The 554,743-nt window shown below is 49.2% G+C and overlaps 32 protein-coding genes, 4 long non-coding RNA genes, 12 other non-coding genes and 1 pseudogene across 75 annotated transcripts; 15 read left to right on the top strand and 34 right to left on the bottom strand.

Moving 5' to 3' along the window:
- The first annotated feature begins 32,848 nt into the window (after positions 1–32,848).
- LOC119624249 (nucleophosmin-like) lies at positions 32,849–34,025 on the top strand (annotated as a pseudogene).
- A 4,040-nt stretch (positions 34,026–38,065) lies between these two features.
- On the top strand, positions 38,066–67,924 carry ASRGL1 (asparaginase and isoaspartyl peptidase 1). The gene is made up of 7 exons (XM_007995626.3): positions 38,066–38,198; positions 38,589–38,789; positions 51,276–51,418; positions 51,942–52,099; positions 63,574–63,692; positions 66,060–66,170; positions 66,611–67,924. Exons 2-7 carry the CDS (start codon positions 38,600–38,602, stop codon positions 66,814–66,816), a joined length of 927 nt encoding a protein of 308 aa, XP_007993817.3. The 5' UTR covers positions 38,066–38,198; positions 38,589–38,599; the 3' UTR covers positions 66,817–67,924.
- A 24,757-nt stretch (positions 67,925–92,681) lies between these two features.
- LOC103234086 (uncharacterized) lies at positions 92,682–103,232 on the bottom strand. The gene is made up of 3 exons (XR_497547.3): positions 102,865–103,232; positions 93,657–93,802; positions 92,682–93,074 (listed from the first exon to the last, which is right to left on the bottom strand). It is a non-coding gene; the product is annotated as an uncharacterized lncRNA (long non-coding RNA).
- On the top strand, positions 94,648–101,803 carry SCGB1A1 (secretoglobin family 1A member 1). Its single transcript, XM_007995611.3, has 2 exons — positions 94,648–96,094; positions 99,156–101,803. The coding sequence occupies exons 1-2, from the start codon at positions 96,040–96,042 to the stop codon at positions 99,491–99,493; spliced, it is 393 nt and encodes a 130-aa protein (XP_007993802.2). The 5' UTR covers positions 94,648–96,039; the 3' UTR covers positions 99,494–101,803.
- Positions 103,233–111,079: 7,847 nt separating the features above from the next.
- Positions 111,080–223,010, bottom strand: AHNAK (AHNAK nucleoprotein). Of its 3 annotated transcripts, XM_073015537.1 has the most exons (6): positions 222,824–223,010; positions 211,931–212,028; positions 211,404–211,560; positions 210,454–210,641; positions 169,215–169,314; positions 111,080–111,429 (listed from the first exon to the last, which is right to left on the bottom strand). In XM_073015537.1, the coding sequence occupies exons 3-6, from the start codon at positions 211,558–211,560 to the stop codon at positions 111,422–111,424; spliced, it is 453 nt and encodes a 150-aa protein (XP_072871638.1). In that variant the 5' UTR covers positions 211,931–212,028; positions 222,824–223,010; the 3' UTR covers positions 111,080–111,421. The 3 variants fall into 3 exon arrangements, with proteins under 3 accessions (XP_072871638.1, XP_072871633.1, XP_072871636.1); XM_073015532.1 differs by lacking the exons at positions 111,080–111,429; positions 169,215–169,314 and adding an exon at positions 191,556–209,529 and having other exon boundaries at positions 222,824–223,002; XM_073015535.1 differs by lacking the exons at positions 111,080–111,429; positions 169,215–169,314; positions 222,824–223,010 and adding exons at positions 191,556–209,529; positions 221,750–221,858.
- A 13,172-nt stretch (positions 223,011–236,182) lies between these two features.
- Positions 236,183–249,196, bottom strand: EEF1G (eukaryotic translation elongation factor 1 gamma). Its single transcript, XM_007995558.3, has 10 exons — positions 248,976–249,196; positions 247,738–247,896; positions 246,981–247,044; positions 246,687–246,829; positions 246,144–246,287; positions 242,556–242,685; positions 241,957–242,161; positions 236,866–237,038; positions 236,651–236,775; positions 236,183–236,419 (listed from the first exon to the last, which is right to left on the bottom strand). The coding sequence occupies exons 1-10, from the start codon at positions 248,985–248,987 to the stop codon at positions 236,261–236,263; spliced, it is 1,314 nt and encodes a 437-aa protein (XP_007993749.1). The 5' UTR covers positions 248,988–249,196; the 3' UTR covers positions 236,183–236,260.
- A 62-nt stretch (positions 249,197–249,258) lies between these two features.
- LOC119624447 (uncharacterized) lies at positions 249,259–250,239 on the top strand. Its single transcript, XR_005240585.2, has 2 exons — positions 249,259–249,423; positions 249,625–250,239. It is a non-coding gene; the product is annotated as an uncharacterized lncRNA (long non-coding RNA).
- TUT1 (terminal uridylyl transferase 1, U6 snRNA-specific) lies at positions 249,631–265,799 on the bottom strand. 3 transcript variants are annotated; one of them, XM_037999200.2, is made up of 9 exons: positions 265,736–265,799; positions 263,277–263,467; positions 256,574–256,889; positions 256,291–256,391; positions 253,424–253,893; positions 252,325–252,434; positions 252,056–252,166; positions 251,791–251,883; positions 249,631–251,375 (listed from the first exon to the last, which is right to left on the bottom strand). In XM_037999200.2, the coding sequence occupies exons 2-9, from the start codon at positions 263,289–263,291 to the stop codon at positions 250,237–250,239; spliced, it is 2,355 nt and encodes a 784-aa protein (XP_037855128.2). In that variant the 5' UTR covers positions 263,292–263,467; positions 265,736–265,799; the 3' UTR covers positions 249,631–250,236. The 3 variants fall into 3 exon arrangements, with proteins under 3 accessions (XP_037855128.2, XP_037855127.2, XP_072871625.1); XM_037999199.2 differs by having other exon boundaries at positions 265,620–265,793; XM_073015524.1 differs by having other exon boundaries at positions 251,153–251,375; positions 252,056–252,107; positions 265,620–265,794.
- Positions 265,800–267,407: 1,608 nt separating this feature from the next.
- MTA2 (metastasis associated 1 family member 2) lies at positions 267,408–276,352 on the bottom strand. Of its 2 annotated transcripts, none has more exons than XM_037999201.2 (18): positions 275,910–276,352; positions 275,106–275,173; positions 274,646–274,739; positions 273,005–273,122; positions 272,810–272,873; positions 272,507–272,624; positions 271,776–271,878; positions 271,484–271,583; positions 270,816–271,004; positions 270,649–270,723; positions 270,478–270,536; positions 270,209–270,306; positions 269,951–270,090; positions 269,462–269,690; positions 269,179–269,268; positions 268,708–268,826; positions 268,451–268,599; positions 267,408–268,225 (listed from the first exon to the last, which is right to left on the bottom strand). In XM_037999201.2, exons 1-18 carry the CDS (start codon positions 275,935–275,937, stop codon positions 268,060–268,062), a joined length of 2,007 nt encoding a protein of 668 aa, XP_037855129.1. In that variant the 5' UTR covers positions 275,938–276,352; the 3' UTR covers positions 267,408–268,059. The 2 variants fall into 2 exon arrangements, with proteins under 2 accessions (XP_037855129.1, XP_037855130.1); XM_037999202.2 differs by lacking the exon at positions 275,910–276,352 and adding an exon at positions 275,509–275,737.
- Positions 276,353–276,707: 355 nt separating this feature from the next.
- Positions 276,708–287,265, bottom strand: EML3 (EMAP like 3). Of its 4 annotated transcripts, none has more exons than XM_007995517.3 (22): positions 286,926–287,265; positions 285,930–286,101; positions 285,592–285,852; positions 285,384–285,497; positions 284,146–284,213; positions 283,856–283,979; positions 283,465–283,635; positions 283,239–283,308; positions 283,043–283,153; positions 282,706–282,801; positions 282,171–282,326; positions 281,455–281,596; positions 280,546–280,697; positions 280,338–280,463; positions 280,125–280,256; positions 279,593–279,660; positions 278,596–278,684; positions 278,427–278,524; positions 278,212–278,299; positions 277,641–277,739; positions 277,243–277,373; positions 276,708–277,162 (listed from the first exon to the last, which is right to left on the bottom strand). In XM_007995517.3, the coding sequence occupies exons 1-22, from the start codon at positions 286,945–286,947 to the stop codon at positions 276,959–276,961; spliced, it is 2,694 nt and encodes an 897-aa protein (XP_007993708.3). In that variant the 5' UTR covers positions 286,948–287,265; the 3' UTR covers positions 276,708–276,958. The 4 variants fall into 4 exon arrangements, with proteins under 4 accessions (XP_007993708.3, XP_007993717.3, XP_072871566.1 ...); XM_007995526.3 differs by having other exon boundaries at positions 285,592–285,849; XM_073015465.1 differs by having other exon boundaries at positions 283,856–283,976; positions 286,926–287,055.
- Positions 287,266–287,639: 374 nt separating this feature from the next.
- Positions 287,640–289,612, top strand: ROM1 (retinal outer segment membrane protein 1). Its single transcript, XM_007995546.3, has 3 exons — positions 287,640–288,361; positions 288,758–289,004; positions 289,121–289,612. The coding sequence occupies exons 1-3, from the start codon at positions 287,772–287,774 to the stop codon at positions 289,337–289,339; spliced, it is 1,056 nt and encodes a 351-aa protein (XP_007993737.3). The 5' UTR covers positions 287,640–287,771; the 3' UTR covers positions 289,340–289,612.
- A 178-nt stretch (positions 289,613–289,790) lies between these two features.
- B3GAT3 (beta-1,3-glucuronyltransferase 3) lies at positions 289,791–296,333 on the bottom strand. Of its 3 annotated transcripts, XM_007995480.3 has the most exons (6): positions 296,179–296,333; positions 294,806–294,980; positions 291,451–291,811; positions 290,969–291,259; position 290,371; positions 289,959–290,287 (listed from the first exon to the last, which is right to left on the bottom strand). In XM_007995480.3, exons 1-6 carry the CDS (start codon positions 296,258–296,260, stop codon positions 290,196–290,198), a joined length of 1,002 nt encoding a protein of 333 aa, XP_007993671.2. In that variant the 5' UTR covers positions 296,261–296,333; the 3' UTR covers positions 289,959–290,195. The 3 variants fall into 3 exon arrangements, with proteins under 3 accessions (XP_007993663.1, XP_007993675.1, XP_007993671.2); XM_007995472.3 differs by lacking the exon at position 290,371 and having other exon boundaries at positions 289,791–290,287; positions 296,179–296,331; XM_007995484.3 differs by lacking the exons at position 290,371; positions 296,179–296,333 and adding an exon at positions 295,371–295,535 and having other exon boundaries at positions 289,791–290,287; positions 294,806–294,983.
- A 2,561-nt stretch (positions 296,334–298,894) lies between these two features.
- On the bottom strand, positions 298,895–323,073 carry GANAB (glucosidase II alpha subunit). Of its 2 annotated transcripts, XM_073015451.1 has the most exons (25): positions 322,967–323,073; positions 315,444–315,548; positions 315,183–315,291; positions 314,807–314,934; positions 309,250–309,429; positions 308,739–308,804; positions 307,843–307,916; positions 307,586–307,669; positions 307,404–307,500; positions 306,965–307,145; positions 305,123–305,276; positions 304,684–304,919; positions 304,462–304,588; positions 304,280–304,359; positions 303,897–304,040; positions 303,669–303,765; positions 303,279–303,380; positions 302,857–303,100; positions 301,372–301,436; positions 301,130–301,206; positions 300,945–301,019; positions 300,653–300,766; positions 300,417–300,529; positions 300,147–300,247; positions 298,895–300,004 (listed from the first exon to the last, which is right to left on the bottom strand). In XM_073015451.1, the coding sequence occupies exons 1-25, from the start codon at positions 323,002–323,004 to the stop codon at positions 299,895–299,897; spliced, it is 2,901 nt and encodes a 966-aa protein (XP_072871552.1). In that variant the 5' UTR covers positions 323,005–323,073; the 3' UTR covers positions 298,895–299,894. The 2 variants fall into 2 exon arrangements, with proteins under 2 accessions (XP_072871552.1, XP_072871555.1); XM_073015454.1 differs by lacking the exon at positions 308,739–308,804.
- A 179-nt stretch (positions 323,074–323,252) lies between these two features.
- On the bottom strand, positions 323,253–329,007 carry INTS5 (integrator complex subunit 5). The gene is made up of 2 exons (XM_007995434.3): positions 328,872–329,007; positions 323,253–326,398 (listed from the first exon to the last, which is right to left on the bottom strand). Exons 1-2 carry the CDS (start codon positions 328,949–328,951, stop codon positions 323,419–323,421), a joined length of 3,060 nt encoding a protein of 1,019 aa, XP_007993625.3. The 5' UTR covers positions 328,952–329,007; the 3' UTR covers positions 323,253–323,418.
- Positions 329,008–337,873: 8,866 nt separating this feature from the next.
- Positions 337,874–340,352, bottom strand: C1H11orf98 (chromosome 1 C11orf98 homolog). Its single transcript, XM_007995386.3, has 4 exons — positions 340,239–340,352; positions 339,957–340,081; positions 338,293–338,390; positions 337,874–338,216 (listed from the first exon to the last, which is right to left on the bottom strand). Exons 1-4 carry the CDS (start codon positions 340,275–340,277, stop codon positions 338,107–338,109), a joined length of 372 nt encoding a protein of 123 aa, XP_007993577.1. The 5' UTR covers positions 340,278–340,352; the 3' UTR covers positions 337,874–338,106.
- A 26-nt stretch (positions 340,353–340,378) lies between these two features.
- CSKMT (citrate synthase lysine methyltransferase) lies at positions 340,379–342,179 on the top strand. Of its 2 annotated transcripts, none has more exons than XM_037999195.2 (3): positions 340,379–340,440; positions 340,754–341,054; positions 341,504–342,179. In XM_037999195.2, exons 2-3 carry the CDS (start codon positions 340,988–340,990, stop codon positions 342,157–342,159), a joined length of 723 nt encoding a protein of 240 aa, XP_037855123.1. In that variant the 5' UTR covers positions 340,379–340,440; positions 340,754–340,987; the 3' UTR covers positions 342,160–342,179. The 2 variants fall into 2 exon arrangements, with proteins under 2 accessions (XP_037855123.1, XP_072871606.1); XM_073015505.1 differs by having other exon boundaries at positions 340,420–340,440; positions 340,857–341,054.
- LOC119624611 (small nucleolar RNA SNORA57) lies at positions 340,529–340,677 on the top strand. The gene has a single exon (XR_005240767.1). It is a non-coding gene; the product is annotated as a small nucleolar RNA SNORA57 (small nucleolar RNA).
- A 357-nt stretch (positions 342,180–342,536) lies between the features above and the next one.
- On the bottom strand, positions 342,537–344,716 carry LBHD1 (LBH domain containing 1). Its single transcript, XM_037999196.2, is given in 4 exon segments — positions 342,537–342,832; positions 344,332–344,565; positions 344,568–344,638; positions 344,640–344,716. Coding segments are annotated over 4 exon segments (678 nt in total).
- On the top strand, positions 344,519–347,065 carry UQCC3 (ubiquinol-cytochrome c reductase complex assembly factor 3). Its single transcript, XM_007995423.3, has 2 exons — positions 344,519–346,556; positions 346,644–347,065. The coding sequence occupies exons 1-2, from the start codon at positions 346,437–346,439 to the stop codon at positions 346,800–346,802; spliced, it is 279 nt and encodes a 92-aa protein (XP_007993614.3). The 5' UTR covers positions 344,519–346,436; the 3' UTR covers positions 346,803–347,065.
- Positions 347,066–350,340: 3,275 nt separating this feature from the next.
- On the bottom strand, positions 350,341–352,929 carry UBXN1 (UBX domain protein 1). 2 transcript variants are annotated; one of them, XM_007995376.3, is made up of 9 exons: positions 352,699–352,929; positions 352,524–352,577; positions 352,329–352,435; positions 352,175–352,244; positions 351,758–351,949; positions 351,612–351,663; positions 351,349–351,465; positions 350,648–350,840; positions 350,341–350,480 (listed from the first exon to the last, which is right to left on the bottom strand). In XM_007995376.3, exons 1-9 carry the CDS (start codon positions 352,755–352,757, stop codon positions 350,431–350,433), a joined length of 894 nt encoding a protein of 297 aa, XP_007993567.1. In that variant the 5' UTR covers positions 352,758–352,929; the 3' UTR covers positions 350,341–350,430. The 2 variants fall into 2 exon arrangements, with proteins under 2 accessions (XP_007993567.1, XP_007993561.1); XM_007995370.3 differs by lacking the exon at positions 350,341–350,480 and having other exon boundaries at positions 350,544–350,840; positions 352,699–352,923.
- A 4,385-nt stretch (positions 352,930–357,314) lies between these two features.
- On the bottom strand, positions 357,315–360,707 carry LRRN4CL (LRRN4 C-terminal like). Its single transcript, XM_007995358.3, is given in 3 exon segments — positions 357,315–358,806; positions 358,808–359,103; positions 359,978–360,707. Coding segments are annotated over 2 exon segments (717 nt in total). The 5' UTR covers positions 359,099–359,103; positions 359,978–360,707; the 3' UTR covers positions 357,315–358,380.
- A 115-nt stretch (positions 360,708–360,822) lies between these two features.
- Positions 360,823–378,161, bottom strand: BSCL2 (BSCL2 lipid droplet biogenesis associated, seipin). Of its 6 annotated transcripts, none has more exons than XM_037999186.2 (11): positions 378,059–378,161; positions 376,247–376,563; positions 372,945–373,026; positions 365,484–365,627; positions 363,594–363,728; positions 363,311–363,408; positions 361,823–361,964; positions 361,618–361,684; positions 361,330–361,416; positions 361,155–361,235; positions 360,823–361,064 (listed from the first exon to the last, which is right to left on the bottom strand). In XM_037999186.2, exons 1-11 carry the CDS (start codon positions 378,143–378,145, stop codon positions 360,910–360,912), a joined length of 1,395 nt encoding a protein of 464 aa, XP_037855114.1. In that variant the 5' UTR covers positions 378,146–378,161; the 3' UTR covers positions 360,823–360,909. The 6 variants fall into 6 exon arrangements, with proteins under 6 accessions (XP_037855114.1, XP_037855117.1, XP_037855119.1 ...); XM_037999189.2 differs by having other exon boundaries at positions 361,330–361,410; XM_037999191.2 differs by lacking the exon at positions 378,059–378,161 and adding an exon at positions 377,149–377,262.
- Positions 378,162–378,626: 465 nt separating this feature from the next.
- On the top strand, positions 378,627–380,154 carry GNG3 (G protein subunit gamma 3). Its single transcript, XM_007995336.3, has 3 exons — positions 378,627–378,876; positions 379,258–379,357; positions 379,638–380,154. The coding sequence occupies exons 2-3, from the start codon at positions 379,259–379,261 to the stop codon at positions 379,764–379,766; spliced, it is 228 nt and encodes a 75-aa protein (XP_007993527.1). The 5' UTR covers positions 378,627–378,876; position 379,258; the 3' UTR covers positions 379,767–380,154.
- Positions 380,155–383,508: 3,354 nt separating this feature from the next.
- Positions 383,509–398,641, bottom strand: HNRNPUL2 (heterogeneous nuclear ribonucleoprotein U like 2). Its single transcript, XM_007995254.3, has 14 exons — positions 397,773–398,641; positions 395,473–395,608; positions 395,098–395,174; positions 394,770–394,909; positions 394,000–394,090; positions 393,788–393,900; positions 393,307–393,570; positions 393,010–393,132; positions 392,473–392,601; positions 391,224–391,392; positions 387,846–388,046; positions 386,720–386,793; positions 386,355–386,462; positions 383,509–386,232 (listed from the first exon to the last, which is right to left on the bottom strand). Exons 1-14 carry the CDS (start codon positions 398,308–398,310, stop codon positions 386,152–386,154), a joined length of 2,244 nt encoding a protein of 747 aa, XP_007993445.3. The 5' UTR covers positions 398,311–398,641; the 3' UTR covers positions 383,509–386,151.
- A 601-nt stretch (positions 398,642–399,242) lies between these two features.
- TTC9C (tetratricopeptide repeat domain 9C) lies at positions 399,243–412,124 on the top strand. The gene is made up of 3 exons (XM_007995241.3): positions 399,243–400,243; positions 406,716–406,898; positions 409,422–412,124. The coding sequence occupies exons 1-3, from the start codon at positions 400,006–400,008 to the stop codon at positions 409,514–409,516; spliced, it is 516 nt and encodes a 171-aa protein (XP_007993432.1). The 5' UTR covers positions 399,243–400,005; the 3' UTR covers positions 409,517–412,124.
- Positions 412,125–417,484: 5,360 nt separating this feature from the next.
- ZBTB3 (zinc finger and BTB domain containing 3) lies at positions 417,485–420,465 on the bottom strand. The gene is made up of 2 exons (XM_007995229.3): positions 420,245–420,465; positions 417,485–419,997 (listed from the first exon to the last, which is right to left on the bottom strand). The coding sequence occupies exons 1-2, from the start codon at positions 420,341–420,343 to the stop codon at positions 418,378–418,380; spliced, it is 1,719 nt and encodes a 572-aa protein (XP_007993420.1). The 5' UTR covers positions 420,344–420,465; the 3' UTR covers positions 417,485–418,377.
- Positions 420,466–427,976: 7,511 nt separating this feature from the next.
- POLR2G (RNA polymerase II subunit G) lies at positions 427,977–432,730 on the top strand. Its single transcript, XM_007995218.3, has 8 exons — positions 427,977–428,145; positions 428,280–428,389; positions 429,348–429,507; positions 431,522–431,572; positions 431,679–431,744; positions 431,993–432,064; positions 432,260–432,293; positions 432,514–432,730. Exons 1-8 carry the CDS (start codon positions 428,134–428,136, stop codon positions 432,525–432,527), a joined length of 519 nt encoding a protein of 172 aa, XP_007993409.1. The 5' UTR covers positions 427,977–428,133; the 3' UTR covers positions 432,528–432,730.
- Positions 432,731–437,239: 4,509 nt separating this feature from the next.
- On the bottom strand, positions 437,240–438,003 carry LOC140711684 (uncharacterized). The gene is made up of 2 exons (XR_012092951.1): positions 437,897–438,003; positions 437,240–437,574 (listed from the first exon to the last, which is right to left on the bottom strand). It is a non-coding gene; the product is annotated as an uncharacterized lncRNA (long non-coding RNA).
- Positions 438,004–438,074: 71 nt separating this feature from the next.
- TAF6L (TATA-box binding protein associated factor 6 like) lies at positions 438,075–457,604 on the top strand. 2 transcript variants are annotated; one of them, XM_007995180.3, is made up of 11 exons: positions 438,075–438,176; positions 441,127–441,286; positions 442,046–442,132; positions 443,922–444,072; positions 444,229–444,279; positions 444,850–444,944; positions 447,560–447,634; positions 447,779–447,999; positions 448,364–448,496; positions 456,523–456,651; positions 456,780–457,604. In XM_007995180.3, the coding sequence occupies exons 2-11, from the start codon at positions 441,140–441,142 to the stop codon at positions 457,557–457,559; spliced, it is 1,869 nt and encodes a 622-aa protein (XP_007993371.1). In that variant the 5' UTR covers positions 438,075–438,176; positions 441,127–441,139; the 3' UTR covers positions 457,560–457,604. The 2 variants fall into 2 exon arrangements, with proteins under 2 accessions (XP_007993371.1, XP_007993376.1); XM_007995185.3 differs by lacking the exon at positions 438,075–438,176 and adding an exon at positions 438,319–438,396.
- On the bottom strand, positions 449,927–450,865 carry LOC119624357 (translation machinery-associated protein 7-like). The gene is made up of 2 exons (XM_073022533.1): positions 450,860–450,865; positions 449,927–450,437 (listed from the first exon to the last, which is right to left on the bottom strand). Exons 1-2 carry the CDS (start codon positions 450,863–450,865, stop codon positions 450,225–450,227), a joined length of 219 nt encoding a protein of 72 aa, XP_072878634.1. The 3' UTR covers positions 449,927–450,224.
- Positions 457,605–457,612: 8 nt separating the features above from the next.
- On the top strand, positions 457,613–460,214 carry TMEM179B (transmembrane protein 179B). The gene is made up of 5 exons (XM_007995197.3): positions 457,613–457,790; positions 459,005–459,192; positions 459,274–459,408; positions 459,580–459,658; positions 459,865–460,214. The coding sequence occupies exons 1-5, from the start codon at positions 457,695–457,697 to the stop codon at positions 460,024–460,026; spliced, it is 660 nt and encodes a 219-aa protein (XP_007993388.1). The 5' UTR covers positions 457,613–457,694; the 3' UTR covers positions 460,027–460,214.
- An 82-nt stretch (positions 460,215–460,296) lies between these two features.
- TMEM223 (transmembrane protein 223) lies at positions 460,297–462,080 on the bottom strand. Its single transcript, XM_007995161.3, has 2 exons — positions 461,651–462,080; positions 460,297–460,895 (listed from the first exon to the last, which is right to left on the bottom strand). Exons 1-2 carry the CDS (start codon positions 461,964–461,966, stop codon positions 460,603–460,605), a joined length of 609 nt encoding a protein of 202 aa, XP_007993352.3. The 5' UTR covers positions 461,967–462,080; the 3' UTR covers positions 460,297–460,602.
- A 16-nt stretch (positions 462,081–462,096) lies between these two features.
- Positions 462,097–476,808, bottom strand: NXF1 (nuclear RNA export factor 1). The gene is made up of 21 exons (XM_007995151.3): positions 476,679–476,808; positions 475,148–475,334; positions 474,774–474,927; positions 472,902–472,985; positions 472,670–472,774; positions 472,461–472,541; positions 472,282–472,351; positions 472,051–472,139; positions 471,816–471,923; positions 471,103–471,212; positions 469,257–469,293; positions 468,096–468,164; positions 467,960–468,015; positions 467,245–467,352; positions 467,071–467,129; positions 466,845–466,960; positions 466,368–466,410; positions 465,424–465,496; positions 464,741–464,923; positions 462,566–462,626; positions 462,097–462,443 (listed from the first exon to the last, which is right to left on the bottom strand). Exons 1-21 carry the CDS (start codon positions 476,704–476,706, stop codon positions 462,405–462,407), a joined length of 1,860 nt encoding a protein of 619 aa, XP_007993342.1. The 5' UTR covers positions 476,707–476,808; the 3' UTR covers positions 462,097–462,404.
- Positions 476,809–478,245: 1,437 nt separating this feature from the next.
- STX5 (syntaxin 5) lies at positions 478,246–502,890 on the bottom strand. 4 transcript variants are annotated; one of them, XM_007995128.3, is made up of 11 exons: positions 502,748–502,888; positions 501,813–502,056; positions 498,410–498,480; positions 498,192–498,247; positions 498,004–498,074; positions 496,260–496,376; positions 496,120–496,176; positions 495,874–495,955; positions 495,294–495,400; positions 495,001–495,122; positions 478,246–478,977 (listed from the first exon to the last, which is right to left on the bottom strand). In XM_007995128.3, exons 2-11 carry the CDS (start codon positions 502,035–502,037, stop codon positions 478,818–478,820), a joined length of 1,068 nt encoding a protein of 355 aa, XP_007993319.1. In that variant the 5' UTR covers positions 502,038–502,056; positions 502,748–502,888; the 3' UTR covers positions 478,246–478,817. The 4 variants fall into 4 exon arrangements, with proteins under 4 accessions (XP_007993319.1, XP_072871498.1, XP_007993336.1 ...); XM_073015397.1 differs by having other exon boundaries at positions 501,813–501,904; positions 502,748–502,887; XM_037999183.2 differs by lacking the exon at positions 478,246–478,977 and adding an exon at positions 479,029–487,615 and having other exon boundaries at positions 502,748–502,890.
- On the bottom strand, positions 486,846–486,947 carry LOC119624582 (U6 spliceosomal RNA). The gene has a single exon (XR_005240742.1). It is a non-coding gene; the product is annotated as a U6 spliceosomal RNA (small nuclear RNA).
- Positions 502,891–503,073: 183 nt separating the features above from the next.
- On the bottom strand, positions 503,074–503,686 carry TEX54 (testis expressed 54). The gene has a single exon (XM_073015378.1). It carries the CDS (start codon positions 503,676–503,678, stop codon positions 503,169–503,171), a length of 510 nt encoding a protein of 169 aa, XP_072871479.1. The 5' UTR covers positions 503,679–503,686; the 3' UTR covers positions 503,074–503,168.
- An 80-nt stretch (positions 503,687–503,766) lies between these two features.
- WDR74 (WD repeat domain 74) lies at positions 503,767–510,728 on the bottom strand. Of its 2 annotated transcripts, XM_073015375.1 has the most exons (12): positions 510,576–510,600; positions 510,392–510,498; positions 510,184–510,305; positions 508,231–508,372; positions 506,800–506,875; positions 506,534–506,680; positions 506,269–506,370; positions 505,266–505,366; positions 505,115–505,170; positions 504,634–504,779; positions 504,461–504,517; positions 503,767–503,991 (listed from the first exon to the last, which is right to left on the bottom strand). In XM_073015375.1, exons 3-12 carry the CDS (start codon positions 510,254–510,256, stop codon positions 503,812–503,814), a joined length of 1,080 nt encoding a protein of 359 aa, XP_072871476.1. In that variant the 5' UTR covers positions 510,257–510,305; positions 510,392–510,498; positions 510,576–510,600; the 3' UTR covers positions 503,767–503,811. The 2 variants fall into 2 exon arrangements, with proteins under 2 accessions (XP_072871476.1, XP_007993278.2); XM_007995087.3 differs by lacking the exon at positions 508,231–508,372 and having other exon boundaries at positions 510,576–510,728.
- A 1,650-nt stretch (positions 510,729–512,378) lies between these two features.
- Positions 512,379–512,569, bottom strand: LOC119624696 (U2 spliceosomal RNA). Its single transcript, XR_005240840.2, has one exon. It is a non-coding gene; the product is annotated as a U2 spliceosomal RNA (small nuclear RNA).
- Positions 512,570–519,058: 6,489 nt separating this feature from the next.
- LOC103233820 (uncharacterized) lies at positions 519,059–523,203 on the bottom strand. 2 transcript variants are annotated; one of them, XR_005240583.2, is made up of 11 exons: positions 522,740–523,203; positions 522,451–522,534; positions 522,204–522,254; positions 521,830–521,862; positions 521,343–521,389; positions 521,121–521,151; positions 520,872–520,910; positions 520,398–520,438; positions 520,131–520,162; positions 519,977–520,002; positions 519,059–519,489 (listed from the first exon to the last, which is right to left on the bottom strand). It is a non-coding gene; the product is annotated as an uncharacterized lncRNA (long non-coding RNA). The 2 variants fall into 2 exon arrangements; XR_497500.3 differs by having other exon boundaries at positions 519,059–520,002; positions 522,740–523,202.
- Positions 520,233–520,358, bottom strand: LOC119624607 (small nucleolar RNA SNORD22). The gene has a single exon (XR_005240763.1). It is a non-coding gene; the product is annotated as a small nucleolar RNA SNORD22 (small nucleolar RNA).
- Positions 520,647–520,715, bottom strand: LOC119624604 (small nucleolar RNA SNORD31). Its single transcript, XR_005240761.1, has one exon. It is a non-coding gene; the product is annotated as a small nucleolar RNA SNORD31 (small nucleolar RNA).
- Positions 520,983–521,052, bottom strand: LOC119624603 (small nucleolar RNA SNORD30). The gene has a single exon (XR_005240760.1). It is a non-coding gene; the product is annotated as a small nucleolar RNA SNORD30 (small nucleolar RNA).
- LOC119624599 (small nucleolar RNA SNORD29) lies at positions 521,221–521,285 on the bottom strand. The gene has a single exon (XR_005240756.1). It is a non-coding gene; the product is annotated as a small nucleolar RNA SNORD29 (small nucleolar RNA).
- Positions 521,487–521,611, bottom strand: LOC119624608 (small nucleolar RNA SNORD22). Its single transcript, XR_005240764.1, has one exon. It is a non-coding gene; the product is annotated as a small nucleolar RNA SNORD22 (small nucleolar RNA).
- On the bottom strand, positions 521,932–522,006 carry LOC119624600 (small nucleolar RNA SNORD28). The gene has a single exon (XR_005240757.1). It is a non-coding gene; the product is annotated as a small nucleolar RNA SNORD28 (small nucleolar RNA).
- Positions 522,328–522,399, bottom strand: LOC119624601 (small nucleolar RNA SNORD27). Its single transcript, XR_005240758.1, has one exon. It is a non-coding gene; the product is annotated as a small nucleolar RNA SNORD27 (small nucleolar RNA).
- On the bottom strand, positions 522,609–522,682 carry LOC119624602 (small nucleolar RNA SNORD26). The gene has a single exon (XR_005240759.1). It is a non-coding gene; the product is annotated as a small nucleolar RNA SNORD26 (small nucleolar RNA).
- A 209-nt stretch (positions 523,204–523,412) lies between the features above and the next one.
- Positions 523,413–553,041, top strand: SLC3A2 (solute carrier family 3 member 2). 4 transcript variants are annotated; one of them, XM_037999180.2, is made up of 12 exons: positions 523,413–523,688; positions 535,789–535,881; positions 536,579–536,671; positions 545,009–545,437; positions 545,890–546,063; positions 546,904–546,995; positions 548,763–548,831; positions 548,938–548,996; positions 549,464–549,644; positions 549,752–549,895; positions 552,312–552,395; positions 552,506–553,041. In XM_037999180.2, the coding sequence occupies exons 1-12, from the start codon at positions 523,577–523,579 to the stop codon at positions 552,866–552,868; spliced, it is 1,893 nt and encodes a 630-aa protein (XP_037855108.2). In that variant the 5' UTR covers positions 523,413–523,576; the 3' UTR covers positions 552,869–553,041. The 4 variants fall into 4 exon arrangements, with proteins under 4 accessions (XP_037855108.2, XP_072871455.1, XP_072871453.1 ...); XM_073015352.1 differs by lacking the exon at positions 536,579–536,671 and having other exon boundaries at positions 523,428–523,688; XM_073015354.1 differs by lacking the exons at positions 535,789–535,881; positions 536,579–536,671.
- Positions 532,644–532,830, top strand: LOC119624511 (U2 spliceosomal RNA). Its single transcript, XR_005240683.1, has one exon. It is a non-coding gene; the product is annotated as a U2 spliceosomal RNA (small nuclear RNA).
- Positions 553,042–554,743: the final 1,702 nt, after the last annotated feature.

Below are 554,743 nucleotides of genomic sequence, written 5' to 3'. Positions count from 1 at the left end.
TTTTAGCTCTTTGAGGAATTGCCACACTGATCTCCACAATGGCTAAACTAATTTACATTCCCACCAACAGTGAATTAGCATTCTCTTCTCTCGGCAACCTTGCTAGCATCTGTCTAACAGAATCTTCCTAGGGCAGTCTGACGTTTTGTTTAATTCTGAAGTGCTGCTCGGATTTTTCAAAATTAGCACGTATCCATCAATTGAGGGGTAAGAAGCTGATTTTGGGACTAGACTACCTGCTCAAGCTCAGCTCTGGCATTTTCTACTTGTGAGTTCTCCAGCAAGTGGCTTAACCTTGCAGTCATAACTTTTTTCATTTAAAAACCAGGTGATAAAAGCAATTTCCACATCACAGGATTTGCATAAGAAATAAAAGAATTAATAAGGAAAAAGACACATCACAGCATCTGAGAACTAAATGTCAATTCCTATAGTTTTGTAACCAAAGAAAAATATAAATAATAAGTCAAAGAAAATGAATTAACCAATCAGTCTTCCTCAACTAAAATATCAAACTGAATCTAACCAATTCTGCCTATAAGGAATGTTCATGTACCCTGAGGGCTAACAAAGAGTGCTTCAGAATCTGGTTCTGGTTCTATTGAGATTTCCCACAGGTAGGATTATTACTTTTTCATAACATAATTTATTGTTTTATGGCAAGATCAAAGTCACTATTATTATGTTGTTGTTAATATCCTTAATAATAAATCCCGGACCTATGTCTAAGGGAGGGGTATGGAGTAAATATTATTGATCCCCAAAGCACACAGAGTCCTTGGACTTGTGTCCTCATCAGGATGTTTTGGATCTGGGGTCCTTCTGCCTGATGTTACTACCCAGGGATTCTCTAGGGATTGGTCTTCAAACTGGTGAACATCTTTCTAAAAGATGGAAAGATTTAGAGGATCAATTAAGATCCTAATGTCCAAGGACTTTGAACATACACTTATCAGGTGGTCACTGTGGTTCTCATTTCCACCTCCTCTTCCACATAAAGTTCTCTGACCTGCCTCACAGAGAACTGGGCCAGGTCCTCACACCTCTTCTTGATCATCCCTACAGTCCACAAGGTGTGCTAGCTCATACTTGAAGTACCTACATGTCTTAGTACGTTAGCCCCACAAGCGAACAACACACATGAGGACAGCAAACCACAGTCACATCAGAGGTACCACACCAAAGAGAGATGTTTTAGTCCCCTGTAATAACAGGTGCCACTTAGGATGATGAAATTATGTAGATTTTCTCCATCTTGTTCTGGAGAGGAAAGCAGTTGCCCTGTGGCACCCACAATAGGTCTAATGACGTGTTTCATAAATTTTGGAAGAACTGCGTGGAGAAGCAGAGCAAATAACCTCAGGATATGTGAGATAAACCAGGAAAGTCATGGACTGATCCTCACTGTGTGTTCCTAGAGAGTTTACTTTGGTGAACTTGACAGTTTACTCACTAGAGAGGCCTTTCCTCCCCAACAGTCTATTGCATTGAAAGAAACACTAAAAATCTTTTGTGCCATCTGTAATTGGCCTTCTTAATGTTATTGGCTCTGATACTTACAGGCAACAAACTTTCCAGCTATTAACTCTTCAATAGGTCAGACAAATGGCCTCCAACTGGCTAAAAAATTAAGACCAAGACTCTAGGTTACAATCATGGGATGCCAGACAGGGCTCATATTTTGTAGCTCCAGATTTGTTTTTTTCTAGTGCGTCTCCTCATTGCTAAAACACAAGGTCTGTGTGTTTCCCATCCCAGAGCCTTGTGGCAGCTGGCTCCCGTGGGCTCTCCAGTGGAAGGCACTGCTGGGAGACTGGAAGACTGGAGGAGGCAGAAGTCATGTTTCTCTGCTTCTGACATTGCCTCTTGCGGTGATTGTGGCAGCAGAGCCTGCAGCACCCAGCAGCCCGGCAGGGAAGGGTGCACGGCGATGTCTTCCTTTCCTGCTGAGGTGGCCCAATTTCCGCAAGAGCAGCCTCCTCTTCACCTGCAGTCTTAGGATCTGGGCAACACCATTTTTCTTTTTCTCTCCCAGCCCTGGGGTGATAGGGTCTTTCTGCCATTATTAAATACTGGGCATCCTTTACAACCCCTTTTTCCTTCTGCAGCCTTCAAACCCGCTAATACCAACTCCTGCATGAAATTTTCTCTGTTAAGTTTACCTGTAACGTTTTCTATTTCTTGACTGGACACTAACTGATAAATACTGGAAAATAATATCTTAAGTGAGTACAGACTTGGAGATGTGTGGTTTGCAGAATGACAAAGGGAAGAGAGAAGTCCTGTCATGGGTAAGGCTATCTGTCACACTGCCTGCCAGTTACAAAGAGAATTAATGAGTCACCACACTCGATGATCCTGAGGTTCCACATTTTCTGGATAAATATCCTCACATCTTCAAAAATATGTGATCAGCACCCTTGACCAATGGTATTTTTGCTAATATATGTTTCCTTGATAGTTAGCACTACATACTATTTAGTGATCCTGCATTATTTCAGCTTGATCACCTGATCTTGGGACTTAATGTAGCTATGGAAAATCAATTGCCTAGTTTGTTCTCCTGTCTTGTATTGAGAAAAACCACTTATTGAGGAAGGATAGAGGGAACTGGAATGAAATAACTGCTTGTATCGGAGTGTATGTTTCTACTGTTATCCTTTCCTGTGTTCAGCTTCAATAATTATCCAAGTTGTGACCTAAACATTGTTTCCTCTTTTCCACCAAAAGCTCCTCTATCTAAAGGTTGGTTTTTTCTGCAGCATATATTTGTACTTCAGTTTTCTCCAGTCTTATTTCCCTGTAGAGCGCATGCTATCTGCTCTCTGTCAGGAAATCTTAAACATTCTCATCAAATGTTGTCACTGTTTTCTTTCTACCACACTGTACAGTTTACCACTTCGTTCTTTGTTATTGTTTTAATTTGTTAATTTTTGAGATTTCGTAGAAGGATGGTCAGAGACTGAACACATGCTCAGGCTGCAGTCTTCCTCCTTTCTAAGGAGATATGTTTTATTTGTTGATTTCCATTGTGGTCACGTGCTTTGACTGACAGATAACTGTGACAATCGTGGGACTCCTATGGCAAAGAGATGTTGTTTCTCTTTGTTCTTGTTTTTGTTACCAGGTTTTTTTTTAAGTGACAGAGTCTTCCTATGTTGCCCAGGCTTTTCTCAAACTCCTAGCTTCAAGCATTCCCTGGGCCGAGCCTCCCAGGTAGCTGGGATTACAGGCAAGAGCTACTTTTTTTTTTGAAGTAGGGTCTTACTCTGTTGCCCAGGCTGGAATGCAGTGGTGTGACTGCAGCTCATTGCAACCTCCACATGCAAGGATCAAGCAATTCTCCAGCCTCAGCATCCCGAGTAGCTGGGACTACAGGCACGATCAGCCAATGCCTGGCTGAATTTTTTTTTTTTTTTTTTTGTATTTTTTGTAGAGATAAGGTTTTGCCATGTTGCCCAGGTTGGTCTCAACCTCCTGAACTCAAAGTGATCTGCCAGCCTTGGCCCTCTAAAGTGCTTGGATTATAGGCATGAGCCAATGTGCCCAGCTCACAAGAGCCACCTATATTTATTTATTTATTTATTTATTTATTTATTTTTTGAGACGGAGTCTTGCTCTGTTGCCAGGCTGGAGTGCAATGGTGCTATCTCGGCTCACTGCAACCTCCACCTCCTGGGTTCAAGCAATTCCCCTGTCTCAGCCTCCCAAGTAACTGGGACTATAGGCACGTGCCATCACGCCCGGCTAATATGTGTGTGTGTGTGTGTGTGTGTGTGTGTATTTTAGTACAGACGGGGTTTCACCATGCTGGTCAAGATGGTCTGGATCTCCTAACCTTATGATCTGCCTGCCTACGGCCTCCCAAAGTCCTGGGATTACAGGAATGAGCCACCACACCTGGCCAAGAGCCACCTTTTTTTTTTTTTTTTTTTTTTTTTTTTGGTGAGATGGAGATTTACTCTTGTTGTCCAGGCTGGAGTGTAACAGCGCGATCTCGGCTCACCACATCCTCCGCCTCCCAGGTTCAAGCGATTCTCCTGCCTCAGCCTCCCAAGTAGCTGGGATTACAGGCATGTGCCACCACACCCAGCTAATTTTGTATTTTCAGTAGAGACGGGGTTTCACCGTGTTGACCAGGCTGATCTCGAACTCCTGACCTCAGGTGATCCACCCGCCTCAGCCTCCCAAAGTGCTGGGATTACAGGCATCAGCCACTGTGCCCGGTCAGAGCCACCTATTTTTAAAAGCAAAAGTAACTCCCTCGAAATCTCCTTTTGAAATTTGCTCCTGTACTTAGAAATACTCATCTCTCTGGATTTGTAGTAGTGACAAAGAGGAAGATAATTTCAGGAAAAGAAGTTGTAGCAACAGGATAGAAACGTTCTCCAGCATTAAGTAAGCTCAGCTCTTAAAATACAGGTTAGAATATGTCTACTTGTAAGAAAGCAAGAATTGAGCATCATAATACACTCCCATGATAAACAGGAAAGAGAAAAAGAGGCAAATCAGTGAAAACAAGACTGTGAGATCCGGAACTAATTTTCCAACTCTGGACTACGTAGACTATGTAGTATGAATTATGTCAATTTGGGATGGGGACATAGAATCTTTCTATCCTTGGTAAATTAAGACTACACTTTTTTTTTTAGATAAAAGTCATACAGACTATATAATAGTATTTTGATACATGCATACAATGTTTAATGATCAAATTGGGATCATTAAAACATTCACATCTCAAAGATTTAGCATTTTTAATGTTGGGAACATTTCAATCTTTCAGCTATTTTGAAATATAAATTAATTATTGTTAACTAGAGTCACCCTACTGTGCTACTGAATATTAGAATGTATTCGTTGTTTCAAACTATGTCTTGCACCCATTAACCAACCTCTCTTCATTCCTCACACTTTCCACCTCATTCAACTTTCTAACTCCATAAGATCAACTGTTTCATCTCCCATGTATGAGTGAGAACATGTGATATTCATGTTCTGTGCCCTTTTGCCCATATTTTCTTATTACTTTCTCCATAAGTGTGAAATCCAAGGAGACAGCCCTTAGATACACCTGCCAGGAGAATGCAAAACCCTCTTTTGACCAAAAGAGAAAAGCTGGTCAGTCGTTTTGATCACATAGAACCCAGCAAAACTATCATTTCATTTTAATCACTTTGAGCTTTGCATCTGGGTATGGGAGTAAGGTCTCCCCCTAGTGACTGATGGCATCTTGCAAATGTTCAAGGAGATTCCAGATTTTAGACAAATGGCACCACCTTGAGGTTCACACCCATGGTCAGTTCAAGGAGACCTCATTAATTCCAGTCCTGGTGCTAGACTTGGTGATTTGAAGATTTAAAAAACACATTTATGCACCCAAAGATACCAATCTCCTGGGAGAGGCAGACCTATAAAGATACCCCTTAGTCACTATTGTACTGAATGCAATTGAACACCCACAAAAGTATTCTATTTAGGTGAGCTCAGTGCTTGAATAGAGCTGCGATCCAAAAATTACGAGAACATGGAAAATGATTACCTATACCAGAGGGGCACTCAGGGGAGGGTTTGTGGGGGATATGATATGAAAAGAAATGAAGAAAGGATCTAGGCTGGAATAACAGTCAGCCTTCAGCAACTTTGCACACGATGAAAACAGGAAGACCTGATCGCAGTGCATTCTGAGAACTGAGCAACACGGACTTCTGGGGTAGGAGAGAAACTATAAGTGGGTGAAACCAAAGTTGGTGAAACAGCCATTCCTTCTGTCTAGGGAATAGGATTCAGCCTCTGTGTGTGTGTGTGTGTGTGTGTGTGTGTGTGTGTGTGTAGGTAGGTGTGATGAGGGGGTTGACAATAACCAGGCATGAAGTAAATACTCCATGAATTCTAAGTGCCAGGGAGGAATTAAGTTCCTGTGAAATCTCTGGATCTATTTATTTTGTTTTTGTTTTTATTTTTATTTTTTGAGATGGAGTGGTTTTTTGGGGATTTTTTGTTTTGTTTTGTTTTGGGGTGGTTTTTTTTGCTCTAGTCACCCAGGCTGGAGTGCAATGGCACAATCTCAGCTCACTGCAACCTCTGCCTCCCGGGTTCAAGCGATTCTCCTGCCTCAGCCTCCGGAGTAGCTGGGATTACAGGCGCCCGCCACCACGCCTGGCTAATTTTTGTATTTTTAGTAGAGACAGGGTTTCACCGTGTTAGCCAGGCTGGTGTCAAACTCCTGACCTCACGTAATCCACCCACCTCAGCCTCCCAAAGTGCTCAGATTACAGGGATGAGCCACTGTACCCAACCATTCTGGATCTATTTAGAGAGGCACACAAGACCTCTCTTGTGAGTTCGAACAAGATAGCAGTTATTTGAGGAGAAGTTTGTTGGGGTGTGCTACAAGCTCATTGTGGACTAGAAATCTTGAGTGGTTTGGCATTTGGTCAATAAGAAGTCATTCGAAATTCCTGCAAGTCTGGCATCTGTGGTTTGCTCACCACTGGTAATGGAGGATGTTGTGAGTCAGCGATTTTTCAGCTGCTAGAGATTCACTAAGGAAGGATATAGAATCTACTTTCCGTATCTCCACTAACGAACAAAATAACCACTTGCACTGGTTTATAAAAGTCCTGATGTCTTCTTCTGACCATTATCAGCACATCCACCTTCTACCCACATGCAAACATAAGCATTAGTGCCTGTCCTAGATTGCAGTAAAAACGGACCAAGGCCTTTAGTGTCCTAAACTCCAGAGCACCTCCCACGCTAGGGACTGTGGATGATGCCAGGGACTCAGATGATACCAGGGACTCCAGTGGATCAGGGAACAAAAATACCTCAACCAGGACAGAGATAGACTTTCCTCAGAGGGTTGGGGGTAAAGAAGAAAAGGTGAGAAAAATACACAGGAAATAGAAAACATATATAAAGAAAATGACAATTCTTCTCCACAGTTTGGACAACTTTATACTTATGAAAACAAAGGATGGCAAACAACTTTAAAAAAGAAAACTCAAAACACCCACAGAAAGAAACATTTTAAATTACTGTGGGAAATGGGAACTATCACTCAATTTCAGGGATAACAGTGACAACGGTGAGGATAGTCAATACCCAAAGAATAATGGATTCTGAGACAGGGACTGGCAGCATCATATCTGCTGGTCCATAATCCCTATGAACAAAATCCTGATTCAAAGAGGTGGACTTCATCAGTGACTCAACTCTGCAGTCAACGAAGAACCCAAAATCATGCTTCGTTCATGGCAAATGCTCATTAAATATTAGATAAACGTATTAATACCATTGGAGTTCACATTAGTCTGCTTTGCTGGAACCTAGACTAGTTTCTAACTTAATTTGGGTTTCTAAGTTAGTTTCCCTAAAAAGAGAATGAGCTGTCCCAAGGACATTAATTTTCAACCTTCTTGGCCCTCCCATTTCTCCATATAATTAGAAATTGAAACACTGGTTTACGAATCATTTTTGGCGGAGTAGACCTCAGATACTGTGATTCAATCCAACAAAAGGGTCACTACTAAGATTCTGAGTAAGTTAGGTGAAAGGTAGAATCAAGGAATAGAGATACACAAAATTCAGCAACACAGTCTTGGAGATCATGAAAAACAGGAGGCAGGACAAGACTGCAGCTCCGACGTGGATGGACAGAGCAGCATGTGGAGGCTCACGTCATGAATTTTTGCTCCAGAACGACTGCACGAATAAATCAGGAAATCTGATTTATTCAAATTCAAAGGGGAGATCATCCACCCCAAACACACACCCCTACTGGGAAAACTGAATGCCTAGATTACGTAGAAGATTTCGACCTTACCTGAAGCTGGGTCGGTTTAGAGAGGTGAGTAAAATACAGAAGCAGAGCAAGCAGTGGAAAAAGCCCTGGGAGCTTGCTGGGTCCCCTAACAAGCCGTTTTTTCCTGGTCTCACAGGGGTCCTTTGGGAGGATGGCCAGAAGCACTGGGAAAAGGCCACAAGGAGTAGGAAATCTCCAGCTGAACTTGATAACAATTTGAGCTAATCAAGAAACCTCCTGGCCAGAACTCTGGGGAAGGCCTGAATCTGGTATGCAGGGTCCGCAGGTGGGGGAAGAAGGAAAGTCATGGGGCCTTTGACTGCCAACTTTCCCCCACTTCCCTGACAACCTGCATGACACAGTAGAGACAGTCATAATCCTCCTAGGAACATAACTCCATTGACCTGGAAAGTTCATCCCCATCCCCACAGCAGCTGCAGCAAGACCTGCTGAAGGAGAGTCTGAGCTCAGACATGTCTAGCCTTACATCCACACAATGGTCCTTCCCTTCTCACCCTGGTACCTGAAGACAAAGGGCATATACTCTTGGGAGTTCTAGGGCCCTGCCCACCACCTGCTCCTCCCCACACCATCACAGCTGATACTCTCTAGAAAGCACCACCTCCTGGCAGGAGGCCAACCAGCACAAAAGTAGTGCATTAAATCAACAAAGCTAAGAACCCTCACATAGTCCATTTCGCCCCATTGCCACCTTCACCGGAACAGGTGCTGGTATCCACGGCTGAGAGAACCATAGATGGTTCATATCACAGGACTCTCTGCAGACAACCCCCAGTAGCAGCCCAGAGCCTGGTAGACTTGCTTGGTGGCTAGATCCAGAAGAGAGATAACAATCACTACAGTTCAGCTCTCAGGAAGCCACATTCATAGGAAAAGGGGAGAGTACTACATCAAGGAACACCCCATGGGACAAAAGAATCTGAGCAACAGTCTTCAGCCCTAGACCTTCCCTCTGACACAGCCTACCCAAACGAGAAGAAACCAGGAAACCAGCTCTGGCAATATGACAAAACAAGATTATTTATCACCTTCAAAAAACCACACTAGCTCATCAGCAATGCACCCAAACCAAAAAGAAATCCCTGATTTACCTGAAATAGATTTCAGAAGGTTAGTTATTATGCTTATCATGGAGGCACCAGAAAAAGGCAAAACCCAATGTAAGGAAATCCAAAAAATAATACAAGAAGTGAAGGGAGAAATATTCAAGGAAATAGCAGAAATAAAAAACAATCAAAACTTCAGGAAACAATGGACACACTTATAGAAATGTAAAATGCTCTGGTAAGTCTCAGCAATAGAATCAAACAAGCAGAAGAAAGAAATTCAGAGCTCGAAGACAAGGTCTTTGAAATAATCTAATCCAACAAAAGCAAAAAAAAGGAAGAAGAAAATATGGACACAACCTTTAAGAAAGCTGGAATTATGTTAAACAATTAAACCTAAGAATAATTTGCATTCCTGAGGAAGAAGAGAAATCTAAGTTTGGAAAACATATTTGGGAGAATAATTGAGAAAAAAACTTCCTCCGACTCGCTAGAGATCTAGACATCCAAATCCAAGAAGCACATAGAACACCTGGGAAATTCATCACAAAAATATTATTGCCTAGGAATATTGTCATCTAAAGGTTATCTAAAGTTAAGACAAAGGAACAAATTTTAAGTGCTCTGAGGCAAAAGCACCAGGTAACCTATAAAAGAAAACCTATCAGATTAATGGCAGATTTCTCAGCAGAAATCCTACAAATTAGAAAAGATTGGGGGCCTATCTTCAGCCTTCTCAAACAAAACAATTGTGAGGCAAGAATTTTGTATCCAGTGAAACTAAGCTTCATATTTGAAGGAAAGATACAGTCTTTTTCAGACAAACAAATGCTGAGAGAATTTGTCATTACCAAGCTACCACTACAAGAACTGCTAAAAGGAGCTCTAAATCTTGAAACAAATCCTGGAAACATATCAAAACAGAATCTCTTTAAAGCATACTTCTCATAGGACCTGTAAAACAAACAAAAATACACTTTAAGAAACAAAAACAAAAAATCAAGAAATACAGGCAACAAATAGCATGATGAAAGAAATGATACCTCACATCTCAATACTAACATTGAATGTAAATGGCCTAAATGATTCACTTAAAAGTTACAGAAGTGCAGAATAGATAAGAATTCACCAACCATCTGCTGCCTTCGAGAGTCTCACCTAACATATAAGGACTCCCATGAACTTAAGGTAAATGGATGGAAAAAGATATTTCAGGCAAATGGACACCAAAAGCAAGCAGAAGTAGCTATTCTTATATCAAACAAAACAAACTTTAAAGCAACAGCAGTGAAAAAAGACAAAGAGGGACATTATATAATGGAAAAGGCCTTGTCTAACAGAAAAATATCACAATCCTAAACATGCATGCACCTAACACTGGAGTTTCCACATTTATAAAACAATTACTAATAGACCTAAGAAATGAGATAGACAGCAACACAATAATACTGGGGGACTTCAATACTCCACTGACAGCACCAGACAGTTCATCAAGACAGAAAGTCAACAAAGAAATGGTGGAGTTAAACAATACCCTGGAAAAAACTGACTTAACAGATATTTACAGAACATCCCACTCAACAACTGCAGAATATACATTCTATTCAACAGTGCATGGAACTTTCTCCAAGACAGACCATATGATAGACCACAAAACGAGCCTCAATAAATTTAAGAAAAATTGAAACCATACCAAGAACTCTCTCAGGCCACAGTGGAATAAAATTGGAAATTAACTCCAAAAGGAACCTTTGAAATCATGCAAATACATGCATGATTAAATAACTTGCTCCTAAATGATCATTGGGTCAAAAATGAAACAAAGATGGAAATGTAAACATTCTTCAAACTGAATGACAACAGTAACGCAACCTATCAAAACCTCTGACATACAACAAAGGCGGTTCTGAGAGGAAAGTTCATAGCCATAAATGCCTACATCAAAAAGTCTGAAAGACCACCAACAGCAATCTAAGGTCACATCTCAAGGAACTAGAGAAAAAATAATAAACCAAACACAAACCCAGCAGAAGAAAGGAAATAACAAAGATCAGAGCAGAACTAAATGAGATTGAAACAAAAAAATGTAAAAGATAAATGAAACAACAAGCTGGTTATTTGAAAAGATAAATAAAATTGATAGACCATTAGCAAGATTAACCAAGAAAAAAGAGAGAAAATCCAAATAAGCTTAATAAGAAACGAAACAGGAGGTATTACAACTGATACCCCAGAAATACAAAAGATCATTCAAGGCTACTATGAACACCTTTACACACATAAACTAGAAAACCTAGAAGAGATGGACAAATTCCTGAAAAGATGGAAGCCTCCTAGTTTAAATCAGAAAGGATTAGATACCCTGAACAGACCAATAACAAGCAGTGAGATTGAAATAATAATTTTAAATTTACCAACAAAAAAAGTCCAAAACCAGATGGATTCACTGCAGAATTCTACCAGATATTCAAAGAATTGGTACCAATTCAATTGACACTATTCCACAAGATAGAGAAACAAGGAAACCACCCTAAATTATCCTATGAAGCCAGTATCACCCTAACACCAAAACCAGTAAAGGACAAAACAGAAAAAGAAAACTACAGACAAATGCCCCTGATGAACATAAATTCTAAAATCCTCAACAAAATACTAGCTAACTGAATTGAACAACATGTCTAAAAGGTAATTCAACATGATCAAGTGGGTTTCATATCAGGGATGCAGGGATGGTTTAACACACACAAGTCAATAAATGTGATAAACTACATAAACAGAATTAAAACAAAAATCACATGATCATCTCAATAGATGAAGAAAAATCATCTGACAAAATCCAACATCTTTTAATGAATAAAACTCTCAGCAAAATTGGCATACAAGGGACATACTTTAATATAATAAAAGCCATCTATGACAAAACCACAGCCAACATAATACTGAATGGGGAAATTTTTAAAGCATTCCCTCTGAGAACTGGAAGAAAACAAGGATGCCCACTCTCACCACTCCCCTTCAGTATGGTACTGGAAATCCCAGCCAGAGAAATCAGACAAGAGAAAGAAATAAAGGGCATCCAAATTGGTAAACAGGAAGTTAAACTGTCGTTGTTTGCTAATGATATGATTGTTTACCTACAAAACCCTGAAGATTCTTCCAGAAAGTTCATAGAACTAATAAAAAGATTCAGCAAAGCTTCCAGATACAAAATTAATGTACACAAATCAGCAGCTTTTCTATACACCATTGACGAAGCTGAGAATCAAGTTGAGAACTCAATTCCATTTACAATAGCTACAAAAAATAAAATAAAATACCAGGAATATAGCTAACCAGGGAGGTGAAAGACCTCTGCAAGCAAAACTACAAAACACTGCTGAACGAAAGCACAGATAACACCAAACAAATGGAAACATATCCCATGCTCACGGATAGGTAGAATCAACATTAAGAAAATGACCACACTGCCAAAAGCAATCTACAAATTCAATGCAATTCTCATCAAAATACCACCATCATTCTTCACAGAATTAGAAAAAACAATATTAAAATTAATATGGAACCAAGAAAGAGCCCCGATAACCACAGCAAGACTAAGCAAAAAGAACAGCTACTAGGGAGGCTGAGGCAGGAGAATGGCATGAACCTGGGAGGCGGAGCTTGCAGTGAGCTGAGATCACACCACTACACTCCAGCCTGGGCGACAGAGCAAGACTCCATCTCAAAAATAAATAAATAAATAACAAATCTGGAGCCATCACATTACCTGATTTCAAACTGTATTATAAGGCCATAGTCACCAAAACAGCATGGTACTGGTATGAAAAGAGGCACATAGACTAATAGAACAGAATAGACAATGCAGAAATAAACCCAAATACTTACAGCCAACTGATCTTTGACAAAGAAAAAAAAACCCATAAAATGCAAAAAGGACACCCTAGTCAACAAATAGTGCTGGGATAATTGGCTAGCCACATGTAGGAGAATGAAACTGGATTCTCATTTCTCACCTTATACAAAAATCAACTCAAGATGGATTAAGGACTTAAATCCAAGACCTGAACTACAAAAATTTGAGAAGATAACATTGGAGAAACCCTTCTAGACAATGGCTTAGGCAAGGACGTTATGACCAAGAACTCAAAAGCAAATGCAATGAAAACAAAGATAAATCATTGGGACTTCATTAAACTAAAGAGCTTTTGCACAGCAAAAGAAATAGTCAGCAGAGTAAAAAGTCAACCCACAGGGAGTGTTCCAAAATGGCCAAATAGGAACAGCTCTGGTCTGCAGCTCCCAGCATGATTGATGCAGAAGACCGGTGATTTCTGCATTTCCAACTGAGGTACCTGGTTCATCTCACTGGGACTGGTTGGACAGTGGGTGCAGCCCACAGAGGTTGAGCTGAAGCAGGGCAGGGTGTCGTCTCACCTGGGAAGTGCAAGGGGTCAGGGGATTTCCCTTTCCTAGCCAAGGGACGCTGCGACAGACTACCTGGAAAAACAGGGCACTCCCTGCACAAATACTTATTATTTTCTGCCTTAATTTCATTATTTACCCAATAGTCATTCAGGAGCAGGTTGTTCAGTTTCCACGTAGTTGTGCAGTTTTGAGTGAGTTTCTTAATCCTGAGTTCTAATTTGATTGCACTGTGGTCTGAGAGACTGTTTGTTATGATTTCCATTCTTTTGCATTTGCTGAGGAGTGTTTTACTCCCAATTATGTGGTCAGTTTTAGAATAAGTGCAGTGTGGTGCTGAGAAGAATGTATATTCTGTTGATTTGGGATGGAGGGTTCTGTAGATGTTTATTAGGTCCACTTGGTCCAGAGCTGAGTTCAAGTCCTGAATATACTTGTTAACCTTCTGCCTTGTTGATCTGTCTAATACTGACGTGAGGGGTTAAAGTCTCCCACTATTTTTGCGTGGGAGTCTAAGTCTCTTTTTAGGTCTCTAAGAACTTGCTTTATGAATCTGGGTGCTCCTGTATTGGGTGCATACATATTTAGGATAGTTAGCTCTTCTTGTTGCATTGATTCATTTACCATTATGCAATGCCCCTCCTTGTCTCTTTTGATCTTTGTTGGTTTAGTCTGTTTTATCAGAGGCCAGGGTTGCAACCCCTGCTTTTTTTTGCTTTCCATTTGCTTGGTAAATATTCCTCCATCCCTTTATTTTGAGCCTATGTGTGCCTTTGCACATGAGATGGGTCTCCCAAATACAGCATACTGATGGATTTTGACTCTTTTTCCAATTTTCCAGTTAATGTCTTTTAACTGGGGCATTTAGCCCATTTATGTTTAAGGTTAATATTGTTATGTGTGAATTTGGTCCTGTTGTTATGATGCTAGCTGGTTATTTTGCTCATTAGTTGATGCAATTTCTTCATAGTGTCTATGGGCTTTACAATTTGGTATATTTTTGCAGTGGCTGCTTCCGGTTGTTCCTTTCCCTGTTTAGTGCTTCCTTCAGGAGCCCTTGTAAGGCAGGCCTGGTGGTGATAAAATCTGTCAGCATTTGCTTGTTTGTAAAGGATTTTATTTCTCCTTCACTTATGAAGCTTAGTTTGGCTGGATATGAAATTCTGGGTTGAAAATTATTTTCTTTAAGAATGTTGAATATTGGCCCCCACTCTCTTCTGGCCTGTAGGGTTTCTGCAGAGAGATCCACTGTTAGTCTGATGGGCTTCCCTTTGTGGGTAACTCGACCTTTCTCTCTGGCTGCCCTTAACACTTTTTCCTTCATTTCAAACTTGGCAAATCTGACAATTATGTGTCTTGGGGATGCTCTTCTCGAGGAGTATCTTTGTGTTGTTCTCTGTATTCCCTGAATTTGAATGTTGGCCTGTCTTGCTAGGTTGGGGAAGTTCTCCTGGATAATATCCTGAAGAGTATTTTCCAAATTGGTTCCATTCTCCCTATCACTTTCAGGTACACCAATCAAATGTAGGCTTGGTCTTTTCACATAGTCCCACAATTCTTGGAGCTTTATTCATTCTTTTTCATTCTTTTTTCTCTAATCTTGTCTTCATGCTTTATTTCATTAAGTTGGTCTTCAATCTCTGATATCCTTTCTTCTGCTTGGTTGATTCATCTACTGATACTTGTGTATGCTTCACAAAGTTCTCATGCTGTGTTTTTCAGCTCCATCAGGTCATTTATGTTCTTCTCTAAACTACCTTCTAGTTAGCAATTCCTCTAACCTTTTATTTTGTTTGTTTGTTTTTCCTCTAACCTTTTTTCAAGGTTCTTAGCTTCCTTGCATTGGATTAGAACATGCTCCTTTAGCTAAGAGGAGTTCGTTATTACCCACCTTCTGAAGACTACTTCTGTCAACTCATCAAACTCAATCTCTGTCCAGTTTTGTTCCCTTGCTGGCAAGAAGTTGTGATCCTTTGGAGGAGAAGAGGTGTTCTGGTTTTTGGAATTGTCAGACTTTTTGTGCTGGTTTCTCCCCATCTTCGTGGATTTATCCACATTTGGTCTTTGACGTTGATGACCTTCAGACAAGGTTTCTGAGTGGACATCGTTTTAGTTGATGTTGATGCTCTTCCTTTCTGTTTGTTAGTTTTCCTTCTAACACTCAGGCCCCTCTGCTGCAGGTCTGCTGGAGTTTGCTGGAGGTCCACTCCAGAGCCTGTTTGCCTGGGTATCACCAGCAGAGGCTGAAGAACAGCAAAGATTGCTGCCTGTTCCTTCCCCTGGAAGCTTCATCCTGGAAGGGCACCTGCCAGATGCCAGCCAGAGCTCTCCTGTATGAGGAGTCTGTCAGTCCCTGCTGGGAGGTGTCTCCCAGTCAGGAGACACAGGGGTCAGGAACCCACTTGAGGAGGCAGTCTGACCCTTAGCAGAGCTCGAACGCTGTGTTGGCAGATCCACTGCTCTCTTCAGAGCTGGTAGGCAGGGACGTATAAGTTTGCTGAAGCTGTGCCCACAGCTGCCCCTTCCCCCAGGTACTCTGTCCCAGGGAGATGGGGATTTTATCTGTAAGTCCCTGACGGGTTGCTGCCTTTTTTTCAGAGATGCCCTGCCCAGAAAGGAGGAATCTAAAGAGGCAGTCTGGCTGCAGTGGCCTTGCTGAGCTGTGGAGGCCTGGTTTTGTTTACATTGTGAGGGGAAAACCACCTACTCAAGCCTCAGTAATCGCGGATGCCCCTCCCCTGACCAAGCTCAAGTGTCCCAGACTGACTGCAGACTGCAGTGCTGGCAGAGAGAACTCCAAGCCAGTGAAACTTAGCTTACTGGGTTCCACGGGGGTGGGATCCACTGAGCTAGACCACTTGGCCCCCTGGCTTCAGCCCCCTTCCCAGGGGATTGAATGGTTCTGTCTCACTGGCACTCCAGGTGCCACTGAGGTATGAAAAAAAAAAAAAACAAAAACTCCTGCAGCTAGCTCGGTGTCTGCCCAAACAGCTGCCCAGTTTTGTGCTTGAAACCCAGGGCCCTGGTGGCATAGGGCACCCAAAGGAATCTCCTGGTTTGTGGATTGCAAAGACCATGGGAAAAGCATAGTATCTGGGCCAGAGTGCACCATTCTTCATGTCACAGTCCCTCACAGCTTCCCTTGGCTAGAGGAGGGAGTTCCTTGATGCCTTGCGCTTCCCTGGTGGGGTGACGCCCCAGCCTGCTTCAGCTCGCCCTCCATGGGCTGCACCCACTGTCTAACCAGTCCCAATGAGATGAGCCAGGTACCTCAGCTGGAAATGCAGAAATCACCCGCTTTCTGCGTTGATCTCACTGGGAGCTGCAGACTGGAGCTGTTCCTATATATGTAGGTTTAATTTTCCATCAATCCTTTAACTTATTAGTACCTGTGTTGTTCCCCAAATAAAATAAGTGCACTAGCTCAGTCTCACCTCCCTTCAATCACTTCTACATTATACCTCCATTCTCACCATTTTACAACATCTAAAATTAATCCCTGGTTGTCTCAGTTCACTTTCTCCTTTTTTAGATCTTGCTTTCTTGGAATACAATAAACTTTACTAAAATATTTGCTTTCCCACACCTCTCATATCAGCATTCTGGTTTTATTTCTCTTCTTACTGAAGTTCTTTCTTTAAGATTCTGTTCACAGAAAGGTTTTGTGTGGCAAGTTGTATTAGGCTATGTATTAGTCCATTCTCACACTGCTATAAAGAAATACCTGAGACTGGGTAATTTATAAAGAAAAGAGGTTTAATTGACTCACAGTTCTGCAGGCTGCACAGGAAGCTGGTGGCATCTGCTTTGAGGTTTCAGGGAGCTTTTAGACATAGTGGAAGCCAAAGTGGGAACAGGCATCTTACATGGCAGAAGCAGGACCAAGTTGGGGGGAAGGCCACACACTTTTAAACAACCAGATCTCACAAGAACTCACTATTGTGACAACAGCACCAAGGGGAAATGACATTAAACCATGAGAAACCACCCCCATGATCCAATCACCTCCTACCAGGCCCCACCTTCAGCACTGGGGATTACATTTCAATATGAGATTTGGGTTGGGACACAGATCCAAACCGTATCAGGCTACATGTATCAGTTAGAAATATATTTGGCTACAAATAACACCCAAATGACTGACATAAACAAGATGGTGGTATTTTGTTTTGTTTTGTTTTGAGACAGAGTTTCACCCTTGTTACCCAGTCTGGAGTGCAATGGTGTGATCTTGGCTCACTGCAACCTCCACCTCCAGGGTTCAAGCCATTCTCCTACCTCAGCCTCCAGAGTAGCTGTGATTACAGGCGCACGGCCCCATGCCTGGCTAATTTTGTATTTTTAGTAGAGATGGGGTTCACCATGTTGGCCAGGCTGGTCTCAAACTCCGACCTCAGCTGATCCACCAGCGTTGGCCTCCCAAAGTTCTGGGATTTCAGGCGTGAGCCACCGTGCCCAGCCGGTTTCTCTTCTTTTACATAAAAGAAATCTGGAAGTAGTTGGTGTAAAGTTGGTACATTGACTCCATAATAATCAATTTCCCAGGCTCCAGGCTCTTTTTCTCTGTCTGAATTTCACCCTACTCAGTTCATGGTTTCAATACTCAAGGTGGCCTCATATTCTAAGAATGCCAGAGCTCCAATCATCATGTCCATGTTCTGGGAAGGGACAAGGAGAAAGAGAGGGAGAGCAAGGGGCACATTTCCCATCCAGATATGCTGCCTGGGCCGGGTGGGTGAGGGCTGCCCGCAGAGCAGAAGTTGATCTGGAGACTTACACATCCACCACAGAGAAGCTCATCTGAGTCCCTGGCCGAGTCCTGATCCGGCTGCAGTAGCTTTTTCCCTGTGAAAGTTAATCTTCAGGAAATGGGCATCCCACTCTGTATGTGGCAATGAATTCCAGGGCTTCCAGGTTGAAGCTCCTCTGCCTCTGTCACCCACAAACGTGAGGCAGCAGCAGATGTTCAACAGGACCGGCCGGTGGTGCTCTCTGCCGCTGCACCACAGCACTACTGCTGGTCAGGAGACTGCTCGGCATCCCCGCCGGGGCTGGAACTCCACTGCCACCTCAGGTCAAGAGCAAGTGGAACCTCTCCTGCAGATAATGCACGATAAGAGGACATTACAAGAGGCCCCACGCCTGTAACCCCAGCACTTTAGGAGGCCAAGGCGGGCAGATCACCTGAGGTCAGGAGTTCGAGACCAACCTGGCCACGTAGTGAACACCCCATCTCTACTAAAAATACAAAACTTAGCCGGGCATGATGGTAGGTGCCTGTAATCCCAGCTACTCAGGAGGCTGAGGCAAGAGAATAGCTTGAACCTAGGAGGCGGAGGTTACAGTGAGCCAAGATCGCGCCATCGCACTCCAGCCTGGGGGACAAGAGCGAGACTTCATATGAAAAAAAAAAAAAAAGGACATTACAAGGAAGTGCCACAGCCAGCTGGGTCCTCTGCTCTGGCTGGTACTATAGAAGGAGGCATGGAGCCCTTGACAGTATTTTCAGGGCAGGATAATTCCCCATTTTATGCTCAATCGCAAGACCTTATTTCTTTTATTTTCGTTTATTTTCTTTCTTTTATTTTTTTTATTATTATTATTTTTTAGATAGAGTCTCATTCTGTCATCCCAGCTGGAGTGCAGTGGCACAGCCATAACTTACTGCAGCCTCAGCCTCACCGGGCTCAGGTGATTCTCCCACGTCAGCCTTCCAAGTAGCTGGGACAACAGGCGTGCACCACCACATCCAGCTAATTTTTGTATTTTTTGTAGAGACGGGGTCTCATCATGTTGCCCAGCCTGATCTCAAACTCCTGGCTCAAGCAATCCACCCACTTTGGCCTCCTAAAGTGCTAGGATTACAGGCATGAGCCACCGCATCCAGCCTGGCCATTAAGCCTTAATTCAAGGCAACCAGTTCTTTCCAATCCCTACACTCTACCTTCCAGGCCAGCCCAGAATAAGACTAGCACCTCCCACCTCATGAACCCAGAACTACCCTTCTTGCCACCTCAGAAACCAGCTCCCCACCCTAGAATGAAATCACTTATCATTTAAGCTCTCAAAATACATAGGGTCTTATCATAGTCCTCTCCTCAGATGCACGGGGCCTCCTTCCCTACTCCTGTGCTTCCAAGGATGGCTACTGCGATGGAGGTCTTGCATTGGTACCCACCCCACCTATCATAATTTATAATTCTCTATCCTGCTCTAGGACCTGGTGGGCTAACCTGTGTATTCTACATAGACGGAACCCTTTGCCCTCTGGATTCCAGTTGGATTTGTCCAATGAGAAGCACTGGCAAGAGATGAGGGAGAGAGCCTGGGCACGATGGCTCATGCCTGTAATACCAGCACTTTGGGAGGCCAACACGGGCGGATCACCTGAGGTTCAGGAGTTTAAGGCCAGCCTGACCAGCATGGCAAAACCCAGTCTCTACGACAAATACAAAAATTAGCCTGGGGTGGTGGATGTGCCTGTAATCCCAGCTACTTGGGAGGCTGAGGCAGGGAGAATTGCTTGAACCCAGGAGACAGAGGTTGCAATGAGCCAAGATCATACCACTGTACTCCAGCTTGGGCAACAGAGCATTACTCTGGGGAGAGAGAGAGAGAGAGAGACAGACAGACAGACAGACAGACAGAGATGAGGGAGAGAGGAGAAAGAGATCAAGTCTTTATTTCCCCACTTCCCCCTTTGTAAGGTGGCAGCATCCCTTGACCAAAGGCCACAGCTCTTATCAAGCAGCTCCCTCTGCAGAGCTCTTTCTGACCCCAGGTTCTGGTAACTGCTTATTTCCCTTGTATCTTCAGGGCTAGGAGAGGTCACAGAGCCCTGTCGCTAGGGTACTGTGCTATCCCTTGTGTTTCCTACCTCCGGCCCACACCTTTGGAAAGAGTTGCCCTATGTATTTCTCCTCGATCTGAGTGTGCGCTCTTCTGCCAGGAGCCTAAGACAGTTGCCTTCAGTGGCAGTGATTTCAAGGTGGTTTTCAGTACCAGGATGCGCTGTAAAAACCTAGAGCCTTTCTTGCTAAAGAAAAAAATAATCACAAACTAATCCCAAGCAGGACAGCCCTCTCCAGACGTTTCCCCAACCTAATTTACAGAGATGATTTTCACAAGGGTTATGCCTTTTGACCCTATACTTTTATATACCATACAAGCAAAATCATATTGATTGCTAGGTGGTTGGCTAAGTCCCCTTGAGAGCTAATTGGCTGACTCCCTCCCACTAACCTTGAAACATGAGTGATTTTACCTTATACCTCAACAAAAATACAAACTTCTGGGAATATTCAATCTGGGAAGGCCGAGAGTAACCAGCTTCAGAGGGAAAACACAGTGACCAAGGCAGGCACAGGACACGGTGCTCAGGCCACCCAGCTCATCCTCACCAGGTGAGGTCACGTAAACCATACCCCACCCCTCCCATACACAGGACAGCATCTCAGGGAGAGAAGCAGGGGCGGGGTGCAGGCCAGTTGAGAGTAGAACAATTTTATCCAAAAGAGGGTGAACCCTACCTAAAGGTGATTTGCTAATCAGATCCTAAGTTTTTAACTGGATTGGACGTTTAGTGAAATGTTTTTGTTTTTTGTGTTTTTTTTTCTAACCAGTAGGTAGGGGACTTAGGAGGAAGGCCAGATAAGTTACAAGAAAAAAAATTTTAATTATACTTTTTCTGTATTTCTAAGTTGTGATATAGGTTAAATTTTTGCAACTTGTTACACTTACTAAGGAGCATTTCTGTCAAGGAAATCAAAGGGAAACGTGACTTGGAAAAGAGACTTCCAGCACGAGTAAGGAAGTGGGAGACCAACTGGGCGCTGGTGCCAATGTAACTATAGATACTATATATATCCTATATATATATGCTATACTATATATCATATACACTCTACTATTAATATTACAATATTATATATACTATAGTATACATACTGAGTATATATGAGTAATAATATATTACTGTTTATACATAAAAATAATTATATATTATGTAATAATATATTTGTATGATAGATTATTGTATACATTATTAGTTATATTATTAGTATAACTATTAGTATAATAATACATTATATATAATCATATATAGTTATATATTATATTATTATATATAGTTATTACATAACTTTATACACATAGCTAGTTAAGAATATAATAATCTATCACACAAATATAATTAAATTATTACACAATAAGTAATTATTATGTATAAAAGGTAATATATTATTACAGTTCTATATCTGTACACTCAATAGTATATAGATACACACTACACACACACGCACACATGCACATACACAAATGTGTACATCCAAGTGTTTCTGGTGCTATCTCCATATATTAATACTTTAGGTGGGAATATTCCATCTGGAAAGATCAAGAGTAACCAGCTTCAGATGGAAAAGGTAGTGACCAAAGGAGACACAGGACACTGTGCTCAGGCCACCTATGGATATTTTTCTTTTAACAGAATTTGAATATTCTGGTTACACCTGCATTTGATATTTCAGGTGAATTTGTTTCCACAGATCTTAGCCACTCCCTTGATGTTTCTGACCCAAGCACAGGGCAGAGCCCTTTGTGGCTGGCTTGCAAAGTAAGGCGAGAACACAGTATAAGTTTCTCCAACCCCAGCCCTTTCCCTCCAGCAGAAACCTTCGCAGATCCGCATGGAGACTCTGGCCCAGCAGCAGGGTGTTGGGAGCCCCTTGACATTCTCTTGGTTGCTGGTATCTGGCCCCACCACGAGCGCTGCAGTTGGAAAGCTGCAGAGGCAGGGGCCTCGCCTGCACCTGGAGGGCAAGGTTCTGCAGCTTACATCCAACTAACAGGGTCACTGATGGCTTCTTGGCACAGTAAGGGCAGCACATGGAGCTCCCAAGGGTGAGGAGTCAGACTTCGGTCATATTGATCTTTGGTCTTTTCTTCACACCCTCTCCTTGAATCTCCCTCTCCTTCTGCCAGAAAAGTTGCAGATCCCTTCAAGAATAATCTATGGAGCCTCCTTATCAAAAAACTCTCACACTTCAACATGATCTTTCCATGCTGAGTTCCCATAATTTTCTGGTCTAGAGACTCTTTACTGGAAGGTTTTGGGAGAGGCAGCTTGCTCCCCTAAGGAGATGCTAAGAAGTTGACGGGGGCACTATTGGGCTGCGGTGAAAAGCACAGGCTCAGACATCCATCGACTCTTGATCCCAGTCCTTTGCTGTGTCACCATGAACAAGTTACTCAACCTATCTAATCTTGATCTCCTCACTTGTAAAATAGAGGAAATAATACATACTTCATACAGTTGTTGTAAGGATCAGCTGAGATGTGCCTGGAAACTCCTTATCACAGTTTCTGGCCCTTAGTAAACAGTAAATTATCGTTATAATTATGACCGCAGGGAGCCCTCTTCTCCCCATTCTTTCCAGATGCTTAGTGAGGACCGCTGTGCATAACAGAATCTTCCCAGTGGGGACCTGTGGCCCATGTGAACCCTGCGGAGTCAGAACAAAGATCTAGAACCACTGCATTCGCCAATTCTGCCCAACCTCATACATTTGGGCACATATACCCACGCTAGAAAGAAAGTGTCTTGCAGAAATGTCATATTCCTTTTGTATCCTCCACAATGTCTACAAATCCCTGGGTTGGGCATGCTATTAATATTTGATAAATGCTAGTTGATGAATTGTTGCTAGTAGTACACTGGAAAGTAATTAGGATGAACAGTGGCCTATCATCGGAAAGCATCTGGCATCATGGAAAAGTATTTACTGCCTACCATTCATCCATTTAGTAGAAATAGCTCCCTGCTTATAAATTAGAAACCCTCATTGTCTTGATGGATGCCTCTTTTGCAGCCTCAGGTAGTTTGATTTTGCTTACTGTTAAGGAGGTGTTCAAATTCAATTACTCAAATTGTTTTGCAAAGCCTGGAGAGCATCATAAAAACTCTAGATCATAAATCAGAAAGAAAAACAAGACAGAGGCAAAGTCACAGATGTGACCTTTGTTTTCAGTATTCTTTCCAATGAACAGCTTGGAACTGCCACGATGTCAAAGCCACGGCTGCCTTAGTTTTCATGTAAAGTATTACTGCCTTTTTCCAACCAATGAACAGTGTCCACTATGGGCCAGGTTCTATACTGAGCTCTGAGGCTATAACAGTGAAGAAGATGGATAAGGCCCCTGTCCTCCTGGAGTTCACAGTCATGGCTTTTGTGTCTGGCGGCGGGGGTACTTGTGTCCTTCAAAGATGTTGTCCATTAACCTAGGGATTAGCACTTTGTAACATTCTGTGTGTCACTTTTAGAGAGGCAGCTCCCAAAAGACAGGGCCCGGGTGAGATCCATGGCATGATGCCTATAATGTGCCACATGGGGCAGCCTCCAGCCTGGGAATAGAGGAGATGCAGAACCGAAAAGAAGATGGGATCTAAACAAAAGTCAGTGTCCACAGGAGACATGCAGGAGAAACTGAATATCGAGTGACAGAAACAAAAGTCAAAATGAGGCTGGGCGCGGTGGCTCATGCCTGGAATCCCAGCACTTTGGGAGGTTGAGGCAGGCAGATCTCTTGAGGTCAAGAGTTCAAGACCAGCTTTACCCACATGGGGAAACCCCGTCTCTACTAAAAATACAAAAACTAGCTGAGCGTGCCAGCGCGTGCCTATAATCCCAGCTACTGGGGAGGCTGAGTCAAGAGAATCGCTTGAACCCAGGAGGCAGAGGTTGCAGTGAGCCGCGATCATGCCACTGCACTCCAGTCTGGGTGACAGAGACTCCATCTCAAAAAAAAAAAAGTCAAAATGGATGTGCCTTCGGGATGTGAATCAAAATCCATCCCTGCCTGGGCCAGGCCCCATGGATACACACGGGAGCCGGAGAGTCACAGAGCTGATGATGCAGAAGGGGAGAGCAATCATAGACTCCAGCTGCACGGTTACTGATTTCAGCAGGGAAAGACTCTCCAAGGGAGAAATAGGAGTTCTACGAACGCATCGTACAGGGACCTATCCTGGCCTGAAGGGACTGCTATATCCTTTCCAAGAAACCTAGACATAAAAGATGAAGTAAAATAAACATGATAGAAGAACTGGACACACAGGTGGGTAAGTAAAAACCAGAAATTCCAACTTAGCAACTGGGAACTGATGGTGCTGTTTATGAGGTGGGGAATTCTGGAGACAGAAAAGGTTTGGAGGAAGGATATTAAGTTCAGCTTGGGATGTGCTGAGTTTGAGATGCCTAGAGGACATCAGAGTAGCCAAAGTGATCATTTAAGTTGTTCCATAGAGGCTGGGCACAGTGGCTCATGCCTATAATCCCAGCACTTTGGGAGGCCGAGGCAGGTGGATCTCCTGAGATCAGGAGTTCGAAACCAGCCTGGCCAACATGGTGAAACCTCATCTCCACTAAAAATACAAAAATTAGCCAGGTGTGGTGGCGCCTGCCTGTAATCCCAGCTACTCAGAGGCTGAGGCAGGAGAATCACTTAAACCCAGAAGACGGAGGTTGCTGTGAGCTGAGATCATGCCACTACTCTCCAACCTGGGTGACAGAGCAAGACTCTATCTAAGAAAAAAAAAAAAAATTGTTCCATAGAACCTTCCAGTGTCTTATCAGTGGAAGCCACACTTAGGATAGAAGCCACACTTTTTTCTTTTTTTTCTTTTTTTTCTTTTTTTTTTTGAGGCAATCTGGCTCTGTTGTCCAGGCTGGAGTACAGTGGCACAATCTCGGCTCAATGCAATCACTGCCTCCCGAGTTCAAGGGATTCTCCTGCCTCAACCTCCCGAGTAGGTAGAATTACAGGCGCATACCACCATGCCCGGCTAATTTTTGTGTTTTTAGTAGAGACAGGGCTTCACCATGTTGGTCAGGATGGTCTTGAACTCCTGACCTTGTGATCCACCCATCTCAGCCTCCCAAAGTGCTGGGATTACAGGCATGAGCCACCGTGCCCAGCCATGAAGCCACACTTCTTACCAAGGTTTTTGGGGTGTGGACCTTGCTGACTGGCACAACCTCATCTCATGTTTCTCTCTCTTACTATGCTCCACCCACAGCAACCTTCTCTCTCTTTCTTGACCACGCCAAGCCTGCTCCTCCTTGCCTGGACACATCTACCCCTGGATTTTGCACAGTTGATTCTTACTATTCACATTTAAACCTAAATATCCTCTCATCAGAAAGAGCTTTCCTAACTAAAAGAGGTATTCACATCCTATCACCCTGTTTTATTTTCTTCAAATGCCTTTTGCTCTCTGAAATTATCCCATACACTCGTTTGTGTCTGTCTTTCGACACCCTAATTTTACGCAGAATGTAAGCTGCTCCATGTGGGTCGGGGGACCAACCCTGTCTTGTTCAAGGATATACTGTGAGTACTTAAAACATGGCCTGGAACATAATGGAAGCTCAATAGCCATGGAATGAATGGATAAGATATTAAGGAACACGTAATATATGTGGATTTGCAAGTAAGATAAAAGGTCTGACTGCAGGTAAATACCTTGGAGTTGTCAGTGTACAGATAACAACTGAAGCCAGGGAAGTAGTGGGTCTAGGGAGAAAAATTAGAGTTAAAATAAAATTTAAAAAAATTTTTAAGCCGGTCTAGGCTGGAGCCTGAAAAACACCCAATAGGTCAGGTTGGGCTCATAATGGAAACTGAGAAGGAAGATCCAGAGAAGGAGGGAGGAAGAGGCCTAAGAGAGTGAGAGGCCACGGAGAACGAAGAGGAAATTTGGAGGACAGAGCGGTAAAAAGACTCAAATGCTACTGTGAGACCAAGCAAGACAAGAATTACGAAGTGTATGTAGTGCCTTTTAAAAGTTTTTTATTTTTAATTTTGTGGGTACACAGTAGGTGTATATATATATTATTTTTGAGTTACATGAGATATTTTAATACAGGCATACAATGTATAATAATCACATCAGGGTAAATGGGGTATCCATCACCTCAAGCATTTACCCTTTGTGTTATAAACAATCCAATTACACTCTTTTCGTTATTTTTAAATGTACAACTGAATTATTACCGACTATACTCACCCTGTTGTGCTAGCAAATACTAGGTCTTATTCAGTCTTTCTATTTTTTGTACACATTAACCATCCCCACTTCCTCCCACCACCATCCCCCACTACCCTTCCCAGCCTCTTGCAACCATCCTTCTACTCTCTGTTTTCTTTTTTTTGTTTTTTTGTTTTTTTGCTTTTGAGATGGAGTCTCACTCTGTCGCCAGGCTACAGTGCAGCGGCGCAATCTCAGCTCACTGCAATCTCCGCCCCCCAAGGTAAAGTGATTCCCCTGCCTCAGCCTCCACAGTAGCTGGAATTACAGGTACGCGCCACCCAGCTAATTTATTTTATTTATGTATTTATGTATTTATGTATTTATGTATTTATTTTCTGAGACGGAGTCTCGCACCGTCGCCCAGGCTGGAGTGCAGTGGTGCAATCTCAACTCGCTGAAGCTCCACCTCCCGGGTTCGCACCATTCTCCCACCTCGGCCTCCCGAGTAACTGAGACTGCAGGCGCCCGCCACCACGCCCGGCTAATTTTTTGTATTTTTAGTAGAGACAAGGTTTCACCATGTTAGCCAGGATGGTATCAATCTCCTGACCTCGTGATCAGCCCGCCTCGGCCTCCCAAGTCCTGGGATTACAGACGTGAGCCACCGCCCCTGACCTACTCTCTATCTTTAGGAGTTCAGTCGTTTTAATTTTTAGCTTCCATAATTAAGTGAGAACATGCAGTTTGTCTTTCGGTGCCCGGCTTGTTTCACTTAACATAATGACCTCTAGTTCCATCTATGTTGTTGCAAATGGCAGGATCTCATTCTTTTTATGACTGGATAGTACTTCCTTGCCCATATGCACCACACGTTCTTTATCCGTTCATCTTTGATAGACATTTAGGTTGCTAACAAGTGTTGGCTATTGTGAATGGTGCTGCAGTAAACCTTGGAGTGTGGATATCTCTTCAAAATCCTGATTTCCTTTCTCTTGGGTATACGCCTACCAATGGGATTGCTGGATCATATGGTAGCTCTGTTTTTAGTTTTTTGAGGAACCTCCAAACTGTTCTCCATAGTGATTGCACTAATTTACATTCCCACCAACAGTGTACAAGGGTTCTCTTTTCTCCACATCCTTACCAGCATTTGTTATTGCCTGGATTTTGGATATAAGCCACCTTAACTAGGGTGAGGTGATATCTCGCTGTAGTTTTGATTTGTATTTCTTGGATGAGCAATGATGTTGAGCACCTTTTTATTTGCCTGTTTGCCACTTGTATGTCTTCTTTTGAGAAATGCCTATTCAGATCTTTGGCCCACTTTTAATCAGATTATTATTTTTTTCCTATAAAATTGTTTAAATGTGGCCAGGCATGCTGGCTCACGCCTATAATCCCAGCACTTTGGGAGGCCAAGGCAGATGGATCACTTGAGGTCAGGAGTTCGAGATCAGCCTGGCCAACATGGCAAAACCCCATCTCTACTAAAAATACAAAAATGAGCCAGGTGTAGTGGTGGGTGCCTGTAGTTCCAGCTACTCGGGAGGCTAAGGCGGGAGAATCGCTTGAACCCGGGAGGCGGAGGTTGCAGTGAGCCGAGATTGCTCCACTGCACTCCAGCCTGGGCAACAGAGTGAGACTCTGTCTCAAAAAAAAAAAAAAAAAAGAATGTTTAAACGTAATGTTTGAGCAGACAGGTTGACCTTGGAGGGAAGAGTTTGGATGACAAGTGTGCTGGTGGCAGGAATGGAGTGGGGTGAGGAGTGAGTGGGTTGTGGGATGGGGACACAGGGAGAGAAGAGGATTTTAGAGAGAAGATAACGCAGTTGGCAGATTCTCTAGAGCCTATTAAGGCATTGCCTTGTGGGATGAAGTCATTATAAATATGGGATCTCAAAAAAACAATGGGTATAGGGATCACGAAAAATCGTGAATTTATGTACAAAGCCTCAGCTGCCCACATATAAAACAGGCCAGTGTGAAACTCCCAGTTAACCGTGCTTCTGAGGAGAGTGTCTGTTCATCTGAGGCTAAGGCAACACTGACCATTATAGCTCCCACTGAAAGCTGATGGTTCTGGCTTTCAAGTCAGGGACCTGTGGTTATCAGTCCTGGATAAATTTAACAAAAGGAGTGACAGGCAGAATTGCCTGCAGCAGTAATGAGAGAATCCAAAACCAAGAAAGATACTCCAGGATACTTGGACATGCGCCTGGAGGCTCCGCAGTTAACCTGCATATGGGAAGGGAGGAGCCTGGGATTCTGTCGCTGACACTCCAGCTTCTGTTGCATCCCCTCCCCACTTTTCCCAAAGGCACAGCAACTCCTTGGGTCGTCGTACATTGGCAGGAGAAAGCTGGGTTTGCCATCAGACAAAGAGGATGACCTCGGTTAACAAAAGTAGAGCATTTGGGAGGCCAAGGCGGGTGGATCACCTGAGGTCAGGAGTACGAGACCAGCCTGACCAATATGGTGAAACCCCATGCTATTAAAACTACAAAATTAGCTGGACATGGTGGCACATGCCAGTAATCCTACCTCCTTGGGAGGCTGAGGCAAGATAATCACTTGAACCCAGGAGGTGGAGGTTGCAGTAAGCCGAGATCGCACCATTGCACTCCAGCCTGGGCAACAAGAGCGAAACTCTGTGTCAGAAAGAAACACAAACAAAAACAAAAATAAAACAACAGGAATGCCAACGAGAAAGGGCAGCTCTGGGTCAGCAAGCACACCCTTCTTTGTCCAAAGGTCAGAACCCAACACCAGCAGCAGAGGAACCCAGGATAACCTGGAGGAAGACATCAGCTGGCAGTCAGAAAGGCTGCTCCAGGGCTGGTCAGGCAAATGAAATGAACTCAGCCAAGCCTATTTTATAAAATAACAATCATGTCCAATATATCATTCTAATCTACATCTCCTAAAGTACTTTCACATACATTATTTCTTCTCATTAATCAGTTGGAAGGAACATATTCTAGAGTGGCTCCTGGAAGAGAATGGTCTAGATTTATTTGAGCATAGGGAGGATAACAGTGTTGGTCCAGCTCAGAAGAAGCAAGTGAGGTTGCCAGGGTCACCCAAGGCAGACACACAGCACGGGAATTTCGGCGTGGGCCCTTGACCCTAAGATGCACGGGAATGGAACACTCAGGCTTCATTTTAAGCTTTCCGTGCTTGTGAAGGTTAATTTCAGGTGTCAGTTTGACTGGATTAAGGGATACCCAGATAGCTGGTAAACCACTGTTTCTGGGTGTGTCTGTGAGGGTGTATTCAGAAGAGGTTGGCATTTGAATCACTGGGAAGATCACCCTCACCCAGCGTGGGCCCAAACAGCTAAGGGCCCACATAGAACAGAAAGGCAGAAGAAGGGTGTTTGCTCTTGCTGTCGCTCTGCTGGAGCTGGGACACCCTTCTTCTCCTCCCCTAGGCCATAGGAACTGGAGGTTCTCTGGCCTTTGGACTCTGGAACATACATCAGCTGCCTCCCAGTTTCTCAGGCCTTCGGCCTCAGACTTCCATTTCACAATATCAACTCCTCTGGTTCTGAGGCCTTTGGGCTTGGACTGAGCCATGCTTCAGGCTTCCCTGGTTCTCCAGCTTGCAGCTGGCCTGCCATGGAACTTCACAGCCTCCATCCTCACATAAGCCAATTCTCCCTAACAAATCCCCACATATATTTATACAGATATATAGTTATATATAATCTCCTGTTGGTTCTGTCTCTCTAGAGAACCCCAACTAATACACCGCTCCACACAGCTCTACAGTAATGGAGGTCTAAATGATAATCTTAGTAAAATGTTTGCTAACTACCTGCCATCTCTAATTAGCTACCCCATTAGCTAGATCAAATAGCTAATCAACTAGCTAGACCAACATGCAAAGGAGAGAATCCTCCTCTCATTACACATACTTCTGGAAAGGCTAATAAATGTAGAAGAAAAAAAAGTGTCAATCGCCTAACTCAGGATCAGCAAACTTTCTGCAATGGGCCAGGAAGTAAATATGTGAGGCTTTGTAGGCCACCATAGTCTGTTCCAGCTACTCAACCCTGCCACTCTAGGGTGAAAGCAGCCGGAGGCATTATGTAACAAACAAATGAATGTCAACTAATAAGAAATAAGGGCCGGACACGGTGGCTCACACCTGTAATCCCAGCACTTTGGGAGGCTGAGGCGGTAGATCATGAGATCAGGAGATCGAGACCATCCTGGCCAACATGGTGAAACCCCATCTCTACTAAATTACAAAAAATTATGTAGGCATGGTGGTGTACGCCTGTAGTCCCAGCTACTCAGGAGGCTAAGGCAGGGGAATCACTTGAACCCAGAAGGCGGAGATTGCAGTGAGCAGAGATCGCACCACTGCACTCCAGCCTGGCGACAAAGCGAGACTCCGTCTCCCCCCCCGACAAAAAAAAGAAAGAAAACCCCTGCAGGGCAGCAAACAAGAGAGGAATTGCAATGCAGGAGACACAAATCTAGCAAGCAGCTAAATCACGTTCCCTCCAAGTGAGGTTGAGCAGGAGATTAGAGAGGTTTACTGTAAATTTACACAAGTGGGATAATTTAGCATGGTCTATGATTAATGGTGATTGATTGACAGCTTCGAGTGTCTCTAGCAGATGACCAGCTTATGTTGGCACAGCTCTCTCCCCAGGAGATTTGTGATCAGGCCCAATATAAATAGGTTAAACTAAAAGTACCTGCTTCTTCAAGATGTTTACAGTTTGGCCCAGTTCCACAGGTGACATTCTGTCTGGGTGTATATAGGCCTGGGTCCAACTCTTCCTTCCCACCCAGCAACTTTTTAGATGCCTCTGACATAGCCATTTCCATCCTGGATTTCCTTCCATATGAATGTGTTTGTTTCCCAATAAGACTTTATTTCTGAACCCTGAAATTTGATTTCACATAATTTCCATGTGTCACAAAGTACTGTTCTTCTTTTGATTTTTTTTAACCATTTAAAAATATAAAATCCATTCTTAGCTTTCAGAATGTATCAAACAAACAAACAACAAAAAGAAGTGTAGGGCTGGAGTTGGCCCACAGGCCATGGTTTGTGAACCTCTGATCTAACTCACTAAAGATTGCCAGCCCAGATAAGATTTACTAATTTTCACAAACCTTCAAGGATCAGATCATTTCTATGCCATTTTGACTGTTTCAGAGCACAGGTCAAACAACAATAGCTAACATTTATTGTGCGTTTAGTGTGTGTCAGGCAATGTGTTATGTTCATTCTACCTACTATTTAAATAGTCCATGTTCCAGAATACCAAACTGAGACTCAGAAAGGGTGATTTGCCAAAGGTCACAAAGCTAGTAAATTAATGAAAGGATCAGGATTTGAACCTGGGTCCTCTGCCTCCGGAGCCCACACTGTTGCTTTGAGGGTATGAAGGCATCACATCTCTTCTGAGTTTTGAATCAAGTGAAAAACATACCTGGGAGTAAAATATTACTTTTAATGGCAAAAACCGCAATTACTTTTGCACCAACCTAATAGCCATCACAAGATCTCAACATCAAGTTAGATTCTAGGCCAAAATGAACTTGTGAACCACTGTGGCTCCATCTCCAGGCCTGCCCCAGTGAGCTTAAAAACATTCAGAAGGGCTAGGCACAGTAACTCACGTCTGTAACCCCAGCACTTACTTTGGGAGGCCAAGGTGGGCAGATCGCCTGAGGTCAGAAGTTTGAGACCAGCCTGGCCAACGTGGTGAAACCCCATTTCTACTAAAAATACAAAAATTATCTGGGCTTGGTGGAGGGCGCCTGTAATCCCAGCTACTCGGGAGGCTGAGGCAGGAGAATCACTTGAACCCAGGAAGCAAAGGTTGCAGTAAGCCGAGATCATGCCACTGCACTCAAGTCTGGGTGACAGAGCAAAACTCTGTCTTAAAAAATAAATAAATAAATAATTTTACAATGATAAAACTCAGTTTAAAATAATAAAGCAGAGGGCTGGGTGTGGTGGCTCACACCTGTAATCCCAGTACTTTGGGAGGCTGAGATGGGCGGATCACCTGAGGTCAGGAGTTTGAGACCAGCCTGACCAACATGGCAAAACCCTGTCTCTACTAAAAATACAAAAATTAGCTGGGCATGGTGACGGGCACCTGTAATCCAGCTACAGGCGCTGAAGTGCTGAGGCCTCCCAAAGCAGCTACAGGGAAGCTGAGGCAGAAGAATCACTTGAACCCAGGAGGCGGAGGTTGCAGTGAGCCAAGATCGTGCGCCACTGCACTCCAGCCTGGGTGACAGAGCAAGATTCCGTCTCAAAAAAAAAGAATAAAGCAGAAAAGGAGAAGCAATAAATGATCTAAATCTGCATCTAGCCAAGCAAGAAGTCAGTAAGTAATGTTAAATCAGGGAGTTATGGGTGTATACACTTATCCGTAAAAGATGTGGTGCAGCTTTTCCCTGGTGTGATTCCAACCTCTGCGGCTGTTCTCTTGAGCAGTGGTCGTTTATCTCCATCCACCTTCTCTCCCACCTAAGTGCGTGCGGCCACCCAATGGAAGATGCCATGGACATGGACATGAGCCCCCTGAGACCCTGGAACTATCCTTTTGGTTGTGAACTAAAGGCCGACAAAGATGATCACTTTAAGGTGGATAATGATGAAAATAAGCATCAGTTGTCTTTAAGAACGGTCAGTTTAGGGGCTGGTGCGAAGGATGAATTGCACATTGTTGAAGCAGAGGCAATGAATTACGAAGGCAGTCCAACTAAAGTAACACTGGCAACTTTGAAAATGTCTGTACCGCCAATGGCTTCCCCTGGGGGCTTTGAAATAACACCACCAGTGTCTTCTGGTTGAAGTGTGGCTCAGGGCCAGTGCGTATTAGTGGACAGCACTTAGCAGCTGTGGAGGAAGATGCAAGAGAAGATGAAGAGGAGGGGGACATGAAACTCTTAAGTATATCTGGAAAGCGATCGGCCCCTGGAGGTGGTAGCAAGATTCCACAGAAAAAAGTAAAACTTGCTGCTGATGAAGATGATGAAGATGATGATGATGATGATGATGATGATTTTGATGATGCGGAAACTAAAGAAAAAGTGCCAGTGAAGGAATCTATATGAGATACTCCAGCCAAAAATGCACAAAATTCAAATCGGAATGGAAAAGACTCAAAACCATCGTCAACACCAAGATCAAAAGGACAAGAATCCTTCAAAAAACAGGAAAAAAAACTAAAACACCAAAAGGACCTAGTTCTGTAGAAGACGTTAAAGCAAACATGTAAGCAAGTATAGAAAAAGGTGGTTCTCGGCCGGGCGCGGTGGCTCAAGCCTGTAATCCCAGCACTTTGGGAGGCCGAGACGGGAGGATCACAAGGTCAGGAGATCGCGACCATCCTGGCTAACATGGTGAAACCCCGTCTCTACTAAAAAATACAAAAAACTAGCCAGGCGAGGTGGCGGGCGCCAGTAGTCCCAGCTACTCGGGAGGCTGAGGCAGGAGAATGGCGTGAACCCGGGAGGCGAAGCTTGCAGTGAGCTGAGATCCAGCCACTGTACTCCAGCCTGGGTGACAGAGCGAGACTCCGTCTCACAAAAAAAAAAAAAAGAAAAAGGTGGTTCTCTTCCCAAAGTGGAAGCCAAGTTCATCAATTATGTTGAAGAACTGCTTCTGGATGACTGACCAGGAGGCTATTCAAGATATCTGGCAGTGGAGCAAGTCTCTTTAAGAAAATAGTCTAAACAGTTTGTTAAAATTTTTCCATCTTATTTCTTTTTGGTAACAGTAGATATCTGGCTGTGCTTTTTATAATGCAGAGTGGGAACTTTCCCTACTGTGTTTGATAAATGTCGTCCAGGTTCCATCACCAAGAATGTGTTGTCAAAAATGTCTGTTTAGTTTTTAAAGATGGAACTCCACCCTTTGCTTGGTTTTAAGTAGGTGTGGAATATTATGATAGGACATAGTAGTAGCTGTGGTCAGACATGGAAATGGTGGGGGGACAAAAACATGTATGTGAAATAAAATTGTTCCTGAACAAATTCATGAGTACTAGATCTCCTAAATAAATTCAGGGATCTCAGAGTTGAAAGGTACGTGTCCCGCTTCTTGTTTGAAAGCCCTGGAAGGCAGCAAGCTCAAGATACTTTTACACATTCTAGAATTTGGAGGGAGCCTCACAGATTTGCATCCTGCCCCCAGTGGGGTCAGCCAAAAGCCTTTTCCTCATGTAGCTGAGACTGGCAGGGATAGGAAGTTGCTAGGCAGTAAGAATGTAGTAAAGGCAGCCTGCTGGTTCCCCAGTGGACCTTCAGAAAATGTTAGTTGTGGCCAGGTGTAGTGGCTTACACCTGTAATCCCAGCACTTTGGGAGGCCAAGGTGGGCAAATCACTTGAGGTCAGGAGTTCGAGACCAGCCTAGCCAAGATGCTTAAATCTCGTCTCTATTAAAAATACAAAAATTAGCTGGGTGTGGTGGTGCATGCCTGTAATCCCAGATACTCGGGTGGCTGAGGCAGGAGAATCATGTCTGAGCCTTGGGAGATGGAGATTATAGTCAGCCAAGATCACACCACTATACTCCAGCCTGGACAACAGAGTGAGACTCCGTCTCAAAGAAGAAAGAAAGGAGAGAGAGACAGAGAGAGAGAGAGAGAGAGAGAGAGAGAGAATGAAAGGGAAGGAAAGGAAGGAAAGGAAAGGAAGGAAATGTTACTTGCTTCTTTCTTTCTGTCTTCTCTTCCTCCCTCCCTCCCACCCCCATTCCTTCTTCATCAGTCTCTCTAACATGCCTCCTTCATTTCTGACCCAGACCCTCCCTGCTCAGTCCTCCTTTTCTGGTCCCATCTCCTCTCCCCAACTCTGGCATTCCCTAACACAAGCCTCCTCGTCCTCCTAGAACATCCAGAGCCACTGTGGTTAGAAGCACCTCCTTGGGGCTCTAGTCAACCTCCCTAGTCAACCTCACACAAATGGGTTACCCCTCCCTTTAAAATCCCTCTAAAATGATAGTAAACAATCTTAAAAAGAATACTACCCACAAAGACAGGAAGAATGGGAGATATGACAATGGCAGGTAAAAGAGATCACTTTGGAAGATGAATAACAAATGGCAGATTAAAGGAAGTTATAATCTACTCGAGAGGTGAATCCATTTGTTCTGGAGAATGCTTGAGAGACTCAGTGCCTAGACACACAGGAATCTCAAAGATGGGGAGGCAGGCGTGGCAGGTGTTTCCAGCTGTCTATCCAATAGCCTGTCACCCTTCCTTCTTGCCAAGAGACCTTGATTTTATCCAGGGCCATGGTGTACTCTGCTGAAATAAAAACTCACTCCCCAGACTCTCTTGCCACTAGAGGCAGCCCCTCAATCCAGTTCTGGCCAAGGAAAGTCCACTTGGAGGGCTTCCAGGAAAGCTAAAGAGCTTTCCTGAATTAAAGGAGCAAAGGGGAGCAAGCAAAAGCCTTCTTCCCTCTGCCTTTCCACATTCCTCCTGCCCCAATAGTGATCAAAGTACCTAGCAGTGCCGCAAGTGTGAAAGCCACACGTCGAAGGGAAAGAGAAGGAGATGGGACATCTGTGTCACCTTGGAGCTGCTGCACCAGCCTGGGCAGCAACCACTAGATTTCTTGTTGTTGTTGTTGTTGTTATTTTCAAATCAACAGTTATCTGGTTAAACCACTGTGGTCACATTTTGTCAGGGATAGTTGAATACAATCCTTAATCCATAAAATGGTTGTTGCTGGAACGTCGTCTACAGAGGAGTTAGCCAGGTTCCTTCTCCTATCCCACAGAGTCAGAGAAAAAGATGCTTCCTCCTTCCTCCTCAAAGACCAGAAGTTTATTTTCTAGAGAATTTATCTAAGAGACTTTGCATTGGGACAGGGAATATGATGCCCATCAGAGAAGTAGATATAGGCATGAGGCTGAGATGGGAGGATCAAATGGAAACCAACACTCTACCCGCTTGGGCCACCAGCCGCCTTCCCCAGCCTCAGACAGATTCTTACATTCCAGATCAATCAGGAAAAACGGTAGCGATGGGGTTTGAGTTAGGGCTGGGCATAGGGCAGGGTTCAGGTTCCTATAAATAGCTGAACCCAAATGATGGTGAGCTGTGTTACGATGACACAAGCAGGCTCACGAACGAGACACGTGCTAAAATAATCCTCTTCCAAGAGGTGAGTGTGGTAGACAGAATAATGGCCCTCAAAGGTGTCACATCCGCATCTCCACCTGTGAACGTTCCTCACGTGGCAAAAGGGACTTTGCAGATGAGAATACAAATTGTAAGAAAGGGAGACTATCCTGGACTATCTGGGTGGGCCCAATGTCATCCCAAGGGACTTCCTTTAAGAAGGAGGCAGAGGCCGGGCGCGGTGGCTCAAGCCTGTAATCCTAGCACTTTGGGAAGCCAAGACGGGCGGATCATGAGGTCGGGAGATAGATAACATCCTGGCTAACACGGTGAAACCCCGTCTCTACTAAAAAAAAATACAAAAAACTAGCCGGGCGAGGTGGCGGGCGCCTGTAGTCTCAGTTACTCGGGAGGCTGAGGCAGGAGAATGGCGTAAACCCAGGAGGCGGAGCTTGCAGTGAGCTGAGATCCAGCCCCTGCACTCCAGACTGGGCAACAGAGCGAGACTCCGTCTCAAAAAAAAAAAAAAAAAGGAGGCAGGACAGTCAGAGTCTGAGAAGAAAATCGTGATTATGGTGACAGAGAGAGAAGTGACACAGCAGCAGAAACAGAGGCCAGAAGGAGAGAGAGTTAAAGATGCTAGGCTGCTGGTTTTGGCAATGGAGGACGAGGCCATGAGGCAAGGATACAGGCAGCTTGTAGAATCAGGAAAAGACGAATTCTCTTCTGGAGCTTCCCCAAGGGACTCAACCCTGCAGACTCAGTTTGAATTTCTGATCACCAGAACTGTAAGATAATGTGTGTTGTTTGAAGCCAATAAATTTGTGGTAATCTCTCACAATAGGTCACTAGAAGGGGAATGACTGATCCTTAGTGGGATGCCAGGGAGGCTTTGCAGGAGGGGTTCATTTAAACTGGGCCTTAAGGCAGGAAACGAAGGTAAAAAGGAGTAAAGGGAATTCCCAAGAGTGGTAAAATATGTCATTAGTGTGGGTAAACAAGAAGGGAAGGGATTCTCCGATCCACAGGAGATCAATCACAGTTTGCCTGGATCTGTCCCTGTTTATGCCCATTGTCCCAGTATAATTTTTTTTTTTTCTTTTGATTCGGAGTTTCACTCTTGTTGCCCAGGCTGGAGTGCAATGGCGCAACCTCCACTCACTGCAACCTCTGCCTCCCGGGTTCAAATGATCCTCGTGCCTTAGCCTCCCGAGTAGCTGGGATTGCAGGCATGCGCCACCACGCCCGGTTAATTTTGTGTTTTTGGTAGAGACAGGGTTTCTCCATGTTGGTCAGGCTGGTCTCGAACCCCCGACCTCAGGTGATCCGTCCGCCTCAGCCTCTCAAAGTGCTGGGATTACAAACCTTGAGCCACTGTGCACAGTCTAGCGTAGATTTTCAATCTGCAATTACAAAACTGTGGCACGCCACTTCACGCTTCTCGCCACCAACCCAACCACGCAGCGCCTGGCCTGGTCAGGAGGAGGAGGGTCCCCGCATGCCACTACTAAGCTCGCGCGGGCCAAGAGCCGAGACTCAGAATTAAGAGTGAGACCGGTGCGTGCCGGCCGGGCTTCGGGGCTTTACGGGAACTGGGCGGTGCGGCGGCCCCGCCCTCGTGCGCAGGCGCAGAACCGTTGTGGCCGGAGCGGTTGCGGACTGAGCGGTTTCAAGCCGGCGTCCGGGAGCCGCGGTACTGGGCGACTGCGGGGACGGCTCGACCCAGCCTGAGGCCTCGGCGTCCGCCTCCCACGGTGCCCTGGGTAAGTCGGCGGCCCTCCTGGAGCAGCCGCCCGAGACGCGGGAGGGAGAACGAAATAAACGAAAATAGACATTTTCCTGAAGGCGAAATAGACATCCTCCCTCGGCGCCGGGGCTTGGAGGCGGGCGGCGGTGGGCGCAGGGTAACGTCCCCGGGGAAACTGAGACCCCAGCAGGTCCGGGCCGGGGCGGAGAGGAACGCAGGAGGGCGCCGGGCCCCTGGCCTCTTCGTACCAAGCTCGACCGAGCTGCCCCTACGCACCCCCAGCTGCGAACCCGGCCTCGCATAATAGAGACTGGGCATTATCCCAACGGGGTCTCCCGAGGACCTTGTGCCCGCGCGGCTTCCTTGGGCTGGCTTTGGACGACGCTTTCGCCTTCCTGCTGCCTAGGATCCGCCGACATGAATCCCATCGTAGTGGTCCACGGCGGCGGAGCCGGTCCCATCTCCAAGGATCGGAAGGAGCGAATGCACCAGGGCATCGTCAGAGCAGCCACCGTGGGCTACGGCATCCTCCGGGAGGGCGGGAGCGCCGTGGATGCCGTGGAGGGAGCTGTCGTCGCCCTGGAAGACGATCCCGAGTTCAACGCAGGTAAATGTGCCTTTCAGCTAGTAAATAATGTGAGTCAGGTCAAGCTCCTTCTTCAGAATAAATATAACCTACGTAAAGCGTTAGGGAATCTAATGAGCCTTGGGGTGAAACTTTGTAAAAAAGAAACAATATTTAATTTTTCTGCTTGTGTTGAAAAGAGTCAAACGCTAAAATATTTGGAGAGATTTATACTGAGCCAAATATGAGTGACCAATGGCCTGTGATACAGCTCTTGGGAAACCCTGAGAACATGTGCTTTAGAGACATAAGATGTCAATCAATACATACTAGAGGTATATTGCTTCCATCTGGAGAGGCGAGACTACTGGGGGAAGGGGAGTGGCTTCCAGGTCATAGGTAAGATTCAAAGATTTTCTGATGAACAGTGGTTTAGAGTTTTGTCTAAAGACCTGGAATCCACAGAAGGGAATGTCTGGATTATATAAGGACTTGAGGCTGCAGATGGAAGTAATAGAAGGCGGTTTAGCACGGTGGCTGATTCCTGTAATCCCAGCACTTTGGGAGGCCAAGGCGGGTGAATCACCTGAGGTCAGGAGTTTGAGACCAGCCTGGCTAACAGGCGAAAACCCATCTCTACTAAGAATACAAAAAAAAAAAAAAGCCGGGCATGGTGGCAGGAACCTGTAACCCCAGCTACTGGGGAGGCCGAGGCAGGAGAATCGCTCGAACCTGAGAGGCAGAGGTTGCAGTGAGCTGAGATCATGCCACTGCACTCCAGCCTGGGGGACAGAGCAAGACTCTGTCTCAAAAAAAAAAAAAGCTGAAAAAAGAAGGTGTGCGTTAAGATAAGGGGTTGGGGAGACCAAGATTTCCCTTATGCAGAGGAAGTCTCCAGGTAGCAGGCTATTGAGAGAATAGATTGTAAATGTTTCTTATCAGAGTTGATCTCTTCTGAATCAGGAAAAAGGCCTAGGGGATTTTCAGGATCAGGAAAAGGAAGGGGGTTCTCTTCAGAATGTAGATTTTCCCCACAAGAGATAACTTTGCAGGACTATTTCAAGATATGTCAAAGAAACATAATTTGGGGTAAAATACTTCACTTTCAGGGCTTACTGTCATGTGATGTCATACTAGAGTCCCGCTGCAATTTGGTATCTTATTGCTACAAAGTCTGCTTTGTCCGTCTTAAGATCTGTTTAATTGTAAATGCTGGTCAGCTGGGCTTGAATTCCAAAAGGTAGGAGGGAATAATGAGGTGTGTCCTACCTCCCCCGAGAAGGTTCCAAAGTTTTCAGGTTAACCTTGGAATGCAGAGTGTATTCCTTTGTGTTTCGCTTCTTTCACTCAGTTCACCCTTTTTTAGAATACTAATCATTATAGCTAATATGAGTATCTACCATGGATCAGGACGTGGTCTAAGAAATTTACTTGATTTATTTAATCTGAACATTAAATGAGTTGATCATTTAACTCAGTTAAGTTGGTTAATTTGTGTTAAACTAACTCATGCTAACTCTTAATGAACATTAAATGATTAACTCACGAGTTAATCACTTAAACTCACTTGAGTTAAATGAGTTAGGTATAAGGAATAATTATTATCCTCATTTCTCAGATCAGACTAAGGCACAAAAAGATTAACTTGCTGGAAGACACTCATCTCTTTGTTTTAAAATGGAACACCTAACATCTAGGCTAGGGATTGAAATACTTCTTGGAATTATACCACCCACCCAACATCTGTCAGGGAAAAGAATTTCAGGAAATCTTAATTAATCATCAAATATTTACTGTTTGTTCTGTCCCCTTTACGCAACACCCTTTAACGCTTGTGAAAAATTGTGTAAGTCTTCCTGAGACTGGCGCAGTGGCTCACGCCTGTAATCCCAGCAATTTGGAAAGCTGAGGTGGGCGGATCACTTGAGCTTAGGAGTTCAACGCCAGCCTAGGCAACATGGCGAAACCCCATCCCTACAAAAAAAAAAAATACAAAAATCAGCTGAGCATGGTGGCATAAGCCTATAGCCCCAGCTGCTCAGGAGGTTGAGAAGGGAAGATTCCTTGAGCCCGGGAGGTCGAGGCTGCAATGAGACAAGACTGTGCCACTGCACTCCTGCCTGGGTGACAGAGTGAGACCCGGTCTCTGAAAATAAAACTGAGTCCATCTGAATTTAAAATGAGACCTAATAGTGTGCTTTCATGGCTCTGTTTGTAGAGCCAGAATTTACCAGATAGGGACTGACTTTGCCAGCAGAGGGAGCAGCCAGCTCTTTCTGTGGGTGACTTGCCTCTTAGCACTCAGAGCCCCCTGGGCTGACAAACCCTCACTTATTTACACGGGACCTTCATTTGAAATGGGTCACTCTGGTTTCCGACCATCTCTTATTCTAACCATTTGTCATGTGCATGAATTGGGAAGCACAGATTAGGGAATTGGAGCAGCTAGTTCTCATTATTTTTGCTCTGTATCCAGAGGCCTTCCTTCTCAATGTCTGCCCTCTCATCTTTCAAATGTCGTCTATTCAGCACATTGAGGAAGAAAAGTGTAGAGCTGAAAAGAAGGAAAGCAAAGATTATGGGGGGAAAGGTGGGACTTTAAACGGCATACTGTGTACCTTGGCTTTTCCCAGCCGAGGTCAGTACAGGCAGGCAGCATTCCCAGCAGCCTCTGCCATAATTCTCTAGAATAAATAACTGTTTGGGAACTTCATACAAAAAGCTGACTCTCAGTAGATACTGAGTTCAGTGGCAGTGATTAGCATTCATGACACAACTCCTCGGAACATTTGTAAAAACATTGTTTATTTACATTCTACTCCTGTTTCAGTATGGATTTTACTTTTATGTTTAAAGCTGATTTCATAATAGTTTATTCAAAAGTGGTTGATTTTTAGATACCGACACTGTAAAGATTGAACTTTTAAATTTGAATGCTAGAAATATTCTTTAAAAACTTACTTAGATTGGCAACTAAATGACCATTTGCTTTCACTAGAGTTCAACGATATTTACACAGCACTTGAGATATTCTCTCTACAATTCAATTTTATAAGCTATTAGAGAATCTTTGAGATAACAGGATTTTTTCTTTTTTGTTTTTTTGTTTGGTTTTTTTGTTTTGTTTTGTTTTGTTTTGTTTTGTTTGAGACTGAGTCTTGCTCTGAGACTGAGTCTCACTGTGTCGGCCAGGCTGGAGTCAGTGGCGCCATCTCGGCTCACTGCAGGCTCTGCCTCTCAGGTTCAAGCGATTCTCCTGCCTCAACCTCTCGAGTAGCTGGGACTATAGGCGCCCACCACCACGACTGGCTAATTTTTTGTATTTTTAGTAGAGATGGGGTTTCACCGTGTTAGCCAGAATGGTCTCGATCTCCTGACCTCGTGATGTGCCCGCCTCGGCCTCCCAAAGTGCTGGGATTACAGAGGTGAGCCACCACGCCCGGCTGAAAACAGAATTTTTTTCATTTATCCACTCTCTTTCTGGACTTACAATGTAGAATCAATGAGGTAAAATCTGTGGTGGGGTCTAGGAATTGTGATTCATTTCTTTGTTTTGAAGATTCCCAGGCAATTCTGAGATACAACCAGGTTTAGAATCAACTAGCCTAATACCATACAATTTTAATGGGTTTGGTGTTGGTTTGTTGGTATAATTTGCATACAGTAAGATCCCCTTTTTAGTATACAGTTCCATGGCAGTGACAGATACATATAGTCATGTAATTACCACCACGATCAAGATATAAAACAGTTACATTACTCTCCCACATCCCTTTGAGTCCACGCCTCCATTCACTCCCAGCCCCTGGCAGCAACTAATCTGTTTTCTATCCCTGTCGTTTTGTCATTTCCAGGATGTCATATGTTTGAAATGTTTGTTTTTTGGTGCCGTAAAGAAATAGTACTCGAACATAAATTTATTTAGTAAGGCCATTTTTATTTTTTGTAGAAAGGGTACACTTGTCACCGTTTTCGTCACGAGAGTATACTGAACACAGGAGACAGGGTTATTTATAACCTGACGCATTTACCCTACTGCTGTGTCCAGTTTCTACTGGCTAGAATGGGACCTTACATTTTGTATTTGTTTCGATTGGCTAGCAACTTAGAATTTCTTAAAAGAGGCAAAGGTAGAGGAGAACAAAGGAAGGAGGAAGTAACCTGTGGAATGCTGAGAAAGGTAAAAACACCTTTAAATAAGGAAGAGGAACAGGCTATGACCTGATGCTTGCTTGGACCAATATAAGCCTGCCAGGGCAAATATTTAGGCTACATTGTGGGAGCTAAGAACGTAAAGTACAGTGATTTGTTTATTTCGGCTAGCAGATGCTTAAGAATGTTAGCACAGGTCTTTGAATACATTTTGCTTCTAAGAAAAGTTGCTGTTTATTCCTAATTAGACAGGAAGGAAAGTCTTTGAAGAGGAACCTCCACTTTACTTTTTACACATAAATGGCAGCACTTTCGGAGGCCGAGGCAGGTGGATCATTTGAGGCTAGGAGTTCAAGAACAGCCTGTCCAATATGGCAAAACGCTGTCTCTACTAAATATACAAAAATTAGCCAGCCATGGTGTGGCACACCTGCAATCCCAGCTACTCAGGAGGCTGAGGCACGAGAATCACTTGAACCCAGAAGGGGAAGGTTGCAGTGACTCAAGATTACACCACTGCACTCCTGCCTGAGCAGCAAAGGGAGATTTCTGTCTCAAAAAAAAAAAAAAAAAAAAAAAGTCATAAATGGAATCATGCAATGTGTAGCCTTAGTCTGGATTCTTCGGTTAACATAATGCATTAGAGTGTTACCCGTGTAGACACGGGTATCAGTAGTTTTTCCCTTTGTATTGAGTAGTATTCCACTGTATGAATATGCCACAGTTGGTTTAACCGTGTAACAGCTAAAGGACATGTTCCATTTGGGGCCATTATAAATAAAATCACTGTACACATGTGCATACAGGTGTTTATGTGAACATAAGTTTTTATCTCCCTTAGGTGAATACCTGGGAGTGGGACTGCTGGCTTATGGCAAGAATTTAACTTCAGTAGAAACTGCCAGCCAGGCGTGGTGGCTCAATCCTATAATCCCAGCACTTTTAGAGGCCGAGGCAGGCGGATCACCTGACATCAGAAATTCAAGACCAGCCTGGCCAACATGGCGAAACCCTGTCTCTGCTAAAAATACAAAAATTAGCCAAGTGCAGTGGTGGGCGCCTGTGGTCCCAGCTGCTCAGGGAGCTGAGGCAGGAGAATCGCTTGAACCTGGGAGGTGGAGGTTGCAGTGATCTGAGATCGCGCCACTACACTCCAGCCTGGTTGACAGAGTGAGACCCTATCTCAAAAAAAAAAAAAAACTGCCAAACTTGTACATTCCCACTAGCAATGTATGAAAGTTCCTCTTACAGGCCGGGCGCGGTGGCTCATGCCTGTAATCACAGCACTTTGAGAGGCCAACATGGGTGGATCACGAGGTCAGGGGTTTGAGACCAGCCTGGCCAACATAGTGAAACCCTGTCTCTACTAAAAATACAAAAATTAGCCAGTTATGGTGGCACATGCCTGTAGTCCCAGCCACTCAGGAGGCTGAGGCAGGAGAATCACTTGAACCTGGGAGGCGGAGGTTTGGAGTGAGCCCAGGTCGCGCCACTGCACTCCAGTCTGGGCAACAGAGTAAGACTCCAGCTTCAAAAAAAAAAAGAAAGTTCCACTTAATCCACATCTCCACCAGCACTAACTAGTGTCAGCATGTTTTATTTTGGCCACTCTAGTAGGCATTTAGTGGAATCTTATTACGGTATTGATTTGCATTTCCCTAAATGGGAAGAGATATTTAACATCTTTTCATGTGCTTTTTTGTTATTCGTTTTTTTTTTTTTTTTCTTTTTGAGATGGAGTCTCGTTCTTGTTGCCCAGGCTGGAGAGCAGTGGCGTGATCTCAGCTCACCACAACCTCCGCCTCCCGAGTAGCTAGAATTACAGGGCGTGTGACCCCACACCCGGCTAATTTTTGTATTTTTAGTAGAGATGGAGTTTCATCATGTTGGCCAAGCTGATCTTGAACTCCTGACCTTGTGATCCACACACTTCGGCCTCCTAAAGTGCTGGGATTACAGGCATGAGCCACTACGCTTGGCTTGTTGTTCATATTTCTTCAGTGAAGTATCAAAGTCTTGCTGATTTTTTGGTTGGTGTTGTTGCTTACTGTTGAGTTTTAAGAGTTTATATATTCTAGATATACCTTTTATCAGATGCACCAATGTGGTCTGCAGATGTTTTCTTCCAGGCTGTGGTTTGTCTTTTCTTTCTCAATATTTTATTGCAAAAAGCAGTTCTCAATTTTGCAGAAGTCCAGTTTATCAGTTTTTTTAAATCAGTCATGCTTTTTGTGTTATATCTTAATATTTGCCTAACCCAGCATTGCAAACATTTTTCTTATGTTGTCTTCTAGAAGTTTATGTTGTCTTCTAGAAATAAATAAAAATTTATTCACTTTGAATAAATTTTTGTATAAGATGCAAGGTATATATCAAGGTTCCATTTTTTATTTTTGTTGGGTTTTTTTGTGGCTACATAGTAGGCGTATTTATTTGTAGGACTACATAAGATACTGTGATACAGACATGCAATGCGTAATAATCAGGGTAAATGGGATATTCATCCCTTCAAGCATTTATCCTTTGTGTTATAAACAATTCTATTATTTTAGTTATTTTAAAATGCGTAATTAAATTATCAACTATAGTCACTGTTGTGCTATCAAATACTAACTCTTATTCTATTTTTTGTACCCATTGCCAATCCCCCCTTCTGCCCCAACCCCACTGTCTCCCAGTGCTAACCATCTTTTTACTCTCTATCTTCATGAGTTCCATTGCTTTGATTTTTAGCCCCCACAAATAAGTGAGAACATGTGAAGGTTGTCTTTTTGTGCCTGACTTATTTCACTTACCATAATGACTTCCAGTTCCATCCATGTGGTTGCAAATGACAGAATCTCATTCTTTTTTATGGCTGAGTAGTACTCCATTGTGTATATGTATCATTTCTTTTTTCATCTGTTGATGGACACCTAGTTAGCTGCCAAATCTTGGCTACTGTGAACAATGCTGCAGCAAGCAAGGAGTGCAAATAACTCCTCCATATACTGATTTCCTTTCTCTTGGGTGTATAGCCAGCAGTGGGATTGCTGCATCATATGGTAGCTCTATTTTTAGTTTTTTAAGGAACTCAGGGTTGTTTTTTGTTTTTGTTTTTGTTTTTTCCTGGAGTGCAGTGGCATGACCTCGGCTCACTGCAACCTCCACCTCCTGAGTTCAAGCAGTTCTCCTGCCTCAGCCTCCTGAGTAGCTGGGATTACAGGCACCCACCACCATGCCTGGCTAATTTTTTTGTACTTTTAGTTGACATTTCATGGCATAGGCACAGTTGATTAAATCGTTGACCATTAGTTATCAACCTTCAGCCTCTCTCCCCGTCCCCAGAGGTAGAGAGGTGAGACTGAAAGTTCTGGCCCTCTAATCACACGGTTGGTTCCCTGGCAACCAGCTCCCCATTTTGAGGCTACCCAGCCCCTAACCATCGGTCATCTCATTGGCATACAAAAAGATTCTTTACCACTTTGGAGCTTCCAAGTGTTTTAGGAGCTGTGTGTCAGGAAACAGGAAGACCAAACTTTGTGTCCAGGCCTTCCACATCTGTGGTTTTACCTAATCTCAGGTTGAAAATATCTGGGAAAAAAAAAATCTATAGAAGCCTGCCTTTGCAGGCCAGGTGTGGTGGCTCATGACTAATCCCAGGACTTTGGGAGGCTGAGGCGGGTGGATCACCTGAGATCATGAGGTCGAGGCCAGCCTGGCCAACATGCGAAACCCCATCTCTACTATAAATACAAAAATTAGCCGGGCGTGGTGGCTCACACCTGTAATCCCAGCTACTCAGGAGGCTGAGGCAGGAGAATCACTTGAACCCGGGAGATGAAGGTTGCAGTGAGCCGAGATCGCGCCACTGCACTCCAGCCTGGGCAACAGAGCAAGACTCCTTCTCAAAGAAAAAAAAGAGAAATGAAAGGGGATTAAAACTCTCCTCTTGTGCACTGAATTGTTTCTGGGTGAGGCCACAGGGGAGGGGGTTGGCAGGTCCAGGTGGAGCCATGCATGTCAGACATGCATAAAAACCTAAAAAGATATTGCAAAAGGCCAGTCTGCAGTAGTGGTGGTATCTGAGGGAATGGTTGGCAGTCTATGTCTACACCTCATTAGAATCAGGTTCCCCTCCTCCCCCAGCTTGATGAACTTTTTATTTTTTTGAGATGGAGTCTCGCTCTGTTGCCCAGGCTGGAGTGCAATGGCATGATCTCGGCTCACTGCAACCTCCGCCTCCCAGGTTCAAGCAATTCTCCTGTCTCAGCCTCCTGAGCAACTGGGATTACAGGCATGCACTGCCATGCCCAACTAATTTTTGTATTTTTAGTAGAGACAGAGTTTCACCATGTTGGCCAGGCTGGTCTTGAACTCCTGACCTCAAGTGATCCACCTGCCTCAGCCTCCCAAAGTGCTGGGATTACAGGCTTGAGCCACCGTGCCCGGCCCCCTAGCCATTCTTTTAGGTTAGGCCTGCTGGCAACAAATTCTTTCCATTTGCCCTTATCTGTGTTATGGACTGAATGTTTGTGTCCACCTGAAAATTCAAGTGTTGAAGCCCTAACCTGGCTGTGTTTGGAGATGGCCTCCGAGGAAGTAATTAAAATTAAGTGAGGTCATAAGGATGGAGTCCTGAACCAATAGGATTAGTGTCCTTATAGGAGGAGACACCAGAGAGCTTGCCCGCCCTCATGGGCACAAGAAGAGGTCATGGAGCAGTGTGCACGCAGTGAGATAGTCACCACCTACAAACCAAGACAAGAAGCCTCAAGGCTGGGCACGGTGGCTCATGCCTGTAATCCCAGCACTTTGGGAGGCTGAGGCAGGTGGATCACTTGAGGTCAGGAGTTCAAGACCAGCCTGACCAACATGGCGAAACCCTGTCTCTACTAAAAATACAAAAATTAGCCGGGTGTGGTGGCACATCTGTAATCCCAGCTACTCAGGAGGCTGAGGCACAAGAATCACTTTGACCCAGGAGGCAGATGTTGCAGTGAGCCAAGATCACACCACTGTATTCCAGCCTGGGCAACAGAGTGAAACTGTGTCTAAAAAAAAAAAAAAAGGCCGGGCACTGTGGCTCATGCCTGTCATCCCAGCACTTTGGGAGGCTGAGGCGGGCAGATCACGAGGTCAGGAGATCAAGACCATCCTGGCTAACATGGTGAAACCCCATCTCTACTAAAAAATACAAAAAATTAGCCGGGCGTGGTGGTGGGCACCTGTAGTCCGAGCTACTGGGGAGGCTGAGGCAGTAGAATGGCATGAACCCGGGAGGCAGAGCTTGCAGTGAGCTGAGATTGCGCCACTGCACTCCAGCCTGGGTAACAGAGTGAGACTCTGTCTCAAAAATAAAATAAAATAAAATAAAAGCAGCAGCAGCCTCAGAATGAAACCTACCCCTCTTTGGCACCTTCCTAATACAATCTGAGAGTGTCTTGATTTCTCCTTCGTTCCTGAAGAATATTGTTGCTGGATATAGAATTCTGGATTGATAGTTCTTTTCTTCAGCACTTGAAAATGCTGTTCTTCCTTCTGGCCGCCATGGTTTCTGGTAACAAATTGTTTTGTCATTAAAATTGGTTTCTCCCCTATAGGTAAGGTGTCATTTCTCTCTTGCTACTTTGAATATTTTTTAGTCTTTAGTTCACTGGTGGTTTGATTATGATGTGTCTTAGTGTGAATGTGTTTGTGTTTAGTCCTATTTAGGGCTTGCTCACCTTAAATTGGTAGATTTATGCTTTTTGCCAAATACAAGGAATTTTCAGCCATTATTTTTTTGAATACTTCTCATTCCCACCCATTTCTCCTCCCCTCTGGGAGTCTAATGACTTGAATGTTAGTTCTTTTGTTATGGTCCCACTGGTCTGCTGGGCTTTGTTGATTTTGGTGTTTTCCAGGCCCTGTTCTGCTGTTCAGACTGAGTGATTTCTAAGTCCAGTATTAAATTTTTTCAGCTCTAACTTCCATTTGGTTTTTCATTACATCTTATATTTCTTTGCTGAAACTTAATAATTTTTTTTAGTTATTTCAAGTTCATTGAAGCATTTTTATGATGCTGCTTTTTTTTTTTTTTTTTTTAAGGGACAAGGTCTCAGTCTGTCACCCAGGCTGGAGTATGGTGGTGTAATCACAGCTTACTGCAACCTCGAACCCCTGGGTCAAGTGATTCTCTTGCCTCAACCTCCCAAGTAGCTAGGGCTTTGAGTATGTGCTACTATGCCCAGCTAATTTTTTTTTTTTTAAAGATGGGGTCTTGCTATGTTGGCCAAGTTGGTCTTGAATTCCTGGCCTCAAGAGATGCTTTTGCCTCAGCCTCCCAAAGTGCTGGGATTACAAAGCACAGGTATGAGCCACCATGCCTGGCCAATGGCTGCTTTAAAATTCCTGTCAGGTAATTCTAACATCTGTGTCATCTTAGTAATGTCATCTGTTAATTGTTTTTCCTTAGGTTGAGCTGTTCTTGGTTCTTCGTATGATGAGTGATTTTCTCTTGGATTCTAGACATATTGCATATTATGTTTTTTAAGACTTTGGATCTTATTTATTTAAATCTTTTATCAGGTCTTCTCTAACCTGTGCGGATCAGTGTAAGGGGATGCTGCCTTGTCACTGCCAGATGGAAAAGGTGTGAGCTTCTTTGGCAGCAGAAAGTAGATGTCTAAGCCACACACCTGGATTTGATTCCTTGCTCTTTACCCAGAAGACATTTGATATTGGAAAGTTGCCTTTTTGGTTTCCCCACCTGTTAAATTGGCATGTAATCAGGGCAGCAAACACTTACTGTTTACCTCCACATGCTAGACATTATTCCAAGTGTTTAATATGCAATACCTACCTCATTGATGGTTGTAAGGATTAAACGAGTTGATGTTCTTCCTCATTTTACTCATGAGGAAACAAGCACAAAGAGATTGAGAAGCATAGCTGGATTGGTAGGCATTATCTGGGCAGAGAAGTATGGAGAAAGGGTGCTAGTGGTAAAAACAACAGCATGTGCAAAGGCACAGAGACACACAGGCTCCTGGCATGTGGTAGCCCTCCCTTATCTCTGGGGGATGTGTTTCAGACCCCCAGTGGGTGCCTGAAACCACCAGTAATACTCAACCTTTTAGCAACTGGTTTGGTTTTTTTCTTTTCATATATACATTAGTTAGCCACAGTAAGAGATTAATAACAACTGATAATAACATAGAACAATTGTAACAGTATACCAGCATCACTACTCTTGTGCTTTGAGATCATTATTAAGTAAAATAAGGGTTTCTTGAACACAAGCACTTACAGGTGCTACTGCAGTTGATCTGCTTGATATTCAAGACAACTACTAAGTGACTAACAGGCAGCTAACTTATACAGTGTGGATATGCTGGACAAGGGGAGGAATCACATCCCTCTGAAGGATAGGGTAGGATGGTGTGAGAAGTGTTTATTTCTGGAATTTTCCATTTAATAATTTGGGGCCATGGTTGACCGAGGATAGCTAAAACCCCAGAAGCAAGGCTATAAATAAAGGGACTACTGTATTCAGGGAAAGCTAATATTTCAGTAAAATATAGCTAAGGAGAGAAAATGAAGCTGGAAAAGCAGGTCAAAGGCCAGGTTAGGAAGGGCTTTGTACTTTTTATTTTGTAGGTCATGGAGTGCCAAGTCAGATTTCTCTTTTTTTTTTTGAAACGGAGTCTCACTCGTCACCCTTGGCTCATGGCAACCTCCGCCTCCTGAGTTCAAGTCATTCTCCTGCCTCAGCCTCCCAAGTAGCTAGGATTACAGGCACGCACCACCATGCCTGGATAGTTTTTATATTTTTGGTAGAGACAGGGTTTCACCATGTTGGCCAAGCTGGTTTCAAACTCCTGACCTCAAGTAATCCGCCTACCTCCTTCTCCCAGAGTGCTAGGATTACAGGCATGAGTCACCACATCCAGCCTCCAAGTCAAGATTTCTCTCTTTTTTTTTTTTTTTTTTTTTTTTTTGAGACAAAGTCTTGCTCTATTGCTCTATTGGAGTGCAGTGCTGTGATCTCGGCTCACTGCAACCTCCACCTCCCAAGTTCAAGCCATTCTCCTGCCTCAGCCTCCCGAATAGCTGTGACTACAGGTGCGGGCCACCATGCCCAGCTAATCTTTTGGATTTTCAGTAGAGACGGGGTTTCACGTGTTAGCCAGGATGGTCTCAATCTCCTGACCTCGTGATCTGCCCACCTCGGCCTCCCAAAGTGCTGAGATTACAGGCATGAGCCACGGTGCCCAGCCAAGATTGCTCTCTTAAAAAAAAAAATGTTCCTCTGGCAATGGAATAGAGGATGGATTAAAGGGGGCAAAGTAGAGGAAAATCTGGAGCCATTTCTAAATTCTTAATTCTTGCTTTTCAACTTCTTTTTGGTTTTAGGTTGTGGGTCTGTCTTGAACACAGATGGTGAGGTTGAAATGGATGCTAGTATCATGGATGGAAAAGACCTGTCAGTAGGAGCAGTGTCCGCAGTCCGGTGTATAGCAAATCCCATTAAACTTGCTCGGCTTGTCATGGAAAAGGTATATGTGACTAAAGCAGCCTTTTCTTATGAATTGTTATCACTATACTTCAGTGATAAGGGCTCCAACTGTGTGGAAATACTTGAGATCACTGTTTTCCTAAAATATATATACAAAACAGAAGCAGTGTATTTGAGTTTCTCACATCAGCCAAGATTGTTGACTAAGAATCACTTGACCAGTGAGTGATTACTTTATCTTCCTGTATTGTCTTCATACCACATACAAAACTGACCAGACCAGCTATTTAATAGCATGTGTTAAAGATGGATTGAGTTCTCTAAATTTAACGTAATATGTAAATCGCATCTCTAGTAATGTTCCAATCAATTGGGGTCTTTTCTTTTTTAATGCAAAAACTCAGTCAGGCTTTTTTCAGCATACAGAAAAGCAAACCACTGGAATTTGTATTTTGGATCCTTTGCACCCAGAGAGAAGTAATTATTTCAACACAGTTGGAACAGTTAAAAAGATTTAAAATTTTCAAAAACACAATCATTTTCTCTTTTCTTTCTGGCCTCAGACACCTCATTGCTTTCTCACTGACCAAGGTGCAGCACAGTTTGCAGCAGCTATGGGGGTTCCAGAGATTCCTGGAGAAAAACTGGTAACAGAGAAAAACAAAAAGCGCCTGGAAAAAGAGAAGCACGAAAAAGGTGCTCAGAAAACAGATTGTGAAAAGTAAGTTATCAGGGAAACCCACCCCCAATAATTCAATGTAGTCTTTTCTATTTGCCTAAGTGTCGGCCGGTCTGAGAAATAAAGGGAAAGAGTACAAAAGAGAGAAATTTTAAAGCTGGGTGTCTGGGGGAGACATCACATGTCAGCAGGTTCCGTGATGCCCCCTGAGCCATAAAACCAGCAAGTTTTTATTAGCAATTTTCAAAGGGGAGGGAGTGTACAAATAGGGTGTGGGTCACAGAGATCACATGCTTCAAGGGCAACAAAAGATCACAAGGCAGAAGGTCAGGGCAAGATCACAAGGTCAGGGCAAAACTAGAATTACTGATGAACTTCCGTGTCCTGCTGTGCACGCATTGTCATTGATAAACATCTTAACAGGGTTCAAGAGCAGAGAACTGGTCTGACTAGAATTCGCCAGCTGGAATTTCCTAATCCTAGCAAGCCTGGGGGTGCTGCAGGAGGCCAGGGCATGTTTCATCTCTTATCTGCAACTGCATAAGGCAGACACCCCCAAAGTGGCCATTTTAGAGCCCCCCCCCCACAGAATGGATTCTTTTCCCAGGGCTGTTAATTATTAATATTCCTTACTGGGGAAAGAATTCAGCGATATTTATCTTACCCGTTTTCAGTAATAAGAGAAACGTGGCTCTGTCCTGCCCGGCCCACAGGCAGCCAGACTTTAAGGTTATCTCCCTTGTTCCCTGAAAATCGCTATTATCCTGTTCTTAAGGTGCCCAGATTTCATATTGTTCAAACACACATGCTCTACAAACAATTTGTGCAGTTAACGCAATCGTCACAGGGTCCTAAGGCAACATACATCCTCAGCTTACGAAGATGACGGGATTAAGAGATTAAAGACAGGCATAGGAAATTATAAGAGTACTGACTGAGGAAGTGATAAATGTCCATGAAATCTTCACAATTGATGTTCTTCTGCCATGGCTTCAGCTGATCCCGCCGTTCGGGGTCCCTGACTTCCCACAACAGTCAGTCTTACCTGTGGCTCACATTATTTGGGAGTTATTAAAATATGAAAGTTTGACAAATACCTGGTTATCTACAATTCATTTGTTATGTTATGTTTTTTGTTTGTTTGAGACTGAGTCTCCCTCTGTTGCCCAGACTGGAGTACAGTGACCTGATCTTGGCTCACTGCAACCTCTGCCTCCCAGGCTCAAGCGATTCTCCTACCTCAGCCTCCTGAGTAGCTGGGACTACAGGTGCACATCACCGCACCCGGCTAATTTTTTTTTTTTTTTTTTTTTTTTTTTTGTATTTTTGGTAGAGATGGGGTTTTACCATGTTGGCCAAGCTGGTCTCAAACTCCTGACCTCAGGTGATCCGCCTGCCTTGGCCTCCTAAAGTGTTGGAATTACAGGCATAAGCCACCACGCCCAGCCTCTGACATGATTTAGTAGAAGAATTTCATGTATTAATGTATCAGTTATCTGGATTCTTCTTGATCAGTTTATCTTAGACTAAACAGGTTATCTGTGATCTAGTGTACCTTATAAACGTAAGTACTCTTTCATAGTTTAGAGAAATCAGCACAACTGTTAGAAATTCAAATTAGTCATGTTCTGAATTACAGTTTTCTGTTACAGATTTTTAAATCCCAAATAAAAGGCCACTTATTTAAAGCAAAATTTGAAAGTAAAATGTGAATATGGCCTGGGAGTTTATAATGGAATTTAATCTATTGACTCTGCGTACTTTTTAGAGTAATAATATTTAACCAGAGGTATACCTTGTATCACCTAGGAGCTTTTTCAAAATATACATGTTTAGGCCACCCCGCCAGAAGAATCAGGTTTAAATAGATCTGAGGTGGAGAGGCCAGACAGGTATGTTATAAAAAGCGTTCCCAGGTCATTCTGATGTGTTCCTCAGGTTCAGACTCTGTTTTAAAAGATTGGCCTTGGCCGGGCGCGGTGGCTCACACCTGTAATCCCAGCACTTTGGGAGGCCGAGGCAGATTGCCTGAGCTCAGGACTTCAAGACCAGCCTAGGCAACATGGTGAAACCCCATCTGTACTAAAGATACAAAAAAGTAGCCAGCCTTGGTGGCACATGCCTGTAATCCCAGCTACTCGGGAGGCTGAGGCAGGAGAATCGCTTGAACCCGGGAGGCGGAGGTTGCAGTGAGCTGAGATCCCGCCATTGCACTCCAGCCGGGGTGACAAGGCGAGACTCTGTCTCAGAAAAAAAAAAAAAAGATCGACCTTACATTGGCAGCTGTTGACGACCTGACTGAGTGTGCTTTTGTGTCTGTGGGCTAGAGTCATAGGAGTGGGGTTGCCTTATTCATGATTTACGTTCGTTTTGAAAGATGTCACCACATTGCTTTCCAGAAATTCAGTAACACCTCTCCAGCAGCCCCTGCTGCTTTTCCACGTAAGCAAGAGGGGCTCCTGCCGTGGGCCCTGCACTTTAAGGACCTTCATATCATAAACACACAAAACAATTGACTTATTCCAGAACACATAGGACCCCTTTGTCACTCAACGTTGACACAGCTTGACCCATAACCCTAATCATTGCTCTTGTGACTAACACCATTCAGCCACCGAGGAAATCTCCACATCCGTTGCTCTGTGTCTTGGAAGCAAAAGGCACCTGAGTTCAAAGTTTGGGGGTAGTGCCACTGTTGACCTCAGAAATGGACACTGCTTTGGAGTGTGGGGAAAATTCAAACAGCAGAAGGACTTAGGTAAGAGAAAAAGACTAATTAATTCACTGGTGAAATAGTTTCTTGCCTCACAAAGTATTATTTCCCTGTAGTGCCAGGTATCCATTTTCTTGCCTCTCTACGTGTTGGAATGTGTGGTTCTGAAGATTTTCGCAGGGAGGGTTCTGTGGTGTAATGGTTAGCACTCTGGACTCTGAAGATTTTCATGAGTTCGTATAGTGTCTGCAGAAGTTGCACATGGGGACTGTTACTTTTCAGTTTGTGTATGGGTAGGTCTAGAACAGCACCGTCCAATAGAAATACTGTGAGAGCCACAAATGTAATTTAACATTTTCTAGTGGCCACATCCACAGTGACTCACGCTTGTAATCCCAGCACTTTGGGAGGCCAAGGAGGGTGGATCACATCTAAGGTCAGGAGTTCAAGACCAGCCTGACCAACAGGGTGAACCCTGTCTCTACTTAAAATACAAAAATTAGCTGTGTGGTGGCGGGCACCTGTAATCCCAGCTACTCAGAAGACTGAGGCAGGAGAATCGCTTGAACCCAGGAGGCAGAGGTTGCAGTGAGCCGAGATCATGCCATTGCACTTCAGCCTGGGCAACAAGAGCGAAACTTTGTCTCAAAAAGAAAAAAAGAGAAATTAATAATATATTTTATTTAACCAAGTGTATCCAAAATATCATTTCAACATGTAATGAATATAAGAAATTATGAAATGTCTTGCTTTTTTTTTATACTAAATCTTCAAAGTTTGATGTGTTTTACACTTACAGTACATCTCACTGAGAACAGCCACATTTAGCTAGCAGCCACTCAGTAGCCACATGTAGATGTAGCTTCTGTAAGTGCACAGCACAGGTCTAGACAGAACCTGTGTGAGAAAAACTGATAACAGAGAAAAACAAAAAGCACCTGTAGTTGCTAATTCTCCATGTTAGCAACTACATGGACGTTAACTATTAGAATTATGAATGGTTTTATTTTGATGAAAATATTTAAAAGATGTAGTTAATTTAAAAAATATAGTGTTAAAATTTTTAGCTTTTATGTATTGTATTTACTAATTATAATTCATGTTTTAATGTTAATAAAAACTTTGTATATTTTATAATTTTATAACTTTTTGGAAATTATGTCTGCAAATTACTGTTTTTTTTCTTTTTTCTTTTTTCTTTTTTTTTTTTTTTTTGAGACAGTGTCACACTCCGTTGCCCAGGCTGGAGTGCAGTGGCACGATCTCGGCTCACTGCAACCTCTGCCTCCCAGGTTCTAGCAATTCTGCCTCAGCCTCCTGAGTAGCTGGGATTACAAGTGTGTGCCACCACACCTGGGTAATTTTTGTATTTTTAGTAGACACAGGGTTTCACCATGTTGGCCAAGCTGGTCTCGACCTCCCACCACCACGCCTGGCTAATTTTTTGTATTTTTAGTAGAGACGGGATTTCACTGTGTTAACTAGGATGGTCTCGATCTCCTGATCTCGTGATCCGCCCACCTCGGCCTCCTATAGTGCTAGGATTACAGGTATGAGCCACCGCGCCCGGCCAACTGTTTTTTTTTTTTTTTTTTAGATTAGCTCTTTATTTTTTGATGAAAATACATTCTCATTTTTTATACTTTGGATATAATTACATTTTACTTTTAATCCCTTAGATTATTGAAAATGAGTATAAGTCAAGATTTTGGTAGAATAAGAATGCTAAAGTGGAGCTCACAAAAGAAAAATGAAAAAGGAAGTAAAAATCTTCAAAGAAGCAGGCTGCTTGCATTTTCCAACACTGGAAGCAATAAAAGTAAGCAGTCTTCTTCCAGGGTGACCCACATAAAATTCACTAACCAGACCTTATAAAGGTTTTGCTAAATGAAGATTTACTTGTTAATCAAAACAATGAAAATTAGTAAGAAAATTATTCTCACCAAATCCCAGTTTGAACAAGTCAGATGAAATCCTTTGCAACTTCGTCTTCTTTACTAAAGGAAGATTTAATTGCTAATCTCAAAGAATCACACACAAAAAAACACATATCCAGTTACAGGAATTGAGGGAAAGAGGCCAAATAAACAGACAATTGATTTTACCGGAAACAGAACACAATGTAAAATACTGATGTAATATTCTCGAAAGAATAATACAATGTGTCTAATATTTAGCCAAGCCTAATAATTCTTTTCATGACACCATTAGTACAGTGTGTGCAAAAAACAATGGAAATTTTCTAGGTTTAGTAAAAGAGATTTCAAAATTTGGTAAAATGCCAAACATGTAATTAAGACAAAAATAATGAAAGTAATGATCATTACCTAGGATGGAGAATTCCAACAGATATGTTTAATAGGGAATAAAGTGAGATGTGAAGTCATATATAAAAATTTTTTTGTCAATAAATTTTTTGGTTTTGTGGGATTTTTTTGTTTGTTTTTTTGAGACAAGGTCTTACTTTGCCACCCAGGCTCAAGTACAGTGTTACAGTCATAGCTCACTGCAGCCTCAATCTCTCAGGCTCAAGTGATCCTCCCATCTCAGCCTCCCAAGTAGGTGGGACTGCAGGCATGCACCATGCCTGGCTAATTTTATTTTTAGTAGAGACGGGGTGGTGCCATGTTGCCCACATTCGTCTTAAGCTCCTGAGCTCAGGGGATCCTCCTTCCTGCTTGGCCTTCCAAAGTGCTTTGGTGAGCCACCAAACCTGGCCAAATTTTTTTTTGAGAGAGAATCTTGCTCTGTCACCCAGGCTGGAGTGCAGTGATGTGATCCCGGCTCACTGCAACCTCTACCTCCCGAGTTCAAGAGATTCTTCTGCCTCAGCCTCCCGAGTAGCTAGGATTACAGACACATGCCACCACGCCCGGCTAATTTTTGTATTTTTAGTAGAGACGGGGTTTCACCATATTGACCAGGCTGGTCTCCAACTCCTGACTTCGTGATCCACCCGCCTCGGCCCCCTAAAGTGCGGGATTACAGGTGTGAGCCACCATGCCTGGCCCAAAATTTTTTAATAAAATAGTTACTCAGTTCAACTAGAGTGTACCATGGTACTCATAGTACCATGAGTGTACCATTACTGCTTGAAGAAAAGTCTAAATCATTCCATGTTTCATTGGCTTTATATCTCCTCCTTAAAGTGTGGTTTTTGAATTACGTGAATAATTGAAAGAAAACTTTCCATTTAGACATTAATTTCAAGGATTGTTGAAGGCAAGCCTGTGACAATGGAGCAAATGTGGTTGGTAAATGAGAGATGTATAAGCAAGAAGCTTGGCTAAGAATCCAGAAGCAAACTATGTGACACATACAGCCCATCGTTTGAAGTTTGTTTCTAGGATGCATGACCTCCACTGTGCCACTAGTGGTGATGCTTGGGAACAACAGAGGGAATACATGCAGTGTTTCCTAGATGTGCCCAAAGATGGAATATCCTGATTAAACTTACATTTCACCCTATAACAAGTCTCAGGCGCACCATGAGAATACCAACGAAATGCTGTTGAAATAATTAAATTGAATTTAGATAAGAAGAATTCAGCAAAACCATAAAAAGTCTTCAAAGAGCAAATCGTGGACTTTAGCAAAAAGCAAAATTAATTTTGAACTTGTAGTATTTAGTATAAATCTGATTTCTATTAATAAGTTTAACAAAACCATAACCTATATATATATGTATATATTTTTTCTGGGAGTACCTCCTTCCTTATCTGACATACACACACACACACACACACACACACACACACACAGACATATATATATATATATATATATATATAGCTACTTCACCTTTAAAGGATTTAAATTTTTTTTAAGTTTATAGAAACAAAACCGAAACTGCATGTGAGATATACAACAAAATCCAAGGAAATTGAAACAAGAGAACAAAAGTATTTATCTAGCTTGAAGAAAATTCATAGATAATCCCTAAACCAGTTTTTATAGAGACTTTTTTCCAATTCATTATAAATCGGAGCATAGTATCTGAAGAGAGATTTGAACAAAATTGAATAACATTCTCCTGTTTTTGATTTTCTTCAATATGAATATACCAGCATCAAAACTTAAAAGAATTTATCTGCATAGACCTAGATACTGTTTAAAAGATTATAAAAACAACTGTAAGTGATTGTGATTTATATGATCAAGTTAAAAATTTTAATACTCTCTGCAGTCACAATTTATATATAAATCCATACAGTATTTGAGTGTGATAATGTGAAAATCAGGATTCATTTCTAAATCTAAGTACTGCTTTGAGAATTTTGTTGGTAATTCCAGTTGCTGCTGCTTCAGCAGAAGGAAGCTTCTCCAAATTAAAATTAATTAAAAACTTGCTAAAAACTATGTTGACTCAAGAAAGGTTTTCTTTTTTTTGCCATTTTGTCAGTAGAATTCATGTTAAGTATAAGAATATCATCAGGCCAGGCTTGGTGGCTCACGCCTGTAATCCCAGCACTTTGGGAGGCCGAGGTGGGTGGATCACCTGAGCTCGGGAGTTCACAACCAGCCTGAGCAACACGGTGAAACCCCATCTCTACTAAAAAATACAAAAAATTAGCCAGGCCTGGCGGCATGCACCTGTAGTCCCAGCTTCTCGGGAGGCTGAGGCAGGAGAATTGCTAGAACCCAGGAGGCAGAGGTTGCAGTGAGCCGAAATCACACTACTGTACTCCAGCCTGGGTGACAGGGCAAGACTCCATCTCAAAAACAAAAAAAAACATCATTAGTACTCCCTGGAATGAAGCCAAGAAAAAAATATTTTTATGGAATAAATACATAATTTATTAAATATGTGTGTGTGTGTGTGTGCGCGCGCGCCATTCATCTGCCATCACCAGCCAATTAACAAATGACCCTGGTATGCACAATAATAACTAAGTTAAGTCATCATTGGTGGTTTGTCAACTTTCGGTCATGTGAAAACCACAGCTTTTCAATATTTTTCCAGATAAAATAGTATGGAGGTTCCTAAAGAAATTAAAAATAGAACTACCTTATAACCCAGCAGTCCCACTTCCAGGCATATACCCAGAGGAAATGACATCACCATCTAGTAAATATATCTGCACTTCCATGTTCATTGCAGCATTATTCAAAATAGCCAGGATATTGAAACAACTACATTGTCCATCAATGAAGAATGGATAAAGTATAATGTATATATACAGTGGAATATAATTCCACAGTAAGAAGAGGAGATCCTGCCATTTACAACATGATACTAAGTGAAATAAGCCAGCACAGAAATATACTACATGATCTCACTTACATATGGAATCTTAAAAAAAAAAAAAAAGAAAGATTGAGGCGGGGAGTGGTGGTGGCTCACTCCTGTAATCTCAGCACTTTGGGAGGCCAAGGCAGGCAGATCACCTGAGGTCAGGAGTTCGAGACCAGCCTATGGTGAAACCCCATATCTACTAAAAATATAAAAATTAGCTGGGCATGTGGCACACATCTGTAATCCCACCTACTTGGGAGGCTGAGGCAGGAGAATAGCTTGAACCCGGGAGGCAGAGGTTGCAGTGAGCCGAGATTGTGCCACTGCACTGCAGCCTGGGCAACAGAGTGAGACTCCGTCTCAAAAGTAAATAAAAATAAATAAATAATAAAATATTTTAATTTTGGGGGGCAAGTGGATTACTTGAGATCAGGAGTTTGAGACTAACCAGTTTAGGATTACAGTATTATTGGCTGGGCGCGGTGGCTCACACTTTTAATCCCAGCAGTTTGGGAGGCCGAGGTGGGCAGATCACGAGGTCAGGAGATCGAGACCATCCTGGCTAACACAGTGAAACCCCCTCTCTACCGAAAATACAAAAAATTAGCCGGGCATGGTGGTGGACGCCTGTAGTCCTAGCTACTCGGGAGGCTGAGGCAGGAGAATGGTGTGAACCCGGGAGGCGGAGCTTGCAGTGAGCGGAGATGGCGCCACTGCACTCCAGCCTGGGCGACAGAGCAAGACTCCGTCTCAAAAAAAAAAAAAAAGGATTACAGTATCTCCCCCTTACCTGCGGTTTCACTTTCCGTGCTTTCAGTTACCCACACCCAACCGTGGTGTGATGTTTTGAGAAAGAGACCACATTCACATAACTTTTACTACAGTGTATCATTATAATTGTATTATTGTTAATCTCTTACTGTGCCTAATTTATCAATTAAACTTTATCATAGGTGTGTACATACAGTATAGGGGAAAACATAGTGTTTGTAGAGGTCAGTGCTAGCTGAGCTTTCGGGCATCCACTGAGGGTCTTGGAACGTATCCCCTGCAAATAAGAGGGGGACTACTTTATTACATCTACTGCTGCTGTGAACACCTTGTGTAAGCTTTTTTGGTGAACACCTGTCCACATTTCTGATGGACAGATACACAAGTGTATAATTTGCTGAGTCATGGGATGTGCATATGATCAGTTCCAGTAGGCATTGTGAAATGATTTTCCAAAGATGTTGGTACAGTCGACACTAACAGCAGTATTGAATGAGAGTTCCGGTTCCTGCACATCCTTGCCAGGTTTGATGTGCCTCTTCATTTTAGCCATTCTTCTGGAGGGCGGGTGGAGTGGAAAGAATGATTTTTTTTTTTTTCTTCTGAGATGGAGTCTCACTCTGTCACCCAGGCTGGAATTCTATGGCACAATCTCAGCTCACTGCAACCTCCACCTCCTGGGTTCAAGTGATTCTCCTGCCTTAGCCTCCCGAATAGCTGGGATTAGAGGCACGCGCCACCATACTCAGCCATTTTTTTTTTTTTTTTTATAGTAGAGATGGAGTTTCACCATGTTGGCCAGGCTGGTCTCAAACTCCTGACCTCAGATGATCTGCCTACCTCGGCCTCCCAAAGTGCTGGGATTACAGGCATGAGCCCCCGCACCTGGCCAAGAATGATTATTTTTAAGATTGAACTGAGATTGTGTCACTTCTTAACTCAAACTGCCCAGTGTCCTCCCATTTAGCTCAGAATAAAAGCCTTTGCAATGGCCTAAAGGTAGGATGATTATATTCTTTAATGTTTAAACCGGAACTTAATTTTGAGAGTAAAAGTGGTGCTATTAATAATACAGCCATGACAGCAGGCATAAATTTGAACTGGCCTGGGTAACTAGTGTGTGGTCACCCCACTTGTCAGAGATGTTGTGATCTGGCCTTGGCTGTCCCTCCGATCATTCTCCTACCACGCTCTCCCTCATTTTATTCTCTCCAACCATGCTTGCCTCCTTCAAATTCCACGCACGTGACAAGCATGTTTGTGCGTCAGGAACACTCGTCCCCAGTAGCTGGCATGGCATGATTGCCCCCCTGTCCTGTAGAGACACCCTGTATAAAACAGCACCTCCCCACCATCACTCTTCGCTGGTGCTGCTTTGTTTTTTGTTTGGGTTTTTTGTTTTGTTGTTTTGTTTTTGTCACCTGACATATTACTGCCCTGTTACTACCACCGTCTACCCCAAACGCAGGCTCCATGGGAGAAGGACTTTGTTTAGCTTACCACGGTGTCCCAGCACTTAAAACAGTGCCTCAAATACAGTTCATTATAGAATCTTGCTAGTGGGTACGGGGTGTTCGTGTACAATTTCTTCAACTTCGTTACAGTCACGCGTCGCATGACAGGACGAGAAATGCATCCTGAGGAGTGCATAGCTGGGCAATTTCATGGCTGTGCAAACACCATAGGGTGCACTCACACAAACCCAGATGGTGGAGACTAGTACACATCTGGGCTGTGTGCTCCAGCCTGTGGCTCCCAGGCTACACACCTGTGCAGCGTGTGACTGTCCTGAATACGGCAGGCAGTTGTCTCACAATGGTATTTGTGTATCTCAACATAGAAAAGGTACAGTAAAAACAGAGTATTATAATCTCATGGGACATGCAGTCTGTCGGTCAAAACATCATAGGTGGCACATGACTGAATTCGAGAATTCATAATAAAATGTTAGGGGAAAATTAACTGATTTCATCTTTACAACAACCCCGTGCACAGGGTGCATAGGCAGGCAGCATCCGCGACATCCTGGAGGTTGTCAGAAACGCAGGATCGGCCGGACGAGGTGGCCCACGCCTGTAATCCCAGCACTTTGGGAGTCCAAGGCAGATGGATCACCTGAGGTCAGAGGTTCGAGACCAACCTGGCCAACATGGTGAAAACCCCATCTCTACTAAAAATATAAAAATTAGCCAGGTGTGGTGGTGCATGCCTGTAGTCGCAGCTACTTGGGAGGCTGAGGCAGGAAAATCACTTGAACCCAGGAGGCAGAGGTTGCAGTGAGCCAAGATTGTGCCACTGTACTACAGCCTGCACGACAGAGTGAGACTTCATCTCACAAAAAAGAAAAAACCTGCAGGATTTTGGGTCCACCCGGTATCTACCAACTCACTTTTTCCTTTCCTTTCTCCTCTTGGTGGCAGCTTCAGAATCTCTGTGGGCCCAAGGATCCAAGGGATTCTTATACGCACTGAAGTTTGAGATGCACTCTTACTTTTATCCCCATTTTATGATGGGGACAGTGAGACACAAATTAAAACTTAAGGTCACAGCTAGAAAACGGTGGTGTTGGGATTGGATGTACTCTTAAAGCTGAGTGGTAGAGGAGTGCCCAGCGATCCTCCTGTAACTTACACGTAGAATGAGACGCAAGCGGGTTCTGTCTAGAATGTCGGACTGGGTGCCCCATCTGCCGTTAACATCTAACATGAGACTTTAAGTGGTTTTAAGCTACGCTGTGGGTTATGGGGTTCATTCTCATTTTCAACCTGTCGCTTTTTTCCTGTTTATTTTCGGCAGAAACTTGGGAACCGTGGGTGCTGTCGCCTTGGACTCCAAAGGGAACGTAGCCTACGCGACCTCCACGGGGGGTATCGTTAATAAAATGGTCGGCCGAGTTGGGGACACACCGTGTGTAGGTAGGACCGAGGGATGGCTCCTGCCCCTTCTCCTTTTCTCCCACCCTCAGGCTCTCCTCATTCTCTATTCCCTGCCCCTCTCCCTTTCTTGATGCGTTGCCTTTCTGCTCTTGGTGCGGCTCCAGGATGTCTGGGAGTGACGGTGGGGTTGGAAGGGGTTATCCGGGGTGCTGCCTTGAGAGGGTGTTTGTATCTGGCGCCACCGTTTTTCCTAGATTGCATGCCTTTTTGGAACAACCTGGGGAGAGAAGTGGAGACAGGATGCTAACGTTGCCCCCAGTCTACCCTGTAGTGATTCTGTCTTCTCTTTAGCTGCAGTTTCAGGATCTGCAGACTTACTTGAGTAAGGCTTACTCCCAAGACATGGGCAATCTGAGAAGTCTGAGACTGCAGTTATTAGATTTGAGCAGCCTGAAAGTGACATACTTCTACAGACACATCACAGATTGAGATGTCGTTTACATTAACGGGGAAGCGCGTCATCTCGTTCCCGGGAGCGGGTGAGAGGCGGGGCCGGGGGGCTGTATGTTTCACTCCGTGCAGACTTTCACACTTTTCATGCAGGAATCCTCATGAACCCCTGCAGGTGACTGAAGTTTTGAGAAGCAGCTAAGTTGTTCCATCTGCCCCAAAGAGCAGCTTATTCTTTCAGAGGAAAATTAGCCTTACCTTCCCTTTTTAATATGTTGCTCTAGTCTTTAATAATAATCTACACTCTTGACAATTCTTGACACCCTTTTTCCGTCATGAACTCAGAGACACTGGAAGTTTCCTTAAAGAGTAGGGGCTTGGTAACTCCTCTACTCCTTGGTATATCACCTAAGAGATGTGAAGTAGTCTACCTTTCTTTCTCCTTGGCAAAAATCCCACCAAACTATGCCTGGTCAGTAGTGCAGCTTGCTTCAGCTGGGTTCAGACCAGGCCACGGGGCCACTCCAGGTTAGATCCTAGAAATTAATTTTAAATTGAGTTACAGTGGTAAATCTTGACAAGAAATGGCATAAGCTAAATTCTCAGAAGTCTTTGTCCAGCTGTGAGCACCAGGTATTCTCTGCCTGGCCTTCTGAGGAGCCTCTCCAAGGAGCCCTGCCGCTGTCCAGGCCCCCGCCTGGACAGTCAGCAAGGACAGTGCTAGGCACATCAATGGTCACCTCAGGCAGTGCACTTGTCCTGAGAAGTGCATGTGGCAGGGAGGACACCTTCACATACCCAAAACCTGTGCCAGGATCGCCCTTGGAGACACCTGGCCTTCTGTGGTCCTAGAGTAACTGGAAAGTAAGCAAAGACTTGGCTGCTTCCAAATATTAGGGCACATTGACACCATGGGACCTGGTCAGTTAATTCTCCAGCAGAAGCTTATAAGAAAAAGTAAAGGCGCCTCCTCCCACTGCAGCAGTTCATTTGCTGTCCAGTGTCAGCTCCCTCCCCAGCCAGAGCCAGGGATTCTCTGCCTTTGAGAACCTGTGGGGCCTTATGACAGTCCAGTGCAACATCTCAACTTCTGAGTCCTCGCCCATGTCCAGCATCAGTAAGCAAGGCACATGTCAATCATCTATGCTTCTGTATCAGCTGCTGGAGGGTAAAGTAAGCAAGGCACATGTCAATCATCTGTGCTTCTGTATCAACTGCGGGAGGGTCAAGTAAGCAAGGCACATGTCAATCATCTATGCTTCTGTATCAACTGCGGGAGGGTAAAGGCAAACCCTTCCAAGGCTAAAGGACTCGCAGGCTGGTAGCTGTGTGTGAACAGATACAAGAATGACTTAGAGAAGGCTGTAAGGTTCTTTAATCCAAGACCAAAATAAGGAAGAAATCTTATCAAAGTAGCTTTCATTCCAGACCCCACTTAAGTGGATAGCCCAGAATAGTTCCCTCAGGTCCAGTTTTGCCCACCCTCAACAAATACAACTGCCACCCATCGGACAGTGTGCATGGCTGTTAGGTTGTGGGTACACGTTTTCCCCAAATCTCTGGAACATGACGGCCTTGCTAGAGATCCATGTAATGCAGCCATGCTGTTTCCTCCTTCATAGTAGGTGGGGCATGAGGAGGAGACAGGGAGAGGGTGGCTTCATTGAGCAAAAAGGAATGGCTATGCTTTGGGGCCAGGGAGACGCTGTCCTGCTATAGCTGCTCTGTGAAAGGTCTGGCCTGCCCCTCTGAGGCTTCCTTTATCCTCCTAAATTCTGGGGCATCTACATGATGCTTTCTAGTCCACCTTTGCATCCGCGGATCATGGCTACTAACCTGGCCTTTGTCTGTACTTGAGCACCCTTCGCGATTTAACTTTTATGTAGTGTCCGACTTCTAATATGGATTTGAATTTCTTGACTGTTACTGCTCAGAACAATCACCCTTTTTGAGCAGGAGCTGGAGGTTATGCTGACAATGACATCGGAGCCATCTCAACCACAGGGCATGGGGAAAGCATCCTGAAGGTGAACCTGGCCAGACTCACCCTGTTCCACATAGAACAAGGTACACAGACCAGGACAAGTAACATAATTTGTGAAGATAAGTGCATAGAAGGTATTTGATAAGTAAGCGTATGAAGTGTAGGAAACCCTTTCCTGTTGGCTACAATGTTGCTTTCAGGTCCTTAACACCTTGTTTTGACTTTCCGCCTTCCCTTAGGTCTGGAATGGGAGAGCATTGAGTACTGTTACCTTCCCCATCTCAGGAGAAGGGGGCAGTAAAGAGACACTGAGCCTGGGTGTGGGAGGGAAGACACCTCCACTTGGGCTAATGCTAGGGCTCTGTCTCAGGGCAAGGAGGTGAGGACCCTCCTCTTAAGCGTTCAGGTGTTCATTTACCAAAAATCCTTGCCAGCTCACTTGGGCATTTCAAATGGCAAGTGATTTTCCCATGAGATTCCTTTCAGTAACGTGTGTTGTTTCTCAACCCCTGCTTGTTTTCAGGAAAGACGGTAGAAGAGGCTGCGGACCTATCATTGGGTTATATGAAGTCAAGGGTTAAAGGTTTAGGTGGCCTCATCGTGGTTAGCAAAACAGGAGACTGGGTGGCAAAGTGGACCTCCACCTCCATGCCCTGGGCAGCCGCCAAGGACGGCAAGCTGCACTTCGGAGTTGATCCTGACGATACTGCTATCACGGACCTGCCCTAAGCCCCTGGAAGATTGTATTCCAGATGCTAGCTGAGAGGTCAAGTACAGTCTCCTCATGAGACGTAGCCTAATCAATTAGATCTAGAATTGGAAAAATTGTCCCGTCTGTCACTTGTTTTGTTGCCTTAATAAGCATCTGAATGTTTGGTTGAGGGGCGGGTTCTGAAGCGATGAGAGAAATGCCCGTTTTAGGAGGATTGCTTGAGCCTGGGAGGTCAAAGCTGAGGTGAGCCATGATTACTCCACTGCACTCCAGCCTGGGCAACAGAGCGAGACCCTGTATCAAAAAAAAGGAAAAAAAGAAAGCAGCAGCATGATCCTGACACCACAGATGTGGGAGACCCACAGCATGCAGACACTGTGGGCTGAAAGGTGGGAAGGGAGGGGCCAGTGGAGGTGGAGGCATTTGAAAGTGAGACAGCAGCAGCAGAAGCGCTGGTGGCCCAAGTCCAGGTGACCCTCAGAATGTTGCACAAGAGCATCAGGGGAAAGAACCAGAATCCTTTAAGGGAAATCTTCTTCATGTACGAGAGAGTAAAGGGGTTTTTCTAAGAAGGTTCAGCTCTTCTCCGACTTACCTGGACATTTCTAGATACTTCCAGAGGACCCTGTGGGAACCCGTAGCTCCCTAACCTGGAGATGGGAGGTCGTAATGGAGATGCTGTGGGATTTCTTGAAGTTTCTTGGGTTCACAGAGAAGCCCCTTCACTTGTTCTCCCACGAGCCAGCCTCCACCTGCCAAAGACACTCTGGTCCTCATATAGTGAGTAGTGGGGCTCACGGCCTCTCCAACAACAGAGAGGAGCTGACTGCTGTAGAGCTGGCCCTATGACTTCCTGAGTCCTCACCCTGTCCAGTGCTTTGAGATTCTTCCCACCTCCCCATCCCCCCAGCTGGATCGGGCACTGTGCATTGTGGTCAGCATGGTGAAGAAAGTCATTTCTTTGGTGGACAATATTCCCCTTTATCTCTCATTACACTGGAAATGTTACTTCTGCTGTATCGTCCATGCTCAAGGTTTTAGTCTGTCAGGGCTCACCTTCTCGCTGGAAAGAATTTGCTTAACTTGACATTCCATGTGCCGCTAATAAAATCTATTTTGAAAGAATAGGGGTGTGGTTGGGAGTCACTGTTGACAAAGACCAGAATGTACACGAGCTCTCCCCTTGGTCTCAGTTCCGACAGGTGTACCACAGAGACCTGGAGATGAGGATGGTGTGGGGGGTGATATGTGCCGCCTTGTGGAGTACTCGTGAGTTTTCCAGAAGAACCGAACTTTTTCTGAGTGGGTCAAGGAAGAAGTCAAACCATGATAGGTTTGACTTCTTGGTTCATGATAGGTTTATGGCTCAGTCTTCCTGCAGTTTGCCAGCATCCATCCCAGACAGAGGTGCATTAGTTGAGGATTGCCACAACACGATTCCACGGACTAAGTGGCTTAACCAACAGAAATGTATTAATATTTTCTCACCTCTGGAGGCTGAAAGTCCAACATCAAGGTGTCAGCCGCGTTGGCTTCTCCCGAGGTCTCTCTCTGTGGCTTGTCTAACAGCTGGCCATCTTCTCGCTGTGTCCTCACGTGGTCTTTCCTCGACATGCACAGCCCTGCCGTCCGTCTCTGCATGTCCTAATCCCCTCTTCCCATGAGGACACCGGTCATGTTAGATTAAGGTCCACCCTAATGACCTCATTTAACCTTCATCACCTCTTTAAAGGCTCTGTCTCCAAATACACTCACATGCTGCGGTGCTGGGGTTCCGGGCTTTCAGCATGTGAATTTGGGAGGGGACAGAATTCAGCCCATAACAGGAGGCAAAACAGAATCATGTTGGGGTTTGGAAAGGGGAGACCCTTTGGAGAAGACAACAATTGCAAAGTAGATAGAAAAAAGGAAGGAGGGGCCGGGCGCAGTGGCTCACACCTGTAATCCCAGCACTTTGGGAGGCTGAGGCGGGTGGATCATGAGGTCAGGGGATTGAGACCATCCTGGCTAACGTGGTGAAACCCCGTCTCTACTAAAAATACAAAAAATTAGCCGGGCGTGGTGGCGGGCGCCTGTAGTCCCAGCTACTCAGGAGGCTGAGGCAGGAGAATGGCGTGAACCCGGGAGGCGGAGTTTGCAGTGAGCGGAGATCGCACCACTGCACTCCAGCCTGGGTGACAGAGTGAGACTCTGTCTCAAAAAAAAAAAAAAAAAAGGAAAAAAGAAACAAGGAAGGAGGAAGCTGGGGGATAGGGAGGCCAGTTGAAAGATCTGGTTTTGAACTTGTCTCGTCAGTTCTCCGGTTCACAAGGAAATTGGCTCTAGTTACTAAAGACTACCCGTAGGCTCAGCGTGTGGCCACTTGGCCTCTTTGGCTGGGCAGCCCAGGTACTAGGGTACGTACGGGGTCGTCAGCCCCTTTGTGCAAAGCCAAAGTGTGTATTTTTGCCCTCAGACCTGAGTTGTACCAAAAGCCACCTCCACCAGCCTGGGAGTTCTGTAAGGGGAGACCACGTACAGTTCTTGCTTTTGCCCCACAGCTTGTCCATGGACTGCTCATTGTCAAACAGAGAAATGAGCCTGATAACATCTGAAAGGGGAAGACAATCTTGTTATCACTTCTGTGCCACAAGAGGGCAGCAAACTGTAAACTATCCGTGGCTTCGGCCGCCTAAAGGGAAGGTCTTATCTGGATCAGAGCAGTCTACTTAGAAAACTTGGAACCAAAAGAACATTCTTCTTCCTGACCTTCATTTTCGTCCAAATACTACAATTTATTCTAGAGCAGAACTGTCCAAAACACAAACGCTAGCAAATGGCCCGAAGAACCCATCCAGATCAACAATGGAAGCTTGCTGTGCCCTGGGCGCTGCCAGATGCCAGATGCCGGATGCCAGATCCCACGGTGAGCAAGCTCTGGCAGCCAGGCCCTGCCTCTACTTGCTCCTTCCAGCCGGGAAGACAGATAACATCGTCATGTGACTGCACCCACCAAAATGGTAGGATAATAAGGAGCACAAGACGGGCCCCGAGCCAAGGGCAAGTGTCCCCAAGGAAGAGATGCTGCAGTCAGGACTCAGGCCCACTGCTGGGCTGCAGGAAGAATCCTGGGTAAGGAAGGGCCTTGACCTTGTAGCTGTTGCATAATACACATTTTTCTCAAATAATATTCCTAGACTTCTTCCTCTCTAGCTTGAGGGATTGTAAACTCTGAGAGCAAAGGAAGGAGTGGGGCGCATGTTAGTCCCCTTCAGTGTCCTGTTGTTAGAGGTGATGGTGTGTGGGGAAGGCTAGGAAGGGACACTCATTCTTCCCACTGCCACCTGCTCCTCTGAAGTCCTCCCATCAGCCTCCATCTTTGCACAAAACCGTCACTGCATTTGGATTTTGTAGCTGTTTCTTTTTTTTTTTTTTTGAGACGGAGTCTTGCTCTGTCACCCAGGCTGGAGTGCAGTGGCATGATCTTGGCTCACTGCGAGCTCCGCCTCCCAGATTCAAGCAATTCTCCTGCCTCAGCCTCCCGAGTAGCTGGGATTACAGGCACCTGCCACCATGTCCGGCTAATTTTTTTGTACTTTTAGTAGAGACGGGGTTTCATCGTGTTGGACAGGCTGGTCTGGAACTCCTGACCACAAGTGATCTGCCTGCCTCGGCCTCCCAAAGTGCTGGAATTACAGTGCCACCCTACCCAGCCTTTGTAGCTGTTTCATGGGAACAAGGAAGTAGCCCCATCAACCTTGTCTGGCTAAGAAAAATGCAGGTGTCCTCTCTCTTTTGCATAGGTGTAGGTGTGACCCAGAGAGGAATGGGGATAGGCAGAAGGACAAAGGCAGAACCAGGCCTAGGAATGGGAGTGGAAGTATGGGCCTGCAACACAGTGGAGGTTGGGGGAGGTGGTGGGGGTGGTGGGGGTGCCCATTAGTGGCTGCATCCAGAGTGTAAATGCCATTAAACAGAAAATCAGCCTTTCCACCTCACCCCGCCCCACATCCACACCCCCACAAAGAGCTGAGCCACAGCCGTCCATAGTACGTCTCTTCTGAGAAGTTAAAAATATGCGGGGGGAGGCATAGGGATTATTGTACCCTTTTGGAAGATGAGAAAATAAGGCCTAGAAAAATCGGAGTCTCCCCGGGCTCCCTTCCCTCTCAGGTGAAAGTGAAGTTCCACTCAGCCTCCCCTGTTTCCACATCCTCTGGCTCTCACCACTAAGCTGCTGCTCCCAGATCCAGGGGCAGCCCCAAAAGGGCCCCAGGCGAAAGCAGGAAAGACCAGCACACTTGGACAGCCCTAGCTTTCAAATTCTGGGGTTTTTACAAACCACTATTTCAATGAAGTTGGATTTTCAGTGAAAGAGGTAGGGGCCAGCCATGGACTCTGCTGATAGGGGAAACCAGCCTGGGGTGAATTTTTTTTTTTTTTTTTTTTTAAATCACTGATCATCTCAAGAGTTGCCTTTTTTGCTATGCAGTTATCAGCACTTTCTGGATCATGTGCAGAAGTCAGATAAGGGTTAGTTCTTATCCACAGCAGGGAACCAAGGAGAAAAGAGGTTGGATCTTCCTGTCTTGTCCCTGTAAGACCGTGGCCCACGTCTCTCAGCGGCCACCACCTCATGCCTGCCCCCCTTGGCCCTGGATTGTCACTTTGCAAGGCGGCAGTTTGTTATTAACCTTTTTTTTTTTTTTTTTTTTTTAGATGGAGTCTCTGTCGCCCAGGCTGGAGTGCAGTGGCGCGATCTTGGCTCACTGCAACCTCCATCTCCTGGGTTCAAGCGATTCTCCTGCCTCAGCCTCCCGAGTAACTGGGACCACAGGCACGCGCCACCACACCCGGCTAATTTTTGTATTTTTAGTACAGATGGGGTTTCACCATGTTGGTCAGGATAGTCTCGATTTCTTGACCTTGTGATCCACCCACCTCAGCCTCCCAAAGTGCTGGGATTTCAGGCGTGAGCCCCGCGCCCGGACAAGAATAATGAAAAATTTAAAGCACATGGAGGAAACATCAACAACAAAAAATAGGGGATGCTGGGCATGGTGGCTCACGCCTGTAATCCCAGCACTTTGGGAGGCTGAAACGAGCAGATCTCCTGAGGTCAGGAGTTCGAGACCAGCCTGACCAACATGTAGAAACGGCGTCTCTACTAAAAATATAAAATTAACCGGGCATGGTGGCGCATGCCTGTAATCCCAGCTACTGGGGAGGCTGAGGCAGGAGAATCGCTTGAACCCGGGAGGTGGAGGTTGTGGTGAGCCAAGATCGCGCCATTGCACTCCTCCAGCCTGGACAACAAGAATGAAACTCCGTCTCAAAAAAAAAAAGGGAAAAAATTTTCTATCAGCCAGAGAATATCACCATTAAGATCTTACTGTATATTCTTTCAGATCTTTTTCTGGGTGTGTATATGCGTAATTATTTTTTCAAAAGTGAGACCATACCATATATGTTTCAGTTAACACTCTCCACCTTTCCTTGCCAAGAAATGTTCACCTTACCTAATATTTGGTGAATATTCAAATTTCCCCATATTTCTCAAAAATTGTCTTTTTAGCAGAATTCAAATCCTGCACTTTTCTTACTGGCACTGCTTGCTGGGTAGTTAGCGCCCCGGGCCCCTCAGTGTCACGTCTTCTGCTTGGTCAAGCTGCCCCTCGTTGAGTGAGGGAAGCACCTGGCTGAACACCGCCACAGGCACTGGGGGCCAGGCTGACCATTTCAAACAGAAACGTGGACGCCCTGGCGCCGCAGGAGCCGTGCAGCGCTGGCCTGTGGGCTGGGGAGGGTTTGGAAAGGGAAATATGGGTTGTGCCAAAGCACAAGGCCCCACCCAGAAGTTTGGCAAAGGGTGACTTACAGTGAGAAGAGCAGGTGGGGAGAGAGTCCGCCCTGCGCCACCACCAGGAAAGGATCTGCCCCCACCCTTCCTCAGCGGCCTCTTCCCAGGTCAGTTTCCCTCATACAAAAAGCGTCTGTGAGCCGGGCGCAGTGGCTCAAGCCTGTAATCCCAGCACTTTGGGAGGCTGAGACGGGTGGATCACGAGGTCAGAGATCGAGACCATCCTGGCTAACACGGTGAAACCCCGTCTCTACTAAAAATACAAAAAAAAAAAAAAAAAAAAAAAACTAGCCAGGCGAAGTGGTGGGCGCCTGTAGTCCTAGCTACTCGGGAGGCTGAGGCAGGAGAATGGCGTAAACCCGGGAGGTGGAGCTTGCAGTGAGCTGAGATCCAGCCACTGCACTCCAGCCTGGGTGACAGAGCGAGACTCCATCTCCAAAAAAAAAAAAAAAAAAGCGTGTGTGCTCCCTTCCCAGCTCCCCTCGCCTCAGCCTTTCCCACACAGCTAGGAGCCGGAGCTACCGCACGTACGTGTTGGCCAAAGGGCCACTTTCAGGAGTGTTTACAAATTAGCTCAGGTGGAGGCCACTCACACCAAATCCAGGAACGTTTACCTTGAGCTCAGGATCCCATGGTTCCCCTGTCTTTGAGAACCACGTTCCCCTGGCTACCCAGTGAAGATCCCGGGGGCTTGAACTCCTAAATTCTCCCAACTTTCTATTGAGATACCAAGTATTTCATCTTTTTTAAAAGTGAGAAACACCAAGGTCAGTTCCCTTCCTCCTCCCATCTGCTCCCCACCCCTCCCCTGGGCCCCCTCCGCCCTAGCGGCAGGAGGCTCACTGCAGGCCCTCATGCCTCCCCGGTGACCTCACCCCGGATCTGGCCTTTCTCTGTCAGGCCTCACAATCTTCCCGGCCATCTTTGTTGTCTTATCTCTGACTCTGGCACAAATATCACACCCTGGATGCCTCACGACTAAAAGTCAGTCACTTTCCCCAAATCCTTTCCCTGTCTTCCCTAGAAATTCCAATATATGGCCGAACGCAGTGACTCACACCTGTAATCTTAGTACTTTGGGAGGCCAAGGCAGGCAGATGACCTGAGGTCAGGAGTTCAAGACCAACCTGGCCAACATGGTGAAACGCCATGTCTACTAAAAATACAGAATTAGCTGGATGTGGTGGTGTGAAACGCCGTGTCTACTAAAAGTCCAAAATTAACTGGGCGAGGTGGCACATGCCTGTAGTCCTAGCTACTCAGGAGGCTGAGGCAGGAGAACTGCTTGAACCCAGAAGGCCGAGGTTGAAGTGAGCCGGGATCACGCCACTGCACTCCAGCCTGGGCGACAGAACAAAACTCCATCTCAAAAAAAACCAATAAATAAAAAATAAAAGAACTTCCAACATCTTTGTCCACTGCTCTCAAGCACAAAGGGTCAGGACTCAGGCCAAGGCACCCTGCAGAACTGAGAACTCTCCCCACACTCGCCTCCGTAGCATTCCCAGCCCAGAGTTCGCACTTGGACTCTGTAGAGAACAGGCAGCCAGTCCGTGTGGTTGCAGATCCGCTGCTGCTGTTCTGCTGGGTGCCCCACCAGTGTGTCTGCACCAGCTCCTTCAGACAGGACACCTCCATCGTGCCAGCTCTGCAGTGGCCTCCCTGGCAGGGGGCTTCATTTTATTGGAGAGAAAGGGTATCAACACTGCTCCTGTCTCTAACCACCACGGCTACGGCCCTCCTGCCTCCTCCCCAACTCGGCCAGCCCCTGGCCAGGCTCTGCCTGCAGCAGGCTCAGATGGGGAAGGCATGAGTGTCCTGCCGGTGTGAGCAAGATGCTCCAGTCACCCCTAGGACCCAGCGGGCAGCACTGCCCTGACCTGCTTGGGGTCAGCTCCCAGGATGGGGTGCAGTGGCCCCTGGAGAGCTACTGTGAGGGCTAGGGCACAAGCAGCATCAGGACCAGGTTGCAGGCCATTTGGCTGCCACCCTGGCCCTGCCTGGGATCTGAGACCCCATACCACACAGCCTGGCTTTTGAGCCCATCTCAGCATCGAGGCTGCCTGTGGCGGCCACTAGAGTGGCAGCAGGGCCTGTGCTCAAGGATGAAGACCCAAGAGTGAGGAAATCCCACCCCTTCCATGATCCTGCACCCACGCCACTCCCAGAAGCTCCATCCCGTGGGGAAAAGAAAGATCAGCCTGTTACTGTGTCTATATAGAAAGAAGTAGACATGAGAGACTCCATTTTGTTCTATATTTGAGATGCTGTTAATCTGTGACCCTACCCCCAACCTTGTCCTTGCAAGAGACATGTGCTGTGGTGACTCAAGATTTAACGGATTTTGGGCTGTGCAGGGTGTGCTTTGTTAAACAAGTGCCTGAAGGCAGTATGCTTGTGAAAAGTCATCACCATTCTCTCAATCTCAAGTACCCAGGGACCTCTGCCTAGGAAAGCTAGGTATTGTCCAAGGTTTCTCCCCATGTGATAGTCTGAAATATGGCCTCGTGGGAAGGGAAAGACCTGATCGTCCCCCAGCCTGACACCCATGAAGGGTCTGTGCTGAGGAGGACTAGTATAAGAGGAAAGAAGGCCTCTGGGCAGTTGAGATAGAGAAAAGCATCTATCTTCTGCCTGTCCCTGGGCAATGGAACATCTCCGTGTATGTTCTGTTTACTGAGAAAGGAGAAAACCGCTGTAGGGCTGAAGGTGGGACGTGCTAGCGGCAATGCTGCTCTTTATGCACTAAAAAGGTTTATGGAGATGTTTGCATATGCATATCAAGGCACAGCACTTTTCCTTAAACTTTTAATGTCACAGAGATCTTTATTCACATGTCTTACTGCTGACCTTCTCCCTACATGATCCTATTATCCTGCCACTTCCATTTTTCTAAGATGGTAAAGATAATGATCAATAAATACTGAGGGAACTCAGAGACCGGTGCCTCTGAGGGAACTCAGAGACTGGGTCCTCTGTAAGCTGAACGCCAGTCCCCTGGGCCCACTTTTTCTTTCTCTATACTTTGTCTGTGTCTCATTTCTTTCCTCAAGTCTCTTGTTCCACCTAAGGAGAAACACCCACAGGTGTGGAGGGGCAGGCCACCCCTTCACTTCCCACCCACCCTCCAGAATGAGGTCACGCAGGGGGCTCCAGGGGCTCCTCCTGCTGCCTGGATCCAGTCTAAACCCCTTGGCTGCCTTTCAGGGTCCCATAGGCCAGCCTCTCCAGGCTGTAGGCCGAGCCCCCCTCTGACCCCCAGGATATGAGGGGCTCCCCAAGCCTTTGCACATGCAATTCCCTCTCCAGAAATGCCTTTCCTCCCTCAAAGGTCCTCACAGGGGGAACCATAGTAACCTCTCTGAGAAGGTTGTTATGAGGATTGATTAACAACTGGAAACTTCTCAGAAGTGTGCCTGCCCCTTCGTAAGCCCTCAGTAAACGTTAGCTATTATTTTATTAACTATACCAACCAGAGTGAGCCCTTCCTTTTCTGAGCCCCGGCCCTCATGTTCACCAGCCAGCAGCTTCTGAAATGCACCCCTGTTCCATGGACCCAAAGTTGCTTTGACCATTTTGGACACGTGGACCAGTGGAGGCACGGCTATTTCTCTGCGGGGCTTGGCCACTGGGCAGAACCCCAACCCTCCATGCTGTGAACACAGAGGAGAACCCCAGCTTCATATTTTATGCTTCATGAAACACGTTTGCACCTATTTCTACTTTGTGGAGTAGCCAGGGCAGAAATCGTCATTGCCATTTTCCAGTCGGGGCTCCTGACGCTCAGGGCTGTGGAGTGCCTTACCCACGTCACACAGCAGCTGAGTGGCTGAGGCAGGCTTCGAGGCCAGCTCTGCTTGATCCCAAGCCCAGGGCTTCTAACTCACCACCGAGCTGGGTCACAACCAGTTAAGTGCATCTCCCTTCTTCTGAAAAGCAGCTCAGATGCCAGAGGAATTAGAGACGGCCGCACAGTGAGAGCCAGACGCCCTGCCCCTTGTCTCTGGACCGGCTCCCAGGAAAGGGAGGACAGCTGGCTGATATGTGGCCTCTGCGGCCCGCCCTGCCCATGAGCTCAGCTCTGGCAGAAAGAGCTCCTCACTAGGGAAGGCCTGGTGAGCCCCTCGGCCTGGGAAAGCCTCTCCACAGAGCCAGGGCCAGACCGCAGGGCAGCCGAACTCCAGAGGTCAGAACAAGGAGTGCCCAAGGCCAGCCGCATGGCCATTAACCCTCTGTAACTTTCCCAGTCCTGCAAACTAGGTGCTGTGCCTGTTTTTCAGACCAGAAAACCAAGGTTTGGAGAAATGCGATTTTCACGCTAGCAAATGAGGATGCCAGGAGGTGAGCCCACATCATTGCAGCTACACCTTCAGGCCAGCTCTGGGAAGCTCATAGTTGGGGGTTGGGGGGGCGGCTCTCCCTCTGTAGCTGCCTTGAGGGCAGAGACCACCTCTGCCTTGCTCATAGCCATTCTCCGGCACCGTGAGCAATAAATATCTATGAAAAGAAAGAATGAATCCCTAGGTGCGTCCCTCACTCATCCTGAAGAAGGCGGGATTACAGCTGCTGCTGCCCCGGCTGCGAAGGTGCCTGGTTGAGGCAAGCCCCCCCGAGGCCTGGGAAACACAGCCAGCCCTGCCCACCACCCCCCCAACCCCACAGCCTACAGGGCAACCCTATCCACACCAGTCACTTCGCAGGGTTGGGGTCCCTTTGCCCTCACTCCCTCCCTTGCCTTTGAGGACAAGAGCTCAGCTCCCAGTCACTGGTGAAGCTCTCCCAGGAGGGTCCCCTGCAGGTCAGGGCCTGCAGGAAGAGAGGGCAGGTCTCCGTGAGAATGAGAGTTGGGGTGGAGGGAGCAAATGTGGGGGTGGTAAGAAGCTGAGAACAGAGCAGGGGGATACAGGAGTACACACCTGAGAGCCCCCAAGTCACTGGCCCTATGCACAAGCTACTTTTGCCTACAGGAAGGCCCGTGGGACTGAGGGCAGAGCCAGACTGTGTGGAGCAAGGGGAGGCCCTGGCAGGGCTCAGGCCTGCGTGGGTGGTTGTGGGGTGGGATCCAAGTCCATGAGCCCAGGCAGAGGGATCATTCACATTCATTTAACAAACATAACAACAGCCATGGCCACAAAGCAGAAATAACAATGAAACCAAACCCCACCCCAATCCCAACCCGCCCGCTGCTGGCGGGGAGAGCTCAGCACGCAGATCTCAAAAAGACCCTGAACTGAACTGTGGCCCCGGCGCCTGGCTGTGCCCACCTCCCTCCGACCCCCCAACAAACCCCATTCTCCAGTCCCTGGGGGCACTTCCTCCCCCCATGACCGCTGCCCTCACCACCCCAGCCCCGCCTCCTTTGACCCCACTTTCATGCCTTTTGTAGTGTCCCATAGACTCCCAAGTGAAACCTCAACACCTCTTTGGCACTCACAGCTATGGTCTGGCCCTGCCCTGGGGTCCCAGCCTTGTGAGCGCTCAGCGCCTCTGTGCCACGTGCTCCACTTCCTCCCACCACCGAGCTCCACCCTCTTCCCTCTGCCCACAGCGCTCTTCCTCCCCGCTTCAGACACCAACAGAGCTCACTCAGGGCCACCTCCTCCGACCCCCTTGCCCGGTGATCCCTCCAACACCCCTGAATCTCTCCTCCCTGGAAACTGTCGCCATTGCAATGAGCGTTTGTCTCCCCCACTAGACAGCGGCCCAGTGCTAGCACCAGGCGTGACCTTCTTTTGTGTGTCGGATGAAAGAACCTCGAACAGAGGCTCCTGGCCTCTCACGGCTCTGACCTTGCTTCCTCCCATGAGATCTATCCCAGTCCCCACCAGACCCAGCCCAGACACCTCCTCCAGGAAGCCTTCTGCACCCACCCAGAAGTTGTGTTTTTTTCCTCTGAGCAATTCTTAGGGGGCTTCCCATGAACTATGGTCAGATTTGTCCTTCTGTCTCCCCATTCAACTGTGAGACCCTTGAGACGGTACCAAACCCCTGGGCCCGACCCACAACAGTGTCTTCCCACACCAGCCCCTCGGCCACACCAGCCCACACCCTCCGGGAGCTTTGATTCTTCCCTTCACTTAACAAGCTGTGGCAGCCCCTCTGATGTAGAGGCTGGTGGCCTCCATCAGCCCCAATTTACAGATAAGACCTCCGAGGCTTAGAGAAAAAAAGTGGAAAGTTCAGCTTTCAAACATCCACATACTTGGCACTGTGTAGACTCTAGTGGAATGGAGTCCCAGAAGTGCCCGCCTTAGGGCCTGAACGTTTCACATGAAGGTCCCACCCTTCAGAAGAAAGAAAGAGAGACAAAGAGGACTTCATTACTTTAATCAGGATTGTGTTTTAAAACTTACTCTTCAGCAGCTTAGACCACAGAGAAGTCTGTGACTTCGTGAAAATTCTCAGATGACATTTATAGCAACTGCTTTCTGTTGGTCAAAGTTCTGTCAGTCCCTCCCATGGTATGATCTGTTCCTTCAAAACTTTTATATCTGATTCTATGAAGCCAATTTTTATTGGCAAGACTAATAGAACAAAGGATGATGTTAGCACCCCATCAGTCACCACCCCATCAACTCCATCACCGCCTCAGAAAGAGGACCAGCCTCAGAAAGAGGGGTGGTGGCTCAAGCCTATAATCCCAGCACTTTGAGGGGCTGAGACAGAAGGATTACATAAGACCAGCATGGGCAATATAGTAAGACCCTGTCTCTATAAAAAGTAAAAAATCAGCTGGGGGTGGTGGGGTGCTGCTGCAGTACCAGCTACTCAGAAGGCTGAAGTGGGTGGGATCACTTGAGCTCAGGAGTGAGTGAGCTATGATCAAGCCACTGCACCCCAGCCTGGGTGACAGAGCGAGACCTCGTCTCTTAAAGAAAAAAAAAAAAAAGGCCAAGCACAGTGGCTTATGCCTGTTAGTCCCAGCAATTTAGAGGGCCGAGACGGGTAGATCACTTGAGCTCAAATGTTCAAGACCAACCTGGGCAATATGGTAAAACCCCGTCTCTACCAAAAAAATTACAAAAAGTAGCTGGGCGTAGTGGTGCATGCCTGTAGTCCCAGCTACTCAGGAGGCTGAGGCAGGAGGATCACTTGAGCCCAGGAGGCAGAGGCTGCAGTGAGCTGAGATTGTGCCACTGCACCCCAGCCTGGGCATCATAGGGAGATCCTGTCTCAAGAAAGAAAGAAAAGAGGGGACTAAAATGGAAGGGGCTTCAGTTGGGGGGAAGAAGGGCCAGAATTAAATTCCATTTCACCCAGCAACTGTTGTTGAGACTCAGGGTGTACAGAGGTTCTAGGAACAGCAAGAAGGACTCAGCCTCAAGATGAGGACGCTTAATGGAAGGCATCTAGCAGGGACCGGTGCTGCAAGCAAGGAGAGAGGTGAAGTGGGGCTGGAGGATGGTGGACTCATCAGGGCAGGTGTAGACAGTGGGTTTGGACAGTGGACTCAGCAGGCAGATATAGACAGTGGGTTTGGGCAGCCTCCTGGTGTTTAAATCCTAGCTCCTCTCCTTGCTGACCGTAGGGCCTTGGGCAGCTTCCTGAGGCTCAGTTTCTCCATCTTTAAAATGGGGACAGGAGCTGTGCCTACCTCAGAGGATCATTGCGAAGGTTAAATGAGATACTGCATTTAGCACAGGGCTGGCAGAATGGAGATGCTGGTTATCGCTGGTGTTGTCACGGTGGGACACTGAGTAATTAGTATGTGCCACACACTGCTCTGAGCACTGGGCACGTCCTCCCCACTGATTCTCCCAGAACACCTGGAAATGCAGCTGTAGGGTGAAAGGCTCAGAGCCCATCATCCTTTCAATAAATATTTCATAAGCACCTACTAGGTAGCTGGGCCCGGGAGAATCGAAGGTGAGCATTCTAGAGGGAGAGAGAGATCATGACACAAGGAAACACAGAAGCAAAGTCATTTCAGACAGTGACAAAGGTGATGAAGGGAAGAAAGACCCTGGGATCCTGAGGGGTTGGGGAGGGTGCCTGACAGCGATCAAAGGTTTACCTATGATGAGAAGAAGGTGCAGTCAGGAAATAACCTGGAGGAGGGCGCGCAGGCAGAGGGGAAACCAGAGTGAAGACCAGAGGTGCTCCGAGGGTGTTCCATGTACCCAGGAGGTAAGGAGGCCAGTGCAGCCACAGGGTGCTAGAGGGATATGGCGGTAGTGACACAGGATGAGGCTGGAGGGACAGGTGGGAACAGATCACATGAGGTCTGGAGTTTTATTCTAAATGTTATGGGGAGCCAGGAAGAGTTTACACAGAGAAGGGATGTGACCTGATTAACATTTTTAAAAGATCACTGGCGGGGCTCGGTGGCTCACGCCTGTAATCCCAGCACTTTGGGAGGCCGAGGCGGGCAGATCACAAGGTCAGGAGATCAAAACCATCCTGGCTAACATGGTGAAACCCTGTCTCTACTAAAAATACAAAACATTAGCCAGGTGTGGTGGCGGGCGCCTGTAGTCCCAGCTACTCAGGAGGCTGAGGCAGGAGAATGGTGTGAATCCGGGAGGCAGAGCTTGCAGTAAGCTGAGATCACACCACTGCACTCCAGCCCGGGTGACAGAACGAGACTCAAAAAAAAAAAAAAAAAAAAAAAAGATTACTGTGGTTGCTATGGGAGAACAGACTTCATGTGGGCACTGTGGATGGCAACCTCGACCTTGGACATGAATCCCCTGCTGAGCCAGAGGTACCCCCCTCACCCAGGCCCTGGCCCCTCCCGGGCCCCTGGGGAACAGGTTGCTTACAGTTTTCCCTCGCCTGACCAGGGCCTCTCCACTTCCAGCCCTTGGGGCTGGGGGATGCATGTTCTCCAGTTATATCATATTTTCTGGCATTATGAATCCACCCAGGAAAGACCCACAGGTGATTTTAGAGGAAAGCAAATAGCAGCCAGCAGTGCTTGTCATTCAGCTTTTATAAGTCCCACAGCTGCATCAAATTCAGAGCATAAATGCATTGAACTGTGTTTGCTGGTAAAATGTTGCGTGCATTTACAGCCGAGCAATAAACGGCAGGGACAGAGCTGTGCTCTGCAGCTCAGAACAGGAAGACTCCTAGACTGAGCACCTTACGACCTGGCACCAGTCCCAGCTCTGCCCCTAACTCTCTATGCAACCTCCCATCAATTACAGCTCCTCTCTAGGCCTGAGATCTCTTCTCCAGAGCAGAGGGTGGAGTAGCTCTTCCCTACTTCCTTCCAGGGCAGTGACCGGAGGACAGAATTCCCAGGAGTTCAGATTTGGGGCAAGCCAGAGGCAGCTGCCGAGACCGTCCAAGCCGTCCTCTTGCACTGGGAAATTTTGGAAACATTAATCCACAGTCTTTCCTCTTATTTTCCTTTCTTTTTCTTTTTTCTTTTTTTTTTTTTTTCTGAAATGGAGTCTCACTCTTGTTGCCCAGGTTGGAGTGCAGGGGCACAATCTCAGCTCACTGCAACCTCTGCCTCCCGGGTTCAAGTGATTCTCCTGCCTCAGCCTCCCGAGTAGCTGGGATTACAGGCGCCCACCACCATGCCCAGCTAATTTTTTGTGTATTTTTGGTAGAGACGGGATTTCACTATGTTGACCAGGCTGGTCTTGTAGTCCTGACCGCAGGTGATCTGCCCGCCTCACCCTCCCAAAGTGCTGTTATTACAGGCGTAAGTCACCGCGCCCAGCGTTATTTTCCTTTCTTCTCTTAGTGCTTCCCCTGATTCTGGAAGCCACAGTAGTCCCAGGGAAAGGCTGTGATAGAGGAAGGGGGAGTGCTTCCCCAGCTGTACAGTTCAAAAGCCCAGTGCTTTGGAGGAATGGCAAGGCCTGCAGGTGCTGGTTTTGTGTAAGAGCCAGGCTTTTGTGTAAGAGCTAGGCTTCCAGAACCCCCAGCACACCCCCAGACAAGAAGAGGATTCCCAGGGTGGCCAGGAGGTAAAGAGCAAGAGTTACTAAGAGTTGGTCCCTGCTGAGACTAGTGACTTTCTGTAAAAGACTTTAAAAACAATCATAAGGCTAGGAGCGGTGGCTCACACCTGTAATCCTAGCACTTTGGGAGGCTGAAACCGGAGGATTGCTTGACCCCAGGAGTTTGAGACCAGCCTGGGCAACATGGTAAAACCCTGTCTCTACCAAAGAAAAAAAAAAAAAGCCAGGCATGGTGGCACATGTCCATAGTCCCAGCAACTAGGGAGGCTGAGGTGGGAGGATCACTTGAGCCCAGGAGGTTGAGGCTGCAGTGAGCCGTGATCACACCACTACACTCCAACCTAGGTGACGAGAAGACCCTGTCTCAAAATAATAATATATGCAAGATAGAAGTTAACATGTTTATTACTTATTTTTAAGTAGACATTATATTCGATGTGGAAATTATTTTTCAGAACTCCCAGTTATACGGGTGATTCCCAGCAGGTTCATTTGTCCTTTAAAAATACATATTTATGTATTTATTTATTTGACAAGTAATAATTCTATATATTTGTAGGGTACAATGCCATCATTTTGCCTACTCGTTTTTTCGCCCAGCTAACTCATTTCATGAGTAAATTCATGAAGGTCTAGAATCCTTGGAGGTGGCTTCAGAGTTGGTTCTCATCTCAACTCCTCCTGGGTGCTACCCATGCCTGTGTGTAAACAGATTCAACACAAGCAGAAAAAGCACAGTGACTGCAAAGACCAAGAAGTAGAACTTGAGTTACTTCAATTCTGTCTTTTTTTTTTTTTTGGAGACAGAGTCTCCCTCTGTCACCCAGGCTGGAGTTTAGTGACATGATCTCGGCTTACTGCAACCTCTGCCTCCCAGGTTCAAGCAATTCTCCTGTCTCAGCCTCCCAAAAGCCTGGGACTACAGGCGTGCACCACCACAACTGGCTAATTTTTGTAATTTTAGTAGAGACGGGGTTCGCCATGTTGGTCAGGCTGGTCTCGAACTCCTGACCTCAAGTGATCCACCTGCCTTGGCCTCTCAAAGTGCTGGGATTACAGGCATGAGCCACCACACCTGGACTCCAATTCTGTTCTTCTATGAGAAAACTTAGAGTATCTACGTGGGCTTAACATTCAAAATAATGATAGAGTGTATGATATAGTATTTGTATTTGTTAAGCGAACATTTTAGTTCATACAGGAAATATTTTACTGAATTTTAATATCTTTAGAGTTGAAATGTATTCCTTCCCAATGTTATTTGTTTTAGAACTAAAGAACAACTCAAAAAAATAAAACATCAGTGGTACCATATAGTAGTTGCCTAAATTTTGCCTTTTATAGATTTTATAGATATTTTGGTTTGAAAAAAATTTACTTATTGGTTACTCGATAATTTGTTTGTTTTTTGTTTGTTTTTGTTTTTGAGACAGAGTCTCACTCTTGTTGCCCAGGCTGGAGTGCAATGGCACGGTCTTGGCTCACTGCAACCTCCGTCTCCCGGGTTCAAGTGATTCTGCTGCCTCAGCTTCCCGAATAGCTGGAATTACAGGCACATGCCACCATGTCCGGCTAATTTTGTTTTTTTAGTAGAGACAGGGTTTCTCCATGTTGGTCAGGGTGGTCTCGAACTCCCGACCTCAGGTGATCCACCTGCCTCGACTTCCCAAAGTGCTGGCATTACAGGAGTGAATCACCACACCCAGCATTACTGAACAATTATTTACGTAAAATATTACTATATCAGATGATAACCAAAATATCAAAATCTAGTTAGGTAAATATAAAATGGATAAATCAGCCAGGCACAGTGCTCATGACTGTAATCCCAGCACCTTGGGAGGCCAAGGAGGAGGAGTTTGAGACCAGCCTGGCCAACATGGTGAAACCCCATCTCTACTAAAAACACAAAAATAAGTCAGGCGTGGTGGTGCATGTCTGTAATCCCAGCTACTCGGGAGACTGAGGCAGGATAATTGCCGTGGCTTCCAGAATCAGGGGAAGCACTAAGAGAAGAAAGGAAAATAAGGCTGGGCACAGTGGTTCATGCCTGTAATAATTTTTTTTTTTTTTTTTTTGAGACGGAATCTCGCTCTGTCACCCAGGCTGGAGTGCAGTGGCACAATCTCAGCTCACTGCAACCTCCACCTCCTGGGTTCAAGCAATTCTCCTGCCTCAGCCTCCTGAGTAGCTGAGATCACAGGCACCTGCCACCACGCCCGGCTAAGTTTTGTATTTTCAGTAGAGATGGAGTTTCACCATGTTGGTCAGGCTGAAACATTTTTTTAAATAGCAGGGCATGGTGGTACTTGCCTGTGGTCCCAGCTACTCAGGAGGCTGAAGGTGGGAGGATTGCTTCAGCCCAGGAGGTCAAGGCTGCAGTGAGCCATGATCATGCCACTGCACTCCAGCCTGGGCAGTGGAGTGAGACCCCATCCCTCCTCCACAAAAAAAAGAAACTGTTGGATAAACCGTTGTGTTTTCATATGTGAGTGTTTGTGTGCCCTCTAATATTTATTTTTTATTGGCATGGTTTTGTCCATATACACACATACATCCATACACAGCATATGTGTGTGTGTGTCTTAGTTCATTTGGGCTGCCATAACAAAAATACCATAGACTGATTGCCTTAAACAACGAACATTTAATACTTGCAGTTGAGGCTACAGAGTCCAAGATCAAGGTGTCAGCCGATTCTGCATCTGCTGAGGGCCTGATATTCATAGAAGTCTATCTTCTTATTGTGTCCTCACATGGCAGAAGAGGAGTGAGGGAGCTCTATGGGATCCCTTTTTGAAGGGCACTAATCCCATTTTTGAGGGCTCCACCCTCATGGCCTAATCACCTCCCAAGGGCCCCACCTCCTAATACCATCACATGGTGGATGAAGATTTCAACACAGGAATTTAAGGGAGACACAGACATTCAGTCTGGAACTATAACTACAGAACTATCACTATAGAATGGTAAAACTATAGAACTATATAGTACTATAAGGCTACATAGAATTATAACTATGTAACTATATAATTACATATTTCAATAAAAGAAAATGATCTCAGTGAACGAATAACTAAATGAAAATGATGACTGGGCCAGGCATGGTGGCTCACACTTGTAATCCCAGCACTTTGGGAGGCCAGGCGGGGGCGGATCACCTGAGGTCGGGAGTTCAAGACCACCCTGGCTAACATGGTGAAACCCTGTTTCTACTAAAAATACAAAAAGTTAGCGTGGCGTGGTGGCATGCGCCTGTAATCCCAGCTTCTTGTGAGGCTGAGGCAGGAGAATCACTTGAACCCAGGAGGCAGAGGTTGCAGTGAGCCAAGATTGCACCACTGCACTCCAGCCTGGGCGACAACAGCAAAACTCCGTCTCAAAAAAAAAAAGAAAAGAAAAGAAAACAAGAAAAAGAAAAGAAAAACAAAAATGATGACTGACTGACTGCACTGTCTGCATTTATTTTATGGCCTTTATTCTTACTCATTTCATTTGACTATTATTACCGAGAATAATCCTAGTTTTCTAGAGTAAGGGACTGTTAAAAAATGATCCTCTCCAGGTGTCCAATTCTCCAGGTAAGCTACCAGAGAGACCAAGCCTTAGTGAGGTGACAGAGTCCCTGAGTGGGTTTGAAGAGCCTGAGAACAGAGAGAAGAGCCCTCCAAGAACAGGCTGGGCATAGCGGGTCACACCTGTAATCCCAGCACTTTGAGAGGCTGAGGCAGGTGGATCACTTGAGGTCAGGAGTTCGAGACCAGCCTGGCCAACATGGTGAAACCCCATCTCTACTAAAAATAAAAAAATTAGCCAGGCATGGTGGTACACGTCTGTAATCCCAGCTACTCGGGAGACTGAGGCAGGAGAATTGCTTGAACCCTGCAGGCAGAGGTTGCGGTGAGCCGAGATGGCACCACTGCACTTCAGCCTAGGTGACAGAGCGAGTCTCCATCTCAAAAAAAAAAAAAAAAGAAGAAGAAGAAATGGGTGTGTGCGCTACACAGAGGCAGGCGGGCCACAGCGGTCTTCCCAGGCCCCAGCACAGTGTGGGAGCAGTAAGACTCCTGTGCACCCAGGAGTGGCTCTAAGGTGGCAGAGAAAGCCAGCGAGCTGGAGACGTGCAAACAGTGCCGAGGACACACAGGAGCACGGCAGATAGCCAATGACAAGAGACAGGCTGACAGGTGACCTCAAGCACCAGAAATCCTGCCAACGCCGAGCCCCCTGGAAGTCAGGCACAGCCCCAGGGAGGGAGACCCCAAGATGACCAAGATTAAGCTCCTGTCCCCTTAGCAGAATGAAGGCTTGAGATTGAAATTACATTTTATTTTAGTTATATTAGTTACATTATAAATATTTTCTTTTTTCTTTTTTTGAGACAGAGCTTATCTCTTATTGCCCAGGCTGGAGTGCAATGGCGCGATCTCAGCTCACCACAACCTCCGCCTCCCCGGTTCAAGCGATTCTCCTGCCTCAGCCTCCTGAGTAGCTGGGATTACAGGCATGTGCCACTACGCCCGGCTAATTTTGTATTTAGTAGAGACGGGGTTTCTACGTGTTGGTCATGCTGGTCTCCAACTCCCGACCTCAGGTGATCTGCCCGCCTCAGCCTCCCAAAGTGCTGGCACTACAGGTGTGAGCCACCACGCCCGACCATAAATATTTTCTATCATGTAGTAGATGTAACATATATATAAAATACATACATATAAAAATAAAATATAACTGTATATTTGTTATAAAAATAAAAAGAAGCACAGGGATAAAGGGAAGTTCTATTTCACTTTGTGTGAACACCTGCATTTGAGACCCTGAGTCACCTGGTACTCCCTGGTGAATGAAAAGTGACAGAGTGCCCAGATGGAACAGCATCGGGCCATTGGCCAGGGGAGCAGACCAGGGCCTCGCCAGGCTCCTCTGGGCACAGCATCACTGGGCCGCAGACCATTAAGGCCTGAAGGAGCCCCTGGTTGCCTTCTCTACCCCCTCCCTGTGTGCACAAGGCCCTGCAAGGTCCCCTCAGCCTTCAGCAGCCGAGCTGTCCCTGATTCAAATCTACTGACCACACCAGCTCCTCTCTGTACAACCCACCCTTAGGGCACTGGCCATGTTGGGGGCAGAGGGGCCTTGGTAGTGACCTGCCAAATCTACAAGTGGGAACAAGCTCAGGGCAGGGAGAGTGGGAGAGGGCAGACAGGCACGGAAGGCAGGACCTGGGTGATTCACCCTCAGAACAAAGAACTTGCAGAAGTAAGCGACAAAGTGAGCTGGCATCCTGGCCAAGGTCAAGCGGTGATCATGTCATTCTGCTGTCAACCCCAAATCTGCTGCCCAAATCCCCAGAGCCGGCCTGTACAATGGAGGGGAGCCAGTTTCCATCCTGCAGAACAGGGACTTCTGTCCGCTTTACTGTCCCCACCCCTCAGAGGGAGCTCATCCCCGAGCAAAGGGCCTGCTGGTTCTGCCGGTGGCCTTGGGAAGGTACATTCTCAGCTCCCACCCGGCTCCTTCTAAGACTTGAAGCTCAAGGAGCATGAGAAAGTGCCCAGATCCCCAACAGGTCCCAACCTGCCCCCTCCCTCCCTGAAACCCTGGGCTCCATCTGCAGAAACGGGGAAAGCCAGGTCCCTCTGCGCCTGGGCACAGCTCGAAACTGGTTGTCGGCGGGTGGGAGTTGCCCACAGGATGCCACTTCGCAGCCCAGAAGGACGTCCATATGCTGGGCAGACGTGAACATCTCTGCAGATTCTCAATATGCTGCTCACATCCTAGTTTGTGGGCCGAGTGACAACTGGGAAAGTGACCAAGATCCCGGTGGAAAATCGAAACAGTTGACAACCACACTCCCCCACCTCTCACACCTTCCCACTCCCACTTCCCCAGGCCTGGCGTGTTACCACCACCAACCACTCTGGAGTGGGAGCTGAAGGACTTCCAGGCTAGGGAGAGTCGTTACAAATGGAGGGTGGTCGTTCCTCTAAATCTAGGCACCTCTCCCACAGAAAGAGTCCCCAGGGTGGGAGGAGGCACACGCGTTGCTGTGTGGTTTGTAACAGCAGAAAAATGGAAAAAATAAAAAAAGCAAACGTCCATCAATAAGGCACTAGAAAATTAAATTATATTATATCCCTGCAAAGATGATATTACATCCATGAAAAGGGACATCCCACAGCATGAAAAAAGTCAAAGGTGGCCAGGTGCGGTGGCTCACGCCTGTAATCCCAGTATTTTGGGAGGCTAAGGTGGGTGGATCACCTGAGGTCAGGAGTTCAAGACCTGCCTGGCCGACATGGTGAAACTCCATCTCTACTAAAAATACAAAAAATTAGCCAAGCATGGCAGCACCTGCCTGTAGTCTCAGCTACTTGGAAGGGTGAGGCAGGAGAATCACTTGAACCTGGGAGGCACAGGTTGCAGTGAGCTGAGATCGCGCCACTGCACTCCAGCCTAGATGACAAGAGTGAAACTCCATCTCAAAAAAAAAAAAAGAAAAGAAAAAGAAATGTAGCCAGATGCGGTGGCACACACCTGCAGTCCCAGCTACCCAAGAGATTGAGGCCAGAAGTTTGAGTCCTTGAGCCCAGAAGTTTGAGACTACAGTGAGCCGTGATCATGCCACTGCACTCCAGCCTAGGTGACAGAACAAGATCCTGTCTCAAAAAATAATAATAGGCTGGGCATGGTGGTTCACACCTGTAATCCCAGTACTTTGGAATGCCGAAGCAGGCGAATCACTTGAGGTCAGGAATTCAAGACCAGCCTGGCCAACACAGCAAAACCCCATCTCTACTCAACATACAAAAAATTAGCCAGGTATGGTGGTGCATGCCTGTAGTCCCAGCTACTCAGGGGGCTGAGGCATGAGAATCGCTTGAACCTGGGAGGCAGAGGTTGCAGTGAGCCGAGATCATGCCACTGCACTCCAGCCTGGGCAACAGAGAGAGACTCTGTCTCAAAAATTAATAATAATAATAATAATATAATAATAACAATTTTGACCCTAAAAACAAATTATGCATTTGGTACATACGATTTAAACTTTATTACATTTGCATACAACTACATAATAGTGGAGCTAAAATGCAATTTACTCGTTGGAATTATGTTATCGATATCCATTAATAACAATTTTGAGATTTTCTTTTTGTATTTCGGAGCCAGCAGATCCATGACCATTTTTGAGGCCCTCTAAAGGCTCACAGGCCCTAGGCATTGTGGCTGGTGGACAGAAAGCCTGGAACGTTGGCTGGCGCGGTGGCTCACGCCTGGAATCCCAGCACTTTGGGAGGCCAAGGCGGGTGGATACGAGGTAGGGAGATCGAGACCATCCTGGCTAACACGGTGAAACCCCATCTCTACTAAAAATACAAAAAATTAGCTGGGCGTGGTGGCGGGCGCCTGTAGTCCGAGCTACTCAGGAGGCTGAGGCAGGAGAATGGCACGAACCCGGGTAGCGGAGCTTGCAGTGAGCCAAGATAGCGTCACTGCACTCCAGCCTGGGCAACAGAGCGAGACTCTGTCTCAAAAAAAAAAAAAAAAAAAAAGAAAGACTGGAATATCCAGAGGTTGCCAGACTCCTCCTCCTAGGAGGTCCCTGGGTCAATCAATGCAGGGATCAGCCCCAGGAGCTGCCAAGGCCGAAGAGAATGAACCAAACCCCTAAGGAAAAACCTGCTCTGCTCAAGAGTTCTTTCCTGAGTACTAGAAGAGCCGGATGCTCAGGGTGAAGGGAGGAGGCTGACCTCCACAGCTTACCCCAGGAACTGACCCAAGCCCATGGCCCGACGGGTCCTCCCCCAGCAGCCCAGCCAGATGGATAGGTTCAGAACAGCCTGCCCAGGCCGCCAACCTGTTTTCTGGGCCACGCTGGGACTTGCAGCCAGCCAGCTGCCAGCACACCGCACCCCAGCTTCCTGCTCATTACAATACACCGAGCACTGAACCCGGGGGCGAGCACCTAGCCTCAGCCAATGCCTTCTAGCAGTATGGGCTGGGGCTGCTGCTGGCCCAACCCCCCCCAGCGGCCATTGCCACCAGACCTCTAGATGGGGACAGGGGCAGGGCTCCCCGAGGAGCACTGAACGTGGCTGAACAACCTGGACCCCACACGTGCACCCAAGATACCACATACATGGAGGAGGGGCCAGCAGATCCAGGGCCTTGTAGTCCAAACACCCAGGAGAGGCTTCCAGGCCCCTTAGCACCCTCCCGCCCTCTGGCTCTGCAGAGTCTCTTTCCCCTGCTCCACTCTCAAAGGCCAGAGCCAGGCCCAAGCTGCTCACATCATCCCAGCTGGAGCCTGGGCAAGGGGTGAGCTCAGAGCAGGCTCCCCAGTCACTGCCCCAGCTGGAAGGTTCAGCCACCCAAGGACCAGGGCTCCCCCGGAGCTAGGCACAGCCAACACAGGGTTTGGGTTGCAAGATTTGGCAGGAGCTGTTCCGATTCACTGCCATCCTCATGGTGCTAATAGCCACATGCCTTGTCTTCCCTCAGAACAGTTTGTCTTTGCACAGTGACCAGGTAGGTAACTGACCACATGTGGCCAGAAACAGCAGGTCCCAGCCCTCTCCACACGCAAAGTCAGGCTTGAGGGTTCTGGCCTGGAACTCACAGTGTATAGAGTTGAAGGATTTGAGGAGCAGGTGTTACAGTTTAAGAAGTTCTGAGTTCTGGCCAGGTGTGGTGGCTCACGCCTATAATCCCAGCACTTGGGGAGGCCAAGGCGGGAGGATCACCTGAGGTCAGAAGTTTGAGACTAGCCTGGCCAACATGGTGAAACCCCATCTCTATTAATAGCACAAAAATTAACCAAGCATGATGGCGCACGCCTGTAATCCCAGCTATTTGGGAGGCTGAGGCAGGAGAATTGTCTGGACCCGGGAGGCAGAGGTTGCCGTGAGCCGCCAAGATCGTGCCATTGCACTCCAGCCTGGGCAACAAGAGCGAAACTCCGTCTCCAGAAAAAAAACCAAACAAACAAAAAAAAAACAAACTCTGAGTTCCAAGCCTTGACTAACACACTTTTTGCCTCACTATCTCAAGTAGAGGGTCAGAGAAGCAGGGGCTTTGCAGGCTCCTGAGGCAGGGGAGAGACACCCACCACCACCAAGCAGGGCTCTCCCAAGGGCCAGATGGCAGAGCCTATCTGGGACACTTGGTGGTGGCAGTCAAGGCACCTTCCAGAATCAGAGCAAACCACCAGCCCCGCACCTGAAAGGCCAGCTCCCCCGGTACCCCCAGACTCCCACTGTACTTGTGCACTCACCTGTCCCATGCAAGTCGGACCATGGCCGGGTCCCCTCCTGAGCCTGGGCCCCCCTTCCTGTGGCTTCCTCCTCCTGGCACATCCGCCACTTCACCCCAACCACCGGCATCACCCATCCACCAGAGGCCAGCTCAAATGCCAGCCATCCACGCACCTTCTCTCCTCTGCCCAGCTACCTTTCTTGGGGCAGCCGCTTTCTTTTTGTTTGCTTGTTTTTTTGTTTTTTTGTTTTTTTGAGATAGAGTTTCGCTCTTGTTGCCCAGGCTGGAGTGCAGTGGTGCAATCTCGGCTCACTGCAACCTCCGCCTCCCAGGTTCACGTGATTCTCCTGCCTCAGCTTCCCGAGTAGCTGGGATTATAGGCACGTGCCACCCCAGGCCCAGCTAATTTTGTATTTTTAGTAGCGACGGGGTTTCTCCATGTTGGTCAGGCTGGTCTCCAACTCCCAACCTTAAGTGATCCGCCCACCTTGGCCTCCCAAAGTGCTGGGATTACAGGCATGAGCCCCCGTGCCCGGCCTGGGGGCAGCCCCCTCTCAACTCCCACAGAGCATTCCCACCAGTTACACCCATCTCTGTCTCTCCTCCTAGCTGTGAAGTTCCTCAAAGACCCAGGAGCCAGCTATCCTGTCCCCAGGACCTTGCACCATGAAGGTGGAAAGTAGAGAGCAGAGTCTGAGGTTATGGGTGATATGACTCCTGCCTAAGACCCCTGTGGCCATCACTGCTGCCCCGGCCAGACCAGCCACTGCCCACAGAGGGATCCACTAGTGGCGGCATTGGATGGGCTTTAGGTGTACCCATGGTCCAGCTCACCTTCCTTGCCCATTTCAGCTCCATCAGCCACACACACCTTTTATTTATTTATTTATTTTTGAGATGGAAATGATTTATTTTCTCTCTTGTCATCCAGGCTGGAGTACAATGGCACAATCTTGGCTCACTACAACCTCCGCCTCCCCGGCTCAAGCAATTCTCCTGCCTCAGCCTCCTGAATAGCTGGGATTACAAGTGTCTGCCACCACACCCGGCTAATTTTTGTATTTTTAGTAGAGAGGGGTTTTCGCCATGTTGGCCAGGCTGGTCTCGAACTCCCAGCCTCAGGTGATCTGTCCTCCTTGGCCTCCCAAAGTGCTGGGATTGCTGGCAGGCTACACCGTTCAACAGTCCCCAAGAGGGGAGGGATGCAGACCCTGAAGTCCTCAAGATAGGCTAGATTCAAGAGCCCAGATGATAGGACACAGAAGAAAACCTGAAAGAAAGAAAGCACTTCTGAGATACTTTGTGCAAATACAAGCAAATGCATATGTGAATTCTCTTTTTTTTTTTTTTTTTTTTGAGATGGAGTCTTGCTCTGTCACCAGGCTGGAGTGCAGTGGCGCGATCTCGGCTCACTGCCACCTCCGCCTCCTGGGTTCAAGTGATTTTTGTGCCTCAGCCTCCCAAGTAGCTGGGATTACAGGCACCCACCACCACACCCGGCTAATTTTTTTTTTTTTTTTTTTTTTTTTTTTTTTTGTAATTTTTTAGTAGAGACAGGGTTTCACTATGTTGGCCAGGATGGTCTCAATCGACCTCATGATCCGCCCACCTCAGCCTCCCAAAGTGCTGGGATGACAGGCGTGAGCCACCACGCCCGGCCTTCTCTTTGTTCTTTTTTACGCTGTTCATGCCTTATTTTTCCCCTTTGCAGTCTGCCTTGGAGATCATTTCACCATCAGTTCAGAAGATCTTCTTTCTCTGTTTTCAGCCACACAGCGTTTCATTGTAAGGACACACCGTAACGTACTTGACAAGTCTTTGTTGGTTGCTAGTTTAGAACGTGTGCTCTTACCAGTGTTAAGGCGTCTCTGAGTGGGACGGTTCAGGGGTCACCATGGCCTTCAACTGTCACATGGCACAAAGGCCTCATGCATGGATTAATTCCAGGGATTCCTGTTTAGCAAGCGTTGCGTACCTTGGCTTACAGTGGCCTCAGCCCTAAAGGAGGTCAGTCAAGTAAAGGAGTCATACAAGAAAATAAACAATTGCAAAGTTAAAAGATTGTATAATGAGCCCTGTAAGCAGAGGGGGAAGAGAGGCCCATAGGGAGAGCTGCCACTCATCAGAACTGCCTGTTGGGGAAGGCTTCACTCCCTATTTTCACCCCCAAGCTTGTTTTTCCCAAGTCTTCTCTATGTCAAGAAATAACACCCCATTTCCCCAGCTGCCCAAGTCAGGGTCAGTTCATCAGGAAAGGGTATCAGACCATGTCACTCCCTGAATAAAACCTTCAAGAGCTTCCCACTCTGAGTGTAAAGGCCTTAGAACGAGGCCTTGTGTGCTCTGGCCCCTGAATGCCCCCTATGCAGGCACAGCAACCCCTTCGAAACCCTCAGGCACAACGGGATACTTTTTTTTTTTTTTTCTTTTTTCCGACACGGAGTTTTGTTCTTGTTGCCCAGGCCGGAGTGCGATGGTGTGATCTCGGCTCATCACAATCTCTGACTCCCAGGTTCAAGCAATTCTCCTGCCTCAGCCTCCCAAGTCGCTGGGATTATAGGCACCCACCATCACGCCCAGCTAATTTTTGTAGTTTTAGGGTTTCGTCATGTTGGCCAGGCTGGTCTCAAACTCCTGACCTTAGGTGATCCACTTGCCTCAGCCTCCCAAAGTCCTGGGATTACAGGCGTGAGCCACAGTGTCCGGCCTTTTATTTGTTTATTTATTTTTTATTTATTTATTTATTTATTTTTGAGGAGTTCTTGAAGTGGCATGCAATGCTTCTCCATGTCTATCTACCCCAATTCCCAACTCCTAGCACCTCGTCTGGCACATCATAGGTGGTCAGCATTTATTGGATGAATGAGTGGATCGACATTTGATTGAGTCTTGAAGTACAAATAGAATTTGGAGAAGTGGACAAGGCAGGAAATGTGTATTCAGGCATGAGGCTTAGCTTGTGCATAGGTAGAAAGACATGAAAAAACATGGAACATTCTCGAATCCACAAATAGTAAGAGAGGGCTAAGTCGCTGTGTCGGGGAGAGGAGAAGTGAAGTTCAAATGGTAGGCAAAGGCCAGTGGGCAAGGGCCTTGTAAACTGCACTTGAATTTTATTCTATAGGCAAAAGGAAGAGTTTAAGGGTTTCAAGAACTAGGACATGACCAATGCGCTTTAGGAAAATCATTCTGATGGCCTTTCAGAGGATGGCTGAGGAAAGCAAGCTGGGAGGCAGGGAGGTTGAGTAAGGGGATTTTGACCAGGCCAGGCTAGGTGCTATGAAGCCCAGGCTTTGGAGAAGAACCAGGAAATGGCAACTGGAGGCAAGAAAGGGGAGAAGGCCAAAGCCTGGGAACCATCAACACTCAAGAACAGTAAAGTATAAACATCTAAAGAGAACAAGAAGGAATAGCCAGAGAAGGAAAACAGGAAAGAACTGAGGCGTGGGAGCGCAGGAGAGAGAATGGTTCGAGAAGGAAGCGGTCGCAGGTGTCAAGGCCGTTGGGAGGTCAAGTGAGATAAGGACTGAAGGTCCTGCCAATTGGGCCATCAGGAGCACAGGACTTGAGAGCACTTCTGTGTGGGAACAGACCCAGCCTGTGGCAGGGCTCGGGTTTCTGATGGGAATTCTGGAAAGGTCCCTTTTGTTCAACAGTCCAGGGCCCCCCCAAGTCTGACCACAGCAATGCTCCGAACCATGTCACTTTCCTGGCTTAAGGTTCAGTCGCCCTCCTCAGAGGGGAGCCTATGAAAGAGCCCAGTGGACAGTCAGGATCCTGAGTCCTAGTCCTAGTCCTCTCCCTGCCACTTGGGAGGGACCTTGGGCCTCAGTTTCTCCAGGTAGGCTCCACAATTGCTTCTCTTGACCTGGACTGCCCCAGTGCCCAGGTTCAGTGAGTGACACAGGCAGCTGGGTTTCCACGTCCTCTGACATGGGTTCCCTTCACTGCCTTCAGGCAAGGCTTGGCACTCCACCCCCAAGGGGCCCATTGTGTGAGCTCAGTTTCAATGGGGACAGAAACTGGGTTGAGAAACGGGAATATTTACCTATTCCACCGAGCCAATGCCCAAGCAAATAGTGCGGTATCTTACGTAGAGCCCTTGCCCTACCCTTCCCCATCTGGGCGCTGCCGCCTGGAGCATATAAAAGGCACCTTGTTGGGCATGTCTCCTACTAGCCCACCAGTCTCAGAGACGGAATCAGTGACGGGCCAGAGCATCCCCCGCCTCCACCATGAAACTCGCTGTCACCCTCCCCCTGGTGACGCTGGCTCTCTGCTGCAGCTCCGGTGAGTGCTCAGAGTCCCTTCCCTCCCTCCTGGACTTAGGAACTCTCAGGACCACCCAGTTTTGCTCAGAAGAAGGGGTGAGCTGCCCGTGTCTGCTCTGTAGCCACTGGGAGGACCTGGGCATGCTGAGTCTCAGAAAACTGGGTCTGGTGAGCAAGTTCATCTTGGGAACTTGGAGAGAGCCCCAGGCTGTGAGGAAGCATAAAAAGGGTCCCATCTTCCATATCCAGCAACCCTCAGAATCCCAGGGAATGGAATAGGCTGGAGGGAGGGGTGGAGGACACCTCATAAAGATGAGTGCATCCAGCATAGGAATAATGAGGCCTTCATTCCAGACCTGGACACACCCCAAGATGCTGAGACCTTGGTGCAGCCTCCAAGTCTGGGGTCTCCACTCCATGCTGGCAGCTGAAGTCACTGAAAGGGAAGCTGCAGGGACTCATGACCCCAAACGAAACCCAACCCAAGACAAGGTCTCTCATTCTGGGCACAGAAGAATGTTCCAGAAAGAGATCTTCCCTTTGGGGAACTGCCAACCCAGAGTGGAGTTTTCTAAACATTTCTGTCCTCTGCAAAAGGGATTAGGAGTCTCTGAGTAGTTGCTGCTGTCATTAAAAGGAAAAGAATTGTGGGGGGAAGAGGGGCAGACAGAGAGAGGGAGAGAGGGAGAGAGGGGGAGAAAGGAAGGAAGGAAGGATCACACCTCTCTCCAAGATCGCCCGTCTTTGGAGAACTGGGTTATCTATTTCTGTTTTTCACTCTGCATCAGCCTCTTCCATTCTCGACTGAAAATGTTGTTGTTGTTTTTTAATAAATAAACTCCAATTAATTCACTTGGAAAGCTTCATAGCACCCATGGAGATAAGTTTTATGACACTGGGGAGTTAGAAAACCCAAACCAAGAAGCAGTAGGAACAACTATTTTGCAGAAAGGCTTATTTGTTTTTCAGAGAAAATGACATCATTTTGGACTGAAATGTGTATTAATTAGATCTCAGTGCTGTCTGCGTACAGAGGTGGATGGCCGAGCAAGATAGTTCTGAAACATGTTAAGGGGTGGGTCAGATGCATTTCATTTGTCTATTTGTGTGCGCACACATACAATATTTAACACTTACTTCACACAATGTGACAATCACTGTCACCCTTTCACATAGTAGCTCTTTAGTATCTCTTTTCTTTTTTTTTTTTTTTTTGAGATGGAGTCTAGCTCTGTTGCCAGGCTGGAGTGCAGTGGCACGATCTCAGCTCACTCACTGCAACCTCCGCCTCCCAGGCTCAAGCGATTCTCCTACCTCAGCCTCCCAAGTAGCTGGGATTACAGGCACACACCACTGTGCCCAGCTAATTTTTATATTTTTAGTAGAGACAAGGTTTCACCATGTTGGCCAGGATGGTCTCAATCTCTTGACCTCATGATCCGCCCGCCTAGGCCTCCCAAAGTGCTGCGATTAGGCGTGAGCCACTACACCTGGCCTCTCTTTTCATTCTTACAACAACCCTATGAAGTAAGGATACTGGGCCAGGCACAGTGGCTCACGCCTGTAATCCTAGCACTTTGGGAGGCCAACTCATTTGAGGTCAGGAGTTCAGGACCAACCTGGCCAACATGGTGAAACCCTGTCTCTACTAAAAATACAAAAATTAGCCAGCCATGGTGATGCACACCTGTAGTCCCAGCTACTTGGGAGGCTGAGGCAGGAGGATCACTGAACCTGGGAGGCAGAAGTTGCAGTGAGCCGAGACAGTGCCACTGCACTCCAGCCTGGGCAATAGAGTGAGACTCCATCTCAAAACAAATAAATAAATAAAAATAAAATTAAATTAAAATTTAAAAAATAAAAAATAAAATGAAGTAGGGATATTGTTCCCATTTTACAGATGAGAAAACTGAGCTACGGAAAGACAGAATGACTTGCCTGGTGACATAGTAAGTTACAAAGCAAGGACCTAAGTTCCGGAGAGGGTCTGACTTGGAGTGGCCATTTCTAGAGAGGCCCTGGAGTCGGAGGAGGGAAGGCAAATTTGTACGGGAGGCAGAGAATTCAAGGACAAGGGATTTAAGACTCACTGGGAAGATGGAGGCAAGCAGGGGGTAGAAAATGGTGACTTTCCCCCATATTCCTGGTTGTAAGGACCTGAGAAGAAAACACAGTCTTGAAGCTCTGTGTTGAAGGGAATGCAGCGGTAAAAGTGGCTGCTCTGTCCGTGAGCTGAGTGTGCCACACTTCCCGGCCAGGTTTGGAGGCCCATGTTTGGCTGGTACAATCTCAATGGCTTCTTCCTTTTTTTTTTTTTTTTTTGAGACAGAGTCTCACTCTGTTGCCCAGACTGGAGTGCAGTGACGAGATCTCGGCTCACTGCAACTTCTGCCTCCAGGGTTCAAGCGATTCTCCTGCCTCAGCCTCCCGAGTAGCTAGGATTACAGGCACCCAGCACCACACCCAGCTAATATTTTGTATTTTTAGTAGAGACGGGATTTCACCATGTTGGCCAGGCTGGTCTGGAACTCCTGACCTCGTGATCCGCCCGCCTCAGCCTCCCAAAGTGCTGGGATTACAGGTGTGAGCCACCGCACCTGGCTTACAATCGCTTCTTCCTGCCAGAGCCTGAATTTGTCACATGCTCCCAGCGAAGCATGGCTCAGGGCATCCCTAGCCACTGAGGAGAGGCAAGTTTCCGGCGGGTAACAAAACCCTCAGTGGCCTCTTCCCAGCCTCCACATGGCATTAACAAATCAGGCCAGCAGCTTCTATTATCAGTACTCTGCCTTGATCTCTAACAGAAAGAAAAGTGGCACCTTGCTCACCTCAACCCAAGAAATCCAAGGAAGACTCGGGCAATCCACAAAAAGCTGGCCGTAATCCAGAAAGTATTCGCACAGCACCCAATAGGCAACCGCTTAGAGCACCAGCAAATCTCACACTCTAGCCCATTGATGACAAGGGTGCTATCTCCCGCTGATGGGCCTGGCTGTTTGCATCCGGGCAGACCCAGCCAGAGAGCTAGCCAGCTTGGAAAGGGGCCTGGAGACATATGCCTTCTCTTCTCTGTGTTGCAGCTTCCGCAGAGATCTGCCCGACCTTTCTGCGTGTCATTGAATCCCTGTTCCTGGACACACCCTCCAGTTTTGAGGCTGCCATGGGATTTTTCAGCCCCGATCAAGACATGAGTGAGGCAGGGGCTCAGCTGAAGAAGCTGGTGGACACCCTCCCCGCAAAGGCCAGAGACAGCATCATTAAGCTCATGGTAACCAGCGCCCTTCACTTCACACTGGTTAGAAGTGGCTTCTCCAAATGGGGCTGTAGGGTTGCCCCAGTTTTCAGACCTGTTTCTAATCCAGAGAGGAGAGTCACAGTGCCACTGTCCCCAGGCAGGCAGCACAGTGATCTTTTTTGAAACAGAGTCTTGCTCTGTCGCCCAGGCTAAGTTGCAATGGCACGATCTTGGCTCACTGCAACCTCCGACTCCCAGGTTCAAGCGATTCTCCAGCCTCAGCTTCCCGAGTAACTGGGATTACAGGCACCCGCCATCATGCCCAGCTAATTTTTGTATTTTGGTAGCGACAGGGTTTCACCATGTTTGCCAGTCTGGTCTCGAACTCCTGACCTCAGGTGATCCACCCGCCTCAGCCTCCCAAAGTGCTGGGATTACAGGCGTGAGCCACCGCGCCCAGCCTCCTCTTACTATTTTTCAAGAGGCTTTTGAGAAACAATCCAAGCCCTTACTACCTTAGTTCCTCCTAGAGTTGACTGCACCTCTCGGTTGATGTTAAAGTTTCTATGGCTCATCATCTCTGCCTAACTATGCAATTCATTCACTGTTGTGTTGAGCTTTTCTGTTTGTTTCTTTCTTTGTTTATTTGTTTTAGGAAAAAATAGACAAAAGCTTACTGTGTAATTAGGATTTAGAAGCCGAAGATCCCCAACTGCTCCAGCCCCTGCCGCTGCCGTGCTTTGAGTCCACGCCCACCGGCCTTGCTCCCTTCAATAAACCACAAGCATCTCACTTTTGTGCCCCCTGTGTCTTTTTGGTCTCCTTGTTATGGTGGGGGTCTGCCCCTGTCTGGGTGAGGTGAGCCAGGACAAAAGGAAAGCAGACAAGCTCTGCTCTTGGATCCCAGCAGAAATCTCTGGGCTCTTCCAAAGCTCCTTTCCTCTAGGTTTCTGCCTCCAACAGAACTCAAGCCCCCTCCCCTTATATCAGACCATTTACTCAACATCACAGACTCCACTTGTCCAACAGAACCGGTGATCCCTGCCCTAGTCTGTTCCTATCTCAATGAGTTGTAGCTCCATTCTCCCCGCTGGGCTGCACCAGCCTGAGGAACATCCGTGATTCTTCCTTCTCTAGCCAACCCAGGCTACCTCTATAGGGCCTCTGGAATCCTTCACTCCAAGCCCACAGGCAACACCCCCAAACCTGCCTGTACAGCCCCCAGGGCCTCCTCTCTGGCTCCCAGCCAGACTCCAGGGCCCCCACAATCCCCTCTCCCGCAATCCAAAGGAATTCTTCTCAAGTGCAAAGTCCCTCCCCATCCTTCAAAGTTTTCCAGGGCTCTTATTGTAAAATTCTAAATCCTGACGATGGTGGCCCCTCACCAGTCTTTCCTGTACCCCTCCTTCCCATGGCTCCCTCATTCTGCTCAGTCCCCACACACACCCCCACCTTCCCTGCTCTCAGTTTTTAAAAAGAGCCAAGCAAAAAATGTGGCTGATGGCCAGGCATGGTGGCTCATGCCTGTAATCCCAGGACTTTGAGAGGCCGAGGCGGGTGGATCACCTAAGGTCAGGAGTTCGAGACCAGCCTGGCCAACATGGTGAAACCCCATCTCTACTAAATATACAAAAAAATTAGCCAGACGTAGTGGTGCGTGCCTGTAATCCCAGCTACTCGGGTGGCTGAGGCAGGAGAATCACTTGACCTGGGAGGCAGAAGTTGCAGTGAGCCAAGATCGTGACACTGCACTCCAGCCTGGACAACAAAAGTGAAACTCCATCTCAAAAAAAAAAAAAAAGTGTGGCTGATTGGTTTTTAAAATTGCTCTATAGCAAAATGTGCAAAGAATAGAACTCATCCTAAAGATGCATCCATGTGGATATGAAGATCCCCGAATCCCCGGCCAGTTTCATGGCAGCCAGCCCCCTGCTGGGTCATATCACCCACAGCACCTAAACAGAAGTAGAGGATTGACTCGGCGAGGTGGCTCATGCCTGTAATCCCAGCACTTTGGGAGGCAGAGGTGGGAGGATGACTTGAGCCCAGGAGTTCAAGACCAGCCTGGCAACAGAGTGAGACTCCGTCTCTACAAAATAAAAATAAATTAGCGGAGTCTGGTAAGGCATGCCTGTAGACCTAGCTACTCTGGAGGCTGAGGCAGGAGGACCTCTTGAGCGCAGGAGTTCCAGGCTGCAGTGAGCTATGATCCTGCCACTGCACTCTAGCCTGGGTGACAAGGGTGAGACCCTGTCTTAAAAGGAAAGAAAGAAAAAGGTGGAGGACTGCAGAGGGGCTGCAGGAATCGGAGGGGCGTCGGCAGAAGTCACAGGAAGGAGGCGGCTGGTAGAGCTCGCCAGTCCGGGCCCCTCCATGGAGCAACGTAGTCCGGCGGGCCTGGCGCGCGGCAACCACAAGGGGGCAGCGTCCTCCACAGGGTCCCGGTGCGGACACGCTGTCGGGGCTGAGGCACCCAGAGGTCCGGCTCTGGGGATCTGGTGTCATCCGTATAATTTTAAAAATCTCGGCCGGGCACGGTGGCTCACTCCCATAATTCCAGCACTTTGGGAGGCCGAGGCGGGTGGATCACCTGAGGTCAGGAGTTCGATACCAGCCTGGCCAACATGGTGAAACTCCGTCTCTACTAAAAATACAAAATTAGCTGGGCGTGGTAGCGTATGCCTGTAGTCCCAGCTGCTTGGGAAGCTGAGGCAGGAGAATCGCTTGAACCCGGGCGGCGGAGGTTGCAGTGAGCCGAGATCGAGGTTGCGCCACTGCACTCCAGCCTGGGAGGTTGCAGTGGGCTGAGATCGCGCCACTGCACTCCAATAATAATAATAATAATAAATATATATATATAATAAAAATATCGTATTTCGAAAGTTTTAAAATCCGAATTCTGAGGGAAAACAGGGGCAGTCACACAAATCATGTTGCCACCCAGTTGAACCCTGCCAGCGAGTGGTGTGTCAGCCCTTTTGGGATTAGCAATAATTCCATTCCCAGATGATTTCAAGGGCGAAGCCCGCGGAATCTAGAACCTGAGACAGCCCCAAAGGTGGAGAAGACCGCGGGGAGCTGGCGGGGCCGTCTTTGACCTCCGCCTGCCCGGTTTTTAAAGTCCCCAGGCAAAAACCACAACCCAATAACCCATATTGATTGTTTAGGTGGTGGCAGGCGTTTTTGCAATCTCTCAATTACTCCTCACAACCCAGATTCCAGAGCCTGTGCCCCAGCCCCTGCCCTGAAGGTGGTGATGGGATCCCCAGAGCCAAAAATCCAAATGATAGTGATGAGCAAAGTCCACACACCCCCAAACACACACTCGCGCACACAAACTAGAAAGCCATCACGCCCTTCATTGTCAGCCACGGAGGAGGGGCTCTGATTGTAAAAATTCCAGAGCAGGTCGGGGGACTGGCAACTCCAAAAGAGATTCCTTGCTTCGGGTGGGGCCTCGATGGGGGCTGCCCGGCTCCCTCTCCTCCCCCACTCCCTCCCTGCTGAGGCATCACATTCTCCTTCACCAGGTCATCCTAACCTAAAGCACATACCTTTGCATTGGTGGGCCATCCGCCTGGATGAGTCTTGTTCCATGGGATAAGCATCCAGAGCCATAAAAGGCTCAGAATTTTAATTGCCTATTCACAGCCAAGAGAAACATTTACCCAGGGCCAATGCAAGGCAGGTATCTGAGGATAAGAAGCACAATTACCGGGCAGAGAGGCTTGAGGCTGGGGACGACCCTTCAGGAATCACTGTGGGTGATTCACAAGAATGTGAGCTATGCCAATCCACAGAAATGGGCGTTAAATTTTAAAACAGCAGAATGCAAAGATAAACTGATTGCAACCACAGGAAGAACACGTATCTGTGTGATGCATGTTGACAGAAAGCAGGAAATTCGAGAAATGAAGGCACCGTTCACCGGATTCTTTTCTATCTGTGTTACTCACACCAGTCGCTGTATGTAACTGTAGTTACTAACACCAGTTACTCGTGTATTATAGCATGGGTCTATAGACTATGGCCGGCAGACCAAGCTCAGGCTATAGCCTAATTTTTTTCTTTTCTTTTTTTTTTTTTTTTTTTTTTTTGGAGACGGAATGTCACTCTGTGGCCCAGGGTGGAGTGCAGTGGCACAATCTCAGCTCACTGCAACCTCCACCTCCCAGGTTCAAGCGATTCTCCTGCCTCAGCCTCCCAAGTAGCTGGGATTACAGGCACACGCCACCACACCTGGCTAATTTTGTATTTTTAGTAGAGACAGTTTTCACCATGTTGGTCAGGCTGGTCTTGGACTCCCGACCTCAGGTGATCCACCCACCTCAGCCTACCAAAGTGTTGGGATTACAGGCATGAGCCACCGTGCCTGGCCATTTTTTTTTTTTTTTTTTTGTATTCTTAGTAGAGACGGGGTCTCACCATGTTGGTCAAGCTGGTCTCAAACTCCTGACCTCAGGTGATCCAACTGCTTCAGCTTCCCAAAGTGCTGAGATTACAGGCGTGAGCCACCGCGCCCAGCCTGTGGCCAGTTTTTAAACAAACCTTAAGCTAAGAATGATTTTTACATTTGAAGGAGGAGGAGGAGGAGAGAAAGAAAAAGTATGCTCCCCCCCCCGTTTTATATAAATACATAATTATACAATCAGCCATTTTCACTATGAATATGCTAAGCTCCAAAACACAGGAAGGCCAATGTATGACTATAAGCATTCCTGCCTTTGGGAGGCATTAGGCACAAACTGTGTGAAGAAAAAACTGAAAACATAACTCATCAAGGCTGGGCACAATGGGTCATGCCTGTAATCCTGCAATCCCAGCAATTTTTTTTTTTTTAAGACGGAGTTTCTCTCCTTGTTGCCCAGGCTGGAGTGCAGCAGTGCAATCTCAGCTCAGTGCAACCTCTGCCTCCTGGGTTCAAGCAATTCTCCTGTCTCAGCCTCCCAAGTAACTGGGATTACAGGTGTCTGCCACCATGCCCAGTTAATTTTTGTATTTCAGGGTTTCACCATGTTGGCCAGGCTGGTCTCAAACTCCTGACCTCAGGTGATTCATCCTCCTCGGCCCCCAAAGTGCTGGTAATCCCAGCATTTTGGTAGTCTAAGGCTGGCAGATAGCCTGAGTCCAGGAGTCGAGACCAGTCTGGACAATATAGTGATACCTCTGCCTCTACAAAAAAAAAAAAAACCTACAAAAATTAGCTGGGTGTGGTGGCGCACGCCTGTAATCCCAGCTACTCAGGAGGTTGAGGTGGGAGGATCACTTGAGCCCAGGAGACAGAGGTTGCTGTGAGCTGAGATCTCAGCACTGCACTCCAGTCTGGGGTGACTGAGCAAGACCTTGTCTCAAAAAAACAAAAAGAAAAACAAAAACAAAGCAAAAAACAAACAAAACTCATCAAAAAAAAAAAAGATTAAAAATAACAAATGTATTTTTAGCATGATAGTAATTTTAGCATTCATACCTTTGAGGAACCCATGGGAGGAAAAGACCACATTTCTTGATCATGTTGTCAAGAAAACTGAATCTGAGTGAAAAACATTTTTGAAAGTATCTGTTACCCCTGAAACCTGCAACCAAAGGAAACTTACTCTGGAGGAAACCTAAAGCAGAATGGTAATTATCAAACACCGCCATCATGTTGCAAAATCCAGGGGCTTGTGTCAATGTGCCTGGACTAATTGATCAGTAGGAAAGCTGCTGTTGTACATGCGAGACAGTTGAGGTTAGCCTGACAGAAATATCTGCAAATGACTCATGAGGCAGGAAGAAGCAGCAAAACCAGCCTTCATCAGCCTTATCACGATGATATGGATAAAATTATGTCTAGTTTGCAGCTGATGCAAGGCCTGCTGTTTTCGAATGCCAAGGGATTTGTGGGCAGTAATCACCATAGGGGTGACTGCCTCTCAAAATGGCTTCAGATGGATGATAAAGAGAAGCTTTATTGATGATGAGGCCACACAAACAATGCATTCAGAAACATGTAATTAGGGGATGTTCCTCCCAACCACTTTCAGAATACACCAACAGGCACATGGGGATAATGTGAGGATGAATCATCAGTAGTTAGCCACCCAACACATTTCCATGAGCAAACTAACATTCTAAAGCTATAGTGCATGCAAAAAAAATCTGAAAATAGGCTGGGGTGGCTTACACCTGTAATCTCAGCACTTTGGGAGGCTGAGGCAGGCGGATCACCTGAGGTCGGGAGTTCGAGACCAGCCCGACCAACATGGAGAAACCCCCGTCTCTACTAAAAACACAAAATTAGCCCGGCATGGAGGCGCATGCCTGTAATCCCAGCTACTTGGGAGGCTAAGGCAGGAGAATCGCTTAACCTGGAAGGCAGAATTTGCGGTGAGCCAAGATCACACCATTGCACTCCAGCCTGGGCAACAAGAACAAAACTCTATCTCAAAAATAAAATAAAATAAAATAAAATAAAATAAAATAAAATATCTGAAAATAAGTTCAGCTAAGCTAGCGTGGGAATTGTTGCCAGCTTGGGAATGGATAAACCGGGGGTTCGGAACTCAGGTTTGTTCCCCCATTAGGTAAATGGATTCCCAGTTTATCACAGGAGTCTAGTTAACTCCTAAAATACCTGCAGTTATATGCCCACAGCTGTAACTGCCCAGTGGGTTCACCGTGCTCGCTGCCTAGACAGAGGCAATTTATCAAGACAGGGGACTTGCAGTGGAGAAGGAGTAATCCACACAGAGCCGGGTGTGTGGGAGACTGGAGTTTTGTTATGACTGAAATCAGTCTGCCTGAGCATTTGGGGATCTTTGTTTTCGAAGATAATTTGGCGGGTAGGGGCTTGGGAGGTGGGGAGTGCTGACTGGTCAGGTTGGAGATGGAATCACAGAGGGTGGAAGTGTGGTTTTCTTGCTGTCTTCTGTTCCTGGGTAGGATGGCAGAAACGGTTGAGCCAGATTACCAGTCTGGGTGGTGTCAGCTGATCCATCGAGTGCAGGGTCTGCAAAATATCTTAAACACTGATCTTAGATTTTACAATAGTGGCCGGGCGCGGTGGTTCACGCCTGTAATCCCAGCACTTTGGGAGGCAGAGGCGGGCAGATCGTGAGGTCAGGAGATGGAGGCCACCCTGGCCAACACGGTGAAACCCCGTCTCCACTAAAAATACAAAAAAAAAAAATTAGCCAGGCATGGTGGCGGCGCCTGTAGTCCCAGCTACTCGGGAGGCTGAGGCAGGAGAATGGCAGGAACCTGGGAGGCGGAGGTTGCAGTGAGCGGAGATCACGCCACTGCACTCCAGCCTGGGCGACAGAGCGAGACACCGTCTCAAAAAAAAAAAAAAAAAAAAAAAGATTTTACAATAGTGATGTTATCTGCAGGAGCAATCTGGGGAGGCTCAGACTCTCGGAGCCAGAGGCTGCATGACCCCTAAACTAAATTTCTAATCCTGTAGCTAATTTGTTAGTCCTACAAAGGCAGACTTGTCCACAGGCAACAACGGGTTTTTTTGGGGTTTTTTTTGTTTTTTTTTTTTAGGGAAACAGCTATTATCAATTTTGTTTCAGAGTCAAAACATGAACGGAATTCTTTCCCAAAGTTAGTTCAGGCCTATGCCCAGGAATGAACAAGGACAGCTTAAAGGTTAGAAGCGAGATGGAGTCGGTTAGGTCTGATCTCTTTCACTGTCCTAATTTCCTCAGTTGTAATTTTTGCAAAGGCGGTTTCACAGTCACCCTGTGTGTGTAACCACGAGGCAGATACTTACAGAGCTACCTTTAGAGTTCCCTCTTAGGGCTGGGTGCAGTGGCTCAAGCCCGTAATCCCAGCACTGTGGGAGGCTGAGGCAGGTAGATTACCTGAAGTCAGGAGTTCAAGACCAGCCTGGCCAACATGGCGAAACCCCGCCTCCACTAGAAATACAAAAATTACCTGGGGGTGGTGGCACATGCCTGTAGTCCCAGCTACAGCTGAGGCAGGAGAATCGCTTGAACCCAGGAGGCAGAGATTGCAGTGGCAGAGGTTACAGAGGCGGAGGTTGCAGTGAACCGAGGTTGCAGTGAACCGAGATCACACCACTGCACTCCAGCCTGGGTGACAGAATGAGACTCCATCTGAAAAATAAACATAAAGAAGAATTCCCTCTTAGGCCCCTATCACAAAAGTAGGAACTAATCAGCCCTAGGACAGGATAGAGACTTGATCAGAGGCTCCCTGGGAGCTGTGGAAGGAGGAGCAGGCCTTGGGGCATCAGGAGAGGAGAAAGGATTGCTGGGCTAGGAGAATCTCCTGACCTCCTGACCTTAGGTGTCCGGTCAGTCTGAGTCCATCTCAACTTACATGGAATTGATCCCTTTATTTTTATTTATTTATTTATGTTATTTATGTATTTTTTGAGATAGGGTCTCACTCTGTCACCCAGGCTGGTGTGCAGGGTCGCAATCACTGCTCACTGCAACCTCCGCCTCCCGGGCTCAAGCAATCCTCCTCCCTCAGCCTCCTAACTAGCTGGGACGACAGGCACACACCACCATGCCCAGCTTATTTTTGTATTTTTTCACAGATACGGGTTTCACCATGTTGGTCAGGCTAGTCTCAAACCCCTGGACTCAAATGATCTGCCCGCCTCAGCCTCCCAAAGTGTTGGGATTACAGGCGTGAGCCACCGCGCCCAGCCCTTATCCCCTTCTCTTGACCCTATTGCCAATTCCAGGCCTTCACCATCTGTGACCTGGATCATTGCAAACAGCCTCTACATTAGTTTCTATGGCTGCTCTAACAACTTACCGCAGACTTAATAACTTTAAAACATACGAATTTGTGATCTTCTCGTTTTGGAGGCCAGACGTCTGAAATGCATCTCACTGGGCTAAAAACCAAGGTGTTGGCAGGCTGCATTCTTTCTGGAGTCTCCAGGGGAGAATCTGTACCCTTGTTTTTTGCACTTTCTAAAGGTCACCCGCATTACTTGGCTCATGGCCCCTTCCCCATCTTCAAAGTCAGCAGGGCAGCCTGTGCAAGTCTCTCTCCGATGCTGATCTCCTCTTCTGCCTCCCACTTCCATTCATAAGGATCTTTGTGATTACACTGGGCCCATCAGATTCTCCAAAACAACCTCCCCATCTCACGGTCAGCTGATGAGAAACTTTCATCCATGTGCAACCCTAATTCTCCCTTGCCAGGTAACCTAACACATCCACAGGGTCTGGGGATTAGGTTGTGGACATCCTTGGGGGGCCGTTAATCTGCCTCCTAAATAGTCTTTAAGATTTTAGTCTTGCTTCCTTCCCATGATTGCCAAAAATCAAACAGGAAGTTCGTGCTTTTGCTTAAAATCCTTCCCTCTTCCTGGTCCCCTGTCGGATAAAGTCCAAACCCCTCACCAAGCCTCACCAAACGCTCCTGGAGATGGCCCTGCTTCCACTCTGGCCTCAAATCCTGCTGCTTCCCACCTACCCCTCGCTTTGAGGGTGGAGCAGTGGATGTTGCTCGGAAATAAAACTGCCTCTCAGTAAGGCTCGTTGATTCACATCGAGGCACAGACGTTCACATTTGAAACAGGCAACAAATCCATGCCATTCGCACTTCCACACTTTTGCAGAAGCAGTTCCCACTGACCGAAATGCTTTCCCTTCCCAAAGTCCCTGGAAGAACCAAACTCCATCCTTCAAGACTCATGCAATACTTTAGTATAAGTATAATACATACTTACACTAAAAATCGTTTCATTATCTAAAATGCACACTTATCTGGCATATTCTATTTCATTTGCTAAGTCTGGCCCCCTTCAGATTCTTTCAAGACTTGGTCTGTGGGCTGTTTCTCCCCGCTCTCCCTACCCAGCACTTTGTGCCCTGAGGTTCAGGGGCTCTCTCCGCTGCTGGGCTCCCACGCCCCTCATCTGGGGCAGCTATTTACAGTGGAATAAATCATGTATTTATCTTACTGTAGCATGTTTGCTTGTAACTGTTGCCTTCTCTAGAATGTGAGTCCTATGAAGCCATGATTCACATTTTAGTTATCTTGCTACTCATTGTAGAAAAATTAGAAAGTCCAAGAAAGCAAAAGAAAAATAAATCATTCGAACGTGCATCTGCGTCAAGCACTCGATCACAGCAGCAGGATTCTACTTTGGACCCTCTAGTGGAAAAATTGAAACAAAGGTGGAAGCCAAGACAGTAAATTAAGTACATTACAGGACTTGAGACCTTTTTTTTTTTTTGAGACGGAGTTTCGCTCTGTTGCCAGGCTGGAGTGCAGTGGCGCCATCCTGGCTCACTGCAATCTCCACCTCCCGGGTTCAAGCGATTCTCCTGCCTCAGCCTCCCGAGTAGCAAGGACTACAGGCGCCCGCCACCATGCCCGGATAATTTTTGTTTCACCATATTGGCCAGGATGATCTCAATCTCTTGACCTTGTGATCCGCCCTCCTTGGCCTCCCAACCTTTTTATTCCATCTCTCTGCTTCCAGGAGGACCACATCAATAACCAAGTGGCCCCTGAGACATGACCCTGGACCCCCAAAAAGACCTCCCATTACTCTCTGGCTGACCCATTTGAGGAATTCATATGCTCTGTGGGCAGGAAGTTCTAACCAAAATGCAAAAAACCGTTTGAAATTCATTGTATTCCGTTGCTCCTTGCTTTTCTGTTTCTAGATAAAGATGAGATTAGTTGGCCAGGCATGGTGGTTCACACCTGTAATCCCAGCACTTTAGGAGGCTGAGGCAGGTGGGTCTCCTGAGGTCAGGAGTTTGAGACCAGCCTGACCAACATGGAGAAACCCCATCTCTACTAAAAATACAAAAATTAGCTGGGCATGGTGTCTGTAATCCCAGCTACTTGGGAGGCTGAGGCAGGAGAATCGCTTGAACCCAGGAGGCGGAGGTTGCAGGGAGCCAGTATCATGCCATTGCACTCCAGCCCAGGCAACAAGAGCAAAACTGCATCTCAAAAAAAAAAGATGAGATTAGTTTATGAAACTGGATTCCTCTTAAACCATTCCATCTGAATGGTATTCATTTCATGCTTGATAAATTTCAAGACCTGATTATTTTGCAATATCAGTGTTGACAAAAGTTAAATATTAATCACATAATCGAAAATTATCCTTTAACATCTACCAGCATAGATTAAGAATTTCAGACCGACCTCCAGCAACAGGAAACTTTGAAAAGGCGTGTGCCTGAAGAAATGCATCGATTGGCGTATTAAAAAAGTGCATTTATTGGCCAGGCATGGTGGCTCATCCCTGTAATCCCTGCACTTTGGGAGGCAAAGGCAGGTGGATCACTTGAGGTCAGGAGTTTGAGACCAGCCCGGCCAACGTGGTGAAACCCCATCTCTACTAAAAAAAAAAAAATACAAAAATTAGCCAGGCATGGTGGCAGGCGCCTGTAATCCCAGCTACTGAGCCTGAGGCACGAGAATCGCTTGAACCCGGGAGGCGGAGGTTACAGTGAGCTGAGATCATGCCACTGCACTCCAGACTGGGTGACAGAGTGAGATACTGTCTCAAAAAAAAAAAAAATTACATTTCTCCTTTTTTAGATACATAAAGAGGAAAGAGAAAGGGGAGGAGGAGCAAGGGATGTAAGAGGGGGAAAGAAAAGAAAGGAGAGAATGCGCGGGGGTTCTCGGTCATGTGGAGGCAGCAGTCATGCGCTGACTCTGAAAACTGAAAGAAAATAAGGACAGCAAGCTGCTGCCTGTGGCCAACTCTCCCAGGGATTCTCACAACGCCAGGGAAGGGAACAGAGAAAACCACAAAGGCTGACACAAGAATAGATGCTTGATAAATGTTTATTGGATAAATGAGTGAAGGATAATCACCTGAGCCCCATAGCTGCCAAAGCCCCGTCTAGTCCCAAACCTAAGCCCACACTCTGTCCCCTTGCAAGTAAAGAAATGCACCAAGCAGAGCTTCTGCAGCAGCCCTTGGTCCGGCCTGGCTGGAGCTATAATCATGCATACTCCGAAAAGCCGCCTCGTGGAAGGTATTCCTTTAACTGCAGGTGTTTGTTGCTCTTGGCACAGCAATATGTAATTTCCCATTTTTAGAACAATGCTCCAAAGAATGGTCACAAAAACAGCCTTAAGAGGGGGTGGTTTTCTTCCTGGCCATTTCTACAGCCCTGTAAAACAACAACAAAGAGATTTTTATTCAACACACTATTTGCATCTCTCCATAAAATCAGAAGACAGTTCGTTAACTTTGCACAAACTGAAAGAAGGCCCCCCAACTCCTTGCCAGGGCATTTAAACAAATGCTTGCCACTGGAAGGGATAGATTTGGAAAGGATCCTGCTGTTGGGACTCTTCTCGTCTTGCCACGCCTCCCTCTGTGTGGTTTCTGTGAGGCAAGGGTGGAAAGGAAGCGTGCATAAAGCCCGAGTCTGTCCTCTTGGTGTCCCCTATACAAACCTGAGACCAGGAGAGGACAGTGTGTTCCCAGGAACATTCAAATAACAGAGGAAAGTAGGAACCATGAAAGCAGCTGCCACCTCCAGCCTCAGCCATTAAGAAATCCTTTTCATTATCATCTCCCAACTGACTTTCTCTCTTCCCTTTCCTCTTCATGAACCCTTTCTGCTTCGTGAACCTGAGCAATTGGCTTTGAGCCTTCATAGGCCTTCACCTTCCCTCCCTGTCATCTCCTGGAGCCTACCTACATCTTCTGTCCCAGCCCAGTGCCTCCTTCCTGAGTCACACCCAACTCATCCCCATCTGACTCCCATGAATGCGCAGGTTGTCCTCTCATGGGCCTCCTGGCCTGGTCTCTCTCACCTCCCACGTGGGCCTGCATGCCCCTGGCTCCATCTTACACCTCCTGCACTCAGCAAAGTGCAGCAACTCCTTTTCCAACAGAAACAAATCCAGCTTTCGGGCCGGATGCAGTGGCTCACACCTGTAATCCCAGCACTTTGGAAGGCCGAGGCAGGCGGACCACCTAAGGTCAGGAGTTCGAGACCAGGCTGACCAACATGGTGAAACCCCGCCTCTACTAAAAAAAAAAAAAAAAAAACAAAAATTAGCCAGGTGTGGTGGCGCACACCTGTAATCCCAGCTACTCAGGAAGCTAAGGCAGGAGAATCACTTGAATCCGGGAGGCAGAGGTTGCACAGTGATCCAAGATCCTGCCACTGCACTCTAGCCTGGGCAACATGGCAAGATTCTGTCTCAAAAAAAAAAAAAAAAAAAAAAAAATTCCAGCTTTCTTAATGCGACCTCATCTGGAACCAGGCCTCCTTTCCTACTTTATCTTCCACTAGTTCCTACACAAGTTTCAAGCACCAACCAAAATCACCTGCTCACCCTTCCCGAACTTGACCTTGGCTCCTAGGAACTACCTCCTGCCCTCCCCCTAATTGAGAACGACCTTCCTGGTCTTCTCTCTGTGCCTAAATCCCACCCATTTTTGAAGACTCAGCCAAATAATACCTCCATCTGACCACGCTAGTTCAAAATGCCCCCCTTTCCTTGCTGAAGCGCTGCAATTCTGCCCCATTTATTCACTATATGTTACACTTTGTGAAGAAGCCATTCACATAACTTCTTTCTTCCAAATATGTGTTGAATTATTTAGAGGGCAAAGGTGCTAAGCCTCTTTTTTTTTTTTTTTTTTTTTTTGAGACGGAGTCTCGTTCTGTCGCCCAGGCTGGAGTGCAGTGGCCGGATCTCAGCTCACTGCAAGCTCCACCTCCCGGGTTTATACCATTCTCCTGCCTCAGCCTCCCGAGTAGCTGGGACTACAGGCGCCCACCACCTCGCCCAGCTAGTTCTTTGTATTTTTTTTTAGTAGAGACGGGGTTTCACCGTGTTAGCCAAGATGGTCTCAATCTCCTGACCTCATGATCTGCCCATCTCGGCCTCCCAAAGTGCTGGGATTACAGGCTTGAGCCACCGTGCCCGGCCAGCTAAGCCTCTTTAAGAGGCTTGGAAGGAATCAGGCACCAGGAAAGTGAAAGCTTTATTTATTTATCTTTTTGGAGATGGGGTCTTACTATATTGCTCAGGCTGGTCTTGAACTTTGGACTCAAGCAATCCTCCTGCCTTGGCCTCCCAAAGTGCTGGGATTGCAGGCTGGCTGTACCCGGCCAGCTTTGACATTTCTACACATCTTTTATTGCACACTTGCTATGAACCTGTCGCTGAGCTGAGCACTTCTTACATACGACCGCATTTAACTCTCACAGTGAGACTGGAAGGGAAGTACCACTGTCGCTTTTCACAGACCAGGAAACAAAGGCTTTGAGAAATTAAAAAACTACCCAAGGGCCTCACTGTTTAAAAGGAGCGGAGCTGGAGTTCAAGCCTGGCTCACAATATTAACTGCACTCAAGCCAGGGGATGGGCTAACCCATCCCCTCTCATTCTCAGAGAATTAACAACACAGAACAGTTAGGATGGACAGGGTGGGGAGGAAGCTGCAGGCTCTTTTCCTGATTGGAACAAATTCGTGGAAAGGGTTCATAAAGGGCCTGGGCTTCCCAATCCATGTTTTTGTTTTGAAGAAGGCGGGGGAACTTGGGGTTCACACAATGAAGTTCTCTTTAAAGAATGGTGTTTGCAACATCTGATGCTCCGGGGGAGTAGCAAGCAACACAGAGAGCTTTGATGCTGTACCAAGATTCACTCTCAACATCCCAAGCCAAGTGGCAACAGTGCAGAATATGGTGTTCAAGACCTGACTCCCACACTGACCAGCTGTGATACTCAGACAAGCTATTGTGCCTCTCTAAGCCTCAGTTTCCTCCTCTCTAGCAAGAAAAGAATATCGTTTTGACAGGAGGTTTAGATGGATTAAGGCAAACAATCTCTATAAAGCAACCAGGCACATATTGGGTGCTCCATAAATTATTATTGTTATTACTTCTCTTGGACATGAGAATCTGCATTTCTCTTCATTTTTAAAAAACAGAAGTATAGGTTGGGCACAGTGGCTCATGCCTGTGATCCCAGCACTTTGAGAGGCCAAGGTGGGCAGATCACGAGGTCAGGAGTTTGAAACCATCCTGGCTAACACAGTGAAACCGCGTCTCTACCAAAACTACAAAAAAAAATAGCCAGGCATGGTGGCGGGCGCCTGTAGTCCCAGCTACTTGGGAGGCTGAGGCAGGAGAATGGCGTGAACCCAGGAGGCGGAGCTTGCAGTGAGCCAAGATTGTGCCACTGCACTCCAGCCTGGGCGACTGAGCAAGACTCTGTCTCAAAAAAAAAAAAAAAAGTATAACATACATTCATCAGAGTACATACAGTACACAATGGACAACTTGATCATCATTTTCATAAACAGGCATTTCTATAACCACCACCCCAGGCCACATAAGGAATATTTCCAGCACCCCAAAAGGTTCCCTCATGCACTCTCCCAATCCATATCCCCACCAGACAGAAACACGATTTGACTCATCATAGATCAGCTTTGCCTCCTTTTGAACTACATATTAATGGAATCAGAGCATATCATCTTGTCATCATTGCATAGTACTCTTACATGAATAGACCACCAATTTATCTCTCCAATCTTCTGCTGATGGGAATTTGGGGTGTTTCAGGTTTGGAGAAACTCCTTTGAACATTCTTGTCAGCACAGGCATTCAAATCCCTTAGTTTTGTTTTGTTTTGTTTTGAGAAGGAGTCTTGCTCTGTCTGCCAGGATGGAGTGCAATGGCACGATCTTGGCTCACTGCAACATCCGCCTCCCAGGTTCAAGTGATTCTCCTGCCTCAGCCTCCTGAGTACCTGGAATTACAGGCACTCATTACCACACCCAGCTAATTTTTTTGTATTTTTAGTAGAGACGGGATTTCACCATATTGGCCAGGCTGGTCTCGAACTCCTGACCTCAGGTTATCCACCCACCTTGGCCTCCCAAAGTGCTGGGAATACAGGCGTGAACCACTACGCCCAACCAAATCCCTTAGGTTTATATACCTAGAAGTAGAATTACTGGGTTGCAGAGCAGGCATATCTATAGCTTTAATATAATCTGCCAAACAATGTTGCCAGTGGCTGTACCTCTTCCACACTTCCCACAGCAATACACAATAGTTCTAGTTGTTCCATATCCTCAGCAACACTTGGTATTGTGAGTCTTTTCATTTTAGCTATTATGGTGGGTGTGTAGTAGTATCTTTTTGTGAGAGTTTTGTGTGTGTATGCTGTTCTTTTTTTTTTTCTTTTGCACTCTGTCACCAAGGCCAGAGTGCAGTGGCGTGATCATAGCTCACAGCAGCCTCAAACTCCTAGGCTCAAATGATCCTCCCACCTCAACCTCCCAAGTAACTGAGACTACAGGATTGTGCAACCAGGCTCAGCTAATCTCCCAGCAAATTTGCATTTTCTGGTGAATGATGATATTCAGCACTTTTTCACAGTGTATTTGGCCATCTGGATATCCTCTTTTGTTAGTGCCTGGTCAAGTCTTTCCCTCTCTCTCTCTCTTTTTTTTTTTTTTTTTTTCCTGAGACTGAGTCTTGTTCTGTCTCCCAGGTTAGAGTGCAGTAGTGTGATCTCGGCTCACTGCAATCTCTGCCTCCCAGGTTCAAGCAATTCTTCTGCCTCAGACTCCTGAGTAGCTGGGATTACAGGCACCCACCACCACACCCAGTTAATTTTTGTACTTTTAGTAGAGACAGGGTTTCACCATGTTGGTCAGGCTAGTCTCGAACTCCTGACAGGTGATCCACCCGCCTCGGCCTCCCAAAGTGCCGATTATGGGCATGAGCCACCGCACCCCGGCCTCTTTTTCTCATTTTTTAAATTGGGTCATTTTAACTTTTCTTATTGATCTGCAGTACTTCAAATATTCTAGAAATGAATACTTTATCAGATACATGTATTGCAGATATATATCTTCTCCAAGTCTGAGATTTGCCTTTTCATTTTTTTTAATGGTGCCCTTGGATGAAGAGAGGATTTAATTTTGATAAAGTCCAATTCATCGATTTTTATTCTATGGTTAGTGCTGTTCGCATTCTGTTTTAGAAATGTTTGCCCATCCCTAAGGCCATGAAGACATTCTCTGTTCTCTGCTCATTTTAGTCTTGCTTTATGTGGTATCTTCCTCTGGCATGGAGACAACTGATTTGTTGTTAATTCAACGAGGAGCAAAGATCTCATAGAAAAACTAGCCATGACCGGCTTGCATGATAATGCTCATACGATAGTGACTTCCTGGGCCTTTGGACTAGGCAGCCTGCCATCCTAAGGTTGTTGTGTGGCATCAGTAGGTACCACTGCTGACCTGGCTGCATTGCTGAAATCCCATAGGAGGGGTCCCTAACAGAGATGGCATCTTCCAAAGTGAACCAGGAAGGAGAGGGGAGGACACCCATCCCTCCCAGTTTCCCTAGTTTTCTCATCTGTAAAGTGAATGCTGGTTAGTACTCTAAGGCCAGCACCTTAAACTTGACCCAACCCAGCCATGACCACTTTGCAAACACATCCTTCCCTATCCTGGCAACTTTGTCCAATCTCCTTCATAAACCCTTTTCCTATGCATTTTGTTTTATCCCTAAGTGTTCCTTTTCATTATCATTTGTCTAACCATTTATTATTTGTACCGCATTTGTGCATTTTTCTTTTTGGTTTGTTTTGGATTTTTGTGTGATTTTTTTTTTTTTTCTTGAGATGGAGTCTCGCTGTAGCATCCAGGCTGGAGAGTAGTGGCGCGATCTCAGCTCACTGCAACCTCTGCCTCCTGGGTTCAAGTGATTTTCCTGCCTCAGCCTCCCGAGTAGCTGGGACTACAGGCACCCACCACCACACCCGAATAATTTTTGTATTTTTAGTAGAGATGAGGTTTTGCCATGTTAGCCAGGCTGGTCTCGATCTCTTGACCTCATGTGATCCGCCTGCCTATGCTTCCCAAAGTGCTAGGATTATAGGCATGAGCCACTATGCCCAGCCGCATTCACATTTGTCTTTTAAGTATCTCCTCTCTTCTGTCTTTCCTTCCCTAAAACAGGGTTTCTCCACCTTGGCACTATTCACATTTTGGACTGTGCGGTTCTTTGCTGCGGGGCCATCCTGCGGGTGGCCTGATGCACAGCTATTGTGATTTCTCTCCTTCTTCCCACCTCTCCACTCACTGCCAATCAAGAAGCCTGAGGGAAAAGTGAGGGGGTGGCCGGAGGTAGAATCGTGGCTTCCTCAAGCTCACAGGGGCCTTAGATAGGATCTAGTGCAACCCCCTCATTTTACGATGAGGAAACAATGCTGACAGGGGGAGGGAGAGGATGTGCCAGAGCTGAAAATGTGGGGGAACAAGTGCCAGGCCAAACAGGAAGTCAAAATTCCAGGCCCTGAGGCAGAGTTTCCAGTCCCACCAAGGAACCTGGGATTGCTTCCCACAGCTCCTTCCTCCCTCCCAGCCACGAGTCCCATTCCAGAAACAACCCGTGGCTGGCCAGAGGGAAGAGCAGACACAGATCCCACAAGCCCCCAGCAGTGCACACCAGTCTTCATCCCTGGGAGCCCGTTTCTGAGCCTCTAGTGGACAGAGATGACCACCAATTGCAGTGGGGATATTTCATGATGACACCTGTCCTGATCACATCTTAGTTTAACCCTATAATCAGGAGGGAAATGATGCTCGTGCTACCTGGCCACACCTGACCCGATGGAGAAGTCAGGGAGCAACAGAGATGTGCAGAGAGCCAGAGGGAGCCTGGCAGTGTCTGTCCCAGCCCCATCTCCACAAAGGCAGATCCCCAGGACAGTCGAGGGCCCTCAGCCAAAATCTCCCAAGTTAAAGTGGGGGTTCACATCTGCTAAATGCTTACTACGTGCCAGATACTATTTCTCAGCACTTTATAAATGCTACTGGGCACAGTGGCTCATGCCTGTAATCCCAGCACTTTGGGAAGCCAAGACAGGTACATCTCTGGAGCCCAGGAGTTCAAGACTAGCCTGGGCAACATAGAGATATACGGTCTGTATAATTTTTTTTTTTTTTTTTTTTTTTTTTTTTAGACACAGTTTTACTCTGTTGCCCAGGCTGGAGTGCAGTGGCATTATCTCAGCTCACTGCAACCTGCGCCTCCTGAGTTCAAGCAATTCTCCTGCCTCAGCCTCCTGAGTAGCTGGGATTACAAGTATGTGCCACTACACCAGGCTAATTTTTGTATTTTTAGTAGAGATGAGGTTTCATCATGTTGACCAGGCTGGTCTCGAACTCCTGACCTCAAGTGATCTGCCCACCTCGGCCTCCCAAAGTGCTGGGATTACAGGTGTGAGCCACCACACCTGGCCTCTACAAAAAAAATTTTAAATTAGCCTGGTGCGGTACCATGCACACCTGTGATCCCAGCTACTCAGGAGGCTGAGGCAGGAGGATGACTTGAGCCCAGGAGGCAGAGGCTGCAGTGACCTGTGATGGAGCCCCTGCCCTCCAGCCTAGGTGACAGAGTCAGAACCTGTCTCAAAAATAAATATTTTATTTTATATTTTATTTTATTTTATTTTTGTTTGAAATGGTGTCTCACTCTGCCACCCAGGCTGGAGTGCAGTGGTGTGATCTTGGCTCACTGCAACCTAAACCTCCCAGGTTCAAGTGATTCTCCTGCCTTAGCCTCCCGAGCAGCTGGGATTACAAGAGCGTGCCACCATGCCCAGCTAATTTTTGTATTTTCAGTAGAGACGGGGTTTCACCATGTTGGCCAGGCTGGTTTCAAATTCCTGACCTCAAGTGATCCACCCACCTCGGCTTCCCAAAGTGCTGGGATTACAGGCGTGAGCCACCGAGCCTGATCTCAAAAACAAATAAATACATAAATAAATAAATCCTCCTGGAGCTCAGTTCACCCTCACTGAGCCCTCTGAAGCAGCCACTGTCGTCCTCCCCTGTTAGAGATACTGATATGGAGCCAGCAAGCCCTTGGTCAAGCAGCAGGGGTGTCATCCCCAGTTTCTTTGGTGTGGTCACAAGTTGGCGCAAATCACCCTACTCCTTGACAACATCAAGCTCACCCTCAACATTGCCATCAGACGCGCATGGAGCCCCATGATACAGAAAGATTTGTACACCGAGACCTTATACAAAGCAATGAGTGGCATTCAAGAGTATATCAAAGGGACAGAATGAGTGCTTTTAACTGTTCCATCTGTACTTATTTCAATGTCTGTCAGCAAAATGCTGAATTTCATTTACAGCAGTGACATAAAGGTTTCTTCTTTAATTAAATGATTAAGATTTTCAAAATGAATCTCTTTAGGGCCGGGCACGGTAGCTCACACCTGTAATCCCAGCACTTTGTGGGAGGCTGAAGCAGGCAGATTGCTTGAGCCCAGGAGTTCAAGACCAGCTTGGGCAGCATGGCAAAATCCCATCTCTACAAAAAATACAAAAATTAGCCAGGCATGGTGGTGTTGTGTTCTTGTAGTTCCCGCTACTTAGGAGGCTGAGATGGGAGGATCACCTGAGACTGGGAGGTCGAGGCTGTGGCAAGCCGTGATTGCGCTACTGCACTCCAGCCTGGGTGACAGAGTAAGACTCTATCTCAAAAATAAATAAATAAATAAATCTCTTTAGAGAAAAATCTTTGGCCAGGTGCAGTGGCTCATGCCTGTTATCCCAGCACTTTGAGAGGCCAAGGCAGACGGATCACCTGAGATCAGGAGTTCTAGACCAGCCTGGCCAACATGGTGAAACTCCGTCTGTACTAAAAATACAAAATTAACTGGGTGTGGTGGCGCACACCTGTAGTCCCAGCTTCTTGGGAGGCTGAGACAGGAGAATCGCTTGACCCGGGAGGCAGAGGTTGCAGTGAGCCGAGATCGTGCCACAGTACTCCAGCCTGGGCAAGACAGAGCAAGACTCCATCTCAAGAAAAAAAAAGGAAAATATTAAACAAATGGTAGTGAGAATGGCATGTGGATGAGGATGCACCTGGGTGACCTAAGCCTGGGAAACCTGGCTTGAGTCTTGAACATCTTTCTTTTTTTCTTTCTTTTTTTTTTTTTTTTGAGACAGAGTCTTGCTCTGTCCCCCAGGCTGGAGTGTGGTGGCGCAATCTTGGTTCACTGCGACTTCCGCCTCCCAGATTCCAGAGATTCTCCTGCCTCAGGCTCCCAAGTAGCTGGGACTACAGGCACATGCCACCACGCCTGGCTAATTTTTGTATTTTTCAGTAGAGACGAGGTTTCACCATATTGGCCAGGCTGGTCTTGAACTCCTGACCTCGTGATCCACCTGCCTCGGCCTCTCAAAGTGCTGGGATTACAGGCGTGAGCCACCGCACCCGGCCCTTTTTTTGAGATGGAGTTTGCTCTTGTTGCCGAGGCTGGAGTCCAATGGTGCAATCTCAGCTCACTACAACCTCCACCTCCCGGGTTCAGGTGATTCTCCTGCCTCAGCTTCCTGAGTGGCTGGGATTACAGGCATGCGCCAGCACACCCGGCTAATAGTGTATTTTTAGTAGAGATGGGGTTTCTCAATGTTGGTCAGGCTGGTCTCGAACTCCCAACCTCAGGTGATCTGCCTGCCTCGGCCCCCCCAAGTGCTGGGATTACAGGCGTGAGCCACTGTGCCCAGCTGGGTCTTGCTCATCTTGAAGACAGCTGAACCTGCCAGGACCTCTTGGGACTGTGCAGTCCCTCACTCACCCTCCCAGCTGCCACTCCCATAGCATCTTCCTCGATACAGCCCCATGGACTTGAAAGTCATCATCAAATGCCCCTTAGCCTCTCTCGGCCCTTAATGCAAGTGGGTTTCTTACCTTGGGTTCACTCTGCTTCTGGTGATGAAAGAGGAACCCAGAAAGGCTGATAAATTACTGAAATCTACAAATAGAAGGCCAAGTATGAAGACAGCAAGGAATGAGGAAACCCCACCCCATTCCTTGGACTCAGCCCTGGGCCTCCTGCCCTGGCCAGCCTTATGAGGCACCGGCTGTAAATATGTCAGCCCATGGTCCTCTGCTGAGAGTCCTCTCAGGCATGGTCTGTGAAGGGAACTGCCAGGGCAGCACTCGAGGCCAACACCGTCCCCCTCCAACGCACGATGGGCACTCCGGGGAGTGTGGTGGCACAGAACGGCCTCTTGGCTCCAGATGTGGGTCCTACAGAGAGTTCTGGGGTTCAGTGATCCCTCCACCCCCCCAGTCTCATAAGAAACCCCGGCGATAACACAAAAGACTGTTCTTCTTAGGCAGATAGGGAAATGTTAAAGACAATACTCGTAAGTGAGCCTGGGGGGACTTGTCCTGTGGGCCAGGACTCAAACCAGCCACCAAACCCCACTGTCAGAGGAGCTTCTCAGAGGCCAGAATCAAACGCCACCGGCACTGTGAGTGCCTGGCCTCTGCCACAGCTGGGTGGGTGCCCAGCCAAGAAAACCTGTGCCCCATCATTCAGGGCATTGTTCTCCCTTAGAAGAGGATCTCGAAAGCAGAAGGAAATTAGAAACAACCGCGCAATGAATACCAGATTCTGCTTTCTCTCTGCTCTGGCTGCCAGGAGATTAGGCAGGGCTGGCTGACAGCGTGCCCCGCCCGGCAGCTGCTCGCCCTCCAGGATGTCCGCGCCGTGGGGAACTGCGGGTCCCGCTGGCCTTCTAGCTCTCTATTTATTTCCACAGTGTCAGTTTTCTTTCTCCTGCTAGATGCGGATTCCTTGAGGGCAGAGTCACATCTGATGCCCTTTCCCATGGGGCACAGCATGCATGTGCGATGGGCACTCCGGGTGCGTCAGTTGATTACCTGATTTCATCTGGGCAGATGTGATGGCACAGGGTGGTGACCCTGTGCCAGATACTTACCTAAACAGGCATAAGCTCACTGAATCCCGGAGCCTTCCCATGAGGGAGAAACAATCTTTAATCTCATTTTAGAGATGATGAAGCGAAGTCCAGCCAAGGGGCAGGACCAATCTGATGGAAGCAGCTTTGCTGGAACCAAATGACTCTGCTCCTTGCCCGTTACCAACACTACCTCCTCCAACAACACAGGAGATGTGCATGGAGCCCTCCTTCGGTCACGGTCCCACCCCACGTGCTAGATAAATAAAGAGGGTGGCCTAAAAGTAAATATGGCTCCTTCCGAACTCTCACCCTGCGAGACAACAATGATAGGGATATTATGCTCATGCTACTGGCCACATGTGACCCAATGGAGAAGTCAGGGAGCAACAGAGGTCTGCATTAAGGAGCTACCAAGAAGGAGACATGCAGAGCTAGTGTCAGTCAAACCAACCAAGCTTCTGAACATTCCCGCTAAGAACTTCTTTAGAATGCACTATTTTTTTTTCTGTTGGGGCTATTATTCATTTTAACCTAACGTTATGTTTTAAGCCTCCTACGTAAGTACACATCAGCTTTCAATGTTGTGGAATACTGAGCTCATATATCTAGTCAAACTTCTGTTTGCTTTTTGCTGCATCCATAGCTACGATCTGAATAAATAGAGGAGAAAAGTTTGGCTCCCAACCCTACTCCCTGGGCCCCATGCCATCATTCCCCAAAACAAAGGAGGAAATATGCCAGAAGTGAGAGACCAGGGGTAATGGTGAAGAAAAACAACATCCCGGTCAGGCACAGTGGCTCAGACTTGTAATCCCAGCACTTTGGGAGGCTAAATGGGGAAGATCACTTGAGCACAGAAGGTCGAGGCGATAGTGACCCACGACTGTACCGCTGCACTCCAGCCTGGGCGACAGAGCAAGACCCAGAAAACAAACCAACAGTCAGGGCGCAGTGGCTCACGCCTATAAATCCAGCACTTTGGGAGGCTGAGGCAGGCGGATTACCTGAGGTTAAGAGTTCCAGACCAGCCTGGCCAACATAGTGAAATCCTGTCTCTACTAAAAATACAAAGCTAGCTGGGCGTAGTAGCGTGCACCTGTAGTCCCAGCTACTCAGGAGGCTGAGGCAGGAGAATCACTTGAACCCAGGAGGCGGAGGTTGCAAGATCACGCCACTGCACTCCAGCCTGGACGACAGAGTGAATCACCATCTCAAAACAAATGAACAAACAAGCAAACCAAAACAAAAATATCATCCTATTCGGGGTGGTACTGAGCAGGGGCAGGCTCCCCAGAGAGGGATGGAGGAGGGGCAGGAAGGCATTTGATTAATTTCCTACAAGGAGTCACCACATTTTGTAACTATGGGCAGGGAAGGGAGAAGAAGAGCTGCCAACCCACCCCTCTGCAGATGAGGTCACAGGCTCGGTGGGCGCCAGTGAAGCCCGGCTGGTAAGTGCTTGACCAGGAACTGAACCTGGAACCTGAAACTCAAGTCCTCTCTCCCCAGCTCAGGGCTCTCTCCCTCCGTCTGGCTCCCCACCTGACTCCACAGGATCTGGTGGCTCTGTGCTGTGCGTTAAGTGACCTGCACCCCCTGGATTGCATCCCATAATGACCACACCCATGACTATGTACTGGGTGCTTCCATTCATCCAAACAACAAAACCCAAGGAGTGAGCTTTGTCCTGGTACTTCCCAGGACACAACCACACAGATATGGACTGGGGATTTCTAAAGAGTCTATTATATCAGATTATTAAAACAAAGAAGCAGGAGAGGTGAAGGTCATGGATTCAATCTCTAAATGAGCCCACTATCACACGAAGGAAAGTAAGGGGAATCCGTCCTGGCTGGGCATCTTCATGTTTCGTCATCCACCCTCCTGCCCTCCTGTCTCAAAAGGGTCTCCTCAGAAAAGCCTTCCTGCTTGATCCAGTGACAACCACCACCTCTTGTGCACTCGATGCCACCTCCATGCCACCTCCATGCCTCCTTCAGGACGTGGGGATCCATGATCCCATCTTGCTTCAAAATCTTTACCCTCTCTCTCACCAACTCATTTTGCTCAGCCTATAAACATCATCAAGTCTCCAGGAAACTGACAAGATCTCCCTGTATCTGCCTCCTGCACCTGATGATGATGCCACGTCTCCTCTTACCTTCACCACCAGGCTTCCTGGTAGTCTCCCTTCATCTCCTAAACTTCTCCCAGTAATTCCTAAGCCCCTCCCCCTCCACAAAATGTGCAATCAAATCCAGCTGCTCTATGGAAACGGCCTTCTCAAGGGCCACACATAGTCCACTGAGTGTCACATCTAGGGGCTACTTCTCAGCACCCATCCCACTCGACCCCCTGCATCAATTAACCCAGCAGAAAAACTCTTCCTTATGAAATGTGCTAATGGCAAGCGCTATTCCTTCCTTACTCAAAAGCCATTCCCCTCCCCTTGGCTGGAAGAATCCTGTTTGTTCAAGGACAGGAAAGAGATTCTCTGATTTCACCAAGAGAGGCACAGCCCCTGGTCCAAAGCAAGCATGTGTCCTTCTGCCCAGTGGGATCTAGGGGGACATTAGCAGGGGTCGTCTGGGGACAATCCCTCCAACATCACCACCCCACATCCTACCAATAAAAGAGGCATGAGGAGAACGTCTGTTCCACGCTGTTGCTGTTTCCTGCCTTTGAACGCATCATATGAGGATGTGATGCATCCAAGGCTACGAGAAGGGCAAGAGGGCCTCGGTGACACTGACACAGAGCTTTGCTGCTGAACACCCAGACTGTGAGAAAAATCAACCCTTTTATCTAATCACCCGGACAGCTTTGCTGTTACAAACAGTGAAAAGCCTCCCCAGCCAACGTAGCCCTCCTCTCTTGGTTACTGCCTCCTCCCTCTGTCCCTCCTTATCAAGTCTCCTTGGCAGCCCCTCTGCCCACCCCTTGAATATCAGTGTTCTCCTGGCCCTCGGCCCCATGGACCTCTGAAGTCCACGCCCTCGTCATCTACCTGTTTGTCAACTCAGTGAGTACCTGTCAGCACTTTCTATGTTCCAATAGGTATGGTAGAGTTGACACTCTAGTGGGGGAGAGAAACAATAAATAAGATGAACAACTAAAAAATTCCAAGTTGTGATCAGTGTATGCTTGGAATGAGATGACTGGCTAAAGAGGGTGCTGAGAGAGCCTGTGGAGCCCCTTAGGTCGTGGACAGTGACCTGAGGGGGGACATTTAGCTTGAAGTTTGAAGAATGGGAAGCAGCCAGCCACGCAAAGGCAAGGACGAGAATTCCCGACAGTGGGGACGATGGTGAACCCTGGATGAGGACCTAAGGAAGGAAAGACGTGGCGTGTGGGGACTAAAAGGAAGCCAGTGAGGCTAGAGGGGCAAGAGTGATGAGGAAAGGGGACGTCAGATGAAGCTGGGATCTGGCATAGAACCTTGTAAGCCACAGGAAGATGGTGGTTGTTATGCTAAGTGTGGCTGGACTTCATTGGATATGAGGATTCACAATCAAATGTGTGTCCCTAAAAGACCCTAGTGGCTAAAATTTGGAGCTGGAAAGATCATGGACCATGTGGACTCACAGTCATCCAGGTGAGATGGTGGTGACTTGCCCTGCAGCGGTAGTGGTAGAGATGGAGAGAGTTGGCCACCTTTGTGATGTGTTTCCAATGTGGAAATGATGGGACTTGCTGACAACGGGATGTGAGGGCTGAAGAAGAGGGAGGCATCAAGGATAACACTCAAGTTTTCTAGCTTGAAGGCGGGCGGGTTGATACCATTTGTTGAGATGGAGAAGAAGGTTCAGGGGTGAGGGAGGCAAATCATTTTGGAGTTCCACTTTGAGTTCCATTTGGGAAATGCTGAGCTTGAAACGCTTGAGAGACATCCAAGTGAAGAAGAAAGGGGCAGCTCAGTGTTCAAGGCTGGAGCCCAGGGAGTTGGGAATTGTCAATCTACAGATGGTATTTAAAGTTCCGGGAAGGCCGGGCGTGGTGGCTCACGCCTGTAATCCCAGCAGGTTGGGAGGTCAAGGTGGGTGGATCACAAGGTCAGGAGATCGACTAACATCCTGGCTAACACGGTGAAACCTCGTCTCTACTAAAAATACAAAAATTAGCCAGGCGTGGTGGTGGGGGCCTGTAGTCCCAGCTACTCGGGAGGCTAAGGCAGGAGAATGGAGTGAACTCTGGAGGCAGAAGCTGTAGTGAGCCGAGACTGCACCACTGCACTCCAGCCTGGGTGACAGAGCAAGCCTCTGTCTCAAAAAAAAAAAAAAACAATAATAATAATAATAATAATAAAGTTCTGGGAATGGGTAAGGCTCACCACGCAGGGCCATCAGGTCATTCGAGCTGCAAGTAGCGTTCATTTTTCACTTCTTGCTCTCTCTTCTCACGGTGTGAGGTTGTCACAGGCTATCAATTCTAAATCCAGTGTATTTCTGAAAGCTATGCTCTCTCCTTCAGTTCCCTGGCTGGGGCCCTTCCAGCCTTCACCTCGCCTCCCCTGGAGACTTTCCATAGCCACCTGGCCTTGGTCCCTCCAGCTCACCTGCACCCTGCCACCTGTGGGATCTGCCCCCTGCTCAGCTGGAGAAAAGCTAAAACCAGAGAGGGAGGCAGGAGGCAACCTCAGAGAGGCAGCCGCGGAGCAACACCAGGTGGGAGCAGGGTCGCCCAGGCCTGAGCTGGAGAGGGGCCAGCGACCAAGAGAGAACCAGGTGCCCGGCTTATAACCACAGCAACAGGGGAGAGCAGGGGCAGAGGCTGGTAGTGCACCCTATTCTGAACCCTACTCTGATGAAATGGCTTTATTAGTCCAGCTCACTGGCACCAACCCAGGCAGTTTCAAACCTAAAGGTACCACCCAACAGCTGGCATGCCAGGGGACGCTCATGAAAACAAATAACAGCAAAATAACAATGACTAACGTTTATTGAACTCTTCCAATGTGGTGGTTCGTCCCAGCTCCACTATGTGACCGGGCTTGGTGAACTCTCCTAGCCTCATCTGTAATGTGGGATTCAATCACTCATGAGAAAGTATCTTAGCTGAGGCCTAGCACAAAGCAAATGCTCAGTACTGAAAGGTATAATTGCTGTGAATATGATTACGATTAAAACAAAGGTCAACTCGTGTCTTTTGCCTGCATGAAAATCTCCAGTGGAGGCAGAGTGCAGTGGTTCACATCTGTAATCCCAGCACTTTGGGAGGCCGAGACAGTGGATTGCTTGGACCCAGGAGTTCAAGACCAGCCTGGGCAGCATAGCAAGACCCTGTCTCTATTATTTTATTTATTTTATTTTATTTTATTATTTTATTTTATTTTATTTTATTTTGACGGAGTTTCGCTCTTATCACCCAGGCTGGAGTGCAATGGTGCGATCTCGGTTTATGGCAACCTCTGCCTCCAGGGTTCAGGCAATTCTCCTGCCTCAGCCTCCCGAGTAGCTGAGATTACAGGCGTCCACCACCACACCTGGCTATTTTTTTTTTTAATTTTTTAAAAATTTTTACTTATTTATTTATTTGTATTTTAAGTGGAGATGGGGTTTCACCACGTTGGCCAGGCTGGTCTCAAACTCCTGACCTCAGATAATCCAACCGCCTTGGCCCCCCAAAGTACTGGGATTAAAGGCGAGAGCCACAGCCCCTTGCCTCTATTTTCAAATAAATAATAGAGAATTTAAAATTTAAAAAGCTCCAGCAGCTCCCTGCCCCCAAACATAAGACCTCACCATCAGCCAGCCCATGCAAACTACAGCTCCAGCTGTGCCGTGTCCCTCACCATTTCCTGAAAGTGCCTGCACCGTCAGACCTCCCAGCCTTTGCTCCCGTCATCTCCCTTGCCTACAATACCCTCCTTGACCTTCTCCACCAGGGAGGAGAGAGGAAGTCTTTAGCAGAGCAGTCCGACAGCCGACAGCCCTAAGCCCATTGGACTCTCAGACTGGGACACCTCTCTCGTCTTTGCATTCTGGGCACCTAGCACAGCACCAGACGCTCAATAGATGCTGACAGCAGAAATATTAAAAGCTTGTTACATTTTTAACGAGTAGAGAAGGTGGGTGGAAAGCTCAGTTCAAGATTCCAGGAAGAGGCTGGGAGCGGAGGCTTACGCCTGTAATCCCAGCACTTCGGGAGGCCAAGGTGGGTGGAGAAGAGATGAGACGGAGACCCATCCTTGGTACATGTACATGGAGATGATATCACTGACCCAAAGCTAAGCAGGGGGCAGGCTCAGATGTTGGTTCTTCCTGGAATCTTTTTTTTTTTTTTTTGATATGGAGTCTCGATCTGTCACTGAGGCTAGAGTGCAGTGGTGCAATCTCGACTCACTGCAACCTCCACCTCCTGGCTTCAGAGCAATCCTTGTAACAAGACTTCAGTTTAAAGAAAGCCAACAACATAATGTGTTTAGGAACCCAAGACCAGAGCAAAATGTCGGGTCAGAAAAAGGCCCTCCTCCAGCCCTACTTCCCATCCAGGACCCTCCTCCTTCTCAGACACTCGCCCTATGTCCATTCTAGGCCCTTCCCAGCTGACAGCCTGGCAGGATGGCTGCCAGTAATTGCTAGAAATGGTTGCTTAATAGGATTATCTCAAAGATCAAAAATCTTCCATCTAAAAAAAAAATTGGCTGGGTGTGATGGCTCATGTCTGTAATCCCAGCATTTTGGGAGGCCGAGGCAGGCGGATAACTTGAGGTCAGGAGTTCAAGACCAGCCTGGCCAACATGGTAAAACCCCGTCTCTACTAGAAATATAAAAATTATCCAGGCATAGTGGCGTGCACCTGTAATCCCAGCTACTCAGGAGGCTGAGGCAGGAGAATTGCTTGAACTGGAAGTCGGAGGTTGCAGTGAGCTGAGATTGAACCATTGCACTCCAGCCTGGGTGACAGAGCGAGACTCCATCTCAAAAAAAATAAAAAATTAATATCATAGGATAGATGGCACTTCAGAGCTTATAACAGACAACTAGCAAACTAATCTTAAGAAGCCTGCCTGGCAGGGTACAAATCCCACCCCAAAGAGAGTAATGACAAGAACAGATACATTTATTAAGTACTTCCTTTATGCCAGGCAGTTTACATTTGTAATCTCATGTTATCCTTATAGCAATACTGTGACGTACATGGCTTATTATCTCCATTTGCAGCAATAGGGAAACTGAGGCCAAGGAAGTGCAGCCAGTCAGTGAGAAAGCCAGAACTGGATGCAGGCTGTCCCACTCTGGAACCTGTGCTACTCAGCCCATTGCACTGCATTATCTGCAGAGAGGGTCCATGCTGTGATTCCACAGGTCAAGGGCTGAGAGGTCCGTTGGATTCTTGTGGTTTCTCGCGAGCTGCTATTATTGGTTGTGTGGGCAGATGGGTGATTGGAGGCAGAATAGGAAGGAGCTGCCAGAACTGTCACCCAGGAACTGCCTCATTCAAGCCCCCATGTTCATGCCATATTTTTTGGCCTTTATCTAAGTCTTCTCATGCTTAGGGATGACCCAGATTGATAACAGCAGGCATCTTCAGCAACCTCTGCACCCTGAGTCTGAGCTCTTCCTGAGCTCACACAATGGGACAGGTGAGATGGTAAAAGGTGTTTCAGGCCAGGCATGGTGGCTTACCGCACCTGTAATCCCAACACTTTGGGAGGCCAAGGCGGGCAGATCACTTGAGGTCAGGAGTTGGAGACCAGCCTGGCCACCATGGTGAAACCTCATCTTTACCAAAAATAAAAGAAGTAACCAGTCGTGGCGGCACGCACCTGTAGTCCCAGCTACTTAAGAAGCTGAGGCACAAGAATCGCTTGAACCCAGGAGGTGGAGGTTGCAGTAAGCCAAGATCGAGCCACTGCCCTCCAGTGGGCAACAGAGCGAGACCCTGTTTCAACACAAAAGGTGTTTCAGCAAATTTTGCAAGAAAAATATGAAAACCCTACACCCATCTGCTGCCCAAAACAAAGTCACATGTCCCAGGAGCATCCCACCTCCAACCTCCCCCGCATCTACATACTTCATTTCCGGAGGAATGTACACCATCACCTCAATGGCGTGTTGGAAGGAATGTGTCTGCTTTATCCCACAATGCAGACTGACCCTTCATCCTCAATGCCTTAAAGCTCATCATTACTGCTCTTGCCCAACTCATCATCAGCTTCCCTGATGACCACTTCAGCTCCAGGAAAATCTCTTCTACCTCATCCTCGTTCAAGGAGAAACCGTGACATTCAGCACCATTTGGATTGTGGAAGTCAAATAAGTGGTAACAATAATAAGAATAATAATTTAGCTATAATTTATTGGGTACTTACTGTGTGTCAGGAACATGACAACTCAGAGATAAGGAAACTGAGGCTTAGAAACACCCCAGTAGACCCAGCTAGTTAACAGCAGAGCCAGGATTCAAACCCAGGACCTGAACTTGGCACTGCACCACTGCCTTGCAAGAAGGCTCCAGTCTGGTGTCTTTAAGAGCTGAGAGAGCATTGAAGGGTGTCTCAGTCCACCAAAAGGTGTGGGTGACTTGAGGAGCCTCTGGAAGTCAGAGGTAGAGTTTAAATTCTAGGTCTGCATTTAGCGGGCTACGTTCTAGAAACACATCTCAACAAAAGGATTGTGTCTAAACACACACGGCCGTGTGCACAGTCAGAAATTCTAAATTACTTCCCAAGGCTGCCCAAGAATTTGAAAAGAATCCCTCCCATCTGGCCGGGCATGGTGGCTCACGCCTGTAATCCCAGCAGGCGAACCACAAGGACCAGTCTGACCAACATGGTGAAACCCCGTCTCTACTAAAAATACAAAAATTAGCCAGGCATGGTGGCGCGAGCCTGTAATCCCAGCTACTCTGGAGGGTTACGCAGGAGAATCTGTTGAAACCAGGAGGCAGAGGTTGCAGTGAGCCGAGATGGCACCACTGCACTGCAGCCTGGGCAACAGAGCGAATCTCCACCTCAAAAAATAATAATAATAATAAAATAAATAAGAATCCCTCCCATCTACATGAAATTCTGAAAAACCAATCTAAATAACAACATAAAATGTGAATAAGAAGGTGAAGGAACTGAAATGTTTCATAATGAGAGTTGGAACTTCTGACCTTCATTCCAGCAATATTTTCCCAGGATGACACCCTTGGGACCCTCTCCTTTAGCCAAAATTATGGGGTAAGGAGATGTCAAGCCCAGAAACCCCCAGCCTTTCACAGGGATAGATCTGCCAGGGCGATGGGGAGAAGAGTGGGAGGGGGAGAAGAAGAGGAAGAACAGGGAGAAAGGAGTGAGAGGCATTTAATGCGTGACCTCCCCACACTCGTCATGGGATATGTAGGAAACTGAAACGCCTGCCCCCATGTCTGCTCTAGCCCCTCCTCAAATGGCTCCAAGAGGTTGAGAACCCACACCCTCCTTAAGTGATCTCCACTGAAGGCTCAGATTTGCATTTCTTTTTATTTAGTATTATTATTATTATTATTATTATTATTATTATTATTATTATTTTGAGATGGAGTTTTGTTCTTTTGCCCAGGCTGGAGTGAAATGGCGCAATCTCGGCTCACTCACTGCAACCTCCGCCCGATGGGTTCCAGCGATTCTCCTGCCTCAGCCTCCCCAGTAGCTGGGATTACAGGCGTGTGCCACCACGCCCGACTAATTTTTGCATTTTTAGTAGAGATGGGGTTTCGTCATGTTGGCCAGGCTGGTCTCAAACTCCTGACCTCAGGTGATCCACCTGCCTCGGCCTCCCAAAATGCTGGGATTGCAGGCGTGAGCCATCGCGCCCAGCCACGTTTCTTAAGGAAATGCACCAACTAGCTCGGCTAAAAGGCCTGAAATTGCTTCAGGATACTTAATGGAATGGCCCCCTTAAGACAGTCTCCTGATCCCATAAAGGGTGGGCCGACTGGTGGCCCAGTGCTGGCTCCCCATTTTGCCTTTCATTTTATTCCCCCCAAGCCACAGTCCTTAAAAAATGTGGCCAGGCGTGGTGGCTCACACCTGTAATCCCAGCACATTGGGAGGTCGAGGCAGGTGGATCTCCTGAGGTCGGGAGTTCGAGACCAGCCTGACCAGCATGGAGAAACCCCGTCTCAACTAAAAATACAAAATTAGCTGGGCGTGGTGGCTCATGCCTGTAATCCCAGCTACTCAGGAGGCTGAGGCAGAAGAATCACTTGAACCTGGGAGGCGGAAGTTGCGCTGAGCCGAGATGGTGCCATTGCACTCTAACCTGGGCAACAAGAGCGAAACTCCATTTAAAAAAAAAAATTAGCTGGGCATGGTGGCAGGCACTTGTAATCCCAGCTACTTAGGAGGCTGAGGCAGGAGAACCACTGAATCTGGGAGGTGGAGGTTGCAGTGAGCCAAGATCTCACCATTGCACTCCAGCCTGGGTAACAAGAGCAAATCTCCATCTCAAAAACAAACAAACAAACAAAACATACAAAATTAACTAGCTGTGGTGTTGGCTACCTGTTATCCCAGCTACTTGGGAGGCTGAGGCAGGAGAATCACTTGAACCTGGGAGGTGGAGGTTGCAGTGAGCCAAGATTGCATCATTGCACGCCAGCCTGGGTAACAAGAGCAAATCTTCATGTCAAAAAAAAAAAATACAAAATTAACTAGCTGTGGTGGTGGGTGCCTATAATCCCAGCTACTTGGGAGGATGAGGCAGGAGAATCGCTTGAACCTGGGAGGCGGAAGTTGCAGTGAGCCAAGATCACGCCACTGCACTCCAGGCTGGGCAACAGGAGCAAAACTCTGTCTCCAAAAAAAAAAAACAAAAGAGTAAAGTCAGACACACAAAGAGACACCAGGAGTACATGAGCACAGAGGCAAGAGCACATGAGGACGCAGGGAAAAGACAGCATCTGCAAGCCGAGAGAGGCCTCCAGGGAAGTTAACCCTGCCGACACTTTGATCTTGGACTTCCAGCCTCCAGAATGGTGACAAAATAAATGTATGTTGTTGAAGCCACTCAGGCTGTGTTATTTTTGTTACAGCAGCCTGAGCAAAAAGTGCAGCCCTCATCATTGGCCTTTGCCACTTTCTGTGGCTGATAATGATAATAAAGTTTAACCTTAGTACAGGTCAAGCACTGTGCTAGGTGGTCTTTATGCTTTAGGCAGCTTGCATGCTTATTTCATTCAATCTACTGACAACATAGGGAACATTATTACCCCATTTTACAAAGGGGGAAATGGACACTCAGAGAGGTTAATAACTTGCCCCAGAGCACCCAGCTGACACATGACTGAGATTTCAACCCAGTTGACTGGGTTGACTCTCAGACCAGCTTGACCCTGATGGACACTCCCTGGCCAGGTGTGAGGCTTGGCCCCATAGTTACAGGCTGCCATTCGAGACTGGTCTCCCTAGAACCTCGGTGGTAGCATGTCACCCCACGAGCCCATCAACTTCATGTCCCACAGCAGAGCCCTGCCTCCTCTGAAGGCCTGTAGGTCATTTAGTAGATCTGGATCAGAGACTAGGAATTCACATTTATAAGCCCCACCCCTGCCACCACCTATGGCTGAGTCTGGAGCAGGTGGTTCAGATAGTCATCATTCCTTTCCTTTCCTCTCCTAGGGATGCCTCCAGCTCTTTGTCCTGTGTCAGCAGGAACGAGCCCAGGGAACACACAAGCCCTTTACCTGGAGTCATTTGACCTCAGGAACTCTTCAAATCTTCCCAGTAATGAAGTGCCCTAAGGACTCTAACTCATTGATTCACCTTAGAAAAGGCTTAGATCAGGCCGGCACGGTGGCTCATGCCTGTGATCCCAGCACTTTGGGAGGCTGAGGTAGGAGGATCACCTGAGGTCAGGAGTTCAAGACCAGCCTAGCCAACATGGCGAAACCTTCTACTAAATATACAAAAGAAAATCATCTGCTAAAAATACAAAAAGTATGCTGGGTGCGGTGTAATCCCAGCACTTTGGGAGGCCAAGGCAGGCAGATCACGAGGTCAGGAGATCAAGACTATCCTAGCTAACACTGTAAAACCCCATCTCTACTAAAAGTACAAAAAAAATTAGCCAGGCATGGTGGCACGCACCTGGAGTCCCAGCTACTTGGAAGACTGAGGCAGGAGAATCGCTTGAACCCGGGAGGCGGAAGTTGAAGTTGAGTCGAGATGTTGCCACTGCACTCCAGCCTGGGCGAAAGACTGAGACTCCGTTGCAAAAAAAAAAAGAAGCCAAAACAAAGTACAAAAATTAGCTGGGCACGGTGCCACAAGCCTGTAATCCCAGCTACTCGGGAGACTGAGGCAGGGGGTTGCTTGAACCCAGAGGGAGAGGTTGTAGTGAGCCAAGATCAAGCCACAGCATTCCAGCCTGGGTGACAGAGCAAGACTTTATCTCAAAAAAAAAAAAAAAGGAACGAAAAGCCTTAGTTCAGCAAATTAACATGAAAACAGAAAGCCAAATACCGCATGTTCTCACTTATAAGTGGGAGCTAAACGCTGAGCACACATAGACATAAACATGGGAACAAGAGATACTGCGACCACCAGAGAGAGGAGGGAGGAACGGCGACATGGGCTGAAAACTATCTACTGGGTACTATGCTCACCATCCGGGTCCAATATCCCCATGTGACAATCCTACACATGTACCCCTGTATCTAAAAGAAAAGCTGAGATATATCGATATATAGATATATAGATATATAGATATTTTTTTTGAGATGGAGTCTTGCTCTTGTTGCCCAGGCTGGAGTGCAGTGGTGCGATCTCGGCTCACTGCAACTTCCACCTCCCAGTTTCCAGCGATTCTCTTGACTCAGCCTCCCAAGTAGCTGGGATTATAGGTGCCTGCCAACATGCCCGGCTAATTTTTCTGTATTTTTAGTAGAGACAGGGTTTTTACCATGTTGGCCATGCTGGTCTTGAACTCCTGACCTCGTGATCCACCTGTCTTGGCCTCCCAAAGTGCTGGGATTACAGGCAAGAGCCACCATGCCGGGCCTGAAAAGCTGAAATTTTTTTAAAAAGAAAGAAAAGACTTAGTTCATAAGCAACAGAACTGATAGCTGTCCACCAAGAATAAGAACAGGACTGCTCCTTCACCCCCCTGTCAGAAGGTCAGAGCTTCAGTGGGCCTTAGGGATGGTCCCTCCTGATCCCCTCACCAGAGGGGCCACATGGTACAGTACAGAGCTCACCATGGTTCTAAGATGGGAGAGTCTGGTGTAAGCTGGAGTGGACAGTCACTTTCTGCAACTAATTCACCCTCCCTACAAGTCCTCTGCCGGAAAATGCCAAGTCACCCCTTATAATCAACAAAGCCAAGCTTTGTAAGTACTAAATTACTTTGGAGGGTGGGAGGAGGGCAGAAACATTGGCCAGTACTCGTTATAGCTCTCATTTCACTGTGTGTATCAGGGTTAATTAGTTCCCTACCTGGCTGCTTCTGCCTGTGTTATAAACGTCTTGAGACAGGAGCCAGCTCTGTTTCCTCCACCGCCCCAAGGACAGGAGCTGGTTCTGTTTCCTCAAGGTGTAGGACCTGAACCACCTGCACCAGACTCACCTAGAGGGCTTATTAAACGTGAATTCTTGGTCCCTGCTCCAGATTTACTGAAGCAGACGCTCTAGGGCAGGACCTAGGAATTTGCCCCAAGTACCCCAGCTGTTTCAAAGTCCATTGCTCTGCTGGCTTCTATGTTTAACCGTGGCCTGTCCCACTAAGGAAGCTGGCCAGGCCCTGATATGGAACTAGGTAGGATGCCACCTGTCCTGGTTTGGACTAAGGAGTTTCCTGGGATGAGCCTCTTGGGGTGCTAAAAGCAGGACAGTCCAGGGCAAACTGGGATGGCTGGTCACCCCAGCACCTCTCCAAACTCCCCACACAAGGGCAAGGAGCAGGGGTTCCCAAGCTCACAGGTAAGAGGGTCCCCAGAGCACTCATGTTTGGTGTTGAAATGCACCACAAATGCACTCACAGTTGAATGTGGACATGGGTGATATTTTGAGATTTCACAACACTTCACATGAAAAAATAAAGTCAGACCACAGGGAACTGACTCAGGGCACTGGAAATGGATCCTGCTTCTCCAGCCTGTCCCCTGCCCAAAACCTTCAGTCTACACTGAAAGCAGCCATCACTTACCCTGAGCTGACTGTTCCTTCAGCATCAGGGGGTCACCCCTGGGGAGAAGGAAGTCATGAAAATCATGGGATGTCAGGACCAGACACTCTCCTGGAGCTCACACAGCCCTGGCCCCTCATTTCTCAGGAGAGAAAATGAAAGTTCAGAAGGGCCCAGTGATGAAGAGGCACACAGCCAGCCAGCCCAGAGATGAATGCACCTCTCCTGACCCCCACACCTCCACACAAGCCCTTCTGCTGGGCAGAAAAGGACAGGAGCAGGAAAAAGTCCAGAATATTCATTGAGAAGGAGGTTAGATGCACAGAATGGTCAAAACAAAAGAGCCTAAGGGATCATGGTCCCCTAATCTCCTGCATGTCACAGATGAAGAAACCAAGACACACAGTGGTCAAATATCTTTCCCAAGACGACATACAGGAAATCCCTCTTACAGGTCATTTAGGGTTTGTCCACAGTGGCTTTAGATGTGTGTACCACCAACAACTCTTGGCCAGACGTGGTGGCTCACATCTGTAATCCCAGCACTTTGGGAGGCTGAGGTGGGCGGATCACCTGAGGTCAGGAGTTCAAGGCCAACCTAGTCAACATGGTGAAACCTTCTCTCTACGAATAATACAAAAATTAGCTGGGCATAGCTATTCGGGAGGCTGAGGCAGGAGAATCGCTTGAACCCAGGAGGCGGAGGTAGTGGTGAGCCGAGATCGCGCCATTGCACTCTAGCCTGGGCAACAAGAGTGAAACTCCATCTCAAAAAAAAAAAAAAAAAATAGCCGGGTGTGGTGGCACATGCCTGTAATCCCAGCTACTCAGGAGGCTGAGGCACGAGACTCGCTTGAACTGGGGAGGCGGAGGTTGCAGTGAGCCAAGATCACACCACTGCACTCCAGCCTGGGTGACAGAGCGAAACTGTGTCTCAAAAATAAACAAACAAAAACCACATCTGGAGACATGCTGCATCTGAAATGAGAGACTTTCATGACCATGTCCAGAGAAAGGGAGGAGGAGAACACCAGGAGATGGACTGGAGACCCTGATCCACAGACAAAATTGGAAGCCTTCAGCCTGGGAGAGCTCTCCAAGAGGCAGCGTGGACACCAGGCCCGTAGGGGTGACTTTATAGTAGCAGGGAGTGGCTGGGGTGACCTTCACTTTTCACTTTAAAACCGTTTTTGAGTTGTATGAAATAATTGATTAAAATGTTTAATTTTGCGATATCTTTACAAAAATGATTAAAGGGGGAAAAATACCTTTCTTGAGCAGATTGTGACAGAAGAGAAGGAGAGCAAGCCCCGAGTTTTGGAAAGCAGACGGATAAGGATGGTGGAATCAGCTGCTGAGATCCAGAAAAAAGAACAAAAGTCCTCTGGGACCCAGAGATAAAGTGGTCTCAGGTATCCTGGAGATGAGGTGGCTATCATGTGGTAGAGTGAGACCAAGTTGCGTTTTTTTTCTTTTTTGAGACAGAGTCTCGCTCTGTGGCCCAGGCTGGAGTGCAGTGGCGCGATCTCGGCTCACTGCAAGCTCTGCCTCCCGGGTTCACACCATTCTCCTGCCTCAGCCTCCCAAGTAGTTGCGACTACAGGAACCCGCTACCATGCCTGGCTTATTTTATTTTATTTTATTTTATTTTATTTTATTTTATTTTATTTATTTTTTTTTTTAGTAGAGACAGAGTTTCACAGTGTTAGCCAGGATGGTATCGATCTCCTGACCTCGTGATCCGCCCGCCTCGGCCTCCCAAAGTGTTGGGATTACAGGCATGAGCCACCGCACCCGGCCAAGTTGCCTTTTTTTTTTTTGAGACGGAATCTCACCCTGTTGCCAGGCTGGAGTGCAATGGCACCATCTCGGCTCACTGCAACCTCCGTCTCCCAGGTTCAAGTGATTCTCTTGCTTCAGCCTCCAGAATAGCTGGGATGACAGGCGTGCGCCACCACGCCCAGCTAATTTTTGTATTTTTAGTAGAGATGTGGTTTCACCATGTTGGCCAGGAGGTCTCGATCTCTTGACCTCGTGATCTGCCCATCTCAGCTTCCCAAAGTGCTGGGATTACAGGCGTGAGCCACTGCGCGTAGCCCAAGTTGCCTTTTTATGTAAATTAAGAAGAAATCTAAATTTAATCAATCTGGAGATCATAAAACATTTCCATTTGTCAGAGTCAATAGTTAGAGAAGGGCCAAGCCTTAGGATTTTAGAATTAATTCCTAAAAAGGATTTTAAATTCTCCGTAATTGAGAACTCAAAAATACTGCCTCCATAACCAGCCTGGCCAACATACTGAAACCCCATCTCTACTAAAAATACAAAGATTAGCTGGGCATGGTGTATGCCTGTAATCCCAGCTACTCGGGAGGCTGAGGCAGGAGAATCACTTGAACCCCGGAGGCGGAGGTTGCGGTGAGCCGAGATGGCGCCATTGCACTCCAGCCTGGGAGACAGAGCAAAACAACATCTCAGAAAAAAAAAAAAAAAAAACCTTCCACAGGATAGTTCATGGTAAAATGGGAATAATCTTCCAGGAACTGATGTCTTTGTGGTTGGCCCAGGAAAAAAATACCATGGCCATGTGGAATCCGTGGGGAATAAATGAGTCATTTTATAGGGAAGAATTTCCTGAATAGCTGAAGGTGAAACCTTTATGAGATGGGCATTTAAACTTTTAAATAGAAGTCTTTCTAAAATGGCCTCTTGGCCTCTGCATTCTAAAATACAGCACAAGGCACATTATTTCAACAATCCCATTTTTAAGGTGGCACCCTAGAGCCTGCTGGCACCTGGAACTCCTCTTTTCAGCATCTTGCTTTCCCTCTCTCACCACAGTCCCCCACCCCAACCCCCACCCTCCACCCACTGGGCCTCCCCCACCCAACCTCCGCCCTCCCATCTCATCTCAACTCTCTGGTCACGCCTCAGCCCTCTATAGCACTGACAGTTATTCAGAGCTCAGCGGCCACACCCAATGGATCAGCAGTTTTCTGTCTCTATTTGTGAAAGCTACAGAACTGGAAACTACTGAAGACAGTCCCAGAACTAGGCTGCGGATAATTATAGCAAAAGGCAACGTTCCTTTGCCACCCAGCACACTTGATTTACATATTTTAGGAAGTCCTTACACCCTCAAAGCAGCCAAGCACAGGTGGTTTTAGCCACATTTTTACGACGAAACCAAGTTTTACAGGTTAGATGAGCTTTGTAAGGGCACCTGGTTGATAAACGGTAGAGAGATAACCTAATCCAGATCTTCTAACGCTAAATCCACACAGGTTGCTACTTCTTGAATCACCTAATCTTAATGATCAGTTATCTAAAATCCACCCAGCAAATGGGCAGAAGGAGTAAAAGTTGATTATCTGGTTACAAAGGGTTTGGACAATGTGACTGGTCTGGTGTCATTGTTAATAGCCCTTAGTAGAAGAAATCATTGAGGATGGAGGAGTTTTGTTAATTTAGTTTCAGAAGAGTTGGCTTCAGGTGGTGGTTCACGCCTATGATCCCAGCACTCTGGGAGGCTGAGGCAGGCCTCACCTGAGGTCAGGAGTTCAAGACCATCCTGGCCAACATGGAGAAACCCCGTCTCTACTAAAAATACAAAAATTAGCTGGGCATGGTAGCACATGCCTGTAATCCCAGCTACTCAGGAGGCTGAGGCAGGAGAATCACTTGAACCCAGGAAGCAGAGGTTGCAGTGAGGCGAGATCGCGTCCCTGCACTCCAGTCGAGGCTACAGAGCCAGACTCAGTCTCAAAAAAAAAAAAAGAAAGAGTTGGCTTCTGCTATCTCCATCTCCCAGTCCCTCAGACTAGGAATGTGTTTCTAACAATGTATCCATTTTAAACCTATTCCAAGACAACAAACAGTGTCTTCTCTTCCAATAAGTTAATTATAACAGGATGTTAGCAGTTTGGCTCTTTGCAGAGAGTACACACCCCAAACTCATGCAAACTGGAGTTGCTTTAAATTTGTGACCACATATCTCAAGTTGCCACCCAGCACTGCCTGAAAATGCTGCTGCATTTCTTAGCAAGTTTGCCTGTTCTTTTTTCAAGATGACTACTCCATTCCTCTCCTCCGTCCTCTAGCCTCCAGCCTCCAGCCTCCCTGTCGTCTTGCTTTCGGTTCATGATCTTGCCTCGTGCACGAATAAAAATTAAGCCATGATCAAGAGCTAACTCATCTTCCCTCCATCAACACTTCCATTTCCCTACATCCAACTGTGCATGCTGTCAGGCCTAACCTGCTGATAGAGTGACCAACTGTCTTGGTGTGCCTGGAACTGAGGGGGTTCCTGGGGTATGGAACTTGCTGGGTTTTTGGTTTTGGTTGTTTTTTGTTTGTTTTGTTGTTTGTTTTGGGTTTTGTTTTGGTTTTGGTTTTTTTGGGAGACAGTCTTGCTCTATCCCCCAGGCTGGAGTGCAATGGTGCGATCTCGGCTCACTGCAACCTCCACCTCCCAGGTTCAATCAATTCTCCTGCCTCAGTCTCCCGAGTAGCTGGAATTACAGGCGCCTGCCACCATGCCCGGCTAATTTTTTTTTTTTTTTTTTTTTTTCAATTTTCAGTAGAAACGGGGTTTCACCATGTTGGTCAGGATGGTCTCAATCTCCTGACCTCATGATCCGCCCGCCTCAGCCTCCCAAAGTGCTGGGATTACAGGGGTGAGCCACTGCGCCCGGCCTCAGCCCTTGGTCCTCTCTGTTCTTACTCCATGGTCTCCTGGTTGGGGCCAGGCAGTCTCTTGGCTGTAAATATCACCTACACACTGATGGCCCTTGCAGTGGAGAGAGTTCTGTCCCTTCTCGAAAGATATGCTCAAGTCCTAACCCCCAGTACCTGTGAATGGAATTTTATTTGGAAACAGGGTCTTTGCAGATGTGATCAAACTTTACCATGAGGTCATATTGAATTAGAGTGAGCCCTGATCTAATGACTGGTGTCCTTATAAGAGGAAACACAGAGACACAGACGAAGACAGCCACATGGAGATGGGGGCAGAAATTGGAGTTATGCTGCTCTAAGCCAAGAAACACCAAGGATTCTGAGCACCAGCAGCTAGAAAGAGGCAAAGGAGGATTCTTCCCTAGAACCTTCAGAGGGAACATGACCCTGCCAGCACTGTCATTTTGGGCTTCTATCCTCCAGAACTGCAAGACAATAGCCTTCAGAACAATAAGTGCCTGTTGTTTTAAGCCACTCAGTTTGTGATAATTATAGCAACCATAAGAAACTAATACAACCCCCAATTTATATCTCTAGCCTGGGCCGGGTGCAGTGGCTCACACCTGTAATCCCAGCACTTTGGGAGGCTGAGGCGAGCAGATCACTCAAGGCCAGGAGTTCGAGACCAGCCTGCCCAACATGACGAAACCCCATCTCTACTAAAAACACAAAAATTAGCTGAGCATGGTGGCACACACCTGTAGTTCCAGCTAGTCAGGAGGCTGAGGCAGGAGAATCTCTTGAACCCAGGAGGTGGAGGTTGCAGTGAACTGAGATCACACCACCGCACTCCAGCCTGGGCAACAGAGCAAGACTCTGTCTCAAAAAAAAAAAATTTGCTGTACTGCTCCCCTGAACACCAGAGTTGTATATAGCCAGCTACACACTTGGCCTCTCTTCTTGGTTGTCTGTTAAGGATCCCAAACTTAACGGATCCAAAAGTAAAGTTTTGATTTTTTTTTTTTTTTTTTTTTTTTTTTTTTTTTTTTTTTACCAGACCCTCTTCTCATTTCTCCCAACTCAGTAAATGACAAGGTCATTCAGCTATAGCTGTTAAGTCCAACAACTTAGAAGTCATCCTTGATTCGTCTCTCACCCCGCCCCCTACATATCTAATTTATCAGCAATTTCCATCAGCTGTGCATTCAAGCTGTTTCTTCTGCCAGCCATCATCGCATCTTGCCTCACTAGTTTATTTCAGGAACACAAGAACTTAGTCACTTAATCACTGCTATCTCCCAGGCCTGGGATATGATAGACACCCGTGAATATTTGTTAGACCAGTGAAGTAAAACCTTATTAATGCAAACATTCCCCTGATAGAGAATTTGTGATCGTTTAAACATAGGCTACAATGCAAATTAACAACATAACTAAGATAAGGAAGCATTTTAACTATGTAGAACTGTTTACAAACAACATACCTGCTAATTATTTGTATACTCTTTATGATCCCTAAGTATCTCTTTTAAAGGACCTGGTTTACTTGGTTATGCAAAGCCTAGATCATTCCTTGCAACTTATTTCAATACATTTAAATTATATCAAAAACTTAGCCAGGCATGGAGGCGCAGCTACTTGGGGGGTTGAGGTGGGAGGATCACTCGAGCCCAGGAGGCAGAGGCTGTGGTAAACCATGTTCATGACACTGCACTCCAGTGTGGGTGACAAAGTGAGATCCTGTCTAAAACAAAATAAAACAAAAAAACTTAAAAAATAGTATATCCTTGAAAGTAATATAATTGTACTTCTTTAAAAGAAAACAAATTCTACAATTCAAACTTTTGCAGTGATCACATTAGAAAGTAAACCCTATAAATGCCTTAAATTCTTGGTGTCCATAGTCTCTACCTTGCCTAGCATTCCAAAAATCCCTCTTGAGGCTGAGCGCAGTGGCTCACGCCTTTAATCCCAGCACTTTGGGAGGCCAAGGCAGGCAGATCACCTGAGGTCAGGAATTTGAGACCAGCCTGGTCAACACGGGGAAATCCCATCCCTATTGAAAATACAAACATTAGCCGGGCATGATGGCACGCGCCTGTAATCCCCACTACTCGGGAGACTGAGGCAGGAGAATTGCTTGAACCCAAGAGGCGGAAGTTGCAGTGAGCCAAGATTGCACCACTGCCCTCCAGCCTAGGCAACAGAGGCAACAGAGTGACACTCCATCTCAAACAACAACAAAATGCCTCTTGAAACAGTCAAGCCTTTTGACACCGAGGAAATCATCTTAGCTGTGATTGGTTTGGAAAAAAGAGAGGGACACTCTCAGGCAGTTCCCAACACCCTACTAAAACTTTCAACTTTCAGCAACACGTTTCTTCAGTATATATTCAGTGGCCCAAAATGTCATTTTCCCAGACAAACGGCTGCATATCGTTCACTTCTTTGAAGTTTGGTTCAGCTCTCAAAGTACTTCCTGAAGCCTTATCTCAGTTCAGACACAGTGCCGGGGTCAAGGGCTCAAAGATGAGTAAACAATACAAGGTCCCAGTCCTTTAGAATCTTCTTCCATTGAGGGATGATGATATTAGTTATATTAATTACATAGTGATTTAGCCGGGCGCAGTGGCTCATGCCTGCAATCCTAGCATTTTGGGAGGCTGAGGCTGGCGTATCACTCGAGGTCAGGAGTTTGAGACTGCCTAGGCAACATGGTGAGACCTCGTCTCTACTAAAATACAAAAAATTAGCCAGGTGTGGTGGCACACACCTGTAGTCCCAGCTGCTTAGGAGGCTGAGGCAGGAGAATCGCTTGAACCTGGGAGGCGGAGGTTGCAGTGAGCTGAGATGGCCCCATTGCACTCCAGCCTGGGTGACAAAGCGAGACTCTGTCTCCCAAAAAAAAGAAAAAAGAAAAAAAACATATATATATATATACATATATATATATATATATATATATATATATATGGGTTTTATTCACAGGGACAGACTATAGTAAGAGCTAGGGTTGGGGTGCATAATGTATGGGCATGTGTGTACAGGTTGCTAAATAAAATTACAGGAGGCCATTGGTTTAGACTGAGCTCCTGCCCTAGGCCCAACAGACCAAACCAAAATGGAACTATTCATGCTTAAGTTCCACACTACCAAGCCAAAACTGTTCATCTGACCTTCCGAGAAATCAGGAGAAACAGCGATAACAGCCGAATCCTCAAAAAGGCCAGCTTTAGCCAGCATCATAAGGAAGTGTCCCTGCTTTAGCCTTTTCAACGAGATCAAACTCCCCATGCTGGTCAGGAGGGGGCCTGCGCCTGTCAAGAGTCACCGCACACCAGCCTAGGCCACAGAGTGAGACCCCAGCTCTAGTTTAAAACAAAAAAAAATTAAACCCTTTATAAGACCCTTTATAAGGAAAGTAACTCTGAGACGACCCGTCTGCTTTTTGTTCTCTGTTTCCGCTTTCCTCAGCTCTTTTCTGTCTTTAAAGCTAATCTCCTCTGCTCAGCTCCTTGGAACATTCATTTCATTTCGTAGAATAAGGCATTGCATGATTCCAGAACTGCAGATAAAAGCCAACTGGTTTGTTTTCTTTTTGTGTGTGAGAATGAGGTCTCACTATATTGCCCAGGCAGGTCTCGAGCCATCCTCCCACCTCTGCCTCCTAGCTTGGTGTGAGCCACATGGCCTGGCCCAATTGGGATCTTCCTTTTTTTTTTTTTTGAGTCAGAGTCTCGTTCTATTGCCCGGGCTGGAGTGCAGTGGCGTGGTCTTGGCTTACTGCAAACTCTGCCTCCCGGGTTCAAAAGATCCTACTGCCTCAGCCTCCAGAGTACCTGGGACTACAGGTGCATGCCACCACACCAAGCTAATTTTTGTATTTTTAGTAGAGAGGATGTTTCACCATGTTGGCCAGGCTGGTCTTAAACTCCTGTCCTCAAGTGATCCACCTGCCTCAGCCTCCCAAAGTGCTGGGATTACAGGCGTGAGCCACTGTGCCTGGCCCCAATTAGGATCTTTAACTAACTGAACATGTCGTAATTTGGAGTCTCACTCCATCACCCAGGCTGGGGTGCAGTTGTGCAATCTCAGCTCACGGTAACCTCTGCCTCCCAGGTTCAAGCAATTGTGGTGCCTCAGCCTCCCTAGTAGCTAGAACTACAGGCCTTTGCCACCATACCCAGATAATTTTTTTTTTTTTTTTTTTTTTTGAGATAGAGTCTCGCTCTATCGCCCAGGCTGGAGTACAGTGGTGCGATCTCGGCTCACTGCAAGCTCCGCCTGCCGGGTTCAGGCCATTCTCCTACCTCAGCCTCCCGAGTAGCTGGACTACAGGCGCCTGCAATCACGCCTGGCTAATTATTTGTATTTTTAGTAGAGATGAGGTTTCACCATGTTAGCCAGGATGGTCTTGATCTCCTGACCTTGTGATCTGCCTGCCTCGGCCTCCCAAAGTGCTGGGATTACACACATGAGCCACCGCGCCTGGCCATTTTTTTGTATTTTTAGTAGAGACAGGGTTTCACTGTGTTGGCCAGGCTGGTCTCAAACTCCTGGCCTCACGTGATCCGCCCACCTCAACCTCTGGCAGAAGTGTCAGAAACAGAAACAGAGAAGGTGACCTGTGAAACTGATTGAGTTCACAAAGTGGACAAGATAGGAAAAACAAAAAGCACAGTTCATCTGCGTGTGTACACTCAATCATAAACCAAACATCACATGAAAAACCTCATAGGGTTTAGAGAATAACTCTTGTAACTAGAGCTCTGGCCCCTAGCTATCAAAACCACAAAAATTGGCTGGGCGCCGGTGGCTCACGCCTGTAATCCCAGCACTTTGGGAGACCAAGGTGAGTGGATCACGAAGTCAAGAGATCGAGACCATCCTGGCCAACATTGTGAAACCCCATCTCTACTAAGAATACAAAAATTAGCCGGGCGTGGCTGGGTGTGGTGGCTCACGCCTGTAATCCCAGCATTTTGGGAGGCTGAGGTGGGCAGATCACAAGGTCAGGAGTTCAAGACCAGCCTGACCAACATGGGGAAACCCTGTTTCTACTAAAAAATACAAAAATTAGCTGGGTGTGGTAGCGTGCGCCTGTAATCCCAGCTACTCAGGAGGTTGAGGCAGGAGAATCGCTTGAACCCTGGAGGTGGAGGGTTGCAGTGAGCTGAGATTGTGCCACTGCACTCCAGCCTGGGTGACAGAGCAAGACTCCGTCTCAAAAAAAAAAAAAAAAAAAAATAGCCGGGCATAGTACCTACAGTCCCAGCTACTTGGGAGGCTGAGGCAGGAGAATTGCTTGAACCCGGGAGGCAGAGGTTGCAGTGAGCTGAGATCGCGCCACTGTACTCCAGCCTGGGCAACAGTGAGAGACTCTGTCTCAAAAAAAAAAAAAAAATCCCAAAAGTTGAGAAGTTTAAAACCCATCATGACCACAGAATGAGACTTGTGTGCTGATTGAAGAGTCCAACAGTGGCCATCCCAGGTGGGCAACATCAATTTCCAGGATGGCTCCCACCAGATCATCTCCCGCCAACCTTCATCTCTCACCTCTTTTTTCTTTTTTCTTTTTTTTTTTCTTGAGACGGAGTCTCGCGCTGTCACCCAGGCTGGAGTGGTTGGATCTCGGCTCACTGCAAGCTCCGCCTCCCGGGTTTACGCCATTCTTCTGCCTCAGCCTCCCGAGTAGCTGGGACTACAGGTGCCCGCCACCACTCCCGGCTAGTTTTTTTTGTATTTTTTAGTAGAGACGGGGTTTCACCGTGTTAGCCAGGATGGTCTCAATCTCCTGACCTTGTGATCCGCCCGTCTCGGCCTCCCAAAGTGCTGGGATTACAGGCTTGAGCCACCACGCCTGGCCTCTTTTTTCTTTCAGAGAAAAAAAAAAAAAAAAACTTCTAAACAGCCACATTGTTCACAATCATTCAGTGCTTACCCAGCTGCCGAACTTCAATAGAAGAACTAAATAATACAAGATGCTGGGCCTGTTCCAGTCCCCTGAGACCTGACCGTTCCTGCTGGACAGCTCAGATGCCTCATCCACCTGGGGTCAACCCCTGCAAGCTGAAAGAACTTGAGATTTTGTTTACACCGAAACAAAAGAAGGATCTGGGGAGAAACTTTGGCCAGGCAAGAGCTTCAGCCTCCTGCAGCCAGCTGCAGGGATGATGGCCCATGGGGAGATGGCAGACCTCGGAGGAGTCTTTTCTGACTGCAGACACAGTCCAAGCTACCCTGGAGCAGAGTTTCTCAATGGTGGCGCCCTTGGCATTTGGGGCCAAAGGATTCTTTGCTGTGGGAGGCTGTCCTGTATGTCGCAGGATGTTGAGGCAACTAGGGGGGCTTCCACTGGCATCCAGTGGGCAGAAGGCACTTACTGGATGCCAGCAGAAGCCCCCTAGTTGTGACAACCAAAACTGTGTCCAGACAGTGCCAAATGTTCCCCGGGAGGGACATCGCCCCTGGTTGAGAGCCACCGCCCTAGGGGAGAAAGAAGGCACAAAAGCCAGGGAGCACCCCAGTACGAATCAGACACTGAGGAACACAGGGGTGGGGCACGGTGGGGACCAGGAGATGAGGACTGGGTGCCTGTGGTAGCACGGAGACGGGTGGTCACGTGGTTCAGGGAGCTGGAATGCCCTGTGGTGACCCTGCCTGGGGGGGTCCAGGCCAGGCCGTCAAACCAACATGGCAGCCACACCCCCACCATACCCCCCACCCTGACTCAGCTAAAGGGCTCTGCTGCTTTCTGAGTCTCTATGTGCACTACTATGAAAAAGAAAAAGAAGTCGGTGAATCCACACCCACATCAGGAACCTCTAGGAGTTACAGCGGATAATATTTATTGGGTGCTTACTCTGTGCCAAGCACCGTCCCTAGCCCTTTCCATGAATGCTCTCATTTAATCCTCGTGACAACCCCATGCAAGAGGTACTAGTTGAGTATCCCTTATCCCAAATGCGTGGGACTGGAGGTGTTTCTGATTTCAGATTTTTTCAGGTTTTGGAACATTTGCATATACATAATGAGCTATCTTGGTGATAGAACCCAAGTCTAAATAGCAACTTCATCTCTGGCCAGGCACAGTGGCTCACGCCTGTAATCCCAGCACATTTGGGAGGCCGAGGAGGGCAGATCACCTGAGGTCGGGAATTCAAGACCAGCCTAACCAACATGGAGAAACTCTGTCTCTACTAAAAAAAATAAAAAAATACAAAATTAGCCAGGCGTGGTGGTGTATGCCTGTAATCCCAGCTACTCGGGAGACTGAGGCAGAAGAATCACTTGAACCTGGGAGGCGGAGTTTGCAGTAAGCTGAGATCGCACCACTGGACTCCAGCCTGGGCAACAACAGTGAAATTCCATCTCAAAAAAAAAAAAATCATCTGTTTCATATACACCTTATATATACATGAGGTATGTGTATAAGGTAATTTTACACAATTTTTTTTTGTTTGTTTGTTTTTTGAGACAGAGTCTCGCTCTGTCACCCAGGGTGGAGTGCAGTGGCATGATCTTGGCTCACTGCAAGCAATTATCCTGCCTCAGCCTCTGGAGTAGCTGGGACTACAGGCACACACGCCAGGCTAATTTTTGTATTTTTAGTGGAGACGGGGTTTCACCATGTTGACCAGGCTGGGCTTGAACTCCTGACCTCAGGTGATCTGCCTACCTCGGCCTCCCAAAGTGCTGGGATTACAGGTGTGAGCCACCGTGCCTAACCAATTTTATACAATGCTTTAAACATTTGTGCATTAGAGTTTTGACTGTGACCTGTCATATGAGGTCAGGTATAGAATTTTCCATTTGTGGCGTCATGTCAGCACTCAAAAAATTTCAGGTTTTGGGACATTTTGGACTTTGGATTTTTGGATTAGGGATGCTCAACCTGCACTATCACTGTAAATGTGGCAAATGGAGAAGTGAGGTTCAGAGCCCAGTAAAGGCCTGCTTGGGGTCAGGCAGCCCATGGCAGGTGAGGCTGGACATGCCCTGAGGCCTGGGTGTGGGAGACTGGCTGGGATGTGGGTACCCACAGGCACACCTCAGCCCCACACACTGGCAGTTAGGAGAAAGAGAATGGAAGAGAGAAAGGGAGTTGAGAAAAGCAAGAAGAGCATGAATAAATAAAGGGAGAGGTGAGATGGACAGGGAGTGGGTGGAGAGATGGAGGAAGGCCTGTCTCTGGGTGATTTGAGGGCTGCTATGACCACTCGCCCCAGGGTCTGGGTCATCTCTCCTCGGAGCCAGGAGGCTGCCCACGACCCGGGGCTTCCTCAGGAAGAAGCACGCACAGCCCCCTTGTTGAGGCAGAGGGTTGGCTCCAGATCAGTCCTTCTCTGTGCCCACAGGCCCCCTTTCCCACATCTCTGGCCTCCTCGCCTGCACTGACTTCCCGCCGTTACACCACCTGCCCCTAGACCTAGAGTGGGCCCAGCCGCTGCCTCTACTTGGATTGACCACTGCAGCTCTCACCCCTCTGTAGACCGCACAGCCAGACACCCACCTGCCCAGCCCCTCCCCACCACTGGCCTTCCTTTTTCAGCTCCTTGCCCTCCCCTCTGACCCATGGCTCACAGACCCTCCCTGCACGGGCCAGTCCTCATGACTGTCCTTCCACTCTGAGTTCTTAGGCCTCGGTCAACACCCCAGCCCTCAGCAATGCCTGCCAGAAACCAGTCACCTCAATCCCAGGGCCCCACTCTCACCCTTACCCAAACCTCCTCCTTCCCGCCTCTCAGCCCACACTCACTGACTCATCCAGCCCCCGCCATCCCTCTGAAGTCAACCCTCAAAGCCTGTGCCAGGACAGCACAGCCCCCACCCCCTGCCACCATCCTCTCCTGTAAATTCTCAAAGAATGGTCCAGACTCCTACATGAGAACTACCAGGGCCCTTTGCTTAGAATACCATGACAGTGAAATAAGCCAGACACAAAAGAACAAATGCTATGTAACTCCACTTATCTGAGGTACCTACAGTAGTCATATTCACAGAAACAAAGTAGGGCTAGGTGCGGTGACTCTTGCCTGTAATCCCAGCACTTCGAGAGGCGAAGGCAGGTGGATCGCTTGAGGTCAGCAGGTCAAGACCAGCCTGGCCAACATAGTGAAAACCCATCTCTACTAAAAATACAAAAATTAGCCGGCACAGTGGTGCATGCCTGTAACCCAGCTACTCAGGAGGCTGAGGCACAAAAATCGCTTGAACCTCCAATCACTTGGAGGTTGCAGTGAGCCAAGTTCACACCACCGTACTCCACCCTGGGCAACAGAGCAAGACTCCATCTCAAAAAAAAAAAAGGCCAGGCGCGGTGGCTCACGTCTGTAATCCCAACACTTTGGGAGGCCGAGGTGGGTGGATCACAAGGTCAGGAGTTCAAGACCAGCCTGGTCAACATGGTGAAACCCTGTCTCTACCAAAGATACAAAATAATTAGCCGGGCATGGTGGCGGGCACCTGTAATCCCAGTTACTTGAGAAGCTGAGGGAGGAGAATCGCTTGAACCCGGGAGGCGGAGGTTGCAGTGAGCCGAGATTGTGCCACTGTACTGCAGCCTGGGTGAAAGGTCGAGATTCCATCTCAAAAAAAAAAAAAAAAAAGAGCTATATAAAACAATGATGGGAACCAGGCTCAGTGGCTCACGCCTATAATCCCAGCACTTTGGGAGGCTGAGGCTAGAGGACTGCTTGAGCCCAGGAGTTCCAGACCAGCTTGGACAACATGGTGAGACACCCACCTCTACAAAAAAATAAACAAAATTAGCTGGGCATGTGGTGTGTGCCTGTAGTCTCAGCTACTCGGGAGGCTAGGGTGGGAGGATCACTGGAGGCTTGGAGGTTGAGGCTGCAGTGAGCCATGATCACACCACTACACTCCAGCCTGGATGACAGAGTGAGACCCTATCTTAAAAAAAAAAAAAGGTAAGTGAGGTGACAGACATGTTAATTAGCTTGATTTAATCACTGCACATTGTATACATATATCAAATATGTCAATCAAAAATAATAGTAATAATTTATAAATAAAATAATTTAAAAATTAGAAATGCAATGACAAAATCAGAAATCTTGGAAGTGGGGCCCAGAAACCTACATCTTTTTTTTTTTTTGAGATGGAGTCTCACTCTGTTGCCCAGGCTGTGCAGTGGCACAATCTTGACTCACTGCAACCTCCACCTCCCAGGTTCAAGTGATTCCCGTGCCTCAGCCTCCTGAGTAGCTGGGATTACAGGTGTGCACCACCACGCCCAGCTAATTTTTGTGTATTTAGTAGAGACAGGGTTTCACCATGTTAGTCAGGCTGGTCCTCAACTCCTGACCTCATGATCTGCCCTCTGCCTCCTAAAGTGCTGGGATTTCAGGCGTGAGCCACCAGACTTAGCCCTCAGAAACTCACATCTTTAACCAGCTCCTCAGTGATTCTTATACAGCTTAAGTGGAAGAACTGAGAAGTGCTGCTGCTTCTTACCTGCGTAAGCTCAGCCAAATTGCCAAAACTACACAGCCTCAATTTCCCCACCTGCAAATGGACACGACACCTTCCTCACAAGGACCTTGTGAGAGTCACATGAGATAAGGAATATAAAGAGCCGGGGAGTGACAGCTGCTTGACAAAAGTGAGCTGGACATTTAGTCAGTTCATGGACGTCCACTGAGCACCCCATGCAGGGTCCTGGAAATATGAGAGTGAGCAAACAATGTCCCAACATCCCAGTGCTTGCAGACAGTCGGGGGGTCTTCCTTCTCCCACCTTCAGGCCTCTGAAAGCTACCTGCTGGAAAGGAACACCTGACAACAGGTAGGGAGGATCTTGACCTCAGAGGCTGGTGAAGAAGAGTGACCCAGGAGAAGCCACTGCATGGGCAGGGACAGCAACAGAGGCAAGGTGCAGAGGGTCATCAGAGCACTTAAAAGGGGACAGTGGGCCGGGCACGGTGGCTCATCCCCGTAATTCCAACATTTTGGGAGGCCGAGGTGGGCGGATCACCTGAGGTCAGGAGTTCAAGACCAGCCTGACCAACAAGGTGAAATCCTGTCTCTACTAAAAATACAAAAATCAGCCAGGCATGGTGGCAGGCGCCTGTAGTCCCAGCTACTCAGGAGGCTGAAACAGGAGAATTGCTCGAACCCAGGAGTCAGAGGTTGCAGTGAGCCGAGATCATGCCATTGCACTCCAGCCTAGGCAACAGAGCAAGACTCTGTCTCAAAAAAAAAAAAAAAAAAAAAAAGGCGGGGAGAGACCCCTGCAGCCATCAAAATGAGCGAGATCCTGTCTTTTGCGGGAATGTGGATGGAGCTGGAGGCCCTTATCCTCAGCAAACTAACACAGGAACAGAAAACCAAATATGGCATGTTCTCATTTATAAGTGGAAGCTAAATGATGCACACTCATAAACACAAAGAAGGAAGCAACGGACGCTGGGGTCTATTAGGTTGGTGCAAAAGTAACTGCAGTTTGCATTGTTGAAATCTGTGTTTGATATTGGAATATATTCTTAAATAAATGTGGTTATGTTATACATATATATATATTTTTTAGACAGAGTCTCACTCTGTCACCCAGGCTGGAGTACAGTGGCGTGATCTCAGCTCACTGAAAACTCTGCCTTCTGGGCTCAGGTGATTCTCCTGCCTCAGCCTCCCAAGTAGCTGGTATTACAGGCACCTGCCATCACACCCGGCTGATTTTTGTATTTTTAGTACAGACGAGGTTTCACCGTGTTGCCCAGGCTGGTCTCAAGCTCCTGACCTCAGGTGATCCAACTGCCTCAGTCTCCCAAAGTGCTGGGATTATAGGTGTGAGTCACCACACCCGGCTATGTATCATTTGAAGGCACATTTCTCTCCTTCAGTTTTTTTGCTAATGACTTATTACTTGCTGTTTATTTTATGTTTATTTTAGACTATGGAAATTATGTTAGACCAAAAGCAAATTCAAGCTATGTTCTTTTTTTTTTTTTTTTAAGAGACGGAGTCTTGCCTTGTCACCCAGGCTGGAGCGCAGTGGCGCAATCTCGGTTCAGTGCAAGCTCCACCTCCCGGGTTCATGCCATTCTCCTGCCTCAGTCTCCCAAGTAACTGGGACTACAGGCACCTGCCACCACGCCCAGCTAATTTTTTACATTTTTAGTAGAGATGGGATTTCACCATGTTAACCAGGATGATCTCAATCTCCTGACCTTGTGATCTGCCCGCTTCAGCCTCCCAAAGTGCTGGGATTACAGGCGTGAGCCACCGCGCCCGGCCCCAAGGTATTTTCTTATTTGAGTTCAAAATGGGTTGTAAAGCAGCGGAGACAACTGGCAACATCAGTGCATTCGGCCCAGGAACCGCTAATGAACATACAGTGCAGTAGTGGTTCAAGTAGTTCTCGCCGGAGGCTGAGGCAGCCAGATCACCTGAGGTCAGGAGTTCGAGACCAGCCCTTCCAACATGGTGAAACCCCCATCTCTACTAAAAATACAAAAATTAGCTGGGCATGGTGGTGCACAGTTGTAATTCCAGCTACATGGGAGACTGAGGCAGGAGAATCACTTGAACCTGGCAGGCAGAGGTTGTAATGAGCCGAGATTGTGCCACTGCTCTCCACCCTGCCTGGGAGACAGAGCAAGACTCCATCTCAAAATAAAGTTTTGCAAAGGAGACAAGAGCCTTGAAGACAAGGAGCGCAGTGGCGCCAGTCATTAGAAGTTGACAATGACCAATTGAGAGAAATCATCAAAACCGACCCTCTTAAAACTACACGAGAAATTCCCGAAGAACTCTACATGGACATTGGACGGATGTTCAGCATTTGAAGCAAACTGGAAAGCTGAAAAAGCTTGATAAGTGGGTGCCTCATGAGCTGAGCAAAAATTAAAAAACAAAACAAAACATCATTTTGAAATGTCTTCTCTTATTCTACGCAACAACAATGAACCATTTCTCCATCAGGTTGTGACGTGAGACAAAAAGTGGATTTTATACAACAACTGGTGATGACCAGTGGCTGGACCAAGAAGAAGCTCCAAAGTACTTCCCAAAGCCAAGCTTGTACCAAAAGAAGGTCATGGTCACTGGTGGTGATCCACTACAGCTTTCTGAATCCTGGCAAAACCACTACATTTAAGAAATATGTTCAGCAAATTGATGAGATGCACCAAGAACTGCAATGCCCGCAGCCGGCATTGGTCAACAGAAAGTACCCCATTCTTCTCCAAGGCACGCCTGACCGCATGTCACACAACACTTCAAAAGTTCAACAAATTGTACTACGAAGTTTTGCCTCCTCCGCCATATTCACCTGACCTCTCGCTAACCGACTACCACTTCTTCAGGCATCTCCACAGCTTTTTGCAGGGAAAACGCTTCCACAACCAGCAGGATGCAGAAAATGCTTCCTTTCTTTTTTTTTTTTTTTTTTTTTTTGAGACAGAGTCTTGCTCTTCGCCCAGGCTGGAGCGCAGTGGCGTGATATCCGCTCACTGCAAGCTCCACCTCCCGGGTTCATGCCATTCTCCTGCCTCAGCCTCCCGAGTAGCTGGGACTACAGGTGCCCACCACCACGCCCGGCTAGTTTTTTTGTATTTTTAGTAGAGACGGGGTTTCACTGTGTTAGCCAGGATGGTCTCAATCTCCTGACCTCGTGATCCACCCGCCTCGGCCTCCCAAAGTGCTGGGATTACAGGCCTGAGCCACCGCACCTGGCCCAGAAAATGCTTTCTAAGAGTTCGTTGAATCCCGAAGCATGGATTTATATGCTACAGGAATGAAAAACCTTATTTCTCCTTAGCAAAAATGTTTGTAATGGTTCCTATTTTGGTTAATAAAGATGTGTTTGAGCCTAGTTATAATGATTTCAGATGCATGGTCTGAAGCCGCAATTATTTTTGCACCAATACTTGAGGGTGGAGGGTGGGAGGAGAGAAAGAAACAGAAAAGATAACTATTGGGTACTGAACTTAATTCCTGGTGATGAAATAACCTGTGCAACAAATCCCATGACATGAGTGTAGCTATGTAACAAACATTCTCGTGCACCCCCGAACCTAAAATAAAATTATAGGCTGGGCCCCGGGCTCACACCTGTAATCCCAGCACTTTGGGAGGCCGAGGCGGGCAGATTTGAGACCAGCCTGGCCAACATGGTGAAACCCCATCTGTACTAAAAATACAAAAATTCGCCAGGCGTGATGGCCAGAGCCTATAGTCCCAGCTACTTGGGAAGCTGAGGCAGGAGAATCACTTGAACCCGGGAGGCAGAGGTTGCAGTGAGCTGAGATCGCGCCACTGTACTCCAGCCTAGGCAAAAGAGTGAAACTCCATCTCAAAAAAAAAAAAAAAAAAGTTACATAAAGGGGGGAATCCCGGCCAAGCCCTGGGCCAAGGGTTCCAGAGGTGGTGACGGTTGTGCAGAAACCTGGGAGATAATTGGCTTAGGGGATGGGGGGCCTTCCTGGCCAAGGAATAGCATGCGCACAGGTACAGAGGCCTCTGGGACATTTGAGGAAGCGAAAGAAGGCCAGGGCGGTGAGGCCTGGGACCTGTACACCAAGAGCAAAGGGAAGTCAGGTGGACTCAAAATCCTCCCAGGAATTCCTCTCGGCAGGACTCAGTGCTGTCTTTTTTTTTTTTTTTTTGAGACGGAGTCTCGCTCTGTCGCCCAGGCTGGAGTGCAGTGGCCGGATCTCAGCTCACTGCAAGCTCCGCCTCCCAGGTTTACGCCATTCTCCTGCCTCAGCCTCCCGAGTAGCTGGGACTACAGGCGCCCGCCACCTCGCCCGGCTAGTTTTTTGTATTTTTTTTAGTAGAGGCGGGGTTTCACCGGGTTAGCCAGGAAGGATGGTCTCGATCTCCTGACCTCGTGATCCGCCCGTCTCGGCCTCCCAAAGTGCTGGGATTACAGGCTTGAGCCACCGCGCCCGGCTCAGTGCTGTCTTAAGAGCAGAGTCCCTGGCCTCCCATCTCCTCCCCCACTATTCCAGGTGGTTTCTTGGAATGGCCTCTCACCACCACCCGCAGCCCCACCGAGCAGGTCTGGTCAGGTCTGGTCAGCACACATTCGCTTTTCTTCTCAGCCAGGTCCCAGAGCTGGGGCTGAGCCCCTGAGGTCTTTTCACACTGAGACTGGACCCTCCAGCCCCTGACAGGGCTCACCCAGGGCTCCCCAACAAATTCAGGAGAGCACTGATACAAGAATGCCTCTTCTTTGATTTTTTTCTGTCCTTTACTTCTCCCAAATTATCGCCCCTAGCAATGCCTAGGAAAGAGGAAAGTGGGCCGGGCGCCGGTGGCTCACTTCTGTAATCCCAGCACTTTGGGAGGCCAAGGTCGGGGCTTGGAGGTGGAGACTGCTTGAGCCCAGGAGTTCCTGACCAACCTAGGCAACAGGGCAAGACCTCATCTCTGCAACAACAACGACAAAAATTAGCAGGGCATGGTGGCACACACCTGTGGTCCCAGCTACTCAGGAGACTGAGGTGGGAGGATCGCTTGAACCCAGGAGATAGAGGCTGCAGTGAGCCGTGATCATACCACTGCACTCCAGCCTGGGTGACAGGGTGAGACCCTGTCTCAAAAAAAAAAAAAAAAAAAAAAAAAAAAGAGAGAGAGAGAGAAAGGAAAACAGCAAAAGAGGAAAATGTACACCATTAAAAAAAAAATCCCTCCTAGCCCCTTTGGTGACACTGTTTCACTAATGTTTGTTTTAGTTTTTTTGTTTGTTTGTTTGTTTTTGATACAGAGTCTCGCTCTGCTGCCCAAGCTGGAGTACAGTGGTGCAATCTCAGCTCACTACAACCTCTGCCTCCTGGGTTCAAGTGATTCTCCCGCCTCAGCCTCCTGAGTAGTTGGGACTACAGGCGCCCGCCACTGCTCCCAGCTAATTTCTTTTCACTAACATTGGCACAGTTAAGGTGACAGAGTCTATCAACTTCAGCACTTATTATAATAACATAGTAGGACAAATTTTTTAAGAGCTTTGCTTTTCTTATTTTATTATTATTATTATTATTTTGAGACGGAGTTTTCCTCTTGTTGCCCGGGCTGGAGTGCAACAGCATGATCTCAGCTCACGGCAACCTCTGCCTTCCAGGTTCAAGTGATTTTCCTGCCTCAGCCTCCCGAGTAGCTGGGATTACAGGCATGCGCCATCCCCCCACCCCGGCTAATTTTGTATTTTTAATGGAGACAGGGTTTCTCCACATGGTCAGGCTGGTCTTGAACTCCCGACCTCAGGTGATCCGCCTACCTCGGCCTCCCAAAGTACTGGGATTACAGGCGTGAGCCACCGTGCCCAGCTCTTTTTTTTTTTTTAAGAGAGCCATTACTTGGGTAGTCTGGGGTCTGTGGAGTGGTAAAAATACTAGAAAATTACCTAAACATTTTTGTCTTGGGTACAAGGAGGGTGGGAAGTTTGCCAGACTGCTCATAAGCCTTCTATCAAGATGTTTCCCTAAGAACCTGTCACCATGCAGAGGGGAATATCCCATACAAGCAGCAGGCCTCCATCTCCCCAACCAAATGCCTTCCATTCCCTTCTTCTACGATGCATGAAACAGATAAGGCATGAAATCAAAGCTCTCTTTCCAGAACCGGCTCTCCAAGTGGGTGATCCAGGCCTGCATGCAATCTTGTCCTTTGGCCTGTTTAACTGTGAAACTGTTCTTGAAAGTATTCCAAAGTGACTTTAGGGAATATTCATATCTTGACTGTTTTTCACTTCAATAAAAAGTTAAGGCAAGCTTGGCCCATTCCGGGGAGCTGGAATCCAGAGGGGAGGGAGATAAGGTCCCAGTGCTCCTTCTGGCTGGGTTCTGCCGGGTTTATAGGAGGGCCTCACACCCCTCACCCCTGATTTCAAGCAGGAGGGTAGCAGGCAGAGCTTGGGAAGCCTCACCCAGACCCTGCTTCCTGCCAGGAAGGTCAGGGCCCTGCTCCGCTGCATGTGCCCGCTGCTAGGAGCAGGCTGGACCCAGTGGCCAGCTGTCCTGGACAGTGAGAGCCACAGAACCCTCAGCCCTGCCAATCTTGCCTCGGATCCTTTCTAAATCCCTTTAGCAGTTGATGCTTTAGGGGTGGGAGGAAACAAAGCTCAAGGGTTAAATTAAATTTCTGGTTGTGACAGAGTTCACTCCAGGTACATGTATTCAGAGGCCAATCAGGCAAACCTGTGATTAACAGAGAAAGGCCTGACTCTGCCGGGCATGGTGGCTCACGCCTGTAATCCCAGCACTTTGGGAGACCAAGGCGGGTGGATCACAAGGTCAGGAGTTCGAGACCAGCCTGGCCAAGATGGTGAAACCCCAAATCCACTAAAAATACAAAAATTACCCAGGCACGGTGGCGGGCGCCTGTAATCCCAGCAGCTCAGGAGGTTGAGGCAGGAGAATCGCTTGATCCCGGGAGGCAGAGGTTTCAGCAAGCCAAGATCGCGCCACTATACTCTAGCCTGGGCGACAGAGCAAGACTCTGTCTCAAAAAAAAAAAAAGAAGAAAGAAAGAAAGAAAAAAAAGAAAGGCCTGACTCTTTCTCAGTGGTCCTGGACTCGGAAGCCCTGACCTCTGTCCCCAAACAGGGCCTTCCTGCCTGAGCTCTCTGCTATGCAAGGAATTCTGCGTGAAGTTACAAAAAAAAAAAAAAAAAAAATCCTGGATTTGCTGCCTTCTGGTCTGACCAAGTTGGAATGTGCGCGTGAAGAAATGCTCGTTGCCTGGGCAGGGACAGCCATCCACGGGAAAACAGACCTCAGTAAATAATGTCCTCCACCTTCCCGCAAGAGCCCGGAGGCTGCCTCCTGTGAGTAACAGATGAAACCCGAGGCCCTCCTGTAGCTCCTGGGCTGATCCCTCTCCAGAAGGTGACTTGGATGAGAAGGAAGGTGCTATGGGCTTCCCCCCCTTTTTTTTTTTTTTTTTTTTGAGACAGAGTTTCATGCTTGTGGCCCAGGCTGGAGTGCAGTGGCACAATCTCGGCTCACTGCAACCTCCGCCTCCCAGGTTCAAGCAGTTCTCGTGTCTCAACCTCCCAAGTAGCTGGGTTTACAGGTGCCCACCACCACACCTGGCTAATTTTTGTATTTTTTAGTAGAGACGGGGTTTCACCATGTTGGCCAGGCTGATTCTGATCTCCTGACCTCAGGTGATCCACCCACCTCGGCTGCCCAAAGTGCTGGGATTACAGGCGTGAGCCACCACGCCCAGCCTTGGGTTTCCCCTTTCTTTCATTTCCCTTGCACTACCTTACCTGGACCCTCAGGGTCTCCTTCCTGCCTCCATACCTCCCACCCTCAAACCTACCATTGCTACCCAAAAACCTCCCTAGACCTCAGTCTCTAGCAAGTCACCCTTCAATACTCTTTATTTTTTATTTGTTTAATTACTTATTTATTTATTTGGAGACGGAGTCTCACTCTTTCGCCCAGGCTGGAGTGCAGTGGTGCGATCTTGGCTCATTGCAAGTTCCACCTCCTGGGTTCATGCCATTCTCCTGCCTCTCCTGCCTCAGCCTCCCGAGGAGCTGGGACTACAGGCGCCCACCACCGTGCTAGGCTAATTTTTTGTATTTTTAGTAGAGATGGGTTTCACCATGGTCTCGATCTCCTGACCTCGTGATCCGCCCGCCTTGGCCTCCCAAAGTGCTGGGACTATAGATGTGAGCACCGCTCCCGGCTCTTCAATACTCTTTAAAGTCTGAGTTCTTCAACCCTCTGCCTTGATGTTAAGACGTTTTACAATCCGTCTCCACCCTCTTGCCACATCTGCCCCACCATTCCCCAATGCATGCCCTGTGTCAGGTGAGGTCTCTCTCTCTTGCCTGCTGGGTCAGCCACGCTCTCTCCATCCCTGGCCCCTCACTCATGTTGTCTACATGTGGGGGCTCTCCTTCAAGGCCCAGCTCATGTCTCACTTCCTCCATGAAACCTTCATCAAGATGTAGTATTTAGGCTGGGCGCAGTGGCTCACATCTGTAATCCCAGCACTTTGGGAGCCCAAGGCATATTGCCCACTTGAGGCCAGGAGTTCGAGACCATCCTGGCCAACATGGCGAAACCCCATCTCTATTTAAAAATACAAAATTTATTCAGGCGTGGTGGTGCATGCCTGTAGTTCCAGCCACTCGGGAAGCTGAGGCAGGAGAATCATTTGAGCCCAGGTGACAAAGGTAGCAGTGAGCTGAGATCACACTGTACTCCAGCCTGAGTGACAGAGCGAGATTGTCTTAAAAAAAAAAAAAATGTGGTATTTAACAGAAAGGACTCTGGAGCCTGCCTGGGTTCAAATCCTGGCTTTGCCCTTCCGTCTCTCCATGACTTTGGGCAAATTACTTAATCCTTCTGTGCCTCAGATTCCTCCACTGCCAAATGGGAATATAACTGCACCTACTCCAGAGAGCTACTGTGAGGATGAAATGAATGACATCACACAAAGCATTTACACCATACCCTACACATAGAAAGCACCTCAGAGGGCGAGTGCTTACTGTTACCTGAGCGTGCCATCCCTCCCTCGTACTCTTTTCCCCAGAATGTCTCCATCTAGCATGGTAGAGACCACACCTCTCAAGTGCATCTTGTACTGCTCACTGCAATTTCATGTGTAGCAAAGAGGAACAGGAACATTTTATCCGTAACCATAGCATCAATAACAATAGCTTATTCATGAATGTAAAATATTCCTCATTCATAATGTGCAGAATAAGCAGGAGAACTGGCCCTGCTTCCTCCTGGTATTGTTTAACCCCCAAGAGGCCTAGGACGAAAAAGATAGGGCAAACTATCAGGGGCACAAAGACACAAAAATGTCCACAGGATGGTCATTTGAACACCAAAAGGACAATCATTTGAACGACATGGTTTCACACCAAGAAGCACTGCCTGGAGAGTGACCGGGTCAGAGGTGGGAAACTCCACCAGCATGTGTTCCTCCTGGAAATGAACAACACCCAAGCGACAGGAGACCCGAAGGCCCAGGGCCCAAGGGCCACTATACGGCAATAGCATTGGCGTAGCTGCAGGCCTTCTGCTTTACCAGAAGAATGCTGTGGTTCATGAACCAATCAGTTCAGAGCTCAGGATGATATGGGAGTCAGGGGTCACTCAGCCTTTTCGGGCCCCCATTCCTTCAGCTTTAATGTGAAGAGAATTGGTGGAAACAGAGGATCACTAACAAATCATCCGGTTCTGAAATTCTGTCCTGTGCCAAAATGATCTACACAACACTCTCTACATAGATCAAGCATAAAGCAGTGTTCAAAGGAAGGGATGGCTGGGTGCAATGGCTCACACCCATAATCCCAGTGCTTTGGGAGGCTGAGGCAGGAGGATCACTTGAGACCAGGAGTTCAAGACCAGTCTGAAAAACATAATGAAACCCCATCTGTACAAAAAAAAAAAAAAAAAATTTAATTAGCTGCTCATGGTAGCGCACACCGGTAGTCTTAGCTACTCTGGAGGCTGAGGCAGGAGGATCACTTGAGACCAAGAGTTCAAGACCAGTCTGAAAAACATAATGAAACCCCATCTGTACCAAAAAAAAAAAAAAAAAATTTAGTTGGCTGCTCATGGTAGTGCACACCGGTAGTCTTAGCTACTCTGGAGGCTGAGGCAGGAGGATCACTTGAGCCCAGGAGTTGGAAGCTGCAGTGAGCTATGATCATGCCACCACACTACAGCCTGGGTGACAGAGCAAGACCCTGTCTCTAAATAAATAAATAAATAACAAAAGTGAGGCCCTAGGTCAGGGGAAGGAGGGCTTGCTACTTTACGTAAGATGTCAGAGAAGATCTCTCGTGAGGTGCCATTATAAGGGGAAAAGTTTGTCAAGGGGAAGAACATTCCAGGTATAGTTCACAGCAAATACAAAAACCCTGGCATGGAAGCTTGGCTGCCAGATCAAGGAACAGCAAGGAGGCCCTTGTGGCCAGAGCTCCATGAGGGAGGAAAAGATGGGGTCAGAAGAACAGTGAGGTCCAGGTGGTACGGAAGCCTTGACACCACCGCAAGCACTTAAGCATGCTTCCAAGTGAGATGGGGAGCCATGGAAGGTCATGAGTGAGGCATGGCAATACTTGACTTAGGTTTCTTTTTCTTTTTCCTTTTTTTTTTTTTTTCTTTTTTTGAGACAGAGTTTCGCTCTTGTTGCCCAGATTAGAGTGCAATGGCGCGATCTCAGCTCACCGCAACCTCCGCCTCCGAGGTTCAAGTGATTCTCCTGTCTCAGCCTCCTGAGTAACTGGGATTCAGGCTTGAGCCACCACGCCCAGCTAATTTTGTATTTTTAGTAGAGACAGGGTTTCTCCATGTTGGTCAAGCTGGTCTCAAACTCCCGACCTCAGGTGATCTGCCTGCCTCGGCCTCCCAAAGTGCTGGGATTACAGGCGTGAGCCACCGCACCTGGCCTTTGACTTAGGTTTCAAAAAGATTAATTGGCTGGGAGCAGTGGCTCACATCTGTAATCCCAGCACTTTGAGAGGCCAAGGTGGGAGGACCACTTGAACCCAGGAATTCAAGATCAGTCTGGGCACCATAGTGAGACCCCGCCTCATTACAAATAATTTTAAAAATTAGTCATGCATGGTGGTGTGTGCCTGTACTCCTGAGCGCTTGCGCCCAGGAGTCTGAGGCTGCAGTGAGCCGTAATCCCACCACTATACTCCAGCCTGGGTGACAGAGTGAGACCCTGTCTCAAAAATGAAACAAAACGAAAAGGATCAATCTTGTTGCTGTGCTAAGAGACAAAAAGAATCTAAGGAAGACAAGTTAGGAAACAATGACTGTAATCCAGATGAGAGATGCGGTGGCTTAGATCAGGGTGGTGGCAGTGGAGATGAGGAGAAGTGGCTAGATTAAGGACACAGAAGAGGGACCTGATAGGAATTGCTAATGGTGAGACTATCTGATGTAAAAGAGTAAGAGGAGGCTGGGCGCGGTGGCTCACGCCTGTAATCCCAGCACTTTGGGAGGCTGAGGCAGGTGGATCACAAGGTCAGGATATCGAGACCATTCTGGCTAACACGGTGAAACCCCGTCTCTACTAAAAATACAAAAAATTAACTGGGCATGGTGGCAGACGCCTGTAGTCCCAGCTACTTGGGAGGCTGAGGCAGGAGAATCGCTCAAACCCGGGAGGCAGAGGTTACAGTGAGCTGAGATTGCACCACTGCACTCCAGCCCAGGCAACAGAGCAAGACTCCGTCTCAAAAAAAAAGAAAAAAGAATAAGAGAAGGCCGGGAGCGGTGGCTCATGCCCATAATCTCAGCATTTTGGGAGGCCGAGGCGGGTGGACCACCTGAGGTCGGGAGTTAGAGACCAGCCTGGCCAACGTGGTGAAACCCTCATCTCTGCTAAAAATCACAAAAAAATTAGCGAGGCGTGGTGACACACGCCTGCAGTCCCAACTACTCAGGAGGCTGAGGCAGGGGAATCACTTGAACCCGGGAGGTGGAGGTTGCAGTGAACCAAGACTGCACCACTGCACTCCAGCCTAGGCGACAATGCAATAATTTGTCTCAAAAAAAAAAAAAAGAAATGAGATGAAATTCTGACACACGATAAAACATAAATGAACTCTGAAAGTGAAGTAAGCCAGACACAAAAGGACAAATACTGTGTAATTCCACTGACTTGAGGTACCTAGAGTAGTCAAATTCATACAGTCAGAAAGTAGCAGCTAGGTACGGTGGCTTATGCCTGTAATCCCAGAACTTTGGGAGGCTGAGGTGGGTGGATCACAAGGTCAGGAGTTAGAGACCAGCCTGACCAACATGGAGGAACCCCGTGTCTACTAAAAAGACAAAATTAGCCAGGCATGGGGGCGCATGCCTGTAATCCCAGCTACTTGGGAGGCTGAGGCAGGAGATTCGCTTAAACCTGGGAGGCGGAGGTTGCAGTGAGCCGAGATTGCCCCACTGCACTCCAGCCTGGGCAACAAGAGTGAAACTCTGAAACTACGTCAAAAAAAAAGGAAGGAAGGAGGGAGGGAGGGAGGGAAGGAAGGAAGGAAGGAAGGAAGGGAGGGAGGGAGGGAAAGAAAGAAGCACGGTGGTTGCCAGGGACTAGAGAGTTACTGTTGAATGGCTACAGCGTTTCAATTAGGGAAGATGAAAAGTTCTGGAGCTGCACAGTGGATGGAGATGGTTGCACAGTGATGTGAACGTACTCTAGACCACTGAGCTGTACACCTAAAAATGGTTAAAATGGTCAATTTTATGTTATGTCTATTTTACCGCCAGTTTTTTTCTTTTCCTTTAAATCGATGGAGAACTCACAGATTGGTCCACTGGCAAGGGTCCTATAAGGTTTCAGAGATTTATAAACACAAGCGCAAATGAAAAATTACCCTAGAGTTTTCCCATGGTTAGCTGTGGGTTCAGGAATCTCTTCCCCCATCCCACCAAGAGGGCTTCAGCACGGGGAGAGAGGGTTCACGGAGTGAGGAGCGGCAGATTCCAAACAGAAGCCTATTCCAGACCAAAGAGCATCATGAAAGAGGACAGGACTGAAGTAAGATGTCCAGAGAAGCAAAATGAGCTAAGGGGTTTGAAACAACGGAACAGAAACATTGTGGATCACCAGTGGTGCGGGACGTCTGGTGACAGCTTAGATGACCAGTCCAGTGTGAAGCTGATAAAGGGGCAAACAACCGCTAACGTTTATTAAGCACTTACTGTATGTCAGGCACCACTATAAGCACTGCGCAGGTACTAACTCGCTTAATCTTCACAACCACAACTAGGGGATGTTATCATCCTAATCTCACAGATGAAGGAAAAACTGGAACATGCCCCAAGGTAGAGTAGCAGAGACAGGATTTGAACCCAGGCAGTCCAGTTTCCGAGCTGAGCTAACCACGAGGGTACGTGACTCAAGGCAGGACCGTATGACGCTCAACACCATGAGTTTATAGGTTTCCATTTGTAGTTTCAACTCTCCAGCACCTCACCCCACAAAATCTCCTTGAACGTTTAAGACACAGCATAAACGTCTTTTTTTTTTTTTTTTGGAGACCAAGTTTCACTCTTGTTGCCCAGGCTGGAGTGTAATGGCACGATCTTGGCTCACTGCAACCTCCGCCTCCCAGGTTCAAACGATTCTCCTGCCTCGGCCTCCCGAGTAGCTGGGATTACAGGCATGCGCCACCATGCCTGGCTAATTTTGTATTTTTAGTAGAGACGGGGTTTCTCCATGTTGGTCAGGCTGGTCTCGAACTCCTGACCTCAGGTGATCTGCCCGCCTCAGCCTCCCAAAGTGCTGGGATTACAGGCGTGAGCCACGGTGCCCTGACTTTTTTTTTTTAAAGTCTCCGATCTTGGCTCACTGCAACCCCCCCTTCCCGGGTTCAAGCGATTCACCCGCCTCAGCCTCCCATGATGTCTTGATTCAAAAGCTCTGCTGCTCTGAACTGCGCAGACTTGTCTCCAAGTCCAGCAACACTTCTCTGATTTTCTGCTTATTTACCAAAATGACCCTGTAAGCAGCTGACTGAAGTGTTACCGTGAGAAAACCATGTAATGTTCAAACGGGTTTTTGGATATTAAAAGACACGGCAGTATCCCCTTGAGAAGTCGACTTAGAGAAAGCGGGAGGCTCACAGCAGGGGCAGGAAAGGGTTGTTCCTCACATGCCCATGAAGTAATGTTTACACAAGACTCCAGCTTCAAAGTCCATGAAAGTGGGGGACACGCAAGTTGGTTTCTAAGGAAACATCCATGATCAGGGGAAGGAGGCGTCTCTGGCAAGGAGAACTATAATCTTTCTCCAGTACTTTAAACCAAGGCATGAGAAGATGAAAAGCCATGGAAGTTCCTCTAAGTTCCCTGTGACTGGCTGCTTTAATTCTGCCACCCTCCCTGCCTGGCTCTGCAAAGGTGCTCAGTAAATAAACATTCATGGAATGAACAGTCATCATGTACTCAGCGTACAAGTCCTTTGAGAAAAGGGGTCAAATCCCAATTCCCTTGAAATCCCGAGACATTTAATTTAATCAATGTTGAAGTAAAGTGTACAAGAAAAAAGTGCTGCATTTGGCAACACAAACACCAGAACCCAATCCCCAAAGAGCAAGAGAGAAATGGCCACCATGTAAGCGCTGGGAAGCCAGCCAGCGGTGCTTGCCATCATCTGTCTAGCTTTTTTCCTTTTTTTTTTTTTTGAGATGGAGTTTCGCTCATATTGCCCAGGCTGGAGTGCAATGGCGCAATCTCAGTTCACTGCAGCCTCCACCCTTTGGGTTCAGGCAATTCTCCTGCCTCAGCCTCCCGATTAGCTGGGATTACAGGTGCCCACCATGCCCAGCTAATTTTTTTTTTTTTTTGTATTTTCGGTAGAGACAGAGTTTTGCTATGTTGGTCAGGCTGGTCTTGAACTCCTGGCCTCAGGTGATCCACCCGCCTTGGCCTCCCAAGGTGCTGGGATCATAGGCATGAGCCACAGTGCCCAACCCATCTGTCTAGTTTATATTCCAGACAGACTGTGCTGGAGATCCTCCTGGGCCCTTCTGAGTGTGAAGTCTAGTGGAGGCCCAGCACCATGGGAGCCAAAACAGGGATGCCTGGGCACCATGGGAAAGCACAGAGAAGGGGCCCTGAGCCCAGACTTGGAGGCTCAGATGGGCCTGGATTGGTGGTTCAAAGGCCCAGGAATACAGGGGACTAAGGGGTGTGGAAGAGCACAATAAAGACACAGGAGCGGCCCGGCGCAGTGACTCACGCCTGTAATCCCAGCACTTTGGAAGGCCGAGGCAGGCAGATCACAAGGTCAGGAGTTCAAGACCAGCCTGGCCAATATGGTGAACCCTCATCTCTACTAAAAATACAAAAAAATTAGCTGGGCATGGTGGTACATGCCTGTAATCCCAACTACTCGGGAGGCTGAGGCAGGAGAATTGCTTGAACCCGGGAGGTGGGGATTGCAGTGAGTTGATATCATGCCACTGCATTGCAGCCTGGGTGACAGAGTGAGACTCCATCTCAAAAAAAAAGACATAGGAGCATGGACCAGCATCATGGATGTGGGGACCAGCACTAGGCTGTGGCTGGAGTGAAAAGCCCACATGGGAAGTAGTAGGGGCTGAGCTGAGGACTGGGCCATGGCAGCCTTGGGTGCTGAGCTAAGGATGAGAACTTTACCCCAAGAGCCACAAGCAGCTACTGAAGAATTTCAAGGAGGGGAGTAACATGATTTGATTCTTTTATTTTAAACTAACCACTATTTAAGCTCACTCTATCCATGGAGGAAAAGACCTAAGATAGGCAGACATTTAGGAGGCGACTGTAGCAAAGTAATACAAACCAAAGACATTGGAAATGTTAAGAAGGTGGGTGACTGGTGTGGGCCAGATGGTTAGCAGAGCTGACCAGAGACGGTGGGGAGGGGGATGGAGAGACAGGGAGAGGGGAAGTGGAGGGGAGCCCAGATGTGCAGCCCCGGAGCTCGGAAGAGAAGCAGGCCTGAGAGCCACAGAGCCCCAAGAGGCTACCCGGAGAGAGAGTCCCGAGTGAGAAAAAAAAACCCATGACAGGTCCTTGGGAAATTCTGCCGCTTTTGAGGTTATGGGAAAAGGGGAGCCCATAAAGGGCCTAGGAAGGGAGGGCAAAGTCATCCTAACCAAACAGACATCAACACGGAGATATCACCAAGCAGGGGGGCAGGGTGTTTCAAGGAAGGAGAGGGCACAGCACTGAGTGTCCAGAGAGTTCCCTGGGCACTCCTATCAATGAAGTGGAGTCAGCAAGAGCAGTATTGAGTGGCAGGGTGGAAGCCTGGGGACAGGGAATAGGGGGACTGGAGTGAAGAGAAGATGAGGAAGAGGTGACAGGAATGGAACATGCAACGCTTTCCAGTTGGCTCTCAAAGAATAGCACCACAGCAAGAGGGGTTCTGACTTGAGGGAGGCTTTCCTTCTTTTTTTGAGACGGAGTCTCGCTCTGTCACCCAGGCTGGAGTGCAGTGGCCCGATCTCAGCTCACTGCAACCTCTGCCTCCCAGGTTTAAGCGATTCTTCTGCCTCAGCCTCTCAAGTAGCTAGGATTAGAGGCGTGCACCACCACGCCCGGCTAATTTTGTATTTTTAGTACAGACAGGGTTTCACCATATTGGCCAGGCTGGTCTCGAACTCCTGACCTTGTGATCTGCCCACCTCAGCCTCCCAAAGTGCTGAGATTATAGGCGTGAGCCACTGTACCAGGCTGGGAGGCTTTCTTTAAAGGAAGTGGAGTATGTGCCTGTTTATTTGCTGAAGGGACATTCACCCCAGGCTATGGGTGGAATACTGGGCAGGGAAGAGATGAGAAGAGAAAATGGGGCTCAGATGGTGGAAGGAGTGTCCACAGGAGTGGATGGAAGGAAGCGGAGCTCCCTTTGCCCAGTGACAGGGCAGTCAGTCCTCTCCAACTGACATTGCCATGTGGGAATGCGGGCTCAGTGAACATGACAAAATGTTGAGAGGCCACACATTCCATATTTTCATTTATTGTTTTGTTTTGTTTTTCTGAGACGGTATCTCACTCTTTTGCCCAGGCTGGAGTGCAGTGGTGCAATCTCGACTGATGGCAACCTCCGCCTCCCAGGTTCAAGCGATTATCCTGCCTCAGCCTCCCGAGTAGCTGGGATTACAGGTGCCTGCCACCATGCCCAGCTAATTTTTGTATTTCTAGTAGAGACAGGGTTTCACCACATTGGCTAGGCTGGTCTCAAACTCCTGACCTCAAGTGATCTGCCTGCCTCGGCCTCCCAAAGAGCTGGATTACAGGTATGAGCCACCATGCCCGGCCAGTCTCCTGATTCTTAATTGTTTGCAATTACCTCCAAAAAACAGTTTAGTTTTTGTGCAGGCCAGAAACATGGCTATGGCCCAAATTGAGCCAATGACCCCCCTACGTAGCTCCCTATGACCCAGGATTTCCATACCCCATAGTCGCTCACTTCTTCCCCTCCGGCTCACTCTCCATGTGGGCATCTCCCTCCTAGGAGGCCTGAAAAAGCATTTCCTTTAGAGGATCAAAAAGACTTTTTCTAAACTCTGGTAGATCTTCCACTAGAAGTAGATTCCAACCCTTTAATTCTAAGTCTTTGGTTTCTGCCCCACCCTGGCTTCTGGGTTTAATAGGTACTGTCTTAAAAGCATGTGGATATTCCACAGTAGCCCTCCCTATGAAGAAACCCTTGAGATTCCTTCTGAAGGAGTATGTAATCTTTCCGCAGTAAGTGCATTTCCTGTGGGCTTCTCACAAAGCTGAAAGAAGACTAGGATTTGAATTTCCAGGCCCAGGAGAAAGAGGGGCTGGGCTCCTGGGGTCCTGAGCCATATCCTTCCAGGTGTGGTGGCTTCCACAGCCCAGGCAGGCATGCCCATCTGTGATAAAGGGTATCATTATCATAATTAAGGTCATCTGTCTTTCAGTCCCCATCACTTCTCTCACCTGCATTTGGGGTGGAGACTGAAACTGCCCCGGCTTGGCTGCTGGCTTCCTTCTGTTTGTTCTGGTCTTTGCATTCCAGTGCTGATGGCTGTGGTGTGTTCTAACAAGGATAAAGATTATCACCAGGTCACTCATCAAATCATCCAATCAATGAGCACTTTTCAAATGCCTACTATGGGTGTATAAAATACCAGAGACCCCGTGTTTACCACCACCCACCCCCACACATCCTAGCCCAGCCCAAGCTCCGGCCTTGCCTGGAATCTCTAGCTGTAGTGAAGATAACAGAGAATCTTCAGAAGACAACTGGCCTAAGCTGAAGGACAGCCCTTTGTGAAAGCCCCGGGAATCTCACACAAAGGGGACGACAATGCTATCTTGGGTTCATCCACCCACCAGACCCAGTCATTCTCCTCAAGGGCTTTGCGAGGACAGAAGGAGAGAGATAAGGTACAACTGAACACTGAGGAACAATGTGTAAGAAAGGAGGGTTTTGTGGTGGGATCAGAGCACCCACGGTTACCACCCCCTGAGTATCTTTTCTCGGTCAGCATTAAGCTGGATACTGCGGGGCAGGGGTTCCAATCACTAGACTCAGCTCCACTCAGAGTTCCTGACGACTTACAGGGTAGATCTCCAATCCGAGGTCGCTACCATCCGTGGGGAAGGAAAGTGTTCCCATCAAGAAGGAGAGCCCACCTGGCCATGGGATTCCCTGACCAATGGCAGGATTCCGTCTGGTAGCAATACGGAAACCAGTTCGTGGAGAACTGTGGTTGCCATCAGTGGTTTCAACACGTTACTCTTTTCATGTGTTTGCCCAAGTCTAACACCATCCCAAGAAATTACTCTTCCCAGCAGAAAACGATGGCTCACACCTGTAATCCCAGCACTTTGAGAGGCTGAGGTGAGAGAATCACCTGAGCCCGGAAGTTCCACACCTGCCTGGGCAATATAGTGAGACCCCCACCTCTACAAAAAATCAAAAATAAACAAAAATTAGCCAGGTGCGGTGGCACACGACTGTAGTCCCAGCTATTCAGGAGGCTGAGGCAGGAGGATTGCCTGAGCCCAGGAGGTCTAGGCTACAGTGAGCCATGATCACACCACTACACTCCAGCCAGGGCGACAGAATGAGACCCTGTCTCAGAAAAAAGAAAAATGAAAAGAAAAGAAAAGAAAGAGGCCGGGCGCGGTGGCTGGCCGGGCACGGTGGCTCAAGCCTGTAATCCCAGCACTTTGGGAGGCCGAGACGGGCGGATCACGAGGTCAGGAGATCGAGACCATCCTGACGAACACAGTGAAACCCCGTCTCTACTAAAAAATACAAAAAAACTAGCTGGGCGAGATGGCGGCGCCTGTAGTCCCAGCTACACGGGAGGCTGAGGCAGGAGAATGGCATAAACCCAGGAGGCAGAGCTTGCAGTGAGCTGAGATCCGGCCACTGCACTCCAGCCCGGGCGACAGAGCGAGACTCCGTCTCAAAAAAAAAAAAAAAAAAAGTAGCTTATTTAACAGTACACAGACGTGGCCGGGCACGGTGACTCATGCCTGTAATCCCGCACAAAAAAAAAAAAAAAGAAAAGAAAAGAAAAGAAAAGAAAAGAAAAGAAAAGAAAGAAAAAGGAGGCCGGATGCAGTGGCTCACGCCTGTAAACCCAGCACTATGGGAGGCCGAGGTGGACAGATCACAAGATCAGGAGTTCAAGACCAGCCTGGCCAATATGGTGAAACCCATCTCTACTAAAAATACAAAATTAGCTGGGCATGGTGCTGGGTGCCTGTAATCCCAGCTACTCAGGAGGTTGAGGCAGGAGAATCGCTTGAACCTGGGAGGTGGAGGTTGCAGTGAGCCAAGATGGCACCACTGCACTCCAGCCTGGGTGACAGAGCAAGACTCCATTCCGCCCCCAAAATAAAAGAAAAGAAAAAGGAAATTACTCTTTCCCAGGGGATAGTAACCCAAAGGTTACATGAAAAGATTGAGTCAGGACCTTCAATTTCAAACCGATTAAATTTCTTTTTTTATTTTCTTTCTATTGTTTTATTTTCTTCTTTCTTTTTTTCTTTTTTTCTTTTTTTTTTTTTTTTTTTTTGAGACAGAGTCTCGCTCTTTTCCAGGCTGGCATGCAATGGCACGATCTCAGCTCACCCCTACCTCCGCCTCCTGGGTTCAAGCGGTTCTCCTCCCTCAGCCTCCCGAGTAGCTGGGATTGCAGACAGGCACTATCACACCTGGTTTATTTTGTATTTTTAGTAGAGATGGAGTTTCTCCATGTTGGTCTCGAACTCTCGACCTCAGGTGATCCGCCCACCTTGGTCTCCCAAAGTGCTGGGATTACAGGCATGAGCCACCGCGCCTGGCCTTCCTTTTTTTTTTTTTTTGAGACAGAGTCTCACTCTGCAGCCTAGGCTGGAGTGCAGTGGCCAGATCTCAGCTCACCGCAACCTCCAACCTCCCAGGCTCAAGTGATTCTCCTGCCTCAGACTCCCAAGTAGCTGGGATTACAGGTGCGTGCCACCACACCCAGCTAATTTTTTGTATTTTTAGTAGAGACAGGGTTTCACCACGTTGGCCAGGCTGGTCTCAAACACGTTGGCCAGGCTGGTCTCAAACTCCTGACCTCAGGTGATTCACCCACCTCAGCCTTGCAAAGTGGGATTACAGATGTGAGCCACCATGCTTGGCCTGTTTTCTTTCTTTCTTTTCTTTTTTCTTTTTTTTTTTTTTTTTTTGACAGAGTCTCACTCTGTCGCCTAGGCTGGAGTGCAGTGGCACAATCTCGGCTCACTGCAACCTGGCCTCCCAGATTCAAGCAGTTCTCCTGCCTCAGCCTCCCGAGTACCTGAGATTACAGGCATGTGCCACCACATCGGCTAAGTGTGTGGCTAAGTTTATTTTTAGTAGAGATGAGGTTTCACTATCTTGGCCAGTCTGGTCTCAAACTCTTGACCTCAGGTTATCCACCCACATTGGCCTCCCAAAGTGCTAGCATTACAGGCATGAGCCACTGCGCCCGGCCTCTTTTTTTTTTTTTTTTAAAGATGGAGGTCCCACTATGTTGACCAGGCTGGTCTTGAACTCCTGGGCCCAAGAGACCCTCCCATCTTAGCCTCCCACAGTGGTAGGATTACAGGTGTGACCCACGTTGCCGGGCCAAATTGGCGAAATTTCTTGTTCATCCTTCCTTCTTACAGGTGAACTATCTTCCCTGTTCCGAGCTTTCAGGAGGACTGTTGGGGCCACTTAAATTTTTCCTCCCCATAAGTAATAAGCAAATTCTTCATTAGAGTTTTCTAGACTCTGAGACAATAAATTATTTGTCTTTTTCTCTGAAAGCCTAGCAGTCCCAGGCATTCTGGAAATGTTTGTGGCTTGGAGAGATGAATGATGAGTGATGAAAGACTGAATGAGTGGTGAATAAATGAATGAATGAGTGGTGAATACATGAATGAATGGGTAGTGAATAAATGAATGAATGAGCAGTGAATAAATGAATGAGTGGTGAATGAATGAATGAGTGGTGAATAAATGAATGGTGCAATAGTCTTTCAACCGAATGATATTTGCATTTCTCTAACAATCGATGGCATGAAAATTTCCAAGGTTCTTAAAACTACACATAGATTAATCCCATCCCACTGATTCGTCTTTCTCCACAAATTTTTTAAATTCTAATAATAATCAGATATAAATTATTTTACAAAAACAACCCTGTCTTTCCCAGAAAAGTTTGGTTGAGAAATTCAGCACGTGATGACTCTTCTTTTTATTTCAATTGTTCACTTTCTAGTTATAAAATGAAACTCAGAATAAGTCCAAATAACTACAGAAGGAAGGAATTTTTTTTTTTTAATTTAGAAACAAAGATTAAATAATAATGGCAAACACATCAGCGCTTACCACATGCCAAATGATTTCTACCCTCATGTCAACTCCTTACATCAACTCCAGAGACAAGTGCTACTACTACCCCGTTTTACACAAGAAGAAACTGAAGTACAGAGAGCTTAAATAACTTGGCCCTAGATGGTACAGCTAGAAAGAGCCAGAGCTGGCCGGGCACAGTGGCTCACACCTGTAATTCCAGCACTTTGAGAGGCCAAGGTAGGCAAATGGCTTGAGCCCAGGAGTTCAAAATCGGCCTGGGCAACATGGTGAAACCTTGTCTCTACAAAGAATTCAAAAATTAGCTAGGACCACCAGGCGCGGTGGTTCACGCCTATAATCCCAGAACTTTAGGAGGCGGAGGTGGGTGGATCACCTGAAGTCAGGAGTTCAAGACCAGCCTGACCAACATGGTGAAACCCCATCTCTACTAAAATACAAAAATTAGCAGGGCGTGGTGGTGGGCACCTGTAATCTCAGCTACTCAGGAGACTGAGGCAGGAGAATCACTTGAACCTGGAAGGCAGAGGTTACAGTGAGCCAAGATCAAGCCATTGTACTCCAGCCTGGGCAACAAGAATAAAACTCTGTCTCAAACAAACAAAAAAAAAGTAGCCAGGCATGGTGGTACATGCCTGTGGTCCCAGTTACTCAGGAGGCTGAGGTGGGATAATCACTTGATCTCAAGGAAGTCGAGGCTACAGTGAGCTGTGATCACACCACTGCACTTTAGCGTGGGTGACAGACTGAGACCCACTCCCAGCCAAAAAAAAGCAAGTGGCAGAGCTGAGATTTGAACTCAGACCACCTGGTTCATAAACCCACACTCTAAACGCTAAATCATCCATTCATGTTTCATAGCATATATTAGGAAATATGAAAGAAGAAAAAAAAATCCAAGCCAAAGTTGCCAGTATATTCAAGATAAGAAGTTATCCTATAGAAAGCATGGCTTTCAGTGAAATATGTAGATTACCTCACAGTGTCCTGTTGTAATTCATTGCCAAAACTAGAGTGCTTTAGAAATAACAGTAATAGGCCGGGTACAGTGACTCATGCCTGTAATCCCAGCACTTTGGGAGGCCGAGGTGGGCGGATCATGAGGTCAGGAGATCGAGACCATCCTGGCTAACACAGTGAAACCCCATCTCTACCAAAAATACAAAAAATTAGCCGGGCATGGTGGCGGGTGCCTGTAGTCCCAACTACTTGGGAGGCTGAGGCAGGAGAATGGTGTGAACCCGGGAGGTGGAGTTTGCAGTGAGCCGAGATCTCACCACTGCACTCCAGCCTGAGCGACAGAACAAGACTCCGTCTCAAAAAAACAAACAAACAAACAAACAAAACCAACAACTGCTAAAGTGTTCTGAGCTGATCAAAGGAGGAATCCAAAGGCCAGTGTACCGTACAGCTTGGGACTGAATGATTGGCATTGTCATCTCGTCATTCCAGGACATGACCACTATGTGGCAGGAAAGGATGTGGCAGAAGGGCAGGCTATGGCACCAAAGAACTCCTTGAAGTCACTCAAGAAAACAGAGGATAAGGAAGGGAATGGGGAGGTCACTCCCCTGAGGCCCTCCAAGGCCCCAGACTCTCCTGTTTTATATCTAAAGGTCAAGGTAAAATGGGTGGAGAACAGTGATATATAACCATTCCTATCAAAAAAGGTAGAGACATGATTACTCACTCTATGTAAAACGGTTACTAAGTAACAGAAGACACAGCATTAAATAGCATCATTGCAACATATCTGATTATGTTACTAATGTGAATCATTCACGATTTCCTGTCCAAAAGAGCTGAAATTTTTATTCTAACAAGATCATAGAAACTGGTAATAGGCCAGGCAGGGTGGTTCACACCTGTAATCCCAGCACTTTGGGAGGCCGAGGCGGGTGGATCACGAGGTCAGGTGTTCAAGACCAGCCTGACCAACACGGTGTAGCCCCGTCTCTACTAAAAATACAAAAATTAGCCGGATGTGGTGGCGCATGCCTGTAATCCCAGTTTCTCAGGAGGCTGAGGCAGAAGAATTGCTTGAAGTCAGGAGGCGGAGGCTGCAATGAGCCAAGATCAAGCCACTGCACTCCAGCCTGGGCGACAAAATGAGACTCCGTCTCAAAAAAAAAAAAGAAACTGGTAATAAATAAGTATAATCCAATATAAGTGTGCAGAAAATAGGGGCTTTCTAGGTATCCAATGAAATACTCATATGTGTGTTCAAAGTGGCATGTGCAGCCGGGCACAGTGGCTCATACCTCTAATGCCAGCACTTTGGGAGGCTGAGGTGGGCGGATCACCTGAGGTCAGGAGTTTGAGACCAGCCTGGCCAACATGGCAAAAACCCATCTCTACTAAAAACACAAAAATTAGCCAGGCATGGTGGCGGGCACCTGTAATCCCAGCTACTCAGGAGGCTGAGGCAGGAGCATCACTTGAACCCAGGAGGCGAAGGCTGCAGTGAGCCAAGATCACGCCACTGCACTCCAGCCTGGGTGACAAAGCAAGACTCCATATCAAAAAAAAAAAAAAAGTGAAATGTGCAAGAATGTTTGTACATACAAGAATGTAAACACTGGGACCAGGCTTAGTAGCTCATGCCTGTAATCCTAGCACTTTGGGAGGCCAAGGCAGGCAGATAACCTGAGATCAGGAGTTCAAAACCAGCTGGGCCAAAATGACGAAACTCCATCTCTAGTAAAAATTTTGCCAGGCGTGGTGGCGTGCCCCTGTAATCCCAGCTACTCAGGAGGCTGAGGCAGGAGAATCGCTTGAACCTGGGAAGCAGAGGTTGCAGTGAGCCGAGATTGAGCCACTGCACTCCAGCCTGGGTGACAGAGGGGAGACTTCATCTCAAAAAAAAAAAAAAGTAAACACTGGAAATGACTTAAAAGTCCATCAATACAGGAAATGTTAAATATACAATATATCTATGCTACACAATATTTCACAATGAAAAGAATGAGGTAGGTCTGTTTTCACCTACATGGAACATCTCCAAAACGTTAAGAGGGGAAAAAGGAAATTGCAAAACAACACAGTCCAATCTTATTTATGGTTTTGTTGGTTTTGTTGTTGTTAACCCACAAAATTCTAGGCTTCTATGTTTGGACACGTCCAAATGCATTGAGCAAAATCTATAGGGCACATGCCAAGATGAAGCCGATGGTTATCACTAAGGAGGAGCATGCAGGGGTGTTCAGAACAAGCGGAATTTCTCTTGTATTGTTTTAATTTTTTACAAAAATCAATGGCATACTAAGATTACACTAAATGTAATTATAATTACACTATATGGTGTAATTAAAAATTGAATCTTTGGGGCCAGGCATAGTGGCTCGTGCCTATAATCCCAGTGCTTTAGAAGGCCAAGGTGGGAGGATGGCTTGAGGCCAGAAGTTTGAGAGCAGCACCTGGGCAACACAGTAAACCCAGACTCTAAAAAAAAAATGTTTTATTATCTAGGTGTGGAAGCTGTGCCTGTCAGTAAGAACTACTCGGAAAGCTGAGGTGGGAGGATCTCTTGAGTCCAGGAGTTCAAGGTTGCAGTGAGCTGTGATCATGCCAGTACACTCCAGCCTGAGTGACAGAGCAAGGCCCTTCGCTAAAATAAATAAATAAAAATTAATAAATAAATAAATCTTTGGAAATGTTGGTTCTAAAAATTTCCACCTGCCCAACAGAATATTCATTAGGATTGAAAGTACTTTACCAGTTGTGATTACTTCAACAAGGGGAGGTTCATTATTCAACAAGCATTTATGGAGCATCTACTCTGGGCCAGGCACTGTTCTAGACTCTGAGGATATATTAAAAATCCCTGCCCTCATGAAGCCTATATTCCAGTGGACTTTATGGCCTCTCTTCCACCTATCTTCTCCCACTTCCTTTGGTGGGAGTGGTCTCTGGAAGAGAGGCATGGGCATGAGGAGATAAAATATGCCCAGAGGCAGGGGCATGACATAGATGAGCTCTGACCATGTCTTCTAGGCCTGGGAAAGAGGAGAAGATGGAAAGGGTTTAAGGCTTTAGTGCAGACCCATAGCATCTGACTGGCCCCTCAGTAAACATCCTCTGTATCTATTCAAACCTGCCAGGCACCATGGCTTATGCCTGTAATCCCAGCACTTTGGGAGGCCGAGGCGGGCGGATCACCTGAGGTCAGGAGTTCGAGACCAGCCTGACCAACATGGTGAAACCCCATCTCTACTAAAAATACAAAAAAATTTAGCTGGGCATGGTGGTGTGTGCCTGTAATCTCAGCTACTTGGGAGACTGAGGCAAGAGAATCACTTGAACCTGGGAAGCGGAGGTTGTAGTGAGCCAAGATTGTGCCACAGCACTCCAGCCTGGGCAACAGAGCAAGACTCTGTCTCAAAAAAAACAAAAAAACCAGCCGTACAAGTTGAGCAGTCAGCAGCTGTGCAGCTCCTAGCCACTCCTCCACCTCCTGGAGACTGAACCAAGCCACAAAGGGGGAAGGGGTGTGGCCGAGTGCTGGTTGGGCTTAGGAGCTCCTAGCTCCTCCAGGATGCCAATGAGACTTCCCTTCTGGCACGAGACCACGTAGAATGATGATGGCTGAGAGTGCAACAGTAGGAGGACAGAGGATAGCTGGTAAGGGGAAAGTGAGTAAGTGGAAGGAAGTCCATGTAAGAGCTAACTGTACTCCATCTGGGCCAAAATGGGGAGACCACATCTCCCTTCAGGCGTCATCTGACACCAGACCAAGGCTCAGCCAAGCTTTTCTGTGCTGGAGAGCCAGAAGCCAGGTGGGAGAGCCTGCTGGTCCTCGGTGCCCTCACTTCCCGGTCCTCTGCTCCTCTGTCCCCCGCACCAGACTACCTGACTCCAGCTTGCTTTGGGTCTAAGCTGAACGGAGTAGGGAAGAGGGGCAGGTGAAATGCCTCAAGACAGGCCTGGCATAAAAAAGTGGAACTGAGTTTGTGGCTTGCCCAAGAGATTAAACATAGTCTAGTTGTATCCATGCAATTTAAGGCGGGAAGGTGAAGGATCCTGTATTCCAAACAACCTGCATTCACAAGACAAGGGCCGTAGTAAACGCAAAGGAATGACTCAATAGCGGCGAAACTCAGACATCCTTGACAAGCCAGTAGGGGAGATATTTCAGGCTGGGCAGCCTTACCTGAGACCTTCAAATCACACGATAAAGGTACCTGGCTGCCCCACCTGAGCCCAGCCTAGCCAGCTTCCCAGCTATGCCGGTTCACACGGGTGCTAGAAGGCTAGGGTAATCTGATTGGCCCAGAGAGTCACGTGTGCTAGAGAACACTAGCTTTGTTAACGATCAGAGTCAGGTTTGAACCTGTTCCTCCCAAACCTACGTGCTGTCCCTCAGAGAGCCCGACGGTGACACTCACAGGGCGTGGTATGCGGCTCCAAACCTCCCCAGTGACTTAAAAAATCCAAATGAGTTTTAGATTGCTGAACCCAGTTGATCATACCAGAAATCGAGCTAAAGAACCACCTCAACATCATTTTTTTTTCCACTTTCAGCTAAGCGAACAAACTGGGAGATTGCTGCCTCACCACTTTACGTAGTAAATAATCCTTTCCTCTCCCCTTTGGCTGGGAAGAGCTTACTCTCTGTGGACAAGGAACCGGTAGAAGCCTCTATGTCAGCTGAGGTTTGAACAAGGCAGCGTCGAGCTGGGAATACTCACTGTCAAGTCTTTTCCCCCCTTGAAAACTGGATGTGGACATTGCTCAGACATATCATATCCATTAAAACATATAGTTCTGGCCGGGCGTGGTGGCTCACACCTGTAATGTTAACACTTTGGGAGGCTGAGGGAGGAGAATCGCTTCAACCCAGGAGTTCGAGACCAGCCTGGGTAACATAGTGAAACACCATCTCTACAAAAAAATCAAAAACACGAAACAAATTAGCCAGGCATGGTGGCACTTGGGAAGTTGAGGTGGGAGGATTGCTTGACCCTGGAAGGTAGAGTGGCAGATGGCAACACTGCTTTCCAGCCTGGGGGTCAGAGTGAGACCCCATCCAAAAACAACAACAACAACAACAACAAAACAATTTTATCCCTATCTTCCAAAGAGATTTCTGGTGTCAATGCCTCAAATTCTACATTCTAGAAGAACTTTGCCTGCCGGGCGCAGTGGCGGCTCACATCTGTAATCCCAGCACTTGGGGAGGCCAAAGTGGGTGGATCACGAGGTCAGGAGATCGAGACCATCCTGACCAACGTGGTGAAACCCCATCTCTACCAAAATACAAAAAAATTAGCCAGACGGGGTGGTGCACACCTGTAGTCCCAGCTACTCAGGAGGCTGAGGCAGGGGAATTCCTTGAACCCAGGAGCTGAAGGTTGCAGTGAGCCAAGATTGTGCCACTGTACTTCGCCTGGCAACAAAGCAAAGCAAGACTCCATCTCAAAAAAAAAAGAAAAAGAAAAAAAGAACTTTGCCAAAACCTGAGAGAAATAAATGCATTTGCCAAACCCCAGCATGATGTGAGCGCTTTGCTCTCCAGATGCCACAAATACTCTCCTGCGCTCACATGTCAATATATCACAGCCAAGTGCTGCCCAGCAAATACACAGGGCTTTGTCTCATTCTGCAGCGCTGGACGCTGGCCACGGAGCCACTGTTGCTGTGTCTGTCAGGCACAAAGAGAGGGGTGGGGCAGGCAGGGGGCATGGGGCAGTGAGCTGCAAAGATAAAGCCAGCCCCGCCTTGCGCAGGTGGGAAACACAGCTCTCCACATCCCAGCCAGGTTTTGCGGGTCAAACAATTCTCTAGGAAGGAAGGAAAGGAGAACGGAAGAATAATCAAAAGCCACACTTCCTAGACTTAAGCAGTGAGAGACGCCAGCCACCCGTTTCGGACCAAACTGGGCAGATTTGGGGTGTCTCCTCCTCTTCCACACCTGAGCACTCCTCCACTCCCTCTTCCTCAACTTCCTGCCCCAAGCAGCACCCTTTTGGCCACTCTTGCCACCCCAACTTTCTCAGGCTTCAGGTTTTCGACTTCAGAGTCTCCGAGCTTTTCCTCTGCCTCCTTTCCCACCCCAGCAGGGCAGTCCGGGGGGCTGGAATGGTGTGGATTTGAGGAGTTTGCCAGCTGACAGGGCACAGAATTTAGCTGAATTCACACTCTTCTGCAGCTCAAGGAAAGCAAGGAAAGTGCAAAACTTCAGCAAGTTTATTAGAGAAAGTTTATTTTGTTTTGTTCTTTAAGTTTTGTTTGTTTTTACCCTAAGTATAGGCTAAAACCTGGGAGACCAAGAAACTAAACAGTAATTGACAGAAGGAAAACTGGAGCAGCAGTGGCCGAAGGGAAGTGTATGAAGTGATTGGATAGTGATAAGATGGCTTATCGAGTTTCTGCCACGTGCCATGTGCCTGGCAGTGCGCTGGAGACATCATGATGGACAAGCACACTACATCTCACTCACAGAGCTGACGGTCTGGAGCGAGAGGCAGACAGACAAGCCATTGGCCACTGATATTTTAATATGAATAGTGCTAAGAGCAAAAAAGTACAGAGCAACACAAATGCATGAGATGGCTGGGGAATATCCAGGAAGGCTTCCAGGAGGAAATGACCTCTGAACTGAAACCCAAAGGATGAAGAAGAGAAGCCTACATGAAAGCCAGGGTGCTGGAGAGAGAAGAGTACATTAAGGGTACTGGAAAGAGCTGAGTGTGGCTGGAGAGGCCAGCTTGAGACTGCAGAGGCTGACAGTGGCTAAGTCAAAAGCAGGCAGACCACCGAGTGCTCCGTGGGTCTTGGCTGGAGTATGAACAGGCTGAGACATGTAGTGCTTGGAGCCACCTCCAAGACCTTTTTTTCCCTGTGTGAACCTATGTACAGTTCAGGCTGACTTACTGAAGCATTTCTGTCCAACTTTTAAATCTCCATATTCCGTGAGAGTTCCGCAAATGCTCATAAATACAAAACAATCAACAGTCCAACCCATCTCAAGTAGGAGTGAGTGGGGGACACGCCCTGACTCCCATGTTTTTTCCTGTCCTTATTTCTGCCACCAGCAAAGCCCAATCAAAGGTTCTCCACGATTACATAACCAGACATGCATGGCAAGTAAGCCTCAGCAGACACACAGGCTCTGACCACTTCCCCTTCGGAAACTGTAAAACAACGAAAGTGGGCTGGGCGCGGTGGCTCACGCCTGTAATCCCAGCACTTTGGGAGGCCAAGGCGGGAGGCTCACAAGGTCAGGAGCTCGAGACCAGCCTGGCCAACATGGTGAAACCCTGTCTCTACTAAAAATACAAACATTAGCCGGGCGTGGGGGCAGGCACCTGTAATCTCAGCTACTCAAGAGGCTGAGGCAGGAGAATCGCTTGAACCTAAGAGGCAGAGGTTGCAGTGAGCCCTGACCATGCCATTGCACTCCAGCCTGGACAACAAAGTGAGACTTCATCTCAGAAAAAAAAAGAAAAAGAAAAAGAAAAAAAAAAAGTGAGTGTTTGCAGAACATGCAGAGTGGCCGTTTTACCTGGGTTGCCCGCAAGGTCTGGACTCACCATCCAGTGGCAAGAACCTGATTAATCCAAGGTGTTTATTTCCTTTTGATAAACAGTAACATGTAATTTTCCATTTTTAGACACAATAATTTTTTTTTTTTTTTTTGAGACGGAGTCTCGCTCTGTCGCCCAGGCTGGAGTGCAGTGGCCGGATCTCAGCTCACTGCAAGCTCCGCCTCCCGGGTTTACGCCATTCTCCTGCCTCAGCCTCCCGAGTAGCTGGGACTACAGGCGCCCGCCACCTCGCCCGGCTAGTTTTTCATATTTTTCAGTAGAGACGGGTTTCACCGTGTTAGCCAGGATGGTCTCGATCTCCTGACCTCGTGATCCGCCCGTCTCGGCCTCCCAAAGTGCTGGGATTACAGGCTTGAGCCACCGCGCCCGGCCTGACACAATAATTATTTTAAGAGCAGTCACCAAAATCAGTACTTAGAGGGTGTGGTTTTCCCTCATAAGAGGACAGCAGCTCAGTTTAAAAAATAATTTTTTCTAAAAGTCCCTGCCTCGAGGCCGGGCACAGTGGCTCACACCTGGCCAACATGGTGAAACCCCTTCTCTACTAAAAATACAAAAATCAGTCATGCGCGGTGACACACACCTGTAATCCCAGCTACTAGGGAGTTTGAGGCAGGAGAATTGCTTGAAACCCAGGAGGCGGAGGTTTCAGTGAGCCCAGACCCTGCCACTGCACTCCAACCTAGGCAACAGAGCAGGCTCCATCTCAAAAAAAAGACAGACAGACAGACAGAAAGAAAGAGAGGGAGAGAGAGAGAGGAAGGAAGGAAGGAAGGAAGGAAGGAAGGAAGGAAGGAAGGAAGGAAGGAAGGAAGGAAGGAAGGAAGGAAGGAAGGAAAGAAAGAAGGAAGGAAGGAGTCTTAGACATGATTCAAGAGACAAGCAGTTTTTGGAAAAACATGGTGTTCGAATAGAGTGAAGGACAAAAAGCCACCCCTCCCTGCCCGGCCCCCAGCAAATTTACCCAGAATTTATCCCACCTGGGGCTCCTCCCTCCTGCAGCTAAATTCCTAGAATTTATTTTCCAGGAATTTAGGCAATCCGCGCTGGCTGCCTCCACTCTCTCATCTGACTTCCCTATCTGCCCGAAGGGCCCACTTGAAATTCAAGTTGTGAGCCGAACTTGCAATCTTACAAATAGAAAATGCCCTGGCATTATTCTTGCCTGCCTGCTCACATTCCAGCCCTCCCCACCGCCTGGCCACCGGAGACAGAGGACAGAGGCGTGGTTGGCAGCCACGCGCCCTTGAGGAGACCACACACCTAGGTAAACACTGGCTGGAAAGGCCCAGAGTTGTCCAAAGCCTCCCCTTTCACCTGGCTGGGGTTGGGGAACCTTAAGGCCAAAACTCCTCCACACAGGGGTCAAGCGCCCCTGCCCCACCCCCTACCCTGCCCCCTGCAGCCCAGCCTCCAGAGGATGTCAGGAGCTCCTAGAGGAGAAAGCAAGGCGGGTACGACGCTGTTTGTGAGGATATGCTAAAAGGCTCTGCCGTTCCAAAATGCCCTAAGCTGGCCTGCTGATGGGCCTGAAGTAACCACGTGAGAAACCCATCCCTCAGGGTCTAAAAACTCTCTTTTTAAATGTAAACGTTGAAAAACAATAACATATATGACACTGACACTCTCCAGGACCTTAGTTTCTCAGGGTACAAAGCTGCTATTTGAAGGAAGTCTGGATAAAGGGGAAAGCGCGCAATGAAAGGCGCACTGTTTGGGGATTGGGGACCCAGTAAGGTAAGGGGTGAGGTCCGGTGGCCACCCCTTGGGAAGTGTAAACCTGGCCTCAGCAGCTTCCCGACATTCCCCCAGGGTCTTCTTTCCCACCTGCTCGGCCCCTCTTTGCTCCCCTCTGTGTCCCAAGCCTCCAACCCAGTCTGCGGGCACGTGGCTCATAGCAACCCCAGGGGTCAAAAATCCGCCTAGCAATGGGTCATGGGGCCCAAATATGGCCTGGCGATTGACAATTCGGCCAGCGGGGTGTGGCCGCAGATGCTCGCTAGAGACCAGGGTCTCATGCCCTTGATTCTGAGTGCCCCGGGCTTGCTGGATGGGGGCTCACCGGGTATCATCCCATTTCTGGTTGAAGCAAGGGACTTGCCTCTATATTGAAAGCGCGCTGCTTTACTTCGATTGTAGGTTTGTTTGGAGTGCTAGAAGCGATTTATGAAGACAGGGAGCGGGGCTAAAGTCCCCTCGAAGTCACCCTTTGACACAGTCCTTGCTCCCTGTGAGTCCTCTCCCTCTTTTTCTTTCCTTCCTCTCCACGCCCTTTAACGCTCCCTGCTGCTCATTGCAAGCCGCCGCCCTTCCCTCCCCCTCGACCTAGGGCTTTGCTCCTCCCCTGCTGCCTCCCCCGACACGCCTCCCCCGACTATTCACCCCCCAGCAAGACCCCTGGCCATACTGTCCGCCTCTGCCCATTGTTTCTCATGTTTTCCCCCTTAGTTTTCTGCTTGCTTTCTTCTCCAGCTCCCCATAATCTCCGGAACGAAGAGCAAGGGGTCCAGGCCGAGTGCAGTGGCTCATGCCTGTAATCCCAGCACTTCCGCAGGCCAAGGCAGGAGGATCGCTTAAACCCATGAATTCCAGACCAGCCTGGGCAACACAGCAAGACCCCCGTCTCTACAAAAACAAAAAAAAAAGGCGGGAGGTGGGGAGGTGGTCAACGAGCTGGGCATGTTAGCGCACGCGGGTAGTCCCAGTTACAGGGTAGGCTGAGGTGGGAGGATGGCTTGAGCCCAGGATGTCCAGGCTGCTGTGAGCCATGATCACGCCACAGCACTCCACCCTGGGCAACAGAGCGAGATCCTGTCTAAAAATAAATAAATAATAATAAGTAAATAAATAAACATTGTTTTTAAAAAAAAGAGCAAGTGGTCTGAGCTGAGCTTGAGGACGCCCGAGTTCCTTCCCCTTGGGAGGGTATTGGGGTTTGTGGGGTTAGGGGAGCTGCTCCATCCAACCCAGGAGGTCAGGAAGACTGAGATCCTTCTACTCACACCACGGATTGACTTCGGGCTAAAATCAGCCTCGCCCTGGAGCCAAGCAGGGCTGGCAGGTGAAGAGATACAGGGGAAACTGTCAGGGGCAGGAACAACTTTGTTTCACCCAAAATGCCTCCTTGCAGCCCCCTTGCATTTACAAGTTCTCCCCCAGGCAGGAGGCTCAGCCCCGCAGGGCCCCAGCTGGCCAGAGGGCTGTGCATCAGGCCTGGCCTGTATTTTCCTAGCTGCAGGGCAGCGGGAGGCCATGGGCTTAGCCAGGGCTGGGGGGCTTCCAGGCTGCATGGGCCGGGTGGTCTGGGACCAGTGGGTGGGGGTCATTATAATGCAAATGATTGGATCATAGTTTCTCCCTTGTTTATTATTACAGTGGAAGAGTGAAGACTCAGGAGAGGAAGGACCCAGGAGAGCCTCGGGAGGGACTGACAGCAGCCAGGAGGCTGAGCCTGAACCCTAAACCCTACCCCCTCCTCCCCAAAATGGGCAAATGGGTGTCTGTCCCAGTCTTTTCCTTTCAGGGCTGGACCTGAAACCTGCCAAGCTGCCTGGCTCTCAGGTTTCATTCTGAGTTCGTCCCCCTTCTCTTGCTCCGCGGCCTGACCCTGCTAAACCTCCCACGCACACATCTCCACTTCCACACTTTTATTCCCCTGTCCTTCTGCCTGGAATGCCTTCCCCACACTCCTCTCCAAACTTTGAAATAGTTATACACTGTTATTAACAGTCTTCCTGGTACCAGAGCAAGCAGAATGCTATTAAAAGCATGGGCTTTTCAGTCAGCACAGACCCCAGTGTGAATCCTGACTCTGCTATTTGCTAGCTGTGTGACCTTGGACATCATGCTGAACCTCTCTGAGCCTCAGTTTCTTTGTCTATTAAATGAGAACCATCATGCCCACCTCATGCGGTTTTTGTGGAAATGAAAAGAAAGCATGTAAAATACATACACAATGCCTCACACAAACTAAAAATACATAGGAACAGCTAACACAGTATTTACTGTATGCTGACCACATTAATTTAAATCATCCTCCCCACAAAGCTGCGAGAGAAGTACCATATCATCCCTATTTTATAGATTAAACACACAGGGTTGGGGATGCGGGCTCACGCCTGTAATCCCGGCACTTTGGGAGGCCAAGGCAGGCAGATCACTTGAGATCGGGAGTTTGAGACCAGCCTAACCAACATGGCAAAACCCCGTCTCTACTAAAAATACAAAAATTAGCTGGGCGTGGTGGGCACGCCTGTAGTCCCAGCTACTGAGGAAGCTGAGGCAGGAGAATCCGGGAGGCAGAAGTTGCCGTGATGGCGCCACTGCACTCCAGCCTAAGTGACAGAGTGAGACTCCGTCTCAAAAAAAAAAAACAAGTAAACAAAACAAAACAAAACAAAACTGCAGCACAGTGAGGTTTGATAACTTGCCCAAGGTCACATAGCTAGGAAACAGCAGAACTGACAGTTGTTGTTATTATTATTCCCCTACTGGATGGTGGGCTCACTGAAGAAAGGGGCTTTGCACATAGTAATTGGGGTTTTTTAATTTGTTTTTTGGGACTGGGTCTCGCTCTGTCACTCTGACTGGAGTGCAATAGCACAATCACAGCTCACTGCAGCCTTGAATTCCTGGCCTCAAGTGATCCTCCTGCCTCAGCCTCCCAAAGCACTGGGATTACAGGAGTAAGCCATTGTGCTGGGCCATAATAACTTTAATAACTACTTTCAAGAATGTTAAAAAGTCCAAGTTCAAGTCTCTGCAAATTTCAAGAGGCATCCTCTATTTCCTAAAATTCCCCTAGAAAAGAAATTCCCAGCTTCTTCAGGGAAACAATAGTGACATCACAGAGAAGACAAAAAAAATTTTTTTTTTTTAATCAGAAAGCTTGGATAGACTTTGGCCAGGTCACCTCTTCCCAACTCTATGAGTTGAGACCAATCGCTTCGCTTCTCTGAGCCTCACCTTTCTGGTTTGTAAGATAGAGTCAGCAAATGCCAGAGCTGCCTGCTTGCATGGGCGGAGCTGAGAACCCAGTGTGAGATCTCAAGAGATAAAGCACTCTGTGGACTAGAACGCCCTGTCCAAAGAGAAGGTCTTTTCATTCGTAACCCTTTCTCATCCTTGGCCCCACTACTGGGAAGTTTTTCCGTTAGGGCCAAGCCTCAAGCGTGTGGTAGAAAATAACAGAGGCATTTAAAGGGAAATGAAACCGCCCTTCTCAGCAGAATGTTCCCCACACATTTGCCGTGGCCCATGGCAGTGCCTCTGCTGGGCGCCTTCAGCCTTAGGAAGCACTTGCGCGGCTGCCTGACGCCACGGGGCAATTCAGAGGCTGGTAAACAGCCCATGGCATTCCCGGCCCGTGGCAGGCATTCATGCACAGAATTCTTTGTCCTCGTGAGGAAGGACAGAGAGTTGCTCTGTGCTGCAAAGCTCAAAGCCAGAACTCCATTTTCAAAACCCCCAGCCCAAGATCACGCCAAGGCTAAGCGTGCCACCAACCTCTGAAAGTGTGCTTGTGAAATAAACTTCCCCAAACTTGGACTTTTTTCTTGAAAACTTGGGTTTCCTTGTTAATTCTAACGAGGAGGCATGGAAACGTCACTATGGAGAAACTTGGCAATCTCCTACTTAACCAAAGAATTGAAATTAACATACCCATCATGTGGCTCCTGACACGAGGCACCAAAAAGGACCCAGCATCACTTGTGTGGTATTCCTGCCCCAAAATTCACAACCTGAACCCAACTATGAGGAAACATCATCAGACAAACCCAGACTGAGGGACATTTCTAGAAAACTGGTCCCACACACTTCAAAAATATCAATGCCATGCATGACAACAAAAAGCTGAGAAACTATTCCAGATTAAAGAAATAAAAAGCCAGGCACGGTGGCTCACACTTGTAATTCTAGCACTTTGGGAGGCCAAGGCGGGTGGATCACTTGAGGTCAGGAGTTCGAGACCAGCCTGGCCAACATGATAGAACCCTGTCTCTACTGAAAATACAAAAAATTAGCTGGGCGTGGTGGCGGTCACCTGTAATCCCAGCTACTCAGGAGGCTGAGGCAGGACAATCGCTTGAACCCGGGAGGAGGAGGTTGCAGTGAGCCGGGATCGCGCCATTGCACTCTAGCCTGGGCGACAAGAGTGAAACTCCATCTCAAAAAAAAAAAAAAAGAAAAAGAAAGAGAGAGACCAAGACAACTAAATCTCATGTGAGGTCATCAACAATTGCAGCCCAAAGAGGAAAAAAAGACATTGTGGCCGGGGGTGGTCGCAAATCCCAGCACTTTGGGAGACTGAGGCAGGCAAGTCCCTTGAGGCCAGGAGTTCAAGACTAGCCTGGCCAACATGCTACTAAAAAAACACAAAAATTAGCCGGGTATGGTGGCACACACCTGTAATCCCAGCTACTCGAGAGGCTGAGGCACGAGAATCCCTTAAACCTGGGAGGTAGAGGTTGCAGTGAGCCGAGATCACACCACTGCACTCCAACCTGGGGAAAAGAGAGAGACTATCTCAAAAAAAAGAAAAAAAAAAGACGTTACTATAGAGACAATTACTGGGGCAATTGGTGAAATGTAAATATATACTACATATTAGGTAATATGTCAATGTTTTGTTTTGTGAATTTAATTATTGTATTGGAGTTTTTTGGTTAGTTGGTTTGTTTGTTTGAGATGGAGTCTCACTCTGTTGCCCAGGCCGGAGTGCAATGGCGCAATCTCAGCTCACTGCAACCTCTGCCTCCCCCGGGTTAAAGTGATTCTCCTGCCTCAGCCTCCCGAGTAGCTGGGATTACAGGCACCCACCACACACGGCTAATTTTTTTGTATTTTTAGTAGAGACAGGGTTTCACTATGTTGGCCTGGCTGGTCTGGAACTTCCTGACCTCAAGAACTGCCCACCTTGACCTCCCAAAGTGCTGGAATTACAGGCGTGAGCCACTGCGCCTGCCCTGTATTGGAGTTATATAAAAGAATGTCCATACATGCTGAAGTATTTAGGGGTTCACACCATTCTCCCGCCTCAGCCTCCCCAGTAGCTGGGACTACAGACACCCACCACCATGCCCGGCTTTTTTTTTTTGTATTCTTAGTAGACATGGGGTTTGACCGTGTTTGCCAGGATGGTCTCAATCTCCTGACCTCGTGATCCGCCTGCCTCAGCCTCCCAAAGTGCTGGGATTACAGGCGTGAGCCACTGCGCCCGGCCAGGGCATCCAGTTTTTCACACCCATCGCATCACTTGCTCTGTGGAAATCCTCAGAAGAGGAATCTGAGATCAGTGGGACTGGGCCACATCTAGCCACATGGGACTCAGAAAACATTTATTGAATGGACACTGGGGCCACCACTAGCCTGCATCACTTCTTCCTCAAGCTAAAAAAATTTTTTTTAATTGATATATTATTGGACAACCTGGGTAGTTCTCCCCAGAGGACTTTCCAGCATCCTAATGGGCATTCTTCCCTGGCTGTGTACACAAGTGCACCCCACCGTCACCCACCCACCCCACCGTCACCCACCCACCGCACCGTCGCCCACTCACCCCACCGTTTCACCCACTCACCCCACCGTCACCCACTCACCCCGTCACCCACTCATCCCACCGCTTCGCCCACTCACCCCACCGTCTCGCCCCACCGTCACCCACTCACCCCACCGTCTCACCTCACTGTCACCCACTCACCCCACCGTCACCCACTCACCCCACCGTCGCCCACTCACCCCACCGTCACCCACTCACCCCACCGTCGCCCACTCACCCCACCATCTCACCCCACCATCACCCACTCACCCCACCGTCTCACCCCACCGTCACCCACTCACCCCACTGTCGCCCACTCACCCCACCGTCTCGCCCCACCGTCGCCCACTCACCCCACCGTCTCGCCCCACCGTCACCCACTCACCCCACCGTCGCCCACTCACCCCACCGTCGCCTACTCACCACACCGTCTCCCACTCACCCCACCGTCGCCCACTCACCCCACCGTCTTGCCCCACCGTCACCCACTCACCCCACCGTCACCCACTCACCCCACCATCTCACCCCACCGTCACCCACTCACCCCACCGTCTCGCCCCACCGTCACCCACTCACCCCACCGTCTCGCCCCACCGTCACCCACTCACCCCACCGTCGCCCACTCACCCCACCGTCACCCACTCACCCCACCGTCACCCACTCACCCCACCGTCGCCCACTCACCCACCTCCGGACACCAGGGCTACTCATCTTGAGCAGCACACACTCCGACCTGCCCCACACTCTTGGCTTCAGAGTTGAGGAAGGAACAGATGGGTTTCCAGCTGTGGCTGGTTGAGTGAAAGCAGCATCCCGGGAACAACCCCAGGCCCTGTTAGGACAGACCGCGATGTGTGCAGTTGTGTGCGCCATTGAGCCTGAGCATGCTTATGACTGGAGTGTGTGTGTGTGGCCCAGTGCAACCAGGGGGTTTCTGTAGAAGATGGGCTCATGCCTGTCTCTCTAGGAGTTCACGCCAGCTCTTGTGCTCTCCATAAGTATGTATCTGACTGTCACATGAATGCTGCACACTTCAGCGTAACCCAAATACCTGGGCGAACTCCGGCACTATGAATGCTGCTATCCCAATTTTAAGGGTGATGAAACTGAGGCTCAAACAGGTTAAGCATCTTGTCCAATTCACAAAAGAAGCTGTAGGTCAGTTATCTAAAAAGCAGCAAGGTATCAAGGGCCTGCCTCCCAACCTATCTCTTTCCAAAACCAGGGGCCACCCTTGAGCTCTAAAACTCCCAGGGACACTGGCTCTGCTGGCCGAGGTGAGGATGGATGAAGCTGGGGAATGCATGTCTGAAATCCAAGCAAGGACAGGTGGAGCCCGCACTGCCAGGAGATCCCACTGACAAGTTGGTACTAGACAGGGAAGGATGGGGTGGGAGCTATTTTATCTCTGTTCTGGAGGGATCCAGAGAGGTGCAGAGCTGCCTCCACTAGCAGAAATGTGGCATCTCTCAGGAATGGCGAAGGAGACAAGCTTGGTCCAGGTACAAGAAGGCATCACCCTCTGACCAGCAATGACCAACATTAGGAGCCAGTGACTAGAACCACCCCTCCCCCACCCCCGCATATTGTCAACAGAGCTGGAAATCAAAAGGGGACTTTGGTCAGAAGAATTTTTCATAATATTTAGCCTTACAATGGACTAGAAAGAACCACAAAGATACCTTATACAAGACTGGCACCCTGGCCAGGCGCAGTGACTCACGCCTGTAATCCCAGCACTTTGGGAGGCCGAGGCGGGTGGATCACTGGAGGTCAGGAGTCTGAGACCAGCCTGGCCAACATGGTGAAACTCCGTAAATAGAAAAATTAGCCTGGCGTAGAGGCAGGTGCCTGTAATCCCAGCTACTCGGGAGGCTGAGACAGGAAAATCGCTTGAACCCAGGAGGAGGAGGTTGCAGTAAGCTGAGATTGTGCCACTGCACTCTAGCCCGAGCGACAGCAGTCACTCAGCAAACCTGTAGCCATGTCAGGGATAAATGGCAGACCAGTGATTCATAAGCAGAGCCCTTTCGGTAATTCCAGGAGGCCTTTTAACTGTTCACATCTGTAACCCATTTAGAACCAGTTCCAATTCAGACATGAATTGTATATTCACATCTGAGGATGCAAAGTAGGTGAGTGGGTCCTGAGGCCAAGTCTCCCCTTGATTCCTCAGCAATGGCACAACCAGCCTCACCATGAGAATCAAGAAGCAAAGATTTTCTCCCACTAGCTCCCGAAGATCACTGCCTTGTCATTGATGAAACTAGCAGTGCCACCAGATGGATCCGGTGTGAACAGTCACAGCTGGCTGTGCCACTTCCCCAGGTTTCACGCGCCCGCAACGCAGAATACAAAGGCACAAGACATCAAGGTTAATAAACAGTTTTATTTGCCTTGTACAGCATCAATTTTCTTACATTCTCAGTTAATTGGCCATTAAAGTGCTGGAAATTTTCTTAATCATGATAACGTTTGTTAAAAAGAAATCAGAACTAATATCAGGAACATGGCGGCCTGAAGGAAACATTTCCCTTACAAAACACAGAAAATGGAAGCCCCTCATGTTGAGGGGGTGGGTTGGACAATTTGCAAACAGGTTCTAATTTCCTCTCACCGTCAGCACCAAACTGGCTGGGACCACCACCCCTGGGTGAAAGAATGCAACGCTAAAGAACCCTAAAAACACCCACACACTCTGACTGCCGCCACCTCTGGGCCATCTGTGGGTGTTTGCTGTTTAAACAGATCCAGTCTCAGAAAAGAGGAAGACCTGATCTCCGTCTGCAACCCATCACCCCACCCACCCTTACTAACAAAAGCCCCCAGAGTCATTACAATGAAAAAGTGGGTTTCCATTACCCCAAAACTAACAACGTTCAGTAAAAATGAGGATAATAAACACAAAAGCTTGCGTAGTAAACAGGAGCTCTCAGCAGTCAATGCAAAAAAAATATATATATATGAAATCTTAAGGCAAATACTGTTGACTTTGCACATGGGCTGGACGAACTTGGAACTCTTTACCTATGTGTATAGTTCCAGGAGCCTACAGGCGGTCGGTTTTTCAGCGCTTGCCACCGGGCCAGGCAAGATCTTTGCATGATTGCTGAGGCGGTCGGTGTGTTTCCCTTTGGAGTTTATGTAGGCACACACCCAAGGCTGATGTTTTGTTATATATATATATATGTACACACATACAAAGGCCTGCTACTCTTTCTTTGTGGAAACTGACAGCTCCACCTCAGGAAGCTGGATGCCAACCTTATTCCCACTGTCATTGCTAGAAGAGGAAGACAGTCGGGACTTCTTAGAGGCCAGGGACACCCCACTCCCCTGTAACTTGCCTGTCTCATCATCACTCCCAGTCACCTCATAATGACCTTTGCTCTTTGACCCCAATCCACCAAAGGTACCGAATTTCAGCTTCCCGTGTTTCCCTTTAACTTTCCCGCCTTCCAGCGACACCTCCCCACCTTCAAACTCCAGAGTCCCCGTCGGGGTGGAAGGTCCAGAGAACTCTCTTTCATCACTGAATGAATTTGAGCGGTGCCGTGGCTTCTTACTTTTAAATAAGGAGAATTTGCCTTTTGGTGAAGAGGCTTCGGCCTCTGCCTCTCCTTCCAAAGAGCCCAGGCTGGCCTTTGAACTTTTCAGGTCACCTTTGGACCCAGAAATGGATGCTTCTGGTGAGCCGGTGACACCACCTTTCCCTTTAGGTTTGGAAAAATTAAACTTGGGCATTTTGATTTTGGACTTTTTCAGTTTGACTTCAGACTCTTCCCACTCGCCGTCTCCAGCACCAGCTTGGACACTGGCCTCTGCTTTAGGGAAGTGAACATCCACTCCCACTTCTCTGCCAACCAGCTCACGGCCAGAGAAGGTAAATTTGGGGATCTTCATTTTAGGGAATGTTACTTTTCCAGATCCACTTTCCAAGTGACCTTGAGGCCCAGACATACTCAGCCCAGGAGCCTGGAGTCCAATGTGACCTCCTTTCACACCTCCTTCCACCTTTGGTCCTGAGAAATGAAGGCCCCCAGCAAACTTAGAAGTGTCCAAGTTGAGAGCAGAGGAGACCTGGGGTCCCTTCCACTCACCCCCAGAACCTTTAACACTCACATGCCCTTCACCGAGGCTGATGTCTGGGGCACTGACACCCCCTGAAACATCCACCCCTCCTTTGATTTTTGGGCCCTTCAAGTTGATGGCAAAATCTGACTCAGGAGATGCCATATTAAAGGAAGGCCCCTTCACACTGATATCGGGAGCAGGCCCGTGGAAACCTACTTCTGAACCTTTCAGACCACCTTTGATTTCAGGACCAGAAATCTGCCCAGCTGGGAGTTTCACATTCACACCTGGCAGGTTCACGTCACATCCAGAGGACTTAATTCCAGGCATCTGGAGGTTTCCTTCTAGGCCTTGAACACTGATGCCTGGAACACCTCCTCCAACAGTGGGGCCTTTGATCTCGCCAGTGGCCCCAAGGCTCCCTTTCACTTTTGGTCCTTCCAAGTTAAAGTCCACATTCGGTGCTGAAATCTGAGGCCCTTTCAAGTTCACATCCACACCTGGCCCCTTCAGTTCTCCAGAAACCTGTGGCCCCTTGGCATTAACGTGCAAGTCAGACCCTGGAGCAGAGATGCCAAATTGGGGCAGCTTCATTTTGGGAAGTTTAATGCTGCCTTCGGATGCCTCCAAGCTTAGATCAGGAGCTCCTACGGATACTTTAGGGCATTTGATGTCACCAGAGACAGCCAGGTCTCCCTGCAGACTTGGTCCCCTCAGTGTCACATCTGGTGCCCCAACGTTAAGCTTTGTTGTGGCATCGATCCCTGGCACTTTCACACCGTCTCCTCCCACCTGCACTTTGCCACCGACCCCGCTGAGGTCGAGCCCTGGAGCATGCACCTTCATGCTGGGAACAGATGCATCCAGGTCTCCCTTCAAACTTGGTCCTTTCAAGTTCAGATCAAGGTCAGGCCCAGAGACTTTTGGCATAGAGAGGTTCACTGAAGGCAAGTCTACTCCCGGCCCCTTTAGAGAAACACTGGGCCCTTCGAGCTTAACATCTGGTCCTCTCAAGTCTCCTTCAAGAGAGGGTAGCTGAGCATGGACGTCAGCTCCCCCACCCTCCATTTTCACACCAGGGATGCCGATCTTGGGCATGGAAAACTTGGGGAACTTAATTTTTGCTTCTGGACCTTGCAGATCTACATCTGGTCCTTCCAGTCCCATGCTGGGGACATCACCCTTTATCTTTGGTCCTTTCAAGTTCACATTCACATCAGGGATGGAGACTTGAGGGGCAGAAACGCCGAAGGAAGGTGTTTTGACTTTAGCATCTGGGCCTTCGATGTTGACGTCAGGTGCATCCAAGTTTGCCTGCACTTTGAGGCCTTTCAGGTCACCCTCTATTTTTGGCACTGAGATGTCCACACCTGGCATCTTGACCTTGGGAGCCTTCGCCTTGATGTCAGGACCTTCGACGTGAATTCCTGGTGAAGAAAGTTCCAGATCAGGTGCCTGGAGTTCACCCTCCAATTTGGGGCTAGGGAGAGGAGCCTCAGCTTTAAATTTAGGTGATTTAATGTCAAACTCTACATCTGGGAAGTACATTTTTCCAAACATCGTTTTCTTGGTTTTCGGCGATTTCACATCGACTTTGAGTGAGGCATCCGGCCCTGCGATGTTGACATCTACATCGGGAGCCTTGAGACTGGCATCAATTTCAGCCCCAGGAACACTCAGGTCAAATCCCTGTTTTTTGGCCTTAATTTTAGGACCACTCATATGAATTTTAGGCATTTTAAACTTACTTTTCTTCCCCTTTCCACCAACACTAATTTCAGGAGTCTCAAGGTTCAGCTCTGCCTCAGGAACAGTGACATCTAGTGAAGGTGACTTGATGTCAGCTTTGGGACTTTTTGCCCCAAATCCAAACTTGGGTTTCTTAAATTTGGGGATTTTAACATCTGGCCCTTCAATGTTAATATCTGGGCTGTCCATGTGTACATCTAAGCTTGGAGCTTCAACTTTGGGTCCCTTGAGGTCCACTTCACCACCTTCTAACTTCGGACCTGAAAATCCAATTTTTGGTGCCTTGAGATGCAAATCAACATCAGGAGCAGTTACTTTAGGAGCAGATATCTCCAGTGATGGCATCTTCAAAGATGGGCCACTGAGTTTGGCATTGGGGCCTTCGAAATCCATGTTTGGACCTTTAAGGTCTACTTCTGGGCCTTTCAAAGTCCCTTCAACCTTAGGGACGGACACATCATACTCTCCTTTTACTTTGGGTCCTTTCAAATCTAGGTCAACATCAGGTATGGAGATCTTGGGAGCTTTGATGTTCATCTCTGGCATCTTGAACTTGGGGACCTTCAGTTTTGCATCTGGACCTTCGATATTCACATCTGGAACATCAATGTCCACCTTGGGTCCCGAGACATCGATGTCGGCCTTGGGCAGGTTCACATCCACATCTGGGCCTTCTCCTTTGAAGCCGGGCATGCTGAATTTGGGCATTTTCACCTTGGGCATCTTCAGGTGCCAATCTGGGCCTTGAACATCCACATCAGGGGCACTGATGTCCACTTTTGGGCCCTTGATGTCAACTTCTGGGCCCTTGAGATCGCCTTCCACTTTAGGAAGGGAAACATCCACATCACCCTTCACTTTGGGGCCTTTCAGGTTTAAGTCAAAGTCAGGCATGGAGATCTTGGGGGCTTTGATGTTCATCTCAGGCATCTTGAACTTGGGGCCCTTTAGTTTCGCATCTGGACCTTCGATATTCACATCTGGAACATCAATGTCCACCTTGGGTCCTGAGACGTCAAAGTCAGCCTTGGGCAGGTTCACATCCACTTCTGGGCCCTCTCCTTTGAAGCCAGGCATGCTGAACTTGGGCATTTTCACTTTGGGCATTTTTAGGTGCCAGTCTGGGCCTTGAACATCCACATCTGGGACATCAACGTCCACTTTGGGGCCCTTGATGTCAACTTCGGGGCCCTTGAGGTCGCCTTCCACTTTGGGCAGAGAAATGTCCACATCGCCCTTCACCTTTGGACCTTTCAGATTCAGGTCAACTTCAGGCATAGAGATCTTCGGTGCCTTGAGGTGCAAGTCAGGCATTTTAAATTTGGGGCCCTTCAGTTTCCCTTCTGGACCATGAATGTCAATATCAGGAGTGTCAATGTCCACTTTAGGGCCTTTGACATCCACTTGGGGACCTTTCAGATCTCCTTCCAGTTTAGGAACGGAAATGTCCATATCTCCTTTTATCTTAGGTCCTTTCAAATTCAAATCAATGTCACTCATGGAGATTTGTGGGGTTTTGAAATGAACATCAGGCATCTTAAACTTGGGACCTTTGAGTTTCCCTTCAGGACCTTCGATGTCTACCTCTGGCCCTTTCAGATCACCTTCCAGCTTAGGTAGTGAAACATCCACATCGCCCTTTGCTTTTGGACCTTTCAGATGCAAGTCAAAGTCAGGCATGGAGATCTTGGGGGCTTTGATGTTCATCTCAGGCATCTTAAATTTGGGCCCCTTCAGTTTTCCTTCCGGACCTTCAATATTGACATCAGGGGTGTCCATGTCCAAACTGGGGCCTTTTATGTCAATTTCAGGGCCCTTGAGATCACCTTCCACTTTGGGTAGAGAGACACCCACATCACCCTTCACTTTGGGGCCCTTCAAGTTAAAGTCAAGGTCAGGCATGGAGATCTTCGGGGCCTTGATGTTCATCTCTGGCATCTTGAACTTTGGGCCCTTCAGTTTTGCATCTGGACCTTCAATACTGACATCAGGGGCATCAATGTCCACTTTGGGGGCGGAGATGTCAATATCAGCCTTGGGCAGGTTCACATCCACATCTGGGCCCTCCCCTTTGAATCCTGGCATGCTGAACTTGGGCATTTTCACCTTGGGCATCTTCAGGTGCCAGTCTGGGCCTTGAACATCCACATCAGGGGCGTCGATGTCCACTTTGGGGCCCTTGATGTCAACTTCTGGGCCCTTGAGGTCGCCTTCCACTTTAGGAAGGGAAACATCCACATCGCCCTTCACCTTGGGGCCTTTCAGATGCAAATCAAAGTCAGGCATGGAGATCTTGGGGGCTTTGATGTTCATCTCAGGCATCTTGAACTTAGGGCCCTTCAGTTTCGCATCTGGACCTTCGATATTCACATCTGGAACATCAATGTCCACCTTGGGTCCCGAGACGTCAAGGTCAGCCTTGGGCAGGTTCACATCCACTTCTGGGCCCTCTCCTTTAAAACCAGGCATGCTGAACTTGGGCATTTTCACTTTGGGCATTTTTAGGTGCCAGTCTGGGCCTTGAACATCCACATCTGGGACATCAACGTCCACTTTGGGGCCCTTGATGTCAACTTCGGGGCCCTTGAGGTCGCCTTCCACTTTGGGCAGAGAAACGTCCACATCACCCTTCACCTTTGGACCTTTCAGATTCAGGTCAACTTCAGGCATAGAGATCTTCGGTGCCTTGAGGTGCAGGTCAGGCATTTTAAATTTGGGGCCCTTCAGTTTCCCTTCTGGACCATGAATGTCAATATCAGGAGTGTCAATGTCCACTTTGGGTCCTGAGACATCAATGTCAGCTTTGGGCAAATTAACATCCACTTCTGGGCCCTCTCCTTTAAATCCTGGCATGCTGAATTTGGGCATTTTCACCTTGGGCATCTTCAGGTGCCAGTCTGGACCATGAACATCCACATCTGGGGCATCAATGTCCACTTTGGGGCCCTTGATGTCAACTTCAGGGGCCTTTAGATCACCTTCCATCTTAGGCAGAGAAACATCCACATCTCCTTTCACCTTAGGGCCTTTCAGATGCAAATCAAAATCAGGCATGGAGATCTTGGGAGCTTTGATGTTCATCTCTGGCATCTTGAATTTAGGGCCCTTCAGTTTCGCATCTGGACCTTCGATATTCACATCTGGAACATCAATGCCCACCTTGGGCCCTGAGATGTCAATGTCAGCCTTGGGCAGGTTCACATCCACTTCTGGACCTTCTCCTTTGAAGCCAGGCATGCTGATCTTCGGCATTTTTATCTTAGGCATCTTCAGGTGCCAGTCTGGGCCTTGAACGTCCACATCTGGGGCATTAATATCCACTTTGGGGCCTTTAATATCCGCATCAGGAACTTTCACATCACCTTCCACTTTGGGCAGAGACACATCCACGTCACTCTTCACCTTGGGGCCTTTCAGGTGAAGATCAATGTCAGGCATGGAGATCTTGGGGGCTTTGATGTTCATTTCAGGCATCTTGAACTTAGGCCCTTTCAACTTTCCCTCTGGCCCTTCGATATTCACATCTGGAACATCAATGTCCACCTTGGGGCCTGAGACATCAATGTCAGCCTTGGGCAGGTTCACATCCACATCTGGGCCCTCTCCTTTGAAACCAGGCATGCTGAACTTTGGCATTTTCACCTTGGGCATCTTCAGGTGCCAGTCTGGGCCTTGAATATCCACATCCGGAGCATTAATGTCCACTTTGGGGCCTTTGATGTCAACTTCAGAGCCCTTGAGGTCGCCTTCCACTTTGGGCAGAGAAACGTCCACATCGCCCTTCACCTTGGGGCCCTTCAGGTTTAAATCAATGTCAGGCATCGATATTTTGGGAGACTTCAGATGCATCTCTGGTACCTTAAATTTGGGTCCCTTCAATTTACCCTCTGGCCCTTCAATGTTAATGTCAGGAGTGTCAATGTCCACTTTGGGGCCCTTGATGTCAACTTCTGGGCCCTTGAGGTCACCTTCCACTTTAGGAAGGGAAACATCCACATCGCCCTTCATTTTCGGTCCCTTCAAGTTCAGGTCAAAGTCAGGCATGGAGATCTTGGGGGCTTTGATGTTCATCTCTGGCATCTTGAACTTGGGGCCCTTCAGCTTTGCATCTGGACCTTCAATATTCACATCTGGGACATCAGTGTCCACCTTGGGTCCTGAGACGTCAAGGTCAGCCTTGGGCAGGTTCACATCCACTTCGGGGCCCTCTCCTTTGAAGCCAGGCATGCTGAACTTGGGCATTTTCACTTTGGGCATCTTCAGATGCCAGTCTGGACCATGAACATCCACATCTGGGGCACTGATGTCCACTTTAGGGCCTTTGATATCAACCTCTGGCCCTTTCAGATCCCCTTCAAGTTTGGGAAGAGAAACATCCACATCACCTTTCACCTTGGGGCCCTTCAAGTTGAAGTCAAGGTCAGGCATGGAGATCTTGGGAGCTTTGACATTCATGTCAGGCATCTTGAATTTGGGGCCTTTCAAGCCTCCCTCTGGACCTTCCACATTGAGTTCTGGGCCCTCAATGTTCATACTTGGGCCCTCTATGTTGATGTCTCCTTTTGGCAGATCCAAAGCTACATCTGGCCCTTCTGCTTTTAAGCCAGGCACACCGAATTTGGGCATTTTCATCTTGGGCATTTTCAGATTCCAGTCTGGACCATGAACATCCACCTCAGGTGCATTTAGATTGACTTCTGGTGCCTTAATATCCACTTTGGGGCCTTTCAAGTCACCCTCTAAATTGGGACCTGCAACATCTAAGTCTCCTTTGACTTTAGGACCTTTCAAATTTAGCTCCACATCAGGCACAGAAACTTTGGGAGATGAAATACTCAGGAAAGGCATTTTAAACTTGGATCCTTTCACTTTTCCTTGGACCTCGACATCAGGAGCATTAATATCAACTTTTGGACCTGTTATGTCAATATCTGGCTTTTTACCTTTGACATCCACCTCAGGTGTCTGAACTTTGGAGCCTGAAAAATTAAATTTGGGAAGCTTAAAACGAGATTTCTTTGACTTGCCTTCAATATTAAGCTTAGGACCAGAAACGTCCACTTCTGGGCCCTTTATATCCAAACCGGGAGCTTTAATGTCACCTTCCAACTTGGGCCCAGAGACATCGACATCTCCTTTAAGCTTTGAGCCTTTCAAATTCAAGTCAATTTCTGGCATGGAGATCCTAGGCATGTTTACATGCATGTCAGGCATCTTCAGTTTTGGACCTTTTAATTTGGCATCTGGGCCATGAATGTCAATATCTGGAGCATCTACATCTATCTTTGGGCCTTTTATGTCAAGAGCAGGTCCTTTCAAATCACCTTCTACATTTGGAAGTGAAACATCCACCTCTCCTTTCATCTTAGGGCCTTTAAGATTGAGGTCTAAATCAGGCATTGATATTTTAGGAGCTTTGATGTTCATCTCTGGCATCTTGAATTTAGGGCCCTTCAGTTTTGCATCTGGACCTTCAATATTCACATCTGGAACATCAATGTCCACCTTGGGTCCTGAGATGTCAATGTCAGCCTTGGGCAGGTTCACATCCACTTCTGGACCTTCTCCTTTGAAGCCAGGCATGCTGATCTTCGGCATTTTTATCTTAGGCATCTTCAGGTGCCAGTCTGGGCCTTGAACGTCCACATCTGGGGCATCAATGTCCACTTTGGGGCCTTTAATATCCACATCAGGAACTTTCACGTCACCTTCCACTTTGGGCAGAGACACATCCACATCACCCTTCACCTTGGGGCCTTTCAGGTGAAGATCAATGTCAGGCATGGAGATCTTGGGGGCTTTGATATTCATCTCAGGCATCTTGAACTTGGGACCTTTTAACTTTCCCTCTGGACCTTCGATATTCACATCTGGAACATCAATGTCCACTTTGGGTCCTGAGACATCAATGTCAGCCTTGGGCAGCTTCACATCCACATCTGGGCCCTCTCCTTTGAAACCAGGCATGCTGAACTTTGGCATTTTCACCTTGGGCATCTTCAGGTGCCAGTCTGGGCCTTGAACATCCACATCTGGGACATCAATGTCCACTTTGGGGCCCTTGATGTCAACTTCGGGGCCCTTGAGGTCGCCTTCCACTTTGGGCAGAGAAACATCCACATCGCCCTTCACCTTGGGACCTTTCAGATGCAAATCAAAGTCAGGCATGGAGATCTTGGGGGCTTTGATGTTCATCTCAGGCATCTTGAACTTAGGCCCTTTCAACTTTCCCTCTGGTCCTTCAATGTTAACATCAGGGCCTTCAATGTCCACTTTGGGTCCTGAGACATCAATGTCGGCCTTGGGCAGGTTCACATCCACATCTGGGCCCTCTGCTTTGAAGCCAGGCATGCTGAACTTGGGCATTTTCATCTTGGGCATCTTCAGGTGCCAGTCTGGACCCTGAACATTAACATCTGGGACATCAATGTCCACTTTGGGGCCTTTGAGGTCAACTTCAGGACCTTTCAGATCTCCCTCTACCTTAGGGCTTGTAACGTCCACATCTCCTTTTATTTTTGGACCTGTGAGATTCAGGTCAATATCTGGCATGGATATCTTTGGAGTCTTAAAATGCATCTCAGGCATCTTAAACTTTGGACTTTTCCACTTTCCTTCAGGTCCTTCAATATTCACATCGGGACATTCAACATCCACTTTCGGTCCTGAGACATCAAGGTCAGCCTTGGGTAGGTTCACATCCACATCTGGACCCTCTCCTTTGAAGCCAGGCATGCTGATCTTGGGCATTTTTATCTTGGGCATCTTTAGGTGCCAGTCTGGGCCATGAACATCAACATCAGGTGCATCAATGTCCACTTTTGGGCCCTTGATATCAACTTCTGGGCCCTTGAGGTCACCTTCCACTTTAGGAAGGGAAACATCCACATCACCCTTTACTTTGGGGCCTTTCAGGTTTAAGTCAAAGTCAGGCATGGAGATCTTGGGGGCTTTGATGTTCATCTCTGGCATCTTGAACTTAGGCCCTTTCAATTTTCCCTCCGGCCCTTCAATGTTAACATCAGGGCCTTCAATGTCCACTTTGGGTCCTGAGACATCAATGTCAGCCTTGGGCAGCTTCACATCCACATCTGGGCCCTCTCCCTTGAAGCCAGGCATGCTGAACTTGGGCATTTTCACCTTGGGCATCTTCAGGTGCCAGTCTGGGCCTTGAACACCCACATCTGGGGCATCGATATCCACTTTGGGCCCCTTGATGTCAACTTCGGGGCCCTTAAGGTCGCCTTCCACTTTGGGCAGAGAAACATCCACATCGCCCTTCACCTTGGGACCTTTCAGATGCAAATCAAAGTCAGGCATGGAGATCTTGGGGGCTTTGATGTTCATCTCTGGCATCTTGAACTTAGGCCCTTTTAACTTTCCGTCTGGTCCTTCAATGTTAACATCAGGGCCTTCAATGTCCACTTTGGGTCCTGAGACATCAATGTCGGCCTTGGGCAGGTTTACACCCACTTCAGGGCCCTCTGCTTTGAAGCCAGGCATGCTGAACTTGGGCATTTTCATCTTGGGCATCTTTAGGTGCCAGTCTGGACCTTGGACATCGGGGGCATTTACATCAACTTTGGGGCCCTTGATGTTCACATCTGGTACTTCAATTTTACCTTCTACCTCAGGCACAGACACATCTACATCCCCCTTGATTTGGGGTCCTTTGAGATTTAGGTCAACATCCGGCATAGAAATACTGGGGGCTTTGAAATGCATATCAGGCATCTTGAACTTAGGGCCTTTCAATTTGCCCTCTGGTCCCTCAATGTCAATGTCTGGCCCACTGACATCCACATGTGGCCCTTTAAGTTCCCCTTCCAATTTGGGAACATCTACATCCACCTCTCCTTTTGCCTTGGGGCCCTTCAAGTGTAGATCGAGGTCTGGCATAGAGATTTTGGGAGCTTTAAAGTGCATATCTGGCATCTTGAACTTAGGAGTTTTCCACTTGCCATTTGGGCCTTCCACAGCTACTTCTGGCATGTCAGCATCTAATTTGGGACCTTTGACATCCAATTCTGGACCTTTTAACTCTCCTTCCAGCTTTGGGGCAGAAACGTCAACATCTCCTTTGATTTTGGGTCCCTTTAAATTGAAATCGACATCAGGCATGGAGATCTTGGGGGACTTGAAGTGCATCTCAGGCATCTTAAACTTGGGGCCCTTCAGCTTCCCTTCTGGACCTTCAAGGCTCACATCTGGGACTTCAACATCCACCTTGGGTCCTGAGACATCAATGTCAGCCTTGGGTAAGTTCACATCCACTTCAGGGCCCTCTGCTTTGAAGCCAGGCATGCTGAACTTGGGCATTTTCATCTTGGGCATCTTCAGGTGCCAGTCTGGGCCATGAACATCCACATCTGGGGCATCAATGTCCACTTTGGGCCCTTTGATGTCAACATCTGGCACTTTCATTTCACCTTCTACCTTGGGCACAGACACATCCACATCCCCTTTGACTTTGGGGCCTTTCAAGTTTAAGTTCACATCCGGCATGGAGATCTTGGGGGTCTTGAAGTGCATCTCAGGCATCTTAAACTTGGGCCCTTTCAACTTTGCATCAGGACACTCCAGCTCAACATCAGGCACCTCCACATCTACACTGGGGCCTGTTAAATCTCCCTCCAATTTTGGTACAGACACATCCACATCCCCTTTGACTTTAGGGCCTTTCAAGTGTAAGTCCACATCCGGCATGGAGATCTTGGGGGTCTTGAAGTGCATCTCAGGCATCTTAAACTTGGGCCCTTTCAACTTTGCATCAGGACACTCCAGCTCAACATCAGGCACCTCCACATCCACACTGGGGCCTGTTAAATCTCCTTCCAATTTTGGTACAGACACATCCACATCCCCTTTGATTTTGGGGCCTTTCAAGTGTAAGTCCACATCTGGCATGGAGATCTTGGGGGACTTGAAGTGCATCTCAGGCATCTTAAACTTGGGGCCCTTCAGCTTCCCTTCTGGACCTTCAAGGCTCACATCTGGAACTTCAACGTCCACCTTGGGTCCTGAGACATCAATGTCAGCCTTGGGCAGGTTCACATCCACTTCAGGGCCCTCTGCTTTGAAGCCAGGCATGCTGAACTTGGGCATTTTCATCTTGGGCATCTTCAGGTGCCAGTCTGGGCCATGAACATCCACATCTGGGGCATCAATGTCCACTTTGGGTCCTTTGATGTCAACATCTGGCACTTTCATTTCACCTTCTACCTTGGGCACAGACACATCCACATCCCCTTTGACTTTGCGGCCTTTCAAGTGTAAGTCCACATCAGGCATGGAGATCTTGGGGGCCTTGAAGTGCATCTCAGGCATCTTAAACTTGGGCCCTTTCAACTTTGCATCAGGACACTCCAGATCAACATCAGGCACCTCCACTCCCACAGAAGGACCTTTGATATCAACTTGCGGCCCTCTGAGATCACCTTCCAGTTCTGGCACAGAAGCATCTATCTCTCCCTTCAGTTTGGGTCCCTTCAAATTCAAGTCCACATCTGGCATGGAGATCTTGGGAGCTTTTATATTCAACTTGGGCATCTTAAATTTGGAGCCTTTCAACTTTCCTTCTGGTCCCTCAATATCCAAATCAGGAGCATCAATGTCCACACTGGGTCCAGACACATCAATGTCAGCCTTTGGCAGATTCACATCCACTTCGGGGCCCTCTGCTTTGAAGCCGGGCATACTGAACTTGGGCATTTTCATCTTGGGCATCTTCAGATGCCAATCTGGGCCTTGAACCTCCACATCTGGGGCATCAATGTCCACTTTGGGTCCTTTGATGTCAACATCCGGCACTTTCATTTCACCTTCTACCTTGGGCACAGACACATCCACATCCCCTTTGACTTTGGGGCCTTTCAAGTGTAAGTCCACATCCGGCATGGAGATCTTGGGGGTCTTGAAATGCATCTCAGGCATCTTAAACTTGGGGCCCTTCAACTTCCCTTCTGGACCTTCAATATCAATATCACCAACATTCACATCCATCTTAGGGGCTTTCACATCAATTTCAGGACCCTTCAAATCTCCTTCCACTTTGGGAAGGGAAACATCTACATCAGTTTTCAGTTTAGGAGCTTTCAAATTAAGCCCAACATCAGGCATAGAGATTTTGTGTGTCTGTATATTCATGCTTGGCATCTTGAACTTAGGGCCTTTTAGTTTTCCCTCTGGAGCTTCAAGATTCACATCTGGAACATCAATGTCCACCTTGGGTCCCGAAACACCAATGTCAGCCTTGGGCAGGTTCACATCCACTTCAGGGCCCTCTCCTTTGAAGCCAGGCATGCTGAACTTGGGCATTTTCACCTTGGGCATCTTCAGGTGCCAGTCTGGGCCATGAACGTCCACATCTGGTGCATTAATGTCAACTTTTGGGCCTTTGATGTCAACATCGGGAGCTTTTATCTCTCCTTCTACTTTTGGAACTGTAACATCATAATCTTTCATTTTAGGACCTTTCAAATGCAAACCCACATCTGGCATGGATATCTTCTGAGGCTTTATATTCATTTCCGGCATCTTGAATTTAGGACCTTTTAGTTTTGCGTCTGGACCTTCGATATTCACATCTGGAACTTCAACATCCACCTTGGGTCCTGAGACATCAAGGTCAGCCTTGGGCAGCTTCACATCCACTTCAGGGCCCTCTCCTTTGAAGCCAGGCATGCTGAACTTGGGCATTTTCACCTTGGGCATCTTTAGGTGCCAGTCTGGGCCATGAACATCCACATCTGGAGCACCAATGTCAACTTTGGGCCCTTTGATATCAACATCTAGCACTTTCATGTCACCTTCTACCTCAGGCAAGGACACATCCACATCTCCCTTCAGTTTTGGCCCCTTAAGATTCAGGTCCACATCAGGCATGGAGATCTTGGGGGACTTGAAGTGCATCTCAGGCATCTTAAACTTGGGGCCCTTCAGCTTTCCTTCCGGGCCCTCAAGGCTCACATCTGGGACTTCAACATCCACCTTGGGTCCTGAGACATCAATGTCAGCCTTGGGCAGGTTCACATCCACTTCAGGGCCCTCTGCTTTGAAGCCAGGCATGCTGAACTTGGGCATTTTCATCTTGGGCATCTTCAGGTGCCAGTCTGGGCCATGAACATCCACATCTGGGGCATCAATGTCCACTTTGGGTCCTTTGATGTCAACATCTGGCACTTTCATTTCACCTTCTACCTTGGGCACAGACAAATCCACATCCCCTTTGACTTTGGGGCCTTTTAAGTGTAAGTCCACATCAGGCATGGAGATCTTGGGGGTCTTGAAGTGCATCTCAGGCATCTTAAACTTGGGACCCTTCAGTTTCCCTTCTGGACCTTCGAGGCTCACATCTGGGGCTTCAATGTCTACCTTGGGTCCTGAGACAGCAATGTCAGCCTTAGGCAAGTTCACATCCACTTCTGGGCCCTCACCTTTGAGACTGGGCATGCTGAACTTGGGCATTTTCATCTTGGGTATTTTCAGGCTCCAGTCTGGGCCTTGGCCTTCCACATCTGGTGCTTTAATGTCTATCTTGGGACCTCTGATGTCCACATCTGGAACCTGCATCTCACCCTCTATCTTTGGTGCAGAAATATCTACATTTCCTTTCATTTTGGGTCCTTTAAGATCCAGGTCAACATCTGGCAGAGACATCTTAGGAGCTTTGAAGTGCATCTCAGGCATCTTAAACTTGGGGCCTTTCAACTTCCCTTCAGGTCCTTCAAGGCTCAGATCTGGAGCACTAAGATCTACTTTTGGTGCAGAAATGTCCACATTCGCTTTGGACAGGTTCACATCCAATTCTGGCCCCTCTCCTTTGAGGCTGGGCATGCTAAATTTGGGCATTTTAATCTTTGGCATCTTCAAGTTCCAGTCAGGACCCTGCATTTCAACATCTGGGGCACTGACATCTACTTTTGGGCCTTTCAGGTCCCCTTCCAGCTTTGGCACTGTCACATCATATTCTCCCTTTACTTTAGGACCTTTCATATGCAAGTCCACATCAGGCATGGAGATCTTGGGGGCCTTGATATTCATCTCTGGCATCTTGAACTTGGGGCCCTTCAGCTTTCCTTCAGGTCCTTCAATATTCACATCTGGAACTTCAACATCCACCTTGGGTCCTGAGATGTCAACTTCAGCCTTGGGCAGGTTCACATCCACTTCTGGGCCCTCTGCTTTGAAGCCAGGCATGCTGAACTTGGGCATTTTCATCTTGGGCATCTTCAGGTGCCAGTCTGGACCTTGAACCTCCACATCTGGGGCATTGATGTCCACTTTGGCACTTTTAAGTTCAACATCAGGAACTTTAATCTCACTTTCAACCTTTGGCATTGTGACATCATATTCTCCCTTTACGTTAGGGCCTTTCAAATGTAAGTCCACATCAGGCATGGAGATCTTGGGGACTTTGATGTTCATCTCAGGCATCTTAAACTTGGGCCCTTTCAATTTCCCTTCTGGTCCGTCAATGCTCACATCAGGAACACTAACATCTACCTTGGGCCCGGAAATGTCCACATCAGCCTTGGGCAGGTTCACATCCACTTCTGGGCCCTCTGCTTTGAACCCTGGCACACTGAATTTGGGTATTTTCATCTTGGGCATCTTCAAGTGCCAGTCTGGGCCATGAACATCCACATCTGGGGCATCAATGTTCACTTTCGGGCCTTTGAGTTCTCCTTCAAGCTTTGGTACAGTTACATCATACTCTCCCTTCACCTTTGTACCTTTCACGTGCAAATCTACATCAGGCATGGAGATCTTTGGTGTCTTGACACTCATATCAGGCAGCTTAACATCAGGGCGGCCTTTAAGCTTCCCTCCCAGACCCTCTATGTTGACATCTGGGGCTTCCACACTGACCTTGGGCCCTGAAATACTGACATCTCCTTTGGGTAGAGTCATATGCACATCTGGACCTTCCCCTTTGGCTCCTGGAGTGCTGAACGTGGGCATTTTCATCTTGGGCATTTTCAGGTTCCATTCTGGGCCATGTGCTTCGACATCTGGGGCACTGATGTCCACTTTGGGGCCTTTGACATCAACTTCAGGGACTTTGACTTTCCCTTCTACTTTGGGGAGTGTAACATCTACACCCCCTTTCACTTTAGGTGTGGCCACATTTAAGTCTACTTCTGCCATAGAGATCCTACAGGTTCCGGTTTTCCCAGAAGGACTGCCAAGCCTGGGGCCTGTCAAGGTTCCCTCTAGGTTTGGGGTCTCTATGTCCACTCTGGGGCCTTTAACTGCCACTTGAGGGCCTTTAACATCACCTTGCACCCCAGGAGCAGAAACCTTAATATCTCCTTTCAGTTTAGGAGACCCAAGGCTCAGATCCACATCCTGCATGGAGATTTTAGGTTTCTGAATAATCATTTCAGGAGTCTTGACTTTAGTACCTTTCATCTTTCCTTCCAGCCCACCAGTAGCAATCTCAGGCAGGCTGACATCCCCAGAGACCCCAGGAACGGTCACTTCACCTGTAGGCAGTGTCACATCAATCCCAGTTTCCTCTCCCTTTGCACCTGATACAGAGAACTTGGGGACTTTCATCTTGGGCACGTTCAGTTTGCTCCCAGGCCCCTGAACATCAATGTCAGGGGCCTGAATTTCCACACTGGGGCCAGTGATGCTACCCCCAATTTGGGGAGCAGAGGCGTCGACCCCAATGCGCCCCTGTGGCTTGGCACCTTTCAGGCCTAGGTCACCCTCAAGTGATGGCCCAGTGATTTGGGGCCCCTTCAGCTTCCCCTCAAGGCCCTCAATATTGGCAGAGGGCACACTGACTTCCAGCTGAGGGGCTTGGATAGTCAAGCCTGGCTTGCCGCCCTTGTGTCCCACAGAGACTTCAGGTGCAGAAACCCTCAGCCCTGCCTCTGGCGTCTGGCCCTCAGGCCCTGTCAAGACACCAAATTTCGGCACCTTCATAGTGGGAATTTTAATTTTGCCATGATCACCACTCTCCAGAGATGGGCCCTGCACCTCTACTGCCCCACCCCCAAAAGAAGATGAAATGTCCACTGCTGGAACTTGGACCCCTCCTCTGCCACCCAAGTCCAAGCCCTTTGCACTGACATTGACACCTGAGCCTCCCACCTTTATCCCAGGCATGGTGACCTGGAGCTTTGAGTGGCCAGCACCTTGGAGCTCTGGTCCTGAAGCAGAAATGGCCCCTGCTCGGATATCCACAGCAGAGCCTGGCGTTGGAGAGGCTGCCCCCGAGCCCGAGGGCAGTCTGATCACAGTCTTTCCAGACTGGGTCTCCACATCCACGTTGGAGATTTCAGTCCGTTCATGTCTTGGAATCTTGATCTTGAATTCAGGGCTACTGATGTCTATGTCCTTGGCTCCTTCCCGGCCGGTCACATCCACAGTGTAGGCTGTGACCCTTCTGGTCACCGTGATGGTGCGGCTCTGGGTCTCCCCAAGGTCTCCTTCCACTCCGTCTTCCGACTTCAGCCGTGGCTTGATCTTCGTGGTGTAGATGCGCTGGTACTCCTCATCATCCCCGCTCTGCAGAAAGACACGCCGGGCAGAGGTTGCAGCAGAGTCTGCCTGAGTTAGCAAATGCCCGGCCACAGCCCAGCCGACAACACGTTGCCTGTTTCCCAGAGAAGCTGGGACCAAAACAGAGGTCCATGGAGCCTCCTGGGCCACAGCACAAGGGAGTAAAGAAAGGGGTTGACAGTCACATCACAGGAGGAAATCAGAAATTCTCTGGAGGTCATACTGGGAAGCAAAAACCATGGGGAGGGAGTGGGAGGTATACTCTTGGACTGGAAGGATTTCCATTCAGTTAGAGATTCAAATCGGCCTGTGCCAGGGAGACCTCCCAAGAGACCGGGCCCTTCAGCTCCCAACTCTCAACCCACTGGCTCGTTTGTTTAACCAGGAGGGGAATTTTCTCAGAGGCCCTTGTTCCCTGGAAAGCACTTGTTGAGCCTAAGACTGATTGTGCCTGGGTTAACAGTCTCACTTTGAGGACCCGTTATTTGTTAAATAAACAAGCCACGAAGGAACAATGTCCCCACAGGCACTTTGCTGTCCAGTGTCTGACCCACAGAATGTATCAGGCCTCTGCAGAGAGAAAAATGGTGCCTGTGAGGTGGAGCTGGGCACCTGTGAAGTCATTTGAAAGGCTCTTGCAAAACAGCCGACCTTCCTCCTAGCGTCCAGGGCCGGGCTGCACAAGTCAGTTCCCACACTGTGGCCGCTCTGAAGAGACTCATTGAAGACATTTAGGGGCAGCACAGCCACATGTCACATGAAAGCAGAAAGAAACAGGGTGGCCAAGAGATCAAGCGAGTGAAGACAGGTGAGAGGAGGAGAAGGAGTAAAAAGAGAGGCTCCGGAGGCAGATGGGAGGCTCAGGAGTAGGGTCAGCAGGCTGGCGTGGCCGGGGGAGCTCAGGGCACAGATGGCCGGCGAGGTACTCACCAGAACCACTTCAGAGCTACGGGAGCTGAAGACTTCACGGGTCCAGGTCTGGCCAGGCTCGGGGGAGCGGTCCCCCTTGCGGTGCAGCTTCAGGCCCACCGTGTGGTGCCCCATGGTGTTCAGCAGCTGGGTCACCTCGTCCGACTGCAGGTTGTCAAAGTAGATGGTGGCACCCACAATCTGGTCCCCTGAGCAGGGAAGAGCAGGAAGCAAGTAAGGCCCAAAGAGCCTCAGGGAAATCACACATAGCCACCACACACTGGGCACTGAACTAACTTGATCTCACGACCACCCTCAAGGTGGGCGTGGTAATATCCATTGTACAGACATGGAAACTGAGGCTTAAAAAGGCCAATTTGTGGGGGCCAGGCACGGTGGCTCACACCTATAATCCCAGCACTTTGGGAGGCCGAGGCGGACAGATCGCCTGAGGTCAGGAGTTTGAGACCAGAATGACCAACATAGAGAAACCCTGTCTGTACTAAAAATGCAAAATTAGCCGGGTGTGGTGGCGCATGCCTGTAATCCCAGCTACCCTGGAGGCTGAGGCAGAAGAATCGCTTGAACCCAGGAGGCAGAGGTTGCACTGAGCTGAGATGGTGCCACTGCACTCCAGCCTGGGCAACAAGAGCAAAACTCCATCTCAAAAAAAAAAAAAAAAAAAAAGCAAGGCCAACTCGTTTGCCCAAATCTGCAGAGCTAGTGGGTGGTGGAGTCAGATCTGAGGACCAGGTGTCCACTACCCCACACAACTGCCTCCCCTGAGGACCACAAGTGACAGACACAGAGTGGCCAAGAGAGGGCAGGGCTTGGGTACCGCCCATCCTGATGCCACTGGGAACAGGCCCTCGGCAGCCACTCGCCCACTTCTGCCTGCTCCCTGCCCTTCCCTCCAACACCCCCACCGACCCCCCAACCTCCAGCACCCAGTCCATACCCTGGAGACTCACCCTCCTTGACCACCCCAGTGCGGGCCGCAGGGGAGTTCTGCGTCACCTCCTGCACAAAGACGCCGTCATCCCTTTGGGCGATGGTCAGCCCGTGGGAGCCGCTACCCTGCCAGTTGGGCAGCAGCAGCTCCCGCGTTGTCTCCTCCTCCTTCTCCATCTGGGATGAGGTGAGGAAATGGAGCTGGGGTCAGTGCGGGTGGGAGGACATTAGGGCACGGGAAAGCGAGCGATCTCCGGTGCTATAAACTCCAGGGAGTGGGGCCCTCGCCAATGCGCCTGCCCCTGCAGCCGGCTCACCTGCCAGGTGAGGTGTTGGGGATGGGTTACCTCATCTCACGTCCTTCCACTGTGGAAGTTCTCCCAAGGCATAACAAAGAAGACGGAAATGAGATAGCAGAGGCAACTGGCCCCAGAGGCAGCCAGTCCTTCATCCCTGTCCCCCACAGCCCCAGCCTCCCATCCACACGGGGCCCACCCTCCCCACATCCCATCACCTCCGCCTCTCTCTGCCTCTCCCACCTACTGACCTTTGCAGGATTCCGCTCAGGAGCAAATGCCTTGCCAGGAGCCCGCCCCTCCTTCCTCTCTTCCCCTCAATCTCTCTCGTCAGGATCTCGGTCACAACCTAGGGGAAAGTTCATGATGATGCTCACACTCCGGTCAGCAGTCAGCTTGCTCTGAGTCCCCACCCAAGGGACAGCCAGGTCCTCTGCTACCCAGGCCAGCTCACAACCCCGACCCCCACCACCGCCATCAATTCCACTAGTCCATGACTCTCCAGCCTGGCATAGCAGAAAGGGACTTCAGAGGAGCCAGACTTGGAGTCAGATCCTGGCTCTGCCTCCTTCTAGCTGTGGGACCCTGGCCAAGACACTTCACTTTTCTGAACCTCCATTTCCTCATCTGTGAAAATGGAGGCAATAAAGGAGAAAAAAATGAACACCAGCCGGCAGGAGCCGCTTCACATGCACGTTCTCACCATATCCTTTTTATTTTTTTCTTTTTTTATTTTTTATTCTTTATTACTATTATTTTTTGAGACGGAGTCTCGCTCTGTCACCCAGGCTGGAATGCAATAGTAGATCTTGGCTCACTGCAAGCTCCATCTCTCGGGTTCAAGCCAGTCTCCTGCCTCAGCCTCCTGAGTAGCTGGGACTACAGGCGCCCGCCACTATGCACCATGCCCAGCTAATTTTTGTATTTTTAGTAGAGATGGGGTTTCACCGTGTTAGCCAGGATGATCTCGATCTCCTGACCTCGTGATCCACCTGCCTTAGCCTCCCAAAGTGCTGGGATTACAGGCGTGAGCCATGCACTCGGCCTCGTTTTATTTTTTTGGGACAGGGTCTGGTTCTGTCACACAGGCTGGAGTGCGGGGGTGCGATCACGACTCACTGCAGCCTCAACCTCCTGGACTCAAGTGATCCTCCTGCCTCAGCCACCCAAGTAGCTCGGACCACAGCCACGTGCCACTACAACTGGCTAATTTTTGTATTTTTGGAGAGATGGGGTTTTGCCATGTTGCCCAGGCTGGTCCAGAACTCCTGGGCTCAAACAATCCCAAAGTGCTGGGACTATAAACAGGAGCCACCGCGCCTGGCCTCGACCCACATTCTCAACCACAGCTTCAAGAGGGAGATGTTACTGTGCCAATTTCACAGACAGAGACTGAGTCTCTGAGAGAACAGCTTACCCGGGGTACACATGACAGCACAACTATGCTGGGCTTGGACCCGAGTCTGTAACTCCTTTTTTTTTTTGAGACGGAATCTCGCTTTGTAGCCCAGGCTGGTGTACAGTGGCATGATCTCGGCTCACTGCAACCTCCCCCACCAAGGTTCAAGCAATTCTCTGCCTCAGTCTCCCGAGTAGCTGGGATTACACCCATCACACCCAGCTAATTTTTGGTATTTTTAGTAGAGATGGGGTTTCACCATCTCGGCCAGGTTGGTCTTGAACTCCTGACCTCGTGATCTACCCTCCTTGGCCTCCCAAAGTGCTGGGATTACAGGCGTGAGCCGCCGCACCTGGACCACCGAGTCTGTAACTCTTTTGCCTACTCCATCCCAGGTCTGCCGCTTGTAACAGGTGGGAGCCTCCTCAGAGGCTGCCTCCAAGGAGGAATGGCAGTGTTCCACCTCCCTCAGAGACAGAGACTCGGGCCACCTGGTCTCACCCAGTCCCCGGGACCAAGGGGGTGCCTCACCAGCTGGCAGCTCTGGGAGCCCTGCCACAGGAAGCTGCCTGAACAAAGGAGGTCCCAGCCCCATCAGGCACCACCCAAGCCCTAGAGGCTAGAGCCCAGATGAGCCCGACTTGGCCCAGGGTGAGTCCAGGCCCACTGGCTGCCCACACCAGGCCCTGAGCCAGGCCCCTTTAAATGCAAGCATTTAGTAATAAATTCGCCCTCCAGCCACAGGATGAGCTGTCGTCTGCAGGCGCCCTGGAAAGATACCAGGCAGGACTCTGCACAGGGCCACGGACTACAGCCACCACACAAAATGGCGGCAGTGTGAGGAACACTATAAGTCATGGGGAACCTGACCCAAAGCCCTGCCTACAGCTGTTTACATCCAAAAAGTATTAACAGTCAATCAATGCACGTATACCGGCTGCCTCCCTATGCCCAACACTATACTTTGCACTGCAGATGGAACCGGCCAGGGATGGACACAGCTGGGCCCGGCACCTAATTATACGCTGCATTAGACGGTGACCTCACGTCACTCACGCACCCATGTGCCGGACAGGGAGATTTAAGACTCTGTGTTTCTGTCACAGACACACATCAGATGAGCAAGGTGCACTAGCTGTGACCGATTTTGCCGCAGAATATTCCAGAAGGCTTGGGAGCTTTCTGGGGGAAATGCAATGTACATGGGGTCTTGAAGGCGCTAGAGGTGACCTCTGAGGACAAGACTGTGTCTCTTAGGAATTTGTGGGCACTTAGCAGTTCCTATCTCAGGCAGATCACAACACGGATGAAAGAGAAACACAGACCCCAGCCCCCAACAGCCATCCTCCCGTTTGACAACGCAGTGTGGACGACGTGTCTCCTTGTCAACACAGGTGCTGGCTACAAGGTGAGCAAAGACTCTGAGCCTGTGGGCTCAGGTGCAAACTGGGGAAAACACCTCCTCCCTTCCGGCCGCAGAGAAGGCTGCGACGGGAAATCACTCTGACCCTTCCCAGTGTGAAACAGCAAAGCTGGGGCTTAAATGGCACATTCTCTCCCAATGTCCAGTGCTCAGCAGCTAGCCCTGCAGAAAAGGAGCCGGGCAGAGGCAGGGAAGGAAAAGAGATTCCAGACTTCATCTCTCAGACAGAACTGAAGCCACCCCTTCAGATCGCCCAGACACCCCTGTCCTCCTCCTGGAGCAGGGCCCCTTTGCTCACCCCAGCATCCTGGTGCTGTGCCAGCAGCCAGCGATGGGGAGAGAGCTAGCTGGGCCAGATCACCCTCGCCCACACCTCGGCCCCACCCTCCCTTTTTCCCTCCCTCCCCAGTGAGTCACTGCAGCTGGCTGCAACAGCTCCAGACCTGCAAAGGGTTGAGCCTAAAACCCAAAGGACAAAGTGCCTCCTGGGCCAGATCCCCAGGTGCCAGAGGAACCAGAGATCCCCTGCAGACAGGCAGTTAGCTTCCCTGCCAGTGCCTCAGGCAGAGTCCCAGGGCAGAAGTCCCTTTAGAGGCCCAGGACAGACTTGCTACCTGCCTCAACCCACGTGGTTCCTGAGGAGGAGAGAAACCATCCTAAGCAGACAACTGATCCAATAGCCCTTGAGGACGGGAGCCATTGGACCCGAGGCTGCAGGTTGGCCCTGGCAGGGCACCCAATGGCTTCCCGGCCAGGTGGGGCTGCCAACCACCCTGCCTGCTCTGGCTCTGGCCCTGCTGTCCTGGCACAGCCTGGAAGGACTCCCCTCCCATCTGACCTGGGCCATTCAGTTCCGAGGAGGGGCATGGAAATACTGAAGGGAATAGTGAAGGAGCAGCGTGGGATACTATGTAGCCGGGGTTCCCCTTTCTCCATTCTCCACGTTTGGTCCCAGCCCTCAGTCTCTCCTCCACCTCTGGAGCCTGTCTCAAGCCCAGGTGGCCCTGTCTTCTCCTCCCACACAAGTTAGGTTAAGTCAGGCTTTCCCGGGAGGCTGAGGGCTCTGCCCTGTTGCTACCCAAAAGAGGGTCTTTGGAGCTTTGGGGAATTCTGCACGATTCAGCCAAGTGCCATAAGCCTTCAGAGCTGGGAGAGACCTAGAGTCATGCCACCCAACACAGCAGCCACATGTAGCTATTTAAATTTAATTAATTAAAATTCAGTTAAATTAAAATTGTAGCTCATTGGCTGCACTAGCCACATTTCAAGAGCTCAACAGTCACATGTAGCTACTGGCTACTATATTAGCATGGACACAGAACGCTTACCCCACTGCCGAGAGTTTTATGGGATGGCATTGCCTGTTACTTAAGGATGGAGAAAGTAAGGTCCAGAGAAATGAGAGAATGGGAGTGTGCTGGGGCCCTAGTCCCAGAGCCTGCTAGCACACAGCCCGGTGGTCCACCCAACAGCCTCCCTCATGATAGGAAGAAACGGGGCAGAGCTAGGTGCGCTGGCTCATGCCTGTAATCCCAGCACTTTGGGAGGCCGAGGCACACTGATCGCTTGAGCCCAGGAGTTTGAGATCAGCCTGGGCAACGTGGCAAAACCCTATCTCTATAAAAAATAAAAACTTAATTTTTTTTTAATAAAAAAAGAAGGAGCAGGGCCAGAGTGGAGACTCCCTAAGGCAGAATATTGCTTGGAGGGCAGAAAAGAGTGAGATGGTGAGGCCACGCCAGCTGCAAAGGTGAGAGCACGCATGCCCGACACCGTGGGACAGGCTGTAATTCAGGCCAGAAGCAGCGAGAGAACAGCCCATCCTGTCACTTCAAAACTGCAAAGAGGATGTGCCGAGCAGCAGGGCTCTGCCCATACCCTGCGATTGGGCACGATGCCAAGTAGAAGCAGGAGAACTCCAGGAAGCAGATTCTTGACCCCAGCAGATGGCCTCTGCCAGGGGTGACCTCCAGAGGAAGCTCCTTCCTCCACTGCCCTCGGAGAACAGTACCCCTTCCCGGGGCGAGCCAGTATAAAGACAGCCAGGATGGAAACCAGGCCAATTGTTGCAGCAGCTAGAGACAGCCCTGTAGCCAGCGTCAGTGTGGAGATGGCAGGAATTGATACACACACTCCCCCAGAGACAGGCCACAGGCCTCTGTGCCCAAATGCACCAAACCTGAGGACAAGATACACACCACAGGGGCCCACGACTAGGCATCCACCCAGCATAGGCGGGACACAGGAGGCAACCCTCCGAGGGGAAGAAAATCACCCCATCTGTGGTAGGGAGGGCACCAGCCACAGTGAAACTTCCACCCAGCACGGTGGCACGCATGTGGGTCAATCAACCCACCACACACACAAGGCCAAAGAGAAGCAGTCCTCATCCCAGGAGCGACATGACTCACGCCCAGAGTCAGAGACCCTACCAGAGGGGAAGCCCCCAACATTCGGAACCAGGAGGAGAGGGAGGCTATTCAGAAAGACACACCCAGAAGACAGTATGCTCTGCTCTCATAAACACTCATCAGGAGGCAAAGAGGAACAGAAAGTTCGTGTTGAAAGAAAAAAAAACCCACACACAAGTAGCGAGAAAGAGAATTCTGCAGAGCAATCTTGTGTGTCACAGACTGTGTTGTTGGCAACATCCCATGCCTGGGTTCTCATTCAACCCCCAAATGATGATGCTAGGTGCAAAGAACTAATATCCTTACTTCAGAGATGTGGAAACAGGCCCAGGAGATACTACTACTTGCCCAAGTGTGAGAGAGTGGAAATGCAAGCCCAGGAGTCTCTGACCCCCAAGGTCAACGGTCTTTGCCCAGCAGAGGGATGAAGGCACAAGGAAATACACAGGATGACACACAAGAGAACCCACAGAGGCAGATGCACAGAAGAGAGACCTACACTGGAGTGAGAGCTAGAGGGACAACAACAGGAAGATGCAGAGACCTCCAAACCCCCTTCCCCACACTCCACCTCAACCCGGAACAAGCTGTGGGCCGCAGACCCAGAATGGACTGTCCCAGGCATCCCAGGGCTCTGCATATGAGGGGCCTTTTGCTTCTGGGGCTTACTGAGGCTGGGGCCCGAGGGGGTCAGGATCCTGAGCTGCCCAGCACCCAACTCACTTCGACCTAGATTTCTCTTGGGCCCCAGCAGGTGGGAGACAAAAGAACCATCTCCTGGGGCTCAACCAGCACCAGACTCATGCTGGAGGCACCAGACTCATGCTAGAGGCCAGACTCATGCTGGAGGCACCAGACTCATGCTAGAGGCCAGACTCATGCTGGAGGCACCAGACTCATGCTAGAGGCCAGACTCATGCTGGAGGCACCAGACTCATGCTAGAGGCACCAGACTCATGCTAGAGGCCAGACTCATGCTGGAGGCACCAGACTCATGCTAGAGGCACCAGACTCATGCTAGAGGCCAGACTCATGCTGGAGGCACCAGACTCATGCTAGAGGCGGGCAGAGCAAGACAAGCATTTCCACTTCTAGGAGATGGAGACAGTCATGATACACAGACCCTCGTTCCAAAGGAACAAGGAGAAACACAGGGTTGACATCCCTTCCAGGGCCTGACCCTCCAATGGTTCCCCAAGGATGCAGCTGCCAGGCTTGTTTAGGAAAAAACGTTATGCCCCATTCTAACTGGAGCAGAAGTGCGCAGACAACTCAGAGTCTAAGCCAGCACTGAGGACTTTTACAAACCCACCTAGCTGATTCTGGGGAGCATGCAGGGAGGTGGGGCAGATTTGGGAGGTGGAATTACCAGGAAGAATTAGATGAACATGTTGCAAGACACATGCAACTTGGGCACCTTCAGAGAAAGGCACACAAGCACACACACACACACACACACACACGAGCACACACACGGAGACCCTCGGCCCCATTCTCCACTCTACACAACGCAGGGCAGCCTGCAGCCCCAGCCAGCCTTCACCTGCTCATAACAGACAGTTGTCCTGGAGGCCCCTACACCTGTTCACCTGGTGCCTATGTCCCCTGAGCCTGCACCTCCCCCTCTGTGTGTGCACCTGCCTGGCCTCCTCCCTGCTCCCTGCCCTTAGGAGAGGGAGGCACCAGCCCAGTCACAACTCCCACCAGAAGTTTTTCCAGCTTTGTCATTCCAGCCCTCCCCTCCCCATCACCCCCTTCCCCTGGCCCCTCACATCATGCTGACTTCCAGGGCAGCCCCTACACCCCGACTGCAGCCAGCTGGTTGTTTTCTGACTCTGCTGTGACGCTTTTCTCCATCTCTCTCTACCCGGGCCACGCACAGCCCCCTCCCATGCTCCAGTGAGCTGGGAAACCCTGAAGCTCCAAGCTCTCACTTCCAGCAGAGAGGGAGATTCCCTCTTCCCTCCCTGGCCAGGAGGGACTCTCTGCGCTCCATGTGAAAGGGGGCTGGGGACAGCATATTATCCAGTGGGGAGTCCCCACACCTGGACACAGAAGCAGGGAAGTGTGGGCCTTTACCCAGGACCCCTGGGATTAAGACACCAACTCTGAGGGTGGCGTCCTATAGGAGACGGGGTGGAGCAGAACGCTTGGTCTTGCCCTATGGGGTAGATTACAGTTTGGGAGCTAGCTGCCTGTCTGCCCCACCCAAGGCCGGGACCTGGGGAGGGCGCTGCTTGCTCTCCCCCCAGCGGTCGGACCACGCTACTGCAGGGGCGTGGGGCCAGGCCGCTCTGGCTCTGTCGCCGAAGATCTGCCCCCAGCCCCGGCCCCGCCAGGACACGTAGCCGTAGACGGGATCAGCTCCAGGCACTTCCCCTTCCCCCAGAACCTCCGCTCCAGCCCCGGGGGACCAGGCAGGATGCCCCTCCCCGACAGGCCGTGCGCAGTGCCTTGCTTAACCTGCTCAGCTGGGGCCTGCACCCCCAAGGCTGTCCTCCACCTCCTAAAGGCCTCTGGACACAAACCGCGGTGCAGACCTGTCCAGGACGGAGAAACTCACTTCATTCCTTACCTACAACCCCTACGGGCCGCAGGAAACCTCCACCACCAGCGCAGAATGCCACTGCTATCCTCTGCCTCCAAGCCCCACGACAATGCAGGCAGAGGTGACACATCCAGGCACGCCACAAGAGGAAGACCCTCATTCACAAGCAGTGGGACACTCTCACAGGCAATGACACACACCTCACTCAGAGACACAAGCTGTGACATGTGGTCACAAGGACCTAAAGCCACAGTGGGACAACACCTGCAATGCTAACAGTGACCTACCTAAGACTGCCAGGGACAGCCCAGCCATAGCCCTGGTGGGAACTGAGGCCAGCAGGGAGGAAAAGGGGCTTCATTCCTTCGGAATCCTCCTGTGGCCCCACACTCCCTTGGACACACCCAGGAATGCTGGAAATTGCTCGTGCTCAGGAAGCCTTGAGAGCCCACCGGATGGCCTGAGCCCAGGGAAATGCCAGCCCGGATGAACCCGGGGACGAAGAGAAGGAAGAAGGCCCTAGATCCCCGCCACTGCCACCGCCCACGCGGCACATTCGAAATCCTCCCCAGCGGCCATCACCCTTCCTCAGACCTAAGCCTGCACAGCCCAGCTCCAGGGAGAGAAACTCTGGGGCCTCCGGAATGGTGGGGAAGAGAGCCACACCGTTCCCGTGAGGAGTAGGACTAGCTCTCCCGGTCTGTCTCTCTGTCTGTCTCCAGGCGGTTCCCAAGTTCTGAAGAAGGTGGTGACCACACCCCAGAGCCCCACACACCCCTCCGCCCCCACGGCTTTGCCCCAACCCCTCAAACCAGCTCCTCAGGCTCAGGGTGACCGGCTCTGCCAGGACCCACCCGCCAATTCCAAGTCGAGCAAAAGAATGCAGCCTGGCAGCATTGCCACCTTTCCCCAGGACTTCCCAAGGGCTAAGATGACTCCAGGGACCCTCAGCCGACTCCCTGCCCTGGGCTGACGCTGGACCTTCTCCCTCAACAGGTCCCTGTGTCCCACCCCAGGCCCTGGACCATGTCTGGCTGGCACAAGTCCTCAGCTCTGAGGGGTCGGCTCCTCAAGGAATTCCCAGACCAGGACCCCTGAATTGCTGCTGGTGGCCTCCGTATCAGTCCGCATGACTTATGTGGCTCCCCATGTGTCCCTGTTCTCTGACCAGTGTCCCTGTGCATAACCTCTTAGGGACAAAGGCTTTAGAGAGGGGCTCAGACACCTTCTAACCCACATTCCCATAGCCCCCCTGCGACCTCTCCTAGCTCCACTCTCACCCTCCTAGCTCCTCTCCCACCTTCCCTCACCCCACAGCTCACAGCTCAGAGTAAAGAGGTGCCCTTAACTCGGGGGCTTCCCTGTCCTCCCCATTCTGCACACGCCACCATCCACGCGGTGGGGGGTGGCCAGCCCCTGTCGCTAAGGACAGGAGAAGGAAGCTTCCCCACATTCAGCTTCTGAAAGGAAGTGAGTGCCACACCCTGCCCCTGGGATTTCCCTCATGGGGCGGGGATGAAAGCGAGATCTGCTCCCCTGAATTACAGCCAGTGTAGGTGCAGGGGCCCTTAAATGCCTTCCCCCACTCTCTCAACTTCACTGCTACAGCCCCTCACTGTATTCCACAAAATCAACCCAACACCTACCATGCTCTACGCTGTGCTGGGAAGGGCAAGCAGAGAGCAGGAGCCCTACAATCCGAGGTTGGATTCTAATGAAGACGGGTTCGAAACCCATATTTACCGAGCGGCCAGCGCTGTGCTGGAGACACAGAGGGAGATATCTAGGGCCCTTTTCCTCCGGAGACTCCGGGTCATTCTCTAAGGACCTGACTGACTTGGGAGGCTCCCACACACTGCCTTCCCACAAATCCCCTCCACAGAGCAGGGCACTCTGCAGCGACCGCACGTTCCCTGGGAGCACCTCACCGCCACGGTCGCCGCGGCGGGAGCCACACCCTGCGAAACCGGCAAGCACACACATCGCACACAACCCTTGTGGCCTCATTGTGCAGAGGGGCCAGAGCCGTTCCCCACCTGGTTGTCTGGGCTCGGCTACAGCTGAAAACACTCATGTGCCCCCTCCGCACCCCTCCCAGCAAGAGGCACAGCCAGCCCTGTTTGGGCCCCTGGAGTCCCTCATGGTCAGCGCCGCCAAGGGACTGCTCCCCCACATCCCGGCCTCGGCACTGCTGGGGGGCGACCAGCCCTGCCAGGGGCGGCCCAGGCCCTCGCACACCGCAAACCCCTCCTTGCATGGGAAAGCCTTACATAACAGCTCTGCACACACCCTAAGCACGCTGCCTTTCCAACTCCAGGCGAGACCTCGCCTCTGGCCCCCTCTCCTGGCGCGCACCGCTGGAGCGCAGGGTTCCAGCGAGCGCAGCTTAGCCCTCCTCCCACGCCAAGCCCGGCTCCTGCCCCCAACTCCCACACACAGCCCCTTCCTCCTCCCCTTTGCCCCTCACCACTCCTCCCCGAGTTCTGGTTTGAATTAGTCACCGGCTCCAACCACCACATTCCTCAGGCTGCTGGCGCCGGGCCAGGCGCTGGGGCGGGGGCCATCCCGCCCGGACGGGTTTGGGAGTGGGGTGGGGGAAAGCGCCGCCTCCCGAGGGGAAGGGGCGGTCCCGAGGACTGGGCCGCTGCAGAGCACCCCCCTCCTCGCCCACCTCAGCGTAGGAATCTTCCTAATTATGTCCCCCTCCCCACCCATCCCGCTGGGAGGCGCATTGCAAACTTCCAGGCTCCGCGGCCCGAGAGGAAGGTTTTCTGGAGCGGGGAACACGGAGGGGCAAGGCCAGGGCGGGGCAGCTGGAGGAGGCTGAGGGGCTGGTGGTACAGAACAGGGTGGGGCCTGGACGACTCGGGACGCGGTTAGGGGCGGAGGTGCAGAGAGCGCGGAAGGACAGCCGAGGGGGCGCACGGCGCAGGGTAGCGGAGGCGCGGCGGCGATCTCGGAAATTTCCCCTCCAGTAAACATGGGATACGAAAGGAGCAGCCCCCGAGCCACCGCCCCATGCAGGGAGAGGAGGTGGGACAAGAGGCCACCAGGCCCGGAACACAGCACCCTGCCTGTAGTGGAGCCAACAGTCCGCCCTCCGTAGAAATACAGAGTGGAGCAAAGCACTTCGAAGCGATTTTCCAACTTTAACCAACTTGAGCCCCAACTCCGGAGGCAGAACTCCGCTCCCAGAGAGCGACGCGTCGCCTCCCCGGGTGGCCCCGCTTGCTCCAAACTGCTTGAATCTTCACAGTGACACTCCCAACAACGCGCCCTGCCGGAGCCCCGCAACCCACCTCCCCCCACCCGCCTTTGGTGCCCGGGACCCCGATGGCGCCACGGTGCGCCTGGCGCCCCTACCTGAGGGCTCAGCCCCGGGGCACAGCCATAGCCGGCGCGAGGCCCGAGGCTGCGGTGCTGCGGCTACTGGCGGCGACGAGCCCCGTTCCGGGCGGGTCTGGCAGGGCGGGCGGTGCAGTCCCCGCGGCAGAGCAGCGCCGAGTGGCCGGGCCCCCGTGCGCGGAGGCGGCTCTTGTAACTCCGGCTCGGGCGGGCGGGTCTGCCCAGAGCTGTGGGGAGAGGGCGGGGCCGGGCGGGGCCGGAGCGGGGCTAGGACTGGCGAGCGGGGCAGACCCTGGAGGGACCCGGGGGTGGGCTGCTGGGGAGGGGGGCCGCTGGGGGACGCGGGGACGTTCTTTCCCCCCTCCCCCCATCCACTGTCCCCTATCCTGTCCCGGACCTGGATCTGCTGTCCAACATGTGCAATGTGTGGCTTCACTGGCAAGAAACTCCCGCAGGCTCCCTGGGCTCGCCCTCACAGCTGGAACTGCGAATCAACTTATTTTGCAGGAAGGGCCTGGGGGCTCTGAAGGCGGCTGGGGCTTGGGTGATTCAGCCGCGACCGTCAGCCTGATCCGGACCTTTGAGTTTTCTCTCAGCTTAGGCAACTACACTTCAGATCCCAGGCCCCAGCCTACTTGCTTGGTTCCCAAGCTCCATGCAGCCGCGCCCATTTCTCGCTTTCCCTCTTTCTCGGGGCCCTTCCGTCCCTACCCGCACAGAACTGGCTTGGATTCCCACCCCCAGGAGCCGGCGTCACCAGCGCCCCGCGCACCGCGGTGCTGCGCAGGCCGCGGGCATACGGGGGTGAGGCCTGCGGGCGTTGGAGAGCGGACCTGACGCCCACCTTCCTCTCCAGACTCCCGCCCCCAGGAGCCGGAGCCCCTGCGCTTCCTCTGCCTCCCATTCCTTCTCTGCGCGCCCCTCCCCCGCCCTCCACTTGCGGGACGCTGAGTCTCCCAATTTACAGCCATTTCCCACAGCCACTTCTAACTACATCGAGATTTTATTAAACGCTTAATGATGGGGTGCGGGGGCCTTCTGGCTACACACTCCCCTCCACACTCCCTTTCTCTTCTCCCGCATGAGTCCTCTTATCCTCCCTCCTAGGTGGCCACCCACTGCCCACTCCAAGCCAGTTTCCCCTCCTTCCCAAATGCTAGGAAAGAGAGACCCCAGGCTGGGGAACTGAGGAGACCTGGCCCAGGCAGGAGCGCCCTCCTTGCTGCAAGATCATGAGTGGGCTGGAGCTGAGACCAGCTCGGCCCTGTCCTCTGAAATGGCAAACATGTTTACAGGCTAAAAATACCCAGCAGTCAACTCTGCTGCCAGCCCTGGGGGCTGTGTCCAGGTCCAGTTACCGGCACAGAGTACAGACCGTGGGGGAGGGAAGAGACAGCCCGAGGAGCCACAGACATGGGCACTCATATAATGGACACAGAAAGGTGGAGCCGCATGTGCAGACATCCAGACAGGCAGAGACATGTGAAAACACAAAGCGGAGACTTGGGCACCAGCATTTTCTCTCGCTCTCTCTAATATACACACACAGGTGCCCAGATAATGACTCAACCCCATGGCAGAGGCAGCCTCGCCACAACACATCCCAAGCACACAGTCACAGACTCAGACTTTCCCAAGAATCACCTCCTCCCCCATTTTGTTCTGCACCCCTTTCCTAGCACCTACCTTATTTAAAGAAAAAAAAATCTAAAACTTTTGAACTATGGAACGCTTTAAAAACACACACACACACACCAAGGCCAGGCACGATGCCTCACACCTGTAATTCCAGCACTTTGGGAAGCCAAGGCAGGTGGATCACTTGAGCTCAGGAGTTCGAGACCAGCCTGGCCAACATAGTGAAACCCCGCCTCGTCTAAAAATACAAAATTTAGCAGGGCATGGTGGTGCGGCCTGTAATCCCAGCTGCTGCAGAAGCTGAGGCAGGAGAATCCCTTAAACTTGGGAGGCGGAGGTTGCAGTGAGCCAAGATCGTGCCACTGCCCTCCAGCCTTGGTGACAGAGCGAGACCCCATCTGAAAAAAAAAAATACAATAAAATACAGATGTCTCCCTCCTCCCCTATCACAGTCCCTCTCCCCAAAAGTAACCATTGTTAACTTTTGGTTAACAGTTTACCAAAGGATTTTTAACTTTATGGAAGGAATCATCATCTTGTTCCTTAAAAGAGCGAATGTTCCTGGTGCATATTAAAACAGGAGTTGATTTACACCTAGGTTGAAAACACAGGGTAGCTGCAAAAAGGGCTAACGGGACCTGGGGGGCTGCTGGCGCAGAAAAGGAAGAAGAGCACGGAAAGGCGTGGACACTGTGCCTTCGCCTCAACTGGGCTGGATCGGCCCCCCAGGATCCAAACAGCAGAGGCCAGAGTCCCAGGCTCAGAGCCAACTTATCTGCTCCATTGTTTGTTCTGGCCACCCTCTTGGTCAACAGGGAAGAAGGCAGGAGGGAGGGGTTGGTTTTTGAAGCAGTCCCAAAGCAGAGATCACTGTCCAGGTACTTCATTCGGGGGTATGAGTGTCAAGATTACCTGGTGGGGGTACTTCTGGGGACCGGCTCTTGTCCCATTCCAGACTGGAGGGCTAGAGAAAGTTTAACCTCAACCCTACCCTCTAAAAAAACCATGATCCTGGCCGGGCGCAGTGGCTCACGCTTGTAATCTCAGCGCTTTGGGAGGCCAATGGGGTGTGGATCACAAGGTCAAGAGATCAAGGCCGTCCTGGCCAACATGGTGAAACCCCGTCTTTACTAAAAATACAAAAATTAGCACTTTGGGAGGCCGAGACAGGTGGATCGCCTAAGTTCAGGAGTTCAACACCAGCCTGGGCAACATGGTGAAACCTCGTCTCTACTAAAAATACAAAAATTAGCCGGGCATGGTGGTGCACGCCTGTAGTCCCAGCTACTTGGGAGGCTGAGGCAGGAGAATCGCTTGAACCCGGGAGGCGGAGGTTGCAGTGAGCTGAGATCATGCCACTGCACTCCAGTCTGACAACAGAGCAAGATTCCATCTAAAACAAAAAAAAAATGATCCTGCAGGCTGGAACAGAGCTGGGGTCTCCTAAGACCGCCGCCTCAGCCCAGGGGAGGGGAATATTTTCCAAAGTTTTCAGTGGTATAAGTGGAGACACACACATTTTCAGAAACTTCTGCCAACTCCTCTCCTTCTGCCCGCTGGTGTAGCCTCCTCAACCCTCCCTCACAAAACTACCTTAATAATGATTGTGTCTGATCCTGCAGCAGCTACCTTCGTTGGTTTTTTTGTTTTGTGTGTGTGTGTGTTTTTTGTTGTTGTTGTTTTTTTTTTTTTTTTTGAGACGGAGTCTCGCTCTGTCGCCCAGGCTGGAGTGCAGTGGCGCAATCTCGACTCACTGCAAGCTCCGCCTCCCGGGTTCACGCCATTCTCCTGCCTCAGCCTCCCAAGTAGCTGGGACTACAGGCGCCCGCCACTGCGCCCGGCTAATTTTTTCTATTTTTAGTAGAGACGGGGTTTCACCATGGTCTCGATCTCCTGACCTTGTGATCCGCCTGCCTCGGCCTCCCAAAGTGCTGGGATTACAGGCGTGAGCCACTGCGCCCGGCTGTTTTGTGTTTTTTGAGAGACAGTCTCACTCTGTTGCTAAGCCTGGACTGCAGTGGCATGATCTCGGCTCACTGCAATCTCCCCCTCCAGGTTCAAGTGATTCTCCTTCCTCAGTCTCCCAAGCAGCTGGATTACAGGCATGCGCCACCATGCCTGGCTAATTTTTGTATTGGTTTTTTTTTTTGTTTTTTTTGTTTTTTTGTTTTTTTGTTTTGAGACGAAGTCTCGCTCTGTCGCCCAGGCTGAAGTGCAGTGGCCGGATCTCAGCTCACTGCAAGCCCCGCCTCCCGGGTTTAAGCCATTCTCCCGCCTCAGCCTCCCGAATAGCTGGGACTACAGGCACCACCTGGCCCGGCTAGTTTTTTGTATTTTTTAGTAGAGACGGGGTTTCACCGTGTTCGCCAGGATGGTCTCGATCTTCTGACCTAGTGATTCGCCTGTCTCGGCCTCTCAAAGTGCTGGGATTACAGGCTTGAGCCACCGTGCCCGGCCTAATTTTTGTATTTTTTAGTAGAGATGGGGTTTCACCATGTTAGCCAGGCTGGTCTTGAACTCCTGACCTCAGGTGATCCCCGCCCACTTCAGCCTCCCAAAGTGCTGGGATTACAGGCGTGAGCCACCTTGCCAGGAGCTACTTTCATCTGTCAGCTCATTAATCCTTGCACACCCTGAGAAGGAGACACTTAGTGAGGAATGGCCTCAGAGGGTTCGTGATTTACCTAAAATCATACAACTCACAGAGACAAGAGTCAAAGCTTCCACTAGCATTTAACCCTCATGAGGACAGGGTTCTTTTTCTCTGCTGTATGCTTTGTGCCTAGATTAACTGATTTTTGTTGTTGTTGTTTTTGTTTGTTTGTTTTGAGACAGTCTCACTCTGTCACCCAGGATGGAGTGCAGTGGAGCATTCATGGCTCACCGCAGCCTCAACCTCCCAAGCTCAAGTGATCCTCCCACCTTAGTCTCCCAAGTAGCTGGGACTACAGACGCACACCATCATGCTCAGCTGTGGGTTTTTTTTTTTTTTTTTTTTTTGGTAGAGATAGGGTCTCACTATGTTGCCCAGGCTGGTCTTGAACTCCTGGGCTTAAGCAATCCTCCCACCTCAGCCTCCTAAAGTGCTGGGATTATAGGTGTGAGCCACTGCACCCCGGCCCCTCATGCCTAGAGCAGTGACTGACACATAGCAATCACTCAAGAGCATGTTTCAAATGAATGAATGAACTCCAGGTATAACTGGCTCCAAAGCCCTTGCCTTTTCTACAGTAGATAGCATCCTGCATCCCAGGCTGTCACAGCTTCCTCTGGCTCTCAGCCCCCAGGGAGCAATTCCCCTACTTGTGGGTCTTTCTTGCAGCTACCCAAACATTTACTGTGTGTCCAGCATGGGGTGGGGGAACTGTGATGGTGGGGGAACTGTGATGGTGGTGGAAGCAATAGAGACCTTGGCAAGATGGAATCCCAGCAAAAATCTCAGCTCAGGAAGAAACGGCTCTGATACCCCTTTACCTTGTCCTTTGAATTCCTCAGAGGTCCTATGCCTTGAGAGAATTGGAGTTATCTTTTCTACCAGGTATTTTACATAGCTACTCCCCTGCCAGCACTCTCCAACACACTGTTTTGGGTGTTTGTTGTTGCAGTTGGGTGTGTGTTGTTGTTGTTGTTGTTTTGAGATAGAGTCTAGCTCTGTCACCCAGGCTGGAGTGCAGTGACATGATCTTGGCTCATCTTGGCTCACTGCAACCTCTGCCTCCAGGGTTCAAGCGATTCTCCTGCTTCAGTCTCCCAAGTAGCTGGGAGTTTACAGGCACGCACCACCACACCCGGCTAATTTTTGTATTTTTAGTAGAGACGGGGTTTTACCATGCTGGCCATGCTGGTCTCGAACTCCTGACCTCATGATCCACCTGCCTCAGCCTCCCAAAGTGCTGGGATTACAAGCGTGAGCCACCATACCTGGCCTGCTTTTCGTTTGTTTGTTTATTTTTACACACCATGTTTTATAAGGAGTATTAAGGAGTTCCTTTGGTCCCTACTTTGCAAAGAAAACCTCCATCTTCTCAAAGGTTTGGACTCCTCTGTGATATTAAGTAAAGGCTTTCCTCTTATAAGAGGGAGGTCAGCCCTGCTGCTGGTGCTCCACCACCGTTCGGAGGCAGCTGGTACCACGGTCCTCCACACACACTGCCAAAGCTGGATGAGCTCTAGGACTTGTCATCACAGGGACACCCCAGCTTCCCCAGAAGTGACACTCCCTCCCTGGGGAGTAGGGGAGGTTCCCTGATATGTATGTGTTTTGTGTGTGTGTGTATGTGTCAGTTTGTGTGTGTGTGCGCGCGTGTCTGTAATGAACCTTGGGCTCTTCTGTTGCCAGGCAACATGCCTCTATTTTGTTCCTATTATGCCTGTTTCCATAGTAACCACAAAGGGGAGCTCTGTGGGCAGGCCCCTGGCCAGGGGATTCCCCTTCCCCTCCCTTCTTTCCACAGTCCCCTTTTCTGAAATCAGCATGTTACAAGGAAGAAAAGAGGTTGACTGCTCAAAGAGTAATCTCAGTTTCTGATCCCAGAAGGGAAATGAAGTGTGTGGTCTGTTTGCAGTCTCTTTAGAAGCAGACTTTTTCCCCCATGAAGGTCCTTTTGCATGATATTCTTAGAAGCAGAGAAATGGGCTGTGCCTGGTGGCTTACACCTGTAATCCCAGCACTTTGGGAGGCCAAGGCGAGTGATCACTTGAGGTCAGGAGCTCAAGACCAGCCTGACCAACCTGGTGAAACCCCGTCTCTATTAAAAATACAAAATTAGCTGGACATGGTGGCACACGTCTGTAATCCCAGCTACTCAGGAGGCTGAGGCAGGAGAATTGCTTGAACCCGAGAGGCGGAGATTACAGTGAGCCAAGATTGCACCACTGCACTCCAGCCTGGGCAAGAAGAGCAAAACTCTGTCTCAAAAACAAAGAAGCAGAGAAATGACTGTTAACCCTTCTTAGCACCATCTGGGATCTCCCAGACCCCACCTCCACCCCATACACACACCAGCCCAGGGATTAGCATCCCTGCCAAACAGGCCCTTCTCCACTCACTTCCGTCACTTCCTGATCTGTCATTGTCCCCCCGTCTAACAGCAAATCTATCTGGTGATTCTGGAATCCAAACATCATTTCCTAAGCAATTCTCAAGCCCCAAACCCTTAACCCTATCCCAAAATATAAAGCCAAGTAAAATCATCCTTCCCCAGCTCAATTCAAATCCCAGCCTGTATTTAAACTTGAAGTTTCAAATAAGGAGTTCCTGAATTTCTTAGATCAGAGAGCTCTGATACACAGAAACTCTCCAATTACACTCAGTCCTAATGAAATCTTCAAGCCGAGCAGAACCCAAGTTAAAGCTGGTTAGAGAATAAGAGGCATGAGGCTGTCTCCAGTGGACTGTCTGGGAGGAAAGAAGGCAAAGACTGTCCAGGCAGGCAGAAGGGAAAGGAATTGGGCAGGGAGAGTGGGACGGTGGACACACGGGTCACGGCTGGATTTCAGGCAGAGAGTTAGGGGTGTGGGGATGCTGTAGGGTAATAAGAGGAGATGCGGACCCCAGGTTAAGGAATAGAAGCGACAAGACAGGACTGTATGAGGCTGTGAAGGAAGGAGGGAGGGAGAGAGAGAAAACAGAAGAGCTCAGCACTGAGCTAAGGACTGGGCGGGCTGAGTTGTAAACAGGAGCTGAGGGAGGGAGTTGGAGTAAACGGAGCAGCCAACGCCCCAGCCAGCTCCCCTCCCCAGCGGGGAGCAGGGAGGGAGGGGCCGAGGAAGCGGGGAACACCACCTCCTCGCCCCTTTCTTGGAATCTGCTTTTCTCCCGTCCTTTCCAACTTCCTCTGCCTTTCCCCTAGCTTCCTGGGGAAAGGGAGACCAGCCTGGGTTTCCCTCTCCTCTGCTTACAGTTCTTAAAGGAGATCAGGCTGAGCAGGGAAGGAAGGGCCTAGGCTGCCCAGAGCCTGAGTCACCACATAGTTGAGGTTCCTGTCACTCGAAGTCCTGCCTCTGTTACACTCCGTGCCCTGTGCCCGCCCCAGGACTTGGATCGCTACATCTGACCCTGGCCCCAGGGCTGGCTCCACTTCCACACTCCTTACCAAGCTACCCTTACCAAGCGACGGGCGCAGGAAGCCTTTAGATGCCTCGCTCTCCCTGCCCCTCCATGCCTGGTGTGCTGTGTCCACCACCCTTACCCCTTGGCATTTGAGGGAAGCATCCTCCTGCTCAGCTTTGGAGCAGAAGTGACTCAGTGAGTAACTGCAAGGACTGGGAAAAGCTCAGATGCCCCCTTGATAAGTCACTTCACCTCTCTGGGCTCCAGTTTCCCCACTGGTAAAATATAAGGTTATTAGAGACGGTCTCTGGCAGTCCCTGCAAGAGGTACATTCTGTAAGTCTGAGTCAAAGAGCCGGGTAATTACTATTGAAGAGTGGGATAAAAGGGGTGTGTTTGCTAACCCCTGTCCTAACAGTAGGAGTGGGTGGGGTGGGGCAGGGCAGGGCTGGGCACAGGACTTGCCACCATAGGGCAGCCAACTCCCTAGGCGTCTTGGTGACTCAGGTCCCACACGGAGGATGAGCCGGAAAGCACCCCATGGGTCCCCTGTGAGTCAGGGGAAATGCGGATCTCCCTGAAGGATGACTGCCTGGATTCCCGCTATAACCTACTCTCCTGCCACCTTGAAAGTCTCCCAGGATGGGTACTGTAAGCTCATCATTCCACCTCCCTGGCGTGCTCGGCACCTTCCACCCCTCCTGCCTGACCTTGGCAGCCTTTCTTCCCTCAGCCCTGAACTCCAGAGCCCTCCTTACCCTCTGACAGCTCCCCCTGCCCTACTACGTTTCCTCCTTCACCCCTTGGCTCTGCCCATCCTCACCATCCACCCCATCCCAGCAGAGCCCGCCAGATGATTGCAAAAGGGCTGAGCCAGCAGAGAGGCCTTCACATGACAGCTGTTCCTGCTGCAGAGGGGAGGGCAGCTGGGAGTGGAGGCACATTCCATGGGAGATCCTATCAGAGATAGCCCCAAACCCTCACTGACCATCCAACCCCCAATCTGCATAGCTTGTGTTCAAAAGGTAGAGTCAGTAGGCTTGCCTTGAAATCCTGAGGAAATCAAGAGAACCAAGGGGAGTGGTGGAGAAGGCAGGGGCCTAAGGGAATGAAGAGAGCCCAGGAACACTGAGATGGGGTAGCCAGGACATCACCACTGAGCCAGTACCACCAGCCCAAGGTATTCTCCCTCCAATGGGAGATTCAACTGACGGAAGCGCTGCCCTCCGGCACCCCCGACCGTACCCCACTCCACCCATCCCTTGGGTGCTGAGGCACTGGGACACCCCAGTAATTACCCTAGAGTAAAACAACAGCCTGCTCTGGGAGCCATGCCAGTCTGACTGGAGCAAACAGACAGAAACAGGTGGCAGTTTCTGTAACCTTTCAGGAGCACCAATGTGAGCTCCACAGCACTAGAGGAAGGTAACTGGGTGGGAATCCCAGAATCACATTCAAACATACAGAAGCGGGCTGGGCGCGGTGGCTCACGCCTGTAATCCCAGCACTTTGGGAGGCCAAGGCGGGTGGATTACCTGAGCTCGTAGTTCGAGTCCAGCCTGGCTAACATGGTGAAACCCCATCTCTACTAAAACTACAAAAAAAAAATTAGCAGGCATGGTGGCACACACCTGTAATCCCAGCTACTCTGGAGGCTGAGGCAGAAGAATTGCTTGAGCCCGGGAGACGGAGGTTGCAGCGGGCCGAGATCATGCCACTGCCCTCCAGCCTGGCCAACAGAGCAAGAGTCTGTCTCCAAAAAAAAAAAAAAAAAAATACATGAGCACAGCAGGTAGGGGAAGTTAGTGCCCTGCAGTGCCCTATAGGCACACTGGCTGGGGGAGCTGGGGAAGCTACAGCACTCAGAAAAATCCATTTGATGTGTGTGGAGGGAAAGTTCTGAGTTGACAACAAAGAGTGCCCGTTGCCATGAAAACCACAGTATTAATTTCAGAAATGACTGGGTGGAGCCTCCAAAGCACTTCATTCCCCTCCCTTCAACACTCTCGGCTTCCCCCACCTTTCAAAAGGGGAAGTGGCACATTTGGGGCATGTGGGCAGCTGGTGGGATGGGTCCGATCCAGTGAGAGCAGCAGCTGTCCAGTTCCAGCTCAAAGCAGGGCATGAAAAAAAGGAAACAATGTAAGTCTTTCTTGGAAGAACTTTAAAGGTTTTTAACTTTTTAATAAGTGACTTAAGCAGAAGTGCCAACAGCTAAGATAAATAGCTGCTTATAACCAGTATCTACTGGTTTATCTACAAACTAACCAAGTCTCTTTCAGTCCCTCCCATTCACACTCCAGGCTCTGTAAAGATTTTATCTGAGTCAACTGCAACGCTGAGCCCCAACCCCTTCTCCAGTTTCTTTCACCCTCCCTCTGTGGAGGCTCTGAGATTTTGCCCAGTAAGTGGATAAAAGAGCCTCCACCTTCCCTCATTTTACCCTAGTTTTCTAAGATCATGCCCTGCCCTCAGCCCCTGATCCATTCAAACACCCCCTCCCCTTTCTGCTCCTCGCCCCTAGTCTCTGTGCCACGTGCTGGACCGTGGAGCCGGGTCGCCAGCTCTATGTGGTATGACACCCAGCTCTCTGTTGGGTGGCATGAGACTCCCTGGAACCAAGAGAAAACTGCCCAGCAACCACAGACATCGACAGGCGCAGGCTCTGATTGGCTGCCCACAGCAAAAGCAAGGAAAAGGAAGGATCCATCGAGCCATGGAGAGCCGAGCCCAGCTGGGATGGGAAGGGGAAGAGCCCTTGCTGCAGTGACTCAGGCCTCCCTGGGGCAAGGCGGGGGACAGAAGGAACTCCAGATGTGCTTCCCCTTTCCTGCCTCACATCTGCCGTTAGAAACTTCCACTGTTAACCTCTCCCCTACCCACCACAGCAGAGAAGCCCTCACATCCCACCCCCGTGTAGAGGCCAACGGCCCAGCCTTCCTGGGGCCACAACCCTCTCCTCTTGAGGCTCCTCCTCCTGCTTGCGGGTACTGGCCCCCGCCCAAGCGCAAGCCCGGCCTCAAACAACAACCTGGCCACTCTTACTCTGCACCACAGCGAGGGCTGGAGGCAGGATGTGCAGATGACTCACTCTTCCTGCAGGCAGATCAGAGGGAGGCTGAGGTAGGGGACCCTGCCCCAGCCCAGATCGCCTAGTCCGTGTGGGCTGCCAGGCCTGCTGCTGCCCATGGCCCACCCAGCAGAACCCCACACACACCTCACAGCTGGGCTTCCCTCCTGAGCCTTTCAAGCCGCCCTCTCAAACCTAAACTACTCTTTCAACTTGCTTCCTCCTGTCTGAGGCTTCAGCCACAGGAGGTTACGGTGAGCAAACACCAGGAAGGTGGTGAAGGTCCCACAACCACAGAAGGAGGTGTGATTTGAAACAGAATTTGGGAAGAATCTGACAGCTTCAGTGAGGCCCCAGCAACAAGCTAAGAGGCACAAAAGTCTGCATCTAGCACTTTATTTTTGAGATGGGGGTCTGTGTTGCCCAGGCTGGAGCGCATTGGCTGTTAAGTTGCAATCATGGCAAGCACTGCTAAGGCCTCCAACTCCTGGCCTCAGCCATCCCCCGACCCAAGTCGCCAGGACTACAGGAACATGTCAATGCACCACCTGACCTAGCATTTTTACATCGTAGCTAACAAGAGCCCAGAAGGCTCAGAAGAATGGTATCAAGTTTGGACCCAGTTCAAGATCAGCTGCCAGGGAGCAGAGTATGAGCAAGCATCAGCCCATCCCACCCATATGGATTCTAAACCACAACTCTTCACTGCCCACTCCAACGGCAGGTCAAACGTGCTCAGCTGCAGATGACAGCCCAATCCCCTCCCAACTACCAGCCCGTGCTATGTACTTGGTTTCCCCATCCAAGCCAAGAGCCCTCTTCTGTGCCTGGACTAAGAAACAGCATAAAAAACCACACACAAAACCATAAGCTGGGGACCAAAGGCAGTCACCCGTTTCTGCATATGCCTCAAAACGTGACTCAATCTAGGTTTCCAATTTCACCCAAACTATTACATTTACAGGGAGATCTTCAATGATCTTCAGAAAAGACAGAAGAGCAAGAAAATCTGAAAAGGATATAATAAAAATGAAGCTCAAAGGGGAAAAAAGGGTAACCTTTGGCCTGAGCAGGATATTAGCTGACAATTACAACCACTCTACCTTCTAGGAGGCAGCAGGGCGTGGACACAGGCTTCAAGAGTGACACCCGCCGGGCGCAGTGGCTCAGCCTGTAATCCCAGCACTTTGGGAGGCCAAGGCGGGTGAATCACGAGGTCAGGAGTTCAAGACCAGCCTGGCCAACATGGTGAAACCCTGTCTCCACCAAAAATACAAAAATTAGCTGGGCATGGTGGCGTGTGCCTGTAATCCCAGCTACTCAGGAGGCTGAGGCAGAACTGCTTGAAGCGGGACTCAGGAGGTGGAGGTTGCGGTGAGCCGAGACCACGCCATTGAACTCCAGCCTGGGCAACAAGAGTAAAACTGTCTCCAAAAAAAAAAAAAAGTGACACCCAAGCGAGGCGTGATGGCATACGCTTATAATACCACCTACTAAGGGGGCTGAGGTGGGAGGATCACTTGAGACCAGGACTTCAAAACTATAGCACGATTGAGCCTGTGTACAGCCAGCCACTGCACTCTGGCCTAGGCAACATAGCAAGAACCCCTGCTCTCTAATAAAAAAAAATTAAAACATTTTCCTGACCCAGTTTTACCAAAAAAATTTTAAAGTAAAAAAAAAAAAGTGACACCCACTGGGTTCAAAACTCTGCCTCTAACACTTAAAATGTGTGATCACAGGCAAGTTAGTGAAATCTCTAAACCCCTATGCTTCCCGTTAGAAATCAGGGATACCACCAGACTGACAAGGCAGCCGGGAAAGGGCCAACGGGCCGGGCCAGGCCAGTGCCTGTTCTGAGTAGTCCGTGCCTTGCCCTGCAGGTTTGAGGCATCTGAACTACAGCCCTAGGGCAGGCGTGGTGATGCATGCCTATCATCCCAACACTTTGGGAGACCAAGGCAGGATGACCGCTGGAGCTCAAGAGTTTGAGACCAGCCTGGGCAATATGGCAAAACCCCATCTCTACAAAAAAAAAAAAAGAAAATTAGCTGGGCATGGTGGTGCACACCTATAGTCCCAGCTACTCGGGAGGCTAAGGTGGGAGGATGGCTTGAGCCTGGGAGACGGAGGTTGAGCTGAGACTGCACCACTGCATTCCAGCCTGGGCAACAGAGCCAGACCTTGTCTCAAAAAAACAAAGCAAAAGAAACTACAACCCTTGCATATTGTCAGCTACCTACCTCACAGGACAGTTATAGGAAATAATGTAAAGTTTCTTTGCACTCTGAATTATACATGTTAGCTCTTGTTATTAGCAGCTATTCTCTCCCTTCACTGGGAAAGGCCTGGAATCTGACCCCTAAGAATTAGGTAGTCACAAAGCCCCATGTCACTATCCACCCCAACTGCTTCCGCTCTTCCCAGCTAGAAGACAGTCATCACCGTAGGAGGCAGGGTAATTAAAATCACAAGTGAACACAGGCCTCTATTTCTGTTCTTCTGAAGTCTTCTCTCCTGCATATCGAGGTACTGCAAACACAGAAAGTACCCTGCTTCAACATATTTACTCCCCTTGAAGACGCCACCACTCACAAAGGAGGCAGGACAGGAAAGGGTTCAATGTTCAGTTTCCTTTAATGACCCCCATCTCCCTGAAGGGCAGGTGCAGGCAGCTAGGCGATGGCAAGAGATGTTCACTTGAAGATCTTGCCCTGATTGAAGGCTTTGCCCACATGCTGGAAGGCCCCCTCCCAGGAAAAGTACTCTCGAACCAGCGTCTGGGTCTCCTCACTGCCAGGATCCAGTTTCCGCCATGTGTATGACTCGTAGTCCACCTGCCAATCTGGACTCAGCTGGGGATAAAAAGCCAGCATGTGGTCAAGTTATGAGACACCACCCCACACCTGTGTTACTTCCAGCTCAAACACATGTCATCAGACCCCAGGTCTACTGTAAACATGAACTGCTCCTTCCTATAAGCATTTCTGCACCCTCCTCAACGTCCATCAGCTCAGAAATAAAACACAATAATTCCTATACCCCTGCCCCACCCTAAAGAGACTCCTCTCCTCCACCTTCCTCACCGGAAAGGCAAGCTCCTGGCCTCGGAAGACCCAGACTCCAGAAATGGAGCTGCTATTGTTGGTTCCAAAGAGGATGACACTGGCGAAGGCATTCTTCCTCAGCTTGTCTAGTCGCTGGAACATTCCTGAAGGGGCAAGCGAGAACATTCAGCCTTTGGAATCACAGCACTTGCTACTCCTTGTTCTCCTTCCTCGTCTCAGACCCGCTCTCTTACCAGTGATGAGATTGCAGCTCATGAAGGTCTGAGTGAGTTCTTCAGGGAAGCGATACTCTGAGTACCACAGGGACCAGCCGTCCTTATCAAAGTGTTCCCAGAAATATGGCAGTGCCACAGAGAGTGTGTCCTCATTGGAGTACTTGCGCTTAAATTCATCCAACACAAAGGTACTAAGAGGAAGAAAGCATGGCGGTCAACAAGGAGGAGGGTTGCCAGGCTAAGAGAAGTGAAGGGTGCTTTCTTTCCAGCTTTACTAATATAAAGGAAATGGTCACTGCGCTGGCAGATGTGTGTGACCTTATGAGGGAAGAGCTCAAGGGGTTTGAAAAGGGGCCTAGGACACTCCTCTGCCTAAGTATGCAAGGCATGTGGAGGGTGAACTCAAAGAGGGGCTCATGAGATGTGCCCCAGGAAGGGCATGGACAACTGCTGCCCCCAGGTGGTGACAGAGTGAGGATTTTTTTTCCCTCCAGGCTGTTTTCCATGAACCACACTCAGTCACTGACTCATCCAAGTTTCTTCCCCCCACCATACAGGCCTCTTCAGGTTACACAAGCTGTAACAGGAATGTAAGCAATGAACATTCTCAAAGGGCCTCCACCCCAAATCTTACACCCATGTCCTTTAGTCCCTCTCTGCCTATAAACAAGCTTTAGGCTTTTCCGAGGTTTTCTGATGCTGGAAAGCCCTTAGGTTCAGGTTATCTTAAAAGCAATCTGGCATACTGAGCCAAGAATGCCAGCATCAATATAGCAGAGGTCACTCCCTCCATGGTTGGAGATCTGTTTTCTTTCTTTCCAATTATAAACATATACACCGGCCGGACGTGGTGGCTCACGCCTGTAATCCCAGCACTTTGGGAGGCCGAAGCGGGTGGATCACCTCCCGTCCAGAGTTCAAGACCAGCCTGACCAACAAGGTGAAACCCCGTTTCTACTAAAAATACAAAAATTAGCTGGGAGTGGTGGCAGGCTGAGACAGGAGAATTGCTTGAACTCTGGAGGCGGAGGTTGCAGTGAGCAGAGATCATGCCACTGCACTCTAGCCTGGGCGATAGAGGAAGAGTCCCGTCTGGGGGCAAAAAAAAAAAAAAAAAAAAAAAAAAAGGCCAGGCACAGTGGCTTACACCTGTAATCCCGATACTTTGGGAGGCCGAGGCGGGCAGATCATGAGGTCAAGAGATCAAGACCATCCTGGCCAACATGGTGAAAATCCATCTTTACTAAAAATAAATTAAAAAATAAAATAAAATAAAATAAAATAAAATAAAAAATTGGTGGCATGCGCCTGTAGTCCCAGCTACTCGGGAGGCTGGGGCAGGAGACTTGCTTTAACCCAGGAGATGGAGGCTGCAGTGAGCCGAGATTGCACCACTGCACTCCAGCCTGGGAGACAGAGCAAGACCCTGTCAAAAAAGCAAAACAATTTTTTGCACTAGCAGTCCCAGCTACTCAGAAGGCTGAGGTAGAAGGACCACCTGAGATCAGGAGTTGGAGAGCAGACTAAGCAACACAGCAAGACCCTACCTCAAAAACAGAATTCTTAGCAAACATTTTAATGACCAAATAATCTTCTAATGCAGGATTGTGCCACAAATCTACTAAACACTGAACATTAAACTGAATGTTTAGTTGCTTCTACTGTTCATAGCATAAATATTGCCACGAGTATCAATTTCACTCAATCCTTATAACCCATGAGTTACGAACTGTTACCCTGACCCTCCCCTCTCTTTACAGATGAGACCAAGTAGAATGACTGGTCCAAGTTTACACTGTAGCAAAGCAGAGGATCTGTCCTTTAACCCGAGGTCCCAGGTTCCTTTCCAAATGCATAAGAGACCTCATCTGAGGACTCTTAAAACCTCAACCACACCAAAAGTAGGGCTAGGAATTGTTTCACACCTTCCTGAGCTGTGCAAGCTTTGTTATTTGTTCTGAGACAGGGTCTTGCTCAGTCACCCAAGTGCAGGGGCATGATCATGGCTCACTGCAACCTCAACCTCCTGGGCCCAAGTGACCCTCTCACCTCAGCCTGCCAAGCAGTGTGAGCCACCGTGCTTCACCTAGCTGGGTCTTAAAAGAACTAGAATTAAAACCTGGACATTAATAGCTTGGTCTTTTAGGACATCACTTTTATGACACTAAAAATGCTGGGGGAGCCGGAGGCGGTGGCTCACGCCTGTAATCCCACCACTCTGGGAGGCCAAGGCAGGCGGATTGCCTGAGGTCAGTTCGAGACCAACCTGACCAACATAGTGAAACTCTGTCTCTACTAAAAATACAAAAATTAGCCGGGTATGGTGGCGCGCACCTGTAATCCCAGCTACTCAGGAGGCTCAGGCAGGAGAGTTGCTTCAACCTGGGAGGCGGAGACTGCAGTGAGCAGAGATCACACCACTGCACTTCAGCCTGGGCAAAAGAGTGAGACTCTGTCTCAGAAAACAAAACAAAACAAAACAGAACAAAACAAAGGCTGGGAGCACTGGCTCTTATCTGTAATCCCAGCACTTTGGGAGGTGGAGGTGGGCGGATCACGAGGTCAGGAGTTCGAGACCAGCCTGCCCAGCATGGTGAAACTCCGTCTCTACTAAAAATACAAAAAATTAGCCGGGCGTGGCGGCACACGCTTGTAGTCCCAGCTACTTGGGAGGCTGAGGCAGGAGAATCGCTCGAACCAGGGAGGCGGAGGTTGCAGTGAGCTGAGATTGCACCACTTCACTCCAGCCTGGGTGACAGAGTGAGACTCCGTCTCAAAAAAAAAAAAAAAAAAAAAAAGGCCAGGTACAGTGGCTCGCACCTGTAATTCCAGCACTTTGAGAGGCCACGGATCGCTTGAGCCCAGGAGTTTGTGACCAGCCTGGGCAACATAGTGAGACCTAGTCTCTACAAATTATAAAAAATTAGCTGGGTGTGGTGGTGTGTGCCTTTGTCCCAGCTACTCCAGAGGCTGAGGTGGGAGGATCGCTTGAATCCAGGAGACTGCAGTGAGCCGTGATCATGCTACTGCACTGCAGACTGGACTAAGTAAAACCCTGTTCAAAACAAACAAACAAACAAACAACAACAACAAAAAACCTTGGGAAAAGCATTTCTGGTAGCCCTATAGGACATCATGGTAACCCAACAAATATACATTAATAAACATTCCCAAAAGCATGTTAAGAAAATGTAAAGTTGCCGGGGGCGGTGGCTCAAGCCTGTAATCCCAGCACTTTGGGAGGCCGAGATGGGTGGATCACGAGGTCAGGAGATCGAGACCATCCTGGCTAACACGGTGAAACCCCATCTCTACTGAAAATACAAAAAAATTAGCCGGGCGTGGTGGCAGGCGCCTGTAGTCCCAGCTACTCGGGAGGCTGAGGCAGGAGAATGGCGTGAACCCAGGAGGCGGAGCTTGCAGTGAGCCGAGATAGTACCACTGCACTCCAGCCTGGGCGACAGAGCAAGACTCCGCCTCAAAAAAAAAAAAAAAGAAAATGGGCCGGGCGCGGTGGCTCAAGCCTGTAATCCCAGCACTTTGGGAGGCCGAGACGGGCGGATCACGAGGTCAGGAGATCGAGACCATCCTGGCTAACACGGTGAAACCCCGTCTCTACTAAAAACACAAAAAACTAGCCGGGCGTGGTGGTGGTCGCCTGTAGTCCCAGCTACTCGGGAGGCTGAGGCAGGAGAATGGCGTAAACCCGGGAGGCGGAGCTTGCAGTGAGCTGAGATCCGGCCACTGCACTCCAGACCGGGCGACAGAGCGAGACTCCGTCTCAAAAAAAAAAAAAAAAAAAAGAAAATGTAAAGTTTATTAAAGATTTTAAGTTTACTACTGCCTCATTTATTTCCTGCCCAGAGTACTGACCTACTATATGTGAAAATCTCTAGCTAATAATTAACGTCTGAGTTACAACACAGTATGTAATTTGGGTTAGTTATCATGACCTATTTACACACACCAAAAATCCTGCTCACTCTTGACCTGCACCTGTGCTCAATTCAAGGCAAATCACTAGTTCAAAAAATACATCTTTAAAGAGCGCCTGCATCTGGATGGACTCTTCCTGGTCTTGTACAAAGTACCCGTGAGTAAGAACTTTCAGCTACACCCCAAGTTGCTCCTGTCCATTAGTGCAATGCTTGTAATTCACAACTCTATGCACAGCTATTGTGTCCCTACCAGTGGATGCTCCTTTAGGCTGGTTCACCCTGCATCAAAGTCATTACAAAATGGGAGAAGGTTAAATGTAAACCCTAACAGACCAAGTAGTGAAAAGATGAATGGCTTTGGAGTGAGTGGGAGCAAAAAATGCAGAGAAAGAGGAGTTTCAAAGCAAAGTGACACCGAATATAGATTTCTCATACTGCTTGAACTCTCAATAAAATGACTTGGAGCAGTGATGGAAGAAAGACTCCATCCCAGAGAACTGGGCAAGCACTCAGTGTCCTACTTGTTTCACGCCAAAAGTCTCGCTTTTATTATATTATTTTTTCCAAGAACCCCTGCCTTTAACTGAAAAAAGCATACAGAGGACACCTACTTTCTTCTACTTGGGGACTTAACTCCCCCCAGTTGTGGAACAGTGAACTAGACAGACACTACTTAGCTTTGATCTTCATCCTTTTTCTTAGCAATTTTTGTACAGTCTGATTCAGCAAAACAGAAAACAAAACAATGCAAAGGACCCTGCTCTGGCATCCACTACCTCGGCACAGCCAGCCGCGCAGCGCCACCCAAGGCTCTCTGCACTTTCTTCTTCCCCACCCCTCTCCCTGTATTTGTTCTCAGAGCTCTCAAATGGTCAAATGAGCTTGCTCAAAACCAGTTTACCACTATACGAAAATCTGTTCCTGTCTTTGTTGGAATAGGAGTTCAATCTTCCCCAGCACTGGCTGTATTTGGAACTTGCTCTCCACAATCAAAATTTGCCCGATTCCTGATGATCAGCCTAGAAAGCTGCTTTATTTGCAACTAAAATATACCTTTAACTTTATATGAACCTAAAATTCTGGCTCTAGCTGTGTGTGAAGGGGGACAGACACATAAAGGTGAGAACAGGCCTTCTCTGGTCCCACACCCTCCACCCTCCAATATCCTTACCTCTTGGGCAAGTGAGCGAAGGGGTCCTTGGCCTTGGGCTCAGCAGCCAGCGCCTGCTCACATTCATCCATCTCCTCCTCAGGAGCAGGGGCAGCCGCCTTTTTCTCCTCCTTCCGCTCAGTCTGGGGCTTCTGCTTCTCTTCCCGTGAACCCTTCTCTTTCCGTGGTGTATCTTTTTTAGGCTGGGTCTCTGCAAACTTTTTAGCTGGTGCAGAGGAAGGGAGGAAAGTGAATGAATGTTCTGCCTCTTTCCACACCCCTCCAAAACCACGCAGGGTAAGCAGAGTAACAGAGGAAACTGACGAATGGGACAAGTAAGGAACCTAGGCTCCAGACAGCTCATCAGTTCACTGTATGTCCCCCAGCAAGAACACACCCTTAGCAACAAATACTTTATATCCCAACTCTACACACTAATACAAATTAGTCAGGGTATGAGTGTGCATGAAACAAATTGCACATAATATTAATTACTACATTGACACCCTACATTCTGCAGATCCCTATAACCCAAAAGCAAGACAGGAAATCAAGGGGCTGATGCAGAGCAAACCAGACCCTGATCCTGGCCTTATGCCTCTTGATCTCCTCAGACTCACCATCAAACTGGGCCATCTTCTCACACAGCTTCACTTCCCCCAAGACAGCCCGGAACTGGGGCTGATTAATGCAGGTGAGGAACCAGCGGTTGGTATTGGGAAAGGCCTGGCGGAAAGAAGGCTCTAGGACCTGCCAGGACATAAGGGTGGAAACAAAGTCAGTGGAAAGGCCCTGTCCACAGCAAGAGCCCTTGCTCTACCTAAGTCCCAGTGCCCACCTTCTTTTCAAGCCCTATAGACAACAGCGTCATACAACATCATCCTTCCCTGGATTACTTCCCATTTCTTCATTTTTTTAGTTTTTTTTTTTTTTTTTTTTTTTGAGACAGAGTCTTGCTCTGTCGCCCAGGCTGGAGTGCAATGGCGTGATCTCAGCTCACTGCAGCCTCTGCCTCCTAGGTTCAAGTGATTCTCGCAAGTGATTCCCATGCCTCAGCCTCCTGAGTAGCTGGGACTACAGATGCCCACCACGATGCCCAATTAATTTTTGTATTTTTAGTAGAGATGGGGTTTCCCTGTTGGCCAGGCTGTTCTCAAACTCTGACCTCAAGTGATCCGCCCGCCTCGGCCTCCCAAAGTGCTGGGATTACAGGTGTGAGCCACCGTGCCCAACCCAAGTAAATTAATTTTTACAAGCGCTTTAAGAGGCTGGACACAGTGGTTCATGCCTGTAATCCCAGAACTTTGGGAGGCTAAGGCAAGTGGATCATGAGGTCAGGAGATCGAGACCATCCCGGCTAACACGGTGAAACCCCGTCTCTACTAAAAATAAAAAAAATTAGCCAGGGGTGGTGACGGGCACCTGTAGTCCCAGCTACTCGGGAGGCTGAGGCAGGAGAATGGTGTGAACCCGGGAGGCGGAGCTTGCAGTGAGCAGAGATGGTGCCACTGCACTCCAGCCTGGGTGACAGAGAGAGACTCCATCTCAAAAAACAAAACAAAACAAAACATTAGCCGGGCGTGGTGGCACACGCCTGTAGTCCCAGTTACTCCAGAGGCTGAGGCAGGAGACTCACTCGAACCCAGGAGGAGAAGGTTGCAGTGAACCAAGATCACGCCACTGCACTCCAACCTGGGTGACAGAGTGAGACTTTGTCTCAAAAAAAAAAAAAAAAAAAAAATTGTAATAGAGATGGAATAGAGATGGGGTCTCACTATGTTGCCCAGACTGATCTTGAACTCGTATGCTCAAGCAGTCCTCCCACCCTGGCCTCCTGAAGTGCTGGGATTACAGGTGTGAGCCACCACACCCTGCCTCCATTTCTTTTTCTTTTTGTTCAGTGCAGTACAGTTTAATGGATGGACGCTTGGGTCCATCCTCTATTTAGGAGTAGGAATAGTAATTGTCTTGCTCCTTTAGAAAACTATTTCAGAGCTACTGTTTCCAATCTTTTAAATTTCACATGTCGGCCAGGCACGGTGGCTCACACCTGTAATCCCAGCACTTTGGGAGGCCAAGGCGGGCGGATCACCTGAGGTCAGGAGTTCAAGACCAGCCTGGCCAACACGGTGAAACCCCGCCTCTACTGGAAGTACAAAAATTAGCCGGGCATGGTGGCACATGCCTGTAATCCCAGCTACTCGGGGGGCTGAGGCAGGAGAATCGCTTGAACTCGGGAGGCGGAGGTTGCAGTGAGCCGAGATCGCACCATCACACTCCAGCCTGGGGGACAAGAGCAAGACCTCGTCACAAAAAAAAAAAAAAGGTTGAGACCCACAGAGGGGTATCAACTACTTATTTTGCCAAATAAAATCTAAACACTATAGATATTTACTATCTACATTGGCCATACTATACACACACACACCCCCATCAAACTTCAAAAAGTAAAGAACATTCAAACCGATTTAGAATGGACAGCCCTGGCTGGGCGCGGTGGCTCATGCCTGTAATCTCAGCAATTTGGGAGGCCGAGGCGGGTGGATCACCTCACGTCCGGAGTTCGAGACCAACCTGACCAACATGGCAAAACCACAAAATTAGCTGGGTTTGGTGGTGCATGCCTGTAATCCCAGCTACTTGGGAGGCTGAGGCAGGAGAATTGCTTGAACCTGGGAGGTGGAGGTTCCAGTGAGCCAAGATCATGCCACTGCACTCCAGTCTGGGTGATAGAGCAAGAATCTGTCAAAAAAAAAAAAAAAAAAAAAAAAAAAAAAAAAAAAAAAAAAAAGAATGGATAGTCCTTCAAATTAAAGTTAGTATCTGGTGTACTGGCCACAGTCAAAGAAAAAGAAGAATAAACAGCTTCACGTAGAACTGTTATTTTTTAGTTTGCAAAGATCAGAAGAGGAAAAAAATCTTGTCATGGAAACAGAACATAGCAATCAGACTGCTGGTTCCACAGTACTTGGGTTCAAATTCTACTCTACCACTTATTAGACTCACTAAGATGATCCCCATGAGGCCCCTGGCACAGGGTCTGGCATGCAGTAAGTGTTTTTCTCTTTGCTATGATCACATTACTATTCTGGACCAGCATGAGTCCAAGAGCTTTTATTTGGAAACCAGTGACTTGTCATTCTTTTTTGACCCAATAACCTTGACAGTGATTATTACTACCCTGATTTTATAGATTGCGAAAAGTAAAAAACAGGGACTAAAGCAATTCACCCACAAAGAACCCTTTACCTACATTGGTAAACAATGAAGCCAAGGCTTCAACCTGTACTTGTCTCCAAAACAGCCTTTTTTTTTTTTTGAGATGGAGTCTCGCTCTTGTCCGCCAGGCTGGAGTGCAGTGGCTCAATCTTGGCTCACTGCTACCTCCACCTCATGGGTTCAAGTGATTCTCCTGCCTCAGCCTGCCAAGTAGCTGGGATTACAGGCGCCTACCACCATGCCTGGCTAATTTTCGTATTTTTAAGACAGGGTTTCGCCATGCTGGCCAGGATGGTCTCAAACTCCTGACCTCAAGTGATCCACCTGCCTAGGCCTCTCAAAGTGCTGGGATTATAGGTGTTAGACACAGTGCCTGGCCTGCCTCCAAAAAGATCTTAATGCTTCACTACCATCATCACCTCTGTCTTCACAACTAAGAAAAACCAATCTTTCCAAGAAATATGGCAACAAACTAAACATCTTAGCTGCCAAACAGGAACTAAGGGCAAGACATTACCCAACTTCTTAAGAGAAGGGAAAGCAAGTGATGGTATTCAGTCCTGGGATTCCTGGCTGTTTTTTGTTTGTTTATTTGTTTTGAGACGAAGTCTCACTCTGTTGCCCAGACTGGAGTGCAGTGGGGCAATCTCTGCTCACTGCAACCTCCGTCTCCCAGGTTCAAGTGATTCTTGTGCCTCAGCCTCCCAGGTAGCTGGAACTATAGGTGTGCGCCACCACACCCAGCTAATTTTTGTATTTTTAGTAAGGACGGGGTTTCACCATGTTAGCCAGGCTGGTCTCAAACTCCTGACCTCAGGTGATCTGCCTACCTGGCCTCCCATTGTGTTCGGATTACAGGTGTGAGCCACTGCGCCCAGCTCTAGCTGTTTTCCAAGCCCTCAGCAGAATACAGGGTAACATAGATACCTTGTCACTTTGCTTCTAATCCCCATCTACCCTCTGCCAAATGGATTCTCCATAAACTTCACCTGCTTATAGAGCCACAACAGGGTGCAGACAACTGTGATGTCAGCCAATGTCACTCGTTCGCCCACCAGAAAAGTCCTCGTCTTCAAGTGAGCATCCAGCAGCCCCAGAATTCGCCTCACTTCCTCCTTTGCATTCTCAGTGGCCTAGTGATTCAACATGATAAAACTCATCAGTGGGTACCAATCCCTTTCCCTCAATTTCACTTAGAAGTCTGAGCTCACCCTCACCCTCTTTCAATGGAGACAGACCCTAGGATCATTCTAAGTATATCATAAAGGAACTTTAGAGGTCCTCTGGTCCAGCCACCCCCTTTACCATTTGGTATAATCTCTTCACAGCAGCAATCCCTCTTGTGACCACTCATGACAGACACTTCCTCCATCAACTGCCCACTACTTCAAACTTGTACCCCAGAGATTACGTCTTCTCATTGCCTATATATCCTTGGCACCTTTTTTTCAACCTATTTTATTTCTTACTCCCAACACCCAGGAGCTAATGCCACCCCTGCCCCTGGCTTCTCCCAAAGTTCCAAGGCTCACCTGTTTGTTGTGGTGCATGATGCCCAAGGTGGGGAATACCCAGGTACTGGCTGGGGGCACTATGTCGGAATCAGCAAAGCTCACCCACTGCACCACCTGGGCTGCTGCCTCTGGAGTACTTCCCCGCAGCTCCTCATTGCTCACTGCAGAGGCAGAACACAAAGGTCAGAACTCTGGGGGAATGCCAACACCAGTCCAGGTCCTGAAGAATTCCTTCATATCCATCCCTGCTCACACCCTCTCCTACACCCTCACCTCCAAATTCTCCCATTCCCATATACCCCTGCAAATTACCATAGTAGGCAATGGCATTGCTCTCAAACACACAGAATCCATCGTCACCCTCAAATGCTGGAACCTGGGGACAAAGCAGTGAAAAGATAAGGTAAAACACACAAAATTTCTCCCTACCCAATACCAGAAGCCAAACTGCTTTGGATAAAAATACTTATGTAAGACTGACGATCCTCACTATCCAAACTCTCGATACTATCTGATACTCAAGAACCATAAATACTTCAAGAGCTTGGCATCCTTTGCGATCTGAATTCACAATGTTAACTAGGAAGCACAATAGATTTGAATATTACAAGATATTTGTATGAAATTTCTGGATCAAACAAGCAGAAGACCAAAAGCAACTCCTGTATCAATGTATCAGTGCAAGTATTAGTGTGTGACCCAGATCCACAGAGCACTTCATCTCCTCCATTCTTAGCATGTTTTTTCACCTATCTCTGTAAACCCCTTGGGGTAACAATCCTGCCCATAACAGACAATCTGATATATTTGCACTGAAAATGCTTAGTCAAAACTCATTCTCTTTCCCACAAAGTAAACTCGTGAATGTATAAAGTCACAGAATAGCTCTGTACTTTTTTTTTTTTACAACTACATGTGAATCTGCATTTATGTCAAAATAAAATCACTGAAATATTGAAGAAAATAACATGGGAAGCTCCCTTTTAGAGATGGGGGCCATCTCCAGAGTGATAGAATCCCAGGCCTTCGTTTCTCAGAACCGAAGGACGCTCCCCATCTCCCAACTCACCTTGCCGGCAGGAAATTTGCGGAGAAATTCAGGGGTGCGGTTGGTTTGGCCAAAATGGAAGTGGGGTGGTGCGGAGAGCACGCGGACCTGAGCCCCGCTGTACTGAGCAGCGATGAGAGCCTTGAAGGCCCTCCAGTTTTCAGGATACGTATACAGGGTCTATGGGAGAAAGAGAGGAACAAAATTAATAAGAGTATTAGGGTCCCAGTCCTAAATGCCACTCCCCAGGATGACTTGTCTGAATAATCCCAATGTGTTCAACTCACCCTTTTACTTCCTCTGGTGAACCAAGTCATTTAGCACTTGTCATATGTAATCAGAATCCTCCGAAATACCAAGAACAGAACTACACACCAACTGCTAAATAAAGCTTGTTGACAGATTTGACCTTCCCTAAGGACACCTCTAGAAGCATTCTCTTTCCCTCAAATCTATCTCCCAAGAAATCCAGAACTTCTAGCTCCATCAGACTCCATCTGCCTACAAACATACTCCCTTCCCTTCACGGAGCCCTCGTTTCATTCATTGATGGTTCCGAGCGCCTGCCTACTCTACTGCTCACCGCTTCAAAAGCATCGTCCTGTCTCTAAGGCACGCACAACGATCGAGAGATTTCTAGTTCCCCTCAGAGTGGCCAGAGATAGGGGATGGCATGCTGTCTTCTTAAATCAACTCCTCTCCCTCAAAAGCCTTTCTTTCCGTGTCGCGCATACCATCCCTCCGGTCCTGTCCCGCAGCAAGTTCCCCGGCGTTGCCTTCTCTATTAAGCTGGCCAGCGGACTCCAATTGGTCTGACTTCACTGTCCGGAGAATCCTCTCGCTCCCAAACCTCCCTGACAGACTACCTTTAACCGTGCCAGCCGGACCTGCCTACAAAGACCCCCTCTTCACCCTGTCCCCGCTGTTACTCCACAAAACGGTCACAGAAGTTCGTCAACCTACCCAGATACTACGCCTCAAGGCGGCAATAGAGCCGAACCCCTTTTTCAGGCTTCGGACGGCCCAGATTCGGCATCCCTTTTCTCCTCTTCCCCAGACCCTTCCACCTCTGGCCTCCGAGAGCCCCAGCCTCAGTTCCCCTCCAGGCCGTAGGAACCCTGCTCTCCAGCAGTACGGTCTGTAGACCCAGAATCAGTTCCCCATTCAGCCTCAGAACTCCTCTGGCGCCGACTGGCCCCACTCGGGCAAAGGATGGCGGTGGATAGGATGACCCGAACCACCAGTGCCGGCAAACTTACCCCAGCCGCCATGGTGATTCCGCAAAGAAAGGGGGTGGGGTTCTCCGCGCTGCCGCAAAGTAAGCCGCCCAGGAGAGAAAGGAGGGGGAAAGGGGAGAGCCGTGGAGAAACAGCAGCCGGAAAGCGAGGACGACACAGAAGACATACGTACGACAGTTCGGTATCCAGCGGCGCTGAATTGGAAAAAGAACGGGGTGGGTGGGGCCTGCTGGCCAGCGCGGAAAAAGCTCGCGCCTGCGCATTGGAGATCTTGACTGGCCCGCCCCTCAGGTGCAGCGGGCCAATCGGAGTCTAGACGTGGAGGTAGACAGCGTGGAGGGCGGGGAAGCTGTGAGAACCCGCTGGAAAAGCCGCCGGTTCTCGGCTACGTGGCGCTGCTGCTGGCCCGGCGCGGTCAGGCTGCTGGGGGCGTCCCCCTCTGGCCCACCCAGGGACGAGTGACTCGATGGTAGGTTCTGCCAAGCCCCTCACATGATTCTGTGAAACTCATGGGAGCGAGGAACGACTGCTGCGCGGAGGTGGCAGTGTGTGTGCTATATCCTTTAGTTCCTGCTCTGCTTTTCCTCCAGAAAGAGATGAGTGTCTAACAGGGGCCCCGGTCTGAACCCGCCTGCCAACGTGACGTTTGCTCACATCTAACCCCTTACAGCTCCAGGGTGCTGTTATTGCGAGCAAGGGCACCGGCCCTCCGGCCCGAAGCAGGGCAGGGACACGAGGGAGAACGCGCCCTGTCCCTCCCACCTCCTCCGGACTCGGCCCCTGGAGGGGCTGACGCTGGAAGACCCGACATCGTCGCTTCTGATGTTCATGGCTTTTGACTCATGTTCAGGTTTGAAATCTCTTACCCAGTTTAAGAACGGGATGAACTCTCCTCGTTTAAAGGAGAGAATGAAGAACCCTGAACGCAAATCTCCATCCTTGTCCCCATTAATCTGAGGCGGCAGGAAGAATGTGGAGGCAAACCTGGCTCTTCTCAGTACTGTTCCAGCCACCCACCGCTCTGCCATTCAGGAACTCTGCGCGGGTGCCAGGTGCCACGCACGGTGCTGACCCCGCACTCCCCGCAAGCTGTGCGAACTGTAGGAAGGAGAGGCTGCTGGGGTGGAGAGCAGTAGGGAGAGACCTATGTGCGGGGTCAGACGAGAGCAGCTTCATGAAGTTCTGGGGGAGGCGAAGCATTATGACCAGATGGAAATGAAAGGAAACGGGAGACTCTGTATTAATAAACTAGCAGCTTTATTGCCCTTTAGGGGCCATGTCTTCACTTCAGATGTCTAAGTGCTTGAGGGAGGAAAACCTGTAAGAAATGATGGAGATCAGGGAACAGGCCTTGGCGATCCTGGAGTGGGGTCACAGTGAGCATTCGGTCAGCCGGGGAGACAGAGGCCACAAAGCTCAGCAGGGGCTCAGTTTCTGGCCTCTCTTCGCCACCACTCAGTCCTCTCAGCTCCTGGGTGACCTGAGCCTCAGTTGCCAGCCACCCTGCTCCTGTGCCAGCACCACCTCCGGCTCCTGCCTTGGTTTGCTGCTGCAAGCGTCTACGGGCTCGCCGCCGTCCCTGCCACACTCGGTGCCACAAGGCACAGCGCCAGCTCACTGAGGAGGGCAGAGATGCCCCCTGCCCTGCCTCACCCTGGGACCCTTCTTGGGCTGCCTCATGTCCCTTGGGCCCCCGCTCTGCCAGGGCCGCATGGCTGGGCTGCCCCTCTTCTCCAGGGGCTCCATGCTTTCCAGTCATCAGGGGCAGCTCCCCTGGCTGCCCAGGGCCCTGCATGGCCCAGTCCTGCACCATCTCTCCAACCTCTATAACCATCTCTTCTACCCCGTCCCCTGCACATCCCTGCTGCTCCTCTCTCCCCTCCTCACAGCTCTTTTTCTGTCCATCTAGTTTCAGTCTTTTGCTCGTCCCTCCCTGAGCAGACTCCCCAGTTCCACCTCCTTCTGACCGCGGTCTCTTGGTTCCCTGTTCTATATGGCACCCCAGTGCTTCCCTGAATACCTGCACCAGGGCAGCAGTGAGCTGGGTGAAGGGTGCAAGGGGTAAAGGGATCGGAGTAGCAGAGAGTAGGGAGCTGGGGGAGCTGGGCTGCAGAAGAGGGAGCAGCCCCCAGTCCCGACCCCGGGAGGAACGGCGCTGGTACTGGAGGCTTCGGCAGTAATTGGCTGCCGCTCGGCAGCAGTTCTGTAGGCGCCCAGCCACCCGGCTGGTCACGTTGGCTGCGACATTGTGACTCAGGTCAAAAGGGTCCTGGAGATTCATGGGGCCAAGGCGCAGACCCTCCCAGAGATTAGAGGGCAGGCCCCCTGCCACAGGCAGTGCCTGACCCTCCCGCAGGGACAGCAGTGAGCCACGAAGATCCCAGCAAGATACACAGGAGAAGAACTGGGCTAGCAGGGAACCTGGAGGAGGAGGAAGAGTGGGGAAAGGGAGTCATTTAAAGGCCAGAACTGACACAGGTCCTGCACCAGAGCCATTTCCTTAGCAGGACTTTCTTTTCCCCTTCCAAGGGGCTCAGCAGAGTCCCAGGAAGATAGGCTTCTCTGATCCCTATAAACAAGAGGTCAGACCTCTCTCCCTGCCCCCACATGATTTCCCTGCCCAGATGCTGCTGCTCCCTGCTAGCCAGTGTAACCTTGGGCAAGTCACTTAATTGCTCCCAAACATGGTTTCTTCATCTGTAAAATGGCAGTAATAATATTAGGTATCTCACAGGTTTTCTGTGAGAACCATGCCTGGCACACAGTTAGTGTGATATATGTTACCTACTGTTGATGAACATCATTACTAGTCCTCTACCTGGCTCCCCAAACTCACTGAGGGGCTCCACATTTGTGCTGCGCTCCAGTCTTGAGGCATCCCTGGGGAAACTGCAGTCCCAGCCATCGACTTCCACCTGCTCCCCCTCTCCTGTGAAAGTAAAAAAGTTGAGAGTCAGTCTGGAAGCAGGGAGATTGAGGGTTGGGGTAGAAATGGGGGTGATAGCAGAGATCTCATTCCCAGAGTTGCTTTGGTGTATCTAAGTGTGATGAAGAAGACAGGAAGCTAACAAGATGGAGAGGGTGGAAGCTAGGCTAAGTACCTGCTTTCTGGGTGAGCTGGGATACAGTGGGCAACACAGGAGGGTCCCTGGTCTGAAGAAAATACATCACCAGCAAGGTCAGGGCGTAGTTACTGAGAAGAGGGCCACTCCCTGGGTAAATAAGCAGTAATTCCAGTTAGATCAGAGGTGCTTCGAATCCCCCCACTGGCAGTTTTCTCAACCTCAGTGCCCATTCTGACCTCCCTTCTCTCCCTGAATCCCTGCCTTTGTCCTGACTCAGCCCCAAGTCTGTCCTGATTCATTCTCACCTGAAAGCCCCCGACCCTGAGCCCAGCAGCGGAGGGTGTACACGAGGGGCCGGACTCGACCATCTAGCTCAGAGCAGAGACTCAGGAAACGGGAGTTATGCAGGGCCAGCCTGGGATGAAGCAGGGACAAGGTTGTTAGGGCTTGGGGACATCAGAACCTACCACCCCCAGCTTTCATTCCAGACTTGCATAACTCGGGCTAGCTGGAATAAGGCCAAAACAGAGTTTCCCCAAAGGTTGTTCAAACACTGATCTTGTGAGACAGTGTGCAAAAGGACAAAGGAGTTCGGGAAACACTTCATCCTGTACGCCCATCCTGGACATTCACAGCACATTATTCTTAACACGGCTTTTGAGCCATGGTCACACCACTGCACTCCAGCCTGGGTGACAGAGCAACATCCCATCTCAAAAAAAAAAAAAAAAAAAAAGACGCCCAGAGCCTTTACTATGCAAAGAAACAAAGACAGGAAGGGAGAGAAGAAGGAAGGAAAGGAGAAAGAGAAGGCAAGGCAAGGGGAGAAGGGAGGAAATGGAGAAAACTTTTTGCATCTAATTTTGAATTTCCCAAATTTATTCAAACGCAGAACTCTTTTCTACATCCCTTGAAAGCAGTATTCTAAGGAACACACTTTACAAACACTGAAATGGAAGCCAGCCAGGAAGAGACAAGGGACAGAAAGAGGGATAGTCCCAAACAAGGACAAACTTGAGATTTGGCAGGTGCAGGAGTTTCCCAAGCCAGACTCCCTCCTGGCCCACCCCAGAATTCTCAGCCGGCCTGCCCCAAAGAAAAGTATGGTGCCTTACGCCTGTAATCCCAGCAGTCTGGGAGGCCGAGGCAGGCGGATCACCTGAGGTTGGGAGTTCGAGACCAGCCTAACCAACGTGGAGGAACCCCGTCTCTACTAAAAATACAAAATTAGCTGGGCATGGTGGCGCATGCCTGTAATTCCAGCTACTTGGGAGGCTGAGGCAGGAGAATCACTTGAACCCGGGAGGTGGAGGCTGCAGTGAGCCAAGATGGCGCCATTGCACTCCAGCCTGGGCAACAAGAGCAAAATGTTGTCTTAAAAAAAAAAGAAAAAAAGAAAGATACCGGTTACTGAGGGAGATGTCACCGTGGAGACCTGAAGGCCGATGACAGAACTTGACCACAGGGCGCCGGGCGGAGGGCACAGTTTGGACTCGATACACCCCAGGGACACAGCCCCGGAGAATGGATCCCACCAGCTCCAGCATTGCTGCCCCTTCTGCTTTCTCCCGCTTTGGGGCCTCTGCTAGTTCCAGTGCCTTCCCCAGGTCCCCCTCTCCCCTATCCTCCAGCAGTGGTGAGGCTGGAGGCAGAGACTGGGGAGAAGCAAGGGTCTCAGAGGCCAAGGCAGAGTCCGGAGTTTGGGGTGCCAGGGAGGAGGAAGGGGTTTCAAAGTCCAGGGCTTCAGAATCCTGGGGAGAAGCTGGAGGTTGTGAATCTGGAGGGGAGGCTGGGGTGCAGGCCAGGGCTTGAGGGTCCAGTGGGGAAGCCAGGGCCGAGTCCAGCGATGGAGATTCTGGAGCCTTTGGGACTGGCTGTGGACAGAAATGAGCTGAGTGAAATGCTTCTGCTGTCCCCTAAGCAGAGAACATCTCTATCCCCAAGATAATATCACTTCCAGCTTATTCAGCCCTATGCTAAGGGCTTTGTACATATTAACTCATTGAATCTTTACAGCAACCTTTTTTTTTAAAGATAACCTTTTAATTCTATAAAATAAAAGGTCTACCTCTGCAAAAAATGTCATTATCGCGAAAGACAAAAACAGAGGAACTATTACAAACTAAAGAAGACTAAAGAGAAACCATAACAGTCCATTGTCAGGACAGCTGACCAAATTAGAGTATGGAATGTAAAGTCTAAAGGTTTACATTTGTATCAGTGTAACATTTTCTCAACTTGACAATGGTACTGTGGTTATACACTAGAATACCTTTGTTCTTGCATAACACACAGTGAAATATTGAGGGGTAAAGGAATGTGATACATGCAACCTCTCAGATGATTCAGAAAATATAAATAAAGTGTGTGTGTAGAGAACGACAAAAAGAATGATAAAACATTTAAAAATCCTGTTGCGGGGGCAGCAGGCATATAGGAACTCTACTTTCTGCTCACTTTTGCTGTGAATCTAATACTGCTCTAAAAAATAAAGTCTTTTTTTTTTTTTTGAGATGGAATCTCAATCCGTCATCCAGGCTGGAGTGCTGTGGCACGATCTTGGTTCACTGCAACCTCCGCCTCCCGGGTTCAAGCTGTCTCTCCTGCCTCAGCCTCCCAAGTAGCTGGGATTACAGGCGAATGCCACCATACCCGGCTGATTTTTCTATTTTTAGTAGAGACGGCGTTTCACCATGTTAGCCAGGCTGGTCTCAAATTCCTGACCTCAGGTGATCCACCTGCCTTGGCCTTCCAAAGTGCTGGGATCACATAGGCGTGAACCACTGCACCCCGCTAAGTCTATTTTTTTAAAATAATAATAGGCTGGGCATGGGGGCTTATACCTGTAATCCCAGCAATTTGGGAGAATGAGGCAGGAGGATTCCTTGAGCCCAGGAGTTCAAGACCAGCCTGGGCAACATAGTGAGACCCTATTTCTAAGTAATAATAATAATCTTTTTCTATTCCTAAAACAGAATCTGTACATTAGATGTTAGAAAATACAGGTAAGTGGCCGGGCATGGTAGCTCATTCCTGTAATCCCAGCACTTTGGGAGGCCAAGGTGGGTGGATCACTTTAGGCCAGGAGTCCAAGACCAGCCTGGCCTACATGGAGAAACCCCATCTTCATAAAAATACAGAAAATTAGCCAGGCATGGTGGCGTGTGCCTGTATTCCTAGCTACTTGGGAGACTGAGGCACGAGAATCACTTGAACCCAGAAGGTGGAGGTTGCAGTGAGTAGAGATCACAGCACTGTACTCCAGCTTGGGTGACAGAGTTAGGCTGTGTCTCAAAAAAAAAAAAAAAAAAAGGCCGGGCGCGGTGGCTCAAGCCTGTAATCCCAGCACTTTGGGAGGCCGAGACGGGCGGATCACGAGGTCAGGAGATCGAGACCATCCTGGCTAACACGGTGAAACCCGTCTCTACTAAAAAGTACAAAAAACTAGCCAGGCGAGGTGGCGGGCACCTGTAGTCCCAGCTACTCCGGAGACTGAGGCAGGAGAATGGCGTAAACCCGGGAGGCGGAGCTTGCAGTGAGCTGAGATCCGGCCACTGCACTCCAGCCTGGGCGACAGAGTCACACTCCGTCTCAAAAAAAAAAAAAAAAAAAAAAAAAAGAAAGAAAATACACATAAGCAAAACTAAAAGGACCTTATTGTATATTTTTCAATATATTTTTTCCAAAATAAAATCATATTGTACACACCATTTTGAAAATTTTTTTTGTTACGACTGCCAGGTATCCATGTCAATTCATTTTTTCTTTCTTTCTTTTTTTTTTTTTTTTTTTTGAGGAGTCGTCTCCCGCTGTCACCCAGGTTGTAGTGCAGTGGTGCAATCTAGGCTCACTGCAACCTCTGCCTCCTGCGTTCAAGGTGATTCTCCTGCTTTAGCCTCCCTAGTAGCTGGAACTACAGGTGTACACCACCATGCCCAGTGTATTTTGTTTTTAGTAGAGACGGGGTTTCACTATATGTTGGCCAGACAGGTCTTGAACTCCTGACCTCAGGTGATCTGCCAACCTCAGCCTCCCAAAGTGCTGGGATTATAGGTGTGAGCCACCTTGCCTGGCCCTGTCAGTTCATTTTCATCCCATCTAATACACATCCATATTCACATCTCTCTAATTACAATAAATCCTTTCAGGTAGGTCCTATTATCTGCATTGTAGATGAGGAACTAAGGCATGGAGAGCTAAAGGACTTGCCCACAATCACATGGCCATTCTCATGGACTCTTCCCAGCTGCCTCCCTGGGGCACTCACTCACCTGGGGCTCTTCCAAGTCACCCAGATCCAAGAAGAGGTCAAGATCACAGCCATGGACATCGAAGCTATTTATGGAAGAGCCAAAAGGGTGGACCACACAGCCTGGGTGCCAAGCAGAGAAGAAAGGTCAAGAGAAGTTAGGGAGGAGCAGGGGGAGGAAGAACAAAAGGGAGCACAAAGATGGAAAAGCAACCAAACACCTCCAGCGGAGGGAGGACTGGGGATATAGACGCAGGGGAGCGAAGGCCAGAGAGGGCTCAGACATAGTAGGGGAGGTAACTTACCAGGGAAAAACTCTGTGAAGACCTCCTGCATCAGGGCCACCACCAGGCTCCGAAGCTGCCGCTCGGCCTCGGACAACTCCCTCAGCCCCACAAGCTTTATCATTTGTGTCCCCACGTCTGTGGCCTCAGCTAGTGCTTTGGCCAGCTGGTGACTGTCGGGGGCTGCTCCTTTGGGGGATTTGGAGGCCGGGCTCTGGAACTCCTTCTGCTCCCGTGGGCGGACACGCAGGCGATGTCCTCCCAGGCTGTGCTGGGACTGTGACAAGACAGCCTCTCGAGCACCCACGTCCCCCATCTCCACAATGGCAAACACTCCCTGGTAAACAACAATGGGCAGAGATGATGGTTTTGGAACCAAGAACCTAAGCACGTGATCTACAGTGGATGAGAATATTAGAAATGGGGACTATCCCATAAATTGAGAATATTTGCTTGCTGTTTTCATAATAACAGGGGACATATTTAGAAAAGCAATTTTCAGTCAGGTGCAGTGACTCGTGCCTGTAATCCCAGCACTTTGGGAGGCTGAGGCAGGAGAACTGCTTGAGCCCAGGAGTTGGAGACCAGCCAGGACAACATAGTGAGATCCCATCTCTATAAACAATTTTTTTTTTTTTGAGATGAAGTCTCATGCTGTCCTTCAGACTAGAGTGCAGTGGGGTGATCTCGGCTTAGTGCAACCTCTGCCTCCCAGGTTCTCCTGCCTCAGCGATTCTCCTGCCTTAGCCTCCCAAGTAGCTGGGATTACAGGTGCATGCCACGATGCCCAGCTAATTTTTGTATTTTTAGTAAAAATGGGGTTTCACCATGTTGGCCAGGCTGGTCTCTAACTCCTAAACTCAGCCTCCCAAAGTGCTGGGATTACAGGTGTGAGCCACTGCACCTGGCCAGTATAAAGAATTATTTAAAATTAGCCAGGCAGTCCCAGTTACTGGAGAGGAAGAGATGGGAGGATCGCTTGAGCCAGGGGGCTGAGGTTGCAGTGAGCCGAGATCGCACCACTGCACCCCAGTCTGGGTGAGAGAGCCACACCCTGTCTCAAAAAAAATCAAAACAAACAAACAAACAAACGGGCCGGGCGCAGTGGCTCACACCTATAATCCCAGCACTTTGGGAGGCCAAGGCGGGCAGATCACAAGGTCAGATCAAGACCATCCTGGCTAACACGGTGAAACCCCGTCTCTACTAAAAATACAAAAAAATTAGCTGGGCATGGTGGCAGGCGCCTATAGTCCCAGCTACTCGGGAGGCTGAGGCAGGAGACTGGCGTGAACCCGGGAAGCAGAGCTTGCAGTGAGCCAAGATCGCGCCGCTGCACTCCAGCCTGGGTGAGAGAGTGAGACTCCGTCTCAAAAAAAAAAAAAGAAAGAAAGAAAAGTACCCAGGCATGGCAGCACACACTAGTGTAGTCCCAGCTACTTGGGAGGCTATGGTAAGAGCATCACTTGAGCCCAGGATGTTAAGGCTGCAGTGAGCCATAATTGCACCACTACACACCAGCCTGAGAGACACAGACCCTATCTCAAAAAAAAGTAGAAAAACAATTCTTTCCCTCACTCCTATCCCACACATTTTTCTCCCACCCCAGTCTGCCTCTAAAAACCTCATTTTATCTGTATTATTTCTGTCCTCTACTCTTTCCAATGAGGTGATTACACTATGACCCACCCTATAACTTTTCCTGATAGAATTTTTTTTAACATTTATTAAGGATCCATGTAATGGAATGAGTCCACTTTAAAAATTTAAAAAAATCACTGGGCGTGGTGCTTCATACCTGTAATCCCAGCACTTTGGGAGGCCAAGGTGGGTGGATCACAAGGTTAAGAGATCGAGACCATCCTGGCCAATATGGTGAAACCCCATCTCTACTAAAAATACAAAAATTAGCCAGGCGTGTGGCACGTGCCTGTAATCTCAGCTACTCAGGAGGCTGAGGCAGGAGAATTGCTTGAAGCCATGAGGCGGAGATTGCAGTGAGCCGGGATTATGCCACTGCACTCCAGCCTGGCAATAGAGCGGGACTCCGTCTCAAAATAAATAAATAAATAAATAAATAATTAAAATTTTAAAAAATCAATTCATGTAATGAACACTGTGCTAGGCATAAATATAAACTCACAAACCCTATCTTCAGGAACTCACCATCTAGGAATAACAGCAATATAACAACTACACTGTTGTAAGTTGGTGAGTTCAGTGATATTCACTGGCCATATTTTTTTAAAGGTAAAATATCAGCAAATAAGGAAAAACGCTGGGCACAGTGGCTCATGCCTAATCTCAACACTTTGGGAGGCCTAGGCAGGTGGATCCCCTGAGGTCAGGAATTCAAGACCAGCCTGATCAACATGGCAAAACCCCATCTCCACTAAAAATACAAAATTAGCTGGATATGGTGGCACATGCTTGTAATCCCAGCTACTCAGGAGGCAATTGCCTGAACCTGGGAGGTGGAGGTTACTGTGAGCCGAGATTGTGCATTGCACTCCAGTCTGGACAACAAGAGTGAATCTCCGTCGCAAAAAAAAAAAAAGGAGGGAAAACAGGACTGCTTTAGGGAAAAGGTCCATATTCTTTTATATCCTCCAATGGTAAAACTGGACCCTCATCTTGTTTATAAAAAGGTACCTGCTACAGTAAGGTAGCACCAAGACAGAATGGTGCTAGCATAAAGATAGACATTCAGATGAAGGGAGTGGAATTGAGACCCTGATTTGAACAATGGTGTCTGTCTGGGTAACAAAGCAAGACTCCGTCTCAAAAAAAAAAAAAAAAAAAAAAAAAAAGACGGCCGGGCGCAGTGGCTCAGGCCTGTAATCCCAGCACTTTGGGAGGCCGAGACGGGCGGATCACGAGGTCAGGAGATCGAGACCATCCTGGCTAACACGGTGAAACCCCGTCTCTACTAAAAAATACAAAAAAACTAGCCGGGCGAGGTGGCAGGCGCCTGTAGTCCCAGCTACTGGGGAGGCTGAGGCAGGGAAGGGCGTGAACCTGGGAGGCGGAGCTTGCAGTGAGCTGAGATCCGGCCACTGCACTCCAGCCTGGGCAACAGAGCGAGACTCGTCTCAAAAAAAAAAAGACTAGCATGCAGTGATGTGATTATAGCTCACTGTAGCCTTGAATTCCTGGGCTCAAGAGAACCTCCCGCCTCAGCCTCCTCAGTAGCTGGGATTATAGGGGCACACCACCACACCCAGACTTACTTCTACCCTTATGCCAAACACAGCAAAGAACCGAAGTGAAGCCAAGGACAAAGTTAGCTACTTGGACCTGCCCAGGCCAGTCTTCTGACTCTAATCAACCACAGTTTACCAGACTGCAGTACAACACCAAGTTTGTAACCACAGCCCCAGCTAGAGATAAAGTGTCCCTTTCACCGGGCTTGTCTGTGCTCATATTTTTCTCCAAAACCTCACAGAAGGCATTAAGGAGGGCAGGATTAGCAGATTCAGAAGACTGTGTCAGCTGGGCATGGTAGCTCATGCCTGTAATCCCAGCACTTTGGGAGGCCGAGGTGGGCAGATCACCTGAGGTCAGAAGTTCGAGACCAGCCTGGCCAACATGGTGAAACCTAGTCTCTACTAAAAATACAAAATTAGCCGGGTGTGGTGGCGCACGCCTGCGGTCCCAGGTACTCGGGCAGCTGAGGCGAGAGAATTGCTTGGTGGGATTACAGGCATCGGCCACAACACCCAGCTAATTTTTGTATTTGTAGTAGAGATAGGGTTTCACCATGTTGGTCAGGCTGGTCTTGGACTCCTGACCTTAGGTGATCCTCCCACCTCAGCCTCCCAAAGTGCTCGAATTACAGGCGTAAGCCACTGTGCCTGACCGAGAAATACTTTTCCTAAAGGCCTCCTCAGTAAACTTCTACCTATATCTCAGTGGCCAGAATTCTATCACCAAAAAACTCCCGCTAAAGAAAAAGGAAAAAGAAAAGGCATTTTTCTCAGAAAAAAAGGAAAAAAAAATAGGAGGATGGGACTTAAGACTGAGGTGACAATAACCTTTTATTTTTTTGAGACAGAGTTTTGCTCTTGTTGCCCAGGTTGGAGTGCAATGTCAGCTCACCGCAACCTCCACCTACCAGGTTCAAGCGATTCTCCTGCCTCAGCCTCCGGAGTAGATGGGATTACAGGCGTGAGCCACCACTCCTGGCTGACACTAACCTTTTTTTTTTGAGACGGAGTCTCACTCTGTTGCCCAGGCTGGAGTGCAGTGGTGCTATCTCAGCTCACTGGAAGCTCCGCCTCCCAGGTTCATGCCATTCTCCTGCCTCAACCTTCCGAGTAGCTGGGACTACAGGCGCCCGCCACGGCGCCCAGCTAATTTTTTTGTATTTTTAGTAGAGACCGGGTTTCACTGTGTTAGCCACGATGGTCTCAATCTCCTGACCTCGTGATCCGCCCGCCTCGGCCTCCCAAAGTGCTGGGATTACAGGCGTGAGCCACCGTGCCCAGCCGACACTAACCTTTTATGCTGTGTCATACAACCTGCCCCTACTTCTTACCTGAAATATGGGGCAGCAGTATCCCAACTATGAAGAGCCACATGCCAATAATGGCAGAGCGGGAAAACAGCAAAGCCCTGAACTGTCCAGGTCTGGACTTCTTGTTACATGAGAAAAACTAAGCTCCTATTGTTTAAGCCATTTGTAGTTTGGTTGCTGAATGCAATCCCTAACAAACACAGGCTCTACCCCATTCTAAAAGATAACCTGGGCTGCAAAGGGTATTTGGGATCACCTAAGCCATGCCTACATAACAAGACTGCAGGCTCACAACTACAGTATGACCAAGGAACACAGCACCTCAACAGTGAACTTTTTTCAAGGGACTGAAGGGATTCTAACAAAGTCTACATGGAGGCAACACAAAAAGCATGAGCTTGTTTAACACTCTCCAAAGGAGAGGGTGTTCTAACCAAACAACCTCAGTACCTCTCAGTGTAAGTTAATAAACTGCTAACTGGTTTATCAACCAGGTTCTTGTAGAGTTGATCCAATGGTATGTTGTTCTTTAAGCACCAACTTTCACTATAATTACTTGTTTGTTTACTTTCTCCTCTAGACTATAGGCTCTGTAAGAGCAGGGACCATATCTATCCCATTCACTACTAGGAATGCAGCCCTAAGCATAGTGCCTAGCACAAAGTTAGCTGTGAATAAATATTTGGCAAAGAATTCACTGAATCAATAAATGACACACACAAAAAAATCTCCCAATGACTAACTCTGGTGAAGTGATAAAATCCAAGGGGTGCGACTGGGAGCAGTGGCTCATGCCCGTGATCCCAGCACTTTGGGAGGTTGAGGCGTGCGGATCACCTAAGGTCAGGAGTTTGAGACCAGCCTGGCCAACATGGTGAAACCCCATCTCTACTAAAAATACAAAAATTAGCTGGGCGTGGTGGCATGTACCTGTAATCCCAGCTGCTCGGGAGGTTAAGGTGTGAGAATTGCTGGAACGCGGGAGGCAGACATCGCAGTGAGCCAAGATTGTGCCACTGCACTGAAAAAAATAATAAAAATAAAAATTCAAAAGGTGGGAGAGGTGTGAGAAGCTCCCAAAGTTGGCCAAGCCCAAATACTGTGATGTCCATCAAGAACAAGCCACATAGGCCGGGCGCGGTGGCTCACGCCTGTAATCCCAGCACTTTGGGAGGCCGAGACGGGCGGATCACAAGTCAGGAGATCGAGACCATCCTGGCTAACACCGTGAAACCCCGTCTCTACTAAAAAATACAAAAAAAACTAGCCGGGCGAGGTGGCGGACGCCTGTAGTTCCAGCTACTCGGGAGGCTGAGGCAGGAGAATGGCATGAACCCGGGAGGCGGAGCTTGCAGTGAGCTGAGATCCGGCCACTGCACTCCAGCCTGGGCGACAGAGCAAGACTCCGTCTCAAAAAAACAAAAAAAAAAAAACAAAAAAAAAAAAACAAAAGAACAAGCCACATTAGGAACCAGCTCAAAGAGGCTGTTGGTTTCTCTCTCTTGTCTCTTTGGTACACAGCACATCTGATTCATTCTTTTTTTTTTTCTTTTTTTAAGATTGAGTCTTGCTCTGTCATCCAGACTGGAGTGCAGTGGCACGATCTCAGCTTACTGCAACCTCTGCCTCCTAGGTTCAAGCAATTCTCCTGCCTTAGCCACTCAAGTAGCTGGGACTACAGGCATACGTCACCACACCCAGCTAATTTTTTATTTTATTTTATTTATTTATTTATTTATTTTTTTTTTTTATTTTTTTTTTGAGACGGAGTCTTGCTCTGTGCCCCACGCTGGAGTGCAGTGGCGCTATCTCGGCTCACTGCAAGCTCCGCCCCCCGGGTTCACGCTATTCTCCTGCCTCAGCCTCCCAAGTAGCCGGGACTACAGGCGCCGCCACCTCGCCCGGCTGGTTTTTCGTATTTTTTTAGTAGAGACGGGGTTTCACGGTGTTAGCCAGGATGGTCTCGATCTCCTGACCTTGTGATCCGCCCGCCTCGGCCTCCCAAAGTGCTGGGATTACAGGCTTGAGCCACCGCGCCCGGCCTAATTTTTTATTTTTAGTAGAGATGGGGGGGTTTCACCATGTTGTCCAACTCCTGACCTCAGGATGGATCCGCCTGCCTCAGCCTCCCAAAGTGTTGGGATTACAGGCGTGAGCCATCGCACCCAGTCCTGATTCATTCTTTACCCCGAGAGCCATTCACTTTACCTTGTCCTTGTCCATGACAACACTGGCCACAGGTCCAAATGCTTGGAAATACTCAGAGAGCTGAGCAGAATCCACATCCCTGGGAAAGCCACTGACAAATACACTTCGAAGTCCCTGGGCCTTTCTCGCAGCTCGTAGTTCCACCAGGTGCCGGTGCTTTCTGCCTCCCAAGTGGGCATTAAGGCTGGGTCCTGCAAAGACAAGTGTGAGATAAAAACATCCAAAGCACTCTTCAGCGTGTCTGCCTTTGCTCTCTGCATACCTAAATCTTACTGATCCTTCCAAGCCACAGAAACTGTGACCTTTGACTAAACAAAGTCTTGGCTCCTTTCACCTTCCTCTCTTATACATTTGTCTAAATAGTACATTTTTTTTAAAAACAGTCTCACTGTCACCCCCGCTGGAGTTCAGTGGCAGTCTCCACTCAGTGCAATTTCTGCCGCCCAGGTTCTACAAATTCTCCTGCCTCAGCCTCCTGAGTAGCTGGGACTACAGGTGCGTGTCACCACGTCTAGCTAATTTTTGTATTTTTTAGTAGAGACAGGTTCCCAGGAGAACTGGCTACACTATAAGTATTTCGTTTATTTTTACTTAAAGAACTGTGTGATAGTAAAGTCTTTCTTAAACCACCTATTTGTGCTAGGTAGAGCTGGAAATAAATTAACAGGTAACTTATCCAGGTCATCTACAGAAGAACTAAAAAAATTCAGATTCTAGAATACTTCGTGGATCATCTCTGGACATGGTATGATATAGTGATGTCAAGGGCAGGATCTGAAATCACATTGCCCAAGTTCAAATCCCAGCTCTGTCAAGCTGTCTGAGACCTTGGTCAAGTCATGAAACCTCACTATGCTTCAACTTCCTCAGATATAAAATGGAAATAACAGTATCTAGCACCTCACACACAGGTATTATTCACATGTATCACTTGGCAGAGAGTCTGGTACATGGTAAATGTTGAAAAACTAGCCATTGCTATTATTTTATTATGAGTTAGCTGCTTGATGTCACTAAAGTAAATGTGGGGCCAAGGAAGACTCCTACGTTTCTGACTTGGCTTACTGGATGAACAGTGACAGTGCCATTCACAGAGAAAAGGAAGAGTGGAAGTAGACCCTGTTTAGGGAAGATTGTGATTCCAGACTTCAAAAGTAGGGCCAGGCACATTGGCTCACACCTGTAATCCCAGCACTTTGGGAGGCCAAGATGGGAAGATCGCTTGAGGCCAGGAGTTGGAGACCAGCCTAGGCAACACGGTGAAACCCCATCTCTACAAAAAATTAAAAAATTAGACAAGGCCAGGCGTGGTGGCTCACGCCTATAATCCCAACACGTTGAGAGGCGGAGGCGGGCGGATCACGGGATCAGGAGACCAAGACCATCCTGGCTAACACGGTGAAACCCCGTCTCTACCAAAAAATAAAAAAAAATAGCCGGGCATGGTGGCGGGCGCCTGTAGTCCCAGCTACTCGGGAGGCTGAGGCAGGAGAATGGCGGGAACCTGGGAGGTGGAGCTTGCAGTGAACCGAGATGGCGCCACTGCACTCCCAGCCTGGGCGACAGAGCGAGACTCCGTCTCAAAAAAAAAAAAAAAAAATTAGCCAAGTATGGTGGTGCACGCTTGTAGATCCAACTACTTGGGAGGCTAGCCGGGGGTATCGCTCTGCAGCTGAGGTTGAGGCTGCAGTGAGCCGAGATCACACCACTGCACCGCAGCCTGGGTGACAGAGCGAGACCTTGTCTCAAAAAAAAAAAAAAAAAAAAAAAGTGGAATTTGAAGTTACAGTGAACCCCTTCTCGGTCATACAAGAACCTTGTCTTATTTTTCCAAACCCATCTTCTGTCTCTTCCTCATTGGTATCTTAGGGTCTAGTCATTCATGCCATCTATTTCATCCGTCCCCGCCTTTGAGTAGGTCCTCTGTAGGGCTTCTCTGATTTAGTTATTGATTCTCTGTGGTCCCACAGTTCTCCAAACATATCTATAAAGCATTGAAACTTTCTCCATCTCTAAACGGTGAGCTCCTTCATCTCTGAACCCCCTTTCCCCCACCCTAAAGATCAGCAGAATACCAGGCACAGAGCGTATGTCCAATAGATGATGGTTAAAGAAGGAATAAAACAATGAAACGCGTTGTGGAGATTTCGTATACTGAGGAGGAGTGTAATGTGATGGGACTTTCCCGACTCTCCAAATCCCCTCGGACTTGCGGAGTAAAAACGCAGGTGAGAGACCCTACCAACCGACCTGACAGGAACGATTACCTATAACCCTAACTTTCGCCAGGATCAAAAGACGAAAGCCCGCAACCACCCGGGTCCCTCACTAGCCACCGCTTACGGTTGGCTGTAGTAACGTGGCAGAGGCAGCAGCGGAAACCCCCACGCGGCAGCGATTCGACATCCGAATCCACCGCCGCCATAGCGACTCTCCTGTACCGATAAAAACACAAGCACCTCTGCCACGACCGGAACCCACTTCTCTGAAGCTCAACGCGCTCGGAAGCTACTTCCGCCGGTCCGATAGGAAGTGACATAGGGCGTCCAATTGCGCGGACACACTCCTCCGGAAACCAAGCTCCTACGACTCCGGGTTCCGTTCCTAGCCGCTGTCGAGTCCCCGCCCTTTTTAGGAAAAGCCGCGCGTTACGATGCTTATCTGCATGCGGTAAGCCGATTGGTGTGCTTTAAGCTGTTTAGGCGTTGATTGGCCCAAAGCATCATGAATATTTATGACAGCAGCCACAAAGGCCGGCGCTGGGTAGCGTCTAGCTGCAGCTCCTTCACCCCGCAGTAGATACCCTTGTGTCGGTACCCTCGACCCTTATTTACCCGACGAATAAAGGCGGAGGATCGGCGGCTTCCAATCCTTTGCCCCACGGAGCCCAGGGCTGTTCCTGGACTTCCAACCTTTTCAGGGCTGTTACTCCCTCCCTCCACCCCCTGTCCTCTCGCAAAACGGGTGTTCTGCGACTGCTTCTAGCCCTGGTTAGGGAGCTCTGCCACCACCGGGCACCTTCCGGACTCCACAAGGTCCCTGAAGCCAGGCCCATTCCTTCCGCGGTAGTGGGCTGCGTGGTGTACTCCCGAGGCGCCAGAGCCACTGGCGCACCCCAGAGCAGTGCGACAAGACAAAACCGAGTACCGGTAACTGAGTGAAGACACTGGAGGGGGCGAATGCTGTCAAAGCCCATCTGGTATAATTGTCAGTTCCTCCCAACACCGCCGAGGTGTAGGCTCAGTACAGGGAGGGACTACAGGAGCTGGGGATGCCCTAGGGACAGGGATCATAAGGAGGTGGAGAGGACTTTCAGATGGGCTCAGCCCACAGCTTTGAATGGCGCAAAGAGCAGTGGACCTAAGGCAGACACCAAGGTCTTTGACCTTGAGCAAGTCACAACTGCTGAGGCTGTTCCCCATCTCTAAAGGAAGTGCCCAAGGAGCACATAGTAGGCTGAACTTCTTGTTGTCTCTCCTAAGGTGTTCCTTCTAATGAGCCCTGCTCAGGCATCTAATCTCAGTGTCCCAAACCTTTCAGGCAGGAAACGGTGCTACAGTGGATCAGGGTATCAAGGCAGTTGCTGAGACTGGCCTTGAGGATCCTGAAGCAGCAGGCTGTACACATACACCCAGAGGTGCTCGAGTGGTTCAATGGTAAAATTCTCATCTGCCAAATACAGCACACAGCTAGGTGAGGAGATCCTCCTATAACCGCATCACCACCACCAAGGTGGTGTACATGTTACCCTGGCTGCTAGCAACTTCCTGAATTCCTTAAGTAAAAGGGAGAGGGGAGTAAGAGGTGGGAAACAGAAGAAACACCCCCATTCTCTTTTCCTCTGGAGGCCACCAGTCATCCAGAAAGCTCATCTCAACTCCCTTGAAGGAATCTGGGCCAAGATGGTGCTTGGGCTCCATCACCACTGGGAGCTGGGGAGCAGTTTGGATCCCACAAGAAGGCTAGCTGGAGCAAGCCGCCTCGGTCCAGGCTGCATATCTCATAAAGCTGTTCCCAAGGCAAGAACCATCTGTACCTCCTTTGTTGTCCTTTGTCCTTTATTTTCCCTGTCAAAGACACCCCCAACACACACACAACACATACCCATGGCAAAGAACAGCTGAGCCAGGAGAAGCTGAAGAAAACAGCTTTTTATTTGTTACTATAAGAACCAATTACAGAATCCGAGGTTAAAAAAACGGACAAAAGATCTTTATTTCTGAGAACTGGCGTACAAAAGGCGGAGGGGGAGGGGAGGGAAGGAAAGAGCGAGCATGGCCCGGGGTTGATGCCAGCTTAGGGGCCTCAAACTCCAATTAGGATAGTCCGGACACCGGACAGAAAGAGAAACCCCCAATTAGGAAAAAAAAAAAAAAAAAAGACATGGCAGTGCACGCCCCCCTCCCCCAGCCAGGTACCACCACCTGTTATCTGTTTACTCTTCCCCTCCCCATCCCCTTTCACAAAGGGAGGCAAAATTTTTAAAAAATTAAAAAACCCTCCCCCCAAAACTGTCCAAGACATCTGTGGGTCCTACCCCCCAAAACAGGCTAGGTTCCCACATGGGCCAAGTTCCTGCAGTCTGTCCTCCATCAGCAAGCATGGAGGCATGAGACAAGTCTCGAGGTTGTAACACCAGAGGGCGCCCAACCCCTCCAGGGACGCACACTCACTTGCTCTCTTCCTTACTCCTCACTCCCTTTGACACGAAAGGGAAGGGAGGTTTGGGTGCCCTGGGCATCCACCCTTTACCTCTCAGCCCACCTCCCTCCCCCACAGGTGCTCAATCCTCCAGAACAATAGGCTCATTAGTGCTGGCAGGATGTGAGGGTGCAGGTAGAGGGACAGGGGGCCGCACTGCCATCAGCGTTGGCTTCACCTTCAGGGGCAAGTTGGGTCGGCGAGCAGCTCGCCGCATTTCCAGATGGGTCAGAGCCTTCCGTAGGGCCCTGGCCAGAAAGAGCAAGTGAGAAACAGAAAAGGCTTAGAGAACACTAAGCCCTCCAGGTGAAGCCCCACATTCCACACTGCAATTCTGCCTTCTGGCCCATTCTTTTCTGGCATCCCCACCCTGCATCCACAACCTTCCTAGAGCTCTTGCTCTGAAACTCCTACTCCCCACACTCACCAGCCTGGACTGTCCCTCTCAGCCCCTCCCACGGTAGACTCCCTACCTGGTATCCTTTGTGGCCACAAACACCACAGGATTGGGGGCATCAGCAGGGTTTAGTTTCTGACGCTTGGCGGCTGGCTGTGAGCTTGAACGAATCCCTGAAGCCAGAGGCCTTCCATTGGCAGAGAAAGGAACCCCTGCCCCTGCCATCTGGAAAAGAGGCAGGATGGCACAATGAGGGAAGGGACCCTCTCAGACTCCTATGAGAAACAAAAGCCCACCCAACTCAGCTTGGCCCACCCCTTTCTGTCAACTCACAGTCTCATAGGCCCGTTTCACCATAATGCCCCCCAGTCCCCGGTTCTGGGACAGCTGGTTTCTGTTGATCGGTGTCTTGGTACCCCGAGGTGTTTTTGGTTTCAGGGGTGCCTGGGCCACTGGAAAAAAAGTAATAGAAAACTTTCACACCTTTTCTTCCCTACACAGTTCCCCTTCGTTACTTCCATCTCTTCCCCTGGACCAGCAGTTTACCTGGGCATCCCCAAAAGTAGCAATGGGGGAAGGTTCTGGCAAGCTATCACTAGTATTTCAAATATCAGTATGACCTTATCAAATCAGCACAGTGACACTGAATAGTTTACAAAAAAAATTATTAAACAACAAAAGTACAGTTTGTTAGACTAAATCTCTGAGGACACTATGGGGAAGAAGAAAACAAGGGGAGAGAAGATGTCGGACAGGGAACGGACTGGGAGCCTGATGCCACCCTCACTGGTCCTCATCCCATACCCAGATCTTTGACGATAGTTGCCAGGGGCAGCCGCACCAGAGGGTGAATCTTCAATGGAGTCTTGGCGGCCTTAGGAAGTCGAATGGAGCCTGCAGAACAAAGATGAAAGCTTCTGAAAGGCTTCACCATTCAGGTCTCCTCTGAGGCCAGAAGCCAAGTCTAATCTTTAAAAAATTACCTGTGGCCTACTATGCCTCCTGTTATTAAACATCCAGAGAAACAATCATCTCTGGGCAGAGCAACCCTAAACCCACCACCAGCCCCATCACTCCCTGTCCTTACACTCTGCTTTGATGGCATTGGCATTGATAGGAGCATACGGCCGTCGGGCAGCCCTCCTTGGCTGTAATAGGTCCCTGCACATGCGTCTGGCAAGACGGGTCAGTTTCGTGGTCTGAAGCAGGAAAGTTTGCCTGTTCTTAGCCAGTAGCTTGGCCCGGTTGGCGCTGGTTGTATAAGGGGAGAGACTTTGAGCTTCAGGTCTGGACAAATGACCCCTCGAGTGTGGCTCCTAGAAGAAGAGCATAGGAAAGAGAGAGAGCAGAAATCAGCATTGAGGCTCCCTTCTTTCTTCCATTCCCTGCAGAAGACAATTTATTCCTGCCTAATCTCTTTACTGACCTCTTGGCCTATATGTCTCCCCAACCAGCATCAAGCACCCCCTGCCCATCAAACGATCACCATATAAAGAGTTGGATATTCTGGCCCTCACCTAAGCTCACATCAATATGCTTACTGCTCTCCCCTGCTTTTCCCCCCACTGATCCTTACCGTGGTACCCCGAGTGGCTCCCTCAAGCTGAGTTGGGGTCTTCAGTCCCCCATATTTCTTCCAGTAGATCCAACAGGAAGCACAGAGGCGGCACTGCATGTTAGGTGGGCCCCAGGCATACCACTGAGCAGACTGTGTGGCTGTAGAGCATGGAGAGGAGGGGGACGGGGAAGAAGCATGCTACCTGAGCCCCACAGATTCTTGAGCCACAGCAGGCCTTCCACCCATCCCCACCATCCCAGTGCCCCCATAACTCACTGTGGCAACTCTCACAAGTCAGGCCCTTCTGAAATCCAGCCCCATTCATGCCAGGTTTTGAACCCACAGAAATGATCTGGTTAGGGTTTGGCTTAGTGCTAATGGGGAAGGCAAGGAGAAGGGAAAAAACCAAGAAACTGGTCAAGAAAAAGAATCAATTTCCACTCTCAATGTGACCCTACCTCCTGCCCACCCCCAATCACTGAGGAAGGCACAAGTTAGGGGAAGGGAAGGAAAACACTCTGGTCTCCCCTAACCACTACACTTACTAGGTGGGGATGTAGACCTGTTTCAGTTTGCTGTCTGCTTCAGCAGCTTTCAATCTTTTCTGTAAGAAGGAAAAAAGAAAGAGAAGGATCAGAGCAGGGAGAATATCATCAACTTCAAAGGCAGAGGTCAGCAGGTAGCCTATGGTCCACCCTCCCCAGCCCAGATGATACCTGCTGAATATACCGGTCTGTGGTTTTCCACATGTAATAAAACTGGACTATGCTGGCGAGTGACTTCCAGGGTAGCTAAGGGGCAGAGGGAGAAGAATGAGCAGGCATCTGGCCCCAGGTCCTGGTTCCCTCACCTGTCACCTCTCCTCCTAGCGTCATCCACTTACAAAATCCTGGCGAATATCGTTGAAGTCCTTCCCATACTTCTCTAGGGCCTCCTCAAATAGCATGGCCTCTGAGGCTGACCATTCCTCCATCTCATCCCGACACAGCACCGGGCCGCCCTGGGGTACCAGGGTCGACATGGCCTTAGCCAGGTCATAGCCGTTCCTTTGCAAGGTATCCATGGCGTGAAACTATGGGGAAGATGGAGAGCAACTGAGGACCCGAAACTTTTGGCACCACTCCCTTCCTGCTCCTTAAAACACTCCCACTCCCGGCCAGGCACGGTGGCTCACACCCATAAAACCAGCAATTTAGGAGGCCAAGGCGGGCAGATCACAAGAGCAGGAGATCAAGATCATCCTGGCTAAAACGGTGAAACCCCGTCTCTACTAAAAATACAAAAAATTAGCCAGGCGTGGTGGCGGGTGCCTGTAGTCCCAGCTACTCGGGAGGCTGAGGCAGGAGAATGGTGTGAACCCAGGAGGCGGAGCTTGCAGAGAGCTGAGATCGCGCCACTGCACTCCAGCCTGGGCAACAGAGCGAGACTCCGTCTCAAAAAAAAAAAAAAAAACAATCCCATTCCCTCAGAGATACCCTCCTCTCCTGTCCCTAGGCTCTGCAAGTCCCCAGAAAGCCCAGCCTGCCCAACTACCCACCAACTTCTGCTCACCAGGGTGATATCTCGGGAGGCAGCAGCTGCACTCATGTGCAAGCTTGGTTGCCGAATGGAGCTACTGCAATCTAGAGCTCTTGCAAAGGTTCCCACAGCTCTAAGGGAGAAATTGAGAAGTCAAAAGCCAAAGAAGAAGAAAGCCCAAGTGGGCTGGGAAACTAAGCCAGAAGAGAAAGAAGGAAAACATCTATGCCAATGAAAGAGATAAAGTCCACCTCTAAGAACCATGGGACTCAGAACAATGTCCACACCTCCCCCAGCCCATCTTCCCTATCCACCCACCCCTCACCGGGCCACCACGAGAAACTGGTCGATCTGCCGGTCTGTGAGAGGGTTGTCTGGGTCCCAGACCTTCATCTCCATCTTCTGTTGGTTCCGATTATCAGATTCTCCTGGGGAACAGAACAATGGCAACCACAGGGAGAGGGCAGGGGGAAATCATTGGTGTCTTTTCATTCACAATAGCACTTCCTCCTTCCTCTTCTTCTGCCTGGATTCTGTCAACTCTCTGACTTCTCTTCCCAACTGTTCCCATTTGCCCTTTTCAGGTTCCTACAGTCCCATTCTGTCAGGGTCATGACAGAGAGCCCTGCAGACTGTGCACTACACAACCCCAGGTGACACCATTCACAGAGACTATAATATTAAAGTGCCCCTTGGGGCCAGGCGCATTGGCTCACGCCTGTAATCCCAGCACTTTGGGAGGCCAAGGCAGGCGGATCATGAGGTCAGGAGATCGAGACCATCCTGGCTAACACAGTGAAACCCCGTCTCTACTAAAAACACCAAAAAATTAGCCAGGCGTTGTGGCGGGAGCCTATAGTCCCAGCTACTCGGGAGGCTGAGACAGAAGAATGGCATGAACCCAGGAGGCGGAGCTTGCAGTGAGCTGAGATCACACCATTACCCTCCAACCTGGGCAGCAGAGCAAGACCCCATCTCAAAAAAAAATACAAAAAATTAAAGTGCCCCTTAGATTTAGATAACTTGGTAGCCATACAGTCTTGTCCTGTTGCTTACCCTCTGCCAAGCGATCTGGGATCTCAGCTTGATATTTGCAACCAACTCTAATCTCGCCCTGATCAGCTAGAAGTGTCTTCTGCACAGGGTCAAACACCAGTGAGTAAAAAAAGCAGTCCTGGAGTTGGGGAGAGACAAGGTAAGCAGGGCAGCAATCCACATAGGCGGCAGGGAGGGAGGTGTATCTGAGTTTCCATGGCCGGCAGTCTGGCAACCGGGTACCTTATCATTGTCCTCCTTTCCCCCTCCCTTTTGTGAGCAATACCCATTCCCCTCCCTCTTCTCTCAACATCTCTTTCTCACCTCCTTTTCCAGGTACTGGCTCAAGATATCTGTCTCATTCAAGAGGGTCACACTGCATTTCCCCCTATAGAAGACAGATCGGAAAACCCCAGTGAGCCCCACTCTCCCTCCCCACAGCATCTCTGAATACCACCTCCTTCTCTCCATCTTCTACGTAAGTGCATGCAGGCTATTCTGGCCCCAGTTGTCCTGTACCTTATGTGGGTGGCTGGTAATGATTCAAACTGCCGAGAAAGAAAAAGTTCCCGGTGCTTCAGTTGATGGCGCTGCTGCTCAGACACCCCTGGCTGCTTTGATTCCTCTTCAAACTCCCCTGGGAGATTAAGGAGGAAGAAACCAAGTCAGAAATGGATCCAGCAAGACACCACCCTGGAAACTCTAACTCAGGGAAAATATTTCGTATCTTGGCTGTTTTTTTCTCACATTTCCCAGGTGTCTGCCTTCTATGCCTTTATCCTACCAGCTTTCCTTCTTAGCTGTATACCCCATCATAGATGCTCCCATCAGTAATGCTCTTAGGGAAGAACTGCTCAGAGTACGAAGAATGCTGTAGACATACATCGCTACCCAGCTGCCAATGCTCAGACACCAAAGTCCACAACAGGCCAGCAAGAACATTACATTTGTCTCTTGCTAAACCAGCCTGAGGTCCAGGAACCCAGTAAGATGAAAAAAATATCACACAAGACTGTGTTTACCAGTTCTTTTCAATTTCAGGAGACTCTTTGCTCTAAAACATCACATGCAGCCCTAACTATCCCTCATTCTCTACTTGGCTAATAATAGTTCCTAGGGTTTTCAAGGACAACACCTCTCAAGCTAGTGCCAACATCTTCCTCCTGAAAGAGCTGCAGCTTGCCCTGAAACCTAGTGGAAGGGGTTAATCTGGCTAGGCGCCAACCAAAGTGGGAGGGGGCAGAAAAGCCTCAGGCCCAGGCTCATTGGTGCATTGTTCCCAACCTCAGGGAGAAGGGGGGGTTGTGCAGTAGGCTCCACCCCTCGCTTGTGTGCTCCGGAAACCCTGTGCTAAGGCAAGGGGGACCACACCCCCAACACCCCTTCTGATTGGACAAGGCCAAGGTCAGCCCCTGCCAGATGGGGCTGGAAACCCTAAAGGGCCAGGGAACTTGGTTAGCCAGGCTCCTCTTTAACCCCTTCTCACCCAGAGCAGTCTGAAAAAGGAAAATGATTTAGAAAGGTGGAACAAAAGGAAGGAAAAAGAAAACCAAAGCAGGAAAGGAAAAAGAAGCTAAGGAAAAAAAATTTTTTAAAAGAAAATGAGACCTTAAAGAGGATGAAAATAGAGCAAAATGAAAAGGGAAATATGTAAAATGGGGGGGGGGGCGCAGGTGGGGAAATGGGCAAGGTGAGAAATTAAAAAGTGCAAGAAAACTTCCAGACATCTTCTAACTTCCAGGTATTGTCACCACCTTATGATTACAAAATAAGGCTGCTTCTCTGTTATGCGGGCTTCTCAGTACAATCTCTTCCTCTTCACCTTGACCTTCAGTCATCACCTACTGTCCCAGTGTACCCCAAACTGCCCCCCTTTAGAAAAGCATTGTTTCTTAAACCCCGTCTTCATCCCCTAAATAAACCTTATTGTCTCTCTCCTACTCTCATCCACAAACCATATTATGGCTTTCCTTATCACAATCTCTCCACCCTGCTTCCAACCCCAACGTGTAAAAACAGGTCTCCCTCCTCAGGCCAGGCATTTCCCACCCCCAAACTCACACCTCTGCCTTGGGCATGCTACCAGGGGAAATACCTGCAGGGACATGCCCAGGCCTCAGATCATGGGGAGGGGGAAAAGAAAGGGATGAAGATACTCACTGGCATTACTATCAGCCAAGCTGTTGAGGCTACTAGAAATGTCCCTGCGCCGGAAAAGACAGACGACCTTTGCCTCCACATTTCCATTTGCAGTCTAAGGAGAGAAAAAAACCAAAACCAAAAACAAAACAACGTAGCAGTGAAAATTGATCATCTGGGAACAGAAATACACAAAGAGACAAATAACTAAGTTTCACAGGGACCTAAATTAATAAGCCCAAGAAAATACGAGTAAAGACTTACATTCAAGGACAGACTTCCAAATCCCTTTCCTTTGCCCCCAAGAGACAGAATAGTAAAGTTCCTGCTAAGCTCTCAATAGCCTTTCCTGAATACATCCAATGAATGAATGAATGAATATGAATGGGTACTTAGTATAGGGTCCTCTCTTCCACCTGAAGTTAGAAACCTCAGAAGAGACCACTGGGGGAGGGAGGGAGAGGGATTCTGCTCCACTCACCTTGTTGAGTTCCTCAATCCGTCTAACCAGGTAAGGATTGCTGGAGGAGTTCTCAAAATAGACGTAATCTGTAAGGGAAGGGAGGGGGGAGAACCACGAAGATCAGAGGAGATGGGAGAGACGCAGAGCACCAGAGTAGGAGAGAAAGTTGGCCTGAGTGGATCAAAAGAAGATAAGGATTCAGGCAGAGAGCGCGCTGAGATGTGAAAGTGTAAAGACTAAGAGAAAACAAGGATGTCCCCCACCCCCACCGCACCTAGTTCTAAAATCAGATCCATTACTCAAAAGTGAGCCTTAAGGAACAGGCAAGAAGCAGGGGTTCCCCTGCAGTCCCCACAACTCAGCAACGAGTTGCACCTCAGTCGCGGCGAAGTAATTGTTCGCTCTAGCGCAAGGCCCCCACCTTTTCGAACTGAGGCGCACAATAACGCCTGGGAAGAGGAAACCTCCGGGCGGCTCCTCCGCGGTGGCAAAGCCGTCGCCCCAGCCCCTCACGTTCCCTCCCCACCCTGTCAGCTCCTTCGGAACCGGTTTCCGAAGCCCACTCTGTGCCCCGGGGAGCCCCCAACGCAGCCCTGAAAGTGCCGTCGGGGCTGCCCGCAGCTTCTCTCCAGGAGTCTCGGCGCCCTGCCGCGTCGCGGTTTCCCGCACCCTAGCTCCTCGTCTCCCGGTTCCGGTTCCGGTCCGTGCTCCGGTCCATGCCGCCCCATACGCTGCGCCTCGCGCCACCCGGTGCCGAGCCCCTCCGGTCCCGACCCCAACCTCTCCCGCCCCGGACCCTGTACCCCTGCGCCCAGTACTCACCTCCCACCCGGTACATGTTGGCCGCCATGGCCGTTCCCGCCGCCGCCTCCGGCCGCACAAAGGGGTCCGGGAGGCTCGCGGGGGCAGGGCTCGGCTAGAGGCAAAGCCCCGAACAGTGGGCTGGCGCTTCGAGGGAGTCTCACTGGGGCCCGCGCAGCCGGCACCTCCGCTGCCTCAGCCGTCGCGGTTCATCCCGGCCCGCGCTGTCGCTGCCGCAGCTATCGCCTCACTCCCGGGACGCTGAGGCTGGCCCCGGTCCGCTCGGCTTCTTCCGGAACGAGCTCGGCTCCTGCCAGGCGAGAGCCAGGCTGCAGCTACCCCCACCCCCGCCGAGTCCTACTAGTCGTTGGGCTCTGCCGGCCGCAGGGAAGGCTTGCCCGGCCCGCCTCAGGGTTCGCCTCCTTCCGGAACACCTTCGGCCGATCCGGAGAACAAGGCCCACTGCTCGGCTCAGGTCGGAGAGCGAGACCCCGCAGATCGGCTACTTCCGGAAGGAGTTCGGCTCCTGTCGGCCAACCGCTCGGCTATTTCCGTTGCAGCTCGGCCCCCCCACCCCTTTTTCCGAGGGCGGGAGAGGAGTGGGGCTTAACTCTGTCCTAGCTGGAGCCCTGCAGCTCCTCCTCCCGCCCCGAAGACTCGCGCGCCTTAGCGTTTCGCCAGGTTATTTGCAAGCGGCTTTGCCTGTTATTTGCATAAATGGTCTACGCTCCCTTGCCCTTTCCGCACGCCTCTTTTCCTTCGTCCCCACCCCACAGGGCCCCGGAGGCACCCAGCAGCGCCCCACAAAAGCACCGGGAGGCGACTTTGGTTCTGGTTTATTGCCCCTCAGCAGGCAGCGGGAGTCAAGGCCTAGGTTGGGGCTGCCCGGCTCAACCAGCGGGTCTAAACAGTGTGTGCAGGGGCGCCGTTCGCGCCCTCCAGGGAAATGCGCCGTCGGGAATGTTTCGAAGTCAGTCGAGGAAAGAGTCGGCCCCTGGTCGTGGGGGATTAGGGCAGGGCAGAGCGGGGCGGGGCCACGCCGCCAGGCCAGTAGGTCCCACCGGCAGCGATCAAACGTCGAGGGAGGAGGCGGGAGAGAGGGAGGGGGTTCGAGAGGGCGTGGCAGGCGCCGGCCCCGCGCCCCCAGCGCCCAGCACTCGCCACTGGAAGATGCTGGCGTCCTTGCCGCCCAGCGATACGAGGTGCGAGTCGTCGTGCGTGAACCGGACGCTGGTCACGTGGCTGCCGTGGCCCCCGTACATGCGGCTCGGCGCCTGGGCGGGAGGGAAGAGTTGCAGTGGCGGCGGAGCCCTCGGGCCCACCCGTCCCACCCCGGCGGCCCCCGCGGCCTCACCTTGGCACGAGCGCACGGGTACTGGAATAGATGCACTTTGCAGAAGTCGTCGGCCACCGCCACCACGCGCTCGTTGTGGGAGCGGCACAGGGAGTTGATGTCGGTCCCATCGGAGCCGTCCGGCCACACGCCTAGCACAGTGGCCGGCCTCAGCCCGACCTCCTACCCACCGCCACCCACGACCCAGAGCTACACCGTTTCAGGCGCTCCGGCAGCCGCAGCCACCCACTGTCGCGTTCCAGGAAAGCCTTCCCGGTCCCGAGGGCCGGAGGGGCCTCCTGGGCTGGATCTTCAGGTTTCTGGACTCTCACCCAATGACACACGCCCAGCGTTCCCAGCCCAAACTGGGCTCCACCTTGTCCCCCACCCCTCCAGCAGGGTTCCACGCCCCTGCTCACCGTAGACGTGGAAACCCAGCACGCAGGTGTAGGTAGCCCATTCCCGGTCTCGGCTCTCATAGCGATTCTTCAGCTGCTTGCAGCCTCCAGCCACGTCCCCTGGGGAGAGGGAGCCCGCCCAGCTCAGCTCTCACACTGCCCTCAGTAGGGAAGATGCCAGGAAAAGCCAGATTGGAAAGACTGGCATGAAACCCAGCGATGGCATGTGATCTGGTCACTGTAGTGGTGACCTCCTCCCCCTGTGAAACCCACCCTGTGTGCGTCCTGTCCTGAGCACTGGCTGAAGTTCTAACAGCTTCCATGAGTTCCTCCTCCCTAGATAAGTCAAGTCCTTCACACTTGCCCTGAGAAACTTTTCCCAATCTTTTCTTAGAGCATTTTTCAGCTCCCTCAAGTCAACAAGACATGGTGTGAAACTCGTTGTTTCCAAATCACAAAATTTCTATGTATAATTCCAACTCCACTTTAACCCTATCTCCACTCCCTTATCTGACAACACCTCTAAGAACCCCCCCTACATAAAACCCACTCCAATTACCCTCTCCCCATGTCCTGCTCCACTGCCACTCACAGTAAAGAATCTCATAGTCCCCAGAATTGGACATGATGAAATTCCCATCCTTGGACCAGTCAAGATGAGTGATGAAGCTGGAGTGACCCTGGGAGCAAAGGTCAAGAGTTTTAAAGTATCCCATCCATTTCCCATCCCCAGAGCCCCGTTGATGTATCAGACCCCTGAGTTTCCCAGCTGTTATCATGCCCCACCACACGCCCCAACTTCCTCACCATACAGCGGCCAAAGCGGCTGGATTTGGCGCCATCACTGGAAACACTATAGATGTAGATCACGTTGTCATGGGAACCAATGGCCAGGTACAACCCATCTGCAAATACAGTCACTCAGAGAGGGAAGGGCCAGGGACACGTGTGAGTCCAGGGTTGGGGTGGCTCCCACCTGGGCTGTACCGGACCACTGAGAGCTGCTCATTGCCATCAATGACATCAGACACGATCTCTCTGGTCTCTGTGTCCAAAACCAACCACCTGGAAGGGAGGGGAGTGGAGGCAGATAGGAAGACAAAAAGGCAAGATGTGAGGAGACCCCCAGGTAGGCCACCCTGGGTAGGCTTGGGGATGGCAAATCAGAGAAGCTCAGAAACACACACAGAAAAGCTCTGATGTAGATGACAGGTCACACGTGCATTCTTTTTTTCTTTTAGTTTGTTGTTGTTGTTATTGTTCTGAGACAGAGTCTCACTCTGTCACCCAGGCTGGAGTGCAGTGGCAAGATCTCACCGCAACCTCCACCTCCTGGGTTCAAGTAATTATCATGCCTCAGCCTCCTAAGTAGCTAGAATTACAGGTGCGCACCACCATGCCCGGCTAATTTTTGTGTTTTTAGTAGAGATGAGGTTTTCACCATGTTGGCCAGCCTGGTCTTGAACTCCTAACCTCAAGTGATCCACCCGCCTCAGCTCCCAAAACGCTAGGATTATAGGCATGAGCCACCGCACCCAGCCACCACTGCATTCTTATGCTGGGAGATGGGAAGGAGCTAAGTGTGGATAAAGGCTGAGAGGCTTCTAATGCCGTCTGAAAAAGGAATCTAAAACTACAGACCAGGGACCCACTACAAAGGCCCTGTGCAGGCTGGAACCCTGTCACTTCCCTATGTTTGTCTATGCCCCTCCCATTCCCACTGCTCTATCCTGGGCTGCCGCCTCCTCCACTCCCAGGCTTGGAGGAGACCGTGGTTGGGGGAGGGGGAGGAACGGTTACCACAGGAGAGGAGGGGAGCCCAGGTGGCAGGGGCTGCAGGGAGAGGCACAGAGGAGTGCCAAGGCGCAGGTGGCTCCTGGGCACAGGCGGTCACTCTCGCCCACTCCCCCAGTACCAGGAACCCTTCCCAGACCTCCCTGCTTTCCCTCCTGGGAGTCCTGGCTCCCTCTCACCTCCCCGTGTTCAGTCCTACGGCCACAACTGCCCCACTCGGGTGGAAGTCAGCACAGAGACCAGTCTCCTGGGAGAGGGGAGAAGGTGAATTCAAGACAATGCCTTTCTAGTGAGGGAACCAGAGTGGACCCCTTGTCCTCCTGATAACTTCAAAGCCACTTACTCCCAAGGAGAATATGGGAAGAGAGGGAAGGGACACCTGGGTGTCACTGGAGCCTAAACAGGGAGTGATATCAAAATATTTAACCACAGAACTGAGGCCAACAGCTGTGCTGAAGATTAACCATTTAGGTGCTGGACGAAGAGGAAGTCTGAGGGGTTCTGGGGGCGGCAGGGAATGCCCAGGTGGTACTAGAAGCATCAGCTTTTACCAATCAGTACAGAAGAATTAATATTTGAGTAGCCAGTGCACCCATACCAGTACAAACTGGCCACCTCTGGGAGGCAGAAGGCAAGGTGCTGGGGAAGGCATGGTGGCCACAGGTGTCCTGGTGGGTGTGGCATGGGGGATCCAGGGGCACAGGGCTCTACCTTGAGGTCGATGCTCCAGGCCAGCGCATGGCTCTCCCCATCCCACAGGCAGAGCTGCCGGTCATGGCCGCAGGTGAGGAAGCGGTTCTGGGAGGGGTGTGTGCAGAGCCCCCAGAGCTCATCAGTGTGACCCTGCAGCACAGCATGACTGTCACTCCTGCACCTCTCTCACACCCCTTTGCCCCTTCCTCCCCTGACCCCTTAACCCCCAACCTGGATTACAGGGGAGAAGCCTTGGGCCAGATCTCCCCTCAGCAATGCATTCTTCGTGGTTCCCACCAGCAGCTCAGAGCCAAGCCCTTCAGCAATGGCTCGCACGGCCCCAAAGTGCTCAGGAATCTGCAGAGTGGTGGCAGAATGTCAAGAGCCCACTGACCATTGCTCTTCTCCCTCACTCCCTTGACCCCAGCCCAGCCCTCACCTCAGCCTCCTGGAGGGCCACCAACCCGGGCCCCCACTGTACCAGCCGGCGGTCCCGCCCGCCACCACTCAGCACTGTCCCGTCCCGCTGGAGACACAAGGCGAAGATGGAACCTTCATGAGCGTGAGCCTGGGCCACAATCCCATAGGTCTCTGTTGGCAAAGCCCCAGGCAGGTCATGTTTTGGGGGTACAGGGGAGTGAGAAATGGCCAGCTTTGGCTGCCACAATAGAGTAAGAACTCGTAAGAACTCCCAGCTGTTGAATGCACCGACTACTATGTCTCATCCTCATACTGCCAACACATCTGTTATTCTCCCCATTTTACAAACAGGACAACTGAGACTCAGAGAAGTGCGGTAACTTCCTAAAGGCCAAGCAACTAATGGCAAAACTGGAATCTGAACCTGAGATCTGGCAAACACAAAGCTCCAGCCATTTCTCCTTTGCTGTGCTGCCCACACCCTTCTAGACCAGCTCCCTAGAGAGCTATCAACTCTCAAGGTAAAAAGGTGGGAAACCTGGCTGGGGGCAGTGGCTCACACCTGTAATCCCAGCACTTTGGGAGGCCAAGGTGAGCAGATCACTTGAGGTCAGGAATTCGAGACCAGCCTGGCCAACATGGCAAAACCCCGTCTCTACTAAAAATACAAAAATTAGCTAGATGTAGTGGCGTGTGCCTGTACTCCCAGCTACTTGGAGACTGAAGAGGGAGGATCACTTGAACCTGGGAGGCAGAGGTTGCGGTGAACCAAAATCACACCACTGCACTCCAGCCTGGGCAACAGAGTAAGATCCCGTCTCAAAAAATAAAAATTAAAAAAAAAACCATGGGAATGGGAAACCCTCTCTCTGTTCCCACAGAATCTCTGGAGTACTAGACTTCCCAGATGCCACCCCCAGCCGCATACCTTTGGCCCCACCCCTGCCTGGGGTCTTGGAATCCGAAGCACTCCGCCCCCAGGTGAGAATGTTCCCCTCTGAGTCTCCAGTGAGAATGTCTCCATCCGGAAGGAACACAAAGCAAGGAATAAACTTGGGTTTCTTGTATTTCTAGCGGGAAGGGAGAGCAGACAGCAGAGGTCAAAGGGAAGGGCAAAGATTCAAAGTCGCAGGACAGGCCAGGTACAGTGGCTCACACCTGTAATCCCAGCACTTTGGGAGGCCAAGGCGGGTGGGTCACCTGAGGCCAGGAGTTTGTGACCAGCCTGGCCAATATGGTGAAATCCCGCACTGCACTCCAGCCTGGGTGATAGAGCAAGGCACTGTCAAAAAAAAAAAAAAGAGCCGGGAGCGACGGCCAACATGATGAAATGAAACCCTGTCTCTCTTAAAAATACAAAAATTAGCCGGGCGTGGTGGCGCACATCTGTAATCCCAACTACTCCGGGAGGCTGAGGCAGGAGAATTGCTTGAACCTAGGAGGCGGAGGTCGCAGTGAGCCGAGATAGTGCCATTGCACTCTGGCCTGGACGACAAGACGAAGACTCCGTCTCAAAAAAAAAAAAAAAAAGAAAAAGTCATAGGGCAGGTAGGGGTTAGGGAACCTTAGGGTCCATAGTACTCAGCCCAGTGCTTCCTCTTCCACTCTGCCCTCCCCATCACCTTCCACTTATCCATGCCTCACCCCAAAGACACCCTGTTTCCGGGTAAGGGTCCCATTCCCAGGAACCCCTACTCCACCACTCCAATTCCAGAAGTGGACGTGAGATTTCCCACTGGTGACGATGCAGCTGCTGTCACGAGGGTTGAAGCCAACGGCCAGGACTGAGTCATTTGTACTCTGAAGGGAAGACACTAGATTCAGCCACCCTAAGCCCTGGATACCTTCGCTCTACTTGACTCTCCTCAATTTGCATCATGACAGCTGGCTGGTAGAGGCCCAGAAACCCCAGGACAACCCTTCTTTCAAGACCCTGGTCCCCTAAAAGCACTATTCCCTGTCAATCATAATTAATCACCCTAATACCTAACATATTATCCCTCATGAGGTCAGAACCCATGTCACAAATGAAGAAACTAAGGGTCAGAGAAGCTAGGAGATTTGCCCCATGTGACCCAGCCAAAAAGGAAGGAAATGTATGGGTGAGTCTGGAGCTCTCTGCACTCCACCACTCCCACCCCCAACCTCAGAGCCCCTCCAAGTCATGTGGACTCCTCACCTTGATCTCAGCCAGCTTCACTCCCCGGCTGCAGTCCCACACCGACAGCATGTGCTCATTGGAGTCATCCACCACACAAAGAAAGGCACCCTGATCCTGAACAAAGGCGACACACAGGAGGGGCAGAGTGAACCCTGGAGGTCCAGGGTTCGTGGTCATTAGGTTAGGAGGTACCATCACAGATGGAGAGGGCAGAAGTTGACACACATGTCCCTTTCTCAAGACAACCACCTGGGTGAGGTTCAGGAAGGCCAGAACTTCCAAGGCTTCCTGGTGACACGCAAGAGTGGGGTTCCTAGGCAAGAATGGGGGTCTAGAGGCTTCAGGGCCAGCTCACCGCAGCTGAAAAGGCCAGGGCCCCAACACCCCGCTCGAAGGCCCCCAGTCCAATCTCCTGCAGTTTCAACAGCGTCTCTGAGTCCCAGATGTGAACCACAGGCTGCAGGGGCTGGTGAAGGAGGAAGAGTCAAGGTGTGAAGCAAAGCTGGAGTGCAATTACAGCATGTCTGCCTGCTCCCTGACTTTGGCCTTACCTTTCCATCCTTATCCACTCCAGCTGTCTGTCCCGAGGCTACCCGAACACCATCAGGGTGAACAGCAAGGCTAAGGCGGGGGGAAGACACTCTAGGGAAAGGGTTTCTCAAGACCATCCAAGACACCTTCTCCAAGCTTGCAGAGCAGCAAGGCAACTCTTTTCCCCTGCTTCTCCATGCCCCCAGACCCTCTTCCTGCCAAGCCCACCATCCCCAGGCCCCTCACCATCGAACGCAGTCTGTGTGCCCCCGGTAATGTCTCTGGCCGCCGCCTCCAGGACCCCCTGGGCCTCCTCCAGGCCGGTACAGCACCACCACGCAGGCGATAAAGTAGACCACCTCCCCGGAGCGCAGCACAAACAGATTAGAGCGGGAATCACGACCCCTGTACCCGTAACTGGGGTGGAGATCACGGTCAAGGAAAGGGCAGATCAAGGGCAGGAGGAGGAAGAGGGGAGAAAGACAGAGCTTCTGGCTGGCAGGGCCTGGAGCAGAATGATGGTAGGAGAGGATCTAGAAGGCTCCTTGTCCCCATAGACCCAGGAGAAAACTGTAAAGGGAAGAGGGGTCCCGAGGTGGGAAAGGTGGTTCCCATGAGACTGGAGGGAGCAGGATACACCCAGTCAAGGCAGAGGGTCTCCGGCGGTGGGCCGCTCGGCAGCTCCTCCAGGCTGCGGATGCCAGATGGGATGTACATGGTAATGGGGCGGCCTCGAAGGAACATCTTCACTGAGATGCCTTCTACAGAGAAAAGGGGTGGTGTCAACTACCACCCACAACCCCCCTTCCAGGAAAGACAGAGCAGAACCCTAGCCACCACACCTCACAGCCCAAAATAGCTCCTAGGGCTACAGCCCAAATCCTAACCCTGCCATCCAAGTTTTTCCCTCTGTCCCTCTGTACGTACCCAAATTGTAATTGCTCCTCCGAGATCCAGGGCCCCCGGGGCTAGAAAGGGGGTCTTTTCCCCCACGGCTGTTGGGAAGAGAAAAAGCACAGGGACTGGGGTCAGGTCCGAAGACCTAAGTGGGGAGGGGCAGGACGCAAGAAAAGAGGTCACTGCAGAAACCACAGTCACCTCTGCAGGCCTGTAGTTTGCTTCGTGAGTATCAGGGCCCTAGTAGATGGAGACTTTTAGTTCCATTTAAGAGATAAGAAGATTGAGGCTGAAAGGGCTGAGTGCACAGCACAAGGCCACAAAGGTTGGAAGAGACAGTGCAGGGTGCCAGAGCCCTTTCTCTCCTCCAGACCACCAGGCCTCAGTCTCGCTCTGTCGCCCAGGCTGGAGTGCAATGGCGCGACCTCAGCTCACTGCAACCTCCGCCTCCCGGGTTCAAGCAACTCTCCTGCCTCAGCCTCCCCAGTAGCTGGGATTACAGGTGGGTGCCACTAGGCCTCGCTATTGACCTTTTCATTTCCCCATCCGTAAAATGGGACCAAAGGGAGTCCAGAATGTATACCAGCCCCGCCTCTCAGGGAAGCAAGAAAGTCCACATCTCTCCAGAGATTCCTGTCGTTAGATAACAGTAAGGTGATACTGTCTCTTCAGAGAATAAAGCACAGGCCAAAGACAGGGCTAGAATGAACATTCGGGTGTCCTAGGGCCCATACATACTCTGAGGCAACTACATTCGGCCACTAGGACATCCCCTTGCCCTCTAGAAGTAAATATTAATAGAGTGGTACTTGGTAGATCCAGCGGAAAGAGGGCTGAAGCTCTAGGGACAGCCATCCATGAAAGCCATGGGAGCTTCTAGAAAAGCCTCTTGGGATCTCGGAAGGTTTGCTGTGATGCAGTGGAAAGGGTAGGGGAACTGGAGTCACGAAGAGTTAGGTTCAAATCCTGACTCTAGCTGTGTGACCCCAGGTAAATGACTTACCCTCTCTGAGCCTGCCTCCTGACCTGTGCAATGGACAGCATGAGACTACCTACCCCCCAAGGATGTTGTGGGGACTGACTGAGATGGAGGAGGTCAAGGGTTTAGCACAGTGCCCGGTACACAGCAGGCGCCCCAGGAGTGTTTGTTTCCTTATTCCTGTTGGGCAATCAGGTCCCCCCACCCCACCCAGGGATGTGAGGTGAGGGATGTGGAAAGTCGAGAGCCTGCGCCTGGGGCGGGGTGGATTAGGGGAAGCCTCACCCACCTCTCCGTGCTCCCGGACCGCACTAACAGGTTGGCGGAGGAAATTGCCTTCCTGGAGAGCTTCTGCCGAGGCCGCTCTGAGGGGGATGAGGAGGAGGAAGAATTTCTTCGCGGCCTGGTGGGGGCATAGTGAAGGTCATTCCCTCCAATTGTACTCCGCAATCCTACCACCCCTCCCAGCTTCCGCCACAGGGCCACAGGACACCTACGTGTCAGCACGCTGTGGGGGCTGCAAGGGCCTGAGGATTCCCGGGGGGCCGGGGGAGCCAGCACCACTGCTGCTGCTGCCCCCTCCTTCAGACTGGGTCCCACTAGGCTCTTCACTGGCCCCCTGAGGGGCTGGGGGTCCATTGCTCAGGCCAGGGGGTCCAGGGGATGACTTGAACTCCACCTCTGTCTCCGTCTGCGTGCCTCGGCTCACCAACGAAGGGGTGCGCGTGGGTGGCAGTCCTGGGGGCGCCGCAAAACTGCTGGAGAGATGATGAATTAACCTGAAGCCCCAGAGGCCCCAAAGAGGAGGGAAAATGGGGTTTGCCGACCTGCATACCTGTCCCCTGGAGGAGCTGGTGTGCCAGAGACCTGCAGAGAGGAAGGCGGCACCTGCAGCCGCAGCAGGCGAAGGGCTTCTGCCAGGGCTGCTTTTACCAGCTCCATCTCCTGCTCCTGCACCCGAAGCCGCTGGCTCAGAGACTGCAGGGCCTCCCGAGCAGGGCCCTCACCTGGGAAAAGGGCAAGAGGTACTCAGAATGTACCCATCACCTGAAGAAAGCATAGAGGGGATTCTGTCTCCCCACAGCTTTACATGTGTCCACTAGGACTACCCCTTTCAAGCAGCCCCAGGCTTGGATGCTCATCCAGAGGGGAGGAGACGGTGGTAGAGGATCAAGGGCCTCCTTCTGGCAGGGCAGGCGAGAAACCTGGCAAAGCTCCCTTCCTGCTGCCGTCTCAGCCTCCGCAAAGGCTGGGAGTACCATGGAGTACCGGGGGGGAAATATGGAGTACTGCCGAGGAACGTGGGAGCCACAGAGAGAGGCGCCGCACTGGTGAGGGGAGGGGCCGCAGCCCTCCCCACGCGCCCACAACAAGCTCAGGTCTCCAGCGAAAGCAGAGTAACTGAGCCGGGGGAACACCAGGAGAGGATGGGGCACGGGAATGGAGTCATACTGAGGACCCAGAGTACAGGAAAAGAGATCCAGAGTGACAGGAGAGAGTGTGGGTTGTGAACAGAGTCACAGTGAAGGTCTCAGGGGACGGCGGTCAGAAAGAAAAAGACCTGAAATACCAGGAGAAGAGGCCCGGAGTAACGCAGAGGGCAGGGAAACATTGAGGGGCCCGGAGTTACATGGGGGGTAGAATGACGCTGGGGAAGCCCGAAGTGACAGCAGGACCCAGGCAACTAGGGAGGGGGACTGGAGGAACTGTGGAGGATGCTCGGAGCCCCTGCGGCGGAGGAGCACGCGGGGACAGCCGTCCAGCTCTGGAGGAGCCCGACGAGCCGGGCGCTCCGGGAAGGGGCACGCCGCCCGCCCCGCCCCGTACTCACCGGGCCCCGCGGCCCCGTCCATCCGGCCCCCGGGTTGCTCCGAGCGGCGGCGGCGGAGGAGGCGTCTAAGCCGCGGGGGCCACGGCCGGGGAGAGGGGAAGGGGAAGCACCCCGGGGCGCGCGCGAAGGGCGCCGTACCACCACCCCGCGGGGGCGCTATCGGGCGCGGGGAAGGGGCCTGGAGGGGGCGCTGTGGGCCCGGGTCCGCAGTCCCCAGACCCCCCCGGGCCCTCAGATTCTCCCGGGGCCGCTCTCGGCTCCCGGGGGTGGGGTGGCGGGGCCGTCCGGGGCCACAGCGCCGCAGCACAAACAGGCGCCGGACGCGGAGCCGCCAGGAAGCGCGGGAGGGGGGGCGGGCCCGAGGGGGGGCCGGGCCGCCTGGTAACCCCTCCCTGTCCGGGCCTCGTCGCTCAGTACGGGGGCGGGGCTAGCCGGCTGACCCCCTGGCCTGCTCCCGGCCTCCCGCTCCAGGCCCTTCCCGGATCCCCGCCCCCGGATTCCCAGGGGACGGGATAGAGAGCGCCTGCCCCGAGGTCTCCGCCCCCCAGCCCCTAACCCCTCAGGGCTGAACGGACCAGCCCCACCACTTCCGCGAGGGTCAGGGGCGGGGTCACAAAACGGGCACTCGGCCTAGGGGCGGAGTTTCTCCAAAGGGGCAAGGCCAAGGCATCCTGTATTGGGGCTGACAGGGCGGCGGGTTATTAAGGGTGAGGATGGGAGGATGCTCAGGGTATTGGGGTCAGGGTGGCATTAGCTCAGCTCAAGCCGGGCCGGGCTGACTCAGCATCCTGCCCCAGCCAAGTTCCATCCCCGACACCTCTGCACTCCCTTGGGCAGAGATGGGAGATGGCGCCGGTGTTACCCCTGGTGCTGCCCCTGCAGCCCCGCATCCGCCTGGCACAAGGGCTCTGGCTTCTCTCCTGGCTGCTGGTTCTGGCTAGTGGCCTCATCCTCCTCTGTAGCGGGCACCTCCTGGTCCAGCTGAGGCACCTTGGCACCTTCCTGGCTCCCTCCTGTCAGTTCCCTGCCCTGCCCCAGGCTGCCCTGGTAGCGGGTGCGGTGGCTCTAGGCACAGGACTAGTGGGTGTAGGAGCCAGCCGGGCAAGTCTGAATGCAGCTCTATACCCTCCCTGGCGAGGGGTCCTGGGCCCGATGCTGGTGGCTGGGACGGCTGGTGGTGGGGGGCTCCTGGTCATCGCCCTCGGGCTAGCCCTGGCTTTGCCTGGGAGCCTGGATGAGGCACTGGAGGAGGGCCTGGGGACTGCCTTGGCTCACTACAAGGACACAGAGGTGCCTGGGCACTGTCAGGCCAAAAGGCTGGTGGATGAGCTGCAACTGAGGTACCACTGCTGCGGACGCCACGGGTACAAGGATTGGTTTGGGGTCCAGTGGGTCAGCAGCCGTTACCTGGACCCCAGTGACCAGGATGTGGTTGAGTGAGTGATTTTCGTCTCCCTTCCTCCTTCTCCTCCTCCTCCTCCTCCCTAGACAGGCTCCCTCCTGCTGCCTTGAATCTCCACCTGGCTCAGAGGGGCAATAGTAGAGCATAGTAGCTGAGAGACCGGTTACAGCTCTGCCATTTATTAGCTGTGAAACCCAGGGCATGTTCCCAAACCACCCTGGGCCCATTCCTTTACTTGTAAAATGGAGATAATGGTACCTATCTGATAGAGTTGTTGTGAAGATAAGTGAATTATGCTTGGCTGGCACATAGTACAGCAGTCAGTAAATATTTTACCATTCTTTTTCCCTTCTCAATACCTGTCCCCTTCAGTCCCTCCCCCAGGCCTCTATCTCCAGACATCCTAACCTCTCTATCCTTCCCTTTGCAGCCGGATCCAGAGCAATGTGGAAGGCCTATACCTGACTGATGGGGTCCCTTTCTCCTGTTGCAACCCCCACTCACCCCGGCCTTGCCTGCAAAACCGTCTTTCAGACTCCTACGCCCACCTCCTGTTCGATCCCCGACAACCCAACCAAAACCTCTGGGCCCAAGGGTGCCATGAGGTGCTGCTGGAGCACTTGCAGGACTTGGCAGGCACACTGGGTAGCATGCTGGCTGTCACCTTCCTACTGCAGGTGAGTCAGCAAAGCGTCTGAGGCCTCCTCCCACCGGGGACTCCTCACTCACTCCAACCCTGGGCCTCCTGGAACCGCTGACTCTCCCTAACTCTTTCCCCTTGCTTCCCCCACAGGCTCTGGTGCTCCTCGGCCTGCGGTACCTGCAAACAGCACTGGAGGGGCTTGGAGGGGTCATTGATGGGGAAGGAGAGACCCAGGGCTATCTCTTTCCCGGTGGGCTGAAAGATATGCTGAAAACAGCATGGCTACAGGGAGGGGTTGCCTGCAGGCCAGCACCTGAGGAGGCCCCACCAGGAGAGGCACCTCCCAAGGAGGATCTATCTGAGGCCTAGAGGCCTGGAGCTTGGGGTGAGGAAGAGGAAGGGATGGACATGTCTAAAAACCTCACAATTCCTTACCAAGGCTCCAGGTTGGGGGGATCGTGGGATTAGAGGGGCTAAGGATAGTTAGCAAGCTGGACTGGGGTAAGAAAGAAAACCAGATGCCCTACTAGCCCTTGTAGCCAGAACCACCAGGGAACAGCAAAGAACAGAGTGATGGGAAAGTGACATGGGAAGGCCTGGAGGCTGATTCTGGTACAGACTCAATAAAGCTTTTGGATGGAAGCAATTGCTTTTTTTGTCAAGGGGATGGGGGCCTGGGAGAACTGATTTCTGTCTGATGGAGCAGCCAGGACTCCAAAGTTTGGACCCTGGCTCGACCTGTGCAGGAATAGGAGCCCACATCTGTAAGGATCAGAAAGCAAGAACCCAATGTAAGAAGCAAAGAAAAACAAGAGGCCCCTCCAGGTTGAGATTCTTTATTCTGGAGGTAGGAAAGGGGTCAGCATGCTCAGGTGGGGAGGGTCCAGCCCAGCTCCTCCAGCCCCCCAGTGCATGCCCAGCCCCAATAAGTTACCCAGTTAGTCAGCTGCCCTCCCTCCTGGGTCCTTTTGTTCCACCCTAGACAGGGCCAACCTGGCTCAATACAAGGGCTGCTTGTCCCCAGCCTGTGGGCAGTGCCACATGGCAGGCTGGGGGAGGGGTGAAGCAGCAGGACCATGCCCTGGGCCTGGAGGAGCAGAGGGGCCACTTCTGGCTCCAAGGGATCAGGACTTGGAAAACCACATCCTGGGCAGGCCTGGGGCCCAGTCCCACAAGGTCTGTGCCTGAAAAGAGGTGGTAGTTGGGGTGGGGCCGCCATCACACCTCAATTGCTGGGTCTGAGCCCCGGCCCTGCCGCTGCAGCTGCTCCTCCTGCTTCATCTTGGGCTTCTCTGTCCGTGTATGCCACACCAGTACCTGCGCCAGCAGGGATGCAGTGAGAGCCAGGCCCAGCTGTAGCCAGGCCTCTGAGACTCTCAGCCTGGAATGGATTCTCTAACCCTATCAAATATACGGTGTAGGCTTCAAAGTGTAAAGGGCAGGGTGGAGGAAGACTTAGTACCTCTGAAGTGGGGCCTTGGCTGGGCGCAGTGGCTCATGCCTGTGATCCCAACACTTTTGGGAGGCCGAGGTGGGTGGATCACGAGGTCAGGAGATCGAAACCATCCTGGCTAACACCGTGAAACCCCGTCACTACTAAAAATACAAAAAATTTGCTGGGCATGGTGGCAGGTGCCTGAGGCAGGAGAATGGTGTAAACCCAGGAGGCGGAGCTTGCAGTGAGCCGAGATTGTGCCACTGCACTCCAGCCTGGGCGACAGAGCAAGACTCCGTCTCAAAAAAAACAAACAAAAAAAAACCGGGCCTTATTCCTTTATCCTCTCTGTGCCACATGGGTTTCCAGAACTCAGGGCAGAGTGACAGGGACCACTTTCCCCCGCTGGTTCCCAGCTTCCCCTTCAGTAGAGTCAGCAAGGCTGATCAGAGGTCTGGAGAGGCCCTTCTGATTAAACTACCCATTCCCAGGGTCTCACTGTACCTCCCCCATCACCTGTCCATCCCAGAGCCAGGTTTCTATGCCCACCTCCATTCCCTTACCCGAGTGCAGTTGGCAGCCCGTGGCTCCAGGTCCTTGGGATCCACAAGGTGGCTCAGAAGACTGCTCTCCAGGTGGCCCCGGGGAGCAGTGGAATCAAACTGGGCATTGGGCTTAGCTAACAGCAAGGGCAGGGCCACAGCAAATCCAGCCATATCCACAGGGAAGGGCCTGTTGGGCTCCCATGCTGTGTGGAAGCCTACTACCCGGCCGTCCTGTACCTGAGGGCCCTCAAATCGCAGGCCGCCCACCAGCCCCACAGGCCACACTGAAACACCACGGGTCCAGCGCATCTAATGGAGGTCAGGAGAGAAGAAACAGAGGGGTGGTCCAGGGAAGGGATCAGCAGAAAGAGCCACCTGGCTCACTCTGCCCCATTGCTTCCAGCCCCTCACCCCAGCAGCCAATGGCAACACTGCTAACCAAGGTAACAAATAAAGCTGGCCGCACCTGGTCTCTTGCCCCTCCCCATCCTGGTGCTCACCTCCTCAAACAGCTCCCGGCTGTAGGTGTTGTCATCGTCAGCAAAGTACACGACTCCTTGGGTCCCTGGTGGTGGTGGGTCCTTCTCCCCACCCACAGCACCTCCTCTGCCCCGGAGCCAGTCCAGGGCCTTGTTCCGCTGCTCAACACCACGGGGATGAACCCAGCCAGGCTCGCCCTCCCTAAGCCGCTGCGCTTTGGGTGTGAGGACCACCAGGTGTGTGAAGAGGAGGCCAGAGGCAGCCAGCAGCCCTGAGACCAGCGGGGTGGGACTCTCAGCATCCTCCACCAGCAGCCAATGCAGCCGGGGCACCAGGCTCAGTGTCTGGGACAGCCGTACCAGCTCTGCCTTCTGTACCAGCCTGTAGTGGAGAGATGCAGCACAAGGGAAAGGGGCAGGCACCACGTGCCCGCTCCAGCCAGGGCAGACAGCTTCTGCATCTCCCTTGGCCTTTCCCAACCAATGCCTAAACTCCCTCTTTCTTGCCTGTCAACTTCATGCTAACACTCACCTGCCCTGTTCTTCCGCTCCATGTCCATCACCCACCTCAACCCCAGAGTTCTGGCTGTGGTAGACTATAAATTAAGGGCACAGGGCCAGGTGTGATGGCTCACGCCTGTAATAACACTTTGGGCGGTCGAGGCGGGTGAATCACCTAAGGTCTGGAGTTCCAGACCAGCCTGGCTAATATGGTGAAACCCCATTTCTACTAAAAAACTACAAAAATTTGCTGGGTGTAGTGGCGCATGCCTTTAGTAATCTCAGCTACTTGGGAGGCTGAGGCAGAAGAATCACTTGAACCTGGAAGGCAGAGGTTGGAGCGAGCTGAGATTGCGCCATTTCACTCCAGCCTGGGCGATAACAGCAAAACTCCATCTCTTTAAAAAAAAAAAAAAAAAAAGCCAGGCATGGTGGCTTATGCCTGTAATCCCAGCACTTTGACAGGCCGAGGTGGGCAGATCACCTGAGGTCAGAGGTTCAAGACCAGCCTGCCCAACATGGTGAAACCCTGTCTCTACTAAAAATACAAAAAATTACCCAGGCATGGTGACAGGCGCCTGTAATCCTAGCTACTCGGGAGGCTGAGGCAGAAGAATCGCTTGAACCCGGGAGGCAGAGGTTGTAGTGAGCCGAGATTGTGCCACTGCACTCTAGCCTGAGCAACAAGAGCGAAACTCTGTCTCAAAAAAAAAAAAAAAAAATTAAGGGTACAGGCTTTAGGATCAGGTATATCTGGGTTTGAAATCCAGTTTTGTAACTTATTATGTGAGACAACTTGGGAAAATAGTTCAATCTCCCTGAGCCTCAGTTTCCTCAACTGTAAAATGGGAATAACAGTACTTTATAACAATGTTGTTTTAAAGATTAAATAAGAGCTGGGCACGGTGGCTCACACCTGTAATCCCAGCACTTTGGGAGGCCGAGGTGGGCGGATCATGAGGTCAGGAGATCAAGACCATCCTGGTTAACATGGTGAAACCCCATCTCTACTAAAAATACAAAAAATTAGCCAGGCATGGTGACGGGCACCTGTAGTCTCAGCTACTCGGGAGGCTGAGGCAGGAGAATGGCGTGAACACAGGAGGCAGAGCTTGCAGTGAGCCAAGATCGCGCCATTGCACTCCAGCCTAGGCGACAGAGTGAGGCTCCATCTCAAAAAAGAAAAATAAAATAAAATACAAAAATAAAGTACAAAAAATTACTGGCCGGGCATGGTGGCTCACGCCTGTAATCCCAGCACTTTGAGAGGACGAAGCGGGCAGATCACGAAGTCAGAAGTTCCAGACCAGCCTGGCCAACATGGTGAAACCCCATCTCTACTAAAGATACAAAAAATTAGCCGGGCGTGGTGGCGCATGCTTGTAATCCCAGCTACTCGGGGGGCTGAGGCAGGAGAATTGCTTCAACACGGGAGGTGGAGGTTGCAGTGAGCCAAGATCACGCCACTGCACTCCAGCCTGGGCAACAGAGCAAGACCCCATCTCGGCGGGAGAGTGGGGAGGCGGGGAGAGAAAAAAAAAAAAGAAAAAGGAACAAACCAGGAATGTGGAACGTGGAACGTGGGGCTTGGCTCTTCTGTGCTGCTTTATCCTTCAGATCTACCTGCCTGTCCCAGGGCTGGTGGTGTGTGTGTGTGTATGTGTGCATGTCACAGGTGGGGTCTAGAGCCTCCTGTGCATGAATGGGACAGCCATCTGATTCCCAGAAGATGTATTAACACCCTTATGGCTACAGATCCAAAAACCACATTCCCCAACTGGTTTTATTAGTAAAACCAATTACATTTTGATTTAAAACAAAAGTAAATGTAAATCACTAAACACAGTGCCTGGTAGAGAGTAAACACACTGTAAGTAACAGCTGGTATAACTATTTCTGGACCCTAGGATGACTATCAGGCCAAGCGCTTTCAACTTTTTTTTTTTTTTTTTTTGAGATGGGCTCTCTCTCCCTGTCGCCCAGGTTGCAAGATCTCCACTCACTGCAACCTCCACCTCCCAGGCTCAAGCAATCTTCTCACCTCAGTCTCCAGAGTAGCTGGGATTACAGGCGTGCAGCACCAAGCCCAGCTAACTTTTTTTTTTTTTTTTTTTTTTAATAGAGACTAAAGTTTCACCATGTTGCCCAGGCTGGTGTCAAACTCCTGAGCTCAGGCAATCCACCAGCCTCGGGCTCCCAAAGTGCTGGGATTACAGGCATGAGCCACTGCGCCCAGACAAGCCCTTTCAACTTTAATCAGGGGGTTTTAACTTTCTCCCCAAAGGGTCCTTAAGGAGAGAGAGTTAATTCACTGCCAAGCTCAAAATTTATTTGAAATGTTATTGTTCTGTCTTATAATTTGGTAGGAATTTTGTATTTTCCTTCTAGAAAAATAACTATTTTTTCTTTTTTTTTGGTTTTGTTTTTGAGTTAGAGTTTCACTCTTGTTGCCCAGGCTAGAGTGCAATAGTGTGATCTCAGCTCACTGCAACCTCCACCTCTCAGGTTCAAGGGATTCTCCTGCCTCAGCCTCCCAAGTAGCTGGGATTACAGGCATGCGCCACCACGCCTGGCTAATTTTGTATTTTTAGTAGAGACGGGGTTTTGCCATGTTGGCCAGGCTGGTTTCGAACTCGCGACCTCAGGTGACCCACCCGCCTTGGCCTCCTAAAGTGCTGGGATTACAGGCTTGAGCCACCGCGCCCAGCCTGAAAATGAACTATTTTCCCACAGATAGTATAGATGTGGTTCATTTATCCTGTCTTTGGCATGCCCTAGTTTGAGGAACAACTCCTAGCCCAGTGCCTCCCCAAACTCCTCATTAACTCCAACTCATTGGACAATGCAGACCTCTTGGGTGTACCAGAGCCCATACCTGGCATAGGTGGGGGTAACAACATAGATAGTAGGCAGGGCCTCGGGTTCAGGGGGCTGGGCAGGGGCAGGGGGTGGCCGTCGGAGTTCCGCTTGCAGCTGGGAAATCCTCAGATCCTTCTGCCGTAGCTGCTCGGCTGCTGCCCGCAGCGGAGGAAGGCAGTCACATGGCTGGCCTGGTCCCAGGAAGCATTAATGGGGAAAGAGGATAGGGGCAGAGAACCACAGAATGTTCAGCATCCCAAAGGGCCATAATCTTCTCATTAATTCCTAGACAATGCAGGTATCCCCTTATGACTTCCCTAGTAGCCTTTTCTACACCTCTGGTGTGGGAAACTCACTGCCTCAAGCAGCAGACCCTCTCCAACTTTAATAAATTCCATTGTTACAATTTTACGTTGGATATTGAGCTGATTCCATCTTTTCTATCTGCTGGTCCTAATTTTGCCTTCTGGACTCATAACAAGCTCATGTCCTTAAACAGGACAGTCTTTTCAGAGTCCAAGGTGCTAACTAACCATTACACTATAGAACCCCTTTAGGATAGTCTTTCAAATACCTGAGGATAGATAACGCAGTGGCACTGTCCCTAAATCTTTGCATAAGGGGCAGGGTTCGATCCATTCCCTTGGCTGGGTGACCAAAGACTCATTGTTAAATTCATTGATTCCATTGTAGGATAAATATTTATTGAATACTCTTCCTAGGAGGCACTGCCTTAGGTGCTGAGGATACAGCAGGGAACAAAACAGACACAGTCCCTGCCCTCATCGAGCTTTCAGTTTAGCGGAGGAAGCAGACACTAAGCAAAGAAACAAATTAATAACATTATTACAAACTGTGATGGGGTCATGAAAAAAATAATCAGGATAGAGAATAAAAGGGAATGGAATAAGAATGGTATCTTTAGCTATGGTAGTCAGGGAAGGCCTCTCTGAGGAGGTGACATTTGAGCTAAGACCTGAAGGATGAGAAAGAGGCAGCCCGGAAAGAGCTGGAAGAAAAGCACCCCAAGTAGAGGGAACAAGTTAAGCGCTTGAGAGAGCAATGAGCCTGGGGTTTTCCAGAAACTGTCAGCAAGCCAGTCTGGCTGCAGCAGAGCGAGGGAGAGGGGTGGGAAATGGGGTTGGGAGAGGCGGACGGCAGCAGGATCATGCGGGGCCTTGCAGGCTCTGGGAAGGAGTCTGGATTTCATCCGAGGTGCGGCGGGCCGCCGCGGTGCGTTCTATAGAGGGGAGTGCGCCTGCGGCCGCAGAGCTGTCCGGAGGGTCGAGCGGATGAATGGTGTTTGCCGGGGGTTCATCCCCAGGGCGGGATGCACGGCGGCGGGCGCCCACGGGCCAGCCCGCCGCACCCCCGCCCCGCCCCGCTCACCGAGCTGTACCAGCGCGTAGAGGAGGCCGGCGATCGACACCAGGAAGTAGGCGAGAAACACGTTCTTCAGCTTCAGCTTCATGGCCGCGCCGCCGCCCGCGCCCGAGCAGGCGGGGTCTAGAGGGGACGAGGGGTTCCCGCCCCAACCCCCGGCGCCTGCCCACAGGCCCCGCCCCTACACCGGCTCCGCCCTGCGTCCCGCCTTCCTCGCACTCCCCTACCAGCTCCTAGCCGGGGCTGGCAGCGCCGCCCGGGCACGCTTCCGGTCATCTGTGCCCCCTTGTAGACTTGATTTCCGGTCCCACCGCCAGGCTCCGGGGACCACGGGGCGGTGACGTCACATCCGGCGTGCCAAACTCGCGTGGACGGCAAAATCCCGGGTAGGTGCAGAATCTCGGGTAGGTGCACGTGGCACCTACCTCGCGACCCGCCCCCAATCACGGAATTGCATGAGAAAGCCAGTCCTGGCGTCCAGATCTTCACCTTATTCATCCAACCATCAGTCACGCCACCCAACAGCAGTTGCTCAATACTCATTACACAAATGAATGAAATCTAAGGCCTACCACATGATCCTCTGGGTGTCTCTCCTGGAATTCTCACTATAATACTTTGAGATAGATAAGAAACTAAAGTTGACAAAAAATTATGTCATTGCCACAAGGCAGTTTTGTGTCCTTTCTAGACACCCGATTCCGGCATCTCTAGTGTTTCCTCTGGCCCACATTTCTTCAACAGGTGACAACAAGGGTGCCAAGGAAGTGTTTTAACTACCAGGAAATTGATTGGAAATAGTTTCTGAGCTGGGGAATTCCAGGAATGCATCCCCTTCCTCCTCACAAGCACAAGCCATCCTTCTCATTTTTCCTTTTAAAAAAGAAAAAAAAAAAAAAAAAAAAGGGGCCTGGCGCAGTGGCTCATGACTGTAATCCTAGCACTTTAGAAGCCCAGGAGTTTCAGATCAAACTCAGCAACAAGGCAAAACCCCGTCTCTACAAAAAAACACAAAAATTAGCCGGGTGTAGTGGCACGGGCCTACAGTCCCAGCTACTTGGGAGGCTGATGTGGGCGGATGAGGCTGGGTGAGCCGTGATCATGCCACTGCACTCCAGCCTGGGTGACTGGGTGAGACCCTGTCTCAAAAAAAAAAGCCCTCCAACCCCCGCCAAAAAAAGTTTCTGGTAAAATAATCTCTGACTTGTAGTCTACAAAATGAGGAGGAGACGGGGAACAGTATACTTCCTGTCACTAAAACAATGGGAAACTTTACAAAGTGCTGTTAGCTACAAGCAGAAGCCTTTAGGTTGGGCATGGTGGCTGATGCCTGTAATCCCAGCACTTTAGGAGCCTGGGAGATCAAGGCTGCAATGAGCCAGGATCATGTCACAGCACTCCAGCCTCAGCAGTAGAACGAGACCCTGTCTCAACCCCCCACACCCCCCAAAAGTAGTAGCCTTTCGTTTGAGAAACAACTATCTGAACTTATGGCTATTTCTATCCAAGAGGGACTCCACTGGCTCTGATAACCACTTACTAACTAGGCCTACTAAAATGTGACGACCTTGCTGGGCTCTTCTATGAAAATACCTAGCAACCCAAGGAAGGCTTGCACTTGCTCATTTTGCTGAATCAAGGTTGCTCATGCTGGCTGGGCACAGTGGCTCATCCATGTTATTCCAGCACTTTGGAAGGCCGAGGCAGGCGAATCACTTGAGGCCAGGAGTTTGAGACCAGTCAGGCCAACATGGTGAAACCCCATCTCTACTAAAAATACAAAAATCAGCCAGGCGTGGTGGCAGGTGCCTGTAGTCCTAGCTACTCAGGAGGCTGAGGCAGGAGAATCACTTGAGCCTGGGAGGCAGAGGTTGCAGTGAGCCGAGATCACGCCACTGCACTCCACCCTGGGCAACAACAGTGAGACTCCATCTCAAAAAAAAAACCAAAAAAAGGATGCTTATGCTGAAGCCAAATGAAAACGTTAAGGCCTATGGCCAGGCATGGTGGCTCATGCCTGTAATCCCAGCACTTTGAGAGGCCAAGGTGGGCAGATCACCTGAGGTCAGGAGTTCAAGATCAGCCTGGCTAACATGGCAAAACCCTATCTCTACTAAAAATACAAAAATTAAGCTGGCCATGGTGGCAGGCGCCTGTAATCCCAGCTACGAGGGAGGCTGAGGTGGGAGAACTACCTGAATGCGGGAGGCGGAGGTTGCAACGAGCCAAGATCACACCACTGCACTCCAGCCTGGCGACAGAGTGAGACTCTGTCTAAAAAAATAATAAAAAATAAAAAAGTAAAAAATAAGGAAAGAAAAAAGAAAAAAAAAAAAAAAAAAAAGGCCGGGCACGGTGGCTCACTCCTATAATCCCAGCACTTTGAGAGGTTGAGGTGGGTGGATCACCTGAGGTCAGGAGTTCCAGAACAGCCTGGCCAACGTGGTAAAACCGTCTCTAATAAAAATACAAAAATTAGCTGGGCGTGGTGGTGCATGCCTGTAGTCCCAGCTACTCAGGAGGCTGAGGCACAAGAAATGCTTGAACCCGGAAGGCAGAGGTTGCAGTGAGCCCAGATTACGCCACTGCATTCCAGCCTGGGCAACAGAGTGAGACTCAGTCTCAAAAAAAAAAAAAAAAAAAAGAAAAAGAAAATGTAAGGTCTTTAGGCTCTAGGGTCTGTGGCTCAGGCTAGAACTAGAATCCAGACTACCACCAGTGATTTATGGTTTATCCCTTTATTGTTTCTCCTTTTATCAAAACGTGTCACAGCTGGGAACCAAGAGGAAGTAAAAAAAATACCCACAAATTTTCACCCTGACTCCCCTATTACTCCGCCCCCAACCCCCAACCCAGGGCTTCCAGCCAACCCCGAGCACACATGATCATCTCCCCCCCACCCTCAGGCTTCGCCCAGCAATAAATACAGGTGACCATGATTCAATGAAACCACAACTGATTTCTCCATCTTAAATGCCCCTCAAAGGGGACAAGAAGGGGGCAAAAGAAGTTTAATGCCCATCCCTAAGAGGTGTGGAAACTTCTTTCTGCCAAGGGACAGAGGAGGTAGAACTGCCCCTCTCAGAACTGCAGCAGCTCTACAAGGAATCAGGGAGAGGAAAAGGAGAGAACGAGAGGGAAAAGAATGTTCTTTAGCAACCTCACTCCTTTGAACCATTCATCCCGTCCCAGGTAAGGGGTGGTCCCAGTGTATCGGTGGGGCATAAAAAGGGGAGGGCTGACAGAGTAGAGCCTGAAGGAAGAAATGAAAGGAGGGAGAGCAATCTGGTGGGAGGGAAGGGGAAAAGGAGCCCTAACTCATTGCCCTCATCTTCTTCCAAGAAATGGCATCAACATACAAGAGGCATGAATGGATAGAGTTTGGGGGTGTTCAGGGCTCCTAAATAAGGGAAAGAGAAGGGGCGACAAGGGCCCTGTGGTTTCTCGGTCTTCATAAGTGAATGCGCTCCAGTTAGAGCAACAGGATGTTGGGGGAATGAAGGGAAAGGGTTGGTATCAATGGAGTGGGAGAGGTGAGGAGATCACAAGAGGAATTTGGAGCCCATGGTCAGCCCTCTCATCTTGCCCAAATGTTGACAGAATCTGGGTCTTGGACTAGCATAAGTGAAGTCTGGGGAGGGCCGAACTCCAAGGCAGACGAAAGAATATCTCTCAGCACTACTGCTCCCTTTCCCTCCCCCTAACCAAGAACATCCCTTGGGTTATCGCAGGTGAATACTCCAATCAGATGCCACATTGATGCCAGGCTTGCGCAGGACCAACACAGAGGTCTCAGGGTCATGCTGGAAGGACAGGCGGCTTTCTGGAGATCCTGGAGGAGGAATAAGAAAAAGTGCCATAGTCATACCAATGGACTATAGCATAGTAACTACGTTCCTACAGGCAAGGGCATCCCTAAACCTGCCCTGGCTTCCCCTCCTTCCCCCATCCTAGGGACCAGATTGGTCACTCACCTTTTGTCTGGAGTACCACAGCTGCTGGCTTTCCAGCCCCTATTATCACCACCCGCTCAATCCAGATTGGTGTCTCAAAGTGTCCTTCAGGGTCTGCCGAGCTGGAGATGGCAAAAGCAGATGTCCATCAGGGGGAAAAATATCAGAACAGAAGGAAGGAGGAGACCCAAAACAAGGTCAGGATGTGAGAAAAGAGCACAGTGAACTGGGAGCCCCCGCAAGGATCAGGCCCCAGCAAAGGCAGCCAAGGAAGAATGGGTGCCCCATTACCTAGAGACAAGGGTGTTGCCAGAGAATAAGAATCGACGCAGCAGGAACTCTTGGCGAGTCTGATAGTTGAATGTGTGCCCATCATCCAGAAAGAGCTCTCCTTCAGCTGTACCCTGAGCAAGAAGTGGGATAGGTGAGCGCCTGAGCCCAAGAGGGAGTGAGGGGCCCAACCCCAGGGAACTGAGTCCTAGGAAGGCAGGCAGATGGCTGAGGAGACACACTGCCTATGCACTTACCTGAGGACTAAGCGCAACAAAGAGAGTGATTGGGTCATCCTTCATACATTCTGAAGACCGCCGCACTCGCATCCATCGAGGCACAATTGTCCCTCCACGCTGGAACACAGGGATCTAGGGCAAGAGCAATGCCAGGATGAAGTTGCCCCCTTGTCCAACCTTGGGCCCCACAGCCATGTTTTGCTCTTACTCATGTAGGCCCACGTAGGTACTGGACTCTAAGGTACACATTCTCTCCCCTTCTGGAAATTTACAGGGAGATGGAACTGGCAGCCGGACCAGGCTTACTCACACTGCTTAGAGTTACAGGCAGGTACAGGGTCTGGGGACCATGATGCTTCTGGTAGCTTTGAATGTCATACCACACCTGTGGGTGACAAAAGAGGTAAGATACAGATCACTCAGTGCACAGGGTCCATCCTGTTTGCCTCCTTAGGCTTCCACCATCGTTTCCCACCATGCCCTTCCTTAACTCACCTCCCCTTGGCCAGGCAGATAGACCTGGACACCATGGGCTCCAGAGTCTGATACAGGGTGAACCAGCAATGCATCCCCTAAAATATGCCAGAATCAACTCTGAATAGGGGGGATTAGTTCCCAGAACAGGGAGCACCAAAGTGCCTGCCCTCTGCACCACCAGCCTCATTAGTCCCTCCCTGGGCATCGGCAGTGCTGCTTGGCCCAATGCCAACCCACCACCAACTGTCCTCATGTCTCACCAAGCAAGTACTGATCATCTATACTGAAGGTGGTCACATCCTGAGGATACTGCACCCACAGGGGCCTAGGAAGGAAGAAAGACATTAAAGGAAAACTTTTCAATTTTGGCACAAGTCAGAGATGCTCCTCCAGGAACTGGCAATAAGAAAAGAACAGCACAGTCCGGGTGCGGTGGCTCACACCTGTAATCCCAGCACTTTGGGAGGCCAAGGCAAGCAGATCACCTGAGGTCAGGAGTTCGAGACCAACTTGGACAACATGGTGAAACCCCATCTCTACTAAAAATACAAAAATTAGCCAGGCGTGGTGGCGGGCACCTGTAATCCCAGCTACTTGGGAGGCTGAGGCAGGAGAATGGCGTAAACCCAGGAGGCGGAGCTTGCAGTGAGCTGAGATCCGGCCACTGCACTCCAGCCTGGGCAACAGAGCGAGACTCCATCTCAAAAAAAAAAAAAAAAAAAAAAAAAAAAAAAAAAAAAAAAGAACAGCACAGGGGTTAAGACCCAGGAGTTTGCAGTCAGTCGGGTTGTGGTTCAGGTCTCAGTTATGCAATCCAATCTTAGTCATTTAACTTCCTAAGCCATCTCCCTGCTGCTTCTCTGCCTGCTACAGAAACCATGCTGCACAGCAGCCTGCCAGTAGCCTCCTTGTATGTTTTCACCGCCCTGGTATACAACCCTGGCTTGCAAGGCCCTCCAGGAGCAGATCACACTTTCTCCTTAATCTCATCTCCTAGTTCTCCCTCTGCTTCCTTACCCAAGACATACTGAGTTTTTTTCTACTCCTAGTGCATAACAAACTAATTTCTACTTTAGAATTTTTGTACTTGCAATTCCCTCTGCTTGGAAGATTCTTCCTACATAACATGGTCTGTCCCATTCATTCAGGCCTCATGTCACATAGCCTTCTTCTCAAAAAGATTTTTATTTTTATTTATTTTTATTTTTTTGAAATGGAGTCTCACTCTGTCACCCAGGCTGGAGTGCAGTAGAGCAATCTCGGCTCACCGTAACCTCTGCCTCCTGGGTTCGAGTGATTCTCGTGCCTCAGCCTCCTGAGTAGCTGGGATTTCAGGTGCCATGACACTCAGCTAATTTTTGTATTTTTAGTAGAGACGGGGTTTCACCATATTGGCCAGGCTGGTCTCAAACTCCTGACCTCAGGTGATCTGCCCACCTCGGCATCCCAAAGTACTGGGATTACAGGTGTGAGCCACTGTGCCTGGACTCAAAAAGGATTTTTATGACCACCTAATCCCATTACCCTGTTTTATTTTTCTGAAAGAGTTTATGACTGCTGGCAATTTTCTTTAAATGTTTACTATTATTCATCTCCATTAAGCTCCCCTTCACTCTTGACCTTAATGATTTTCCATCCTTTACAAGGCTATGTTGAGTGAAGAAAGAGGCCCATAGATGAAGCCCAGTTCCTAATGTCCCCCAGCCACCTCGGCCCACTCTTCACAGCCCAAGTGAATGCCTCACCTCATGACAGGAATGCCTTCCCGATGGGCCTGATAGAAGAGGGTGTACCAGAAAGGCAGCAAAGAATATCGCTGGCCCAAGGCATCTCGGATTATATCATTGTGCTGAGATGGTAACAGCCATGGCTCTCGCCGCCCAGTGTCCAAGTGGGCATGTGCCCGGAAGAATGGCTGGTAGGCACCCATCTGGTACCAGCGCACAAGCAGCTCTGGCTCTGGGTTTTTGAAGAAGCCACCCACATCCGCTGGGAGAGGGAAGAGAGGAAGCAGGTTGGAAAAGAGGGTGAAGAAAAGATACTGCCTGAGAAATTTCCCAAGGCCCTAACCTGGAATCTCAGCTCTCTTTACTTACACCTTGGTCCTGTGCCCTCTACTTTGCCCCTCTCCCACCAAACCAAGACCCCAGATTCCTCCCTGTCTTACCCCCACAGAAGGAAAGTCCCACCAGCCCCAAGCTGAGACACATAGGAATAGAGATCTTCAAATGGTCCCACTCGGCAGTGTTGTCCCCTGTCCACACGGCTCCTGAGGAAGACAAGAAGTGGGGAGCTTGCACATGGTAAAGGGGTTCAGCTTTTTACATGGCTGACCTCCCACATCTGCTCTGGGTCCCCAGAACCCTGCTGAAGATGCAGTTCACAAGAACACTTGAACAAGGAGTGGACCTCCCGCACCGACTTCCTTCAAAGCGCATAGCTGAAGAAGCTGATGCAGTGTGTGACTCCCATTCCTCAGAGAGCCAGGTCCAGGTCCATGGTGCCTGAGATCTGGCCTTCACACCCTTCTGCCACAGTTCCATTCTCTAAACCTTACCAAAGCGCTGGGAACCAGCGAAGAAGGCCCTGGCCAGGACAAAGGGGCGTTCCATGCCCCCAGAGCGCTGTCTCAGCCCATCAGCAGTCGCCATGTGCTGGGTGAGGCGAGAAGAAAACAGGGGTAGTGAGGAGCAAAAGCCAGCTGTCATCTGGTGCAAGTTCCCTAGGCCTCAGTCTCTGGGCTGTTTTTCCTCTTTCCACCAACTCTCCTCTCTCAGCCCCTTACCACATAAAGGCCATAGATGTTATGCACATCCCGGTGCTCCCAGCCCCCATAATGCTGGGCATCCTTGAGCATGGTGACCTCAGGACCATTGAATACAGATGGTTCGTTCATGTCATTCCAGACAAAGAGGTTGGGAGCTGAGCCCTGGGAACATGGGCAGAAAATGGGGACAGAAGGACAGAGGGGAGGAAGAAAACAAAACAGTATCAGAGAAGAAAGCTTCTAGGAATCTAAAAAGATGCATTTTTCAGGGCCCTCCCCAGATCATCAAGACCCCCGATATGTTGCGGGCAATCACCCACAGAAGGGTTGGCAAGTGGAGAGAGATTCAGGGAGGCAGGTGGGACAGACAGACGCAGGTCATGTGGAGAGGCCTTCCCTACCTCATAATTGTCATAGCTGAACATGTTAGCCCACCAGGCCCTCATCGTGGGATTAGTGAAGTCAGGGTAACCAGCTGAGCCTGGGAGAAGTTAAGGGTGGCTCTCAATCCCCTAAGGGGCAAAAGAGCCACCATTCTACCTCCCTGGCCAATCACCTCTCCCTCAATTCTGGGTCTACCTACCTGGCCAGCACCAGCCCTCATAGTCAGAGCCATCCCGGGTTTTAACATACAGCCCCAGGTTCCGCAGCTCGTCGTGAACTCGGTAGCCGGAGTCCACCTTGATGTGGGGGTCTACGATGGCCACCAGCTAGGGGCAAGGAACATGGGTGATCAGGTCTCTTTAGGGCTAAACTATGCTTCAGCCCTATCCTGAGAAGACCAAGCGTGACTGCAACACCTTACCTTCCGCCTCTTAGAAGCCAAGCGCTCAAGCATGGTGCGGGGCTGAGGGAAGCGACTGGGGTCCCAGGTGAAATACCGCTTGCCATCAGCATGTTCAATGTCCAGCCAGATGACATCGCAGGGCAGGTTGTGTTCATCAAAGCCCTGATCCACTTCCAGCACATCAGCCTCGTCCCGGTAGTTCCAACGGCTCTGGTGGTAGCCGAGGGAGAAGAGTGGGGGCAACGCCTGGGTTCCTGCAGGTTCATCGAGGGATGGGGGTCACAACGAGGATCAGGCCCAACACCCAGAAACGGAGGGAGGCTTGTGAACTAGAGGCAGGCTGAGGGGTACAGACCTAGAAAACAAGCTGGGGCACAGGATCTCTGAAAACACACAGAATCACCCCTGACAAGAAGAAAAGAGCAGAAAAATGAGGCTGTCAGGGAAAACCATGTACCTGTGAGACTAGCATATTGCCGGAAAACATCAGAGATGGAGGGCCCAAGCAGCAGGAAGACATCAATGATGCCAGTTTCTGACATCCAGCGAACATCTGTCTGTGGGGTCTCCCCAGAGCCCTGCAGGTAGTCCATCATCTTCCCAAACAGGGTCTGTATAGGGGACCACAGAGGGGTCAGACACCTCCTGCCCTCCCATTTTCCAACCCCAAGACAAAAAGCAGCAATTTTCTCCCACAGTCCACACACAGCTGGCTCTTATGAGTTGCTTTGGGTAAGACTAAATGGGGCCGCCTCAGTGAGGCTTTCCTGGACCACACTATCTAAAGCAGTACAGCCCCCACCCTACTCCACCAGTTTGGGGTGATTAAGTGCTAACAAAGACATGAAAGAGTCTTTGTTAGCACTTAAACACCCCAAACTCATCTTCCATTCTTTTTTTTTTTTTTTTTTTGAGACAAGAGTCTTGCTCTGTCACTCAGGCTGGAGTGCAGTGGCGCGATCTCAGCTCACTGCAAGCTCCGCCTCCTGGGTTCACGCCATTCTCCCGCCTCAGCCTCCTGAGTAGCTGGGACTACAGGTGCCCGCCACCACGCCCGGCTAATTTTTTGTATTTTTTAGTAGAGACGAGGTTTCACCATGTTAGCCAGGATGGTCTCGATCTCCTGACCTCGTGATCTGCCTGCCTCGGCCTCCCAAAGTGCTGGGATTACAGGTGTGAACCACCATGCCCGGCCTTTTTTTTTTTTTTTTTTTGAGACAGAGTCTCACTCCTTCGCCAGGCTGGAGTGCAGTGGTGTGATCTTGGCTCATTGCAACCTCCGCCTCACCAATTCAAGCAATTCTCCTGCCTCAGCCTCCTGAGTAGCTGAGACTACAGGCGCACGCCACCACATCCAGCTGATTTTTGTATTTTTAGTAGAGACAGGGTTTCACCATGTTGGCCAGGATGGTCTCAATCTCTTGACCTTTTGATCTGTCCACCTCGCCCTCCCAAAGTGCTGGGATTACAGGTGGGAGCCACCACGCCTGGCATCATCTTGCTTTCTTATTATTTTTATTTTTCAAACATTTTTATAGAGATGGGGTCTCGCCATGTTGCCCAGGCTAGTCTCGAATTCCTGGCCTCAAGCAATCCTCTTGCCTCAACCTCCCCAAGTGCTGGGATTACAGGCATGAGCCACCATGCCCGGTCCCATCTTGCCTCCTTTGTTATGTGTTTAACGTGTCTTCCTCCCTGTGAGTCAGAACCTTTGCTTTTTTTTCTGAGACAGAGTCTCGCTCTGTCACCCAGGCTGGAGTGCAGTGGTGAAATCTCGGCTCACCACAACCTCCGCCTACCAGATTCATGCAATTTCTCCTGTGTTAGCCTCCCAAATAGCTGGGATTACAGGCGCCCGCCACCACACCTGGCTAATTTTTGTTTTTCTAGTAGAGATGAGGTTTCGCCATGTTGGCCAGGCTGGTCTCCAACTTCTGCCCTCAGGTGATCTGCCCACCTCAGCCTCCCAAAGTGCTGGAATTACAGGCATGAACCACCACACCCAGCTCAGAACCTTTTCAACCTCAGTTAACACCATATCCCAGCACCCAGAAGAGTACCTAGCACACAACACACTGATAATAGTGCATTCCATCAGTCCAGAACAGACAACGCCTTCCCTAAGAATGGCAGTGGGCATGTGTCATCTGGCAGTGATTAGGGAACTCAAATGCTGCCCACCAGGCCCAGGGCCCCTTCTCTCACCCAGGCCCCAAATAGCTAATGCCCCCAGTATACCTATTTGTCTCAAGGCCTGGAAACTTCACTCCCTCCTTTCTCCCCATGCCTGTGCTCTCACCTTCCCAGCAGTGTTGGAGGATATATCAACCCAGGTCTCTGCAGCATTGAGCCAGAAGATGCCCAAGTCACGATGAGGGTTGTGTGCCAGGAGCACAGGCACAGACCCATACAAGGCCATGGGGTTGTACAGCTCATACTGGAACACATCCAAATTGTAGAGGCGATATGGCTCCCCACCCCTGCAGGCAAACAGACAGATGTGGGCTGCTAACTGGCCCCAGGCTGCATTATACGCTGACTCCCCTCCACAGACACAGGTGAGAGATAAGCAATGGTTCCTCTGTCCTTTCTCAAAAAATTTTCTATCACCAAAGGTGATTCTGGACACAGGAAGTTACCCATGCTTGTCTGGAGTATCCAATGTGCACACCCATCTCCCTAAAGGCCTGACTCCTTCGTGCCCACCTCCATCTTCCTGATGTCACTACAGAACTCACTCAGTGACCTTCAGCCTCAGATTGTCTGCATGCTCAGGGATCCCATAGACATGCTCCATGCCTGGCAGAGAGAAATCCAAACCCACAGACATGGGGCCTAGAAGAAAAACAAAGAACAAGCTTCAGAGCTTCTGCTTGGAAAGGAGCCCTGCACCTCAACCCAAGGAACCCAAGCCCCTCACCATATGGTTTGCTGTCAGAGTGAGTTTTGAATGTCTCCTCCCAGGCTCCTGGCTCATCTTTCTCTGCCTTCCCCTGAGTCTCCTCTGGCTGTTAAGAAGAAAAGAGGACCACTCTCCAATCATACCAGTTCTCTCTTTTCCCACTCCCATCAACTAAATCCCATCCCTGATGGTGAGACTAAGTTCAAGTTTCTCATGGGCCTATCCCCTCCAGCCTCCCAGTCAGCCCAATCCTCCAACCACCCACCCCCTCCAACTTGCCTTGTCACCATCCCTGGGTGTTTCCTCAGGCTGGGCCCCATCGCCCTCAGCTGGGTCTTTTGATCCTTGCCTGGAAGGTAGGAGAGCTGTCTGCTCCAATCCAGAGGGGGCAGGGACGAGGGGCTAGTGGAAGGAGGGGTTGGGGAATAGAGAGCCAAGGGTCCAAAGGAACGAAGGCATTGGAGGAAGGGACTAAATGTTAAAGCTTGGAGAGGGAACCCACAATGAGCAGATAAGTTTGCAAAGGATGGGGAGAGAAATGAGAAAGGAAAATGAGGAATAAGTGCCACCAGGAGGCACAGGCCTGAACACCAACCTCTGCCAACATCCCAGAAGAGACAGGCAGGATGATTCAGGGGCCTGGGTTATGAATGCCAATCCTGGCTCTGTTGCCTCTACTGAAAGACTGTGCCCCCAACTGCCCTCCCTGGGCCTCAGGCTCCTGGCCTGACACAAGGGCTTTGCAAGGTATAGCAAGGTATGACCCACAAGGTATAGTATGTGGGTCACACTATACCAAGCCTCTACAGATATACACGGGGACTTCAAGAGGTTCCGCAAAAAAATGCTTCCAGGGCAAGTAGCTCTGCCCAGAACCTTAGGTGGCCCTCAGCTGAGAGTCAGGAACCCCAGCAACAGGCAGCATGGCTCCATCCCTTGGCAAAGCAATAAGCTCCCTACACTCCTTAAGGACCTGACTTTGAGTATTTCATCTTCCTTCTTCTGGGGGCTCCCAGCCAGGGTAACAGGTAACGGGACCAGGTATCACACAGCAGGGGAAAGTGGGGTGAGTGAAAGGCTGGAAGGGTCTGGGGCACCTCCCCCTGAAGGCTACAGTGAGGAATGGGTAAGGGCAGAGGAACAGATACAGTACCGGTGGCCATGGATTTACCTAGAGAAAAGGTTCTTGATCTTATCCCACATGCTACCGAGCGTGAGACTAACTTTATCCGAGAAACTGGGGCAGGAGGAGATGGGTAGGGAAGGGGAAAAAGAGGCACAAAACCAACACAAAAACAGAAACATAAAAGTGAGTTTCAGTTGACAAACTTCCAGAGATGGGGAAAAAGAAACCAAAAAAAAATAAAAAATAAAAAGGAAGAAAATAAATCTGGGAAATGTGATGATGTGAGAAGGGGAAGAAGGAGACACAGACCCAGGCAGGCCTCCCAGAGATGCCCAGGCCACAGATCAGGGACAAAAGTGATTGCCTCCTGATCTGGACAGGAAATGGAAAAAACCGCTCCCGGGTCTGGTTCCTACCGTCCCTGACAGAGAGCTTCTCCCAGCCCCCAGCCCCTACCTGGCTGTCCCGCCACCCTGTCTCCTCCCAGTGCCAGACCTCACAACACCCCTGTGCTCTTTCACACTAGGTTCCCTGCAGTCCCAACCCCTATACTCACGAGACCCTAGGGGCCCTCTGGTGCTCAAACTCCAAGAGTCCTCGGGCATTGACACTAAGCAGAAGGCTTCGGTCCTCTAGTAGGTCAAGGCGGAATGGCCGGGCTGTCAAGATGATCTTGTAGGGTCCCTCAGCCATGGTTAACTCCACACTGTTGTCATCACGACCAGAGACAGAAAGCCTGGGAAATATATCAAAAGAAATATAAGGAAGTACAAAGGGCCGAGAGGAGTAATGACACTTCAGAAGATAGAGGGAAATCTACCTGCTAAGAGAAATAGGCAGTGTGCTAACAGAGCAGGGACAGACAAGTTAATCAACAGAACCAAATAAAGGGCCCAGAAACAGACCCAAGGATATTTATTACCCCTTTTTTTTTTTTGAGACGGAGTTTCACTCTCGTTGCCCAGGCTGGAGTGCAATGGTGTGATCTGGGCTCACCGTAACCTCCGCCTCCCAGGTTCAAGCAATTCTCCTGCCTCAGCCTCCCGAGTAGCTGGGATTACAGGCATGTACCACCACACCCAGCTAATTTTTTATTTTTAATAGAGACGGGGTTTCTCCATGTTGAGACTGGTCTTGAACTCCTGAGCACACGCCCAGCCACTTACTACTTTTTTAAATGTACTAAATACTAAGAGGTGACATCGCAGATAAGAGAGGAAAGGAGAACTATTCAAAAATGGAATTGAAAAAACATTTTCCATATAGGGAAAAAAATGATTTTCCAACTATGAAGAAAAATGATTTTTTTTTTTTTTTTGAGATGGAGTCTCACTCTATTGCCCAGGCTGGAGTGCAGTGGCACAATCTTGGTTCACTGCAACCTCCACCTCCCAGGTTCAAGCAATTCTCTTGACTCAGCCTCCCAAGTAACTGAGACGACAGCCAGGTGCCACCACACCCGGCTAATTTTTTTTTTGTATTTTTAGTAGAGATGGGATTTCGCCATGTCAGCCAGGCTAATCTCAAACTCCTGACCTCCAGTGATGCATTTTCCTTGGCCTCCCAAAGCGCTGGGATTACAAGCATAAGCCACCACGCCTGACTTCTTGATATCATATATCTAATGCCAGATACAAGTATCAACTGCAGAAAGATTATGATTTAATTTTTTTTTTTCTTGAGACAGTCTCATTCTATCACCCAGGCTGGAATGCAGTGGCATAATCTCAGCTCATTGCAACCTCTGCCTCCTGGATTCAAGTGATTCTTGTGCGTCAGCCACCCGAGTAGCTGGGATTACAGGCACCCACCACCACACCCAGCTAAGTTTTGTATTTTCAATAGAGACAGGATTTCACCATGTTGACCAGGCTGGTCTTGAACTCCCGATCTCAAGTGATCTGTACGCCTCAGCCTCTCGAAGTGCTGGGATTACAGGCATGAGCCATCATACCCAGCCTGCTTAAAATTTAAAAGTAAAAGGTTTAGGCTGGGCTCAGTGGCTCACAGTTGTAATCCCAGCACTTTGGGAGGCCAAGGCAGGTGGATCGCTTGAGCCCTGGTGTTCAAGACCAGCCTGGGCAACATGGCGAAACCCTATGTCTACCAAAAATACAAAAATTTGCCAATCTCATAACCCGATCTCAAAATAAGTAAATAAATGAAAGCAAAAGTGTTAGAAGAAAATTTAAAAATATATTTTTGGCCGGGCATGGTGGCTCAGGAGTTTGAGACCAGCCTGGTCAACATACTGAAACCCCATCTCTACTAAAAATACAAAAAGTAGCTGGGCATAGTGGCGCACGCCTGCAGTCCCAGCTACTTGGGCATAGTGGCGCACGCCTGTAGTCCCAGCTACTTGGGCATAGTGACGCACGCCTGTAGTCCCAGCTACTCGGGAGGCTGATGCTGAAGAATCACTTCAACATGGGAGGCGGAGGTTGTGGTAGGCCGAGATCGCACTACTGCACTTCAGCCTGAGCAACAGAGCGAGACTCTGTCTCAATACATATATATATGTATGTTTTTTCTGACCTTGAGGTAGAGAAGGACTATTTAAACACAACAAAGAAAAGGCTAACACCAGAAGGTAAAAGACTGACACATCTAACTACATTAAAATTAGAAATTTCTGTTTATCAAAAGATACCTTTAGGATCACCAAAAAAAAGGAAAAGTCTAAGAAATTTTACCAGTCTAGGGAGGCCTAAGGAAACATGACAACTAAATGTAATAGGGTATCCTGGATGAAATCCTGGAACAGAAAAATAATATACACAAAAACTAAAGAAACCTCAAGTATGAACTTTAGTAAATAATGTATCACTATCAATTCACTAGGTATCACAAATGAACCACAGTCATGTTAATAATAGGGAAGGTTGGGCGCAGTGGCTTACGCCTGTAATCCCAACACTTTGGTAGACCAAGGCGGGCGAATCACTAGGTCAGGAGTTTGAGACCAGCCTGGCCAACATGGTGAAACCCCACCTCTACTAACAATACAGAATTAGCCAGGAGTGGTGGTGCACACCTGTAGTCCCAGCTACTCGGGAGGCTGAGGCAGAAGAATCGCCTGAATCCAGTAGGCAGAGGCTGCAGTGAGCCGAGATCATGCCACTGCACTCCAGCCCAGGCAACAGAGCAAGACTCCATCTGAAAACAAACAAACAGGGAAAACTGGGTGCAGATAAGCGCAAACTCTCATCCTTTCATGTTTTCTATAAATCTACAACTAAAATGAAAACTGGCTGGGCACAGTGGCTCACGCCATAATCCCAGCACTTTGGAAGACCAAGGTGGGTAGATCACGAGGTCAGAAGTTCGAGACCATCCTGGCTAGTATGGTGAAACCCCATCTCTACTAAAATTACAAAACTTAGCTGGGCATGGTGGTGCACGCCTGTAATCCCAGCTACTGGGGCAGCTAAGCCAGGAGAATGGCTTGAACCCAGGAGGCGGAGGTTGCAGTGAGCCAAGATCATGCCACTGCATTCCAGCCTGGGTGACACAGCAAGACTCCATCTCAAAAAAAAGAAAAAAGAAAACTGTATTTTTTTTTTTTTGGAAAGAGATGGGGTCTCACTTTGTTGTCCAGGCTGGCCTCAAACTCTTGGGCTGAAGAGATCCTCCTGCCTCAGCCTCCTGAGTAGCTCGGGCTACAGGCACGTGCCACCATGTGCAGCAAAAGTATGTATGCGTGGTTTTGTTTTTGTTTTTCCAGACAGGGTCTGGGTCTGTCACCCAGGCTGGAGTACAGTGACGAGATCTTGGCTCACTACAACCTACACCTCCCAGACTCAAGCAATCTTCCCTCCTCAGCCTTCTGAGTAGCTGGGACCATAGGCACGTGCCACCACACCTGATTTTTCTATTTTCAGTACAGACAGGCTTTTGCAAAGTTGCCAAGGCTGGTCTCAAGCTCCTGGACTCAAGCAATCTGCCCTCTTCGGACTCCCAAAGTGCTGGGATTACAGGTATTAGCCACTGTGCCCTATGCCCTTGTGTTTTCTTTTAAAGACACCTTGGCGAGCACAATGGTTCACACCTAAGATCCCAGCACTTTTGGAGCCTGAGGCGGGTGGATCACCTGAGGTCAGGAGTTTGAGACCAGCCTGGCTAACATTGTGAACCCCTGTCTCTACTAAAAATATAAAAATTAGCCAGGTGTGGTGGCACGTGCCTGTAATCCCAGCTACTAAGGTGGCTGAGGCAGGAGAACAACTTGAACCCGGGAGGGGGAGGTTACAGCGAGCTGAGATCACGCCACTGCACTCCAGCCTGGGTGACAGAGCAAGACTCTGTCTCAAAATAAAATAAAATTTTAAAAAAGCAAATAAAAGAAACCAGGAAAGACAACCAAGCCAAGACCACCATGAGATGTCATTTTATACACAAGCCAGTGACAAAACTTAAGTCCAACAACAGTATCAAGTGTTGGAAATGATGGAGATCAATGAGGCCTTTTTTTTTTTTTCTTTTGAGGCTGAGTCTCCCTCTGTAGCCCAGGCTGGAGTGCAGTGGTGCAATCTCGGCTCACTGCAACCTCCGCCTCCCGGATCCTGGTTCAAGCAATTCTCCTGCCTCAGCCCCCCGAGTAGCTGGGATCAGAGGCACGCTCCACTAAGCCCAGTTAATTTTTGTATTTTTAGTAGAGACGGGGTTTCATCATGTTGGCCAGGCTGGTCTCGAACTCCTGACCTCTTGATCCACCCGCCTCGGCCTACCAAAGTGCTGGGATTACAGGCATGAGCCACCGTGCCCGGCTTCAATGAGGCCTTCTTATAGTGGAAGTGTAAATTGGTAAACCACTTTGGCTTTATCTTGGGAAGTTGATCATCTCCATATTCTACAATCCTGCAATTCCTCTCCTAGTTATACACCAAAGAGAAACTCTTGCGCAAGGGTAACAGGAGACAGGTACAAGAAGTTTCATAGCAACACTTTTGGCTAGCAAAACACTGGAAACAACCCCAAGACTTATCAACCTAGAAATGGATTAATCAGCTGGGGTATATTCATACAACATAATAATATGCAGCAGTAAAAATGAATGAACTAGAACTATATGAAACAGAATTAAAGTTATGTGAAAAATGGAAACCCCAGAAAACCACATGCACTAACATACTTCCTCTGTAAAGCTCAAAAACAAAAAAAAATATATAATTTATTGCTTAGGCACACAGATATATGTGTGCACAGGTATACACACATAACTGTAAGAACAAAAAAAAAAGGCAAAGGAATGATAAGCTTCAGAGTAACAACTACCTACATCTAGAGCAGTCAAGGGTACAGGACAGTGAGATACGACTGGGCTGAGGGGAGAGTTTACAGGGTGGAGTATTTGAGACAGAGTCTCACTCTGTCGCCCAGGCTGTAGTGCAGTGACACAGTCTCGGCTCACTGCAACCTCTGCCTCCTGGGTTCAAGTAACTGTCCTGCCTCAGCCTCCTGAGTAGCTGGGATTACAGGTTAGCACAACACCCGGCTAATTTTTGTATTTTTAGTAGAGATGGGGTTTCACCATGTTGGCCAAGCTGGTCTCCAACTCATGACCTCGTGATCCGCCTACCTCGACCTCCCAAAGTGCTGGGATTACAAGCGTGAGCCACCACGCCCGGCCACTATTATTTTCTAAATTATGTATTTAAGAGAAAGTCACAGATGGATGCATGGAACACTGATGACAGGGTATCATCACACAATAATCTGAGTAATCCTATTCTGAATATCTGAGGAAAAGGAAAGGAGGAAGAAAGGAAGGAAGGAAGCAAACAAGCAAGCAGGCAGACATTGTATACCTGGAGGACTAGATCTGTAAATAAACAGGGCCTTGTTTATTTCTACTTATATCACCAGCACCTAGCCCAGGCCAGTCAGGGAGGAGAAAGCAATACTTGTTTGCTGAATGAATGAATGAATGAGGATAAAGGGGTAAAGAGAAAAGTGAAACAGAAGAAGAGGTGGGGAAAGGTTGAGAAGTATGGCAAGGTGCTATGCTAGTTAACTGCTACCTTATTGTGGGAAAGAATGTCAGCAACCAAAAAAAGGTCCATCAGGAAGGAGAAAGGGGCCACAGAAATGGATGCTTCTCAGGAAAAATTTACCGAGCTATTGGCGGATCAGCCACCAAAACATCTGGCACACGGTATCGGGGTCGCCGAGGCTCCAGCTCATCAATCCTGATCCGAGTCATGTTCTTCTGAAGCCCCTGAAGCTCTAGCACCAGCAACACCTGCGGGGACAGAGGTTTGGATCTAGAGAAAGGAAAGGGGCTACACCATGGAATGCCCTTTGAACCCATTCTCTCCTAAGGTGTCTCTTCCTTTGAGCCCTTTGCCTAAAGGCCAAGATCACATTTCTTCGTAAAGTAAGAGTTGAAAGGTTAGGCTGGGACAAAATGTTGGCCACAATTTCCCCCTTTCCAAATTACCCCACAGCCATTGTCCCACCCCCACCAGACTCCTCCTTGTCTCCCCTGACCTTGGTGACCTCATGGATGAGATGGACCGTGAGAGAATCAGGACCAAGCTGTAGAGAGTCCAGCAAGGCTCGGTATGGAGAGAGGCCTGGCCGTATGCTTCTCTGTCGCCTGCCAAGTGAAGGGTTGGGAAGTAAGGTAGGGGGCCACCTGCAATGTCCCTAGGTCCCTCTATCACCTGCAGTGTCCTTAGGCACTCCATCTGCCACAGACACCTCCCACATTACCCTACATTCCATCCCTTTCTCCCAGAAATATCATACTTGCAGAAAGAACTCTCTTCACAGGTCTTAAAGTTGCTTCTATCCACAGCGAGGGTAATCCCCAGGCAGACCCCTAAAAAAACCAGTACCAAAGATGCCCAAGACCTATGGAGAAAAGGATAAAGATGGAGCAATCAGCATGGGGTCAGGAAGGGGCCCCCTTCAAAAGGAAAAGCTTCTTCCTGTCACAGCACTAAGAGATAGTTGAGGAAAGGGGGAAGAAAGATGGAGTAACATCAAACAGAAAAGAAGGCAGAGTGGACATGGGGTTAAGAATCAGGCCTGAGAAGTTGGCTCACTCACACCTTCCCTTTGAAAGGCAGAGTAGGCTGGGCACAGTGGCTCACGCCTGTAATCCCAACACTTTAGGAGCCTGAGGCGGGCGGATCACGAGGAAGGAGATTAAGACTATCCTGGCTAACACGGTGAAACCCTGTCTCTACTAAAAATACAAAAAAACAAGTAGTCGAGCATGGTGGCAGCCACCTGTAGTCCCAGCTACTCGGGAGGCTGCGGCAGAAGAAAGTCATGAACTCGGGAGGCGAAGCTTGCAGTGAGCCGAGATTGGGGCACTACACTCCAGCCTGGGCAATAGAGCGAGACTCTCTCAAAAAAAAAAAAAAGAGGCCGGGCGTGGCGGCTCACACCTGTAATCCCAGCACTTTGGGAGGCTGAGGTGGATCACAAGGTCACAAGGTCAGGAGATCCGAGACCATCCTGGCTAACACAGTGAAACCCCGTCTCTACTAAAAATACAAAAAATTAGTCGGGCTTGGTGGCAGGCGCCTGTAGTTCCAGCTACTCGGGAGGCTGAGGCAGGAGAATGGCATCAACCCAGGAGGTGGAGCTCGCAGTGAGCCGAAATCGCGCCACTGCACTCCAGCCTGGGCAACAGAGCAAAACTCCTTCTCAAAAATAAAAAATAAAAATAAAATAAAGGCGAGTAGACAGAGGATCTTTCGCCTTCAGAGGCCCTGGTGTTGACTCTGGTGACATCAGCCTCTCAGAGGAAAGGAGCAGTAACAGCCAGTCTCAGAGGAAATGGTAGTAGCATATGTGTGGAACAGAGAAACAAAGCAAGCTACACCTTTCTATGGGCAGGGTATTGGGTGGATGCAGAGTTAAAGAGCTAAAGATGAGGCCGGGCATGGTGGCTCAAGTCTGTAATCCCACCACTTTGGGAGGCTGAGGCGGGTGGATCACCAGAGGTCAGGAGTTCAAGACCAGCCTGGCCAACATGATGAAACCCCATTTCTACTTAAAATACAAAAATTAGCTGGGCGTGGCATTGAGCATCTGTAGTTACAGCTACTCGGGAGGCTGAGGCATTAGAATCGCTTGAACCCGGGAGGCAGAGGTTGTAGTGAGCCAAGATTGCGCCACTGCACTCCAGCCTAAGTGATGGAGCAAAACTCCGTCTCAGGAAAAAAACAAACAAACAAAAAAACCTAGCCTGCTGGTTACAGTTCCTAGGGTCCTAACATCCCTAGTACCCTAAGCAGCCTGTTTCTCTGATTTCCACTCCTGTATCTTCAAAACACCACCATCACTACCCAAAGCTGGAAAAAAATAACAATAGCTAAAATGTTCTGAGCCCTAATGCACTCCTAGGGGCCTGGGTAATCACTTTATATTACTAGTTTTCAATTCTGCCTGCAGTTTTTGTTTTTTTGCTTTTTTTTTTGAGACAGTCTCACTCCATCACCCAGGCTAGAGGGCTGTGGCATGATCTCAGCTCACTGTAACCTCTGCCTCCCAGGTTCAAGCAATTCCTGTGCCTCAACCTCCTGAGTAGCTGGAATTACAGGAGCATGCCACCATGCCCAGCTAATTTTTGTATTTTTAGTAGAGACGGAGTTTCACCATGTTGGCCAGGCTGGTCTCAAATTCCTGACCTCAAGTGATCCACCTGCCTCGCCCTCCCCAAGTAGCTGGGACTACAGGTGGTAGCCACAGCACCCAGCTAACTTTTTTAAAAGTTTATTTTTGGTCAGGCGCAGTGGCTCACGCCTGTAATCCCAGCACTTTGGGAGGCTGGCCAGGCGGATCATGAGGTCAGGAGTTCGAGACCAGCCTGGCCAATATGGTGAAACCCCATCTGTACTAAAAATACAAAAATTAGCCAGGCGTGGTGGGGGGGGCCTGTAATCCCAGCTATTTGGGAGGCTGAGGCAGGATAATTGCTTGAACCAGGAGGTGGAGGCGGAGGCTACAGTAAACAGATCACACCATTGCATTCCAGCCTGGGCAACAGAGCACGCCTCTGACTCAAAAAAAAAAATAAATTTTTTTTTGGTAGCAACAGAACCTCACTTTGTTGCCTAGGCTGTTCTTAAACTCCTGGGCTCAAGCAATCCTCCTATCTTGGCCTCCCAAAGTGCTGGGATTACAGTGTGAGCCACTGTGCCCAGCCTGCCGTTTTTAACAATACCAGTGACCTGGTCTCACTTCTAAAGATTTTAACTTAGGCCGGGCACGGTGGCTCAAGCCTGTAATCCCAGCACTTTGGGAGGCCGAGACGGGCGGATCACGAGGTCAGGAGATCGAGACCATCCTGGCTAACACGGTGAAACCCCGTCTCTACTAAAAAAATACAAAAAACTAGCCGGGTGTGGTGGCGGCGCCTGTAGTCCCAGCTACTCGGGAGGCTGAGGCAGGAGAATGGCGTAAACCCAGGAGGCGGAGCTTGCAGTGAGCTGAGATCCGGCCACTGCACTCCAGCCTGGGCGACAGAGCCAGACTCCGTCTCAAAAAAAAAAAAAAAAAAAAAAAAAGATTTTAACTTAATCAGAGAGGAGCCTGTGCATCAGACTTTTTTTTTTTTTTGAGTCTCACTCTGTCGCCCAGGCTGGAGTGCAGTGACGTGATCTCAGCTCACTGCAACCTCTGCCTCTTGGGTTCAAGGGATTCTCCCGCCTCAGCCTCCCGAGTAGCTGGGATTACAGGCGCTTGCCACCATGCCCGGCTAGTTTTTTGTTTTTTTTTTTTTTTTTTGAGACGGAGTCTCGCTCTGTCGCCCAGACGGAGTGCAGTGGCTGGATCTCAGCTCATTGCAAGCTCCGCCTCCCGGGTTCACGCCATTCTCCTGCCTCAGCCTCCCAAGCAGCTGGGACTACAGGCGCCCGCCAACTCGCCCGGCTAGTTTTTTTGCGTTTTTTAGTAGAGACGGGGTTTCACTGTGTTAGCCAGGATGGTCTCGATCTCCTGACCTTGTGATCCGCCCGTCTCGGCCTCCCAAAGTGCTGGGATTACAGGCTTGAGCCACCGCACCCGGCCTAGTTTTTTGTATTTTTAGTAGAGATGGGGTTTCACCATGTTGGCGAGGCTGGTATCGAACTCCTGACCTAGATCCACCTGCCTCGGTCTCCCACAGTGCTGGAATTACAAGCATTGAGTCACCGGGCCCAGCTGGCTAAAGGTTTTTTAAAGCTCCCTAAACAACTCTAATGAGTAACCTGGGTTCACAACCACTTCTTTACGTGCATACTTCTTTTCCCTTTCATTCTTTTCTTGGTGAATATAGGGTTGGGGTTTATTTCCAGATGAGAAAATTAAAGCATAAAAGGGTGAATAGTTCACCCAAGGTTGAATAGCTGGTAAATGGTGAAACAAACTGAACCCAGTTGTGCTTGACTCTGGGACCCATGTGCTTCACCATGATGCACAATACAGCACACTAATCCCTAGCAGGATGAAATGGGCGTGTCTCATTGAGAACCATCATCCCAAGCTTATCGCAAATTGTCAATTTCCCAACGTGCTATCAAATGACAGACAAGAGACTAATAGGCTTATTTAAATAAGTTAGGTTGACGAATATATTCATCCAGGATTCATCCTTAGGATTCTGAGTAAATCCTAAACAAAAACTCTCAAATTTTAATGTCTGTTAAGAATCAGCCAGGCGCGGTAGCTCACATTTGTAATCTCAGTACTTTGGGAGGCCCAGGTGGGCGGATCACGAGATCAGGAGTTCGAGACCAGCCTGGCCAACATGGCAAAACTCCATCTCTACTAAAAATCCAAAAATTAGGCCAGGCGTGGTGGCTCACACCTGTAATCCCAGCACTTTCTGAGGCCGAGACAGGTGGATCACCTGAGGTCAGGGGTTTTGAGACCAGCCTGGCCAACATGATGAAACCCCGTCTCTACTAAAAATACAAAAAAAAAAAAAAAAAAAAAAAAAGGCTGGGCACAGTGGCTCATGCCTGTAATCCCAGCACTTTGGGAGGCCGAGACGGGCCAAGAGGTCAGGAGATTGAGACCATCCTGGCTAACACAGTGAAACCCCATCTCTACTAAAAATACAAAAAATTAGCCGGGCGTGTTGGCAGGCGCCTATAGTCCCAGCTACTTGGGAGGCTGAGGCAGGAGAATCGCCCGAACCCGGGAGGCGGAGGTTGCAGTGAGCCAAGGTTGTGCCACTGCATTCCAGCCTGGGCGACACAGTGAGACACCACCTAAAATAATATATACAATATGCATGTGTGTGTGTATATATATGTATACATATGTGTGTGTATATATATGCATATATATGTGTGTGTATATATGTGTGTGTGTATATATATACACATATATACACAAAAATTAGCCAGGCGTAGTGGCACATGCCTGTAATCACAGCTACTGGGGAGGCTGAGGAATGAGAATGGTATGAGCCTGGGAGTCAAGAGGTTGCAGTGAGCCAAGATCGCACCACTGCACTCTAGCCTGGGTGACAAAGTGTGACTCTGTCTCAAAAACGAGAAAAAAAAGTTGCCCAGGCTTGCTTGAACTCCTAGGCTAAAGAAGTCTTTCCAGTTTGCCCTTCCAAAATGCTGGAATACAGGTGTGAGCCACTGCACTCAGCCTGGACATCGCATTTTATTTATTTATTTTTTTTGAGACTGAGTTTCGCTCGTTGCCCATGCTGTAGTGCAATGGCACGATGTCAGCTCACCGCAACCTCTGCCTCGTGGGTTCAAGCGATTCTCCTGCCTCTGCCTCCCAAGTAGCTGGGATTACAGGCGCGTGCCATCACACTCGGCTAATTTTGTATTTTTAGTAGAGACGGGGTTTCTCCATGTTGGTCAGGCTGGTCTCGAACTCCCAACCTCAGGTAATCTGCCCACCTTGGCCTCCCAAAGTGCTGGGATTACAGGTGTGAGCCATCACGCCCAGCTGACACTGCATTTTAAACATGCTCTCCCAGTGACACTGATGTAGGCAGAATAGGAGCATGCTCTGAGAAAGTGTTTCAAACTGGGGGTGAGAGGGTTCTTCTAAGCAGTGAAGTTTTACAACTGCCGGGCACAGTGGTTCATGTCCATAATCCTAGCACTTTGGGAGGTCAAAAAGGGAAGATTGGGCCGGGCGCGGTGGCTCAAGCCTGTAATCCCAGCACTTTGGGAGGCCGAGACGGGCGGATCACGAGGTCAGGAGATCGAGACCATCCTGGCTAACATGGTGAAACCCCGTCTCTACTAAAAAATACAAAAAATTAGCCGGGCGAGGTGGCGGTCGCCTGTAGTCCTAGCTACTCAGGAGGCTGAGGCAGGAGAATAGCGTAAACCCAGGAGGCGGAGCTTGCAGTGATCTGAGATCCGGCCACTGCACTCCAGCCTGGGCGGCAGAGCGAGACTCCGTCTCAAAAAAAAAAAAAAAAAAAAAAAAAGGGGGAAGATTGGGCAACATAGCAAGACCTCATCTCTATTTGAAAAAAAAAAAAAATTGGGCAACATAGCCCTCATCTCTATTTGCAAAAAAAAAAAAAAAAAAGAGTAGTGGGGCATGGTGGCTGCTGCCTGTAGTCCCAGCTACCCGGGTGGCTAAAGCTGGAGGGCTGCCTGACCCCAGGAGTTTGAGGCTGCATGAGCTATGATTACACCATTGCTCTCCAGCCTGGGCCACAGCACAAGACTCTGCCTCAAAAAAGTAAATTAATTAAGACCGGCCAGTGTGGTGAAACCCCGTCTCTACTGAAAATACAAAAATTAGCTGGGCATGGTGGCACACGTCTGTAATCCCAGGACTCGGGAGGATGAGGCAGGAGAATCGCTTGAATTCGGGAGGTGGAAGCTGGAGTAAGCCGAGATTGCACCCCCGCATTCCATCCCAGGCAACAGAGCTAGACCTTGTCTCAATAAGTAAACAAACAAATAAATAAAATTTGACAACCTATAATAAGGTAACTAAAGACAGGGTCTATTATACACATTTTATCTAGTTATCCAGCATTAGCTTCAGCATCTGCTTGAAAGCTAAAAGTACCAGAAATGAGATCACAGAGTGTACTGTGATCTCATCACAGGACACTCCTCCAGCTCCAGAAACAACTGTTCCACAGCAAGCCAGACAGAAAAATGAAGAAAACACCAGGCACTGTGGTTTAACAAGCCAAGCAGGAGTAACTATTAGCAAAACAAGCTGAATAAATGCTACTAGAAAATTCTATAGCAAGGCATGCGGCACAGGCCCTGCAGTGACCTGAGTGACTGCAACAGGCACTCTCGGCCACTGACCCATGTCCACCTGCCAAAAGCAGCAGTAAACGGAAGTACAGTGAGTTAAACACCCTCTGGGGCCCTATTTGCAGTCTGTAAAATTGGTTCGGAAAGATGCCAATGGAGATAGGATTTCTAAAGCATCTTTCAGATATGACCTGTTGGAGGGCCCTAAGGAATTAACGGATGCCTTGACCACCCCGAGAGAGGAGTTAATAGGCCAAAGTCAGAAATAAGCTGCAGGGCAAGTTGCACCCATTTATTGTTTCAGATCACAGGCTCCCAAATAACTGAGTTTATGATCCAAGCTTTCTTCATCGCTTCGGACAGTACACGCCTACCCCACCCCAGTATATCCGTTAGGTCCTAGTAAACATTTGTGGCACTGCTGATATGTTTCGAATCTTTTTTTTCCCCAGTAATATAAACAAGAGAGCGTGGACCAAGTCATTCGATTACATGTTGTGTTTGAGCAACACCATCCACGCCGTGAGCTTACTGGATCCTGGGCCGTGCCCAGCGACCGTGGACAGTGAACTAAGCCAGAGCTGGTGCTCACGTGAAGACAAGGGCAGAGGAGGACTGTACAGCCAGAGGGGTAGTACAGGCTTAACTGCCGACCCGGTGCTTCTAGCTCAGCCGAGGGGCCGCAGGGCCACAGGCTGCATTCCCCGAAGCCAGGCCGCATCTTTTCCCCCGCCCCGACGACCCCGCGCACTGCAGGAAGGGGGCGGCGACGTTGACCGCCGCAAGCAGCCAAAGGCGGCGGCTGAGAGCGGCCAAGGCCGAGAAAGACGCACAGCTGCGGCTTTACTGAACCGCCCGGCGGGAGCCCGGAGCCCCAGAGGCAAGGCCCCCAGCGTCGCTCGGATCTACCACGGGGAGACTGGAGGCATCTGAGACCGCCTCCAGAGGAACAAAGGTTCCTCGCGAGGCCGGGGGTGGCAGAGTGTCAAGAGAACACACAGGAAGGAGTGGAATGGGGCTTGGGGGATCTAGGGGCGTCCCAGGCGTGCCCCCAGATTCCGGGCTTCTCACCGCCTCCTACGCGCCGCCACTGCCGCTACCTCCGCCATCTTGTGCCGGGTTTGCTCCTTGACCCCGAACCTCCCGCCCCACCACGCACACTCAGCCACGTATCCTAGTTCCCGCCCCTTCCGGCCTTCTGATTGGTTCGGCCTGAGCACAGCCAGGCAACTGTCTCATTGGTAGAGTGCACACTCTAAATTATCGCAGGGGGCGGGGCTTCAGGCCAGGGGCGGGAACGTCCAGAGCCAGGCGCTGTCCGACTTCGCACGCTCTCAGCATGACAGAAGCACCGGACTGGTTTTCTCAAGTCGGCAAATTTTATTTAGAAAAAAAAAGTGGGAGAGAAAAAAGTGACAGCGCTCCTTAGGCCAAGGACTTAGAAACCTCCACCCTGCCGTCGCACGTTAGTCCCTTCCCTCTCTCACTGCTCAACCTCCCTGGGCTTCCAGAGCAAGAAAAGGCTACGTCCCTTGTCGAAGGAGAGTGGACGGTGAAGGTGCCTGGAAACGGCCAGAGAAAAGACCCAGGCGGTCGATGTTGCGGTGGAGGACACTGTGCAGCACAGCCAGATGGGGTCCACCCTCACCTCCACCCTCCCTGGAGAAGTCCCGGATGAAGCGACCCCGCTCTGATTGGAAGATGAACTTCTGAGGCAACGGCCCATGCTCCCGGAGAAATCCCCAGACACTGAGCAGCAGCAGACGCACCTCGAAAGGTGCCAGTTGGCTAAATACTTCATGCATATTACCTAGGGCCGGAGGCAGGAGACTTCCCTCAGCCATGACAGCTACTAAGGTGCAGGATGCCTCCAGGTGCCAGGGGGAGTGGGTCGTGTCAGGGTGGCGAGAGGCTTCCCAATGGCCCAAGAGGGCGGCCAGCAGCCCCCGAAGCAGCACGGAACAGTAGCACAGGGCTGGAGGAGCAGCTGCTACCAGCTTTAACAGCTCAAAGAGCAGGGGCTGTTCCCGGAAGCGCCGGCCAATGCGGAGATCCCGCTCCACGGTGGCCCGAGCGTGTTCCTCGGGGGGCCAAGCCAGCTCTGCACCAGCTGCATCGGGACACACACTCTCCACCAAGGTCACTGCCACTGCTTTGGCTGCCTCTGGACTCAAGATGGGCGCCCCCCAGCATTCCCCACATTCAGTGCCCCCTGGGGCACTGCAGCAGTGAACCAGAAGGCTGAGGAGGCTCTGGGTGTTATAGATCACTTCCTGCTGATTTCGTGACTGGACAAACTTGGGTGGCTTTAAGCCACGGCCGATGACTCCAGCATGGAAAACTGACCAAATCCCTCCAGGACCTGGCACAGCTGCAGTGTGCCTCCGGTTAGTGTCCAACAGGGAGGCAGAAGCCAAAGAAGCTGAAACAACTGAGAGAGTCTCATTGTCCCCATCTACTTCCCCTCCAAACAGTTCTGTGTTGCCTCGATGTAAGGCTCCCTCAACCAGCAGCTGCAGGACAGCCTTGAGTCCAGCTGGGGACGTCTGAGACAGGCGGGTGAGAAGCTGACAGGCTGAGGCCACACCTGGGGGGCCATGCAGCCTCAGAGAGGCGAAGAAGTGGTGCACCCCAGCCCTTACCAGTCCCAGGAGCTGGGAGGGGGATAAGGCTTCAGGAGGAAAGGGGCAAATGGCCAGGAGGGAGGCAGCAGCTTCAGCTACTTCCTCCTCAGGATGTAGCAGGAGAGGCGCCAGGTCAGACAGATGGGCTGAGGCAGATTCCCCAAAGTGCGCCCCTAGGGCTGCAGGGCCCTCGCCACCCTGCTGTTCCCACCCTACTAGCAGTGCCAAGTTGCGCAGGAACCGGGCCGTGAAGGGAGGCTGTAATGTCCCCGCATGCACCCGAGCCAGACAGCTTCGGAAAGCCAGGGGCAGGAGGCCAGACAGACTGACCACTAGCCCCGCATATAACTGGGTGGCCAAACTCAACTCTTCAGGGCTTCGGGCTCGGCTCAGCAGATGGCCCAAGGCCTCAGGTCCACAGCTAGGCCGGGTATAGACAGATAGCAGGCCCAAGAGCTGGTGCTGCCAGAGGAAGCGTTTCCGTTCCAATCGTAACGTCTCTCCACACAGCTCTCCAACATGGTTTTTTAGCGCATCTAAAAAGGGCACCGAGCGGGGAGGTGGAGGCGGGCCTAGCACCCCTTCCCCAGGAGACCCTCCCCGGTGATGAACCAGCTTTTGCAGGTGCAGCAGCAGCAGCTGGATTAGCCGGTCACAAGCCTCACGTACGGTGTCTGGCACAGCCAGGCCCTGGGTGGTAATGACCGAAGCAGGCATAGCTGTGTCCACCAGGAACTGCAGCAAGCGGTAGGCACCTGCCCCAGAGGCCTGGCTCACCAGGTGCACAGCCAGGTTCAACATGTTGTCCAGCTCCTCTCGGGGGAATCCTTGAAGGTGTTGCTGCAGCTGGCTCAGCACAGCTGGGGGCTTGAGGCAATCCACAAGCTCTCCAGAGACTGTGCCCAGCAAAGCTGGTGACATGACTGCCAGCTGCAGTAGGAAGGGAACCGTGGCCTGAAGGGAGGGGTCCCCACTTCGGCCTCCAGTTCCCCCTGCCAGGCTATCATGGAACATTCGCAGGAGCTCCCGTCGGATACTATCTCCATGGCGGGAGGCCAGGTGCCCTAGGATGCCTACAACTGAGGCAATCTTGGGCACCCGTTTCTCCGCAGGAATGGCAGGAGATCCAGGGAAGGGGTCTGTAGAGGGGGTCTGAGAAGAGCTTCCACCACTGCTGCCAGCTCCACCTCCAGCCCCACCATGGACGCAAAAGTCCTTAAGGCCACAGGAGAGAACTCGGGAAATGATGGTGCCAGGAAAAGAGGAGCCAATATGTGCCACAACCCAGTCAAAGTGTGGAGAATGCTGAACAGAGGTATCCAGCAAGGCATCCACACACGCATCTGGGCAGCTACCAATGAGAGCCGAGAGGCACTGCACATAGATGTCCATTAATGTACGCGTGGCCCTACAACCCATCCACAGCTGTAGCAGTTCATTAAGAGCGCCAGTAGCGTGGGGAACACGCTGGTGCTGGCCTGAGTACGTGCTGCTCAGTTGCCCCATGAGGTCAATGGACCATGCACTAATCACAGGTGCCCAGGCCTTTGGGTTGGCCCGGATAAACTCAGACAGCACCTGCTGCACTTCCTGAACCACATCCTCTAGACCAGGTCCCCCAGCAGGGACATGGGAGGCTGGAGGTGGACGGAGATGAGGTGGACCAGCCACAGGGGTTTCATCCAGGGCAGCCAGGTGGGCCCGGACACTCTCATCAAAGACACCTCTCAAGTGGTCAAGCACAGCAGCCCGAGCAGGTGGCAAAGAACGGAGCAGGAGAAGACCACAGCGAGCATGTTCCCGGGCTGAGAGTTGGTGGCCCAAAAGGGGGTCTACGCCAGTCAGAAAAGCCTTGATTTCCTGGGATAGCTCCTGAGCACTATAAGGAAGCAAAAGAAACAGACTTAGAGTGTTGTAAGATGTTAGGCAACTTACCTTTCCTGTATGAGCTTTGTCTTTTATATTAAACAGGGATATTAAAATTACTTCCCTCATAAAAGAATGTTTGTTTTTTGCAATAGAGTCTTGCTTTGTTGCCCAAGCTGCAGTGCAGTGGTGCCACCTTGGCTCACTGCAACCTCCACCTACTGGGTTCAAGTGATTCTCCTGCCTCAACCTCCCAAGTAGCTGGGACTATAGGCGCCTGCCACCACACCCGACTAATTTTTTTTTCTTTTTGTATTTTTAATAGAGATGGGGTTTCACCATGTTATCCAGGATGGTCTCGATCTCCTGACCTTGTAATCTACCCGCCTTGGCCTCCCAAAGTGCTGGCATTACAGGCATGAGCCACCGCACCCAGCCAAAAGCTATGTTTCTTTCAATGACAACAGTAATAATATCAGTAATAGATAACTCTTAGAACATCAACGGGTACTCTTTTAAATACTTTGCATGTATTATTTCAATCCTGACAACAGTTCAATAAGGTAGGTACTATTATGATCCCATTTTACAGATAAATCAAGGTTGGCTCCAGTGGCTCACGCCTACAATGCCAGCATTTTGGGAGGCCAAGGCTGGTGGATCGCTTGAGCACAAGAGTTCAAGATCAGTCTGAGGAACATACTGAAACCCCATCTCTACAAAAAAAAAAAAAAAAATTAGCCAGGCATGGGGCATGTGCCTGCAGTCCCAGCTACTAGAGAGGCTGAGGCAGAAGGATCACTTGAGCCCTGGAAGCAGAGGTTGCAGTGAGCCAAAATCGCACCACTGCACTCCAGCCTGTGTGTGCCATCAAAAAAATAAACAAACGAAATCAAGGTTAAGCAATCAGACTATATTCGCCAAGAGTGTAGGAACCATTTCTGTGCTCTTCAACACTGAATCCACTTCTATTGAGGTACATAGTATATGGAAGGTAGTCAATAAATATTTGTTGAATTGACTATATTTGTGTTTCTATAATATCTGCTTTAAAAACATTTCCAGGCTGGTTGCCGTGCCTCATGTCTGTAACCTAGCACTTTGGGAGGCCAAGGAGGGTGATCACTTGAGGTCAGAAGTTCAAAACCAGCCTGGCCAACAGGGTGAAACCTTGTCTGTATTAAAAATACAGGCCGGGCGCAGTGGCTCACGCCTGTAATCCCAGCACTTTGGGAGGCCAAGGCAGGCTGATCACGAGGTCAGGAGATCGAGACCATGCTGGCAAACATGGTGAAACCCCGTCTCTACTAAAAATACAAAAAAAAATTAGCCAGGCGTGGTGGCGGGCGCCAGCTTCTCAGGAGGCTGAGGCAGGAGAATGGTGTGAACCCGGGAGGCGGAGGAGCTTGCAGTGAGCCAAGATCATACCACTGCACTCCAGCCTGGGTGACAGAGCGAGACTCTGTCTCAAAAAAAAACAAAAACAAAAACAAAAAAATTAGCCAGGCATGGTGTAATCCCAGCTACTCGGGAGGCTGAGGCACGAGAATCACTTGAACTCAGGAGGCAGAGGTTGCAGTGAGCCGAGATCACGCCACTGCACTCCAGCCTGGGAGACAGGGTGACCATCTCAAAAAAAAAAAGTCACCTTTCCATTCCAGCTTTATCACCTTCCACCACCACCCCCGCCCCACCCCATCCCACAACACAAGCACCTTGAAATCTGCTCTTAATGGGGAAAAAAAAAATTGTAAGCCCCTTATTAAGGGCTCTCCCTCCTAATATCTGTTTCTTCCCATATTCTGCAAAATCTTAGTCACCTACCACATCAACAACCACCATCTACCCAGCACCCTCAATGTGCCTGGACATCAGGGTGTCCCAGGGCACAAAGTAATAATGCTTTTCAGCCCTTTCCCTCCTAAAACATATGGGTTCAGTCTCAGAGGTTCAGAAACCAGTGTTATGGAAGGCGGCAAATCCCCTTTCTCTTATCGCCTTTTCTGTCAAAGAAGACAGCATCCTCTAGGTGCTGATAAGGCTCTGACAGTGCCATTCCTCTGTTTCCTCCAAAAAAACACCCTAATATAAGGGAGTATCTCAGCCGGACTGCATTCTGTTTCTGGGCCTGGGGTCTCAGGGAGATTCTATGAAGTCAGGATCTTGGGTTTCCCAGGGTCAAAAATGGCCAGGGCAGCTGGGTTCCCAAGAGTTATGATACCCCCGACTCTTGGGAGAGGAAGCTCGGGGTCGAGGGTAGTTAGGCATCGGAGTCTAGGGAGAGGCAGGCCCGAGGTCTTGGGAGGGCGGGCACTGGAGCCCTGAGTTTTGGTGAGGCAGTCCCTGAGTTCTGGGAGGACCTGACCAAGAATCTCTCTGAGAACCCTGACGTGAGTTCTCGAGGTAGGATCCGGGTTTCTACCAAGAAGGCTGGGGATCGGCGCGGGGCCACGCGGTGGGAGGAAGGTGCCAAGGGCTCTAACTACCTGAGAGGCGCGGGACCGTGGGTGGCCGGGGCAGGCCCAGGAGGCCCTGGGGCCCCGGGAGGGTCGCACAACGCGGACATCCCGGAGCCCGAGCCGAGCCCGAGGCGGGAGCGGCGGAGCGCAGGCGGCGCATGCGCGCTTACAGGAAACGCGAAAGGAACCAGCTACTAGGCCTCTCAGGAAAATTAATCCGGCGATGTCCTCGACCCTGTTACATTGGTTCCGCACGCCGTTGGAGTCCCAGAGCAGAATCCCGGGATGATGATAGCAGGAAGCCGATCTGCCCTATATGCAACCACTTTTTTCAAAAGCCTATTGACATACAGACTAGGCCCGGCGCGGTGGCTCACGCCTGTAATCCCAGCACTTTGAGAGCCCGAGGGGGCGGATCACCTGAGGTCAGGAGTTCAAGACCAGCCTGGCCAACATGGCAAAACCCCGTCTCCACTAAAAATACAAAAATTAGCCGGGCGTGGTGGCTCATGCCTGTAAACTCGGGAGGCTGAGGCAGGATAATGGCTTGATCCCGGGAGGCGGAGATTTCTGTGAGCCGAGATCTTCCCGCTGCACTCCAGCCTGGGCGACAGAACGAGAGTCCCGATAAACACACACACACACACAAACTGGCCGTAGACACTCACAGTGAGATTTTAATTATTTTTCCTAACGCCAAAAATACAAAATGTTCAACTCACAACTTATAAAAAATGAAGCATAGGAAGGTTTTGTTGTTGTTTATTTTGTGACCGTGCAGTGACAGAATCACCCCTCTCTGCAGCCCTGACCTCCTGGGCTCAAGCCATCCTCCCACCTCAGTCTTCCAGGTAGCTGAGATTATAGGCGTGCATCATCACACTTAGCTACTTTTTAAAAATTTTCAGAGTTAGGGATTTACAGGGGGTGGAGGGAGTGTCTCCCTATGTTGCCCATACTGATCTCCAACTCCTGTCCTCAAGTGATTGTCCCACCTCAGCTTCCCAAAGCACTGGGATTACAGAAGTAAGCCACCACACCCGGCCAGTCTCTCTTTGTTTTTTTGTTTCTTTTTCTTTTTCTTTTTCTTTTTTTTTCCTTTTGAGACAGAGTCTCACTCCCTCACCCAGGCTGGAGTGCAGTGGCGAGATCTGGGCTCACTGCAACTTCCGCTTTCCAAGTTCAGGCGATTATCCAGCCTCAGCCTCCCAAGTAGCTGGGACTATAGGCGCCCACCACCAAATCTGGCTAATTTTTGTATTTTTATAGAGACAAGGTTTCCCCATGTCTGCCAAGCTGGCCTCCAACTCCTGAACTCAAGTGATCCATCCACCTCAGCCTCCCAAAGTGCTGGGATTACAGGCATGAGTCACCGCACCCAGCCTTTTTTAAAAATCTCATTCTGTTGCCCAGGCTGGAGTGCAATCTCAGCTCTGCAACCTCCACCTCCCAGGTTCAAGCAATTCTCCTGCCTCAGCCTCCGAAGTAGCTAGGACTACAAGCATGTGCCACCACGCCCAGCTAATTAGACACATGTTGGCCGGGCTGGTCTCGAACTCCTGACGTCAGGTGATCCACCTGCCTCAGCCTCCCAAAGTGCTGGGATTACAGGTGTGAGCCACCGCACCCTGCCTACAAAAATGCTTTTACAAGAGAGAGAGAAGGGAAGAGAGAAAGCAGAAAATAAATGGAAAGAAAGAAGAGAAAACTCATAAAAGAAAAAGAAAAAATAAGAGAGAAGGAGGGAGAGGGAATCCAAAACAAATTGAGCTAGCTAGCCTAAAGATGTCCTCCTAGTGGCAAGTATGAATAACATCCTTCCGTCTATCTTCACTGTTTAGGCTTCTCTCTCTCCCACAGCTTCCCAGAATAGGGACCTTCGTGTCTAACTCACAGCCCCACACCTGCCAGAGACAGAGCTTGCTAACTGTATAGGGAGCCAGTACAACTCATCAAGAGCCCTCACTCAAGCCAGGGTACCTAGATCAGGTTCCAGCTGTTCTACCTACTGGTCGTGTACTTTACTTAACCACTTAATAACTGTTCCTTCCTCTGGAAATGAGGAGGTTATATTAATATTACAAATACCTCAAAGGGTTGTTATGAAAACTGAAATGAGGTAGTATGGTCATTGTATAGCACTTAGTGCCAGTGATGGTAAGCGCTAGACAAGCATTAACTATTTTTGTGTTTATTGAATGAAACAGAAAATAAGCTGTTTGACAACAGAGACTTGGCCAATTTTGTTAAAAGCTATATCATTGGGCTGGGCACGGTGCATCACGCCTATAATACTAGCACTTTGGGAGGCCGAGGCGAAGGGGATCACAGGTCAGGAGTTCAAGACCAGGCTGGTCTTGAACACAGTGAAATTCTGTCTCTGCTAAAAATACAAAAAATTAGCCAGGTATTGTGGCGCCCGCCTATAGTCCCAGCTACTCTGAAGGCTGAGGCAGTAGAATCCCTTGAACCTGGGAGGCGGAGGTTGTGATGAGCCAAGATTGTGCCACTGCACTCCAGCCTTTGGGTAACAGAGCGAGACTCAGTCTCAAAAAAAAAAAAAAAAATTAGCCAGCAAGGTGGTGCACACCTGTGATCCCAGCTACTCAGGAGGCTGAGGCAGGAGAATCGCCTGAACCCGGGAGGTGGATGCTGCAGTGGGCTGAGATTGCACCACTGCACTCCAGCCTAGGCAACAGAGCAAGACTCCATCTTAAACAAAACAAAGGAAAAAACAGAACCTACTACATGCCAGGCAGACACTGTTGTAGGTGATGAGGATATAGCAGGTTTGTTTTTTGTTGTTGTTGTTGTTTTGAGATGGAGTCTCGCTCTGTCACCTAGGCTGGAGTGCAATGGCATAATCTTGGTTCACTGCAACCTCCGCCTCCTGGGTCCAGGTGATTCTCCTGTCTCAAGCTCCTGAGAAGCTGGGATTACTGGCGCCCGCCACCATGCCTGGCTAATTTTTGTATTTTTTAGTAGAGACAGGGTTTCACCATGTTGGCTAGGCTGGTCCTGAACTCCTGACCTCAGGTAATCCACCTGCCTATGCCTCCCAAAGTGCTAGGATTACATATGTGAGCCACCGCGCCCAGCCCTCATGCATGATTTCGTGTTCTTAAATTTTATTTACTTAAATTTTTTTTTTTTTTTTTTTTTTTTTTTTAATTCGAGATGTTCCCCAGTCTGGTTTCGAACTCCTGGCCTTAAGCAATCCTCCCACCTCAACCTCCCAAAGTGCTAGAATTATAGGCATAAGCCACAGTGCCCCGTCTGTTCTTACATTTTAGAAGTTCAATCATTTACAGTGTTTCTACCACCTATTACCAAGCATCATTCTAGGACAGTAAATCTGAGGCAATTTCTACTCCTAGCTCTGCCTTAAACTTGGACCCAACACTTCCCTTCTCAGGGCCTCAGATCTGTGAAAGGGAGCTTTTGAACCAGATGAATTCTGCCAGCTATGAGACTAGAATGTATTTCTTGACCTTAGAGATTGCATAATCTAAGGGTATTCATTTTGGAGTTGGACAGATCTGGATTCCTATCTGCCATTTATTAGTAAAATAACCCTGAGCAAGTGACCCAGCTGTTTGGAACCTGTTTCCTTGTCTGTGAAACGAGCATGACACCTCCATCTCACACACTTTGTGAATGTCACTTGAGATAATTTATGTAGCGCTTAGCATAAATGCTAGATACAAAAACTCCTCTTTGAATGACAACAGTGACAAGTGGCAGTTTGAAGGACTCTGGAATTAGACTGCCTGGACCCAAGTCCTTCTATCATTTTCTAGCTAGTTACCATTTTTCTGTACCTTGATTTTGCCTGTCTAAAATGGGGATAGTGGCAGGGCGAGGTGGTTCACAACTGTAATCCCAGCACTTTGGGAGGCTGAAGTGAGTGGATCACTTGAGGTCGGGAGTTCGAGACCAGCCTGGACAGCATGGTGAAACCCTAAAAATACAAATAATTAGCTGAGCATGGTGGCGGGTGTCTGTAATCCCAGCTACTCGGAAGGCTTAAGTAGGAGAATCGCTTGAACCTGGGAGGTAGAAGTTAGAGTGAGCTGAGATCCCAACACTGCACTCCAGCCTGGGCGACAGAGCAAAACTCCAGCTCAAAAAAAAAAAAAGAATAGAAATTATAAATTGGGCCGGGCGCGGTGGCTCATGCCTGTAATCCCACCACTTTGGGAGGCCAAGGCGGGCGGATCACCTGAGGTGAGGAGTTCGAGACCAGCCTGACCAACATGGAGAAACCCCATCTCTATTAAAAGTACAAAAATTGGGCTGGGCATAGTGGCTCACACCTGTAATCCCAGCACTTTGGGAGGCCAAGGCAGGCAAATCACGAAGTCAGGAGTTTGAGACCATCCTGGCCAACATAGTGAAACCCTGTCTCTACTAAATATAAAAAAAATTAGCAGCTGGGCACGGTGGCTCAAGCCTGTAATCCCAGCACTTTGGGAGGCTGAGAGGGGTGGATCATGAGGTCAGGAGATCGAGACTATCCTGGCTAACACGGTGAAACCCCGTTTCTACTAATAATACAAAAAAAATTAGCCGGGCGCAGTGGCAGGCGCCTGTCGTCCCAGCTACATGGGAGGCTGAGGCAGGAGAATGGCGTGAACCCAGGAGGCAGAGCTTGCAGTGAGTGGAGATCGTGCCACTGCACTCTAGCCTGGGCGACAGAACGAGACTCCGTCTCAAAAAAAAAAAAAAAAAAAAAAAAAGCCAGGCGTGGTGGCACATGCCTGTAATCCTCCTACTCGGGAGGCTGAGGCAGGAAAATTGCTCGAACCTGGGAGGCAGAGGTTGTAGTAAGCCGAGATCGTGCCACTGCACTCCAGCCTGGGTGACAGAGCAACACTCTGTCTCAAAATAGATAAATAAATAACTTTGCTGGCCATGCTGGCATGTGCCTGTAGTCCCAGCTACCTGGGAGGCTGAGGTGGGAGATTGCCTGAGCCCAGGAGGTCCAGGCTGCAATAAGCAGTGATTGTGCCATTGCACTCCAGCCTGGGTGACAGAGAGAAACCACATCTCAAGAAAACAAACAAGGCTGGTCATGGTGGCTCACACCTGTAATACCAGCACTTTGGGAGGCTGAGGCGGGTGGATTACCTGAGGTCAGGAGTTCGAGGCCAGCCTGGCCAACACGGTGAAACCCCGTCTCTACTAAAAACACAGAAATCAACCGGGTATGGTGGCATGCACCTGTAATCCTAGTAATCCCAGCTACTTGGGAGCCTGAGGCAGGAGAATCGCTACAGCCTGGGCAACAGAGCGAGACTCTATCTCAAGAAAGAAAGAAAGAGAGAAAAAGAAAGGAAGGAAGGAAGGAAGGAAAGAAGGAAGGAAGGAAGGAAGGAAGGCAGGCAGGCAAATAAAACAAACAAAAACCACTGGACATTAAGTGAAATATTGCACAAGGAAAAACAACTGGACATAATACTGTTTTACTAGTGAAATTGCTGACTCCAAGTTCTTAGGCAGGGAAAGTAGTAAGTGAGTCTGGAATATATGATTGCACCAGAAAGCAATGAAGTGCTCAAACACTGTGGTTGTGTCACAACGACTTAGGGACCAACTTGAAGAAGCTATCATTTGCCAAACTTGTCATAATTTCAGCATGAAAAACTGTAATATATTTTAACATTGGAAAAAATCTGTAAATTCACAGTGATAATAAAAAAGGGGCAGGGCTCTTCTTCTTTGTTGTGAAAAGTCTTGCTCTGTCACCCAGGCTGGAGTGCAGTGGCATCATATCGGCTCACTGCAACCTCCCCCCTTCCCGGGTTCAAGTGATTCTTCTGCCTCAGCCTCCCGAGTAACTGGGACTACAGGTGCACGCCACCACACCTGGCTAATTTTTTGTATTTTCAGTAGAGACGGGGTTTCATCATGTTGGACAGGCTGGTCTTGAACTCCTGACTTCAGGTGATCCCCTGGCCTCAGCCGCCCATAGTGCTGGGATTACAGGAATGAGCCACCATGCATGGCCTGGGCTTTTCTTTTCAGAATGTCATAGGAATAATATGAATGAATGAATGACAGTATTGGAAAATCATCATTTTGTAACACAGTAATAACTAATTCAGGTAAGACCATCATGGCTACTAAACCATTGGGCGGGCCAGGCTCGGTGGCTCATGCCTGTAATCCCATCACTTTGGGAAGCCGAGGTGAGCAGATTATTTGAGGTCAGGAGTTCAAGACCAGCCTGGCCAATATGGTAAAACTCCACCTCTATTGAAAATACAGAAAAATGGCCGGTGCAGTGACTCACATCTATAATCCAGCACTTTGGGAGGCCAACGTGGGTAGAGGACCTAAGTGCAGGAGTTTGAGACCTGGCCAACATGGTGAAACCCCATCTCTACTAAAAATACAAAAATTAGCCAGATGTGGTGGCACATACCTATAGTCCCAGCTACTCGGGAGGCTGAGGTTGAATCCAGGAGGCAGAGGTTGCAGTGAGCTGAGACTGTGCCATTGCACTCCAGCCTGAGTGACAGAGTGAAACTCTGTCTCAGAAAAAAAAAAAAAAAAAAAGGCTGGGTGCTCATGCCTATAATCCCAGCACTTTGGAAGGCTGAGGCGGGCGGATCACCTGAGGTCAGAGTTCAAGACTATTCTGGCCAACATGGTGAAACCCTGTCTACTCGGGAGGCTAAGGCAGGAAAATCGCTTGAACCTGGGAGGCGGAGGTTACAGTGAGCCAAGATCGCACCTCTGCACTCCAGCCTGGCGACAGTGAGACTCCATATCAAAAAAAAAAAAAAAAAAAAAAAACAAACCATATTAGGTGTTTAATCAATGTTAAATGTCTTAGCTGTGATTATATTTCGGCTACATAAGATATCCTTAGGAATAAGGTTTCATGTCGTCTATATTTGACTTTCAAAGGATTTAATTCAATAAGGACAAGAAAAATGTAGATATACAAGTGCAGCATAATGTTAATAACCGGTAAATCTAAGTAGAGGGCATATATGGGGGCTGATTTTACTAATCTTTTCTCTTTACTAGAGATTTTTTTAAAATTCCACTTGTAATCCCAGCACTTTGGGAGCTAAGGTGGGTGGATTGCTTGAGTCCAGGGCTTTGAGACCAGCCTGGGTAAAAACTCCGTCTCTACAAAAAATTTAAAAAAATCATTCAGGGGTGGCCGGGCACGGTGGCTCACGCCTGTAGTCCCAGCACTTTGGGAGGCCAACATGGGCTGATCATGAGGTCAGGAGATCGAGACCATCGTGGCTAACCCGGTGAAACCCCATCTCTACTAAAAATACAAAAAATTAGCCGGGTGTGGTGGCGGGCGCCTGTAGTCCCAGCTACTCGGGAGGCTGAGGCAGGAGAATGGTGTGAACCCGGGAGGCGGCGGAGCTTGCAGTGAGTCAAGATGGCGCCACTACACTCCAGCCTGGGTAACAGAGCGAGACTTCGTCTCAAAAAAAAAAGAAAAAAAAAATTAGTCAGGGGTAGTGGTGTGCACCTGTAGTCCCAGCTACTCAGGAGGCTGAGGTGTAAGGATTGTTTGAGCCCAGGAGATCAAGGCTGCAGTGATTTGAGACTACACCACTGCACTCCAGCCTGGGCAACAGACCCTGACTCTTTCTTCTTTTTCTTTTTTTTTTTTCTGAGACAGAGTCTCACTCTGTCGCCCAGGCTGGAGTGCGGTGGCACAATCTCAGCTCACTGCAAGCTCCGCCTCCCAGGTTCAAAACCATTCTCCTGCCTCAGCCTCCTGAGTAGCTGGGACTACAGGTGCCCGCCACCACGCCCGGCTAATTTTTTTGTATTTTTAGTAGAGACGGGGTTTCACCGTGTTAGCCAGGATGGTCTCGATCTCCTGACCTCATGATCCACCCGCCTCAGCCTCCCAAAGTGCTGGGATTACAGGCGTGAGCCACCGCGCCCGGCCCAGACCCTGACTCTTACAAAAAAATAAAGTACATATAAATACATACATACATATAAAACATACATATAAAAAACAAAGGCCATGTGCAGTGGTTCACGCCTGTAATCCCAGCACTTTGGGGGGCCGAGGTGGGAAGATCACAGGGTCAGGAGTTCAAGATCAGACTGGCCAACATAGTGAAACCCCATCTCTACTAGAAAATACAAAAAATAAGCCAGGCCTGGTGGTGGGCGCTTGTAATCCCAGTAACTAGAGAGGCTAAGGCAGGAGAATCGCTTGAACCCGGGAGGCGGAGGTTGCAGTGAGCCGAGATTATGCCATGGTACTCCAGCCCGGGCTATAGTATGAGACTCTGTCTCAAAAAAAAAAAAAAAAAAAATTTTTATATATATATATCATTAAAATGAAAACATAATGCAGCAAAAGAAGCAAGACAGAAGGGGTAAGCTTTCTTGCCTACCTTAGTCACACACAGGCAGTGGCAGAACTGGTATCAGGAACTTTACCTCTATCATCCCTACAATTATCTATCTATATTGTTCAAGACAATGGCTCACTCTGTTGCCCAGGCTGGAGTGCAGTGGCACAATGGTGGCTTACTGTAACTTCAGCTTCTCAAATAATCTGTATCTTTGTCACAAATGGAAAGTTAGAGTATCACTTGCTAAGGAGACAGATGAGATCATAGCACACAACAGCCTTGGGTTCCTGGCCTCAAGCAATACTCCTGTAGGCAACCTCCGCCTCCTGGGTTCAAGCGATTCTCCTGCCTCAGCCTCCCAAGTAGCTGGGATTACAGGCGTGCACCACCACGCCTGGCTAATTTTTTGTATTTTTAATAGAAACAGGGTTAGCCAGGCTGGTCTCGAACTCCTGACCTCAGGTGATCCGCTGGCCTTGGCCTCCTAAAGTGCTGAAATTATAGGCGTGAGCCACTGCGCCCGGTCAGGCACCACCACTCTTGGAGGGCAGAAGCTGGCATCTTGCTGCATTTGCTCAAGGAAGCTCTGTAGGTACTGCTTCCTCACTGTCTTGTTTCCATACTCAGCAACCTTTTCATGACCCATCCCCATTCCTACATTTAATCACACACATCTCAGAGTGCTAGGGCTTTATTACAAATGGAGTTGCCTGCTAGAGAGGCCCTTCTCCAATCTTTCTTCTGTACCTTCTTCCCTCCCAAAGACATCCCTGTAGGGGAGGTCAGTAGGCCATTAGGTAGGAGGAAATCTGGAGAGTGAAAAGGGGCACTGCTTTTGTCGACGTCCTCTAAAACAACCCCTGAGTCTGAAGGCTGGCTCCAGTTGAGAATCTTCTAGTGGAAGAGGTTTAGCTCTCATCTTCAAGGTCCTTCATTTCTACATCCTGGGGAGCTTTTGTCTTCTTTTGCCTTTTGAGCTGTGGTTCACTAGTCCTGGCTGGCTTTGAAGGGGCTTCCACTGAGTAAAGGGAAGAAGGAAGTATTAACCTAAATAAATCCAGGATTCCCCTCACCCACCTCTGTCCCAGCCTCACCTTCCATGGCTGCCTTCTCTTTCTGGGCAAGCCGAATCTGCTGGAGGAGTTTTCTGCGCTTCTTCCCTGACAGAGTAATGTTGGCACGTGCACTGGACCTGATGGGTAAGTGGAAATAAAGATAGCTAGGTTAACCTGAACCATCCGAGGTCACACAAATGGTTCTGGCTATAGAAAAAGTATTAAATAAATATAATACAAATAGTAATAGAAACCCTAAATATTTACATTAAAGAAGCTAATAAAAGGACAAGAAACTAAAAAAAGGATCAGGGGCAGTGGCTCATGCCTGTAATCCTAATAGTTTGGGAGGCTGAGGTGGGCGGATCACCTGAGATCAGGAGTTCAAGACCAGCCTGGCCAACATGGTGAAACCCTGTCTCTATTAAAAATACAAAAATTAGGCCAGGCACGGTGGCTCACGTCTGTAATCCCAGCACTTTGGGAGGCCGAGGCGGGTGGATCACGAGGTCGGGAGGCCGAGGCGGGTGGATCAGGAGGTCAGGAGATCAAGACCATCCTGGCTAACACGATGAAACCCCGTCTCTACTAAAAATACAAAAAATTAGCCAGGCGTGGTGGCGGGTGCCTGCAGTCCCAGCTACTCAGGAGGCTGAGGTGGGAGAATAGCGTGAACCTGGGAGGTGGAGCTTGCAGTGAGAGGAGATCGCGCCACTGCACTCCAGCCTGGGCGACAGAGAGAGACTCCATCTCAAAAAAAAAAAACCAAAAACCAAAAATCAGCCGGGTGCAGTGGCGAGCGCCTGTAACCCCAGCTACTCCGGAGGCTGGGGCAGGAGAATTGCTTGAACCCGGGAGGCGGAGGTTGCAGTGAGCCAAGATCACGCCACTTCACTCCAGCCTGGGCAACAGAGGGAAACTCCGTCTTAAAAAAGAAAAAAAAAATTAAAAAACAAAGGACATAGAAAGTAATTAATGGGATGGGAACTCTTCCTCAAAACACAGGAGGCCTTGAAACTTACAAGTGAAATCCTATGAGTACCTTTGGGAACTCATAGTACCTTTGTGTAAAACCGAGTTTTACACGCCTATATGTGCACTTTTCTGTATGTAAAAATAAGTTTACTTATAAAAATCTACGTGAATGTACAATATTACTTGGAGAGTCAACAGATTTCCTGAGATTCTTTTTTTTTTTTTTTTTTTTTTGAGACATAGTCTCGCTCTGTCGCCCAGGCTGGAGTGCAGTAGCGCGATCTCAGCTCACTGCAACCTCCGCCTCCCAGGTTCAAGCAATTCTCCTGCCTCAGCCTCCCGTGTAGCTGGGACTACAGGTGCCGGCCACCATGCACGGCTAATTTTTGTATTTCTAGCAGAGATGGGGTTTCACCATGTTGATCAGGCTGGTCTCCTGATCTCTGGTGATCCGCCCGCGTCAGCCTCCCAAAGTGCTGGGATTATAGGCGTGAGTCACCGCCCCCGGCTTTCCTGAGATTCTTAACAGAATCCAAAACCCAAAGAAAGGTTGTCTGCTACAGGTATTGTGAGAGGCTAGCAGAGCTTAGGAACTAACACACAGACATTCCCCGCATAAGCGTCAGTGCACAAGGAGGTGAGCTGAGAGGTGAAGCTGCTCCGGAGCTCTGCAGGGAGGAGGGAAGACTCGGTGGGGACGACCAACAGGAAGAGGGTCTAGTACTCACGCCCGCTTTTTGAGGTGGTGCCGCGTGATCAGCCCTTGGTCTATCACAGCCCCGACCACCCGGTGCCTCAGACGCCGCTCCCGATTCAGCACTCGCCGGCGTTTGAACAGCTTCTTCTTCAGCTCCTACTGGGGAGAAAGATGCGAATCAGATGGAGTGGACTCACCGCGACCCCGGGCCGCTTCACGAGGCAACCCCGGCCACCCATTGATCCCATCTTGTGCGAGATAAACGGGCTCGGGGACACTTCAGGAAACAAAGTCGCGGCCCCCACAGAGTCACCGTTCGGGGCCGGTTGATCTTTCCCCCGGGAGCTCCCATAGCTGCGAAGCCACACCACTTCACGGTCCGTACTTCCGCTCAGCGCGGGATCCGCGTGGCTCCGCCCCGGCCTTCCGCGGGCCAATCGCAATTCGGGGGCGGGTCCTTGGGCTATATAAAGGAGCTCCGCAGTGCGCAAGACCTTTTGGAGGGAGGTGAGCGAGTAAGTGAGGTTTCTTTGTAGTAGCCGGATTGGGCTGCCGGGAGTGGCGGGGGTGTCGGGCGGAAGGCTCTGGGCGAGGCCTCAGGATCCTCCTTTTCTTGGCGGGGATCGGGCTTGTGGTACCGCTCCCCGTAATGTGCGGAGGAAGAGGGAAAGGGCTCTGGCCCCCTCGGCGTCATGTCTTCGGTGCCGGCGGCTTCCCATCCGCTGGTTCTATCCTCAAGCGCCGGGACACCGGGAATCTCGGACCGGGACAACCGAGATCCAGCTGGCTCCTCCATGGGGTTGCTCACATGTTCTCATTTGATTTCAGGTCTGCGGACGCTGTATCCCCTCTTCCACTTCCCGCTGCAGCCAATAAAGGCCGTTCCTATCATAGTCAGTCTGTGTCCGCGTTCTTTTTCCCGAAACTGCAGAGTTTGGGGAAGCTGTATGCTGCCTTTCGCTACGCGGAATTTGCAGATCTTCCCCTGGACTTCCGACCTCTGGATGGAGTAGGGTGGACGCTTCACACAAGGTTCTCTGGTCGAACTTAACGAAACTCCAGATGGCTGCGCTGCGTCGAATGCTCCACTTGCCGAGCCTGATGATGGGGACGTGCCGCCCCTTTCCGGGTAGGGAGGTGGGACAGAGTAGGGAGGGCAGGGTGGGTTCTTCGTGACTCAGGAGTGTAGTCCCTGAAATTGTGGCTCTCAGACCCTGCAGTGGCCTGTGCGCGGTGGCTCACGGCTGATATCCGAACACTTTGCCAGTCTGAGGTGGGCAGATCGCTTGGCCGAGGAGTTCGAGACCAGCCTAGGACAACATAGCGAGACCCCCGTCTACAAAAAATTAACTGGGCATGATGGCGCCTGTAGTACTAGCTACTCAGGAGACTGACGTGGGAGGATCACCTGAGCCCAGGAAGGGGAGGCTTCAGTGAGCCATGATTGTGCCACTGCACTCCACCCTGGGTCACAGAGTGAGACCCTGTCTTAAAAAAAAAAAAAGACCCCAGTGTGTATATGCGCCGTTTTTGCAGTGGTGAGATAGACCGAGTGACACCCTCCAACCGTGCCCACAGACTCACTGGCTGGTAGCTGCCTGGCGGACCGCTGTCTCTGGGATCGGCTGCATGCCCAGCCCCGTTTGGGCACTGTCCCCACCTTCGACTGGTTCTTTGGATACGAGGAAGTCCAGGAGCTCCTACTACCGTTGCTGCAGGAGGCACGGGCTGCCAGTCCTCTGCGGGTGCTGGATGTGGGCTGTGGGACCTCCAGCCTATGTACAGGCCTCTACACCAAATCTCCACACCCAGTGGATGTGTTAGGGGTGGACTTTTCTCCTGTGGCTGTGGCCTACATGAACAGCCTCCTGGAGGGTGGCCAAGGCCGAACACCTCTATGCCCTGGGCACCCTGCCTCCAGCCTCCACTTCATGCATGCCGATGCCCAGAACCTGGGGTCTGTGGCTTCCTCAGGCTCTTTCCAACTACTGCTGGACAAGGGCACCTGGGATGCTGTTGCCAGGGGAGGTCTGCCTAGGGCTTACCAGCTGCTATCAGAATGCTTGCGGGTTCTAAACCCTCAGGGGACCCTAATTCAATTCTCGGATGAGGATCCTGATGTGCGACTGCCCTGCCTGGAACAAGGGTCGCATGGCTGGGCTGTGACTGTGCAGGAGCTAGGCCCTTTCAGGGGCATCACCTACTTTGCTTACTTGATTCAAGGCTGTCATTAAAGACATTTTAGTAGTCCTAACCCTAGTATTTCTGTGGGCAAGGAGAGGGCTGAAGAACTATTGTCTTTGCAAGCTATCTGGCTGCAAAGTGAGTCCTGGCTTCCATATTTACTAGCTGGGTGCCATGTTGCTGAATGTTTCTGTTCCTCAGTTTACTCATCTGCAGAGTGGGAATAATCTGGGGTTACAGAGATTGCATACAATGATGTGTGCAATATTTAGCACAAGATGAATGCTGAAAAGAGAAGGTACAAGTGGGTCTTTCCCCAGTTTCAACTAACTGGAGCTCCTAAAAGCAGCAGACAGGAACTGAATCCAAACCCCGGCGCCGACTGACTTGTATAATCTAGTGGCCTAAACTGTAAGCCTCATTTTTCTCACCTGTAAAAGGAGATTGTGAGAGGATGGGTATAAGGAGCTTCATAAACCTGGATGAGATGTTTGAGAGGGAGGGAACAATGCTTACCCTCAAAGCTATTAGGAGGCAGGAGACAAGAATATTCCACAAAGCCCCTTCAACAAACACAGGAACCTGTTGCTGAGTCCCAGAAGGGACAGTGGTTGGTGGCTTCCAGACACTTTGTGTCCTCAAGAATCCAACAAGCATCTTCATCATCCTGGTCTGCCCCCAGCTAAGTCCAGTGTTAAGTGTTCTGTGGGCTGCAAGCCCAGCCTGGGATGGAGGAGGAGAAGGGAGAAAAATATTACTGATATATTATCAAATTACAAAACTGGCTCATTCCTATAATCACGGCACTTTGGGAGGCCAAAGTGGGCAGATTGCTTGAGTCCCAAGAGTTTGAGCCCTGGCAATCAAGTGACACCCCTAACTCTACAAAAACAAATTAGTCAGGGATAGTGGCACAGGCATGTAGTTCCAACTACTCAGGAGGCTGAGCTGGGAGGACTGCTTGAGCCCTGGGAGGTTGAAGCTGCAATGGGCCGTGATAAGCTGCTAAAAATTAATGTGGTATTCTTTGCTTATGAAAATATAGAGCATTTTTATCACTAAGAGTCTAACCTTGCAGCCTCAATTTTCTCATTTATAAAGGGGAAGTACCTTCATTGGGTTTTTCTGAAAATCATGAAGTAAAAGTGTTTAGCATAGTACCTGGCACATAGTAAATGCTCAAAAAAAATGTAGCTTCTTGGGAGGCTGAGGCAGGCAGATTTCCTGAGCTCAGGAGTTTGAGACCAGCCTGGGCAATACGGTGAAACCCTGTTTCTACTAAAATACAAAAAAAAAAAAAAAAAAAAAAATCCAGGCGTGGCTACTTGGGAGGCTGAGGCAGGAGAATTCCTTGGACCTGGGAGGCGGAGGTTGCAGTGAGCTGAGATCCCGCCACTGCACTGCAATCTAGGCGACAGAGCATGACTCTGTCTTAAAAAAAAAAAAAAAAGTAGCTTATTTAACAGTACACAGACGTGGCCGGGCACGGTGACTCATGCCTGTAATCCCGCACTTTGGGAGGCTGAGGCGGGCGGATCACAAGGTGAGGAGATCGAGACGATCCTGGCTAACACAGTAAAACCCTGTCTCTACTAAAAATACAAAAAATTTGTAAAAATACAAAAAAAAATTGCCCGGCCGGTCTTGGGGTAATTTTATCTTTTCCCGTAGCAATGTAAATATTTTGAAAGTACAGATTAAGGCTGGGCGCGGTGGCTCACGCCTGTAATCCCAGCACTTTGGGAGACGGATGTGGGTGGATCACGAGGTCAGGAGATCAAGACCATCGTGGCTAACACCGTGAAACCCCGTCTCTACTAAAAATACAAAAAATTAGCCGGGCGAGGTGGCAGGTGCCTGTGGTCCCAGCTACTCAGCAGGCTGAGGCAGGAGAATGGTGTGAACCCGGGAGGCAGAGCTTGCAGTGAACCAAGGGGGCGCTACTGCACTCCAGCCTGGGCGACAGAAGGAGACTCTGTCTCAAAAAAAAAAAAAGAAAGAAAGTAAAGATTAAAGGATGGCACCCATTCTGATACCAGAACTGCTCTCTACAATTCAACTTCGCCAACTGCCTTGACTTTTCTCTCCCACATCTTCACATTTATTGAGCACCTGCAGTGTGCCTGGCACTGCAGAATGCAGGGGCCATAACTGACTTCCATCTTGGCTCTGCCCAGAACATTCAGATCACAGTGGCCCCCTGAATGAGCCACCTGCCTCACCTGGCTCTTCACTTGGGTCTTGGAGGAAGGCCTCAGCATCCTCTTCCTCACCAGTGAGCAGCAGCAGCTCCTCATGAGGCGAATGGAGATCCCCACTCTCTTCATTCACCTCAGAGGCTTCCACCACAATAGACAGCAGATGGGACTTTTGAGAGAAATCCTGAATAGGGACAGCAAGGAGGTTGGGCCAAATTGGAGGGTAAGCCGGCTGCCAGACACAGGGTGGGGAAGTATAACCTGAATATGCCAGTGACCTTCAACCTTGCCAGTTTTTCCTCTGTCCCAGAGAGGGTTGGGCAGCCTGGGACTCTGGATGCTGGGAGGAGCCTGGGCTATTTGTAGTCCAAAGCCCATCCTCCTTGCTTCTCCCTGGCACAAGGGCCATGGTGGTGATTCTTAGAGTGCAAGATGATTGAACTCAGAGGAGGGTATTCCTGCCCAGTGCACCCCACAAACTGTTCCTTTAATCTTCTTTGGAGCCTGGCGCTTTAAGCTCTGACTGTGCTAAGTGATTATGGGCTTTCAGGGGAGGGGAAAATGCTCAAGAGGTGAGATCGGATCTTTATTTCTACTTACTCCCTGGAGACACTGGGATGGCAGCAAGGGTAGGAGACAAGGGCACCTGGATTAAAGCCCTGTGGGCCAAGAGTCGTGATAACCAACTTGGAATTTCCTGACTCCTTTGCTTACTGATTTTCCCAACCTGGCATGTTTGTATGTTATTTAATGAATATTTATATGGTGTTTACTCTTTGTCAGGAGCTGTTTTAATTGCTTTACATATAACTTATTTAATTCTCCTAAAACTGTGAGACAAGTACTGTTATAAGCTCATTTTCTGATGCAGAAACCCGGGCACAAGAACTTGCCTGTAATCAGTCACACAGTTAAAAGGTGTTTTCTTCTGTAAAGCAGAATTCAGTATGTTAAACGAATCCAGCCTTTTAGTGGTTGAAAACAAAGCAAAACAGCCAGGCATGGTGGCTCACGCCTGTAATCCCAGCACTTTGGGAGGCCGAGGTAGGCGGATCACGAGGTCAGGAGCTCGAGACCAGCCTGACCAACATGGTGAGACCCCGTCTCTACTAACATTACCAAAAATTAGCCGACCGTGGTGGCGGGCGCCTGTAGTCCCAGCTACTCGGGAGGCTGAGGCAAGAATGCCGTGAAACCGGGAGGCGGAGCTTGCAGTGAGCCAAGATCCTGCCCCTGTACTCCAGCCTGGGTGACAGAGTGAGACTCTGTCTCAAAAAAAAAAAAAAAAAAAAAAAAAAAAGAAAAGAAAAGAAAAAAAAGAAAACAAAGCAAAACAAAAAGCAATACCAGCCAGGCGTGGTGGTGCACGCCTGTAATCCCAGCTATTCGGGAAGTTGAGGCAGGAGCATCCCTTGGGCTCTGGAAGTCGAGGCTTCAGTGAACCATGATCGCCACTGCACTCCAACCCTGGGCGACAGAGCGAGACCTTGTCTCCAAAAACAAACAAAACCATGCCCACACACTAACAACAAAACCAAAAAAGCCCTAGACAATACCAAGTGTGTACCATAACGAGAAAAGGAACAGGTTGTTTGTAAAATAAATGTTAAAGTTACTATTACCCATTTCTCCAACCAGTACACTTGACTTTCAGTGTTTGTTCCAGAGTTGAGGGGATGGAGAGGGATATGTATGTGTGTGGATGACCTCCATTCGCTGTGTTGAAAACGCGCGGGTGACTGCAGGAAACCACAGAGCACAGCTCGGGTCTCTACTGATCGGGAAACGACGGAAGACAGAAAAATGGGCAATCATAAAACCCACGGCAACCATGAAGACACGCACTCTCCCCCTAGCAATCCCACCCCAGAACTCAGGACACAGGGTGCCCACGCTCAGCGCTTGGCGCCAGCACTTCTTGAACACCCTCAACCCCCTCAGCTAAACCTGAGATCCCGGTGCTCCGGATTCTAAACGTTTCCTTGAGCGGGTCCTCTCTAGCCGGCCGTTTATCTATGGTTTCTGCTATAGGGCGCTCTAGCCTGCGCGAAGGGGCAGTGAGACCGCGCGGGTACAGCTCGCGGCTGCGGTGAACTCCGGTGGGCGCCCTGCTGGTTGAGCAGGCGGCCATGGAGTTCTTGCGGAAAACGCTGATCACAGTCGCAGTGCTGGGCGCAGGGGCTGGCGTGGGCTTCGCGCTCCTTGCTATCGTGACCCCCGGAGAGCAGCGGAAGCAGGAAATGCTAAAGGTAGAAGCAACTGGTAATCCCGAGGATGGGTGGGCGGGTGGAGAGTCCCGGACTGGAGCTCCTGCGAACTCCCCTTCCTGCCCTCAGGAGATGCCACTGCAGGACCCGCGGAGCAGGGAGGAGATGGCCAAGACCCAGCAGCTATTGGTGGCCACTCTGCAGGAGGCAGCGACCACACAGGAGAACGTGGCCTGGAGGAAGAACTGGATGGTTAGCGAAGGCGGCGCCGGCGGGAGGTCACCGTGAGACCGGACTTGACCCTGTGGGCGCTGGGACCTTGGCTCGGGCGCAGGAATCCGATGCAGGCTTTCTCCGTGGGCCCAGCGGAGAGTCCGGCCGAGATGCCATGCCCAGGACTCTCCAGGGTCCTGTGAGCTGCCGTCGGGTGAGCACGTTCCCCCCAAACCCTGGACTGATTGCTTTAAAGTCCGCAAGGCGGGCCAGGGCCGAGACGCGAGTCGGATGTGGTTAACTGAAAGAATCAATAAATCATGTTCCTCCACCCAGAATGAGCCCTGCCGTCGACACCTACCAATGCTTAGAGACCCGTGGTCGGTGCTGGGGGCATGGCCTGCACCTGCTACCTGTCCCATCCCACCAGAAGAAGCTGATCCCAATAGGTATCTCGACCACATTCTCTTTTTTTTTTTTTTTTTTTTTTTTTTTTTTGAGACGGAGTCGCTTTCTGCCACTCAGGCTGGAGTGTGGTGGCACGATCTCGGCCCACTGCAACCTCTGCCTCCCGGGTTCAAGCGATTCTCCTGCCTCAGCTTCCCGAGTAGCCGGGATCACAGGCGCGCACCACCACGCCCAGCTAATTTTTGTGTTTTTACTAGAGACAGGGTTTGACCATGTTGGCCAGCCTGGTCTCGAACTCCAGACCCAGGTGATCCGCCCGCCTCGAACTACCAAAGTGCTGGGATTACAGGCGTGAACCACCTCGCCCTGCTGCGGCCACAGTTTCTATTTCTTTTTTTTGAGATGGAGCCTTGCTCTTGTTGCCCAGGCAGGAGTGCAGTGGCGCAATCTTGGCTCACTGCAACCTCCACCTCAAGCTGTTCTCCTTACTTAGCTTTCCAGGTAGCTGGGTTCAGGCTGTTCTCCTTACTTAGCCTTCCAGGCAGCTGGGATTACAAGCGTCCGCGACCACGCCTGGCTGATATTTGTAGTTTTAGTAGAGGCGGGTTTCACCATGTGGCCAGGCTGGTCTCGAACTCCTGACCTCAGGTGATTCACCCACCTTGGCCTCCCAAAGTGCTGGGATTACAGGCCTGAGCCACTGCACCCGGCCAACCACATTTTCAAAACAGGTCATGTGGTGTCAGGTTGGAGTGTACTTCCCGGGATAACTGTGGGACATTCCTGAAATCTGAACTATCCTGGAAAATCTTGAAGTAATAGATGCCTACAGAGGACACTCAGGACTCCTGTCCTTGGAGTGAGATTGGAGGGGCATCTAGCACTTAACATATGCCGCAGTGCTTTCTGTGCCCGTTATTTAACCTCTGGTTAAACAAGCTTAGGAGGCTGACTTACTAGAAGTAAAAGGAGTGTGCTTTGAGTCACAGATCTTAGTTCAACTCCAGCATGTTACAAACCTCAGTCTTGTTCTCTGAAAGGTCATAACTATGAGGATTAGCGTAAAAAATTAATTTAGAAATGTAAAGTGGTCTCCAATCTCTGAATCCGGTCAGGATTTATTGGAGTTGCCACTGAGAGGATGAAATAAGTGGGGTCAAAGCCCCACAGCCTAGCCAACCAAGTTGCTCTTCTTTTGTCTATCCTCTGGTTCCCAAGCAAGATTGCAATTGAAAAAAAGGCTGCTGTTATTAAAGTCAGAACACCAAATAAAGCTTTTCTTTCTTTTTCTTTTTCTTTTGAGACAGAGTTTCTCTGTTGTTGCCCAGGCTGGAGTGCAATGGAGCTATCTCAACACACTGCAACCTCCGCCTCCCAGGTTCAAGCGATTCTCCTGCCTCAGCCTCCCAAGTAGCTGGGACTACAGGGGTGCGCCACTACGCCAGGATAATCTTTGTATTTTTAGTAGAGACAGGGTTTTGCCGTGTTGGCCACGCTGGTCTCGAACTCCTGACCTCAGGTGATCTACCCGCCTCAACCTCCCAAAGTGCTGGGATTACAAGTATGACCCACTGTGCCTGGCCCCAAATAAATCTTTCTAACACTGGGGTATAAACCCAGATATGAGCATTGGTGCTCTTCTCAGATCTTTACAGAGTAACTGTGTCCTCTCTCCTAGCCCAGGAAGGAGAGGAGGAGTCAGGAGCAGTTTGACAGGACACCAGGGTGGGGTGATCAGCAGCCGGAGGGGCTATCATAGAGAAGCTCATCAGTGCTTCTTGGTTTTAAAAAGCAGAGAGAAGCGCCAACATGTGAGACCCTGTATCTACTAAAAATACAAAAATTAGCCAGGCATGGTGGCGCATGCCTGTAGTCCCAAGCTACTCGGGAGGCTGAGGCAGCAGAATCGCTTGAACTCAGGAGGCAGAGGTTACTGTGGGCCGAGATCATGCCACTGCACTTCAGCCTGGGTGACAGAGCAAGACGTTGTCTCAAAAAACAAAAAAATTACCCTTTCAGCCCAGGATTTTGGGAGGCCGAGACAGGCAGATCTTGAGGTCACGAGTTTGAGATCAGCCTGGCCAACATGGTGAAACCCCATCTCTACTAAAAATACAAAAAATTAGCCAGGTGTGGTGGCGCACACCTGCAAACCCAGCTACTAAAGAGGCTGAGGCAGAATCGCTTGAATCCGGCAGACGTTGGTTACAGTAAGCCGAGATCACAACACTGCACTACAGCCTGGGAGCTAGAGTGAGACTCCACCTCAAATAAGTAAGTAAAATTATCCTTTTAGTAGCTAATGCTTACTGGGGATTTATTAGGTACTAGGCACTATGCTAAAGCATCTTACACCAGCATTATGTAACCCTCATGACAATCCCAAGAAACAGGCACTATTATCCCTATTCTATTAAGAAGCTAGGTTTTCTGGGTGAGATGTGAAATAAATGACATCACTAAGGTAGCAAAGCTGAAGGAAAAGTGTAAGAAGGATGCTGCTGACTGTAAGTCGAAAGGAAAGTTTGATGGTGCAAAGGGTCCTGCTAAAGTTGCCTGGAAAAAGGTGGAAGAGGAAGATGAAGAGGAGGAGGATGAGTAAAGAAACTGTTTATCTGGCCGGGCGCGGTGGCTCAAGCCTGTAATCCCAGCACTTTGGGAGGCCGAGACGGGCGGATCACAATGTCAGGAGATCGAGACCATCCTGGCTAACATGGTGAAACGCCGTCTCTACTAAAAATACAAAAAACTAGCCGGGCGAGGTGGCGGGCGCCTGTAGTCCCCCAGCTACTCGGGAGGCTGAGGCAGGAGAATGGCGTGAACCTGGGAGGCGGAGCTTGCAGTGAGCCGAGATGGCGCCACTGACTCCAGCCTGGCCAACAGAGCAAGATTCTGTCTCAAAAAAAAAAAACAAAAAGGCACTCTTGTGTTCTCAATAAATAAATAAATAAAAAAGCAGCAGCAGTTGGGCTTTTATGTTCCGTCTTACCATAGGAGTAAAAGGTGCCATCCAGTGTACTCTCCACTCCTTTTAGCACCTCTCCTCCTCAACTTCCCCAGCAGTTCATCAGACCCAGAGATTAGAAACAAGTGTCTTTGTTGGAAACTAAAGATGAGGAAGAGGGTCTGCTACAAATGCGTTCCCTTTTAGCCTCCTCTGCCTTGGTTTTTTCCCTCCCAGCCATTCAGGAAGGAGTCAGGCATGTACAGAACTCAGGGTCTATTTATTAGGAAGGAGATGTCAGTGCTTTATCAAAGATGAAGGGGTCACAGAGGGACGACGGGACAAAGGCCCTCAGCTGGGACATTTCTTGGCCACAATGAGAACAGCAGAAGGCACGAGTCCTGAAGATGGAAGAAAACAGGCTTGAACCACAAGGATACTTAGTTTTTGCTCCCAAAATTCCTGGCCTTGTACCATGTTCACAAAACCCTTTCTCTTTGCATCCCTCCTTTTCCCAAGCATGCCTCCCTACTCCCCCAAGTCCTGGTTTCTAGTCTTGCAGCCATACCCAGCTCCTGCAGAGGCCGCTCCATGTCAGCTTCTGAGAAGGCCCGTCTGGGGAAGCCACTGAGCAATTGCACAGGGTCCTGGCCGCCTCCTGGTTCCTCCCCACGGTGGAGCTCCACATAGAGCCTCACGGCTGCCAGCTGTTCCCGGGCCCGGAACGTCTGGGTCAGTGAGGTCCCATCTGGCAGCCTGACCTAAAGGGCAAGGGAGATACTCAGTATTGTGGGCATCAAAACTCAATGAGGTGCCCAAGTAAGGCAAAGAGCTAAAGCTGGCCCCTCCTTCTTAGATTGAACCAGCACAACTACTATTTAAAGCACCAAATGAACAGCCACTTAGGCTCTGCTTTACTAAGTGTGGATGAGAGACTCCCAGCTCCCTCACAACCTAAGAAAGACAAGGATAAGATTATATAAAAGAATCTGGATAAATACCACATCACCAGACAGCTGCATAATAAATCAAATAAAAACATGAACAAGTAAAAGGGTAACTGCTGAGTAAGAGGGAGGTATGGGTTTAAATATGACTGGGGCAGGTGAAATTTGATACCTTTCCCAAGAGTAGATAGGATTTCAAAAGTCATTTACAAAGAAGGGAGAGATTTGGCAAACGGCACATTAACTGAAAAAAGCTCTGAAACGGGCACCTTAACAGGCAATAAAGGGGTCCCAGGAGGAAGATAGGAATCAGAATCAGTACCTGTATGCGACACTGGTCATACTCCCGCTTGGTGGGAGGCTCCTGGCTGGGAGAAGAGGGAACAGGACCTGGCTCTGGTGCCGGTGGGGGTGGCTGAGAGCCCACACTGCCACCATACTAAAGGGCAAAGCAAAACACTCAATCAGGTACTCACCCACCCTCAGGTGAAACACATCATGTAAGCCCAAGATTTCCCTCTGAAGCTGGAAAAGATTTACTAACCTGCCCACTCCATTACCCGTGGCGTCTTCTCAATCACCTACCTTCTTGGCTCTCTCTGCTTTGTCCCTCTCGATCTTTTCTCTAACTCTTTGTCTGGAATGTAGACAAGAGGAAATTAGGTCAGACATCAACAAAGCAAATCTTGATTTCTTTCTCATCTGCTATCCATCATCTCGATTGCCTAGACCTGGCTGCTAACTCCTCGGCCTTTTCCCTCCGCCTCTCCTCTGCAGCCCGGCGCATCTCATCTTCCTGTAGCCGCTGTCGTGCCGCTGACAACTCTTGCCCTTGTCTCCTGCGCTGCCGTTCGCGTTCCAATGCCTCCCGTTCCTCTCTCTCTTCACGCTCCCGCTGCTTCTGGGCCACCAGCTCCAACATCCTGTGTTGCCAAGAGAAAACAGCTCAAGAGAAATGGACAGAGTGAGAAGGTGCAAAGTTTACCATAAACAAAATTGGGCGACATATATCCCAAAGTAGATTAAAGAAAAGGAAAAGAAAATGCCAAGAAAGAGGAAATGTGGAAAGGTCAAGGTTCTTTGACCAGATGTGTACCGGGGCGAGGTGGAAGACGACCCTCAGAGATGTGAGACTGTTCTTACTGTACCTCTTAGTCTGTTCCTGTCTTTCCTCTTCACTCAAAATGGGTTTGCCTTCTCCGGCAGCAGAACCAGATCCTACAAACAAACAATTGGTATTATTATCCCTTCAGATTCTCCTCGGACCCTCCTGATAATCACACGGTGTCCCTCAGTCAGGACCTTCAAGGCCGCCTTGCTCTGAGGAAGTGGGCTCCCGTCCCAGGATATGTCCAAGGGGGGTCTCTAGAGGCTCGTCTACATCGGGGTCGTCTTCGTGCTCCATCAGCCTGGCAGGGAAAGTCGGCGGGGAAGTTAGCTCTGAGGCTGCCCCTTCCGCTAGCCCCCAGTTCTCCGCCACCCAGGACGAGCGCTCACCAGTCCATCGCAGCCTCGATGCCCTGGTTCCCTGTGAGGGCCAGAGCCTTCTCCCTGGGGGCAGAAACACCAAGAATAGCGCCCACGAGCCATGGTGACCGTCAGGCTGGCGCAAAGGCCGGGACAGGTCCGCGGCCCCCCACCCCCGCAGGCAGGGGTTGGGGAACTCCCTTACGCGCGTCCCCTGGGGAAGCCCATCTCGATGAGACTCTCAAGAGCCGTCAGCTCCGCCATGGCGCCGACACCGCCGCTTCCGCGGGCACCTGGTGTGTGACGAGAAGGAGGGCGGGAAGGGTCAGCGCGAGGCAACCCGCCCTCGACGCCCGCGGACGGGCGCTCGCTCTCTCACCCGGCTCTATAGCAGCCAGGGACACCAACGAGAAGAAAGCCGAGGGGAAGCGGAAGTACCGGATCTGTTTGGGTCACGTGGGGGCGGACGTCGACGGGTGCCGCTGAGAACCAGAAAACTTCTGGCACTGCTGCCAGGACTTTATGTGGGCGGGAACGGGGAGGCAACCCACCAAGCCAAGGCTCCGGGCTGCTGTGGGGAAGAAAGCTGGTGCGGCTCTGAAACCCGTGGGCGGAATGAAGCCAGTTCCCGGAGCTTCATCCTGCCTCACCCTCCTTAGAAATTAGAAGGAATATGGTCCCTTAGCGCAACGCTTTGGGAAGTTCTTTGGCAATGTTTGCCAGGAGCCGAAGAAATGTACTTGCTCTTTGGGCCGCTCATTCTCTCTGGGGAATTGAGCCATCCTCTGCCTGACTGCCAAAGGGATCTTTGCAAAACACAATGATCTAATCCTGTCCTCACCTCCCTGCTTAAAACTCCGTGACACTTCCACCATCTAGGACAACTTAATCTTTTTTTTTTTTTTTTGAGATGGAGTTTCACTCTTGTTGCCCAGGCTGGAGTGCAGTAGGGCAATGGCGCGATCTCGGCTCACTGCAGCCTCCGCCTCCCGGGTTCAAGCAATTCTCCTGTCTCAGTCTCCCGGATAGCTGAAATAACAGGCGCCCACCACCACGCCCAGCTAATTTTTTTTTTTTTTTTTTTTTTTTTTGAGAGGGAGTCTTGCTCTGTCGCCCAGGCTGGAGTGCAGAGGCGCAGCAATCTCGACTCACTGCAACCTCCGCCTCCTGGGTGCATGCGATTCTCCTGCCACAGCCTCCTGAGTAGCTGGGATTTCAGGTGCCTGCTACCATGCCCAGCTAATTTTTGTATTTTCAGTAGAGACGGGTTTCACCATGTTGTACAGGCTGGTCTTGAACTCCTGACCTCAAGTGATCCGTCTGCCTCGGCCTCCCCAAGTGCTGGGATTACAGGCGTGAGCCAAAGAGGCTATTTTTGTATTTTTAGTAGAGATGGGGTTTCTCCATATTGGTCAGGCTGTTCTCCAACTCCTGACCTCAAGTGATCTGCCTGTCTCGGCCTCCCAAAGTGCTGGGATTACGAGCATGAGCCACCACGCCCAGCTGTTTTTGTTTTTGAGACAGGATCTGGCTCTGTCGCCCAGGCTGGAGTGCAGTGGTGCAATCTTGGCTCACTGCAACCTCAGCCTCCTGGACTCAAGTGATCCTCCCACCTCAGCCTCCCAAGTAGCTGGGACTACAGGCACATGCCACCACACCTGGCTAATTTTTCTTTTCTTTTCTCTCTCTCTCTTTTTTTTTTTTTTTTTTTTTTTTTTGGAGACAAAGTCTCACTGTGTAGCCCAGGCTGGAGTGCAGGGGCACAATCTCAGCTCACTGCAACCTCGGCTCACCCTGAGTTCAAGCGATTCTCTTGCCTCAGCCTCTGAGTAGCTGGGATTACAGGTGCCTGTCACCGCGCCTGGCTAATTTTCGTAGTTTTAGTAGAGACGGGGTTTCACCATCTTTGCCAGACTTGTCTTGAACTCCTGACCTCATGATCCAACCACCTCGGCCTCCCAGAGTGCTGGGATTACAGGTGTGAGCCACTTCACCCAGCCTAATTTTTCTATTTTTTGTAGAGACAGGGTTTCACCAGATTGGCCAGTCTGGTCTCCAACCCCTGAGCTCAAGTGATCCACCTGCCTCGCCCTCCCAAAGTACTAGGATTAAAGGCATGAGCTACCATACTCGGCCATCTAGGACAATTTAAATGCTAGTAGTCTGACTTCCTTCTGCCCCTACCCCGGCTTTGTTTGGGGGGAGGGGGTTAGAGCCCCCTCTCAAGTGGAGATCACAATAGCACCTACCTTGGTGCCTGGGAAGGCAGAGTATGTAAATGCTGGTTGTTGTTGTTCAGTTTCATTGCCCACCACTTGAGGGTAAGCTGTGCATATTGCAAACCAGACCACACTCCTCTTGGCCTGGGCACCAACCAGTCTCTATGCCTAGGATGTCCTGTCTCTCCACTTAGTAAACTAACTCCCAGGAGTTTTTCAGGATTCACGATTTGCCTTCTAAGAAAAGCCTGCTTTGACCACTGCTCTCTGCCTTCTAGCTACAGTATTTAACCCATTAAGCATTTATCCTGGCTGCTGTGAGTCATTGTTGATTACTTTGTGCTCCACCACTACCTGGGCTGTTAGATTCCTGAAAGTGAAGCTCATTTCAAATGTTTATTAGAAGGTAGAGTAATAATGACAGTAACAGTTACTGATATTGGTAATATATGCACTAGAGACGTGTGTGTGTGAGACATGGTCTCACTTTGTCGCCCAGCCTACAGTGCAGTGGTGGGATCTTGGCTCACTGAAACCTTTGCCTCCCAAGCTCAAGTAATTCTCATGCCTCTGCCTCCCGAGCAGCTGGGATTATAAGCACCCACCACCATACCTGGCTAATTTTTGTATTTTTTAGTAGAGAGGGGTTTCATCATGTTGGCCAGGCTAATCTTGAACTCCTCACCTCAGGTGATCCACCTGCCTCAGCCTCCCAAAGTGCTGGGATTACAGGCGTGAGCCACCGCGCCCGGCCTACTAGAGACTTTTTTATGATTAATCCATATTTAATCATCACAACAATCCCTATGATGTAGAAACTATTTTTAGTCACAAAAAAACAGACTCTAGGTCAGGCATGGTGGCTCATGTCTGTAATCCTAGCACTTTGGGGGGCCAAGTCAGGTGGATTACCTGAAGTCAGGGATTCGAGTCCAGCCTGACCAACATGGTGAAACCCCATCTCTGCTTAAAAAAATGTAAAACTTAGCTGGGCATAGTTGCAGGTGCCTGTAATCCCAGCTACTCAGGAGACTGAGGCAGAAGAATTGCTTGAACCGAGGAGGCGGAGGTTGCAGTGACCCAAGATCATGCCATTACACTCCAGCCTGAGCAGTAAGAGTGAAACTCTGTCTCAAGAAAAAAAAAAAAAAAAGTGTCAGAAAGATGGTTTTGTTTGGCTGGGCATGGTGGCTCACGCCTGTAATCCCAGCACCTTGGGAGGCTGAGGTGGGCAGATAATGAGGTCAGGAGTTCAAGACCATCCTGGCTAACATGGTGAAACCCCATCTCTACTAAAAATACAAAAAATTAGCCAGGCGTAGTGGCACACACCTGTAGTCCCAGCTACTTGGGAGGCTGAGGCAGGAGAATCACTTGAACCTGGGAGGCAAGTTTGCAGTGAACCGAGATTGTGCCAGTGAACTCTAGCCTGGCGACAGAGTGACAGGCTGTCTCAAAAAATAAAAGGAAAAGTGGTTTTTCTTTTTGAGACAAGGTCTGGCTTTATTGCCCGGGCTGGAGAGTGGTGGCACAATCTTGGTTCACTGCAACCTCCTTCTCCCAGGCTCAAGCCATCCTTTCACCTCAGCCTCCCAAGTAGCATGTACCACGCCTGGCTAACTTTTGTATTTTTATTATAGTAGAGGTAGGGTTCCGCCATGTTGCCCAGGCTGGTCTCAAGCTTGCGAGCTCAAGCCATCCCTGTCTTGGCCTTCCCAAGTGCTGGAATTACAGGCCTATTTAATTTATTTTTTGAGACAGAGTCTCCATCTCAGAAAATGAAATAAATAAATAGTAATAATAATGATATAATATGACCTCTCATTATTTGTAAATAAATGAACACTAAGGAAGGCCAGGCACAGTGGCTCATGCCTGTAATCCCAGCACTTTGGGAGGCCAAGGCGGGTGGATCACGAGGTCAGGAGATCAAGACCATCCTGGCTAACACGGTGAAACCCCGTCTCTACTAAAAAAATACAAAAAACTAGCCGGGCGTGGTGGCGGGCGCCTGTAGTTCCAGCTACTCAGGAGGCTGAGGCAGGAGAATGGCGTAAACCTGGGAGGCATAGCTTGCATTGAGCTGAGATAAGCCACTGCACTCCAGCCTGGGTGACAGAGCGAGACTCCGTCTCAAAAAATAATAATAATAATAATAAATAAATAAAATAAATAAATATCCACACAGATGAGGATTATACTGCGTAGTAACACAAAACAGACTCCTGCATTCACTTAATTAAAAAAAAATTCAAGGCCAGGCGCGGTGGCTCAGGCCTGTAATTCCAACACTTTGGCAGGCTAAGGCGGGCAGATTACGAGGTCAAGAGATCCAGATCATCCTGGCCAACATGGTGAAACCCTAACTCTACTAAAAAAAAAAAAAAAATACAAAAATCAGCTGGGCATGGTGGTGTGTGCCTGTAGTCCCAGCTACTTGGGAGACTGAGGCAGGAGAATGGGTTGAACCTGGGAGGCAGAACTTGCAGTGAGCCAAGATCGTGCCACTGCACTCCAGCCTGGGCGACAGAAGTATGTATACTATTCTGAAAAGTGGGTGTGTGGACAGTATTTGAAAAGAATCGTAAACAATAAACATTACTTTCTTTTAAAGATCCTTTAATGTTTTTACAGTGGATATGTAATAAATACAAATGGAGTGAAAAAAGGGATGAGAAATTCCTTGGTATTACTGTCGTTTGTGTTTTGTTCTACCTAGCAAGAATATAAATTTATTCTCAGAATCCCACTGAAGACACTCATTGACAGAGCTATTTTGAGGGTGCATGATATGGATCAACTACAAGCAATGGGCCAATGACCTGATTTGTTAGGCCCACGGACTAAGAATGATTTTACATCTTTAAAGAAGGGGATCTGCCTGGGCACTGTGGCTCACGCCTGTAATCCCAGCACTTTGGGAGGCCAAGGTGGGTGGAGTACCTGAGGTCAGGAGTTTGAGACCAGGCTGACCAACATGGTGAAAACTCATCTCTACTAAAAAAACACAATAATTAGCTGGGCATGGTCGTGGGCACCTGTAACCCCAACTACTTAGGATGCTGAGACGGGAGAATCACTTGAACCTAGGAGGTGGAGGTTGCAGTGAACCAACATATATTGTGTCATTGCACTCCACCCTGTGTGACAGAGGGAGACTTCTTCTCAAAAAACAAAACAAAACAAAACACAAGGGCATCTGGCTGTGTTGCCCTGGCTGGACTGGACTCAAACTCCTGGGCTCAAGAGATCCTCCCATTTCAGCTTCCGGAGTAGCTGCTACTCTAGGTTCGCATTACTATGTCGGGTGGTTTTTCCTTTTTAAATGGTTACAAAGGTCATATAAATACCCACATAATATTCTCCATTTTATCCTCTTAAACCGCAAAGGTTACATTATTTACTATCTGACCGTTAAAAAAAAAAAAAAATTGGGGGCCCCTTTCTATTCTTTCCCAGACCTCAGCCAGGAAACAAAACGCCAAGTCCCGGACCTAAACAAGCGCTCAGCCCAGAGAACCATGACTCTGCTGTGGCTCTAGAGCCTGGGGCTGGCTCCCAGCTTGCCGTCCAGCCCTCCCTGGAGGCAGCGGGTTCCCCTCTTTCCAGGGGCCGGGCTGAGCGCCCCAGGTGGGGCTGGCTGTGCCCGAGATGCCCCCAGGCCCCTTTCAGAGCGCCCCTGCTGCTCGGGCGACGGCTCGGCGCGGGCAGCCCCAGCGATCGCGTAGGCAGAAGTGCCACACCAGGGCGGCACAGCTCAGCAGGGCCAGGGCCGTGCCCACCCCGACGGCAGCGTGGACCAGAGTGCGGGGGTTGGGCGGCACCGCAAAGCGGCTGCAAGGCCCGAAGGCAGGGATGTCGGCCCCCTCGAGGCCCTCTCTTCCAGCCTCAGGCACGCGGCTTGCCCCGGCCTCGTTAGCGGCCACCACGCAAACGACATAAACGCCCCCTGGCTTCAGCCCCTTCAGTTCGGCTCTGCGGACCGTAGCGTTCAGCGGTGGCCCCTTCTGCGCAGCCTCGCTGCCGTCCCAAAGCAGCAGCCAGTAGTGGAGGACCGGGGAGAAGGGGGCACACCAGTGGACCACTGCGCGGCCCCTCTTCGGCCACAATGCTCACTTCTCCCATGCGCGGCGGGTCGGGCGGCTGGGCAGGGCTGGAGAGTCCTGGGCACAGGCAGGCCGCCGGCCCGGCCCTCTGTAGCTCCTTACAGGGCACCTGCAGGTGTCGGCAGTGGTCGTAGTCGCAGGGGACAGCCGGCAAAGGCGGCCACGCCGTCTCAGTCTCATCTTCTTCCTCTTCTTCAAAGTCTTGAGGGGCCAAGGGCTGAGCTCTGGGAACCAAGAAGGTCACGGCCAGGAGCCACAGAAGGCAGGGAGAGCCCAGCATGGAGACTGGAAGGGAAGGGGTGGTTAGATAAAGCCTGTTCAGCCCAAAAGCCTGCCATGTCCTCTGTCTGGACAGGAAAATGCAACTGGGGACCAGAAGAGGAAAGAGGTTGGAATGAGGCGGACACACTTATTTGTCAACCAACTTCTGAGTCCAGGCTATGTGCTTGGTTTTAGACAAAAAAGAAAACATGGCCTGACAGGAGACAGATACATGACCAGCATGTCTTAAGTATTAGAAACAGTTAATAAAGCGCTGGGGGAGAGGAGGAAGTGATTTACTTAGCCTAGGGAAGAACGGTAGGATATTTACTAGCTGCCACCCAGAGAAAAGATCTAAGCCAAACAAGTAACAAAGCTGGGAATGCCTATAATCCCAACACTTTGGGGAGGTCAAGGCAAGAGGATTGCTTCAGGCCAGGATTCCAAAACAGCTGGGGCAACACAGACCCCATCTCTACAAAAAAAAAGTATTTAAAAATTAAGTATTAAAAAATTTAAAAATATTAAAAATATAGTCCACATGCCCATGGTCCCAGCTACTCAGGAGGATCACTTGAGCCCAGGAGTTCAAGGCTGCTGTGCACCATGATCACCCCACAGCACTCCAGCCTGGGTGACAGAGTGAGACCTCAACTCAACAAAAACATGTATCTGTCAGTGACACAGGCAAAAACCCAGAAATGAGACAGAAGTGAGAAAACAGAACAGTAGAGAGAAATATTGTAAGCACAGCCGCATTTTTTTTAAACAAATGAGAAAAAAATAGGGACGCTGGAATCCTCCCTCCCCACCTGCTATCTGTGCAAATCCTGTCCAAGGAGTCCTGGCCCCTGCCTGCCCTCCTCCTCCTCCTCTCTGGCCCATAGCAGCTCCTCACCAGTGGGTAGGCCTTGATGCAGCGGGAATCCACCAGCCGATGTCTGTGGGTGTTAAGCTGATCCCCAAGATCTCAGGCTGTGCTGTCAGGTTCTATCTTCAACTTCAATGCTGTTTGGCTGGAAGCTTTTATAACCTTTGACTGTGATGTCACCACCTAGCTCCCCTCCTCCTCCCCCCACCTCCCCGGTGATTGCCAAAAAAGAGGGCTGCTCCCTTCAGAGGGACTGAGTCACGGGGCCAGGGATCGGGAAAACCACATGCAATGGTTTCAGCTGGAGCCCAGGATGCCTGGGTTCTGGAGGGGAATGGAATGTGGAAAGCAGCCAGGCGCTTAGAATCTGAAGGCTGAAGTCATACGAAGGGATGGGGAGGGGAACATAGGAGGCGGCCACCTGGCTAGTATTAGAGGAAAACAGCTGCAAACAGCACGGGCCTGAGCTGCAAAATGCTGTTTTGGTAAAAATCATACCACATCCATGGCAGTCATTTCCTGTCTTCTGCCTCCCAATGGACAGAGAAAGGGAGGAAGGGAGGGGTATAGAGGGGGCCAGAATGGTGTCTCCCAGCTCTCCAGACCTGCCCTACCCCAGCCCCCTCCCCTGGGGGAGATGAAAGTCACATGCAGGGAGTAGGAAGCTTGCTAGGGGCCAGGATAGCTTCTCCCTCCTTGGACTTCCTAGGCTTATGAATGGAAACATCTGTGCTTAAAATAGCCCGGGTCTGGAGGCCTTCCCCATGAGCAGCCCTTGACAAGAAGACCTCTCCTCTAATGGTGGAAAGTGAGAGATGTCTGGGGGACACAGGCTTTTCAAATGGCTGTGAATCCATTTCAAAGTCAAGGAGGAAGCTGACACAAAATAGTTTATTGAAGGAAAAACGAGGGAAGAGGGGTCAGGTAGGAAAGTGCTGGAATGTGAGGAGTCTGCCCCTTCAGGAACTAGAGCAGGTGGGGCGCTGTCGGAGAGCACCCTCAGCGGGTTCGGAGCTGCCCAAAGTTTCTGGGACAGGGGCAGAAGCAGGAGCAGGAGCAGGAGCAGGCAGGTTGGCCTCCGTCAGCAGAGCTGCATCTTCCCAGGAGCCTGAACCTGGGCCAGGAAAGGGAAAAACAAAATCCCAAATGGGGTATTAGATTAACCGGGGGTCCCACCCAGGACACGCTGCAGGATGCCCCTCACCATCACTGGCCTCAGGCTCTAGCTCCTCTTCTCCGTTCAGGGGCTGCTGATCTGGTTTCTCCTCCTCAGACAGCTGACCCTCTGCAGCCAAAAGGGGAACACAGGGGTCAGACCCAGACACTCAAGGAGAAAGCCAAGGAGTCAGGAAGGAGAGTGTGTGGCGGCTGCGCCATACCTGTCCCCGAGGGATCTTCAGGGCTCTCACCATCCTCTGTAACATCTGATTGTGGAGTTGACTCCTCCTGGCCTTCAGGCCCTGTGCCTCAAAAGCAGGAGAGGACAGGTTAGGGTTAGGGTAGCTGTGCCTGGATGGCAGTGTCAACCTCACCTTCCTCACTTTTCCTTTGACCCTTGTCTCAGTCAGTGATACCCTAAGCCTCATACTGGATGAAGCAGGGACTCCCTCTGGTCCAGGCCAGCTCAACCTAGCCCACCTCAACAGCTCCCCAACCAACACCTTTACCTGGCTGATGAGCCGAGATCCTTCGTTGGACTTCCTTCCGGGAATTGTCTCTTTTTCGGATGTTAACCTGTGGAGTAAAAACCACTGAGCAGCAGGGACTGACTTCCCTCACTAACAATCAGGGCCCTCACACCCTAACCCCCAACATACCCCTGACCACCCACAAAGATCAAAGGGACAAAAGGGGGTCCTTGCTCCTTTCCACCTGCAAAGAGAAGCGGTGTCGGGGCCAGATGCCCCCCCACACCCACTGCATGTAGCTGAAGAGCACGATGACGCTGAGGAAGGTGAAGTTGCTGGCGACACCTATGAAGGCACAGGTCATCGGGAAGTTGTACAGCAGGTATCTGAGGCAGGAAGTAGGGACAAGAAGGGAGTAGCAGTTACCAGAGAGCACTGGCCTTCTCATGTCCCAGAAATAATTTCTAGGGCAATTCAAGTGAGTTTGGCTACAGCCGGCTCTGCTGCCCCTGCCTCCCACCCGCACAGTTCCCAGAACCTGCTGTACCAGGTTCCAGCAAAGGCCAAGGACCTTGGGAAGTCTCCTGTGGGAGGGCCATAGGCCACAGCCTCAATGTTGTCCGTCTCTCAAGAGTCACCCCAACTCTTGCTGAGTCAACAGTTCAAGACAGTAGCTCTTAACTCTGTCAGCCCATCAGCCTTCCTTGGGGTGCTTTAAAAAATTCTGCTCACAGGCTGGACATGGTGGCTCACGCCTACAATCCCAGCACTTTGGGAGGCTGAGGCAGGCGGATCACAAGGTCAGGAGATGGAGACCATCCTGGCTAACATGGTGAAACTCCATCTCTACTAAAAATACAAAAAAAAAAATGAGCCAGGTGTGGAGGGGGGTGCTTGTAGTCCTAGCCACTCGGGAGGCTGAGGCAGGAGAATGGCGTGAACCCGAGAGGTGGAGCTTACGGTAAGCCGAGATCGCGCCACTGCACTCCAGCCTGAGCAACAGAGCGAGACTCCCTCTCAAAAATAAATAAATAAATAAATAAATAAATAAAATAAATCTGCTCACTTGGGTGGAGCCCTCAGCCCTGGATTTCAGGGCAGAGGGAAGATGAAAACGGATGATGGAGGGTGGCAGGGGTAAAAAACAAAAATGTAAAATTCTGATGCCTAGACAAGACCTTAACAAATCCTGGTTCAGCTGGTCTGGGTGGGGTGCCCAAGGGTGTTTTTAAAAAGTTCCCATGGCCGGGCGCAGTGGCTCAAGCCTGTAATCCCAGCACTTTGGGAGGCCGAGGCGGGTGGATCACGAGGTCAGGAGATCGAGACCATCCTGGCTAACATGGTGAAACCCTGTCTCTACTAAAAATACAAAAAACTAGCCGGGTGTGGTGGCGGGCGCCTGTAGTCCCAGCTACTCGGAGGCTGAGGCAGGAGAATGGCGTAAACCCGGGAGGCGGAGCTTGCAATGAGCCAAGATCGCGCCACTGCACTCCAGCCTGGGTGACACAGCGAGACTCCGTCTCAAAAAAAAAAAAAAAAAAAAAAAAAAAAAAAAAAAAAAAGTTCCCCAAGGAGCTGATAGGCCAGTATACAGCAGCTTTGAGACCCTCTGGCCTATGTGAAACCCAACTCAGCTCTGCTCTGTGAACCCATTACTTCTGCTTGGGACCCCCTTGGTGGAAGGTTAGCCCTCATGAGAGTTGCCCAAGGTCCACTCCAGTTGGCCCCTCACCTGAGCCCAGTGAAGTGCGCGTGGATGCGAAGGTAGGCTCCGTACAGCTGGATGCGCTTGCTGTGGATCTCAATGATCGCTCCAGTGGTTGGCACATACTGCGAGGGGGGGGGGGGTGAGGGCGGCGTCAGGCCAGGGCCCTGCCGCTGGCACTCTTACCCTCCCCATCTAAGCCTCACTTCCAGCCTCTCAGTTGTGATGTCTCCTGAGCCTGGAGGCTCCTCAGGCAGAATCCTGGGCTAATGGGAGGGGCTATCTCCTAGTCATCATTCACCTCACTCACCGAGTTCTCTCTATAGTCTGCGTAGAGTTCCACCTCCAGCAGCTGCTTCTGCTCTGCAAAGCCAAACAGCAGGAGGCTAGAGAAGACCAGTGTGTCCAGCATCTGGAGCAGGTCTGAGCGGTAATGCAGCATCACCTGCCGGGGGTGGGAAGCAGAGGCTGGGAACAGGTGCACCAGATCCCCATGACCCTATCTACCCCTCAACCATCCCTGAGTAGTCTATGAAGGTGGCTTCTTCCTCAGGTCCCCGGCTCCCTCACCTTCACTTCCTACCCCTCAGTCTTCATCCAACCATTCCAATTGCTTGAACCTCTCCCCCTACCCAACCACACTCTATTATAGAGCAAAGGCCCCTCCTTCCAAGAAACCTTCCTGGATTAAGCCCAACACTGTCTCTGATCTGCCTTTCCCACCAAGTAGTTCTGTAATCCAGTATGGGATCTAAGTCCCAGTGCACCATCTGAAGCTTTTTTCCCCCATGTAGATGTCAGGAGTTTGCTTCATGATGAGGTTGTGTTGTTAATTAATGGAAGAATGGAGTCTTAACATTTATTAGGCCAGGTGCGACGGCTCACACCTGTAATTGCAGCACTTTGGGAGGCTGAGGTGGTTGAATCATTTGAGACCAGGAGTTTGAGACCAGCTTGGTCAACATGGTGAAACCCCACCTCTACTAAAAATACAAAAATTAGCCAGGTGTGGTGGTGGGCACCTGTAGTCCCAGCTACTTGGGAGGCTGAGGCAGGAGAATCGCTTGAACCCAGCAGGTGAAGGCTGCAATGAGCCGAGATCACATCACTGCCCTCCAGCCTGGGCGACAGAGCGAGACTCCGCCTCAAAAACAAAACAAACATTAAACAGCCACTATGCGCTAATAGGAATTTTACATTTCCCCATTGAATCCAAACTAGTCTTGCTATGAGGCAGTTACTATTATACCCATTTTATAATACTTTATCCCTAAGAAGTTAAGTCAGGTGACCCAGAGCTAGCTTGTTTCTGAATGAGGACACAAACCCATGTCTGTCTGGCTCTAAAGTCTGTTTTCTGAGAGCAGCTCCACTCTTCAAACTTAACCCCAAAGCTGGGTGTGCTCATGAGATACCTGGGGTGTCTGGCAAAGGTTTCTGGTTTGGTAAGCTGATTCCTTTTCTTTTCTTTTTTTTTTTTTTTTAAAGACAAAGTTTTGCTCTTGTTGCCCAGGCTGGAATACAGTGGTGCGATCTCAGCTCACCGCAACCTCTGCCTCCGGGTTCAAGCAATTCTCCTGCCTCAGCTTCCTGAGTAGCTGGGATTACAGGCATGCACCCAACTAATTTTGTGTTTTAAGTAGAGATGGGGTTTCTCCGTGTTGGTCAGGCTGGTCTCAAATTCTGGTCCTCAGGTGATCTACCCGCCTCGGCCTCCCAAAGTGTTGGGATTACAGGCATGAGCCACTGCGCCCGGCCTTGATTCCTTTCTTTATCCTGATGTGTCTGTGACCTCAAAGCCAAGGGTGTTTTCTCCTGTGGAATCCCTACCCAGACATTCTTTTTTTTTTTTTTTGAGACGGTCTTGCTCTGTTGCCCAGCAGGGAGAACAGTGGTGCAATCTCGGCTCACTGCAGACTCAACCTCCCAGGTTCAAGCGATCCTCCCACCTCAGCCTCTAGAGTAGCTGGGACTACAGTCGTGTGCCACCATGCCCAGTTAATTTTTTAAACGTTTTTTGTAGAGATGGGTTTCGCCATGTTTCTCAGGCTGGTCTTGCACTCTTGGGCTCAAGCCATCTGCCTGCCTCGGCCTCCCAAACTGCTAGGATTACAGGCATGAGCCATCACATCCAGCCCCCTACCCATTCTGATCCTGCTATCTTCCTCCACACCTTCTCAGACAGGCCACAAACACTTACCGAACGCGAAGAAGTGGAGATGATTCGGCCACCTCTGGTGTAGCAGGAAATGGTGACCAAGAACATGCCCAAATCTTGATTCACAGGGGACTCCGGCAGCTCAAGCTCTAAGGTAACACGATACGGCTGTCCATACATCAGCACCTGTGGAAGGTAGCCCCCATTTCTTTTAAAAAAATTTTTGTTGAAAATGTACTGTCCCTATTCCACCTCCCTCCTAGCCCCCTAACACCCCCAAATACTCGGCCACAGCCCTCTTGGGTGGCCTAACAGGCCTTTCAATCTGTCATCCCAAGAAGGTGCTGCCCCCTTCTGGTGGCTGGAGCCTCCCATGTCCAGGTCTTCGGTATCCTGTTGGCTCTCCTGAATCAGACTCGCTACTTTGTTCCCAGAAAGGCTATGTCACGTTTCTTTTCCAAAAGTGAACCTTCATGTTGCCAACTGGGCCATCTGTGACTCTGGCCTATGTGCCGGTGGGGCTGTCCCCAGGGCCCAACCTGCCCTGTCTTACATTATTAATTAATCAAGTACTGACGGTGCTCAATCTCCCCAGCCAGCTTTGGCACAGTCATCCTTGCTCCAGATCATCTTTTTGCCATTCTAGGTCCCTTATCTTGGTTCTGTTGGTAGCACCCCAAGACTCAGAGTAGGAAGGCTCCTTCACAGGTATCACTCTCAAGAGGTTAAAGATTTGCCACCAAACATGCCCTAGTTTTACCTATTTCTATATTCTTCTAACCCCTTTGTGGATTCATATCTAGCAACAAGGCCCTCACACAGTAGTACATAAAAATCACAGGGGTGAGGATAAAGCTTGTTTTTAATCAGAGGTAATGGGTTAAAAAAAAAAAAAAAAGGGTTAGCCAGGTGCAGTGGCTCATGCCTGTAATCCCAGCACTTTGGGAGGTCGAGGCAGGTGGATCACCTGAGGTCAGGAGTTCGAGACCAGACTGGCCAACATGGTGAAACCCCGTCTCTACTAAAAATACAAAAATTAGCCGGGCATGGTGGCAGGCACCTGCAATCCCAGCTACTCGGGAGGCTGAGATGAGTGTAACACAAGGTCAGGAGTTCAACACAAGCCTGGCCAAGACGGTGAAACCTTGTCTCTACTAAAAATACAAAAATTAGCTGGGCATGGTAGCAGGCACCTGTAATCCCAGCTACTCGGGAGGCTGAGGCAGAGAATTGCTTGAACCCGGGAAGTGGAGGATGCAGTCAGCTGAGATCGCGCCACTGTACTCCAGCCTGAGCGACAATGCAAGATTCTGTCTCAAAACAAAAAAACAAAAAACTATGTGTTGAAGAAAATGGATTCCATGAAATTCCTACCCTCTGTAGATACCAGAAAATTAAGCCAGTTGCTTCATAAACCTTTTTTTTTTTTGAAGACAAGATCTTGCTCTGTCACCCAGGCTGGAAGGCAGTGGCATGATCATGGCTCACTGTGCCTGGAACTTCTGGGCTCAATCTATCCTCCTGCCTCAGCCTCCAAAGTACCTGGGACCATAGGAACTATAGGCACATGCAATGACACCCAACTAAAAAAATTTTTTTTTTTTTTTTTTTTTTTGAGGCGGAGTCTTCACTTGGTCGCCCAGGCTGGAGTGCAGCGGCGCAATCTCGGCTCGCTGCAAGCTCCGCCTCCTGGGTTTGCGTCATTCTCCTGCCTCAGCATCCTGAGTAGCTGGGGCTACAGGTGCCCACCACCGCGCCCGGCTAATTTTTTTGTATTTTAGTAGAGACGGGGTTTCATCGTGTTAGCCAGGACGGTCTCGATCTCCTGACCTCATGATCTGCCCGCCTCGGCCTCCCAAAGTGCAGGGATTACAGGCGTGAGCCACCGCGCCCGGCAAAAAAAAAATTTTTTTTTTGGAGAGACAGGGGTCTTGCTTTGTTGCTCAGCCTATGAATTCTTCCCCTCAACCACTCCCCCAGTCTATTAATTCTTTTCTTTTTTGAGACAGGGTCTCGCTCTGTCGCCAAGGTTGGAGTGCAGTGGTGTGATCACAGCTCACTGCAGCCTCAACCTCCTGGGCTCAATTGATCTTCCTGCCTCAGCCTCCTGAGTAGCTGGAACTATAGGCATGAGCCACCACACCCAGCTAATTTTTTATTTTTTTGTAGAGACGGGGTCTGTCTCACTGTGTTGCCCAAGTTGGTCTTGAACTGCTGGGCTCAATGAATCCGCCTTGGCCTCCCAAAGTGCTGAGATTACAGGTGTGAGCCACTGCCCTTGGCCCAAATTCTTTGAAACATTAAAATAGGTAGTTCTCTTAGCCAGGCTTGGTGGTGCCTGCCTGGAGTCCCAACTACTGAGGAGACTGAGGCAGGAGGATCCCTTGAGCCCAGGAGTTTGAAGCTACAATCAGCTATGATTGAGCCACTGCACTCCAATTGGGGTGACAGAATGAGACCCCAACTCAAAAAAAAAAAAAAAATTAATCTCCTCCAAGGGGATCCACAGAATTTAATACTAAAACCTTGTGAATAAATCCATGCCTTTGTTCATATTTGTCTGCTTGATGGGCAGATTCTTCCCCTTCTCTAACACTCTCATGTAATATTCACCCTTCCTTAAAAGATCCACTTTGGGTCGGGCACAGTGGCTCAAGCCTATAATCCCGACACTTTGGGAGGCTGAGGTGGGTGGACTACCAGGTCAGGAGTTCGAGATCCGCCTGGCCAACGTGGTGAAACCCCATCTCTACTAAAAAAAATACAAAAATTAGCTGGACGTGGTGGTGGGCACCTGCAATCCCAGCCACTCAGGAAGTTAAGGCAAGAGAATCACTTGAAGCCGGGAGGCAGAGGTTGCAGTGAGGCAAGATCACACCAGTGCACTCCAGCCTGGGCAACAGAGAGAGACTCCGTATCAAGAAGAAAAAACAAAACAAAACAAAACAAAAAACAAAAAAAGATCTGCTTTGAACATCGCCATCTCCATTGTCTTAAACTATCCCAGAAAACACTGATCTAATTCTTCACAAATTATTCTGGAATGCAAAATCCACATCCTTTTTTTTTTTTTTTTGAGACGGAGTCTTACTCTGTTGCCTAGGTTGGAAAACAGTGGCATGATCTTGGCTCACTGTGACCTCTACCTCTTGGGTTCAAACGATTCTCCCATCTCAGCCTCCCAAGTAGCTGGGACTACAGGCACATGCCACCACGCCTGGCTAATTTTTGTATTTTGAGATGGGGTTTCACCATATTGGTCAGGCTGGTCTTGAACCCTGACCTCAGGTGATCCACCCGCCTTGACCTCCCAAAGTGCTGGGATTACAGGTGTGAGCCACCACGCCTGGCCAGAATCCACATCTTACAGTTTGCCACTTAAATACATGCAAATGTATGCAATGTATAGTTTTCCATCAATGCTGTGAGCTCATTGAGAGCAGCGACCACATCTACTTCTAGCAAGCTGTTACACACAGTGGACAGATTATTTCATTCATTAATTCATTTAAAAATGTTCATTGTCGCCGGGCGCGGTGGCTCAAGCCTGTAATCCCAGCACTTTGGGAGGCCGAGACGGGCGGATCACAAGGTCAGGAGATCGAGACCATCCTGGCTATCACGGTGAAACCCCGTCTCTACTAAAAATACAAAAAATTAGCAGGGCGCGGTGGTGGGTGCCTGTAGTCCCAGCTACTCGGGAGGCTGAGGCAGGAGAATGGCGTGAACCCGGGAGGCGGAGCTTGCAGTGAGCTGAGATCCGGCCACTGCACTCCAGCCTGGGCGGCACAGCGAGACTCCTTCTCAAAAAAAAAAAAAAAAAAAAAAAAATGTTCATTGTCAACAAACAAAATGTTCAACCTCTTCTAATTATCAGGGACATGGGCTGAATTTGCTCTCATCCTCCTTTTTTTCCTCCCTTCCTCATGTGACAGTCTCACACCTGATCATTTCAGTTCAGGCTCCCTCCCTTGGCTCCCTGCCTCCCCATTATGATCTCGGCAATGGGCCACAAAACCATATGCACCATTCCAGGTACTGCGGCTTTCTCATTTCTTCTCAATAAAGTTATTTGTTATTACTTATTTTTTTGAGATGGAATCTGCTCTGTCACCAGGCTGCAGTGCAGCACTGCGATCTCAGCTCACTGCAACCTCTGCCTCCTGGGTTCAAGCGACTCTCCTGCTTCAGCCTCCCGAGTAGCTGGGATTACAGGTGTGCGCCACCATGCCCAGCTAATTTTTGTATTTTTAGTAGAGACAGCGTTTCACCATGTTGGCCCAGATGGACCTCATGATCCCCTGCCTCGGACTCCCAAACTGTCGGGATTACAAGCGTGAGCCACCGTGCCTGACCCCTATTTTTTTTTTTTTTTGACACAGCGTCTCACTCTGTCACCCAGGCTGGAGTGCAGTAGTGTGATCTTGGCTCACCACAACCCACGCCTCCTGGGTTCCAGCGATTCTCCTGCCTCAGCCTGCCAAGCAGCTGGGACTACAAATGTATGGCAGCACACCTGGCTAATTTTTGTATTTTTAGTAAAGACGGGGTTTCCCCATGTTGGTCAGGCTGGTCTCAAACTCCTGACCTTGTGATCTGCTTGCACTGGCCTTCCAAAGGGTTGGGACAACAGGTGTGAGCCACTGTGCCCAGCCTATTATTATTGAGACAGAGTCTTGCTCTGTCACCCAGGCTGCAGTGCAGTGGTGTGATCTCGGCTCACTGCAACATCTGCCTGCCGGGTTTAAGCGCTTCTCCTGCCTCAGCCTCCTGAGTAGCTGGGATTACAGGCCTGTGCCACCATGCTTGGCTAATTTTTGTATTTTTAGTAGAAATGGGGTTTGACTGTGTTGGCCAGGCTGGTCTTGAACTCCTGACCTCAGGTGATCCACCTGTCTCCTCAGCCTCCCAAAGTGCTGAGATTACAGGCATGAGCCACTACACTTGGTTATAATCCTAACACTTTGGGTGGCTGAGTCGGGAGGACCACTTGAGCCTAGTAGTTTGAGATGAGCCTAGGCAACGTAGTAAGACCTTGTCTCTACTAAAAATTAAAAAAAAAAAAAAAAAAAAAAAGGTCAGGTGGGCATGGTAGCACGCACCTGTAGTCCCAGCTACTTGGAAGATCACTTGAACCTGGGAGGTTAAGGCTGCAGTAAGCCACGATCGCATCACTGCACTCCAGGCTGGGTGACAGGGCAAAACCTTGTCTCAAAACATAAAATAAAATAGAACCTCAGACTCTATAGTTTATACTCTTCCCTTCAGAGGTGTGACATTCTATCATTAGATCAGTTTCCTCCCAAGTACCACTTTTGAAAAATAACTTCAGGCTGGGCATGGTGGCTCATGCCTGTAATCCCAGCACTTTGGGAGGCTGAGGTGGGCAGACCACCTGAGATCACGAGTTCAAGACCAGCCTGGCCTACGTGATGAAACCCCATCTCTATTAAAAATACAAAAATCAGCTAGGTATGGTGGCATACACCTGTAACCCCAGCTACTCGGGAGGCTGAGGCAGGAGAATTGATTGAACCCAGGAGGCAGAGGTTGCAGCGAGCTGAAATCGTGCCATTGCACTCTAGCCTGGGTGACAGGAAAGAAACTCTGTCTCAAAATAAATAAATAAATAAATAAAAATAACTTTAGGCTGGGTGTGGTTGCTCACTCATGTAATTCCAGCACTTTTGGAGGCTGAGGTGGGTGGATCACCTGAGGTCAGGAGTTTTAGACCAGCCTGACCAACATGGTGAAACCCTGTCTCTGCTAAAAATACAAAAATTAGCCAGACGTGGTGATGGGTACCTGTAATCCCAGGTACTCGAGAAGCTGAGGTGGGAGAATAGCTTGATCCCGGGTGGTGGAGGTTGCAGTGAAGCGAGATCGCGCCACTGCGCTCCAGCCTCAGTGACAGAGCAAGACTCTGTCTCAAAAAAAAAAAAAAAAAAAAAAAAAAAAAAAGAAAGAAAAAGAACCTATCCTTTATCAGAGCCTCCTTCAGCTTGCCAGCTTGCCTACTATAGAGGGCCCAGTCCCCATATGCATTTCTCAGGGTTCCCAGAGGACTGGCCAGATGCCAGTGTGACGTCCCATCGTTGACGTCACACTGGCATCTGGCCAGTCCTCTGGCACAGTACCCTTTGTAATGACAGGTTGCACATATTTGACAACAGTTTCATAATTTTATATAAATGCTTTCAAAACTCTTGGGTAGATGCCCATCTTATTCCAATGTAATAACTGATTTGTTCATTAAGGTCTAAAACATTGCTTACTTCACCTAGCAGATATTGCTTACTTTACCTAGCAGATAAATAGATAATACTTCACCTGATACAGATGGTCCTTAATTTACGATGGGGTTACATTCTGATAAACCCATCTAAGTTGAAACTATCATAAGCTGAAAATGCATTTAATACACCTAGCCTAAAGAACTTCATAGCTTATTTAGCCTAGCCTATCTTGAACATGCTCAGAATATTTACGTTGGCCTACCTATAGTTGGTTAAAATCATCTAACACAAAGCCTATACTTATAATAAAGTAGTGAATATCTCATGTGATTTATTGAATACTGTACTGAAAGTGAAAAACAGGCTGAGTGCAGTGGCTGACGCCTATAATCCCAGCACTTTGGGAGGCCAAGGCGGGCAGATCACAAGGTCAAGAGATCCAGACCATCCCAGCCAATATGGTGAAATCCCATCCCTACTAAAAATACAAAAAAATTAGCTGGGTGTGGTGGCATGCGCCTGTAGTGCAAGCTACTCGGGAGGCTAAGGCAGCAGAATCGCTAGAACCCGGGAGGTGGAGGTTGCAGTGAGCCAAGATTGTGCCACTGCACTCCAGCCTGGCGACAGAGACTCTGTCTCAAAAACAAAAAAAAGAGTGAAAAACAGAATGGTTGTACAGGTACGTGAAGTACAGTGTCTACGGAATGTATGTCACTTTTGCACCATTGTGAAGTTGAAAAATTGTTAAGCTGAATTATCGTAAGTCAGGGACTATGTTGAGAAAGAACACGTCTAACACCTGCTGCAGAAATATCAATCAACACACCCAACTCATTTTAATTTCTTTTCCTTCAAAGCCTTCCTCTTAGTCTTTTTTTTTCCCCTAAGACGAAGCTTCATTCTTGTTGCCGGCTGGAGTACTATGGCGTGATCTCGGCTCACCGAAACCTCCTCCTCCCGGGTTCAAGTGATTCTCCTGCCTCAGCATCCTAAATAGCTGGGATTACAGGCATGTGCCACCACGCCCGGCTAATTTTGTATTTTTTGGAGACACAGGGTTTCTCCGTGTTGGTCAGGCTGGTCTCGAACTCCCAACCTCAGGTGATCTGCCTGCCTCAGCCTCCCAAAGTAGTGGGATTACAGGCGTGAGCCACCGCACCTGGCCAGTCTCTTATTACTCAATTTCTGCTCTCTAGGCCTTTCTCAAGTCTTCCTATTCCGAATCATCAAAGCTCTAATGAAACCTCTCTCTAGTTCCGATACTCACCCGATCACGTCCACCCTTAGTCAGTGACACATTGGCAACAGGGAAGGAGCAGAGTGAGGTGGTGGAGGAATCACAGTCGGTCCTAAATGAGAATGGAGGATACTCTGCTAAGTTCGTCTTACTAGTCTGTCCACACACCTTGGCCCCCTAAGGCTCCCCTGCCCTCCTCCCTTCTCTCAGAACAGGCACCCTTCTCTATGTTACAAAGATGAAGACCAAATGTGGCCAGGAGATTCAAGATACCAGAATGATTATTTCATTCTCTTCCTATGACTTCAATGTATGTCCTCTCATTAGAGCAGATGTTCTTAGATGGGAATCTACAGATACTTAATTAAATAGTTTCACAGTTTAGTGTTTCTAAAGACTTAAGGAGCTTGATGAAAATGTAAATTCCAGGGCCAGGCAGTGATGGCTCACGCCTGTAATCCCAGCACTTTTGGAGGCCAAGACGGGCGGATCACCTGAGGTCAGGAGTTTAAGACCAGCCTGAACAACATGGAGACACCCTATCTCTACTAAAAATACAAAATTAGCCAAGTGTGGTGGTGCATGCCTGTAATCCCAGCTACTCGGGATGCTGAGGCAGAAGAATCACCTGAACTTGGAGGCAGAGGTTGTGGTGAGCCAAGATCACGCCACTGCACTCCAGCCTAGGCAACAAGAATGAAACTCCATCTCAAAAAAAAAAAAGTAATTTCCAGGGTCCCACCCCAAGAGATTCTGATTTGGTAGCTCTGGTCTGGGTCCCAGTTTGAGAAAACGCCTCCAAAAGGATCTACAGATGGTCATTAAGAGGCTCATGAACCCCTTCAATTGTAGGGAAATTTGCACGTGGGGGTGTGGGCGCAGCATATGCCTAGGCATGTATATACATTTTTATGGCAGGAAGGGCCATAAGATCCATTTCCTACAAGTTTAAGAAGCTCTGCTTTAGAAACTATAGCTCCAGACCAGGGACTTAAGGGAAAAAATGACTTTAAACCATTGATTATACGCCTTTCTCTGCATCTGTTGACAGGTCCTACAACCACTGTTGAGAAAAGAGAACTAGGCTGGGTGCGGTGGCCCACATCTGTAATCCCAGCACTTTGGGAGGCCAAGGGGGTGGATCATGAGGTCAGGATTTCGAGATCAGCCTGGCCAACATAGTGAAACCCCGTCTCTACTAAAAATACAAAAAAAATTAGCCAGGTGTGGTGGCAGGCACCTGTAATCCCAGTTACTTGGGAGGCTGAGGCAAGGCAGGAGAATGGCTTCAACCCGGAGGCAGAGGTTGCAGTGAGCTGAGATTGTGCCACTACACTCCAGCCTAGGCAACAGTGCGAGACTGTCTCAAAAAGGAAAAAAAAAAAAAAAGAAGCGAGAACTTGGCGGGGCGCGGTGGCTCACGTCTGTAATCCCAGCATTTTGGGAGGCCGAGGCGGACGGATCACCTGCGTTCAGGAGTTCAAGACCAGCCTAGCCAACATGGTGAAACCCACAGCATTTTGGGAGGCCAAGGTGGGTGGGTCACAAGGTCAGGAGATCGAGACCATCCTGGCTAACATGGTGAAACCCCATCTCTGCTAAAAAAAATATTAGCTGGGTGTGGTGGTGGGCGCCTGTATTCCCAGCTACTCAGGAGGCTGAGACAGGAAAATGGCGTGAACCAGGGAGGTGGAGCTTGCAGTGAGCCGATGTTGCGCCACTGCACTCCAGCCTGGGCGACAGAGCAAGACTCCATAAAAAAAAAAAAAAAAAAAAAAACCATCTCTACTAAAAATACAAAAATTAGCCAGGCGTGGTGGCACACACCTGTAATCCCAGCTACTTGGGAGGCTGAGGCACGAGAATCACTTGAACCAGGAAGGCAGAGATTGCAATGAGCAGACACTGTGCCACTTCACTCCAGCCTGGGTGACAGAGCGACTCCATCTCAAATCTCAAGTCTCAAGTACCCAGGGACACAATACACTGTGGAAGGCCACAGGGACCTCTGCCTAGGAAAGCCAGGTATTGTCCAAGGTTTCTCCCCATGTGATAGCCTGAGATATGGCCCTGTGGAAGGGAAAGACCTGACCGTCCCCCGAGCCCGACACCCATAAAGGGTCTGTGCTGAGGAGGATTAGTAAAAGACAGAAGGCCTCTTTGCAGTTGTGGTAAGAGGAAGGCATCTGTCTCCTGCTCCTCCCTGGGCAATGGAATGTAAAACCTGATTGTACATTCTATTTACTGAGATAGGAGAAAACCGCCTTAGGGCTGGAGGTGAGACATGCTAGTGGCAATACTGCTCTTTAATGCGCTGAGATGTTTGTATAGGTGCATATCAAGGCACAGCACCTTTTCTTAACCTTGTTTATGAAACAGAGATCTTTGTTTACATGTTTTCCTCCTGACCCTCTCCCCACTATTACCCTATTGTCCTGCCACAAGAGGTAGAGATAATTATCAATAAATACTGAGGGAACTCAGAGACCAGTGTAGGTCCTCCATATGCTGAGCGCGGGTCCCCTGGGCCCACTTTTCTTTCTCTATACTTTGTCTCTTTTCTTCTTTTTTTTTTTTTGAAATGGAATCTCACTCTTTCACCCAGGCTGGAGTGCAGTGGCGCGATCTCAGCTCACTGCAACCTTTGCCTCCAGGGTTCACGCCATTCTCCTGCCTCAGCCTCCCGAATAGCTGGGACTACAGGCGCCCGCCACTGCGCCTGGCTAATTTTTTGTATTTTTAGTAGAGACGGGGTTTCACCGTGTTAGCCAGGATGGTCTCGAACTCCTGACCTTGTGATCCACGCCCCCCAACCCTCGGCCTCCCAAAGTGCTGGGATTACAGGCATGAATCACCACGCCCTCCGGGCATCTTTTCTCAGTCTTTTGTCCCACCTGATGAGAAACGCCCACAGGTGTGGAGAGGCAGGCCACTCCTTCACTGGGAGGCAGTAATGTAAAAGGCAAACTACTGCTTTCCTAATAGCTCCTGAAAGCCAGGTTGGTTCTGCACTAAGGGGTTGAGTTGGCTCAAAATTCTACATTGGCCCTTAGAGAGGGGTGATCCAACCAAAATAGAATTGATCCTCATAATGATAGAAGTGGATTTTTTTTCCTTTTTCTTTTTTTTAAACTAGATTTCAGTAATCAGAGGGAGAACTAGAACCCTAGCCCTGGCAACCCAAATCTAGCCTTGTGCTGTCAAAGTTGAGAAGTCCTGTAAGCACACCTGGCTCCAGTTTTCCTCATCTGTAAATGAGGGGATTGAACTGAGCTCCAAGGGCCCTACAATTCCCATAGGAGTCCTCTATTTTGCTAGAACACCCCTCTCACCGGTAGTAGAAATGCACCGGGCTGAGGTGGCTGACCGTCGGCATGTAGGAATAGTAGAAGGAGCCATAGAGGAAGACAGACACCCAGAGCAAGAGGAGGATGGTGCAGAAGAGCACCCCAAACTGCAGCAGCAGCCTGCGGGCACGGCCTGCCAAGACTTGACCCACTTCCTGGGCCCACAGTAAGGCAGGTACTGGAGGATCGTTGACCATGGCCGGGAGAGCAGGGTGTCTGGCCCCAGGTTCAGGCCTTGCGTTCCTAGCTGCTTTGCCACCTGGACGCCACCCCTGGCCATGGGATGCAGGAGCTGGTGGTTCCTGGAAAGAGAGAGGGGGGAAAAGAGTGACTCCTTTCCCCAGGGAAGTGGGGACAAAAAAGCTTACTGGACTGGCTTTGAGGAACGAGAGATAGCAGGATAGCAAAGTCACTGTTTCATATATACGGCCTTTCTCCAAATGATTGTGCCACTCAGCCAATTATCCCTTCCCTTTACTCCACTGTGTTCCCTCCCGCCCAGTGCTAGATCTCCTCAGTGGAATTCCTTCTCCGGGCATTTGATTCTGGGACAAACCACCTTGATACTCATTCACAGCTATGTAACAAAGAATGAGCACCTTACAATTCTTACTAAGAGCTTCACACACACGGTGATACTGAATCCACACTGCTAGGCAGCTGCACGAAGAGAATGTGCGACTTGCCTAAGGTCATACGGCCAGACTTGAAACCAGTAGCCCAAGAGTAGCCACAATTGCTTCCCGAGTTTCTCCTCTCCGCCTCGAGCTGAGCTCGCTCCCCGATACGGCTGCGCCCCACGCCAGGCGGAGCGCCCTGCAGCCAACTGCCGCTTCCCGCCAGTCCCCTCCGGCTCGAGGGGTGGGCAAAGCGCCCGGAGCCCCTACCTAATCGTGCAACCATGGAAACCAGCCGGCCGGCTGCCACAGGGCGACCGACTCACCAGCCTCGCGCGCTGCCAGGGCAACCGTGAGACGGGACTTCCGGCTCCCAGGGAAGTCCCGCCCCTCTCCGCCAGCCGCTTTGGTAGCCCTGGGAGGTGGGGCTTCGGCCCAGGGCGGGGTTCAGAGCGGCGTCCGGCGCAGCGGGGCGGAGCCTTCCCGGGCTGCGAGGCTGGCGTCTCCCTGCGCTCGCCGCTGGCTCTCTGTGCGGCAGGTTTCCCTCCGGTTACCGTGACCAAAGGGGAAAGACGCCTGCCTCCCTGCAGGCCCCAAGATATGCCCCAGGGGATGCGCTGACTGCAGCCTCCGCTTGGCCCTCCCTCGAGACTGCAATCACATCCCTCTGTGCACACCTTCACCACAGGCCATTTCACCCGCGAAGCGGGCAAGTGAGACGGTCATCCAGTTGGCTCTGATTTTTATCGCCCACAGACCCTAGGCATCTAAGGCGGGGGCATTCGCCTAGAGCATGTTGCAGTCTGCGGCAACCTGGGCCTCCTGCGTTGTTGCGCAGGCAGATTAGTCCCCTGTTCCCAGCGTGGTAGCATTTCAGCTCCGCGTTTTGTGGACCTTCTCTGACCCTAACTGGATGCAGTCTTCAGAGTCCCCACAGCACATTATCTAGACTAGCTTTTGGCAAGTGGTATCTTCTATTTTGTAGACGTCTATTACCCCAGATAAAGTCCTTCAGAGGGCAAGGCCAGTGTTGTGTACATCTTTGCACACTGTTGCGGGCGTAGGAAGTAATCTATTCAAAATGAATGAAATTCTTCAAACCAATCCACCACCCCCTACTTCACACCAGCCCACCTATTTCCAGTATATTTCTGCTGACTGTCCCCACAAGGCCTCCTACCTCCTCTTTGTCCGGTCCTTTGATCTGGTCTCCGCACACCTCTTTTTCCCCAACTTCCTCCTTTTGGTCTACCTTTTCTGTAGACATCTTCCTGACGAGCCTCTGCTGCCTCTGGATCTTCCACCGAGTCACTTGTGGCTAAGATGTGAAGTGGCAATCCAGACGCTGATACCTGTGGCGCATCACATTTTCCTGGATATGGAAAATGGAGGGTCCCTGGGAGAGAAACGAAGATTCAGGTGCTAAGTGCTGTGTCAGGGTAGAGGGAGGAAGGAAGGAGGGGGGCGACTGCCCAGCTGATGTCAGATTTTCAAATGAGCAGGGTCCCCCGCAGCCAGTACAGACTCCACTGCAGGGGCTGTCATAGGCCCAGACCACCCCATTTGAGAGGGGGAGTCGGCCTTGGCCTCAGCTCTGTTGGGGAGGGCTCTAGCCCAGACTCAGGATGCCTGCAATGGGGGAGGGGCAGGCAGTGAACCAGCGACAGTGGGGGTGTGCGCAGGGGATGCAGGCAGCTAGGCTCCCCCACTGGCCAGGCAGTTGGTATGTTCCAGGATCTGAGCAGCTCCTTCTAGCATCCTTCATCCTTCAGGTACCAGCCATCCAGGCAGTGCTTCAGCTGCAGAAACTGAGACCAGTCCTCGACGGACCTCTGGCCTGACCCTCCTCAGTGGCCTCCTTGCCTATAGTCACTGCTTCTGCATCAGATACTTTCAGCTGCAACTCCCTGCAGGGTGGGGCACCCATCTCAGGCAGAAGGTTTTGGTACCCTCCACTGACCCTACACCCAGGTCTGCTACTGCTGCTTGTGGCTTTAGGTGAGTAGGTAACAGCCTGTTTTTCTCCTGCTGGGGCTCACTGGAGCAGATAGAGGTGATGTACCCTCCTCATCAGGGTTGGTTGAGGTCTTCAGAGCTGGGAACACACATGGTTTGAAGGGCTGAAAAGTCTTACATCATTTGTGTAAGGTTTAACGATCTGTGGCCCAGGCCATGAGGGAGTTTGGGGAGCACCTCATCCCACCCTATTTTTTCCATGAGGAATACAGGGATGAGACAGTCCACTGGAGGAGGAGGAGGATAGGAGGGAAACAAAATATTGGGGTTATGACCACAGCCTTGTAAAGGTTGGTGTGGAGTGAGCATGGAGGAGGGCCTCCAGCTGAGACGGTTCCCTGAGAGGTCCCTCTTTTTTTCCAGGATGAAAGGTGAGACCCCAGTGAACAGCACTATGAGTATTGGGCAAGCACGCAAGATGGTGGAACAGCTTAAGATTGAAGCCAGCTTGTGCCGGATAAAGGTAGGTGGGACCCTGGCTGGCTCTCCCATTAGTTGGCCAGGCCGTGCTGTGCTGCAGGTTCCCAAAGCTCAGGATAAGAGATGCGTTCTTTCCTGCACTCCCTGAGGTCAGGGGAGGAGTCTGGGGCCCTGCAGAGAGCTGTCCCCAGGTCTCTGTGGGGGATGAGGAATAAGACAGTCATAAGGAGCCCTGGAGATGGCAAAAGAGAACCCATTTGGGGAGGGAGGCTGCAGTCCCCTTTAGAGGTCCTGGCTAACAGTACCCCTCCTGGCTGTCCCAGGTGTCCAAGGCAGCCGCAGACCTGATGACTTACTGTGATGCCCACGCCTGTGAGGATCCCCTCATCACCCCTGTGCCCACTTCGGAGAACCCCTTCCGGGAGAAGAAGTTTTTCTGTGCTCTCCTCTGAGCTCCCCTTTCCCTTCTCACGACTCCTCTCTTTTCCCTCTCCTGGGCCCTTCCTTAGGTCGGTAATTGTCGTGAGCCCCTGAGGCTCCCTGCATCCCATCCCTAACCCTTGCCTGACCATGTGAGGTTATCTGAAGCACAAGGCCCACCCTTATCTGTCGACCCCATTTCCTTCCACCTTTGTGGCCGACCCCAAGCACCCCAGAGATATGAGGCACCCTTTGCTCCACCCACAGCAGGGCCCCATCAGACTGCCAACGTCCTGCCCACTTCCTTTGATGACCCGCTCAGACAATGGAGAGAGGGATGGGCCAGGTTCTTGCTCTCAGTCTCACCTGGAGCTACTGGAGAGTAAAGCCATTTGAAGAATAAAGTCATCCAGAGCCTCAGGACAGCTCCTGTGTTAGAATTCTTTGGGGGAGAGGATCATCAAGCAATAGATCTGCCATACCCAGGGAATAGAGCCAATCAAAGCAGGCTAGACATTGTCAAGGATCGGAGAAAAGCCGGGTGGGGGGATGGCGGGCGCGAGAGAGCGTCCACAGTGGAAGAATTAAGTACAACAGACGCTCAAGAGGCTGCGGAGAACAAACACACACACACAAACGTGCAACGAAGCCAAGTTAAAAGGTAAACCGGCCGAAGAGGGTGGATTTAGGGGAGGGTGCGGGACTGCAGCCGCACAGCAGAGGAACTCTTAGAGGGGGAGGGGTGGAGCTTGGCTTCAGTTACCCCGACTGGAGCCGGTTTTATATCTAAGATGGCTGCTCCCACAGCCGCTCCCATTCCAAGATGGCCGCACCAACATGGCGGCCCCCACGTCAAGGAGTTTACCGTACAGGGCGTCTCTTAAAATGGCGGCCCCCAGGGAACGGGCGTTCTCAATATGGTCCCTTCCACCCTCTTCTGGTCTCAAAATGGCTGCCCCTTCCTTCTCCAAGTCGGGGCCTGCGCCCTGCGACCCTGAAATCTGAATTTCGATGTTCTCCCCATTAAGCCGAAGGCACACTGGCGGCCATAACGAAGAATCACTAAACAAGGGGACCCCAGGAAGCACAGAGTGACCGACGCTGGTCGCGTGGATCTTGCAAGGGAATCTAGGTTTCTACATCTTGCCAAGCTTTGGAGCGGAAATATTAGCGGCAGGGGGTTAACCCCCAGCGATGTCCGTCTCGGTGCACCGCTCCTCAGTCGCTTCCTGGTCTTCCCAGGAGCTGGATAAGCCTGAAATTGCTCAGTTTGGGTTTCCTAGTAGAACTGGGGCTTGTTTTTACTTTCATTATCCCCTCAGGCCGACTCAGCCACATCAGCCAGAAAGCTGTGGCCCCACACCTAATGTGCCTTGCGGGATTCCAGCATGCTGTTTGGGCAAGGACCAAACTTAAGGCTTAACATGTCATGGTCATCTCCAGGACTCAAACATGGCGGAGGTTTACGAACACGAGAATGCCTCCTAGACTCTTTTCCTTCCAAGGGTGCACAGAGCCGAGATGGGACCAGGGCCAAAGCAAAGAACGTAACAATCCCAGTATGTGTGCTCCTCGCAGAGTCAAGGTCCCCTAAACTCGGACGCATCCTTCTGAGGAAAAGTCTAGGCTGGCTGTTTTGTGCCTGGATATACTCTGGGAAGGGAGGCTGCTTTGAAATAGTAGGGACAGCTGATTACCTCCAGCTTCCAGGTACCTTTGCACAGAAGACAGCAAAGTGGAGAGAGGAAACCAAAGGAAGAAAGGGTTGAACTTAGCCTCCTCCTAAGGATATTTTCATGAATTCCAGGGACTCCCAAGCAGCTTTTTACTGTTGATGGCAACTTCTGAGCTCTAAGTCCTGGAGAGCTTCTAATTAATTCCCTCATCCTAGAGATGAACAAACAGAAAAGTTTGCCCTCCTGGAGTGGGATCCTACCCCCATTCTGTTGAGGAGGAGCCTCAGTTCCTTCTTGGCACCGTGAAAATTCCAGGAAGGATCAATCAGATCCGTTTTAATCCCTGTATCCTGACAATGGCACATATCAGGCACCCAAATACCCAATGGATTGTACTGTACATGCTTAAATGACAAATGCGGCAATGGCAGGGACCAACTGTTGCTTCCTCGTCCCCACTGTATCACGGTGTTGGGCAAATTCCAGGGGAGTAAGTCAAATTTTCCACAACAGCTCAGACATGATTAAAAAAAAAAAAAAAAAAAAATTGGAGTGTTTAATAAATGTAACCTTGATTTCTAAAAAAGCCGCTGTTGCGCCAGGTGTGGTGGCTCACACCTGTAATCCCAGCACTTTGAGATGCCGAGGCGGGCAGATCATCTGAGGTCAGGAGTTCGAGACCAGCCTGGCCAACATGGTGTAAACCGTCTCTACTAAAAATACAAAAATTAGCCAGGGTGGTGGCGGGGTACCTGTAATCCCAGCTATTTGGGAGGCTGAGGTAGGGAATCACTTGAACCCGGGAGGCAGAGGATGTGGTGAGCCGAGATCGCGCCACTGCACTCCAGCCTGGGCAACAAGAGTGAAATGCCATCTCAAAAATAAAAAGAAAAAACAAACCAACAACGAAAAAACAAAGCGCCTCTCTTCAGTTTTTCTGCACACTCTATGTTCCTACCCATCAGATTATAACTGCAAGGCTGCAGCACTAGTTGGGAAAAAGGGGTTTAAGAAGTTACTAGAGACCAGGCATGAGCTATGATTAACCACTTAAAAAAATGATTAATTAGCTCTAACAGCAACTTTAAATGTCCTAAAGAATAGATGGCTACCAAAATCAAGGATGGCCTAAAGGGTACAAAGCCGTAAACCCAGGTATCTGAATCTGTGTCACATAGAAGGTGGGACTTAGAGCAGTATCTATATCAATACTACTACCCCTTCAGAACACTAGGTGTCATGAGCCTGTGGTATCTGAGCTTTAAGACCCTGACCATTTATTAGAAACCGCTGTTAGGATCAGTTCAGTGCTAATAAATGGTGGCTGGGAGCGGTGGCTCACACCTGTAATCCCAGCCCTTTGGGAGACCAAGGCGGGCAGATCACGAGGTCAGGAGTTCGAGACCAGCCTGGCCAATATGGTAAAACCCTGTCTTTACTAGAAAAAAAAAAATTAGCTGCGCCTGGTGGCACACATGTGTAGTCCCAGCTACTTGAAGCAGAAAAATCGATTGAACCCAGGAGGCTGAGGTTGCAGTGAACAGAGCACATGCCACTGCACTCCAGCCTAGGTAACGGAGCGAGGATCCGTCTCAAAAAAAAAAAGAAAAAAAAAAAAAAGCAATGATGCTGTTGTAAATTTAAGTTACTGTCTCATTCTCCAAATTCACTGGAAAATAACCCCCATCAAACTTCTGTTGGATGAGTGGGCTTTCCCCCTAGCAGTAATTATTCATTCATATACTTATTTGGCTCCACAATGGAACTTTAGATTTTAACTTCAAGCATCCAACTGGTTTTTGCGTAGACCAAATACAAAGGTCATGAGTTATAATTTATTTTCTTATACTTCAATGGCTCAACTCTTGGCCTAAACAAGCACTAAATAAGACTAATAACTACCCACCCATGTCAACCGACTGCATGGCTGGCTCCCAAATGAAGGCATGGTAGAATAGGGAGGGAACGGCAGCCACCATGCAAGAGAGTCCTCCTTGGTTGGAGCCCATGCAACCTGAGAAAGAGGCATTAAAACATGAATAAATAACCCAGTGACACCCTCCGCCCCAGTCAGTGCAGCCACAGGAGATAGGGTGAATTCAATCCAAATGGTTATTTATTCTAAAACTGGAAGCTACTTTGCCTACATTTTCGCCAGAATGGTGTAATGAGAACAGGGGAGGAAAAAGTTACAGATGTAAACAATGACACAGTTACATTTTTTTTAAAATGGTAAAACCCTTTTTTTACTGGCCACTTCCAAGAATGCTTTACAGGTTGTGCAAAAACATTTACAGGCTCCATGTGGTGTTTTTCTCACAAGCTTTCCTGTCTACAACTACAACAGACGTCTGATAAAACACTAAAAAAGTGTTCTAAGGAAAACAAGGCTACGGATTCCTCTGGTTACCATAATCCACATTTTCCCCCTTAACAAAGTTTTTCATAATAAAAAGACAGAAACAAAACCCAGACATCTACTGTTGTTGCAAATGATCTCTTGAACTAAACCAACAAGGATGTGGCAGTTTCACTTTCCACCCACCTAGAAAAAGTTTTGTAAAAAAGTTGACTTTCTAGTGTCAAATATCAACAGCAAGTACCTCCCCTAATTCCTGCTGGAAAAAAACCTAACTTGATTTAGTTTAGTCCCCTTGCCCCTGAGGGCCCTAGCATCCCCATCCATGTCACAGACTACAAGATAGATGCTCTTTGCAGGACTAAACATCTGAAAAGGGGTGGCAGCCACTACCTCAGGAAATTCAATTTTCTATTATAACATAATCTTGCCCTAAGGGAATTTCTTTGGGCTCGTTTCTACCTCCTTGCCTTGACATTATAAGCAAAGCTTTCTCAAACTCCCTTAATAATAATACAAAGTTAATGTATTACAGAAAAATTCATGCAATCACTCCACTGCCACACACAAATCCGTTTGAGGACACCGCAGGGAAGCAGTGCCAAGAGAAAGGACATGACTATGAGAAAGCAAACGTATCTCCTACCAGCCCTGTTCCAGCCTTGGGGTCAGAGGTATTTGGGTGGAAGGGTGTGTCATGACAGAGACACTGGAAGGCAGAATAAGGGTCTGTACACCTGAACAAGGGCTGCAGGGCAGTAACAGTGGGAGGAGGAGAGGAAGACCAAATCAGCACACAATTTTAAAGAGAGCTGCCCAGGTGAGGAAATGGAAGTGAAGCATTTTCTAGTGGCACAACCCAGATTTTCTCACTAGGAAGTGCTGCAGTATGTGGTGTCTGCTGAGTAAGCTCTCGGCTGACAGTGCTAAGCAGAAGGATGAATAAAAACTGAAGCTAGACAATGGAAAAGCATTCCATATCCCACCCATATTCTTGAACCCAGCAACCTACAGCTGTCTATCAAGAACTGGGAGGGTATTGGTAAAGTCACAAATGAAACTATCCCAAATGAAGTCTCTTGGCTAGAGGCCTCTCTGGGGACACACAGGGAAAGCGCCCCAAAAGGAATTTTGTTTCTAGAAGTCAGGAAGGGGTGCTCCCTTTCACACGCACGTTTACACACGTTCACACTCACTCTTCCCAAGGTTCAGCAGCCCCACTGAGCTGCCTCCCGCCCCCCACCCTCCCCTCTTCTATCCACTCTCTACCTGTGTATCAAAAAAACCAGCAGGGCACGAGCCCTCCACACTGTAGAAAATAGTTGCTAGTTGCTATTCTCAGCACCTGGGCCTGGGAGCCCACACCACAGGATTCACCTATATACATATCCCGCTGCAGTGAAAAGAATCCTGCTGTGTTTTCGTGTGAGCTGAAACCCTGAGAAACGTTCCTTCTCTCGCACTGTAAGAGGACACTCTAACAGGGATGATTTCAGAGACCTCCCATCTCTTTCAACCTTGGAAGACAGAGACTACAGACTGGCAAATCATAATCTTCAGGCTGAGGGCTGCAATCCCATTCTCCCCAAGATTTTATGGGAATTAATCAATGTGTTTATAGAGGGGGCAGGCTATTCTGCTCTGCAATCAAGGACAGTCCCCAGGCTTTCTTGGCCTGGGAATCCTGCATAATAGAACCACCCACTGGCAGTCTCCATGCCTCAGCCAAACAGCACAAAGGCACAGGAAAATGGAGAGTTGGGACACTGTAAGCCTCCCAGCCCACCAGACCACATATCCCAAAAGGGAAAGGTCAGTAAAGAAAATACAAACGGTTAGTTGGTGCAAGTGATTGATAAGAGCCAATCGTTTATTTTCACTGCCCCAGTCACAAGCTCTCCCCCGTCCCCACTCCTGCCTGCTCCTACCTGCTGTGGAGAGCACCCTCACACTGCCTCCCCACCCTCCCCACACCACCTCATCACTCTCCTTTACTTGGCTGCCAGTCCAGCTGCCTCAGAATGTCAGAAGGGTGCCATTTTCAGTTCTTTTCCTGTCTGACTGCAGGGTATAGAACAGGCAGCCCTAAGTGCTGCTTTTTGCGCAAATGTTTTTTGATTACAAATCTCTAACTAGGTTTGAAATGTTTTATAGAATAAGACAATATTCTTTTCAACAAACTTTAAAAAAAATGTACAGTTTCGTTGTTTCCACCTCCCCCCTCCCCCACCCCTGCTTGAGCACCCTCCCCCCCCCACCACCCCTCCCCGGCAGCTCAGCCCCACCCCGACAGCCCCTGTTTTCCTTGGTTGTGTTTTGCGGGGGTGCCTGGCACCCCCAGAGATTCAGCTTCATGGCTGACAGGTGACCATGGCAGGGGCTTCACCGATACCCTTGATAACCGTAGTAGTTCCTGTAGTATCGGTCTCTGTCCTGGGGGTGGTGGTAGTAGTAACTCTGCCACTAGAAGAGAGGGGAAACCCCATCACTTGGAGCCAGAGCTGGCTGAGGATGAAGAGGCACAGCATTCATCCTTCTGCTCCTGCCCCCCGTTCACCCTGTATCTATCCCAAGAAGATACTCACATCCCGATTGTATTGTCTGTAATAGTCTCTGTATCTGTTGTACTCATAATCTCGCCCGTAAAATCGATCATAGTCTCCCCTGTATCGATCATAGAAATTACGGTAACCCTGAGAAAGGAAAAGAAAAAGGAGTGAAGATTTATGGGTTTTTGGCAGCATGACCCACTGCGACCCCCTTTTAAATGGGACACATCTTAGCTCGATATTATAAATTGGTTTAATTTTCCCATAGTAAATCTTCCAGAACATATTAAATGGGCAAAACCCTAAGCCCTAAGAAAACAGGCAAACCACTCTGCTCCCCTAAGCCAATAGGAATGGCTCTCACAGCCCAGAGTGAGGAGCAGAAGGAGAGCTGCACTCACCCCTCTGTTTCCAGGCTGCCCCCAGTACTGCTGCCCGTAGGCCCGGTTGTCGTAGCCTCGGCGCTGCCCGCCCACTGGAAGAGAAATGGAGAGCGCGCTCAGACAGCTGGCATGGGGTCCTGGCTCCACGTCTGGGTGGAAATCAAAAAGTCGGAGCCAAAGGCAATTCTGGGGGATATGAGGCCTGCTTCGGCCAGGCTCACGTATGTTAATTAAAGCACCAGCCAGGAGCTTTTAAAAAGTCTGAGGGGGGAGGGCAGAGGAACAGAGACACAAGAAAACCAAGCCACTTTGTTTTTGAACCTCCCCAATTCCTGTAAAACATTTAAGATGGCAAAAGGATACATGGCAGAGTTAGAAACATAAAGAAAAACTGCCATTCATAGAATTGCAGACTTTCAGCCCTGGAAGGGATTTCAGATGTCATATAACCCATACCTATCATTTTATGCAAAAGAAACAAAGTTTCTGTCATCAGCTCCTCAAGGGCAGGAACTGTCAGCATTTACAGTACCTAGCACATGGCAGGCACTCGAAAATTCTGCTGACTTAACAGTGACACACACACATACACACACATTTTTAAAGAGCAGTGAATGCACACTGGGGTTTTAACTGACAAACTAGACATTCAGGGGGAAATTAATTCTACTAATAGCCTAACTTGCTTGGTTAACTTCCTCCCCCGATAAAAAACACTGAATAAAGCATTCACTTTCTTGTCTATACAGTTAGGTTGATCGAAATGACAGAGGAGCAAGAAAACTGAAGATGAGAATCTGACTTAACTGCACAAATCCTTCAGATAGGAACAGTGACACTGCGAACCCATGTGTTAAAACGAAAACTAGACAGATGAGAGAGCCCAAGCATTGCTTTTCAAAGAAACAAATACTTTTGTGAAAAGTAATTCTTTTTTTAAAAAGAGGATTTTTGTTGTCAAAGAATTATGGAAAAAGCACAAGAAAAAGGCAGGGATAAAGAGAAGAAATAAGCTCCATGAAGAAGGCACATCCCTATTGTTAATGACCTGACTTGGTTTCCTTGGCCTTCCCTTGCACATCTTGCTGTACTAAGCACAAAGAATGGACAGAAGCAGGGGGGCTGGCAGGTCCCCAGGACTCACCATAGCCTTGGCCCCGGCTTCGGTTCTGCCGGTTACGCTTGTTTCGGTTGTTTCGGCGGTTTGTCCGCTTCTCGGAGGGGGGCAGAAGCTTCCTCGCCTCCTCCTTGTACTTAGTGACAATGGGCTGAGCTTCCTCCTTCTCCAGCTCCCCATATGTCACTTCATCCATATAGTCGCATTTTTCAGGCAAAGAGAAGTTGGCTGTAAGAGTAAGAGAGAAGCTTGTGGGCCTGAAAAGTGCATAGATAGGTAAGACCTCATTACAAAAACTCTACTACAAGAAGCATATGACTTCCTATGCCTCACCTATCACTGCACAAAAATGTGCTAGGTTCATACCCACTCACATCTAAATAATGACATTAACTTTTTCTACTCTAAGTTTTCTCTAAATTGTAACAGACCCAGGCAATAGATTTACAAGTTCTCAAGTGATCTATAATAAATTAGGAGTGAACTGGGTTAAAGTTTCTTATCAGGACAGAAGCAGGTAACCAGAGGCTAAAAGTAACTGAGAAAGTTTTGGTGTTGGTCAGATAAGATGCTAAGAAATAACATTTTAAAAAGAGACTCAGTGATGGCCGGGCATGGTGGCTCGCGCCTGTAATCCCAGCATTTTGGGAGGCCAAGGCAGGCGGATGGCTTGAGGTCAGGAGTTCGAGACCAGCCTGGCCAACATGGTGAAACCCTGTCTCTACTAAAAATACAAAAATTAGCCAGGCATGGTGGCATGTGCCTGTAATCCCAGCTACTCGGGAGGCTGAGTGCCACTGCACTCTGGCCTCAGTGACAGAAGAGAGACTCAATGAGAAACTGACCCAAGCCTAAAGGCATCTGCTCATCTATACAAGAAGAGAAGACAAGAGTACAAGGGCTCTCATTTACCACCTGTCCATGATAGGCCAGCACATCTGCCAGTCTCTGGACATCAAGTTCAGAAGCTGAGTCCCCGTGGAAATTCAGTTCAATGGGGCTCTTGTGATTCATAGATGAATACAGTTGGCCCTCAGTTTTATAAAACTGAGCTACATTTCTCTGAGTGCCTAAGTATGAGTTATAGACTGGCATAGTTCATCCTGAGTAAACTCTGAGGATCTGGCTCATAGATGTGCAAACCAGTTCCCATGCCTGGGGAATTATCAGAATTTGAAGAGCAAACAGTTGATAGAATAGGTGGGATGTCAGGAACTAAAGGCAGCAAGGGGAAAAAAAATCACATTTTAAGGGAATAGTAGGAGGATCAATCAAAATACTAATTAATATTTCTTTCTTGAGTAGACATTACTCTCTATCTTATGTATTGCATTACAGACTTCAGCCAAATTAACAAACAAAACATAAACATAATGTGATACCAGAAATCAAGTTACACCAATGAGATCATTCACTCCAACTGCTATATTTTAATTTGAACCACAATAATCTCTCCCTGCGGCCAGGCGCGGTGGCACACACCTGTAATCCTAGCACTTTGGGAGGCCGAGGTGGGTGGATCACCTGAGGTCAGGAGTTTGAGACCAGCCTGATCAACATGGCGAAACCCCGTCTCTACTAAAAGCACAAAAATTAGCTGGGCGGGTGCCTGTAATCCCAGCTACTCAAGAGGCTCAGGCAGGAGAATCGCTTGAACCTGTGAGGCAGAGGTTGCAGTGAGCCGAGATCATGCCACTGCACTCCAGCCTGGGTAACAACAGGGAGACTCTGTCTCAAAAACAAAAAAAAAAGCAGAGTAAGAAATGTAGACAAACAGTAGATGTACCAGAAATATTTACTTAACAAATAACTGATTCACGGAAGCCTCTCCGTTGAGTTTAAATCACCCTACAGTCACTATTTCCCTTTCTTCTTCTTTTTTTTTTTTGAGATGGGAGTCTCCCTCTGTTCAGGCTGGAGTGCAGTGGCACAATCTCAGCTCACTACAACCTCCACTTCCCGGGTTCAAGCAATTCTCTGCCTCAGCCTCCCAAGTAGCTGTGATTACAAGTGCCCACCACCATGCCCGACTAATTTTTTTGGTATTTTTAGTAAAGACAGGGTTCCACCATCTTGGTCAGGCTGGTTGTGAGCTCCTGACCTTGTGATCCACCGGCCTCAGCCTCCCAAAGTGCTGGGATTAGAGACATCAGTCACCGCGCCCGGCTCACTATTTCCCTTTCTGTATCTTTTTCTTTTTTTTTTCTTTTTCTTTTTTTTTTTTTTTTTGAGGCGGAGTCTCGCTCTGTTGCCCAGGCTGGAGTGCAGTGGCCAGATCTTGGCTCACTGCAAGCTCCGCCTCCCGGGTTTACGCCATTCTCCTGCCTCAGCCTCCCGAGTAGCTAGGACTACAGGCGCCCGCCACCGCGCCCAGCTAGTTTTTTGTATTTTTTAGTAGAGACGGGGTTTCACTGTGTTAGCCAGGATGGTCTCGATCTCCTGACCTCGTGATCCGCCCGTCTCGGCCTCCCAAAGTGCTGGGATTACAGGCTTGAGCCACCGCGCCCGGCCGCTGTATCTTTTTCAAAACAAGTCAAGGCGGCTGGGTGCAGTGGCTTATGCCTGTAATCTCAGCACTTTGGGAGACCAAGGCAGGCAAATCAACTGAAGTCAGGAGTTCCAAGACCAGCCTGGGCAATATGATGAAACACCGTCTCTACTAAAAACACAAAAATTAGCTAGGCATGGTGGCACATGCTTGTAATCTCAGCTACTTGGGAGGCTGAAGCAAGAGGATCGCTTGAACCCAGGAGGTAGATGTTGCAGTGAGCTGAGATCACACCCCTGCACTCCAAGCTGGGCAACGGGGTGACACTCTGTCTCAAAACCAAACCAAACCAAACCAAACCAAGAAAACAATGAGTCAAGGGGTTACTGCTTCCCTCTGCTCATTCATTCACCTACAAGTGCTTGTAACCATTAAGTTCCTCTTCAGATTTACATTTTAGATGTAGAGTGTCACTCCAGGTGCTAAGAGGCTTCAGTAAGGTGTGCACTGACCAGATAAAATCTCTTTAACTTGTACAATTTTAGCCCACTGCTATGGTTTGAGTTATGTCCCACCAAAGTACAAGTGTTGGAAACTTAATCCCCAATGAGCAGTGTTGAAAGGGTGGGACTTTTAATGTGAGTTGGTCATGAGGGTTCCATCCTCATGAATAGATTAATGCCGTTATTGTGAGAGCGGCTTTGTTATAAAAGCAAGTTCTCTCACATTTGCCCTCTTGCCTTTTGCCCTCCTGCCACGGAATGATGCAGCAAAAAGGACCTCACCAGATGCCAGTGCTGTGCTCTTGGACTTCCCAGCCTCCAGAACCATGAGGGAAATAAACCTCTATTAAATTTGTAAATTACAAAGTCTGTGATATTCTGTTATAGCAGCAGAAAATGGACTAAGACACCCACCTTTCATCTCCAGCATTATAGATTCAGGCACATCATCTCCCTCTACTTCCTTCCTCAATTCCAGCCTCTTCTTCCAGTCTTCCTCATTAGGGACAACCACCACCACTTTCCGAGAGAAGGTCTTGAACAGTAATAGCTTCCGCCGTTGGCCAGAATTGTACACATTACACTAAGAACAGGAGGAATAACTGATGTTTTGGAAGAAAATTATCACTCAAATTTAACCAAAAGAATCAGTATCAGCCAGGCACAGTGGCTCACGCTTGTAATCTTAGCACTTTGGGAGGCCAAGGTGGGCAGATCATCTCAGGTCAGGAGTTCAAGACCAGCCTGGCCAACATGGTGAAACCTCATCTCTACTAAAATACAGAAATTAACTGGGCATGATGGCGGGTGCTGTAATCCCAGCTACTAGGGAGACTGAGACGGGAGAATCGCTTGAACCCAGGAGATGGTGGTTGCAGTGCGCTGAGATCGCTCCACTGCACTCCAGCCTGGGTGGTGGCTGAGCAATATTCCATCTTCAAAAAAACAAAAAAGGCCGGGTGCGATGGCTCAAGCCTGTAATCCTGTAATCCCAGCAATTTGGGAGGCTGAGGCAGGTGGATCATGAGGTCAGGAAATCAAGACCATCCTGGCTAACACGGTGAAACCCTGTTTCTACTAAAAATACAAAAAATTAGCCAGGCTTGGTGGCGGGCGCCAGTAGTCCTAGCTACTCCGGAGGCTGAGGCAGGAGAATAGTGTGAACCTGGGAGGTGGAGCTTGCAGCAAGCCGAGATCGCGCCACTGCACTCCGGCCTGGGCAACAGAGCGAGACCCCATCTCCAAAAAAAAAAAAAAGACTCAGTATCTTTGGTAACTCAGAAGACATGAGATGAGGGATCAATACACATGATCTTCTTTAACTTTTCAAACTATATAACAGGTATTATCCTGTTTTGCTCATCAGGGAAACTGAGGTTCAGAGAGGATAAAGGACTTATCCAAATTACAAACCAGAATGTGGTGGAGCCAGGAATTCAAATGAGTTCCAACTCTTTCCATTGTCTTTATTACATGTTTTAGAGCCTGGGTCCATATATTTTCAGATAAAAACACTAATCAGGGGTACCTCTGAGTTCAAAAAACATTGCAACCATTAACACACAACCAGATGATCATAAGTAAGTTGATTCTGTTCCTTAATTCAGTCTCTCTTTATATACACACCCCACATTGACTCTAGACAATTTTATCAGTTTAATACCTGATCAAGAATAAAGTTCCTCTTTGTCCGGGAAGCAATCTGGACCAGCTTACTAAGGCACTGGGAGGCTTGCTGAACTAAAAGGTCTCGGCTTTTGGGGTCCATCTCTGGCTCCTCGAGCCCCTTCATCTGATTAGTTTGAGAAGTGGTGGAAAAAAAAACACACAAGTTATGTATCAAGTTAGAGCCCAAGAGTCACTGGTACATGTCACCTCTTCAAATACTGAATCTATGATATCATTCTATTCCTGTTCTTCAGTGCTATGAATGTTGTCCATTTCCTGTAGTAGTCATTTCCAGTCTTAACCTGGATGTATTTCAGATCTTATGTGCTTTCAGAAATGTGACAACACAGCAAAGAAAAACAAAAATAAACCCACCTAAAACACATAGAGAGAAAAATCTCTTTTCTCTGTTTATGGGACCCTTGTTCTCAGACATCTGAAACTAACTCTCCATTAAAGATAGGTTATAAGAGTCTCTTGGTATCTGAAGAGCAAATACTGTATCTGACAAATATCCCCAACAGCAACTAACCCTCATTTGATTGAGCACAGTCTCAGCTCCCAGGACATTATATCTTTTCTCAGGGTTTTCTTTTGCGTATTTCAGTGCCCACTGGGTCTTTCCAGATCCTGGTAGTCCCACCATCAGAATAACCTGCAAAACACAGAACCAGAAATATAATGAAAGATAAGTGAGGGTCATGTTTATCAAATCCAATTTAAGAACATTCTCCCATTCCTGTTTGGTAATGCTCTGAGACCTGGGAGGGCATATGCACCCACCTCTGCAAAGCATACAACCTCAGTGTTTGTATACTCTTTGGCATACCTCACATTCCTCTATGGTCTTGGGAGGGACTGCAGTGCGCACACGCTCCTCAACAGGCACAGCATGAATGAACACAAACTCTTCTGGTGGTGGGAAGAAGGGCTCCTCCTTCTGACCAAAGTTTAATTCTACAACACAATTTTTGCAGAGGACATGGGGTAGAAGGGCCCGGTCTGCCAGGGATTCCTTGTTGATCCAGAACGCCACACCTAGGTCTTCTCCATTCTTGGAGAAGGAAAGTTCTACTTCTTCAGTCTCAAAATTCTACAATGACAAAGGACAAGAGCACTTATTGGCTGACAAGGCTTCAGGTTGATTAAACTTTACAATTTAATCTTTTTTCACACAGACTGCTGCACAATGTAACTAAGCGAGCCACACATCATATGCATAAAAGCCAATAGTTGACGGGAAGCACAGTGAATTCCCAGTGCCCTCTATCCACTCCTTGTTATGACCCGCGACTTTCAGGAGCACTCACAGCAAAGCAGCCAATAACATCATTCTCCCCAAAAGTCTGGCCAAATTCCTCAAACTGTCCATTTTCTGCCTTGAGTCCTCGTCCATCGAAACCGTAAGAGAATTCATCTTCACCTAGAACAGTCAACAAATTAGTTACCTACATCCGGACTTGCCACAGAGTAAGCAATATGGTAGTAAACACTAAGGAAGAAGTTAAAGAAATAACCTTACCAAGCTGTGGACGGGAAAAATCAACAGACCACCCAACACGAAGGAGAGAGACCTCCGTGCAGCCTTCTTTCATTGGGAGATTCTGGGTTACCTGGCCAAGTCAGAAAGGGAACTATTAGATATTGTGACCAACTGAGTAGCAAACTCGGAGTTAGAAAGACACGATTTTTATACAAACTGAAAATGACAATTATCTCAACATCAGAATAACAGTCACTGAACTGAAAGCCACAGGGATCAATTTCTTGGTTACTGAAACTAAGGTTCTTGTTAAAGCACAGTGCTTTTACCTACCTGCACTAATAAAAGCCTGATTGCACAGAAGTCCAGTATACATAGGTAGTAGTTTAATGAATAAATGAAAGGTCTTTTAAAAAAAATCTTTGTTCCTCGGCCAGGAGTGGTAGCTCACGCCTATAATCCCACCACTTTGGGAGGCCAAGGCGGGCGGATCACCTGAGGTCGGGAGTTCAAGACCAGCCTGACCAACATGGAGAAACCCCATCTCTACTAAGAATACAAAATTAGCTGCGTGTGGTGGTGCATGCCTGTAATCCTAGCTGCTACTTGAGAGGCTGAGGCAGGAGAATCACTTGAACCTGGGAGGCAGAGGCTGTGGTAAGCCGAGATGGCGCCATTGGACTCCAGCCTGGGTAACAAGAGCGAAACTCCGTCTCAAAAAAAAAAAAAAAAAAAAACTAATCTTTTTTTTTCTCCCTAAGAACTGTAACTATCCAGGAATAAATGAATGAATGGTCTTAATGAGCTACCTTTGCCTCAAAGCAGACTTTTCCCTTTGTCACTCCATAAGTACTCCTTGCCCCAGACCAAAGGGTGGGGAACTTCTCTGAGAAAAGTGGCTGCCCTCCATAGCGGTCTTTGCTCACTTGAAAATGCAGATCCGAGGTATCTGTAAAGAAAGAAGCCATCAGTTTACTCCAATGTCCAATACTTGTAAGCCACCAACAGAGCACAAGTATAGCCAGTTGTTGAAGTGGATACAAAGTCTCATAGAATTTATAGGCTATGAAGTTTTAATCTCCAAAATTACTTTTAGGAGATTAGTTAAAAACCACAATCTGTCTGCCTTATACATACACGTGTCCAGGTTCACAAGAGTTTGATCCTCCTCCTCATCTTTTGCCTCTTCTTCAGGAGGCAGTGGAGACTTTGAGCTATATATGTAAGATAGAAAAGAAACACAATGTAAACAAAGCCCTCTTCTTTGAGAGGTGTGTGTATGACATTATGTCCATTTTAAACTATCAGTGAATATCAAATCCCAGCAGACAGCTTTTTTCAATAAATGAGAAAGGGCAATAGGAGTTTCCATGGTAGATGCAATCTAAAACTCATGCCTATAAAAACCTATTCCATTTTGAATCCACCCTCCTTCCAGTCTCTCCAGTCAATACCAGGTATACCAAAATCAGAGCAGACACTCCCTTCAAGGAAAGGGACTGTTTCCCTCACCGGCTGTGGTAAGCCTCCTCTCGGAATTCATAGTAAGCTCGGCCATGTTCATCCTTCTCATCCCGCTGTCTCTTTACCCCCCGCCGCTCACCATCTGAGCCTGCTGGTTTTGACTTTTCACTATCTTGGTCATCTCCTACAAAAACGAGGGAAAGAAAATCAGCAGTTTTCATACTGGAGTGTAGAATAAGCTCAGAACTAATAGACACTAACAGGGAAACTGAGAATCTGTCTGATCAAAACAACTAGGTTATTCCCACTACATTCACAGAACATTTTATTTCTAAAGATCATCTTTCTGTCATTGGCTGTGATTTTATTTTATTTTTTAAAAAAGGGACATGGGCTAATTACAGTCAAGCAGTAGATAAAAATTGGACAATTTTTGCATTCTAAATTTATCCACTTAAATCAGGTCAAACTTGCAGATTTCCCCAACAATATGACATAAAAAATATCCCCTAGGTCTCTAAAAAAACTTCAAAGGTTAATTTGACTCTTGTCAGATCTAGATTTAAGGTAGGCAGTTAATACGTATTTTTTTTTTTTTTAATACGTATTTTGTAACACTTTTCCACAACTTCATGATACAGAGAAGCCTCAATTTTTCTTTTCCCTTTCCTACTTTGAAATGCACAGCCAAATGGACTCAAGTGCATTAAACACAGTTGTATTTTTACCAGGGACTTCTACTGAAAGTTGTAAGAGCAAACCACTAAGTCACAAGAGATCATAAATAATACCTCATCTATACGGCACATAATTTGGGGCAGAAAGGTGGTGGTGTACATTTAGCAACATTCTCTACAAGAGGAAAAACCCTGGAATTTTTCCCTAGGCTTTTGCATTTTGCAACGCTAAGGTTTTTAACAATAATTTCTTTAAAAGTCTTTTATCCTTCAATATATATATTTTTGAGATGGAGTCTTGTTCTGTCGTGCCCAGGCTGGAGTGCAGTCTTGTGATCTCGGCTCACTGCAACCTCTGCCTTCCGGGTTCAAGCCATTCTCCCGCCTCAGTCTCCCAAGAAGTTGGGATTACAGGCACCCGCCATCACGCCCGGCTAATTTTTTGTATTTTTACTAGAGACAGGGTTTCACCATGTTAGCCAGCCTGGTCTTGAACTCCTGACCTCAGGTGATCCACCCACCTGGCCTCCCAAAGTGCTGGGATTACAGGCGTGAGCCACCACACCCAGCCTATCCTTCAATATTTTTATCTGCTCTTTAGGATACACATAAGTCAAAGGTTATGTAATGGAATTTTTGTTCCAGGACACAGGACAAACAATCTGCAAGTTGCATGTGATTGTTGTACAATGGGTTCAGACTCTCGGTTAGTGGCCTAAAAAAATGACTAACAAAAGAACTAAGGCCACCCACCTTATAGTAAGACTTATCCTCCCTACTCTGACATAGTGTTATGGATCAGTTGTAACCATCCAATCACTTCAAAAGAAAGGAGAAAGGTCACTAACTCCCTGGGGCAATTCTACAACACACCTCTTCCACAAGCTTACTCAACGGACCCACCAGCACCTCAATCATTACCAGTCAGGAAACGAGGGACCTGAAATGTAAAAGGCTAGCACCAGATATTCAGCAAATCTACAAACATGCCCATCCACGGACTCAGTGGGAGAATTAAAATGTAATCATAATCCAAGCAAGATAAAAACCCTAGCCAAGTAACGTTAACTGACTCTGAATGCACATGATTAACGTTTTCTCTTCACTGGTTAACTATTAAACTCGACAGTGTTACACTGGAAGCTCTCCCCTACAGCTCAAAGAGGAGCAAGGTTGGATTTTCAGATTCTCTGGCTCAAGCTCTGGTAACATGCTTTTAACTGAGCGGACTTTGACGGACTTCGATTTTCGCTTAACATTTTTACGGTGAAAAAGTTAACAGGTAGCCCAAAGGCCTGACCCTCTAACCGTGGGCCTAGTTCTCCGTGTAATCCCCAATTGCTTAGCACGTTCTCAACTAAGAAAAATATAACAAGCACCGTGGGAGACTGTTCCACAGGTAGCTCACAAGCAGTTCGCATACAAAATCACTCACTGCCATCCACTATCACCAAGGAACCAAGTTAGGCAGGAACCTTCCTCCTGCAAAGAGTAGGACCACGAGAGGCGGCCTAACCCCTCAGAAAGGTGGGTAGAGAATGAAAGGCATTCCATCAGATGGCACTCTGAGGCAAGCGAAAGCAAGGACTCGGACCCCGCGGTGCAGGGCGGGGTGCTAGATCAGGGGAGCAGCCGGCAGGCTGGAGCCGGGCTCGGCTGCCAGCTCCTCACCCTGTTCCTCGGCGGCCTTGTCACCCGGCACCTCGGATCCCGGCGTCTCGTCCCCGCTACGTTCCTCGGGTTCGTCTTCCTCCCCCTTGCCGGGGCCCTGCTCTTCGCCACCATTTACCCCGCCTGACCCGACCGTGGCTTCCACCGGCTTCTCGGAAGCATCTGGCTCGGCCGCGGCCTCCATGGCTGCCGCCTCCGGGGGCTCCGGCGGCGGCTGCGCGGCCTGACCCAAGGCCTGAGTAGGGGGTGGCTCCTCGTCCTCGTCCTCAAGCAGCGCCTCCTCGTCCTCCTCCTCCTCCTCTTCGTCCTCCTCCTCCTCCCCGCCCGGGCCGCCGCCCGACGCGGCCACAGGCCGAGGCTCCGCCTTGCAGGCCCCGCCGGGCCCGGCCCCGCCGCCGCCGGCCTCGTCCTCGAGCATCTCGGCGTCCAGCGCCTCCTGCAGCCGCTGCGCCAGATCCACCTTGAGGCCGCGCGAGTCCAGGCCCCGCCGCTGCAGCTCTGACCGCAGCTCGGTCACTTTCAGCCGCTTCACCTCCATCGCCGCCGCCGCCTCCTCCGCCTCCCGCCGCCTCCTCCCCTGCGAACCGTCGACCGAGTCCGACCGCGCAGGCGCCGCCGCCGCCGCCCGCCTCCGCCTCACGCGCCAGCACTAAGCCCGCGCGAGCGAGCGCACGCACGCAGAAGCGGAGGCCGCGCACGGTCCCACTGCGCAGTGTTTGCTTCTGCTTCCTCTCCCCTCCCCCTTTCGGCTCACGGAGCCCAAAACAACGCCGCGGGGATCTGTTTCCCCTCCAGGCCTTCGGTTCCCCAGCCGCGGGCAGGCGCGCGCGGAGGACGACGGAGTTCCTCCCGCTTCCTCCCGCCCCCTGGCGTCCCCGGGCCAATCGCCGCCGGTGCTTTTACCGCGCAGCCGCAGTGGAGTCCCAGACGGGCAAGGCTGGCTGCGGCTCAAGTGCCTCGTAGCACGGAAGCGTGTGCGCGCCGGTCTTTCTGTACTTCCAGCTGGGGGGTTCTGCGCAGCCGCGCGGAGCTCCCCGATGCCATTGCCCCTCCCACTACTGTTACTTCCGTCTCACTTTCAATTGCTGCGGCGTGTTAGGGGTCGCTAGCTTCTTTTTCCTACTGTCTGTCCTTGCAGCAGTAACGACAAAAAAAGTCAAAAGAGAATGTGTTGCAACATGTAAGCCTACTAGCAATTGTGTTTCTGGCTAGGAAGCAAAAGGACTCCCCAGAACCAAGAAATACGGTAATCACGGGCCCTCCTTTTTTCTGTGGCTCAACTTCTACCCAGCAACTGAGGCCCTTGACCCCGCCCTTTTTCTCTTATTGGACAACTTGAATCGTCATTTGCCGTTCCGATTGGTCATCCTTGATCGTCCGGATTTTTCCAATTGGCGAAGCTGCCAGGGGATTTTTTTCCCCCCCCCCCCGCCCCCGTTTGGTTCGCTGAGGAGGCGGGGTCGTTTCTGCGGGATTATTTTTCCGGAGCCTCTTCTGATTGGGCGATGTGGCGCAATGCTCGCCACCCTTTAAGATACCAAACTGTCCGCATTTCTGACCTGCTCCCGCCGGTAAACCGAAACCCAGTAGAGCCAGGCTTGGGCATCTGCAGAGGGCGAGGAACTAACTGGTCGCGGCGCTGGGTGGGCTTGCAGCTGTGACGCTTATGTGGACACGTCAGTCTCCCTTGGTGGTGGTTCACCTCGGTTTCCCAGTTTATATTACTGACGTCAACAGATAAATGATTGCTGAATAAGGAAGAAGAATTGGAATTGCTTCAAGCCTCCGGACTTTTAGCACTAGTCCCACCCACTCCCTTCTACTTCCAGGTCGGGGGGCGGGTCCGAAAGAAAGGCGGAAGCCAGTGTGCCCGGCGTTCTCACGCCCGTAACAATTTCTGAGTGGGGCGTCGCTTGAGTTTTTCGGAAAGTCTCCACACCCCCCCACCCATCGTCTTTTTAGGAAGTCCCTTAATGTTTGGCTTCATTATTTCCACATCCCCTTCCTAACTACTTGCCTGCTCTTCTGGAGAAAAAGACTGCGGAAAGGAGAGAGAGGTGGGGCTGTGAGTAGAAACAAGCAAACCGCAGGTCCCTGTTGGGGGACCCTCCAGGAAGAAGAGTAATTTCCTGCCTTCTTGAATTGGCTACTACAGTCAATTATTTTGTTCCCAACCCTAGAGCTTCAATTGCTCCTTCACTTAGCAATTTCCCAAGAACCCTGGGCGACAGTTATGGAGAAGCGTCTGCAGGAGGCTCAGCTGTACAAGGAGGAAGGGAACCAGCGCTACCGGGAAGGGAAGTACCGAGATGCTGTGAGTAGGTACCATCGAGCTCTGCTTCAGCTGCGGGGTCTGGATCCGAGTCTGCCCTCTCCATTACCTAATCTCGGACCTCAGGTCCCGGCCCTCACGCCTGAACAAGAAAACATACTGCATACCACCCAGACTGACTGCTACAACAATCTAGCTGGTAAGAACGGGGCTAAAGGGGGCTAGAGAGCATTAAGACCGGAACATGAACATCTGTGAACATTGGGGAAAAAAAAAACCGCTGACTTTTTTTTAACTGTCATCCATTTGTTCTGCCATGAGTTAAAATAATCTGCCAATCTGTGGGGCTCTAATTAAGTTGCCATAGAGCAGGGCTTCTCCGACTTCACCTGGAGAGTTTGTTAAAACACAACTTCCTAGGCCCCATCCCCAGAGGTTCGGATGGGTCTGACGTGGGGCCTACCAGTTTGCATTTCTTTCTTTCTTTTTTTTTGGAATGGAGTCTCGCTCTGTCGCCCAGGCTGGAGTGCACTGGCACGATCTGGGCTCACTGCAGCCTCCGCCTCCCGGGTTCAAGCAATTCTCCTGCCTCAGCCTCCTGAGTAGCTGGGACTACAGGCGCCCGCCACCACACCCAGCTAATTTTTTTTTTTTTTTTTTTTTTTTTTTTTTTTGAGACGGAGTTTCGCTCTTGTTGCCCAGGCTGGAGTGCAATGGCGTGATTTCGGCTCACCGCAACCTCTGCCTCCCGGGTTCAAGCGATTCTCCTGCCTCAGCTTCCTGAGTAGCTGGGATTACAGGCATGCGCCACCACACCTAATTTTTGTATTTTTAGTGGAGATGGGGTTTCATAATATTAATCAGGCTGGTCTTGAACTCTTGACCTCAGGTAATCCACGCGCTTCCACCTCCCAAAGTGCTGGGATTACATGCGTGAGCCACCGTACCCAGCTCCAGTTTGCATTTCTAACAGCCTTCTGGGTATTGCTGATAGCTTTAGGGAGTTTTGCAGGCTATAGGACAAAACTATACCTAAGGTCAGGCCATTGTTTATTTAAGGGACATTTAATATCTAAACCACCAGCTGAAGCAATGAACGTGTTTCACAAGTATTAAATAGCCCTTATTTTAATATTAAGTTTAAAGTAGGTCGTATAACTTTTCCTCATTTTTCTTTTTTTTCTTTTCTTTTTTTTTTTTTTGAGAAGGGTTTCCCTCTTGTTGCCCAAGCTGGGGTGCAATGGCACAATCTCAGCTCACTGCAACCTCCTCCTCCCGGATTCAAACGATTCTCCTGTCTCAGCCTCTGGAGTAGCTGGGATACAGGCGTGTGCCACCACGCCCGGCTAATTTTTTGTATTTTTAGTAGAAATGGGGTTTCACCATGTTAGCCAACCATGTTAGCGAACCATGTTCGGACTCCTGACCTCAGGCGATTCGCCCACCTCGGCCTCCCAAAGTGCTGGAATTACAGGCATGAGCCACCATACCCGGCCCAATAATTTTTATTTATTGAGTGCCTATAACATGTTGGGCAGTCATTTACAGATGTCTGCCATCTTCACAAAACTGCAAGGATTATCCCCATTTTACAGATGAGGAAATCAGATCATGTCACTGCCTAAAACACCCCATTGGCATCTCATCACACTTACGAGAAAATCCAAACTCACCTGGGTCCCAGCACCAACTAGCTCTTTTATTTTTTTTTTTTGAGACTGAGTTTTGCTCTTGTTGACCAGAGTGCAATGGCACCATCTTGGCTCCCCATAACCTCCGCCTTCCAGGTTCAAGCAGTTCTCCTGCCTCAGCCTCCCGAGTAACTGGGACTACAGACATGTGACACCACGCCCTGCTAATTTTGTATTTTTAGTAGCGATGGGGTTTCTTCATGTTGGTCACACTGGTCTGGAACTCCCAACCTCAGGTGATCCGCCCACCTCGGCCTCCCAAAGTGCTGGGATGATGGGCGTGACCCACCACGCCTGGCCTTATTTATTATTATTATTATTATTTATTTATTTATTTATTTTGAGACAGTGTCTCACTCTGTTGCTCAGGCTGGAGTGCAGTGGTGTGATCTCGGCTCACTGCAAGCTCTGCTTTCTGAATTCAAGCGATTCTCCTGCCTCAGCCTCCCAAGTAGCTGGGATCATAGGCGCCTGCCACTACACCCGGCTAATTTTTGTATTTTTAGTAGAGACGGGGTTTTCCCAGTTGTCCAGGCTGGTCTCGAGCTCCTGACCTCCCACCCGCCTTGGCCTCCCAAAGTGTTGGGATTACGGGTGTGAGCCACCATGCCCTTCCCGAACTGACCCTTTTATACACTTAATGCCCAAAGTACATTTCCACCTTCACATTTTGTAGGCGGTCTTTCCAGCTAGAATGCCCTGTCCCTTGAATGACACTTATCCAGATTCGGACTCAAAAGTTGCTTCCTTAGAGAAGCCTTCTGTCGGCCAGGCGTGGTGGCTCATGCCTGTAATCCCAGCACTTTGGGAGGCTGGCGTAGGTGAATGACGAGGTCAGGAGATCGAGACCATCCTGGCCAACACGGTGTCTCTACTGAAAATACAAAAATTAGCTGGGCATGGTGGCGCGTGCCTGTAATCCCAGCTACTCAGGAGGCTGAGGCAGCAGAATCGCTTGAACCAGGGGAGTCGGTGGTTGCAGTGAGCCGAGATCGTGCCCTCCAGCCTTGCAACACAGTGAGACTCCGTCTCAAAAAAAAAACCAAAAAACAAAAAACAGAAGCCTTCTGTAGTTGGGCGCAGGGCGCAGTGGCTCACGTCTGGAATCCCAACACCTTGGTAGGCCAAGGTTCAAGACCAGCCTGGGAAACGTGGCGCAACCCTGTCTCTACAAAAAATCACAAAAATTAGCCAGGCTTGGTTATGCGTACTGGGGTAGTCCCAGCTGTTCTGGAGAGTGAGGTGGGCCAGTGTCTTGAGCATGGGAGGTCTAGGCTGCAGTGAGCCAAGATTGGGCCACTGCCCTCCAACCTGGGCAACACAGCAAGCAAGACTCTGTCCCCCACATTCCTCCCACCAAAACATCTTCCATAAGCAAACAGCACTCTGACTTCATTCATTCTCTGTCCCAGCATAGTTTTATTTTTCTTAAAGCAATTCTTTTTTTTTTTTTTCCAGACCAAGTCTCGCTTTGTCACCCAGGCTGGAGTCAGTGGTGTGATTCTGGCTCACTGCAAGCTCTGCCTTCCGGTTTCACACCATTCCCCTGCCTCAGCCTCCCGAGTAGCTGGGACTACAGGCACCCGCCACCACGCCCGGCTACTGTTTTGTATTTTTAATAGAGACGGGGTTTCACCATATTAGCCAGGATGGTCTCGATCTTCTGACCTCATGAGCCTTGGCCTCCAAAGTGCTGGCATTACAGGTGTGAGCCACTGTGCCTAGCCTCTTAAAGCACTTTTAAAACTTAATTTACTTGTGCCCGGTGTGGTGGCTCACGCCTGTAATCCCAGCACTTTGGGAGGCCATGACAGCCAGATCACAAGGTCAGGAGATGGAGACCATCCTGGCTAACATGGTGAAACCCCGTCTCTACTAAAAATATTTTTAAAATTAGCTGGTTGTGTTGTTGGGTGCCTGTAATCCCAGCTACTTGGGAAGCTGAGGCAGGAGAATTGTTTGAACCTAGGAGGTGGAGGTTGCAGTGAGCCAAGGTCGCGCCAGTGCACTCCAGCCTGGGTAACGGGGAGACTCTGTCTAAAAACAAACAAACAAATTCATTTACTTGTTTCTTGTGTATTCCTCCACTTTTTCTTTTTCTTTTTTTTTTTTTTTTGAGACAGAGTTTCACTCTGTCAACCAGGCTAGAGTGCAGTGGCATGATGTTGGCTCATTGCAACCTCCGCCTGCCGGGTTCAAGCAATTGTCCTGCCTCAGCCTTCCAAGTAGCTGGGATTACAGGCGCCCGCCACCAAACTCAGCTAATTTCTTTGTATTTTTAGTAGAGATGGGGTTTCACCATGTTGGCCAGGCTTGTTTCGAACTCCTGACCTCAAGTGATCAGCCTGCCTCAGCCTCCCAAAGTACTGGGATTACAGCATGAGCCACTGTGCCTGGCCTCAACCTCTTTAATCATCAAGATGACTGCCTTGCTCCTCTTATTCTCTGCTTCTAGCTCAGTGCCTGGCACATGGTCAATGCACAAGAACTGGTTGTTGAATTAATGAGCACGGGTGATAGATTCGTTGACCTCTGGGGAAATAGCTAAGTATAAACCATATGACCACTTGGTGGGGGTGTTGTAGAAGGGATACAGACATCAGCACAGGCCCTTTAATGTGCTCAGCAGTGCTGATTCTTGGTCTTTCTCAGCACCGTGATTTCATAATACTATGTTTAATTCCCACAGTTGTGAAATAGGGAATGTGTTTCCCTTCTTAATCATCAAAAGGCAGAACATTGACCTGAATTGGCTTCTCCGCAGGTTTGTATTTCAAGGTCCCATTAAGTCATCCAAGAGAATAGTGAAGTTATATACTGGATTGTTACTGAGAATCATGATTTTGGAGTTAGAGAACGCTTCATTCAAATTTCATATTCATTCCACCTAGAAGCTATAAGATCTCGGACAAGTTACTTCTCTGAGTCTTGATTTCTTCATCCACTAAATGAAGATAGTAACACCTATGTAATTGTGTAGATGCGAAGATTAAACAAGACAGTATATCAAGCACATAGCACAGTGCTTGCCATTTCCTCACACAATTAATGGCAACCATTATTAACAAAGCTGCAGTACAAGAACTGTGGTGAAATGGGGGATACAGAACATAGAGCCTTGGGTAGAAGAGATACAATGAAGATAAATTTGTTTTTTAAAAAATTGTAATTTATCTAATTTTTTTTTTTTTTTCTTTTTAAGATGGAGTCTCACTCTGTAGCCCAGGCTGGAGTGCAGTGGTACAATCTCGGCTCACTGCATTCTAATTTCATATAAAAAGTTAATGGGGCCAGGCACGGTGGCTCATGCCTGTAATCCCAGCACTTTGGGAGGCCGAGGCAGGTGGATCACAAGGTCAGGAGTTGGAGACCAGCCTGACCAACATGGTGAAATCCCGTCTCTACTAAAAATACAAAAATTAGCCAGGCATGGTGGTGAGCGCCTATAATCATAGTTACTCAGGAGGGTGAAGCAGAAGAATCTCTTGAACCCGGGAGGCAGAGGTTACAGTGAGCCAAGATCACGCTTCTGCACTCCAGCCTGGGCGACAGAGCGACACTCCATCTCAAAAAATAGTAATAATAATGGGGGGCTGAGCAGGGTGGCTCATGTCTATAATCCCAGCACTTTGGGAGGCTGAGACGAGTGAATCACCTGAGGTCAGGAGTTCAAGACCAGCCTGGCCAACATGGCGAAATCCCATCTCTACAAAAATACAAAAATTAGCCGGGCATGGTGGTGTGTGCCTGTAATCCCAGCTACTTGAAAGCTGAGGCGGGAGAATTGCTTGAATCTGGGAGGCAGAGTTGCAGTGAGCTGAAATCGTGCCATTGCACTCCAGCCTGGGTGACAGAGCGAGGCTTCGTCTCAAAAAAAAAAAAAATAGGGTCTCAGCTGGGCATAGTGGCTCACGCCTGTAATCCCAGTACTTTGGGAGGTTAAGGTGGGCAGATCCCTTGAGGTCAGGAGTTCGAGAACAGCCTGGCCAACATGGTGAAACCCCATCTGTACTAAAAACACAAAAATTAGCTGGATATGTTGGCACATGTCTGTAATCCCAGCTACTCGGGAGGCTGAGGCAGAAGACTTGGTTGAACCTGGGAGGTGGAGGTTGCAGATCATGCCACTGCACTCCAGCCTGGCTGATGAGTGAGACTCTATCTTAAAAAAATAATAATAAAGAATACATTTGTTATCCGGGATACACTTATTATAACACTGCAGTGAATACCCTGCCAAAAAAAGGGGGCAGGGGAAGGTCTCACTATGTTGCCCAGGCTGCCCAGGCTGGTCTTGAACCCCTGGGCTCAAGCGAATCTCCTACCTTAGTCTCCCAAAGTGCTAGGATTACAGGCATGAGCCACCATGCTCAGCCCAGAGTTTTAAATAAATTTTAAAGTATGTTGTTATCAGTTTTATAGCCAGGTCTAACTCAGTACTAAATGTGTAGCAGAAAATCAGTAAATATTGAAGTAGATTACAAGATAATGTGAAGTTTTTTTTTTTTTTTTTTTGAGATGAAGTTTCACTCTTGTTCTCTTGGCTGGAGTGCAATGGCACAATCTCGGCTCACTGAAACCTCCGTCTCCCAGGTCCAAGCGATTGTCCTGCCTCACCCTCCCAAGTAGCTGGACAGGCATGCGCCACCACACCTGGCTAATTTTTATTTTCAGTAGAGATGGGGTTTCTCCATGTTGGTCAGGCTGATCTTGAACTCCCGACCTCAGATGATCTGCCCGCCTTGGCCTCCCAAAGTGCTGGGATTACAGTCATGAGCCCCTGCACCGGGCTGATATGTGAAGCTTTTATTCACTGCTGCATCCCCAGTGTGTAGAAGAGTGTCTGGCATATGGGAGACACTTTAGCATTTGTTGACTGAATGTTGTTGCTACCACCCTGTTTGGTACTGCCTTGAGCTGGCCAGTGGAACCTGGTGTAACGAACCCTCCTCCCTCTTCTCTTTTCATTTGGCCCATTAGCCTGTCTCCTTCAGATGGAACCCGTGAACTACGAACGAGTGAGAGAATATAGTCAGAAAGTCCTGGAACGACAGCCTGATAATGCCAAGGCCTTGTATCGGGCCGGAGTGGCCTTTTTCCATCTGCAGGACTATGACCAGGCCCGCCACTACCTCCTGGCTGCCGTCAATAGGCAGCCTAAAGGTAAGGGAGAAGGGCTTTGAAATGGTAAAGACAAAATTGTCTTGCTAGGATGGATCTGTGGAAAGGGGATTTTATTTTACTTTGCCAATGTATTATTTTCAATAAGTAATACATTCACATGGTTGAAAATTCAAACTGAAAAAGTATACGATGAACAGACCTTTTTCTACTTTTATGTTCTTGTCTCCCCAGAAAAGCAGTATTATTGGTTTCATGTGTAGGGGGTTGATGCTTAATCAGGCACACACAATATATATGTCGGTATGTCTGTTTCATATATATATGTATGCCTATTTTAATATATATCAATGTGCTTTTATTTATAAATATATATTTTATATATTTATAAATATACATAAATATATACATATAATAGGCAGGCTGGGCGGGGTGGCTCACGTCTGTTATCTCAGCACTTGGGGAGGCCAAGGTAGGTGGATCACCTGAGGTCAGGAGTTCAAGACCAGCCTGACCAACATGGAAAAACCCCATCTCTACTAAAAATACAAAATTAGCTGGGTGTGGTGGCGCACGCCTGTAATCCCAGCTACTTGGGAGGCTGAGGCAGGAGAATTGCTTGAACCCGGGAGGCAAATGTGGTGAGCCGAGATCCTGGGCAACAAGAATGAGACTCTGTCTCAAAAAAAAAAAAACCAGTCTTGTTTGCCGGGGCTGGGTATCGTGGTTTACGCCTGTAATCCTAGCACTTTGGGAGGCCAAGGCAGGCAGATCACCTGAGGTCAGGATTTCAAGACCAGCCTGGCCAACATGGCGAAACCCATCTCTACTTAAAAAAAATAATAATAAATAAATAAATAAATAAATAAAAATACAAAAATTAGCCTGCATGGCCAGACGCAGTGCTCACATCTGTAATCCCAGCCCTTTGGGAGGCCGAGGCGGGCAAATCACGAGGTTAGATTGAGACTGTCCTGGCTAACACGGTGAAACCCCGTCTCTACTAAAAATACAAAAAATTAGCCGGGCGTGGTGGTGGGCGCCTATAGTCCCAGCTACTTGGGAGGCTGAGGCAGGAGAATGGGGTGAACCTGGGAGGCGCAGCTTGCAGTGAGCCGAGTTCCTGCCAGTGCACTCCAGCCTGGATGACAGAGGGAGACTCCATCTCAAAAAAAAAAAAAAACCAGTGTTGTTTTTCAAGTTCTGTTCCTGGTCTTTAAGAGTGATTGGACGCCAGGCATGGTGGCTCACGCCTGTAATCCCAGCACTTTGGGACCCTGAGGTGGGCGGATAGTGTGAGACCAGGAGTTCGAGACCATCTTGGCTAATATGATGAAACCCTGTCTCTAGTAAAAATACAAAAAATTAACCGGGCGTGGTGGCAGGTGCCTGTGGTCCCAGCTACTTGGGAGACTGAGGCAGGAGAATGGCATGAACCAGGAAGGCGGAGCTTGCAGTGAGCTGAGATAACACCACTGCACTCCAGCCTGGGTGACAGAGGGAGACTCCATCTCAAAAATAAAAAAACAAAAAAAACCCACACACACACACACACACAATAACAACAAAACCAGTGATTGGAATAGGATGTGTGAATGCCAACAAATCCACCACTTTTATCCGTTAGCTCAGCTAACCCCAGGTGTGACCTAGAAAAAGGGCAGTCCTGCTGAGAGAGAATTTGGGACTTTGTTTCCAAGGCAAAAAGGATATTGTGAAGCAGATGAGAGACTCATTCCTGTGTTGGTTGGTTGAGCACTGAAAATTGTCTCCTTTTTGCATTCTGGCTTACAATAGCCACAGGATACTAGTAGCAGCGTCCCCAAATGTATAGCAGTGCAGTAAAATCTCACTAATCTAAATGAATGAGAAAGGCATTATGAATTAATAAAGATATAAAATATAAGCCATTTGTTCATGTTTCTCACCTTCAAGTACATAAATTAACCTGCCATCTTTACGAGTAGTATCTTTAGAGGCTCTATTTTAATAATTGCTTCATCAGTCTTGCTTTTATTATGAAATTAGCAACCAGTGGCCAGGCGTGGTGACTCACACCTGTAATCCCAGCACTTTGGGAGGCCAGGGCAGGTGGATTATGAGGTTAGGAGTTCCAGACCAGCCTGGCCAACATGGTGAAACCCCATCTCTACTAAAAATACAAAAGTTAGCTGGGCATGGTGGCGCACACCTGTAGTCTCAGCTATTCGGGAGGCTGAGGCAGGAGAATTGCTTGAACCCAGAAGGTGGAGGTTGCAGTAAGTGGAGATTGCGTGCCACTGCACTCCAGCCTGGGTGACAGAGTGAGACTCTGTCTCAAAAATAAATAAATAAATAAATAAATAAATAAAAATTAACAACCAGTCCAGCCCGGGACACAGATTGTTTTTTTCAATTCCAAATGTTATTAATTAACGAGATTTACTATTGGATAGAATGGTTGCGATATATTCAGATCTTGGAGAGATTTAAAAATGGGAGCATGTTAACATTGTTTCTTGCCACAAGGTATGATTATGGTCTTAACTGGCTCTGTTTCTAATTGCTTCTCCATCATCTTCCAAGATGCCAACGTCCGGCGGTACCTCCAGCTGACACAGTCAGAACTCAGCAGCTACCATAGAAAAGAGAAGCAGCTCTACCTGGGCATGTTTGGTTAACAGAGAAGAAAGATGCTCCTCCAGTTGAACTTAGGTGGACCATTAAACATGCATGAAGGAGAAACCTGACCCTCAGCAAGATAAATTAACCCTATACCTCTGACCCAGGTGGATTTTTGTTTCCAGTTCTGCACAAACTTTACTACTTAGACAGTCTGAGTCTTTTTCTGTCTATCCTGTTTATTTCTATAGCGTTCAATACATGTTATTGTTGGGGATATTTGCCTTGAGAAATATAATCAGAAAATATTCATCAGCTGTGGGTGGAATTAATCGTATCTCTGGCATAGATTTTTCATGACAGTGCTGTTAAATGTATTTATATACAGAGGCGATGGCTTGCAGAGGATGACATAGTAAGGATAGGCAGAAAGAAGTGTCTTCCTTTATTTTTTCAGAAGCCCAAAGCAAAATGGGAAATATGGCTGGGCACTGTGGCTCATGCCTGTAATCCCAGCACATTGGGAGGCCAAGGCAGGCAAATCATGAGGTCAGGAGATGGAGAACATCCTAGCTAACATGGTGAAACCCCGTCTCTACTAAAAATACAAAAAATTAGCCGGGCGCGGTGGCGGGCACCTGTAGTCCCAGCTACTCAGGAGGCTGAGGCAGGAGAATGGCATGAACCCAGGAGGCGGAGCTTGCAGTGAGCCGAGCTCGCACCATTGTACTCCAGCCTGGGTGACAGAGCAAGACTCCGTTTCAAAAAAAAAAAAAAAAAAGATGCAAAGATTAGCTGGACCTGGTGGTGTTCACCTGTAGTCCCAGCTATTCTGGAGGCTGAGGTGGGAGGATTGCTTGAGTCTGGGGGACAAAGGTTGCAGTGAGCCAAGATTCTGACAGCACTCCAGCCTGGGCGACAGAGTGACATGTCTCAATAAATAGCCCAAATGTATTAAAGTAACTTTTTGTTTTTTGAGACAGTCTCACTCTGTCGCCCAGGCTGGAGTACAGTGCCATCTTGGCTCACTGCAGCCTCTGCCTGTTCCCAGGTTCAAGTGATTCTCGTGTCTGAGCCACCCAAGCAGCTGGGATTACAGGCATGTGCCACCATGCCCGGCTAATTTTTTTGTATTTCCTTTTTAGTAGAGACATAGTTTTGCCGTGTTGGCCAGGCTGGTCTTGAACTCCTGGCCTCAAGTGATCCGCCCACCTCGGGCTCCCAAAATGCTGGGATTACAGGTGTGAGCCACTGTGCCCGGCCAAAAGTAACCATTTTGTTTAAACTAATTTTTTTTCTTTTCATTGTTTTTTTTTTGAGATGGAGTTTCACACTTGTTGCCCAGGCTGGAGTGCAGTGGCGCGATCTCTCACTGCAACCCCTGCCTCCCGGGTTCAAGCGATTCTCCTGCTTCAGCTGCCCAAGTAGCTGGGATGGATGACAAGCGGCTGCCACCACGCTCAGCTAAATTTTTGTATTTTTAGTAGAGATGGGGTTTCGCCATGTTGGCCAGGCTTGTCGCGAACTCCTGACCTCAGGTGATCCACCCGCCTTGGCCTCCCAAAGTGCTGGGATTATAGATGTGAGCCACCGCGCCCGGCTTTTCTTTTTCTTTTAATGTTAAGTTCCAGTAAGCAGAGATCGCATTCCACTGCACTCTAGTCTGGGCAACAAGAGCAAAACTCCATCTCAAACAAAAAAAAAAAAAAGAGAGAAACAGTGAGTAAGGGCTTTTCTTGCTTAGTGCCTTTTAAGCACCTGATAGAACTCTCTGGAAACTCTGTTGGACTTGGAGACAGGTTGCAGTATGGTGCAGTCCTGGCTCAGTAAGAGGTTCCATCAACCAGGAGCCCCTTTTGTTATTTTGTTTCTGTTTCTTCATGGTGGATAATGTCTATGATGTGGGTACCACATAGATGAGACTATGTAGCACGGCCTCTACCTTTATAAGTGGTGGCAATAAGCATGTGATTAACCATCATATAACCACAGAGCAAACAGATTTCAGGGAAAATAATTCACTTTAGTCCTTTATCAGTAACACCCCCTTTCTCAATGGGCTAGACTTCTGTTTGTTCTTCCCTATACCTTTAAATAATACAACCATCAGCTTACAAGAAAAACTTACTAAAGTTCAAGGACAGGAGAGGAATGGTGGCTCACCCTTGTAATCCCAGCAATTTGGGAGGCCGAGGTGGGTGGATCACCTGAGGTCAGGAGTTTGAGACTGGCCTGACTGACATGATGAAACCCCCATCTCTACTAAAGAAAAATACAGTATTAGGCAGGTGTAGTGGTGCATGCCTGTAACCCCAGCTACTCAGGAGGCTGAGGCAGGAGAATCATTTGAGCCCAGGAGGTGGAGGTTGCAATGAGCCGAGGTCATGCCATTACACTCTAGCCTGGTCAACCAGAGCGAAACTCTGTCTCAGTCAATCAATCAGTAAAGCCCAAGGACAGAACAAACAAGTAAAATATCTTATCCCTCTTCCCAGCTGCTTAAATTGCTAGGCCTGGGTTTATTGACAAAACATCATCAGGATTGCATGTTTTATTTGCTTTACAATGGTTTTGTGTTCTCGTTTCCTTTTTATTTCAAAGACTTAATGTTATAGTAAGCTATCTTCTGCATCAATGAGGAAAAATAAAACTGATATTTAAAATGCATTTTAGAAACTTGTTGCACTAATCCTTTTATTAGCGCTGCTAAGAGATAGCACAGGGTCAGGCTTACATTTGTGTTTTTATTGAGAAGCCCAGCTCCTAATGAAAATCTTAATGAACAGGGAAATGACAAAGGCAGTCTGATGCAGGTCTTGAGGACGACCTCAAGGTCCTGAGGGAACCAGCCAGAGAGTGCCTCAATCTCTGTATTCAGAAGTTTGTGGAAGGAGAGGCTGCTCACTTTATCAATCCTTGTTTCCACACAGGAGTTGAAGATTTTGAATGAAGAAAAAACATTCATGGTGAATGTGAAGGATTATACACCTTGGCACATGAGGGACGGTGTTTCCCAAACTCATACCCACCACCTTCACAATGTTGCCAGAACCACTGCCTGTACTAATATATATGGATATGTGTGGAAATACATATATATATGTATATATTTACATATATATGTGTGTGTGCGCATATATATATATTTATTTTTAACACAGTTTGGCTCTGTCGCCCAGGCTGGAGTGCAATAGCATGATCTCGGCTTACTGCAACCTCCACATCCCAGGTTCAAGAAATTCTCCTGCCTCAGCCTTCCAAGTAGCTGGGATTACAGGCATACACCACCATGCCTGGCTAAATTTTTGTGTATTTTTAGTAGATACGGGGTTTCACCATGTTGGTCAGGCTGGTTTCAAACTCCTGACCTCAGGTGATCTACCCACCTCGTTCTCCCAAAGTGCTGGGATTATAGGCGTGAGCCATGAAGCCCAGGGTGTTTTTTTTTTTTTTTTTTTTTTTTTTGAGACGGAGTCTCGTTCTGTCGCCAGGCTAGAGTGCAGTGGTGCAATCTCAGCTCACTGCAACCTCTGCCTCCTGGATTCAAGAGATTCTCCTGTGTCAGCCTCCCAAGTAGCTGGGACTACAGGCACCCACCACCATGCCCGGCTAATTTTTTTTATTTTTAGTAGAGATGAGGTTTCACTATCTTGGCCAGGCTAGTCTTGAACTCCTGACCTTGTGATCCACCTGCCTTGGCCTCTCAAAGTGCTGGGATTACAGGTGAGAGCCACCGTGCCTGGCCTGTTTTTTTGTGTGTGTGTATTTTTTTTTTTTTTTTTGAGATGGAGTCTCGCTATGTTCCCCAGGCTGGAATGCAGTGGCAATCTTGGCTCAATACAACCTCTGCCTCCCGGGTTCAAGCAGTTCTCCTGCCTCAGCCCCCAAGCAAGTAGATGGGACCGCAGGTGTGTGTACGCCACCACGCCTGGCTAATTTTTGTATTTTTAGTAGAGACAGGGTTTCACCATCTTCGCCAGGCTAGTCTTGAATTCCTGACCTCCCAGAGTGCTGGAATTACAGGTGTGAGGTACCATTCCTGGCCTCAAGCGGAGGTTTGATAAACAACTGCCAAAAGGAGGATTCAGTGTTAGACTAGAAATTAGATGAGCTGATCCCCAGGAGCCTATGGTTCCTTGAATCCATGAATGGGAGCATTAAGACTAGTGGAAATGAGAAAGAATTCATTGATCACATCTCTACAAATTGGCATAAACTGTTCCTAGCATTCAGCAGATAAACTAAGGCCACAGGCTGGGCACGGTGGCTTATGCCTGTAATCCCAGCCCTCGCTGCAATCCAGCTTGGATGACAGAGGGAGACTCTGTCTAAAAAAAAACTTCAACTAAAAAAAAAAATAACAGGCCGGGTGCGGTGGCTCAAGCCTGTAATCCCAGCACTTTGGAAGGCCGAGACGGGCGGATCACGAGGTCAGGAGATCGAGACCATCCTGGCTAACACGGTGAAACCCCGTCTCTACTAAAAAAATACAAAAAACTAGCTGGGCGTGGTGGCGGGCGCCTGTAGTCCCAGCTACTTGGGAGGCTGAGGCAGGAGAATGGCGTGAACCCGGGAGGCGGAGCTTGCAGTGAGCTGAGATCCGGCCACTGCACTCCAGTCTGGGTGACAGCGCGAGACTCTGCCTCAAAAAAAAAAAAAAAAAATAATAATAATAATAAATGAGGCCGGGCCTGGTGGCTCACCCTTGTAATCCCAGCACTTTGGAAGGCCGAGGTGGGGCGGATCACCTGAGGTCGGGAGTTCGAGACCAGCCTGACCAACATGGAGAAAGCCCGTCTCTACTAAAAATACAAAAAAAATTAGTGGGGCGTGGTGGCGCAGCCTGTAATTCCAGCTATTAGGGAGGCTGAGGTAGGAGAATCGCTTGAACCCAAGAGGTGGAGGTTGCAGTGAGCCGAGATTGCGCTGAGCCAAGATCATGCCATTGTACTCCAACCTGGGCAACAAGACTGAAACTCCGTCAAAAAATAGTAATAATAATAATGAGACCACAGTGGTTGTAACTGTGATAGCTACTGCTTTACAGATCTTGCAGGCTGGGCATGATGGCTCATGCCTGAATCCCAGCACTTTGGGAGGCCAAAGAAGGTGGATCGCTTGAGCCCAGGAGTTTGAGACCAGCCTGGGCAACAGGGTGAAACGTCATCTCCACAAAAGATACAAAAATTAGCCATGCGTGGTAGTGCATGCCTGTAGTTCCAGCTACTTGGGAGCTAGAGGCGTAGAGGCTGCAGTGAGTCGTGATAGTACCACTGCACTCCAGCCTCGGCAACAGGGAGACCTGTCTCAAAAATAAATAAATAAATAAAAATATTGCAAATACCTGACTGCCACCTACAAGAAAGCATGCACTTTATGCTGGATATTGAAAGCAAATGCTTGCGCCTCAGGAGAATCTCACCAGGAACAGAGCCTCTTTAGCTAAGTAGTGCATGTGACCACAACTGTCTACACATATAGACCATTTATTATGCCTTGATTTTAAGAAATTATGTTCTGAGACAACCAGTTTTGTTTTTTTTTTTTCCTGCTTTGTGTTTCTGTTGAAATTGAGATATACAGACCATAAAATCCACCCTTTTAAGGGTAACTGATTCATAAAGGCATTTTGATTTGATATTTACTCTAGGGAAGACTTGAAAAGGTGTTCCACCCAGCTAGAATAGCTTTTATTGTATTTATTTATATCTTGCCTTGTTTCATCAAGGAATTAAAGCAGTAAGGTACTTGCATAAATAAAATTAGAAGCCATTTGAAAGATAAGCTAGAAGGTTATTTCAACACAAAGAATGTGAAAGAATGTAGAATTCACTGAGCAGAAAAATGTTAACCATCTTTTGCTTCCCATATGTCCTAGTTAAGGAGCTTTCTTTAGCCACATCACTGCTCACCTTTCTCTCCTTCCTGTAACTCAGAAATAGTCACTTGCTGGTAAGGGTCACAGTGCTGAATATGACACCGACTCAAAAAGACAGAAAATTCAGAATATTTACTTGTTATTTTCCCCCTTTTCCTTTTTTTTTGAGATGGAGTCTCGCAATGTCGCCTGGGGTTGGAGTGCAATGGTGCGATCTCGGCTCACTGCAACCTCTGCCTCCCGGGTTCAAGCAATTCTCCTGCCTCAGCCTCCCGAGTAGCTGAGATTACAGGCACCCACCACCACGCCCAGCTAATTTTTTGTAAAGATGGCGTTTCACTATGTTGACCAGGTTGGTCTCGAACTCCTGACCTCGTTGATCCACCTGCCTCAGGCTCCCAAAATGCTGGGAGTACAGGCGTAAGCCACCGTGCCCGGCCTATTTCTGTTTTCCTTCCTGCTTTATTTACACTCACGTCTTTATGTACCAAGGAAAGGCTTGTAGGGAAACCTCTAGACCCTCATACAGCACAGGCGGGGCCAGACTCCTCACATATTCCTAGAGCTCTTTTTTGCCCCCATCCAATGATGGCACCCCAAACTCCCATTTCTTTGCTATCTCCACTGTCAGTAACCACCCGCATGACCTTAGGTGTGTAACCTAAACCTCCCTAGACTGTTGTCGTCACACTTTTCAAGTGAGGGAGTTGGACTCCATGAACTGTAAGATCCTCTCATCCTGAGTTTCTTTCTTTAGGTTTTGCAAGCACCCATCATTGCGACAGCACCTCAGACCCTCAACCTCCCGCCACTAGTCAGCCACCACGGGCCTTAGTGTTGCCTGCCTTTCAGTGTCTCATCTTCGGAGAATTCAATTCATATCTACAACTTGCAAGCACAAGTTTCAAATCAATACAGTACCCATTCTATCAACAAAAGGTCTTTCGGTGGGGAAAGCAGAGGTAACAAGGGAACAAAGCCAAATACGCAAAAGGACAAAAAAAGAAAACAACTTATGGTTCTTGGTTAACTATGTTCAACTCTTTATTATTATTTTATAGTGACGGGAGGCCTCACTATGTTGTCCAGGCTAATCTATAACCCCTAGCCACAAGGGATCCCTCACCTTGGCCTCCCAAAGTGCTGGGAGAACAGGCATGAGCCACCCCAGCAGCCCTTCAAACATGTTTTTTTTTTTTCACTGCAACCTCTGCCTCCTGGGTTCAAGCAATTCTCCTACCTCAGCCTCCTGAGTAGCTGGGATTACAAGCACCCGCCACCAAGCCTGGATAATTTTTCTTTTATTTTTGAGATGGAGTTTCGGTCTTGTCGCCCAGGCTGAAGTGCAGTGGCACAATCTCGGCTCACTGCAACCTCCACTTCCTGGGTTCAAATGATTCTCCTGCCTCAGCCTCCCAGGTAACTGGGATTACAGGCGCCCACCACCACTCCTGGCTAATAGTTGTAGTTTTAGTAGAGACAGGGTTTCACCATGTTGGCCAGTCTGGTCTTGAACTCCTGATCTCAAGTGATCCGCCCGCATCGGCCTCCCAAAGTGCTGTAATTACAGGAGCGAGCCATCGTACCTAGACAATTTTTTTGTTTTTAGTGGAGATGGGGTTTCACCATGTTGGGCAGGCTGGTCACCTCGCAAAGTGTTGGTATTACAGGCGTGAGCCACCGCACCTGGACGAAACAATGTTTTTAACCAGTATAGCAGGCAGGGTGTTTGCAGTCGCAAGCCAGGTTCAAATGTTGGCTTCCCCTTAATTAGCCTCTGTGACCCTGAACAAGTTAACTTTGATTTCTAAGTCTCAAGTTTGTTTATGAACAACAACAAACAAAACAGGAGGTGGACCGTATACATCCTGACGTTGAGGATTAAATGAGTATTTATACGAAATGTCTGATACAGCCCAGAAGACAGGAGCTCAACTGCAATAATAAATCATCATTTTATAAGCTTCCTTAATTTGTATACTTAAGTAAAGGCTACATCACCCTCTGCTTGTCCCACTTTTTTCCTCATGAGCAATCTGACCTCTACCCCTATCCCAAGTACAGATGTGACACTCCAAAAAGAACTGAAGGAGAGGTATGAAAGCATGCCGGTTTTTAGAAGAAATCAGCCAACACCAGTTCAAAGAAATACTTTCAATCCTAGCTTTATGTTCCAGAACATACAGTGAGAAGCGATTATACCTCAGGAAAATTCCCAGTGCCCTTGGAGAGAGCTGTCATATCTCTGCCCCACAGAGTACTGCTTATCTGGCTGGGCAAAGAAAAGGCTAGGAGGCTGGGCACAGTGGCTCATGCCTGTAATCCCGGCACTTTGGAAGGTCAAGGTGAGCGATCACCTGGGGTCAGGAGTTCGAGACCAGCCTGGCCAACATGGTGAAACCCCTTTCTCTACTAAAAACACAAGAATTAGCTGGGCATGGTGGTGCGTTCCTGTAATCCCAGCTACTCAAGAGACTGAGTTAGGAGAATCGCTTGAACCCAGGAGGCAGAGGTTGCAGTGAGCTGAAATTGCCACTGCACTCCAGCCTGAGCGACAGAGCAAGACTGTCTCAAAAAAAAAAAAAAGCAGCCGGGTGTGGTGGCTCATGCCTGTAATCCCAGCACTTTGGGAGGCCGAGGTGGGCGGATCACGAGGTCAGATCGAGACCATCCTGGTTAACACGGTGAAACCCCCGTCTCTACTAAAAATCAAAAAAATTAGCCGGGCATGGTGATGGGCACCTGTAGTCCCAGCTACTTGGGAGGCTGAGGCAGGAGAACGGCGTGAACCCGGAAGGCTGAACTTGCAGTGAGCCGAGATCACGCCACTGCACTCCAACCTGGGTGACAGAGTGAGACTCCATCTCAAAAAAATAAAAACTAAAAAAAAAAAAAAAAAAAACAGAAAAGGGTAGGAACTTTCAGCCTGGGCAGACCCTTTATTCTTGTCACCTAGCAGGGGTGATGAGATGCCACCAACCTTCTGAGCTGCCATCTAAGGATGGTAAGAGCAGCCTAGCGTCAGCTCATGCTCCTTAGATGTTAGTTTTTGGAGCCAAGTACAAAATCTTTGGGTGGCCCTCCACCACTGCTGCTCTGTCTGTCTGCTGTTGGAGAGCCAGGGAGAGGCTGCACCCCTAGAAGGGGTCCCACTTCTGGATCCGGTTTGCTGCGTTTGGCCAGGTCCTCGTTGTGAGCCTTGCGGATGTGGCGGTAGAGGTCCCCTGACTGTGTGTAGCTCCGCAGGCAGTAGCGGCACTCGTACGGTCGCTCACGTGTGTGCACCGTGGCATGTCGCCGTAGTGTGTAAGAGCATGAGAAGGTCTTCCCACATGTCTTGCAGGTGGGAACATCCTCAGTAAAAACCCCAAAGCTTCCTGGACCTGCTTCGTACTCAGAAGGCAGGTAAAGTGGCTCATGCACGGATGCGGGTGCAGGCAGGGGTGAGGTCACCAGTCCTCGATGATACTGCCCTGCACCTGGCAGCAGATGGTAGGGTAGATGAGGGTCTGAAGGCAGGAAGTGGTCACTTGGCCCCACCTCCTCCAGTCCTGCTGCCCCTGAGTCTTCAAAAGCCTCTGGCTGGGAGGGCTGTCCCCCATACACTGCTCCTCCAGGTGGGAACACTCTCTCAGGATCCTGAGGCTGTTCATCTGACACATCGGTCTCTTCATCAGAGATCACAATAGCTTCAACTTTCACCTGGACCAGTTCAGCTTCAGCTGGGGCTGGAGCCTGGGATGGAACTGGGGCTGAGACAGGGGCTGGGGCTGAGCTGGGGGCTGAGGCTGGGGTATAGAAGCCTTGCAATGGTCCTCCAGGATCCCTTGGTTCCACCACCCTCAGACTCTCAGGACCCACATCAAGAGATGGCAGTGGCTCCAATGAAACTGCTGGGATGCCAGAAGAGAAGTAGTTTGCAGGAATGGTCTCAGTGGAGCTACTAGGGCTGGCAAGAGAGACATCAGCCACCGGTGGAGGAGGTGCCCGCAGATGTGGTGCGTCAACCTCCATGCCAGGCTGTGTAGTGTCAGCCCCATTGGACATTGGTGGCTCATCTGGAGGACGGACAGTAGGTGAGGGAGCAGCAGAGCCTTTCCATTCCCCTTTGCCCCAATGGCCTGATGTCTCAGCAGATGACAACGAAGGCTGGGGGCCACGGGCAGTACTGGACAAAAACTCCAAACTAGGAGGCTGTGAGTTGATTTCTTCCTCCTTCTTGGTACTATCTGCCTCTGCCAGGGCCCGGGCTTGAAGCCGCCGCTTACACACCTTGACGATGTCATTCATGTGCAAGTAGCTGGCAGCTGCCAGCACATCCTCCACAGGGGTATCCCCTCTCAGGGCCAGCTGGCCAGCATACATAAAGTCCAGAAGAAGCCCAAAGGCTGGGGCTGTGACAATTTCATTGTGAATACACACCAGATCCCTCTTGTCCAATTCCCGCTCCTTGTAGAAAAGCTGGAAGAATGGGCTGCAGGAGGCCAGCACAGCCCGATGGGCCAAGAACTGGGTACTACCCACCATCACGGTGCAGTCACAAAGGAAACCCTGGGACCGCTGCTCCCGGAGGCTCTGCAGCAGCTGCTGACTGTGTTCTGGGAACTCCATAGTACCCCACGAAGGAAAGGGGGCCCAAAAAAGGTCCCCACCAGTGGCTCCCTGAGAAAAAAGGACAGTGGGTTAAGACAGGTAACCTCCCCAGCAACCTTATCAGCCCTTAACTATCACTTCCCACCCCAAAACAATCGCTTAAGTTACTGCCCTTCTTTCTCCTAGGTCACACCCAAAGCTCTCCTATAAGCTCCGCCCACCTCGGCCTAACCTTAGAACAGGCCCCACCCCCGCCAATAAGCCCTGCCCCCGGAAGTCCCGCCCCTCAGCCACCCTCCGCTTCCTTGATGCCCACCCGGTAGCTTCCAACGGCTCCACGAAGTAGGGATCTTTTTCGCTCCCAGGCCTTGCCAGGCGATGCTTCGACGCCCCACTTCGGAAACTCCCTAAGCATCTCACTCACGCATTCCAGGGGCTACGGACTCCCAGGGTGGGAACTAGCAGAGAAAGCTGATCCCTCACCCACCACCGAGCAGCCACAGGGCGGGCTCCGCCCCTTCCCACCTTCTCAGTTTTAATTGGCTTAAAACTGCCCTCCCCTGTCACGGATTGGTCCGTTTTCCACTAACCAGCCTCCCTCTAACGGCCATCTGCAATTGGGTGCTCGCCGCCATCGCTTTTACAGTCAGGCGTTGGATTGGGTGGCGCTTCTGTCCTCAACTTTTCCTCCTTGTCCCGCCTTCCTTGCTTCCGAGCTCTCAGGATTGGCTGAGCTTCTTAAACCTAATCCCGCAGGCAGGAGGTGCCCGGCACCGAGTCGCTGAATGCGGCGCTCTCCTGGCAAGGCCAGAGGTTGGGAACCCTGCAGTGTCGTACCTGAGCTGACAGCATGCCACTCCCGCTACAGGCTGACAGAGAATAAGAGAACCAACTAGGCCAGGCGCAGTGTTTCACGCCTGTAATCCCAGGACTCTGGGAGGCCGAGACAGGCAGATCACTTGAGGTCAGGAGTTCAAGAGCAGCCTGGCCAACATAGTGAAACCCCATCTCTACTAAAAATACACAAATCAGCTGGGCATGGTGGCGCATACCTGAAATCCCAGCTACTTGGGAGGCTGAGGCAGGAGAATCTCTTGAACCCAGGAGGCAGAGGTTGCAGTGAGCCAAGATAGCGCCACTGCACTCCAGCCTGGAAGACAGAGCAAAACTCCATCTAAAAAAAAAAAAAAAAAAAAAAAAAATTCCAAGATGCCCTACTGCTCCACTCCTCCAAGCTAAGGTTCCGGGGCTCCCGGCTCAGTGATGGTGTCAAAGAACTAGCAGCTACAGGGATGATGTCATGGTGTCCCTAGCCTGGACTCTTACGGTCAATTTATAGTTGAGAGGATAGAGTGTTCTTTGTTTCCAGAGCGTGCTGGGCAGGTGCTGGTAGGAAGGGGTGAGAATGGGGTCAGGGCCATAAAATGTCCCAGGACAGGAGACAAGAAGCAAAAACCGCGTCTACTTCTGAAGGAATATTTGAGAGTCCCTACACACCTAGAGGAAAAGGCTGTAAGTTGGGAGTCAGTGATAACTGCCCTGTCTGACCCAGGCAGTGTTACTAGAGGAGTACTTCTTCACCCACCACTCTAAGCATCTCTACCTTATTCTGCGGTCAAGGCCTCCAATCAGACCTAACCAGAATTAGGGAGAGTTTCTATGCAACAAACTTGTGCTAGATACATGCAGAGTATGTTGGCCTTAACTTGAGATCATGCCTCTTCAAGACACTGTGTTCATTCTTACAAGCCATACAATATTTGCTGTATAGGAATTAAAACTAAGAAATGGGCCGGGCACAGTGGCTTACGCTGGTAATCCCAGCACTTTAGGAGTGCAAGGCGGGAAGATCACCTGAGGTCGGGAGTTCGAGACCAGCCTGACCAACATGGAGAAACCCCGTCTCTATTAAAAGTACAAAAATGAGCAGGGTGTAGTGGCACATGTCTGTAATCTCAGCTACTTGGGAGGCTGAGGCAGGAGAATCGCTTGAACTTGGGGGGCGGAGGTTGTAGTGAGCCAAGATCGCGCCGTTGCACTCCAGCCTGGGCAAGGAGTGAAATTCCATCTCAAAATAAATAAATAAATAAAAATAATAAAAATACAAAAATTAGCTGGGTGTGGCGGTGGGTGCCTATAATCCCAGCTACTTGGGAGGCTGAGGCAGGAGAATCCGTCTCAAAAAAATATATATATATATATATATATATACTTATATATATATATGTTGTAAATAGAGACGCGGGACTCTCTATGTTGCCCAGGCTGGTCTCAAACTCCTGGGCTCAAGTGATCCCCCCAGCTTGGCCTCCTAAAATGCTGAGATTACAGGTGTCAGTCACCAAGTCTAACCTTTTTAATTTTTAATTTAATTTTCATTTATTTTTCTTCTTTTGTGTCTTGCTCTGTCGCCCAGGCTGGAGTGGGGTGATCTTGTCTCATTGCAATTCTGATCCCTCAGGTGATCCACCCACCTCAGCCTCTCAAAGTGTTGTGATTACAGGCAGGAGCCACGTCGCCTGGTCTCATATATATGTATATTTTTTGTTTGTTTGTTTTGAGACAGTGTCTCGCTCAGTTGCCTAGGCTGGAGTGCAGTGGGTGATTTTGGCTCAATGCAAGCTCCGCCTTCCGGGTTCACGCTTCTCCTGCGTTAGCCTCCGGAGTAGCTGGGACTACAGGCGCCGGCCAGCACGCCTGGCTAATTTTTTTTGTATTTTTAGTAGAGATGGGGTTTCACCGTGTTAACCAGGATGGTCTCGATCTCCTCACCTCGTGATCTGCCCACCTCTGCCTCCCAAAGTGCTGGGATTACAGGCGTGCGCCACCGTACCCGGCTAATTTTGTATTTCTAGTAGAGACAAGGTTTCTCCATGTTGGTCAGGCTGGTCTGGAACTCCCAACCTCAGGTGATCCGCCCATCTCGGCCTCCCAAAGTGTTGGGATTACAGGCGTCAGCCACCGCGCCCAGCATATATATTTTAAATAGAGATAGAAAATAACTATTTACCAAAATCAATAAATGACGCAAGAATAATGGCATTGTTTTACAGGGCGGTTAGGGGGAGACACTGTTTTTCTCTCCTCTCACACCACCACAACAATCAACAAAGAAGGCTTCTGTGTGACCAAATGTGTTGGTTTTTTCCCCCGTCCACAAGCAAGCAAGCAATTCCAGTTGGGTGTCCCTCTTGTTTAATGCCAACACTGTCTACCTGGAGATAACCTCAGATCTCAAAGGTTTAGGGCGCAGCTCCCAAGACCGCCCTCCCCACCCGCCCCCTAGTACTAGTTTATTTTCGTTCCTTTTGTTTTATTTATTTTCTTTTCCTTCCTTTCCTTTTATTGTCCTTTCTTTGTCTCTTTCTTTCCCTCTCTCTTTTCCCCTTTTTTTCTTCTTTCTCTCTCGTCTCTCTCTTTCCCCCTGCCTCCCTCCCTCCCTCCCTCCCTCCCTGTTTGTTTTTTTAAAATCAAATTACTGTTTACCAGACATGGCCCCTGACTTCTGATGCCAGTCAAAAGCCCCAGGCTGTTTTACCTGTGCCTCTGATTGACCAACTGTAAATCTAGGCCCCCACAACTCTACTTGGGCTTGGTTAACTTACTAGGGTGGCTCACAGAAATCAGGGAAACACTTACTTACGTTTACTGGCTTATGGTAGAGGCTATTTCAAAGGATGCAGATGAAGAGGTGGCTAGGGTGAGGTATGGGGGAAGGAATGTGGAGCTTCCGAGCCCTCTGCTGGTGTGCCACCTTCCAGGAACCTCCAGGTGTTCAGCTACGTGGAAGCTCTGAACCCAGTCCTTTTGGATTTTTGTGGATGCTTCATTATGTAAGCATGACTGCTGAAACCATTAGCCACTGGTGATCAACTAAACAGTTCAGCACCCGCTCCACTCCCCAGAAGTTGGGGGTGGGCTGAAAGCCCCAACCTTCCAATCATGCCCAGCTGTTTTTGGTGACCAACCCCCACCCGGAAGCTACCTACAGCCTGGCAGCCATCAGTTAATCATTAGCATACCAAAAAAATCGCTTTAGAGATTTAGGAGTTGTATGCTAGAAAATGGGGTCAAAGAAATGTATATTTCACAATATCATACTGTTTCAATAGGAGACAGCTCGACTTTCACATCTGCTTCTGTTAGCTATTAGGATATATTGTATTGATTGAAACACATGAAGAAAATTTGGTCTCACACAGACACCTAACTAGAAGAGTACTTCACCAGTCCCTGAAAGGTTCTTTCTAGGACCACAATTTCAGAATTGCTGTTCTGAGCTTTCAGGCTCTACATGTACCCACTTTGAGGAGCAGACACAACAGTCCTTTTCATTGCTTTGGTGTCTTTTGTATCCAAAGTTTCAGTCTCAAGCAGTAGAGTGTACAGTAGTGAAGAATGCAAATTTCCCAGGTGCGAGGGCTCACACCTGTAATCCCAACACTTTGGGAAACCAAAGCAAGAGGATCACTTGAGGCCAGAAGTTCAAGATCAGCCTGGTCAACAGAGTAAGACCCATATCTCTGCAAAAACTAAAAAAATTACCCGCGCATGGTGACCCACACCTGTATCTGGGGAATGCAATGAGCACTGCAGCCTGGCAGCCTGGGTGACAGAATGAGACCCTTTCTCAAGAAAAAAAAGGGGGTGGTGCTGGGCGCAGTGGCTCAGGCCTGTAATCCCAGCATTTTGGGAGGCTGAGGTGGGTGGATTACCTAAGGTCAGAAGTTTGAGACCAGCCTGGCCAACATGGTGAAACCCCATCTCTACTAAAAATACAAAAAAAAAAAAAAAAAAAAATTAGCTGGCCATGGTGGTGGGCACCTGTAATCCCAGCTACTTGGGAGGCTGAGGCATGAGAATCACTTGAACCTGGGAGGCAGAGGAACACAAGCTTTGGAGCAGGTCCGCTATTCATACCCAAATACCTCCCCTTAATCTCTTTCGGTCTCATTTACAAGGTCCAGCTCCAGAGGAATGGAGTCTGTGTTGTGAAGTAAGAAAGTGGGTCCAGCGGCACTCAGCATACGGAGGACCCGTGCTGACATTGGTCTCTGAGTCCCTTCAGTATTTATGGATCATTACCTCTACCATCTTGAAGAGGCGGGTGTGGCAGAACAATAGGGTAATAGGAGAGGGTCAGCAGGAAAACATGTGAACAAAGGTCTCTGTGTCATAAATAAGTTTAAGTAAAGGTGCTGTGCCTTGATGTGCACACACACAAACATCTCGGTGCAATAAAAAGCAGTATTGCCGCCAGCATGTCTCACCTCCAGCCCTAAGGCTGTTTTCTCCTATCTCAGTAAATAGAACATACAATGGGGTTTTACACCGAGACATTCTATTCTCATGGACATGCAGGAGACAGATGCCTTCCTCTTAACTACAAAGAGGCCTCCCTCTTTCACTAATCCTCCTCAGCACGGACCCTTTCCAGGTGTCAGGCTGAGAGACCATCAGGCCTTTCCCTTCCCAGGAGGCCATGTCTCAGGCTATCACATGGGGAGAAACCTTGGACAATACCTGGCTTTCCTAGGCAGAGGTCCCTGTGCCTAGGTCTCCTAGGCAGAGCCTTCCGCAGTGTATTGTGTCCCTGGGTACTTGAGATTAGAGAACGGTGATGACTTTTAACAAGCATACTGCCTTCAAGCACTTTTTTAACAAAGCACATCCTGCATAGCCCTAAGTCCGTTAAACCTTGAGTCAACCCAGCACATGTCTCTGCACATGTGCTGTACACATGGCTTGGGGCTAGGGTTGCAGATTAACAGCAAGTCAAGGCAGAAGAATTTCTCTTAGTACAGAACAAAATAGAGCCTCTTATGTCTACTTCTTTCTACATAGACACAGTAACAGTCTGATCTCTTTCCCCACATATAGGCAAGCACACAGGACTTTTTAGCAGGATTACATTTTTCATAGAAGATTGGTACATAGTTATAGTAATTTGGTTGGTTATAGACAATGTTTCTTTTTGGGAAAAGTACATGTAACTTTTTTTTTTCAATGTTTTTTGATTTGGAGTCTCACTGTTGCCTGAGCTGGAGTGCAGTGGCACGATCTTGGCTCACTGCAACCTCCTCCTCCAAGGTTCAAGGGATTCTTCTGCCTCAGTCTCCCAAGTAGCTGGGATTACAGGCACCTGCCACCACGGCCGGCTAATTTTTTGTAATTTTTTTTTTTTTTTTTTTGAGACAGAGTCTCGCTCTGTGGCCCAGGCTGGAGTGCAGTGGCCGGATCTCAGATCACTGCAAGCTCCGCCTCCCGGGTTCACGCGGTTCTCCTGCCTCAGCCTCCCGAGTAGCTGGGACTACAGGCGCCCGCCACCTCGCCCGGCTAGTTTTTTGTATTTTTTAGTAGAGACGGGGTTTCACCGTGTTAGCCAGGATGGTCTCGATCTCCTGACCTTGTGATCCACCCGTTTCGGCCTCCCAAAGTACTGGGATTACAGGCTTGAGCCACCGCGCCCGGCCCCAGTTTTTTGTATTTTTAGTGGAGATGGGGTTTCACCATGTTGGCCAGGCTGGTCTTGAACTTCTGACCTTGTGATTCACATGTAACTTTTTTTTTTTTCTTGAGAGGGAATCTTGCTCCGTTTCCCAGACTGGAGTGCAGTGGCATGATCTCGGCTCACTGCAACCTCTGCCTCCCGGGTTCAAGCAGTTCTCCTGCCCCAGTCTCCCAAGTAGCCGGGATTACAGTCATGAGCCATCATGCCGGGGGGCATGTAACATTTTTTTAACAGAGGATGAAATAGTCATGGATTTCCTGCACTCCAGCCTGGGTGACACAGCGAGACTCCCTCTCAAAAAAAAAAAAAAAAAAAGAAAGTGAATTAATCTATAATCTGAGAACAGAAGTTGTAAACTATATGTGACTCACAGTCATATCTCTCTTGAGGCTTAAAATGTTTTTTGGGATTGCAATAGCTTTTAAATTTTCTCTCTCTCTCTCTCTCTCTCTCTTTCTTTCTTTCGTTCTTAGTGTTGCTCTGTTGCCAGGCTGGAGTGCAGTGGCACGATCTCAGCTCACTGCAGCCTCCACCTCCCGGGTTCAAATGATTTTCCTGCCTCAGCCTCCTGAGTAGCTGGGACTACAGGCACGTGCCACCACGCCCGGCTAATTTTTTGTATTTTTAGTAGAGTCGAGGTTTCGCCGTGTTAGCAAGGATGGTCTCAATCTCCTGACCCCATGATCTGCCCGCCTCCGCCTTCCAAAGTGCTGGGATTACAGGCGTGAACCACTGCGCCCGGCCTAAATTTCTTTATTTTCTGTAGCTTCCTGGCCTTTCGACCAAGGCTCATGTAAATTTTTTGTTATTTCTACACCAATTTCTGTAGATTATTATGAGAATTAAGGGAGATAATTATATAAAGGGCTTAGCACAGTGTCTGGCATTTAGGAAGAAAGCAGTAACTGGTAGCTATTATTTATTATTATTATTTTTTGTGATGGAGTTTCGCTTTTGTTGCCCAGGCTGGAGTGCAGTGGCCTCCCAGGTTCAAGCAATTCAGAGAGTTGCTGGCCGGGCGCAGTGGCTCACGCCTGTAATCCCAGCACTTTGGGAGGCCGAGGTGGGTGGATCACTTAAGGTTGGGAGTTTGAGACCAGCCTGACCAACATGGAGAAACCCCATCTCTACTAAAAACACAAAATTGGCCGGGCGCTGTGACTCACGCCTGTAATTCCAGCACTTTGGGAGGCTGAGGCGGGCGGATCACAAGGTCAGGAGATCGAGACCAGCCTGGCTAACACGGTGAAACCCCGTCACTACTAAAAATACAAAAAATTAGCCGGGCGCGGTGGTGGGCGCCTGTAGTCCCAACTACTGGGGAGGCTGAGGCAGGAGAATGGCCCGAACCCGGGAGGCGGAGCTTGCAGTGAGCCGAGATCGCGCCACTGCACTCCAGCCTGGGCGACAGAGCGAGATCCGTCTCAAAACAAAAAAAAGAGAGTTGCGGTTTGATGGCCGGTGGGGGGGCGGGGCGGTGGTGAGGGGCGGGGCTTAGTCGTTCACGCCCACGGCTACAAGGCCCAATCAGACCCGTGGAGCAGGTGGAGTTCCGCCCTCGCGGAGGAGGTGGAGTTCCGCTCTCATCGTCGCAGCAGGCGCGGAACTGGGGTTGTGGCGGCTAAGTGTGTTTCCGGTAGATTCCCAGGGGCGGTCGGAGGTGTAGACTGTTCCTGCCTGCCTGCTCTGGGAAGATGTTCTACCATGTGAGCAGGGCCCAGGGTGGCGGCAAGGGCTGGGTGGAAAGGAGGAGCAAGGCCAGGCGCCAGCGCGAGGCTCCCCTTGTCGTCCGATAAGCTCCCAGCGCGTGGCCTGGTCGCCATCCCTCTTTTCTCCGCAGATCTCCCTAGAGCACGAAATCCTGCTGCACCCGCGCTACTTCGGCCCCAACTTGCTCAACACGGTGAAGCAGAAGCTCTTCACCGAGGTGGAGGGGACCTGCACAGGGAAGTGAGTGCCGGGCTCACCGCGCCGCCAGATCGGTCGATGCGCACACGGGTCGCTATACCTGCAAACCCTCCGCAACTCCTACTAGTCCTGCCACCCACTCTAGGGACCCCGCTCACCCTCTCAGGCAGCCAGTTGCTTCCTGCTTTGGGTTCCCAGGGCGCCCTCTGCAATGCTGGACAATAAGACTTCCTTCCTTCAGCTGAGATTGGTCATTCATTCATTTACTCCTCAGACATTTTAAAAACACTTGGTGTGTGCCAGGACCCGTGTTGGGCTCAGAACAAGGTAAAATGGGAACAAGATAGAATGAGGCCAGCCCTTGTGGAGCTCACAGTGTAGTCATTGTTCCTGTGTCTCCTCTCACTCTCATTCTGCTGGTTTTCTCTTATCCCCTGTGTCCACACACCATGGGCCTCTATATATCTTCTGAATGGATGACCAGAAAAAGTGGATCGAAAGTTTGGGGGAGGAAGGAAGTAGACTGGGACTTGACCATCTCTGGGCTTTGCACAGAGGGCCCTCTCTGATATTAATGAGCTAGGACCCAGCCCAGGGCAGTGGACTACTTGGGCCTCCAGCATCAGAAAAACCTGCAGGAACATGCAGATTCCTGAGCCTCCTTATTCCCTACAGAATCAAGACTCTGTGAGGCAGACCTGAGAATCTGCATTTTAAGAAGATGATTCTCAGGCATCCCGAAGATTGAGATCTGTTTCCTCAAGGACTCCAGCCTTCTTGTACATTTACTGTGAAATTACCAGAACAGCATTTGGTCTTATACATACTGATCTGTGTTCTGTCTTCTCTTGGTCATTAAGCTCTCTGGGAGCAGAGGTGCTTTCTACTTGTCCTTTTGCTCTCCCCGACCCTACTCCCAAGAGCTCAGTGACTTTTATTGCAGATGTCTCTAGAGGCTCTTGGACACACAATGTCTTTCTGTTTCTCATCCTCCTTGCAGGTATGGCTTTGTAATTGCTGTCACCACCATTGACAATATTGGTGCTGGTGTGATCCAGCCAGGCCGAGGCTTTGTCCTTTATCCAGTTAAGTACAAGGCCATTGTTTTCCGGCCCTTTAAAGGGGAGGTCGTGGATGCTGTTGTCACTCAGGTCAACAAGGTGAGACCCTACGTAGGGGAGGCATTGGGGTAGTCTCTCAGTAGATCTGGGTTGGGTCCTGGCTCCACTTCATAACTGTGTCTTCAGCTAAGTCACTTTACCTCTTTTTTTTTTTTTTTTTTTTTTTTTGAGACGGAGTCTTTGCTCTGTCGCCCAGGCTGGAGTGCAGTGGTGCCATCTTGGCTCACTGAAACCTCTGCCTTCTGGGTTCAAGTGAGTCTCTTGCCTCGGCCTCCCAAGTAGTTGGGACTAAAGGCACGTGCCACCATGGCCGGCTAAGTTTTTGTATTTTTTTAGTAGAGATAGGGTTTTGCCATGTTGCCCAGGCTGATCTCGAACTCCTGAGCTCAGTCTGCCTACCTCAGCCTCCCAAAGCGCTAGGATTACAGGTGTGAGCTACCACGCCTGGCCATCACTTTACTTCTTGTGCTGCACTTTCAAATTGTATGGTAATCTTCCCTGCCCAACTCAGAGGGCAAGAGTCAACATTAATAGTCATAACAATAAAAGCCTGTGTCGATTGAGTAGTGACTGTGGGCCAGTGAAGTGCAGAGACTCACAATGACTCTAAAAGGTGGGTGCTTTCCTTTTTTTTTTTTTTTTAAGATGGAGTTTAGCTCTGTCGCCAGACTGGAGTGCAGTGGCGCAATCTTGGCTCACTACAACCTCCGCCTCTGGGTTCAAGCGATTCTCCTGCCTCAGCCTACCAGGTAGCTGGGACTATAGGCATGCGCCACCACACCCAGCTAATTTTTGTATTTTTAGTAGAGATGAGGTTTCTCCAGTTGGTCAGGCTGGTCTCAAACCCCCGACCTCAGGTGATCTGCCTGCCTCAGCCACCGAAAGTGCTGGGCTTGTAGGCGTGAGCCACTGCGCCTGGCCAGTGGGTGCTTTTTACAGAAGCTGAAGCTTAGAAGAACTTAAGTGTATTGGCCAAGATCATGTGGCCAACAGGTGTTCAAATCTTGGACTAACAGGCCTAAGCTCTTTAATACTTTAAAATGAAAGCTTAGGCTGGGCATGGTGGCACACATCTGTAATCCCAGCACTTTGGGAGGCTGAGGTGGGCAGATCACCTGAGGTTGGGAGTTCAAGACCAACCTGGCCAATATGGTGAAACCCTATCTCTACTAAAAACACAAAAATTAGCCAGGTATCGTGGCATGTGCATGTAATCCCAGCTACTCGGGAGGCTGAGGCATGAGAATCACTTGAACCTGGGAGGTGGAGGTTGCAGTGAGTTGAAATTGCACCACTGCACTCCAGAGTGGACAACAGAGCGAGATTCTGTCTCAAAGTAAATACATAAATAAATACAAATGAGAGCTTAAAAAAAAAGAGAAAAGGGCTGGGTGTGCTGGCTTACACCTATAATCCCAGTGCTTTGGGAGGCAGAAGTGGGAAGATTGCTTGAGCCTAGGAGTTTGAGACCAGCCTGGGCAACATAGCAAGACTCTGTCTCTACAAAAAGTTTTTAAAAATTAGCCTAGCATGGTGGTGTGCACCTGTGGTCTCAGCTACTTGGAAGGCTGAGGTGGGAGGATTGCTTGAGCCCAGGAATTCAAAGGTAGAGTGAGCTGTGATTACACCACTGCTTTCCAACCTGGGCAACAGTGAGAACCTGTCTCAAAATTTAGAAAGCAAAAAACAAAAACACAACACTTGAGGGGACAAAGAAAAAGCAAGATCACTCTTTTTTTTTTTTTTTTTTTTTGAGACGGAGTCTTGCTCTGTTGCCAGGCTGGAGTACAATGGCGAGATCTGGCTCACTGCAACCTCCGCCTCCCGGGTTCAAACGATTCTCCTGCCTCAGTCTCTTGAGTAGCTGAGATTACAGGTGCGCTACCACACCCAGCTAATTTTTGTATTTTTAGCAGAGACAAGGTTTCACCATGTTGGTCAGGCTGGTCTTGAACTTGTGACCTCATGATCCACCCGCCTCGGCCTCCCAAAGTGCTGGGATTATAGGCATAAGCCACCGTGCATGACCATAAGATCACTCATTTTTTTCTAGGTTGGACTCTTCACAGAAATTGGACCCATGTCTTGCTTCATCTCTCGACATGTAAGTCTAGGCACACTGGGTGGGGCTGAGGAAGAGAGATACCCATTCATTACCATCTACTGAAGCATCCTTTTAAAGTGCTACCCTAATCTCACTTTCCTTTCAGTCCATCCCTTCAGAGATGGAGTTTGATCCTAACTCCAACCCACCATGTTACAAGACAATGGATGAGGTAAGTGGACAGAAAGAAGTCAGGAAGAGGAAGAGAGAATCAGTCATCCTGAGGGAGAATATTGGCCTGGGGATGGCCGAGCACAGATGGTCCCTGAATTACCATGGCTTGATTCATGATTTTATGACTTTACGATGGTGCGAAAGTGATGTGCATTCAATATGCCCCCCGGGCTTACAGTGAAGTAGTTGTGATGTAACCTCTCATAAACTGAGGAGCATCTGTACACTGTTCCCTCCTCTCCCCAGGATATTGTGATTCAGCAGGACGATGAGATCCGCTTAAAGATTGTGGGGACCCGTGTGGACAAGAATGACATTGTGAGTCTTTTCCCCGCCTCTACCTATACCAGGCTGAGCGGAGAGCTGTCGGATTTCTTGCCACCCAGTTTCAGGGGGTTCTATGCTCTTCTGTCAGGAAGAAGGGATGGATGGGCAGAAGGCCTGGGGCTGCGGGGTAGAGGTTGGTTCTGTGCTCATCTTGGCTTCACTTTCTTTTTACTATCTTTCCTGCAGTTTGCTATTGGCTCCCTGATGGACGATTACTTGGGTGAGTGCCTGATCATATGGGCCGGGGTTATTGCCTGGAGAAGGGGTGTGTAGGGGTGGGGAGTAATACAGGATTTAATGCCCAAATGAGAGAGAGACAGAAGAAACTTTCATGCTGTCTGCTTGAAAGATCCAGGACACGTTCCTTGGGATGAGAAGTACATGGTTGTGGCTGCCCCCAAATTTTGGGTCTAATTGATGCGCTTTTTCTGGTTTCACAGGGCTTGTAAGCTGAGCCTGGTGGCCTTCTACCCTTGGTCCTGATGTAGGAAGTGTGACTGTCACACTTACCGTGTTGTCCAGAGGTCCAGTCTGGCTGCTGTTGTGGAGGCAAGGAAGGCAACTCATTCCAGAAGGCATCTGGTGCTGCTTTTAGCTTAGCTACTGCCTCCTGCTTTTTCAGTATGTGTTCTAAGTATAAAAAGTCCTTGGTTCTCATGGAAGTGTTATCTTCTTTTTTTTTTTTTTTTTAGCAGTAACAATAACTCTTTAAGGAGGCTGTGGAGTTGCATGCTTACTAGCCCCTCTTTCTTATACTGATGACTCTGCTATCCTAAGCCACCCAGGGGAGCTGACTAACCCATTTGTCTAGGTTTAAAGGTGACCTCCAAGAGATCGAGACCATCCTGGCTAACACGGTGAAACCCCGTCTCTACTAAAAAATACAAAAATTAGCCGGGGGTGGTGGTGGGCGCCTGTAGTCCCAGCTACTCGGGAGGCTGAGGCAGGAGAATGGCGTGAACCCGGGAGGCGGAGCTTGCAGTGAGCTGAGATCCGGCCACTGCACTCCAGCCTGGGCGACAGAGCGAGACTCCGTCTCAAAAAAAAAACAAAAAAAAAAAAGGTGACCTCATTGAAGTCAAGGCTCTGATGTTGGGTCTTTGGCTTCCAGCAAATGATACCATCATTAGCGGCATTCTGAGTACTGATCTAGTTCCAGAGTGTTTGCTCTTCTCCTGCCCTTAAAAGTAACCAAGAGCATAACTGGGAAAGAAGGGAGAGGAGACAGCAGACAGGGAGAGATGAACAAGAGGCTAGTAATGACACAGGCTATAGGATCTCAACACAGCCCTTCCTAAGATGGGTATATAAACAACAGTGTATCACTATACTAGACTGAACTGAAGATGTAAAGGGGCTCAGAATCTAGTTAGGGTACAAAAATGTATGAAATGCCTACAGGATTAAACAAACATGCCAATTTTCCCTGACACTATACCTCGGCAATACTATTTGTCTACCTTGGAATGCCCTTTCCCAGCTTATCCATTTCCTATCTACTAATCTGTGAAATTTCATTTCAGTTATTTATTTATTTTTTTTCTTTAACTTTCTTTGACTTCCTTGGGAAGCAGAGATCTAGCAGAAAACAAGAAAGCGTGGTATTCGGATTGATACAGAGCCGGTTTAAGTCTTAGCTGGACTCGGGAGGATGAGGGATGAGACAGGAAAATCGCTTGAACCCGGGATGGGGAGGTTGCAGTGAGCTGAGATCCCTTCACTGCACTCCAGCCTGGGCGACAGAGCGAGACTCCATCTCAAAAAAAAACAAAAACAAAAAGAAGAGTCTTAGCTGGATGACCTTCTGTTTCCTCATTATAAAATGGGCAGAAAACCCTCTTTGGAGGCTGCTGTATCAGACATTATATGTTAAAGTGGCTGGCATAGAGCCTGGTCCATGATGGGCACTCAACTTTTTTTTTCCTTTTTCTTTTTTTTTTTTTGAGACGGAGTCTCGCTCTGTCACCCAGGCTGGAGTGCAGTGGCGCGATCTCGGCTCACTGCAAGCTCCACCTCCCGGCTTCACGCCATTCTCCTGCCTCAGCCTCCCGAGCAGCTGGGACTACAGGTGCCCGCCACCACACCCGGCTGATTTTTTGTATTTTTAGTAGAGACGGGGTTTCACCGTGTTAGCCAGGATGGTCTTGATCTCCTGACCTCATGATCCGCCCGCTTCGGCCTCCCAAAGTGTTGGGATTACAGGCGTGAGCCACCGTGCCCGGCCTCAACTTTTAATTATCATAATTATTATATAATGCATCCCAAAGCCAGTGCAGTGGTGTGTATCTGTAGTCTCAGGTACTTAGGAGGCTGAGGTGGGAGGATCACTGGAGTCCTGGAGTTCTTCCCAAGTTCTCAAATAGGGGAATAACACCAAGCCTGAAAGGAAGAAACTGATCGACAAAGAAGAAGCTCATGGATCCTAAGCATGTGGGTGCCGGTGAGGATGTAGGGTGTGGCATCGAAAAGGCTGGCACTAATGAGAAAAAAGAAAAAAAAAAGGCTGTCACCTGTGGAGGAAGGGAACAAGTGGGATGCCCTGGAGATGCTTTCCAGAACTCTTCTGAGCTTTTAAGGTTGGTAGTAAGGGAGTCTGAAAGTTATAGCCTCCTAAAGAGGTCACAGGGTAATGGTGTACCACGTGCCTGGCAACATGCTAAATCCTTTACACACATTTCTGAATCTTCACAACAGTTCCATGGAGTAGATTTCGTTATCCCGCTTTATAGTTGATGAGACAGGTCAGACAGGTGAACTAATATGCCTAAGGTCACACAGCTAGTGAGCTGTGATTTTTTAAGAATAGTCTGGGCCTGGTGTGGTAGCTCATGCCTGTAATCCCAGCACTTTGAGAGGCCGAGGTGGGTGGATCACTTGAGGTCAGGAGTTTGAGAATAGCCTAGCCAACACGGCAAAACCCAGTCTCTACTAAAAATACGAAAATTAACCAGGTGTGGTGGTGCGTGCCTGTAATCCCAGCAACTCAGGAGGCTGAGGCACAAGAATCGCTTGAACCACAGAGGTGGAGGTTGCAGTAAGCTGAGATTCCTCCACTGCATTCTAGCCGCGGCAACAGAGCGAGGACTCTGTCTCAAAAAAAAAAAAAAAAAAAAAAAAAAAAAGGCTGGGCATGGTGCCTCATGCCTGTAATCCCAGCACTTTGAGACGCTGAGGCGGGCGGATCACAAAGTCAGGAGTTCAAGACCAGCCTGTCCAACATGGCGAAACCCCATCTCTACTAAAAATACAAAAGTTACAACACTTAGCCAGGCATGGTGTCGGATACCCGTAATCCCAGCTACTCCGGAGGCTGAGGCAAAAGAATCACTTCAAACTGGAGGGCATGGTTTGCAGTGAGCCAAGATCACGCCACTGTACTCCAACCTGGGCGACAGAGCGAGACTCAATTTCAAAAAATAAATAAAAATAAAAATAAATGAATAAAAACAGTCTTGACTCTGGCCAGGTATGGTGGCTCACGCCTGTAATCCCAGCACTTGGGAGGCAGAGGTGGGTGGATCACAAGGCCAAGAGTTCAAGACCAGCCTGGCCAACATGGTGAAACCCGTCTCTACTAGCAATAAAAAAAAATTAGCTGGCTGTGGTGGCGAGTGCCTGTAATCCCAGTTACTTGGGAGGCTGAGGCCGGAGAATCGTTTGAACCTGGGAGGCGGAGGTTGCAGTGAGCCAAGATTGTGCCATTGCACTCCAGTCTGGGTGACAGGGTGCTACTCTGTCTCAAAAAAAGGAAAAAAAAAAGTGTCACAACAAAGCCATCATAGTTCTTGCCAGGCGCTGGGTGTGTAGAGCGAGCCACCTTTCTCCCATCTGTGGTCATGGAGGTCTCACTACTGCCTTCCCTGGTCCCTGCCTCCACTCGGATTGGGAGCAAATGAGCTCCAAACAGGGTGGATACAGGTTCACTACATCTAACAGGTCCCTGGCAGTCTCGGCCTCCCTCCCATCTTTTAGTGTCTCCAAGGTTGCTGATGTTTGTCCAGAACAGTCAACCTAAGCAAGGAGGTCTGCCGGCTGCCCAGGTCTGGCTAAGCTGACTTCAGGCTCAGTCAGACCTTAGAGGAGAGGCCCTTCTTTCTCTTAACGCACAGGTGGGCAGACACTTGAAACCACTTCTAATATGGTTCTGAATATAACTAGAAGAGACTCAGCAGGGTCACATTCTCCTTTGGTGGGGTTGCCATGACAACCATAGTGGCATCCATCTGGCTTTGCCAGCTCTGTTCCCAGAGGATTTTCTTTTTTTTTGAGACGGAGTCTTGCTCTGACGCCCAGGCTGGAGTGCAGTGGCCAGATCTCGGCTCACTGCAAGCTCCGCCTCCCGGGTTCACGCCATTCTCCTGCCTCAGCCTCCCGAGTAGCTGGGACTACAGGCACCCGCCACCTCGCCCGGCTAGTTTTTTGTAATATTTAGTAGAGACGGGGTTTCACCGTGTTAGCCAGGATGGTCTCGATCTCCTGACCTCGTGATCCACCCGTCTCCGCCTCCCAAAGTGCTGGGATTACAGGCTTGAGCCACCGCGCCCGGCCTAGGATTTTCTTTTCCAGCGGCAGCACCATCTAGCCGAGAGGGGGGAAGAGAGAGAATGTGTACATTCGTGCTCTCTTATGCTCCCATAGTTCACCCAGTGCGAACTACCCCATCTTGGGTGAACCTAAAGGAATTTACTGTATGCCTTGTGACGTATGAGGGAAAGAAAGTTTCTCTTTTTCTTTTTTTTTTTTTTTGGAGACTGAGTTTTACTCTTGTTGCCCAGGCTGGAGTGCAGTAGTGCGATCTCGGCTCACCACAACCTCCGCCTCTTGGGTTCAAGCGATTCTCCTGCCTCAGCCTCCCGAGTAGCTGGTTATACAGGCGTGTGCCACCACATCCAGCTAATTTTGTATTTTTAGTAGAGATGGTTTTTCTCCATGTTGATCAGGCTGGTCTCGAACTCCCGACCTCAGGTGATCTGCCCGCCTCGGACTCCCAAAGTGTTGGGATTACAGGCGTGAGCCACCGCGCCCGGCCAGGAAAGAAAGTTTAACCTCCAACTCTGCCAGAGACTCTCAGACACTAATTTACAACAACCGTGTGAAGTGTGCATTATTACCCCATATTAGGTAATTTGCCCAAAGGCAGTGTCAGAATTTTAACCCAGCTCGGTCTGACTCCAAATACCATCCTTTACTCACTAAGCCCACTGCTTATCAATTGAGAACTGCCCAAGTAGCTGCTATGGCAGTGGGAGTTGGAGAAAGAGCTGTCAGAGTGCGTGTCCAACGGTCATGCAAGGCAAGGCAGGCCAGGGCTTGTATTTGGTTCACAGGCTTGGGCAGAATGCGAGGTAGGCGCAGAAAGAGCAGAACCCTGGAGTCCGGAGCTTGCACGGGATGTTCGGCTCGGTCAGAAGTCCCCTCTGCTGGGAGCCGCGCTGGCTCAGGCCGGTTGCCCTGGCACGCGGGGAGGCGAGGCTACACGTTCAAGGCCAACCTGGTCAACACTGATTAAAAAAAAAAAAAAAATCTTTAAAAGAAGTCCCCTCTGCTTGCAGAGAGCACCTACCGAGAGCCCCATCTATCCCTTCAGGAAGGGGAAGTGGTATGCGATGTTGGGGAGGTAGGCTGGGCAGGAAAACTAAGCCAGACATCAAAATCTAAAGCTTTGCTTCAGCCGCGAAAATGCAGGTGCTCAGAAACTCGAGAGCAAACCAGACAAAGAAAATGAAGACGCTGTCCTTGAGATTGTTTATTTCCTCGTGACTACTGGGATGAGTAAAAAAATAAAATATGCTTATTAAACGTGTGTCAAAACATAATACACACCTACTCGCAAACGTAGCAAGAGAGGTTGCTTTAAGAAGCACGACTCTTCAGCGTCTCGTGACCGCCGGTCTCTACAGGCTGTTCACACTAGCCAATCAGGAGCCAGGAAACCTCCTAGAGGGCCGGAAACTTTCCAAGGCGCCCGCCGATTGGCTGTACTTGTGGAGGGCGGGGCCGGGGCCCCCAGAGAGGGAATTAGTGAGCTGGTGAGTGGGCGCCGCTGCCGCCGCCCCCGCTGCCGTCGTCTCCGTAGCAGCCTTCGCCACGCCAGGGTCTTCAGGTGAGCAGGCCCTGCTCTGGTCCAAGGACTCCCCATTCCCGCCGCCGACCGCTTACTCACCGGCCTTGGAGCCCGCTCCGCGGGGGCCCGCCCCCTTGGCAGACCACGTGACCCAAGTTCAGTGACCCTTGACCTCCTCCCCCCGAACCCCCCCACTCTCGATCTGGGCTGGGCGAGGCCGGGTGGGAGGATGCGCGTCGCCGAGGCCCGGCCCGCGGAGGTCAGTTCCCACGCCTCTTCGCCAGCTTGACTAGTGGCTGAGGATGCGGAGGAGAGGTGGCTGAAGAGCGGGAGACTTTGGTCACAGTCTAGACTTCGTGTACTGGCATATAATAGGAAACTTCCTCCGCGCCTTTCGCGCGGGTGGACTAAATACTCCCAGTTTACAGATAGGGAAATTGCAGCTTCACAGTGATCTATTTGCGGGTCTCGGGTCACCGAGGGGTGGGTCTCCAACCCATGTCTTTGGGCTGGGAGTCAGGCCTTGTTCCCCACACAGCTGGCGGCTCCTGAAGCGGCCTAGAGTAATGATTAGGAGCAAGGGGTTGAGTCCCTGCTCCCCCTCACTACTTACTCAGTGCTTACTTCGTGATCTTGGAGAAGTAATGGAACATTTAACCTCTGAGTTTTGATTTCCTTGCCTGTGAAATAGACGAGATACATAATAATATCTTATTATTGAGGATATAGTGAAGTAATCATATAAAGCACTTAGCTATGTCTCAGGCATAGTACAGTGCTATTCGTGGCCCGGCGCGGTGGCTCACGCCTGTAATCCTAGCACTTTGGGAGGCCGAGGCAGGCGGATTGCCTGAGCTCAGGAATTCAAGGCCAGCCTGGGCAACACGGTGAAACCCTGTCTCTACTAAAATACAAAAAATTAGCCCGGCGTGGCGGCGTATGCCTGTAGTCCTAACTACTGGGGAGGCTGAGGCAGGAGAATTGCTTGAACCAGGGAGGTGGAAGTTGTAGTGAGCCGAGATCACGCCACACTGTACTCTAGCCTGGGTGACCAAAAAAAAAAAAAAAAAGCTCGTCGGTCGTCGGGCCAGGCTCGGTGTTCCCATGCCTGTAAGGCAGAGGTGGGCGGATCACCTGAAGTCAGGAGTTCCGGACCAGCTTGGCTACCATGGCGAAACTCTGTATCTACTAAAAATACAAAAATTAGCCGGGCGTGGTGGCGCAGGCCCACCTTGGCCTCCGAAAATGCTGGGATTAGAGGCGTGAGCCACCGGGCCCGGCTACAAATTCTTATAACTGGTTTGAAGGCAGAGTGCAAGGACATTGGGGAATCTAGGAAGACATCCCTGAGCAAGTGACATTTGAACTGAAATCTGAAGGAGTGAGTAGCAGTTCACTAGACAAAGGGATTAGGGGTGGAGGACAGGGAGGAGAGAGTTCCAAGTGGAGAAAACAGCGTTCAAAGGTCCGGAAATAGGTGTATTTAAGGAAATGAAAGGAGGCCACAGGTGGGAATGCAGAACACAAAAGTAAGAGGTAAGAGGTAAGAGGTGTTGCAGAAGTAGGCAGCACATGCAGAGCTTCTAGAGCCGTTGTTCAAATTTGTTCTTTATTTCAAAGACAATGGGGAGCCATTGGGAGGAGTGCTGCGCAGAAGCCACATAGCTGCCCTTGGATGTAGGGACCTGGACGTCACTGGTGACCCATTGATCCCTGCCAGAGGAGTAGTGGGGGCAGTGCCTGGGTGGGTCATCGTGGATCTGGGCCCTCCTGTCTGAGGTGTTGATGCCTCACTTTGGCGCATGTGAGCCTACCTTCTCATTGTGGTGTGCGTTGTTGGAGTGAGTCATCAGCTACTGTTTTTGTTGGGTTCTTATTGTGCCATATCCTGTGAAAATACAGGTTCCTGCATTTAGGCCTTGCAGCCAAACTGGGGAAGACCAAACACATAGGCAGAAAGCCCAGCTACTATCCAGCCTGGCCCACATGGCGAAACCCTGTCTCTACTAAAAATACAAAAATTAGCTGGGCCTGGTAGCACGTGCCTATAATCCCAGCTACTTGGGAGGCTGAGGCAGGAGAGTTGGGGGGCAACAAGAATGAAACTCTGTCTCAAAAAATAATAATAATAAATAACAAAAATTAGCTGGCCGGGTATGGTGGCGGGCACCTGTAATCCCAGCTACTCGGGAGGCTGAGGCAGAGAATTGCTTGAACCTTTGAGGCAGAGGTTGCAGTGAGCGTAGATGGTGCCACTGCACCCCAGCCTGGGCGACACAGCGAGACTCAAAAAAAAAAAAAGAAAAAAAAAAGACTGGGTAGTGTATAAAGGAAAGAGGTTTAATTGACTCACAGTGCTAGGGAGGCCTCAGGAAACTTACAATCATGGTGGAAGGGGAAGCAAACATGTCTTTCTTCACGTGGCCGTGGCAAGGAGAAGTATCGAGCAAAAGGGGGAAACCATTAGATCTTTTGAGAACTCACTCACTGTCAGGAGAACAGCATGGGGGAAACTGGCCCCTTGATTCAGTGATCTCCACCTGGTCCCGCCCTTGACACCTGGGGATTATTACAATTCAAGGTGAGATTTGTGTGGAGACACAGCCAAACCATATCGATCGTCTCATTTTCATAGCAACCCTGTGAGCTGGAGAGGGCAGGGATTATTGTGCCTGTTTTACAGTTCAGGACACAAGGGCTCAGACTGATGAAGGCCTTGGCCAAATTCACATAGAAAGTGACAGGGCAGGAATGGGACCTAGTTCTGTGAACCCCAACGCCTGGACTTTCTCTAGCTTCACTGTTCTTGTCCCACTGGCCAGTCTGTTTCCTTCTCTGAGCCTCAGTTTCCTCGTCTGGGTACTCAGAGCTCCTTGTTCAGAAACTCCAGAGCACAAGCAGCAAGGCTGGTGTGGAGGGTCTTGGGTCACACTCCTGGGCTCTCCAGGAGACTGGGGCAGCTTTTCCAATCTTTCTTCTCCACTCCCAGCTCCACTGGGGCCATGTCGGAGCGAGAGGAGCGGCGGTTTGTGGAGATCCCTCGGGAGTCTGTCCGGCTCATGGCGGAGAGCACGGGCCTGGAGCTGAGCGATGAGGTGGCGGCACTGCTCGCAGAGGACGTGTGCTATCGTCTGAGAGAGGCCACGCAGGTACACTCCCCTCACCCCCTGATACCTCCAACTGTCCTTGTTCCTGCCTTTTTACCAACCTCTACCCTCATTGATTTACTCAAGTGTACACTGGGTGCCTGCTCCATACAACAGAGACGGTCCACGCCTTTACAGAGCTCTACTTGTAGCTGTCTGGGCCTCCAGCAGACAAAGCGCTTGCCAGGCGTCTTCCCATGTGCTCCTCACAGCAGCCCCGCTGGGCAGGCAGAGCGGGTACATACTCACGTTCTACATGTGAGAAACTGAGATGTTGACAGAAGATGTGACACCTGGGGGTGTTTTTGTACAAGAACAGAGACGGAATCTAGACTTTTTGTTTTTTTGAGACAAAGTCTCACTCTTGTGCCCCAGGCTGGAGTGCAATGGCACGATCTCAGCTCACTGCAACCTCCGCCTCATGAGTTCAAGCGATTCTCCTGCTTCAGCCTCCCAAGTAGCTGGGATTACAGGCGCCTGCCACCACACCCGGCTAATTTTTGTACTTTTAGTAGAGACAGGGTTTCACTATGTTGGTCAGGCTGGTCTCGAACTCCTGACCTCACGTGATCTGCCCACCTCAGCCTCCCAAAGTGCTGAGATTATAGGCGTGAGCCACTACGCCCGGCCGGAATCTGTGCTTCTGATCGCTAAGCGTGGTCTCCTGTTTGCCTTCTCTCCAGTCTGGCCCACTTCATTTGGGGTTTCCCACGCTCCCTGCTCCACATCCTTTGACTCTGGCTTCTGTTCCCTCCCTTCCAGAATAGTTCTCAGTTCATGAAGCACACCAAACGCCGGAAGCTGACGGTTGAGGACTTCAACAGGGCCCTCAGATGGAGCAGCGTGGAGGTGAGTGGGGTGCAGGCCACAGAGGGCTCAGGTGGCATGAGGCCACTTCCATGTCCAGTTCAGGGCTGGCAGTGTGGCGAGACATTAAGCCCAAACGCTGCCAGGCGTGGTGGCTCATGCCTGTAATCCCAGCACTTTGGGAAGCTGAGGTGGGCAGATCACTTGAGGCCAGGACTTCAAGACCAGCCTGGCCAACTTGGCGAAACCCCTTCTTTACTAAAAATACAAAAATTGGCTGGGCCTGGTGGTGCATGTCTGCAGTCCCAGTTAATCAGGAAACTGAGGCATGAGAATTGCTTGAACCCAGGAGGCAGAGGTTGCGGTGAGCTGAGATTGCACTCCAGCCTGGGGAACAGAGCAAGACCCTGTCTCTAAAAAAGAAAAAAAAAAAAAGGCTGGGCTCAGGGGCTCATACCTAAAATCCCAGCACTTTGGGAGGCCGAGGCGGGCAGATCACGAGGTCAGGAGTTTGAGACCAACCTGACCAACATGGTGAAACCCCATTTCTACTAAAAATACAAAAATTAGCTGGCCGTGGCAGTGGGCGCCTGTAACCAACCCCAGCTACTCAGGATGCTGAGGTAGGAGAATCGCTTGAACCTGGGAGGCAGAGGTTGCAGTGATCCGAGATTGCGCCACTGCACTCCAGCCTGGGCGACAGAGCAGGACTCCGTGTCAGAAAAACAAAAAAACACAAAAATTAGCTGGGTGTGGTTGCGGGCGCCTGTAATCCCAACTACTTGGGAGGCTGAGGCAGGAGAATCGCTTAAAACCGGAAGGCGGAGGTTGCAGGGAGCCGAGATCATGCCACTGCATTCCAGCCTGAGTGAAAGAGCGAAACTCTGTCTCAAAACAGAAAAAGAAAAAAAGACCAAACGCGCATATAAGAGAAGTAAGACACTGATAGCAACAGCAGACCAGGTGCTAGGCCCAGCCCACCTGGGGTACGTGTTCAGAAAAGAGGGAGAGGAGGCCACTGGGAGCCCAGAGGTTAGAGAAAGCTTTTTGGAGGAGGTGGGACTAGAGCTGGGCCTTAAAGGGTGGTGAAGAACTTGAGCTTGGCTTAAACTAGGCCAAGAGGAAAAGAAGGCATTCAGGCTGTGTTAGGGCCTCATGGTGTGGGTTTTTTTTTTTTGAGACAGAGTCTCGCTTTGTTGCCCAGGCTGGAGTGCAGTGGCGCGACCTTGGCTCTCTGCCATCTTGGCTCTCTGCAAGCTCTGCCTCCCGGGTTCACGCCATTCTCCTGCCTCAGCCTCCAAGTAGCTGGGACTATAGGCGCCCGCCACCACGCCCGGCTAATTTTTTATATTTTTAGTAGAGACGGGGTTTCACCGTGTTAGCCAGGATGGTCTCGATCTCCTGACCTCGTGATCCGCCCGCCTCAGCCTCCCAAAGTGCTGGGATTGCAGGCGTGAGCCACCGCACCCGGCCATGGTGTGGTTTTTCTGGAGCAGTGAGACGAGACAGGAAGGCCATGTTTAGAAGACATTAGTGAGTTTTCAAAGTGAGTGAGTGTGAATAAGGAGGACCAGTGCTTGGTGTGGGGCTCAGGACCCTTCCAGTTATGGGAGGAGCGACCATGTTTTCTCCCTTGACCCAAGGAGCCCAGGATGCTCCAGGCAAGTCCCCAGTGGTGGCTCTGAGCCTCAGGCCTCCACCACTTTTCTTGGGACTTCTGGACTTCCCTCAAACATGGGCTCTCTGCCCTGGTCAGTGGAGCCTCATCCTGGATCCTGACACCTGCTCCGTCCCTGGATTCAGGCTGCTCTCCAATTCCCTTTTTCCTCAGGCTGTATGTGGTTACGGATCCCAGGAGGCACTGCCCATGCGCCCCGCCAGGGAGGGTGAACTCTACTTTCCGGAGGATCGAGAGGTGAACCTGGTGGAGCTGGCCCTGGCTACCAACATCCCCAAAGGCTGTGCCGAGACAGCTGTCAGAGGTGGCTGCCGGGGTCCTGCATGAGTTGGGGATGGGAGTTGGGCCGTGAAGAGAAGTGGTGATGGGCTGGCTGGTGGAAGAGGCAGAACTTGGAGGGGTAGGCAGTACTCCTAGGGGCAGAACGCCAGGCTGACACATCTCTCTACACTGCTTCTAGTTCACGTCTCCTACCTGGATGGCAAAGGGAACCTGGCACCTCAAGGATCGGGTAAGGGGTGATGTAGGAAACAGGCCCTTGGGATGAATTTTCTCCCTTAGGTTGTGAGGGTGGTGCCTGTGTGCCCCCGAGGTTGTGAGGGTGGTGCCTGTGTGTCCCCGTGTCCGCATCTAACATGTGTTTACCCATGCCTGCCTTGTGCCGTGGTCTAAGTGGGCACTGGGCTCTGCATAGAGGGCTCAGAGCTGGAGGTGGGAGCCCAGACCTGTAACCAGTCATGATGCAGCATGTTGGATGCTAAGATGGAAGTCTGGGCAGCATGCTGGGGCGGTGTTTCACCCCCAGGGTATGCTGAGCAGAGCTTCACAGAGCCTGAAGCTCTCAGGAGTATGTCTGGCAGAGGGTGGGTGGAAGACAGGACAGAGCACAGAGGTGTGCGGAGCCTAGATGGTCAGGGCTGAGCAGACCCTAAGAGCAGTGGGAGTCTCTTGCCCTGGTTGTCCTGACTGAAAGGCTTCTTGTGGTGGTGTGTGGGGATGGTGGTTGAGCGGGAGGAGGCTGGAAAGGCCGGGAGAGGGCCAGCTCTCCATCTGTCCCTGCTTCCTGCCTGTCCTCTGGCAGTGCCCAGTGCTGTGTCTTCACTGACGGATGACCTTCTCAAGTACTATCACCAGGTGACTCGTGCTGTGCTAGGGGATGATCCGCAACTGATGAAGGTGAGCAAGTGGGTCCAAGTTGGGGCGCAAATTTGAACTTATAAATTCTATGAACTTGTTTTTTCTTTTTTTTGAGACGGAGTTTCGCTCTTGTTGCCCCGGCTGGAGTCCCATGGCACGATCTCAGCTCACCACACCCTCCATCTCCCGGGTTCAAGCGATTCTCCTGCCTCAGCCTCCTAACTAGCTGGGATTACAGGCATGTGCCAGCACGTCTGGCTAATTTTGGTTTTTGTTATTTTTTTTGAGATGGAGTCTTGCTCTGTCGCCCAGGCTGGAGTACAGTGGCGCGATCTCCGCTCACTGCAAGCTCTGTCTACTGGGTTCACGTCATTCTCCTGCCTTAGCCTCCCGAGTAGCTGGGACTACAGGTGCCCGCCACCACTCCCGGCTAGTTTTTTGTATTTTTTAGTAGAGACGGGGTTTCACCGTGTTAGCTAGGATGATCTTGATCTCCTGACCTTGTGATCCACCCACCTCGGCCTCCCAAAGTGCTGGGATTACAAGCGTGAGCCACCACGCCCGGCCTTGTATTTTTAATAGAGACGGGATTTCAGCATGTTGGTCAGACTGGTCTCGAACTCCACACCTCAGGTGATCCGCCCACCTCGGCCTCCCAAAGTGCTGGGATGACAGGTGGGAACCACTGTGCCTGGCCTAATTCTATGAATATTTAAATTTTTATTTATTATTTTAATTTAAAAAAATTTTTTTAAATTTGAGATGGGGTCTTGCTCTGTTACCTAGGCTAGAGTGCAGTGGTGTGATCTTCGCTCACTGCAGCCTCTGCCTCTTGGGTTCAAGCAATTCTCCCATCTCAGCCTCCCAAGTAACTGGGATGACAGGGGCGTCCTACCATGCCTGGCTAATTTTTGCATTTTTAGTAGAGACAGGGTTTCATCGTGTTGGCCAGGCTGGTCTCAAACTCCTGACCTCAGGTGATCCACCTGCCTCCGTCTCCCAAAGTGCTGGGATTACAGGTGTGAGCCTAGTTTTTTCTTTTTTTTTTTTAGCAACAGGGTCTCACTGTGTTGCCCAGGCTGGTGAAACTCCTGCCCTCAAGCAATCCTTCCTTGGCCTCCCAGCACTTTGGGAGGCAGAGGTGGGTGGATCACTTGAGGTCAGGAGTTCGAGACCAGACTGGCCAACGTGGTGAAACCCCATCTTCACTAATAATACAAAATTAGCCAGGCATGGTGGTGGGTGCCTGTAATCCCAGCTACTTGGGAGGCTGAGGCAGGAAAATTGCTGGAACCCAGGAGGCAGAGGTTGCAGTGGGTCAAGATCGTGCCACTCAGGTGGATCACCTGAAGTCTGGAGTTCTAAAATTACAAAAATTTAAAAAAGAAAATTCTAAAAATACAAAAATTAGCCAGGTGTGGTGGTGGACGCCTGTAATCCCAGCCAGTCAGGAGGCTGACGCAGGAGAATTGCTTGAACCCGGAGGCGGAGGTTGCTGTGAGCCGATATCACGCCATTGCACTCCAGCCTGGGCAACAAGAGCAAAGCTTCATCTCAAAAGAAAGATCGCGCTGCTGCACTCCAGCCTGGCTGGTAGAACGAAATTCCGTCTCAAAGAAAAAAAAAAAAATACTAGTATATGTTTACTGTAGACGTACATATGATATGAAAACATAGAAAGAAAAAGAAAGTGGCCAGGTATGGTGACTCACGCCTGTAATCCCAGCACTTTGGGAGGCCGAGGTGGGCCGATCATGTGAGGCCAGGAGTTCGAGACCAGCCTGGCCAACAAGGTGATACTCCATTTCTACTAAAAATACCATAAAATTAGTCAGGCTTGGTGGCGTGCATCTGTAATCCCAGCTACTCGCGAGGCTGACGCAGGAGAATCGCTTGAACCCAAGAGGCGGAGGTTGCAATGAGCCGAGATCATGCCACTGCACTCCAGCCTGGGCAATAGAGTGAGACTCCATCTCAAAAAAAAAAAAAAAAAAGAGAGAGGGCCAGGCACAGTGGCTAACGCCTGTAATCCCAGCACTTTGGGAGGCTGAGTCGGGCGGATTGCTTGAGGCCAGGAATTTGAGACCAGCCTGGTCAACATGGTGAAACCCTGTCTGTACTAAAAATTACAAAAGTTAGCTGGGCGTGGTGGCAAGCGCCTGTAATCCCAGCTACTTGGGAGGCTGAGGCAGGAGAATCGCTTGAACCCAGGAGGCAGAGGTGGCAGTGAGCTGAGATTGAGTCACTGCACTCCAGCCTGGGCGACAGAGCGAGACTCCATCTCAAAGAAAAAAAAGAAAAGAGAAAAAGAAACTGAAAAGTCTGTTCCTCCACCTACTTTTTTTCCTCTGTATCAACTATGATTACTCTCATAAAAACCTAAGTGGTATTATATTAAACATCTGGTTTTATAGATTGACTTTCTCAGTTAAAAATGCGTTGGACATTCAGGTTGTATTCCGTGCCATATGCAGGTATATGTGAATGAGTTTCTGTAGGTTACATTTATAGAAATAGAATTGCTAAATCAAAGAATATGAACATTTAAAATTGTAAAACATGAATAAGGTGATACACTGCCTTCCAGAAGAATACCATATTCATGTTTTACAGTTTTCTGGTGGATCCAATGCAGTCTGGGCCCTTCCTTTTAGGTTGCACTCCAGGACTTGCAGACGAACTCCAAGATCGGGGCGCTCCTGCCTTACTTTGTTTATGTGGTTAGTGGGGTAAGTGACCAGGCTGGGACAGGGAGAGTGTTTTGTAAGGAAGAGATGACCCAGCAGGTGTAGGGCTCATGGCAAGTGCTGTCAGAATGGTGGGCTCCTGCCTGTCCCCTCATGTTCCCCTAAGCTACCCTCTTCTCCCAACAGGTGAAATCTGTAAGTCATGACCTGGAGCAACTGCACCGGCTGCTGCAGGTGGCACGGAGCCTGTTTCGGAATCCACACCTGTGCTTGGGGCCCTATGTCCGCTGTCTGGTGGGCAGTGTCCTCTACTGTGTCCTGGAGCCACTGGCTGCCTCCATCAACCCCCTGAATGACCACTGGACTCTGCGGGATGGCGCTGCCCTCCTGCTCAGCCACATCTTTTGGTAGCCACTGGGCGTAGACCTGAGCAAAGGGTGGGATTGCTGCAGAGCCAAGTGGGTTGGGGTAAGGAAATGGGGCAAAGCCTCTGGCTTTGAGGGTCTATGAGAAGATGGGAAACCTTTTCCCTCAGAGCGTCCTAGCTGGTGTGCTGTGACACACTGGGATTCTGAAAATGGATTACAAATACGCCAAGGTATTGGTTCTTCAGCCCTCAGGTTCTAGGCCAGTCACCCCTGGCAGCCTTCTTCACTTAACCCCAGCACGCCCGAGTGTGCCGTACAGATGCTATTCTCTTGGTGTTGTCTTGTGCCCTGTTGGGTGGCACTGTGCCTCATTCCCCTCACTAACTGAATGGTGCTCCCACAGGACTCATGGCGACCTTGTAAGTGGCCTCTATCAGCATATCCTGCTGTCCCTGCAGAAGATCCTGGCAGATCCTGTGCGGCCGCTCTGCTGTCACTATGGAGCTGTGGTGGGGCTGCATGCTCTTGGCTGGAAGGTGAGCATCCCGGCCTTTCTCACAGACAGAGCCGTAAGAACTCCCATTTGTGTTAGAAAAATAGTACTTGTGTGTCTTTATCTCCAAAAGGGTGTGTGCCTGCCACTGCCATGTATTGAGTTCTGTATGTAAATGTCCTACCCTTTCGAAAGTCCTGTATGACAGATACTGATGTCCCCCCATTTTATAAATTCCTGCCCATTCTATATTACCACATTAAGAAATACCTTCAATTCCTATTGTACTGAGCATTTTACACATGAATAGATACTGAATTTTGTCATGACTTTTTAGCATCTATAGAAATTATCAAATGATTATGTGCTTTAAAAATTAGGTGTTGGCGCCGGGCACAGTGGCTCATACCTGTAATCCCAGCACTTTGGGAGGCCGAGGCAGGCACATCACGAGGTCAGGAGATCGAGACCATGCTGGCTAACACGGTGAAACTCCCTCACTACTAAAAATACAAAAAAATTAGCCGGGCGTGGTAGTGGGCGCCTGTAGTCCTAGCTACTCGGGAGGCTGAGGCAGGAGAATGGCGTGAACCCAGGAGGCGGAGCTTGCAGTGAGCTGAGATCGCACTACTGCACTCCAGCCTGGGCAACAGAGCGAGACTCTGTATCAAAAAAAAAAAAAAAAAAAATACAAGTTAGGTGGGCATGGTGGCACATGCCTGTAATCCCAGCTACTCGGAAGGTTGAGGCGAGAGAATTGCTTGAATCCAGGAGGCAGAGGCTGCAGTGAGCCAAGTTTGTGCCTCTGCACTCCAGCCTGGGCGAGAAGAGCGAAACTCCATCTCAAAAAAATAAAAGATCCTACCTTTTAATACTATCACAGTGGCAACACCTTTTTTTTTTTTTTTTTTTTTTTTGGAGACAGAGTCTTGCTCTGTCACCCAGAATGGAGTGCAGTGGCGCAATCTCGGCTCACTGCAAGCTCTGCTTCCTGGGTTCAATTCTTCTGCCTCAGCCTCCCAAGTAGCTGGGACTACAGGCACCCGCCACTACACCTGGCTAATTTTTTGTGTTTTTAGTAGAGATGGGGTTTCACCGTGTTAGCCAGGATGGTCTCGATCTCCTGACCTTGTGATCCACCCGCCTTGGCCTCCCAAAGTGCTGGAATTACAGGCGTGAGCCACCACGCCCGGCCACTTTTGAGATTTTTATTGGAATTACATCAAATGTATTAGATTAATTTTGAAGGGGAGTGATATCATGATAGTAAGTCATCCTGTCCACGAAGGTATCATATCTCCATTTTTTTTTTTTTTTTTGAGATGGAGTTTTGCTCTTGTTGCTCAGACTAGAGTGCAATGGCATGATCTTGGCTCACCACAACCTCCACCCTGACCAGGTTCAAGCGATTCTCCTGCCTCAGCCTCCCAAGTAGCTGGGATTCCAGGCATGTGCCACCATGCCCGGCTAATTTTGTATTTTTAGTAGAGACGGGGTTTCTCCCATCAGGCTGGTCTCGAACTCCCAACCTCAGGGAATCCACCCATCTCAGCCTCCCAAAGTGCTGGGATTACAGGCATGAGCCACCGCGCCCGGCCTATATCTCCATTTTTTTTTTTTTTAAAACAAAAGTTTATTCTTAAATGTATAGCAGCTCCAAGACAACCCTTAATTCCAGCTATAGGTGTCAAAGGATGTTATGGCAGGGAATACAGATGTTTAAATATAGATGAAATAAAGGGTCACCATCTCCTCAGGCACAAGGAACAGCTTACTTTTTGCCAGATTTCTTAATTCTACCTATGGCCAAGGGCCCCTTCCCTGCGGCCTTCACTTTTAGCTCCTCGAGCTTCTGCTCCTCTTTTTGTTTCTGCTTGAAAGCCTTATCTTCCTCGTCCATCTCCTTGGCCTGCTTCTTGGGCTGTTTCAGTGGCTGCTTCTTGCCACCTTCCCGGCTGGACACGGCGCCTGCCGCCCCTTCCCCCTATATCTCCATTTTTATTTAGGTCTTCACAGGCTTCTGGGATGCTTTCATCATTTCCCTCAGTAGAACCTACACATACTTTAAAAAGTTGTTTCTTTATGGATCGACTAAACTATAGAAAAACAAAGAGTAAGAAAAAGACAAAAAATAGAAACAAGATACAAAGGAAAAAGAAAGAAAGAAAGAAAGAGGGCTGGGGGTGTGGTGTTTCATGCCTGTAATCCCAGGACTTTGGGAGACTGAGGTGGGTGGATCATCTGAAGTCAGGAGTTCAAGACCAGCCTGGCCAACATGGTAAAAACCCGTCTCTTCTAAAATACAAAAATTAGCTGGGCATGATGGCACATGCCTGTAATCCCAGCTATTCTGGAGGCTGAGGCATGAGAATCGCTTGAACCCAGGAGGTGGAGGTTTCAGTGAACCGACATTGTGCCATTGCACTCAACCCTGGGCAGCGGAGTGAGATACCACCTCAAAAAGAAAAAGAAATAAAGAGGAAAAAAAAATTCTGCCTAGTGCAGTGGCTCATGTCTGTAATCCTAGTGCTTTGGGAGGCTGAGGTGGGAGGATCACTTGAGCCTAAGAGTTCAACACTACCTTGGGCAACATAGTGAGATCCCATCTCTACAAAAAATTTTAAAAATTAGCCAAGTGAGCCGGGCGTGGTGGCTCACGCCTGTAATCCCAGCACTTTGAGAGGCCAAGACAGGGGGATCACCTCAGGTCAGGAGTTCAAGACCAGCCTGGCCTACATGGTGTAATCCCATCTCTACAAAAATACAAAAAATGAGCTGGGCGTGTCGGCAGGCACCTGTAATCCCAGCTACTCAGGAGGCTGAGGCAGGGAGAATGGCTTGAGCCCGGGAGGCGGAGGTTGCAGTGAGCCAAGATCGTGCCACTATACTCTAGCCTGGGCAACAGAGCCAGACTCCGTCTCAAAAAAAAAAAAAAAAGAAAAAAGCCAAGTGTGTCCGGGTGTGGTCTTGCACCTGCATTCCCAGCACTTTGGGAGGCCAAGGAGGGCAGATCACCTGAGGTCGGGAGTTCAAGACCAGCCTGACCAACATGGAGAAACCCCGTCTATACTAAAAACACAAAAATTAACCGGGTGTGGTGGCGCGTGCCTGTAATCCCAGTTACTTGGGAAGCTGAGGCAAGAGAATTGCTTGAACCTGGGAGGTAGTTGCGGTGAGCCGAGATCATGCCATTGCACTGCAGCCTGGGCAACAAGAGTGAAACTGCATCTTAAAAAAACCCCAAAAAACAGAAAAAACCTAGCGTGATTGGCATGCACCTTTCGTCCCAGCTACTTGGGAGGCTGTGGTGGGAGGATTGTTTGATCCTGGGAGGTCAAGGCTGAAGTGAGCCAGATTGCTGCTCTCCATCCAGCCTGGGTGACAGAGTGAGACTGTCTCAAAAAAAAACCAAACAAACAACAAAAAAAACCCACAAACTATTCCTAGATTCTTGCTGTCCTTCGATGCTGTTGTAATGGGGTCTTTATGGTGTTAGTTTCTTGCTCGTGTATAGAAATATAATTCACTTTGACATTCCTATCTTCCTAAACTATCCAGTTACTTTGCTAAGCACTGGGGATACATACAGGGTATAAAGACAGATAATAGTGACCCCGCTATCACTGTCATATGGGTGAAGGGCTAAGAGGGCATATGTAATGCTTATTGTTAGCAACATAAATTTACAGTTTGCAAACTGCCACCCTATACAATCAGCAGGCAAGTACTGTCCAGCTGCTTTCTTAAACTATCATTGCTAATTATAGATTCTTTGGAGGTTTTAATATAGATGATCATATATCATGTATAAATAATGACAGCTTTATTTCCTTTTTTTTTTTTTTTTTTGAGATGGAGTCTTGCTCTGTCGCCCAGGTTGGAGTGCAGTGGTGTGATCTCGGCTCACTGCAAGCTCCACCTCGCAGGTTCATGCCATTCTTCTCCCTCAGCCTCCCAAGTAGCTGGGACTACAGGCGCCTGCTACCACGCTTGGCTAATTTTTTGTATTTTTTAGTAGAGATGCGGTTTCACCGTGTTAGCCAGGATGGTCTCGATCTCCTGACCTCGTGATCCGCCAGCCTTGGCCTCCCAAAGTGCTGCGATTACAGGCGTGAGCCACTGTGCCAGGCTTTTTTTTTGTTTTTTGAGACAGAGTCTTGCTCTGTCGCCCTGGCTGGAGTGCAGTGACACGATCTCGGCTCACTGCAACCTCCGCTTCCCAGGTTCAAGCGATTCTCCTGCCTTAGCCTCCCAAGTAACTGGGATTACAGGCATGTGCCACCACTCCCGGCTAATTTTGTATTTTTAGTAGAGACGGCTTTCTCCATGTTGGTCAGGCTGGTCTTGAACTCCTGAACTCAGGTGATCCGCCTGCCTTGGCCTCCCAAAGTGCTGGGATTACAGGTGTAAGCCACCGCACCCGGCATGCCTTTATTTTTCTTATTGTTAGGATTACTAATGTTATATACACATGATGATGAATATCTTTGTCTCCTTTCCAGTTATAAAAGATGTGCTAATAACCTTTCCCATTTAGGGTGATGTTTACTGTGTGTGTACAGGTAGCTACTCTTTCTCAGATTAAGAAAATTATGGCCAGGGTTGGCTGGGCATAGTGGGTGGCTCACTCACGCCTGTAATCCCAGCACTTTGGGAGGCTGAGGCCGGCGGATCACCTGAAGTTGGGAGTTTGAGACCAGCCTAACCCACATGGAGAAACCCTGTCTCTGCTAAAAATACAAAATTAGCTGGGCAAGGTGGCCATGCCTGTAATCCCAGCTACTCTGGAGGCTGAGGCAGGAGAATTGCTTGAACCCAGGAAGGTGGAGGTTGTGGTGAGCCAAGATCGCGCCATTGCAGTCCAGCCTGGGCAATAAGAGCGAAACTCCATCTCAAGAAGAAAAGAAAAGAAAAAAAAGAAAAAAGGAAAATTATGGACAGGGTCAGTGGCTCCACCTGTAATCCCAGTACTTTGGGATGCCGAGGTGGGTGGATTGCTTGAGCCCAGGAGTTTAAGACCAGCTTGGGCAACATGGTGAATAAAATTAAGAATATAGGCCTGGCGCTGTGGCTCACGTCTGTAATCCCAGCACTTTGGGACGCTGAGGCAGGTGGATCATGAGGTCAGGAGATCGAGACCATCCTGGCTGGTACCAGGATGAGTACCATCCCCTTCCAGCCTCCCCTGCATGAGCTTAGCAGCCAAGCAGGCTTACTTTGGAATATTTGATGGGCCCAGGTTCCTCAAATTTTTTGCCTATCTTAGTCCTTGGCTCTTATAGGTGGCTGTAGAGCGGCTGCTGAAGATGAAGGCCCAGGCAGCAGCCCTGCCTCTATAAAAAAGGAAATTAGTGGGGTGTGGTGGCATATACCTGTAGTCCCAGCTACTTGGGAGGCTGAGGTGGGAGGATTGCTTGAGCCCATGTCGTTGAGGCCGCAGTGAGCCACGATCATTCCACTACACTCCAGCCTGGGCGACAGAGCTAGACCCTGTCACACACAGAAAAAAAAAAAATATATATATATACACACACACACACACACACGCACACACACATATACATGTGTGTATATATATGTGTGTATATATATATACGTGTGTATGTATATATATACTCTTAATTTTTTTGAGGGTTTTTTTTTTTTGAGACGGAGTCTTGCTCTGTCACCCAGGCTGGAGTGCAGTGGCGCCATCTCGGCTCACTGCAAGCTCTGCCTCACGGGTTCACGCCATTCTCCGCCTCAACCTCCTGAGAGTAGCTGGGACTACAGGTGCCCGCCACCACGCCCAGCTAATTTTTTTGCATTTTTAATAGAGATAGGGTTTCACTGTGTTAGCTGGGATGGTCTCGATATCCTGACCTCATGATCTGCCCGCCTTATCCTCCCAAAGTGCTGGGATTATAGACGTGAGCCACGGCACCAGGCCTGTAGTCTTAATTTTATCAATTTATATTGGGTTTTTATAAAATGCTTTTTCTGCATGTTTTGAAATGATCCTAAGGCTTTTCAGCTTTTATTTGCCAATGTTATTACAGATTTCCTGATAGTAAACAATCTTTATAGTTCCATGATACACTCAACTGGGTCATGGGATAGTTGTAAAAAAAAATCCAAAACTTTTATTGGACTGTAATGCATTTTAATTCCTTTTGGGTCTTCTAAATATTAAAAGGGTTTACCTATATTCATAAGTGAAATTAAACACGTTTCCTCTCATGTACTGTCCTTGTCTGGTTTTAGAATCACTGGCCTGATAGAATGACTTAGGGAGTATTTCTTTTTTATATTTACTTTCATAAGATTTAGATCATCTTTTTCTTTATTTAATAGAGATGATGTCCTCCTACATTGCCCAGGCTGGTCTCAGACTCCTTGGTTTAAGTGATCCTTTGGCCTTCCCAAAGTGCTGGGATTACAAGTGTGAGGCACTGCACCTGGCCCATCTTTTTCTTGAGTGTCTGTAGACCTTTGTAAATTCTGGCATGGTATTTTCTTTTCTTTTCTTTTCTTTTGCCCGGGCTGGAGTGCAATGGCGTGACCTCGGCTCACTGCAACCTCTGCCTCCTGGATTCAAGCGATTCTCCTGCCTCAGCCTCCCAAGTAGCTGGGATTACAGGTGTCCACCATCATACCCAGCTAATTTTTTGTATTTTTTAATAGAGACAGGGTTTCACTGTGTTGGCCAGGCTAGTCTCGAACTCCTGACCTCCTGATCTGCCCACCTAGGCCTCCCAAAGTGCTAGGATTACAGGTGTGAGCCACCGCACCCAGCCAGTATTTTCTTTATAGTTAATTCTTTTTTTTTTTTTTTTTTTTTGAGATGGAGTCTCACTTTGCCGCCCAGGGTGGCAGTGGTGTGATCTTGGCTCACTGCAAGCTCCGCCCCTTGAGTTCAAGTGATTCTCCTGCCTCAGCCTCCCAAGTAGTTGGGATTACAGGCACCTGCCACTGCGCCCATCTAATTTTTGTATTTTTAGTAGAGACAGGGTTTCATCATCTTGGCCAGGCTGGTCTTGAACTCCTGACCTCGTGAGCCACCCACCTCGCCTTCCGAAGTGCTGGGATTATATGCGTGAGCTACCGTGCCCGGCCTCTTTATAGTTAATTCTTAACTACTGTTTCAGTGTCTTCCATAGTTACAGAATTATTGAAGCTTTCATATTCTCAAGTCAGCAGTAAGTTGTATTTTTTAGGAATTTGACAATTTTGTCAACACTTTCAAATGTTCGTGCTGTGGATGAATGACCACAGAACTCTGCCTCATCCATCAAAGCCCATCACAAACGTCATTTATTTGAAGTTTTGCTTTCCCCCAAATTAATCACAGGATTTTTTTTTTTGAGATGAAGTCTCGCTCCATCGTCCAGGCTGGAGTGCAGTGGTGCGGTCTTGGCTCACTGCAATTTCCACCTCCTGGGTTCAAGCAATTTTCCTGTCTCAGCCTTCCTAGTAGCTAGGACTACAGGCACCTGCCACCACGCCCAGCTAATTTTTGTATTTTTGGTAGAGATGGGGTTTCACCTTGTTGGTCATGCTGGTCTTGAACTCCTGACTTCAGGAGGTCTCAGCCTCGGCCTCCCAAAGTGCTGGGATTACAGACGTGAGCCACTGCGCCTGGCCAATCACAGGATTTTAAATTGTATAATCAGAGTCCAAGTCTCTGGTTGGTGGTTTTTACTTTGAACTGAGTCTCAGTTTACATCTCAGTGAAACCAGTACTTGCCTGATTGTATGGGGTAGCAGTATGGAAACTAAATTTTGGAGTTGTTAGCAATGAGCATTGTTTTAGCCCTTGGCACACAGGGTAGTGATACTGGGTACACTTTTTATTGTCTACCTTTTTTGTGACACTTTATTGTCTACCTTTGTACCTTTATTCCCAATGCCTAGCTTAGGTATACAGTAGGTTCCAAATAAATGTATGGCTGAATATGCCAGTCAGGGAATTTAGGAAGATTGAGCTCTGTCTAGGATCAGAAATAAAGGTAGGTGTTTCATGGGAAAGGGTCCTAGAGAGGGAATAAGTGTCAAAGAGATGCTAACTGCATTGCTTCTCTTCCTTCCAGGCAGTGGAACGAGTCCTGTACCCACACCTGTCCACGTACTGGACAAACTTGCAGGCTGTGCTGGATGATTATTCAGTATCTAATGCACAGGTCAAAGCAGATGGGCACAAAGTCTATGGAGCCATTCTGGTGAGTACCATCCTTTTCCAGCCTCCCTTCCCTGCATGAGCTTAGCAGCCAAGCAGGCTTACTTTGGAATATTTGATGGGCCTAGGTTCCTCGAATTTTTTGCCTATCTTAGTCCTTGGCGTTTACAGGTGGCCGTAGAGCGACTGCTGAAGATGAAGGCCCAGGCAGCAGAGCCCAACAGGGGTGGCCCAGGTGGCAGGGGGTGCCGGCGCCTGGACGACCTGCCATGGGATAGCCTTCTCTTGCAAGAGTCGTCCTCCGGGGGCGGTGCAGAGCCCAGCTTTGGGTCCGGTCTCCCGCTGCCGCCAGGGGGAGCGGGGCAGGAGGACCCTTCTCTTTCGGTGACCCTGGCGGACATCTACCGGGAGCTCTACGCCTTCTTCGGTGACAGCTTGGCCACACGCTTCGGCACCGGCCAGCCTGCACCCACCGCTCCGCGGCCGCCCGGGGACAAGAAGGAGCCAGCGACAGCCCCGGACTCGGTGCGGAAGATGCCGCAGCTGACGGCAAGCGCCATGGTCAGCCCGCAGGGCGACGAGAGCCCCCGGGGCAGCGGCGGAGGCGGCCCCACGTCGGCCTCTGGGCCAGGGGCCTCTGAGAGCAGGCCCCTGCCGCGCGTGCATCGCGCGCGCGGGGCACCCCGGCAGCAGGGCCCCGGGACCGGCACCCGCGACGTCTTCCAGAAGAGCCGTTTCGCCCCGCGCGGCGCCCCGCACTTTCGTTTCATCATCGCCGGGCGGCAGGCTGGGAGGCGCTGCCGCGGGCGCCTTTTCCAGACTGCGTTCCCCGCGCCGTACGGGCCTAGCCCGGCCTCCCGCTACGTGCAGAAGCTGCCCATGATCGGCCGCACCAGCCGCCCCGCCCGCCGGTGGGCGCTCTCGGACTACTCGCTGTACTTGCCGCTCTGAGTAGGTGAACGCTTCCGTCTTTGTAAATAAATCCCGCCCTCGGAAGTGACGTCTCCATTTTCGTGAGTCGCGCCGGATAAGGTGGGGTTTGGCCGGGTTGAGGCTGTGGCGGCGCTTCCTGGTGGTCAGGGCGCCATGGCGCTGCCCTGGCTGCAGCGCGTCGAGCTTGCGCTGTTTGCTGCCGCCTTCCTGTGCGGGGCCGTGGCGGCCGCGGCGCTGACTCGGACCCAGGTGCGGCTGCTGGGCGGGGTCAGGTAGGCTGGGGAGCTGGCCGGTCCTGACGTGGCGAGGCCACTGTCGCTTTCCGACCGAGCCCGCTGCTGCTCGGAGCCGGTGGACCTGGTAAGGCACGGCTGGCACCGGCCTGTACCTGAAATGCAGCAAGGCTAATCGCGCTTTGTGGCTACTCTGAGCCAGGTCATACTTCGAAGTTGTACTCTCGCCAAAGGGACGGGTCAGTACCGTCTTAAAGCACTAGATGGAGTCGGGTTTCGTGGCTCCTGCTGACCTTAGTGTGATTCTGAAACAGAAGTCGATGCGGAACCTGCGTCCATCCGTTAAATCAGAAGCCTTTTGTGCTGAGCTTTGTCGAGAAATAAAGCATAGTGTAGTGGAGATGATCAAGATGCCACATGATTGCAGCACAGTGTATTAAATGACAAAATAAGAGATGTAGAAAACGCTGACGTAAAGGTAGAAGCCAATAATTTACATCGTTTACCCCAGCCAGGTAATCTGGTTAGTAAACATGGGTTCATTTAATGCCTATAAAGTAGGCACTAGTATGCTTATTTTACACCATGAGAAAACCTCGGAGATCCGCAGGGCGCAGTGACTCACGCCTGTAATCCCAGCACTTTGGGGGGCCGAGGCAGGCAGATGACTTGAGGTCAGGAGTTAAGAGACCAGCCTGGCCAACATGGCAAAACTCCGCCTCTACTAAAAATACAAAAATTAGCCGGGTGTGGTGGCTCATGCCTGTAATCCCAGCTACTTGGGAGGCTGAGGCAGGAGAATCGCTTGAACCTGGGAGGCGGAGGTTGCAGTGAGCTGAGATTGTGCCATAGCACTCCAGCCTGGGTGACAAGAGCGAAACTCCATCTCAAAAAACAAAACAACAAAAAAACCCTCAGAGGTAGTTATTTGTTGAAGGATATACAAGGCCTGGGTTTACTCTAAGGTTTCTGCACAAAGACCAGAATTAATGAGGCTTCTCTGAAGCTCATTGTATTCTATAGTCACTGGCTATTTTCTTATCCTTCTGGCCACTGTTTGGTTCCCCAACAGGCCCTCTCCATCAATATCTCTGTCCCAGAAATAGGAACTGACAGTGCACAAATAACTTCCTGGAATGGTCGTGGCCTAGGTTATCACTAACACCTACCAAGACACTGCATCCAGAGGCATTAACCTGAAATCTAGGACTCAGCAGCTTCTCTCCACAGGGCTCCTTCAGTAGTAGATGTCCCCTGTATGGTGTCGCCACCCTGAATGGCTCCTCCCTGGCCTTATCCCATCCCTCCGCACCATCCCTCTGCTACTTTGTAGCTGGGGCCTCTGGCCTCTTGGCCCTCTACTGCCTCCTGCTTCTGCTCTTCTGGATCTACAGCAGCTGCATTGAGGACTCCCACAGGTGACTGCCCAACCCTGAGGGCCAGGGTCTGAGGTAGGATGAGCCTCGCCTCCACCACAAGGCTTGTTCTCTCCCTCTCAGAGGTTCTATAGGGCTGCGCATTGCACTGGCCATCTCAGCTATAGCCATCTTCCTGGTCTTGGTGTCTGCCTGTATCCTTCGATTTGGCACCAGGTCTCTCTGCAACTCCATCATCTCCCTGAACACTACAATTAGGTAATGGGAGAGGGAGGGAAGCCTGGCTGGGGCTACCTTCCCTCTGCACCAGGGTCCTGTAATTTCCTTTTTATCCCCATCAGTTGCTCTCAACTCACAGGGCACTGGGCACAGGTGTGCCTCGGATATAAACTATCACCCTTTCTCACAACTGTCTCTTTGACCTCACAGCTGTTCTGAAGCCCAGAAAATTCCATGGAGACCCCCTGGAACTGCTCTGCAGTTTTACTCCAACCTACACAATGCCGAAGTGAGACCCAAGGATAGAAGGAAAGATTCACATAAGTATCTGTAGCTGTGTGGGTGCTCACCAGTGTATCATGAGCTTGGCTCACCAGTGAGAGGAGCTGAGGGGGCTGTCAGCCTGAAATTCAGCAGTTAAGCGTGGTGTGTGGGTGGGAAGGACTGGATTTGAAATGGTCCCATTCCTGACACTCCTGTCCCTGTCTCCCACAGACCTCTTCTTGGGTGAATTTGGTATTGTGGTGTGTGGTCTTGGTGCTCCAGGTCGTGCAGTGGAAGTCTGAAGCCACCCCACACCGGCCTCTGGAGAGGGGTGACCCTGAGTGGAGCTCTGAGACAGATGCTCTCTTTGGGCCACGCCTTTCCCATTCCTGAAGAATAACCAGAGTGCTTCCTGCAGCCAAAGACTCCATGCCCAAGTGCCTGCAATCCTCTTGCCCCCACAAGGCCCTGTTTATGTTGGGAGTCTTAGTTTTCCTTTCAGGGGGGAAACGTAATGACAGGACCCCCTCCTCCTCTTCCTACAGCTGTTTTTGTACCAAAATATTATATTACTGTCTTCATCTTGTGAGTTTTTGATGTTAAAGTACAACTAGATAGGAGGAAGGAGTGAAGGCTAAGCAGACATGGATTGAAACTTAGAGGTACTGTTAGGCAGCTGCCCTAGGGATGACTGCTCCTTTATTTGTTGTTAATGAATCTTAACCTCCTTGTGTGACCCTGGTTGTTACTCCATTCTAAGACTGGCTTTTTTTTTTTTTTTTGGTAAATACAGACAAGGTCTAGCTATGTTGCCCAGGCTGGCCTCATAAACTCCTGGGCTCCAGCAGTCCTCCTGCCTTACCCTCCCAAAGTGCTGGGATTACAACAGGTGTGAACCAACACATCTGGCTCCCCAAGGTTCAGTTTTTATCCCCCTGTTGGAGAGGTGAGTGACTTGAGGTTGTTTCTTCACAAGCTCCGGTAGGCACCCACAGTATTGTCAAAGAGTTTTGTGTTAGGGAAGTGTCCAGCTTTGTCCAAGAGGAAATAGAAGCGTCGGCCTTTGACTTTCAGAGGTAGCATGGCAGGGACTTCATCTCGGTGGGCCATGCAAGATACCTGCTTCAAAGGAACTGTGAAATGGGCCCACAAGCCAAAAGGGGCATGAGTGGTGAGGGTCACCTGCTGCCCTCCAGCTCGAAGCACCACTGAGCGCACAGACCGGAGAGAGAAGAGAAGACCAGCACCGAGTATGAGGGCTCCTGCAGGAAGGGCAGAGATCGGGGTGAGGGGTTTTCACTGTACGTCTAAGTACCGACCTTTCCAGTGCCCTCTGAATAAGAAATCTTGGGGATGAAAGTAATATTTACTGAGCTTTTTTGAGACTGAGTTTCTCTCTGTCACTCAGGCTGGAGTGCAGTACTGAGCTCCTCTTATACACCACAATCCTGTTACTCCTCCCAACAACCTTAGTAGACATCTGTTTCTATTTTAATGGGAGGACGAAGAGCTTTAAGGACCTTGCTCAAGGTCGCAGAATGAAGGGCAGACCTCGGCCTAGACTATGACAGGGCACAGCGCTCAGGGACACAAGTGTTTCGCTTTTTTTTTTTTTTTTTTCTCAGACCGGAGTGCGACTGAGCCGGAGTGCAGTGGCGTGATCTCGGCTCACTGCAACCTCCGCCTCCCGGGTTCAACTGATTCTCCTGCCTCAGCCTCCCGCGTAGCTGGGACTACAGGCGCTTGCCACCACACTCAGCTAAATTTTTGTATTTTTAGTAGAGACGGGGTTTCATGGTGTTAGCCAGGATGGTCTCGAGGTCCTGACCTAGTGATCCGCCAGCCTCCGGCCTCCCAGCATATGAGCTACCACGCCCGGCCAGTGTTTCGAATTTCTGTAGGGTTAAGCCCGCCCACCACTCTTGTATAGGGAACCCCCAACTCTCCCTGCCTGTATAGGGAAGGTCGTGTCCCGCCACCCCACGTTGCCATAGTGGGAAGCCAGCCCACGTCTTACCGATGGCGCCGCAGCCGACGGCCAGACCATAGCGCCAGAGCGCGGAGCGCAGGTCGAAGGGGCCACGGTTTGGGACCTCCGCATCCAGAGGCTTCACCGGGACCGGGTGCCGGGACACGGCTACCACTGCCAAGGAAGCCCAGAAGACGCCCTGGCCCGCACAGAACAGCCCGAGGATGGTGAAGAAGCGGCCCCGATCATGCTCAAAGAGCAACACATCCCGTTGCAGCGTCGCGCCTTGCAGGGGCCGGCGCATGGGCAGGGGTCGCAGCACAGTTACAAGCCCCGTGGGCCACCGCCTCCAAGGCGCCGCCATGGCCAGCCGACTTCCGGGGTGGGACTTCCTGTCGCGGAGCCGCCTCCCGCCCTCCCTGGGCGCCCCTCGCTAGAGGGCCCGCCCTCCTGCTCAGGGCTGGGAGGAGACAACCAATCCAGAACGCAGAACACAAAATACAACATCACTCTTTATATTAAAAAGTAAGGAGGTCCTGGGGTTAAGTACACAAAGCACCTAAATCCTTCGGGTAGTTTAGTGTCAGTTCTACAAAGTAAGCTTTGGCTTCCGGGCATCAGTGAGGCTCAATCTTCTGAAGGCTTCCAGGGCAGGCGAGGAGAGGGATCAGGCAGCCCTCCCTCCCTCGGTCACAGTCACAGGGCGGCCTAGGGCCAGACAGAAGGAGATGACAGACGACAACCAGACGGTAATATCCAAGGACTATTTACAGGGGAGGCTGCTTCTGGGGCATGACTACAATCACTTCATGAATGCCACTTCTGGAATCTCGCCCTTGGCCTGGAGAAAAATGAAGGTCAGTAGAGGCAGGCCTACCATCCCCACTCAGTAACCCCAGCTAACCTGACCTCCGGAAGGCCCAGAGATCCTAGTGTTTTTGCCACTGTATTTCCAGACCTTACCTTGAGATGAGTGAAGGCCTGGGCAGATCTGGTGTAGTCCCAGTTGTTGTCCTGAAGGCACCTGGAGTGGAAGAACAGGCAGCTCTGTAAGAATTCTGACCCCTAAATGCCAGTTAGAAGTCCATTCCATAAAAGCACCCAAGTTTGCCAACAAATATGTACATTCTTATACATCCTTGCACTATTTATACAAATGAGAAATTAGTAAAAGTCCAAATGTTCTACCAATGGCTTATCACAGATAAGGAATATTAAATAGCTGTCAAGAAGTCCAAGATAGTTTTCACAGTGGTAGGGAAAGATGTTCATGGTGTAAGTAAAGAAACTAAGTTGCAGAACAGTATATGAAAAGGAACTTCCATTTGCCTTTAACGTTTTTTTTTTTTTTTTGAGACGGAGTCTCACTGCCGCCCAGGCTGGAGTACAATGGCGCGATCTTGGCTCACTGCAACCTCTGCCTCCCAGGTTCAGGTCATTCTCCTGCCTCAGTCTCCCGAGTAGCTGGGATTATAGGCGCCGCCACCATGCCCAGCTAAGTTTTGTATTTTTAGTAGAGACAGATTTCACTATGTTAGCCAGGCTGATCTCGAACTCCTGACCTCGTGATCCGCCCTTTAAAAATTTAAAGGGCAACCTTTAAAAATTTTTATGCTAGGCCGGGCACGGTGGCTCACGCCTGTAATCCCAGCACTTCGGGAGGCCGAGGCAGGTGGATCACAAGGTCAGGAGATCGAGACCATGGTGAAACCCTGTCTCTACTAAAAATACAAAAAATTAGCCGGGCGCGGTTGTGGGTGCCTGTAGTCCCAGCTACTTGGGAGGCTGAGGCAGGAGAATGGCGGGAACCCGGAAGGTGGAGCTTGCAGTGAGCCGACATCGCGCCACTGCCCTCCAGCCAGGGGGACAGAGCGAGACTCCATCTGAAAAAAAAAAAAAAAAAAAAAAAAAAAAAAAAAAAAAAAAATTATGCTAATTTATGCACAGGCAAATTTTTTGTAGACTACCAGGGTTTTTTGGTTTTTTGTTTTTGAGACGGAGTCTTGCTCTGTCACCAGGCTGCAGTGCAGTGGCACGATCTCGGCTCACTGCAACCTCCGCCTCCCGGGTTCCAGCAATTCTCCTGCCTCAGCCTCCCAAGTAGTTGGGACTACAGGCGTGGACCACCAAGCCCCACTAATTTTTGTATTGTTAGTAGAGATGAGGTTTCACCATGTTGTCCAGGATGGTCTTGATCTCTTGACCTCATGATATGCATGCCTCAGCCTCCCAAAGTGCTGGGATTACAAATGTGAGCCACCTTGCCTGGCCAACTATTAGGTTTTTTTAAGCAGCCAAAAGCTTTGCCTTTTAAAATTTCAGGAACCCAGGCACGGTAACTCACACCTATAACCCCAGCACTTTGGGAGGCCTAGGTGGGCAACATGGTGAAACCCCATCTCTACAAAGAAATACAAAAAAATTAGTCAGGTGCTGTGGCGTATGCCTGTAATCCCAGCTACTCAGGTGCCTGAGGTGGGAGAATCACCTGAGCCCTAGCAGTTGAGGCTGCAGTGAGCTGTGATCACACTACTGTACTCCAGCCTGGGCATCAGAGACCCTGTCTCAAAACAAACAAGCAAATAAAAATCTGGCTGGGCGCAGTGCCTCACGCCTGTAATCCCAGCACTTTGGGAGGCCACAGTGGGCAGATCACGAGGTTAGGAGTTCAAGACCAGCCTGGCCAACATAGTGAAACCCTGTCTCTACCAAAAAAAAAAAAATACAAAAAATTAGCCAGGCATGGTGGCATGTGCCTGTAATCCCAGCTACTCGGGAGGCTGAGGCAGAAGAATTGCTTGAGCCTGGGAGGCAGAGGTTGCAATGAGCCAAGATCGCACCACTGCACTCCAGCCTGGGCAACAGAGCAGGACTCCATCTCAAAAAGAAAAAAAAAAAGGTGGCACATGCCTATAGGCCCAGCTACTCTGGAGGCTGAGGTGGGAGGATAGCTTGTGGTCAGCAGTTAGAGGCTACAGTGAGTTATGATCACCACTACACTCCAGCCTGGATGACAGAGCAAGAACTTGTCTCTATAAAAAAAACCACAAACACACACAAAAAAACCATCAGGAGCTCTCATTATTTACTACTAGCCCTCCTTCAGTTCACCCCGTCCTACACATGCCCAGTACTCACTTCTGGGACCACTCGAGGTTCATGCCAGACTGGGTAGAGAATGCCTGCAACATTTCCTGCTGCTCTGGAGAGAGGGTGGGCACTGGGCTGGAGGAAGGCGTGGGTGCAGGCATAGCGAAGGCTCTTTGGATCTCTTCAGAACTGGCATTCCGCACAAATAGCTCGTCGTTTACAATACATAGCCTTGAAGACAAAGAGCACTTAAAAAGCTAGACAGATAACGTCATCCTCCCAACATCATTCCTATTCTCTGATTCTTTCAATATCCACAAGGTCCCCCCCTCCCACTCTTAGCTATTGTTACCTTTTATCATTTATCCCCTCCCATGGAATCAATGTTTGGAAGGATTATCTACCAAACACACTAGAGTTCTCCCAACCCATGGACAGTTCTTAGCTCTTTTATTCATCCTCACGACAAACTTAGGAAGTGAATATTGTTAAATGAATTTTCAGATGAGGCAGCAACCTACTTGCTGGACGTGGTGGAGCCAGGATGAAAACCCAGATGGTACAAGTCCAGAGCCAAGCTATTAACTAACTGGCTCTTAACTACTAGGTGAGCTTTCTCTGATTTCCTGTTGCCTTTCTGAAATCACCCCAAAGACTGACTCTACCTTCCAATTCCCACACTGTTGGCCATGATTAGGATTGGTATCCAATGTGAAAAGCAGAATACTTACCCTGAATTGCTAGCAGGAACAGCAATGAACGTCCGGGTGAAGGCTCGCAAAGAATCCCGGGACTTTCCGTCCACTGCAATGAGAACAGCAACGACACCTTAGGGTCACTAGTGCTTTACGTTTACAAACAGCTTCTTGAATCATGATCTTCTTTGATACAAAGAATCCTAGCGGGTCAGAGAGGGATGATTAAGTATATAAGGGTATAAGGGAAGCAGAGGTGGGGTGAAAGGTCAGGTCAGAAAGGACAATAGTAATAACTACGGCCGGGCGTGGTGTCTCATGGTTATAATCCCAGCACTTTGGGAGGCCAAGGCAGGTGGATCCCGTCCAACATGGCGAAACCCCGTCTGTACTAAAAATACAAAAATTAGCTGGGCGTGGTGGTGCGTGCCTATAGTCCCAGCTACTTGGGAGGCTGAGGCAGGAGAACCAGTTGAACCCAGGAGGTGGAGGTCGCAGTGAGCCAAGACTACGCCACTGCACTCCAGCCTGGTGACAGAGTGCGACTCCGTCTCAAAAAAAAGTAATTACTACTAATCCACTGATAGCATCTGTGTGCCAGGCCCCAGGCCAAGCACTTTGTAAGTCACTTCAGTTACTTCCTATAGCACCACTATGAGATGGCTATTACTTAACTCCAACTTACAAATAAAGAATCTGTCTTAGAGGTAATGTTACTTGTCCGCAGCCCCACACAACCAAAACTGGGATGGAAACTAAGAACTGCCTGACTCCAAAGTCCTCCTAATCCCCAGGCTTTTCCCATATCCAGAAAGGACAGGTGGAGAGGTAGGCCAAGCCAAGACCACTTGGGTTCAGAATGGGAGAAGGAGCTCAAAAAGAAAATGGGAGAGAAAGTAGCTGGGAAGCTAAGAGTGCTGAGGAAAATTCCAGCTGGGGGTGGGACCATGCTACAAACTCAGGACTCCAGAGATTCTTACCTTCCTTGAAGACTCCATTGACAGAAAAACACAGCAGTGTACTCTGAAAGAGAAGCAGCATCGGGTACAATGTACACTTCTCAGAGCCTGAGTGCCCCCCCTTGTCTATTTTTTTTTTTTTTTTTTTTGAGGCGGAGTCTTCACTCTGTCGCCCACGCTGGAGTGCAGTGGCACCATCTTGGCTCACTGCAAGCTCCGCCTCCTGGGTTCACGCCATTCTCCTGCCTCAGCCTCCCGAGTAGCTGGGACTACAGGCGCCCGCCACCACTCCCGGCTAATTTTTTGTATTTTAGTAGAGACGGGGTTTCACCGTGTTAGCCAGGATGGTCTCGATCTCCTGACCTCGTGATCCGCCCGCCTCGGCCTCCCAAAGGGCAGGGATTACAGGCGTGAGCCACCGCGCCCAGCCCCCTTGTCTATTAAATGCCACCCCCACCCCAATTTTAGGCTTCTGTCAGGGCACCAACAGGAGCTTACTGTCTGGGCGCTTATGTCTACCACGAAGGAATTGACGTCATGCTGGGTTTTGGGCAACTCGTTGAGGAAGGCAACAACGTTGAGACGCGTGTGCTTCAGCAGCCGGAACCGCAAGGCTGTGGGTGGAGGAGAAAGCTCAGTGGTGCTGCCACATAGTTCTGAGTTCTATGACTGATTCCTTCCCATGCCCTTTTCCCATCGTATTTTGTTCATATCGCACACTTACTAGGGTCTTTAAGCTTCTTCACATTTCTGCTATCCTTGAAATACTCAGCCAAGCTGCTTCTGGGGGAATAAGAGGAATGGACGTGGTGTTCAGAGCAGTGCTGCCAGCAGGTGCTGCCTTGTATCTGCTGGGAAACCCAGTGGTCCCGGGGAGATTCTGGGATGTGATACTCACCGGGCAGGGTTCTGAGGAATGAAAGGAATGCTCAGGGAACAGCAGGCCCCATCATGGTAGGCATCCAGAAGCCCTTGCCTGTCTCCAGAGTCATAAATTGCATAGTACCTATGGGAAAATCAAACGAGAAAGTATGAACTATGTGGTCTAGAGTCATAAAAGGACCCAGTAGCTCCCAAGAGTGAGTTGTGGCCGGGCATGGAGGCTCATGTCTGTAATCCCAGCACTTTGGGAGGCTGAGGCAGATGAACAGCTTTTGCCCAGGAGTTCAAGACCAGCCCGGGCAACATGGCAAAACCCTGTCTCTACTAAAAATACAAACAAAATGGCTGGGCGCGGTGGCTCATGACTCTAATCCCAACACTGGGAGGATAAGGCAGTCACATCATGAGGTCAGGAGTTGGAGACTAGCCTGGCCAACACAGTGAAACCCCGTCTCTATGAAAAATACAAAAATTAGCCAGGTGTGGTGGCACACGCCTGTAGTCCCATCTACTGGGGAGGCTGAGGCAGGAGAATCACTTGAACCCTGGGGGGCAGAGGTTGCAGTGAGCCAAGATCACATCATTGCACTCCAGCCTGGGTGACAGAGTGAGACACTGTCCAAAAAACAAACAAACAAAAAAACCAAAAGAGTGAGGCTGAGGTGGGCCTGGGTCTGCCCACCTTTCCCTGCCAACCCCGGGGTGGGGAGAGGGGGCCCTGGGATACTTACTGTTGTAGGAAGTGCAGGACCAGACTCTTCAAGTTTTCTGTGCCAAAATAGCTTCCCTGAAATCAAACAAGATATTAGGAACATGGAAGCAGTATTCTCTCCACACATAAGTTCTTACTCAGTCCATGCTTCCTACCTTGCAGGGCGGTAACGTCGTGGGGGCTTCAACATCAAAGGCAATTGGCGGGGGTAGCTCATGGCCATCCTGTGGAAAGGAAATAAAAGTTGACAGTGTAGACTGAGCACAGTGGCTCACACCTGTGATCCCAGAACTTTGGAAGGCCAAGGCAGGCAGATGGCTTGAGCCCAGGAGTTTTAGACCAGCCTGGACAACATGGCAAAACCCATCTCTACCAAAAAAAATACAAAAATTAGCTGGGCGTGGTGGTGTGTGCCTGGAGTCCCACTTGAGCCTGGCAGGCGAAGGTTGCAGTAAGCTACGATTGTGCCACTGCACTCCAGCCTGGATGACAGAGCGAGACCCTGTCTCAAAAACAAAACAAAAGTTGACAGTTTAAACCAGAGAGACGAAGGCTGGATGCATAAGTAGACTAAAGAACTAACAGAGAAGGATCAGAAGTCACGTATAAAAGCATCATGAAAAGTATCCAGGAATCCAGGCTGGGCGCAGTGGCTCATGCCTGTAATCCCAGCACACTGGGAGGCCAAGGTGGATGGATTAGTTGAGGTCAGGAGTTCAAGACCATCCTGGCCAATGGTGAAACCCCTGTCTCTACTAAAAATACACAAAGAAATTAGCTGGGCGTTGTGGCACACGCATGTAATCCCAGCTACTTGGGAGGCTGAGGCAGGAAAATCGCTTGAACCCAGGAGGCGGAGGTTGCAGTGAGTCTAGATTGCACCACACTTTGGATAACAGAGCAAGACTCCATTAAAAAAAAAAAAAAAAAAAGGGCCTGGCAAGGTGGCTCACGCCTATAATCCCAGCACTTTGGGAGGCCAAGGTGGATGGATCACCTGAGGTGAGGAGTTTGAGGCCAGCCTGGCCAACATGGTGAAACCCTGTCTCTACTAAAAATACAAAAATTAGCCAGGCGTGGTAGCACATGCCTGTAATCCCAGCTACTCGGGCTCAGTAAGCTGTGGCAGGAGAATCGCTTGAACCTGGGAGGCGGAGGTTGCAGTGAGCTGAGATCACGCCGTTGCACTCCAACCTGGGCGATAAGAGTGAAACTCCGCCTCAAAAAAAAATAATAAAAAGAAAAAGAAAACTATCCAGGAATCCTTGTGAGTGGGAGACACTGTGCTTGTTAGAATGAAAAAATTATGGACTTACCAGGCGTAATAACTTGGGAAATCGTTCGCGAATGGCGCTGTCAAGAACGGGACAGAAGTAAGTGATGCTTCAGAGCCACCGTGCCTCCTGGGCTGCTCTAGGAGCAAATATACCAAACCCGAGGGACAGCCCATCCCATCCTGCTCATCCCTCCACTCCCTCCCAGCCTGTGCTCAGGGAAAAATGGCCCCACTCCCCACCTGACCCGGGGCACCCAGACATGGACTGCCTTGAAGGCTGTCCCTTTTCTCTCTGCCTGACCCTGAGTGTCAAGGAGCAGTACTCCAAGCCTAGGCTTTAAGCCCAGGACCTCTTTCCCCTCCCTGCCCCCCTTACCTTCCACCTACTCACCTGTGCAGCCCCGGGAGGAGGGAATGGGGTGGGAGCCCAGGGGCTCCGCTGCCTCACCAGGTATCCATCAGTTCTGCCAGGTCTGGCCTTGGCCAAGACCCAAACACACCACAGGGATGGCACAGGATGTTGGGGCAGGGAGATGAGCAGGTGGGGCTCAGGAAGAGGAGAAGCCAAGGAGTAAGAAAGGAGAGGAAAAGGAGGAAAAAGAGAAAAAGGCAAGATGGGGCAGGGGCAAGGGAGAGATGGGGAGGTACAGGAGACAGAGAAGAAAAAGAGAAAGCAAAGAAAAAGGGAAAAGAACTACAATGCAAAAAAGCATCTAGAAAAATGAGGGAGAAAAGGGAGAAACTGACACAGCCCTTTCTTTCAGCTGCCCCATCCCTGTGGTCCAAGGTAGAAATGAGAAACAAATCCTTGCTGTGGTGAGTGGGCACTTGCTGTTGGCCAGGTCTCTGTCTGCTACCTGGGTCCCGATCTGAGCTGGGCGTGGGGAGCAAAGCAGCCATGGGGGCAGGAGACCTCCCTCAGAAGGTGTGAGGGTTCAGGCCCTTGCAGGATTGTGGGGGTGAGGGTCCATGCCCCACCTCTGTTGCCCCCAAGTTATCTCCTGATGGCCCCTCTGCGACTGTGCCTGTCTTAGGTTGTTCCTTCCCTGAGGAATCTTACCCGTCTCTGGCTAACCAGCCATCCACCGGGGCCAAACAGGGTGACGTGCAGTGTGTGAGTGAGGGAGAGGCAGCGCCCCCGAGGGGGTCAGTTCTCTGTCTCCTTGGTAGCCTATGCCCCCGTGGCCTCCACGCCCAGCACCTGCCTTGGGATTCCCTCGCCTGCTGGCGGGGCCCCAGCTCTGATCACGTCTTGGGGAACCCAGGTTTATTCTTCAGGGAGAGCCCAGCTCATAGCACTGGGCAAGATAGACAGATTGCATGCCACCAGCCCCTAGGAGGCCTCAACCTCAGCATGGGCAGGAATGCCCAGGCAACAACCCTGGGCAAGTGGATCCTGAGAAAAGGGTCCCTCTTTGCGCAAGGGCAAGAGGGACCATCACAGTACAAAGGACGGGAAGGCCCATCTCAGTAAGGAAGTCCCAGGTAGGGAGGGCTTCCTCAGCCCACGGACATCAGGCTCTTGGTATAAGGCCACTCCATCTATAGGGTATGTACAAAATACCCTCTGGTCAGAGTAGAAAGGAGAGATGCCTTTCCTGGAACAACAGGGTAGGGAGATTCTAGAAAAGGTTGTGTTCAGGAAGAAAGAGAAAGGCCACAGACCCAGCAAACAGATAGTCAGGTCAGAAGAGAAGAGAAAGGATCTCAGGACAAAGCTGGAAGACATAGACAGACCAAAGTGGGGAGCACGTGATCCTCCCAAAGGACAGGTGGTTCCAGCTCAGGGCTGAACATCTCCGCAGACGGGCCCTGGTCAGGATGCATTAGCTCAGCCTCCCAGGGGGTGAAGGTCCCCAGGAGGGGAGACACAGGCTACAACTGACCTGATGTAGGTGGACTGGTCTCGGAAGGTGTCACACAAGGAGTTTCCATCGAGCCAGAGCTCTTCTAGTTTCAGCCCCTTTATCTTGTCCAACTCCCGCTCAGACTTCAACTGCAAATGGTGGAAGGAAAAAAGGGAGGAGACCCTGGTGAAGACAGCCAACTGGATCCCCATACCCCCAGTACCTACGCTTAGCTCTGAAATCTTCTTTTTTAATCTCTTAAAATTTTCTTTTTTTGAGGGGGACAGGGTCTCACTCTGTCACCCAATTTCAGTGCTGTGGCATGATCATAGTTCACTGCAGCCTCAAACTCCTGGACTGAAGAGATCCTCCCACCTCAAACTCCTGGGTATCTAGGACTACAGGCATGTGACATCATGCTTGACTAATTTATTTTTTAAATTAAAAAAATTTTTTTGAGACAGGCTGCTCAAGCTAGAATGCAACGGCACAATCATAACTCACTGCAGCCTTGAACTCCTGTGCTCTAGCAACCCTCCCACCTCAGCCCCCAGGAGCAGCTTGGACTACAGGCCTGTGAACTCCTAGCCTTAAGTGATCTTCCTGCTCTGGCCTCCCAAAGTGTTAGGATTACAGTCGCAAACCAGCGCATCTGGCCCGAGTTCTCTCTCTTGCCTCTTGCCATCACCAGACAAACTCTCTACACCCTCTACCCATCCCTTCAAAAATTTAGCCGAGCGATCAATTCTCACTTCATTTCCAGAAAGGTTTAGGATCTTCAGGTTGGGCGCCTTCTGAACAATGCTAGACATGTCATCCAGCCTGTATAGCCTGTTGTTGCTCAAGTTCAAGGACAATAGCTGTGAGGAGAAAAGAGTTTAGAGAAAGCACCACCAGCAAGTGGATCAGAGACAAATCTGCCCTCCAGCCACATCCTATCTAACCCACCCTGCTTCCTCATGCCTAATGCTGGGCCAAAGGCCTTACCTCAGGGATGTTCTCTTCAATGATCCTCAGGGTAGCTGCCATACAGCTTCTGCGATTCAGGACAACGTCAATGTTCTGGGCCACCAAGTCTTCAGGAAGCAGAAGCGAAGGAAAGGGAAGGCTGAAGGGTTTGCCCAGGGCAGCATTAACAGTAAAACATCCTCAAACTTTCCCTCCCTGACAGATTCCACCTTGTCACCACCTATCTGAGAACTACTGCTGTCAACCAACCTGGGTCTGAACGGAGGCCCTTGAGGTCAAGGGCTTGCTGGGAGCCATCATATCGTTTGCTCATGATCAGCTACAGAGGTAAAAGAAGGGTTTAGTGGTCACTGGGGTGGTATGAGTGGGGTGGGGGTGTGAGAAGTGGTAAGACTGGGTTGGAAACATCTAATTTGAGCCTGCGTCACCTTTAGCTGTTCTACTTGTTCTGGCTTCAGTTCATTCAGTATAGTGTGGGGCGGAGCAGAAGAGTTGATGATGATAGATATCTGGAGGGAAGACACAAAGGGCACAGAAAACTCTAGAGAAGCCTAAGCCGCAAGACCCAGACCAAGACCCAGTCCCTGCTCTGAGCACCAACTTCCACCTCCAGCCAAGCCAGGTCCTTTAAACACACCCTTCGGTTCTCCCGATCCAAAATCTTATAGTTGACAGCCTTCAATGCAGAGGCAGTGCTGGCGTCCTCAACGAAGAACTGGGCCCGTGTATTCTCATAGTGAAACTGCAAGAGGAAACAGGAGCATTACACTGGGAGTCCAGAGCCCCTTGGGGAGGGGCATTACACTGGGAGTCCAGCTTGCCCCTTCACCATCCCTGATGCCTGGCCAGCCACTCAGGCCTTGTCTTACCTCAACAGGGGTGAAGGGCACACTGCACTTGCTCTGAATCATGCTCAGGAGCCATGCCTTGTCATACTTTCTGCCATAAGGAATCTAGAAATGAGAGAAAGAGCAAAGAAGGGAACGATAAGTAAGGCTGAATAGCAGACCCAATACAATGCCTTTTATACCTTCTACCAAACTTTTTTAAAAGACTACCTAAAGAAAGGACCAGTACTAAGTTTTCTACTTGAGACATACATAGATTCTTTAACTTCCTTTCTGTCTACTTACACTTGCTATATTCTTTTTTTTTTTTTTTTTTTTTTTCCCAGACAAAGCTTCGCTCTCGTTGCCCAGGCTAGAGTGCAATGGCACGATCTCAGCTCACTGCAACCTCCACCTCCCAGGTTCAAGCGATTCTCCTGCCTCAGCCTCCCGAGTAGCTGGGATTACAAGCATGCCCGACTAATTATTTGTATTTTTAGTAGAGATGGGGTTTCACCATGCTGGTCAGACTGGTCTTGAACTCCTGACCTCAGGTGATCCACCCACCTCAGCCTCCCAAAGTGCTGGGATTAAGAGGCATGAGCCACCACACCTGGCCAACACTTGCTATATTTTCTTAGTAATAGGGCCTCACTCTGTCACTAAGGCTAGAGTGCAGTGGTGTGATCATAACTCACTGCAGCCTTCATCTCTTGGGCTCAAGCGATCCTCCTGTCTCAGTCTTCTGGAGTAGCCAGGACTACAGGCATGCACCACCATGTCCGGCTAATATTAAAATTTCCTGTAGAGAAGGGGTCTTGCTGTATTTCCCAGACTGGTCTTGAACTCCCAGCCTCAAGTGATCCTCCACCTCGGCCTCTCAAATTGCTGGCATTACAGGCGTGCGCCACTGTACCCAGCCCACTTACGCTTATAATCCCGCCAAAAAAAAAAATCAATTTTTTTTATTCCAAAAGTTTCAAGATATTATTTACACCTTGCCTGTCCCTCAGAGAACTTCACGGACTGCAAGCCCCATACTCAGCCTGAGCCAAATGAAGACATCCAGAGGAATTACTCCTTCCACAACCACAGTTTTCATATTTCTCTTCCACCCCTTCTCTGAACCTGCTCTAAGGTGCTGGAAGATACTGATTCCTAGGAGAAGAGACAGATACTTGACTATGGCATAATCAGCTAACAAGAATAATTTTTGGGCTGGACGCGCTGGCTCATGCCTATAATCCCAGCACTTTGGGAGGCCAAGGCAGGCAGATCATGAGGTCAGCAGTTCAAGACCAGCCTGGCCAATACAGTGAAACCTTGTCTCTACTAAAAATATAAAAATTAGCTGGGCGTGGTGGTGGGTGTCTGTAGTCCCAGCTACTCAGGAGGCTGAGGCAGAAGAATCGCTTGAACCCAGGAGGCGGAGGATGCAGTGAGCCGAGATCACGCCACCGCACTCCAGCCTGGGTGACAAAGCAAGATTCCATTAAAAAAAAAAAAAAAAAAAAAGGGCCGGGCACGGTGGCTCAAGCCTGTAATCCCAGCACTTTGGGAGGCCGAGACGGGCGGATCACGAGGTCAGGAGATCCAGACCATCCTGGCTAACCTGGTGAAACCCCGTCTCTACTAAAAAATAAAAAAACTAGCCGGGTGAGGTGGCGAGCGCCTGTAGTCCCAGCTACTCGGGAGGCTGAGGCAGGAGAATGGCGTGAACCCGGGAGGCGGAGCTTGCAGTGAGCTGAGATCCAGCCACTGCACTCCAGCCTGGGCGACAGAGCGAGACTCCGTCTCGGAAAAAAAAAAAAAAAAAAAAAAAAAGAATAATTTTTGTGGAATAAAATTAAACATCTCCACTCTGAGCGTGGCCTCCGATCTCTACTGTACCATCTACCTTCTCAAAGTACTCACTGTAATCTTGAACCAGTTCTTTGAGGTCCCATCCTGGCTGGTGCCAGCCCCTCCTCTCTCTGGAGGAGCTCTGTCTCTCCGCACAGTAACATGAATGCGATCTCGATCATGCCAAGTATCACCCCGACGGTTAGGTCGGGTGGTATAGGGGTTGCTGTGGGTAAACAGAGAATAAAATGACCACAAATGCTAGGAAAGTCTTCTCAAAGACCTTCCTGCACTGTGTTGGCAGGACTAAACTAAGATTGTTCAATCGCTAAGCTAGTCCTGGCATTTCTCACTATAACAGGTGGGAAGGAAAATGACATGGACAGTAAAAGGGCCATATAATCTCATGAGCCACTAAATTCAAACCAGACCAACTGGTCACTTACTATCGTACTCGGGGACCATCCTGGGCATCACTCATTGCCACATCTCCATCATCTTCCTCCAGGCGGGAAGACCGAATACCAGAACCGCCTCTTCCAGACCTACGGTTTCCTTCACCATATTTCCACCGGAAGGGACCCCGGCCTTTTTTCTTTCTTTGAGGGAAATTAACGCGTTCATCATCGTGTTCTGGAGTTAGAAACAGGAACACAAATTAGAAGTAACTGGTTCGGCTTGGTGTGGCAATCATAGTTTCTACTCTGAACTACTGGAAGAGATACATACTAACTACACAGGCCATCTCCATGCAAACTCTGCTGCCTGTCCACAGGAAAGAGCTCTCTCTGTGGGAGGTCAGCATCAAGGAAAAGTTATTGGAAATCTGTGTAGGGCTTTTGAAAAATGAAGTAGAAACTGGAATTAGAAGCAGAATGTATAAATGTGAGACCCAAAAGTGTAAGTGAACACAAATCAGACCTCTGAAAGCCACCTGAAATCTGCCACTCAATACTTTGTCTATACAGTACAGATGCCAGTTACAAATATGATCAGTTTAAGGATCCTCTAAAAATTCTCCTTGTTCTCAAATTGCCACTTTGAAGTTTTCTGAGGAGCTCTTCGATTCCATGGCCAGAAATGCCCTTTAACTCAGGAGACAATTTCTAGACTCAGGCTCTAGTGGTAGTGCCAGGCTAGGGTGCTTAACCAGGGACCCTGGAATGCTCTCCAGGAATATGAACTGATTCATGCTGTGTAGGACTAGCGTCTTAAAAAGGGTCCCTAACTCCCAAAAGAGATCTGCCTAATACCGAGCACTCTGTAAACAATGAATCTCAACAAATGACCCTAGAAAAAAAGAACACAGAAGGCGCAGCTAACATTCACTGAGAACTGTTCTCCAGCACCGGCCACTATGCTTCAGGCACTTGATAGGAATGATCTCATTTCCCCCCCTACGTCCCCCCCCACTCTTAAGAAATACTGTTGTTATTCCACTTTAAAGGGGTGGAAGAGGAGAGTTTTAAATTCACGGTTTCAACCTCCACCATGCACTCCTAACTACTACAAAGAACTAACACCCAGTGTAGTGTTCAGACTGGAACATCCAGTTGATGTGTAAGTCTCGAATATTAAGCCAAAGCCCAGGCCCGAGGGTTCAAGACCGACTGGACGCAGTAAAAAATAGGGCACCAGGGCAGCCCACGAGTAGGGCACTAACTCACATTAAAGGAAGAGTCAGGCCGCCAAACCGAACTGACAGGCATCAACCACCCACAAAGTTCAAAGGAATCCCGTCCCCCTACCCCCGAGCCACCCGCTCCGAGCCGCAGGTCCCCCAACACCAGGATTCCAGGAGGAATCCAGGAGTCAACAACTCGGTAATCCACCTCGAGTGCCCCCCGACCCCCCGCGCGCCGCTCCCCGCGGACGCCGGGCTCCTGGCGGCCTCACGCCCCGGAGGCTGAGGCCTAGGCCGGCGCCGCCCACCCGCGCCCCAGACAGCCGGTTCCCGACCCGAGGACCAGCACTGACCGCTGTACGACTTCCCCTCGTCCGCCATGCCACAGCGAAGAGCAAGGGCGGGCTCAAGCGCTGGCCGCTACGCCGGCAAACGACCGAACGCCCAAGCACTCAGGACCGAAGTGTCCCTACGCCGGGCGCCACCGCATTTATATAGCAAAGCACGTCGCGCGCCGCTGACGTCCCAGGCTGGGGGCGGTGCCGCCGCCCGGAGAAAGCGCGACCCCCTGCGCGTGCGCACACTTAAGGCCGTCGTGCGAGGGGCGCGGCCTGACCCTCCGCGCCCCGCCCAAGACCTGAGCTTGCGGAACCCCGGCTAGTAGCCAGCAGGTCCCCGCATCTTTTCATCTGTCCGCTGACGCTGCCCTGGCAGCTTGAGTTAGTGCTAGAGCAGAGTGCTGCCGCTGCAGCCCAGAACTCAGCGGAGAACGGGGCCGTACCAAGGGCTTCTGAGGAATGGAGACCGCGCCTCCAGGTGGGAGTGATGGCTCAGACCCCTACCCGCATCTAGCCAGTGTTTCAGCTCGGCTCCTTGTCTATGCCTCGCTTTCTTCGCCTATAAGATGAATTAACAAATCACGAAGTTGAGAATTAGAATGTGAGCTCGAACGTTGACTAATGGCTTTTTTTTCCTCGAGGGCTTGACTCGGCAGGTACTATGCCTGGCACATAGTAAAAATTCAACATGTATTTGTGAAATAAATGAATTTCTATTCTGTGAATTTCCCCCACCCCACCCTGAGTTGCTGAGTCAAATGAGACGACATCTGTCAGGCGTTTGCCAAGCATTGTCTTCACAGACCTTCCATCAATGGCGTCCCCTGTTAGAAACCCATCGTGTCAACGGGGCAGACAGTGAAGCTCACCAGCAGTGGCAACTTGCTGGAGATGCCGAGGAGGAGGACATTTTAAAATATCAGGGCCTTGGGCTCTCCTAGACCCCCAAAAGCACCACCATCAGCCCCTGATTGATTGTTGTCTCTATAGCTTCAGCTTCCTTTGGAATGTATGAGACAGGGGCACTCGAGCGTCCTCAGAATGTGGTTGCGAGTCTTGGTCAGGAAGAACAAAGCACATTAATCTCTCTGGACGGTGGGTATTTTGGGCAGGTGTCTCCTCCATTCTCTGTGACTGGCTTTGTTTGGTGAAGTGCTTTGAGGGAATCAAAAGCCTCAACTGGAGTTGGGAACAAATTCTTCACCTTCCACTCCTGGCAGCAGGCAGAGCTTCTGCCTTGCTTAGCTCAAGGAAGAATTACGGCCAAATAGTTGGAGGATACAGATGAAATAGGTCCAAACACTGTTTGAGATGGTCCTGGAAGCTGCCACCAATCAGGGACCCCCTCTGGGATCCTGCTTCTGTGTGAAAGGAAGTTTCCACGCTAATCAAGTGTTGCAACACTTGGTTCTCCCCTGCCTAGAGGCAGCTGTGTGTCAGAGCCCAAAATAGCCTGCCTCAGCAGTGATACCTGGCACAGCCATTAGCCCAACCCTTTCAGTTCTGGTACTGGGCAGTGGGCTCACTCCACTCGCTGCCTAGGCCCTTCGACGCTCCCACCCAGAAATGATGACATGGCTAGTGAGGCTGACAGTCTTGCTGTAATTGGGAGAAAACGGGCTGCAGCACATGTGGCAGATTGAGTCACCAGCAGCCAATATCAGGGGTTGTGCAGGCAGCTGAAGGGCTCAGGGCTCCCTGCCTCACATGGTGAAAGAGGAAGAAAGAGGTCAATTGGGAAAATTGGTCCCTGGGGCTGCTTCCTCTCTTCACTCACAGGAAGGTGGGGAAAGGCATCATCTCCCTTTGCTGCCAACGTTTCCTTTGGGAGAGGCTGGAGAGGGTTTATAAAAGTCTCCTAGTGGAGACAACCTACCCCACTGGCCCCCAGCTGGCCTCTGCTCCCTTCCAGTCACTTCACAGCAGAGTCCAAATCTAGAACCCTGTGTGTTTCATAGGCCTGAGGGTGGTGGGGGGAGGACAGGGTGGCCAGAGGCAAGGGGTAGGGGATCAGGGGCAGTGGCCATTCTTTGCAGTTCCAGGGAAACAGGGCCTTTCTCCCAAGCACCCTGCACAGGCTCAGTGGCAGCACTGGCCACTTGCCTTCCTAGGAGGGTCCCAAACCCCAAAGGAGTGCCTCAGAGTGGAGAGGGTTCAAGCAAGGAAGACCACAAAGATGATGAAGAAGACAATGAGGATGAGGAAGATTTTGACCATGAGCCACCGGTTGGAGGTGACTGACTGGAAGTACTTGAGGATCTCTGAATGGGCGGCCTCAACGTCCAGCTGGGCTCCCAGCACGTTCTCGTCGATCCTGGGGACAAGGCCGGGAGAAGAGGAAACAAAAGGACACTGGATTAAAAAGAATGCTGCTGAAGTCTATTTATTGACATGGAAAGATGGTCACAATATGATCCCATTCTTTTATATATATATTTGTGTATAGAAAAAGTTTTGGAAGGATACTATAAACAAGTTATTTCTGGCTTGAAAACCAACTCTGCCATTTATTAACTTAAGACTCTTAAGTTAGTCTAACTTCAAGCTTCATTTTCCTCACCAGCAAAATGAGGATAACCCAAGCCCTGCGTTCTCTCAGACTGCTGTCAGTCTTCAATTAGTTAGTATAAAGTCCCTAACCCACAAGAGCCCCAAAAATGTTATAATTTTTGCTCATCGGTATTTAGATTTTTATCTGGTGAGTATGTATTATATTTATTGTAAGGGGAAAAATGTTCACAGACCATTACAGTCAAGAAATCATGGTTCTGAGTGAAAAAGAAAAACGTAATGACATGGACAGGAAGTCAGGGGATAAGAAAAGCTCTATGGCCAGCCATGGTGGCTCACGCCTGTAATCCTAGCACTTTGGGAGGCTGAGGTGGGCAGATGGCTTGAGCTCATGAGTTTGAGACCAGCCTAGGCATCATGGGAAAACCCCATCTCTGCAAAAAATACAAAAATTAACTGGGTGTGGTGGTGTGACCCTATAGTCCTAGCTACTTGGGAGGCTGAGGTGGGAGGACAGCTTGAACCCAGGAGGTTGAGGAGCTTGAGGATGCAGTGAGATTGTGCCACTGCACTCCAGCCTGGGTGACATAGCAAGACTTTATCTCCAAAAAAAAAAAAAAAAACACCAAAAAAAAAGGTATATGGACCCTAGTTTTGGCCGGGCTGTAATCCCAGCACTTTGGTAGGCCCAGGCAAGAGTATCACTTGAGCCTAGGAATTGGAGACCAGCTTGAACAACGTGGTAAGACTCTGTGTCTATTAAAAAAAAAAAAAAAAAAAGGCCGGGCGCGGTGGCTCACGCCTGTAATCCCAGCACTTTGGGAGGCGGAGATGGGCGGATCACGAGGTCAGGAGATCGAGACCATCCTGGCTAACACGGTCTCTACTAAAAATACAAAACAATTAGCTGGGTGTGGTGGCGGGCGCCTGTAGTCCCAGCTACTTGGGAGGCTGAGGCAGGAGAATGACGTGAACCTGGGAGGCGGAGCTTGCAGTGAGCAGAGATCGTGGCACTGCACTCCAGCCTGAGCAACAAAGCAAGACTCCATCTCAAAAAAAAAAAAAAAAGAAAGAAAGAAAGAAAGAAAATGACATTACGGCTGTTCAGGAGAATGCCTTATTCTTAGCATGCTGAATGAAGTATTTCGGGATAAAACAGCATGAAATTTGCACCTACTTTCAAATAATTCGGCAAAAGAAAGAGGGGAAAGGCTGAGCATGGTGGCTCATGTCAATAATCCCAGCACTTTGGGAGGCTGAGGTGGGCGGATCACAAGGTCAGGGGTTTGAGACCAGCCTGACCAACATGGTGAAAACCTGTCTCTACCAAAAATACAAAAATTAGCTGGATGTGATGGCAGGCACCTGTAACCCCAGCTACTCAGAAGGCTGAGGCAGGAGAACCACTTGAACCCGGGAGGCAGAGGTTGCAATGAGCCGAGATCTCGCACCGCTGCACTCCAGTCTGGGTGACAGAGTGAGATTCCGTCTCAAAAAAAAAAAAAAAAAGAAAGAGAGGGAAAAAAGTGATAAAATGTTAACTACTGGTGGCCAGACCAGATGGCCCATGCCTGTAATCCCAGCACTTGGGAAGCCAAGGTGGCTGTACTGCTTGAGTTCAGGAGTTCGAGACCAGCCTGGGGAACACAGGAGACTCCGTCTCTACAAAAAAAAAATTTAAAAATTAGCTGGACATGGTGGCATGTACCTGTTAGTCCAGCTACTGGGGAGGCTGAGGTGGGGGGATCACTTGTGCCCAGGAGTTTGAGGCTGCAGTGAGCCACTATTGTGCTACTGCACTATAGCCCGAGTGTCACCTTGTCTCAAAAGAAAAGAAAAAAACAAAGATGAAAACAAAGTTAGTGACTACAGGTGAAGGGAATATGAGTGTTTATTGTGCTATCCTCTCAACTTTTCTATAGTTTGAATATTTTATGAGGTGAAAAGGAAAATGAGCAACATCGATCAGTGGTTTTCACACCTTAGGAAAAATAAGAATCACCTGGTGAATTCTCAAATATAAAAATTCTCAAGTGTCACAACCAGAAATTCTAAGTTGGGGCCCAAGAATCTGCATCCCAAAGAACTTCAGACTTAATCAGTGGTTTATAGAGCAAGTGCTCAAACCCAGATCCACTGCCATGCAGGGAGGACGCATATGAATGTCTACACCTATTGTAAAGACTGCATCCTTTCATACATTTATTTTGTATATGGTTGCCCATAAATTCTACTTCCTTATTTCCCTTTTATGCTCCAACATACTGTAAAATTGCTACTGAGCCATTCTACTGAAAATACTGGCACTGATCCAATTAATTCAAGCCTCCCCCACCCCCACCCCCACCCCAGACTCTAACACATCCTTACCTCTAACTTTCTCAGGAGCAATAAGAAATAACCACTCCTTAAAATTCCTCTACCCCAAGTTCTAAGGACACATTTCTCTCTCTGCTTTCTTCTCTCCTCTTCCTCAACCTTCCTCCTCAGTCTGGCCAGATTCTTCCCTTCTCTACATACCCCGACTCCATGGGGGATCTGTCCTGACCTTTTTCTTACTTTACCCACTGTCTCTGGGTGGTCTATGCCCAGGGTTTCACCAAGAGGCCACTGTCCTAAGTCCTTACACTGCCTTCTCTTCCAAACATCAGAACATGAAATGCCTACTAAACTGTCATTTAGCTGTCCCATGCAGTCTGAGGCACTCAGCACATCCAGAACCAACCTAATTCTCACCCAGCATCAATCTGCTCACTTCTTCTTACGTTCTCTCCCTGACACCAAATTTCTTGCTGTGACACACAGGTCATTTGTGACCTGGCCTTGCCTCTCACCACTCCCCTAGCCATGCTGAGTAATTCTGCACTCCTGAATCTACCAAGTTATTTCCCATTTCTGTGCTGTTTTTCCCTCACATGGAACAGCTTCTCCTTTCCCCTTTTTGGGCTGGCATTCCCCTCAAGTCTTAGCTTGGTATCACTTCTGGGAAGGCCCCTTGGCCCCACCTAGGAGCAGTACCCACTCTTGAGTTCTCTCGTCCCCTTCTTTTTTTTTTTTTTAAATAGAGACAGGGTCTCTGTGTTGCACAGGCTGTCTTGAACTCCGGGCCTCCCAAAAGTAATCCTGCCTTGGCCTCCCAAAGTGCTGGGATTACAGGGATGAGCCACCGCACCCAGCCTCATCCCCTTCTCTTCTTGCCCTATCATACTGAGCTGTCACTGTCAACTTATGTCTCTCCTACTAGTGAGCTCCAGGAGGACCAGAATGGTCTTTCACCCTCTTATCCTCAGACCCAGCAGGATAAGCTCACAGCAGCAAGAAATGTTTGCTAAACCAATGAGCAAATGCATGCTAACAGTGAAAACTACTTACGACACTGTTTCAAGGAAGACTAGAATGTAAAGTTGCCTATATGCTATTTTTAGATGTATACTGATTGAGGAAAGAACTCAAATATCTTTTATAATTCTGTTTCACTGAATCTATAATTTTTTTTTTTTTTTTTGAGTTGGAGTCTCTGTCACCCAGGCTGAAGTGCAGTGGCGTGATCTGGGCTCACTGCAAGCTTCGCATCCCAGGTTCACGCCATTCTCTTGCCTCAGCCTCCCGAGTAGCTGGGACTACAGGTGCCCGCCACCATACCTCGCTATTTTTTTGTATTGTTTTAGTAGAGATGCGGTTTCACTGTATTAGCCAGGATGGTCTCCATCTCCTGCCCTCGTGATCCACCTGTCTCAGCCTCCCAAAGAGCTGGGATTATAGAAGTGAGCCACTGTGCCCAGTCTTAATATTCTAATATTCAAAATACAACATAGCTCAAGGAGCTATGGTGTTTATGGCCTAACTCTGCAAGGGGTTTCCTAGGTCTCAGCTGAAATAGATAAAAATCAGTCAGGCCAGGCGCGGTGGCTCACGCCTGTAATCCCAGCACTTTGGGAGACTGAGGTGGGCGGATAATGAGGTCTAGGAGTTCGAGACCAGCCTGACCAATATGCTGAGATGAGTCAATATGGCTCCTTCTCTACTAAAAATACAAAAATTCGCCGGCTGTGGTGGCTTGCGCCTGTAGTCCCAGCTACTTGGGAGGCTGAGGCAGAAGAATCACTTGAACCTAGGAGGTGGAGGTTGCCACTGCACTCCAGCCTGGGTGACAGGGCCAGACTCCATCTCAAAAAAAAAAAAAAAAAAAAAGAAGGGCTGGGCGCAGTGGCTCATGCCTATAATCCCAGGACTTTGGGAGGCAGAGGTGGGCGGATCACGAGGTCAGGAGATCGAGACCACGGTGAAACCCCATCTCTACTAAAAATACAAAAAATTAGCTGGGCGTGGTGGTGGGCGTCTGTAGTTCCAGCTACTCAGGAGGCTGAGGCAGGAGAATGGCACGAACCTGAGAGGTGGAGCTTGCAGTGGGTGGAGATCGCGCTGCTGCACTCCAGCCTGGATGACAGAGCGAGACTCCGTCTCAAAAAAAAAAAAGAAAGGAAAAGAAAAAATCAGTCAATTATTAGCCAGGCATGGTATGGTGGCACATGCCTGTAATCCCAGCTACTCAGGAGGCTGAGGCAGGAGAATCACTCGAACCTGGGAGGCAGAGGTTGCAGTGAGCCAAGATCGTGCCACTGCACTCCGGCCTGGGTGACAGAGTGAGACTGTCTAAAACAAACAACAACAACAAATATCAGTCAATTCTCCTGACTCTAGGATCAAGACAGCTGTACTCACAGTACCTTATAAATGGCTGGTGCTCAACATACAGTAGTTGAATAAACAAACTTTTTTTAAATCAGTGGTTCCCAAACCTGGATGCTCGTCAGAACTTCTACAGATTTTGTAAAAATGAAGCTCCCTGAAAGCCCACTCCATTCACATCTCTCGAATCAGAATCTCCAAGTGTTTTCTTTTACCTTGGCCAATCAAATGTGTGAGGCTGCTTAGTGGATTGACGTTCAGAAAGTGGCTTTATACAAATGTAGGTGCTCACTCAGTTTCACATGATCAACAACGTAGAGTAAAAGCACTCTGCTAGATACCATGGGGAAGAAAGATCAATCAGGGTTGGACCTTGACTAAAGGGATAAGAGCAAATGAGCAGGAGTGGATTCCGAAAACCTCCTACACCTCCTCTCCCCTATCCTCTCCTCTACTGGCCTTTCTTCTTAAGGAGCTGGGAAGACTGAAGTGGTCTGAAGATAAATGCCGCTCCACCCCCTGCATTGCTACAATAGCCTGTCTTCCCACCTATCACCAGCTCCTCTTAGAGCCAAGCCTCGATTTCCGTGCTGGAGCCACTTCTTCTCACCTTCTTAAGGACATCATTTCAAGAATTCTCCCATCTTTCTCCTACCTCATCATTTTAAAATTTATCTGTTGCATCATTCCCATTGGCATGCAAACATACTTTTATTTCTCTCAGCCTTTTAAACCCTCTAGACTCCCACCAGACATATTTGGAACAACTTGGGCACTGGCAATAATCATTGCCCTAATAATAAGACAATACATTAAAACCTATCATTAAAGCCTATAGTGATGCTCAGAAAAGAGGAAGAATTTAATTAATTTACTTGAGATAGAGTTTCGCTCTTGTTGCTCAGGATGAAGTGCAATGGCACGATCTTGGCTCACTGCAACCTCCACCTCCTGGGTTCAAGCGACTTTCGTGCCTCAGCCTCCTGAGTAGCTAGGATTACAGGCATGTGCCACCACGCCTTAATTTTGTATTTTTAGTAGAGATGGGTTTCACCATGTTGATCAGCATGGTCTCCTGACCTCACGTGGTCTACCCACCTCTGCCTCCCAAAGTGCTGGGATTACAGGTGTGAGCCACCACACCCAGACTCTTTTTTTGTTTTCTTTTTTTTTTTTTTTGAGACAGAGTTTCACTCCGTTGCCCAGACTGGAGTGCAACGGCGTGATTTCGGCTCACCCCAACTTCCGCCTCCCGGGTTCAAGCGATTCTCCTGCCTCAGCCTGCCAAATAGCTGGGATTACAGGCGTGTGTCACCACGTCCGGCTAATTTTTTTTTTTTTTTGAGACGGAGTTTCGCTCTTGTTGCCCAGGCTGGAGTGCAATGGCATGATCTTGGCTCACTGCAACCGCTGCCTCCCGGGTTCAAGTGATTCTCCTGCCTCAGCCTCCCGAGTAGCTGAGATTATAGGCATGCACCACCATGCTCAGCAAATTTTGTATTTTTAGTAGAAACGGGGTTTCTCCATGTTGGTCAGGCTGGTCTCTAGCTCCTGACCTCAGGTAATCCGCCCGCCTCGGCCTCCCAAAGCGCTGGGATTACAGGTGTGAGCCACCACGCCTGGCTTTCTGATTTAATTTTTTAAAACCTAATAAACAGTTTAGGGATAACTGGGAAAATGTAAACACTCACTGGATATCACATAGTATTAGGAAATAGTTAATTTTAACAGATATGATAACTGGGTGTCTCTTTTTTTTTTTTTTTTGAGACAGAGTCTTGCTCTGTTGCCAGGCTGGAGTGCAGTGGTATAATCTCGGCTCACTGAAACCTACACGTCCCAGGTTCAAGCGAGTCTCCCGCCTCAGCCTCCTGAGTAGCTGGGACCATAGACACGCACCACCACGCCCAATCTTTCTGTTTTCAGTAGAGATGGGGTTTCACCATGTTGGCTAGGATGGTCTCAATCTCTTGACCCCGGGAACCACCTCGGCCTCCCAAAGTACTGGGATTACAGGCATGAACCACCGCACCTGGCCAACTGGGTGTAGTTTTTATTTTATCTTTATTTTTTGGGACAGAGTCTCGCTGTTCTAACACTAATTGGATAATACATAATTATAGGAAAATTGTTAATTTTCACAGATATGATAACTGGGTTTTTTTTTTTTTTTTTTTTTTTTGAGACGGAGTCTCGCTCTGTCGCCCAGGCTGGAGTGCAGTGGCGCAATCTTGGCTCACTGCAAGCTCCGCCTCCCGGGTTCACGCCGTTCTCCTGCCTCAGCCTCCCGAGTAGCTGGGACTACAGGCGCCCGCCACTGCACCCGGCTAATTTTTTCTATTTTTAGTAGAGACGGGGTTTCACTATGGTCTCGATCTCCTGACCTTGTGATCCGCCCGCCTCGGCCTCCCAAAGTGCTGGGATTACAGGCGTGAGCCACCGCGCCCGGCCGATAACTGGGTTTTTATTTTTTGACACCGAGTATTGCTCTGTGGTGAGTGACACTCACTGGATAATACACTGGATAATATCCTAATACAGATAGGATAACTGGGTGTGGATTTTTTATTTTTTTGAGACAGAGTCTCGCTCTGTCACCCAGGCTGGAGTGCAGTGGCACAATCTCAGCTCACTGCAACCTCTGCCTCCCAGGTTCAAGCACTTCTCCTGCCTCAGCCTCCCAAGTAGCTGGGACCACAGACATGCACCACTATGCCCATCTAATTTTTATATTTTTAGTAGAGACGAGGTTTCTCCATGTTGGCCAGGCTGGTCTCAAACTCCTGACCTCAGGTGATCTGCCCACTTTGGTCTCCCAAAGTGCTAGGATTACAGATGTGAGCCACCGTGCCCAGTCTGGTTTTAATTTATTTAATTTTTAAATTTTATTCTAGTTTCAGGGGTACACGTGCAGGTTGGTTCTATAAATAAATTACATGTCTTGGGGCTTGGTATACATATTATCTCATCACCCAGGTAATAAAAAATACGGAATGCTTCAAAAATTTGTGCCATCCATGTGCAGAGGCCATGCTACCCTGTGTATCATTCAAATTTTGATATACGTCCTGCTGAAGTGAGTACTGGATGTGGTTTTTAAAGAGAATTTGTGTATTCTTAGGAGACGCATGTTAAAATATTTAAGGATTAAGTGTCATGATATCGGCAACCTTGTGAAATGGTTCAGAAAAATAAAAGATAAAGCCAATCTGGCCAACTACAAACTGCTGAATGTAGGGTATAGGTTGTAGGTATATTAGTGTTTACTACGGTTCTTTCAATTTACTGGTAAATTTAAAATTTTTCTTTTAAAAAATTTTTTAGAGACAGGGTCTCACTTTATTGCCCAGGCTGTAGTACAATGGCACCATCATAGCTTATTGTAACCTCCTACTCCTAGGCTCAAGTGATCTCCGCTCAGCCTCCTAAATAGTTAGGGCTACAGGCATGTCACCATGCCAGGCTAATTTTCCATTTTCTTGGAGAGATAGGGTCTTGCTATGTTGCCTAGGCTGGTCCCGAACTTCTGGCCTCAAGCGATCTTCCCGCCTTGAACTCCCAGAGTGCTAGGATTACAGGTGTAAGCTACTTTGCCTAACCCCCAAATTTTCATATTAAAAAAACAAAAAAAGAAATCTTCTGATTAACTTCCTCCTATCATCTATTACTCCATTTCCTTTCTCCATTTTGAAGCAAAACTCTTAGAGCTGTCCATTCTCCATCCTGGCTGACATGGTGAAACATCCCCTTTACTGAAAAAAAAAAAAAGAATTAGCTGGGTGTGGTGGTGCGTGCCTGTACTTGGGAGACTGAGGAAAGAGAATTGCTTGAACCCAGGAGGTGAAGGTTGCAGTGAGCCAAGATCGCGCCACTGCACTCCAGCCTGGCGACAAAGCAAGACTCTGTCTCAAAAAAAAGAAAAAAAAAAAAAAAAAAAAAAAAAAAGAGCTGTCTATTCATCTATTCCTACTCTTTCTAGTGTGTGTGTTTTTTTTTTTTTTGAGACAGAGTCTTACTCTGTCACTCAGGTTGGAGTGCAATGGCGTGATCTTGGCTCACTGCAACCTCAGTCTCTGGTGGTGGCACATGCCACCACGCCCAACTAATTTTTTGTATTTTTAGTGGAGATGGAGTTTCACCATATTACCCAGGCTGCTCTCGAACTCCTGGCCTCAACTGATCTGCCTGCCTCAGCCCCACAAAGTGCTAGGATTACAGGCAAGAGCCACCATGGCTGGCCTCATTCTCTCTTAAACGCCGTTGCATTCAAGCTTTTGCTCCCATCCGTCTATTGAATCTGACTCAAAGTCACCAACAATATCTACATTGCTGAATCCAATGACTATTTCTCACTCCTCGAGGTTCTGCTTCCAGTAATGCCTGGGTAGCTCCTATTAGACCGACCATTCCATAAATTACATAAACTACAGAGGAAATATAAAAAACAACGATCTTACTTCAGCCAAGTTAACTGCCTGCGAAAACAAAAAAGTCAACATTCTTTATAGAAACATAATCCAGAATCTTTATATCAATTATAACATGCATGATAAAATCCTCAATTAGTAGATAAACAATGAAACAGGAAACTGTGACCCATACAGAAAAGGCAATGAAAGGAACCATCCCTAGGATAATCCAGATAATGAGAATTAAATTTTAAGGCAGCTATTATAACTGAGGGAAAATATGATTGTACTGACTAAGAAGGTAGTAAGTCACAGCAGAGAAACATAATCTCTAAAAAAGAACCAAGTGTAAATTTGAAACTGAAAATTATCTTAAAAACTTCACCAAATGGGCTTAACAGCAGATTGACCTGAAAATATATATATAAAATAAATATAAATAAATTTATTATATGAGACATGTATCTGGAAACATACATATGTATATATTTCCAGATGCAAAGGACAGAAAGAGGCAGAAAAATGTTTAAATAATAGCCAAATACTTCCTAAATTTAAAGACAAATTTACACATAAAAGAAACTCAGAGGCTGGGCATGGTGGCTCATGCCTATAATCCCAGCACATTGGGTGCCCAAGGCAGGCGGATCACCTGAGGTCAGTAGTTCGAGACCAGGCTGCCCAACATGGCGAAACCCCAACTCTACTAAAAATATAAAAAATTAGCCAGGCGTGGTGGCTGGCCCCTATAACCCCAGCTACTCAGGAGGCTGAGGCAGGAGAATCGCTTGAATTCAGGAGGTGGAGGTTGCAGTGAGCCAAGATCGCACCACTGTACTCTGGCCTGGATGACAACAGCGAAACTCCATCTCAAAAAAAAAAAAAGACATAATCAGGCTGGGTGCTGTGGCTCATGCCTGTGATACCAGCACTTTGGGAGGCAGAGGCAGGAGGATCACTTGAGGTCAGGAGTTCAAGACCAGCCTGGCCAATATAGTGAAACCCTGTCTCTACTAAAAATACAAAAAAAAAATTACCTGGGTATGGTGGTGGGTGCCTGTAATCCCAGCTATTCAGTAAGCTGAGGAACAAGAATCGCTTGAACCCAGGAGGGGGAGGTTGCAATGAGCCAAGATCGCACCACTGCACTCCAGCCTGGGCAACAAGACTAAAAACTCTGTCTCGGAAAAAAAAAAAAGAATAAATCTGTATGAGCCAGGCACACTGGGAGGTCAAGGTGGGAAGATTTCTTGAGCCCATGAGTTTCAGACCTCCCTGGGCAACATGTGAAACCCTCGTCTCTACCAAAAAAAAAAAAAGAAAATCAGCCTGGTGTGGTGGTGTATGCCTGTAGCCCCAGCTACTAAGGAGGCTGAGGTGGGAGGTCAAGGCTGCAGTGAGCCATGATTGTGCCACTGCACTCCAGCCTGGGCAACAACAGAGTGAGACCCTGTCTCAGGAAAAAATAAATAAAAAGTTAAAAAAAAAAAAAACCCGAATATTCAGAATTCTATATCCAGAGAAAACATCCTTCAATAATGAAGGTGAGGCTGGGCGCAGTGGCTCACGCCTGTAATCCCAGCACTTTGGGAGGCTGAGGCAAGCAGATCACGAGGTCAGGAGATTGAGACCGTCCTTGCTAACATAGTGAAACCCGGTCTCTACTAAAAATATAAAAAATTAGCCGGCGTGGTGGCAGGTGCCTGTAGTCCCAGCTACTTGGGAGGCTGAGGCAGAATGGCATGAACCCGGGAGGCGGAGCTTGCAGTGAGCCGAGATCGCGCCACTGCACTCCAGCCTGGGCAACAGAGTGAGACTCTGTCTCAAAAAAAAAAAAATGAAGGTGAAAAAAGTTTAGTTTTGATTTAGTGAAAAAGATTTGTTTTCTTTTCAGATGAAAGAAAACTGAAAGAAATTGTTGTCAGCAGATCTCCACTACAAAAAAAATACCAAAGGAAGTGCTTCTTCAGGATAAAGGGAAGAGATACCAGTGGGAATCTTAGATCTATTCAAGGAGGAATGAAGAACAGTGAAGATGGTAAATATGTGAGTACTATTACCATGTCTTCCTCTTAATTTATTTAAAATACATTTAACTTTTTAATACCTTTTTTTTTTGGAGACAGGGTGTTGCGGTTACCCAGGCTGGAGTGCAGTGGCGCAATCTCGGCTCACTGCAACCTCCGCCCCCGGGGCTCAGATCCTCCTGCCTCAGACTTCGCAGTAGCTGGGACCAAGAAGTGCACCACCATGCCCAGCTTGTGTTTTTGTTTTTTGAGAGTTTTGCTCTTGTTGCCCAGGCTAGAATGCAATGGCATGATCTCGGCTCACTGCAACCTCCGCTTCGAGGGTTAAAGTGATTCTACCACCTCAGGCTCCTGAGTAGCTGGGATCACAGGCATGTGTCACCATGCCCAGCTATTTTTTTTTTTTTTTTTGTATTTTTAGTTGAGATGGGGTTTCACCATTTTGGTCAAGCAGGTATCAAACTGCTGAACCTCAAATGATCCACCTGTCTCAGCCTCCCAAAATGTTAGGAATACAGGCATGAGCCACCACTCCCAGGCCAGTAAGTGGAGATGTTGAACAGGAATATGGATATATGGAGTTTAGGAGAGTGGTCTGGGACGGAGATTAAAATATGGGCAGAATTGGCCAACACCTGTAATCCCAGCACTTTGGGAGGCCGAGGCAGGCGGATCACAAGGTCAGGAGATCGAGACCATCCTGGCTAACATGGTGAAACCCCATCTCTACTAAAAATACAAAAAAAAATTAGCCAGGCATGGTGGCGGGCACCTGTAGTCCCGGCTACCTGGGAGGCTGAGGCAGGAGAATGGCATGAACCCGGGAGGCGGAGCTTGCAGTGAGCCGAGATTGCGCCACTGAGCTCCAGCCTGGATGACACAGTAAGACTCTGTCTCAAAAAAAAAAAGGGGCAGAATCTGGCCAGGCATGGTGGCTCACACGCGTAATCCCAGCACTTTTGGAGGCCAAGGCGGGGAGATCACTTGAGGCCACACGTAATTTTTAATAAGGCTGGATTTAGGGCTGCCATTTTACCTTTTTTTTTGAGACCGAGTCTCGCTCTGTTGCCCAGGCTGGAGGGCAGTGGCGTGATCTCAGTTCACTGCTCTACCTCCTGGGTTCACGCCATTCTCCTGCCTCAGCCTCCCAAGTAGCTGGGACTACAGGCGCCCGCCACCATGCCTGGCTAATTTTTTGTCTAGTTTTAGTAGAGACGAGGTTTCACTGTGTTAGCCAAGATGGTCTCCATCTCCTGACCTTGTGATCCGCCCACCTCGGCCTCCCAAAGTGATGAGATTACAGGTGTGAGCCACCGCGCCCGGCACTATTTTCTACTTTTCTCTTTTATTTTTTGTTTCTCTGTTTATCCTCTCTTGTCCTTCTTTTGAATTAACTGAAATTTTGGTTAAAATTCTATTTCCATTTCAATTTGGTTGTTGCTCTTCTTGCTATATGTCATTGTTGAGTTTTATTTCAGTGGTTGCTCTAAGGATGACAATATACCTTATTAACTTTTCACAGCCTACTTTATATAAACTGTCAAAATCGGCCAGGCACGGTGGCTCACACCTGTAATCCTAGCACTTTGGGAGGCCAAGGCAGGCAGATCATGAGGTCAAGAGATTGAGACCGTCCTGGCCAACACAATGAAACCCCGTCTCTACTAAAAATACAAAATTTAGCTGGGCGTGGTGGTGGGCGCCTATAATCCCAGCTATTCGGGAGGCTCAGGCAGGAGAATTACTTGAACCTGGGAGACGGAGGCTGCAGTGACCTGAGATTGAGCCACTGCACTCCAGCCTGGCGACAGAGCAAAATTCCATTTAAAAAAAAAAAACAAAAAAAAAACCTGTCAAAATCTTGAAACCCTCTTGCTTCATCCTTTATTCTACAGTTAAATTTGTTGCATCTACGTACCTTATAAATCCCAGAGTATATGCTATTATAATTTTTGTTTTAAAGTTAAATGTGGCCAGGCGCAGTGGCTCACATCTGCAATCCCAGCACTTTGGGAGGTCAAAGTGCATGGATTGCCTGAGGTCAGGAGGTCAAGACCAGCCTGGTCAACATGGTGAAACCCCATCTCTGCTAAAAATACAAAAATTAGCTGGGCGTGGTGTGGGTGCATGTAATCCCAGTTATTCGGGAGGCTGAGGCAGGAAAATTGCTTGAACCTGGAGGTTTCAGTGAGGCGAGAGGTGCCACTGCACTCCAGCCTGGACAACAAGAGAGAAACTCCACCTCAAGAATAAATAAATAAATAAAAATAAAGTTAACGCTGGGCATGGTGGCTCATGCCTGTAATCCCAGCACTTTGGGAGGCTGAGGTGGGTGGATCATGAGCTCAAGAGATTAAGACCATCATGGCCAACATGGTGAAACTCTGTCTCTACTAAAAATACAAAAATTAGCTGGGCATAGTCTCACACACCTGCAGTCCTAGCTACTCAGGAGACTGAGGCAGGAGAATCACTTGAACCCAGGAGGCAGAGGCTGCAGTCAGTCGAGACTGTAATACTGCACTCCAGCCTGGCAAGAGTGAGACTCTATCTCAAAAATAAAAATAAAAATAAAAATAAATAAATAAATAAAATAAAGTTAAATGTATTTGGCCAGTTGTGATGGCTCACACCTGTAATCCCAGCACTTTGGGGGGCCAAGGAGGACAGGTCATTTGAGGCCAGGAGTTCAAGACCAGCCTGGCCAACATGGCAAAACTCTGTCTCTACTAAAAATACAAAATGTAGTTGGGCATGGCGGTGCACACCTGTGGTCCCAGGTACTAGGGAGACTGAGGCATGAAAATCACTTGAACCTAGGAGGCGGAGGTTGCAGTGAGCCAAGATCGTGCCACTGCATTCCGGCCTGGGCGACAGAGCAAGGCTCTGTCTGAAACAAAAACAGAAACAAAAACAAACCCCTGCAATGGCTCCCTATGTCACTTGGAATAAAAGCTAAGGCCTACCAATGGTCTCAAGAGGTCTCACCAGTTCCCCTCTGACCACACCTTGTACAACTCTCTTCCTCACTGATCCCAGATGCAGTAGTCTCTGCTGTCCGTTAACTCATCAGATATATTGTCACCTGGAGGTCTTTGCCAGAGTCTATGTACCTAACTACCTCACCTTCTCCCAAGTGTGATGCCACCTTCTTAATAAGGCCTACCTCCCTCCAAACCTGGCACTCCTGATTAGTTTATCCTGTGTTGACTCTTTTTTTTTTTTTTTTTTTTTGGCATTTATGACTTGTTTTTAAACATACTATTTATTTATTATGACTTTTTCACATCTATCTCCTACTAGGATACACGTTCCACAAGGGCAAGGATTTTGTCTCTTCTGTCCACTGCTGTATTTCCCATAACTGACTGACTGACTGCTAAGCACCACAGAGGAGGAGCAGATAAAACCTCTTATAGTAGCAGGAGACAGCAGAGGAACAGAGAGGCCAGCCCATTGTTGGGCCTCTGCCTACATCCCTCCAGTACACCCTGTACTTCTCTATCCCTGTTCATTACTTTCTAGCCATGCAGGCCTTCTTGATTCTTGCGTATAGTTAGACTGTCCCATTACAAGGCTTTGCTCTAGCTGTCCACTCAGCCGAGAACACTCACTCTCTCTTCTTTGCCTGGCTGGATCCCTCTTGTCATTCAAATCTCTACTTAAATGTGGTGTCTTCAGAGCAGCATTCCCTGCCACACAATCTGATATACCTTAGTCACTTCCTTATTTTTTCTTGAGATGGAGTCTCGCTCTGTCACTCAGGCTGGAGTGCAGTGGTTCCATCATGGCTCACTGCAGCCTCAACCTCCCATGCTTAAGTCATCCTCCCACCTCAGCCTCCCGAGTAGCTGGAACCACAGGCCTATGCAACCACGTCTAGCTAATTTTTTTATTTTTGTAGAGATGGGGTTTCACCATGTTGCCTAGGCTGGTCTCGAAATCCTTAGCTCAGGTGACTGTGTGGGCCTCTCAAAGTGCTGGAATTACAGGTGTAAGCCACGGTACCCATCCACTACTTTCTTAACACATCATCCTACTTTAACTCTGTATAGTCTCCATTACTACCTGAAATTTTGTTGGTCAATTTTTTATTTTTTGACACAGAATCTGGCTCTGTCGCCCAGGCTGGAGTGCAGTGGCATGATCTTGGCTCACTGCAACCTCTGCCTCCCAGGCTCAAGCCATCCTCCCACCTCAGTCTCTTGAGTAGCTGGGACTACAGGCCCGTGCCACCATGCCCAGCTAGTTTTTGTATTTTTTTGTAGAGACAGGGTCTCACTTTGTTGCCCAAGCTGGTCTTGAATTCCTGAACTCAAGCGATCTGCCTTGCTCGGCCTCCCAAATGCTGCCTATGGGATTACAGGTGTGAGCCACTATGCCAGCCTTGTCAGTTCTTTTCCACAGCTGTCCTCATCTGCCCTATCAAATTCTATACACTTACACATGCTACAAAGTAGCTCCAGAGAGACTTTACTGTCCTATTTGCCACTGTATCTCCCGCACCTGGAACAGTGCCTCACATGAACAGGTGCTCAATAAATACTTGTTGGGTGGACGGAAGCAGGTGAACTGGGTCCCATGGGTGGGCAGAATTCACTCTGTCTTCGAAAGGGCATCAAGCAGTCCCTGGGGACTTTAAGATGCCAATCTACGGGGAAGAGAAAGCTCCTCTGTTTGGGGTGAGAGAGTATGTCTCACCTCTGAATGGTTTCCTCCTGTTCCTTAACCATGTGTGCCAACTGCTGAAAGATGGAGCCCAGCTCAACAATTGTCGACTCAATGTTCTGCATGGTGTCTGCCCGACTCTGGATGTAGGAATCCTTCAGGAGAGGGAGAGAGCACATGAGCACCATCAGTTTCTTCAGGGTCAGACCTGCGTCTTTACAGCCCTCCCAGCTTGCCATTCTGCCCATGGCACACTCCAAACACTCTCTTGGGAAACACAGAGGATAATGGAGAAGCTGATTCTCCCTAGTTCAGAGCCTGGGTACCTGCTCGTCAATGAGCTGCAGCTGCTGGCTGGTCCGAGAGTCCATCATGTCGATGGCGACATCCTTGGAGGCATGGGACTCTGCCCCCAAAACCACAGCACCACCCCCTGGGGAGAAAACAGGACGTGGCACATCTTCACAGTTAAAAGCAGGTTCAAAGCCCACATGCTCTGGGTTTGAATCCCAGCTCTGGCACTTACTAGCCTTGTGACCCTGGATAGGTCATTTAACCTCTCTGAGCCTTAGTTTCCTCACCTGTAAAATGGGGGATAATAATAGTTGCTTTCTCAAAGGGTGGTTGTGAAAATTAAATGAGAGAATGTGAATAAAGGTAAGTGTATGAAAAAAATTAGAAATTATCATTCTTCTGAATACAACTGAATTCACCCCAACAGTGAGAATGTGGGAGTCTAAATGTGGATCACGAATCTCAACCATCTGGTTCGGCCTCTGAGAGATAGAGCCTAGAAACTTCCTTGACCCTCCACTCTCCTACCCAACCCGTGCCTTCAGAGGATGCCATCACAACCAGAGTAAGTAACCTTACCTCCCGGGGCTTCCCGTTTTACCTCTGACTTACCCAGGTGGTTAGGGGCAAGGGGCAGGGCTGACACAGGTGCCCGGGAGAACTGCTCTCTCCGGCTCCTCTGCTGCTTCAGGTTCTGGGGTTGGGGAAAAATGCAAAGGACCTGAAGCCACTAGAAAGCAGGCATGTTAAAGAGACTCCCACCATTGGCCCCATGACCCTGTAGAACCTGTACCTTCCCCATTTTCTCTTGGATCTTTACCCCCATATTTCTATCCCTCCTAGGCAAATTGTTCTCACCTCAGTCCTCACTTCTAAAACCGATTTGAAGTCATTGGACATAGAAGCCAGTTTCGACTAGAAGAAAAGGAGAGACGGTCAACCAAACAAGACTCCACATTCTTCCCCTTTGCCTCCTTCCCTTCCTCCCCAGCTCCCACCTGCAAGGAGACCACAATGGTGTTGGAGTGGGTCTGCAGGTGCCGGCCACTCTGGCTGCCCTTGGCCCTCACGAAATCCTGGAGCTGAGCAATTTGTTTGTTGAGGCTATTGATGTCCTGGTAAAAGAGTCCAGGGAAAAACAAAGTATTAGCCAAGGAGTCCTCAGTCAGCATCTCTCCCGATGGCCATCTCTGGTAGGAAGGGCAAGGTGGAAGTTACTAGCTAGAGTGAGAGTATCCCAGACAGTCAGACCAGATGGGCCTGCTAGGATTTTCCAAGGTCTAGTGTTTGCTCTGGCTCAGTTCCTACAGAGAAGAGCTAGAAAGAGGCAAAGTAGGCCTTCACCCATTTGTAAATAACTTGTTAACTCCTCCAGCCTACTGCCCTGCTCCATTCTGTTAGGCCATGCTCTTGGCCACAGAACCCTTTCAAAGGCCAAAATCTTGGGTCTAGAGCATGACCAACAAAGCCCCTGGACGGCACTCAGGAAAAGGGAAGAGTCAAAGGCACTGTAGCTTCAAGAGGCATCAACAGAATTATATTTATACACACAATTCCTCAGTGGCTCACATCTGTAAACCCAGCACTTTGAGAGGCCAAGGCAGACAGATCATGAGGTCAAGAGATTGAGACTATCCTGGCCAACATGGTGAAACCCCATCTCTACTAAAAATACAAAAAATTAGCTGGGTGTGGTGGCGCATGCCTATAGTCCCATAGTCCCAGCTACTTGGGAGGCTGAGGCAAAAGAATCGCTTGAACCTGGGAGGTGGAGGTAGCGGTAAGCCTAGATCGCACCACTGCACTCCAGCCTGGCAACAGAGTAAGACACCGTCTTTAAAAAAAAAAAGAAAAGAAAAGTTATTATTGGTCTGGCGCTGGGGCTCACGCCTGTAATCCCAGCACTTTGGGAGGCTGAAGTGGGCGGACCACCTGAGGTCAGGAGTTTGAGACCAGCCTGACCAACATGGAGAAACCCCACCTCTACTAAAAATACAAAATTAGCTGGGCACGGTGGCATGTACCCAGCTATTCAGGAGGCTGAGGCAGTGGAATCACCTGAACCCAGAAGACGGAGGTTGTGGTGAGCTGAAATCACACCACTGTGCTCCAGCCTGGGCAACAAGAGTGAAATTCTGTCTCAAAAAAAAAAAATAAATAAATAAATAGATAAAAGTTGTTATTACAGTTGAGTGCAGTGGCTCACACCTGTAATCCCAGCACTCTGGGAGGCCGAAGTGGGCGGCTCACTTGAGGTCAGGAGTTTGACACCAGTCTGGCCAACATGGTGAAACCCCTTCTCTACTAAAGAGAAAACAATTAGCCAGGCATTGGTGGCGGGTGGCTGTAGTCCCAGCTACTGGGGAGGCTGAGGCAGGAGAATAGCCTGAACCTGGGAGGTGGAGGTTACAGTGAGCCAAGATCACACCACTGCACTCCCACCTGGGCAAAAGTGCAAAACTCTGTCTCAAAAAAAAAAAAAAGAAAAATTATCCAGGTATGAGGGCATGTCCCTATAGTCTCAACCGCTCAGGAGGCTCAGGCTGGAGGATAGCTTGAGCCCAGGAGTTAACGGCTGTAGTGAGCTAGGATCACACCACAACACTCCAGTCTGGTCAACACAGTGAGACCCCCTCTCTAAAAAAAGAAACTTGCTCTGGGTCCCCATGGCAATGGAAAATGACAGGAAGACAGAAGTGATCTGATTGGAATGCTGGGCTCTCCTGATGGCTAGCAGCTCACCTGTTTGATGATATATGTTAGTTCTTCAATTTCCACTGCTTTATCATCAAAGAGGGACTTGCGCTTTGCCACTACAGAGACAAACAAGAAGCCACAATGGGTGAGGTCAATGACAAAACTCAGGGAATATAGCCCTCAGTCCTCTTTGATTTACTGCCCCACTTCTGAAAGACCCCAAGAACACTCACAGATTGTCAGCTTCTCCAGCTTGGCAAATGTGTTGCTAAGGTCTTTCCCAATGCGCCTGCAAATGACCACTAGTGAGACTGTGGGAAAGGGCAGGAGGCCTTTTCCCACATAAGCTCCAGCACAACCGATCCCAGACTTCACAGCCAATGCCACTGAACGCAAGTCTACTTTTCTTCAGACATTGTATCACCCCACCAGAAAGTTTCTCTCAACTCACTTGGCCATGAGGGTGAATTCACTGCGTTGTCGGACAGCACGCAAAGCTGGCTTATTTGTCTGGATTCCATTCTGAAAAGCAATGGCAGGAGGTGACAACTTTAGTTCTCCCTTCCCCAGTTCCAGCTTTCACTCTTCCTGAGGAGTCCACTAAACTATCTCTAGCACTGGTGGCATCCATCAGATGATCCAGACTTATGAGTGGAAGTCATTTAGAGTCCAGATTTGAAGACAAGTAGATCTGAGTTCAAATCTTGACTCACCACTTACTAGCTGGGGGATTTGGGGCAAGTTACTTAAAACATTCTGAATCTCTACTTCCTCTTCTATAAGACGAAGACAATCCACACATCTCCCATTGTTGTTGCTAAGGTTAAATAACAAAAAGGCTGAAAAGTACTTCAGTCAACTACCTGGTACATAGTAAGCACTAAATAAATGGTAGCTAGTATTGCCATTCTATTCCTCAAACCAGGAAATCAATAAGGAGACTGCAAAGTTCTTGGAGATCATATAGAAAAGCAGCTTTACCGTGAGCTGAAAAACACTTTTTTATAATTTTACTATTTTTGAGACAGGGTCTCACTCTGTCTCCCAGGTTGGAATATAGTAGCATGATCATAACTTACTGCGGCCTCGACATCCTGGGCTCAAGCGATCCTCCCACTTCAGCCTCCCAAGTAGCTGGGACTACAGGGCACACCACCGCACCTAGCTAATTTTTAACTTTTTGTAGAGATAGGGTCTTGCTATATTGCCCAGGCTGGTTTGAACTCCTGGGCTCGCATAATACTCCCACCTCAGCCTCCCAAGTACTGGGATTACAGGTGTGAGCCAGCATGCCCAGCCATCAGTAAAAATATTTAAAAATACAGCTACTCAGCCAGGCGCGGTGGCTCACGCCTGTAATCCTAGCACTTTGGGAGGCTGAGGCAGGCAGATCACGAGGTCAAGAGATCGAGATCAACCTGGCTAACACGGTGAAACTCCGTCTCTACTAAAAATACAAAAAATTAGCCAGGCGCGGTGGCATGCACCTGTAATGCCAGCTACTCAGGGGGCAAAGGCAGGAGAATCGCTTGAACCTGGAGGCTGCAGTGAGCCGAGATCCCACCACTGCACTCCAGCCTGGGTGACAGAGCGAGACTTCGTTTCAAAATAAATAAATAAATAAATAAATAAATAAATAAATAAATACAGTTACTTGGCCGGGTGCGGTGGCTCACGCCTGTAATCCCAGCATTTTGGGAGGCCGAGGCAAGCAGATCACAAGATCAAGAGACGGAGACCATCCTGGCGAACATGGTGAAACCCCGTCTCTACTAAAAATACAAAAACTAGCTGGGTGTGGTGGCGCATGCCTGTAGTCCCAGCTAATCGGGAGGCTGAGGCAGGAGAATCGCTTGAACGCGGAGGCGGAGGCTGAAGTGAACCCAGATCATGTCACTGCACTCCCGCCTGGCAACAAAGCGAGACTCCGTCTCAAAAACAAATGAACAAACAAACAAAAAAATACTTACTCAGGTGCTTGCAACCCCAGCACTTTGGGAGGCTGAGGCGGGCAGATCACTTGAGGTCGAGAGTTTGAGACTAGCCTAACCAACATGGAGAAACCCCATCTCTACTAAAAATACAAAATTAGCCGGGCGTGGTGTCACATGTCTGTAATCCCAGCTACTTGGGAGGCTGAGGCAGGAGAAACACTTGAACCCAGGAGGCAGAGGTTGCAGTGAGCTGAGATCACGCCATTGCACTTCAGCCTGGGCGACGAGAGCGAAACTCTCATCTCAAAAATAATTAATTAATTAAATAAATAAATAATTAGAAAGCACTCCCAAATTTTTTTTAAGAGGAGCTGAGTGCAGTGGCTGACACCTGTAATTCCAGCACTTTGAGAAGATGAAGAAGGTGGATCACTTGAGCACAGAAGTTCAAGACCAGCCTGGGCAACATGGTAAAACCCCGTCTCTACTAACAAAACAAAAATTAGGCAGACATGGTAGCACATGCCTATAATCCCAGCTACTGAGAAGCTGGAGGCAGGAGGGCTGCTTGAGCCCAGGAGGGCAGATGTTGCAGTGAGCCGAGATAGAACCACTGCACTCCAGCTTTGGTGACAGAGTGAGACCCTGTTTCCAAAAAAGGAGAGAGAGGCTGGGCGCAGTGGCTTATGCCTGTAATCCCAGCACTTTGGGAGGCTGAGAAAGGCAGATCACCTGAGGTCAGGAGTTCAAGATCGGCCTGACCAACATGGTGAAACCCCGTCTCCACTAAAAAAAAAATACAAAAATTAGCCGGGCACAGTGATGGGTACCTGTAATCCCAGCTACTCCAGAAGCTGAGGCAGGAGAATCGCTTGAACCCGGGAAGAGGAGGTTGCAGTGAGCTGAGATTGCACCACTGCACTCCAGTCTAGGCGACAAGAGTGAAATTTCTTCTTAAAAAAAAAAAAAAAAAAAAAAAAAAAAAAAAGAGAGAGGAAGAGACTGGGCCTCGCTCAGCCTTCTAAGTAGGTGGGACTACAGGCACATGCCACCATGTCCAGCTTTTTTTTTTTTTTTTTTCTTGTAGAGACAGGGTCTTGCTTCATTGCCCCTGCTGGTCTCTAACTCCTGGCCTCAAGCGATCCTGTGGCCTAGGCCTCCCAAAGTGCTGGAATTACAGGTACGAGCCACCACATCCAACCCTAAGTTATTTTGATACAAATTACTGGTCTAGGGCCAGGTGTTTGTGTCCAGACCAACCTAGGCAACATAGTGAGACACTGCCTGTACGAAAAAAATTTAAAAATTAGCTGGGTGGTGCATCCATGTAGTCCCAGCTGCTCAGGAGGCTGAGGAAAGAGGATCCCTTGAGTCTAAGAGTTCAAGACTGCAGTGAGCTATCATCACACCACTACACTCCAGCCTGTTGACAGAGTTGAAAACAGATCTCAAAACAAAACAAAAACAACAAATTACTGATCTAGAAAATGTCCTTAATGTTACAGAGATAAAAACTAAGATGTAATTAGATTAACTAATTTTCTCATGGTTACAGAGCAAATTTATGGTAGAAATATATCGGAAAATTCAAGGTGCGTGTTTCTCAGCTAAAGGCTCTTCCTAGAACTTGTTCCTTATTCACACCAATTATATTGCAGCCAAGTACTCTCTGAAGTACTCCCTCCAGAATAGCAATCCTGCCCTCCAAGGGATTCCTCCTAAAAAAAGGTCTAAGTCCTTGCCTCTAGTTAGCCAGCCGACCTCTTCTCTGTTGCTTACAGCAGACCCTACTGGCCCCATCCAAGCCTATCAGTTCCATCAGGTACCCCCAAGAATTACTTCAGTTAACAGTGGTGGAGCACAGTCCTTCCTAGATTTGAGTATGGCTCACTCCTCGCCTTTTCCACTCCAGGTCCTTACCTGACGGGTCTGCAGCGACTTGCAGGCAGACAGAAACTCCTGGGTCCGATCCCGGCAGGACATGGTGTCGGGAGGGGGAGGGACGAGGGCCACTGGGGGGGGCAGAGGGGCGATGTCGCTGCTGCTACTGCCAGCAGGTGCAGGGGACAGGACCTGTGTCTTTGAGAGACCCAGGTAGACACCCTGATCCGTGTTCTTAGACCCGTAGCGTTTCCGCGGGATCATTGAGACGCATAACCTCGGACTGTTGTGGAGGGGAGAGTGTCATTCCCCAGGCAGCTTCTTTCCCCAAACTCCCCCGCCCCACCCCAATCAACAAATCCTCGAGCCCCTTCCGCACTTCTCATGGACTTTCGCGCCCAAGACGCTCGCAGATCCTGGGGCGGGCCAGCAGCGGAAAGGGCCCTGCTTTTCCCCTGTCCCAAGTCGAACCCGCTTCAGACTCTTCTTCCAACTTGGCTCTGGCGGCCAGAGCGCGGGCCGGGGGCCCTGAAGCAGAGACAGGGCCAGAGCAAAGTCCCGTGGTCCTGAGACTGCGGCCCGGCCCGTGTAACTGCCCCGGGCCCTAACCCAGTCCCTTCGTTTCCGTGGTTTCCTTCGGTCCCTCGGGGGGGGGCCGGTGACGGACCTCCAAAGACTGACACACTTCGGTGGGCGGAGGGGGAAACCTCTGGGTGTTTATTTGAAACAGGAAGTCCCACCCCCGCCCAAGGTCCGCCTTCTGGAAGACTTCAACCACTCATTAGCTAAGGCCGACGTCTCTCTCAACAGAGGCTTTCCTGATTGGACGGCAAGGAATTCGCTCACCAGGCGCCGGGCCGGCAGGACTTGCCTGCTCGCCCCTGGTTCCCTTCCCCCCGCCAGTCGTCGCCCCTGTAAAACCACTGCCCCAGAGCTGACACGGCGGCCAGACCCCCTCTTAGAGCAAGTCTTACCTCCCCTCTGCTGCCTGCCGCCGCCGCCGCCACTACCAATCTCCCCGGCCGTCACTGCCTCCTCCCCGGGCACTGAGGCCGCCGAAACCCGACCAGACTGGAAGCGGCCACGTCACCTACACGTAACCCCACCCCTGGTGACGAGGGGGCGGTCCCACGCATTTTCAAGCCGGCGACCCGAAAGACACGCCCCACATCCAAACGCAAGAGCGACCCCCCCTCCCATTGGCTAAGGCGCTACCGTGACCCCGCCCCGGAGTACTACAGCGGGAGCCCAGGGGGCTGGGCCCGCCTCCGGGGAGGAGCCTTAAAGAACCAGCCGCCCGGCGGTGTCCGCGCCGGGTTCCCAGAGTGGTGGTGCAGGTACACGTTAGAAATTTTATTCTCTGGAGGTTGGGGCGGACTAAGAGCAGGTCTGGGGTCATTCCTTCTCCGGCTCCTCCTGGCTGCCTTCTCGGATCGGACGCTCCTGCTTCCGAGTCTGATCTGATTGCCTCTTGCTTGACGGCAAGGAGTCCCGACCACTGAACACTGATGACCTCATCTGGTGTGATTGTCTCTTGCTTGACGGCGAGGAGCCCCGACGACTGAACATGGATAGTCGCCGCCACAGCACGGTGATCAGAAGGCTTTCGTTCGACTTATGATTCCGACGGTCCGGGGAGTTCAAGTCGATACCTTCGGCGCCTGAGGCGACGACGAGGCCTCTGAGCTCACCCCTACCCTTGGGAAGCCCCTTCTCACACTCCCTGGGCCCTCTGTGTGTGTCTCTGGTCCCACCTTCCCTGACGTCCTCAGACTCTGCCTCCTTGGACTGCTCATCCGACATCTCAAAGTCCTTGTCTTGGCAGCAGCCCATGGCCCCGCGTGGCCCCGGACTCCCTGCCACCCACGCCAGCCTACCTGCCTCCAGGCCCGGCTTTTGTGACATCAGATATCCCGTCGCCCCAGCTCAGGAAGCCCCCACCCCAAGCTACCCCTCATTCCTTTCTCCCATCACAAAAGGCTCAGGGTCATGGTGGATGTTCAGCTGTTTATTTACAAAGTGGGCAGGCACAGGGGCGTCAAGGGCTGGGGGACCCAGGCCGCTTCTTCTTTCGCCGTCTGGTTTGGAGAGCTCCTTGGGTCTGCTCCAAATCCGAGAGCTTCCGCTTGGCAGCTGCCTCCAAGGATGCCCAAAGTTCGTCTGTCTCTGTGTCTTCTAGGGGCGCCCTGTTGGGTTCTTGAGGCTCTTGGGGCTCATCCTGGTGAGTGGGAAGAAAGTGTAGGAGTCAGGGGGACTGGGCATGGTGGCTCCCACCTGTAATCTCAGCACTTTGGGAGACCAAGGCAGGAGGATTGCTTGAGCCCAGGACTTAGCAACCAGACTGGGCAACATAGGAGACTCCATCTCCACAAAAAGAAGTTAAAAAAAAAAAGAGAAAGTAGTCAGGGGCACAGGGACAAACCTACAGGGAAGGAGACCCTGGCTGAGAAATAATCCCTCTGGGTATCACCACCTTTATTCCCTGCTCCCAGAAAGCAACCCCATCCATGCTCTTGGCAATAACCCTCTCAGGATTTTAACTGTTAATGCCTCTCAGAGAAATTAAGTGACCAGGCAGGTAAACAGACAGTCCCAGGTCTGCATTCCAGCTGCCTCCTTTTCCTCTTCATAGGGAGGTCCTCACATCTATGCCCTTAGCTCCCACATTCCCGGACCCAACTGCTCACCTCCCAGTTGTCCCTGCCTGACAGGAGGAGGCAGTTCAATTGAGACTTGAGATAAACCTGCAAAAGATGAAGAACCTTAAGGAGCCAGGCATGCTGAGACAGAAACATGAAAGGGGACAAAGGAGGCGGAGCCTCCACAAGACCATGAGTTTTAGGTGAGAGAGACGACTTACTTTATGCTCCAGACCCCGTGGATTCTGGATCCTGTGTATCCTCAAGACTCTGTCCAAGCCACAGGAAGCTAGTAGAGGCTTTGAAGGGTGGCACTGCAACCCACGGACACTGCCTGCCAGCCCCTTCAGACAGCCCAGTAGACGCCCTAGAGAAGGGGGGAAGCATCTGTGATAACTGGCTGGCCAGTAACCAACCATTCATTGTTTCCTGTTCCAATCACTTTCCATTTCAACATTTAATCTGCAACAAAACCCTGAGACTGGAGCTTCTACTAATATTTCCATTTCGCAGGTGAGGAAATTATGGCACAGGGAGTTGAAATAGTTTAAGGTCATACAGCTTTTGAGGAAACCAGGATTTGAACCCAGGCAATCTGGCACCTGAATGAGGCCTCACTGGCCCCACTGCACTGCCTTAGAGGGAATCCTTACCCTTCTCTCTGCTCCTTTCTTTCCCCCCAACATACCCGAGTCCACTCACCTTGCCGAAGGTCAATTTCTGCCAGCTGCCCATGAGTGTTTCCCACAATCACTGAGCTGAGGATGAGATCAGAGGCAAGCGGAGTCAGCAGTAACCCCCTGGAGCCGTTCCCAAGCCCCACCCTCCCACCCCTTCCCCTCTAAACACTCACTGGCCTCCTGGAGTGAGGGTCATGGCTGTCAGCGGGTACTCTCCATAGGTGGTCTCTAGGACTGGCCGGCGCTGGGGGGATGCTGGATCATAGACACGAACCTAGAGGAAGGCTGAAGCATCACGAAAGTATCCTCACCCTGCACCTACCCTCTGGCATCTCTGCATCCTCACCCGCTCCCTGCACACTGCTCTCTTATTTACGATCCACTGTCAGAAGCTTTCTCATCTTAGATATATGCCTCTTCTCTGAGCATCAGGGTGTCAGAAGAGCTGCTTAGCAGCATAAATGGACAGAGCTGAGGGGAGAGGTCCCCTAGGTTGGAAGTGTGTGAGCATTCCATCCTCCCATACTCCCATCTAGGGGAAATGGAGGGATGGAAAAGCAAGTCAGTCTAGTAGTCAGTGGGTGCTAAATTTCAAGCAGAGGTTAGCCTGAATGAAGGAGGAAAGAGGATGCCCTCATATATGTTTTGAGCAAAGGCGTATGACCAAGATCAGACTTCAATGTGCAGAAAGCAAAGGAAACAGGACAAACACAGTGACCCAGCCCTACCCGTGTCTCAAGACCTCAAATGAGACAGCCATAAAGATTCCTCATTTGGGCCCTTCATGTAAAGCTGAGGAGCTGAGGCCAGAGATGGGAGGCTCAGGCCTCAGTCCCAAAGCAAATCAGAGAGGCTGCAACAGGACCAGAACCCAGTTCTCTTAACCCTTAGCCCAATGTCCTCTGACACCTGCACCCTATAATTCCCACAGTGAAGGGGATCCACTGTCCTTTCCTCTCTTCCAGGTGGGAGGAAAACAGCACAGTTCAGGAAACTCCACCCTAGAATGCAGCAGAGGACGGTCATGGGCTCAGGGACAGGGTTGGAACAGATGGGGACGCGCTTGCTCCTCCGAGCTCAGAATGGTGAGAAAGGCAGTTGTGCCAAACCGTGGGGGCCATTTCTTCAGAAGGCTGCTTTATCCCAGGAGAAGGTAGGGGTGAGATGACACCTTACCTGGTGGTACCCTGTGCAGGTGACAAGCTTCTGTGATCCTGGGAGAAACTGTATGTCCTGGTCCCAGATGGGAACCCGCAGGTCCAGCCAGTCGTTCCGCACCTGGTGGGGTGGGCAGATGGGGGACAGGGCTGTGGGGGGCTTGATGTGCTCCTCCTTTCAGCCCTCCTTTGCCCTCTAAAGCCCATCTAGTCTCTGACGCATAGTCAGTGGCCACAGCCTCCCTCAACTTCAGGAACAGCTCCTTCACACTCTTGTCACTCACGTTCTTGGCCCTGAACACAGGTTCCTCAGAGCCCTGCAGGTCCCACATCTTCAAAGCATTCTCTTTCCCACCTGTGGCAACCACATGGGGGTGTGCTGGGTCTTGGCGCATCCTACACACCCCAGGGCCCACTCTCAGTTCCAGGAGCTAAAAAGAATGGGAGATAAGAGTTCGTTCTAGAGTTCTTAATCCTCCCTTCCCCAATATGATCATTAGACACCTACCCCAGCCCCCCTCCCCCAACCATCAGGGCAGGGAAGCCTCACTGGGTCAGAGGATGTGTTCTTGTCATTGTCATGCCAGACTCTGAGAATCCCAGAATCCACACACGTGATGAGGGTGCTGCAGAGAAAGGACAGAGTTGGGATGTTTTAAGTGCTTAAACTCCTTGTTCTAATCTTTCTCTCCTTCTCACTACTAGACTTGACTAATGGTTAAAAACAAACAAACAAAAAAGTACAAAAGTATTCCTAGGCCCCAAACTCATATCAACCCGATTCCCTACTAACAGTCCAGTTTAGAAGAAAGCCTCTAGGTCACTGGGCTCTAGGCAGAGCCTGACAGCTTCCAGCTTCCTAATCTGTTAATTCAACTTACTCAACAGCGTGAGGGTTTACCAAGTGAGGAAACAGAAGTGCTGAGAAGCTAATCTGCCACTCAGCTATGTTACAACCGCAGCTGGAAATCAACTCTGTAACATTCCGGAGTGCTGTGCTGTTCACAGCTGTGTCTAGCGCCTGGCCATACTGGTCTATTTGAATCTTGAGTTGCTTACTAGGGCTCAGGATCAGCAGTTCTAAAAGGATTGAAATGGGACTGGTCTGAATTTAGGGTTTGGTCAAAGTCAAACACCAGCTTCTTGTGTTCCTTGCTCTGGGTTTCAGGCACTAAATGTCAGTCTTTTCCTTAAAGTATCTCAAGAAATCCAAGCAAGTCTCTCCCCAGGATCTGCACAGCCGGCGCCTATGTTCTTTCTCATGCCTGCCAACCCTCCCCAGCTGGGTTCAGGCTCTGTATCGACTTGCCTGAGCTGTGACAAAAGTCTCCCAGTTGCTGTCTCCAATCTATCCTCCATACTCCTACAGGCTCCCAGTGCTGACTATGGTACTTCCTATTCAAAAACTGGTAACTCGGCCAGGCACAGTGGCTCGCGCCTGTAATCCCAGCACTTTGGGAGGCCGAGGCAGGCAGATCACCTGAGGTCGGGAGTTCCAGACCAGCTTGGCCAACATATAGTGAAACTCTGTCTCTACTAAAAAATACAAAAATTAGCTGGGTGTGGTGGCACATGCCTGTAGTCCTAGCTACTTGGGAAGCTGAGGCAGGAGAATCGCTTGAACAAGGGAGGTGGAGGTTGCAGTGAGCTGGGATTATGCTACTGCACTTCAGCCTCAGAGACAGAGCAAGATTCCGTCTCTCAGAAAAACAAAAACAAAAAATGAGTAACTCACCAACACCAATAAAAGTGCACATCTCTCAACCTACCACTTAAAGCCCTTTACATTTAATCCCAACCTAATATAGTGTCCATCTTGTATTAAAATGCTTCCTTGGTTGGGTGCAGTGGCTTACACCTGTAATCCCAGCATTTTGGGAGGCTAAGGTGAGCGGATTGCTTGAGGTCAGGAGATGCAGACCAGCCTGGCCAACATGGTGAAACCCTGTCTCTAATAAAAATACAAAAAAAAAAAAAAAACTTAGCTGGGCGTGGTGGCAGATGCCTGTAGTCCCAGCTACTTGGGAGGCTGAGGCAGGAGAATCGCTTGAGCCTGGGAGTTGGAGGTTGCAGTAAGCCGACACCGTGCCACTGCACTCCAGCCTGGGCAACAGGGTGAGACTCTGCATTTAAAAAAAAAAAAAAAAAGGCTTCCTTGTTGTCAACTTCCAAATCAAATGCTATTTATCCTATTTATGTACCCTATAGCATGCCCCCAGTCCTTGGCCTCTCCCAGGCAGTACCCTCTTTCTAGAATACCCTTATCCCCTTCTCCACCAGTCAAAATTCTACCCATCCCTCAAGACCCAGTTCAAACATCCAGTCCCCGCCAGAGGCTTTCCAGACCTCACCTGTCAGAATGACCACCACCAAACCTATGCAGCTTGCTTCACAGCCCTCTTTCGTCGTCTTTGGAAGAAAGCAGGGCCAGTAACGCAACCACTTAGCACCTTCCTAATCTTTGCTTTCAGAGGTACATCACCTTGTTGGATGAGCTCAAGTTGAGCCCAGGAGTTTGAGACCGGCCTGGGCACACAGTGAGACCCTATCTCTACAAAAAACTTAAAAATTTAGCTGGGCGGGGTGGCACCTGCCTGTGGTCCCAGGTACTCAGGAGGCTGAGGTGGGAGGATTGTTCGACCTCGGAAGGCTGAGGCTGTAATGAGCCATGAATGCACCACTGCACTCAAGCCTAGGTGACACAGTGAGGCTCTGTCTGAAAATATATAAATGAATTAAAATGAATGAATGCTTAAAACCTTTTTTTTTTTTTTGAGATGGAGTCTCGCTCTGTCTCCCAGGCTGGAGTGCAGTGGCACGCTCTCCGGCTCACTGCAAGCTCCGCCTCCTGGGTTCACACCATTCTCCTGCCTCAGCCTCCTGAGGAGCTGGGACTACAGGCGCCCGCCACCGCGCCTGGCTCATTTTTTGTATTTTTAGTAGAGACGGGGTTTCACCGTGGTCTCGATCTCATGACCTCGTGATCCGCCCGCCTAAGCCTCCCAAAGTGCTGGGATTACAGGCGTGAGCCACCGCGCTCGGCTCCTTTTTTTTTTTGTTGAGATGAAGTATTGCTCTCTTCCCCAGCCTGGAGTGCATTGGTGCGATCTCTGCTCACTGCAACCTCTGAGGGACGGATTCAAGTGATTCTCCAGCCTCAACCTCCCAAGTAGCTGGGATTACAGGCATGCGCCACCACACCTGGCTAATTTTTTGTATTTTTACAGTAGAGAAGGGGTTTCACCATGTTGGCCAGGTTGGTCTTGAACTCCTGACTTCAAGTGATCCGCCCATCTCGGCCTTCCAAAGTGCTGTGATGACAGGTATGAGCCACCACACCCAGACTTGCTTAAAACTGTTAAATGACACGTGGGTCCAGTGGCTCACGCCTGTCATCCCAGCACTTTGGGCATCCGCGGCAGGTAGATCACCTGAGGTCAGGAGTTCGAGACCAGCCTAGCCAATACAGTGAAACCGTCTCTACTAAAAATACAAAAACTAACTGTGCGCGGTGGCGGGTTCCTGTAATCCCAGCTACTCGGGAGGCTGAGGCAGTTCTCCTAGGCGGAGGTTGCAGTGAGCCGAGATCGCGCCAGTGCACTCCAGCCTGGGCAAGAAGAGCGAAAACTCCGTCTAACACACGCACACAAAACTCAGAGGGTTATAATGGAGTAAGGTGAAAAACCTTACAGGATGCGAACTTTTTGAAAGCAGAAATTTTACCGGCAGCCCCTGTACTTCGCCCGGTGCCTGGAATTCAGTAGGTGTTCAATAAATGTGTTACAGGTATTAACTACGTAAGGCAGAAACTCAGGTCTCTGTCACCTATTGAAAACCGTGTCACTCAGATTGTCTGTCGCCATCATTCCAGTATCCGCAGGGAGCATCAAAGCTCTCTCTTAGGCCCTGAGTTTAGCGAGGGGATTGGTCTTACCCGTCGGTCTGGGCGAGGCCACGGAATATGCCCTCCCCGCCCGGGCAGTGTCTCTGACCCTGGAATATGCCATCCTCGGTGCTGAAGTGCTTCACCGTCCTGTCCGCGCAACCCACAAGGATCTGCGTCAAAGAAGGGGAAGATGGCAAGGAGAGCAAGGCTGCTGTGCCCCAGGCCCCCAGCTCCGGCACGGCCAGCGGCCACTCACCTGGGTCTCGCCGCCCGTGCCCCAACACAGGGCGCTCACTGCCTCCTCGCGCCGCGGCTGTCCTCCGGCCGTGAAGTTCGCCGCCTGTTTTCGCTGAAGGTTTACCCCTGAGAGAGGAGGGCGTCAGTCACACCAGGGACGCGAGTGCACCCCTGCACTTCCCGACGCCCAAGCCTGCCACCACCTTTCAAGATCCCAGTCTCAGTGCCGACCCACACATGGTTCCAGCGCGCGGCAGCAGCAGCCATGACAAAGCCTGGAGGCAGATGGTTCGCACTTCCGGCGCAGCGTGTGCGTCACTGGCGGGCGTCGAGTCCAAGGCAGGGCAGTGCAGTTGCTAGGAGTTTTTTCGTTGTTGTTTGTTTGTTTTTTGAGACGGAGTCTCACTCTGTTGCCCAGGCTGGAGTGCAGCGGCGCGATCTCGGCTCACTGCAAGCTCCGCTTCCCAGGTTCACGCCATTCTCCTGCCTCAGCCTCCCGAGTAGCTTGGAGTACAGGCGCCCGCCACCTCGCCCGGCTAATTTTTTGTATTTTTAGTAGAGACGGGGTTTCACTGTATTAGGCAGGATGGTCTCGATCTCCTGACCTCGTGATCCGCCCGCCTCGGCCTCCCAAAGTGCTGGGATTACAGGCGTGAGCCACCGCGCCCGGCCCAGTTTCTGGGAGTTCAAAGAGCCGAAAGAGTAAAGCTTCCTTGCTTGTTTTGCTTTACGAAAATGAAACCAGGAGGTGCTTGTTTAGGGAGATCGGAAGAGTACATTGATCATTTTGCACTTGGAGTGAAACGCACCTTTCCTGGACTGCGTGGCCGGGTCAAGCTGGCCCTAGTCTCTCTCTGGGCTCCATTATGTAATATGTGTTCTGGACTGTTAGACAAGAAACAACAAACGATTTAAGAAACACTTTAGAACCGATTCAGATCATTAACGATGTGTGGGGCTTCATTCTAGAATATAAGTCACAAAAGAAAGAAAGATGGGAAAAGGAAACCGAAGGATTTTTTGTTTTTTTTTCAGACAGACAGAGCTTTGCTCTGTCGCCCGGGCTGGAATGCAATGGCGCGATCTCCTCTCACCTAAACCTCCGCCTCCCTGGTTCAAGCGATTCTCCTGCCTCAGCCTTCCAAGTAGCTGAGATTACAGCTGGAATTACTAAACCACCACGCCCGGCCTCGTTTACTCTTTAAGAGGCGGATAGCCGGGCGCGGTGGCTCATGCCTGTAATCCCAGTACTTTGGTAGGCTGAGGTGGGCGGATCACGAGGTCAGGAGATCGAGACCACCCTGGCTAACATGGTGAAACCCTATGTCTACTAAAAATACAAAAAATTAGCCGGGCGTGGTGGCGAACGCCTGTAGTCCCAGCTACTCGGGAGGCTGAGGCAGGAGAATGGCGTGACCCCAGGAGGCGGAGTTTGCAGTGAGCCGAAGTTGCGCCCACTGCACTCCAGCCTGGGCGACAGAGCGAGACTCCGTCTCAAAAAAAAAAAAGAAAAGAAAAGAAAAAGGGATTCGAGTGGAGTCACAGTGCATTGTAACCTGGAATTTCCTATAGAGATTCTTCCGCCTTAGTTTCTAGTTAAAACCATGGGGAAAAAAGCGTTAAACACATGATAAAAAGAACTAAGGCCGGGCGCGGTGGCTCATGCCTGTATGTAATCTTTGGGAGGCCGAGGCGGGCGGATCACGAGATCAGATTATATCACGGTGAAGCCCCATCTCTACTAAAAATGTAAAAATTTAGCCGGGCGTGGTGGCACGCACCTTTATTCATAGACTCAACCACTCTGAAGATAGAGACAAATCACTCTAAGTGAGACTGTAGTACAGCACTTCATATAGAACCAGAGTAAGACCCTACCTTACAGAAATAGAAACACACACTTCAACTAAACCAAACATGTATTAATATTAACCAAAACCTACTTCATTTAAGTTATACATTACTACTAAGTCTTACTTTGCACAACCCATTTGTTTCCCCCAGAAAGGGGGTGCACCGTTCCTGGAAGTACTGCAATACCAGGTCGATGCGTGGAGTGGACGGAGCAAGCTCCTTTTCCATCTCCTACTTCCAAAAATCCATTTAATATATTGTCCTCGGATAGAGGACGTATCAGATATTAAACTGATAAGAACAGATACTACACTTGATCTTAGCCAAAAGGCCGAGAAGCGATACCTGTACTGGTGCTGCCTTGGTTGCCTTATCCTTCCTATCTTCTACTCAGTTATGGTAACTGTCTAGGCATTAAATGTTAAATTATTTTCCAATACGTTATAATTCCAAAACGCAGTTTTCATTATTCTTTCTTAATAGTAGTGGCTATATTTTGGAAACAGACCTATTTAAGAGTCCTATACTGCTTCTCCCGCCTGGTCTCTGCTCAGTTTGTTTTGCATAAACCCGCCCCTTCGCTTTTTTAGGATCCTGGGATTGGCCCACATACCAATCGTGATTTCAGTACCCGGGTAGCCTCTTTTTCCCAGATTGTGGCGTTAGTCTCCCAGCCTAGAGGTTTTTGGACTCTCCACGGGGCGGCGGGACAGTGCTGCAGGTGGGGGCGCCCCTCTCTGGGACCTTGCTTGGGAGAAGCCGCGGCGCGGTTTCAAAGCACAAGTTTTGGAGTCCAAAAAAGGAGGTTGGGCTCCCCGTTCTCCTGTTCCTGACTTAATGGTCTGGGGCTTGGTACTTAGGCCCTTGTCTCCTCCCCAGTTAAACGGGGAAATGGTGACACGCACTCTCGGGAGTTTGTGAGAACTGAGGACATAGGGGCGAGGCACGACCTGCACTTTGCATTTGTACTGTCCACCAGCAACCGCCCGGCCCTTCACTGAGAGGGAAAGATGCCCTGAGAAAGCCATTTCGGAGGCTCCTGATCCTCAAACCCGGGATCCCGCGGTGGGAGAAAGGTACTGACGCCTCAGCTCCGATGTCCTCCGACCCACGCACTCCTTAGAGTTACTTTCAGACCGACCAGCAACGCGGTAAGGCAGCCCACTCGGAAGTCCGACCAAGAAACCACAGGGCCTCTCCTCGAAGGCAGAGGCAGGGTCGTTAGAGGACTGGGGTGAAGGAGGAGGAGGAGAGTGTAGGTAAAATTGAAATGGAGCGATGTTTTTTTAATCGATCAAAGCAAACCCGCCAGAATGAAAGAGATTAATATGAGGCCCTCGCTGAGAAGGGACTTAAGGTCTTGCTTTTTTGGAAGCTCTATTAATATAAACGTAGATCGTTCTGTTGGAAACCCTTTAACCCGGGTTGGAAATAGAGGCAGTGTCTTTGCATCAAAGCGTCTTGCATGGCTGAGATCCTCCAGGTAGGAGTCAGGCGTTACATTCTCTGATAAAATGTCAACCAGGGAAGAATAAAGATCTCTGTGACATGAATAAGTTTAAGGAAAAGTGCTGTGCCTTGATATGCATATGTAAACATCTCCATAAACCCTTTTAGTGCATAAAGAGCAGCATTGCGCTAGCAAGTCCCACCTTTTGCCCTAAGGCGGTTTACTCCCATCTTGGTAAACAGAACATACGATCTGGTTTTACATGGAGATTTTCTATTGCCCAGGGAGGGGCAGGAGACAGATGCTTTTCTCTATCTCAACTGCCAAGAGGCCGCCTTTCCTCTCGTACTAGTCCTCCTCAGCACAGACCCTTCATGGGTGTCAGGCTGGGGGACGACCAGGTCTTTCCCTTCCCACGAGGCCATATTTCAGACTACCACATGGGGAGAAACCTTGGACAATACCTAGCTTTCCTAGGCAGAGGTCCCTGCGACCTTTGGCAGTGTACGTGTCCCTGGGTACTTGAGATTAAGAGAATGGTGATGACTTTTCACAAGCATACTGCCTTCAGGCACTTGTTTAACAAAGCACATCCTGCACAGCCCAAAATCTGTTAAACTTTGAGTCACCACAGCACATGTCTCTTGCAAGGACAAGGTTGGGGGTAGGGTCACAGATTAACAGCATCTCAAATACAGAACAAAATGGAGTCTTATGTCTACTTCTTTCTATATAGACACAGTAACAGGCTGATCTCTCTTTCTTTTCCCCACATGAATCATTAGTCCTTTTTTATGTTATCTGCTGTTTCCTCAACCTGGACCTTTCTGCCCATGTCTCCCTATCTTCTCTTACAGGTCTCAGCTCAAGTGGCACCCCTTCAGGGATGCCTTCCCTGATCACTTTTTTTTTTTTTTTTTGAGACAGAGTCTCACTCTGTTGCCCAGGCTGGAGTGCAGTGGCACAATCTCGGCTCACTGTAACCTCTGCCTCCCGGGTTTATGCCATTCTCCTGCCTCAGCCTCCCGAGTAGCTGGGACTACAGGTGCCCGCCACTGTGCCCAGCTAAGTTTTTGTATTTTTTAGTAGAGACGAGATTTCACCGTGTTAGCCAGGATGGTCTGGATTTCCTGACCTCGTGATCCACCCGCCTTGGCCTCCAAAAGTGTTGGGATTACAGGCGTGAGCCACCGCGCCCGGTCAATTTTTGTATTTTTTTCTGAAACAGAGTCTTGCTCTGTCGCCAGGCTGGAGTGCAGTGGTGCGATCTTGGCTCACTGCAACCTCCGTCTCCTGGGTTCAAGCGATTCTCCTGCCTCAACCTCCCTAGTAGCTGGGACTACAGGTGTACGCCACCATGCCCAGCTAATTTTTGTATTTTTAGTAGACATGGGGTTTCACCATGTTGGCCAGGCTGGTCTTGAACTCCTGACCTCAGGTGATCCGCCTACCTCGGCCCCCCAAAGTTCTGGGGTTACAGGCATGAGCCACTACACTCAGCCTTCTGACCACCACCTTTCTTGCTGCATCACGCTTTCTTCTTTGACGGTAAATATTGTAAATCTCAGGGTGTCTGAAATTCAGCATTATTGAGTTTTTGGACTGGACAGTTCATTGTTTGGGGGGTGATGGGGGAGAAGGGCTGTCCTGTGCAGTGCAGGATTTAGCAGCATCCTTGCCCAGTACCCAATAGTTGTCAGTAGTATATACCTCCCCTCTCCAAGTTGTGACAGCCAAAAATGTCTGCAGATGTTGCTAAATGTCCCCTAGTGGGCAAAAAACACCCTTGGTCAAGAACTACTGCACGATTTCAATAATATTCAATTGTTTGTTTGACTGTCTCATGTCTCTCCTGCTTCCTCTAGGATGTAACCAAACAGGAGTCAACAAAAACCACGAGGCCTTGGTTTTTCTGGTGAGCGCATTGCTGCATTTGAGATAGAGGAGCTTGCTGGTGCTGGTGCCATTTACTAGGGTGGGGAGATAGAGTTGAGGGGAGGAGCAGGGGGAAAGCAGGGAATCAAGGAGCTGAATGTCTCATTGTACATTAAGTGGGAGGTTTGTTTGATGTATCTGGAGCTTAGGGAAGAGGTTCCCACTAGAAACATCGTAGTCTGAGTCATTAATGTACAGAAGAAATGTGAGGAGCCAGGCTTCAATCATTCCAGCCTTCTCCGTTTCTGCATTTTGTCCTACTCTCATTTCTGTTTTTGCTTTTGAGACGGAGTTTCTCTCTTGTTGCCCAGGCTGGAGTACAATGGTGTGATCTCAGCTTATCGCAACCTCCGCCTCCTGGGTTCAAGTGATTCTCCTGCCTCAGCCTCAACTGGGATTACAGGCGTGTGCCACCACGCCCGGCTAATTTTGTATTTTTAGTAGAGACAGGGTTTCTCCATGTTGGTCAGGCTGGTCTTGAACTCCTGGCCTTAGGTGATCCGCCTGTCTCAGCCTCCCAAAGTGCTGGGATTACAGGCGCGAGGCACTGCGCACAGCCTTTTTTTTTTTGAGATACAGTCTTGCTGTGTCGCCTCGGCTGGAGTGCAGTGGCGCGATCTCAGCTCACTGCAACCTCCGCTGCCTCCCAGGTTCAAGAGATTCTCCTGCTTCAGCCTTCTGAGTAGCTGGGACTACAGGCGCACGCTGCCACACCCAGCTAATTTTAGTAGAGATGGGGTTTCACCATGTTGGCCAGGCTGGTCTTGAACTTGTGACCTCAGGTAATCCACCCACCTTGGCCTCTCAAAGTGCTGGGATTACAGGTGTGAACCACTGCGCCTGGCCAGTCCCCACCTGACTTCTCTGTGGCTTTAACAAAAGATTCAACTGTGGGCAGCGGGGAGACTTCCCTCAGTTCTGAAGTCAGTACCGTGCAGGTGCCTACTGCTCGCATTGCTTTTCTGTTTCTGCTCTGCTGATCCTCCATCTCTAAATTCTGGTGCTCCCCTAGGGTCCTTGGGTGGTCTTCTCAGAACTGACCCTTCCATTCTTGTGGTTGTAGTGATTGTGATGACAACTCTCAAGTCTATGTGGCTACCATTTAATGAGCAAAAAATGTGTGTTGTTTCAGCTGAGTTGCCGTTCTTATAATTCTGACTGGAGAAATCCTAAAATTTACAAACAAAAATTAAAAGCAGGGCCTGGTGCGGTGGCTCACACCTGTAATCCCAGCACTTTGGAAGGGCGATGTGGGCGAATCATCTGAGGTCAGGAGTTCGAGACTAGCCTGGCCAACATATAGTAAAACCCCATGTCTATTAAAAATACAAAAATTATCTAGGTGTAGTGGCACATGCCTGTAGTCCCAGCTACTTGGGAAGCTGAGGCAGGAGAATCACTTGAACCCGGGAGGCAGAGGTTGCAGTAAGCTGAGATCACACCACTGGACTCCAGCCTGGGTGACAGAGCAAAACTCCTTCTTAAAAATAAATGAAAATAAAAATACAAATAAATAAAAATGGTTAGAAATCCCATAACTTATCACTACTTGGTATCCATTCTCCCAAACACTCTGAGAAATATGAGTAGTCATTATCTGATGGCTTATAATGGAATCACCCGATGGGGAGCTACCTGTCAATGCAGGTTGGAGTCTCCAAGTTCAGGGAAGATTTAAAAAATTGCTCTTTTGAGGGACGCAGGGTGCAGTGGCTCATGCCTGTAATCTCAACACTTTGAGACACTGGGCAATGGGATCACTTGAGCCCAGTTCAAGACCAACTTGGGCAACATAGTGAGACTATCTCTACAAAAAATTAAAATTACCTGGGCATAATAGGCATGTCCCTATAGTCCTAGCTACTTGGGAAACTGAGGTGTCGGATCGCTTGAGCCCAGGAGCTTGAGGCTATGTTGAGACATGATGACACTACTACACTCCAGCCTGGGTGACAAAGAGCTTCTAAAAAAAAAAAAAAAAAAAAAAAATTCCCAAAACACTGAAGAAATCTCTCCAAAAATATTCTGGTTTGGGGGCTGCCTGGTTAAAAAGATTGAGGGCTGGCTTAAATACCTGATGGCTTAAAAAAAAAAAAAAAAAGAAAGAAAGAAAGAAAGAAAAGCGGCCAAGTGCAGATGTCTGTAATCCCAGTGCTTTGGGAGACAGAATTGGGTGGACTGCTTGAGCTCAGTTCAAGACCAGCCTAGGTAACATGGTGAAACTGTCTGTACTCTACCAAAAATACAAAATTAGCTGGGCGTGGTGGTGTGCACCTGTAGTCCCAGCTATTTGGGAGGCTGAGGTGGGAGAATCCCTGCAGCCCAGGAAGTTTAGGCTGCAATGAGCTGTGACTGCACAACTGTACCACAGCCTGGCTGACAGTGAGACTGTCTGAAAAAATTGAGAGCTGCTGACTAACCATACACAAGTTTACCCCCACAGTATCCACAGGTTGGCACCGTCCTTGTGCTTTCCCTTCTTCCTCAAGGCCAATTGAAAAGCGAGATTTGGCCAGGTGCGGTGGCTCACACCTGTAATCCCAGCACTTTAGGAGGCCGAGGCAGGCGGATCACCTGAGGTCGGGAGTTTGAGATCAGCGTGACCAACATGTAGAAATCTCATCTCTACTAAAAAAAAAAAAAAAATGTGTGTGTATATATATATATACACACACACACACACACACAAAAATTAGCTGGGCGTGGTGGCACATGCCTGTAATCTCAGCTACTTAGGAGGCTAAGGCAGGAGAATCGCTTGAACCCGAGAGGCGGAGGTTGCAGTGGGGAGATCCTGCTATTGCACTCCAGCCTGGGCAGTAAGAGTGAAACTCCGTCTCAAAATAAATAAAAAGCATAGATTATTTGGCTAGGCGCGGTGGCTCCCACCTATAATCCCAGCACTTTGGGAGGCCGAGGTGGGAGGATCCTGAGGTCAGGAGATTGAGAACATCCTGGTTAACACGATGAAGCCCCATCTCTACTAAAATCACTAAAAATTAGCTGGGTGTGGTGGCACACGCCTGTAGTCCCAGCTACTCAGGAGGCTGAGGCAGGGAAAATGGCTTGAACCTAGGTGGTGGAAGGTGCAGTGATCTGAGATCATGCCACCACATTCCAGCCTGGGTGACAAGAGCGAGACTACACCTGCTGGTTCAAGTGAAGGTTTGCTTGAGCCCAAAAGCTTGAATTTGTAGTGAGCTTGTGATCATGTCCCTGCACCATAGGACTAGGCAAGAGGGAAACTTTTAAAAAAAGCTCCAATGTAATGGTGTTGTGCACACCAAGATGGATGCTCTGCTCAGGTTAGTCATTTAACATACTGCCTAGAAGGCAGACCCTGTCAGGTGTCCCTTCCAGTTCCAGGGAATTGAGGGAACATGAGAGGAAGCCAGTTTCCCATGGAAATTTACACACTGGTGCTAAGGAGACACATACAAACAGGACTATGTAATCAATCATTTTATTATTTTCATCAACAACCAATACAGCAACACAAATTGACAGCCACTCCTCAAGGGAACCTTTTTTGTAGTTTAGAGCAACGCCCTGAATGAGCTGCCTACATGGCACATAGTATTTGCAACATGCAAATGGAGACCTAAAGGCTCATGATGGGAATAGAAGGTGGCTGTATACAGAGGAACAGAAATGGAGTTATGGGAAGCTCAATCAACAACCGGCAACAAGCTAGGTCAGTAGTTTGCCAAACTGGCCATCTATGCAGTGCCTGAGTTTTGGTTCTGGGCTTGCATCATGTAAGAAAGGCAGCAAAGTCTGGGTGCCATGAATCACACCTACAATCCCAGCACTTTGGGAAGATCTCTTAAAGCCGGGGCCTTGAGCGCAGCCTTGGTAGTAAAACCAAGCCCTTGTATCTAAAAAACAAAAGGGCAGGTAGATTCCACAGAAATAATTTGTAGGAAGGGGGCGATAAAATACAGAAACATCAACACACAGCAAACCCTCAACTGTTTCATTGGCTCCCAGTGTCTTAATCTGTGTCTGCTAACATTTTAAGGTACATCTAAAAGACCCCCTAAACCCAGCAAGCTTTTCATTTAAAATTCCTTCGTGAGGTACATCTAGGGAAAAAGTCCCTAAAGTGTGTTGATAAATTAGGCTCCTTGAATGCTGCCTTGGAGTAGGAAATGCAGCATTAGACTAAGCAAGCTGGGTAAAACCCAGTTAAAAATAGCAAACTCTCAGGGGGTCACTTCCTTGTGCCCAGGTAGACCCACCCAAAGGCATGATTCACAGTAAAGCTTTGAAGAAAAAAAAAAAAGCCGCCATGCCATTAAGACGACTAAAATTATGCTGTGGTAACTTCAACAGCTAGGTTATCCAAGGACTTGGAAAATTCACCTTCTGATGTCCTCCAAAACAGATTCCTGCAGAGGAAAAACAAAAGTTCTTATTGGATTGGAAAATATGAATGTACACAATATTTAATACTATGTAACCTAAGAGTAAAAGGTTGCTATTATAAAACCAGTTAAATATTTAAACAGATACCTACCATTTTTTATGCACCTTGTTCTTTACTCAGACCTGGAAAAATTAAAATCAATGTTTTCAACAAGTGATGATTACTCCCTTTCTTTGTATAGAAATATTTGTCATCCCTCAGACAGTTCCTTCTGGAACAAATCTTCCTCTTTTCCCCCAGCCAGTCCCAGTGGGTTCACCTTTACAGGCTCTGGGACTAGGACAGAGAGTAAGACGTGTGAAAGTTTCTTCATTGGGAATTTTTAGCGTAGTCCACCTTACATTTAGGTTTACTCACCTGTAACTTCAGTCTGGAGTGAACAGTAACACCTAGTTTTCCTGCAAAATCAAGAAAAAAAATGTAGTCTTGAGAGATTTTCATTCTACAGTACATTTTATAATCTCTGAACTATATCTGTTGCTTGGCAGACAGAAGTTTCAGGGCACATTTTAGAGGAAACACTACTTAGCCCAAGAACTTCCTATCGACTGTAATGCCTCCTCAAATAACTTGTAATTTTTAGAAGTTGTCACTGGAAGGCAGGCTCACAGCTCAGAAAATACCTTTCAGTCACATTGATCAGACTGGGGCGGTATTCAACTCATCACTGGTGAGCAGGTGATCATCACCTGGTGGTCCAGGAGATCAAAGATTTGGGTTAAGCCAGTTCTATCTGTACACATCCACCCAGACCACAGTGCCATCACACACAAAAATCACAGAAAATTGTATATAGCAGCCATTGATGGCAGCTATTGCAAAGCCACTTACCTCAAACTCCTCTTGAGTGCTAGAGAGAAGGTGCTGGCCCTGAAAGGAGGAAGACCAAGTCAGTAGTGCTTCTCCTATCCTGCATTAAGTTGTTCCCACCCATCATTCTTAGAAAATCAGATTTCAGAGTCTCAACAGCAAGTCATCAGCCGAACGAGATTCCATGTAAGTCATCATATATACAGGCCTAAAAAGGCAGTTTTTTCTACTCTATATGCTGAATGCATTGAATACAGTGAAATTACTCACCTTAGAGCCAGAGGTTATTGGTTAATAACACCTAGAGAAAAACAAAACTGTGGGTGAAAGATTCCTCAGACATGGTTACCCCCACTCCCTGCATTCTCCAATTTCTCAGGTGTTCATGTATTTTCACTGTCAGTCATAGTGAGCTAGTTTGATTCATCATAGAAACTGTCTGCTTGGTGGCATAAGCGGTAAGGGGAAAAAAAAAAAAAAAAATCAACTAACCTCTCAGCTCTGAAGGTTTTTCAATGGTATATGGCAACAAGCTGCTCCTGAATCAAAAAAATCAATCAATTAGCTAATTATCCCAAACAGCCAAAACTATTTTAGTTACGGTTGCTAGTGGACAAGCTAAGAAAAGGTAACCAAATGCCTCAGACAGTTCCTTATGGAATAAGCGCTCATGCCCTTTTTCAGTTAACCCTGGCGGTTTCACAATTACTGGTTCCCAGGCTAGAACAGGGGTGAGGCAGGATGTTTCCTCCTCATTGGAGCTGAACCGTGGAAAGCTACAACTGACAAGCATTTGTCTGACCCTGGGCAGATCAGTGGGCATCTATCTGAGAGAAAAAAGGGGAGGTCTGGAAACATCACTACGGAGAACAAGAGGAACCAGAAAACTTTATGGTTTAAGCAGGCTTTGGCAACAAACATCAAGATGGCTAAGTTATCAATTAGATAATAGGCCCATAGAATTAAAAAAGCAACGTACTGTAAGATAGAGGCAGACTGTCATGAGGAATACCTGGAAAGCAAAGCAAATTAGTTATCTTAAGGTATTAGGATGGAATGAAACTTATTCATAATCAACAACTGCCATCAGAACTCTAACATGCTATTAATTTTTGTACCTCACAGAACATCAGCTTATCAATTCAAATCATCTGACAGTAAAGTGATCGATATATGGATGAGGATAACAGCGAACCCTTACAAGAACTGTAGTACCCGGGTGCGATCTCGCTCCCCAGAAAATTATTTCAAGAGGAACAAGATGGAAGGCGCCAAAAAAACAATTGCTTCCGCCGGCCACTTGTTCTCTTGTGAACATTTACAGAGATGACACACACCAATTTGAATAATTACCTGTATTCACCCTGGGAGGCAGCTGAATTCCTCAGGATAGATGATGAGATGCTGTAGACAACAGAGGAAGGCATTTTATGTACCTAAAAATAGTCATTCAAAGACCCCTGAAGACCTCACTATCACTTCTCAGTAGTAACATGACATCACTTATAAGTTCAGCCATATGCTTGTCATTTTGTGTTCATCACGGAGTGGTTATCTAGCAAGGTCTCCTCTGTAAGAGCATAAAAGCATGTACACCTACCTGGAACATTACTGTAACGCTGGCTTTGCAGAAAGATGGGTCTTGTCCCATTCCTTCACCAGTGAGCTCTTGTGGTCTAAACATCTGAAAAATAACACCCTTCACTAACACCTCAGACAAATCCATAGGTCCCTGACATTTATTGCGTACAGTACAGTGCTACTCAGAATTTTTGTTTTCTCCACTAATCCATCAGAAAGAGAGAGTTCAGTTTGTAAAATCATCCCCGTAGCAACTTGTACACACTCAACGAAAGAGCAGAGGTTAAGAAATGGCCATAAGAACTTACTGTAACATAGAGCTCTCTTCGATTCCAACGTGCGCGTAAACCCTGCAGACAAGAGTCCAAGAAGACATTAGGTCAACACAGGGCATTTCGAAAACGCTATCTTCTGAGCCGACGGCTAAGTAAGAGGCTTGCAGGGCCCATCTCCTCAGAGTCACTTATCCTCACGGAGCTCAGTACAGGTCTGTGAAAAGGTCCTCATCATAGGGAGGGGTCCTGCACGGCCCGCCATGGCCATTTTGTCCTTCACAAAGCCCCGTTGCTACTTAATTTAAGTCTCGAGGCCACCCACAAGACCTCACCCGCCAGTCACCCTGGCCAGACAGCTACAACACAGAAGGCATAGCGCGTGCTATGCGAAGTTCGCACAATCGTTCAAAAGAAAAGAAACGGACAAAGCACAAAACACTGACAGCCACAAAGCTTACGAAATCACCTACCAGCGGCAGTAGAAAAATGAGACCGAAATTGGCACGGAGAGACGATTAAATACCATCCCGCAGAGGCCCACGGGATTTGGGGGCGGGGCTATGGCGAGCGCACGCGCATACGTTGACCGCATGCGACCCCGGGGAGTTGTGGGTAGAGAGTTCCAGGGAAGGAGGGTGTGGACAAAGCGCTACCTGAACTTGCGGCGCGAAAAGGGCGCGCATGCGTCCTACGGAACCTCACCGACCGCATTGCGGCTTAGTTTTCTCACCCAGTGCATGTGGCAGGAGCGGTGAGGTCACTGCCTCACGCGGATCCTGGACTGACGGTCACGACTGCTTACCCGCTAACCCTGTTCTGAGCTCCCCCTTGCCCCCACACACCCGAAACCTGTGTGCAGGATCCGCCTCCATGGAGCTACAGCCTCCTGAAGCCTCCACCGCCGTCGTTTCGATTCCCCGCCAGCTGCCGGGCTCACATTCGGAGGCTGGTGTCCAGGGTCTCACCGCAGGGGATGACTCAGGTACTGGATCCCGAGCTAAACTCGGGAGGAGGTCCCCTTTGGTGGAGCCATTTCGGGAAAGTAAGTCAGGGCGTAAGTGCTCCACTGAAGACAGGATCTGATTTTTTCCTAACTGGTCCCCTATGTCCTGTCTTCTGGTGCGTTTTCTTTAGATCTTGGACTATTACGGGCCAACATTAGCTAACATTTATGGAGCACCGTTTTAAGCACACTGTATTAATCGATTAATCCATCAAAATCCCAAGAGCTAGGTAGGATGACAACCCGCATTTTATTGTTGGGGAATCTTAAAGGGCTCCAGCGGTGCTGCCTGCTGCAACTCCTGCCTAATCACTATGGTTGCAGTCAGCTATAGACTGTTTTACTGAGACCGGACAGCATTAGTTCAGTCGTTCGTGGTAAACATCTACGTGTACAAGCACACTTTATAAACTTTTTTTTTTCTGAGACAGAGTTTTGCTCTGTCGCCCAGAGTGCAGTGGCGGAATGTCGGTTCACTGCAACCTCTGCCTCCCAGTTTCAAGCGATTCTCCTTCCTTAGCCTCCTGAGTAGCTGGGATTACAGGCTCCCGCAATCATCAAGCCACGCTAATTTTTGTATTTTTAGGAGAGACGGGGTTTCATCATGTTGGCCAGGCTGGTCTCGAACTGCTGACCTCTGGTGACCTCCTGCCTCAGCCTCCCAAAGTGCTGGGATTACAGGCGTAGGCCACCACACCCAGCCTGGCTCAGCATTTTGGGAGGCCAAGGCGGGAGGATCTCTTGAACCCAAGAGTTCAAGACCAGCCTAAGCAACATAGTGAGAAACCGATACCCATCTCTACAGAAAAATAAAAAAATTAGCCAGGAGCGGTGGTGCATGCCTGTAGCCTCAGCTACTTGGGAGGCTAAGGTGGGAGGATTGCTTGAGCCCAGGAATTTGAGGCTGTGAGTTGTGATCAAGCCACTGCACTGCACTCCAGCCTGGATAACTGATACCCTGTCTCAAAAAAAAAAAAAAAAATGTAGGACAGATAAACTATGGAAAATCAAGATGGCCCAGAGTAGACAGACAAGGCTGGGGAGGTTGTGAGTGGGAATGGCAGTTGGGAAATGCTTTATAGAGTGGGCCTGAAAGGGTTGAAAGACTCCGGAGGGGAATTCTGGTTAAAGAAACAACTGGAGCACAAGCTTGGTGCTAGAAAAAGAAGGAAGTGTGTGGCTACAATTCATGAAAGACGGGCAAAAGGGGAGTATTAGAATATAAAACTGGAATGTATTTCCTGGGGAAAGCCACCTAAGCAGGACCTTGAGAGCAAAGCTAAATCACTTGAATCATAGATAGAAAAAAAAAACCAGGGAGAGTTTTTAAGTAGGAAAGTGATAAGACATTGAGGGATAAGATGGAGACAAGGTCATTAATTAGATTGCCATAGTAGTTTAGGCAAGAGAATTCAATACTAGCAAGTGTAATGGCGGTGGAAGTGGAAAAGAGGGGATTTGGGTTAGGGGTCTCCAACTCACCTACAGAAATCAGCTAAGTAATGTAGGTAAGTGAAATGAACTGAGTTGGGACTCTGGTGAACTGGGCAGCCCTTTCACAGCTCCAGCTGATTGTTGCCTTGTGACAGTATTGTCTCTGTGTGATCAAATAGTTTTCAAAAGAATCCAGAAGTCCAGAATTGTGTATTTACCCACTTTAAAATGTTGAGTTTAAATTTTTTTGGCCGGGCGCGGTGGCTCATGTCAGTAATCCCAGCACTTTGGGAGGCCAAAGTGGGCGGATCACCTGAGGTCAGGAGTTAGAGACCAACATGGCCAACATGGTGAAACCCCTTCTCTACTAAACTACTAAATACAAAAATAAGCCGGGCGTGGTGTGGGTGCGGTGGCGGGTGATTGTAATCCCAGCTACTTACGAGGGTGAGGCAGGAGAAGCGATTGAACCCGGGAGGTGGAAGTTGCAGTGAGCCAAGATCACCCCACTGCACTCCAGCCTGGGGGACAAGAGCGAGTCTCAAAAACAAACAAACAAAAAACCAAAATATGCCTGTGGGCCAAAGGTGGCCGTGATTGTGAGTTTGCAACCTCTTGTGTAGTGACATAGAATCTACTAGAAAAGAGGGCATTTAAAAAAAAGTAGGCTGGGTAGAGCGGCTCACGCCTGTAATCCTGAAGGGGGCCAGCCCCTCCACACCTGTGGGTATTTCTTGTCAGGTGGGACGAGAGACTGACAAAATAAGACAGAGAGACAAACTATAGAGGAAGAAAAGTGGGCCGAGGGAACCGACACTCAGCATAAGGAGGACCCGCACCGCCACCGGTCTCTGAGTTCCCTCAGCATTTATTGATCACTATCTCTACCATCTCGGTCAGGGAGATGTGGCAGAACTATAGGGTAATGGTGGGGAGAGGGTCAGCAGGAAAACATGTGAGCAAAGGACTCTGTTATAAATAAGTTTAAGGAAAGGTGCTGTGCCTCGATGTGCATGTAGGCCAGATTTATGTTTGACTTTACACAAACATCTCAGTGCAGTAAAGAGCAGTATTGCCGGCCAGGCGCGGTGGCTCATGCCTGTAATCCCAGCACTGTAATCCCAGCACTTTGGGAGGCCGAGGCGGGCGGATCACGAGGTCAGGAGATCGAGACCATCCTGGCTAACATGGTGAAACCCCGTCTCTACTAAAATACAAAAAAATTAGCTGGGTGTGATGGCGCGCACCTGTAGTCCCAGCTACTTGGGAGGCTGAGGCAGGAGAATGGCGGGAACCCGGGAGGCGGAGCTTGCAGTGAGCAGAGATTGCACCACTGCACTCCAGCCTGGGTGACAAGGCAAGACTCCGTCTCAAAAAAAAAAAAGCAGTATTGCCGCCAGCATGTCTAACCTCCATCGATAAGGCAGTTTTCTCCTATCTCAGTAAATAGAATGTAATGTACGATCAGGTTTTATACGGAGACATTCCATTGCCCAGGGACGAGCAGGAGACAGGTGCCTTCCTTTTATCTCAACTGCAAAGAGGCCTTCCTCTTTCACTAATCCTCCTCAGCACAGACCCTTTACGGGTGTCTGGGGGATGGTCGGGTCTTTCCCTTCCCACGAGGCCATATCTCAGGCTGTCTCAGTGGGGAGAAACCTTGGACAATACCCAGGCTTTGTTGGGCAGCGGTCCCTGCGGCCTTCCGCGGTGCATTGTGTCCCTGGGTACTCGAGACTGGAGAATGGCGGTGACTTTTACCAAGCATACTGCCTGCAAACACATTTTTAACAAAGCACATCCTGCACAGCCCTAAATCCATTAAACCTTGAGTCAATACAGCACATGTTTCTGCAAGCACAGAGTTGGGGGCTAGGGTTACAGATTAATAGCATCTCAAGGCAGAAGAATTTTTCTTAGTACAGATCAAAATGGAATTTCTTATGTCTTCCTTTTTTACATAGACACAGTAACAGTCTGATCTCTTTTTTCTTTCCCCCACATAATCCCAGCACTTTGGGGGGCCAAGGCAAGCAGTCTGCTTGAGCCCAGGAGTTTGAGACCAGCCTGGGCAACATACGGAGACCCGTCTCTGCAAAAATAAAAATTAGCTGAGTGTAGTGGTTCATGTGCATAGTCCCAGTTCTGGGGGAGGCTGAGGTAGGGAGGATTGCTTGAGCCCAGGAGTTCAAGGCTGCAGTGAGCTTTAATTGTGCAACAAATAGAGACCCTGTCTCAAAAATAAAAGAGGGTTTCACTCTTGGTCACTGTAACCTCAAACTCCTGGGCTCAAGCAATCCTCTGGGCTGAGCTGGGAGTACAGGCACTGGCCACTATGCCCAGCTAATTTATTTTACTTTTTGTATAGACAGAGGTCTTGCTGTGTTGCCCAGGCTGGTCTCAAACTCCTGGGCTCAGGTGATTCTCAAGCCTTGGCCTCCCAAAGCAATCTGTAGTTAACAGACTTAGTCTGACTTCCTGGCTCTGGCGTCTTCCCTTCTAGTTCATTCTCCACACCGTAGTCAGAGCGATCTTTACAAATAAAAACTCTGGTCTGTCGGGCACCATGGCTCATGCTGGGAGGCCTAGGTGGGTGGATCACTTGAGGTTGGGAGTTTGAGACCAGCCAGACCAACATGGAGGAACCTTGTCTCTACTAAAAATACACCATCAGCCAGGCATGGTCGCGCATGCCTGTAATCCCAGCTACTCAGCGGGCTGAGGCAGGAGAATTACTTGAGGAAGGCGGAGGTTGTGGTGAGCTGAGATCGAGCCACTGCACTCCAACCTGGCCTATAAGAGCGAAACCTCTCAAAAAAAAAAAAAAAAAAAAGTCTGGTCAGGTCTCACTTCAGCTCACAATCCTTCAGTGCCTCTCCGTTGCCTTTAGCTATAGCCCAACTTGATCAATACAGCCATTAAGAAGTGCTGCTAGGCCGGGCGCGGTGGCTCAAGCCTGTAATCCCAGCACTTTGGGAGGCCAAGACGGGCGGATCACGAGGTCAGGAGATCGAGACCATCCTGGCTAATACGGTGAAACCCCGTCTCTACTAAAAATACAAAAAACTAGCCGGGTGAGTTGGCGGGTGCCTGTAATCCCAGCTACTCAGGAGGCTGAGGCAGGAGAATGGCGTAAACCCGGGAGGCGGAGCTTGCAGTGAGCTGAGATCCAGCCACTGCACTCCAGCCTGGGCGACAGAGCGAGACTCCGTCTCAAAAAAAAAAAAAAAAAAAAAAAAAGTGCTGCTAGACTGGGCACGTAATTCCAGCACTTTGGGAGGCCGAGGCGGGCAGATCACTTGAGGTCAGGAGTTCAAGACCAGCCTGGGCAATGTGGTGAAATTGTGTCTCTACTAAAAATGCAACAATTAGCTGGACATGTTGGAGTGTGCCTGTAATCTCAACTACTCGGGAGGCTGAGGCATGAGAATTGCTTGAACCCGGGAGGTGGAGATTGCGATGAGCTGAGATCACCCCATTGAACTCCAGCCTGGGCGACACAGTGAGACTCTGTCTCAAAAAAAAAAAAAAAGAAAAAAAAAAGCCCTGCTTCTAACGGCCAATGGCTCACACCTGTAACCCCAGCACTTTGGGAGGCCAAGGTGAGAGGGTCCCTTGAGGCCAGAGGTTTGAGACCAGCCTGGGCAACATAGGAAGACGAAACCCCCATCTCTACAGGAAAAAGAAGCCCTGCCTCCCTATCACCACTGCTCCCCCAAGCCTAATCTACCCCTTCCCACCCACAATAAACTCCTTGGGGTTTGATTCAATGTGGGTAAATCATCCTGCTATCTCTTTTGTCTAGCAGAATACAATTCACAAATAGGACTCAATATACATTTATTAGTTACCTCTATAAGTTTTTTTCAGTTTGCCTTTTTATGTTGGGAATGCTATAAATTTTCAAATGATCATTTCTCAGCCAATTCATTGACTGTCTTACCAAATGATTTTGCTAGTAGCGAGGTCTGGAAAATGTTTGTTCAAGGAGCAACACTGCCCCCACCTGGCAGCAAGAGGCACTGCCTCAATTAATGGAGGGGAAGGATACGCAAATAACCAGTGCTTGGCAGGGAACTGGTAGACATGACAGTGGAAAAAAGGCTCAATTTCTTTTTGAGATGGAGTCTCGCTCTTCCCCAGGCTGGAGTGCAGTGGCTTGATCTCAGCTCACTGCAACCTCTGCCTCCCAGCTTAACGCAATTGTCTTGCCTCAGCCTCCTGGGTAGCTGGGATTACAGGTGCCCACCACCACTCCCAGCTGACTTTTGATTTTTGTATTTTTAGTAGAGACAGGGTTTCGCCATGTTGGCCAGGCTGGTCTCGAACTCCTGACCTCAAGTGATCAGACTGGCTCGGCCTCCCAAAGTGTTGGGATTACAGGCGTGAGCCACCACACTGGGCCTCAATTTCTTTTTGAACCAGGATCTCACTCTGTCGTCTAGGCTGGAATGCAGTGTGTGATCACAGCTCACTGCAGCGTTGAACTCCTGGGCTCAGAGGATCCTCCCACCTCAGCCTCCTGAGTAGCTGGGACTGTAGGCATGTGCCATCACACCCAGCTAATTCTTTAATTTTTTGGAGTGTGACAGTGCCTCACTATGGTGCCTAGGCTGGTCCCCAACTCCTGGGCTCAAGTGACCAAATTGCTGGGAAACAGGCATGAGCCACTGTACCTGGCCCAAAAGAACTAGCATAGAATTTCCTGGGTTGTGGAGGAGTGTGGCATTGAGGTGGTCTTCCAGGGAAGAGGTACTTTTACAACTGCGGTGGGTACCATGGGTGTCTGGGCCACCTGCTCATGCAGTGTACTAATATTTTCTGGTTCTGCTTTCAGCCTCATCCTGGATATACCATTTCCATCTTAATATCTGACTAAAGGGTCTGTCTGACTTTATGACTTGATAGGTCTGACAAGACCCAATTCATAATGGGGCAGTTCTGGATGCTTCATAGTCAAGCTTTCCAGTCACAGCCTTGACGCTGTTTCTCAAAAGGCACCTACTTCTCTGCTTTGGACAGCTTGGTCTTGCTCCAGAATCTCAGGGACTCGCATTGTGCTTTTGCCATAAGTTCTCCACTGCATTTTTTTTTTTCGCTACTGATACTTTGGCTCCCCCAGGATCTGCTGGGTTGCATGGCTTAAGTGGCAAGGCCGTGTGCATTGCAGCCTAGACTAGGTGCAGAGCCGTTTCCTACTCACAGTTTGAGTCAAAGTTGGCAGCTTACCCAGTGTGTGGGCTGGAGATATATTTCTAGGTATGGATGTGATAGACACCACACCCATGCATCCTTTTTGTCTTTAATGGTGGTACTGATCTCTGTCCCTCCCCAGGATGTGATGCTGCTTTTGATTTACTATCATGGCTGAAGAGAGGGAGGGGTTTTAGAGGGGTTTGTCCGTCCCACTATGATAGCTCTTATCTCTTAGGCCAAGGACCCAATGTGATTACTTCAACTCCTAGTATATCAGTCCTGTTAAATGTTTTTTTTTTTTTTTTTTGAGATGGAATGTGCTGGCTTGCAGTGGTGCCATCTGGCCTCACTGCAACTTTCATCTTCCGAGTTCAAGCAATTCTTGGACCTCAGCCTCCCAAGCAGCTGAGACTACAGGCGTGCACCACCACGCCTGGCTAATTTGTTTGTTTGTTTGTTTGTTTGTTTTGAGATAGAGTCCCACTCTGTTGCCCAGGCTGGAGTGCAGTGGCGCAATCTCGGCTCACTGCAACCTCTACCTCCCGGGTTTAAACAATTCTCCTGCCTCAGCCTCCCATGCCCAGCCCTCTTGGGCCTGAGGAAATGACTAGTGATGGGTCCATGGACAAGCAGACTTACTATGAGCTAGTAAGTTTTGGCTAAGACTTCAGTTACTGCCTGACACCTGTAAGTCCCCAGTCTAATGCAGGGATCATGATGATGCTTTGGGTTTCCAAGTCTCAATGTCAGTTCAGATCTTGTCCCCCAAATCCTCAAAGTGTTTAGGCATTTGCCTTTACCCAATAGTCTGAGTAGGTGATATGTTGACATACTCCCTTTTAGGAGGAACTGGCGGAACCATTACAGTTTTAGCATCCTTTCCTAGGGATTTGGGCACCTCTTCAGTAATTGAGTTTTGGATGTGAAAGTTGGTTCAGCTAGGTGCGGTGACTCATGCCTGTTATCCCAGCACTTTGGGAGGCCAAGGCGTTCAGATCACTTGAAGTCAGGAGTTTGAGACCAGGTTGGCCAACGTGGCGAAACCCCATCTCTACTAAAAATACAAAAATTAGCTGCGCGTGGTGGCGTGTGCCTGTAATCCCAGCTACTAGGGAGACTGAGGCGGGAGAGTCCCTTGAACCCTGGAGGTGGAGGATGTTGCAGTGAGCCTAGATAAAAAAAAAGTTGGCTCAGATCCGGGAGCCGAATGAAGGATTTTGACTGTGTATTATGGTGATGGCCCTTAGCTGCCTCTTCCTCCTCTATTCTTGCCTTTTTCTCTTTGTAGATGTGTAGTAGCATCTTTTTTGGCTATCCACATATTTTTCCCCTAAGGATGCCATGCTCTATTGTATCCACAACTCTGAATCGAACTCCCCATGGCTACCTACCCCTGCAACATTGCCAGTTTTATGGTAGTTGCATATTTCTGGCTTTTGGCAGCTAAGCAATGCTATCTGGCCTCTTTTATGTGTTGAAAGATACTTCTCCATATATCTTGAGTAACTCAGCTCTGTGACTGCTTCTCCTGTCATCAGCTGTGGACTGCTCAGAAGCCACCACTGAATTTCTAAGTGATGCTGATGCCCACCGATGTCACCAGTGTTTTCCTGATGGTTTTGTAAATGTGTCCTTTGGCTCCTTTCTTGGAACACTATTCTCTGGTCTCACATCGTACAGTACAGTATGTTTATCTATTCCAGCATGCCTACTTTTTTCAGTCACTTTTTTTTTTTTTTTTTTTTGGTTGGGGGATGGAGTTTCACTCTTGTCGCCCAGGCTGGAGGGCAATGGTGCGATTTCGGCTCGTTGCAACCTCCGCCTCTTGGGTTTAAGAGATTCTCTTGCCTCAGCTTCCTGAGTAGCTGGGATTACAGGTGCCTGCTACCATGCCCAGCTAATTTTTGTATTTTTAGTAGAGATGGGGTTTCACCGTGTTGGCCATGCTGGTCTTGAACTCCTGACCTCAGGTGATCCACCCTGATGGGAATGTTAATTATAGTAGTTTATTTGCTTTTTTTTGTGGGAGGGGTCTCACTCTATTGCCCAGGCTGGAGTGCAGTGGTACGATCTTGGCTCACTGTAACCTCTATCTCCTGAGTCCAAGCTATTCTCGTGCCTCAGCCTCCCAAGTAGCTGGGATTACAGGTTTGTGCCACCAAACCTGGCTAATTTTTGTATTTTTAATAGAGATGGGCCTTCACCATGTTGGCCAGGTTGGTTGCAAGCTCCTGACCTCAGGTAATCTGCCCTCCACAGCCTCCCAAAGTGCTGGGATTACAAGGTGAGCCACCACATCCAGCCATGCTTTTTTGGTCTGTAAGCAAGAATAGTATCTGTTCTTATCCTCTAACATCTCATCAGTTCTGTACTTGAGGATACTTTATCAGGTGGATTTTTGGAACAGGGAGATGGAACAAAAGCTTGCTCATCCTTTTTACAAGTCAATATAGTATTGCAGTACCTCCATGAATGTTATGGTTCTCCCTTTTGGGGTAGATGTCAGTTAAAATGCAGACTGTTGCATTCCACTGTATCTTTTGGTTTCTGGAAAAAACTTTAAGGTGAATCTGCTATTTTTCTTCTTCTTTCTCTTTCTTTTTTCTTTTTCTTTCTTTCTTTTTTTTTTTTTTTTTTTGAGACGGAGTTTCTTGTTACCCAGGCTGGAGTATGATGGACCAATCTCGGCTCACCACAACTTCCGCCTCCCGGGTTCAAGTGGTTCTCCTGCCTCAGCCTCCTGAGTAGCTGGGATTACAAGCATGCGCCACCACAATCAGCTAATTTTTTGTATTTTTAGTAGAGACGGGGTTTCTCCATATTGGTCAGGCTGATCTTGAACTTCTGACCTCAGGTGATGTGCCCACCTCGACCTCCCAAAGTGTTGGGATTACAGGCGTGAGCCACTGCGCCTGGCCTCTTTCCCTTTTTTCTTTCTTTTCTTTTCTTCCTTTTTTTTTTGAGACAGAGTCTTGCTCTGTCGCCAGGCTGGAGTGCAGTGGTGTGATTTCAGTTCACTGCAACCTCTGCCTCCTGTGTTAAAGTGAATCTCCTGCCTCAGCCTCCCGAATAGCTGGGACTACAGGCGTGCACCACCACATCCTGCTAATTTTTGTATTTTTAGTAGAGACAGGGTTTCACCGTGTTAGCCAGGCTGGTCTCGATCTCCTGACCTCAAGTTATCCACCTACCTTGGCCTCCCAAAGTGCTAGGATTGCAGGTGTGAGCCACCACGCCCGGCCTGAATTGGCTATTTCTATTATGTGATTAGAATAGAATTTCTTTTTTTTTTTTTTTTTTTTTTTTTTTTTTTTTTTTTGAGACGGAGTCTTGCTCTGTAGCCCGGGCTGGAGTGCAGTGGCCGGATCTCAGCTCACTGCAAGCTCCGCCTCCCGGGTTCCCGCCATTCTCCTGCCTCAGCCTCCGGAGTAGCTGGGACTACAGGCGCCTGCCACCTCGCCCTAGTTTTTTGTATTTTTAGTAGAGACGGGGTTTCACCGTGTTAGCCAGGATGGTCTCGATCTCCTGACCTTGTGATCCACCCGTCTCGGCCTCCCTAAGTGCTGGGATTACAGGCTTGAGCCACCGCGCCCGGCCAGAATAGAATTTCTATTCAGTGATTTTTTTTCTTGCTGAATTATTGTGCTTTTTCTTACTGATTTTTAGTGATAATTTGTATGTTTCATCTACTTTGTTAGTTGTATTAGTTTCAGATAGTATGTCTATTTGTGGCTTGTCTTTTCAGTTTGTTACGGCAAGTTGTAGATGCATAATTTTTTCTCTTTTAATGTTGCAAAATTTATTTGTCTTTTTCTTAATGGTTTATTCTTTTGTGTTTTTTTTTTTTTTTTTTTTTTTTCTATTTTTGAGTTGGAGTCTTGCTCTGTCGCCCAGGCTGGAGTGCAGTAGTGAGATCCTGGCTCACTGCAACCTCTGTCTCCCAGGTTCAAGCTGTTCTTCTGCCTCAGTCTCCTGAGTAGCTGGGATTACAGGTGCCTGCCACTATGCCCAGCTAATGTTTGTATTTTTATTTTATTTTATTTTTTAAGACGGAGTCTCTCTCTGTTTTTCCAGGCTGGAGTGCAGTGGCCCAATCTCAGCTCACTGCAAGCTCCGCCTCCCAGGTTCACGCCATTCTTCTGCCTCAGCCTCCTGAGTAGGTGGAACTACAGGCGCCCGCCACCACGCCCGGCTAATTTTTTATGTTTTTAGTAGAGACGGGGTTTCACCACGTTAGCCAGGATGGTCTCGATCTCCTGATCTTGTGATCCACCCGCCTCGGCCTCCCAAAGTGCTGGGATTACAGGCATGAACCACTGTGCCTGGCTAATTTTTGTATTTTTAGTAGAGACGGGGTTTCACCATGTTGGCTAGGCTGATCTCTGGCCGGCTGGTCTCGAACTCCTGACCTTGTGATCTGCCCGCCCTGGCCTCTCAAAGTGCTGGGATTACAGACGTGAGTCACCACGCCTGGCCTCTTTTGTTTCTTCTTTAAAAACTCTTTCCTCATCGTGAGGTCAGAAAGATATTCTTTTTTTCTTTTTCCTTTTTTTTTTTTTTTTTTTTTTGAGACAGAGTTTCGCTCTTATTGCCTAGGCTGGAGTGCAATGGCACGAAGTCCGTTCACCGCAACCTCTGCCTCCCGGGTTCAAGCGATTCTCGTGCCTCAGCCTCCCAAGTAGCTGAGATTACAGGCGTGCACCACCACCCCTGGCTAATTTTGTATTTAGTAAGACAGGCTTTCTCTATGTTGGTCAGGCTGGTCTCGAACTCCTGACCTCAGGTGATCTGCCCTCCTCAACCTCCCAAAGTGCTGGGATTACAGGCATGAGCCATCGCACTTGGCCTCAGATATTCTTATTTTCTTCTAAAATTTTATTTATTTATTTATTTATTTATTTATTTATTTATTTTTGAGACAGAGTCTCGCTTTGTCGCCAGGCTGGAGTGCAGTGGTGCAATCCTGGCTCACTGCAACCTCCGCCTCCCGGGTTCAAGCGATTCTCCTGCTTCAGGCTCCCAAGTAGATGGGACTATAGGCGCGCGCCAACACGCCCAGCTAATTTTTGTATTTTTAGTAGAGATGGGGTTTCACCATGTTGGCCAAGATGGTCTCAATATCTTGACCTTGTGATCCGCCCGCCTTGGCCTCCCAAAGTGCTGGGATTACAGGTGTGAGCCACCATGCCCGGCCAATCTGATTACTTAGAATATAATTGTGTGATTGGTGTGAAGTAGTGATCTAATTTTATTTTTTATAGTGCCATTTGGTAAATAGTTCATTCTTTCTCCAGTGATTATATTATCTCTGTCATATATTGTTTCAAGTATGCATGGGTTATTTTTAGGCTCTGTTTTCTGTTCCATTGGACATTTGCCCATCCCTGTGTTTTTAGCATACTATGATTGTTACTTTATACATAATTATTATTGTTATTTTTTTTTGTAGAGTTGGGGTCTCACTGTGTTGCCCAGACTGGTCTTGACCTCTTGGCCTCAAGCAATCCTCCTCCCTCAGCTTCCCAGAATGCTGAGATTACAGGTAATTATTATTATTATTATTATTATTTGAGATGGAGTCTTGCCCTGTTGCCCAGGCTGGAGTGCACTGGCATGATCTTGGCTCACTACAAGTTCCACCTCCCAGGTTCAAGTATTTCTCCTGCCTCAGCCTCCCGAGTAGCTGGGACTACAGGTACATGCCACCACACCTAGCTAATGTTTTTATTTTTAGTAGAGACGGAGTTTCACCATATTGGCCAGGCTGGTCTCAAACTCCTGACCTGTGATCTGCCCACCTTGGCCTCCCAAAGTGCTGGGATTACAGGCATGAGCCACCGTGCCCAGCCTGATTACAGGTAATTATTACTTTAGCAAATAACATGCCTGCTGCCTGGTAGGACTTGTCCTTTTTTGTTGTTTTTTGGTATGGGGTCTTGCTCTGTTGCTCAGGCTGCAGTGCAGCAGCGTGATCTTGGCTCATTGCAACCTCTACCTCCCAGGTTCAAGCAATTCTGCCTCAGCCTCCCAAGGAGTTGGGATTTCAGGCTTCTGCCACCATGCCTGGCTAATTTTTTGTATTTTTAGTAGAGACAGGGTTTTGCCATGTTGACTAGCCTGATCTCCAACTCCTGATCTCAGGTGATCTGCCCGTCTCGGCCTCCCAAAGTGCTGGGATTACAGGCGTGAGCCACTGTGCCCAACCATACTTTATCTATTATTATTATTATTATTTGTAGAGACGGGGTCTGACTGTGTTGCCCAGGCTGGTCTTCAATTCTTGGCCTCAAGTGATCCTCCTGTCTCAGCTTCCAAGAATGCTGAAGTTACAGGTAATTATTATTTTACCAAATAACATGCTTGCTATCTGGTAGAATTTGTCTTTAAAAATATGATTTTTTTTCTTTTTTTTCTTTTTTTTTTTTTGAGATGGAGTCTCGCTCTGTCTCCCAGGCTGGAGTGCAGTGGCGTGATCTCAGCTCACTGCAAGCTCCACCTCCCGGGTTCACACCATTCTCCTGCTTCAGCCTCCCGAGTCGCTGGGACTACAGGCGCCCGCCACCATGCCCGGCTAATTTTTTTTTTTTTTTTTTTGGTATTTTTAGTAGAGACGGGGTTTCACCGTGTTAGCCAGGATGGTCTCGATCTCCTGACCTCATGATCCACCTGCCTCGGCCTCCCAAAGTGCTGGGATTACAGGTGTGAGCCATTGCGCCCGGCCGATTTTTTTTTTCTTTAAAGATATCTTTACTATTCTTGGCTCTTTTCTTGGCTTACTGCAACCTCTGCCTCCCGGGTTCAAGCAGTTCTTCTGCTTCAGCCTCCCGAGTAGCAGGGATTACAGGCTCCTGCCACCACACCCGGCTAATTTTTGTAGTTTTAGTAGAGATGGAGTTTCACCATGTTGGCCAGACTGGTCTCAAATTCCTAACCTTGTGATCCACCCACCTTGGCCTCCCAAAGTGCTGGGATTACAGGCGTTAGCCACCATGCCCATCAAATCTTTCTACTCATGAATATATGGGGGGTTTTTTTGGTTATTATTTGTTTGTTTGTTTGTTTGTTTGTAGAGACAGGGTCTCACTATGTTACCCAGGCTGGTCTTGAACTCTTGGACTCAAGAGATCCTCCTGGCTGGGCATGGTGGCTCACGCCTGTAATCCCAGCACTTTGGGAGGCCGAGACAGGTGGATCACGAGATCAGGAGATCAAGACCATCCTGGTTAACACGTGAAACCTCGTCTCTACTGAAAATACAAAAAATGAGCTGGGCGAGGTGGCGGGCGCCTGTAGTCTCAGCTACTTTGGAGGCTGAGGCAGGAGAATGGTGTGAACCCGGGAGGCGGAGCTTGCAGTGAGCCGAGATCGCGCCACTGCATTCCAACCTTGGCAACAGAGTGAGACACTGTCTCAGAAAAAAAACAACAACGAGATCCTCCCACGTTGGCCTTTCACAGTGCTGAGATTGCAGGCAAGAACCACCACACCCAGCCATTTCAGTTTTTTTTTTTTTTTTTCGAGACAAGAGTCTTGCTCTGTAGCCCAGGCTGGAGTGTGGTGGTGCAATCTCAGCTCACTGCAAGCTCTGCCTTCCGGGTTCACACCATTCTCCTGCCTCAGCCTCCTGAGTAGTTGAGACTACAGGTGCCCGCCACCACACCCAGCTAATTTTTTGTATTTTTAGTAGAGACGGGGTTTCACTGTGTTAGTCAGGATGGTCTTGAACTCCTGACCTTGTGATCCACCCGCCTCGGCCTCCCAAAGTTCTGGGATTACAGGCGTGAGCCCCACCGCATTTCAGTTTTTTTAAAAAAGAATTCATTAGCTGAGTGCAGTGGCTCATGCCTCTAATGCTAGCACTTTGGGAGGCAGATCAGTTGAACCCAGGGGTTCAAGACCAGCTTGGACAACATGGCAAAACCCTGTCTCTACCAAAAAATACAAAAATTAGCCAGGCATGGTTGCATGCTCCTATAATACCAGCTATTCAGGAGGTTGAGGTGGGACGATCACGAGGTCAGGAGTTCGAGACCAGCTTGGCCAACATGGCAAATCCCCATCTCTACTAAAAAATACAAAAATTAGCCACGCACAGTGGCAGGTGCCTATAATCCCAGCTACTTGGCTGAGGCAGGAGAATCGCTTGAACCTGGGAGTCGGAGGTTGCAGTAAGCTGAGATTGCACCACTGCACTACAGCCTCGGTGACAGAGCAAGATTCTGTCTCAAAAAAAAAAAAAAGAAAGAAAAAGAAAAATGAAAGATGGGTGAGGTTAAGGTATTGAGCATTTGGGAGTCAAAGCATGGCTGAAATTAAAGCAGAGAAAGAGACTCCAACCAAAGCAGTTCACTTGGCAGTTACTATCTGAAGAACCGATGTTAGAATACTATTAATTGTTACTATGAATCCTACAGGAGGGACACTGGCTGCTAAAGAAGAGAACTATCAGGGTTGTCTTAGTAAAAAGGCTGAAGAATGCAAAGTGGGGATAAAAGCCAGAAAGAGTGAAAGAAATAGAACCAAAGTCATCTCTTAGAAGAGAAATAAATGCACCATCTGAAAAGTATCCAGCATTCAAGTAAGTTAGACAAATGAACAACATTGCAGCAAGCCATTCTCTCAAATGCAACCAAATACTAAAAGATAAACACCAGAGAAATAGCAGGTCAATATGTGGAAAAGATGGGGCAGTACTTTTAACATATTATCCTTGGATTAATGACATCAGATATTCAACTGATCAGAGACAGCATACTTAATCTCATCAAAAAAGCTAAGTAGCAATAAGAGACCTTAAAATGATCACTGAGACCCTCCAACACCAGCTCTTTCTGCAGTCATGATCACACAATACTGCATCCTCCTTTTCTCCCTCCCCTGGCCCTCTAAAACTCTGTCATCACACTCTTCAGAAGAGAGTCACTAAGCGCAGCCCACACTCAAAAAGTACAGAGTTAAACTCTGTATCTCTGGGCAGAGGGAAGATCTACATAAATTATTTGAGACTCTTTCTCAAAAAAAAAAAAAGAAAAACAAACTATATATATATACACACACATATATATACACACATATTATATATATACACATATTTCATATATATATATATATATATATATATATATAAAAAAGCTGGGCATAGTGCAAGTACCTGTGGTCCCAGCTACTTGGGAAGCTGAAGTGGGAGGGACCACTTGAGGTGGGACGATTTCTTAACCTGAGGAAGTTAAGGCTGTAGTAAGCCAAGATATATAACTTTTTCTAATTATAAAAGTAACACATGGGCTTGGTGCAGTGGCTCACGTCTGTAATCCCAGCACTTTGGGAGGCCGAGGCGGGTGGATCACGAGGTCAGGAGATCAAGACCATCCTGGCTAACACGGTGAAACCACGTGTTTACTAAAAATACAAAAAAGAAAAAACAAACAAAAAAAAACAAAATTAACTGCGCGTGGTGGCGGGCGCCTGTGGTCTGCCGGAGAATGGCGTGAACCCAGGGGGCGGAGCTTGCGGTGAGCCGAGATCGTGCCACTGCACTCCAGCCTGGGCGACAGAGTGAGACTCTGTCTCAAAAAAGAAATCCTTTTTAGATGTTTTTGTTGTTTGTTTTTTCGTTTGTTTTTCGAGATGGAGTTTCCCTCTTATTGCCCAGGCTGGAGTGCAATGGCATGATCTAGGCTCACTGCAACCTCCGCCTCCCAGGTTCAAGCCATTCTCCTGCTTCAGCCTCCCCAGTAGCTGGGATTACAGGCACCCACCACCACGCCCAGCTCATTTTTGTATTTTTAGTAGAGACTGGGTTTCGCCACGTTGACCAGGCTGGTCTCAAACTCCTGACCTCAGGTGATCCACCTGCCTCGGCCTCCCAAAGTGCTGGGATTACAGGCATGAGCCACCACACCTGACCTGTTTGTTTTCACATAGGGTCACTCTGTCAGCCAGGCTGGAATGCGATGGTTTGATTTTGATCACAGCTCACTGCTGTCTCGACCTGAGGGCTCAAGTGATCCTCCCACTTCAGCCTCCTGAGTAACTGGGACCACAGGGGTGAGCCACCATGCCTGGCTCATTTATTAATTTTTGTAGAGATGGGGTCTCCCTATGTTGCCAAGGCTGGTCTCAAACTACTGGGCTTAAGTGATCCTCCTGCCTTGGCTTCCCAGAGCAATGGGACTAAAGGCATGAGCCACTGTACCTGGTCACTCCTTTTTACGTGTTTGAGGAAAAATAAATGTGCTATTTTCAGGCTAAGATCAAGTAATCATAATGTGTTAGGAAGCATGTGACGGATTTTTGCAGCAGAGGGTTAGAAAGGAACTTTCTTTGTATACTTGACCCTCTGCATTTCAGGGCTCCACCGCCATCTGCCTGTCTGAGTGTAAAGTGGACCTTATTGGCATCTGGACTGCCAAACTGCTTTCTTTCCTTTGCTTTGTCCCAGCTTTCTCTTAAAGGCTAAACTCTTGAAAAATTATATTCTTTGCATTCCTATAGTAAATATAAAGCTTTATGTCAACACATATGGCAGGATCTGAGGCTCTCTAGTCACCTCCGGTCCCTTTCTCTAGTCTTTTTCTCTGTAGTCTTTTTGTTTTCCTGTCCTCTATCTCCTAATTTATTAGTTTTTATTATTATATTTTATATATTTTTTTGAGACGGAGTTTTGTTCTTGTTGCCCAGGCTGGAGTGCAATGGCGCGATCTTGGCTCACCGCAACCTCTGCCTCCTGGGTTCAAGTGATTCTTCTGCCTCAGCCTCCCGAGTAGCTGAGATTACAGGCAGGCGCCACCATGCCTGGCTAATTTTTGTAATTTTAGTAGAGATGGGGTTTCACCATGTTAGCCAGGCTGGTCTTGAACTCCTGACCTCAATTGATCCGACTGCCTTGGCCTCCCGAAGGGCTAGGATTACAAGCGTGAGCCACAGTGCCTGGCAGTTTGTTTTATTTTGGTTGAACAGTTACAAGTCTTGGTTTGTTTTCCTGCAGTAACAGGTTCATCTTGATATGATACAGTGTTATTTAAATTCTTTTCCATTTTCCTGCCTTTGTCTTCACATGCTAGTTTTTTTCGGTTGTTTCTTTTTTCTTTTTTTTTGAGAGATAGTCTTGTTGTGTTGCCCAGGTTGCAGTGCAGTGGTACGATCTGGGCTCACTGCAACCTCTGCATCATGAGTTCAAGTGATTCTCTCACCTCAGCCTCTTGAGTAGCTGGGATTACAGGTGCCCATCACCATGACTGGCTACTTTTTGTATTTTTATTAGAGACAGGGTTTCACCACGGTGGCCAGGCTGGTCTTGAACTCCTGACCTCAATTATCTGCCTGCCTTGGCCTCCGAAAGTGCTGATTACAGGTGTGATCCACCACGCCTAGCCTGTTTAGTTGTTTCTAAGAAGGGAGATATTGGTTTTGATTGACATAGTTCATCCACTTATTTACCAACCACTTGCGAAGTGCCTATTATATGCTGCCTCCGAATAGGCAGGGAATAGGCAGGTTCATTGACAATAGCACAAGGCGCCTGCCACTTGTCTTCAAGGACAAAGAGACATCCAGACAAAGAAATGTAATAAACAAATGGGACATGATTGTAGCAGAGGTAGATGCATGGTGGAGGGAAAGTAATTTTGTCTGGGGAATTGAGAAAAGCTGTCACTTGAGCTAGATCTTGAATGAATAGGAACTCATGAGGTTGAGTGGACAAATAGGAAGTGCCAATGGCAGAGGTAGGGCATGTACAAGATGCAGAGGCCTGAAAAAGCCTGGTGTGTTGTGAGACTGGCAGGTGTTTCAAGGCTGATATGGCTGGAGGATAGTGCCTGTGAAGCGGTGGTAGCTTATAAGATTGGAGAGGCAAGCTGTTATCCTCTTTATGCATGCAGAAGGAATTAACTTCAGGCCGGGCATGGTGGCTCATGCCTGTAATCCCAGCACTTTGGGAGGCTGAAGTGGGTAGATCACCTGAAATAGTTCAAGATCAGTCTGGCCAACCGCGTGAAACCCCATCTCTCCTAAAAATATAAAATTAGCCGGGTGTGGTGGTGCACGCCTCCTGTAATCCCAGCTACTGGGGAGGCTCAGGCAGAAGAATCGCTTAAACCTGAGAGGCAGAGGTTGCAGTGAGCTGAGATCGCGCCACTGCACTCCATGCTGGGTGACAGTGTGAGACCCTGTCTCAAAAAAAAAAGGAATTGATTTGAGCCATTTGGAGCCATGAGGGTCTGTGAGTGAGATACTGTGTCATGTTGGACCATCTCAAAGACAGCTTCTGACCCCACAGTTCTCAACCTTGTTCTGAGGCCTTGCTCTGTCTCCTAAGCTGGCATGCAGTGGTGCCACCATGGCTCACTGCAGCCTCACAAACTTCTGGACTCAAGTGATCCTCCTGTTTTTGCTTCCCTTGAATGTTGGCACCTCATGGGATTACAGGGACACATCACCAGTCACAGATTTTTTTTTTTTTTTTTTTTTTGAGACAGAGTTTCACTCTGTCACCCAGGCTGGAGTGCAGCTGCGCAGTCTTGGCTCACTGCAACCTCTGCCTCTCGGGTTCAAGCGATTCTCATGCCTCACCCCTCCAAGTCTGAGACTACAGGCACGTGCCACCACAACCAATTAATTTTTGTATTTTTAGTGGAGATGGGGTTTCACCATGTTGGCCAGGCTGGTCACAAACTCCTGACCTCAAGTTATCTGCCAGCCTCAGCCTCCCAAAGTGCTGGGATTACAGGTGTCAGCCACCACACCTGGCCTGTTAGTTTTTTCAAGGCAGAGTCTTGCTGTGTCACCCAGGCTGGAGTGCAGTGGCCCATTCTTGGCTCACTGCAACCTCTACCTCCTGGGTTCAAGGGATTCTCATGCCACAGTGTAAGAAGTGGGATTACAGGGATTAGCAGGTGGGATTACAGGTGTGAGGCACCATGCCCAGCCAGGCCCAGATAATTTTAAAATGTATGTATTTATTTATTTATTTAGAAATTGGGTCTCAATATGTTGTCCAGGCTGGTCTTAAACTCCTGGCCTCAAGAAATCCTCCCTCCTTGGCCTCCTAAAGGGCTAGGTGACAGGCATGAGTCACACTGCGCCCAGCCTTGAGCATTTGTGCTCGAGATAAAGTCCATTCAGAACCTCTGGTTGGCACTTCTTATCTGGCACATGCAGGGCACCTTGGACCTCTTATCATCTTTGAGCACTGATCTGAACCCACTTGCTCGCCTTCTCCCAGGGGCTGCCCCCTGCACCCCTTGTTCCTAGGGTGGGGATGAGGATGGCTGCCTGGGGTTGCAGAGGGGACCAGCAGAAGATGATCCTTTTCTCTGTGCTATTACTTAAGATCTTGGCTTTTGCTTTCTTCCAAATACACAGCAATCTTGGCTTCCAGCCTAGGTGGGAAAGGGAGAAAGAACCGGTTTCCTCCAGCTCCTCTCTGAAAGTAGCCCAACTGGCACTGTTTAGGAACGAGGAGTTCCTGAGAGTGTTGGCACCTCATGCTGTTGATGTCCGGTAGTTTCCTGCTGTGAACCTTTTCTCTGCCCCACTTCAATCCAAGGACCCTGTGGAGGGAATTCTAGGCTTCTTCAAAGCCTTTGCAGTATCAGCTGCCTCCAAGGCCTAACATAGTGAAGTGATAGGGAGACAGGACCATGGGGGAGTTTGGGATGACCGTGATAGACCTTTCAAGGTGGGAAAGAGTCTGGCCATGGCATCTTCTGGTCTATTCTAGGAAGAAGGTGGATGCCTCTGAGACCTAGCTCTGTTCTGTTCGTTACAGCCCTATCAGTCTCTTCTGGATTCCTAGTTGCCAAACATCCAGGTGCTAGCAGCTGGGGGTGGGGTAGGATAAGAAGGGGGGTGTCTACCTCAACTCTCCTGCCCAAACCGTTCATTTTAAAGTACTGTGAAGAAGACTGGATTCTTGTTAATTCAATAAAGTTAACAAAGCAAAGTATTGTAGTGAGTACACAATAAATAGTTGCTGCATGAGGAATTACTTGAAATAAATTCAAGATGAGTCTTGAAAAACGAGTGGGAGTAAGCCGTGCATGGAAGCAGAGGTCTAGCGCCAAGTCCCAGAGGCCTGAGAGGGCAAGCCTTGGTGGGGGAAAAGGCAGAAGTTGCGACTGGCTGCCTCTGACAGCGCAAGGAGCCATGCGAAGTTGGGAAAACCCGGCGGTGAACCAGGGGCAAATGGAGGATGGTGTTGGGGTAGTTACTAGCCTGCCGGAACGGAAGAAGAGGGGCCTTTGGGGGCGATAAGGCCTAAAGGACACTGGAGGGGCCTCGGGATTTGGGCGAGGATCACAGGCCTCGTCCACTTAAAGGTGGCTCCGTGCCAAGCCTTCCCAGAGTCAGGTTGAAAAGAACCTTAGGTTTAGACAAGTTGGAGATGAGAAATTGGACGACGCAGGAAGTACTGTTGGAGGCGTGTTCCTGACTTTACTACCCTGAGCCGTCCACGGCTGGGGCAGTCCCCGAGGTTCCACCTTAAGGGGCGGGCCGGGGCGGGGCTCCGCTGCCCCTTCCCAGAGGCCGCGCCTGTTGCTGAGCAGATGCAGTAGCCGAAGCTGCGCGGAGGCACACAGGCCGGGAGACCGTTCTGGGTCCGAGGGTCCGGGCAGGGGTTGAGCCACCATCTAACCTCAAGCTTTGTCGTGTCGCCGGTTCTGCAGGCACCATGAGCCAGGACACCGAGGTGGATATGAAGGAGGTGGAGCTGAATGAGTTAGAACCCGAGAAGCAGCCGATGAACGCGGCGTCTGGGGCTGCCATGGCCGTGGTGGGAGCGGAGAAGAATGGTCTGGTGAAGATCAAGGTGGCGGAAGACGAGGCGGAGGCAGCAGCCGCGGCTAAGTTCACGGGCCTGTCCAAGGAGGAGCTGCTGAAGGTGGCGGGCAGTCCCGGCTGGGTGCGTACCCGCTGGGTGCTGCTGCTGCTCTTCTGGCTCGGCTGGCTCGGCATGCTGGCGGGTGCAGTGGTCATAATCGTGCGGGCGCCGCGCTGTCGGGAGCTACCGGCGCAGAAGTGGTGGCACACGGGCGCCCTCTACCGCATCGGCGACCTTCAGGCTTTCCAAGGCCACGGCTCGGGCAACTTGGCGGGTGAGTGCAGCGCGCCGCCGCCCTGGGTGCCCCGGGTTGAATCTGGTGGCCTGCACCGACCCCCTCCCCTGTCCCCAGACGATCTAGATGGTTCTCCCCTCCATCCGGTACCGACGACCGTTCCCTCTTCCCCCACCCCCTCCCCGGCACATTGCCCTTCCCTCCTTTCTTTGAAGAAAGCCGACCCGCCCCTCACTCTGTCACGAGGGTGGGTGACTCAGCGTCCTCCCTCCCCGCGGCGCCAGAAGCCAGTTGCAACCGGTTTCTCAAGTAATGTGCAGGAGTCCTTACATCAGCTCCTCTGAGTCTCGTGATTCAACCTCGCCTCCCCATCACCCCCTCTCCCCCCTCCCCGCTCCCCGTCCCATCCTTAGGCTCTGGGAGAAGGGAGAGTGGGGAGGTCAGGGGCCCCTCAGAGGGGCCTCACCTGTTAACCCAGCCCCCCATTTCAGGTCTGAAGGGGCGTCTCGATTACCTGAGCTCTCTGAAGGTGAAGGGCCTTGTGCTGGGCCCACTTCACAAGAACCAGAAGGACGATGTCGCTCAGACCGACTTGCTGCAGATCGACCCCAATTTTGGCTCCAAGGAAGATTTTGACAGTCTCTTGCAATCGGCTAAAAAAAAGAGTGGGTATCTTGGGGTTCCCAAGGAAACAGCTAGAAAGGACTTGGCCAGAGGAAAAGTAGATAGAACTTCTGTCTCGTTTCCTCCTAACTATCTCTGAGTTTTCCTAAAGCAGGTAGAGGGGAGATTTGTTAGTTTTCAGCCCAGAATGGATTTGTCCAGTCGTTGGGGGGGCTTTCTGTTTGGCTGTGGGATCTTGAGCAGGTCATTTAACTTCTGGGCTTTAGTGCCTTTATTTGGAAAATGTAGATATTTACTAAACCAGTGGTTTTAAACTTGTAAAACAGTAGGTTCTTTGCGGGGGAAGAATCCCAAATATTGTTTTACAACTCAGTATAGACACATGTTTAAAAAGGTAACTTTGGGAGTGGGGAACACAGGGACCACTTCTCTGCACTATAAACTTTCTGCCTTCCAATATCTTTTTTTTTTTTTTTTTGAGATGGAGTCTCACTCTGTTGCCCAGGCTGTAGTGCAGTGGAACGATCTCAGCTTACTGCAGTCTCCTCCTCTGGGGTTCAAGCGATTCTCGTCCCTCATCCTCCTGAGTCGCTGGGACTACAGCCATGTGCCACCACACCGGGATAATTTTTATATTTTTAGTAGAGACGATTTTCACCATGTTGACCGGGCTGGTTTTGAACTCGCCTGGCCTGCCTTCCAGTAATCTTAAGGCCCTTCCTTGCTTACATCTGTTTCAATGGAATGAATTTTGCCAGGGTTCAAATTCAAGCTTTTGTACCAAATAACAGATAGGAAACACTCAGTGACTTGCATTTGTGATTTCCTTGTTTCCCCTTAACTCGTAGACTGTCTCATAACTGCGTCTTCCATTATTCTAGGCATCCATGTCATTCTGGACCTCACTCCCAACTACCGGGGTGAGAACTCGTGGTTCTCCACCCAGGTTGACAGTGTGGCCACCAAGGTGAAGGTGAGTGTTGGAGCTGATGGCTGGTGGAAGTCAGATGCTGGGGCTGGAATGGTCCTTTCACAGCAAGCCCTGTAGACCCAGCCTGGCTGCAGCTAAGGGTCCCTTTGCTCCTTGGGACCAAGCAGGAATGCCTCCTCCTGTAGCCAAAGGATAGGCCAACAGCACACCTGTTTTTCTTGTTCCTTTTCTGACCTCTTATTTTTCTTATTTCCTTGACTCTGAGGATGAGACAGTGACAGGAAGGGACCTTCTCAGATGTCAGTCTGGAAGTTTGATTTTTCTTTCTTTTGGGAGAGGAAGCCCTTTCTCTGTGGGAATCCTGTCCTGACTGGTTTCCCAGTTCTTGTTTGATGTATTTGGAATAGAGCCCAGTCTGAAATGATAAGCACTGGGGTACTCTATGTGTCTGGGACTGTGCCAAGGATTTTATAGATGTTTTCCAATTCCCTGTATAACCAGCAAGGTATCTAATTTGCCATAGGCTCAAATCTATACTCAGCAGGCTAGGAGTAGGACTTTTAATGTTACCCTAGCTCCTGATGTCTGGGTCCTCGGACACTGACATGTTCAGCATGGGTAGAACAAAAATGGAAGCAGATACTGACACTGCTGGTAGCTGTGATTCTAAGATAGAAGTCTAGACTCCCAGCATTTGGGTAGGACCCTGGGATCATCCAGTTTAGGCCTTGCCAGTTACTAGGGGACCCGTTAAAAGATGCTGATGAGGGAATGTTTTTGGATGGTTTGGCGTGAGGGTCTCAGATGGAAATGGAGACCAGAGGAGAGGGTACATGGCCCAGAGAAAGGGAAGAATAGGGCCGGGCGCGGTGGCTCAAGCCTGTAATCCCAGCACTTTGGGAGGCGGAGACGGGTGGATCACGAGGTCAGGAGATCGAGACCATCCTGGCTAACACGGTGAAACCCCGTCTCTACTAAATATTACAAAAAACTAGCCGGGCGAGGTGGCGGGTGCCTGTAGTCCCAGCTACTCGGGAGGCTGAGGCAGGAGAATGGCGTGAACCCGGGAGGCGGAGCTTGCAGTGAGCCGAGATCTGGCCACTGCACTCCAGCCTGGGTGACAGAGCAAGACTCCGTCTCAAAAAAAAAAAAAAAGAAAGAAAGGGAAGAATAGGAGAGTGAGGGTGAAGTTCTGTGGTGTGTGCAGGATGACTGCCAGGATTCCATTCTGCAGCACTGGCCTCTTTTCAAATCTAAACTGCCCTGGGGCTGTGCTTTGAATTTCAATCTTTCATCCTTGGCCTTGCTCTGAGCAGCTATTGTGCTCACACCTTCCCCAGACCTCAGGAAACTGGGAGAGGGGCGATCTTTACTGACATTTTAGATCCTGTCTGCTGCTCACTGATTGTGAATGACCTTGGACGTGTCTCCTTGCTTCTCTGTTTCTTCATCTCTAAAATAGATACACTAACATTCCAATGCTAAGTGTTAAACGAAGTTTTGTTTATGGATGTACCTTTTCTCTGGTGCCTTTTCTGTAGCTTTCAAAGGTGAAGCTGTGTGATTTGCCAGAGGCAAGAATAGAGAACTAAAATGCTGTAGCACTAAGAAAATCAGTGGAAGGGTAGAACTGGAAGGGTCCAAAGGCTAAACCTTTGTAGTACAGGTGGGGAAGACAGAGGCAAGGGGCAGGCCTCTCTCCCCAGCTCCCGGGGAAGTGTGGGGTGGGTGAGGTTTAGTGTGGGCTGGAATTTTCTGAGCCTTTTCCTAAGAATTGATGTCTGTCCTCTATTCTTCTGTCCCCTGTAGGATGCTCTGCAGTTTTGGCTGCAAGTTGGCGTGGATGGGTTCCAGGTTCGGGACATAGAGAATCTGAAGGTGAGTTCCCTTTCCACATTAGGGACAAAGCTTGGGCGAGAACAGAGGGACTCAGCCAGAGCTTAGTAATATTCCCTGTTCCTTGATTCTACTTTTTTCTTTCTAGGATGCATCCTCATTCTTGGCTGAGTGGGAAAACATCACCAAGGGCTTCAGTGAAGATAGGTGGGTGCGGGTGCCATTCTGCTGACTGAGTTCCATTGTGGGAACCCCTCAGTGGAGTGCTAGGCCTAAGAAGGGGGGATTCCTAGTCTAGAGAACTTTCTTTACCTTTATTCTTTCTTTCTTTTTTTTTTTTTTGAGACGAAGCTTCACTCTTGTTGCCTGGGCTGGAGTGCAATGGCATAATTTCAGCTCACCGCAACCTCTGCCTCCTGGGTTCAAGTGATTCTCCTCCCTCAGCCTCCCGAGTAGGTGGGATTACAAGCATGTGCCACCACGCCCAGCTAATTTTTGTATTTTCAATAGAGACGGGGTTTTTCCATGTTGGTCAGGCTGGTCTCGAACTCCTGACCTCAGGTGATCGCCTGCCTCAGCCTCCCAAAGTTCTGGGATTACAGGCGTGAGCCACTGCGCCCAGCCCCGTTCTTTCTTTCTTATACTAACCTTGACCCCCTCTCTTCCCTCTGTAGGCTCTTGATTGCAGGGACTAACTCCTCCGACCTTCAGCAGATCGTGAGCCTACTCGAATCCAACAAAGACTTGCTGTTGACTAGCTCATACCTGTCTGATTCCAGCTTTACTGGGGAGCATACAAAATCCCTAGTCACACAGTATTTGAATGCCACTGGCAATCACTGGTGCAGCTGGAGTGTGAGTACCATGCTGGTGGGAAAGGGGGCAGATGGGAGAAGAAAGCGTTGCTGGGAGACGGAGGCAGAGGTGGGTTATGGGGCTCACCAGAGTGTCTCTCCCTGTAGTTGTCTCAGGCAGGGCTCCTGACTTCGTTCTTGCCGGCTCAACTTCTCCGACTCTACCAGCTGATGCTCTTCACCCTGCCAGGAACCCCTGTTTTCAGCTATGGGGATGAGATTGGCCTGAAGGCGGCTGCCCTTTCTGGACAGGTAGTGCTTGCTGTCTATCACAGGGAGGTTGTTTATCCATCTTATGATGATTCTGGGGATGGCGGCAGATAGACATGAGCCTTGGGGTGAAAACGCATTTGATTCCTAGTCAGTATTTGGGTAGCTGTGTGACTTTGGGCAGATTATTTTACCTTTCTGAATTTCAGTCATCCCTTGTGTTACTGCATTTCTTGAAGGGTGATTAGCATTAAATGAGGGCATATTTTTAATGGTAATGCCTGGTACCTGGCAGATGTTTGCTATGGTAGCCACCATTCATTTATTCATTCCTTTATTCTTTGGACAGTGGGTACTGTGCTAGACTCTGTGCCCTCAGAAGCTCATAGCTTAGTGAGGGAGCCAGACAAATAAGTGGAGAAGTACATGGCAGTGGCTGGGCACAGTGGCTCACGCCTGTAATCCTAGCACTTTGGGAGTCCAAAGCGGGTGAATCACCGTAGGTCAGGAGTTCGAAACCAGCCTGGCCAACATGGTGAAACCCATTCTCTACTAAAAATACAAAAATTAGCCAGGCGTGGTGGTGCACACCTGTAGTCCCAGCTACTCAGGAGGCTGAGGCAGGAGAAACACTTGAACCAGGAGGCAGAGGTTGCAGTGAACTGAGATCGCGCCACTGCACTTCAGCCTGGGTGACAGAGCAAGACTCCTTCTCAAAAAAAGAAAAGGAGAGAAAAAGAAAGAAATACATGGTGTGGTACTACTACAAAGGCATTCGCAAGCTTTAGACACAGGGTTACTGTTGATGCCTGACTTTTTAAAGACAGCTTTTCACTATGTTGCCCAGGCTGGAGTGCAGTGGCATGATCTTGGTTCACTGCAGCCTCCGCCTCCCAGGCTGAAGTGATCATCCCACCTCAGCCTTCTGAGTAGTTGGGATATGTACCATAGATAAGTGTGTGCCACCATGCCCAGCTAATCTTTTTTTGGAGACAGGGTCTTGCTCTGTTGCTCAGGCTAGATTCCAGTGGTGCGATTATGTCTCACTGCAACTTCTGCCTCCCAGCTTCCCAAGTAGCTGGGAATACAGGCCCACACCACCACGCCCAGCTAATTTTTGTAGAGACAGGGTTTCACTATTGTTGCCCAGGCTGGTCTCCAACTCCTGGGCTCAATCGATCTGCCTGCCCTGACCTCCCAAAGTGCTGGGACTACAGGTGTGAGCCACTGTGCCTGGCCACAGCTAATTATTAAAATCTGTAGAGGTGTGGTCTCACTGTGTTGCCCAGGCTGGTCTCAAACTCCTGGGCGCAAGTGATCCTCCCACCTTGGCCTCCCAAACTGCTATGATTACAGGTGCGAGCCACTGCACCCTGCCATCAGCACAATGTTTATAGAACCAGTTATTCATTTATTCCACAGATGTTTATAGAATAATTTTTATCTGTTACGCTGAGGATACAGCATTGCACAAGAGAGCTGGAGGTGGTTAGATAACTAGATATGCCTAAATAAAATGCCAGCTGCTGATCAGTGCTATGCAAAAGAAGGCAGGGTAAGTAGCCTAGAGACTAGGGGATGATGGGGCTTGTTTTATAGAGAGCAGCCATGGGAGACCTGGTAAGATAACCAAGCAGATACCTGAGGGAAGTGAGAGAGCTGGCTGGCAGTCATCTGGGAACTCTCGGCTGGGGCGCAACAGTGTATGTGTGAGGACCCTGAGGTGGGAGCCTGCCTCACTCATGCAGCAGAAGTTAGCCAGGCCGGGCGTGGTGGCTCATGCCTGTAATACCAGCACTTTGGGAGGCCAAGGTGGGTGGATCACCTGAGGTCAGGAGTTCGAGACCAGCCTGGCCAACATGGTGAAACCCTGTCTTTACTAAAAATACAAAAAAATTAGCTGGGTGTGGTGGTGAGCACCTATAGTCAGCTACTCGGGAGGCTGAGGCAGGAGAATCGCTTGAACCCAGGAGGCAGAGGTTGCAGTGAGCCAAGATCGTGCCACTGCACTCCAACCTGAGCAGAGCGAGACTCCGTCTCAAAAAAAAAAAGCCAGACATGAGTAGGGGAGGTTATATATCGATGAGGATGGGAATGGGAAGCGGGATAAGGGACAGTGGGCCCAGGGGTTTTTTTTTTTGAAACAGGGTCTCACTCTGTTGCCCAGGCTGGAGTACAGTGGTGCAGTCATGGCTCACTGCAAGCTCAAATTCCTGGATTCAAGTGATCCTCCCTCCTCAGCCTCCCCAGTAGCTGGGACTATAGGGACACTACACCCAGCTAATTTTTTAAAATTTTGTAGTAGAGATCAGGGCTCATTATTTTGCTGAGGCTGGTTTCAAATGCCTGGGCTCAAGCGATCCTCTTGCCTTAGGCTTCCAGAGTGCTGGAATTACAGATGTGAGCCCCCATGCCTGACCCCAGGCCTTTTTTAAGTCCTATTTTCTCTGCATTTCAGCCTGTGGAGGCTCCAGTCATGCTGTGGGATGAGTCCAGCTTCCCTGACATCCCAGGGGCTGTAAGTGCCAACATGACTGTGAAGGTAAGAGTTTTAGATGGGTAGAACATGACCAGGGGAGGGCGGCTGGGCTTGTAGAAGTCTGTACCGGGGAACCCTCTCACATGCTTCCGCTATGTGTTTATCATTCTTAGGGCCAGAGTGAAGACCCTGGCTCCCTCCTTTCCTTGTTCCGGCAGCTGAGTGACCAGCGGAGTAAGGAGCGCTCCCTATTGCATGGGGACTTCCATACATTCTCCTCTGGGCCTGGACTCTTCTCCTATATCCGCCACTGGGACCAGAATGAGCGTTTTCTGGTAGTGCTTAACTTTGGGGATGTGGGCCTCTCGGCTGGGCTGCAGGCCTCCGACCTGCCTGCCAGCGCCAGCCTGCCAACCAAGGCTGACCTTGTGCTCAGCACCCAGCCAGGCCGTGAAGAGGGCTCCCCGCTTGAGCTGGAACGCCTGAAACTGGAGCCTCACGAAGGGCTGCTGCTCCGCTTCCCCTATGTGGCCTGACCCCAGCCTGACGTGGACCCGCTACCCTTCTTTCCTTCCCAGGCCCTTTGGGTTCTGGTTTTTCTCTTTTTTCCCCTTTTTTAAAAAACAAAAACAAAACTGTTGCAGATTATAAATGAACCCCCAAATAGGGTGTTTTCTGCCTTCAAATAAAAGTCACCCCTGCCTGGTGAGGTCCTGTCTTCCCTCTGCATCTCTCATAGCAGGGATTTCTCTCCTTCCTCCCCTCCCATGAGTCTGCTGCTCCAACTCCTTCGTTATTTACGTAGGGACCAAGGCCCAGAGAAGGGGGTCCTCCCAAAGTCAACAGCAGGGAGGTGTCAGGGCTGGGATAGCACCCGTGCCTCACCCACGCCGGGCCGCAGGGCTCTCTGGACATCCTCGGTCTTGCCGACTGTTAACTTCATCTCCCTCAGCAAAGGGCTCTATCTAGACAAACATAGTTAATTTTCCTGTTTTTGCAGACTCGGCCTTTCACGGAGGGTGGGGGTGTGATGGTCTGGTTTTTAAAAGGTATTTCTAAAGGATACTAGAAGTCATGCGTTCAAGAATTTGTTGAACACTCAGCACGTGTCAGAAACTATCCCTGTTCTGGGGTCACAGCAGGGAACACAGTACAAAAATTCCTGCCTCCTTGAGGCTGATACTCTTGTGGGGAGCACAGAAAAAAGACACAGCAGTTGTAGTGCGGTGGATACGGTGACAGTGTTTTTATGGAGGAAAAAGTAAAGCAGGAAAGGTGTTTCAGGGTGGAGGGGGGCCAGAGGAGGCCTCACCAAGGAGGTGATGTATGAGTAAAGGCCTAATAAGTGAGGGAGTTCACCTGGTGAGTATCTAGGGAAGGGGCTTCCTGGGACCGAGGGGTGGGAGCCTGGCTGATGTGAGTGAAAAGAGGAGTAAGGGATGAAGTCTCGTCAGAGTGGGCAGATCATGACAGTTGTAATAAGGTGGTCACATAGGGTGCAGAGAGTTTGGCAGCCTACATGGTTGGAGGGCATGGTCCCCACAAGTCTGTCCTGTCCTCACTTCAATACCAGCTGCAAGCTCAGGGGTCCCCATGACTACCTTCAGTAGGTAATAGACTAGAGTGACTCACAGAACTCAGGAAGGTATCGGGATTATGGTTTTATTACAGCAAAAGCATGCCCAGAACCAGCCAAAGGATGAGAGGCCTGGGGCAGGGTTGGAGGAAGGTAAAAGGAAGCTTCCTGCTGTCTTGCAATGGAGTCCTGGTACCTCTTCCCGGCCATGATGGAGGTACAACCAGGGAAGCTCACTTGATCCTTGGGTGTGCCGAATTCCCTTGGTGCTTAATCACATAGTGCTCTGTGGCTGACCTTTAGTCTTCAGCCCCTGCGGGAGCTTTGGGCTAAGGCCTTTGGTTGTCTCCATTTCCCCCAGAGGTTGCCTGTCCCCAAAGCTCGCTCCTGTTAGGACATTCCATGGGTTTAGAAGGCACTTACCAGTAGCCGAGGGTAAAGGCCAGACTTCCAAGTAAGATTAATTCTTCACTACACATAGGGTCTGAGGGTTTGAGTGGAGTGACATGGTCTCACTTGGAATTTAACAGACTCACTGGCTATTACTAGCCAGCAAGCAGGGAGACCGGTTAAGATAGTTTGTTCCTGCAACCTAGAATACTTTTTAGGATGGTAGTAGTGCAGGTGGTAAGAAGTATTTGGGTCTTTTTTGTTTTTTTTTTTTTGAGACGGAGTCTCGCTCTGTCGCCCAGGCTGGAGTGCAGTGGCACGGATCTCAGCTCGCTGCAAGCTCCACCTCCTGGGTTCACGCCATTCTCCTGCCTCAGCCTCTGGAGTAGCTGGGACTACAGGCGCCTGCCACCACGCCCATCTAATTTTTTTGTATTGTTATTAG

This window comes from Chlorocebus sabaeus, chromosome 1, assembly GCF_047675955.1.
Source record: "Chlorocebus sabaeus isolate Y175 chromosome 1, mChlSab1.0.hap1, whole genome shotgun sequence".
In the NCBI taxonomy this organism is placed as follows: domain Eukaryota; kingdom Metazoa; phylum Chordata; class Mammalia; order Primates; family Cercopithecidae; genus Chlorocebus; species Chlorocebus sabaeus.
The sequence above is the reverse complement of the archived record's forward strand: the minus strand, read 5'-3'. Positions and strand labels throughout refer to the sequence as shown.

Excerpts from the sequence above, each read along its gene's own strand:
- HNRNPUL2 (XM_007995254.3), bottom strand. The coding sequence starts at position 398,310 with ATGGAGGTGAAGCGGCTGAAAGTGACCGAGCTGCGGTCAGAGCTGCAG. Across the intron at positions 395,609-397,772 it reads CAAGGCCGCCGAGGAACAGG|GAGATGACCAAGATAGTGAA; the intron begins GTGAGGAGCTGG and ends TCGTTTTTGTAG. Across the intron at positions 393,571-393,787 it reads ATGTTATTGGCTGCTTTGCT|AATTTTGAGACTGAAGAAGT; the intron begins GTGAGTGCTCCT and ends TTGTCATTGTAG.
- SCGB1A1 (XM_007995611.3), top strand. The coding sequence starts at position 96,040 with ATGAAACTCGCTGTCACCCTCCCCCTGGTGACGCTGGCTCTCTGCTGC. Across the intron at positions 96,095-99,155 it reads GGCTCTCTGCTGCAGCTCCG|CTTCCGCAGAGATCTGCCCG; the intron begins GTGAGTGCTCAG and ends TCTGTGTTGCAG.
- BSCL2 (XM_037999186.2), bottom strand. The coding sequence starts at position 378,145 with ATGTCTACAGAAAAGGTAGACCAAAAGGAGGAAGTTGGGGAAAAAGAG. Across the intron at positions 363,729-365,483 it reads TCTCCACTTCTTCGCGTTCG|GTGATGCTGCATTACCGCTC; the intron begins GTAAGTGTTTGT and ends CACCCCCGGCAG. Across the intron at positions 361,065-361,154 it reads AGAGCCTGAGGCCAGTGATG|GTTCAGGCTCCTGGGAAGAT; the intron begins GTGAGGGGCATC and ends TTCCTGGCCCAG.
- ASRGL1 (XM_007995626.3), top strand. The coding sequence starts at position 38,600 with ATGAATCCCATCGTAGTGGTCCACGGCGGCGGAGCCGGTCCCATCTCC. Across the intron at positions 52,100-63,573 it reads CAGAAAACAGATTGTGAAAA|AAACTTGGGAACCGTGGGTG; the intron begins GTAAGTTATCAG and ends TATTTTCGGCAG. Across the intron at positions 63,693-66,059 it reads TGGGGACACACCGTGTGTAG|GAGCTGGAGGTTATGCTGAC; the intron begins GTAGGACCGAGG and ends CTTTTTGAGCAG.
- TTC9C (XM_007995241.3), top strand. The coding sequence starts at position 400,006 with ATGGAGAAGCGTCTGCAGGAGGCTCAGCTGTACAAGGAGGAAGGGAAC. Across the intron at positions 400,244-406,715 it reads CTGCTACAACAATCTAGCTG|CCTGTCTCCTTCAGATGGAA; the intron begins GTAAGAACGGGG and ends TTGGCCCATTAG. Across the intron at positions 406,899-409,421 it reads CGTCAATAGGCAGCCTAAAG|ATGCCAACGTCCGGCGGTAC; the intron begins GTAAGGGAGAAG and ends TCATCTTCCAAG.
- CSKMT (XM_037999195.2), top strand. The coding sequence starts at position 340,988 with ATGGCTGCGCTGCGTCGAATGCTCCACTTGCCGAGCCTGATGATGGGG. Across the intron at positions 341,055-341,503 it reads GACGTGCCGCCCCTTTCCGG|ACTCACTGGCTGGTAGCTGC; the intron begins GTAGGGAGGTGG and ends CCGTGCCCACAG.
- TAF6L (XM_007995180.3), top strand. The coding sequence starts at position 441,140 with ATGTCGGAGCGAGAGGAGCGGCGGTTTGTGGAGATCCCTCGGGAGTCT. Across the intron at positions 441,287-442,045 it reads GTCTGAGAGAGGCCACGCAG|AATAGTTCTCAGTTCATGAA; the intron begins GTACACTCCCCT and ends CCTCCCTTCCAG. Across the intron at positions 444,073-444,228 it reads TGCCGAGACAGCTGTCAGAG|TTCACGTCTCCTACCTGGAT; the intron begins GTGGCTGCCGGG and ends CACTGCTTCTAG.
- TMEM223 (XM_007995161.3), bottom strand. The coding sequence starts at position 461,966 with ATGGCGGCGCCTTGGAGGCGGTGGCCCACGGGGCTTGTAACTGTGCTG. Across the intron at positions 460,896-461,650 it reads CGTCGGCTGCGGCGCCATCG|GAGCCCTCATACTCGGTGCT; the intron begins GTAAGACGTGGG and ends CCCTTCCTGCAG.
- C1H11orf98 (XM_007995386.3), bottom strand. The coding sequence starts at position 340,277 with ATGGGAGCTCCCGGGGGAAAGATCAACCGGCCCCGAACG. Across the intron at positions 338,391-339,956 it reads CACCACCTCAAAAAGCGGGC|GTCCAGTGCACGTGCCAACA; the intron begins GTGAGTACTAGA and ends CTTACCCATCAG. Across the intron at positions 338,217-338,292 it reads AGAGAAGGCAGCCATGGAAG|TGGAAGCCCCTTCAAAGCCA; the intron begins GTGAGGCTGGGA and ends CCCTTTACTCAG.
- EEF1G (XM_007995558.3), bottom strand. Across the intron at positions 242,686-246,143 it reads TGTTGTGGCTCTATAAGCAG|GTCCTAGAGCCTTCTTTCCG; the intron begins GTGAAGTTTATG and ends ATGTCCTGGCAG. Across the intron at positions 236,776-236,865 it reads GAGCTGCAATCTCATCACTG|GAATGTTCCAGCGACTAGAC; the intron begins GTAAGAGAGCGG and ends TTGCCCCTTCAG.
- TUT1 (XM_037999199.2), bottom strand. The coding sequence starts at position 265,701 with ATGGCGGCGGTGGATTCGGATGTCGAATCGCTGCCGCGTGGGGGTTTC. Across the intron at positions 251,884-252,055 it reads CCAGCTCACCCAGAAAGCAG|GAGAGGGGGAGCAGGTGGAA; the intron begins GTACTTAGCCTA and ends TTACTTTCACAG. Across the intron at positions 251,376-251,790 it reads CACAAATGTGGAGCCCCTCA|GTTCCCTGCTAGCCCAGTTC; the intron begins GTGAGTTTGGGG and ends CTCCTCCTCCAG.
- NXF1 (XM_007995151.3), bottom strand. The coding sequence starts at position 476,706 with ATGGCGGACGAGGGGAAGTCGTACAGCG. Across the intron at positions 474,928-475,147 it reads GATGGTCCCCGAGTACGATA|CAACCCCTATACCACCCGAC; the intron begins GTAAGTGACCAG and ends GTTTACCCACAG. Across the intron at positions 462,627-464,740 it reads AACCTCGAGTGGTCCCAGAA|GTGCCTTCAGGACAACAACT; the intron begins GTGAGTACTGGG and ends CTTCCACTCCAG.
- GANAB (XM_073015451.1), bottom strand. The coding sequence starts at position 323,004 with ATGGCGGAGGTAGCGGCAGTGGCGGCGCGTAGGAGGCG. Across the intron at positions 304,589-304,683 it reads TGGCTTCTAAGAGGCGGAAG|CTGGTGGCCATCGTAGACCC; the intron begins GTAAGGTGTTGC and ends CCTTGCCCCTAG. Across the intron at positions 303,101-303,278 it reads GGGACTTTCCTTCTGTGGGG|CGGATGTGGGTGGCTTCTTC; the intron begins GTAAGACAGGGA and ends TCCCTCTCCCAG.
- SLC3A2 (XM_037999180.2), top strand. The coding sequence starts at position 523,577 with ATGGAGCTACAGCCTCCTGAAGCCTCCACCGCCGTCGTTTCGATTCCC. Across the intron at positions 546,064-546,903 it reads GCAATCGGCTAAAAAAAAGA|GCATCCATGTCATTCTGGAC; the intron begins GTGGGTATCTTG and ends CCATTATTCTAG. Across the intron at positions 548,997-549,463 it reads AAGGGCTTCAGTGAAGATAG|GCTCTTGATTGCAGGGACTA; the intron begins GTGGGTGCGGGT and ends TTCCCTCTGTAG.
- WDR74 (XM_007995087.3), bottom strand. The coding sequence starts at position 510,639 with ATGGCTGCTGCTGCCGCGCGCTGGAACCATGTGTGGGTCGGCACTGAG. Across the intron at positions 510,499-510,575 it reads TGAGACTGGGATCTTGAAAG|GGGTAAACCTTCAGCGAAAA; the intron begins GTGGTGGCAGGC and ends CTCCTCTCTCAG. Across the intron at positions 505,171-505,265 it reads ACCCTCACTCCAGGAGGCCA|CTCAGTGATTGTGGGAAACA; the intron begins GTGAGTGTTTAG and ends TCTCATCCTCAG.
- UQCC3 (XM_007995423.3), top strand. The coding sequence starts at position 346,437 with ATGGAGTTCTTGCGGAAAACGCTGATCACAGTCGCAGTGCTGGGCGCA. Across the intron at positions 346,557-346,643 it reads GGAAGCAGGAAATGCTAAAG|GAGATGCCACTGCAGGACCC; the intron begins GTAGAAGCAACT and ends TCCTGCCCTCAG.
- STX5 (XM_007995128.3), bottom strand. The coding sequence starts at position 502,037 with ATGATCCCGCGGAAACGCTACGGGTCTAAGAACACGGATCAGGGTGTC. Across the intron at positions 495,401-495,873 it reads CCTTGCCCCTAACCACCTGG|GGGGTGGTGCTGTGGTTTTG; the intron begins GTAAGTCAGAGG and ends TTTTCTCCCCAG. Across the intron at positions 495,123-495,293 it reads TGCAGCTCATTGACGAGCAG|GATTCCTACATCCAGAGTCG; the intron begins GTACCCAGGCTC and ends CCTCTCCTGAAG.
- ROM1 (XM_007995546.3), top strand. The coding sequence starts at position 287,772 with ATGGCGCCGGTGTTACCCCTGGTGCTGCCCCTGCAGCCCCGCATCCGC. Across the intron at positions 288,362-288,757 it reads AGTGACCAGGATGTGGTTGA|CCGGATCCAGAGCAATGTGG; the intron begins GTGAGTGATTTT and ends TTCCCTTTGCAG. Across the intron at positions 289,005-289,120 it reads CTGTCACCTTCCTACTGCAG|GCTCTGGTGCTCCTCGGCCT; the intron begins GTGAGTCAGCAA and ends CTTCCCCCACAG.
- MTA2 (XM_037999201.2), bottom strand. The coding sequence starts at position 275,937 with ATGGCGGCCAACATGTACCGGGTGGGAG. Across the intron at positions 272,874-273,004 it reads TTACCAGCCACCCACATAAG|GGGGAAATGCAGTGTGACCC; the intron begins GTACAGGACAAC and ends TGTCTTCTATAG. Across the intron at positions 268,226-268,450 it reads GTGGCCACAAAGGATACCAG|GGCCCTACGGAAGGCTCTGA; the intron begins GTAGGGAGTCTA and ends CTTTCTGGCCAG.
- GNG3 (XM_007995336.3), top strand. The coding sequence starts at position 379,259 with ATGAAAGGTGAGACCCCAGTGAACAGCACTATGAGTATTGGGCAAGCA. Across the intron at positions 379,358-379,637 it reads CCAGCTTGTGCCGGATAAAG|GTGTCCAAGGCAGCCGCAGA; the intron begins GTAGGTGGGACC and ends TGGCTGTCCCAG.
- B3GAT3 (XM_007995472.3), bottom strand. The coding sequence starts at position 296,260 with ATGAAGCTGAAGCTGAAGAACGTGTTTCTCGCCTACTTCCTGGTGTCG. Across the intron at positions 291,260-291,450 it reads GCCGGGAGCTGTTTGAGGAG|ATGCGCTGGACCCGTGGTGT; the intron begins GTGAGCACCAGG and ends GACCTCCATTAG. Across the intron at positions 290,288-290,968 it reads GGGCTGCCAACTGCACTCGG|GTACTGGTGTGGCATACACG; the intron begins GTAAGGGAATGG and ends CTGCTGGCGCAG.
- ZBTB3 (XM_007995229.3), bottom strand. The coding sequence starts at position 420,343 with ATGCTTAGGGAGTTTCCGAAGTGGGGCGTCGAAGCATCGCCTGGCAAG. Across the intron at positions 419,998-420,244 it reads GAGCCGTTGGAAGCTACCGG|GGAGCCACTGGTGGGGACCT; the intron begins GTGGGCATCAAG and ends CTTTTTTCTCAG.
- TMEM179B (XM_007995197.3), top strand. The coding sequence starts at position 457,695 with ATGGCGCTGCCCTGGCTGCAGCGCGTCGAGCTTGCGCTGTTTGCTGCC. Across the intron at positions 459,193-459,273 it reads TGCATTGAGGACTCCCACAG|AGGTTCTATAGGGCTGCGCA; the intron begins GTGACTGCCCAA and ends TCTCCCTCTCAG. Across the intron at positions 459,659-459,864 it reads CCAACCTACACAATGCCGAA|ACCTCTTCTTGGGTGAATTT; the intron begins GTGAGACCCAAG and ends TGTCTCCCACAG.
- UBXN1 (XM_007995370.3), bottom strand. The coding sequence starts at position 352,757 with ATGGCGGAGCTGACGGCTCTTGAGAGTCTCATCGAGATGGGCTTCCCC. Across the intron at positions 351,466-351,611 it reads AAGCAGAGAGAGCCAAGAAG|TATGGTGGCAGTGTGGGCTC; the intron begins GTAGGTGATTGA and ends TTTGCCCTTTAG. Across the intron at positions 350,841-351,348 it reads ATGACCAGTGTCGCATACAG|GTCAGGCTGCCAGATGGGAC; the intron begins GTACTGATTCTG and ends CTTGCCCTTTAG.
- EML3 (XM_007995517.3), bottom strand. The coding sequence starts at position 286,947 with ATGGACGGGGCCGCGGGGCCCG. Across the intron at positions 285,853-285,929 it reads CCAGCTCCTCCAGGGGACAG|CAGTTTTGCGGCGCCCCCAG; the intron begins GTATGCAGGTCG and ends TCATCTCTCCAG. Across the intron at positions 280,257-280,337 it reads GCTTCTCCCCTGTAATCCAG|GGTCACACTGATGAGCTCTG; the intron begins GTTGGGGGTTAA and ends GCTGTGCTGCAG.
- TEX54 (XM_073015378.1), bottom strand. The coding sequence starts at position 503,678 with ATGTCACAAAAGCCGGGCCTGGAGGCAGGTAGGCTGGCGTGGGTGGCA.
- AHNAK (XM_073015532.1), bottom strand. The coding sequence starts at position 211,560 with ATGGAGAAGGAGGAGGAGACAACGCGGGAGCTGCTGCTGCCCAACTGG. Across the intron at positions 210,642-211,403 it reads CACTGGGGTGGTCAAGGAGG|GGGACCAGATTGTGGGTGCC; the intron begins GTGAGTCTCCAG and ends TTCCCTGCTCAG. Across the intron at positions 209,530-210,453 it reads GTAGCTCTGAAGTGGTTCTG|AGCGGGGATGATGAGGAGTA; the intron begins GTGAGTACCTCG and ends GTCTTTCTGCAG.
- INTS5 (XM_007995434.3), bottom strand. The coding sequence starts at position 328,951 with ATGTCCGCGTTGTGCGACCCTCCCGGGGCCCCAGGGCCTCCTGGGCCT. Across the intron at positions 326,399-328,871 it reads CACGGTCCCGCGCCTCTCAG|TGCTCAGGAGCTATCCCAGG; the intron begins GTAGTTAGAGCC and ends GCTTCCTTATAG.
- POLR2G (XM_007995218.3), top strand. Across the intron at positions 428,390-429,347 it reads GAGGGGACCTGCACAGGGAA|GTATGGCTTTGTAATTGCTG; the intron begins GTGAGTGCCGGG and ends TCCTCCTTGCAG. Across the intron at positions 432,065-432,259 it reads GTGTGGACAAGAATGACATT|TTTGCTATTGGCTCCCTGAT; the intron begins GTGAGTCTTTTC and ends TCTTTCCTGCAG.